This window comes from Pinus tabuliformis, chromosome Q (assembly GCF_031772625.1).
Source record: "Pinus tabuliformis cultivar Carrire ecotype Pingquan chromosome Q, CPIR1, whole genome shotgun sequence".
NCBI lineage: Eukaryota > Viridiplantae > Streptophyta > Pinopsida > Pinales > Pinaceae > Pinus > Pinus tabuliformis.
Window position 1 is genome coordinate 778,755,605 of NC_142296.1, and position 513,565 is coordinate 779,269,169.

Sequence of the window (513,565 nt, forward strand, 5' to 3'; positions counted from 1 at the left end):
GATCTCTCGTTCAAGTGAGGTGAACTCCACCCTCCTCCTTTGGGAAGCTTGGTGATTTTCCCGTATGTTTTGTAACTCCATGATTGCTTGCTGATCTTCAAGCTGCTTATTTCTTGTCTCCAATGTATGTCTCTTCATCACAGTCATATGAAGGATCAGAGGCCATCTCTGCTAGTGGATGAACTATCTTGGAGCTGCCTTGATGAGAAGTAAGTGATGTTTCTTGACTTTTGCCACCAAGGGGAAAGTGAGATAAGGGATTGTGGAGGGAGAAAACAGTGAGGGATTTAGGGATTTTTGGGGTAGGGTTTACTTAAGGGAATAGGGAATTAGAGAATAGTTTGGGAGTTTTTAGTATAGGACTAGGGTTTGGGAATTTTCATGTGGGATTTTGGGAAATGGGAATGGGGATATGGGATTGGGGTATGAGATTAGTGAATTTAGGGATATGTAGGTTTAAGGAATAGGGAAATGAGGAAAAATGGAGTGAGGGAGTAGAAAAGTGAGGGAATAACTTGGCAGCCAAATAATTGATACAAACCCTAGCACTATTTTCTTTGGAGAGAGAGGTAGGGTTCGATTTTCTTAGCTAAACACCGTAAGACAACCACCATCAAACAAGCACCAAAATTGGATGAAAAGCAGTGATAGAGGCTCAACCTACTTGCAAAAATGATGATCCAAGCATATTGGGAAATTTGGAATGAATTGGTGAAGATTTTGGGCTTGGCAGCTCTATGCGCCACACCTTCTCTATGCGCCGCGCCAGTGTAAATTTGCACTGGAAATTGCAGCCCAATGCATCGCGCTAGTTATGTGCGCCGCACCAGTTGCCCAATGTGCCGCACCACCACCCACTGCGTAGCGCTTTTTTCAGGAGACTTTTGGAGGCCTTCCCGATGTCAAAATTGGGCGTGGGATTGCTCGTTGGAAAGGTCTTTGAGTATAATTTCCAACCCAACTAGAATTTTTCAATTTGGAGTTCATCTTCCCTGTCAAAAATCTCCTAAGCCTGGTCAAAATGTGCCAAATGAGGCTGCCTAAAGGCAGAGTGCTGTTGCAGTCAACTTTTGAAGGTCTTCCTCAACTCCAAATTGAGCTCATGATATCTCATTGGAAATCTCTTTGTGTCTAGTTATCCTTTGACTCATGAAGAAATTCATTTGGCCAACCAAGCTAGGAGAAAACTTGATTTTCCCAAGGTCACTTTAGAGGTGCATCAATTCTCCCGAGGCAATGGTATTTTTTATATTTATCTAAAACCATGACACCTGTGTAAAAAGTGAAGGAGGTTTTTTTTCCTTGGCCTATTTTTGACAAAAAACTCTCTCAATTTTCTCAAATTCATCTTTTATTTCTCAAAAACATCATTTGAGTAAAACCTATCCCAATGTGTGGAACAGGGGATTTGTCGAAATGAAGTGAAATGAAGGGGATAAAGGGTTTCTAAATTTTTGAGAAAATTTTGAGAAGTAGGGAGGGATGTTAGGAATTAGGGGAAAGTGGAATTTAAAATATTGAGTGAGGGGAAGAGGTCCAAAAGGGAAAAACACAGGCCTAGCCTAAAAAATTGTCAAGTTTTAGCAAGAAACTAGGGTTTGTGCGAAAATGAGGAATTCGGGGGATCTCAGTAATGGGAAGTGTTTAATAAGGTACATTAAGGATAGGGGAAGGTGTGTGAACATCCGAATACAAGTTTTTCTAATTATTTGACCATCCAAGAGAAATTGCCTTTAAAACCTTAGGAGAGGGAAATGAACCTTACCTAGGCGCAACTGAAGCATGAACAAGGTGTAAAATGACCCATTGGAACCTGACATGATGATGAAAACCCTCTGAATGATGGTACAATCAGCTGAATGGTGACATGGACTGGCATTTGGACAACTTTGAAAGGAGTAAAAGCAAACCCTAGACCTAATACCTAGTGACTAAATTTTACTTGAAGACTCACTAAAATGACAAAATTTGACCTTGACACCTTAAAATCACTTTGTAAGAGCATGTTTAATCACTGGAGGAAGGCTGCAAAGACTGACACTAACACCGTGTGTGCCGAATCTCTTCATGGTTCATGTGTTTTGAGATCTTCCATGTACTTGTATATGTATGAATGAATACCTCCCTAGCTAAGAGAGGGAGTCTTGAAAAATGTGACTAGGTTCAGTCTTCATAAATTGTATCAGAGTCATAATGAAATGTATTTATCAAAAGAAAGAAAGAAAAATTATTATAATTATTATTGTTACGACTTATTAAAGCATGGGTTTCATGCTTGGGTCGTCATGTTATAGGTCAACGTCCCCATTGAGGACTTCTAGGTTTTGTCTTGAGTCATTAAAGTCATTGTCCATTTTGTGAGACCCTTCTTAGGCTTTTGAACGATTTAAAAAGAATTTTTATTGAGTCAAACAAGTCATTTGTCACCTCCACACCAAGTCACCCCTTACCTGATGAAGTCAACCTACATTAGGGCATTTCAACCCATAAAAAAAGGTATATAAAGAAGTGTAGTTCGATTCATTTGGAGCATCACTCACACAAGTTCGATGTCCAAGAGAAGGAAGCAGAAGAATACAAAATTGCAAAAGAAATAGAAAGAGATTTGTTGGAGAAGGAAATAGAAGTTTCTGGTTTGTTTCTCTCTCACACGTGTGAATTCACTGGGCTATTTGTTGGAAGGTCGAAGTGTTGCATCAAGGTCGAGTTTCTACTGTTTCATCTAGGTCGAAATACTAGTGTTGCTTCTGGGTCGAATTGTTGTTATTACTGGGACGAAGTTTCTGCTATTGCTACTAGGTCGAAGTTTCTACTGCTGCTACTAGGTCGAAGTTTCTGTTGTTGCTACTGGGTCAAAGATTTGTTGCTGCATATAGGTCGAAGTTGTTGTTGGAAGGTGATCATCTACATAAGAAGGGACGGGTTGACTTGGTGGTTGGAGGAAGCCTGTGTCTAGGTCAAGGAATCTTAGATCATCTCGTGAAACTATTGAAGGAAGATTTGTTGACTAGGCTTTCCCCTAGATATGGGTTTTTCCCTGGTTGTCCGCCTACATCTGGTGTCTTTGATCTTCATGTTACGATTTTGGTAATTTCTTGATGAACTAAGATAAAAGAAAGACACAAGAAAGTTAATAAGAACATAAGAATATCACAAGTAATTATCAACATATAGAAAATCTTTCTACCTTTCTGATTTTCCAATAATCCAAGACTTTAAATTTTAATGAAGAAGTTCATTGATAAACCAAGGCTCGATACCCCCTCTTCTTCCATATGCTTACCCACATGGACGAACAGAATGAAGGCAGATGGGAATTTTTTATTAACTCAAGGTGATGACATGGAGACACAAAGGCATGAAGTGGCGACAATGATAGGGTGACACATGCCATGAAAATTTGGCATCTTCGGGTACCTAAGTGAGCCGAAAATGAATGACACATGGCATAAAAAATTGGCATCTTCGGGTACCTAAGTGAGCCGAAAATGAGTGACACGTGGCATGAAAATTTGGCATATTCGGGTACCTAAGTGAGCCGAAAATGAGTGACACATGGCACCACTCAATGAGTGACATGTGGCACCCTTTCACAGGTGGGAGACAACTGGGAGACACAACATCTCAGAAGAAACAATTCTCGAAATTTTTTACTTAGAGGCTCTAGCGGAAAGTTCCGTGAAATAAAGTCTAACAAACTACTCTGAGACATGATGGCACTAAGGTGGCATCTTAATAGTTTTTTTATTGATCTACGAGGACACATCATCTCAAAGAAAACTCAGTCCTCGGAAGAAATGATCTCAGAGAATACTTAAGGGTGCACTAGTGAAAAGCTTTAAGAAGACAGAAGCTAAGAAACAACAAAATTGACAATAGTTGATGGTAAAACTTCCATTCTGAGAATGATGTGGCAAAAAGATGATCTCGACAGTTAAGTGATTGGTCCATGCCGACAGATCATCTCGATAGTTATTTGATTGGTTGCAGAAGAAGCATGGTGGACCCGTAGGAACATGTTCTCGTAAGAAACATTATCAATGATAATAAAGTGTGCCACAAAGTTTTTCTTGAGAAAGTATTCGCTAAGAAATAAAGGTTGGAAGCTATAGTTCGGGACCTGGACAAGGTTCTATGCAGACGTAAAACCAATGGCGTGCAAGTTTTATGAATGGTGTATAGCTCCCTGGGGCTTAGAAAAATGGGCCCAACCAGTGATTGTATGTGTGGTTTTTGTGTTAAGCGCTCATGCACCCAAACATTTCTATAGTCTTGATTTTTAGCACCTCAGGCCTATATTATGAAGTTTTAACATGAACGGGTTGGAAACATGTGGAATTTGGCATTATATGCCATATTTGGTGAAAATCCACCTAATCGACAACACTAAAATTGATATAAAACAGGCATGAACGAGTTGGCAACTTAGATGGCGGAATGGACAGTTTGAAGGCAGATTTAGCATAATTTCTCAATTCGGTGGTAAGCCAAATTTAGAAAAGCTCTACTAAACCTATAAAAATTCCATAATTGCATAATTGAGCAGTTTAACTCAAGTTTTCTTGCAAATACAAGGAAGAAGACTTAGAATACTTAAAGAACAGATTTAGAAGACATGTTTGAAGGAGGACAAAGGGAAAAAAAATATGTATGCATGATATTGCGCTGAACTTAACTACAACTTCAATAACTCAAATTTCTTTATAAGAATAATCAAATTGACAAGATGTGTGCATTGTGTTAGTTGTGTTGGTGAATGATGGTGGATTGATCAGTAATCAGAGATTGTTGAAGGTTATTGTGGTGATAGATTGAAGTGAGAATTTTATTTGTTTATGTAAGGAAGTGGCTTCCATGTGTTGAGTTTGAAAATGGGATGAAATATGAATAATTGAGGTCAGGCAAGTGGTAGCTTGCAGATCGGGGATTGTAGCTCCTTCCAGTAGTGGTTGGTAAACAATCATGGGTTGGAGCTCCTTTCAATGGTAGTTGATAAATCAGGGGTTATAGCTCCTTCTAGTAGTGGATGGTAAATAATAAAGGGTTAGAGATCCTTTCAGTGGTAGCTGATAAATCAAAGGTTGTACCTTCCTTCTAGTTGTAGCTGATAAATTAGGGAGTAGTAGCTTCCTTCTAGTTGTAGCTAATAAAATAGGGAGTAGTAGATTCCTTCTAGTTGTAACCAGAGAACTTTTAATAGCAAGTAGAAGCTTGCCTTTGTTAAGTGAATTGAATAAAAGTTTGAAGAATCTATGTGTTATATTCTATGCTTCTTGTGTTTCTTATTATGATGTTGATGTGAATTGTTGCTGAAGTATTTATTAATGTCCTAACAATCTTTACTAGTGATTTTTTTTTTATTCCTACAATACTGATTCACCCCCCCGCCTCAGTATTTTCCTAGTTTCTAACATTACACCGTGTGAGGATCCTTCCTAGGGTCCTCTAACTAAAACTAAATTTATTTAATTTAAACACAATAAGAAGGGAAATAGCTTATTTATAACTCAACATTTTTATTTTTTTTGACAAGATCAGTTAAATTTTATATTTCCAAAAAGAAAGGGAGGAGCTAGCTCCTATTACATTTGAGATTGTCTGGAGTCAAGCCATAGGAAGATATGATGAGAATGCAGTCCCTGAAGCATATAGGCTAGATTACTAAAATTCTATAGGATCCTAATACTATTCTGGCATATTGCCTTACAAACTGGAACAGTAACGAGATACATTTGCATAACATACTACTTAGAGGCCTTTAGAAAACTTAATGACTGATTAGTATTGATTTACAGAGTGATCTTGCTGAGACCTTTGCTTGTTGCCCTGATATGTTGAGTTTTCTCCCTCCTAGCTCAGTGTGGTGTTTTTGAGGAATGTAACAGCCTCCTCCAGGTGAACACATTTGTTTTCGAGAGCGATAATTTCAGCTTTCTGCCTCTCAAACTACCTCTTTTGATAGTTGATCTCCATCTTCATTTCAGATCTAAGATCTTGGATTGTTTCTTTAATTTTTCCAATCATGAATTTATTTGCTTTGCAAGTGGCGCAACTGTCATTTTGGGAAGCTTTCTCCACTGGGTTGAACTCCATTTATGTAGTTTGGTTCTCTGTGATATTGTATTGCTTCCTGAAGTTCCTACTTGTGCAGAACCTTAATAAGCTTCCAATTCCCTTGAACAAGTGACACCGCTTCTGCTTTTTGTAGTCTGGATGATTTATTTTCCCTCTTTGAGCTGTTGATAGGGACTGTGATAAACCACCAGAATGAAGCTTGACTGAACTGCTAGCTTGATGAAGGATTGAGGTGTATGTCCAACAATTTAGGCAAAGCACTGTTAGCAATCTGCATGCACAAGGAAGAGGAATGGTCTTATTGCTAATTTGCAGAAGGCTTATTAAGAGAAATGCCCAGGATTCTTAGTCGGGTTATGCAACCAGAGGGCCAAGAAGGGCAGTGCGAAATAGAGGCTACAAAGTTAACATTGAAAGGTCTTGCGAATGCATGAGGATAAGGAGGGCTCGAGATTTAAAGACAGTAGGAGAGCAGGATAATGATCATGAAAATTGAGGATCGTGCATATATGAAAGGGAATAAGTGGCTTTACATCATTGAACTTCAAGCTATGACTAAGCCTTGATTTTTTGAGGATTTTTTGATAGGAGTCATGAGACCTCCATGTTGTTTGAGCTGTTGGTATATCTTTGCAGTGATTTGCTCTGGTCCTTTGAATCTGCTTCTTTTTGATCTTCATATTTGTTTGGAAAAATGTGTTTTTTATCATGGTCATTGATGGGCAGTCACTATGGGATCGAATTATGATAAACCTCCTTATTTTCTCTTATTTCTCCTTCCATTCTGGAAACTACCATGGTAGCATAATGATCTGTTGTGCTATTGTTCTCACACAAGATGTGCTTGAATGTGATATTACTAAACTTGCTAGGTTGTTCTTGATTCTTTTAAGAATCCTGTTCATGGTTGCATTTGATGGATTTCTCTTGCCAACCATTTCTTTAGTTATGATTATCGAATCCCTCAAATTATTGGGTCTTTGATCTCTTTTTTTTAAGGATCTTGGGTCCCATTAACAAACCGTAAGCCTCTGCCATGTTATGTGAGGTTTCCCTTAGACCCCATTCATAGGAGATCAACATTTTCCCTAAGGATCATTTATGATGCCTCCAGCACCTGCTCTTCCTAGATTATTTTTGGAGGCCCCGTCGAAGAAAAGGGAGAACCTATTTTGAATTCCTTTCCAAGTTGCAAACTCTTCCTCGTTTAATCTGATTTTCCAATTCTATGTTGGAGGTCTATCCCTAAGATTATTATTTCCATTATTTCTTATTGTTGCCCTGCTGATCCAATTCCTTTCTTCTTGCTGAAGAAGACTATTGTCAATTGTTGTTGTTCCCTTCATATTTAAAAATTCAGAGGTAAGTCCCCATGTTTTTGACAATATCTTCCCAATTTTTGGTACCTAACCTTTGAAGATGCATTTATTACTTGCGAGTCGTATCTGCCAACAAAGTACAGCTGGAAGGCATTCCCAAAAGCTTTTAATGGTTTCCTTGTTCTTTGTCGAGTAGGAATATGTTTTTTTCCATTCTATGAAGAATTCATTGAAAGTTCTGGAGAAATTGAGTTCAACTTCCAAGGGACTAGTTAGTTGCTTCTAGCATTCTTTAGTGACAGTGCAATCCAAGAAGAGGTGTTGAATATATTATTATTCCTTTAAACACATCAAACACTTTGATGGGCCGGAGAATCGTTTTCTTTTGATATTTTTCAGCAGTAAGTATTTTCCCTTTTAGCAGGGTCCAAATGAAAATTTTGATTTTAGGAGACTTTCAGTTTTCCATATGGACTTCCAAGGAGCCCAGTCTTGTTGATTTTGTTGTGCTTGTAGAGCTGTATATTCGGTCTTAACTATATATTTTCCTCCACTCGGGTCCCATACTATTGTGTCTTCCTCCTCCATGCTTGTTGGTGCTGATCCTTTGAGGTGGTGCGGTAAGATATCCCAATGAATTTTTAGATTTGGAGGGATACCTGGAATATATCAATCTTGCCAAGTTCAATTTTCCCAATGAGATATGGAGTGAAGACTTGTAATTCCTCTATTCTCCATCCAATTTTGTATGTCTTCATGGCCTGAAAGAAGATTTAACGGTTCCTTCCCCATAATCCTATCTTCCCATACCTTGATTTTTTTTCCATTACCTGGCATTTTTGAGGTGTATTTGCTAATTGTTGGTATCATTTTCTTAACAAGCTTCCAGACTTACGTGCATGGTCTTATTGGAACATTTTCAGATAGCAGGTTTTTTCTTGGATGATTCATATATTTTTAGGCTAAATTTTTTTCCCACCAGCTATCCTTGCCAGTAATCATTCTCCATATGATTTTAATCCCTAGAGCAACATTCATCAAATCGGGCAGCTTTATAGATAAGCCTCCTTTCTCATAAGGCAGAGTTACTTGCTCCCATTTTACCAAACTGAATTTTTTATTCTCTTATTTTCCTCCCTACCAGAGGAAGCCTCTTATGATTAATTCCATTTGCTTGTGTGCACTAGTCGGAACCAAAATTGTAGCATATTGATATATTGGCAGCATCGTGAGCATAAATTTGATTAGAATTACCTTGCCTGCCATGTTCAGCCACTCCATTCCCCATTTTTTAGTTTTCTCTTTCATTTTTTCAATTTGTTTACTCCACAACTCTTCCTTCAAATTTTCTTTGGATATGGGTAGTCCAAGATAGAAGAAATGGTTCCAGCTTTCTTGTATAGGGATCTCAAGAATCTGTGATATTCTTTGCATGGTTCGGGAAGAGGTGTTGATGAGCCCCAAATTTGGTAACATTTTGGGCTCATTTGGCCTAACTACCCTTGCTCAACCCTTCATTTTTCATAACTTATGCATCATTTTTTTAGTATATTCATGTCATTTGTACGAATGAGGGCAGTCACTATTCCTAGGTGGCTAACACATGTTTATTTCAGGTTTTTTGACATTTAATGGAGCAAAACCACGCAGATGAGGGCTAGGAGACAGCCAAGATGGGATTGAGGTTTTGTAGGAAGGTTGTCCACAGCATTGAATGGCCTTCCTCGTGATCTCCACCCCCAACTCTGAGCTCCAACAGCCACCACCACCGAGCTAGAAGGCAGCCAAACGGATTTTGAGGAAGCAGCAAATTACTCTTAGTTTGGTCAGCCAAACCCCACTAATTTAGGAGGCCAGCTTGGCCCTCGTAATGTATAAATGATGAGGCTGTAGCCTTCGATGGGGACTTTTGAAACTTTGTTGCATATTCTGAACTACGAGCTGATAGCTCTGTTTTGCTCTTTGTAAGCCATTTTTGGCATGTTATTTGACTTATGACTATTATCTTTTAATGAAAAGCAGGCAGATTTGAGTTCAGTTCTGAGTTCTTAGAGGAGCCATAGCTCTCGGGGTTGGGCCCAACCTGAGAGCAATAGGCCTCCTTCCTTTGTATTGTTACCTTTCTTTCAGCATTGCATTTCTTTTCCTTTACATGCATTTGGAAACACAGTTTGCTGAGTTGAATTTCTTGGTGTGGTTAAGTAGGTTAGTTTTATGAACAAAGTTGCTTTCAGTAGTTTAGATTAGAGTAAGGAGATTGGAGTTAATCAGAGTTCCAAAAAGGGTTGACTACACACTCACTTCCACCTCTATTTAGGGACTGGAATTGCAGACCGTGCCACCCACCAAAAACATTGTTTTACATGTTCATGCAAGCTTTGATGCAATGTTCTCGGTTGTAGCAGCGTCCATGCGTTCAGATCTTGTGGAATGAATCTTTGCTTCAGTACCATGCAAGATTTTCCTTACAAAATCACGTTGTTGTTCTGTGGTTTTATAAAAACAGTTAGAATATGTTGATGAAATTTTAGTTATGTGCAAGACATGGATGATTTGTTTCATTTACATTGTGCAGTACTACTCCCTCACTCCCTTATCCTTCTAAGCAGTGCCTAGGCCATCCACTCATCTCTCAGTTAGACCACTTGCCTCCTAACTCTTCTATCACCCACGTGACTCTACCTTTTCAGCCTTCCATTTCCTCTAACCTCCTCTAGACCAACCAGCTTTGCACACCCCCTCTTCATCTCATCTCTCTGTCCATAAGCCATCACAAGCTCCCTTCCTACCTCCCTATCCATCCATATAGCCTCTTCCACTCATCCATCACCCAAAAATCCTATTGCAGAACATCCTGTAGGAATTACTGCACTTCATGTAGAAATCTTGAACATCCTGTAGAACCCCTGCAGACTTCCTGTAGAAGCGTGTAAACACGGTTGCCAGGCATATAAACTATTGTGAACTTCTCTGAAAGGATGTTAGGGATTCCTTAGACCCTCTCTGAGCCTTCCTGACCTTTTCCAAGCATTTCCCTCCTTGATCTATCCCTGCACAGTCAAGACCCAGTTAGAAGCACACACATAATAATTCCAACAACTTGAACAAAAATACAAAAATATGTTTTCTTTAGATCAAAGTAGTCTAGACACATGCATCTCACCTTCCTAGAAGTAATGGAACCTCTTTCAGTAGTTTGCATTCCCACCTTTGCATCAGTAGGACTAGCTGGTAGAATTAGGGTTTGCTAGGGTTTTCATTTCTTGTTGGCTTTCAGTTCCTTCCTACAGTAGGTTAATTTCCTTTGAGATAGCTTTTGTTCATCGGTTAAAAAAGCTTCTTCTGAGAACTCATAGAAGTTGGCTTGAGCCCTAGCGGACTTGTGCCAGCTGACCAAGTGACAGCTACGACAAGAGCTAGTACTTGTGCATACAGCATCGTCGCTTCCAAGTTTGTTACGAACTACCGGGTTGATAAAATTAGAGAAGGAAGCTCCAGGAGTTGTAGCATTATTGCTACAATACTGGAGCCCACCATCTTTTTGGCGCCGTTGCCGGGGAAGTGTCAGAGTATTAGTAATTGTTGCTTTTCTTCTATTTTCCTACTCTCGCCTTCTGCCAAGTAGTTTATTTTATTTCCATTCTGCAAAAGTAGCATAGACATTTCCTGCTTTCATAGATTAACATTTCAATTCCGCAATTTCATTTTTGCAAGCGTAGATTAGCATTTCAATTCTGCAAGCGTAGACTAGCATTTCCATTCCTGCAATTTCATTTGAGCAAAGTAGATTAGTTCTTTCCTGCTTTCATTTCAATTCTGCAAGATAGTTAGTTGTAGATCAATCTGTTTCAGTTTTTGCAGGTACCAGAGAAAAAAAAACAAAAGCAATCAAAAGTATTTCCATTTCATGCCTCGTAGGAATCGAGATAAAACAGGGAAATTCTTACCCAACACCCCCACTACATCACTGAGTCACCCTTCTCTCTTCTTTGGTGACAGTGATCCAGAAGAACCTATAGGTGAACCTCCTGAGATATACGAAGATCCTATAGCAGAAGAAGAGTTAGAGACCATTCCATCTGAAGCTATGGCTGACAATAGGGAAGAAGATGAGAGAATAGAAGGTGCCTTCCCCATCCGAGAGACCAATGGAGACATGAAAATGAAGAACATTAGCCCCTCCGCTTTACCTCACTTCCATGGATTGACTACTGAAGATCCTGACACCTTCCTGTTTGAGTTTGTTGTCCTTTGTCGAACCTATGACTATACTGAAGATGAGCAGAAGCTGAAACTCTTCCCCTCAACCCTTAAGGATGCAGCATTACACTGGTTCATGGGCTTACCTGGGAACAGTATCACCACTTGGGCTCAGATGCAGCAAGCTTTCAATACCAAGTACCGGGACTACTGTAGGTCCAAGGAAACCAAGGGAGAAATCTTTCGGATGACCATGGGAAATGATGAGTCCTTAGAGGATTACGAGGAAAGGTTCCAACTTAGCTATAAAAGGGCCAGGTGCACACTTGACCCTGAATCCCTCAAGTTGGTCCTGCTCCGAGGAGTCCCTGAAGATCTCTTAGATACCCTTCACATGTTAGCTGGAGGAGATATTTACCAACTGTCTTATGAGGACATAAAGACTATGTTTAGAAACCACTCTAGGGCAGCCCAGAAACGAGGTAGAGGAAACCCCCTCTCAGTTGGTATTCCTTTCTCCAAACATGAGTTTGCAAATCAATTAGAGGATCTCAAGAGTGAGGTGAGATAGACCATTGCCATGCAACTTGATACATTCAGGATCCAGCAGAAGAAGGAAGAAGCTGAGAGGGCCTTGGCTATCTTCTGCCCTAGGTGTACAAGGAAACACCCTAAGAACTAATGCCCATTACATTCGGTTGAAGTATGTTTTGTTTGTGAGGAGGACCACCCCACAAACCAATGTCCAACCTTACCTGGGCTTAAAGCCATGTATCAAGGGACAGAAGCCCCCACCGAACCTCTCTATTTCTTCAACCAAAGGAGGCCACAAGGACCTAGACCTTACCAGCAGGGGATGCAAGGGGCACCCCAAGCTTATTACAGCCCCAACCAATCTACTCCTATGCCTTCCTGGGGTCCCCCTGCTCATCCTTCCTGGTCTATGCCTCCTCCATGGTCTTACCCACCTCAGTACCATACTCAACCCACTACTCATTCATATCACTCACATGCCCAGCCACAGCCTCAGTGGAATGCACCTCAATCGGGGTGGAGGCCCCAGTACAATACTCCTCCCGCCATTTTGCCTCCACCACCAGCTCAACCACAACCATTACCTCCTGCTCCTCTAAGGCAACCTCAAATGCCTGCTCAACTGAACCCGAACCCCAACAACAGACAGGCCCAGCAGGTATATACTGGGGAAACATCATGCCCTACCTATGATGTGGAGATCCAGGAGATCAATCTGCGATCTGGAAAGACTCTTCCGGATCGCCAACCTCCCCCCCCAGAGGACGAGGAAGATAAACTGGAAAGTGAACCAAAGGCTATTCCACCCTTTCCTGAGAGACTAACAGCCACCACACAACCCAACCCAGAGGAGGATGAGCTTCTGGGAGAGCTCAAACAGTTGTGTGTGAAAATACCACTTCTCCAAGCCATCAAAGATGTACCAATATACAACAAACTGGTTAAGGAAAAGTGTTTCAGACACCCAGGCAGGCGAAAGAGGGATGCTTCAACCATCAATGTCATAGGACAACTGTCTGACCTTATGTTGGGACAAGTCATCTGCCCAAAGTATCTAGATCCTAGGAGTCCTGTATTAGATGTCCACATCAATGGCACCATCATACCTCACACCTTGATTGATCTGGGGGCTGCCATTAATGTGATGACGAGAGATACCATGCTCAAACTCAACCTTCAGGGTTCCTTGAGGAAGACCTCGACAGTCCTACAACTAGCAGATCGCTCCACCGTGACTCCCGAAGGGATTGTGGAGGATGTATTGGTCTCTGTTGACTCTAGGGAATACCCTGCAGATTTCTTGGTTCTGCAACCAAAGGCAAAGCTCACTGGATATCCTCTTATTTTGGGAAGGCCTTGGTTAGCCACTGCAGATGCTTACATAAGCTGCCGTGCAAGAAACATGACCATCAAAAATGGTCCTATGTCCAAGCAGCTAGTCCTATACCCTCCTGCCCAACCCTCATTAGAGCATGACTTACCACTTTGGTTGGAGGAAGGAGAAGAGGATGAGGTGTACTCAGCAACTTTGTGCACCCTAGACACCACTAGGGGAGACCCCCCAACCGAGGATGATTTGATTGAGACCTTGATCCAGAATCCACCTCCCAGTGCACTGTCCTTAGAGGAAATGGTGGAGGATGCCAAAGCCAGCACCTTAGTGGACCTTTGTGCGACCAACCCTGTCACTCCCAGAGTCAAAAATGTGGAGTTCGGCCCTGAGAGAATGTTAAAGATCAGCTCCTCCCTATCTCCTTCCCAGGAAAAGGAGCTGTGTAATCTGTTGGCCAGTCATCTAGATGCTTTTGCTTGGAGCTATAAGGAGATGAAAGGAGTCCATCCTTCGGTTTGTACCCATCACATCTACATCAAAGAGGATTGTAAACCGGTTAGGCAACCCCAGAGGAGAATGAATCCAGCCCTTAAGGACATCGTCAAGGAAGAATTGCAAAAACTGTTGGATGTCGGATTCATTTACCCCATCTCAGATAGCAAATGGGTGTCCCCTCTGGTGTTGGTTCCCAAGAAAAATGGGAAGTGGGGAATCTGTGTGGACTACTGAGAACTGAACAAAGCTACCAAGAAAGACCATTTTCCTCTACCTTTCATAGATCAAGTGTTGGATGGACTGGCAGGAAAGAAGTTTTTCTCTTTCCTAGATGGGTTTAGCGGGTACAACCAAAGCCAAATCAGCCCGGAAGACCAAGATAAGACCACCTTCACTTGTCCTTGGGGTACCTTTGCCTACCGAGTTCTTCCCTTTGGGCTATGCAATGCTCCTGCTACCTTCCAGAGAGCCGTCTTGAGCATCTTTTCTGAGCTGGTCCACGATGCGGTGGAAATCTATATGGATGACTTCACTCCTTATGGGTCCAACTTCCAAGAAGCATTGTCCAATCTGGGAAAAGTCCTAACCAAATGCATTGAGATGAACCTGTCCCTTAGTCCTGAAAAATGTGAATTCTTGATGACTGAAGGGACCGTGCTAGGCCATACCATTTCTTGCCAAGGGTTACAGGTGGATCCTAACAAAATTGCTCTCATCAAGAAGGTTCCACCTCCTCAAAAGGTAAGGTATGTTCGGAGTTTCTTAGGATTAGCAGGGTATTAAAGGATATTCATTAAAGACTTCAGCAAGCTAGCCTCACCATTGTTTGGCCTGTTGGCAAAAGATGTGGAGTTTAAATGGACTGACGATTGTCAGAGGGCTTTGAATGAATTAAAGGACAAGTTGGTGTCTGCCCCAATCTTGAGAGGTCCAAACTGGGCCCTACCTTTCCACATCCACACTGATGCCTCGAACAAAGCCATAGGGGCAGCCTTAGGACAAGTTGAACAAAAACTTCCGTATGCCATTTACTTTGTTAGCAAAAACTTATCCAAAGCAGAACTGAATTACACTGTAACTGAGAAAGAATTCTTGGCTGTGGTCCATGCACTGAACAAGTTCTGACATTATATCACTGGCTATCAAACATTTGTACATACTGATCATGCTGCAATTATATATTTAATGAATAAACCAGATGTGAATGCTCGTATTATTAGATGGTCACTTTTGTTACAGCAGTTTGATTTGACTATCGTTGACAAACCAGGTAAAGAAAATGTTGTTGCTGACTTTTTATCTAGATTGGATTTATCTGCAGATGAGGATGGAACAGTGGATGACCAGATGCCCGATGAACATCTGTTTGCTATTTCAGTACTCTCTCCATGGTTTGCTGATATAGCAAACTACCTTGTTTCAGCACAGTTCCCTCCGCACCTATCCTCAAGAGAGAAGAGCAGAATCATCAGAAAAAGTGCCTCATTCACTTGGATCGGGGGCAACCTATTCAAGCTTGGCCCTGATCAGATCTTAAGGCGTTGTGTAAGGGAGGAGGAAGTCTTTGATATCCTCCTCACCTGTCATGATGGGCCTTGCGGAGGACATTTTGCAGCAAAGAGGACTGCCTTCAAAATCCTGCAGGCAGGCGACTATTGGCCCACACTTCATCAAGATGTCAGAAGGTATATCAGCCAATGTGACCGATGCCAAAGAATGGGGAAACCGAATCAAATGGATGAGATGCCTCTCCAACCTCAAGTGACTCTTGAGCCATTTGAGAAGTGGGGTATGGATTTTGTGGGTCCAATCAACCCTCCTTCGAGGCAAAGGTCTTACATCATTGTGTGCACCGACTACCTGACAAAGTGGGCAGAAACTAAGGCAATCAAAGCAGCGACAGAAGAAAAGGTGGCTGAGTTCTTAAGAGAAAACATCTTCTACAAATTTGGCTACCCAAGAGAGCTAGTCACCGATCAAGGAAGCCAGTTCACATCCAACTTAATTGAAGACCTACTAGCTCATCACAAAATCAAGCATAGGACTTCCACCCCCTATCATCCTCAGGAAAATGGGCAAGTGGAAGTCACCAATAGAGCATTGGAAGGGATTTTGACTAAGGTGGTGAGCAGCAGTAGGAAAGATTGGGCAGATCGCCTGGTTGAGGCCACATGGGCTTACAACACCACTTGGAAGACCACAACCGGCTTCACACCTTATGAGCTGGTCTATGGAAAGAGAGCTTTGCTGTCAATGGAATTTGAATACAACACTTTGAGGATGGCAGCTCAGCTGGACCTAGATCTCAGCCATGCCCAACAAGAAAGGTTATTGCAGCTGAATGGATTGGACGAGCACCGAATGCAGGCCCTCCTTCACTTAGAAGTGGTTCAACTTCAGAGAAAGGTGTGGCATGACCAACACTTCAATGACAAGCAATTTCAACCAGGAGATTGGGCGTTGTTGTATGATTCCAGGCATAAATATTTCAAGGGGAAGTTGAGAACAAGATGGTTGGGACCATATGCAGTGGAAAAATGTCATGACAATGGATCTGTTCTTATTCGGACCATTGATGAGGAGGCCATCCCCATGCTTGTCAATGGGCATCGACTGAAGATCTACAGGAAACCTCTCTCAAGACAAGAGTTCATCAAAACTGTGGAGAAATTAGTGTTGGTCATAGAGAAGGGTTCTGCCTCTGTTTTGGGCATACCCTGAAAGATCTTAAAAAATAAAAAATAAAAAAAAATATAAAAAATATAAAAAATAAATAAATAAAGATCCTTGGGTGAAAACCTTTCTGAGGCTCCCAAGGCAGATGGTAGGAGTGAAAACCTCATTGAGGCGCCCCTGCTGTCTTTCAAAAAAAAAAAAGGAAGAAAGAGATTTGAAAAAGATCCTTGAGTGAAAACCTCTCTGAGGCGCTTAAGGCAGATGGCAAGGGTGAAAACGTAATTGAGGCACCCCTGCTGTCTTTCAAAAAAAAATAATAATAATAATAAGAAAAAAGAAAAAAAACAATAAGCAAAAAAAATAGGGACAGCAAGTTCACAATGTGGCAATGCATGCAGGTTGCAGGTATTCTATGAAGGAGAGGAGGTCTCTCAACTCAAATTCAAGGGTCCTTATCATGCTACCAGGTGACCTCACCAGCACCTCCTCCGAAAACACTCATCTTCTCCAAGGTATGGGCACGATTTCATCACAGCTTAGTCTTCTACAGGAAGCTGCAGACTTTCTACAGGAAGTTCTGTATTTCTACAGGAAACTTCCTGTAGAAGTTTTGGACGGCCCAGAACTAATTGTGTGGGGAGATCTAACGACCAAGGTTCGACATGGAGGCATGCAAGCTACTATTTTCTCCATCACACACCGCTGTCACCTCCTTCTACCACCCCAGTTGACATGCAATAAAAGTACCTGCACAATCAAAACAGATCATTGAATTATCAAGAGGAAGCGATTCTTAAATGAAAAAAGATGCTGAGATGCCATGCAATACCCATCACAGCTATCCAAGGGCCCTGCGAGCGTGATCGTGATGCCACTGTCTTCACCGTTCAGCATGCACCCGAGGAGGAAAAACTGCTACAGGACATCCTGCAGGAATCCCGTAGCAGTTAAGCCAACTAGAGTGTACACCATTCAATCACCTGCAACATGCAATAATAAAGCGGGCACATGCAGCCGAGTCACAAGCTTCATCATCAGCAGCCTGCGAAGAGGAACCTCCGGGCCTGTGCAATTAAGCAGCAGCAAGCAAATCTAGTCATCGTCGTCCTGAAGCCTGGAAAATCATGTCGCGGCCGCACAGGTAAGTGCCTCGCCCTTTCTTTCGTCGAATTACATGAATACTACTTTGAAATGTTTGCAAGTATGAAATGAATGGGTTGATCGGTCGTATGGCCATTCGACTGGCCATGTCGACCAGTCAGATGGTCTAGTCGGATGTGTAAAAGGTGGTTGTGGCAAGAAGAACGGGTAGTGGACACGTGAGAGCCATCCAGTCGGGGAGAAGCGCGTTTTAACAGAAATGACGACGGCGGATCTGCGGAGAATGATGCAGCAGTCAGGGAACTTGCAGTAGAATGATTAAGTGACGTCGTCCAACGGTCCGGCAGGGACAGCTCACCCCCGCGCCACGGATTCCACCGGATTCAAATCTATCGGCTAGATTGCCACCCCACGCATTTATCATCAGCCGTTTAGAAGTCGAGTGAGCATCCGGATTCCTCTGAAGCTCGACACTCCAAGTCTTCGGCCGTTCGAACGTCTGATAGCAGCACAGAGGGCGCAGAACCACTGCAGTGTTCTCCAGAACCCGTGCGCTGCTTCTACAAGAAAGTTGCTTCTACAGGAAGCTCACTGCCACGAGGAAAATTGGGCTCTTCACGTCAAAGGTGGCGAATTAAAAAGGTAAGCCTGAACCTTGCCTCCCATGCAATTGGTTTCGAGGGTGGTGGAGTCGACGTTCTACAGTCTGCTCATAAAAGAATTGCAAGTGTTGTCTGCCGTTTGCATGAATTGTCGTCGAGGTGTATGTAAGGTTTCCTACAGGATATGATTTGTAATTAAGCCCTGTTAAGGCTCATCTGGAGATAGTCTTCGTGAATTGTATGCGTGGCAGAGGTGTAATTCTACGCTCTGTCCCAAAAGGCTAGTTTTTTTTTTTACATCTGCCACCTCCAGCCAACGTAGCAGTTTTTCACCATGCCGGGTGGGTTCATCAGAAAGGAACCAACCGACTCCAAGAAACTAAGAGAGAACCTTGAGGTGGTAGAGTTGTTCACTCGCGCGCAATGGATGTCATTCTGTGACAAATTTCAAGGGTATGATGATGAGGTGGGAGAGGAGTTCTTGCGGGCTCTGAAGCCAAAATCAAAGACATTAGCCATCGTCAATTTCAGGGGTTTGAGTCTCAGACTCACCCCACAGTTCATTAGCCGAGGTACCGAGCTCCCAATGGGGGTACCATGGGACAAAGAAGAGAGTAAATTAGGCCAAAAGGCTAAGAAGGAATTCTTTCCACCGGAGGAGCAGTTCTCAAAAGATAAGAACGGGGTTCGCAGGACTAGCTTACTGCCACTTTGGAGCGAAGTCAGCCTCCAAATTATGAAATACATCACCTGCGAAGGTCGGTTTAGCATTGTGTATGGGTACCATTTTCGGCTACTCACAGAATTAAGGCATCAGATGGACCTACCTGCAGAGAACAAATTAAGTATTCCCTACTTTCTACTGCAGTTTATGACTGAATGTGCCACCAAGTTGAGAGAAGGCACACCAAACTAGGTAGCTCATCGCAGGCTCATTAAGCTCCTCGTGGAGGATGCACTCCACACATACAAAGTCCCTCTCTCATGGGAAGCCTTCCGAAATTTGACTAAGGATGGCGATATAAAAATGTTGACTGAAGAGCTTGGTTTTTCCAGCAGCGAGGAGAAGGAGTCAGTACCCGCAGGGAAGAAAGAAAAAGGCCAGAGACCCACGGCCAAAGCACCGAAGACAGAGCCAAAGGAGAAACAAGAGAAAAAGGGTGCCAAAGAGAAGGATGACACACCCATATTAACGCCCAGAGAGAAAAGATTACAAAGTAGGGTGGACAGGACTGAGCCAGTCCACGTCAGTAAGGGCACCTCGACAGCAGCCTCGACCAAGTCAAAAAGCAAAACACACTCAGCAAAACAAACTAAAACGATGCCACCTGTTCCTACAGGAAAACCAAAACCGGCTTCTACAGGAAGCCAGAAATCAGCTGAAAAAGGGCCTTCTACAGGAAGCCCTGAGAAAAGAAAACCCAAGGAAAAGAAAGCCGACGTTCTTGCAAGGGAGGCAGCAGCCGTGCTGGCCGCCCTCAGTACACCTCCTAAGCCAAAGGAAAAGAGAAAGAGGGAGGCCCCTCTATATTTTAAAGCTAGGAGAAGTGTGAGAATAAAAACGGGCAAGCCACAGCCTCCATCCAGCAGCCTAATCACTATAGAGGATGCCCCTACTTCGCCCAGGGAGAGGTCCCCCTCAAACATATCAGTCACCTATGAGAGGGGGAGCCCGAAAACAACTACTTGGAAAGAGAGGTTAGACCAGTTGGCCTCAAAAGCTCGGCTACAGGATGCTAAGGCTGCTCTACAGGAAACCTTAGCTCGGCTTAAGGAGACAGAGAGAATGGAAGGAGAAGCACCCTCATCACCACCGACGGAGGACGAAGTAGAGCCACCAAGAGAGGAAGAGAAAGAGCATATTCCGGAGCCTAGCCCTCAGCCAAGTCTGAGCTCATATTATAACTTCTTAGAAGCTGGCAAAATTATACCACAAAAATTCACTGTGCCACTGTTCTTTGCATTGGAGGAAGAGAGAGTACGAACACACACGTGGATGAAAATAGCCAAATCAAAAGGTGTGGCAGACATAGGCCCCTTGGAGGAGCAACTCAAGGAGGCAAGAAGGGAATTAGCTATGGCTAAACACGTGGCAAATTGCCAGCGGGTGTTCCTACAGGAAGAAAACGAAAAACTTAGACTGCAGCTACAGGAGCTGAGGAGAGGAACAGGCACATCCTCAGGGGACATCACAGCAGAACAGCAAGGCAGAAAGGAACTGCAAATCGGTCTTGGGGAGCCAACCACGCATCTACAGGAAACAGAACTGCAAGCACAAATTGAGGTGCAAGCTCTCAAACAACAGCTGCAGCAGAAAGAGGCACAATTGGCCTGCATGGCCAGTTGGGCCATGGATGCTATACAATGCAGACAGCCGGCCAAATCCTATGGCCTGTACCTGAGAGACCAATGGCTACAATTTCAAATCAATACCTTGGCGCAAAGGGGTATCTCTCAGCTCCAAGACCCGTAGCAGTTCACTGAATTATGCAATACCAGTTCATCAGAGGATAAGGCCAAACTATCGGAGTTCTACCTCCATAATTTGGCCCTTCCTAATGTGACTTCATGGGATCCCAACACGGTCTTAGGGGATATGCAGTTAATGACATTTGCCTCATGGTTGAACCATGAAGACAAAAGAGCAGCAGAAGCCAAAGTGGTCATGAACCGAGAGCTGAATGAGCCATTACTAATTAGAGCAGAACCAGGGGATCCAACTGCATTAATATCAGCACACCAACACTTATCCACCGACCCTCAAGCTTCACTGAAATATATGGATCAGCAGGCCCAGGCCATAGCGCATTTCGAGGATATGGAGAGACTGTTAGGGGACAACTGTGTTCAAGCTTGCACCCGCCGATGGAACACATTGGCCCACAGTCTAAAAATCAGAGAATATCATACTCCAACTCGAATGAGGGAAGCTCTAGTACGGGTGCCCCTCTATAAGAAATCTATGCAGAACCTCCAGGCCAGCTAGATTCGCCTCAAGCTAAGCCCACCTCTGCTGTTAGGATTGATGGAAGGCAGCACAGAGAAAGATGAGCATGAACAGTGGGAAGAGGTGGAAAGAAAGGCTGGGTTCCATGTCAGTAAGGAGGACACTACTGCAGAAGCTTGGGATGTGAGGGTGGCAGTAAAGGCAATGAAGGACGAGGAGCTGGATTAGTTGCTCAAGGATGAGCAATCATTTTAGCTGGGGGTGATGATGAGCCCCAAATTTGGTAACATTTTGGGCTCATTTGGCCTAACTACCCTTGCTCAACCCTTCATTTTTCATAACTTATGCATCATTTTTTTAGTATATTCATGTCATTTGTACGAATGAGGGCAGTCACTATTCCTAGGTGGCTAACACATGTTTATTTCAGGTTTTTTGACATTTAATGGAGCAAAACCACGCAGATGAGGGCTAGGAGACAGCCAAAATGGGATTGAGGTTTTGTAGGAAGGTTGTCCACATCATTGAATGGCCTTCCTCGTGATCTCCACCCCCAACTCCGAGCTCCAACAGCCACCACCACCGAGCTAGAAGGCAGCCAAACGGATTTTGAGGAAGCAGCAGATTACTCTTAGTTTGGTCAGCCAAACCCCACTAATTTAGGAGGCCAGCTTGGCCCTCGTAATGTATAAATGATGAGGTTGTAGCCTTCGATGGGGACTTTTGAAACTTTGTTGCATATTCTGAACTACGAGCTGATAGCTCTGTTTTGCTCTTTGTAAGCCATTTTTGGCATGTTATTTGACTTATGACTATTATCTTTTAATGAAAAGCAGGCAGATTTGAGTTCAGTTCTGAGTTCTTAGAGGAGCCATAGCTCTCAGGGTTGGGCCCAACCTGAGAGCAATAGGCCTCCTTCCTTTGTATTGTTACCTTTCTTTCAGCATTGCATTTCTTTTCCTTTACATGCATTTGGAAACACAGTTTGCTGAGTTGAATTTCTTGGTGTGGTTAAGTAGGTTAGTTTTATGAACAAAGTTGCTTTCAGTAGTTTAGATTAGAGTAAGGAGATTGGAGTTAATCAGAGTTCCAAAAAGGGTTGACTGCACACTCACTTCCACCTCTGTTTAGGGACTGGAATTGCAGACCGTGCCACCCACCAAAAACACTGTTTTACATGTTCATGCAAGCTTTGATGCAATGTTCTCGGTTGTAGCAGCGTCCATGCGTTCAGATCTTGTGGAATGAATCTTTGCTTCAGTACCATGCAAGAGTTTCCTTACAAAATCACGTTGTTGTTCTGTGGTTTTATAAAAACAGTTAGAATAGGTTGATGAAATTTCGGTTATGTGCAAGACATGGATGATTTGTTTCATTTACACTGTGCAGTACTACTTCCTCACTCCCTTATCCTTCTAAGCCGTGCCTAGGCTATCCACTCATTTCTCAGTTAGACCACTTGCCTCCTAACTCTTCTATCACCCACGTGACTCTACCTTTTCAGCCTTCCATTTCCTCTAACCTCCTCTAGACCAACCAACTTTGCACACCCCCTCTTCATCTCATCTCTATGTCCATAAGCCATCACAAGCTCCCCTCCTACCTCCCTATCCATCCATATAGCCTCTTCCACTCATCCATCACCCAAAAATCCTATTGCAGAACATCCTGTAGGAATTACTGAACTTCCTGTAGAAATCCTGAACATCCTGTAGAACCCCTGCAGACTTCCTGTAGAAGCGTGTAAACACGGTTTCCAGGCATCTAAACTATTGTGAACTTCTCTGAAAGGATGTTAGGGATTCCTTATACCATCTCTGAGCCTTCCTGACCTTTTCCAAGCATTTCCCTCCTTGATCTATCCTTGCACAGTCAAGACCCAGTTAGAAGCACACACATAATAATTCGAACAACTTGAACAAAAATACAAAAATATGCTTTCTTTAGATCAAAGTAGTCTAGACACATGCATCTCACCTTCCTAGAAGTAATGGCACCTCTTTCAGTAGTTTGCATTCCCACCTTTGCATCAGTAGGACTAGCTGGTAGAATTAGGGTTTGCTAGGGTTTTCATTTCTTGTTGGCTTTCAGTTCCTTCCTAAAGTAGGTTAATTTCCTTTGAGATAGCTTTCATTCATCGGTTAAAAAAGCTTCTTCTGAGAACTCATAGAAGTTGGCTTGAGCCCTAGCGGACTTGTGCCAGTTGACCAAGTGACAGTTGCGACAAGAGCTAGTACTTGTGCATACAGCACCGTCGCTTCCAAGTTTGTTACGAACTACCGGGTTGATAAAATTAGAGAAGGAAGCTCCAGGAGTTGTAGCATTATTGCTACAATACTGGAGCCCACCAGGTGTTCCAGCCATATATTCTACACTTAACATTGTTTAAGAGACCTCCAAAAATTATCAATGATTTTTTTAATCTTTGAGCAATTATGCATGAGGCACCTCCCAATAAAAGAGTATCATCAGCAAACAGGGAATGATTGGTACTTTTAATTCCCTTTGAGATTTGCAAGCCAATTAAGATTCTTTCTCGCCTTTTTTTTATCCAGTGTTCTACTTAGAGTATCAACCATTATTATATATAAAAACAAAGAGAGAGGGCATCCCTGCCTCAAGCCTCTGGAGCTTTGGAAGAAGTCACTGGGTCTTCCATTTATAAGTGATGCTATCCATGGATCAGTTATACAAGCCTTGATAACCTCAATGATTTCTTTTGAGATCTCGAATTTCTTTAGAACAGCCATGAGGTATGGGAGGCTTACCCTGTCAAAGGCATTGGCCATGTCTAATTTTATAATAATTCATTTTTTTTCTTAGCATGCTTGAATGAATAGCTTCCTGGACCACCAACACATTATCAATGATCTTCCTGTTTGGGACAAAACCTCTTCGATTTTCTGAAATTATCTCCGAGAGAACTTTCTTTATTCTATTGGCTATAATATTTGTTAATATCTTGTAGGAAGAATTGCACAATGAGATTGGCCAAAATCTACTGAAAGTGGACGGATTAGCTTCCTTTGGTATTAAGGCTAGATAGGAAGATTTGGTGTTGCCTCCCAATTTTTTGTTTTTTAACACATTTCTTACCATTCTTAATAAGTCCTTTTTTATTGTCTACCAATGCTGCCTATAGAAGGTGATTGGGAAGCCATCCGGGCCTGGTGCCTTATCCAGGTGAAGGCTTCATACTACTGCCTCTACTTCTTCTTAAATTTCTTTCATTATTTCTTCATTTTGTACTTCACTTATCTTGTTTGGAATATGCTGCAAAAAATTGTCATAATCTACTGCTTCTCCATTTGTTGTTAAAATATTTTTAAAATGTTTGTGTGCCTCTTTTTTTAGTTCCTTTGTTCCTTTAGTTATTGTTTGTCTACTTGGATTTTATCAATTTGATTTCTTGCTCTTCTAATTTTCATGGAGTTGTGAAATAATGTTGTGTTTTTATCCCCTGTTTTCAACCGTAGGCTTCTTGACTTTAATCTCACCTCTTCTTCTTCTTTCTGATTTTCTCTATATATTTCCCAAAAAAGTTCCTTTTCCTGTAGATGATCCTCTTTGTCCTCCTCCTTGTTTTCCTTTACCTCTTGTAAATTCTCCATCTTTTTTATTAGCTTTGCCCTTTTTTCTTTTTTTTTTCATTTTCTCTAGCCCATATTTTCACTTCCTTTCTCAAATTTTTAAGCTTAGTTTCCCACACAAAGTAAGGCAACCCCGTGACCTTTTGAGCCCATACTTCTAAAAGTAATTTTCTGAATTCTTCACTGTTGTTCCATATTGGACAGTATTTGAACGGTAATGGTCCTTGGTTGTCCATCAGCCCCAAAGTGATTGCAACCGGCTTGTGGTCAGATGTCGTGGTATGTATAATTTTTTATCTTACTAAATTAAAATTAGAGGTGATGTTTTCTTGTACCAATATTCGGTCCAATCTTTCTTTTATATTAATTTTTCTGACCCTTTTATTATTCCACATGTACTTACCATTATTTGGAAGAATATCTATTAGCTTATTTTGTTCCATAATTGTTTCAAAAGCATCCCTAGATGGGTCTACATGGTAGGTCCCTCCAAATTTCTCCTCTATATTTAGAACCAGATTGAGGTCCCCCCCCAAAATTACTTTTCTGTTGTGTGTTTCATTTAAATTTTCTTGTATCGTGTTCCAACATTGCTCTTTTTCCCTGTAATGATTGGGAGCATATATTTTGATAAAACAAAATTGCTCCTTGGTGTTTGTTTCGTTTAAATATCTTCGGATCCAGTATTGTTCCTTTTTTTGTTGTAGCATTTCCCATTTTCCTTTCCTCCATAGTGTACAAATTCCCCTTGAGGCCCCTATGGCTTGTTGAGTTGTCCCCTCGTATTTTTTTTTTTTTATTCCTGGCAGTTTGTTTTGGTCTCCTAAAGCATAAATATATTTGGGTTTTCCTTTACTAGAATATCTCTTTCTACATTTACTTTAAAGGGTGTTCCCAGACCACGGAAATTCCAAGAGACCACAATCATTACTTGTTTCTTTGGTGGGATGAGAGACCTTTCCTTCTTTGCTGATTTTGATTTTTCTCATTATTCCAGGAACTTTTCCCAAAGAATGAATCCATGGGCTGCTACGTTCCTGTTATAGCCAGCAACAACCCCCCTTCTTATTTAGTATTATCACTAATACTAAATAAGTGGGAACCCTTATACATAAAAATTCAAAAATAAATAAATTAGGACTTGTATTTCCTTTTTAAATAAATCTTACTATCATAAAACTTAGGAGAATACCCAAAAATCCAAAAAGACTTAAGTTTTATGATAAGTTTGAACAAAACTGTTTTCTCAATAAAAAGCGTCGCATCGCATCACAAAAAGGTAATAGATGCTTTCCTACAAACCGAATCCTAAGATTGTGAAATTGCGATGCGAAATCACATTGAAGACATTCATCGCATCGTAGTTTTAATATGCTTCAAGTATCACTTAAAGCGAAATACCTCAAACCACCGATATGCGATGGCGCGTCTCGCAAATCACATTGCGCAGAAAACACATGGTAAACGATCACCACACATAACGGATCAGCGATATTGCGAACTACGATATTGCGAAGCAATTCACAAAATCGCCTTATTGCGGATCTACGGGGTTCATTGCTCGAAAAATCCTTTCCACAAACCAATGCCCAATTATGCACATTAATGCTAATTTAATGAGTTAGTTGGCAATCATTAATGAAATATGGTTTTGATCTGATCGAAGAGCCATTTCACGTAAGGTGATATATTTTATATGATTTCGGCATTTAAAGCTTTCCCATCACCTTTTTCTTATCATTTGCAAATTGCAGGAGCGAAAAGCAGAGAGTTATACATAGCAGTGTTCAGAATATTATGGGAAAGAAAGGAAAGGCTCTAAGTCCTGAAGAGAAAGAAATGAAACCTTATACACAAACACCACCTGTAATAGAGATGTCAGCATTACTACTTGGGAAGGCATGCACAGTCTACTCGAGGAAGAAAATCCTAGAGTAATGGAGGTTATAGCTACAGCAGACTCACGCGGGTCATCTGAGGCGTCAATTACAGAACTAACATGTTCATTCTTGCACCGGATAGCGGCAAGACCTAATATTCTTCCATACACGGACATGTTCAAATGGGTATTGGATAGCGCTAAGATAACAGACCAATAGTTTAAGACTCAAAGCTAAGAACTCGTGGAGTCATTTCTCCCATAAAATTTAAGGTTTAGATCCTCTAACAAAAAACGCGCAAGAGGCAAAAAATAACATCAGGGAAGCCCGGATCAAGAAACCGAGGAAGTTTCTGATGCGCGATTAGCGTCGCCAGGCAAAACCTCTTGAAATGGAAAGCCTCCAATCACTCAATTACCTGTAAGCCCGAAAAATTGTAGAAAAAGAAACTAAAGACGAAAGACAAAACCCGAACTTTAAAAACCAGTTGTATTTATCAAAAATATCTTCAAATGGTATGTGGATTCCTACCAAATGTGTTGCATCTACAGACAAGTTGGAAACAAAAGGCTCAAGAAAGAGCAGAGTCCATCAAAAGGTTAACCAAGTTAAACTGGGATTCTTACTGGTAGTACTTGGTTAAACCACACAGTCAGTGCATGACTCTCAAATGTCTCACTAATTCTGCCGAGAAGATGGTGCCAACACTTGTCGATTCCGTTTTTGCAGGAAGCAATAGCGGCAGAGAAACCTATCATAGCCTTAGAAAAGAAAAACGCTGTTGATGAACGTAAATCTAAGAAGGTTACTTTTAAAGAAGATCCAAAGAAAAAACAGTCCAAAGACCCATTTGATTTAGAGGGATTGCAGAAAGTTTTGAAAACCATGTCTAACGAAATGGTTGACACAAAGAAACAAGTAGCAGAGACTTCTTCTAAAAATCCTTACAAACCTTATAGAATAAATCCTTCAACTGATTCAAAGCATCCCAATGCTATTACAAATGCTGAATCAGAAAAAGAAGAAGAGGAAATTTCCAATGAAGAACCGACTAATGAAGAAGAAGTTGTAGAAGTACAGGGAAGGTGGGATTTTATCTTCCCAGATGAAGAGGATCAAGAGGCATCACCAGTCACTACTAGAAGTAGAAATCGGCTTGATCCTCCTCAACCTACTCCTAAGCCAAAGAGCGCAAGCTCAATGACTAAAGATAAAGTCACAGGAAAAAAAACGTCACCCAAAGCGACTCAAACGAGCCCAGTCCAAACAGATTCACCAACGCCATCTAAAACATTGATTGTTCCCAATGAGATGGAATATAATATCGTAGAAGACATGAAGAAGACTAGGGCTAACATTACTTTTTATGAATTGAGCAAGTTAAAACATCAACAAAAGCTTCTTTTGAAAGAGTTACATGTAATACCAGTTGCACCTCTGCCTGCCGTTGTAATCTCACAAGCTTCTCACGAGATGGGAAGACCTCCAAATACTGTGACTAGTAAAGTTGATCCTAATGACATCGCTCTAATTGGAGGAAGGTCAAGATCTCATACTCCGCCATTTCTTCTTACTTATGAAGTTTTCAACAAAAATTTTCATAATTGTTTAGTTGATTCAGGAGCTTCATCCAATATCTTACCTAAATCAATATGTGCAAAGCTGAACGTTCAACCTCAAAAATCTGCAGTACGTATAGTTCAGCTGGACCGGTCGCAGGTTGAAGTAATCGGAGAACTAAATCAGGTTACCATAAGGCTGTCATCTAATCCAAAGGTATGTCAAGTTATTGATATTTTAGTTGCAGACATTCCAAAATTTTATGGCTTAATTCTTAGCAGGGATTGGTCTGAAAAGCTTCATGGATATTTTGCAACTGATTGGTCGCATATGTGGCTCCCTTACAATGGCAAACCAAATCAAATAAAGGTTGAGCGAGAAAGACATCAAAAATACATAGTAACAAAATTGGAAGGAGAAAATGAACCTATAGCATACAACAACAATATAATTGGCAACTATTCTGTTGACTCTTTCTTAGGAAATTTCAATGCTCATACTTCACCTTATTTAGAACATTCTGTTTTATCTCAAGTAGAAAACTTTTCTCAAACAGATAGTTCTAAATGTTTTTTTTTTTGTTTTTTGTTTTTTTGTTTTTTTGTTTTTTTTGTTTTTTTTTTTTGTTTTTTTGTTTTTGAATTTGTCTAGCCCATAGATGCAGCATGCTTACATTGCAAAGCCAAACACTATCCAAAAAAATCATGTTGAAACCGACCAGAAGGGCTTCTAGGAACATGACCAAGACTAGTACATAGAAACAACAAAACACCATTATCGCAACTGAAACTGAAGACTGACCCGTGGATATTCAGCAACCAAAACAAGATGACTGGGCTTAGGCAAGAAAACAGAAAGGCGCTGCCCAAATCAAAAATGAAATCAGACCTGAAAAACAGCTGTGACTGAATGCGAGACTAAAACATATTGCCCGAACAATGCCACCCACGCAAGGGAGACCGGCTTTTGGACTTTGGAACCAAGGACTGAACATGGGAACTGTTTAGCATATCATGGCAATAAAACAGGAGGAAATTGAGCACCTTCAAGCCACGGAGAGACAAAAACCATTGAACACAGACCTAGTTAGGCTTCATGAGAGGTGGAGGGAAGCTCTTCAATGATGCGACACCCATAATTGTAGAGGTCTTCATCCTCGGAGGGATGGCCCTCTTTACTTGAAGAACCACCGCCAGAAGGGACGCTCGGACCAGCCTGATTATCCTTGACCTGGGTTGCAATGCATTTAGTTGGACCCAGAGCCTTGCTTTTCTTGTTATCAAACTGAGTAGTGCCATGCCTAGCTTCCGCCCTCATCTCCAAAGTCGCCCCAGAGGTCACGGCATCCTGACTAGAGGTAACCTCACTAAGCTCAATGGTGACTGTGGCTAAAAAGGAGGCATTACTATGAGTACAGGGGAACTAAAGATGAGTTGTATTAGGAGGAGAATTGAAAGAGCATGCTACCAAATTGAAATTCCCACGACCTTGTCCACGACCACTCCTAGTAACAGGATAATGGTCAGAGTAGAAGTCCGAGGAGAATGACGAGGGTTCCGTCGTGGAGTAGGAGGCTTGGCGGTTAACTTGCCCCCGGGAACTTTGCCTCCTGCAACTCATTCTCTGGCGCAGTCTGGGCATAGTGGGAAGAGCAGGAGGTTCAAAATTGAGTGCAATACTATGGAGGCAGAAGGGGACTAAGAGTGGCTGAGCTTCAGCACCCAGAGGGGCAGTGGGAGGGACAAAGGACGAGCTGCTATTACAAATGCAGAAATGGTAGTGAGGAACCTAAAGGGCTAGAAATAATTCGACCCAGCGAACCAGAGCCCAACGATTCCTAGGGCTGGTCCGGGAGTGCAACTCTGCAACAGTGAAGGAATGACGCGAGCGCAGAGGAGGAGTGCAAATGAAACTAGGAAGGGGCAACATGAATGAAGAATGAACAGGCTGATAGGGAGGGATAGGCTGCGTTAATGCAACATTAAAAACTGTAAATGCGCGAGGCCGGGTGGCAGTGGTAATGAGCCACGCGCCAACCCCTATAGCCGCCCACGTACCATTCAAGCCATTAAACACCCGGATCCGGGAAGTTCTAAATGTGTTAATTTCATAGATAGTCATGTAAATAAATCTTTATTTTGGAAGTTATTTTTTGACGGTTCTAAGTCTAGCGATGGAGCAGGAGCAGGATGCATATTAGTTAGTCCAGAGGGAAACAAAACTATGCTAACCTGTAGACTCGAGTTCGACTGCACCAATAGCACTGCTAAATACGAAGCTTTAATCGAAGGATTATACAAAGTAATCGGACTAGATATCAAGTATCTACAAGTTTTTGGAGATTCCGAGATTGTAATTAGACAGGTACGAAATACTATACATCGTCTATCAGGTCATTTAAAGCATTATCAATCTTTAGTACAAGATCTGACTGAACATTTTATAGCATTCAATATTTCATCAATTCCCAGGCTCCAAAATGCTAGTGTTGACCTCTTGGCAAACGTAGCTTTGAACAGAAGACTATAGCCTGGATAGATTCTCAATTGAATTAATTTTTAGACCCTCGATTCCTGATAACATTACCAATTGCAGAATTTTCAATGATGATCCTGATATTGTAAGCTTCCTCACATCAGAGGGATCTTACAATAATCAGATTATAGATGAAGACCAACATGACAAACAGTTGCAACAAGATAGCACTAATAACGTTATGCCAAAGTCAATAGTCAAATTGGAAGAATTATATGATTTGAAAGACCGATTCAAAAGATCTACCAATTCAAAACTTCAAAGTTCAACTCTAAACTATGAATTAGTAAATCTAGGATTTGATACCAAGCCACACAATATCAATCTAGGCCTTGGCCTAGCCCCTGAAGAAAGATTTGCATACATTCGTCTCTTGAAACAATAAAAAAAGTGTCTTTGCCTATAACTATGATGAACTTAAGACTTACGACACTTCTATCATTCAACATACTATCCTAATGATAGACGATGAAAAACCTATCCATCCGGATCTATCACTAGTTGGGATATTTTCCAAGAACAATTCTTGAATAATTTCGGTGATGACAAGTCTACTGCAACACTGCTCAATGACCTGTCTAACTTCAGGGCTGAATCAAGGGAACCTGTCAAAGATTTTAACACGCGTTTTAATAAACTTTTGAACAAAATTCCTACCGCCTCCAAGCCTAGCGAAGAAGTTCAAAGTGAATGGTACATATCTGCTCTACCATCAAACATAGCAATCTTCGTTGATAGAGCTAACAAAACAACTTTAGCTGACAATATGAAGGAAGCAATAGCGGTAGAGAAACATATCATAGCCTTAGAAAAGAAAAACGTCGTTGATGAACGTAAATCTAAGAAGGTTACTTTTAAAGAAGATCCAAAGAAAAAACAGTCCAAAGACCCATTTGATTTAGAGGGATTGCAGAAAGTTTTGAAAACCATGTCTAACGAAATGGTTGACATAAAGAAACAAGTAGCAGAGACTTCTTCTAAAAATCCTTACAAACCTTATAGAAGAAATCTTATAACTGATTCAAAGCCTCCCAATGCTATTACAAATGCTAAATCAGAAACAGAAGAAGAGGAAATTTCCAACGAAGAACCGACTAATGAAGAAGAAGTTGTAGAAGTACAGGGAATGTGGGATTTTATCCTCCCAGATGAAGAGGATCAAGAGGCATCACCAGTCACTACTAGAAGTAGAAATCAACTCGATCCTCCTCAACCTACTCCTAAGCCAAAGAGTGCAAGCTCAATGACTAAGGATAAAGTCACAGGAAAGAAAACGTCACCCAAAGCGACTCAAACGAGCCCAGTCCAAACAGATTCACCAACTCCATCTAAAACATTGATTTTTCCCAATGAGATGGAATATAATGTCGTAGAAGACATGAAGAAGACTAGGGCTCACATTACCTTTTATGAATTGAGCAAGTTAAAACATCAACAAAAGCTGCTTTTGAAAGAGTTACACGCAATACCAGTTGCACCTCTGCCTGCCACTGTAATCTCACAAGCTTCTCATGAGATGGGAAGACCTCCAAATACTGTGACTAGTAAAGTTGATCCTAACGACATTGCTCTAATTGGAGGAAGGTCAAGATCTCATACTCCGCCATTTCTTCTTACTTATGAAGTTTTCAATAAAAATTTGCATAATTGTTTAGTTGATTCAGGAGCTTCATCCAATATCTTACCTAAATCAATATGTGCAAAGTTGAATGTTCAACCTCAAAAATCTGCAGTACGTATAGTTCATCTGGACCGGTCACAGGTTGAAGTAATTGGATAACTAGATCAGGTTACCATAAGGCTGTCATCTAATCCAAAGGTATGTCAAGTTATTGATATTTTAGTTGCAGACATTCCAGAATTTTATGGCTTAATTCTTAGCAGGGATTGGTCTGAAAAGCTTCATGGATATTTTGCAACCGATTGGTCGCATATGTGGCTCCCTTACAATGGCAAACCAAATCAAATAAAGGTTGAGCGAGAAAGGAATCAAAAATACGTAGTAACAGAATTGGAAGGAGAAAATGAACCTGTAGCATAAGCATACAACAACAATATAATTGGCAACTATTCTATTGACTCTTTCTTAGGAATTTCAATGCTCATACTTCGCCTTATTTAGAACATTCTGTTTTATCTCAAGTAGAAAACTTTTCTCAAACAAATAGTTCTAAATGTGTTAATTTCATAGATAGTCTTGTAAGTAAATCTTTATTTTGGAAGTTATTTTTTGATGGTTCTAAGTCTAACGATGGAGCAGGAGCAGGATGCGTATTAGTTAGTCTAGAGGGAAACAAAACTATGCTAACCTGCAGACTTGAGTTCGACTGCACCAATAATACTACTAAATACGAAGCTTTAATCCAAGGATTATACAAAGCAATCAGACTAGATATCAAGTATCTACAAGTTTTTGGAGATTCCGAGATTGTAATTAGACAGGTACGAAATACTATACATTGTCTATCAAGTCATTTAAAGCATTATCAATCTTTAGTACAAGATCTGACTGAACATTTTATAGCATTCAATATTTCATCAATTCCCAGGCTCCAAAATGCTAGTGCTGACCTCTTGGAAAACGTAGCTTCCAAGCTCATTCCCTCAGAAGACTATAGCCCGGATAGATTCTTAATTGAATTAATTTTTAGGCCTTCGATTCTTGATAACATTACCAATTGGAGAATTTTCAATGAGGATCCTAATATTGTAAGCTTCCACACATCAGAGAGATCTTACAATAATCAGATTATAGATGAAGACCAACATGAAAAACAGTTGCAACAAGATAGCACTAATAACGCTATGCCAAAATCAGTAGTCAAATTGGAAGACTTATGTGATTTGAAAGACCGATTCAAAAGATATACCAATTCAAAACTTCAAAGTTCAACTTTGAACTATGAATTAGTAAATCTAGGATCTGATACCAAGCCACAGAATATCAATCTAGGTCTTGGCCTAGCCCTTGAAGAAATATCTGCCTATATTCGTCTCTTGAAACAATACAAAAGTGTCTTTGCCTGGAACTATGATGAACTTAAGACTTACGACACTTCTATCATTCAGCATACTATCCCAATGATAGACGATGAAAAACCTGTCCAGCAAAAGCTGAGAAAAATCCACCCTAATTTAGAAAATCAGATTAAATTCGAGCTCAATAAATTATTGAAGGCCAAAATCATTTTTCCTGTTCGACATTCTAAATGGGTTTCTAATATGGTCCCCGTTAGAAAGAAAAATGGAGACATTAGAATTTGCATTGACTTTCAAAATCTTAACAAGGCCTGCCAAAAGGATAATTTTCCTCTGCCTCCCATGGAGCAAATATTACAAGCAGTTGCAGGATCATAATTAATGTCCTTTTTGGATGGTTTCTCCGGCTACAACCAAGTTTTGGTCCACCCTGATGATCAATTAAAGACCACGTTCAGAACCAAATGGGGCACTTATGCATATCAAAAGATGCCCTTTGGTCTGATTAATGTTGGCGCCACATTTCAAAGGGCCATGGACATCGCATTTAAGGGATTAGTAAACAAATCAGTAGTAATCTACTTGGATGATATAATTGTATATTCCAAGAAACGAGGTAATCATCTCAGAGATTTGAAACTGATCTTCCAACATTGCCAAAGGTATGGAATTTCACTTAACCCAAAAAAGTCCTTTTTTGCATTAAGTGAAGGAAAACTTCTTGGATTTATAGTGTCAAAATCTGGAATCCATATTGATCCCGACAGAATCAGGGAGATTTCCAAAATACCCTTGCCTCACAACAAGAAAGCTATGCAATCCTTCCTTGGCCAAATTAATTTTGTAAAGAGATTTGTTCCAGACTTTTCAAGGATCATATCTCCCTTACAAGCAATGATTAAAAACAATTCAATATTTAAATGGGGCCAAGAAGAATATGAAGCATTCAACCTGATTAAACAAGCGATTGTAAACGCCCCATCTTTAGCCACTCCAAATTTCTCTGATCCTTTCATTTTATATACATTTGCCTCTGATAGATCATATGCTGCGATACTCACTCAAGCAAATCAAGATAAGGTGGAAGCCCCAATTGCCTTTTTTAGTTCAAATCTACAAGGGGCCGAATTAAATTATTTTGACATCAAGAAGCAAGCTTACGCTGTTTTCAAAGCGATCAAACATTTCAGACCCTTCTTACTTAAAACCCATACAAAAATCATTGTGTCATTTCCAGCGGTAAGAAATCTTTTAGTACAGAAAGATGTGGGTGAAAAGAGAGAAAATTGGGTTACTGCTTTACAAGAATACGACGTTGAAATTAAACCAGCAAATATTATAAAAGGTCAAGGCTTTTGTAAAATGCTGGCTAGAGCATCGCTTATTTCCGAAATACCGTCTTCAGAAGTACAAATGTATGAGGTAAGCCTAAATGATATTGAATCATTATACGTTGATATCATATTTTATCTAAAGAGCGAGTATGCTCCTTCAAACCTAGATTATACAAAGAAAAGAGCCCTAAGGTTGAAGGCTAAGCAATATCAACTCGTAAACGATGTAATTTTTAGGATGAATTATGATTCTGTTCTCCTTCGATGTCTTGAGAAAGCTAAAGCTGAAAAAGTGTTGCAGGAACTCCATGATGGACCAGCAGGTGGACATTATGCTAGAGATACTACAACACATAAAATCTTGCGCACAAGATACTATTGGCCTACACTATTCAAAGATGCACATAGCTACGTAAGGAAATGTCAAGTTTGTCAAACTACTACTGGAAGATAAAAGAAACCATCGTTGCCTTTGCAACCAGTCAATATCGATCAACCTTTTGATCAATGGGGATTGGATATAATAGGTGAGATCATTCCTCACTCTTCTAAACAGCATAGATATATTCTTACAGCTACAAATTATTTTACTAAATGGGTAGAAGCAGTTCCTCTCAAGACAGCTAATGCCGATCACATCATTGATTTCATAGATCAGTTCATAATCACCAGGTTTGGTTTACCCTCTGCTTTAATGTTTGATAACACATCATATTTTTCTGGCAATGTTATGATTGAATTTGCTCTCAAAAGAGGTTTTAAGCTTAAATACTCTGCCAATTATTATCCGCAAGGAAATGGGTTAGCTGAATCAACAAATAAAAACTTAATCAGAATTATTAAGCAAACCATTGCTCAAACTCATTAGAATTGGCACAAATCCTTAACATATGCTTTATACGCAGACCGAATAACGCAGAAAGCCTCCATTGGCACTTCTCCCTTTAATTTGGTTTATGGGAAAGAAGTGGTCCTTCCAACTCATCTAGTGATCCTCTCGTTGGCCTTAGTTCAATTTATTGACGAAACACCAACTTCTTCCTTACAACTAAGGCAACTACAAATCCTTAAGCTAGAAGAGCAACGAGAACAAGCTAAAATAACTCATGTGCATCATCAAGCACTAGTAAAAGCTTCTTTTGATTCAAACATGATATCCAGAAAGGACTTTCATATTGGAGATCTAGTTTTAAAATGGGATAAGGCGCATGAGGAAAAGGGAAAACATACGAAGTTTCAACGAATGTGGCTTGGCCCTTTCCAAATCGCAGAAATAGTAGGTCCATCTACCTTTATGTTACAAGATTTAACAGGAAAAAGAGAATCTTTACCTGTTAACGGACAAATCCTCAAAAAATACTTTCCATAGGAGATCATTCTCTATTTTTTTAAATTAGCTTTTCCTTTGTCTTGATAATAAACCCAGTTGTAAATGGTTACATTTGGAATTCATGAAAAAGACTAGAATTTCTTTTAAATTTTGTTTTTTCACTTGTATAAATAGGACTGATTTAGAAAATTGAACATTATTATTGAAAGATACAGTCAAAGGCTATAAGCTTAAAAATGATGTTAGTTTCAACTTTGTAAATTTTGATTAAAAAACGACCTTTAGTTGGAATTTGTTTTATACCAGTCAAATGAAAAGTATCAATAACAAAACGAAGATTCTCTGTAGAAAAGATCTTTCCAAAAACTCTACCATTGTCGTCCAGAGCTATTCTTAAGGAAACAATGACTTCCTCCCCACCTAGGGAATTACAAGCTTCAATGAATAATTCAGCGATACACTTTAACTTAAAGAATAAGAGGTCTCATCACGAGCCGACTTATCATGATCATAGATATTATAGCTTGCTGACTTTGCCAAAACTGCATATCACAACAGGGCAATGACTCGAGATTATTACAATCAGCAATGTTATAAATCAAGTGAATGGCACTGTCATAATTTGGCTACCAAACCAAGGCATTGTTCTTTAAGGATTGAAAGAACATAAAAGCAATAAGTGTGAACATGGATTTCCCTTTGAAAATCGTATATTTCTCTAAGTAGGATATAGGATCATTGTTGGGTAACAGGTAACGTTGTCGAGGCTATAAACGCCTGCTGGCAGTAGAGGCTCTACCTATGACAAACGAGCATATTCAAAACTGATTTACAAAGAAGACTTTGTTTTTATTTATAAGCCAAGTAGTGGTTGATGTAAATACAATGACTAGCTCTAGGAAGTAAATAAACAAAGTTAACATAGAAGAAACATATTATCCTTAATAGCTAAAAGCATGGTGTACTTTATCTTTCTATAATAAAGTTTGATTCTCTAAAAAACCTTCTATTTTGGAAGTTTAGAAAATTCAAAAGAAAAGCAGAGATAACTGGTTCTTCTAAGTGAATCGCCAGTTTTTATGGCCAGCAACAACCCCCCTTCTTATTTAGTATTATCACTAATACTAAATAAGTGGGAACCCTTATCCATAAAAATTCCAAAAAGAAAATAGGGCTTGTATTTCCTTTTTAAATAAATCTTACTATCATAAAACTTAGGAGAATACCCGAAAATCCAAAAAGACTTAAGTTTTATGATAAGTTCGAACAAAACCGTTTTCTCAATAAAAAGCGTCGCATCACATCGCAAAAAGGTAATAGATTCTTTCCTACAAATCGAATCCTAAGATTGCGAAATTGCGATGCAAAATCACGTTGAATAAATTCATCGCATCGCAGTTTTAATATGCTTCAACTATCACTTAAAGCGAAATACCTCAAACCGCCGATATGCGATGGCGCGTCTCGCAAATCGCATTGCGCAGAAAACATATGGTAAAAGATCGCCACACGTAACGGATCAGCGATATTGCGAAGCAAATCGCAAAATTTCCTTATCGCAGATTTGCAGGCTCGTTGTTCGAAAAAGCCTTTCCACAAACCAATGCCCAGTTATGCGCGTTAATGTTAATTTAATGAGTTAGTTGGAAATCATTAATGAAATATGGTTTTGATCTGATCGAAGAGCCATTTCACGTAAGGTGATATATTTTATATGATTTCGGCATTTAAAACTTTCCCGTCACTTTTTTCTTATCATTACTCTTGCCTCATTTGCAAATTGCAGGAGTGAAAAGCAGAGAGGTATACATAGCAGTGTTCAGAATATTATGGGAAAGAAAGGAAAGGCTCTGAGTTCTGAAGAGAAAGAAATGACGCCCTTATACATAGACACCACCTGTAACAGAGATGCCGGCATTACTACTTGGGAAGGCATGCAAAGTCTACTCAAGGAAGAAATCCTAGAGTAATGGAGGTTACAGCTACAACAGACTCACGCAGGTCATCTGAGGCGTTAATTACAGAACTAGAGTGTTCGTTCTTGCACCGGATAGCGGCAAGACCCAAGATTCTTCCATACACAGACATGGTCAAATGAGTGTTGGATAGCGCTGAGATAACAGACCAATAGTTTAAGACTCAGAGCTAAGAACTCGTGGAGTCATTTCTCCCATAAAATTTAAGGTTTAGATCCTCTAACAAAAAACGTGCAAGAGGCAAAAAATAGCATCAGGAAAGCCCGGATCAAGAAACCGAGGCAGTTTCCGATGCGTGATTAGCGCCTAGGTAAAAATTCTTGAAATGGAAAGCCTCCAATCACTCAGTTACCTGTAAGCCTGGAAAATTGTAGAAAAAAAAACTAAAGACGAAAGAAAAAACCCGAACTCTAAAAACCAGTTGTATTTATCATAAATATCTTCAAATGGTATGTGGATTCCTACCAAATGTGCAGCACCTACAGACAAGCTGGAGACAAAAGGCTCAAGAAAGAGCAAAGTCCATCAAAAGGTTAACCAAGTTAAACTGGGATTCTTACTGGCAGTACTTGGTTAAACCACACAGTCAGTGCATGACTCTCAAATGTCTCACTAATTCTGCCGAGAAGATGGTGCCAGCACTTGTCGATTCCATTTTCGTAGGACAGTTAAAGTCGGAGGTCGGCCAGCCAACTCTCCTCAAGCTGATGCTGGATGCTTGCGACTACAAAGATCAGATACATAGATAGTTAATTGCCAGTTTTACTTTTAGATTTAGTTTTAGTTTTAGTTTTGATTTATTTTTCCCTGAAGTGAGGACGGTCATATAAACCGCCTCCTATATTTTTGTAATAAACTATTTTTAGATTTAGCTAGTAGTATTTAAACCCTTCTCATGCATTTAGAGAATGGTCCTGAAATTTATCAAAAACTTGTCCTGGGAACATGCACTTCTGCACCCTCCAAGGAGGTTTTGATGAATAAATGGAACAAGATTTACTGATATCTATGTTTAATATCTGCTACTGAAATTGCACTTTTGTACTCTTAGTAGATGTTGAATTAAGAAGAGATAAATCATTATTGTTGGAGCTCATGAGTAGAACTCGTTATAAATGGTACTTTTATCTCTTAACAAATTTTGCTTATGTGTTATGGTGATATTCATGTTTAGTTATTTATGTATGAATGCTTAAATGCTTGAGTTATCATTTGGAAATTCTGTACGGTGATAGCCATTTATTTATGCTTAATATATGAGTGAATTATTATGCGATATGTTTTTCACAACTGTTCGGCTAATTTTTTATACGAAACAATTCATCTTTATTGAATTCTTTTCTTATAGCAATTGAATGATCTTTATTACCAATTGCTGTAGAAACTATTTTAGATTGCATAATTGAAAGATTAAATCCCGGGGTAGTTTTAGAATTAGATATTTCTGTTTATTAGAATACAATTGCATGTTGTTAAATTAGACTTAGAATAAAATCATTTTACTTAGAAGTTATTAGAAAGGAAATATCAATTCTCAACACACACACACATAAATTGGGAAACTGGTCCCATATCCCTAGTCGGACCCACTACACCAAACGGAAAAGGAGTTGCCAACCAAGGTCTAGACCGGGTGGGTATCCCCCTTGTTGTAGACCCGATTTTCGAGGCTTCAACAGTTCCGAAGGCCATCTCTTTTGCTATCGCTTCATCTTTAAGCTCCTTGTTGGATTTTCTTCCTGCTTTTATTTGGTGTTCAAGGGTTTGGAGGGATTCCTTAGATTGATTTCTAGTTAGTATTTTGTCCACTGATGGAGGAGGAGGACTGCGATGGATTATATGGAATGAAGGCGTGAGTAAATGGGAGGAGGAGGGGAGATGAGGGGAGGATGGGGGTGAGAGGGGAGTTGAGGGCTCTTCCAGGGGGCCGAAAGGGTTGGTATTGGCAAGAGATGAAGGGAAAGTGGAAGGGTTGTCTACGATGGGAGAGGATGTTGAGGGATCAGTGGGAGCTTGAGGTTGGCTTGAAGGGGGGATGGTCTATTTGTTTGACGATTTTTTCCTTTTGACTTGTTCCAATTTGGGTTCAGATTCCTATAGATTTTCATTTTCTTGTTTTTTTGGACATCTATTTGCAAAATGACTGTATTCATGACATGCCTCACACTTGAAGTGAATTTGTTCGTAGTCCAGTTGTTGTATGTACGTCCATTGATCTACTTTGATCTTTACTGCCTTCGGAAGACCTTTCCCTAGATCCACTTCAACACAGATCCTCACACACGCATGCATGTTCTCTTTTGGTTCACTTCTGCTAATGTATTTTCCCACAACATTCCCGTTAGCTTTCACCGATTCATCTCCCTAGTAGTGAAGAGGGAGATGAGGTAGTCTTACCCATACCGGCATTGCGCTAGGTACATCCATTTCAAGATCAAAATCAGGGGTCCATCTATTTAAATATAACCCTCGCATATCCATGAAGTATGGATTGTTTCTGAAGATTAAATCTAGGTCTTCCTTTGTTTCAAAATGGAAGGTGTAATACCCTCTTCCGCAGAATCTTATGGATATTTTCCCAGTTATTGAAGAAGTCCAATTTCTTTCGACCCATTTTTGAACAGATCTAGGGGATGGCCATAAGCCCATAAACGGTCCAATCAGTCATCTTTATGCTAGAGACAGATTTGCACGAAAGGGAAGAGAAGGTGGGAGAGATATCTCAAGAATATCATCAAGTTTCTTCACAAACTTGGATATTGACGGCCTAGTTTTAGGAGGTCCAATGGCATATATTAAAGATGCAAAGGCATTTGTAGTTTATTCATGCTCATGTTGACTACCTGTGTGCGGATCTCCATCCTCTGGAGGATTTGTCTGCTCCATGAATGCGGCCGGAGGCCGCAGGAGGGCCGGGTGGGAACCTCATGCTCACCAGGGCTAGGTCGTGCGCGGTTCAGCAGCTGCAGTGGAGACTTCAATGTTCAACTTTAATTTTTAAAATATAACTCAACATTTATTTGATGACAATATACAATTAAATTTACTTACAACATATTAAACCAGGAAGAATTTCATCGCAATGATTTACATAAGTAATCAATAAATGGAAGAATACCTGTTCCAATAGCTTGGTTGAGATGATCTTTTGGGATGCTCATCTCGGCTACCCAACTGAATTTACCTCCCAGCCAACTAGGAATGATTTCCTAGCCCAGGGAACCTCCACAGGTTCCCTAGCCCTCTGAGCCCAAGTCCAACCAACTGTAGTGTGTCCAAGTTAAACCAACTCTCTCTAATAGATCCAAGTTTGACTCTCATTTATCTCTCCATTCTCTCCCTTCTCTTTCTCCACATTCCTCCCCAAAACCAAATCATCCAAAACCAAGACTAAGGATCCCCCCCTAACCTCTCATCCTCCTCCCCTTTTACGTCTCTTCCTCCCATCCACCTCAACCACCTATTATTAATGGCATGACTACCCCCTCATCATTTCATTTTAGTATCCTTTACTTTTCTTACCATATATTATTCAAGCAGATATGAGAAGACATTTTGGAAATAAAATATGGATATTTAATATAGAATTAAATTGGAGAATACCATATCTTCTCAAAAGTAAATTTGAGAAGACATTTTGGAAATAAAATATGGATATTTAATATAGAATTAAATTGGAGAATACCATATCTTCTCAAAAGTAGATTTGAGAAGACACCTTGGTATATGGATATTTAATTTGGAAATAAATTGTAGAAGACCATATCTTCTCAAAAGTAGACTTGAGAAGACACCTTGGGATATGGATATTTAATTTGGAATTAATTGGAGAAGACCATATCTTCTCAAAAGTAGATTTGAGAAGACACCTTGGGATATGGATATTTAATTTGGAATTAAATTGGAGAAGACCATATCTTCTCAAAAGTAGATTTGAGAAGACACCTTGGGATATGGATATTTATTTTGGAAATAAGGAGGAGATCATTTCTTATCCAAAATTAAATTTGAGAAGACAACTTGGGAATTGAATAATAACAATAATAAAAGTCATATCAGTAAATAAAATTAGAGTTTCACAAATGCAGGTATAACCAATATTTCTTAATAAGTCAAAATTTTCAGGTTAATTAAACACCAATAAAAATTTGCATGATAAGATCAATTAGGGCATTATATACACTCCTTCAGAAAACTTCGTCTCGAAGTTAGAGTGAAAACGATACAATGAGTTTGAAAGAAGTTTGACAATAAAGCATAACAAAATAGAGAGAGATTTATAGTAGTCAAATTAAGTAAGTCAAGGAATGATACCACTTCCCATCAAGAGTCTCAAACTAGTCTATATCCTCCTATCCTTCCTAACCTACTTCCGCTCCCACCCTATCCATCCTTTATTGCTATATACTATTGCATCGGCTATACCGATCTAACCACTAATAAAAACAATATGGCGGAAGCATCAACTATATCAACCTAACTTCCCCAGCAAGCAACTAGCAATTGTCATCACACGTCTAGGGGAGCGTGTCCATCACTACCCTCCCACGATTCCAGGGTTGGAGGTTACACGGTGGGAAATAACTCCACCCTTCCTCACAACTAGGTTCAACACCCTAATATGGACCACACTACAGCGTTGGTTGGATACTTCTCATCGAATATTCCAGTCAGGTAGTCTTGTCACTTGTCATTTACATTTTACCCATGTCATAAGAGTGCATATCATGTAGATAAAAAATGTAATAGAAGAATGTACATCATATCATTCCTCATTGGATGTCTTGACAGTCCCCATCGAAAGAGTAGATCTTGGTTATCATATAGCTCTTTCCAATCTGTAGGTTAGTTCTCATTCATGCATATACATAGCAACAAAATATATATGGATAAGTGATCTTAAACATCATGTTACTAAGTCTAGTATGCATGTGTTAATTTTGTACTTCATACTGGAAATAAATCTTACATTAGATAAATCATAATTTTTCAAAGTCATTCATTAGATAAATTATAACCACTTAAGCCATACATGAAACAAAAATAACTTTGATGTCATACACTAATTAAATCGTAACCAAGTAAGTCATACATTAGGTCCTACATCAAATATTTCAATCAACAATACCTAATCCATCTAATGATTTATATAAGTAGTTTCAACTATTCGACTAAATGCATCAATATTACATAGCGTTTATAAATAAATAACATGGAACTACAAATAGAGCCTTAGCATAGGTAGACGTCTGAGTCAAAATGGGCATCACAAATGCTCAAAAAGTGAGGGGTAGTCATGACGTATAGTCTCTCCATCCTCCCAGGTAGCAGATCTTGGGCTATACTTGTCTCACTGGACCTTAAACTGGTCCACCATGTGACATCTAAGATGTCGAACCCTATGGTCCAATATGCGTAATGGTTCAACCATTATGGTTCCCACGTCTGAGACCTGCAATTCCCCCCAATCTAGTTTGCGAGATTCATCAGAAACATAATGTCGTAAAACAGATACATGAAAAACATCATGAGTTTTATGCAAATGGGGTGCAAGTACAAGACAATAGGCAACGGGTCCATTCTTCTCCTTGATCCTAAAAGGTCCTATAAACCAAGGTGACAACTTCATCCCTTTCCTAACTGAATGGTGCCTTTGTTGGGTCGGATACAAATAAAAACTTTGTCTCCTACTTCATAACTTCGATTAATCCTATGTGAATCGGCATGACTCTTTTGTCTATCTTGTGCTTCCATTAACCTTTGTCGAATCTGACTTACATGTTCCTCCATTTCTTGAACTAATTCTGACCCAACTATTACTCGGTCCTCCAACTTTTCCCAACTCAATGGCGTCCTACATAGCCTCCCATATAGAGCTTGATAAGGAGGCATCCCGATTGAGCTATGGTAACTGTTATTATAAGAAAACTCTACCAATAGTAAGTACCTTTGCCACTGAGTCTGATTATCCATGACATACATTCTAAGCATGTTTTCCATAACTTGATTTAATATTTCAGTCTGCCTGTCTATTTCTGGATGATATGCAGTGCTCAGGTTCAATTGAGTCCCTAGTGTTGACTGCAAACTTGTCCAAAACCTAGATGTAAATCGAGAGTCTCTATCAGAAATGATCTTTGTGGGTAACCCATGTAGTCGAATAACTTCACTTATAAAAACTCATGCCACATTAGTAACATCGTAAGTGTCTCAGCCCCAAGAGTTAGCTCAATCGGTCAAATCAAGTGCCTTGCCAATGGGAGGTCACAGAGTCGAATCCCGAAAGCTCTTGGGGTTAGGTCAGTAAATAGGCCGATGGGTGTTGATGCCTTTGGGTGCGTCCACTCAGTGTTTAACAACCCTGGATGTAGCGGCTACCCATTGACCACGGTATCCATGAACCAGAAGTGGAAAAAAAAAAACATCGTAAGTGTCTCTCACTGGGATGAAATGGGCACTTTTGGTCAATTTATCAACTACAACCAATATAGCATTGTGCCTCTCTGAAGTGAGTAGAAAACCCACAACAAAATCAATAGAAATGACCTCCCATTTAGAAATAGGAATGCCATGTGGTTGTAGGAGTTCTACTGGATGGATATGATCATCCTTCACTCGTTGAAATTCAAGACATTTGGCGACAAACTGGGCTATGTCGTGCTTCATTCCTATCCAAAAGAAGAGTTTCTTCATGTCTTCATACATCTTCTTCACTCCATGATATGCACAATAGATTGCTCTATGTGACTCTTGTTGGGGCAAAGTGATTTCCTGTCATTTAATTTGTCAACTAGGGGGTTTCATAAACTTGTGAAGCATGCATGCACTGTATGTGCTAGAAATTGTCTTTCAGTTTAGATCAATCTAACTACAAAATAATGAAAACCAATTCATCTAATCTATAAAATCAAATAATGAAAATGAAATTCAACTACCTTGTGAAATCAAGTAACGAAAAGAAAGAAAACAAATTCAAAAGAAAATATAGCGCGTGCAATCACACTTGGAGGAATTGAAATTTTAATCTAAGAAAGCATTTCAAAGCATGTAAGGAAAAAGCAACTAATGTATACTTAGTTACTCCAGCATTCAATTATGAAGTGTTACCTTTTTGAGATGATGTGTAAGCAACTATCTATACTTTAACTTCTAATGTCCTAGAAAAGCAAGTAAAGTGTGCAGAAAATAACTCAGTAATTGCATGTATTAAATATTCAACCATTCAATCTTGAAATATGATTAAATCAATTTCTTAGAATGATCTTTAGGAATATCAATTAATGCAATTAAATGAGGATCTTAAAAGCAAATGGAAAAGCACGAAAAAGTAAAGCTCGATGATTACATAGGTTGAACATTCAATCACCCAATTTGAACTCACCTTCTTGGCCTGATCTTTTATTCAATTATATAATGAATTGATAATTTGATATAAGAAAGTAAATAACAAAACATGAAAGGAAACTAAATAACTATGAGCTCTTGCCTCAAACTTAATCTAATTGGAAAATAAATAAATCTTTCCTATTGAAATGTTTTTAGAAAAGCAAAGATTGCACAGTCATTCTAAAACTATTACGAAGAAAGCAAATGAACTTTAATCTATAAAAGCAATTAAATCTCACACATTTTAGGTAGCTGATCTAAAAGTGTGAGAGATGGTAAATCAAGACGCTCCATATGTAAGCACAACCAAGTCAAAATGAAGGAACATTCATGAGTAAGGTTCCACAATCTAATTATGTATTCAAAGCTTGAGTATAACTCCAATTTTACACATATAAGATGATAGGAGAAAACTTCCACTATTTATACAAAAAGATGAGAAGTTATCTCATTAATGAGAGTCCATGAATCTCTCCCTATATCTATAGAGTTACAATCAAAATAGGAAATGATAAGACACATGTCTTCTTAGAGTTTCAATACAAATAGGAAATGAGACACATATCCTCGTGATCCCATGATCTTCTCTACTCAAATTCGAATTTGGTTTTCGGGGGCCACATAAGGGTCTTTTAGAAGCTTCCTTTTGACCTACACATGTCAACAATCTCATCCCACTTGTTAGGTATAAGCATATGCACATTATTTTCTAATTTTTAACCATAAATTCATTTAAAAATGCTAAGAATTAATAAAGTTTGGAAAAACATAAATGTGACCCAATAATGATAATGGTAAGGTAAATGTAATGAAATAGAGGTGGAGTGAAAGTGACAATATAGAAATATAAATGAAAATGTAATGGAAGTGAATGACAATTTCAAGGCCCAACAACTCTTTGAGCATGGTTCTTCTTATACCCCTTCCTTAGGTATGTACATTCTCCCTTGAAATCTCAATAGTCCATCTGGTTCAAGGACATATCCCTCAAACTTTGGTTATATCTGCTTCCCACTCTGGAGTGTTGATATAACCTTTAGAGACCAACTATCTTCAAAGAGTTTCTCCAACACACGTTCCCTCAAATTGACCCTCAAGGGTATTAGGGAGAAAGTTTGTGGCCTCCTTCTTAGTGCATCGACCACCACATTCTCCTTTCCCTTAATGTATGAGATCCCAAAATCATACTCACTCATGAATTCGCTCCATCGCCTCTGTCTGGCATTCAAATCCCTTTGAATGAAGAGGTTCTTCAAGCTTTAATGATCTGTTCTTAACTCAAAGCTTCTCCCAACGAGGTACTGTCTCCATAGTTTCAAAGCTAACATCATTGTTGCTAACTCTATGTCATGGGTAGCATACAACTCTTCATGTTTCTTCAATTTTCTAGATGTGTAATCTATTACTCTGCCTTCTTGCATCAATACTACTCCCAATCCTTACTTCGAAGCATTGGTGCAGACAGTGAAGTCTTTTTCCATGTTTGGTACTCGAAGGATTGGTGCACTAGTTAGTAACCTCTTTAGTTCAGTGAATGTTGTGTCACATTCATATGTCCATTCATACATGACCCCTTTTTGTTGTAATGTGGTGATGCGTTTTGCAATCCTCGAAAACCTTCCACAAACCTACGATAATAACCTGCTAGCCCAATAAAACTACGCAGCTCATGAGCATTTTTCTACCTATTCTGGGTCAACTGAAATCCCTTCTCCTGAAATGATGTGCCCAAGATTATGAATTTTCTTTTGAAAGAAGGAACATTTTGACAATTTTCCATATAATTGATTTTCCCTTAAGCAAGTCACTACAACCCTTAGGTGCTCTTCATGCTCCTTTTTATTCTTGGAATACACAAAAATATCGTCGAGAAAGACTTGCACAAATTGGTCCAAATACTTCCTGAACACACCATTCATGAGGCTCATGTATACTGCTAGTGCATTTGTCAAACCAAATGGAACAACTACAAACTCGTAGTGCCCAAACTGAGTTCGAAATGCGGTTTTTGAGATGTCACCTTCCTTAATTCTCAATTGGTGGTATCCAGATCGTAGATCAATCTTTGAGAAAACCATTGCTCCCTTCATTTGATCAAATAGGTCATCTATTCTAGGTATTGGGTACCTATTCTTTATTGTGGATCTATTCAAGTCCCTATAATCTATGCATAGCCTTAAGGAACTATCCTTCTGCTTGACGAAAATAACTGGTGCACCGCAAGTTGAAATACTAGGTCTGATAAATCCCAAGTCTAAAAGCTCTTTTAACTGCATCTACAACTCACAAAGTTCTAGAGTTGTCATCCTATAGGGTGTCTTAGATATTGGTTATGCACCAGGTTTTAGGTCCACTGTGGAAACGATCTCCCTTATAGGAGGTAATCTAGGCAATTCCTTAGGAAAAACATCCTTGAACTCTGACAAAATTAGGCGTTGATCTAGGGAGGGTCCTTTCTGGTCACTTACAGCCTTGACCACATATAGTTTGCAACCTTGTCGAAGACAACATTTTACCTTCATCATGGAGATGAATCATAGGGACATTCCTCTCTTGATAACACAAATATCAATTGACCTACCTTCATCATCTAAACAAATCACCTTCTTTTTTAAACAATTTACCAAAGCTCGATGAGCTTCTAGCTAGTCCATTCCAATAATTACATTGTACGTCCCCAATGTTGTGACGCATGCCTTCCACTTAATTATACACACCCCGAGGTTCACCTTACATTGGTCAACACTAGGTCCTACCGCTTGTTTTATCCCAAAAGCCATCTCAACTTGCTTAAAGTCATTGTGCTCATAGGCTGCCAACCCACATTTTCCTAATGCAACTGGTGAAATGAAACTATTTGTATCACCAAAATCAAACAAAAGTTTAACTTTTACTTTGTTTAGCATACCTAAGGTTTCTACCACGGCAGATTGGTATTCAACTTGTTGGTTATCAACTGCTGAATAGATTCAATGGTGGCTACTTTCTCCCTCCATTGGTGCTTTTCCTTCTCTTGGATTGTTACCAGTTTGTAGCTCGGGACAGTCGCATTGGTGATGGGGCCATCGCATCCCCAATAAGTGATGTGTGGTAGACTTTGAACATAATGTTGTGGAGTTCTTTGAAAAGAGTTCATTCCCTTGGGACCCCTTCCCCTACTTGTTTCTCCTCATGTATGACTTTGATTTGCACGAGTCCTTGAAGTTGCGAGTGAAGCTACATTGGTAACCATTGAAACCCCCACTATCGATGCTCTTGGTACAACCCTGTTCCCATATGGAGGTGGCCTCAAACTTCCTCCCTTGGAGACGGTACGAGGGGCCTTCCCCATAAACCTTAGTTGTTGTGGAAAAATGGCTTTGTTTCCACCTTTTAATTCTAAGTGCTTTTCAACATAGAGAGCATGTTCAATAGCTTCTGTAACTGAGGATGGTTTACACATCCTCACCATCGCCCTAATCTTAGGGTTCAATCCATAAATGAAACGATCCGCTTGGTGCTTCTCAGTATCCATGTAAGAGACACACTTGACCAATTCCATGAATCTAATCTCATATTCCTCTATCGTATGGTTTCCCTGTACCAAAGCATGGAAGGCTCCTACCTGTTGTTCTTCATAATATGTTGGTAGGTACTTTTTCCTAAATCTCTCCTCAAATAACTCCCAGGTAACTGTGTTCGGAGTGAGGTGTAGTTTACGCTCTAAGTTACCCCACCAATTCAAAGCACTATCTCTGAGTTGGAATATTGCTATTTTAGCTTTTGAATTGGAAGTATAATCTCTTAGTGCAAAGAACCTTCTCATTCCTTCTAACCACGCTTCTACTCGTTCGTTGGCACGACCTCCAGCAAACTATGGGAGCTTAATCTTTTGGAGCTCCCTATTAATGTCCTTGATTGGAGGTCCTCTATCAGAGTCTCTTGATCCCTCGAGATTTCCCAATCCTGATGGAGGGTGCTCCACTTCCACTTCAATTGTTTGGTGCCCTCTTAAAGTCTCATTAATTGCTTCTAGAGAACGCAAGATGAGAGCCAACTCCGGCGATGGCAGTGGGTTATTTGTAGGAGGTCCTCGGGATGATCCTCCTCAACCTCTATTTCCCCGCATCCTCACCATTTTGAAATGTTCAGTTATATGTTCCAAACGAGACTTATCAATGCTACTTAGGACTTGTCAATTCTTACTCGACTCACACATGTTTAGCAAAATGATAGGTGTAAGTTTTCCTTTTGTTATGCTTGTAAACGAGTATTACTAATACTGAGAAGATAATCGTGGATCTACTAAATGCTCTCCCATCATTGGCTAAGCAACGTTCCGACACACTACTAGTCATCCTCAAATATCTTTAGATATGTGTAACCAATCATCCTAAATCCATCTTATATATTTTGAGCATTCACATATATACTAAATTACCAATTTTTATTTTTTTTATTTATTTTTTACATTATTATAACTAGGTGTCCTCTTCAAATCCCATCAATAATGCTAGATTGTCATTTTTATTATTATTATTATTATATATATATATATATATATATATATATATATATATCTCCTTTTGTTTTCAAAGTAGGTGTCTAATGGCCTCAATCAAAGTAGGCATTTACTATCCCATTGATATATATAGAATGACTAGTGCTACATGTTTTAATATTTCAATATTATATATTGTTTTAAAGGAGGTTCTAATGTGCTAATAAATTGGTGCTCACCTTTGTCACTTTAATGTGAATATGTTGGATTTCCATCTTGTAAACATATGGAGATTAATACTATGACAATATCTAATATAACTCTATTGTGTCTCTAAAAAATTCAAGAAGTTGCATAAAAAAAATGTAAGAAATATGCATTGCATCAAGCAACTTTTCTTAGCATAATGTAAGCAACTTGTAAAAATTTCACTTAATTTCATTTATATTATTGAATATTATTAATAAATAAACAACTTGTTTTAATGCAACTTAAAAGGTCAACATTCTCACTAAATCTTGTCATTATATGAATTAATATGGTTGTAAGAAAATATATTTTCTGCAAAATAATATTTCTTTGTATTAATGTTAATCTCAAATTTTAAGAAATAATCTCAATTTTATTAAAGGGATTTAACTCTATAGGAAATTGCAACCTTCTTATATACATAGATAAGTTATATTTGTTTACAAAGTCAATAATTCTTCTATCTAAAGGTCCACAGCTTGCATAAATTTTGGTGGGCACTAACCTTAGTAAACTCCTATGTAAATTTATGTAGTGAATTGTGTAATTTATGGTGGGCAATAACTCTTGGTAAACATATTTAGCTATCTAAGTGTAATTTTGGTGGGCACTAACCTCAGTAAACTTCTATATAAATTTATGTAGTGAATTGCACAATTTATGGTGGGCACTAACCTCATTAAACTTCTATATAAATTTATGTAGTGAATTAAACATATTTAGTTATCTAAGTATAAAGAATGTCCCAAAGAAAAGTATTTCAAGTATTTAACTCTCATTGGTTTCAACTATTTCATTCTCATTGGTGGAGAAGTTTATCATTTTGAACATGATTAATTTGAAAGTCAAGGAAAGTAAGTGAAAATGAAATGTTAACATAAACCCTAAATTTGTGTCATCAGAAAGTGGTGTTGTATGTCAATTTTTGTTTTTCGATCAAGAAATCTAATTGCCATATAGCAAATATCCTTTTATAAAAAAATATGAGTAAAGTGGTGTTGTGTGTCAATTTTTTTTTTGTCGATAGGAAATCTAATTGCCATATAACAAATATCCTTTTATAAAAAAATATGAGTAATCTTTATACTAAAAATACAATTAATGAAAAAAAAGAGACGTCTTTAGAAGCATAGGATGGGAAAAGAGTGTTGAAAAGTAAGTCCTCACGAAATCTAATTGCCATATAGAAAATATCCTTTTACAAAAAACTATGATTAATCTTTATACTAAAAATACAACTAATGAAAAAAAAGAAGAAGATGTCTTTAGAAGTAAATGATGGGAAAAGAGTGTTGAAAAGTAAGTCTGGTAAAAGGCCAAATTAGCAAATAGGACAAGAAAACTTATGCACAAGAAAATGTAGAATCTGGAAGTAAATAAAAAAAAACTTACTACAATGCTGCCATCAAGAAGACAATAGCATTAAGAATCTTATAAAAACATTTGGGGTACCATCACCTATGGTTATGTTGCAAGCATATTTATCTTTGAATTGGTATATCAGTGAAAGTAGGGACACAAGAGGATAATATAATCCTCCTTGAGGATTATGCAAACAAATGGGATTAACATTTTTTTCCAGTATGGAGAAAAAAAAAATCATAGACCAAGACAAATATTTTGCAGGTTCAATTCACTAGCTCCGCAGAGACGCATAACTTCATTTGAATTCTTAATGAATTCATGGCTTCCAAATACTTTGATTCGGTCGCAAGTGGTAGCAGAAAACCACTTGATGGAGAGGTGATTTGTTTCTATGATTGTAGTTGGAAGGGGTAAAAAAAACATGGAAAACATAAGAGCTAAATGGCCGCAGGAGCCAGTAAGAACACCGGTATTGATAAAATTCACAACAAGTATGAGGAAAGCAAATGAGGCATTGTTACCTGTGGGTATATGGTGAAGTTGAATTGGCATTACATGCTTCACCCACATGGCTAGGATCTTTAACTTTGTTGAGATCATTAACTCGGACGGCTTGTTTTCCTGTAGCAGCCTATCTGTCGGTTCATCACAATCAATTTTTTTTTAGCGATAGGGAATGATGCAGGGAGGTTAGGTTATATATTCCCCTGGAAGGCAATCAATTTTTGGCCCTCTATTCGGCTGGGCAAGCTGGAACGAAGCCTTCGAGTTATTATTTATGGTCCTTGAGTAAAGTCTAACCCTAAATACTTCCACAAGCGCTTTGATAGGGTTTTTTCTAGGAGGACAATGCCACTTACTCCTATATTTCTAGATCAACATGATTATTTAACTGTATTATGCAATGATTTAAGAAAATATACTCTTATCTTATTATCTCATTATGAATTAATAACTCCACAAGAAGGAATAAGATGATATGTTAAGGTAAACAAAGTTATACTCATTAATGTATAACTCTCTAATAAATAAGAGGAAGACAAAATTAATATTATAGAAGGAACCAACTAATTTTTTTTATTATTGGAATATGATACTTTTTAAATATCACGAGGAATCTCTTGCTCTTATAATAACAAATAGTTTGAAGAAGGAATAAGATAATATGTTAAGGTAAACAAAACTATACTCACGAATGTATAACTCTCTAATAAATAAGAGGAAGACAAAATTAATATTATAGAAGGAATCAACTATTTTTTTATTGGAATATGATACTTTTTAAATATCATGAGGAATCTCTTACTCTTGTAATAACAAATAGTTCGAGCGTTTTTTTTTGGAGTTGTTCTTAGTTTCCTTAGGATTATGATTTAGGGCTCTATTGGGTTGGTGGCATTTAGGCCTCAGATTTTGAACTCATTCTGATACCATATGTGAGGATCCTTCCTAGGGTCCTCTAACTAAAACTAAATTTATTTAATTTAAACACAATAAGAAGGGAAATAGCTTATTTATAACTCAACATTTATGTGATGACAATATACAATTAAAATTTACTTACAACATATTAAACCAGGAAGAATTTCATCGCAACGATTTACATAAGTAATTAATAAATGGAAGAATACCTGTTCCAATAACTTGGTTGAGATGTTCTATTGGGATGCTCCTCTCAGCTACCCGACTAAATTTACCTCCCAGCTAACTAGGAATGATTTCCTAGCCCAGGGAACCTCCACTGGTTCCCTAGCCCTCTGAGCCCAAGTCTAACCAGCTATAATGTGTCCAAGTTAAACCAACACCCTCTATAGATCCAAGTTTGAATTCTCTCAATTATATCTCCATTCTCTCTCTCTCTTTATCCACATTCCTCCCCAAAACCAAATCCTCCAAAACCAAGACTAAGGATCCCCCCTCTCCTCTCATCCTCCTTCCCTTTTATGTCTCTTCCTCCCATCCACCTCAACCACCTATCATTAATGTCATGACTACCCCCTCATCCTTTCATTTTAGTATCCTTGACTTTTCTTACCATATCTTATTCAAGTAGATTTGAGAAAACATTTTGGAAATAAAATCTAGATATTTAATATAGAATTAAATTGGAGAATACCATATCTTCTCAAAAGTAGATTTGAGAAGACACCTTGGTATATGGATATTTAAGTTGGGAATAAATTAGAGAAGACCATATCTTCTCAAAAGTAGATTTGAGAAGACACCTTGTGATATGGATATCTAATTTGGAATTAAACTGGAGAAATCATATCTTCTCAAAAGTAGATTTGAGAAGACACCTCGTGATATGGATATTTAATTTGGAATTAAATTGGAGAAGACCATAACTTCTCAAAAGTAGATTTGAGAAGACACCTTGGGATATGAATATTTAATTTGGACATAAATTGGAGGAGACCATTTTCAATCCAAAATTAAATTTGAGAAAACAACTTGGAAATTGAATAATAACAATAATAAAAGTCATATCAGTAAATAAAATTAGGGTTTCACAAATGCAAGTATATACCAATATTTCTTAATAATTATAAGTCAATATTTTCAGGTTAATTAAACACCAATAAAAATTTGCATGATAGGATCAATTAGGGCATTACACCTAGGTTAAACAATAGATAGGCGAGAGAGGTATCTCATACTAGTCCACAATCTTTTTGGACATTAAAGGGGCCCCAAAGAAACTTCGTAGTCCTTGTAATTTGAATTTGGCTTGGTTAAAAGATGAGGAGTTTTTATCTCCGGTAAAGTCGAATTGGATCCCCTTTTTCTCCCTTGTTGGATGTATCAACAACTACCCATTTTGAAGCTAATCTTAGAAGGATTAAACAAAAGACAAAGGCATGGAAAAAAGGAAGAAATTGCTGACACTTTGGGAGCTAGAATTGATTGAAAGGAAACTCCTATCTATCTCATCCTCTGAAGGGGAAGGTTTCTCTTCTGAGGAGTCCAACAGTTTTTGCAACCAAAAAAAAAAAAAAAACAACAACATCACCCTTCTAACTGCCAGGGAGGAGGAATGACGTCAAAAAAGCAAAGTCATATGGCTCAAAAGTAGTGATGTGAATACAATTTTTTTTCAGGCTTATGTTAAAGGCCAAAAAACGATGAATACTATATGGAGTTTGCATGATGAAAATGGTATTGAGGTTTCTTCTTTCAATGGATTGGAAAACTTGGGTAAGAGGTACTTCACCATATCTTTTTAGAGCTCCTTCAGAAACATCAATTGCTGAAGTTATCCAAACTTCACATTACTTCCCAAGAATGGTTGATGAAGAGGAGTTTAGGGCTATAATGAGGGAGTTTTGGTGGAGAAGTCCAAAGCAGTGTTGCATAGCTTTCAAAGAGATAAAAGTCCTTGACCACATGGTTAGGGTGTTGAATTTTTTCTGGAGATATTTGATATCCGAGGTCCTGATCTGTTAGGTGTAATTGAAGAATCCAGAAAGGATGGACATATTTATCTAGCCTTCAATTCCACTTTCATTTCCCTTATCACCAAAGCTAGCCATCCTCTCTCTCTCTTTGATTTTCTACCTATTTCCCTATGTAATGCCATTTATAAAGTTATTGTCAAGCTAACTACTTCTAGAACCAATCCCATCCTTTCTAGATTCATCTCTTCAGAGCAATCTGCATTCTTGGAAGGAAGGAAAATTCATGAACCCGTTGGTGTGGCCCATGAAGGATTACATGACATCAAAACTCAAAATTTGAAAAAAGAAGTTATCAAAATTGATTTATCCAAGGCCTATGATAGAGTAAACAATATCTACACAAGGCTCCTATTTACTCATTTAGGTTTTAGCCTTGATTTCATTAATTGGGTCATGAGCCATATTCAACTTATATCATTCACAATATTGATAAATGGTTAAGCTTCTCCTTATTTTATGTGCAAGGAGGGTTGCGTTAAGGTTTCCCTCTTTCTCCTCTTCTTTTTTTTGTTGGTGGTGGAGGGTTTGAACTGTCTTCTATTGGATGCTAAGAGTCTATGGGTTTTCCACGACTCTCTCATTGTTTAGAATCTGGCAATCGCCCATTTGTTATTTGTTGATGATATTCTCATTTTTTGCAATGGTGATGTCAGGGATTTACTGGTGTTGGTGGAGATTCTTTCTCTTTTTTGGCGTGCCACTAGAATGTCTATTAATTCCCATAAATCTACTATTTCTTGCCACAATCATTCTAATGCTGAGATCTGCCATTTGACCCAACTTCTTCCATATGATTCTAAGCCATTGGAGCATGATTTGAAATATTTGGGTTCTCAACTGAAGCCCAATTGTTACAATAAATCGAATTGGTCTTGGCTCATTGCTAAGGTGGATAAATAGTTGAACTGTTGGTGCCATAGATGGCGTTTTAGAGCTAGTCACCCAATTCTTATAAAATTGGTTTTAGAGGCCATACCATTTTATTGTGCCTCCTTGGCATGGACTCTCAAATGTGTCTTGGACAAGATTAGAAGATTGTTTTCTTTCTATATTTAAGCAAGGAATCAAGAGAAGGGGGTGTTGCCATGGGTAATATGGGATTCCATTGCTAAACCAAAAGCCTTGGGAGGTTGGGGCTTAAAGAATTTATTCCATTTCTCAAAAGCTTTGGTTGCTAAATGTGCTTGGAGTTTGATTTCAATGGAAAGTCTCAGGATGTCGGTGGTTTTTCAAAAATACATTGCTCCAAGTTTGTTAGAAGACTGGTTAAGAAGGCTGGATAGACCGAGATCAAATATTTCTATCATATGGTGGGCTTTTCTCAGCTCTTTTGACATGATTTAAAATGGTCTTGCATGGCAGGTCAATAGAGGTGACAAGGTGCGTCTTGGTCTTGATCCATGACCAGAAAATGGCATGAGTCACCTGTTGCCCCTTCCATTAATAGATTTGCTTAGAGATAGAGGCTATAGTAAACTTGTTCACATTGCTAACCCAAATCTTTTATCTATTTGTAGTCAGGGTTAGTTATATGCAAAAGAACTTGGTTTAGAGGGGGAGTATTGGGTCTTATGGCAGGAGTATATTTAAGCTCTTTCTGATGGACACGTTAGATTAATTGACCGACCTAATGAACTTATTTAGATTATCTCCCCTTCTGGATCCTACTCTCCAAATTTGGGTTTCATCTTTCTCATGGTAGATGGAGTGAATGTGGAGAAAAAATAGTGGTCGAAGGCAGTATGGAAATCTAAATGACCCCCCAAATCAAAATGATTCATGTGGTGTATTATGATAAAGAAGGTTCCCATCAGGGAAGTTCTCTAGAGAAGATTCATGAATGGGCTTGATTGGCGCTCGTTATGTCAAAACAATGAGGAAATGTGTTTCATTTATTTATGGCTCATGTATGGAAGGTCTATAGTCCAGCATTGTGTCACTCTATTCCATGGGAAGAGGTGGATTTGGAGGCTTCCTAGCATTTTTGGTATTCCAACCCCATTAGTCACCCTTTCAAAGCTCTTCCCCTTATCATTTTATGGGCAGTCTGGTTGGCTAGGAATAGAGTGATCTTTCAAGACAATATTATAGTTCCTATGCACACTACTAATGAGGTGTTGGCCATCTTATGCCATTATCCGTAGGACAAAGGCTTTGCTTCCCCTAGAGTGATTACTCTTGAAAGTATCGATTCTTTTAAGCTATGGGATTTCTTTGATGGCGCCTCAATCAACAATGGTCATATGTGTGGAGGAGGGTTCATGTTGTTCCTTTCTCCAAATAATAGTTTCAAAGTCAAGATGGGTCTAAGACTCAAGACCAATAATCAAGCTGGACTTCTAGCTTGCAAAAACTTGCTCTTGTCTGCAAAAGAGAAGGATTTCTCTCAGTTACACATTTTTGGGGATTCCATGCTATCTATAAATTGGCTTACGGACATTATTACATGTAGTAACATCTACATTATTCCTATTCTATAGGAGATAAAACATATTACTGATACTTTCACATCTTTGTCATGCTCACACATGTAAAGGGAAAGGAATCATGTCGCTAACAACTTGTCAAAAGATGGTCTCCTTCTGGAAAAGAATATTTGGACTATAATGGAACAAGTCAATGATCAATCACATGAATACTTCCATCATCCATACATGGATGATACCATGGCTCTAGTTTCTAACAATGATTGACACACATGGACCCATACATATGCTCATGCATTCCTTTTTTTATTTTGTTAGACAACTCCTGTTTTTTTCCCTAACATTTTTTATGTAGATTCACAGGGACAACCCATATTTTCTTATATAAAGGGATTGTTCAGGTCCTGTATGATGTTTTCTGTATATTCCAATGCACAACAATATAACATATCTCCATGTTTCAGAAGGCCTTGATTTTTTGGTTCTCAGATACCTTTTTATACTTGTTTTCTCTCACGGACAATATAGTTTTAGTGACATTTTTCTGATATATGCCTGTTGTATAAGGCGATGTAGTTTTTTCTCCTTTTATCTAAGGTATTATGGTTGACATGTGCTTTGTCATTTTGACCTTTTACCCCAAGGCAAGCTAAAAATGTAAAGCTGCTATGTTAGATATTTCAAGAATACACTTTTGTAGTGTATATGCATAATGTAAATTCAACATTTTATTATGATTGAAATTACGGTATTTTTCTTCGAAAAAAAATATTTAAAATTTAAACACTTCCATGCAAGAGGTTAATTAGGGTTATTTGATATGAATTATTTCCTTTTTGCTCATGGTAGATTTTTTGTTTTTTAGAAAATTTTATATAAACAATTTTCACGTATAAAATAATAGTTTGGAAAAAGTGTTTTTGTATAAATATTTCAAAGTTGATATTTATAGCAAAATCAATTTGAATTGTAGTATTGAAAAAATGATAAATAAAGGGTGAAAAGTTTATTAGGAAGTTGAAAATAAGTGTAAATTCACATACTTTTGATTATGTGACAAGAAAAACTCCTTTTTGATGCCCTAGTCTCCTTTTTGATGCCCTAGTCATTCTTAACAAATATTAAATTTTTCATTATGTAATAAGTAAAAATCCCTCTTTGATGCTCTTGTCATTCTTAATGGACATGAAACTTGGAGATGCAATATAGTCTCTCTAAAATTAATTGAAACCATAACTAAAACCATAGTGTTGATTAACATGCCAAGTCTTGGCTAAATTTTTGGGGAATAAAGGAAGATTTTTTTTTACAAAACATTGATAATAATAAAAATATTTTTGTGCCAAGAGACACTCTCTAACCTACCTAGTTTGGGAGAGATGTAATGTAATGTTTAACATTTTGACTAAGTCAAATTACATAAAAGTAAGAATGAAAATAACATCAAATAAAAGATTAATATAATGTAATGTAAACATTTTTAACGGGTCAAAATAAAATTAAAAATAACCCTATAAAAATAAAATAATAACAAAAATAAAAATTACCCATGGTATTGAGAACCCATGGTAGTCATGTAGAATATAGCCTATTTAAAGGAGGGAATTAAACCAACCTAGATCCATCTTAACTCTGAATCTACCAAGCACCGAGAGGGATCAAATCTCTTGTTAAGCAAACCTTTTTTAGAGTGAAAAGGGATCTGGTCCCTCTTGATACTTGGTAGATTCAGAGTTAAGATGGATCTAGGCTGGTTATATTTGAGTTTAAGGAGAATATGTGGCACGAAAAATGATAAAATAAAATTAAGATAACCAACCCTAATCTAGAAAATAAAAAACATCTCCTAGCTTAAAAAGAAAATTAACATCAATAAAGTAAGAACAAACTTTCATAGGATGCATAGTGACATTAGGTATAGATAACGTCAAAAGTGTTTTAAGACAACAAAATTTGTAATCTTTCTGCCACTAAGAGAGTTGAAAATGAAAAACATTTTCTCTTAAAATGGCTTAGGTATGCTCACATTAAATCACCATTTCAAAATATTTGTCACAATATAATCTTTTTAATCATCATTGAAATTGACCACAATTTCAAAAAGATATTGAATTACAATACCAAAATATTTATCACAATACCAATCTTCTCAATATTTTAAATCACCAAAACTATTTAAATTAAGATTTCAAAATATTTATTATAATAAGGACTTTCTTAATATTTTAAGTCATTAAAATTATAGTGATCTTAAAATATTTTTCAAGAGCGGTGACATCAATAATCCCTCCAATTATAGGACCATCATGATAAACCCTTTGTTTGCACAACTATTTGGAAGCATGCTAGAAAACAAAATTAGCAAGTGGGCAGAAGAAAGAGAGAAGCGTGCTAAAGGGCAAGCATGTTTTAGACCTAAAAATTCCATAGTTGATCATTGTATAACTTTAAGGCACATCATTGAAAATGTTTGGGAGAAAAAGGAAGAAGTCTTTTGTTGCTTTGTTGATTTCAGAAAAGCGTTTGACTCGGTTCCTAGGGATAAACTTTGGCACAAAATGGAGGAACCTGGGGTTCCTAAACATTTGAGAGCAAATGTGCATAGGATGTATGAAGAGGTGAAAGCCAAAATTAGAACTTCAATAGGCATTTCTGAAAGTTTTAGAAGCGATATCGGGGTCAAGCAAGGTTGCCGAATGTCTCCTACCCTTTTTGGTTTATATATTGACAAGCTTGAGGAGTGGTTAAATTTGCAAGGGGGTGATGGTATCTATTTGGGCAAGTTTGTTATAAGGCTTCTTTTGTTTCTGATTGCTAAATTGGCTCTTAGTTTGCAAGAGCACTTACTATCCCTTGAGCATTTTTGTAGAAGTGTGGGGATGCAAGTCAATATCAACAAAACGAAAGTAGTGGTCTTCTCTAAGAAAAGAAAACATAACCAACATAAGTTCTACTTTGAAGGCAACATTCTAGAAGAAGTTGTGGATTACAAATACCTCGAAATTGACTTCAACAAAAATCTAAGCTGGAATGGTTGTAGAAAGAAAAGAACTTTAGGGGGTTGGAAAGCATTTTATGCTTTTCAAAATTGGTGTAGAGATACAGAGTTATGGGACTGGAAAACCACTCAAACTCTTTTTGGGCTTCTAGTGATTCTTTATGGTTGTGAATTATAGGCCAGCAGTACATTCGACATGCAGTGGAGACAAATTGAGAAAATTCAGAAGCGTTTGAGTACAAGCAAATTTAAGATTAAAAGCGCAGTTCCTTATGATATCTTGTTAAGTGAAACAGAGACTGCTCCTATTGAAGCAATTGCTATGGTGTGAGTCATAAGATATTTAAAAAAATTTGAGCAAATGGAAGAGGGTAGATGGCCTAAGGTTATCTTTAATGATAGATTGTGCAAGAGCAAAAAAACTTGGATGCAACAAAATAACAAATGGTTTAGTAAATGGGGTATTTGCTTGAACGCGTGTCCCATAAAAAACAAAGAAATAAAAGCTTTTGTTATGGAAAAGTTCCACAGGCGTACTTGGGATAAGGAGTTAGGAAGAAAGAAAAATTACTATATTGAAGTGTTTAATCCCACTCATAGTCATCAACCAAAAGCATACATAGAGGCCAATATCTCTTGGAGACCCAAAATTTTTATTGCTCAGTTAAGGACTAATTCTCATCGACTTCGTTGTGAAATAGGGTGCTAGAAAAGGCCAAAGGAAGTGTGGGAGGAAAGAGTATGCATTTTTTGTTCTTCCGGAAAAGTGGAAACAAAAAACATTTCATTTTAGAATGTGAGGCCTTCAAAGACAACAGAGAAAGTTATGCAGATATGCTGGCAGCTAGCTCTTGGGGTAATCTATTTAGCGAGGGATTTGTCGAAAAGCTAGGAGCATTTATTTTGAAGCTTCACAGAAAAAGGGCTGAATACATCAAGCAGATGAAGAAGCAATCTGTTCCATAGGCTATCTTTAGCCTCGTGGACGTTAAAATAATTTCTTCTTCTTCTTCTATAAATAAAATTATGTGACATGAGTGCCATGCACACTATTCAAAATCATGGAAAATTTGGTTAGTAAAACTATTCCTCATAAATATCGTGGTAGTTTAATGATTTATTCTATGTAAATAATTTTGAAAAAAATATTTAATATATCACACTATTAAAGTTATATATTTAAATAAAATAAAAAAAATTACACTTTAATTAAAAAAAATCAATATTCTCAAATAAGCTTAAATATATATTAAATAAATATTTGTCAAGTTCCACTAGTACAATAGGATGTGCCTCTTTAACCTCATGGGGTTGGTTGTGCCCTGTGCTAGGGGAGGAGACATATTAAAAAATCCAGTTAGTTAAGGGTTGGTGTAGCCCAAGTTGGATGCAATCCCCAGGGGACTTTGATGTCTTAGATGCCCCTAGGTGACAACTCCTCAAGCCTAGAAGATCACAAACAACTTGACAAAAAAAAATATATATTAAATAAATATTTAATTAAAATTTAAAGACTTCTATACTACTTAAAAACAAAAGAGATTTAAAAAAGTTATTTGACATAAAATATTACCTTAATTTTTTTTATTTATTATTATTATTTTTTTTTTCAGAAAGAAAAAGCTTCATGATTTATATTAAGAGTATATAAAAATCCAGATACAAACGAAGGCATGAGGCCTTGAAGCAAAATGAACAGAAAACTGTCGCTGTCCAGGATCAGCAATGCGTGGATCTTAGAGAAAACCAAAAGTTATGAGTGCATGGCACTACAAAGACATCAGAAAGAAAAAGCCATACGGGTCTGAATTCAAAATACATAAATCATCCATAATACCAAGATCGAAGTTAATTCTCAGAAGGCAAGTATCCCAAGATTTTTGCCAAAAGAGAGTCAAGAGGCAGAGAAGAATTCTGGTGTAACATAAAAATGTTACACTTCAATTTAAAAAATCAACAATATCAAATAAATCTAAATATATGTTTAATTAAAGTTTAAAGACTTCTATGCTACTAAACAACAAAGGGGTTTACTAAGGATATTTGATATTTCGTCGCGCACCGCTATAAATAGACCACTCCTTATAAATTATTTTTTTTGGTTTAAAGAAAATAATAGGAAAATTTATTAATATTTTGATTTAAAATATTTAATAAAATAATTTGGAATTTAATAAAACTATAAATACATGGGTTTCCATAAGAGTACGTGGGCAAACCGGAGAAAGGGAAAAATATAAATAATAATTTTTTTATAAGTAAATGTTATTGAACCCTCCTCCATCTTTTTCCATATATTATTTCAATATTTAAACATACGCAAAAATATGAGAGCCACATGTAGTTCTTTGTTTCCGCACTGGGCCAATGGGCCGGGCACTCCATGTGTCGCCACTAACTGAGAGAAGTTAGGAAAATGCTATTTCCACCACTATAGGATCATTAATGCGTTCTTACATGCGCGGGAGATAGACGTTTATAACTAGATAATAAAAATAAAAACGGCACATTACCCATGCGCGTGTTATACAAGTCTATCTCCCGCACATATAAGAGCGCATTAATGATCCTATAGTGGTGGAAATAGGATTTTCCGAGAAGTTACAAGTCCTAGTAAGACAAACGTCGTTTGTTTGGCTACCTATTTGTTGGCCTGCGTACGCTGACGTGGCAACATGGGCTTTAATTAATTAACATAGCTTGTGATGGGCTTGGGCAAGGATCGTGGTGGAAAGAATTGTATGCAGCCGGCCACGTGTCAGGCTATGGAGGGTGAGAGGAGATCGCGGGGAAGGAGTTTGTGGTAACGACTCTTATCACAAACAGAGTGGTAATAAAAGGCACAAGCACCACGATGGCTCGACAATTCCACTTCCCATCCTTATTTTTCATCTGTAGAAGAAAAAGCCAAATTCTGACATTATCATCTTTTACTGAAATTCGGTACCTCTTATTTATTTTTCTTCTCGGAAGGAGGACGGAATGTGGAATTAAGGAGGCAAAGAGATTCGATCCATGGTGACTGCGGCACTCTCTTCGCGTGCTTCTCCTCCTCTTCCACCTCACCATATCAACAGAGCTAGCAAGAGAGTAACCTCTTGCAGGCCATGTTTACTAGTCTCGTCGGCCTTCTCTTTGGGGTCTCGTTACTCTGGATGCTTACTGGACCTTCGTGTTAAGGCAAAGAAGGTGAGTCCCTCTAACATTTCTTCAATAATTCAAAACTCTTGAACTCTTGCAACTGGTTTGGTTAAGTTGATTGAACTTCAATTGAAATTCCCTCCTTTTTGCACTCTCTGGGCAGCTTACCGAATCTAAATGGGCATCTTATTGAATCTAATTTTCAGTGCCCGTTGTTACAACCATAAATAAAATCACGAGAAGCAAATGCTTCAATTAAAAGATGGTAGTGGACTGAATCTAAATGGGCATCTTATTGAATCTAATTTTCAGTGCCTGTTGTTACAACCATAAATAAAATCACTAGAAGCAAATGCTTCAATTAAAAGATGGTAGGATGATCCACTGGCTTCTGCCAAGTTCCCAAACACTACTCTAGTAACAGTGACATTAGCTATCCAGGTTTTCATAAAGCCATGAGCTATATTTATGTGGATGTGTGCTTGTTCATGAAATTCACATTCATAGATAAACACTAGTATAGATCCATCATAACCTTAGTATAGATCCATCTTGATCCATCTTAACCCTAGTGTAGATCCATCTTAACCCCTAGCATAGATACATTTTAACCCCTATTAGGCAGCAAAAGGGATTAAAAAAACTCTTAAGTGTAGCTTCTTGCTTTATATATATATTAATTATTAAGCGGGTTTGTTGTTTAGCTCACTCTGTCTGTGGTGCAACAAAGGACTATTGGACACCTTTGAACTTGAAAACGACAAAATACTGCAATTAGAACTCATCTACCCACTAGAGTTTTGGTAAATCTGCATGGGTTTCATGGCGAATATATGTTACATAATATCTCAATTAGTTGGCCATTAACTGACCTTACTATCTATGCCCAGAATAATGATCACCATTGTTCCCTTTCGTAGATTACACGTTCTTGCATTCCATCTCGAGTATGTCATCTTCTTTGTTGTCCTAGTTTATGGGTTATCTGGGTTTTATCTATCCTGCTATGCAAGTGGCCTTTTGCTCGATAGAAAGTCTGCATCAAAGTTACTAGATTATGGATTGGGCAAACTCAGGAAAAAGTCCGTAAATACAAAAATATTAAGAAATACACATATTTTGGCAAAAAAATATTATTTTTTCATTTATATTGAATAAATCAATGCTCACAATATTGATACATGTCCAAAATTTTATCTATCCCGCATCTTATATAAATATGTAAAGGATCATATCAGGGAACTGGAAACATTTGTTTATAACAAGGCTGTTCGGAGCAAGGAGTGGGAGCAAAAAGTGCAGTTCTCAAAATGATTCGAGGAGTGAAGTGTTTTGGGAGTGTTTTTCTTTTATATAATCCATATATATATTCAAAAAAGACATGTAGAATGTCAAATCAACTGTAATATATATGATCTGCAAATATATGAGAATATAAATATGCTCAGAAATAACAAGAGAGAAATTTATAAACTTCAGACCTTTATTAATTTCAAACCCTTGAGGTAGGGTAACACCATGCAATCACTCCTTAAGGAAGGAGAACACTCCACAAGCCATATGCAAATATGCCCAGAAATAACAAGAGAGAAATATATAAACTTCAGATCTTTATTAATATCAAACCCTTGAGGTAGGGTAACACTATAAAATCACTCCTTAAGGAAGGAGAACACTCCACAAGCCATATGCTTGCCAATACAATAATCTTTGACATATCTTCATGGGGAGTCTCTAGCCTCTATATAGGCTTCATACATACAATACCATGGGTTATTACTATTCGTCTCTCAATACCATATATCTAATACAATGGGCTTATCACATTATTGCTAACTACTTGTGGTCCCTTACATGATGCAGATTAACCACTTTATTTGTTAACTATTACCCATCCCATTATTACATTATTCCATTGGGTACCTCTCTCTGTACCCCATAATATCCCCCCTAGGTATACTACATTCCACTCCTTTTAAACATGTTTCGTCCCCAAAACATAAGAAGAACACAAATAATAAGATCTACTTAAAAGAGTAGTCCACTGGTACCATGCACGTTCATCGAGCCATCCTATAGACAGGTGATTACTCGATCTAGCCGGTGCCTCGCTCGCTTGAGTTGGGAGTTGATCTTGGCGGTTCCGCTGTGTTGATGTGCTGTGGTTGGATCTTCACACCTCTTTATTTGTGGTGCGGGAGTTGTTGCCTTTGTGGCTAATTTGTTGCCATCTTGTTGGTTGTTTTCTTGCTGGGTGATGTGGGTGGTGATATGCTGAAGTTTTAACCAATGGTGTATCTTTCTTTAATTCATCACCTAATGGAGTTTGATTGGTATCTGGTACATGTTGTGGCGCTTGCGGTTGTTTCTTATCCTCCAATATTATTTCAACCACGGACTCTTCATCTGATGTATCAGTACTTGTAACATTTTCTGCTTTAGCCTCCTTGGACTCTACCCGTTTATTGATGGAAATATCCTGTAATGTAATTTTCTTCTTTTTATATTAGAGCTTCAGGGATTTCTTCCGCACATTAATATTGATACTACCAGTAGATTCCATCCAAGGGTATCCCAAAACAACATCCACATTAGCCATATCTGAAGCATAAAAATCCGAATTCAATACATACTTGTCCATAACAATTTCCAAATCTTTATAAACTTGAACATTCTCATTATCAACCTATGCGTTTTCAATCTGTTTTGTTGGAACTTGCAATTTTTTTGCAAAATTAACATTTATAAGATTTTGCTTGCCTAGGATTTATAGACACAATGATCTTCTCATTCTGAATACATCCATGAATCTGTAATAAGGAGATACCAATATAAAATAACCCCACAGGTTTCTCATTATCTTGTTTTCTAGCATGAGACCATTTGTCTAAAATAAAATTTTCAAATTCGTCATCAGGAAGGCTTAACAACTTCTTACTGTCAAGTGAGCTCCACCATATGGCAGCTTCATCTTCAAAACAAGGCCATATGAAAGTTTTCCAATATTTTGGTCATAATGACTTTTGTCTTTTTATGAAGTTTTCAATAGTAGGACTATTATCTTTCCCTGTAAAATATTTCTTGCTAGAAGCCATGAAGAGGGTTTTGAAAAAAGTCACTTACTTTTGCGAAAATTTAAAATGGACACAACTCGATTAATATTGCTTAGAATCCTTATTGTAACCTGTTTTTGGAAATGGAACGACCATTTTGCATCTTTTCATGTAATAAAAATCCCAATCTAGGCACTAGGGAATTTCAGATTTGCATTGCAACTGTCTTGTCATCACAACAAATTCTGAAAAAAAAGCTGATTTTAAATTAGCGATATCTCCCTCATCCGGATTCCGATTCGACTGATTTTTTTTTGAAATTAGGTAATTTTTCAAGAGGATCTCAGATCTGCAATTAGTTTCTCAAAATTCCCCCACAAAAACTGCAAAAATTGACTGGAGATCCGCCATCCATGAATTGTCGTTAGAAAAATTTCTGCAACACAGTTGATTTTTAAATCAACGATATCTCCCTCATCCGGACTCCGATTCAACGGATTTTTTTTTTTTATTTGGGTATTTTTTCGCATAGAATCCAGATCTGCAATTTATTTTTTGCAAATTTTGCTCCATAAGTTTCAGATTTGATCTCCAAACTCGCCGCCCCAAAAAAATTCCTGCAAAAATAAAATAAAATATCTCTCTGCTTTGCCCAAGAAAGTGCTCTGATACCACTTGTAATATATATGACTTGCAAATATATGAGAATAGAAATATGCCCAGAAATAACAAGAGAGAAATATATAAACCTTAGATCTTTATTAATATCAAACCCTTGAGGTAGGGTAACACCATATAGTCACTCCTTAAAGAAGGAGAACACTCCACAAGCCATATGCTTGCCAATACAATAATCCTTGACATATATCCATGGGGAGTCTCTAGCCTCTATATAAGCTTCATACATACAATACCATGGGTCATTACCATGCGTCTCTCAGTACCATATATCTAATACAATGGACTTATCACATTATTGCTAACTACTTGTGCTCCCTTACATGATGCGGGTTAACCACTTTATTTATTAACTATCACCCATCCCATTACTACATTATTCCCTTGAGTACCTCCCTCTGTACCCTATAATACTCCCCTTAGGTATACTACATCAACTGCATAAAACATCAAAACATAGATTTAACTATTGGATTACTGATGGTGATTGCTATTGGATTACACATAAATTTCAATCATCTAGTAGTTATAAACGTATAGCTTATAACACTGTTATCAACAAATTGTAATAGATAACATCAACCATGAAATGAAATAAAACATCATATTCATTACCAAAGAGTTGAAAGATTTAGTCAACAGTTCAAAGGTAGGTTTAGACTTTAAACTTCAAATTTCGAACTGAAATTGCCAATAATGTTTACAAAATAATCCATAATCAGACAGTACTAAGTATAAAGAAAAAGAGACCTCGCATCTACTAAGATTTTCTCTTGCCACAAGAAACCTCTAATTTTTTCTTCTCATGGGCTATGATCAAGAGTAGGAGTAGGTGTAAGTGTTCGTGGAACACGAGCAATAGTTGCATAATGCTGGATGTTGTGAAGATAAAGGAAAACCTGCTAGTGGATGGGGTAAGCTACAAGCATCTCTGCTCCATGAATATGATATCCATCATAATCACCTAAAAGTTCATTTTCCAAGTGCTCTAAAGTTGTGGCTCCGTCCTCCACATTATCATCCTCTAGATTGTTGTCCCAAGTCACATATGTTCCATCATTCTCTGTTCCATCATAATAATGGGACAACAACCTCAAGTTGTAGTGCACATAAACTAAGGTTTCTGCTTAGTCTATATTCAAGTTGTTTCTCTTAATGTTGTGAATGAAGCTACATCTGCTCCAACATCTCTCTCTAGAAGAAATGTTAACAACTTGTGAAAGCACTCTCACTACAATTTATGTAGATGTGTGGTAGAAAAGCCATACATGTTCCACAATTTAATAAAACCCAATCTGTCTCAAACTTCAGATGCATGCAAATTATCAAAGACTCCAAGTTCATTGATATACTTGCTTAATTGGCTTGTTACTTGAGCATACTCCTCTTCATTAGGAAGCAATTTGTCTAATGCAAACATGTACCTATTTCAGAGCTCTAGATCTATGTGTGGTTTTCTTCTAACCCTATCTCCATATGTTGTTTAGGCTAACCAAGATGGAGAATAATATTTTAGTGTAAGGATATATGTTAGGGCGTGGAGTGGAATACTAAGACTATCCCACCTTTTGACCACAAGTTTATAGATATGATCATCCAAGATAACATCTCTCTGCTCAACAATATTTTTGATTTGGCCTAGCATGTTGTTCATCTGCTCATGCACCTCCCCAATCACTGGCTTATCTGCATCCGCAAACTGAATCATACTATAAATGGGTTTGGTGAATCACAAAATATACCTAATCTATTGCCAAAATTGACCATCAAGCACTGTATCCTCCACCTCTTAAAATTCGTGTTTGTTAGATGAGGATGCAACCATGTTTTTAAAATTTTGCCATGAATCACTTGAGACCATACTAGCCAATGCCTCTCTTACCTTCAAAACTTGCTTGAAGGTGAGGTGTTAGCTAGCAAATTTGGTTTTGAAATTTTTAGTAACTCCAACTTGGACTGATTGCGAAAAATGAAGTGCGCCATGGCATGCTTGGTTATCAATTGTATTATATTGTATTATATTCTTCCCTTTCTTGTATAAAGCACTAATCCATCTATAATCATGGTCCTTCATTTTAATTTATCATGCATCAAAAGGTTCATTGTGTGAACAAACACCCCAACCAAAATATGTTACAATACCTATCCTCAATGGTTACTCCTATTGCCTTACAATTAGCAACATTACCAATGACGATTTGAATGACATTGTATGGCCCAATCTCTTGAATGGCTTTAAATTTTAATTAAGGATTCTACAATATTAATACCACTCTTGTAGCGATCTGAGTAGTCATGGACTGGAAGGAAGGCCACACCACTAGCAAATACACCATAAATATTTATCAGTGGTTGGCCTTTAACATTTTTCCAACCATCAGATACAATTGATACCTGATAATGGTTCCAAGCATTTTTTAATTTTCCTAGAACACTATGGATTTTGGCTTTTTCCCTATCAAGTCCCATGGTTCTAGCATTGTCATACGCATGGTTCTTGTATCCTTTAGGGTGACCATTGATGTCGTTTACCATTTCATGCCAATAGCGTGAGTGAAGAACATTAAATGGTACACCACATGCATGGAGAAACTTGTAGATTTTTGCATCCACATCATTCATACAACCTTGGGCAAGGAAATTGGATATTGTTCTACACACTAAATGTCGAGGCAAGAGTCCACTAGCACAGGGGGATGGGGATCAACCACTGAAATAAGTCAACTTGTTCTCATGCCTAGGCCGACATCTCTTTCTAGAACGATCTATATCTTCTTTGGAAGGCCGACTTGATTGAGTACTTGTGACAAGGTCTTGGAGAGTTTTTGACTCTTATAATGACTCAAATAAATTCTCTTTTACAATATGTAACATGCCCAAATGGGTCTTCAATACATGACAATGACTCAATTGACTTTATGACTTAATGACTAATCCTAATAGCTCACAATGGGAGCTTTATCTATAAAATTCCTTGAGCATGAAACCCATGTCTCAAGCATAACATAAAAATAATTTTATTTTTCTTTTTTTCATTAATTACATAAAATCATGATTACACATGTCATTATGAAGACCGAACCTAGTTACATATTTCAACACTCCCTCTTAACTAGGGAGGTATTCATAATCCATACAAGGTACTTGGACATTCTCAATCTGAAGAATTCTCATAAGAAGAGTCGAATTGGTAACCCATCTGTTTAGCATCATATCATCCAACATTGTCACATAGCAAGGCCTTGACAAACCGCTCTATCTCTCCACAAGGTCAGAGCACAATGCTCCGAGACCAATGATTTATAGACACCCTCGTCATTGTCTCTCTTAGAAAATACCTGACCCAGGTTCTCTCAGATTATGTTCCACAGCGACTATTCTTATCTTGGATTCCCAGTCCTCAAAGAATATTGATCCTCTACGACTACTCTTATCTTAGATGCCCTATTACATCCTCAAAGAGTATTGGATGCCAAATGCTTACCCAATTGTCCATTCTATCTTCCCAAGTTAAGACAAGAATGATGTGTCTATCTCTCCCTCTTAACTTGGGAGGATTTAACCATTCTAATGAAGGAATGTACCCAAGCTCCCTCTTAATCAGGGACTTGACCAAGCTCCCTCTTGACCAAGGACTTGCTTCTAGCAACTCTTTAGGTGGAGATTTTTCTACTTGTAGGACTCCTTCCTTCGATGTCAAGAGTTTCTTCTTTGATATGGAGCCTACATCTTTTTGGGACTTCTTGTAGGGCACAAAACCTCCATCACTTTCATTCATGAATCATGTCAGTCATGTCTTCCTTTCTTTCATTGGAAAGTTATTCGTTAGTCCATATCTGGCCTTTCTTTCATACCTTGCTACCTTCTTCGCATCATGTTTCCTTCAGGATTTTTCATCCTATCATATGAGTATCAGTTGTACATGACATCTATAGCTCTTCCCTTGGTAGCCCTGCATTAGCCCATCCAGATATCGTTCAAAAATAGAAAGTGCACATTAAATCAAAATGGTCTTTCATCACGACATATCCTTGTTTGCATCAACATCCTTGACACATCTCCAAAATATATACAATGTCAAGAGTCTCTTTCTTTTTCAGAGTTTATCAGGGTCTTCATATCTTTACCATGGAGATATCATAGTCAAATCTTTTAGTCCTTGGATGTTGATTGCCTTCTCCATAGTTGCATTTTTCACAATCTCTTCCTTTATTTATTCACACATTCCTCTTAGGAACTTCCAATCATAGTTCCTTCAACTTTGTCAACCACCTCATATTTCATATGAGGACATATTATGTTGATTTTATCTAGTCAATGTGTGAATCATGCCTTCATCCATCCTTCCAAAAGAGGAGATCCTTTCTTTTGATCATGCTCTTGAGGTAGAGCATTCATGATATTTGCAACCATATGGCATGACTTAATTAAGCATATATGCATACATACCTCATCTCTTCCTTTTGGTCATCTAGAATTCCTTGATTGAAAGAACTTCAATCACCTTGACCCGCTTCGCTTCTTATGACACCATACCTTTATTCCATGAATCCCATACAAAGTGGAATTCTCGACGGGACACGTGCTTCTTCCAATAGGTGAACCTTCCAGTGAAGATTCCAATGGAGGATCTTGATCTTCCTCATTCAGCAAATGCTTCTCTTGAATGATGTATGATGAGGTTTTGTACTAGATGACTTTCTTCTTCTCATAAGTACTACTTATGCTTTTTAATGAGGTTACCAAGAGCTACATCCTTCTATATATCAACCATCTTCCACGCTTCTCTAATATGATGTCATGAGCTCTTCCTTTCAATCATATGCTTCTATGATGCCATGATGCATCCTATCATGCTCCTTAGTGATTCCTACCATGGTAGCTATACAACAGAAAAACTTGAAAAGAACTAGGTGAGGGAGACTATCTCAATCACAGTAGAGATCTTTTACTTCCTCCTTGGATTTCTTCTTTTTAGCTTCCTCCACTTCTTCTATGATATGGGCTTCTTCTGTTCCTCTTTTGTTGTTGTCCTTCTTGAGTTTAGGACAATCTCTCTTGTAGTGCCCATATTCTTGACATTCATAACATTGAATCTTTGCCATATTCTTCTTTCTTTTCCAACGACCAAATTTCCCAGACTTCCCTTTTCTCTTTGCCATAGCAGCATATGCTTGAGTTTGCTAATTTGATCCTACATTACATTTTGCCTTCAACTTGGTTTCTTCAATTTTGCATGGTGACCATAGATCTTTGAATGGAATAGCTTCCTTCTTCCCATAAATGCTTGATGCAAAGTTACCCCATTCCTTTGGTAGTGGATTTAGTACTATGGTAGTCATCTCCTTATCAGACATTATTTCTCCCAAATCTTGTAGTTGGTCCCTTATTTCAGAGACCCTCATAAAGTATGAGGCTATTCCTTCTTCTTTTGATATCTTCATCTTGTAGAGTTCTTGTCTAAACTAGATTACTTCTCCTACAGTGCTCACGGAGAACAATTCTACAAGTTTGTCATATATTTATTTTGATGTTTCTAGTTTAGATACATAGGGAATGAGGGGATCCTTGATGGATTATATGAGAATCCTTTGAGCCCTTACTTCCCCTTTCATATCCCTTGCAAGTGATTAAGCATCTTCCTTTGGAGGTTTGGTGATTGAGCCCTTAACATGTTCCATGACCTCAATTTCTATGAGGTTCACACCTTTACTTTTCTTTCATGCAAGAAAGTTTGAAGCCCCAACCAGTTTGTTGCTTTCCTTGCAAAAAGACATTTTGACAAATTTAGATGTAAACATAAATATACTTACTTGTGAAGATGCTTCTTCAACCTATTGCCTTCTCGAATTTGATGATGATATAGGTAATAGAAAACTACTTCTTGATGAAGATGGTTTTCTTCAAAAGTGATCCTTGATTCCAAAGAGAGGGAGATCACCTTGAATCCTTTGATGATGCCAATAACTCCTATCTTGCTTCCTTTGGATGAGTAGACTTCGAGATGTTTCAATCTTCTATTTGAGTAGAGATAAGGGTCTTTTGAGGTCTCCTTCTTTGTGATGATGATTTGAGCGAGGATCCCAAGAATGCTTCTAGTGTAGGCTTCTTCTTTGATCAATCTAGGGTTTTGACACTTTTCTTCAAGATGATGATGTAGCCCTTGTCTTCAAAATGCCTTGGAGATGAGAGGATCTTCTTGATTCTTTGATGCCCTTGATATCCTTCTAGAACTTTGGTCCTTGAGTGCTTGAGTGTCCCTTATTGAGTTTCCCTTCCTTGATTTGTCACCTTAGCTCTGATACCATGTTGAGAAATCTAGGGCAGAGAGATGAGGTGATTTCTCTAGCAATGATAACTACTTGTGAATACTTTTTACTTCTCTTGATTAGGTTCTTCTTTAGCTTGATTATTATTGTGTTCTTTTCATCAAACAACTATCAAAATATAAACAACAATGAGACAAGGGACACAAGATATAGGCAATCATCCAGGGCCAAAACCTCTCCAATCTTGAGAGGAAAACCCACCAAATTCTTCTTCTTATAGAATCTTCAATTGATGAATTCCAAGACCAAGACCCTTGACCTACTAACCTCTCCAAGACCAAGTCACAAGACCTTTTGAACAACTTCTTCTTTTCTTCCAAGTCAACGCTTGTCAAACTAACTTCTTGTACCTCTATTCTCGGCTTCTCTGAAATTCAGCTTCTTTACATAGACTTGCCTGAAATCACTGCAATTTCAGGCACATGTGAGCTGATTGGAGGAGTTTGATGAGGTTTTTCTCCTTTGCTTAACTTGGAGACTTGTTGTGATCTTAGCTAGCAAATGTACCCTTCACTTGGACTAGATCTCGTATTCCTTGAGGTCTGCAATACCTAGCTGTAGAAACCCTAGCTACAGTCACACGTGTGAGGAACATGACCCAAAAATAGTGCTAAAATAGTTCAATCTTCTTCTTTTTCCCTTCGTTGGATGAGAGGCTTCTTCCCTTTGCTCACACTTCTTTCTTCTTTTTGGATGTTTTATGGATGATCTTCCAAGTGAGGTCGAGTCCTCCTTTGTATAGTGATATGCCCATGTAAATAAGCCAACTTGTTCTCATGCCTAGGCCGACATCTCCTCTAGAAAATCTATATCTTCTTTTGAAGGTCGACTTGATTAAGTACTTGTGTCAAGGTCTTGGAGGGTCTTTGACTCTTATAATGACTCAAATAAATTCTCTTTTACAATATGTAACATCCCCAAATGGGTCTTCAATACATGACAATGACTCAATTGACTTTATGAATTAATGACCAATCCTAATAGCTCACAATGGGAGCTTCATCTATAAAATTCCTTGAGCATGATACCCATGTCTCAAGTATAACATAAAAATAATTTCATTTTATTTTTATTTTTATTAATTACATAAAATCATGATTACACATGTCATTATGAAGACCGAACCTAGTTACATATTTCAACATGAACCTAGTTATACATTTCAACATAAGGAAACCCCAAAGAAGTATCCTCCTAAAAAGAATAACACCAAAAAGGATCATCCAAAAGGAGAGCTCAAGCATAAAAACAAAGATAAAGAGATTGAATTGGACATTGATGCGGGCGTTGCTGTGAGTAAAATGAGTATGCAGGTCCCATAAAGGAGATTGTGATGATCTCATCCTAGAGATGGCAAGCGAAAAAAACTTTAGGGCTTGATGAAGAGGACCCTCTTATCATGTTACAAAACATCCACTTCACTAAGACTAATCCTGGCCATGAACCATTCTTATTAACCTTGAACATAAATGACCTTCTCCTCCACATTTGTATGTTGGATTCAAGGGCTTTGCTAATATCATGCCACTAAAGGTTAGGAAGAAACTCAAGTTGAAATATCCCCTGAAATTATAAGAATGTGTGTGATTTTGACTCTAGATCAATTCCCATTGAGGGCCTCATTAAAGACCTCAAAGTAGCATTAGCTATGAATGAAGACATATCCTTGCTTATGGACGTTGTGGTTATTGATAGACCGGATGTGTGGGGAATGTTGTTGTCTAGAAAATGGGACGCCACTGTGGGTGTTCAACTTCAAATGGATTTATATTACGCCACTATCCCACAACTTGATGGGACCCCATTCATTCTTTATAGGGAGCTCTCTTTTCCAACTCATGTTGACGAAGTCGACTTGTTCTCATGCCTAGGCCGACATCTCCTTCTAGAACGATCTATATCTTCTTTTGAAGGCCGACTTGATTGAGTACTTGTGACAAGGTCTTGGAGAGTTTTTGACTCTTATAATGACTCAAATAAATTCTCTTTTACAATATATAACATGCCCAAATGGGTACATGACAATGACTCAATTGACTTTATGACTTAATGACCAATCCTAATAGCCCACAATGGGAGCTTGATCTATAAAATTTCGTGAGCATGAAGCCCATCTCTCAAGCATAATATAAAAATAATTTTATTTTTCCTTTTCTTCATTAATTACATAAAATCATGATTACACGTCATTATGAAGACCGAACCTAGTTACATATTTCAACACTCCCTCTTAACTAGGGAGGTATTCATAATCCATACAAGGTACTTGGACATTCTCAATCTGAAGAGTTGGATTGGTTACCCATCTGTTTAGCATCATATCATCCAACATTGTCACATAGCAAGGCCTTGACTAACTGCTCTATCTCTCCACAAGATCAGAGCACAATGTTGGTGAGACCAATGATTTATAGACACCCTCATCATTGTCTCTATTAGAACATACTTGACCCGGGTTATCTCAGAGTATGTTCAGCCAAGACTATTCTTATCTTGGATTCTCAGTCCTCAAAGAATATCGGTTCTCTACGGCTACTCTTACCTATCAACCTTTGTGTAAAGTCTATATAAGAAGTGATGTTTGCATGTTCCAATGTCACCAGTCGATGATACCACCAATCATGTGCTTCTCCTTCTAGGTGTAGCGTGGCAAATTGAATAACTTTTGTTTCTTGCATGGGGTTAAGTCGGAAATAGTTGTCCAACTTTTGCACCCAAGCCCTTACTGAGCATTTTGATGACCCATCAAAAGAGGGGATGGGAAGCTTCCCTACCTTGCACACCAAATCCGGATTTTGTAGTTCCCCGGGCCTCTTTTGATATTTGATGTTTCTGTATTCCTGGAAAGTTAAGGTTGCTCGAGTGTTCTCTTGTAGTGTTGTATACTCTCAGAAGTATTCATTAAAGAGTCTATTCTGCTCTGCCACTTCTTGGGTCATTGTCTGTTGTTGGTTTAAAAATTGACGGAGTAAGGCTCTGAGACTCCTTCCACTATTTGTCCTATTGTGTGTATGAGGAACAACATTGGAGAAACCAGGGTTATGGCTACTGCTTCCTTCAGTACCAACCTTGTTACCTGTGTTCAACGCATTGCTACCAAGATTATTTATGGCTTGGACAATAGCCTGAGCCATATGTTGTTGTCCTTCGAGTAGCACATTGGTCATTTGCTACTGCTGTTGGAGTATAACATTGATTAGGTCACTAGGATCCTATTCCTCTTGCCCAGTTCTATCCCCCATAGTTGGTTGATGGGTTTTTCTCTTCCTTCTTATAGTGATGTTGCTTGTATCTCCTGGAAGCATTCAAGGCTCATGCACTCACAAGCTGGAAGGATGCTTGTGCTTTGATACCACTGTAAAATACTAGGGTAATTTTTTGCCTAGGGTATCTTAAGATTCCTTTCTATTTAGAGAAAGAACACAAATTTTCCCAGTGCAAATATATCCTTCATAAAACTGATACTATTCTTTTATCAACACAGGGATCCATATAGTTCAACAATTCACAGTATTAAGGTAGTCCAACTCCAACAATTCAGTATAAATCAACCAATCCCAGAACGGTCTTTAAACAATGTTAAACTAACTCAGACTTCAACATAAACTAACCAATTCTATAATAGTTCCAACAGTGCTAATTTGATTCAAATTCCAGCATAAATCAACTAGTACAAACAATGCTAATCTAATTCAAAATTTGATTTCTGACTAACTCATTGAAGCAACTGTGAAGAATTCTCTCTGGCAAACTCTTCGTCAATCACTATTGCTGAAACCCTCACTAATGTCTCCCATGCTATCACTGCACCCTTGCGGTCACTGTAAATCTATTCCCCTGAACTGTTTGAATGATCTCCAAAGTCCCCATCGATCTTCTCTTATAATCTCTCATTGACAAATCGATGGCCATGATCTAATTCCAATCAATGTGTTGGGTCCTTATAATACTAGTGATTACCCCATTACTATTGTAGTTGTATCCCTTATTAATATTGTTGTGCCCCTATTGTCCCCATATTGTTATTACTGTGCCCCATTAAATTCCTCCATTGTTATTTCTGTGGCTTTATATTATTATTGTTAGGACGGCTGGGTTATATTATGACTCCTTAGACTCCTATATATAGAAAGGAGGTTTTGTCATTTGAATCATCCAAGAATTGTTCATTTATGTAATGTAAAGGAGGTTGCCCCCTCGAAGAGGCTGAATTCTAAGGCGTAATCTATCTTTTCTATCTTTTTCTTGAACTGGTTTCATAACATTTGGTATTAGAGCTTTGGATTCTAGGGTTTCGCTGCTCCAAACAGGTCATCGTGGCATTTTCGCTATAACTTTTTTTCTGCGACGTTTCAGAAGCTAAAAAAAACCCATTTGAGAAGAAATTGCGTTGAATCTCGGGTCCAAATTTCAGATCTTTTCGCACTATATTTGCGGAGATATGATCCAAGGAAGTTGGTTTTTTTGCAGACTCCTGAATTACATTCCAAACAGGTGACCTGGGGAAAATCGTCATAACTTTCTCTCTAAGCATCGGATTGAAATTTCGTAAGAAGGTACAAAAAGAGGATGGAATGTAGTTTCTTGTATATCTTTTTCAGAGCTAAAGGTCGAAACAGGGACACCTGGCACGTCGTACAAGTTCGCTCTACTGAACTAGTCTATAATCAGGTCATTGTGGGAGATTTGACATAACTTTTCCTTGGAGAATCCAATTGGGATCAGACTGGTGGCATTGGAAAGAGGACACAGAGGGCTACTACAGATCGCAATTTCAGAACTGGATGATCTGAAATTACAGAGATACATCAGAGGCAATATCGAGCTCCTACAAAGTGAAAAAAGGTGTGTAGATGTTTTTAAATTTTTGCTTAAGCTTGGTTTGAAAAATTATTTTGAAGGAATTCAAAGGGCATAGTAGAGCATTGTTATCGGTAACTAATGCCCCGAGGAAAGATAATGCAAACACCTAGTAAGCAACCTGAAAGCCCTAGCATGACTCATGAAGAAGAGGAAGAAATGCTACATGATATATCAAAATTACAAGACCAAGTGCAACAAATTTCACTATCACAAAAGCTAACAGAAGCTAAGATAAATGGCATGGAATCTAAGATAAAGGATGTGGAAGCTAAGATTGACGATTTGAAGACAGGTTTGAAGAGTGACATGGGAGATTTGAAGACAGATTTGACAAATTTCTACAAGAAATACTTACTAATAGTGAAAAGGTAGTAAAGGAAACTCATGATGCGAACAAAAGAAATGTTAATCATGATTTCATAGACTCTAATGTGGTATCGAAGACCCACCATATTCCAAAAATCGATATGAGGAAGTTTGATGGCAAGGATCCCGCAACATGGATATTACAGATGGAGCAATTTTTCGATCTCAATAATGTGCAAAACACACAAAAGGTACGTATTGCAACTTTATATTTGGAACCAAATCAGTTTGTATGGTATCAATGGCTTTGCTTTCGTAAACAAATTATCACTTGGGCAATTTTTACGGAAGAATTGACAGCACATTATGAGGATACAAAAAGCAACACTTTTTTTAGCCAATTGATAAGTCTCAAACAAAAGGGTTCAATAATGGAGCACATTGAGGAGTTCCAAAAATTGAACATAATGGTAAAAAATATTCCAGAGGAGCATAGGATTGATGTGTTCATAGGGACTTTAAAGGATAATATCCAACATGATGTTCGCCTTTGGGAACCTGATTCATTAGAGAAGGCATTCAGGTTAGTAAGAAAAATGGAAAGCAAAATTATGGCAACTAGGAAACATACCACTCACAACTATAAAGATGGAAGTGTTGTTGCCCCTAGTCTTCCACATCCTATAAGGTTGACACCACAACAATTGGAAGAAAAAAGAGCAAAAGGGCTTTGTTATAGTTGTGATAGCAAATACACTAAAGGTCATAAGTGTGCTGAGAAGAAGTTATTCTACATAGATTGTGAAGAGGAAGAAGAAAAGGAGCAAGAAAGGTTAAAAGAAGATGATATACTCCAAGAACAAAGCCTAGATAAAGAAGAAATGAATCCGACCATATCTTGTAATGCATTGGCGGGAATTACCACTCCTCAAACCATCGAGATAGAAGGACAAATCAAGAAGAAAAAGGTAATAGTGTTGATTGATTCAGGAAGTACCCACAATTTTATTAATTGTAAGGTAGCAAAAGAATTGAATTGCTTCTTATATCCAGCACCAGAGTGTCAAGTGATGATTGCAAATGGAGGAATAATAAATTGCTCAGGAAAGTGCCATAATATCAAGCTATCGATGGGAGAATATGTATTGACTAGCCCAATGCTTTCCATTCCAATGGGAGGTGTTGATGTTGTACTAGGAGTCCAATGGCTACAATCTTTGGGTACAATAGCTTTTAATTTTCAAAAACTTTTCATGAAATTTTCTGTGGAAGGAAGTTGAATTAAGGGGTATTGCAGGGAAACCGAGAAAGATAATCAGCGCTAACGGTATGACGAAGCTTCTAAAAAAGGAAAAAAGAGGTGTAATTGCACAATTATGTTTGCTAGATGTTTCCACGTTGGAATCATCTATTTCTCCAGATCTCCAAAAAGTCTTGGACAATCATTCCAAGGTATTTGAGACTCCCAAAGGTCTTCCACCTATTCGTGATCATGATCATGCTATTCATTTGATTCCAGGAAGTGTTCCTCCAAACATCAGGCCGTACAGATATCCCTATGCCCAAAAGAGTGAAATTGAACGTATGGTTGCAGAAATGCTAGAGGCTGGTATAATTCAACCGAGTCAAAGTTATTTCTCTGCTCCAGTAGTATTGGTGCACAAGAAGGATGGATCATGGCATATGTGTCCGGATTATAGGGAGCTCAACAAGCTCACTATTAAAGATAAGTTTCCCATTCCTGTCATTGATGAATTACTGGATGAATTGCATGGATCAATTTACTTCACCAAGTTGGATCTTCGTTCAGGATATCATCAAATTAGAATGAAGACTGAAGACATTCCGAAAACAACATTTAGAACTCATGAGGGTCATTATGAATTTTTGGTCATGCCTTTTGGCCTTACCAATGCACCTTCAACATTTCAAGGTTTGATGAATTCCATTTTCAAACCATTCCTTAGAAAATTTGTGTTAGTATTTTTTGATGATATACTAATCTACAGCAAGTCTTGGAAGGATCATGTTGAACATGTTGACAGGGTGCTACAACTATTGGAGGAGAAACAATTATATGCAAAAAGATCCAAATGTTTCTTTGGAGTACAAGAGGTGGAATATCTGGGTCATATTGTATTTCATGAAGGAGTTAAGGTAGACCCTAGCAAAATTAAAGCCATTAAGGAATGGAAAATCCCCACATCCATAAAGCATCTGCGAGAATTTCTCGGGTTGACAGGGTATTATCGCAAGTTTGTTAAGAATTATGGGAGAATAGCAGCACCTCTAACAACATTATTGAAGAAAGATGCATTTTCATGGACTCCAGAAGCAACAAAGGCCTTCGAACATCTTAAAGAGGCAATGTGCCAAGCACCGGTCTTAGCTACACCAGACTTCACAAAAACCTTTATTATGGAATGTGATGCTTCAGGAAATGGAATTGGTGCTGTTTTAATGCAAGATGAAAGACCCATTGCTTTTGAAAGTCGTCCAATCAAGGGAAAGTTTTTACACAAAGCTATTTATGAAAAGGAAATGTTGGCAATACTCCATGCACTTAAGAAATGGTGACCCTACCTAATGGGAGGACACTTCAAGGTAAAAACGGATCATGATAGCCTTAAATACTTTTTAGAACAAAGATTATCCTCTGAAGAGCAACAAAAGTGGGTCACAAAGATGTTGGGTTATGACTTTGAAATCATCTACAAAAAAGGGAAGCAAAATGTGGTGGCAGATGCATTCTCAAGAAAGGATGAGGATGTGGAAGCATTGTTGTGCGCCATTTCTATTATCCAACCAGATTGGATAAACGAAGCAAAGGAGGAATGGAAGAATGGCGAAGAAGTGTGGGCACTTATTTGAAAGTTACAACAAGATTCCAGTACGTCTGATACATTTAGTTGGCAAAATGAAGTTATGGTACAAAGATCGCTTATACCTCTGTAAGAATTCCCAGCTAAAACAAAAGATTCTTATGGAATTGCACACTTCTCCCTTAGGAGGGCACTCAGGATTTTTAAAAACTTACCACAGGGTTAAGAAGGAATTTTTTTGGGATGGCCTTAAATCAGATATTCAAAAGTTTGTGGCAGAATGTTTGGTTTGCCAACAAAATAAAGTTGAAACAATTAAGACACCGGGTCTATTACAACCTTTATCCATTCCAAGCCAACGTTGGGAGGAGGTTTCAATGGATTTTATCACAGGTTTACCCAAATCTAAGGGAAAGAGTGTCATCATGGTGGTAGTTGACAGACTTACCAAATATGCACACTTTTGTGCATTATCACATCCATTTAAAGCCAGTACAGTTTCTTCTGCATTTATGGAAACAATTCAAAAGCTACATGGAAACCCAAAGATTATTGTAAGTGACAGAGATCCCATTTTCACTGGAAATTTTTGGACAGAATTATTTTCTTGTCTTGGTACTCAGTTAGCTCATAGCTCATCTCATCATCCTCAATCTGATGGGCAAACTGAGATAGTAAACCAATGTTTGGAAGGATATCTTCGTTGCTTTGTATCTGATAAACAGACACAATGGGTCAAATGGTTGCCTCTGGCTGAATGCTGGTATAACACTTCCTTCCATACAACAACAAAAATGACCCCATTTATGGCACTTTATGGATATCAGCCACCATCCATCACATTATATTTAAGAGAAAATTCTAAGGTTCAAGCAGTGGAACATCACATCGAACATCAACAACAAGTCCTCCAACTCTTAAAGGATAGCCTCGTGTTGGCACATAATAGAATGAAACAACAGGCAGATTAACATCAGAGCGAAAGAAGTTTTGATGTAGGTGATTGGGTATTCCTATGGCTACAACCATATAAGCAAATGTCCCTCAAGCAAGCTAAGAAGGATAATAAATTATCACCAAAGTATTATGGTTTGTACAAGGTGTTGCAAAAGATTGGTACTATGGCATACAAATTGGAGCTTTCTGCAGCTTCTCGATTGCATCCAGTTTTCCATGTTTCATGTTTAAAGAAGGTTATAGGCGACAAGGTCCCAGTTCAAACAATATTGCTAGAACTTGACGATGAAGGAAAGATTATATTGGAACCAGAAGTAGTCATAGAAACAAGAACTCGACAGCTACGAAATCGATCAATTTCAGAATTTCTTATCAAGTGGAAGAACTTATCTGCTGAAGATTCCACATGAGAGGATGATAATTTTATACAGAAGCATCTAGAACTACTCAAGCGTTGAGGACAACACTTTTTTGAAGGAGAGGGGTATGTTGGGTCCCTATAATACTAGTGATTACCCCATTACTATTGTAGTTGTATCCCTTATTAATATTGTTGTGCCCCTATTGTCCCCATATTGTTATTACTGTGCCCCATTGAATTCCTCCATTGTTATTTTTGTGGCTCCTTAGACTCCTATATATAGAAAGGAGGTTTTGTCATTTGAATCATCCAAGATTGTTCATTTATGTAATGTAAAGGAGATTGCCCCCTCGAAGAGGCTGAATTCGAAGGCGTAATCTATCTTTTCTATCTTTTTCTTGAGCTGGTTTCATAACACAATGGCTAAGATCATCTTGACTTCTTCAAATCACTTTTCTAGAAGTCAGTAGAACAAAATTGATTTGTTTCAATTAATCTTGATTAATTAACCCATTTCCCTACGTCAGACTTAGGAAAATAATTAAAATTGGTTAATAAATCTAATTAAGACATTTTCTCTTAGAAAATTTTTCTAGGTATTGGAGATAATTAATGCACTTGTGTTCCTAGCTTGATAGACAACATTTGAGACTAGAACATCTGTTTGAGCTACAAAAAATAACACTCTCTTAGCGAGGAAGGTGTTCTCAATGACTCCCAACTTATCCCTGAAGAAGACAAACTTTGCTTTATTCAAGGCCTTCATTAGAATTTCTGCAACCTGCTAATCTGTGGGAACATACTGTAGCTGAATTGATCCACACTATACATAGTACCTAATGAAATGATGTCGATGTTGATCAGTGGTTGTCATTGATGTCAACCCAAGCAGCGCCAGGGGCTACCCCGATCTTGCATGGACATTTTGACTTAACAACTTACTCTATTCTAAGTCAAGGATCTTCTAGATGGATTCTACTCGTCGAGATGTTTTCGTTGATATATGGCACGCCATGTAATTCTTCACGGTTTGAGAGATATTTGTGTTTGAAGTTAGTAACCCCAGTTAGTGGGCTAAAACCCTATGGGGTTGTGGCATGGCACTCATAATTGGTTGTGGTCATTGAATAGTCAATAATTAATAATGTTTTTTGCTCCTAAAATCCCTCCAACGTTCACTTGTTGAGGACCCTCTCAACTCAAGACATTCATATAAATAGTGACCCTCATATCCTCCTCTAGTAGGGATTTTGTGGCTTCAAACAGGTCATCGTGGCATTTTTGCTATAACTTTTTTTTTTTTGAAGTTTCAGAAGCTGAAATTAAAACCCATTTGAGCTTAAATCTTGATGAACCTTGTGACCAAATTTCAGATCTTGGTTCGCTATATTTTCGGAGATATGATCTGAGGAAGTTAGGGTTTTTGCAGGCTCCCGAATTCCATGTCAAACAAGTGACGTTGGGAAAATCGTCATAACTTTCTCTCTGAGCATTGGATTCAAATTTAGTAAATAGTGATAGAAAGAGGACGGACTGTAGTTTGTTGGGTATCGTTTTCAGGGCTGAAGGTTGCAATAGTGACATGTGGCACTTCGTACAAGTTCACTCTACTGAACCAGTCTATAATTAGGTCATCGTGGGAAAATGGGCATAACTCTTTCTTGAAGAATCCAATCTTGATTAGACTTGTGGGATTGGAAAGAGGACTCGGAGGGTTACCACAAGACGAAATTTCAGACCTTGGAGATCCGAAATTACATAGATACAACAATTTCAATATCGAACTCCTAGAAGGCAAGAAAAAGTATGCATTCAAGGATCATTGCAGTAAGGACCACACATCAACAGTCAAGGGTAAGTCTCCTACAGCAAGGTATGTATGATTAGTGTTTACATTTGAATTTTGAGTATCATCTCTGACATATGTTTTTGCAGGACAAAGTAAGTATATATCGGGTCTCGATTATATCTCTATGTCTCTATATGTCACAATTAGTTTTGAATCTTGATACCACATTCCGGATGTCCTATTCTTGATACTACACATTTGATGCTACACCAAGTCTGCTAAATCTATATGATGTTGTTAGTTTTGGACATAGTCTTGCATAGAGTCTAGGCCTATATCAAGAGTGGGAGTCTTTGTCTACTGTTTCAACAAGTCAACAACAAAAGTGACAAGCACACTTCAGGTACGCATTGTAATTTTAATTTGTATTTATTCATTATTATGCACTTACATGTGTTTTGCAGGCAGATGTAAGTTGAAAGGTATTTTGTTTTGTTTTGGGATTGGTTTCGCTGGGCAAATTTTGCATGCTGGTAGAAGAAGATTCAAGTACAACGTCAAGCAAGAATTCAAGAGTAGAAGTATCAAATCAAAGGAAACATTGCAGCGGGACATCCTTGAAGACATGACAACCATCCAGATATCGTGAAGTATTGTTAAGGCCAAGAGTCATCATTGTAAAGTTGTAAAAGAGTCATTTGTAAAAGAGTCATCATTGTAAAGTTGTAAAAGAGTCATCATTGTAAAAGAGTCATTTGTGAAAGAGTCATTCTGCCTAGAGTCGAAGAGGCAATTTTGGGAGGTATAGGAGTCATTGTTGGGTTGCAGGTCATAGAGTGATTGGGTATTTGGTCAAGTACACGAAAGTCATTGTACATCCTTATTATATCGTGGATTGTTGTCCCTGGTTTAGGAATCCACAGTCTTGCCTTATTTCAGTCATTATAGGGTGGCAGGGAGGTGCTAGGCAGGTGTATGAAGTCGCCTACAGGTTGGGGTCTGTGAACGCTTCAAGGTGGTAGGGTGGTGCTAGGGCGAGTTGTGGCTCGCTAGGGTGTTGAGACATCCATTCGGTTGATTATTGAAAAAATGAGGGCGTTGGGGCATCCTTCCAGTGGGAGTTGGAGAAGAATGTTTTTCTAGAATTCTAGGAAGTTGTTGCTTTCATTTCAGTTGGGGCTGAAGATTAAAGAATTTATTAGAAATGCGTTCGGTGGTTTTTTGACTCGGAGGGGGTTTTCCACCTAAAATTCTTGTGCCTACTGTGTTCTTTTATTTACTGTTATTACTGCATAAACATTAATAATAATTGAAGATTAACTAATGCTCTGAAAAGATTTAAAAGTGTTATTTATTTTATTAGCACTTAGGCTAAAAGTGCCTAATTGGTTAAAAGTGCTAATTATATTTGGCTAAAAGTGACATTATCCACCCTCAAATTATTTTTATTTTCTTTTTCCAGCAAAAAATGGCAAAAAATTAGACGGACATTAGCCAAAAAATTAAAATGAGAGAATAAAAATTATCTTCAAGTGGAAAAACAAATTTTTGGAGAAAGCAAACTTTCATGAGGAAGAATAAATTTGAAGGATTCATTTCCAAGGCAGGGAAATCCTACAAAAAATTTGTTGGGCCAGAAAAAATAATTTCTCAAGGAAAATCAATTTTTTTGGTCCAAGTGGTTAAATTGAATGAGAGAATTTCGAGAAGAAAAAATTGAAAGAAATATTTTGTGGCCCTCCAGTAAGGAAAAATCGATTTTTTAAGAGAAAATCGAACTTTTGGACCATGGTGGTTGATTAAAGGGGATTTTTTCAAGAAGAAAAATTCGAAAAAATTATTTTTTGAAATGGGATCAAAGCCTTCATCAAGGAATTCAATTTTTTTTTTCCAGATCAAGAGTTAGGATTAAATTTTGGCATGGATCAAGCTTCAACTAGTTGTTATTCTTTGGGATCAAGTCAAATTTGTGCACTTTGTTGGACCTAGCCGTTTTCCACTTGGAGAGGGATCTAGATATTTCATTTTTATATATAAGGAAGCGTAAGGCTCCTCATTGTAACATACTGGGATGGTGTAATTTGCTCTGGAGGCTCTGTCTATAATATTTTTTTGGAATAATAAAGAAGTCTTTGGGGTTTATTCATGATGGTGTTCCTCTTCCGCTTCTTGTGGTAATGTTTTCTGAATAATATTCTTAATTCTATACTAATTAAAATTTAAACAATTGTTATTTCCCAAGTCGGTTGTGGATTAACTATTTGCATAGGTATCTTGCATTAGTTATTGGGTTTTAGAGAAGCATTTTTAATTCGATTGATCTAGCAGGTATCTCAAGATTTTGAAAATTATTGTGTTATTTAACCTCTATTGATCTAACAACTTAATCTTAAGTGTGTAGAGATCTCTTTTATATTCAAATCTTGGGCGTGAGGGGAAGTCTTTGGTTGAACCAGCCAACTCCCAAGACACGAAAGCTTAATACTCTGTCTTGTTAAATTTTAAAGATTTATTTGACGATTTGTGTTGCAGAGATTCTTGGCTATTGCTCATCTATAAATCTTATTTCCCTTATCTATTTCTATCTATTTGTGCATTAATGAATAGATCTGCTATTGAAGAGCTTATTCTTGTAAATTTGTAAATAGATCTTGTATTTTATTTTTTGTAAATATTCTCTCTAACCCTGTATATATTTTCCATTTTGTATATTTCCCTTGGGGCTTTAGCTTAATTTTCTTGCAGATTTGAAGGAAGGGACGAGGATTTTTCTTTGAATTCGTTTTGCAGGTGGATTTGTCTAAAAGTCAATTTGTGAAGGCTCTAATCCTCACCCAGGCTAAACGGATAGGGTTTTAGTGCCACGATTCATCTTTTGGGAGAGCCGTCTAGCAATTTTTGCCCTCTCTCTTTAGGGCCACAAGCATTTAGGCATCTCAAGGGGATAATCTCAAATTTTTTTGGCTTGATCTCATAAAAAAATACATTTTTAAGGGAGCCGCAAAGGTTTGAGGCCCTTTTCTCACACAAAATTTAAATTTTTGCAAGGGTTTTTATTTAAGAATTTTGTAAATAATTTTTTGAATTTTTTCTCAAAATGTTTCTCTTGCAAATCTGACTTGGGTTTGATTTTTTTTTCAGATTAGATACTCATTTTTGGACTCAAGGTTCTGATCATAATATTTTGGGCTAGCCGCTGGCCTTTTAGCTCATTTTGGGCTTAGCTGCAGGATTTTGGAGCTTGTTTCTTCTAGCCACAAGCCCTCTATAGGCTTCTTATCTGTGGTTTTGATTTTTAAGTACTTACCATGGGATTTCATGCAGATGTATCCTCACATTTTTAAGTTGTTTTATCAAACATTTTGGGCTAATAACTAGTCTCTTGAAGCTGATCCTTGATGACCTTTTATTGGAGACTAGCTGCAAGGCCTAAGACGCCTCTTTTCTCCTAGCCGTTAGCTCAAGAGGGCAGTAGACCCTTCCCTGATATGAATTTGCTTGAAGGGTTATCATATTTTTCTTTTATAAAGTTTTTTAAGGCTTGAAAATTTTGCAAATTTGTCACATAAATTTTATTAAAATTTCTCTAGCCTTTCTCCTTGTAAGGCAGTTGTGTGCTCTTGAGGGTGTAATTCATCAAGGCCCTGGGGTTATTGGAAGCTTGGAGCAAGTCATTTTTCATTTAAGTTTATCATCTATTGGCTTGTAGTCTCTTCATTGATCCATTGAAGCTTGAGGAGGGTTTGGTTGTTGTAAAGTTTTATTTCTTTTTGTAAATCTCCCCAAGGCTTTGAAGAGCCCTTCTCATTGTCCTAAAGGGTTTCTTCCCCATTGTAAAGTTAATAATATTGATCTTTTTGCTTGAAGGGAGCTTGGGATTCAGTCCCATGGTATCCCCCTCCTTATTTAAAAGGGAGGAGCCTTTATCTTCTTAGTTAGTTTCTCTTTGTTCTAGTCTTTGATTTGATATACTAACCTTTTCTATTGCTCTCATTAGACTAGATTAGAATTTCATTAGATATCTTCTATTGATCTTCTTATTTTATTCCGTTAGCAATCTCATTTGCCATTAATTGTTAGTGCTTGCATCATTTAAATCTCACTTGTTTCAATTGTCATATCATATAAGTGGAGAACATCTTAATAAGCACTATAACTAAAGGCATTTGAATTGTTGTCATTGTTTCATTGAGTAGATCTTAAAGTGCTTCATTGGTTTACTATTGGAATCTTATAATCTTGTGTTTTAAGTGATATTCAATAAGCTTGGTTGTAAGTTATTTAACTTCTTGCATTGAAGCATTTTGCCATAATTGTAATATCATTGAAACAATCTAATCTTATTATCATTGTCATTTGCATTATCATTTTAGATTTAGTCTTGCATTTTAAAATTTACCTCCAAGCATAAGCTTGGTTGTATAGAAAGTTTAGGACCACCTTCTTCATATCCAATTTGAGAAGCTTGACCCTTACTCAACGGTTAAAATGAAGGACCTTGTAGTTCTCTTGTGGGCAATCCCTTGTAGGAACGGAGGCACTTGGGTCGTTAGAACTCCTTGGTAGGTATCGTTAATTAGGCTTTAGCCTCCTTCCCCAACAATTTTTTCTACAACCTTGTTGAAGACTTGCTTCGATAATTGAAGAGAAGGCCTTCACCTTTTAGCATAGGCATATAATTAAATTAACCAAGATCCTACATTTCACATTAGATAGATCTTGCATTCATCCATCATCATTGATCATTGTAATTGGAATTATGAATTCAATTTGTAATTGCGAGTTTTACATTATTGTACTTGTCACTTCAAGCTTATTTCCTTTTGAATATCATCTTTACTTGAAGATGCACATCTCTTTTCCTTGCAATTGTTCTTAAGGGTTTATTACTCATATATCTGTTTATCTTGATTTATTGATTTCACGTACTAACATTCTCTTGCAACATTGCTTATCTTGTAGCTTGAATATCTCTGGCAATTGGTAACTTGATCTGTGACTTCGACAACTCGCACTGGAAAAATGGCTACTCACTCTGGCAATTTCGGTCTCCCTCTGCATAAATAATTCGACCTCCTTTTGTCTCTCAGAAACTGGAAGCAACTGTGAAGAATCCTCTTCGACAAATTCTTCCTCAATCACTACTACCGAAACCCTCACTGGTGTCTCCAATGCTATCACTGCGCCCTTGCTATCACTGTAAATTTGTTCTCCTGAACTATTCGAATGATCTCCAAAGTCCCCATCGATCTTCTCTTATAATCTCTTGTTGACGAATCAATGATCATGATCTAATTCCAATTAATGACTAAGATCATCTTGACTTCTTCAAAGCACTTTTTTAAAAGTCACTAGAGCAAAATCGATTTGTCTCAATTAATCCCGATTAATTAACTCATGTCCCTAAGTTAGACTTAGGAAAGTAATTAAAATTGGTTGATAAATCTAATTAAGACATTTTCACTTAGAAACTTTTTCTGGGTATTGGAGATAATTAATCCACTTGTGTTCGCAACCTCGTAGACACCATTTGAGACTAGAACACCTGTCTAGGCTACAAAAACTAACAACACCATGGTGCCCTAGTTTAAGTATAAGTTTAAAAGGCTCACTTGTTACCCAATGCCCATCTTCTGCACCAATAGTTTGTACCAATGGCTATTCAAAAAGGTTAAAACTTTTGTGCCATTGCCTTTGCCTGACAAAGAGTATGGGGCCTCTAGGATTAGATGGAGGTGGCCATTTTAGATGCCGAGAATCGGGTAAAAGGAGGTGGCCATTTTAGATGACGAGAATAAGGTAAAAGTCAATACTTACTATCTCCAATGAGAAGATGAGGCTTGTATATTATTATTAACACCATTATGAGTAATCAACATTCTAGGGTAGGAAAAGGATTATGGATAAATATCACTTCCCACAAAATCAGACATAGAAGCTGCTTTGTTTGTCCCCATCTCTTGAATTGTTTCCATCAAAATGTTGTTAGACGCAGGTACCTTGACAATAGTCATATCTCCAGATGGCAAGTTAGTAACTTCCAATCCATCACATTGTATATCATTCTTGGCAATTGCTTCTTCTATATATGAATCATTGTTTTCCTTTGGGCTCACTTCATTCTTAGCTTTCTAATCTTTAGCTACCTTTTTATCTTCAGATCTGTAACTCATTTTTCTCCTTTCTACCTCTGATGATACCCACGCTCCCATCAACTTTGTCATATTTATGAAGAGTTTGTTTAACTCTTCAAATTTTTGGACTAACGGAGATAATTCTTGTAATGTTCCTAAGTAGGACTGATATTAAGCATACAATCTGTTCAACAAATATAAAAACGAAATATATATTAAGCACCCATGGAAATGCTGGAAATAATGAACTACTGAGCCATTTTATTACTTCTTTGAGGGCAAAATACAATAGATAATAGAGTGGTGCACCTGGGCTTGTCTCAATGGACAAGCATGACCAAACCCAGGTGAGAAATGGCTAAATCGATGGCTGCCTCAACTGCTGCACCAATTTGCACTGCGCTGCCTAGAAAACTGCCCTTTCTACTGACTTCGAATGGCTGTAAACACCACTTCCCGTGCTTAGAAAATTACGGAAAATTAACCCCGTCCTGTCCACCAAATACCCAGAAAAACCCACGAGGAATTGGCCAAATGTTGACCTCGGAATTTTGGCCCAAATTCCCCTTGGCTCCTCTAGCTGCTGGCTCAGTTGGGACCTTTGTTTGACCCCTTGATCTGCCTAGAAAGTTCTATAAAATTAGGAGTGTGATACTTGCCCAAAACCCAGAAAAACCCATAAAGGAATTTGGTTGGTTTAGATTGCGGAAAATTGACCCCCTTGGAGCCCATCTTCAGTTGTAACTGCAAAATGCGGCCTGCTGGAATCTGCCTGTAAATCCTCCCAGAAATGGACCCAAAGTGCTGGGCTGACCTCTGCTATCAATCCCCTGACTTCCCGGATGGGCTTCCATCCTATGGCACCTACTCCTTAGCTCCATGAAATTGTTGGACTAGCCCTTTGCGCGGTCCCCAAGCCCAGTAATTCGAACTGCTGGAATGCTGGCTCCAAAACTCACAAGAAAGGTTGGCCCTTTGTTGCTCTCCCAATCCTCTAACTCTCTTGGAAAATGCCTGATCACTAATAGCTCCAAACTCCCTGTTGTGGCTGAATGGTAGTGTTGTAACACACTCTCGGAACTCCTGAAATACTTATGGAATTGCCTCTCTAGGGAGGGAATGGATGGTCCCCTGAAGTAGAGGTTGAATCTCCCGCTTGAGAGATTCTTGGCTAAACAACTAGTTGACTCAGCTAAACAACAGAGCGAACAGTGAAGTAATTTTGATTGCAAGGTGTAAGAATGAATCCAAAATGTGAGCTGCTTCCTCCTTATAACTCCTTGGGCCTCCCTAGCCTCATGTGGGCCCCTCCATCCACCTATTGAACTTTCCCTCCAAGCTATTCGAATGGGCCAATTCGAACTCCCATGTGGGTGGCCCCCACATTCCACTAGCAACCAAATAAAATCGAATTGCCTCCTAAGTCTCTAAGTTGAAAATGATGGGTTCTCTTCCTTAGCCAAAATTGTGCAAAATTGTGTAGCAACACCTTGTTACAAATGTATTTGAGAAGGCATATGACAGTCCTCCCCTCCCAAATGTTGCTTGCCCTCAAGCAACCTCAAAGCTGGGTGCTCCAAAATGTGCTCACCTTCCCATGTGGCATCCTCATTCGGAAAACTCCTCCATGCACCAAAAATCGCTTGTCCTCAAGCAATGTTTGGGCAAGCATCCTCTCTAACTGTTGCTCCCCATTGTCATTGCAAAATGTGCCAGGGTCCCAAATGTGCCATTGGATCGTGCCTGACCTCTTCACTGTCCTGATATGAAAGAATCCTTCAATACCAGGATCCCAGGCAATCCAGTCCAACATGAAGCTCCCCTCACTCCACTCACTATCTTGCTCGGTGAAAGTACCAGAAGTTCCCTGCTCCATCAATGACTCGCTAAAACCCAATGGAAGATCTATATGATCTCCCCCTGTAGTAGCCAACACATCCCTAAAGGTTATTGGGCTGTGAAGAGCTGTGATGCCCCAGTTCCCTGCTAGTCCCAGAGTGGTGGCACCATGCTGATGCTGCACTACTCTGACTATGTCATACTCCCCATCGTGCACAGTCAGTATCCTCCTCTCCTAGAACTCGATGGTGGAATACTGAAAGAGGCGAGACACATCCTTCCTGGGCATCTCCATGGCACTAAGGCCTACCCATTCAAATCTAAGTTGCACGAAACGCCGAAACGTTTCGGAGTTTCCGAAACATGTACGTTTAGAAACATCACCTCCCAAAAATGGAAACGTCAGCCGAAACACCATGTATATATATATATATATATATATATATATATATATATATATATATCTATATAAGTGAATAACATATTATCTTGCAAGAAAAAAGGGAATAAGACCCATAGATGACAATTTAAAAAAAAAAAACAAGTCTATATTAACTTTAATAGATGATTACATGATAGTCAAGTTTCGGTTGAGTTTCGACCAAGTTTCGGAGTTTCAGTACGGGTACGGCCCGAAACGGCGGGTTCTTTGAAGTTTCGTGCAACATAGATTCAAATCTAACTCTGAACCTATGCAGCAACAGAGAATGTCTGCCTCCCCATATGATGAAACCCTCTGTGAACCCCCATGTGTCATCCCAAGAGCGAAATATATCACTCTCTGCCACGACTTCGCTCATCATGAGTGATCTGTTGATCAATTGAATCCCTATATACCAAGCCAAACCTGTTGCAACATAGCCCTGTCAACCAATGGAATCCCTCTGGCCCTCGTTTCTAGTCCCTGCATGTGATCACTATATAGGCTCCATATATCGTGGGCTAATATGATGCATGCTAATCTGCCCTGTGCCTGCCATTGTGTAGTACTGAAGATTGTTGGAAGCCATGTGTGCCAAAGAGCTATCCCCTGAATGCAACCAAAAGATGGGTATTCGATACTCATAATTGACTCAGGGTATGTGGATCCCTCCTGTCCTTGCCAACCATCTCCCCTGGGTCTGCCATCTGCCCTCTCGATAATGTGCCAATATAAGCTTTGGAGCCTGGACACATATTGGGAAAGTACCTCAGTCGTACCCGGTATCCTTTGCTCATGCATGGTCCCGACATGCCTTGAGAGAAGAGTGACACATGTCTCCCTCATGACTAGTTCCCTAGATGTAGGCTCGGTGATGAACGATATGCCACCCTTGTAGATGATCACCTCATCCCCTAATCTGTGGCTGTCAACTAACGCAACAACCCAATGCCACTGCTGAAAAGTCTCCCCCCTAGTGCGTTGAGTGTCACCCAAATATCTCGGGTGAGCTCCTCGTCCTCTGTTGCTCATGCCCAAAGTGCAGAAAGTCAACAACAAAATCAACTGCGCCTGTGAGGGATGTAGAAGAGGGTCAGGCGTGTGAGTCCTCGCGGATACCATCAAGTATCGCTCATCTGTGTCCCCATCGATCCTGGGTGAACTATGCCCAAAGGTATGCTCGGTGTTTCCGTCCAAGGGTCTCCTTGGAGGCAACACTCCAAGACCTCATTGTGCAGCACTATACACCCATGCATACCACTGATCATCCTAATACACCTGGACATGCCACTGTACACTGTGGCCTACCCCTGTACACCGTTGGATTCCCTCGGCTACGGATATGCCATCTTGTATTGGCCCATGTCCCGCCCGTGTCACTGTACTTGTCACTCCCCGCATGTACTCAATGTGATGTGAGGCACTCCCACTCCACAACGCAACCCAACATACTAAGACACACCACCCTACATCTCCATGCTCCTCTGCAAGCCCTTGCTCCTTGCTCCATATCCCTGCACGCCACTGGATGCTATGGCCTAACATTGGGTTTGTATGCATCAGAATGCATCCCTCTACATAACACTGGACCTTATGACATAACTCGGTGTAGTCCTGTGTACCACTGCCCATTGTCGTACCACCCTGTAACATACAATATCCTGCATGGGCTAAAATATCCACCTGTCTGCTAGTAGACCCTCCATGATGTGGGCTACATCCCCCCATTTGCTCTGAAAGACCTGAGTGGCCTGACACCTTGCATGCTAACGGAAATGACACTAATGTGCCTATCCTCAATAGTCCGTGTCCCATATGTTAGTAAGAGAGCACTCTCTCCATACCATGCCCTATCTGATACCCTGTCGATGCTGCCTCCTCCTACTAGCTCCTGCCAGAGTAAGCTAGTCACCCTGTGACTCCACGCACCGTCAATATGCCAAGACAACTCATGAAATCTGTCTGCTCGCTTGCCAAACCATCATGTCACTAGTGCTGACTGGGGCTCTGATGGAGATCTGAAAATGTGGGTGTGTTCAAGTGTAAAGTCCATCACGTAGCTACTACCATCACCTACCAGCTCTATGATGTGATGGAAAATCCCACCTGGATCCCAAAAACTAGTCCGACCCTTGAGTCCCTTTGGTAATCCATGGCCTCTGCTGACATGTGGCCATGGATGTATCCAACCGCCTAACCTGCTCCATCGAGTACCAGCTCAGTACCTCTCACCAGCCAATCCCAAGGGAGAGATCAAATGTGTAATCCTTTGTGAAAGGAACAAGCCCTCCAAGCTGATGTGGTTTCATGCTCAGCTCAGTCCTGCTAACCTGTCCACCCCCTTGGGTACGTCTAGACAACTCGGCCTCCCCCAATCCAACCCATTAGGGTGGGTTGATAACATAGTTTTAAAAACCGTTCCGGTCTGACCGGTTACCGGCCTAACCGGCCGGTTGGGAGGCTCACCGGTCAGAACGGTGAAAAAACCGGTTAGAAGCCTCATTTGCCCAGAAAATAGACCTAACCGGTAAAAACCGGCCGGTTTAGGTCAAAACCGGCCGGTTTATTGCTAACCGGCCGGTTCTGTCCTAAACCGGCCGGTTTATGGACAAGTCAATCAAGATAGTCAATGCTGGTCAGAAATGTGGGGCCAACTTGTCTTCTACGAGGCTGACTTGGCCAAAGTCATAAATATTAAGTTTCTCCATTAATTTGCTAACGAAATTCTGACCGAAGCTGCCAATCTTCAACAAGATTGACAGTTCTATGATCTGACTGATCATATTCTTGTGAAATCAACCTCTTGATACATGTCTTTTATTCCAAGCCTTGAAATTTTTTAAGAATGATGCCAAAGCAAAATCTTTAATATTGATTAAGGTCACTGTGGGTAAATCAAGCCATGATGCATACTTTTCATTTGCAGACTTATAATTTTGTTAGACTCATTTATGGCTGTGAGTTATGAGATGCTGAGCTACCCATCATTGTAATGTCTTTTGCATGGAGATCTTAGAGTCCTTCAAACTATGAAATGATTTGTATTTCAAAAAAGCACAAAATAAATCTCAAAGAGAAATGAGGTACTTGACAGTGCAATTCAAAATCTGTTTGTAAACTTCACGACGGGCCTTCTTTAATATGTTTTGGACTTTGATTTCTGGCTTTGTTTCAATGATCTTTTTGTAGGTCTGCATTCTCATGACTAATTCATTACTTCTTTCCTGTATAATAAATTCTTGTCATGCATCTTCGCTTTGTGATTGAACCTTTTATTCCACAGGTTGCTGGCGTCAGTCCATCAACAAGGTGTCATCAATATGTTTTAAATATCTTGATCAAGTTCTGCTAGAAAATATCTGCAACAAGGCCTAGATTAGGCCCTTTTAGGAGAGTTCAGATTACACAACAATATTACAGAGATCTGGCTTTGAACTTCTTTCACGACTCAGTCTCAAACACATAGGTAACTCAGACCTTACTCTGACTTGTGCTGAGGCATCCTCAGACTCTGAACCAGATGATGTCTATGTAGCTCCTGATGATGATCCTGTGTCTAGTAGTGGTGATGGACTTGATGATTGATCATGTGTACACTGTAGACTTGTAGTAGGCCAATGGCCTCATAGCTTGCAGCATTGTTTTTGGACTTTATAGGCCATTTAGAGCCTCATTTCTTATGTATTTTGCTATTTTGTCGATGATATGTATTGCACTCGGTGCCATTTTGATATATTCACCTTTGCATGGTATATAAATGAGCAAACTTTGCATATTTTGTCTCTATTGGCTTGGAATCATGGTTTTACATCTTAAAAATAGTTTTGTTTCATTAAAAATTAATTATTTAATGTATTTTTTAAAAACTGGTTCGTTTAGACCAAACCAGTCCCGGTTAGACCGGTTCCGGTCGGTAAACCGGTTAGCTAGGTGGACCGGTTCGGTCACCGGTTCCGGTTTTAAAAACACTGGTTGATAATGCTATAAACCCCGCCAGTGGGTCTCTAAAGTGAATTGTGCTGAAAACCCAATGCGTGGCCTCTATGTTGCCCCTCATCCATGGCTAGCCCAAGGGATAGCTGCACATTCTCCTCCATCCCGACCTCAACATGAACCTTTGACTGCTCCTCCATAGACAACCCAATGTGCACGATATGCTCACTAGTTAGCTGTAGGCGACTGCCATCTAGCAACTTCGTCATAGATCTAGAGGCCTCTGTACCTATCGGCTCCTCAACAACGGTGGAGCTGTCTTCCAACACCTCATCAACCTGTGGTGCATTGTTATCACTTGAGAACTCCATCACAACCCCGAATACCTCATCAATGGATGACGCCTCATCAATGGGTGCATGCTCAACTGTCTCCTTGCCAACCATGGCCCCTTCAATTACTCTTTCATCTTTTTCCTTCTGAATCTCCATTGGTTTGTGCATACCCCTTAGTTCATAGAATTCCCAAAAAGAGAGGAACGTCTGAATGCCATAACCCAATGATTGGTATGCCCTCCAGTTCTCCCCCAATAACTCCACATTAGTTGCAATCATGTTCGGATTCCCAACTTAGGAATGAATCAACTTCTTCTCCACATCAATCATCATTTGTTGTATACTCACCACCTCATTCCAGGTGACCGCCATGTTGTTTGATTCTAATCTTTCCCACAGGCCGAGCCAAGACGAGCCAAGCTTATGGCTCTGATACCACTGTAATGTTCCTAAGTAGGAATACAAGTGATATTAAGCATACAACCTGTTTAGCAAATATAAAAACGAAATATATATGAAGCACCCATGTAAATGCTGGAATAATGAACTACTGAGCCATTTTATTACTTCTTTGAGGGAAAAATACAATAGATAATAGAGTGGTGCACCTGGGCTTGTCTCAATGGACAAGCATGACCAAACCCAGGTGAGAAATGGCTGAATCGATCACTGTCTCAACTGTTGCACCAATTTGCACTGCATTGCGCTGCCTAGAAAATTGCCCTTTCTGCCGACTTCGAATGGCTTGAAACACCATTTCCCATGCTCAAAAAATTACAGAAAATTAACCTTGGCCACTCCACCAAATACCCAGAAGAACCCGCGAGGAATTGGCCAAATGTTGACCTCGGAATTTTGGCCCAAATTTCCCTTGGCTCCTCTAACTGCCGGCTCAATTGGGACCCCTGTTTGACCCCTTAGATCTACCCAATTTTTTTTATTAAATTAGGAGTGTGATCCTTGCCCAAAACCTAGAAAAACCTAGAAAGGAATTTGGTTGGTTTAGACTCCAGAAAATTGACCCCCTTGGAGCCCAGTGTCAGCTGCAACTGCAAAATTCGGCCTGCTGGAATATGCCTATAAATCCTCCCTGAAATGGACCCAAAGCACTGAGTTGACCTCTGCTATCAATCCCCTGACTTCCCAGATGGGCTTCCGTCCTATGGCACCTACTCCTTAGCTTCACAAAATTGTTGGATTGGCCCTCTGTGCTGTCCCCAAGCCCAGTAATTCGAACGGCTGGATGTTGGCTCCGAAACTCACAAGAAAGGTTGGCCCTTTGCTGCTCTCCCAATCCTCTAACTCTCCTTGCAAGTGCTTGATCACTGATAGCTCCAAACTCCCCCTGCGTATTCTCCAGCTAGCCAGAAATACGCACTCCCTGTTGTCGTTGAATGGTAGTGCTGTAACACACTCCCGAAACTCCTGAAATACTTATGGAACTGCTTCTCTAGGGCGGGCACGGATGGTCCCCCAAAATAGAGGTTGAATCTCTTGCTGGAGAGATTCGTGGCTAAACAACCGGTTGACTCGGCTAAACAACAGAGCAAATAGTCAAGTAATTTTGATTGCAAGGTGTAAGAATGAATCCAAAATGAGAGCTTCTCCCTCCTTATAACTCCTTGGGCCTCCCTAGCCTCATGTGGGCCCCTCCATCCACCTATTCGACTTTCCCTCCAAGCTATTTGAATGGGCCAATTCGAACTCCCATGTGGGTGGTCCCCACATTCCGCTAGCAACCAAATAAAGTCGAATTGCCTCCTAAGTCCCTAAGTAAAAAATGATGGGTTCTCTTCCTTAGCCAAAATCGTGCAAAATTGAGTAGCAACACCTTGTTACAAATGTATTTGAGAAGGGACATGACAATTCTTTTGGCAATAACTTTCTAAGAGGCATTCTTCCTTGATACCTTCAAATTTCTCGGAGATAATTCTTTTGGCATTAACTTTCTCAGAGGCTTTCTTCCTTGATACCTTCAAAATTCTCTTTTTCAATTCTGGTCTTGGAAGCTTCTCTCGGTATCACCTTGATTTAGACCCACAACTAGCCAAAATCATGCTTTGATACCATTGTAATGTACCAAAGCTAATTTTGAGCTAATACAACCTAATATTTATCAAAATTTTCTTTGAGGGGTTTCTTCAAACAATTAGTGAATAGAACCTTTGACAAACACTTTGTAGGCCAAATAAATTCACAATTGCGACAATAATACTATAGGGAAAATGAGAAAGGCTTTTATTAACTTGAAAGGGAGACTTACATATAGAGTGACCAATGAAGAACTTGAGTGTATCTCCAACAATAGATAAACTCAGCCAGCTGAAAAATTCAACCCACCATTGCTCAATCCACAAGATAATATGCCAGATATCAGTGATATAAATGATGATAACAGGGAAAATGACTCGACCTCTCTAGTTGATGAATTCGACTCCTTCTAGTGCACTCGGCTACCTCAGAAGATCAGGAAATGATTCAATCTCAAGAGAGATACCAGGGCCATAAAGAAATTGATCCCCCACAGAATACCAACTCGGCCACAAGAATAATATTGACCCCTGGAATTATTGGCAAACAGGTACTCAAATCGTCCTCTAAAATTAGAGAGGACTCGGTCTCTCCCAAAAAACAGTACTTAGACTCTCCACAAGAAATATACTATGCCTCTTCAGGATAGATTTCGGCCTCCAATGTGCTCTCGACTTGAAGGAAAGATAAGCTCATGACATGCTAAGGAAGTCCCCAAATGTGCATGTGATCTCGGACTTGTGACTGGTGAAATTAGGCCACTAAAGCTTAGCTCCTTCAGTTAAATAATTCAGCCTCAAAGCAAGGAAATCACCTTCAAAAATCGACCTCCTAATTGATGATCTGGACCTCTGGAATTAGCAATAAATTTTTTCGTCTAGAGAAGAGAAACTCTACATATGTAGTAAGGTGAAACTCAGCCTTCAAAAATGATCTCAATCTGCTGATACAGTGGTGGATTCGCCCTGCTCGCTGGCCATATCTCATATCTCGATAATTTAAACTTGGTCCCTAAATGAGTATGAATTCATCCTCCAGAATGAAAAGGAACTCGACCTTCCAAGGAGAATAAATTGGCCCTCCAAAATAATCATTATTGTGACAAGAACTTGCTTAAAATTCAACCTCCAGAAATAATAGGGGATTTGTCCTCCAAATGAGCTAATTCGACCTAACAAGGAAAGAATATTGACCTCTAAAATGATAACTATGAAACCTTGAAATGGTACCAAGAATTCGATCGTCAATGATGAAGATGAAGTTAGTCTTTCACAAAGCTAAATTTGATTACAATAATTCTCTGGCAAATGCAGTATGAACTTCGATCTCCTGATAAAATTGTAAGTATGCTGTAGTAACTTGGCCCTCTAGAAAAATTGAGTAATCTACTATAACGACTTAGCGTTTTAGAAAAATAGTCTCCAACAAAAAGATATGAAGCTCCAAATTACCTGCAATGAAGATCAATCAAGAAATATGAATGACTTCTTGCAATGCCAACTAGGGTGGCAATGGATGTCCACCGAAATCAACTGAATACCAGCTAGGGTGGCACTTGAAGTCCATCGAAACTAGTGTGAGAGTCTCACTTGAAACCCTCGAGAGAAGATCGCCTAAGCTCCCAACCAATCACAAGAATAAAATTTTCAGGAATGGCCTTTTTTTCCCTTTTTATAAGACTTGTCGGATCTTCCCCAATCTTCTAGAACTCCCCTTTTCTTATTTTATTGATTAAGCCACTTATTTCCTCCAAGTGACTTTTTCCCCTTCTTTTATTAATTATCATTTGTACCTTTTTTGTCAGTTTGTGTAGCTCGGACAAGTGTTCTAGTCTCAGATTGTGTCTATGAGGCTAAGGAACACGTTTTCTCTAATACCCAGAATTGGTTTCACAAGAAAAGGCCCTAATTAGTTTTAATTAAGCAGTTAATTAGATTTCCCTAAGTCTAACTTAGGGAAATAGCTTAATTAATCAATATTAATTGGGGTAAATCGATTTTCCTCTAGAGACATCCGAAAAATTCACTTGATGGGGTCAAGATGATCTTAGCCATTGATTGTGATTAGATCACGGCCGTTGATTAATCAAACGAGAGATTATAAGAGGAAATTGATAGGCATTTGGAGAACACAGATACACAAATTTGCAGTGAGAGCAAGGGCGCAAAGGCAGCGCAAAGACATGAGTAGTAGGGGTTTCAGTAGAGTTTTCCAGAGAGATTCCTCATAGATATTTCCAGGGAAATTAGGACATCAATTTTTTTGCATTGAGAGGCTAATTTTCCAGCAGTGCGAGTTGCTCCAGCAGTGGGTGCGAATTATCCAGACCAATAGTGTGAATTTCTTAGAGAGGAAAATTTCCGGAGCAAGGATATTTGCACAGGAGAGACTAATTTGCATAGAAGGATCGATTTTCCAGAGGAGATAAATTTTCTAGTGGAGGCCAAAATTATTTACCCAGCTAGTGCGAGTTGCCAGAAGGGCTGATTTTCTCAGCCAGGCCGCAGGTGTGAGCTGAAATTAACTTTAGATGGAGGTTGAATTGATTTTGGTGGGTCAAATAGCTTCCAGGAGGTCAAAGGAGTCTTGCAGAAGTGAAGAAATAATTTTGCCGGAGCTTTGCCAGTGTTAGGAAAGTAGTTGTAATATTTTTGCTAAAGAATTAATAATAAAACCCTCATCTGCTGAACTGGTTTTCCCTTCAAGGTTTTTCCTAGGACATTTGTCCGAAAACACTGGTGTTCATTATTTGTGTGTGTGCATATATTTCTTAGTTCCTGTAGCATTTATTTTTCGTGAAGTTGCAGTTTTGTTTTCTTCAGTATTTGCTGCAAGTTAATTGCAGTTGACAAATAGTTTGAAAAGATAGGAGAATAATAACCAGTAATTGCAACAATTAATCAAAATTTCACATTTTTATTAATAATAATTTGCCCCTTTATTATAATAGTAATAATATCAAAGAGGATTGGGCAAAACTCTTTAAAAATTTTCCCCTCATGCTAGCTTATGGGAGATAGTTAGGCAAGTGGGAATGATATTTCCGTGCTCACAAAATCGGGGGCATTACACATCTAAATGTGATGCAAATCATATAAATGTATGATCTTCATGCCCAGTAATATCAATATGGCACGGAAATCATCTACTCTTTAACAATTCGATCCTCAACATATAAGCTATGTCCTCTTGCCAACATAAAATCATAACAATAATGCCATCATAATGACTCTAGTGCTCAAAATCAATAAAACAATATGATCCTCATAGTATCCGGGGTTGCAAGCATATAATTTGCACTAACCATTTTCCTCTAAGCATCACACACCCACCATTGAGAAAGTGTTTAGTAATACCACAAGGGCAATGCCAGGGAAAATGTGCGCATCCATAAAATAACCCTCAACTACATCTGAAAATTGAGTTTGCTATGTCAGCAATATGTGTTTGCTAAGTGCAATTGAGACATGTTAAAAGCCTCTCATGTACCATGAGGGGTAACACATAGCTCTTGTTTAAGGTTTTGGATCTCAAAATAACTTCATAAGGAATCAAGCCCAAGCTTTATGACTAGGTCTTCTCTCACACTTTTGTGAACCTTTAATTTTAACTTCTAAAATAAAAATTCCAAGAGAAAATACAAAATCTTGGAGTCAGTTATTAAGTGGACAAACCCATTTTTTCCATTGAAATTCTTCACCAAATCTAGTGGTAATTTTGCTGGAAGTATAGTTCCACTTGATTGATGGGAACTTCAATCATGAAACTTTGTGCTTGGGGGTTTTAGCCCATTTTAAGAAGACTTTGGATTGTTAGAATATAAAAAAAATGAGTAGATCAGGGCTGAACTTTGCCTTGCCGAAAAGATAGACTCATTGTAAAGGTTGAGTTTGTCCACTTTTAACTCATTTCCAAAAGTCCTATGCATCATAGATGGATAACTTAAACTTGTACTATCTAAGGTAATAGAACAAAGCTTAAATATTTTTGTCACTCCCAACATAGTATCCAACATCCCACCGTACTTAAGCATGCCTTTTGGGCTTGTAGAGTGGCTTGGACATCATGGAGATAAATTTCATTGGAATACACAAATCTCTTGGTTGGGCCTCTTGGCTGTAGGCTAAGTTATTGGGGTATGCCTACCCACCCCTTGGGTGCTCAAATAGGGTACTGGTAAGCATACCCTAGACTTGGGTCCTCTGAATGGTGATTTCTGTAGAGAAAAACAAATTAAAGCAAAAGAAAGTCCAAAAATAAAAATCAATGGTGGGCCCTTTCTCCAAAACCCTAACCCATCACTTCGTGACCACTCTCACGAGCTCAAAAGCACAAGAAGGCACTTCATGTTTGCTATTTCATTTTCAGATTGAAGGGAGGAACAATGCAGCAATGAAGAAAGAGAGGGATTTTGGTGCCATTTTTCTTTTAAACAAAACTTCACAAATATATGCAACAGCCCGAAAGCCACATATATCTGAAACTCATAGTTCAGTCTAGGACTGAGACGTATGGAGACCACCAGAAACTGGAGGTGAGATCCCAGACTCCAACAGGACGCCTATCCTTTCAGCCTTACTATGATGGGCCACAGTGCCCCCTCATGGGATTTGAAACCGGGTGGAGGGGATAACATCCTAGTGAGAGAACCATCTCGTCGTCCATTTTTCTTGTAGTGGACAGTAAGAGACAGTGAAGGGGTTTCAATTTTGGAAATGCAATTAGGCAATCTTTGGATGTACTTGGTTTAAGACTGAGTGATGTTAATGAGAATTATCAAATTTACTGTTTTTCTAATCATTGTATGTCATACAATGTTCATTATTGAATGAGAATTCTGATTCCTTAATCATGAATTTCAAATTGTCAAACGATGAATGGAAAATGTTTGATATTGAAGTTGAAAATTGAATGATTTGAATGATGATCATGGATCTCTTCTGAAAATGAATATGCTTTATGAATTATTGCTGATTTACATAAATATCAGTTATGGTTTTACTTCTATTTTTTAAGTAATCTCACATATATAAAATTTTATATGTATGCCCGACATAGCCTCGTATTTGCACCTGCACCGTACCTACGTACTCTGGCAACATAGGTTGGAAGGGGGTAATTTAGGGGATGTATTGATGATCAGGCAGCATTGCAAAAATATATGTAGCCCTATTAGGATGGCAATGGTTTCTTCTCTCTGGAGAAGATGCAGGGCCACCTTTAATAAGGAAGTTGTCAACTTCTAATTTATAGAAATATCCTTTTTTAAAATCTGAATTAGCTGCACAATTTAAGTTAAGATGAAACTATATAGGAAAAGTATAGATTCTACAGAACTTTTCCGACCTCTACATTTCATTAATAATTTCATTTAAACAAAATATAAGTGCCTTTTGCAACACATTATCACTCATTTTCCCCGATGATGGGTGATGTGTCTTACCCAAAACATCGAATAATCTTTTTCCAAAACCAATGAGTAATTTGAGAGGTTACAAAAGCTTAAATAATTCAATACTCTACAGATTTTGCTGCTAAGGCACACATTTTGGCTGTAATTTCTTATGAAGGTGCATTTTTTTTACAAATGCTGGAAATATAAACATGTTCTTTCTTATTTTTTCTCCATTTATGTTTTCATCTTTTTCTTGAGAGGATTTAACATTTTAAGTTCGTTAGTACATTGGATACTATTTGGGAGTTGGAGTTGGATTTGAGATATTTAATATTTATTTAAAAAGAGCCTTTTATTTTCCTATGAGCTTTACGTGTTTGGTGACTGTATGCAAGATAAAGAATCCCTTTACTACAGTATAATGTACTCTATCCCCTTGCATGCTCACAGAAACATTTCCTATCTTACTAATTGAGAGTTTTTCTTATTGAGATTTCTGTATGTAAAGATATTTAACAAAGTTGAGCTGAAAGTCCGTAGGATTACTCGCTAACTGAAGAACACCTGCACATTAATAAACTATCATTAAGGGCAATATAAATGTTTGTTTTGTTCAGCAGGGAAGTTATGATATACTGTTTTTGATGCTGTTGGTTCAGACGTCTGGTTATGTTTTTACCTACATTTGAGTTCCCCAGATTTTGTTTATTCCTTGGTAAACTGCTGCTAAGTCATCATTTTGTGGTGATTTTTTTTCATCTGGAAAAGGTTTTTTCAATCATTCATATTTAAATTTCTCCTAATTGGTTTTGTTCCATTGTTGGTCAGAACGTAACAGGATTCTTTCAAGTTGTAGCTATTATTGGAAATGAATCATCTGAAAAGAGGAGTGCCTGGGACAACTTGTTTGATGTTGAAGATCCGCGAGGCAGGACCCCCCCTTGGCGGGGGAGGTGTTTTGATGTGTATAAGGCATGGGAAGTAGCTCAACATGATATCCAGTACTGCGATTGGAGGGCCCGTCAAGATGTACTTACCATCAAGTTGCTTCATGATAAGGTCTTTCTATGTTCAGTGGCACAGATATTCCTTTGTTTGACTTTATGGTTGATTCAGTGCTTGGGGGATTCATAGTGAGGTTTATCATTATAGAAGTTAGTTTGATTATATTTTGTGATTCGCTTGGTTGCGGATGAGAATTCTTAATTTTTTTTTCTGCATTTTCACTTTCTACTTGATGCCTAGTTTTAATCTATGTTATTAGAACCAGAATGGTCACACTTTCTACTTGATGCCTAGTTTTAATCTATGTTATTAGAACCAGAATGGTCATCAAGCTGGTTGACCCCAAAATTGAAATCGGATTGGACTTGGACAAAAACTGGAAACAAAACAAGACCATAAAACCAACCAACCAAAGAATACATAAGATATTCAATTTTTTTCAAAAATTGATGTGCATCCATGTGAATCGAAACCATTCTATACAAATATGCAAAGTTTCTCATGTATATAGCAAAGGTGCATATAACCAAAATAGCACCAAGTGCAATTCATATATGAACCAAACTACATCAATGAAGAGTCTCTAAATGGCCTTTAGAGTCCAAAAATAAGCACAGTAATAATTAGTAACCATATTGTACATCAATGAAGAGTCTCTAAATGGCCTTTAGAGTTCAAAGATAAGCACAGTAATAATTAATAATTATAGTGTAGACTCTAGACTCTACAATCTAATCATATGAGAGACTTCTCTGAACTGCTCTTCAAATCATCCCAATGTAATGTCCTCTTCAAATTGAAGGTGACTGAGGGATGAAATAACCTATCAGACCCCGTAGGCTATAGTCTTGATAAAGGGGTAAAAACCCAATTTTTCCCAATTTGGGGCAAAAGAACCCAAAACTAGGTGTTGCACCCACAACCCCTCACATCTTGAAGCCCGTGGAGAAATCTATAAATAGAGAGGAGTTGAGATCAAATCATCATCATCTTGTGGATCAATTCATCTGTTTTCTTAAGTTTAGTGCTGAGGGTTTTAAGACCCCTTCTTCCCAATCAATTTTGGTGGTGCAAGATTCCACCCTAGTTGGTAAATCTCTTTGCATTTTTTATTTGTCTACTTGTTCTGCCACATGGTCTCACTTCCTAAAGGAGCAATGAAATCTTTCTTAGATCTGGAAATAGGCTGAGCTCTTCTTTGAATTTAGAATCTGGGCCGAACATTAACACTCTATGGAACAAGCAGCAAACCCTAGGTCAGACGGATTTCTGGGGACAGACAAATTCTAGAAGCTTGAAGTTATGCGAATTGCAGTGGTTTGATGATGCAAATTACAGTGGCTTGAGGACATGCGAATTAAGGCAGATAAGGGTCCTGAAACAAAAGTGAGGGTTTGACTTCCAAGTGAGGGTCTAACTCAGGAAGCAAAGGTCCCTGTGACATTACCTGCACTCTATGACAGTCGTAGTCATGAATCTGCCTATAACAGAAGCTCCTGTAAATGTTCGAATGATTCCAACATCCTAAAGCAGCCAATCTGGGCATCCTGTAGTTGTTGATTCATATTCCTTGTACTAGACTTGGGCATTGTAACACTTACAGATCCTGTAACAGAGAAGACAGGCGCAAGTGCGTGGTTGTTGGAATAATCTGAGGCTGAGATCTAGTGTGGACCTGAGGCAAACTCAGGTATTTCATTTGAGCAGACAGGGATACGCATAGGGTTAGCAGTTAAGTGAAATTTTTGGTTAAAGTATTGAAGGTGGAGTATATTGCAACCTTGTATCTTTTTGTTGTTGGATCTGTACGTTGCAATGTTGGGGTTTAATGTTGGTTAAGTGAAGGATGAAATCAATTAATGCTATCTTGTTCTGTTCAGTTTTTTGCATCATTAATTAAGTGATACCATTCATTGAAAAAGATGTCATTTGTAATGAATTAATTGTGTGTTGGGTAAAGAATTTTTGTTGACATCCTACGAAAACCTAGTGCTAAAATTGACCTAGATCACTAGTATCAGAGCACAAGAATCCTCTCAGCTTGTAAGTTCATAAGCCTTGTATGCTTCTAGTCGACACCAACAACGTCATAGTAAGAAAAAGAGCACACTTCGTTCAACCATGGGGGAAAGAGTAGGGCAAGCAGAACAGGATCCTGGCATCTTGTTAAATGCAATACTCCAGGTGTAGCAACAAATGACATGCATATTACTGCAAGGACAACAAGGACAACAATTGATCCAAGGGCAGTAGGATATAGCTCGAGTATTAGCTTCTGTTGCTTCTGTTGGACTTCTCTCATGTCATTATATTCTTGATTTCTTCCAATTGAGTTCTCAGACTGCTAATCTTCTTCTCAAACTCTTCATTTTCTTTGATGAGTTCTTTTGCTGTCTTCAATTCTGCTTCCAAAAGTCTTGTCTTTTCCTTTTGACTTTTGAGTTCCTTTATCACCTTGATCACTTGATTTTGAAACTCTGTTTTACTCATTTCTCCCATTTCTTCATCATAATTAGAAGGATCCAAATTTTCAATAACATCTTGACCTGATTTCTTTGTTGAATAGAGATTATGAAGCTTTTCCCAAAGAGCTTTAGTTGTTGAACATTGACCAACTTTTGTTTTCATAGAATTTGGCAAAACATTCAAAATTACATTCATGGCCTTTGAATTGTACCTTTTAGCTTCGTCAGTAGATGTGTCTCCAGAAACAATTGATTCCCATACTCCATGTGCTTGCAAATGTACTTCCATCATGGATTCCCATATCTAGTAATTATCTGCATCAAAATCAGGGGTTGGTACACAATACTCACTTTCTTCAGATTTTGTTGTACCTGTACCTTCCTTTGAAATCCTTGTAACCTACTTCTTTGAATTTCCCATCTCTATGCTTTGAAAACTGACTTCCAGTGGTTAAGCTGTTACTGAAGGAACCAAGCTCTGATACCAATTGTTGGAAACACTGAGAGGGTGGGTGAATCAATATTCCTTAGAATTAGCACTTTTAAATCTTTTCAGAGCATTAGTTAATCTTCAATTATTATTAATGTTTATGCAATAATAACAGTAAATAAAAGAACATAGTAGGCACAAGAATTTTAGGTGCAAAACCCCCTCCGGGTAAAAAATGACCGAACGCTTTTCTAATAATATTTTTAATCTTCAGCCCAACTGAAATGAAAGCAACAACTTCCTAGAATTCTATAAAAGCATTCTTCTCCAGCTCCCACTAGAAGGACGCCCCAACACCCTGGTTTCTTCAGTGATCAACTGAATGGATGCCCCAACACCATAGCGAGCCACAACTCGCCCTAGCACCACCCTACCACCCTGAATTGTTCACAGGCCCCAACTTGTTGGCCACTTCATTCACCTGCCTAGCACCTCCCTACCACCCTATAAAGACAAAAATTAAATGCAAAAGTGTGGACTCTTGTACCAGGGACAATGATCCACAATACAATATGATTTATAATGATTTTGACCGAACACCCAATCACACTATGACCTGCAACCCAACCATGACATCATCCCAATAGAGACTCCTATACCTCCCAATAATGCCTTTTCGACTCTAGGCAGATCGATTCTTTTACAATAATGACTCTTCCAATGATGACACTTTTACAAATGACTCTTTTACAACTTTACAATGATGGCTCTTGGCCTTGACACTTCTTCACAATATACAGATGACTATCATGTTTTCAAAGGATGTCCCGCTACAATGCTTCATTTGATTTGATACTCTGCTCTTGAATTCTTGCTTGAAGTTGTACTTGAATCTTCTTCTACCTGCATGCAAAATTTGCCTGGCATAACCAATCCCAAAACAAAACAAAATACCCTTCAACTTACCTCTGCCCGCAAAACACATGTAAGTGCATAATAGAGAATAAATAAAAATTAAAATGACAATGCGTACCTGAAGTGTGCTTGTCACTTTTGTTGTTGACCTGTTGCAGCAGTAGAGAAAGACTCCCACTCTTGATATAGGCCTAGACTCTATGCAAGACTATATCCAAAACTGACCTAAAGATATATACAATAAAAACTGATGACAGACCCTAGACTTGTGATGGACCAAGTTCTAAGTACAACAATAGAGACCATTCTATCAACTATGAAAAGACAAGTAACATGAACTTACAACATCATATAGATTTAGCAGACTTGGTGTAGCATCAAGAATATGTAGCATCAAATGTGTAGTATCAAGAATAGGACATCCGAAATGTGGTATCAAAACTAACTGTGACATATAGAGACATAAAGATATAACCGAGACCCTATATATACTTACGTTGTCCTGCAAAAACATATGTCAGAGATGATACTCATATTTCAAATGTAAACACTAATCATACATACCTTGCTGTAGGAGACTTACCCTTGACTGTTGATGTGTGGTCCTTACTGCAGTGATCCTTGAATGCATGATTTTTCTTGCCTTCTAGGAGCTCGATATTGAATCTGTTGTATCTATGTAATTTAGAATCTCTAGGGTTTGAAATTTCGTCCTGTGGTAGTCCTCTGAGTCCTCTTTCCAACCCCACAGGTCTGATCAATATTGGATTCTTCAAGAAAGAGTTATGCCCAATCTCCCACGATGACCGGATTATAGACTGGTTCAATAGAGTGAACTTGTACGAAGTGCCACATGTCACTGTTACGACCTTCGGCCTTGAAAACGCTTCTCAACAAAGTACAGTCTGTCCTCTTTCTATGACTATTTATGAGAGAAGGTTATGACAATTTTCCCAACGTCACCTGTTTGACATGGAATTTAGGAGCCTACAAAAACCCTAACTTCCTCAGATCATATGTCCGAAAATATAGCGAACCAAAATCTGAAATTTGGTCACGAGGTTCATCAAGATTTCGGCTCAAATGGGTTTTAATTTCAGCTTCTGAAGCTTCGCAGAAAAAAAGTTATAGCGAAAATTCCACGATGACCTATTTGAAGCCACAAAATCCCTACTAGAGGAGGATATGAGGGTCACTATTTATATGAATGTCTTGAGTTGAGAGGGTCCTCAACAAGTGAACGTTGGAGGGATTTTAGGAGCAAAAAAAACATTATTAATTATTGACTATTCAATGACCACAACCAATTATGAGTGCCATGCCACAACCCCATAGGGTTTTAGCCCACTAACTGGGGTTACTAACTTCAAACATGAATATCTCTCAAACTATGAAGAATTACTTGGCGTGCCATATATCAACGTAAACATCTCAACGAGTTAAATCCATATAGAATATCCTTGACTCAGAATAGAGTAAGTTGTCAAGTCAAAATGCCCATGCAAGATCGGGGTAACCCCTGGTGCTGCTTGGGTTGACATCAATGACAACCACTAATCAACACTCTGCTAGTCCCAGAGTGGTGCTACCATGATGACGCTGCGCTACTCTGACTATGACATACTCCCCATCGTGCGCAGACAATATCCTCACCTCTTGAGGCTTAGTGGCAAAAATTCTGTGAGAGTTAAGCTCATCCTGCTTGGGCTTCTCCATGATGCCAATATCTACCCCTTTAGTGCCAATCTCAACTCTGAGCCATAACAGGACAAGTCTGCCTTGCCTGAGCAAGCATCCTCTCTAACTACTGCTCCTCACTGTCACTGCAAAATGTGCCAGGGTCCCAAATGTGCCATTGGACCGTGCCTGACCTCCGTGTTGTCCTGATGTGAAAGAATCTTTTAATACCAAGATCCCAGGCCATCCTGTCCAACATGAAGCTCCCATCTCTTCAATCATTATCCTTCCCAGTGTAAGTACCAGAAGTCCCTTGCTCCATTAGTGACTCACTCAAGCCCAGTGGAAGATCTGTATGATCTCCCCCTGTAGTAGCCAGAACATCCCTAAAGGTTATTGAGCTATGAAGAGCTGTGATGCCCCAGTTCCCTGCTAGTCCCAGAGTGGTGCCACCATGCTGATGCTATGATACTCTGACTATGACATACTCCCTATCGTGCGCAGACAATATCCTCCCCTCCTGAGGCCTAGTGGTGAAAAATCTGTGAGAGTCAAGCTCATCCTGCCTGGGCATCTCCATGATGCCAATATCTACCCCTCCACTGCCAATCTCAACTCTGAGCCATAACAGGATAAGTCTGCCTCACCATGCAGTGGAGGTTTCAGTGATCCCCCATGTGTCAAACCCAAAGTGAACTGGATCATCCTCTGCCATGACCCTGCTTGTCACAAAGTGGAGTGATCTTCCCGCTAACTAGATCCCCGGATTCCCCAAACATACGGGGAGCTCATAACTCCCACTCCTCACAGGATGTTGCTGTGTAACGTCGTTACCAGCTAGAACCCATCTAACCTCATCTTTGATCCCTGTATGTATTCCCTGGGTGGACCCCAAGTATAAGGAGTAGGTCTCATGCCTGTGAACCTGCCCTGCCCCTGCAAGACCACGCAGTGAAATCCGCTATCCCAACTCCTAATGATACACCTCGACACTGCTCGGAGTCTGGGTACCCTCTTGTAGACGAAGTCTACCATCCATCGTGTCTCAAGTGTGAGCACAAGGGTGGAACATATGCTACCTCGGCTATCAACCACGTCTTCTCTAAGCCTGTATCCGACAACTCGTGCACCTACCAAGGGTCTCAATTGAAGAGTCTCCTCCCGCTCATGGCACGCGGTGTCTCATCCAATTGTCTAGGGTGAGCCTCCCATACCTTGCTACCTAAATGGAGAGTGTCAAGGGGAAACAACCAAACACTCTGTGACTGTAAGCAACACCGGAGGATGATGGGCGAGTATGTCCCAAACGGTATGATCAAAATTCTGCTGGAATGCCCAAGAGTGATTCTATAGATGACACTCTCTCCGCCTCAGATCTGTTAATAACTCCCTCGAAGCCTTGTCTCCGCTAGGCATGGTGTCCCCAAATACTCAACAATGTCCTCATCGATCCTAGGTGAGCTGCGTCCAACGGTACACTTAATGCCCTTGTCCATATGCCTCCTTCGAGGCAATGCTCCAAGAGCCCGCTGTGTAGCACCATGCGTCACTGCACACCACTAAGCAACACCGCATTCTTGGACATGCCACTGTATGCCGCAACCTATCCCTGTACACCACTGGATACCCCCTGCTACGGCTATGCTATCCTGTACCGTCCTGTGTCCCTCTTGTGTCACTGTACCAATCGCTCCCCGCATGTATTTAATGCGATGTGAGGCACTCCCCCATGCGTCTCGATGCCCATCTGTAGACTAGTGCTCCATGCTAAATGCTCCTACCCATCCCCAAATGAGATGGCCTAAAGCTGTGTCCCTATGCGTCAACCCACACTTGACTGTTATCATCACCTCCATCATCGCATCATCATACCCTTCGGTGAATGGATCTTCACTCCGAATCCTCCCTGAGGGATTCGAGAAGTGAATCTCCCTATGTGTCAACAATGATGCTACCCCTGCGCTGCTCCTCTACATCCTCTGTGCCCCACACAAAAGTGAAGAATCCCCAACTCCATACAAGGTGCCATCTGGTGGCCTACCAATGCCACCTCCTCCGACAAACTCTTGCCAGAGTGTGCTGATCACCCCGTGATCCTATGTACAAACATCGTACCAAGTCAACCCAAGAAGCTTGTCCATAAACTGGTTGGCCACTAGTGCTAACCGAAACTCTCCTAGTAGAGGTGCACGCTCGACTGCTAGGTCAACTATACCCTCTAGGTCGTAGTCAACTGGTATACCTGGGAAATGATAGGTGGTCCCTCCCGGATCCCAATGCCAGTCGGGGCTTCTAGCATCCCCAGTGCCTGGAAACTCCTACTGATCTCCACTCGGGTCCACTACCATCTCCATGGCCCACTCCACCAAGTACCAACACAGAATCTCTCGCTACTCAACCCCAAGAGACAAATCGAATGCACGAACTCCCGCACATAGAACAACCCCATAAAATCTGACTAGGTAGCTTTGTCTCTCTCTGTCCAATGGGCCAAGGTAACCTAACAGTGTTGCCAGCCCCGTCTATGTATGCCCGAAGAGGGCTGCTTTGACGCTCCAACGTGCACTCTAGCTGCACCAATAGGGAATCCAGCGGCTCCCCAACAAGTCAATTTGGTCGTGGACTCGACACAAATTGCTCCCATGCCCTTCAACTCCTCGTTCTGTTGCAGAATAGCCTCACGCACTAATGCGACCTTCCATTTTAATGCTAGAAGGTCGGCCTGAAATTGGTGGAACTGTCATGGGCATCTATCACCTATAAACTCAATCACAGCTCTAGATACCTCAGCAACTATTGACATCTCGTCCATTGGTGGCTCCTCCTCAACAAATGGCTCTATGTGTGTAGGCTTTATCTTCTTCACCAAGGTGTCAACTGGGGCTATCAAAGAGGTCTCTAATAAAGGTGACTCCTGCGCCACATTGGGTATATCGATGTGCTCCTCACCATCTTGTGGGCTCTCAGCATCATGCTCAACCTCCTCCTTAGACTCTTGATATCTAAAGCCAGATCTCCACCAACAAAAGTGCTGCTTGGTCTCACCCTCTAACCGTCTCTATCCTGTCTGCTCCTTTTCAGGAGATCTGGTGCCTTGATCTAGTCGACTTTCCCCACATGATGTAGATGGTTGCACCCCCACGGCCTGCTCACCTCTAACGTCTCTGTTGTAAGGGTGAGGATGGGTTTGGTCTGTCACCCTCCTCAACTGGGCCAACCTCTCATCATCCCAATGAATTCTACCCCATAATTTCTACATACTGGATTTCCCTTGAGCCATGGGTTTGTCTCTGGTTTCACCTGTCACTGTGCACTCATACCCAAAGCTTCCATGATCTTCTGGCTAATTTCCCACAGCTGGGCCAAGATCATGCTCTGATACCACTGTAATGTTCCAAACTAGGGAAAATAGTGCTATGCAAAGCGGACAATAAAAATAACACCATAAAATTAAATCAGACCATCAAACCACAAAATTGGCAACCAAATTGTGTTTTCTACTCATTTTATTAAATGGGAAGAGGTGTACAACAAGGTGCTGGAATATGTGCACCTAGGCTTGCTCTGGGCAAGCTAGCAAAAGCCCAAAAATGAAAAATGGAACAACCTCCTCAAATCTGTTGGTAATCCAGCCCAAAGGTGCTGCTGCCTGAAATGATCTACTGTTAGAGCCTTCCTTGTTGCTCAGAAAATTATGGGAAATTAATCCTAGCCTCTACGCAAGAAACCCAGAATAACCCATGAAGGAATTGGCCAAATGTTGACCTCAGAATTTTGGCCCAAATTCCCTTACTCCACTAGCTGTTGGCTGAGTTGGGACCCCTATTTGACCCCTTAGATCTGCCCAGTAAATTCTATAAAATTAGGAGTGTGATCCTTGCCCAAAACCTAGAAAAACCCAGAAAGGGTTTCCCTTGGTTCCAACCTTCCAAAATTGGCCCTTCACAACTTGGCCCTCCCCAATTTCGAATTCTATTGTTGTGATTGATCCTATCAATCTCTACTCTCCCAAATCCAACAATCCTCCTCAAATGGCCCTCGTAATGATCTCCCAACACCCCAGCTCCAAACTCCTCCGAATGGTGCTGCCTGAAAGAGTCTCACTCCAATGACTGCACAGTCATGGAGGAGATGACACAGTCCTGCGTGTGATGATATGAGAGTTGCGTGTAGGATGACCCTCTTGTCTATAGCTACCTTCTATACTCTTGAAAATGATGAAAGGATGCTCCTTTCTTCCCAACATCCTGGAGTGACTCACGCTGTGACTTGTGCAATCCCTGCGATGTTGTAACTCCCCCTGCTGCTGGTACTCGACTTACAGATGTTATAACTCGTCTCCTTGTTGCTGCTATGAACTGAGATGACAAAGAACTCCCTCCTAGGGCTGGCACTCGAAGTCCACCAAAGTAAGGGTTGAGATCTCCGCTCGGAGACACTCGTGTGCTAAACAACACAGTAACCCAACTAAGCAGCTCGAGTAACTAATATTGAGTTCAATATGTCAAAAGATAAGATGCTGAAATGAGGAGAGTTGCCTTCCTTATATAGATTTCGTGGAGCACTTTTCCCTCCATTTTCCCTCCATCGTGGGTCCCTCACTTAACCATCGATTTCCCCTCCATGCAAATTGAACTAGGGAATGCATATTCTCCTAGTGTGGGTGGCCCCCACGTACAAATTAACCACATCGAAATAACTTCTACTAAGTCTAGCCTCCTAATAAAATCGAATGGGCCCCATCACCTCCAAAATCGGCCCCAAAATGTAGAAATTAATCCCGTTCCAAAATAATTTAGGAAATGACGTTACAACTAGATTCCTAATCGGGGAAATCTATCCAAACAGTCACTCAACAGTTTAGGCGCCGCAATGCCATGGACTAGATTCCTGACCAAGGAAATCTATCTAGGTGGGACTAAGATGGATTCAAGCTTTCAGCCCCTTTAGGTACCCTTAGACTTGTTAACCATCAACCCAAAAATCCAGGTGTGTATCCAAAACATAGCTCAATAACCAACACCACCTTTCCAACTTCAGACATCAACACAGAGTGTCAACCAAATGTCTTCCCAGAAATCCTTCACTCACAAAGCCTCAACAACCCTTGATCCGACAGATCAAGAATGACCAATATCTCCCAATCAACCTGATTGGTTACCAACATGCTTTCAAATCCTTCGAGAGATTCACCTGTACAAACACAACCCCAATCAATAATATACTTTCACATGTACATAATCAAATATAAACTTCCGGGGTCTTTCAGACAACTTGACGTTGCTCCTCAACTTTTCATAGTAGGACTATCAACCGAATCTTTGACAGAAGATTCCTCAATCATATGTTTTTCCTTCCTACTTCCCATGCAACAACATATCCTCCAAAAATTCTTTCTTCAATTAATACCAAGCTATGCCCTCCCTCTCAACTAGGAAGCACCTCTTTATCCAGACTCCCTCTTAATCATAGGGAGATTTCTTCTATTCATGCTTCCTCTAGGAGATCAAATTCTTCCTTTTCGACATCGGAGAATCTTTCGTGCCTTCCAGCCATTTCATTAGAGTTATTATTATCCCCATTATGCTTATCACATCAATGAGCATCTTCACTAAGTTGAAGATTGTGTATCTGCACAACTTAAGTAGAAAGTACAACCAAATCTACAGAAGCATGATGTTAGCCATATCAGAATCACGGGAGCATTTCAACTTTATACATATTAGATATCCAAACTCAATTACAAACAAGAGACATATACTCTTCAACATCTTGCTAGGGACTTTTGTCACACACCTTAGACTACTTGAGAACACTTTCTCATTCCGTCTATGGTTTCAATGTTTCTTTCAAAGGTATGACATACCTTCCTTCGACATATATCAAACCCTAGAGACAATTCAAAACACATATAGAGCTACAAAGCATCTAACAACCTTTCAAAATACATATGTTAGACTTCTCACTAGGGATTCATACAAATCCTAGATTTCATATAAAAGAATCAATCAAAGTTAATTATAGCTTAGTCATTAACCTGACCAGCTTTCACTAGGGTTAGTTCCAAACCCCTAGATTTTCTATCAACCATCAATCAATCATTAACATGACCAGCTATCACTAGAGTTAGTTTGCAAATCCTAGATTTCCGAGCAATCATCAAAATTTCAAATTTCAACAATCTTTCAGAAATCTCAAATTATCATATAGTCAACATTCATTTGGGATTTCTATTTTAACTAAGGTTCAACTCCAAAACCCTAGAATTCTATTTTCACAAATTCAACAATCTTACATGGATCTCAAATCATCATATTTCAAAGATTTTACTTTGACTAAGGTTTAACTCCAAAACCCTAGAATTCCATTTTTCACAATTTCAACAATCGATAACTACATAGATTTCTGATTGTTACATTTCACACTAGACAAAGTTACTACTAGGATTTAATTGCAAAACCCTAGATTTTCATTTTCCAACAATCATTTAAATAGATTTCAGATTGTTATATCACACATACTAGACAATTTAACTTCACTAGGGTTTAGCTACAAAACCCTAGATTTCCAAATATCACCATCCTAGAATCTTAGACAAGGACTTCCATTAAATCCTAAAACTCATGACCATCAATGACTAGGTCAACGCACATCTAAGATTTCATAATCATTCATAAGCATACCATATGTCTAACAACATTAATACATTTGACCTAGGCCAAGCTAGGGTTTTCAACCAAAAGGACATATCTATACATGCCTAAATTTCATCATCATGCAAATACATTTTATATCATGTGTTAGTCAAACCCAATTTCACAAATATCAATAAGAGTTAGCCACCCAACCATCTTGATTACACTAGGGTTTGATTAGACAAACACACACATATCTAGGAAATCATTTCCAAGACAATATAAGGGTTTTGCTCATACATTTCACCAAACCCTAATGAGCTAGGGTTCCAATATAGAAACATAGCAAACCCAACATTACCAAAACTTCAAAGGTTCTAGGATTTTAGACCTTATCATTCAACCCTAACAAGTTAGGATTTCCCGATCATACCAAAATCCCAAACAAGAAATCATCAATAAAACTTCAACTAGCATTTCACAATATCCCTAAGCAGTTTAGGGTTTTAGACATTCACAATAGCATACCCTTCGGTTAGGGTTTTCCAGAACCTGTCTAGGGTTCTACAAAATCAGCTAAGAGTGGGGTGGGTAGATTTATCAAGAGATGAATCATCCAAACAAGAATCACTAAGATTTAATACAGCTAGTCATAAAAAAGTTAGTAATAGATCATCAAGTGAATAATCCTTCCAATCAATTTATTTAAGGCATACCTTTGTTTCTTGACTAACCTTGTCTCGAGAGATCCTCCTTCTTGTAGGTTTTTTCCCTAATCAAGACAATAGAGGGAGAAAGGTGATTAGTATTTAATATAATCAAAACTAAATGCATACATGAACACAAAACTGAAAAGACATGAGACACTTATCTTTGGGAGTGGTTGGGGGCTTCCTCCAAAGCTTGAGGGATACGTACAAACTTATAAAAATAATACCAAAATGTCTTTTCTAAAATATGTTAAAAACCTATAAATTCTAAAACATATAAAACAACATATAAAGCTACAGGCAAAGGACTTAGTAGTGTAAGTCCCTCATGTCGGGTTCTTCGGGCTTGACTTTCTTTGAGTCTCCTTCTGTAGCAAGGTTGGCTTGATCCCTTCCTCTCTTCTTATTCTTTGGATTGTCGGAACAATCACTTTTGAAGTGACCTTTCTTATGACATTGATAGCACTCTATCTTGGACATGTCAACTTTCTTCTTTGGTCCCTTAGATCTATTTCCTTTATGATGAGCAATGTATGCATTTGATACTCCTTCAAGATTGGTAACCATAGAGATCCTTAGTTCTTCTTGACTATAGGGGGTCCATAATTCTTCAAAGGTGGGAGCTGTGAAAATTCTATCACTGCAACAACTGATTTATTTTTCCTACTTATTCCACAATAAGTTATTTATGAAATTACTTCAATAAACATTAAAATAAATATTGCTGCAGATATCACACCGTAATACAGAAACAAACATATGCACAAGCATTAACACATTGACACAGATATTTTGGACAACAGTCCCCAGAAAAACCCAATGTGGGAAAACCGGTGCAGCAAGGGAGGATTTTATTATTCAACAATTCTTCAGTACAACAGGGTGCCAAACTGGCTTACCCATAGAGAGAAATAATTCTCCAGCACTTCTCCCAATCCCAGTGTCAGCCCGACTGACCTCTGCGTGGCTCTCAAACCCTCTGCGTCAGCCCTGGGCCTCTCTGTGTCACCCACGCAGGCCCAACTAGTGACTGCGCAATCTTCTGCTGCCTCTGCGTTTGCCTGAAAAGCCCTGTGTCTGCCTCTCCTGCCTCAGCGCTGATCTCCAGTGGCTGATCCCGCCTCTGCTCCGTACTCGCTGCCTCCTAATTGCTCACTAGACCACTGGTTCAATTTCTCAGCTAACCCCACTCCAGAAATTGAACTGACTAGTCTCCCTCAGCGTGTTCTTTAAGTGACCCTCAAGCCTCCTCTTATACTTTTCTCTTTGACAAATCAACGACCGAGATTAAGTTCCACGGCTAAGATTAGATCTGGCTTGATCCATGACTTTTGGACCATTCTAACACAGTTTTATATTAATTCACATTAATATTTTATTTTCCCTAAGTTTAGACTTAGGAACTCCATTTAAAATATTAATTATTTAATATCTCCCAAACTGTTTAGAATATGCCCAAACCATTTCTGGGTATTGGAGATCTCATGTGCTTTAGCCTCTCCACCAATTTTCGTGGCTAGAGCACATCCGATGCTACCCCAAATCAACACTCCATCCTAGCGAGGACTGTGCTCTAGTAATACTCCTCACTGAGTATCACCCTGATCATCTGGCATCGGTCCCTGTGCTGATACTAAGCCTCCCTGTCCAACATCCTCTGCATTGCTGCATCTTGTACTGTTGCCCATGGCTCTGCTACTGCCACTATTGCATCTGTACGACAACTCCCTCTGCGTCTGTGCTGTTGCTGGTCCTTTCTCCCAACACTGCATCTGCACTGCAACTCCCTCTGCATCCTTGCTGTTATCACTCCCATTTCTGCTACTGAAATGGATTCTTTACCATCCCCATCTTTTCCCTGAAGTAGTCAAACTTTGTTCTTCCAAGGGCCTTGGTGAGGATGTCTGTGACCTGTTCTCCTGTAGGAGTGTAGCTCAATTGTACAGCTCCTCATTGGACACAGTCCTTGACAAAGTGACACCGGATATCAATATGCTTCGACCTATCATGAAACACTAGATTCTCAGAGAGCTTGGTGCAACTCTGATTATCGCACATGATCCTGGTCGCCTCCATATTCCTTTTGAATAAGTTCACAAGCAGTTTTCTAAGCCATATGGCCTCACACGAAGTTGTGCTTGCCGCCATATATTTTGCCTCAGATGAGCTTAGAGCCACGAACTTCTGTTTCCTACTGCATCAGGAAGTCATTCCTGATCCAATGTTGAAACAGTACCCAGAGGTACTTTGCCGATCCACTGAACTTCCTGCCCAATCTGCATCAGTAAATCCACTCAATCTGATATCCTTACTCCTGGTGTATAAGAGTCCATAATCGACTGTTCCCTATAAATACCTGAGAACATGTTTGGTTGCTACCCAGTGCGCCCTTTTCGGTTCCACCATGAATTGACTGAGGGTGTTGACAGCATAGCAAATGTCTGGACTGGTATTGACCAAATACATTAGGGACCCTATGAGCTGCTTGTATAGGGTGGGATCGACATCCTTGTCTTCTGATGCATCAATCTTCTTCCAATTGGTGATCATTGGCGTAGCCATAGGTCTACAGTCCTCCATCCCGAATCTTTTCAGGATTTCTGTAGCATACCTCCCTTGCCCAAGGAAGATTTCTCCCTTCTGCTACCAAACTTCCAACCCTAGGAAGTAGTGCATTCGTCCCAAATCCTTCATATTGAATTCTGTGGCTAGAGTCTTCTTGCAGTCCCCAATGAGTTTGGATGATCCTATCAAAAAGAGATCATCCACATACAATACTAAGATTAGCGGTTCGTTTTCTACAACCAGATAGTAGAGATTCGGATCCGCGTCACTCTTGACAAAACCCATCTTCTGCAAGTAGCCATCTATTCGACCATACCATGCTCTCGGTGCCCGTTTCAGCCCATACAAGGCTTTCTTCAATCTGCATACATGAGACTTCTTCTCATGAGTTTCAAAGCCCTGTGGTTGTTCAATGTATACTTCCTCTTCTATTTCCCCGTTTAGAAATGTTGTTTTGACATCCATCTGATGGATCTCCCATCCCATCTGGGCTGCAAGAGATATCACGGTCCTAATAGATGTATACTTGGTTACCGGGGCGAAGGTCTCTTGATAGTCAATCCCTTCTTTTTGAGCATACCTCTTAGCCACAAACCTGGCGTTGTATTTTTCAACACTGCTGTTTGGAGCGTATTTGATCTTGTAGATCCATCTTGAACCTACCACTGATCTGTCTTGAGGTCTTGGCACCACTTCCCAGACATCGCTTACCATTATGGAGTTGTATTCCTCTACCATCGCATCTAGCCGAACCTAATGTTGAGTTGCCTCCTTGAAACTGGCAGGCTCTCCATCCTGAGCTACTAATGCCTGATATCTATCTGGCTGTTTTCGGTCCCTCTTATTGATTCTTGGCGCACCAATGAAGTCCTCTGCATCTCGCAGAATTTGATGAAGTTCCCTGCGAGTTCTTCCTCTGCCAGCAGGTGCTTTTGTTTGCTCCTCCTCATCCTGAGAATCTTCCTGTCTTGAGGAAGAATTCTTTACTTCTGTTGGTTGAAGAGGCTTAACCAGTGACTCCTCTTTTGAATGAAGGCATCTCGCGAGATCTTCTGAAAGCCCTGTCCTCCATGAACTTTACATCTCGTCGTACTACTATCTTCCTGCTCCCTGGAAGATAGATTCTATATGCCTTAGCGTTCTCGCTATATCCTACCAGATATCCCTTTTCCGCAGTCTGATCCAGTTTCTTCCTCTTTTCTTTGGGTATGCGACAATATGCTAGACTCCCAAATATCCTGAAATGACTGACTTCAGTTGTCTTCCCTGTGAAGACTTTCTCTGGAGTAATCTTGCCCACTGCCCAATGAGGAGTCATGTTCTGAACATAGACTGTTGTGTTGCATGCTTCTACCCACAGGAATTTTGGCATATCCTGATCATACATCATGGCCGTAGCTGCTTTTACAATAGTCTTGTTCTTTCTTTCTGCTACCCCATTCTGCTCCGGATTATATGGAGCTGTCCACTCTCTTCTGATACCCTTAGCGCAAAAATCAGTGAAGTCCTTATTGACATATTCTTCACCATTATCTGAGCGCAAAACTTTTATTTTCTTCCTAGTCAGGTTCTCCACCAGAGCCTTGAACTCCTTGAATCGACAGAAAACCTCATCCTTGGTTTTTAGAAAATAAATCCAAGTTTTCCTTGAGTGGTCATCAATGAAGGTAAGGAAATACTCGCCATCATTGAGAGCTTTGACGGACATAGGTCCACAGATATCAGAGTGTATCAATCCTAGTACACTTTTGGCCTTGTGTTTGCTCCTAGGAAATGCTGCCTTGGCATACTTTCCTAGAGCACATCCCCTGCAGACATCATCTCGTTCCGTACTCAGATTCGGAACCCCTGTTATGGTGCTCCTGAGAATTTTCAGAGCTCCATGGTGCCGTAGTTCGTTCAAGTCCTTGTCTCCATGACTGCCTATTAGTACCATTGGTGATTCTAGTTGCAATCTATACAACGATTTACTTTTGATCCTGATCTGCACTTTCTTTTTCCAGCTCGGGCGTTTGATGTATACCTTCTCCTTGATGAAGTAGACGTCATAGCCCTTGCCTTGTAGTTGTGACATGGAAAGTAAGTTCATCCCCAATCGTGGTGCATGCAGCACATTTCTAGCATGGAACCGTTCTCCCGATTCTGTTTGAAAAACTATGGCACCCTTCCCTACTGGAGTACACTTTGCCTTGTTCCCCATGGTGATCTGAAAGTTCATATTCTATTCTCGATATTCTGAGAAACACTCCCTGATTCCCGTCATATTCCACAAAGCTCCACTGTCTATATACCATACTTCTGATGATGCAACACTAGTCATATACACCACTTCTTCTTCTAGCTTGGAAGCCAACATAAATAAATCGAAATCTTTTTCACTTGTGCAATCTTCTGAAAATCTGTGTGAGTCCCTTCATGTGGATGCCTCTACATCGTGGTCTCGACCCATAACTGATTTTCCCTTTCTATCTTTGATTACTTCCTCTGATACCATGTGAAAATTCTATCACTGCAACAACTGATTTATTTTTCCTACTTATTCCACAATAAGTTATTTATGAAATTACTTCAATAAACATTAAAATAAATACTGCTGCGGATATCACACCGTAATACAGAAACAAGCATATGCACAAGCATTAACACATTGACACAGATATTGTGGACAATAGTCCCCGGAAAAACCCAATTTGGGAAAACCGATGCAGCAAGGGAGGATTTTATTATTCAAGAATTCTTCAGTACAATAGGGTGCCAAATTGGCTTACCCATAGAGAAATAATTCTCTAGCACTTCACCCAGTCCCAGCGTCAACCTGGGTGGGCTCTGCGTGGCTCTCAAACCCTCTGCGTCAGCCCTGGGCCTCTCTGCGTCAACCCTGGGCCTCTTTGCGTCACCCATGCCAGCCCAGCTAGTGACTGCGCAGTCTTCTGCTGCCTCTGCGTCTGCCTCTCGTGCCTCAGCGCTGATCACTAGTGGCTGATCTCGCCTCTCTGCTCCGTACTTGCTTCTTCTTGACTGCTCACCAGACCACTGGTTCAATTTCTCAGCTAACCTCGCTCCAGAAATTTAATTGAATGGTCTCCCTCTGTGTGTTCTCCAAGTGACCCTCAAGCCTCCTCTTATACTTTTCTAGTTGACAAATCAACGGTCGAGATTAAGTCCCTAATCAATGGCTAAGATTAGATCTGGTTTGATCCATGACTTTTGGACCATTCTAACACAATTTTATATTAATTCACATTAATATTTTATTTTCCCTAAGTTTAGACTTAGGGACTCCATTAAAAATATTAATTATTTAATATCTCCCAAACTGTTTAGAATCTGCCCAAACCATTTCTGAGTATTGGAGATCTCATGTGCCTTAGCCTCTCCACCAATTTTCGTCGCTAGAGCGCATTCGATGCTACCCCAAATCAACACTACCTTCCAACTATTGAGACCTGCAACAAATGCACCCCAAGAGGGTGGCAATCCTAATAAAGCAGTGATCACAAGTTCTTTGTCTGGAAAAATCTCATCAATGGCCAAGAGATCATCCTTGAGTCTAGCTATCTTCACAAAAAAAGTTGCCACAGTATCTTCTTTATTCATCTTCGTAATCCTCAGCTCATTCTTCAAACTTGCTACTTGTCCAATGTTCTTAATAGTAAATAGCTTCGACAAGGCTTCATACATTTCCTGAGCATGATCAATGTTAGCTATGAAAGGGACAAGATTGTCTTTTATCCCTTCTACCATCAGAGTCATGGCCACCAATTCTAATTCCCTGTATTTTGCTTTGTCGGCATCACTGGCTTCTTCTGTAGGTTTCTTTACATTTCCTCTTACCAAGTCCAACACCTTGTTCTTTTCGAGGATTAGGTCAATCCTCTTCTTCTAGGACCTGAAGTTAGAGGCTCCTTCAAGATTGTTCTCACTCTTGATTGAGTTAGACATCTTCCTTGAATATAATAGACTCCTTCCCTAAGATAGTCTCTTTAAATGATTCCTTGATCAAGTGCTTGAGACTGCCTTTTTCTTCCTTCTTCATCAAAGCTCTGATACCATGTTAGAAAATCAGAAAGGCATTAAAGATTTTCTTGATCTTGATAATTAATTGTGATGTTTCTTATTATTACGATTCTTTATATCTTCTTTCTTTAGTTCGTCAAGCAATTACCAAAGGCAGCAACACATAAAACAATAGACACCAGATGTAGGCACATGCCAGGGAAAAACCGCCCTCGAGGGGAAAACCCAATCAAGATAATTCTTCCTTTCAGTAGTATACTTTGAGACTCTTCACCCTAGACCAAGACCAGACCTTCCCTCCACACCAAGTCAACCTCCCAGAATTTTGACCTCTTCCTAGCAACTTCGACTATGCAACAACTTACGGCAATTGGCAGCTTCCGGCAATAGTGAAACTTGGAAGACTTCGATCTCCCAAACCAGGACACAAACAGAGAGAGAGAGACACCAAAATTTCGTTTTTCCTTGTCTTAGACTTCTCCAAACTCGCATTTCTTCTCCAAACTTGCATTCACTTCGACTTCCTGGCAACAGACTTCACACCTTTTCCTAGCTACAAGAGAACTTCGCACTTCTGCCCAACAACAAGAGATTTTCGCACTTCTTCCCAGCTACAAGAGAATTCGAACTTGTGAGAGAATGATGCTCCAAATGAATTCGATGACCTTCCTTTTATAGGCTTCTTGTGGGGTCGAATAGGGTCCTTAGGCCGACTTGATCTTCTCTTAGGCCGACATGGTGTGGAGGTTACATAATTCATATTTGACTCAATACTTAACCTTTTTACATGATTCAAAAGCCCAAGAAGGGTCTCTTTAAATGTACAATAACTCTATAGACTTAGAATAAATCCTAGAAGTATTTAATGGGGACTTTGACTTAAAACATGGTGACCCAAGCATGAAACCCATGCTTTAATAAGTCACAATAATAATAATAATAAATCTTTTCTTTATTCTTTTGACAAGCACATTAGATTATAACTCAAGTACATTATTGAAGATTGAACATTTATATTTTCTAACACTCCTTCACTTCACACTTTTTCCCAGCTTTTAGAGAGATATCGAACTTGCTTGAGATGATCTCCTCAAAATGAATTCGAACTGCTTCTTTTATAGCCTTTAGGTGAGGTCGAATAGTCCTCCCTGAGGCTGACTTGATCATCTTAAGACTGACTTGGTGTGGAGGTAACATAATTCATTTTTGACTCGATACTAAACCTTTTTACATGATTCAGAAGCCCAAGAAGGGTCTCTTTAAAAGTACAATGACTCTATTATCTCAGAATAAATCATAGAAGTCCTCAATGGGTACTTTGACCTAAAACATGATGACCCAAGCATGAAACCCATGCTTTAATAAGTCATAATAATAATAATAATTTTTATTTTTTATTTTTTTGACAAGTACATTACATGATGACTCAAATACATTAATGAAGATCGAACCTAGTTACATTTTCCAACACTCCCTCTTAACTAGGGAGGTATTCATCATATGCAAGTACAAGGAAGATCTTAGCTATATGAACCATGAAGAATTTTAGGCATCGCAATGCCATGGACTAGATTCTTGACCAAGGCAATCTATCCATTGGTATCTCAACAATTTAGGCACCATAATGCCATGGACTAGATTCTTGACCAGGGCAATCTATCCAAGTGGTACTAAGATGGACTCAAGCATTCAACCTCTCTAGGTACCCTCAAGCTTACTTACTAACCATCAACCCAGGGATCCAGGTGCGTGTCAGAGATCAATTACCAACGCCACCTTTCCTATTTCAAGAACTAGACATCAACACAAAGTGCTAACTAGGTGTCCTCCCAGGAAATGTTTCACTCACAAAGCCTCAACAACAAATGTTTCTCGATCAAACTGATCGGTAACCAACATGCTATCAAAACTTCGAGAGATTTACTTGAACAGACACAACCCCAATCAATAATATACTTTTACATGTTCATAAACAAACACAAACCTTCGGGGTTTGTCAAATGTTGCTTCTCAACATAGTAGGACTATCAACCGAATCTTTGACAGAAGTTTCATCAATTATACATTTTCCTTTCCTGCTTATACATTCGTTGATTTATCTTTTCTATCTTTTTGTGAGCTGGTTTCATAACATTTGGAATTAGAGCTTTGGATTCTAGGGTTTTGCTGCTCCAAACAGGTCATCGTGGCATTTTCGCTATAACTTTTTTCTCTATGAAGTTTCAGAAGCTAAAAAAAACCCATTTGAGCCGAAATCGTTCTGAATATTGGGTCCAAATTTCAGATTTTGTCTCGCTATATTTTCGGAGATATGATTTGAGGAAGTTAGGGTTTTTGCAAGCTCTAGAATTCCATCGCAAACAGGTCATCGTGGCATTTTCGCTATAAGATTTTTTCTACGAAGTTTCAGACTCTGAAATTAAAACCCATTTGAGCCGAAATCTTGATGAAGCTCGGGCCCAAATTTCAGATCTTGTTTCGCTATATTTTCGGAGATATGGTCCAAGACATTTAGGGTTTTTGCAGGCTCCCGAATTACATCCCAAACAGGTGACCTCGGGGAAATAGTCATAACTTTCTCTCTGAGCATCAGATTGAAATTTAGTAAAAAGTTATAGAAAGAGGATGACCTGTAGTTTTCTGTGTATCAGTTTCAGGTCCTAAGGTCAAAACAGTGACACGTGGCACTTCGTACAAGTTCTCTCTACTAAACCAGTCTATAATCAGGTCATCAGGGGAGATTCAACATAACTCTTCCTTGGAGAATCTAATCTTGATTAGACTTGCGGGGTTGGAAAGAAGACTCAGAGGGTTACTGCAGGACGCAATTTCAAACATTGGAGATTCAAAATTACAGAGGTGCAACAGATTCAATATCGAGCTCCTACAAAGTGAAAAAAGGTGTGTAGTTTTTTTAAAATTTTGCATAAGTTTGGTTGAAAAATTAGTTTGAAGGATTTCAAAGGGAGTAGTGAAGCATTATTATCATTAATTGATGCCTCGAAGAAAGAAAATGGAAACACCTAGTAAGCAACCTGAAAGCTCTAGCATGACTCATGAAGAAGAGGAAGAAATGCAACATGATATATCAAAATTACGAGACCAAGTGCAACAAAATTCACTCTCACAAAAAGTAACAAAAGCTACGATGGATGGTTTAAAGAAATGAGTGGAAGCTATGATGGAGGGCATGAAAGCTAAGATGGATGGTTTAAAGAAAGACATGGGAACTAAGATGGATGGTTTAAAGAAAGGCATGGAAGCTAAGATGAACGATGTGGAAGCTAAGATGGATGTTATAAAAGAAAAACTTAAAGGCAACATGGAAGATTTGAAGACAGATTTGACAAAGTTGCTACAATAAATTCTTACTAATGGCAAAAGGGTAGTAAAGGAAACTCATGATGAGAACAAAAGAAATGTTAATTATGATTTCATAGACTCTAACGTTGGATTGAAGACCCACAATGTTCCAAAGATCGATATGAGGAAGTTTGATGGCAAGGATCCCGTAACATGGATACTACAGATGGAGCAATATTTTGATCTCCATAATGTGCAAAACACATAAAAGGTATTCATTGCAACTTTATATTTGGAACCAAATCAGGATGTATGGTATCAATGGCTTTGCTTTTGTAAACAAATTGTCACTTGGGTAATTTTTACGGAAGAAATGATAGCACATTATGAGGATACAAAAAACAACACTCTTTTTAGCCAATTGATAAATCTCAAACAAAAGGGTTCAATGATGGAGCACATTGAGGACTTCCAAAAATTGAATATAAGGGTAAAAGATATTCCAGAGGAGCATAGGATTGATGTGTTTATAAGGACTTTAAAGGATAACATCCAACATGAGGTTCACCTTTGGGAACCTAATTCATTGGAGAAGGCATTCAGGTTGGCAAGAAAAATGGAAAGCAAAATTATGCCAACAAGGAAGCCTACCACTCACAACTATAAAGATGGAAGTGTTGTTGCTCCTAGTCTTTCACCACCTACAAGGTTGACACCACAACAATTGAAAGAAAAAAGAGAAAAAGGGCTTTGTTACAATTGTGATAGAAAATACACTAAAGGTCATAAGTGTGTTGAGAAGAAATTAATTTACATAGATGGGGAATTGGAGCAAGAAAAAGAACAAGAAATGTCAAAAGAAGAGGATATACACCAGGAACCAATCCCAAAGAAAGAAGAAATGAATTTGACCATATCTTGTAATGCATTGACAGGAATTACCACTCCTCAAACTCTCAAGATAGAAGGGCATATCAAGAAGAAAAAGGTAATAGTGTTGATTGATTCGGGTAGTACCCATAATTTTATTCATTGTAACATAGCCAAGGAATTGAATTGCTTCCTATATCCAACACCAGAGTGTCAAGTAATGGTTGCAAATGGAGGAACCATAAATTTCTCTGGAAAGTGCCATAATATCAAGCTATCCATGGGAGAATATGTCTTGAATAGTCCAATGCTTTCCATTCCAATGGGTGGTGCAGATGTTGTACTAGGAGTCCAATGGCTACAATCTTTGGGTACGATAGATTTTAATTTTCAAGAACTTTTCTTGAAATATTTTTGGGAAGGAAAAGAAGTTCAATTAAGGAGTATCGCAGGTCAACTAAGAAAGATAATCAGTTCTAACAGCATGACAAAGCTTCTAAAGAAAGAACAACGGGGCGTAATTGCACAATTATGTTCACTAGAGGTTCCCACATCGAAATCATCTATTTCTCCATATCTCCAAAACGTTTTGGATAATCATTCCAAGGTATTTGAGACTCCCAAAGGCCTCCCACCTATTTGTGATCATGATTATGCTATTCATTTGATTCTAGGAAGTGTTCCTCCAAACATCAGGCCTTACAAAGATCCATATGCCCAAAAGAATGAAATTGAACATATGGTTGCAGAAATGCTAGAGGTTGGTATAATTCAACCTAGTCAAAGTTCTTTCCAATGTTGCATGAAGCAGGGACAAAATGGGGACGTTTTTTGGAAGGAGGGATGCAGAAGCGTCATTTTCCAAAAATCTAGGAAGCGAAGAGTCTCGGAAGTGTCTACTGTATATATATATATATATATATATATATATATACTTATATTAAAAAGAACATCCAAAATACCAAATTAGTTGTAGAAGACATGAAAACATGCATATTTTTACATAAATCAAGATAGATATGGAATCCATTGTGCATCAATGATTAATTATTCTAGCATAAACCATCTACAATTTAGATTCCTCTTCTCCTGTCTAGCCTTTGCCTCTACTTCAATTCTATAGGGATTTTAGTCAACATTGCCTAATTTTGATCAAATAGCTTAATCCAAGCCTTATAATATGGTAGAGAAAGCTTAACATGCTTGATCAATGATTTTGACTTGAGTGAAGGGTACATAATTGCTAAGGCCATGACAAAGGTGTTCAACAATCAATAACACCAACACTTGGGTACATATAGGGCTTGTTGCTTTTTATTAAATGCCAATCACATGTCCTCATACATGATATAATCCAATGAAACGCCACAATCCCATGATCATGAAAACTGTTAAGTTTGCTGAATTTTGAATGGGATATGAAATTCTATTTTCTCCATATGAAGTCTGATGAGGTTGGAACCACTCTCAAACATCTTGAGTCATTTCATGGTAATGTTAAAAATTTAAGTAAAAGGATGGAAATGAAATATAAAGGAGAATGTCACTTTTACTTTAAGAATTTAACATTACCATTAGGGAGCATCTAGGAAGCGTTTAGGGAGTATCAAGGGCCACCTTGGGAGTATTCAGAAAGTGTAGTTCCTCAGAAAACTGTTCGAAATTTCCAAAAACAAAAAAATCCCTGCTGAACCATCCACCTTCTCTTGGATCCGCTCGCGATACCCGATCCTTTTCGGATCCGTGGATAGGGAAATAGGAACAACGGATCAGGCAGTAGGAGCCGCAGATTGGCCCCCCACGAATCCAATTTTGCAGGAATCGCCAAAAAAAGGAGGAACCGCGGATCCGATTTTTCGATCTGCGGTTCCGCCAAAGGATCGGTGGCGGATCCGTACAGGAGGCGGGTCTGCTTTTGGATCCTTGGGGGGGGGATGGTTCCTACAACACTGGTTCTTTCTCTGCTCCAGTGGTATTGGTACAAAAGAAGGATGGATCATGGCGCACGTGTTCGGATTATAGGGAGCTCAACAAGCTTACTATTAATGTTAAATTGGAAACTAGGGCCAAACTCCATGTGGGTCAGCTTATTTATGGCAGCGGATATTTTTATTGGATCCTTCTCGTCGAGAGGTGTAGGATTGATCCAAAGATCATCCGATTCCAATAAGTATTTATGGAGATATGAATTTATTTTGATTATGTAATTATTATCAAGCCGACCAGCTCTTACGTAGGCTCAAGAAACCCAATAGACATGTCTATTCTTCATCCTTGTTTTAGTATAAATTGGTGAGGAATTGAAGTCATTTGAGAGAGGTATTCTTGAGGTGATCTCCTATCCACGTCTTGGGTTTTTGGAGGAGAGAACCAAAAGAATACGTTGGTGCCATGACCACTATGATGCCCTAACTGCTGTAATACCCTAGCCGCAATATGCCGCAGGCTTATGAGGATGCACGCCGAGATCTTATACGCTGGACCTTAGTTAATGGAGACCATGTATATGCAGAACATGATGGAGAGTTATACGCTGTCATCAAAAGGAAATGCAGTCAAGGCATGGAGCCACAGTTAGAGGAGATCTGGCCGTAGTAATGTAGCATCCCTAAGCGCAGTCAAGGGTGACAGTGATATGCTGTCCAAGAAGCCTTCATACGTTGCCTGTAGAAGCCTAAACGCAGTCTACACACAACATATATATATACGCACAACTTGGAGCACTCATACACTGTCCAACATAAATGTAGCTGCTGTAAAATAAAAAAGAAGAAGCCGCAGTCAGAACGCTGATCATGAACGCATAGCCATATATTCGCAGGACAGTGAGATATATATATACGCAAGACAGTCAGATATATATATATATATATACGCAGGACAATATATATATACATATACGCAGGCAATAATCCAACGTTGTCGTGGAGATGTATGAAGCCACTGGGATAGAAGAACCGCAATATATGGAAAGGAAACCTATACGCAGTTCATGGTACGCTGATACGCTGTAAACCCTATACATTATACGCTGTTCATTAAAGACATTTATACGCAGTTCATAAAAGACTCATACGCAGGGTATGGTACAGTCATGGCACACTTGTAAGGATCTCGGTTGAATGAAGAGCTGTCTATATAATTCTAGAAGACCATACATAGTCATGGAGACTTCTCAACGCTGTTCATGGAAACCTTATATGCCGTAACACCTTACCATTGATGAAGTAGATCCAAGTGGTATTCCTGTAGCAGTCTCAGCATAATGGTCAGCAATGGTTAGGGTTTGAATAAGAAGGGCTACGTTGTCTATAGAACTATTATAGTATAGAAGATCACTATGATTTCATAATATACCTCGACATTCTCTCAGTCAAATCTGTAAGGGTATGACTTATAATTGGTGATCAATAAATATATATGTATATGAGTATGATTAGTAATGGGACTATGAAGAATAGCATGATCATGATAATGTAAAGGGCAACATGATCGGTAATGAGATTGCATGCTGATGTATGAGGCAGCATGATGATGGATGAGACTGCATGATGATGAAAACTGATGAGATGGTGCTCCACGGTAAGATGTAGCAAATGGACGAAATGGATAGGTGAAGCCATCACCTTGGAGAATCAGTTGAAGCAGAATGTCTTCAATTGATCTCATGCATCATCGTTATAGGAGATGATCTATGCTCTGATCTAGATGAGTCAAAGGGTTGACTTCTGTTGTAAATGTACTATCTCTGACTTTCTCTGCTGAACTTTGAAGAACATAAAAGAAGAATTGATCAAGGGTTTCCCCACACATTGTGGGGTTTGTCTCTGGCTAGTGCCACATCCTGTGTCCTCTTGTCTTGGCTTGTCTTCTGCGATTTATATTTGTGTTCTATTTGTAGTTTATCTTAATGCTGATGTGATTGCTAACTATAAAAATTTAAATAAATTGCTCTGGCATAGAACATACCAAAATTAACATGGAATCAGAGTTGAGGTGAAGACAATGCCCAAGCAAGAGTGAAAGAGCAATCACCGAAGACAGTTGGGACAGGACAAAAGGATCTATGGGATCATTATCCCTCTTCTAATTCACTAAGGGTGAAATTGAAGCCGAGAATATTATCAGAATGGCACAACGGAAACTCTAATGGCATACCTGAAGATCACTTCATTGGGAAGTTCGGATCTAAGGGTGAAAAGAGGAAAGGTAGTTATGAGTTCGGCCCTTATGCGAAGGAGTGTCTGAATGACAGAGATGCAGGTCATCAAAGACACGGTCGACTCTTCAAAGAAGCAAGGAACCCCAATGCTTCAAGGCACTTCATCGAATAGAAGGGTGCACTCTCTAATTTGGTAGAGTTGGAAACAATCGTGAGATTACACTTGGAGCCGATGCCACCTATCCCGAAAAGGGAATAGAAGTCAAAGGTTTTGTGGTAGGCATTCGCTAATGGAAAGGTCCACAGGTTTGGAACAACCCGAGGAGTTTTGAGATTCATGATCGGGAATCTCATGTATGTAGGTGGTAGAAAGCCCTCTATGGCTTGAAGCAAAGCACCCCGGGCGTAATATGAGAGGATTGATAGCTGTTAGATGAAGCTGAGATTCACCTAGAGTGAAACCGATCCAAACCATTACTTGAAGGTCAAGGATGATAGACCTCTCATACCGGCACCTATGTCTGACAGGTGCAGACCCTCTCATTTGTAGAAGACAGAGGGAGTTGGATTCCGATTGTGGAAAGGTAAACTGCAAGCCTGTGACTACCTCGAGGATCTTAACTTTCTGAAGTTATACGGTAGTGATGTCGGACCAGACTTAGGAAAGTTCTTGGTGAACTTCCGTCCGGACATATGTTTTGCAGTTAGCATAGGGAGCTCATATTTGGTTGAGCTTCACTAGATTGGTGCCAAGAATCCTTTGAGATGTCTTCAGGGCACAATCTCTCAAGGATTGAGATACACTGCCGGAAATATGAAAACTGCATGGTTATTTGAATGCTGACTGGGCAGGCAGTGTGGAGGACCTCTAGAACACTTTTTAGTTGTTGGTTCTCTTTGGATTCTGCTTCGATGTAGGAAGCAGAAGTTGGTCGCTATAAGCACTGCCAAGACTGAATACATGGCTACGAGTATGATCTCGTATGAAGTTGCATGGTTGCGGAAGCTCTTAAGTGAGCTGTTTTTCTCTGTGACAACCAGAGGTAGGATTTGATTATTGAGGAATCCCATATTCGACAAATTGCTCTAGCAGACCGACATCAGATACTGCCTTATCTGGGATATGGAAATTCGATGAGTAAGGAGGCTCCATCGCACTGAGATGATGTACAGGTCGCTAAAGCCCCGGGGGAAGATCAACTCTGTGATTTTCCCGAACGAATTAGAGTCATCAAGAAACCCTTGTACAAGGGTCTTGCATGTTGCATACATTGAGCTCTAGGAGCTCTGAGGGCTTGCGGTTTTTACTGGAGCAACGTACGACCACAGGGTGACTCACCCTCCCCTGGTGGTGCGCACTGAAACAAGATGATTCGCTCTCTTGTGGGACAAGATGATTTGCTCTCTTGTGGAACAGGATGATTTGCTCTCCTGTGTAGTAGGATTGATGTGTTCTCCATGGCGATTGTAGCAGGATTGATGTGTTCTCCTGTGTGGCCTGGATTGATGTGTTCTCCATGGCGATTGTAGCAGGATTGACGTGTTCTCCTGTGAGGCTTGGATTGATGTGTTCTCCATGGAAATTGTAGCAGGATTGATGTGTTCTCCATGGAAATTGTAGCAGGATTGATGTGTTCTCCTGTGAGGATAGGATTGATTAGTTCTCCTGTCGAGGCATCCTACCCATGCAGTCTGGGACTCATGGGAAGTACCTCTCATCTGATCAATGAGCAGGGAAATGAAGTTAGGGACCATAGTAGTACCGATGGACGCATCGTTGTATCTACCGTACTCTCTACGCTAGGATGACCTCCATTGATCTAGGACCAGTGGTAGGAGTGGTACCTACTATGACGCTGACTTTGGGTCGGTTGAGACTGGTCTGGGACCAGTGGTACATACTCTGAGACTGACTTTGTGTCAGTGCAGTACTGGTCTGGGACCAGTGAGAGTGGTACATACTATGACGCTGACTTCGGGTCAGTTGACACTGGTCTGGGGCTAGTGGCACACTCTCTGAGACTGCGATACTGGTTTGGGACCAGTGGTAGGAGTGGTACCTACTATGATGCTGACTTCGAGTCGGTTGAGACTGGTCTGGGACCAGTGGTACATACTCTGAGACTGACTTTGTGTCAATGCAGTATTGGTCTGGGACTAGTGAGAGTGGTACATACTATGACGCTGACTTCGGGTCGGTTGAGACTGGTCTGGGGCCAGTGGTACACTCTCTGAGACTGCGATACTGGTCTGGGACCAGTGGTAGGAGTGGTACCTACTATGAAGTTGACTTCGGGTCGGTTGAGACTGGTCTGGGATAGTGGTACGCACTCTGAGACTGACTTCAGGTTAGTGGAGAATGGTATGAGACATTCTCGATCAATTCTTTTTCTTCATAGTTCAGCAGAGCAAAGTTGAGCTAGCAGATCCAACAGAGCTAAGTAGAGCTAAGCAGAGCAGAGATGAGCAGAGCTAGGCGGAGCAGTGCAGGGCACTGATGACAAAGATAGTACAGTCGGACTTATGGATTAGCGGATGGAGTTCTCCCTAGTTGAGAGGGAGTGTTAGATTGGCAACTAGGGCCAAACTCCATGTGGGTCAGCTTATTTATTGCAGCTGATATTTTTATTGGATCCCTCTCGTCGAGAGGTGTAGGATTGATCCAAAGATCATTTGATTTCGATAAGTATTTATGGAGATATGAATTTATTTTGATTATGTAATTATTATCAAGCCGACTAGCTCTTACGTAGGCTCAAGAAACCCAATAGACGTGTCAATTCTTCATTCTCGTTTTAGTATAAATTGGTGAGGACTTGAAGTCTTGAGAGAGGTATCCTTAAGGTGATCTCCTCTCCACGTCTTGGGTTTTTTGAGAAGGAGAGAACCAAAAGAATACGCTAATGCCCTAACCACTATGATGCCCTAACTGCTGTAATACCCTAGTCGCAATAAGCCGCAGGCTTATGAGGATGCACGCCGAGATCTTATACGCTGGACCTTAGTTAATGGAGACCATGTATATGCAGAACATGATGGAGAGTTGTACACTGTCATCAAAAGGAAACGCAGTCAAGGCATGGAGCCATAGTTAGAGGAGATCTAGCCGTAGTAATGGAGCATCCCTAAACGCGGTCAAGGGCGACAGTGATATGCTGTCCAAGAAGCCTTCATATGTTGCCTGTAGAAGCCTAAACGCAGTCTACACACAGCATATATATATACGCACAGCTTGGAGCACTTATACACTGTCCAACATAAATGTAGCCGCTGGAAAATAAAAAAAAGAAGCCGCAGTCAGAATGCTGATCATGAACTCATAGCCATATATTCGTAGACAGTTAGATATATATATATATATATATACGCAGGACAGTCAAATATACACAGGACAATGAGATATATATATACGCAAGACAGTCAGATATATGCAGGACAGTCAGATATATATATACGCAGGACAGTGAGATATACATAGGACAGTATATATACATATATGCAGGCAATAATCCAATGCTGTCATGGAGATGTATGAAGCCACTGGGATAGAAGAACCGCAATATATGGAAAGGAAACCTATACGCAGTTCATGGTACGCTGATACGTTGGAAACCCTATACACTATATGTTGTTCATTAAAGACATTTATACGCAGTTCATAAAAGACTCATACGCAGGGTATGGTACAGTTATGGCACACTTGTAAGGATCTCGATTGAATGAAGAGCTGTCTATATAATTCTAGAAGACCATACACAGTCATGGAGACTTCTCAACGCTGTTCATGGAAACCTTATATGCTGTAACACCTTACCATTGATGAAGTAGATCCAGGTGGTATTCCTGTGGCAACCTCAGCGTAATGGTCAGCAATGGTTAGGGCTTGAATCATAAGGGCTATGTTGTCTACAGAACTGTTATAGTATAGAAGATCACTATGATTTCATAATATACCTCGGCATTCTCTCAGTCAGATTTGTAAGGGTATGACTTATAATTGGTGATCAATAAATATATATGTATATGAGTATGATTAGTAATGGGACTATGAAGAACAGCTTGATCATGATAATGTAAAGGGCAGCATGATCGGTAATGAGATTGCATGCCGATGTATGAGGCAACATGTTGATGTATGAGGCAGCATGATGATGGATGAGACTGCATGATGATGAAAACAGATGAGATGGTGCTCCACGGTAAGATGTAGTAAATGGACGAAATGGATAGGTGAAGCCATCACCTTGGAGAATCAGTTGAAGCAGAATGTCTTCAACTGATCTCATGCATCATCGTTATAGGAGATGATCTATGCTTTGATCTAGATGAGTCAAAGGGTTGACTTCTGTTGTAAATGTACTATCTCTCACTTTCTTTGCTGAACTTTGAAGAACATAAAAGAAGAATTGATCAAGGGTTTCCCCACACATTGTGGGGTTTGCCCCTGGCTAGTGCCACATCCTGTGTCCTCTTGTCTTGGCTTGTCTTTTGCGATTTATATTTGTGTTCTATCTGCAGTTTATCTTAATGCTGATGTGATTGCTAACTGTAAAAATTTAAATAAATTGCTCTAGCATAGAAGATACCAAAATTAACAATTAAAGATAAATTTTCCCATTCCTGTCATTGATGAATTATTGGATGAATTACATGGAGCAATTTAATTCACCAAGTTGGATCTTCGTTCAGGATATCATCAAATCAGAATGAAGACTGAAGACATTCCAAAAACAACATTTAGAACTCATGAGGGTCATTATGAATTTTTGGTCATGCCTTTTGGCCTTACCAATGCACCTTCTACATTTCAAGGTTTGATGAATTCCATTTTCAAACCCTTCCTTAGAAAATTTATGTTGGTATTTTTTGATGATATACTAATCTACAAGAAGTCTTGGAAGGATCATGTTTAACATGTTGATAGGGTGCTCAAACTATTGGAGGATAAACAATTATGTGCAAAAAGCTCCAAATGTCTCTTTGGAGTACAAGAGGTGGAATATTTAGGTACTCAGTTAAGCTCATAGCTCATCTTATCATCTTCGATCTGATGGGAAAACTGAGATAGTGAACAAATTTTTGGAAGGATATCTTCGTTGCTTTGTATCTAATAAACATACACAATGGGTCAAGTGGTTGCCTCTGGCTGAATGGTGGTATAACACTGCCTTGCATACCGCAACAAAAATGACCCCATTTATGGCACTTTATGGATATCACCCACCATCCATCACATCATCTTTAAAGGAAAATTCTAAGGTTCACGCAGTGGAAGATCACATCGAGCATCAACAACAAGTTCTCAAATTCTTAAAGGATACCCTGACTTTGGCGTAGAATAGAATGAAACAACAGGAAGATCAACATCGCAGCAAAAAAAGTTTTGATGTAGGGGATTGGGTATTTCTACGACTATAACCTTAAAAACAAATGTCCCTCAAGCAAGCTAAGAAGGATAATAAATTATCACCAAAGTATTATGGTCCGTACGATGTGTTACAAAAGATTGGTACTATGGCATACAAATTGGAGCTTCCTGCATCTTTCCGAGTGCACCTAGTTTTCCATGTTTCATGCTTAAAGAACGTTATAGGTGAGAAGATCCCAGTTCAAACAATATTGCCAAAACTTGACGAGGAAGGAAAAATCATATTGGAACTGGAAGAAGTCACAAAAACAAGAAATCGACAACTACGACATCAATCAATTTTAGAGTATCTTATCATGTGGAAGAACTTACCCGCTGAAGATTCCACATGGGAGGTCGAGAATTTTATATAGAAGCATCCAGAACTACTCGAGCGTTGATGACAACACTTTTTGAAGGAGAGGGGCATGTTAGGTCCCTATACTACTAGTGTAACCCCTTATTGTTATTAGTGCAGCTCCCTTATTGTATTATTGTGCCCATATAGTCCCCATGTTGTTATTATTATGCCCAGTAGAAGCCACTATTGTTATTGTTGTGCCCCTACAATATTATTGTTATGTAGGCTCTGATTATATTGGGACCCCTTAGAGTCCTATCATTTGTATCATCCAAGAATTGTTCATTTGTGTAATGTAAAGGAGGCTGCCCCCTTGAAGAGGTTGATTTTTAAGTCGTTGATCTATCTTTTCTATATTTTTGTGAGCTGGTTTCATAATAGCACAACTTAGATAGCAAGTACAATCAAATCTATAGAAGCATGAAGTTAGCCATATCAAAATCATAGAAGCATTTCAACTTTATATATATCAGATACCCAAACAAGAGACACATACTCTTCAACATCTTGCTAGGGACTTTGTCATAAACCCTAGCCTACTTCATCAAGGCTTATTTCATAACGACTTTCATTACATCTAGGGTTTCAATGTTTGTTCCAGAGGTATGACATACCCTACTACAAACCGTAGAAGCAATTTAAACAAATATAGTTCTACAGTGCATCTAACAACTTTAGATTTCATATGTTAGACTTCCTACTAGAATTTAGTATGAAACCCTAAATTTCATACATAAGCTTTAACAATCAAAGCCAATCACAACTCAATTTAAAGTAACAACATGACTAGCTTCCACTAGGGTTTGTTGTAAACCCTAGATTTTTCTAATTCTCAAATTGATCACAATACAATTTCAGGTTTTATCATCTTCCCAGATTGTCACACTAGTCATCACATATTACAGAACTGAACTTCTACTAAGGTTTAGTTACAAAACCCTAGAATTCACAAATACTATCTTCCTCGAGAATCAAACTTTGACTAGGGCTTAGTTCCAAAACCCTAGGACTCAAGACCATCAATAATTGGGTCAACACACATATCTAGGAATTCATTATCATGCATGAGGACATCATCTATTTAGACAACATTAATACATAAGGCATATATAAACCTAGATTAGGGTAGGGATTCAACCAATGGACACATACCTAGGGTTTCATTCCTAGGATCTTATTCTAAAGACATAACAAGGGTTTTGTTGGACATTTGATGGTATGAAGGTGGTTGGATGTGCAAGCGTTGGCATTGATGTCAAACGAAGCTTAGCTTGATGACGGGGCTTCATGCCTTGGTGGTTTTGATGATATGCTATGTAGAGATTTTGGAGCCATCTTTTGAGGCAACAGATGGGATCAATGGCTAATCAGACTCCTTTCATGGGAAAGTGCTTTGGAAGAGCTCTCCAACGGTATGCGGAACAATGTTGCACGAAGCGGGGACGAAATGGGGACGTTTTTTGGAAGCGGGGACGTGGAAGCGTCATTTTCCAAAAATCTAGGAAGCGAAGCGTCTACTATATATATATATATTTTTGCATTTATATTCAAAACTTGCATCTGCTTTATTCATATTTTTTTTCTATATATATATATTTGCATTTTTTTTATAATTTTTTTCGGAAGCTTGAAGCTTCGTACGACCGAAGCGCCGTCTGAAACGCGTTTCAGAAAAACTGAAACGCGGTTTGGAAAAAATCGAAACGCAGTTCGGAAAAACCAAAACGCGTTTCGGACGACGCTTCCCCCACGCATCCGTACGGATCGCGGATTGGGGTTTTGATTTGGGGGGGGGGAGATGTTTCCTGCAACACTGATGCGAAAGTCCATAAATGGTCTTGTGGTTCGGAAGATATGGCATGCTGGAGTTCAGGGTGATTCAGGGCTTATGCAATGAGGAATATCGGAGATCAGAGGTCCCGATAATCGGCGATCGGGGGATTCAAGGCAAAGTGCACAACAGAAGTGAACTGCTTATCGCATATCGGAGGTCTTGGCAGTCGGCACACAGTGGTGCATCAACGATCGACATTCGACATTTCAAAAGTGACGTCGGGATTGAGGCCTCTAGTGTTAAATTGCCAGGAGAGCCAAAAATGTTTTTACAAAGAAAATCACTGTGAAACCAAGAAGGGCAAGGCCCTTTCTCTCTCCTCCAAGAGGACACGTGGAGGTGTCTGGTTGGCTTCGATAAGGACAGGTGGTAGCATCAGAGAAGCTCCGATGAGGACACATGGTAGCGTTTGATTGGTTCTGATAATGCCAGGTAGTTGCTGACATCACGATATAGAGGGACACGTGGCATGCTATTTCAGGGTTTTTGGATGGCCTAATGGGCCATATTCGGGTGACATGTGTCACTGGTCGGAAGACGCCATGTGCCATGTGATGACATCACTTCAGCAATTGGTGATCGACGATCCTTGTTTGCTGGCATAGTGGCAACATAAATAATTCTTCGATAAATGGCCTCCTCGGGTATAAAGTGCCGGTTTTATGAAACAAATGTGTAAGGGCCAACAAAGGAAATATAGCCCTTGTTGAGGGTCTGGAGGCCTTAGCACCTTAAGGATGAGCCCTTGGTCACAACCCTCAGTTCTATGGAGGAAAACACAAAGAGGGGCTTATACATAAGGGGTTGAGGACTATCGAAGTTCGTTGTTTTTGTATGGCTTTTATGCGTAAAAGCGCCGATATGGAAAAGGCTCTGATAGTGTTCTATAGTGCAAGTCCGCCGATATAACAACAATACAAAGGTGTATTAAAGATGTATGAATCGACAGTTGTGGATTTGAATGTAGTTTAGTATGGTTGATGGCTAAAGAACTCTTGTGAACGCATTGTAAAGATAAATGAAGAACATAGGTGTTGTGAGAATGTTCAGCTAAGTCTTTGCAAGCCATAAATGATCATGGCGAGCTTCTATGAAATACGTAAGGAGAGCCGAGATTTAATACACAGCATGGAGTGCCTGCAACGTGATAGAGAAGTGATCATCGCCCATTCCTCTGATCTTGAATGCAATGACAACATAGGGGAAGTGTGTTTCAACAAAAGAATGGGGAGCCATGCCAGTAGTACACATTGGGTAGATTTGATGATGACAGTGAGTACATCGAGGCAAGTGCAGCACAAGAACAAAACTGTGAGCCTCCATTGAGCAAAGTGTAGAGAGTTAGCAGATGTGAGAGTAAGAAAGAGTAGAGTTGTGGTCGAAGATATAGGTGCAGAATGTTGCAAGGGTAGTGTTGTGTTGAAAACAATGGAGAGCCTTGCGCAGAGATAGCAAAACACAAAGAGAGCAGCAAGAGGAGGACTGCCACAAGTGTTCAGAAAGTAGAGTGTATAAATTGTGTTTGAGATTTCCATTAGATTGTATTTTATTTGTAACATTATATGCCTCTGTTTTCAGTTTGAAGATTGTATGAAAAAGTAGAACAATGGCAGTGACGGGTTGGTGCTTGAATACTTAAGGGGTTGGTGCCTCTTGGCAAGTTGGTGCTTGCTGAAACTAAGGGGGTTGGTGCCTCCTGTGAACAAACAGATGTAATTAAGTTGGTGCTTAAATTACATCATAAAACAAACAACAAATTGGTGGTTTTTTCCCTCTGGGTTTCCACGTGAAAACACTGTGTCAAATGTATGCTTTACATGAGATTGTTGTTTGAATCTGCATATCTAGAAGTTTAGTAATTTACTGGTTGATGAATGAAGGCTCTCATATAAGAAAGTACAATAAGAAAAGAAAAGTAACAGTTTCTTAAATTACTGATTCATGCCCCCCCCTCAGCAATTCCTTATTCCAACAATTGGTATCAGAGCCAAGTTCCTTCAGTAACAGTTTAACCACTGGAAGGTAGATCCTTAAGGAATTATGAATAGGCAAGAGAGTCAAGAAGTTTACTTGAGTAAGGTACCGGTCCTTGATGGAGCCAATTATGCCTTTTGGAAAGTAAGAATGGAGGCATATCTCATGTCCCTAGGGGTAGATGTTTGGACCTCTGTACTAGTAAATTACAATGTCCCAAATATACCTCCCACAGATGCAGATGGCAAGAAACTGTATCTAAGCAATGGTAAAGCCAAGCATGCCATTCTGGTTGGTCTTAGTCAGTCTGAACTTGTGAAAGTCATGCACTGTAAGTCCACTTATGAAATGTGGGAGAAGCTTAACCAGTGTCATGAAGGAGATGACAAAGTGAAGCAAGCAAAACTTTAGACCTTCAGAATGAGGTTTGAAATCTTGAAGATGACTGAGAATGAAAGCATTGTTGAATACTTCCTCAGAGTTGATGAAGTAGTTAATATGATTAGAGGACTTGGTGAGGAAGTCAGGGAAGAATTTATTGTTCAAAAGGTATTGAGATCTCTACCCATGAGATTTAATCCCAAAATCTCAGCCATAGAGGAAATGGTCAACTTGAAGGATCTCAAAATGGATCAGCTACATGGTACTCTCACAACCTATGAGATGAGAGTAGGAATGGAGAAATCTGAACCAAAGGAAGCGACATTCAGAGTATCCAATAAGGGCAAGGAACATAAAGTTCATCAAGATTGCTCTAGCAGTGAATCTGATCAGGATCTGGCTCAACTAGCCAGAAAACTGAAGCGTGGCTCTGGTAAATATAAAGGGAAGTTACCCTTTAAGTGTTTCGACTGTGGAAGAGTTGGACATTTCTCTTCCAAATGCCCCTACAAAGAAAAGGGTGAAGGAGAAGAAGATCTGAAATTTAGAAATAAGTCTCAGACATTTCAGAAGAAGAAACCCTACAAAAAGAAGGGGTTCTATTCCAAGAAGATAATTCGGCTCCAGAATCAGACTGTGAAGACTCATCAGAAAATGAGTCAAATAAGTATCTTCTTATGGCCCTCGAAACAGACTCCAAGAAACAGGGTCTTATGGACTCTGAAGAGGAAGTAGTGAGATCTTGAAGGAGAACTCATTAGTGGCCTTGACGAGTTGAAGAAAGCGAGAGAGAAAAATAAGCAGTTGAAGGAATAATTGCAACATGCAAAAGAAGGAATGTACAACTCAGATAATGAGGAGTTTGCATACCAGAAAGAAAAACTTGAAGAAGCTATCAAAAGCAAGGATAGTCTGGCTCTTTTGCTGAAAGGAGAACAAGGAAACCATGAAAGATTAGAAGTGGAGAACAAGCAACTGAAACAAGAGTTGTTCAAGTTAAAGAGGGAAACAACCTCAAAAACTTGCAAAGATGATTCTCTGTCTTTGAAGGTTGAGCTGGAGGAAGCTAGACGAAAGGAGGAAGTACTTCAAGGTATGATTCAAGAATGGGAAGAAAAATGCCAGTATCTTGAAGTAGAGGTGGTCTCTCTAAGAACTGACCTTGAGAAAGCAAAGACCAAGAAGGGTCTAGATGAGAGATTTGTTGAAGGGACTAGAAGACTAAATTAGATTTTGAGTTGTCAAAGGCCCTCAGGAACCAGAATCGGATTGGGGTACTCAAAGGAACAAGAATCTTCTATCGAGAAGAAAAAGAAGATAAAATTCAGGTCCGCAGGAGTTGAAGAACCACAGAGTCATAAGAGGAATCATCATGAAAGAGTTCATGAAGACAAAAGAGCAACCGAACAAAGAGGAGATCGTCAATGGAGGACGAGTCGAACAACCAGTCGACCAAGGTATTTCTTTGCTAAATCTTACAATGTTTTTAACAATAGGCATGCCTACTTGTTTTATGGTCATTGCTATAAGTGTCATATATTTGGACACAAAGCTCTTGATTGTAGAAGTGTCAAAGTTGAAAGAGATGAAAATCTCAGGTTTAATACACATCGGACTATTAAGTCTCAAGACTCCTCTTTAAGGAATCAAAATGCCTTCACTCCCCTACAAAGTGAAGTTGAATGTTTTAAATGTAATAATTTCAGGCACAAAGCTAGCGATTGTAGAAGCAGGTTTGAATACATGTCTAAATCTCAAAATGAAAGACAAAAACACCTACAAAAGGATAAAGGAAGCTGGAAACAAAAGATCAAAAAGAACATGCCATGTGGGCTCGCATTATCAGTGCATGATAAGGAAAACAAATGGTATGTAGACAGTGGTTGCTCCAAACACATGACTGGAGACAAAAGCAAGTTTTTGTCACTAAAAGAAAAAGACAGAGGAGGCAATGTCACCTTTGGTAACAATGCTCCAGCTAGAATCAAGGGAAAAGGAGTGGTCAACCTTGATCAGAAGATAGAAGCACAAAATGTGCTGTATGTGGAAGGCCTCAAACACAATCTGCTCAGTGTTAGTTAGATGTGTGACAACGGGTATAATGTGACCTTCCGATCTAAAGATTGTGAGATCCGCAATATAAAAGATGGAAAACTAGTGGGAAAGGTAGTCAAGACTCACAATAATGTTTGTGTTTGATGACTCAAGGGTCAACTGTTATTTGAGTAAAACAAGCGAAGCACAATTGTGGCATAAAAGGCTCGGGCACATGAATTTTGATAGCCTGATAAAGATAAGAAAGATAGGTGTAGTAAAAGGATTGCCTAGATTGTCAAGGCCTGATAACACCATCTGCAAGTCATGTTAGTTTGGCAAGCAGACCAGGACTCATTTCAAATCAAAAGAGTTCTCATCTAGACCTCTGGAGCTTATCCACACAGATATCTGTGGCCCCACTAGAACAAAAACATCAAAAGGAGAAAGGTACTTCTTGCTGTTCATTGATGATTTTACTAGGGCTACCTGGATTCTCCTCTTAAAAGAAAAGTCAGAAGCATTTGAGCACTTCAAGAAGTTTAAGGCTCAGGTAGAGAATGAGAAAGATTTGAAGATAAAATGCTTGAGATCAGACAAAGGGGGAGAGTTCACCTCAAAAGAGTTTGAGGAATTTTGTGAAGAGCAAGGTATTAGAAGGCAGTTCTTGGTGGCCAGAACTCAACAAAATGGAGTTGTGGAGAGGAAGAACCAAACAATCCAGGAAATGGCCAGAGTGATGTTAGATGAAGCAGGAGTGGCTCACCACTTCTGGGGAGAAGCAACTCAGGCAACAGTATACTTGTCAAACAGAACACATCTCAGGCTTGATAGTGACAAAACTCCATATGAGTTATGGAAGGGTAGACCCGCATCAGTTAAACACCTCAAGATGTTTGGGAGCAAGTGCATTAAAATAAATCAAAAGAACATTGGAAAGCTTGACTCACGCACTGATGAAGGAACACGGCTTGGATATCGTATTTGTAGCAAATGGTACAAATGCTACAACAAGAGGACAAGGAAGATGGAAGACTGCTTTGACATAGTGGTTGATGAAGTAGGCTCACAACCTGAACCCTTTGTAAGTAATTTGAACTCAGATAATGAAGAGAGTTCAGAGTTGAGGGCTACAGATCTAAATGAAACAAATTCAGACAATGAAGGTGAGGAAGCAAGCACATCTTCAAGGCCAAAAATGCCTTCTAAGTATGTACAAAAGGAACATCCTGAGAGTCAGATCCTTGGAGATCAAAGATAGGGGTCCAGACTAGAAGGAAACTTGTGGGAGGTACAAATCTTGCCAATTTGGCTCTACTGTCACAAATAGAACCCAAGAACCTCTATCAAGCAAGTGAAGATAAGTTCTGGGTGAAAGCCATGAATGAAGAGCTAGACCAAATTGAGAAGAATGACACATGGGAGCTTGTCCCAAGACCAAAGGAGAAAAATGTTATTGAAACCAAGTGGGTTTTCAAGAACAAATTGAATGAAGAAGGTTAAGTGATCAGAAACAAAGCTCAGTTGGTCTGCAAAGGGTATGCCCAAATAGAAGGAATAGACTTTGAAGAAACCTTTGCACTAGTAGCTCGTCTAGAATCCATAAGAATCTTCCTTGCTCTTTCTGTTCATAAGAACATCAAAGTTTATCTGATGGATGTAAAGTCTGCCTTTCTCAATGGAGACCTAGAAGAGGAGGTTTACATAGAGCAGCCTGAAGGTTTTCTGCTCTCCTCTGATGAAGGGCTTGTATGCAAACTAAAGAAGGCTCTGTATGGTTTGAAACAGGCCCCTAGAGCTTGGTATGAAAGGCTGGACAAGTATCTCCAGCAACAAGGTTTTAAGAAAGGCTCAGTTGATAACAATCTCTATGTAAAATTTGAAAATGATCATCTTCTGATAGTGGTTGTGTATGTGGATGACATCATATTTGGCAGTGATGTGGAGTAGTTGGGGCATTGGTTTGCAAACTATATGCAAACATAGTTTGAAATGTCCATGATTGGTGAGCTTTCCTTTTTCTTGGGTCTGCAAATTACACAGTCTCCACAAGGAGTTTTTATATCTCAATCCAAATACCTCAAGGAAACTTTGAAGAAGTTTGGAATGGAGGACTACAAACCGGTCAGCACACCCATGACTACAGGTTGTAAATTGTGCAAGGAAGATGCAACGCCATAGGTAAATCAGATTGAATACAGATTGATGATAGGAAGCTTACTGTATTTGACAGCTTCAAGGCCAGATATCATGCAAGCAGTGGGAATTGTGGCAAGATTTCAGGCCTGTCCACGAGAAAGTCATGTGGTGGCTGTTAAGAGGATTTTCAAATATCTTCAAGGTACAACAAAATATGGGTTGTGGTATGCTAGGAGTGAAGACTTCAATTTGAAGGCCTACACAGATGCAGATTGGGTTGGAAGTCTTGATGACAGGAAAAGTACTTCAGGTGCAACCTTCTTTTTGGGTGACTACTTGGTATCATGGGTTAGTAAGAAATAGGGCTCCATCTCTCTATCGAATGCTGAAGCAAAATATATTGTTGCTGCGACCTACTATACACAAATTCTTTGGATGAAGCAAACCTTGAAGGATATACAGGTAGATTTTTCTAATCCCATTCCAATAATGTGTGACAACACTAGTGCAATAAGCATCTCAAAAAATCCAGTCATGCATTCAAAAACCAAGCATATTCCCATCAAGTATCATTTCTTGAGGGAACAAGTTGCAACCAACATTGTTAAACTTGTGTATGTGCCCACTAAAGAACAATTGGCAGATATCTTTACCAAGCCGCTTGCAAGAGAATCATTTGAGCATCTCAGGTAGCAGATAGGAGTTGTGACTCCTCCCTCCAAATGACTTCATATTGATAGGAGGTGGCAGCTACTCAACAAGAGGAACTCATGGGAGAGTAGGTTGCATTGGTTCAGGGGGAGTGCAAGTGAAGTTCACTTTGTCACTGATGTCAAAGGGGGAGAAATTTGGCATCGGAGCAGATCATGCCTAGCCTGAGGGGGAGTCTGCAGTGTTTCCATCAATGCCAAAGGGGGATATTGTTGGACATTTGATGGTATGAAGGTGGTTGGCTGTGCAAGTGTTGGCATTGATGTCAAACAAGGCTCAACCTAATGATGGGGCTTCATGCCTTGGTGGTTGTGATGATCTGCTATGTAGAGACTTTGGAGCCATCTTTTGAGGCAGCAGATGGGCTCAGTGGCTAATCAGACTCCTTTCATTGGAAAGTGCTATGGAAGAGCTCTCCAATAGTATGCAAAATTCCAGAAATGGTCTTGCGGTTTGGAAGATATGGCATGCTGGAGTTCAGGGTGATTAAGGGCTTATGCAGTGAGGAATATCGGAGATCGGAGATCCCGACAATCGGTGATCAGGGGATTCAAAGCAAAGTGCATGACGAAAGTGAATCGTTGATTATCGATTTGCGATATCGCATATCGGAGTTCCAGACAGTCGGCACATAGTGGTGCATCGACGATTGGCGTTTCATAATTGATGCCGAGATTGAGGCCTCTAGTGTTAAATTGCCAGGAGAGCCAAAAATGTTTCTATAAAGAAAATCACTGCGAAACCAAGAAGGGTGAGGCCCTTTCTCTCTCCTCTAGGAGGACACGTGGAGGTATCTGGTTGGCTTCGATAAGGACAGGTGGCAGCATCAGAGAAGCTCTGATGACGACACATGGTTGGTTCTAATAATGCCAGGTAGTTGCTGACATCACGATACAGAGGGACACATGGCAGGCTGTTTCGGGGTTTTGGATGGCCTAATGGGCCATATCTGAGTGACACGTGTCACTGGTTGGAAGACACCACGTGGCATGTGATGACATCACTTCGGCAATTGGTGATCGACGATCCTTGGTGGCTGGCATAGTGGCAACATAAATAATTCTCCGATAAATGGCCTCCTAGGGTATAAAGCGTTGGTTTTATGAAACAAATGTGTAAGGGGCCAACAAAGGAAATATAGCCCCCATCGAGGGTCTGGAGGCCTTAGCACCTTAAGGATGAGCCCTCGGTCACAACCCTCGGTTCTATGGAGGAAAACACAAAGAACGACTTATACAGAAGGGGCTGAGGACTATTAGAGTTCGTTGTTTTTGTATGACTTTAATGCGTAAAAGTGTCGATATGGAAAAGGCTTCGATAGTGTTCTATAGTGCAAGTCCACCGATATAACAACAATATAAAGGTGTATTAAAGATGTATGAATCGATAGTTGTGGCTTTGAATGCAATTCAATGTGGTTGATGGCCGAAGAACTCTTGTGCATGCATTGTAAAGATAAATGAAGAACAAAGGTGCCGTGAGAATGTCCAACTAAGTCTTTGCGAGCCATAAATGTTCATGGCGAGCTTCTGTGAAATACGTAAGGAGAGCCAAGATTTAATACACAACATGGAGTGCCTACAACGTGATAGAGAAGTGATCGTTGCCCATTCCTCTAATCCTAAATGCAACGACAACATAGGGGAAGTGTGTTTCAGCAAAAGAATGGAGAGCCATGCTAGTGGTACACATTTGGGCAGATTTGATGATGACAGTGAGTACATCGAGCCAAGTGCAACACATGAACAAAATTGTGAACTTCCATTGAGCAAAGTGTAGAGAGTCAGCAAATGTCAGAGTAAGCAAGAGCATAGCTGTGGCCGAAGATATAGGTGTAGAATGTTGCAAGGGTAGTGTTGTGTTGAAAATAGTGGAGAGCCCCGAGCAGAGGTAGCAAAACACAAAGAGAGCGGCAAGAGGAGGACTGCCACAAGTGTTCAGAAAGTAGAGTGTAGAAATTGTATTTGCAGAGAACTTCTAAATGGTATTTTACTTGTAACATTATATGCCTATGTTTTTAGTTTGAAATTTGTATGAAAAAGTAGAACAATGGCAGTGAGAGGTTGGTGCTTGAATACTTAAGGGGTTGATGCCTCTTGGCAAGTTGGTGCTTGCTGAAACTAAGGGGGTTGGTGCCTCCAGTGAATGGGCGTTCACAAACAAACATATGTAATTAAGTTGGTGCTTAAATTACATCATAAAGCAAACAACAAATTGGTGGTTTTTACCCTCGGGGTTTCCACGTGAAAACACTGTGTCAAATGTATGCTTTACATAAGATTGTTGTTTGAGTCTGCGTATCTAAAAGCTTAGTAATTTACTGGTTCATGAATGAATGCTCTCATATAAGAAAGTACAATAAGAAAAGAAAAGTAATAGTTTCGTAAATTATTGATTCACCCCTCCTCTCAACAATTCCTTATTCCAACAAGTTTTGCTTATAGGCCTAACCAAACCCTAAAGATCTAGGGTTTCATAACATAGCAAAGCAAACCCTACTATACCAAAACTTCAAAGGTTTGGGATCTTAGACAACATCATTCAACTTTAGCAAGTTAGGTTTTCATGATCATACCGAAACCCCAAACATTACATCATCAACAAAAAGTTTTAAATAACATTTCCCAATAACCCTAGGTGGTTTTAGGATTTCAGACATTAACATTAGCATACCTTTAGGTTAGGGTTTTCCAGAGAACCTGTTTAGGGTTATATAAAATCAATCAAGAATCTGAGGAGGGTAGATTTATCAAATGATGAATCACCCAAAACAAGAATCATTATGATTCAATACAGCTATACATAACGATGTTAGTAATAGATTATCAACGAATAAACGTTTATCATAAAGAGATCAATGTTATTGTAGTTTAAGGCATACCTTTGTTTCTTAACAAATCTTGTCTTGGGAGGCCTTCTTCTATACTCCTTGAGGATTTAGCATATGTTTTCCTAATCAAGACAATAGAGGTAGAATGGTGATTAGTATATGATATAATCAAAACTTAAATAAATACATGAAACCAAAAACTGAAAAGAAATGAGATAGTTATCTTTGGGAGATGTTATGGGCTCCCTCCAAAGCTTGAGGGATACCTATAAACTTATATAAAAAATGTCTTTTCCAAGAACATGTTAAAACCTATAAATACTAAACATAAAAAATACAAAATAGAATATCTAAGACTAAAAGCAAAGGACTTAGTAGTGTAAATCCCTTATGTCAAATTCTTCGGGTTTGGATTTCTTTAGGTCTTCTTCTTCAACAATATTAGCTTGATCTCTTTCTCTCTTCTTATTTCTTGGATTGTCTGGATAGTCACTCCTGTAGTGACCCTTCTTATGACATTGGTAGTGTTCTACTTTGGACATATCTACCTTCCTTTTTGGTCTTTTCGATTTCTTGAAGTTTCCTTTGTGATGAGCAGTGTAGGCATTTGAAACTCCTTTAGGATTGGTAACTGATGAGATCTTAATTCTTCTTGGCCGCAAGCAGTCCATAGCTCTTCAAAAGTGGGAGCTACCTTCCAACTATTAAGTCCTGCAGAAAATGCACCCCAAGTAGGTGGAAATCCTAGTAGAGCAGTGATCACAAGTTCTATGTCTGGAACAATTTCATCAATGGCCAAAAGATCATCTTTGATTCTTGCTATTTTCACAAAGAAGGAGGCTACTGTGTCTTCCTTAGTCATCTTTGTGGTCCTTAGTTCATTTTTCAAGCTTGCTACTTGACCAATGTTCTTAATAGTGAATAAATTTGACAAGGCCTCATACATTTCTTGAGCATGGTCAATGTTAACAATGAGTGGGACAAGGCTGTCCTTTATTCCTTCTACCATTAGAGTCATGGCCACTGATTCTAATTCTCTGAACTTCACTTTATCAACATCACTGGAGTCTTCTTGTGGGCTTCTTTACTTTTCCTTTGGCTAGGTCTAGTACCTTGTTCTTTTCAAGGATGAGGTCAATCCTCTTCTTCCAAGACCTGTAGTTTGAGGCTCCTTCAAGTTTGTTTTCTCCCTTGATTGTGTTAGACATTGTCCTTGAAGATAGTAGACTTCTTCCCTTGAATAATCCTTTTGAATGATTCCTTGATCAAGTGCTTGAGACTGTTTTTTTCTTCTTTGTTCACCAAAGCTTTGATACCATGTTAGAAAATCAGAAAGGCAGAAATTTTTTCTTATACTTGATAATTACTTGTGGTGTTCTTCATTTTTTATTAGATTTCCTTTACATTTTCTTTCTTTTAGTTCATCAAGCAATTACCAAAGCAATAGCACATAAATCAATGCACACCAGATATAGGCACACAACCAGGGCAAAACCCCTCTCTAGGGGAAAACCCAGTCAGTAATTCTTCCTTCAGTAGTTTACCTGAGATAATCCAAGACTCTAGACCTTGAAACAAACTTTCCTCCACACCAAGTCAACCTTCTTCTTCCTTTACAGATGATCCTATTTGACTTGGCAGCAGCAGTGACAACACTTTCTTGGACCCAGTAACTTCGACCTTGCTTTGGAGACTTCGATCTTGGTTGAAAGACTTCGATCTTGACTTAGGAACTTCTATCTTGGCTGAAAGACTTCGATCTTGACTTAGGAATTTTGATCTTGGCTGAAAGACTTGATCTTGACTTAGGAACTTCGATCTTGGTCCAATACAACTTCTTGGGGCAACGACACCCAACAACAACAACTTTGACCTATACTTATTCTAGCAGCAACAACATGTAGCAATTGGCAACGACATCAACAAGAGAACTTCAATCTTTTAAACTAGGGCATGAGGGAGAGAGAGAGAGATGCACCAAAATTTCGATTTTCCTTTTTTCTTCACCTTGACCAAACTCACACTTCTTTTGCCTTCTTCCTTCACTTCGCACTTTTTCCCAGCTTTCAGAGAGATATCGAACTTGCTTGAGATGATCTCTTCCAAATGAATTCGAACTGCTTCTTTTATAGCCTTTAGGTGAGGTCGAATAGCCCCCTTTGAGGCCGACTTGATCATCTTAAGGCCGACTTGGTGTGGAGGTAACATAATTCATTTTTGACTCAATATTAAACCATTTTACATGATTCAAAAGCCCAAGAAGGGTCTCTTTAAAAGTACAATGACTCTATTAAATTAGAATAAATCCTAGAAGTCCTCAATGGGGACTTTGACCTAAAACATGATGACCCAAGCATGAAACCCATGCTTTAATAAGTCATAATAATAATAATAATTATTATTTTCTTTATTGTTTTGACAAGTACATTACATGATGACTCAAATACATTAATGAAGATCGATCCTAGTTACATTTTCCAACAGGTCAAACCATTCATCTTCCTGAAATCTCGCGCCTGAAATTTCGGGTCTTCCTGAAATCTCGCTTATGAATTTTCAGGCCTACAACAACATCTGAAATTCGTCCTTTCTCTCACTGAAATTTCTCCACATGTGCTAGATCTTTTCTCCTTTAATTTGACTCCCTTTTTCCTTTGCTAGTTCAGAAAATTGCTCCTTGAATTTTTGCTTGATTAATGTGCGAATAGGTCAATTTGTCCTTTGTATGTATATCTGTCCAAGAGGTTGAGTAGGTGGCTCGTGGAGGCCCAGGCTGACTTGTTCCCAAGGATGGTTGACTTTCACTGTTTGGTGGACTTTGACTCAATATATACAAAAAAATCTTTCTTTTTCTTTACAAAATTCCAATTGGGACTTGACTCAAATACATTTTCTTTTTGACTCTGACTCTATAAGCATGAAGAATATGCTTTGGCCAAAATAAAATAATAATAATGAATATAATAAATATTTCAATGATAATTTTTTTTATTTTATTACATTATGGAGATGGACACTAGTTACATTTTGCAACACTCCCTCTTAACTAGGGAGGTATTCATAATGACACAATGAGATGCTCTCAAGTTGAAATATTCATATAAGAAAGGATCCAGATCAATAAGCATCAATGATGATTTGCACCATCATAGCTAGCATTGTCGAAATAGCAAGGCCTTGACTAACAAGCTTTATCTCTGCATTAAATAAGAGCACAATCTTGGGATACCACCACCTCTCAAGTACATACACCACACGGGTTTTCCCAACGTATGACCTCACAAGACCATTTCCTAATCTGAGGAAAAGTACATCTTCCGAACGATTCTTTACCAAGTCCATGTATCTAACTTAGGATGTTAATCCTAGTCAATCACAATACATGACTCAAGAATGTACGTCCCTAATGCTTATCCAATGCACCATTCTCCATAGCAGTGCCTTTACTAGGCTTACGATTGTTAGTCCTGGCCATATTACATGACGCATGGAGAACACAGTGTCCACCCTCACTCCCTCTCAACTAAGGAGAAATAACCACGAGCCTAAGCTTGTCTTAAAAGTACTTATCAATGCATCGACTACCTGTTCTTTTGTGGAGATTTGTTGTAGCTTCTCGGCTCCTATCTGCATCATACTCTCGAATCATAAAGCACTTCGACCTTCCTGGTTCTCTAACAATCTTCATGCAACTTTGAATCCAACATGTCATTAAGTAGTTTATCACGATATTTAATAGAGCCAAACTTCTTCTCAACTGATTGTACCTGTAGCACCCTACTTTCTTATTACAGCAACCATAGAAATAACCATAAAATTCAAAAACAGTAATGCATAGAACTGAAATCTGCACCTACCTGTACTGCTGGCTGACCTCCGGTGCTGCTGCTGAACTGGCAATTCTGAACTGCTGGCTGATTTGATCCAATTTCGGGATGGCCAATACCACCCTACCAGACAGAGCAACCTGGTTGCTCAATCCAGAGAAGCTCTCCACAGAGGCTCTCTGTCCCTCCGTGCCCAGAACTCAGATCACTCAAGACTCTGCCACTGCAAGGTTACTTCTCCTGGTTTTTGCTGATCAATCCTCAATCCTCCTCCGGTTTTTCCCTCCTCTTGCTCCCGGGTCAGGCTGCTGCTATAAATATCCCCCCTTGCCTGGCGGTGGCCGCCCTCCCACTTGCAGCCACCGCCTCTCAGCATTGAAGTCTCTCGCGATATTTCCAGTAATAAATTTTCAGTAGGTAGGGGGGGTCTTTATGAGTTCAGATATTTTTATACGTTCTAACAAATGTGATATCAATGTTGGCACGCTGTTTCCATAAGTTCATAACTTTTAATTTATATATATTCATAACATTCCTTTAATACATGGTATATCTTAAATGATATTTCTTATAACCTTTATTTAATATATTTTATGAAGATTAAATGATTTCTACTTATAACATTTTATCAAATATATGTTATAATTATTTAATGTTATATATATACTTATAACATTTCAAAATATGTTTATAATTATTTAATGATATATATATCTTTTAAATTATATTTGTAAAGTCTAACTATATATCATAAAGTTTAATGTATATATATAGATATATTCATATATTATAAGGTTTAACATTTTTATTAATGGGTCAATTAGATGGGTTGTTACAGTACCAACCACCTTATCTTCTACCATAGAATTCTGCCTCACACTGCTTTATGAGCTTCGTAAAAACTTCAGATATCTTGTCACAAAGTTCATAAAGTCTCGGCCTTTAATTTTGGTCTCTTCCTTCCAATGAACCAATCCATAATGTCATAGATCTGTCCTCTACAAGGATATATAACCATAGAACAATATCCATCAGGTCCTCGTAAATAGTGCCATAGAGATGATCATCTCATAGTTCTTTCTACAAAGTTCACAGAGTTCACAAAGATGAGCCTTATCATGCTAGATCTTTAGGCTTGGCATTATATTTGAATAGAGATAATTCAACTCTTTTACCAGAGTCTTGGCTTCTAGTGATGATTTCGGTCACTTCCATTGACTACATACCTTAGTCTTCCGGTCATGTAGCATAGAGTTGATAACAAAATTTTGCATAATGGTATATCACAGATAGTCTCGGTCCTTTAGAGAGATATGTTATTGATAAGACTTGATTCACCATTCGTACAATTATATGCCTCAGAGATTCCATAGAGTTATGAGATAATTCATATGGTTTTGGTTCCTTTCATAGACATGGTTCCTTTTTAACTTCATATCACAATGCATACGATGCGCCTTAGATCTTCATGTCACACTTCAGTCCTTTATATAAATTCTGTCCTTCAGAGATCGCATATAATCACAGTGCCACAAAAAGTTTTGGATGCCATTGTAATATAGGGTGATAGTAAGGTTCAGATTAGTCATAGGTTCAGGCCATTGTTTTTGTAAACATTTCCCTGTTCTTGGTATATACTGAATAGAGGAAATCTTCTTTTGAAATTAGTGCCTCTAGACTTTCGACATAGAGAACGAGATGAACTTCTTCAAACTTCTTAACCTTCAAAACTTTCGAATGCTGTAATATTCCTAATGGAAATTTACAATGATAAACAAGCAAACATAGCAAAAACACACATAATATTACACCACATTAAACACCCAGAAAATGCTAAAATCTGCATTGAGCTGAGCCATTTTATTAAGATAAATGTCGGGTACAAGATAAGATCAGAATGCATGCACCTGGGCTTGCTCAAGGCAAGCTAACAATGCCCAGGTGATGAAAATGTTTGCTTGTTCCCAAGTGTGGCTATCCCCAACCAAGCTCTATGTTGTCACTCTGAAATTTGCACTGTTGGCTGCAAGAAATGGCAACTAGGGCCTCCTTCGGTGCTCAAAAAATTCCAAGATATTAACCCCGGGATCTCCACCAATAACCCACAAAAACCCATGAAGGAATTTGTCAAATGGTGACCTCGGAATTTCGGCCCAATTTCGTCTGCATCCTCCAGCTGTTGGGACCCCTGTTTGACCCCTCAAATATGCCCAGAAAATTCTACCAAATTAATCTTGGCCCCTCCTCAACAAACCTAGAAAGACCCAAAAAGGGTTTTCCCTAGTTTTGAAGCTCCAAAATTGACCCCAAAATGCTTGGTTCTCTTCTTCTGTTGGAAAATGTCGTCTGTGATAGTTGGAGTGTTCGTTGCTCCTCAAAGGCTAGGCACTCTCCTCCAATTCCCCTCCTTTCAAATCCCAAACAATTCCAGCTCCTTAATCCCACTCATCGAGCCTCCCCACAAATAGCTCCACAATCCTTTGCGCAGTCCCGGGGGAAAAGACGCAGGCCCAACCACACCAATTCATCCTGTTGAGAAAAGCACATTTTCTCCTGGAAATCTCCTCCTTCCAGCAAGTATTTGTGTGAGGAGACAACCCAGCAACAACAAACCTCTTCTCTCCGACACAATACCTCTCCATGCCCTGCGTAGCTCCTTTTTCTGCGTATCACTGGTGCTAGGAATTCGTGCTATTGCGTGGTATCCTCCCAACTACCAAAGAACAGTAGAATTTGCCTCCTTAGGGTGGCACTCGTGGTCCACCAAAGAAGAGGGTGAGATTTCCCCTTAATCTCTGGTGCTAAACAACACCTGTGACTCCGTTGAACAACTTGAGCAACAATGTGTAAATGACAAGTTATCAAAAAGTGCTCTGTGCTGCCTTCAACTACCTATTTATAATTGTTGCCTCACCTTTCCTTGTGGGTCCCTTAGCCAACTATTTCGACCCTTTTCCCACATAATTGGCTTTTCCTCCAAGGGGTGTGTATTCCATGAGGAGTGGCCCCCACATTCCACTAAGGTTGGAATTTTCGATTTCTCTTAAGTCCCATGTACCCAAAATGTCTCCAATTCCCAGATTGCAAAATTGTGCTAGGCTTAGAACTTCCCCAATAGACTCGGTTAACTCCTATTAAATGAAAAATCAAAATTGGGGATATTACAGTCCTCCCTGCTAAAAAATGCTTGTCCTCGAGCAATGCCTGAAAAAGCATCCTCTCTAGTTGTTGATCCCCACTGTCACTGCAAAATGTGCCAAGGTCCCAAATGCGCCACTGAATCGTCCTTGATCTCTGCACTGCCTTGACATGAAGGAACCCCTTAATACCAGGATCCCAAGCCATCATGTCCAACATGAAGCTCCCCTTGCTCTACTCACTATCATGCCCGGTATAAGTACCAAAAGCCCTCTATAATATCCCGTTTCAGAGATTTTCCCCAAAACCCCAGTAAACTCCAATCAAATACGCACGAATAATATAATAACCGGGAAACTCAAAATGATAAAAATAACAGTGGTGTAACATATAATTATATAAGCATGAAATATAGGCAGATACTCGAGAAATGCAGAGAGAAATGCTAAGCCATTTTATTATACTGAGTAATGGAATGAGTACAAGAGGTGATAAGAAGGATGGCACCTCGACTTGCACCAGGCAAGTGAAGAAATACACTTAGAATAACAAAGGAATGGCCTCTACGTGGATGCTGCTGGGAACACTGTCGTGCTGCTATTGCTGGAAATCAAATGAGGATTTGGGGCTGTTCCCCTCCTCAGAAAACACTGAAACTCTGGAATCCGCCCCTACTCAGAAAACCCAGAAAGCTTTTCTGAAATGGCTGAAAGCCGAAAATCGCCCCCTTGGGGAATCACGCAATCCCTCAAGGCCCTGCGATACCACTGAGTAGAATCCTCCAAAATAGTTCCTGAAACTCTGCCAAACCCCTCTAATATGTAAGAGCTGAACCCTTGCTCAATATCCCAACTCAACTCCTCCACAAATCCTCAACCCGGAACTGCTCGCAGAAGAACTGCGTCCCTCTCTCTCAAGACTGCGCAGTCTTCCAATGCTCAGCGCCACCTCAATGCCAAAGATCAAAACTACTGCAAAAAGACTGCTGAAAATACCTTGCTCGAGTAGGCACTCGAAATCCCCTCGGGCTAAGGGTGAGATCTCCGAATGGAGACACTCAGTGCACTAAACAGTGCTGCAGACAGGCTAAACAGCCAGCGTGCTCCAAGTCAAAGTGACTAGCTCAAATGCTCATCATCGAATGACAAAATGAGGGGACTCATCTCTCCTTTATAGCATTGGCCTCTCCCAATCCTCTTGCCACGTGTTCCCTTTCCATCTGTGCAGTCCCTCCAAGTGTTTGCGTGGGCCCCATCTCTGCGTGGTCCTTTGGCCCCTTGGCTCCCCTTTAAGTCACAACGTTGTGCTACTAGGAAGTGTCTTTTTATTCTAAAAGTGAGTTATGTCCCCTTTTCCTCACCCTTTTATTTACAAATAACTATATAAGGCAAAATTGAGCAAAATCGAATATTCTAATTAGCCATGGTTAATTAGGAATATTATAGTCTCCCTCGGCAAAATGTTGCTTGTCCTCAAGCAACTGAAGTGATGGATGCTGCAAAATTTTCTCACTCTCCCAAGTGGCATCCTCATCCGGTAAATTCTTCCACCTCACCAAGAATTCCTGGACCGTCCTGCTCCATAGTTGCCTCTCCCTGGTATCAATATTAGCCTCTGGTTGCAACACCAAATGCCCCTCATCATCCATGGGTGGTAGCTCATCTGTCACTGTCACATGCTGTCCCAACGCCTTCTTCAGGCATGATATGTGGAAAACATTATGAATCTTGCTGCCTTGGGGCAGCTCCAACTCATATGCTACCTGTCCAATCCTGCGTACCACCCTGTATGGCCCATAAAAGTGGGGCTTGAGCTTTTCAGCTCCCTTCTGCTTCAGTGACGACTGTCGGTATGGCTGTAATCGTAGGTAGACCAAGTCTCCTACCTCAAATTGCCTTTCCACCCGACCCCTGTCAGCATATAGCTTCTGTTGGTTCTGCGCTGTAGCCATGTTATCCTTGAGAGCTCGGAGAATACCCTGACTCTCTTGGATCCAAATCTTGGCTCTCGGAGCCTTGCTAGCACCAAACATCACGTCAGCAAAAGATAAAGGATGATATCCATACAAAGCATAGAATGGTGACATACTGATGGACATGTGATGTGTAGTGTTGTAGCAGTACTCCCCCAGATGCAACCACTTCAGCCATGCTCGTTGCTGCCCACTGACATAGTTACGCAAGTAGCCCTCTAGCTACTTGTTAACTATCTTTGTCTGCCCGTCTGTCTGTGGGTGATAACTGGTACTCGGTGTCAACTCCGTCCCTACCAACCGGAAAAGCTCCCGCCAAAATCCGCCCATGAAACGATTGTCCCTGTCACTGGTGATGGTCTTGGGAAGACCATGTAACTTGAAAATCTCTCTGAAGAATAGCTCGGCCACCAACGCTGCTGTGTAGTGTGCGGATATGGCGAATAAGTGTGAGTACTTTGTCAGCTGATCAACGACGACAAAGATGCAATCCTTGCCCTGTACCATGGGCAACCCTGTGATGAAGTCCATCGAAACACACTCCCATTTCCCCTTCGGAATGGGAAGAGGCTGCAATAGTCCTGCTGGATGATTTATCTCCCCCTTGTTCCTCTGGCAAACATCGCACTCCTGGACATGCTGGAGTACGTCCTCCTTGAGGCACTTCCATGAGAACCTCTCTCTAATGGCCTTGAAGGTTTTGGTAAACCCATGATGACTTGCCAATGGTGAATCATGTGACGCCTGAAGTATCTTCTTCTTGAGCTGAGACCCCTCAGTCAAGAAGATCCGGTCCCTGTAGTAGATGATCTCATCGACCACCCTGTACCTGTCATCCGCCACCTGCCCATCCAGAACCTCACATGCAAATCTGTCCTTGGAGTACTCTACTAAGAGTTGAGCCCTCCAGTCTGCATCCAAGCTCATAAGAGACAACGTAGTTGGCCTACGTGAAAGGGCATCTGTTACCACGTTGTTCTTACCCTTGACATACTCAATGTCAAAGTCATATGCTTGGATCTTGTTGATCCACTTCTGCTGCCTCTCCTTTAGCTACTTCTGTTCCAAAAAGAACTTGGTGCTATTGTGATCAGTGCTCACCCTGAACCTGTTACCCACCAAACACTGCGGGTACTTAGCCAATGCATGCATGATGGCTAGCATCTCCTTGTCGTATATAGAATACAACCTCTCGTGTGGAAGGAGCTTTCGGCTCTCAAAGGCTATAGGGTGATCTTCCTGCATCAACACTGCGCCGATCCCCTCTCTCGACGCATCACACTCCAAAACAAATGGCTGCGTAAAATCTGGCAACGCAAGCACTAGGCAGCTGCTCATAACCTGCTTGAGCCTGTCAAAGGCTCGCTGTGCTGTATCCGACCAACTGAATGCCCCCTTCCTCATCAAATTTGTCAGGGGTGCAGCAAGCTGTGAGAAACCCTTGACGAACTTCTGGTAGTAAGTACAAATGCCAATGAATCCTCGAAGTTCCGTCACGTTTCTCGGCTCCGGCCAATCTCTGATGGCCCTGATCTTCTCCTCGTGGACCCTCACTCCGTCCACTCCTATGATGTGTCCCAAGTATAACATCTCTGTCAACCCGAACTCACATTTGGAGAGCTTGGCATAGAACTGCTGCTCCTCCAAGATGCGCAATACTGTCTCAATGTGTTGGAGATGCTCCTCCCAAGTCCTGCTGTAAATGAGGATATCATCAAAGAATACCAACACAAACTTCCTTAAGTGAATGCGGAAGATGTGATTCATGCAAGACTGAAATGTAGCTGGGGCGTTGGTTAGCCCGAAGGGCATCACCAAAAACTCAAAGTGCCCATAGTGACACCTGAAGGCGGTATTGGAAATGTCCTGCTCCCTCACGCGAATCTGATGGTTCCCGGATCTCAAATCAATCTTTGAGAAGAACCGTGCTCCTCTCAACTCATCCATCAACTCATCGATCCTGGGTATGGGGTATTTGTTCTTCAGGGTCTTCTTGTTTACGGCCCTGTAGTCAATGCACATCCTCAATGTGCCATCCTTCTTCTTCACCAGCACCACGGAAGAAGCAAAGGACTCGTGCTTGGCCGAATGTGCCCAAGAGCCAACAACTCCTGAATGGCCTGCTCAATCTCATCCCGATAGGCCTTGGGATGCCTATAGGGGGTAGTAATCACTGCTTGTATGCCCTGCTCAAGCTCAATGGTGTGCTCAAAGCCCCGATTTGGTGGCTGTCCTGATGGAATCTCCCCAAACACTGTGGCATATTGGTCAAGGATGGCTTGTATCTCTGAGTGCACCGTCTGGCCTGTAGTCCCGCCTCTGATGCACGCAGCTCCACTGCCCACTCTATGTCTCCCTTTCGGAAGACTGCCTCCATCCGATGAGCTGAAACAGTCTGAGGTGGGTATGTTTGCTGTCTTCGTATCTTCTCATGCCTCCCTGTCTTCTCATCATCCCACTCCATCTCTAGGGCCTTCCAATCTGTAGTGACCTTCCCTAGAGTGATGAGCCACTGAACACTCAGTACCATGTTGGTGTCTGGAATATTGACCATGAAGAAGTGGTCAGTCAGTGTGTAGGTGCCCATCGTCACTGATAACTCTGGAACATAACGAGCACACACCATGGTCTGATCTCTTGGGACCAAAACTGAAAATCCATCGAAGCTCTCTGTCGGTATACCTCTCCGCTCAACCATCTATACATCGATGAAGTTGTGGGTGGCCCCATTGTCAACCAAAACTGATACTCGCTGGCCACATACTGTCCCTCGTAGACGCAACGTCAAATACTTGGGAACTCCTTGCAATGCTGCAAGGGCTCCTCTTGTAGGTGCAAAAGCTGCACCACCTGCTGTTGGTGGTGGAGGCGGCAAGGGACCCTGCATGGCATGACTATTTCCTGCCTCCACATCATCCTCCTCATCTTCTTCCCCACTGCTCTCGGAGAATATCTCAATAAAATGTGCTTTGCCAGCAGCACATCTATGTCCTGGTGCCCACGACTCCTGACAGGTGAAGCACAATCGCTTCTTCTTCAACTCCCTCCTGGCATCATCATCAATCTGTACTTATCCTGGATTCCCCTTCGGAGGCGGAATCCTCACATCCTTCCCCTTTGGCTGAAAAGCCTGTTGCTGGGGGTAAGGTGTCCGGGTCCTGGGTAAGACATCCTATAAGTCCCGGGTCTTGCTAAAAGCATCCTGAAGGGTGGTTGGTCTAGCGGATTTGACTAGACCCCGAAGTGGCTCTGCTAACCCCTCAACATACATGTAGATCTTCCGTGCTGTGGATAGATCTGGCACCGTCACTGAAACCTTAAAAAAGTTCGCAATGTAGGTCTCTGGGCTCCTTGTCTTTTTGAGCCTCGTCAGCTCAACAAAGTGTTGTTCCGGATCCCTCCGGTCAAACCTCTCCATCAATCTCTTGGTGAACTCGGCATACGTCGTCACTGTGGGATGCCTGAGTGTAACCATCTCATGGAACCACCAATCCTGGGCCTCACCATCTAAATGTAATGTCGCCACCTTGATGGCCTCTATCTCTGACATCTGGTTAAGTTGCAAATAGATGTCCAGCTTCTCCACCCAAGACCTTGCCGAACTGTTTGATGAGCCATCAAACGTAGGCAAATGAAATCTACTAGCAGTGCGGTGGGTGTCTCCATCATGATAATGCCGGTATCCTCTGTGATGGTTGCGGGGTCTACTATCCCGTTGGAGCTGAACAAAGTCTCTGAATGAGAGAGCATCCCTGAACTCCTGCCCATAGGCCTGGTACTCTGCAAAATAATCGCCCATATGACCGGGCTCTGCCTCCTGTTGTGCTCCGGCCCCTGTATCTGCTCCTAGGAAAGTGGGCATGGTAGAGCATATAGGGGCATGTGAAGCTACTTGCTGAGTAGTATCACGTTGAGTGGCACCGTGCTCTGGCAAATGGTGAGATGCACCTGATCCCTCTCCAACCTGGAAAACTCGTGGGCTCTCACGCTGTCTAGCCTCCACTGCTGTGAATCTCTGCCCCATCACCTCAATCTGCCTCGAAAGATCCTGCACTGATTTGAGGAGCATGTCCACAAATTTCTTCCTGTTATCATCTACCATTGGATTCTCCTGCTTTGTGTCCACCACAGGCTCCTTCTGTCCTGCGTCCACCACAGGCTCCTCCTATTTTGCGTCCACCACCGGAACACAGTCTCCCTCTCCGTAGGTGTTCTCCAACCTATGCCCAATGTCTCAGTATCTCCTACCTCTGTAACAGATGTAGGGCTTTTCCCTCGGTGTCATAGATTGCTAGCTCCACAGGTTGAGCCAGATCTATGCTCTGATACCACTGTAATATCCCGTTTTAGAGATTTTCCCCAAAACCCTAGTAAACTCCAACCAAATACGCACAAATAATATAATAACCGGGAAACTCAAAATGATAAAAATAATAGTGGTGTAACATATAATTATATAAGCATGAAATATAGGCAGATACTCGAGAAATGTAGAGAGAAATACTAAGCCATTTTATTATACTGAATAATGGAATGAGTACAGGAGGTGATCAAAAGGATGGCACCTCGACTTGCACCAGGCAAGTGAAGAAATACACTCAGAATAACAAAGGAATGGCCTCTGCGTGGATGTTGCTGGGAAAATTGCCGTGCTGCTGCTACTGCTGGAAATCAAATGAGGATTTGGGGTTGTTCCCCTCCTCAGAAAACGCTGAAACTCCAGAATCGCCCCTACTCAGAAAACCCAGAAAAGCCTAGAAAGTTTTTCTGAAATGGCCGACCCCCGAAAATCGCCCCCTTGGGGAATCACGCAATCCCTCAAGGCCCTGCGCTGCCACTGAGTAGAATCCTCCAAAATATTGCCTGAAACTCTGCCAAACGCCTCCAATATGCAAGCGCTGAACCCTTGCCCAATATCCCAGCTCAACTCCTCCACAAATCCTCAACCTGGAACTGCTCCCAGAAGAACTGCGTCCCTCTCTCTCAAGACTGCGTAGTCTTCCAATGCTCAGCTCCACCTCAATGCCAAAGATCGAAACTACTGCAAAAAGACTGCTGAAAATACCTTGCCCGAGTAGGCATTCGAAGTCCCTCGGGGCTAAGGGTGAGATCTCCGAACGGAGACACTCAGTGCACTAAACAATGCTGCAGACAGGCTAAACAGCCAGCGTTCTCCAAGTCGAAGTGACTAGCTCAAATTCTCATCATTGAATGACAAAATGAGGGGGCTCCTCTCTCCTTTATAGCATTGGCCTCTCCCAATCCCAAGGCTCACCTCTTCCAACGTAATCACCTCTTGCCACGTGTTCCCTTTCCATCTGTGCAGTCCCTCCAAGTGTCTGCGTGGGCCCCATCTCTGCATGGTCCTTTGGCCCCCTTGGCTCCCCTTTAAGTCACAACGTTGTGCTACTAGGAAGTGACTTTTTATTCTAAAAGTGAGTTATGTCCCCTTTTCCTCACCTTTTTATTTACGAATAACTATAGAAGGCAAAATTGAGCAAAATCGAATATTCTAATTAGCCATGGCTAATTAGGAATATTACACCCTCTACATACCATCAATGAGTAAGGGCCCATGATAATGTGGCACTATGCCCAAGTCCTCGTGACGCTTCCCTACCACGTAGTCCATCCCATGCACTCCAAGAGTAAACTCTCGAAGATACCACCCTATCCCTGCAGAGATAGCGTCTCGTTCACATGAGCTTCTCCTCATATCATCCTGTTGACCAACCTGCCATGCTACTGATTTCCCCCACTCCATCAATGACTCACTAAAGCCCAATGGAAGATCTGCATGATCTCCCCCTGTAGTAACCAACTCATCCCTAAAGGTTATTGAGTTGTGAAGAGATGAAATGCTCGGGTCCCTCGCTAATCTTAGAGAGTTGCTACCATGCTAACGCTGTGCTACTCTGACTAGGACATACTCCCCATCGTGCGCATACTATATCCTCCTCTCATAGGGCCTGGTGGCAAAAAATCTGTGAAGGCCAGGTTCATCTTGCCCGGGCATCTCCATGCTGCCAATGTCTACCCCTCCACTACCAATCTCGGCCCTAAGAAGCAATAGAATAAGTCTGCCTCGTCATGCAGTGGAGGTCTCAATGATCCCTCATGTGTCAAACCCAAGGTGAACTGGATCACCCTCTGCCATGACCCTGCTCATCACAAAGTGGAGTGATCCACCCGCCAACCAGATCCCTGGATCCCCCAACCATACTGGGAGCTCATAACTCCCACTCCTCACGGGATGTCGTTGCATAGCGTTGCTACTTGCTAGAATCCATTTGGCCCTCATTTCTGACCCCTGTATGTATCCCATGGGTGGACCCCAATTATTAGGAGTCTGTCACACGCATGCCAACCTGCCCTGCTCTTGCCAAACCACGTAGTGGAATTTGCTATCCCAACTCCTGATGATACACCTGGACACTGCTCGGAGTTTGTGTACCCTCCTGTAGACAAAGTCTTCCATCCACCGTCACCCAAGCTCCTGTGACACCTCAGGCTGTCTCGCTAAAAGTGCATCATGCAGTTCCCTCACAATCGACTACCCACGTGGGAGCCCAGGAGTGGAACCTGTGCTACCTCGGCAATAACCCATGCCGTCCCTATGCTTGTATTCGTCAGCTCGTGCCTCCACCAAACGTCTCAAAGGGTTGAGTCTCCTCCCTGCTCATGACATGTGGTGTCTCATCCAACTGCTTAGGGTGGTCCCCCTATGTCCTGTTGCCTGAACGAAGAGCATGAAGGGGCAGCTACCCAACTCTCGACGACCATAAGCAACATTGGAGAGTGTATGATCAAGAGTCTATAGGGGTACTGAAGAATAACCCTATGGATGCCCCTCTCTCTTCCTTAGATTTGTTGATAAACCAATCAAAGACCTATCCCCATTGAACATGGCGTCCTCATGAACTTAATTGTGTCCTCGTCGATCCCAAGTGAGATGCACCTAACGATACACCTAATATCCATGTCCACAAGTATCATTGGAGGCAACGCTCCAAGGGTCTGTTGTGCTACACCATATGCCACTGCATAGCACCAAGTACCACCACACTCCTCGGCATGCCACTGTATGCCGCAATCTGTCCCTGTACACCACAGGATATCCCCGGCTACGACTATACCATCCTGTACCGTCCCATGCCTTATCTGTGTCAAGGCACCAATCACTCCCCGCATGTACTCAATGCGATGTAAGACACTCCTACTCCACAACGCAATCCAACACACTACGACACACCACCATGCATCTCCATGCCCACCTGTAGACCACTACTCAATGCTAGATGCTCCCACACATCCTTGGATGTGATGGCCTAGAGATGTGTCCCTATGTGTCGGCCCACACCCAATCGGTATCATCACCTCCACCGTCACATCACCATACCCTCCAATGAATGGATCTCCACTCCAAATCCTCCCTGAGGGACCCAAGAAGTGAATCTCCCTATGTGTCAGTAGTGATGCCACCACTGCTCTGCTCCTCTGCGTCCTCTGTGCCCCACACAAATGTGAAGAATCCCCAACTCCATACAAGGCACCGTCTGGTGGCCTGCCAATGCCACCTCCTCTGACAAACTCCTGCCAGAGTATGATGATTATCTCGTGTACAATCATCATACCCAAACAACCCAAGGAGTCTGTCCATAAACTGGTTGACCACTGGTGCTGACCGAAACTCTCCTAGCAAATGTGCGCGCTCAACTGCTAGGTCAACTGTACCATCCAGGTCATCGTCAACTAACATACCTGGAAAATGATAGGTAGTCCCACCTGGATCCCAATGCCAGTCTGGGCTTCTGGTATCCCTAGTGCTTGGAAGCTCCTACTGATCTATACCCAGGTCCACCACCATCTGCAAGCAATGTTTCCGGCAAAAAAAATGATTCCATCAGCAATATTGCTGCTTGAAGTGTTATGGGCAGCAGAAAATGATTTTGTTGGCAATAATTCACCCGACATTGTTTCCTATTGCAGGAAATGTTTCCCACAGAAATCGGGCCATTCTTGCCAGTTCCATGGTGGATTGTATCTGTGTTCGGCATCCTGTTCTGAAGAATCTAATAATTCTTTGCATCCATGCTGATGTATAATTCAAAAGAAAACTGTAATGCATTTTTAATTCAGGTTTCACTATTATGCAACATATTTTTTAAACAATTTTTTGTTTATACTAGGGCAGCAGTATAAATTGGTTAACAAAACAAATGTATGTATATTATTGCAGCCATATAAATTAGATGGCTGATAACGCGGATAGGTATTAATCCATGATACATCCCACGTTAACAAGATTAAAAAAATCACCAAAATTAACTAAATCAGAACTTTATTATTCTTATTCTTATTAATTTTCTTATTATTATAATTGATATATGAGTTAAAAATACACATTTAAAAAGACATTTATCACCAGCATAGATCCATCTTATAACTCCGGATCTACCAAGCGCCAAGAGGGATCAAATCTAGATCACATCTTTCAAGATGCAAACCTCTTTTTGAGTGCAAGACTTGAAAAAAAGTTTGCACATCGAGAGATTTGATTTCTCTCGGTGTTAAGATGGATCTATGCTAGTTTTGAACAACACTAGCAAAATGTCGTAACTATAAGGAATTTTTAATTTTCACTTGTTTGTATGCAATATAGAATTGTTTTTGTTTCTTTAAAAATGTTACATGTCATTCCGCCCCATCTCTCTCCCTTTCTCCATTTGCATGAACAGATTTGAGACTGTGACTTCTTATCTCACTAGGATTTAGCAGGTTCATGATGAACTATCAGCTGTGGGGGAAGCTGTGGATGATTCTAGAGCTTGTAAAAGTAGCTTTGAAGGGTTCCACCAAGCAATGGACCACTTCTGTAGAGGGGATCCTTGCTAGGCAACAACTTCCATATTGTATCTAGTTGTGGGATGACTTTACCTAGAAGGAGATCTGGGAAAGTTCGATGACTAGTGGGAAACACAAGGGTGGAGATGAGGAGAATCTTGCTCTTGTTGGGCAAGTGAAGAAGAGAAAGGGCAAAGCCAAGCAGAACCAGGGTGGAATGTTGACAGTGTAGCTTGGGAGGTACTCCCACAAGTCCTGGGTGCTTGACTTGTGAGGAGAAAACTCACATTTTGGACTAAGTACCCAAGCTAGTGGGTTTTGGACCCAAATATGTGGGCTTGAGACCCAAAGAAGTTACTTGTTTATTCTAATTGTTGTGGAGGGAACCTTTGATGGACAAAAGGGGGCTCCTAAGACAATAATTGGAGAGCTGTATATTGAAGAGACCATGAGAGGTCATTCACCACATGGCATTCCACTTTTGTGAAGAACAACCCAACATAGAAGAGTCGTAGATCTCTAAGGAAGAGGATGAGTGAGGTTTTCTGTCTCAATTGGAAAGGTAAAGAGGAGGCCGAGTTTCTGCCTACTAGGTGTGTAGGATAGGTTGCCCAAATAAGGTTTTGTTTGCTTTTTTGAAGAGGTCGAGCTTCAATTTTGTCTGCACCAAGGGGGTGAAGCCCTAGAAGCTGTTACAAACAAGGTGAAAGGCCTCAGGGTGCTGGACAAACCCTTAGAGCAGGTCGTAGCCTGTTTATAGTATGTCTTGGGCAGAGGAGAATAGGTTGAGAGGCCTCAAAACCTCAAGGAGGATAGGCCAAGGTGCCTTAGAACCTTAAGAGAGGCAACGAAGGTGATTTAAGGAGTTGTTTTGCTATAGATGATTGTTGAGGTTTAAACTTGAAGTATGTTCATCAAAGGAGGGTTGGACAATAGCATTGGAGGCTAGTAATATATAGTGAATTTGAAGGACCTAATTTGCTGTGAGTAGTTGTTGGTACAGAGATCTGAAAGGAGCCAAGTTTCTATGTGAAGGAGGCAAAGGACAGCTAGGTAACAAGTGACAAAGGAGGACTGAAAGGACTAATTATGAAGGGCTACATCAACAAGTAAGTAAGATTGCATTTGTCATTGTTTTTGGGCAGATTGAAGGTCAAAGGGCACTGACCTCAAGGCCTAGTTGTATACTAGTCTTGTATTAGGGTGTAAAAGGGTCATGATCCCTGGTATGGGAGCCCTATGTATTTCTTGTTGGTGGACTAAGAAGAAGTGTTTTGGGTCATATATAAATCTGTGTATTCTATTCATTCACTACTGTTATATTTCTACTGTGCAAATTTGTTTTGGTTGAGCACTCCTAGTGTGTTTGTGTGCTAGTCTAGCCATAGACTAGACCTAGGGTGTAAGGAAAATTCAATATGGAGGAGGACCTTCGCAAGGGAAAAAGAGGGTGCGCAAAGTTAAATGCTTTGCATGTCACAAGTTTGGTCATTATGTTGGACAACGTCCCAACAAAAAGAAATGCAAAGGTAAAACTTCTACAGTAGTAACAATGCAGATGGATGAGCCTTTCGAGAAGTTTGAAAAGGAGTTTGCCTTGGTCTCTTTCTTTTTTGGCACCATCACTCATGGTGTGTGGTTTGTGGACAATAGAGCTTCTCGTCATATGATGGGATCTCGAGACCTATTTACTAGCCTCACTGAGAAGGATCGAAATCTCCATGTAGAGCTTGGCAATAATGCAAGATACGCAGTGGATGGTGTTGGCAGCATACAGTTCCAGATGGACTCATGGAGTCCTATGGAAGTTAAGGAGGTGTTATATGTACCTGGGTTGGAGAAGGACCTGCTCTTCATATCAGCCATGGTGTACAAGGAACTTGAGGTCACCTTCATGGGAGACGAAGTTCCTATGAGGCATAGAGGAGCAAATCCCAGAGTGAAGCGTGTGATAGGGATTAGGGAGAGAAACCTATATTTGTTGAGAGGACAGCCTGTGAAGGCCTTGATGTATGACAGTGATAGCCATAATGAGCTTTGGCACAAGAGGATGGGACATCTACAACACATGGCTTTACCATTGTTGCAGGAGATGGTTACTGGTTTTTCGAAGATCAAGGTGGAGCAGGAGGGTATGTGTAAATGATGTGTTCTTGGCAAGCATGCCAAGGTAGCCTTTCCTCACAGTGAGACTAGGTCCAAAGGAGTATTGGACTTGGTGCATTTGAATGTATGTGGTCCCATTTTAGTGGAGTTGATCACAGGGTTCAATTACTTTATGAGCTTCTTAAATGACTATTCCAGGAGGACATGGATCTACTTCCTTAAGACAAAGGATGAGATCTTCAGTCACTTCCAAGAATTTAAAGCTCTTGTGGAGAACCAGAGTGGGAAAAAGATCAAGGTGTTGAGATCAGACAACGAGGGTGAGTATACATCCAATGAGTTGAAGGGTTTCTATAAGGAGGTAGGGATCAAGAGAGAAATCACAACGTCTTACAATCTGTTGTCACTCAAATTGTACAGGCATTGCGACAACGACTTAGGTAGGGGGTTGTCACTCTGATCCCCGATCTCTCCGTTCTAGTTGTCTCCCAACAATAGGCTATGGGGGGTAGTCCCTATAGAAGATGGAAACGAAAGACAAGTTGGCAACCAACGAGTCTGGGAGACACGGTTGAATGGCCTAGCCACTTGGTTGATTTAGCAAGCTTTTAAAGATTAGATTAAATTCTTAATGAGACCAGTGCCTAATGGAGTCAACTTGCTTTATATCAATTAGAGACCAAGTAACTGGATGAACAACTGCTGCTTGAATGCTTAACTATCTTATATGCTATGCAAATCCTAAGACCTAGGTGTGATGCAAGAATCTTGGTTACTTTTAATTATATGCCTATTCTAGGTGTATCCTTCCTCTTAACTATTTTGAAGCTAGTCTCTAGAGTAGGTTGTGAGAAAGAGGCCAAGGGGAAGCAACCAAAGACTTGATTAACGATACCTCCCCTTAGGTACTAACCACCTGGTACCTCCGGCGCTGCAGAGATTGTGGCTTCGACGACTGCAAGGTCACCATGTTAACCACTAAAGAGGTGCTAAACTTCTCAAGCTAGATGAGAAAGGTGGTCTTATTTTCTATCAACCAAGCTTATGCTTGGAGGTAATTTATTAAATGCAAGACTAACTTAGAATGATATGCAAGGTGAATGAGTGATTCTTAAGGTGAGATTACTTAAATGTTTCCTTAAGTACTTAGTTATGATTTACTTCAATTTAAGATATCAAGTACTTAACAATGTTTACAAAGGTAATCTCAACCACAAGACAAGTGTTAAATTCAATAGTGCCAACAAGAGATAAAAAATGCCCACGATACAATCGCTCAAGATAGACAACAAAATTATCAATGCCCAATTAGAAGCTTCCCAAGATATGCCAATATTGCTCAATGCCAATTATTCAAATGATATTCAATTCAAGCAATGAACACTTAGATCTTTAATTATCATTCACAAGCGTAGATCGAAGCAATAATGAAAACACTATTGAATACCAATATTCAATGAGATCTTAGATTATTTCACTCAGGCAACCAAGATGATATCGATGTGCTTTAGAGAGTGATTTTGTTAAGATGTGAACTGATAGTGTTGTAGATCATGAACTCACAAGAAAACACAATGTTAAATTCCAACTATCAATGCTAGCAAACTTATTCACAATAACACATAAAACCATGAAACAAGTAACAATTATTATCAATAGAGTGTGAGCAAAGAAATCTCCTATGTTACTTATGTTCCAATATTACCCAAGCAAGAGAAATTGATGACAACAGTAACTTAAACCACTTTGGAGCCTTTTAGATGCCAAATGCAAGATGCATATGCTTGCCAAATGAGCAATAGGACCTCAAATATCAAACCAACTTTTCCAATCATAAGATCTTGAATTTAATTGACCTTTTATGATGCAATTGCCATTGTTATATCAAACCTATTATGCAAAGATGACAGTCAAAAACTTGTAGATCTATGTCAAATGGTCAATGCCAAAAATGCTTAAGTGACTTATCAATGAGTTAGAGTATTTTTGAACTAAGTTTATAACATTTAGGTGAGCTAAATATCACTGTTAGAACAAGATTAGACTGCTGTAGGTAAACAATGATGTAGTTGAGGGTTTAGATGGTGCAAACCTATAGGCCTTTTGGCCTAGAAGATGACCCACCTACTTGCCAAAATCCTTCTAGTGAGATGGCTACCTGTAAAAACAAGATTTTAAACCGAACTCTCTGCAAAACACACCAACAATTAGCCCGAAATTGAAATGACTAAACAAAAATGGAAATGATGGCAAATGAGGCATTTAGAGGCCTTGACAAGCCTCCTAGAGGTTGTGACCAAGGGGAAGGAGGCTTTCTAGGCCTGTTGAGAGGGAGAAAATCCCACAAGGGGTTGTCGTCAAGGAGAGGAGGCCCAAAACAGGGTTGCGACAAAGCTTAGGAAGGTAGAAGGGGGTGATGGGGAGGCCTAGAGACCGAGGAAGGAAAGGAGCTAGTGGAGGGCAAGAAGCGCTGGATGGAGGCAGGGGATGAGGCCTTTTGGCCTGTGGCCAAGCTCGCATGGTCCAAAATGCCCACGACAGATCAAGGAGGATGCAACGGAGGGTTGGAAGCCCTTAAGGCTTGACAACAAAGATTAGGGAGGAGGAATAAAGGCAACCAAGGGCATGAGAGGAGCCTTAAGACCTGCGACCAAAGTTGGGAAGGCAACTGAGGGCAGAAAGAGAGGGGAGGAAGCAGGCCAAGGGGATGGGAGGGCTGCCAAGGCCTGCGACGAGGCTCGGGGATGCCCACGACAAGGAAAAAGAGGCCCTAGAGGCTGAGGGCTAGGGAAGGAGGGCTTGATGCTGGGGGCTAGAGGCCCTAAACAATTTTAAAACTCTCACAAAAATTAATTATTATTTGCTTCAGATATTCAATAATTACCTGAAAATTCACTAATGTTGACCCTGCAAAAATTCTAGAGACTAGATCTTACCCTCAAGGGCCTAGGTATAGCTCTAACCCAACAAATCTTCTTGAATATCACCTATACAAATGAAAATACAAGTGCCAAAAACCCCAATATATACAAAATTTGAAAAATAAACCCCAAACCTCTAGTTGTTGCAAAACAAGGGTTAGAAATAATTATTCTACAAAATTAATTTACAAAATATACAAATATACAATGCTTGAAAGATTTTTTTAAGAATATTTTTTATGATAATGACAATAACTTGATGTATTTTGAAAGATAGATGTTAACCATAGCCTTAGCGAAGTAAGAAAACCACATAAATTTCCTGAAGTCCAAACAAGGATTGCCTGAGCCCACAATCTGTGAACTTGGATCCCAATGGTCCGGGAACGTGCAAACTCTATATATCTCTTAACAAAAATTGTTAGATCATACAATGAATCAGATCACCTAAGATAAGCCCAAAACTTACCAATAGAATGTTCCTATCATCTACAAATAAAATAACAATTCATATGATATTGAAGCACAATATACGAAAGCACATACCCAGCACGTACCACAGATTAATTAGACAAAGACACCATGAATTGTACCCTAAAGTCTTTTATTATGAATATTAAACGTTCCCAATAGAACAATGGCTTCACACCAACGTTTACAAAATTACATTCAGACTAGAGTTGTTGGGAAATCTAGGGCATTAGCATTAGGTGATTTCTCTTCTATTAGTGACAGCTTGTGAATGATTTTTATTTGTTTACGTTAGGATCTTCTTCATGTTAGATTATTAATGTTGTTCATCAAACAGTAACCAATGGACGAATGTAAATACACAAGAGACACAACATGTAGGCTTTGAGCCATGGCCAAAACCTCTCACTCTTTGAGAGGAAAACCCGCACAAATTCTTCTTATAGAGATTCCAATTGACGAACACCAATATCAAGACCCTTGACCTAGTAGCCTCTCCACGATCAAGACACAAGTCCTCTTCCACCTTATCGATTACTTTCTCTCGGTTTCTTCTACTTTGCATTATATGAGATCACTGTAATGATAAAAACGTCTTCTTCAATAGTAGCACTAAATCCTGAAGTAATACCATGGTCACTAATCTCTGAGACATTCTTCAAACAATGGCATTGAATGCTCCTTTGCTGTGAGATCGAATCACTGTGGTATAATGTCAAACTGTAGGTCCTTTATGATGCGGACCTGTGACTATTTTTGAGCGTCGAACTGTGAACGATATTCTCTTGTTCGAACTATATTCTGAGATTGAGCTTCTATTTCTGTAGTTAGCCATAAAAGGATCTTAGCTGTCTCTTTAACACTTCACCTTGAACTTGCCACTGTACTTCATTGCCCGAAATTCAGAGTGTGATCCGAACTGTAATCTTTGTCCCATCCATTTGAAACTACAGAGAGAGATACATCCAAATTGTTGTTACCCATCCGAGACTACAGAGAGATGTGTGTAATTCTGTCTTCGAAAAATCAGACATCTGAACTTACTGTTGCCACCAAAAATCTCAGATATCCGAGCTTTCGAATTGTATCTTCTGCGATGACCCTAGCCTTGTATATATAGTCATTGGTCCATATAATGAGCCGAAGTTAGCATCCGAAAGGGTGTGTCACTTTGGGTGAGCTAACATGAGTTATTACTTCATTTTGCAGGCCGACATCAAGAGAAGAGGACTGTGCTAGTCTTTGGAGGGCTTTCTAGATACTTAATTGACTCATATACATTTTACACATGCTCAAGAAGAGTTGTCATGTCCCTTCTCAAACACATTAGTGACAGGGTGCTGCTACACAATTTTGCACATTTTTGACTAAGGAAGAGGGCCCCACACTTTTGACTTAGGGACTTAGGGGCCAAATCGACTCTATTTAGCTGCTAGTGGAATGTGGGGGCCACCCATATAGGAGTTCGAATTAGCCATTCGATATGTGTGGTGGGAAAATCAAATGGGTGGATGGAGGGGCCCACATGAGGCTAAGGGGGATTAAGGAGTTATACTGAGAGATCAACTCTCATTTTGTTTTCATCTTTGACATTTGCAAACAAACACACATTTGTTCACTTTGTTGTTTAGCGAGTCTACCGGCTGTTTAGCCACGAGTCTCTCATGCGCGAGATTCAACCTCTACTTTGGGGGACCATCTGTGCCGGCCTTAGGGAGGCTGTTCTACAGGAGTTTTCAGGAGTTCGAGAGCAGTGACACACATCAGCAACAACGCAGAGGAAGGAAGTGCGTATTTTTGGGCAGCCAGGAATCACGCAGAGGGAGTTTGAGACCAACAGGAATTACACAACTTGCCAAGAGGTGAGGAAGTTGATGTAGTAGCATTGGACATGCATTTTCGCTGGAGCTTTCAGCCAGCTGAGCCAGTGTTCCAACAATTCACATTTCTGGGCTGAGAGATAGTGCAAAGGCCACACAACAGAATTTCATGGTGCTTGGAGAGCAGCTAGGTCGGGCCAAGAGTTCATTTGGGGAGTTAGGAGTTGGATAGCAAGGATAAACCCAACATTTTGGTGGAGTTTGTAGGTGGTTTTGCAGACAGTTTCCAGCAGGTTGAATTTAGCAGCCATAGCTAGGGTGAGGCTCTAAGGGGTCAAAAAACCAAAGTCAAAACCAGCTAAATTACCTTCTGGGTTTTTTTGGGTTTTGGCCAAGGAGTCTTGGGTTGAAAGGATATAATTTTCTGGGCGGTTTTAGTACCCATTCCAGATATTCGAACTTCAGCAGAGCAGTAGTTTTCTAGGCAGTGCAGTGCAGAGTGGTGTAGCACCTGGGCAATCTTTAGCTCAACCCTTTTCCCACCTGGGTTTGGTCCTGCTTTTCCATTGAGACAAGCCTATGTGCACCATTCCATCATCTATTGTATTTGGCTTGCAGAAAGTTAGTAAAATGGCTCAGAAGTTCTCCGTTTACAGTTTTTATATGGGTGTCTGCTAAACATTTCGTTTTTGTATTTTGTTGCGTAGAATATTGTTATCACTTGTATTTCCTATTTAGGATCATTACAGGAGCTCTTCATACATGACATTAATTCTTTGACCTTAATGACAAATCCTAAGGCTCTCAATGGGAGCCATCTAAAATAAATCACTTGCCCATGAAGCAAGGCTTACAATAATAATTTTATTTTCTTCATTACATCATTTGCAAACGTTACAATTACATGTCATTATGAAGACCAAACCTAGTTAGACTTTTCAATACTCCCTCTTAACTAGGGAGGTATTCATAATGGTACTTGGTCATTCTCAATCTGAAAAATTTCTCATAAGAAGAATTTTTGATTGCTAACTCATTTGTATAGCATCATATCAACTAGCATTGTTACATAGCAAGGCCTTGACTAACAACTCCATCTCTCCACAAGATCTGAGCTCAATGCTAGCAAGACCAGTGACATATAGACACTCTCATCATTGTCTCTCTCAGAACATCCCCTACCCGGGTACTTAGGGTGTGTTCCATGAGGACTATTCTTATGTTGGACTCCCCAACCCTCAAAGAATATTGGTCCTCCACGACTACTCTTCTATTGGATGCCCTATCTCATCCTCAAAGAGTATCGGATGCCAAATAATTACCCAATCCTCCATTCTGTCTTCCCAGGTGAAGACCAAAATGATGTGTCTATCTCTCCCTCTCAGATAGGGAGGACATATTCCAATAAAGGAATGTACTCATTCCTACAAAAGGAATGTACCTAAGCTCCCTCTTGGTTGTACTCATTCATGGAACAACCAATTGCTTGAAGAGCTCCTTCCTTTGATGTCATGAATTTATTCTTTGTCATGGAGTCTTCATTTTTTTTTTGGGACGTCTTCACAGGGCATAGACCATCCATCACTTTCATTCATGAGTCAGTCATGTCCTCATTCCTTTCATTAGAAAGTGATTCATCAGTTTTTCCATTTGGATTTGCTTCATGTCATGCTGCTTTCTTCATGCCATATTTTCCAGAAGGATCTTACATCCTTCTATATGGTTTTCCTGGAAGTCATCCACATATCTTCCCTTTGGCAGTGCTACATAAGCCCATCTAGATATTAGTTCAAAAATACGAAATGAATACTTAAATCAAAATTACCTTTGTGATGGTCTTTCATCATGACATCTTCCTATAGGTATCAACATCTTGCATACATGTTGACACATCTCTCAAAGATATCCATTGTCAAGGTTCTCCATCTTTTTCAGACTTCCATAAGAGTTTTCATATCTTTCCGGGAGATTTCCTAGTCAAATCTTCTTGGTCTTTTGGATGTTAATTTCCTTTATCATGGTTGCATATTTCATGATCTCTTCCTTCCTTTCTTCACACATTCCATTCCCAGGAGCTTCCAATCAAAGTTCCTTAATTGTAGTCAACCACCTCATACTTTATATAAGGACATATTATGTTGATTTCATCTAGTGCAACCTATGCCTTCCTGCATTCTTTCAGAGGAGGAGATCCTTTTCCCTTGATCATGCTTCTCAAGATAGAAGTAGTGATCCATGTTACCTGCAACCATATGACATGATATTATAATATTAAATACAAGCATACATACCCCATTTACCTTTAGGTTATCTAGGCTTTTCTTAGCAGCTTCCTTGATTGAAAAGATCTTCAACCCCTTTATCTGCTACATCTCTTATGTCATCATATCATCATCCCATGAACTCCACAAGTTGGAGTCCCTGATGAAACGCTTGCATTCTCTCTAGATCGGTGAACCCTTCGATGAGTATTTCATCAAAGAATCTTGAGGATCTTGCATATCCCTATTTTGCAAATGTTTCCTTTTTGACTTGATGTATGATGAGCCTTGTCCTAGATGACTTCTTCCTTTCCTTAAGTTTGCAATGAGGTTCCCAAGAGCTATATCCTTCTTATTTGACTGCCATGGATTTTGTTCCATACATCCTTATTATTTCCTATGGTGATGTCACGAGTTCTTGTTTCTAATTCTTCCATGATGCCACAATGCATCTTATTATTTATTATAGCCATATCCTATAACATAAAATTTAGAAGCTATGTTAAGACCTTTTGTGAGGGATACTATCTCGACATAGTAGAGATCTCTTACTTCCTCTTTTCTTGAACTTCTTCTCTTCGGCTTCCTCCACTTCTTTGGTGATATGGGCTTCTTCTCTTCCTCTTTTGATGTTATCCATTTAAGACAATCTTTCCTGGATGTCCATAATCCATAACATTGAATCTCAACTATGGTCTTCTTTCTTTTCTGAGGACCAAATTTGCCAAACTTCCCTTTCCTTCCTGCGAATGTTTGAGTTCTTTAACCTTCAACACTTTTTCCCTCAACTTGTCTTCTATCTTGCATAGAAACCACAAGTTGTCGAATGAGGTAACTTTCTTGTCCCCATGGACATATGTTACCTTGTTCATCAGTTACTGCATTTAGAACAATGATGATTATCTTCTTATCATCTCTCCCAGATCTCGCAGTTGAGACCTTATGAATATATCCCTTCATTCTTTGATACCTCAAATTTTGTGTAGATCAGATCCAAGTCATGTGACCACCTTTATCGCATTTTCAGAGAATAGTCTTACAAACTTATCATATACATCTCTTTGATGTCTCCAATACTGCTATATGAGGGGACCTTTCATAAGAATCCATTTCCATGTATTCAAAGGAGACCTTTTTATTGATGTGTTCAATGACTTCACTTTCTTCGAGGACTATTTCTATCCTCCTTTTTCCTTGCAAGGAATTTTGATGACCCCACCAACTTATAGATCTCCTTGCAAATACGAAGTCATTTTACCAAATTTGACTAAAGAATGAAAGATACTTACTTGACAATTGAAGATGAAATCTTCAACTTAATCACTTTGATGATGATTGAAGAAGATGTATTAGTGCTCCCTTTTGGATGGTCTTCTTCCAAATGAAAAAGCCTTTATTCAATAAAGAGATTGCTCCTTTTATCATGTCAACGTGTTAATTTATGGTATGTTCTATGCTTAGAGCAGTTTACTTCAATTTCTTCTTATTAGCCACTGTTTAGCAATTACATTAACATATAGTAAAATGCAGATAGAATATTAATAGATCGACAGAAAACAAGCCAAGACAAGAGACACCAGATGTGGCGGCTAGCCAGGGACAAACCCCAATGTGGGGAAACCCTTTGATCAATTCTTCTATAATCTTCAATAGTTCAACAGAGATAGAAATAGTACAAATACATAAATCTGTGATTTTATGACAGCAACAGCAAACCCTAACAGCAAAGTCAAATCTGGTCAAACAAGATGAAATTGACCTTCAATATGCTTAGTCAATTTCCCGGTCATCTAGGCCTCCAACAGCAAGAAGAGGCAACCCATAAACAATTCGTAAAACCCAGTCAAATTGTAGTTAACTGAAGTCAACATGTTGCCACAGACTAGGGCAGTCAACGCTGGTCAAACTAGAGGTCAAAATGCCTTGGTTTGCGTGCCAGAATTTGCGGCATGCCTAGGAGAGACAGCCACACTAAAACCACAGCCCTGAAATGTCCTCGCTGGTCAACGCTGGTCAAAGAGATGACTTGCAACTTTTGCGTCCTCCTTTCTGCGTCTTCCTTCCTTGCCCTTCTGCGTCCTCCTTCTTCCCACGTGTGAGCTGCTCCTTGTGTAAACCCAATGCTAAGGAGAGAGAGAGAAGAATGAGTGAGATGAGATGATGGAATAATGCCTCAACCTCACTTGTATTTATATGAAACGCTGAGCATGTGTGCCACACATTTAGCTACTGGCTGACCTTGACAATTTGTCAAGTAAATACAAATAAATTCTTATCTCCATAAATACTTGTCGGAATCGGATGATCGTTAGATCAATCCTACACCTCTCAATGAGAGGAACCCTAGAAAAATATTAGCTGCCATAAATAAGATGACCCACATGGAGTTTGGCCCTAGTTTCCAATTTTAACACTCCATCTCAACTAGGGAGAACTCCATCTGCTAATGCATCTGATCATCGGTACTATCTTTGCCATCAAATGCACTGCCTTGCACTGCTCGGCTCTGCTCTGCTAAACTATGAAGAAGAAGAAATGATCGAGGATGTATCATACCATCCTCCACTGACCCGAAGTCAGTCCCAGAGAGTGTGTCAAACCACTCTTACTGATCCTAGATCAGTTTCATTGATCCCAGATCAATGTAGGTCATCCTAGCTTAGGGAGCACGGTAGATACAATGATGTGTCCATCGATAGTACTACTATGGTCCCTAACCCCATTTTTCTGCTCATTGATCAGATGAGAGGTACTTCCCATGAGTCCTAGACTGCATGGGTAGGATGCCTCGACAGGAGAACCAATCATCTTGTCCCTAAGTCGCCATGGGGTATCATAGGGGAAGGCTGAACCTTTCACCCTGTACAGAGCGCACCACTAGGGGAGGGTGAGTCGCCCGTGGTCGCATGTCACTCCAAGAAGTACCCCACGCCCCCCGGAGTTCCCAAAGCTCAGTGTACCCATCATGCAGGACCCTCATAAGAGGGTCTCTCAACGACTCCAAGTCGTTCTCGGAAAGTCAAGAATTTGACCTTTCCTAGGGGCTTCGTCAGAATGTCGACGACCTGTTCATCTGTATTGATATGTTGGAGACTTATTGCTCCCGCTGCACCATATCCCGGATATAGTGGTACCTGATATCGATATGCTTGGAGCGATCATGAAATATGGGATTCTTTGATAAACGAATCACGCTCTGGTTGTCGCACAGGATCACGGTAATATCCAATGTAAATCCAAACAGCTTACTGAAGAGTTTCCGCAACCAGACGGCCTGACAGGAGGCCATACTCGCAGCAATGTACTCTGCCATAACAGTGCTCAAAGCCACTGACTTCTGCTTCTTGCTTATCCAGGGTATCAAGGCAGATCCCAAAGAGAAACAACACCCGAAAGTGATCTTTCGGTCCACCACACTGCCTGCCTAATCAGCATCGGTATATCCATGTAGTCTCACATCTCCGATAGTGTATCCTCAACCCATGAGTGATTGTGCCACAAAGGTATCTTAACAGATTCTTGGCACCAATCCAATGTGTGTGGTGAGGCTCAACCATATGTTGACTCAACGTGTTGACTACAAAACATATATCCGGACGGGAGTTCACCAAGAACATTAATGCTCCAATGAGTTGACGATACTCGGTAGCATTTTGCAAAACAGGGCCGGCAACACTACCGCTTAACTTCTTGAAGTCAAGCTCCATCGGAGTAGTCACGGGTTTGCAGTCCACCATACCGAATCTCTCCAATATCTTCATCACATATTTTCCTCGAGATAGGGAAATCTCCCCTGGCTTCTGCGAGACTTCTAGTCCTAGGAAATAGTGCATCAGTCCTAGGTCCTTCATCTCAAACTCGGAAGCCAACTTCCTCGTACATTTGTGAATGAGAGGGTCTACACCTGTCAGAAAGAGGTCGTCAACGTACAGTACTAGTATGAGAGGTTTATCATCTTCAACCTTAAAGTAAAGGTTAGGGTCAGTTTCACTCCTAGTGAATCCCAACTTCATCAAGTAGCTATCAATTCTCTCATACCAAGCTCGGGGTGCTTGCTTCAGCCCTTGGAGGGCTTTCTTCAACCCGCATACGTGAGGTTCTCAATCATGAATTTCAAATCTTTCGGGTTGTTTCACATAGCTTCCTCTTTGATCGAACCATGCAAGAATGCAGTCTTGACATCCATTTGATGTAGGTTCCATCCTTGCGAGGTAGCAAGGGCTATGATCGAGCGGATGGTGGTATATTGGGCAACAGGTGCAAATATCTCATCATAGTCTATACCTTCCTTTTGAGAGAAGCCACGAGTGACAAAACGAGCCTTATACATTTCAACACTTACATCAGCTCCATGCTTTATCTTGTAAAGCCATTTCGAAGTGACAACAATTTTGTCTTGGGGTCTGGGGACCACATCCCAGACATCATTCTTCATGATGGACTCATATTCCTCAGTGATAGCATCCTTCCATACTTGATGCTTCACAGCTTCAACGATGAGGGCTCATTTTGAATGATCGTGCTCATAATGGTAAAGTATCCATGATACCTGGTCGGCTTCTTGCTTTCCTGGAAAGTCCCTCTGGGTGCAATGTGTCCTTCAGCATCATCAAGTGTCCCCCTAAGCCATGAGGGCCTCTTCCTAGAAGAGGAAGGCTCTTTCGGAGGGGGATCAATAGGGTCCATGGGTTCTTCCACTTCGGGCATCGTTTCATCTTGCTTTTCCTCCGGTTTGCTAGTGTCAGCGTCTCTAGATTTCCTTAGTATAGGAAGATTGTCAACTTTGCTAAGAGCCATATCTTCATCAAAGGTGACATCATGGCTAATCTCAACTTCCCTTTGACCAGCCACATAGATTCTATAGCCCTTAGTATTTTCGCTATAGCCCACGACAATTCCCTTCTTTCCAGATGCACCCGATTTATTCCTTTTCTCTTTCGGCACATGAAAATATACAGGACTTCCAAAAATTCTAAAATGAGATACATCAAGTTTCTTACCAGTGAACATTTCTTTGGGAGTCTTGGAATCCAATGCTTGATGAGGGCATCGGTTTTGAACATATACGACGGTATTTGCAGCTTCGGCCCATAGAAACTTCGGAAGCCTTTGATCATGGAGCATGGAACGAACAACTTCCATAATCGTACGATTCTTCCTTTCCGCCACACCATTCTGCTTAGGAGTGTATGGTGTTGTGGTCTCCCTCTTAATGCCACCTTCCTTGCAAAAGTCATGGAACTCATTGGATTCATACTTAGTGCCATTATCAGTCCTTAAGATCTTGATCTTCTTCTCAGTTTGATTCTCGAGCAAGGCTTTGAAGTGACGGAACCGGGAGAACACTTCATCCTTCTTTTTCAAGAAGTATATCCAAGTCTTGCGAGAATAATCATCTGTAAAGGTAAGGTAATATAACTATCCTCCCAAGGAGAGCACAATTATCATACCAGATATGTCGGAGTGAACCAATTGTAATATACCGGAGGTCTTGCTATGGCTTGAGGGGAATGGTCCCCTTTTGAGCTTTCCTTCGGCACAACCCAGACATACACCTTCTTTCTCTACTTTAAATTCAGGCATCCCTGTCACCATTTGTCTCACACCGGGTAGAGCTTCATAATGAAGGTGGGCAAACCTTCGATGCCATAGTTCGCACTGAAGAGATGCGTCACAAGACATGACACCCAACGGACTTCCTTCGACTTGATAGAGAGTCAACTTGAAACCCAAGAGTGAAAGCATCTTTAAAATTCTGTTTCCATACACGTAATTTGCCATTGATGAAGGCTACCTTGTAGCCTTTGTCTTCCATTGCTGAAATGGACACCAGGTTCTTTTTGAGAACAAGTACATATAAGACTTCTTGCAAATGAATTGTATTACCCTGATTCAATTGAAGAGAGACATTCCCTATGCCTTTCACGGGTTATTTGGAGTTTCCCCCAAGCATAATTTCCAGGTTGGTCTCGTTCTCTATTAGATTAGAGAGAGCTTCTTTGTAACTAGTGAAATGCCTTGAGGCACCACTATCAATAAGCCAATTGCCCAACGAGTCTGAAGGAGAAGTAGTAGAGAGGGCTGATATCAGATAATATTCATCTTGCTTATTGTTTTCAACGTTAGATTCATACCTGGAGTTTCTTTCCTTCTTTGAGGGTTGACCACTTCCTTGATTTCCGACATTCCTTTTCCTTTGCCATTGAACCTGCCCTTCCTTTGATTGTTGTTGGAATTGCCCTTGGAGTGATTTTGATCATTGTCATGAGATGTGTCCTTTCTATCAGGACATTCCCTCGCATAGTGGCCAATTTTGTTGCAAATGAAACATCTTCCTTTCCTTCCACCTTTCGGTCTGGCCTTTCCCTTAGATTTTGCCTCGGAATTATTTCTCCTTTTAGCATGAGAGGAGAATGCAGCAGGATTGCATCTAAGTGCAGACATTTCTTGCTCTTCCATCCTTGTTTCTTCTTGAATTCATCTCGCCATCAATTCCTCAATTCCTAGAATTACATTATTGTTGAGAAGAGTGGTTCTGAATATATACCATTCAGATGGGAGCCCTCCGAGAGTTGTGATGGTCAGTTCCCTATCAGGAATGACTTCCCCAATTGATAGGAGATCATTCTTGATCTCGGTGATCCTTAAGAAGTAGGCTTGCATACTCTCATCTTTTCCCTTCTTAATTTCCTTCAACTTATTCTTAAGGAACAAAACTTGATTTGCATCACTAACTTTAAATAATCTTACCAGTCTATTGTAGATTTCCTTGGAAGTGGTCATCTCGGAAACGTAGACCACCAGGCACTTGTTGATAGAGTCCCAAACGGTCTTCTTTGCTTTGACTTCACCCCTGGTCCACTTGTTCCTTGTAGCAATAGATGCATTTGATGGAGGCTCAATGATTCTGCATCTCACATGGTCCAACATTTCCTGCTTTTCCAATGTCAGATTGAGATACATCTTCCATCCGTGATAGTCAGACTTCTCACGGAGCTCGTCTTTAGCGGGGAAGTGTGATGAAGACCTCATGGAGTCTTTAGGATTGCTTCAACAACCTTCGGTGATTGCTCTTGCTCTTGCTCTTGCTTGGGCTTTGTCTTCACCTCAGCGTTGATACCATGCTAATTTATGGTATGTTCTATTCTTAGAGTAGTTTACTTCAATTTCTTCTTATTAACCATTGTTTAGCAATCGCATTAACATATAGTAAAATGCAGATAGAACATTAATAGATCGACAGAAAACAAGCCAAGACAAGAGACCCCAGATGTGGCGGATAGTCAGGGACAAACCCCAATGTGGGGAAACTCTTTGATCAATTCTTCTATAATCTTCAATAGTTCAGCAGGGAGAGAAATAGTACAAATACATAAATCTGTAATTTTATGACAGCGACAGCAAACCCTAACCAACAAAGTCAAATCTGGTCAAACAAGATGAAATTGACCTTCAATATGCTTGGTCAATTTCCCGGTCATCTAGGCCTCCAACAACAAGAAGAGGCGGCCCATAAACAGTCTGAAAAACCTAGTCCAATTGCAGTCAACTGAAGTCAACCTGATACCACAAACTAGGGCAGTCAACGTTGGTCAAACCAGAGGTCAGAATGCCTTGGTTTGTTTGCCAGAATTTGCGGCCTGCCTAGGAGAGACAACCACACTAAAACTGCAGCCCTAAAATGTCCTCGCTAGTCAACACTAGTCAAAGAGATGACTTGCAACTTCTGTGTCTTCCTTCCTTGCCCTTCTGCGTCCTTCCCACGTGTGAGTTGCTCCTTGTGTAAACCCAATGCTAAGGAGAGAGAGAAGAATGAGTGAGATGAGATGATGGAATAATGCCTCAACCTCACTTGTATTTATATGAAATGCTGAGCATGCGTGCCACACATTTAGATGTTGGCCGACCTTGACAATTTGTCAAGTAAATACAAATAAATTCATATCTCCATAAATACTTGTCAGAATTGGATGATCGTTAGATCAATCCTACACCTCTTGACGAGAGGAATCCAAGAAAAATATCAGCTGCCATAAATAAGATGACCCACATGGAGTTTGGTCCTAGTTGCCAATTTTAACACAACGCCTTTGGATCTAGCTTTCTTTGTTGATAGTGATTTTTGCTGCTTCCTTGGATGATCTTCTTCAAGGATAAGAAGAGGATCCTATCTTCAATGAGAGGGAACTTGCTTTGTAGCTTTTGAAGATGATGGCAATGCCTTCTAACCTTCTTTGTCTTCAAAATACTTCACCTTCTTTGGTAGTGAATGAGTGCAGATCAAAAATGCTTATAGGGTTTCGACTTTCTTCAAGATAATGTGATCTTTGTCTTCAAAGTATTTTGAGCTATCTTTCTTTGTAGATAACTTGATGAGGGTTTTTGTGGTCTTTTGATGATGACTAGAGGATACAAAACCTTTGTTGTTGTAGATTGCTTCTTCGATTTAGATTTTGATATTTTGCTTTGATAACCTTCGACTTGCTTTGAGGCCTTTCTTGAAACTCGATCCTTGAGTGTCTCTTTGATTAGATGCCCTTCCTTTGGCTTTAGCACCTTAGCTTTGATACGATGTTGAGAAATCTAGGGCACTAGCATTAGGTGATTTCTCTTCTATTAGTGACTGCTTGTGAATGCTTTTTACTTGTTTAGATTAGGATCTTCTTCATGTTAGATTATTAGTGTTCTTCTTCATCAAACAATGACCAATACATGAACATAAATACACAAGAGACACAACATGTAGGCTATGAGCCAGGTCCAAAACCTCTCACTCTTTGAGAGGAAAACCCGCACAAATTCTTCTTATAGAGATTTCAATTGATGAATACCAAGACCAAGACCCTTGACCTAGTAGCATCTCCACGATCAAGACACAAGTCCTCTTCCACCTTATCGATTACTTTATCTCGGTTTCTTCTACTTTGCATTATATGAGATCACTGTAATGATAAGAACCTCTTCTTCAACAGTAGCACCGAATCTTGAAGTAATACCATGGTCACTAATCTCTGAGACCTTCTTCAAACAATGGCACTAAATGCTCCTTTGCTGTGAGACTGGATCACTGTGGTATAATGTCAAACTGTAGGTCCTTTATGATGCAGACCTGTGACTATTTTAGAGCATTGAACTATGAGCGATATTCTCTTGTTTGAATTGTATTAAGAGATCAAGTTTCTATTTCTGTAGTTAGCCATAAAAGGATCTTAGTTGTGTCTTTAACACTTCATCTTGAACTTGCCACTGTACTTGACTGCCCGAAATTCAGAGTGTGATCCGAACTGTAATCTCTATCCCATCCATCTGAAACTACAGAGAGAGAGATACATCCGAACTGCTGTTACCCATCCGAGACTAAAAAGAGATGTGCGCAATTCTGTTTTTGAAAATTAGACATCCGAACTTACTGTTTCCACCGAAAATCTCAAATATCCAAGCTTCGGAATCGTATCTTTTACGATGACCCTAGCCTTGTATATATAGTCATTGGTCCATATAATGAGCTGACGTTAGCATCCGAATGGGTGTGTCACTTTGGGTGCGCTGACATGAGTTATTACTTCATTTTGCAGGCCGACATCAAGAGAAGAGGACTGTGCTAGTCTTTGGAGGGCTTTTTAGACACTTAATTGACTCATATATATTTTACACATGCTCAAGAAGAGCTCTTCATACATGACATTAATTCTTTGACCTTAATGACAAATCCTAAGGCTCTCAATGAGAGCCATCTAAAATAAAATAACTTGCTCATGAAACCCATGAAGCAAGGCTTACAATAATAATTTTATTTTCTTCATTACATCATTTACAAAAGTCACAATTACATGTCATTATGAAGACCGAACCTTGTTACACTTTTCAACAAGAGTCGCTATCATTCTGTCTTGAGAAGAAAATGGCTTCTAATTTATAGATAAATCCTCCAAGTAGAAATAACGGCTAGTTGGCTTGATCCCTGTTAAAATAATTTCGGCCATCAATAAATGTTTAATCAACTTTTAATCTCTGCCATCGAAAATATTTATTTTTGAGGAATTTTCGATTTTTTCACTGAAACCATTTTTTATTAATCCAAAAATAATTATTTTGGATTAATTTCCCAAAAAATTTGACTTTGACCTAACCACCAAGGTCCAAGGGGGATTTCCAAAATCTATTTTTTCCTTGGTGGGGGATCTCCAAAATTTGACTTCTTCATGACCCACGATTTTTTTTGGTCATTTTCCACTTGGAGAAATTGTTTTTTTTTTTTAATTTTAATTTTTTTGACTCTAAATTAATTAATTTTTTGGCTTTGGATTTAATTTTTATTTTGCCAGAAAAATTAATTAATTGACACTTGTGGGGATTAATTATTTTTCCACCCTCAAATACTTTAGCCATGATATCTGATTGCGAGGAATCATGTACTAAAATAATTTTTACTTCAGATAATTACATTTCAACCCCAAAGGGGGAATACCCGTTTGTTATAGACCTTCCAAATAATTGCCCAATTCTGTGACTCAATATGATCTAGTAGACCAAGAGATCTATAATAAAATAATTTATCCAAATAGCTTAAATTATTCCCAAATCACTTTTACAATAGACTCGACTAAAAACGCTAGGACTCAATCGAGACTTTGTCAAATAAAGGTCACCCTAGCTTTGGGGTTTAAGCTAGATGGAAAAAACTCTTTCGATTGGCCGTGTTTAAAAACATAGATAATTGGTGACGTTAAAAAACCTCCTAGGATGAAATTCGTCACCAAAATCATAGACCTACCTAGGTTGTTACATAATTACATGGTTGTACTAGCATCATTTACATTACAACTTGCAGAATTTGGGTTTACAATGAAATGATAGATAGTTGGCTGATGATTCTAATCTTTGAAAATTTTTCTCTAACTGCTTCTTTGGACTTGTGAGAAAATGGGTGCAACACAACCCTCAGTATTACTGGGTTGTGGAGAGGAAGAACAAGAGAAATCATAGACCTACCTAGGTTGTTACATAATTACATGGTTGTACTAGCATCATTTACATTACAACTTGCAGAATTTGGGTTTACAATGAAATGATAGATAGTTGGCTGATGATTCTAATCTTTGAAAATTTTTCTCTAACTGCTTCTTTGGACTTGTGAGAAAATGGGTGCAACACAACCCTCAGTATTACTGGGTTGTGGAGAGGAAGAACAAGACCATAGTGGGAGCAACGAAGGAAATGATCTATGATCAGGACTTGCTTATGTTCTTGTGGGCGAAGGCTTGCAATACGACAATGTAGACATAAAAGAGAAAATGATAGATTGTATTTGATTTTTATTAAAGGTGGTGCACATATAGAAAGAGAGAGGATGTTCCATACATACCATACAACAACATTATTATATTAAGACACAACCTTATTATAATAAACTTAAATTAAATAACAACATTTTCTTACATCATTTTACTAAAAGGATAATTTAACTTTATTAAACAACAGTAACACATGACCATTGCAATAAACTCCTTAATGGTGATATGGAAACCAAATGCTTATACGAGAATACAAATTTATTTGGATGAAACCCTACCTTGGGTTGTGCAATTGATCAACAAATGGAAATGATAATGCAAGTCTGCATGCTAGAAATCCTCCGAACTGCTATCCATCATCTCATATCCCAATGCCTTCTGTACACACCACAAGCCTCACTCACAAGCACCCCCAAAGCAAAATTCCAGAGCATGTGCAAAAAGAGAAGTAAGGTTAACCATATAACATTTAATTGACATGGATGATGGAGAGCAAGTCACCTCACCAATCACTTGTTCAATCATTTTCTTTTTAGTGGGATGAAAGTGAATGTTGGCTAAAATTTCAGCGTATCTACCACAAAAGTAGAAGCTGATTCCATATTCAAAAACTGCCCCTTTCCACAATTTGGTGCCAAAATGTATTAAATTTTACCAACCAAGCCTGTCATAACCTGTAGAGAGTCTCATCTACACCTACAAGTACACCTACAAATAACACCTTCTATGGTTGAACCATACTTGGAAATTGCACATTTATGCACATGTGACGAACCAAGTTATTACTCTACCTTGAACAAATCTAGTTCTATTGTTGAAGACATGAGTGATTTCCTCCACTCATCCTTCTCTTGGTTTTCATCAACTTGAGATTTAACAACATGTGAAACAACACACATAGCAAAACTGAATAAATTGTTGACTTATTGTAAACATCGTTCACCTTTTCTTTCTAGCTTTTCAGTGTCTCCTTCATCACTGAACTGTGGAAGTCCTCTTTGTTAACAATAACAAGCCTATCCTTTTCTAATTCACCATCTAAACCAACAACTTTTTCCATTTCTCCTGAAGTATTACTGGCATTTCTTGTCTCTTTAGATACTCCTCAAGAATTATTGGTATCTCTTATCTGTTATCGACTTGGTGTGGAGGTGTCAAATACCTAATTTGACTTAATAATAAACCTTTTTACATGATTCAAAAGCCCAAGAAGGGTCTCATAAAATGTATAATGACTCTAATGACTCAATATAAATCCTAGGATTCCACAATGGGGAATTTGACTAATAAAAGATGACCCAAGCATGAAACTCATGCTTTAATAAGTCATTGTAATAATAACAAAAAAAATATTTTTCTTTCTTTTGACTAGTACATTACATAATGACTAAAATACATTTATGAAGACCGAACCTAGTTACATTTTTCAACAAGGTAGGCTCTACTCCTCTCTGAAGCTAAACTGGACAATCATGCAATATGAATTAAGTGACAATCCTATTCAACCAATATTATTTCAAATGTATTTAAATGCACAAAAAACTTCTAGATATCGGATGCCATTTGTGGCATAGAAAAGACGTTCGATGTTCAATGGACACTTGGTGGGGGAAATCAATTCAAAAGATCATGTGATTGATTTCTTCACTCTTCAATCTAGTACCTATTGACTACTGTTCATTTTTGTTTCTACAACTTTATGAACTTTTTTGATCGAGAGACCTGTTGTCGCACAAAGTGTCTAAGCATTGCGACAACGCTCGGAGTAAGGGTTGTCACTCTCATCCTTACTCACTCCGTTTAGAACTCTCCTAGACAAGTCAAGTGTGATGTTCCAAACTAGGAAAAATAGTGCTATGCAAAGCAAACAATAAAAACAAGACCATAAAATTGAAACATTCAGTGCACACCCATAAAAAGTCTAGGAATAACCAACAACTGAGCCATTTTATTATAATTTGGGAGGAAAGTACAATAATGTGGAAGTGGTGCACTTGGGCTTGCCTCAATGGCAAGCGTGATCAAGCCCAGGTGGTAATATGTCAAGTCCAGATGGCACAAATAACTGCGTCAATGATGCCTTGCGCTGCCCTTGTGAAACTGTGTTGTTTGTTGCAAAGGCACTACTGGAAACCCCACCTTTGGTGTTCAGAAAATTTTGAGAAATTAACCCCAACCTCTTCACCAAATACCCAAAATAACCCACGAAGGAATTGGCCAAATGTTGACCTCAGAATTTCCACCCAAATTCCCCTTGGCTCCTTTAGCTGCTCGCTGAGTTGGGACCTCTGTTTGACCCCTCAGATCTGCCCATAAAATTATATAAAATTAGGAGTGTGATCGTTGCTCAAAACCCAAAAAAACCCAGAAAGTGTTTCCCTTGGTTCCAACCTTCAAAAATTGACCCTTCACAGCTTGGCCCTTTGCCAATTTCGAATTATGTTGCTGTGACTGATCCTGTCAATTTCTGCTCTCCCAACTCCAACAATCCTCCTCAAATGGCCCTCCAAATGATCTCCCAGCACCCTAGCTCCAAACTCCCCGGATGCTGCTGCCCCAAAGAGTCTCACCCCAATGACTGCGCAGTCATGGAGGAGATGACGCAGTCCGGTGTGTGATGAAATGAGAGCTGCGTGTAGGACGACCCTCTTGTCTGTAGCTTCCCTCTATACTCCTAAAAATAATGAAATGATGCTCCTGTCTCCCCAATTTCCCGAAGTGCCTCACGATGTGACTGCACAATCCCTGTGATGTTGTTACTCCCCTTACTGCTGGTACTTGACTTACAGCTGCTATAACTCATCCCCCTACTGCTGCTACGAACTGAGATGAAGAACTTCCTCCTAGGGTTGGCACTCAAAGTCCACCGAAGCAAGGGTTGAGATTTCCACTCGGAGACACTCGTGTGCTAAACAACATAGTAACCCGGCTAAGCAGCTCGAGCAACTAAGATTAAGTTCAATATGTCCAAAGATAAGATATCCAAATGAGGAGAGCTGCCTTCCTTATCTAGATTTCATGGAGCACTTTTCCCTCCATTTTCCCTCCATCATGGGTCCCTCACTTAACCATCGATTTCCCATCCATGCAAATCAAACTAGGGAATGTGTATTTGTTAAAATTGGCAACTAGGGCCAAACTCCATGTGGGCCATCTTATTAATGGAAGCTGATATTTTTCTTGGATCCCTCTCATCGAGAGGTGTAGGATTGATTTAAAGATCATCCAATTCCGATAAGTATTCATGGAGATATGAATTTATTTGTGTTATGGGACAATTCATCAAGGTCGGCCAACAACCAAATAAACCCCACTTGTGCTCAACGTTTTAGTATAAATAGAGGTGGCTTTCAAGTCATTTCAAGACACTTGGGATCTCTTCCTCTTTACTTGTCTTTGGGTTTTAGTAGGAGGAGAGATCCTAAGGGATAACGCTGCCTTAATCTAGAGGGCAGAAGCCGAAATTGCCGGAACTGCCGGGAAAAGCCAAAACTGCTGGAACTGTCGGGAATAGCCGTGAACTGCCGGGAATAGCTGGAATTGCCGGAATCACTGGGAACTGCCGAAGCTGCCAGGAACTGCTAGAACTGCTGGAACTGCTGGGAAAGCTAACGCAGAGGGCAGAAGCTGGAACTGCCGGAACTGTCGGGAAAAGCCAGAACTGCCGGGAATAGCCGGAATTGCTGGAACTACCGGAACTGCTGGGAATAGTCGGAATTGTTGGAACTGTCGGAATTGCCGGGAACAGCCGAAATTGCCGAAATTGCCGGAATTGCTGGAACTGTTGGAACTGCCGGGAACAGCAAGGAATTGCCGAAATTGCTGGAACTGCCGGAATAGGCGGGAAAGCTGACGCAAAGGGCAGAAGTCGGAACTGCCGGAAACAACCGGAATTGCTGGAATTTCCAGAACTGTCGGGAACTGCCGAAATTGCTAGGAACAGCCGGAATTGCCGGAATTGCCAGAACTGCCGGAATTGCTGGAACTGCCGGGAACTGTCGGAATTGTTGGAACTTCCGGAACTGCCGGGAACTGCCGGAACAACCAGAGCATCTGTCTCTGAAGGAGAGCAGCATGCAAGGGACAACTAACTAACATCGGGACAGTTGTATGGTACTTAGAAGCAAATACACCAAGCATTCAATGTTATAGCTAGCATGAAGGTACAGGTAGCATGCAACAACAAGCATGCTAAGGACAACAGGTAAGCTAGGGACAACAAGCAAGCGAGATGTAGCCAACTCATAAGTCAGTATGGCAACATGGTGCAACAATGGCACATAATTCAATACAGTGATGGGTACAGTCATGATTAATGAAGCGTGATGAGATGCAACATAGTGATGATGGGTGCAGCATGGTGCAGTGCGGTGAGGTGCAGCATGATGACGAAATGCAACACAATGATAAGTGAATGAGTCACCTTGGAGAATCAGTTGAAGCAGCATGTCTTCAACTGATCTCATATATCATCTTCTTAGAGATGATCTATGCTCTTATCTAGATAAGTCAAAATGTTGACTTCTGTTGTAAACGTACTATCTCTCTCTCTCTCTGTTGAACTATTGTAGAACATATAAGAAGAATTGATCAAGGGTTTTCCCATGTTGGGGTTTGTCCTTGGCTAGCGCCACATCTTGTGTCCTCTTGTCTTGGCTTGTCTTTTGTGATTTATGTTTATGTTCTATCTGCAATTTATTTTAATGCTGATGTGATTGCTAATCTGGAAAAGATATTGAGCTAACTTTGAAAATTGAAATAAATTGCTTTAAGCATAGAACATACCTAAATTCTAACATGGTATCAGAGCTGAGGTGAAGACAATGCCCAAGCAAGAGTGAAAGAGCAATCACCGAAGACAGTTGGGAAAGGACAAAAGGATCAGTGGATTCCTCATCCCTCTTGAAATTCGCCAAGGGTGAAGTTGAAGTAGAGAATATTATCAGAATGGTATAGCAAAAGTTTTTGATGGCCTACCTAAAGATCACTTCATTGGGAAGTTTGGATCTAAGGGTGGAAGGAAAGGCATATGCCTTGGTTGCAATATGTTTGGCCATTATGCGAAGGAGTGTCTGAGGTAGGGACACATCGCTTGATAATGATAACAATCATTCCACGGACATCTTCAATGATCAGAGGAATGAAAGGTAATGCAGGTTATCAAGGAAACGACTGAATCTTCAGAGAAAGCAAGGAACCCTAGATATGAAGAATCAAATGTTGTTTCTGATAAGATAAAGAAGCATTATCTTGTATTGGCCCTCTCCTTCAGATTCTTTGGGAATCTGGCTTATTGATCATAGTGCTTCAAGGCACCTCATCAGATAGAAGGCTGCTCTCTCAAATTTGGTAGAGCCGGAAACAACCGTGGGATTATACTTGGAGTCGATGCCACCTATCCCAGAAAGGGTGTAGGGAATGTTACCCCTCAATTTAATGAGGGTAACTCTATTCATTTACAAGAATCTCTTTTATGTACTTAATCGCAAGAAGAACCTAGTGTCCATCTCAGAAATGGAAGTCAAAGGTTTCAGGGTGGCATTCATTGATGGAAAGCTATGTGTTAAAAAATAGAATTTTCAAAGATGCTTTTTCTCATGGGTTTAGGGTTGGCAATTTGTATCAAGTTGCAGGATGGTCCATTGGGGATCATGTCAATCGACATATCACACCTATAACACCGGAGGTCTACCTATGGGGCCCTACCCGATGTGAGTCAGATGGTGATAGGGATGCTTGAATTCAAGAAGAGCATGAAGGTACATGTTTGAGATGTACCGAAGGAAAATCTTATAAGGGGATCGTTCCCCTCATACAGTGGGTCCACAGGTTTGGAACAACCGAAGGAGTTTGAGATTCATGAGCGGGAATCTCATGTATACAGGTGGAAGAAAACCCTCTATGGCTTGAAGCAAAACACCCCGGGCGTAGTATGAGAGGAATGATAGCTGTCTGATGAAGCTGAGATTCACTAGGAGTGAAACCGATCCAAACCATTACCCTAAGGTTGTGGATGATAAACCTCTCATACTGGCACCTTATGAGGACGACCTATTTTTTACAGGTGCAGACCCTCTCATTTGTAGAAGTAAGAGGGAGTTGGATTTCGGATGTGGAATGATAAACTGCAAGCCTGTGACTACCTCGAGGATCTTAACTTTCAGAATTTATATGGTAGTGATGTCGGACCAGATTTGGGAAATGCCTCTGAGTTTCATAAACTCATTCGCGTTGATGTTCTTGGTGAACTTCTGTCCGGACATATGTTTTGCAGTTAGCATGGTGAGCTCATATTTGGTTGAGCCTCACTGGATTGGTGCCAAGAATCTTCTGAGATATCTTTGGGGCACAATCTCTCATGGATTGAGATACACTGCCGGAAATATGAAACTGCATGATTATTCGAATGCTGACTGGGCAGGCAATGTGGAGGATCATTAGAGCACTTCTCAGTGCTGGTTCTCTTTGGATTCTGCTTCGATATCATGGATGAGAAGGAAGCAGAAGTCGGTTGCTATAAGCACCGCCGAGACCGAATACATAGCTACAAGTATGATCTCGTGTGAAGCTGCATGGTTGCAGAAGCTCTTAAGTGAGCTGTTTGTACACATGATGAATACCACTGTGATTCTCTGTGACAACCAGAGGGGGAATTCGATTATTGAGGAATCCTGTATTCGATGATTGCTCCAATAGATAGACATCAGATACTGCCTTATCTGGGATATGGTAAGTCGATGAGCAAGGAGGCTCCATCGCATTGAGACTGATGTACAGGTTGCAGACATTTTGTCAAAGCCCCGGGGAAAGGTCAAATCTGTGACTTTCCTGAACGACTTGGAGTCGTTGAGAGACCTTCTTATAAGGGTCCTGCATGTTGCATGCATTGAGCTCTAGGAGCTCTGGGGGGCTTGGGGTACTTACTGGAGCAACATACGACCACAGGGCGACTCACCCTCCCCTGGTGGTGCGCTATGTACAGGATGACAGGTTCAACCTTCCCCTGTGATACTCCATGGCGACTGTGAAACAGGATGATTAGTTCTCCTATGGGCCGGGCTGATTAGTTCTCCCGTGGAAACTGTGAAACAGGATGATTAGTTCTCCTGTGGGCCAGGATGATTAGTTCTCCCGTGGCAACTGTGGAACAGGATGATTAGTTCACCCGTGGCAACTGTGAAACATGATGATTAGTTCTCTTGTGGGTGGGGATGATTAGTTCTCCCGTGGCGACTGTGGGGCAGGATGATTCGTTCTCTTTTGGATAGGATTATTAGTTCTCTTGTCGAGGCATTCTACCCATGCAGTCTGGGACTCATGAGAAGTACCTCTCATCTGATCAATGAGCAAGGAAATGGGGTTAGGGACCATAGTAGTACTATCAATGGACACATCGATGTATCTACTGTACTCCCTATGCTAGGATGACCTCCATTGATCTGGGATCAATGAAACTGATCTGGGATTAGTATGAGTGGTTTGAGACACTCTTTTGGGATATTGATCTGGGATCAATAAAACTGACTTCGGGTCAGTAAGAGTGATGTGACACACTCTCTTAAGATGAAATTGACTTTGGGTCAGTAGAGAATGGTATGAGACATTCTCAATCAATTCTTCTTCTTCATGGTTCAGCAGAGCAGAGTAGAGCATAGCATAGCATAGCAGAGCTCAGCAGAGCAGAGCAGTGCAGGGCACTGATGGCAGAGATAGTATAGTAGGACATATGGATCAGCGGATGGAGTTCTCCCTAGTTGAGAGGGAGTGTTAAAATTGGAAACTAGGGCCAAACTCCATGTGGGTCATCTTATTAATGGAAGCTGATATTTTTCTTGGATCTCTCTCATTGAGAGGTGTAGGATTGATCTAAAGATCATCCGATTCCAATAAGTATTCATGGAGATATGGATTTATTTGTGTTATGGGACAATTCATCAAGGTTGGCTAGCAACCAAATAAACCCCACTTGTGCTCAACTTTTTAGTATAAATGGAGGTGGCCTTCAAGTCATTTCAAGACACTTGGGATCTCTTCCTCTTTACTTGTGTTTGGGTTTTAGTAGGAGGAGAGATCCTAAGAGATAACGCTGCCTTAATCCAGAGGGCAGAAGTCGGAACTGCTGGAACTGTCGGGAATCGCCGGGATTTTCGGAACTGCCGGAACTGCCAGAAATAGCCGGAATTGCCAGAATTGCTGGGAATTGCCGAAGCTGCCGGGAACTGCCAGAACTGCCGAGAAAGCTGATGCAGAGGGCAGAAGCCGGAACTGCCGGAACTGCTGGGAAAAGCCGGAACTTCCTGAACTGTCGGGAATAGCCCGAATCGCTGAAACTGCCGGAACTGCTAGGAATAGACGGAATTGCTGGAACTGCCGGAACTGCTAGGAATAAACGGAATTGATGGAACTGTCGGGAACAACCAGAATTGCCGAAACTGCCGGAACTGTTGGAAACTGTCGGAACTGCCGAGCACTGCCGGAACAGGCGGGAAAGCTGACGCAGAGGGCAGAAGCTGGAACAGTCGGAATTGCTGGAACTGTCGGGAAAAGCCGGAATTGCTGGAACTGCCAGGAATAGCCGGAATTGCCGGAATTGCCGGAACTGCCGAACAACTAGAGCATCTGTCTCCGAAGGAAAGCAGCATGCAAGGGACAAATAACTAACATTGGGATAGTTGTATGGTACTTAGCAGCAAATACACCAAGCATGCAATGTTATAGCTAGCATGCAAGGGACAACTAGCATGCAACAGCAAGCATGCTAAGGACAACAAGTAAGCTAGGGACAACAAGCAAGCAAGATGCAGTGAACACATAGGTCAGTATGGCAACATGGTGCAACAATGGCACATAATTCAATACAGTGATGGGTACAATCATGATTAATGAAGCGTGATGAGATGCAGCATAGTGATGATGGGTGCAGCATGGTGCAACGCGGTGAGGTGCAACATGATGACGAAATGCAACACAATGATAGGTGAAGGAGTCACCTTGGAGAATCAGTTGAAGCAGCATGTCTTCAACTGATCTCATGTATCATCTTCTTAGAGATGATCTATGCTCTTATCTAGATAAGTCAAAATGTTGACTTCTGTTGTAAACGAACTATCTCTCTCTCTCTGTTGAACTATTGTAGAACATATAAGAAGAATTGATCAAGGGTTTCCCCACATTGGGGTTTGTCCCTGGCTAGCGCCACATCTTGTGTCCTCTTGTCTTGGCTTGTCTTCTGCGATTTATGTTTATGTTCTATCCGCAGTTTACTTTAATGCTGATGTGATTGCTAATCTGGAAAAGATATTGAGCTAACTTTGAAAATTGAAATAAATTGCTCTAAGCATAGAACATACCTAAAATTTAACAGTATTCCCCTAGTATGGGTGGCCCCCACGTAAACTTAACCACATCGAAATAACTTCTCCTAAATCTAGCCTCCTAATAAAATCAAATGGGCCCCCATCACCTCCAAAATTGGCCCCAAAATTTAGAAATTAATACTGCTCCAAAATAATTTAGGAAGGGACATGACATCAAAGGGGGTAGTCCTTGGGGTGAATGAACGAGGATAGCTTGTGAAATGAAGGCTCTAGGAGACTTAAAGATGAACAACTTGACGAATGTAAATGAGCCTTGGCTAATTGAGATGAATACATCAAACACTAATACGACCAAGACACAACCACATGATAGAAATGATTATAGATCAGTGCCTTCATATTCAATTAACCATAGACTAAATAAGTTATCTAGAGCAATTTAAAAATGTGAAGAATAGTGACGATTATGAACGATTAAATGTGAACGCTCAAAACTTTATCATGCAATATATGCTAGCAATTAAATACCATGAAGAGTTTACTGCCAAGCAATGATCCCAGATCTCGTCTAGTTAATGATTTTAAAACATTAATCACACTTGACAATAGAGAAATCACTAACACAAATAGGACACCAAGGAACTTTAGATTTAGAATTTAACAATCCCTTTGGTAATTTTTTTTGTTACTAAAAATCAAATCAAAAGACCTTAATCAAATTTAAATTTTAATGGGTTGTAGGTCACATAAAATTAAAAATGTAAAAGCTCAAATTCCTCTTTTGATTTAATTCCTTAGCAATTCTAAAGTCACCAAACAAATTTTAAAATTTTTAGATTTTTTAATGTTTTTTAAAATTTTTAATTTTTTTTAGAGTTTTAATTAAGAAAACAAAATCAAAATAATGAAAAATAAAAAATCAAAACATAAAAACCAAAGTCATAAAAAAAAAGGAAATGGAGAACAACCAAAACAAAAAATCAAATTTAAAATAAAAATGAATCTAGAAGTTAACAAAAGAAAAGAAAAATCAAATTAAAACAAAATCGAAAAGAAAATAACTAAACTAACCTAACATAAATAAAAATAAAAAAAGGTGAAACTTAAACCTAATGAGTACACAAGTGAAGCAAATAGAAAAGAGAAGTCGAAAGTTTATGAGTGCAGGTTTGGCGGTGGTAAGGAGGGAGGGAGCAGAGAACACGAGGGAAATGGAGCTGTGGAGCAGCTTACGCGGAGGGTTGGAGATGAAGAATGTAGGCAGCAGAAGGGATAAGGAAGGCTGTAGATGGGAGACGCAACAGGCCGAGGAGATGGGGAGAATGCAGAGAGTTAAAGGCTGCAAAAAATGGGACGCGGAAGAGCATGCAGAGGCTGCAGTGAGCCACGAGAGGAGTTCAATGGCAACGTTTGGCAGTGATGGCGTGGAGGGAGAAGACTCGTTTTGCAGGCAACGGACAGAAGAGGAGAGGAGCAACAATGCAAGGTGACAGAGGAGATTGGAGAATCATTTTTTGCAGCAATGGGGCCGCGGATTGAGGAAGGAGGGAGCGATGGCAGATGGACGGGCGACTGAATCTATAGATTGATGGAGAAAAGAGGGCCGCAGAGAGGGAGAGATGAGGGTTTTAAAGTTGCAGTAATGAAATGAGCAGCTACGCGGGGATGGTAGTGATTGAGCCACAACAATGGAGAAAAAAGGGGTTTCTGAATTTCTTTTTTTTGAAATTTGCAGCGGATCAGAAACCCCAGGCAGTAAAAAAAAATTCAAAATTTTCCAAAGAAGGAAAAACGCAGCCAAACGCGGGTAGCTCAAACCCTTAAAAAGATTCTCAGAACTTTCTAATTAAAGTGATATTCTCATGCTTCAGATTTGTTCTTGAAGAACTTATAAAATCTCCAGATTTAAATTTTAAAACCCTTGGACTGCAAAAAGTTGAATAAAATGTCCATGCAAAATGATACTAGGCCAGATCTTACCCTCCAGGGCCTAGATTTGGTTTCAAACATGAATCCTCCTTCAGATTTGTACCTGTAATGACAAAATGAAAAACCCATAAATGAGATATACAATGATAAAATAAAAAATAAAAAATAAAAAATGTGCTAAATTACAATAATTACAAATTGAAGGCTCTAAGTAGGCAGATCTATCATTATGCCTCACAAAAAATTAAATTTTTTAAATTTTAAAGGAGGTGCTAACTCGAAACCCTTCGTGTATCACCAACAAAATCTTATGATAAGCCCAGAGCTAATCTAGTTGGGCTCTTCCGGGAACACAAATCGGGAGTTGGTTGGTCCAACTGAAAACTTCCCTTAATGCTCGAGGATCTAAAATCAAGATTTCCCTGCAAAACTCGATCCAGCCATTAAAAATAGAGCAAGAAAATAATAATAAAACTTAGACAAATAGAGGTCCTTGCAATTACGTTTGAACTTTAGATTATTATTCAATCTCCAGCGACTGAGCAAGATACCTGTACTCAAATCACTCTTCATAAGCTATCATCAATGGCTTTAGAAAAAAATTATGTATAAAAACAACACATCTTACATTATTCCCATGAAGAGTAACACCAACAGAACTTAACCCCAAAGTCTTTCTTTATTATCTAGAAAAAGATTACACAAGAGTTTCTTGCTAAGCACACGACTGAAAGATCAAATCAATAAACTGACAATTGACTTCTTATTTAAAGATAAATCCTCCAACGGCTAGTTTGAGTGATCCTCGTCAAAACAATCTCGACCGTTGATGAAGATTAAAATTTATTTTAATCTCATCCATCGAAATATTTAAATATTTGGGAAATTCGAAATAATTAATTAAATGCATTTTAATTAACTCAAAAATAGAATTTTCAAGTTAATTTCCCCAAAATTTTGACTTTGACTTAACCCTCAGGGATCAAAGGTTTAAAAATGATCAAAATAATTAATTTACCTTAGCCTCGCGACCTTTTAAAATTTAATTTTTTAGGACCGACGAATTTCACCTTTGGAGAATTTAAATTTACCTAGGACCTAGAATTAATTAAATTTCTAGCTTAGGATTTTAATTATTTTTTGGCCATAAAATTTAATTAACCTATGAGGGGATAAATAATGGCAGAAGTGTCCTCAGACGTAATTTTATTAATCAGAAAAAAAACAATTACGTATTGATTTTGCAAGAGTTTACACCCGAACAACAAAACACTCTTGCAATGAGCTATTTATAAGCTAAATGTCGTAACTACCTCTAATTATGGATCACTTATTAAATAACAAGTGTCCACTTATAATAAATGCTATTCAAACAAGTTGCTAACAAATCTCCTAAAATAGAGCCTAAGATACAACACCTTTGTAGAGTCATATCTTGTTACAACAATATACTAATTCTAAATGTCTCCATTAAATAATTAAATATTCTAGAATAATAATTATTAATTTAATATCTTAAATTAATAATTATTTTATTCCAACTTTATAACCTATGATAATATTTTATTTTTGGATCATCTAACATTCCCCCCTATGATCCAAAGATACATTACAACATATACCAAGTTCATCCTTGAACTTAGTAAATTTTATTCTGCCAAGCGGTTTCGTGAAAATGTCGGAGATCTGATTTTCTGAAGGACAATAAACTGGGTTGAGGACATCTTTGGCAATGAGAGATCTCATATGATGATACTTGGTGTCCACATGCTTTGTCTTTGAATGAAAAACTGGGTTCTTGGCAAGTTTGATGGCTGACTGGCTGTCAATGAATAATGATGTAGCTTCTGCCTGAGATATGCCCAAGTCCTGCAAAATTCTGCGCAACCAAACAATTTCACATGCTGCTTCCCATGCTGAAATGTACTCTACTTCTGCTGAAGAAGTGGCCACTGTAGCTTGTTTCTTACAACTCCAAGATACTGTTGCTGACCCCATATTCATTAAATAACCTGATGTTGATGCTCGATCATCAATACTTCTAGCAAAGTTGGCATCTGAATATCCACCAAGTACAAAGTTTTTAGTCTTTGTGTAGAGAAGACCAAAATCTTTTGTTCCTTGGATATATTGAAGAACTCTTTTGGCTGCATTCTAGTGGCTGTCTCGTGGTTTCTGCATAAAACGTGAAAGAATACTGATTGCATAAGATAGATTAGGGCGAGTATTTGTCAAATAAATCATGCTGCCAATCAACTGTCTGTAAGTAGTATTGTCCACCTTTCCCCCCCTTCAAATTTTGAAAGTTTCAAGTTTTGCTCCATGGGGGTAAGAACGGGCTTGCAATCCTACATTCCAAATCGTTGAAGAACCTCTGCTGCATACTTACTCTGAGAAATGAAAATATGATGTGGACGTTGGAAGACTTCAACTCCAAGATAGTAGTGAAGTAATCCCAAATCTGTCATCTTAAAACCTGCATGTAACTCCTTTTTCACCTGTGCAATATGATCATCATTGTTTCCAGTAATGATCAAATCATCTACATACATAACAAGAATCACCAGATATTTGCCTTGTTGTCGCACATACAAAGTATCATCAGATTCACTTCGTTGAAAACCAACTTTCCTAAGGTATTCATCCATTTTTGCATACCAAGCTCGGGGAGCTTGTTTTAACCCATATAAAGCCTTGATCAATTTGCAGACTTTATGTTCTTGCCCTTCAATTTCAAAACCTGGTGGTTGTGTCATATACACATCTTCCTGTAAATCCCCGTTGAGAAAAGCACTTTTCACATCCATTTGATGAACTTTCCATCCTTTCTGAGTGGCCAATGCAAGTGTTAATTGGATGGTGTTCCATTTAGCTGTAGGAGCAAAAGTTTCCTCATAATCAATGCCTTCCTGCTGCGCAAAACCTTTAGCGACAAGTCTTGCTTTATACTTTTCAAGTTCGCCCTTTTGGTTGTACTTAATTCTATAAACCCATTTTCATCCTATGGGTTTAACATTTTGAGGACAATCAACAAGTTTCCAAGTGTTGTTATCAATTACTGCTTGATATTCTTCAATCATAGCTTGTTGCCATTCTTTATGTTTTACTGCTTCTTTGTATGTGGAAGGTTCAGTAAAATCATGTGTTGTCAAGGCAAAATTTCCTTCACTTCTGTGTGACTTTCTTGTGCTTGTTTTATTCTGCTCATCAGGCTTTACATCTTTCAAAAGTTGAACTGCCCATTTTGGTAGTTGATGCTCAGTTGTTTGAGATTCTGAAAAGTCACCATCATTGTAAAGAGGATTAATATAAACTGATGTTCGTCGATTAGTTGGAGATTTTGGAGGTGGAGAATCACTGTCAGAAGAACTGCTGCTGCTTAGAGACGCAGATGAACTGCTAGAAGATCCAGATGGTGTTGTTGAAGTAGATGGACTGGATGAATCATCTTTAGATGAAGGAAAATCAAGTTCATACCAGTTTGGTGAATTTGGTTGACTTTGTGTATTTCCTTTTCTTCCACTAGCTTTAGTTTCTAACTTTTGAAGAAGACTTTCGATTTCATCAACACTCTTACTCTTTGTTTCATCAAAAATTACATCCTTGCTCATAATAAATTTTCCATTGGTCAAAAGATGGTACCCTTTCTTCTCATCAGAATAGCCAATCATTGTGCATTTTAAACTTCTTGAGTCAAGCATAGTTCATTTTTCTTTCGGAACTAAGGCATAACATACTGATCCAAAAACTCTAAGATGTTTAACTTGAGGTTTGAAACCAAACCAAGCTTCATAACGTGTGATTCCGTCTAAAGAAGCAGTTGGAGATCTGTTTCTTAAGTAGACAGCTGTATGAATTGCTTCTGCCCAATATGTTGGACTTAACCTTTTGAAAGTTAACAGAGATCTCGCCATTCCTAACAAGGTATGATTCATTCTTTCTACTACTCCATTTTGCCGTGGAGTGTAAACATTGGTAAGATGTCGTTTTATGCCATTATCATTGCAATAAGTTTTGAATTCATTTGAAGTGAATTCTCCCCCATTATCTGTCCTGAGAGTACCTATCTTTTCTTTGACTTCATTTTCAACAAGTTGGCAAAAAATTTTAAACTTTTCAAATACTTCTGACTTTTGCTTTAAGAAATAAACCCAAGTCATTCCACTGAAATCATCAATGAATAGTAAGAAATATTTGCAACCACCGAATGAAGTCTGTAGTGGTCCATAAACATCATTGTGAACTAGTTGTAGCCGCCTGTTTGCACGCCATGAACTTGTTGGAAAACTTTCTTGACTTTGTTTTCCATAAATGCAAGCTTCACATTTTGTATTTTCCTTTTTAAAAGTTGGAAGTCCTTTAACCATCCCTTGTTTCTGTAATTGAGAAAGACTATCAAAATTTAAATGTCCATATCTTACATGCCATAATCTTATAGGTGAAATTCCTGCAGTCACTGCCCGTGCAAAATCAAAATGCCTTGGAATAACTGTCCCTTTCATCCTTAACAGTTTTCCATCTTCATAACCTGTCATCACAGTTTTCAAGCTCTGTTTGACTGAATTAATCTTAACTAGGCCATCTTCCATAACTACTTGATGTCCTGCTTGTCGAATTGTGACTAAAGACAACAATTTTTTCTTAAAGGTTGGCACATACCATACATTTGAAATCATTTTTTCTCCAATGCCAGGGAGAAAAATTTTAACTGCTTCTTTTCCATAAGGAGTATGTTTTGTATCATCTGCAAGAAAAATGGAATTAAGTTGGCAATCTTGAAAATTCCAAAAAAAATCATGTTGACAAGTCATGTGCTGAGTTGCCCCTGAATCCAAGATCCAGGCATCTTCATAATCACTTCTAAGATGGGATGAAAGTTGTAATGCCGGCGAGGAAGTAAAAACATATTCTGAGTTATCATCATCTTGATCATTTGCAAATTGTGCTGAGTGCTGATGAAACTTGGGAATTTTATTAAGAGAAGTTCGACAATATTCATCATAATGTCCAACTTTGTTACATTTTCGACACACAATTTGACTTAAGTCTCTTCCTCTTCCTGAAGATTGTCCTCTGCCTCTGCTTTGACTTCTATTTTGAGGTTGTCCTCTACCTTGATTATTATTTCCTTGTCCTTGAAAATAGCCTCTTCCTTGATTGTTTTCTTTGCCTTGAAAATTACTCCTACTTGAACTGTTGCCTCTATTAAAGTTGTTTCCTTTTCTTTGGCTTCGACCTCGACTTTGTACATTCTGTGCTGCTTGATTTTGATTGAAATTCCCTCTGCCTCTGCTTCGAGAACTATCAGTTGATGATTTACTAGTGCTGGCCTCTGTGAAGAAAACATCTTCACCAACTGTCTTTTTCTTCCCAAAGGTTTTATCATGTTGGGTCAACATTTCGCAGAGCTCATCAAACTTTAGCTTCTCTAACTTTCCAGTTAATTGTAGAGTCTCCAAAAAATGTGTGTAGGAAGAAGGAAGTCCAACAATTAAAATTGTGACCATAAAACTATCATCTACTGCTGGAAAACCAACATTAATGATTTCTTGCCTAATATTCTTAAGTCTTGAGATATATTCAAAAACATCACCTCCTTTAGTCAATTTTTGTTGCAATAATTTTAATTGTAGATCAACTTTCTTTGATTCAGGCTAAGTATCGAAGAATTTTTTAAAATTTCTCAAAGCAGTCCATGCATCTGTAGCATTTTCTATATGGACATACATTTCATCATTGACAGAAGATTTAATGAGAGCTAACGCTTTGGCATTCTTAACTTCCCATTTGGCTAGTGTAGTTGCATCTGTGGGTGTATTTGGCTTAATATCACCATCACATATATTCTGCCACAGTTCATTATAAATGAGAGTGCTTTCGATGAGGCGTTGCCATGTTTTGTAAGATTTTGTGCCTTCAAGTTTGTCGGAATTAGAAAACAAATTAATCAACTTTGACATTGTAGTGTTGACACTTCACACCATGATTCAAGCTCCAAAAAAAAATATCAAGATGGGCAAGACAACATGCAACACACGACGCAAAAAAAAAAACGATCTATCGGGGCTTGGCCTTGACCCTCGTATAGTCGTTGAAACAGGAGAAAAATGACTGAGCTTTGCACTTGGCTCTAGTCAATTTCTCAAATATTTACAAGGTAACTTTCAAAATTTGACTTTTACAATGATGCTCTTGCAAAACCTGGTTAAAAAAATGTTACCCCCCCTCAAAGTAAAATTGCTTTGAGTTACAATGTCACACTTATCTCTCCATATATAAAAATAATTACAAATAAAATCACCTTATTACTCCAAAAAATTTACTGAATGTAATATCCCCAATATTTATAAATAAACATTACACCTGCTCACACCTTATTTCTCCAAAGAATATTACATATTATAGACCAAAAACAACTTTATTTCTCCATTAAAACTTTATGAAGGTCTTTAAAACCTGCGTTAAAAATGAATGAGGTGCAAGTGTGAGACTGGGAAGTTCTTCAGATCTATCGGAGAATGCGGTAAGCAAGTGCCCTGAGTCGCACGAAAATCAGGCTGTTCCTCATTTACGGTTCAAAATAAAAATTCTTTAAGAGACTGAATATTTTTTTCAGGCTGTCCTCCACACTGGTAATATAGAGTGCCACACATTTTACCAATTATTTGTCTCAATTGGTAAAAATCCAGCGAGTACAATGGCCACGATCAGCTCGACAGGGTTCTTGGTATTGCTATTGTGATGGTCATTGGCACCATCATTTATCTCAGATTGTGGACTGTGGAAGCTGATCTTGATCCCACTGATACAAGCAAGAATAGACAGGGTTATGTTCGAGTAGTTGCAGAGCGAAGCGTTGGATGAATAGACAGGTTTATGTTCAAGCAGGCCCAAAGCGAAGCGTTGGATGAAGTAGCTGAAGGGAGAAAGAAGTATGACGAAGAGGCGGAGAACTCTAATAAAGGCATGCAAAAGCTTATAGAGGTTACTCAAACCCTGGAAAAGAAAATCAACGGCTGGAGAATCTATCTGAAAACACATTTAAATGAGTTACAAAAGGAAAACCATGGGATGTTCAAAGATACAACAAAAATGAAGCAAGCGGTGGAAGATCAGAAGCTCAAGTGTGAGAAGACAGGAATCAAAGAAGTCTAAAGAAGGAGTTATTAGAAGATCGCTTAAAGGCAACTTTATGTCTAGAGCCATGTACTGGTGCAAAAGTAGGCAATTCATTGACTAACAAAGGACTTCTGCAACATAACTCAGACGGTCTCATGACGAAAACTGGAGGATCCGCCGAGCGCAAGGGTCTTCGTCAAAGTCTGATTGCTGAAGCTGGTACCCTCACTGAATAGATGCAAATCCACGTCTGTTGCATCACAAAAGTCACACAGATTTTGCATTTTTTTTTGTTTTTCTTAATAATAAAAAAATGATTTTAGGATTTACAAATCTAAAATCAATAATAAATTTTTTGTTCCTTTTAAACAAAAATTCCTGTTCCTTTTAAACAAAAAAAACTGGACAAATTCCATACCAATCATTTGTTGATCAATTCAATGGAGTTTTCCAAGAACTTGTAGAACTGGAATCTCCTCTTCACATCCACTGCAACATTACTGGAGCTCTGATACCACAATAATGGCAGAAGTGTTCTCAGACACGTAATTTTATTAATCAGAAAAAAACAATTACGTATTGATTTTGCAAGAGTTTACACCCGAACAACAAAACACTCTTGCAATGAGCTATTTATAAGCTAAAATGTCTTGACTACCTCTAATTATGGATCACTTATTAAATAACAAGTGTTTACTTACAATAAATGCTATTCAAACAACTTGCTAACAAATCTCCTAAAATAGAGCCTAAGATACGACACATTTGTAGATTCATATCTTGTTACAACAATATACTAACTATAAATGTCTCCATTAAATAATTAAATATTCTAGAATAATAATTATTATTTAATATCTTAAATTAATAATTATTTTATTCCAACTTTATAACCTATGATAATATTTTATTTTTGGATCACCTAACAATAAATTATTTATCCAACCCTCAAGACACTTTACATCATGATTTTCATATTTTTTACATCATAAGAGGGAAAACCCATTTGTAATAGACCCTCACAGACTACCCATTTCTCTCATGCTGCCTTCTCCCTCTCTCCTCGCAGCCGCCAGACCTACACTCATAAACTTTCGACTTCTCTTTTCTCTTTGCTTCACTTGTGTATGTATTAGGTTTAAGTTTCACCTTTTTTGATTTTTATTTATGTTAGGTTAGTTTAGTTAGTTTCTTTTCGATGTTGTTTTAATTTGATTTTTCTTTTCTTTGGTTAACTTCTAGGTTCATTTTTATTTTAAATTTGATTTTTTGTTTTGGTTGTTCTCCATTTCCTTTTTATTTTTCTATTTTTTTTATGATGTTGGTTTTTATGTTTTGTTGGACCTTGGATTTGCGATATTCGTCTTAATCATCTTTATCTTCTTAATCTTTCATCATTTCTTATCTCATTAGCACAACATTTTCTGGCGTCATTTGATATTTTCATCGCCTTATCTTTCGTCATCATTAATCGTTTCATATGCACTTTTAAGTTTTAAGTTTTAACACTTGGACATTTCGGTTCATTTCTTGTTTGGGTGGCGACTCCACTTATTCATCCATTATTTCTCAGACAAGAAACCTTCCTTGATATTCATTTGTTTATCTCTGACTAACATTTCAGTTTTTGCCTTTTGGATCTTAGAGCTAGATTCATGTTCAAGTGGCGACTCCAATTCTTTCATTTCTTACAAGAATTTCTACTAGAAGCTCGCTTCTTGTGGATCTCTTGATTTTCTTGAGCAAGGGTCTCTCTCTAGCATCCATTTGGTCCCTCATCCCTTTAAGCAAGTCATCATGGATGACTTGTTTACCCCGTGTCATTTTACTAAATTTCTCCATGATATGCCAGAAGAGGCCATTCATAAATTGCCTTTGTTCTCGGGTGGTGATTCAGCCACTGCTAGAAAGCATCTCTCCAGGGTTACTCATATAATAATCAGATATTGTCCTTCTTCACAATATAAACATGAAGATGTCAAGATGTGTCTATTTGCCTTTTCTTTAGAGGGTGATGCTTTGAATTGGTTTCATAATTGTCTTGAAGATTCTTTCGCTTCTTTACAAGACATCATCAATGCTTTTAAAGATAGATATGGAGATCAAGGTGTCTTGCCTTATGCCCCTAGTACTATGCAATAGGATGAAAGTGATCGTGTAAAGGATCCAACTGTCAATGAAAGATTTCAAGACAATTCTCCATATCAAAATGTGCCATCCACTTGTGCCGTTGCAAGACGACTCCATGATAGTGGAAAAACAGGAACACGTTGTCAAATCAGTGTCGACAATGAAAGGAAAAATGATAAGCATCTTATAGAAGAACTAAAGCAGTTGGTTAAAGATCTGCAGTCCAGTCAAACACAACTGGTAAAAAATATGGAGCTTAATCAAGAAAAATTGATAGCTGATTACGCCAAGGATATGAGAACTTTATACACCCAGCTAGAAAAACATGATGAGGAGATGGAAATCATGAAAATTAAACACTCTGATCACGTAGCCACCATAGTAGAAAAATGTGCTCAGAATATGGAGGCTATGAGGACCTACATGCAAAGTTATCATGAGAAAGAAATGAGTACAATTCAAGTAAATCATAACACAATGATGGAGGCCATGGAAGCAGGTCATGACAAAGAAAGGACTTCCATGCAAAACTATTTACTTGTTATGAGAGAAAAACATGCTAAGGAAATGGAAACCATGAAAGCTAATCATGACAGAGAAATGAGTTCTATGCAAAATTGCTTGATGACCATAAAAGCAGATAATGACAAAGTAATAAAAGATATGGAAGCTAGTCAGATATGTCTTTAGAATAAGTTATTGACCATGGAGGAAAACCATGCCAAGGAAGTCAATGCTATGAAGGTTGAACACTCTAACCAGATGGATGCCATAACAATTGAAAATATCACTCTTTAGAATAAGTTGCAAGTAATGGAAAAGATACAGGTACAAAAATTTCAGCATCGGTCAGAGGATGAAAGAAACAAGGAAACGCCAACAGATCATAAGCCTCCCTATCTACTACAGTAAGCTCCATCTTATTATGAGGAGGTCATTTGTTCCATTGAAAAGTGGCTAATTGAAGGTGACCCAGATAAAATGGAAATTGATAAGAATCAGGTTGATGCTTACATGGTTGATCCACCAATCATAACAGATCAGGTTCTTAAAGAAGTGCAGGTCACAAAAGTCTTGAACATTCCAAATTTTCCATATGATCGTTTTTTCAGATCAGGAAGGAAGTTGCGCGCCGTCCACATCATCATCAACATCACAGCCTGCCACAAAGAAAACGCACAAGACAAAAAGAATGAGAAAGCAGTTTGATACATCTGATGGCCAAGAACAAATTGATTTTCGGATAAGACATGGTCCTACAATATGTAGGATTGGGCATGACACATTTGAAAAGCAGCCTACAGATTTGCCTAAAAGTAGGGAAATGCTCAACATGCACTACATTGAATGCATTTGATTCCATGGGGCATCCTTTGTATTGTATTCCTGACCTTACACCCTTTTATTTCAGTATTTTATTTTATAGGTAGATTTATGTTTTTCATGTTATTAGCATGGTTAATAAATGAGGAGCTTATATCTTTCCCGTGCTTAATGTTATATGATTATTTTTGGATGGACACTACTTATGTTATCTTGTGTGTTGCGTGGATGCAGATTTTGGATTCTCACATTCCTCTGGTGCAACAATGTGTCCCCAAGTAGAGCCAGATGTTGACCACTTCATGTCAACGACCTCATAGCAGTACACCCCCTTTTTTGCAAAAGGGATATCGCCTGGTCAATGTGTTTGTGCCGTCCAACTATCATCATCAACTTCATTTCCAAGATGTTATGTAAACCCATTCTGCATGTATATGATGCACATAATCTCAACAGAACCGTGTCATGTCTGTAACAACCTAGGTAAACTTATCTTTCTAGTTACGATCTCCATTATGGGAGGTTTTTTGTCTCACCGATTCATTCTCGGATGGTCAACAGAGTTTTCCCCTCCAGTGTTACCCCAAAGTTGGAATTGATTTTGTCGCTAGGATCTTAGGCGAATCCTAGTGTTCTAGATCGAGTCTATGTAAAAGTGATTTGGGAATAATCCTAACTATTTGGTTAGGCTATTTTATTACAAATTGCTTGGTCTGATGGATTTATATTTGTGTCGTAGAAGTGGGTGATCTGTGAAGGTCTATTACAAATGGGTTTTCCCCTTTATGATATAAAAAATATGAAAATCATGATGTAAAGTGTCTTGAGGGTTGGAAAAATAATTTATTCCCTCATAGGTTAATTAATTAAATTTTCTGGCCCAAAATTAATTAAAATCCTAAGCCAGAAATTTAATTAATTCTAGGTCCTAGGTAAATTTAAATTCTCCAAAGGAAAAATTCATCGGTCCTAAAAAATTAAATTTTAAAAGGTCCCGGGACTAAGGTAAATTAATTATTTTGCTAAATTTTAAACCTTTGATCTCTGGGGGTTAAGTCAAAGTCAAAATTTTGGGGAAATTAACTCAAAAATTCTATTTTTGAGTTGATTAGAATGCATTTAATTAAAAATTTTTAATCTCTCCAAATATTTAAATATTTCCACTGATGATATTAAAAGAAATTCTAATCTTCATCAACGGTCAAGATTGCTTTGATGAGGATCACTCAAACTAGTTGTTGGAGGATTTATCTTTAAATAGGAAGTCATTTGTCAATTGATCCATCCGATCTCTGAATCGTGTACTAAGCTCTCAAGCTCTCTTGTATACTTTTTTGAATTAATGCAAAAGTCTTTGGGGTTTCAACGTGCTGTGGTGTTACTCTTCATGAACTTATGGTAACATTGTTTTAATTTCTGCTTAATGTTATGTGAAAACTATTAATCAATAGCTCTTTTAGAATAATCTGAATACAGGTATCTTATTCTGTTTGGTAGATCTAGGGTAACATTCTAAATTTTGATCGAAGTAGCAGGTATTTCTATTTCTTCAGAATTTCATTGTTGTTCTATTTCTCTACTTGGTTTGATGGTTGATCTAGTGTTTGTAGGAGATTTTTTGAGTTTCCTTGAATGTTTGGGGATAGTTCTTGGTTGGAACAACCAACTCTTAGTGTGTATTTTTTGAAGAGCCTACTTCACATAAGCTCTGAGACTTATCTTAAGGTTAAATTATTTTTCCTGTAGGGTGTTTCTGGGCTAGTACCTCTCCAAGGTTTTCGAAATTTATTTTTAAACAATTGTGGGAAATTGATAGATCTAGCTGTTGAGAACCTTAAATTATCAGATTTGGGAGCGGAGTTGGACTCATCCTCCTCAGATCTGATAGATCTACTATCTTTGTTCCTAGATCTATATTTTTTTTGGTTTTCTGACTTGGGTTTCCGGGGTTTTATTTATTTTTGTATATGTGGGTTCTGAGTGTTTTATTTTCATTTTTGTAGGTGCAAATCTGAAGGATTTTTTTTTTTGAAGCCAGATCTAGGCCCTGGAGGATGAGATCTGGCCTCAATTCCATTTTGTAGGGGCATTATTCCAAATTATTTTCACTTTGAGGATTTCAGAGTTTAGATCTGAGGTCTTTTACAAGAGTTTCGAGGACAAATCTAAAGCAGAAGCACATCGTTTTAATAAAATAATTTTTGGGAAATTTTTTCAAATTTTTGGGCTACCGTCTGCTGCCCTGAAGCTCTTCAAAAAGTAACAGCCCTTTCTGTCTGCAATTTTCTTCTACTGCTGCATTTTCTCTTTACTTAACCTTCTGCTACCGTTGCTCCGCTTGCTGATTCGTGGCCTTCAGTTTCTCTGCGTTATCCCTTTTGCAACCTTTCTCCTTCTTTCTGTGCGTCCTCATCTCCTCGCTGCCTGATTTCTTCTTTCCTCTCTACGTTGAGCCATCTTTCTCCTTCTCCATCTGCGTGAAACCTCCTCCCCTTACCCTCACATCCCTTCACTTGCTGCTATCTCCTTATCTACCCTCGGCCCTAACTCGATCCTCTCCTTGTGTACCTGCAAGTCGCTATCCCTGCTACCTGCGTCGATTCTGTGGCCCATGTGAGCTCCCTCTCCCCATCGACCTGCAACTCCCTCTCCTGTCGGCTCTCTTCCTCTGCGTCCTCTTTGCTGTTGTCCTGCACTGCACAACCAAACAAAAAAATCGATTTCCCTTTATTTATTCTTTGCTTTGATTTCATTTAGGTTAGGTTTTATGTTTAGATAGTTCGATTTTTTATTTTTATGAGTTTGCCTTTTTTCAATTTTTTTTTTTTCGTTTATCTATTTTGATTTTAATTTTTTATCAAAAGAAATCTAAAAAAACAATTTTATTTTTTATTTTTAACTTTGAGTTTTTTTGTTATTTTCAAATGTCAATTTAACTTGTATTTCTTTTTTGATTTTGATTTTGATTATTTATTTATTTATTTATTTTGAAAATGAAAAATAAAACCAAAACCCTAGAAAAAAAAATTTCGTTTTTATTTTATGTGACTAGGAATTAAATCAAAAGATTCTTTTCACATTAAAAGATTTTTTTTACGTGGCCTTTGGCCCATTAAAAAATTTAAAAGTTATTAAATCCTTTTGATTTGTTTTACTTTGGTCACATTAATTTTTTTTTAATTGATCATTTACCACATTAAATTTGCTTCATAAGCTTAGCACAAAAAATTTACCTAAGAAATAATTAAATTTTTAATCTCAAGTTCCTTCTTGGTGTCTTTTTGTGTAAAGGTTAAAAAATCTAAAAGAATTTTTTTTGTGGTATTAAACATTTCGACTTCTCCATAGTCAAACACACTTAATTTTTTCGTATCTAAAGATTGACTATTGGAAAGCAACAAATTTTTCTAGATTTGGGTCACTAAGCACAAATCATTTTAGTTCTAGGATTGTGAATTGTTTAGCATTTCAATTTCAAGGCTTTTCAAAATATTTAGATCTCCAGAAATTTAATTGCTAGAATAGTTTGCATCTATTGAGATTGATCATCATATTAATGGCTTGAATTATTCGATGTTCACTGCATGTTAAATATTTTGCGAATATTTCGAGTAATTATCAAAGTACTTTGTCGTGGAATTGTAATAAATTGCATATCTTTGTTTCCTAAGTTGAGTATGTTTTGAGCATTTGTTGACATCGATATTAAATTGTAAGGAAGTTTTTGTTCTCTTTGAGCTATAATTGTATCAAAAAGATTTGAAGTAAGCTTGTAGTTTAATTGTGATATCTTCAGGGGTTTACTTTTAAGTCTTCTTCCAATAAAGTGAACATCTCATTTTGGTGATTAAGGGCTTTTGTGTCACAAGCGTTTCTAATCCTTGAGTCTAACTTCATTTTATCATCTCGTGCATTTGCATATAAGTTAACTTTGCATAAATAAAATTTACTTCTTAGCATAAGCTTGGTCGATAGAGAGATAGGTATCCATTCATCTTTTGCTTGAGATGCTTGCTTTTAATAGTACTTAAAACGGTGACCTTGCAGTCATCAGAGCCACAACTCTCTATAGCGCCGGAGGCACCGGGTATGTTAGATTTTTAGGAGAGATTGTTAATCACACCTTAGTGTGCTTCACCTTATCTTCTCTCTGCCAATTACTACGAAATCAAGCTCAACACAGAAAGGATCGAAGGATTAAAACTTAGATAGACATTTAACTAAAATTAACCAAGATTCTTGCATTTCACATTAGTTTTAGGATCTGCATTTCATATAAGACAGTCATTCATCTAAGCAACAATTGCTAATCGATTACTTGGTCTTCATTTCCTTAGCAAGATTGTTAACTCCATAAGGCACTGGTATCAATAATTTAAATTTAATCAAATCCTGTAAGTTTTGCTAAATCTTAATCAAGTACTTGATCGCTTCACTGTGTCTTTTGAACTGGTTGGTTCCCGACTAGTTCTATCCATTTCCATAGGGTCTACCCCCCTTAGCCTGCTATAGGGAGACATCTTAAACGGAGAGATTGGGGATTAGGGTGATAGCCCCCGATCTGAGCCGTTGTCATGGTGCCTAGACATTCTGTGCGACAACAAAGCCATTTCTGGTATTGTGTTAGTTCTCATGAATGGGAAATTGTCCTTGATGTTCGGCTGTTATCAGTAGGTGCTGTTGGTAGTATATTGTACTGATATTTTAAGTGGATTATAATCCTTGTGACAACTCCTTTACATAGGGGTCCTTTTTTCTAAGTTGTGGGTATTATATTTTCTTTGGGAGGGACAGTAACCGTTCAGCTGCAAACCAGGATATAAGGGGATTTGAAATCACTATTGAGTTTCCTTTCAAGGATTTATTGATGTAGAATCATGTATGTTCATAGACAATATTTGTATTTTTTATTATTGCAAATTAAAATTTGACTGGTTTACCTCATTGTTCTAGAATGCTTTGAGATGTTCCTTAGAAATAATGGTCTATGGGATGCGTTTTCATCCTTATATCTTGAATTCTGAATAGGTGGTAGAAGTTTTGAACCCATTAGTTCGTGATCATAAATCTGTTGAGACCCTGAAAAGAGAATTAGCAGACTTGCAAAAAGACCTGGCAAAAGCACATGAGCAGGTATTTTATGACATTCAACTTTGGTTACATTTCACAGCAAGACAATGTAATTTGCCTTCTCATCTCATGTGTCTTATTACGTAAAGGTTGATATATTCCAGGTTCACATATCTGAAGCAAGGGTTGAATGTGCCTTAAATAAATTGGCTGAAATGGAAGTCATTGTCAATGACAAATTGTTACAGGATGATATTCCATCAAGCCAAGAGCAGGATGTAGATTATCTGAACACTTGTGATGTATCTTTGGCAATTCCTGATTGTAGTTCAGAAAAGAGAAAACCTCCCAGAAGGAGTTTACGTGTCTCTGGTCCTCTTGAACCATATTCTGCCAATCTGAAGAACTTCTGGTATCCAGTTGCATTTTCTGCTGATCTGAAGGATGATACAATGGTGACGTTCCTGGACTGTAACAAAAAACTTTCTGTATTAGCTATTGACACAGTAATGAGGTTTTTGATTAAAGCTATAAATGATATGATGCTTTGCAGGTTCCTTTCGATTGTTTTGAAGAGCCATGGGTTATATTTCGTGGGAAAGATGGCAGAGCAGGATGCGTCCAGAATACATGTGCACACAGGGCATGTCCATTACACCTTGGTTCAGTGACTGACGGGCGCATCCAGTGCCCATACCATGGTATGTTTGTTCTAAGTATTCTTGTACAGCCTTTAGGACTGGTGCAATTCCAAACCTATTGGTACAGGAGTCTGGATTGTTCTCACTATTTCTTAGACAATCAATCTATTAAATTTTAAGGAATAATTAGTGGAGAGAGAGAGAGAGTTAAATAGAATGCTTCTAGCCTCTCCTTATTGAGTGGCATACAGGTTGGGAGTATTCAACAGATGGTGCGTGTGAGAAGATGCCATCTACACATTTGTTGAATGTTCACATTAAAGCACTACCATGTGTTGAGCAAGATGGGTTGATCTGGGTATGGCCTGGTAACGCAATTCCTGATGCACCTCTTCCATCTTTGGAACCTCCAATGGGATTTAATATTCATGCGCAGGTGAATGGGCCCTCTTGACGAAATTACTATTTATATTTATTTATCAAGCTCCATGTTTCATATGATGCAAACTGCAGGTGTTTATGATTTCTCCTCACAGGTGTCATGTTTTGATCAATATATATGCCTCAATCCTTTTCTTCACATTTATGATACAGATTGTCATGGAGCTGCCTGTTGAACATGGCCTACTTTTGGACAACCTTTTGGATCTTGCTCATGCTCCATTTACTCACACTACTACTTTTGCTAAAGGCTGGGAAGTTCCCAGGTTTGTACTATAAGTAGATAGTGCAACCCTTTATTGACATCATTTCATTTATTTATAATGTATTTTAGAAAGATGTATATTTGTTAAGAAATGATTTTGGCATTTGAAAGTCAAACAAATAACTTTCATAAATTCATATATTAAGTTGGGTATTCTTGGGTCCCAGTTTCATTTGTGGATTTTCTTAATGGAAGAATGGTAGGATTGTTCTTAATGTCCAAGTGAAATGCTAAAAAATACATGTGCATGCATCATTGTAAGAAACAAAAAGACCTCTTTGACTATGATGCATGCAAGAAATAATTAGTTTAGCATCCCATAAGAATAATGAATTAGGCATAGTATATTGTGTATTGATTTTTGTCCAAAATTTTAGAAATTAAACTTCCTGATTCAAATTGATTCTCTGTATCAAAAAGCTTTTATACAGGGACAAAAATTATGTTGAAATCTAACAAACAGGTTTTGTTTCCATAGGGTCTGCATGTCCTGAATTTGTGTAGGACATGCATCAGACAACGCATGTCCAGTGTGTCAGAGATGTCCTATGCCAAATGCATGTCCCATGTGTGTCAGACTTGTAGGACCCATGTATCCCAATGTGTTTGACACATGAGCTGCGAGGACGCCCTTTAGGGTTGCAAATGCTCAGCAAAGGGGTCCTAACTCCCTATGATCATTCACTTTAATTTGGGGAAGGCAGAGGGCATGTGAAGATAAGGAGAAGCTTAAGATTTTTGGCATTCAAGTGCATATAAAATCTGCATTTTGTTTCCTCATTCCAAGTTTGTGGTTTCTGTTTTACAACAGAAGCATTCTTCCATGAATCCATTGGAAGTCTGCTGAAACCATGGGTCAGTTAGCAAAGGTTGCTACTCAAAGGAAGTGGGGGAATGCTCATGTCGATGTTCCTCCCACTTCTCCATGTCAAGTGTTATAGCGACATCTTTTACTGTTCCAACCATTGGAAGTGGGGCTTCCATTGCTAGAAAATATGCTCCAACAAGAAGAAAACTTAATCAAGACAACGAATACCCACTTCTGAATTATGGAAGCAGAAAAGAAGTGCCTGGGGGGAGGGTTGGTAGTGGTGGAAATTGCTATTGGACATGCAACTTCAACTTCTGCAAGATAGAAATTAAGAGCACCTACTTCCAAGTTGGAGGCAATTTGTTGGCCACCCTGTATAGAGGAATTGGACTCTGTAAAAAGGTTTCTCCCAGCCAAAGAAAAAGTAGGTCAGAAGAGAATCCTTTTGGTCTGGTTAATGTGGCAGCAGCAACTATAAATAGAAATGAGGATTCTATTTCATTTTTGAGGAAACCATCCAGTGGATATGGGAATGAGGCTAAATTTGGCAGCTGGCCAACAATAGAGCGAGGAGGAGGCATGCTACTAGTGGTCCAATGGAAAAGATCTTTCAAACTGAGTTTGAGAGGATATGGATCTCACCATCAGGTTCTATTTCTATCTCAATTTTCTTTCTTTTAATGTTGCACACTTTCCTCTATTTATTGAGATGTGAGAAGCTTTAGTTGAATGGGTGGCTCTGACAGGATATGTATTACCTAGTTCAGAGAAGCTTGGAACCTCATTGTTGGTTACAGTCAAAGTAGGAGGTGGGTAAAATCCTAACACCTGTTGTATTAGCATAGCCCTCATCAGGTGTTAGTATTATTTCTGATGGATGGATTGATCCAACACACCATCTCCTCATAAATGTCATGGTGTCATCAAAGAATGACTATTCTTCTTGAAAGCATTGGATGCTCTTGGAAAATACAAGGATGCAAATTATATGGGTGACTTGTTCACTAAAATCATTGAAGAAATAGGTGTTGTGTCCTGTGTGCAAATATTTTAATTTATTTTGAGGATTGTCTTATAGAAAAAAATATTTACATTGGCAAAAGAGGAGATAGATAGATATAAACAATGGAACTCTTATCCTATACCTTGGTGCTACTAAAGCGGAAATAAACTTAGAGTATACTATTGCATTGAAAGATTTGGCATTTTTAACAAGAAAAATCCCTTTCAACCAACCACTACGTATGTACTTCATCCTCCCCATGGTACCTGTTACCCACCAAAAGTGGGCGATCCCATAGGAGAAATTTTCCTCACACACTTCAAATACAGCTGGACAGCGAGCAGCCCCAAACAGCCACCACTAGCTGATGAAAATGTGTCTTTACATCCCCGCCACCTCCGTCCATCATATACCCTTTCACCAATCCAACAAGAGCACATGGATGAAGGTGGACTTCCAATCAAAAGGTACTGTTGCTGCAAAATCTAGCAGGCCTTGGAGAGGGAAACCCTACAAGGTATAAACTAGACAATGGGACAAAAATGGGGTGGAGGCCCAATGTCATCTCAGCCAAAACCCCTTGCTCTTTATGGATTTTCACTGATGGGAGGAGTCTCGGTAGGAGGAGATCATGTAAAATAGATATGCTAGGGATAATGTACAAAGTGATCTTGCTAGAGCTCATTCAAGAGAGGCACAATAATGGTTCAAGGTTTCAAAGAAGCAAAACGCTCTCAAAGAAAAGCCCTAGAAAACAAGGCTCAAGACCTAGGGTTTTGAGGTTTTTGATGATGACAAGTGTTCTCAAGGTCAGGACCAGAAGGAAAGGGTTTCTTACAATAAAAATCAACTACTCTAAGGCTCATGAAATCCTCAAACAAGTCCTTAAGTTGAGAGAATGAAGGCTAGGGTTTCCCTTTTAGGGCAAACACCTAGGGCAAGATATTTTATGGACAAAATTTGAGTGGACGCCCAACAAATTGAGAGATTTTTCCCTTTAGTACTCCTACCTAGGTAGGAAACACCATTGTGAGTTCAAGACCCTAATTTTGGAAGGGAAGTTTCATTTGAAGTACCAAATAACCTTTTACATTCAAGCTTGGTTCACTTAGATGCAAAAATGATTATTGTACCTGATGACTGGTTGCTTGCACTAGACTTTATGTTGTGATTGTTAGGTGGTTCCATAGCCATGACCTGGGCACCTCACCCACAGGTACCTAGGCCTCCAAAGGAGCATATTGACACCCACAGGTGAAGTGTTGAGAGCCATGGTGTTGAAAAATGTAACTAGGTTCGGTCTTCATAATGACGTGTTATTGTGATTTTATGTAATTGACGCAAATAAAAAAAATAAAATTATTATTGTAATGCTTGTCTCATTGGTTACATGAGCAAGGAATTTTATTTTTAGTATGAATCCCATTGTGAGTCCTTAGGATTGGTCATAAAGTCAAATTGAGTCAATGTCATGTATGAAGGACCCTTCTTGGCTATGTTACATTTTGTATGAGTCATTAAATCAGAATGTAAGCCTCCAAGACCAAGTACAAAACAACTCCTTCAAGTTGTCTACAAAATGGAGTAAATAACCTATTCAAAGAGACATGTCGGCTCAACTCTCTCAAGTCGGCTAATTATGAGGCTCCAAATAGGCAACTCGACCTTAGTTCATAAGACAAAATTTTAGAAATTTCAGTCATGGTCTGAAGTGGAATGAAGTGCGAGAATCACTTGTAAAGAAGCCATTTATCCAGCGGAAGGAAGATGGGAGAGCGTTAACTGTTTGGGTTTTTTTTAGGGATAACCTCAATCACACGTGCGAAGAGAAAGGGATTGTTTTCTATTGCAGAGAAGACCGAAGTATTGCAGATGCATAAGATAGTTAAATCAGCAAGCCGAGTTGGAGAAGATACGTATACATTCCAAGCGAAGAAGGTTAAGGGATTGGATCACAATATATCTCTCTCATGAGTGTTGCAACTAGAGCTTCCAAGGAGGCCGAAATAAGGTGCAGGTCTGAAGCAGAAGGAAGCCAAAGTTGAAGAGTAGCCGAGAAGAAGAAAGGAGCAGAAGGATTGTTTGTGTCTTGATCTTGGAGTAGCAAATAGGTCAAGGGTCTTGGTCTTGGTATTTGTTAATTGGAATGTCTATAAGAAGAAGAATTTGTTTGGGTTTTCCTCTCCAGAGAGAGGTTTGGCCCTGGATGATAGCCTATATTCTGTGTCTCATCTCTTTATGGTTTATGATTGGTAGCTGTTTGATGAAGAATAACATTATAATAACATAAGTAAAAGAAGATCCTAATCAAGAAGTAAAAAGCATTCACAAGCAGTTATCTAATTAAGAGAAATCACCTAATCTCAATGCCCTAGATTTCTCAACATGGTTTCAGAGCTAAGGTGACTAAGTCAAGGAAGGGCATCTTATCAAGGGACACTCAAGGATCAAATCTCAAGGAAGGCATCAAAGCGAAGATCATCTTGAAGTCAAAGGAAGCATCATAACCCTAGATCAAAGAAGTCTACAAAGAAGTATTGGGATCATCATCAAGAGGGAGAAGGCCAAAACCTTACATCTACTCAAGTTAAAGTGTTTTGAAGAATATTCATCCAAAGGAAGCTAGATCAAAAGGTAGTGTCATCTCACTCTCTGTGGGATCAAGGATCATTCTTGAAGAAAACTACCTTCATCAAGGAGAAGTTTTCTATCCTCTATATCATCACAACATCAAGGAAGCGAAAAGAAGAAGGAACATCCTATCAAGTAAGTATATTTATGTCCACATCTGAATCTGTCAAAATGTCTTTTTGCAAGAAAAGCAACAAATTGGTTGGGGCTTCAAACTATCTTGCATGGAAGAAAAAGAAAGATTTGAATCTCATTGAAAATGAGTATATGGAACATGTCAAAGGTTCTATCACCAAACCAAGAAAGGAAGATGCTCAAGCTCTTGCCAAGTATATGAAAGGGGAAGTTAGGGCTCAAAGGATTCTCATAGAATCCATCAAGGATCCCCTCATCCCATATGTATCTAAACTTGAAACTTCAAAAGAAATCTATGACAAACTAGTAGAGTTGTATTTCGTAAGCACTGCTGGAGAAGTCATCTCATTAAGGCAAGAACTCTACAAGTTGAAGATGTCAAGGGAAGATGGAATAGCCTCATACTTTATGAGGATATCTGAGATCCGAAATCAACTACAAGATCTAGGAGAAGTCACGTCTGATAGTGAAATGACTACAGTTGCATTAAATGCACTATCGGAGCAGTGGGGTAACTTTACTTAAAGTATTTATGGGAAGAAAGAAGCTACTCCATTCTAGGATCTATGGTCACTATGCAAGATTGAAGAATCTAGACTAAAGGCCAAATCTAATGTGGGAGCAGGTGAGCAAAATCAAGCTTATGCTGCAATGACAAATAGAAAGGGACAATTTGGAATGTTTGGTCCTCAGAAAAAGAAGAAGAACATGGCTAAAATAGTAAAATACAATGCTATGGGTGTCAAGAATATGGGCACTATAGGGGAGATTGTCCTAAGATCAAGTGTTATGAATATAATTCATAACAAATAATTAAATAAAATAAATATAAAGACTAAATAATTAAATATTAATTAGGTTAAATAGTCATTAAGTTAAGTGCAAAGGCATGTCTAAAAGACATGCCCATTCACGAAAGGACACCTGCTTAGGTATATAAACGCGGGTCCTCATTGTAAACATTCATCATCTTATACATTTTATATATATAATAAATTATTATATTAAATACATGTGTGTATTTTAACATTTAAAGTCTACAAGCTACCAGTTTTTATGCTTCAGCATAATTTTTATGCTACAGTGGTATCAGAGCCATGGCACACGATATAATCATGCGGGCCTTTGAACGTAGTTCGCCGCACAATATGCCATTGCATTCACGTCTTGATTGCGTCGAGCAGTTTTGTATTCAAGAAGCATTTCAACGATTAGAAAAATCAATTGCAGAAGTTAAAGAATGTCAAAAGGAAATCAATAATAAGAAAGATGATAGCAATGGTGAAACAAAACTAGATGAAGCATTAGATGATTATAATGTTGAAGATGAAGATGTCGCAGAAAATGATCTAGATGATGATCCCGATGAGAATGATGTAGATCAAGATGATAATGTTCCCTTGTGTATGAGGTTTCAAGTAAAGCAGTTGACAAAACCTCCCAATGAAGGTTCCCATATGCGTGGTGTTGACTCCGAGGATGAAAAGTCTTTAGTGTTAAGACACAAACCAAAATATCCTAGTGAAAGCTCATCCTATATTTATCGAGCCACGAGAGATCTGTGGCACACTCAATCACACTCCCTTGTAGGGAAGAAAAAAGAGAAAATGTGCTTCCACATAGGAAGTGGAGGAGGAAAATACAGTTCAGTGACGAACACTAAAAGTGGAACCATGGAAAATGAAAACAGGAAAGACTCAGATTATATTGTCGCAGAAATCCAAACCTCTATTCCTTATCACATGCTACACATTCTCTTTGAAACTTTCAACCTTATTTACTTTAATCCGGTTGTAAATGGAGCTGGAAGCGGTGTGAGTGAAAGCCAGGATGTGTGTGGTTACCTGTATTTTTCAGCATTCGATAGAAGGAACTGTAGTCTGCAAGTGAAGGGAATGCTAGTTTCCATAATTCCAGGGGAAAAGGGAGTGCGACCTTTGACGATTTGGACAGTGGTGGAGAGCATTCGGAAAAATAGGAAAGCAGAAAACGATGCCACTAGTCACATGGCGAGACTTCCTTGCCACCATTTGGACACTGTCGTCATCATTTCTGTCTCCATCGAAAAGTCAACTATGAAAAATTATTCCCGACTGAAGAGTAAAATCTATGCAGCTAGGGATCTCCATATGTCACATCTCTTCGGTCAAGGATCAAACTGCGTGTTTTGGGTTAGTTCACTGGGCTTGATATATATGGTGTCGAGTGACTGTTCACATGTTTCAATATGTATATATGTTAATACACGCTTCCGTCGATGTCCACGCTGCCTTCGACCACGCTGTCAGGCACAAAATTCTCAGCTGACACCCTTTCCTGTGCTCCTCCATCCATCTTCCTTGTTGTTCTCCGCACCTCTGTCAGGCGTCAGGCATCTGCGTCCACGCCCTATCCAAGCCCTCATCAAGCATGCCTCCCTGTGTCACTGCCAATTGAGCGTTGCTCTATTCCGGATTTTCGTGGTCAAAATACACACGAGTACACGCCATCAAGCATCGTGGTCAACAATCAAACATCACGTCTTTTGCCGGCAATGGCATATCGACGAAGACGGTGCTGGAAAAAAAAGGGCCGAAAATGCTGCCCTCCCATCGGGTTCCAGGTAAGCCACGGCCTCCCTACCACACCTTTCGTCTACATATATTCTAGACCCGTATCTTGTCGTGTCGCTGTCGAGAACCCCGCTCAACAGTCAACAGGCATGACCGCGGGCATGGAACAATTGTGCCGTCGTCAACATCTGTAGGCGTCGTTCAAGTTCTGGCAACCTGGATTCCCTTTTTACAGTTCGATCTATTGCTGTCAAACGCTTGATACGTCGTGATTGTTCCTTCGTGGCTAGGTCCTAACGCGTTTAAAATATATATATAATAAAAAAAATTATTATTATTTAAAAATAATAATAATTGTTATTATTATTAAAAAAAATTATTATTATTTAAAAATAATAATAATTGTTATTATTATTAAAAAAAATTAGAGTTATATATATATATATATATATATAAAGAGTTTAAAAAAGAAAAAAGAAAAAGTGAAGATAGAGAAAACCTAGCTTTAAGACAGCTATTAAAAAATAAGAATAAAATTTAGAGTTATAAAAAAAAAAAACGAAGGGAATAGTTCTGATAAGCTACATGATGAGGGGATGACTAGATTATATACATCGAGACGACAGACACTAAGTGAAGAAAACCCGCAGCAATATAGCTTTGAGGACAAAGCTTCTGAAGGAAGGGGCTATGTTATGAATATAATTCATAACAAATAATTAGATAAAATAAATATAAAGACTAAATAATTAAATATTAATTAGGTTAAATAGTCATTAAGTTAAGTGAAAAGGCATGTCTAAAAGACATGCCCATTCACGAAAGGACACCTGCTTAGGTATATAAATGCGGGTCCTCATTGTAAACATTCATCATCTTATACATTTTATATATATAATAAATTATTATATTAAATACCTGTGTGTATTTTAACATTTAAAGTCTACAAGCTACTAGTTTTTATGCTACATCAAGAAGGACAATAACAAAAGAGGAAGAGAAGAAGCTCACATCACCAAGGATGTAATATCCCTAATTTTGATTTTCAGCATTAGAGATGAGTTGGGGGGGAGGATGCAATTCGACACTGGGACTTAAGAGGAACAGGGAAAATTGCGGCTCTAGTGGAATGTGGGGACCACAAGAAAGAGAAATTCGACCCAAGGAGGGAACTCACACTCTTGGAGGAGAGAGAAAAGAGAAGGGAGTGCGAATTAGGGGGGAGAGAGAGAGAGTGGGGACCATAAGGAGAGAAGGGGCCAATGAATTATAAATAGAGCTTGGGGGTCTCACTTTTGGGCATGTTTGATCATTTGACAATCTAACAATTGTTCTCTTGCACTGCTTAGCCAAGATAGCTGTGTTGTTTAGCACAAGGAATTTCTGAGCGGGAATTCCATCCTCGTTTCGGAGAACTTCGAGTGTCTCCCTAGTGAGGTAATTTGGGGAGCTCAATTTAAAGTTTCCTTTGGGCATCATTGCAGGAGTTTACTTAGCTGTGCATATTCCTTGCGCGTAGAGGTATTTCCGTGGAGCTGATTGTGGGAGCAAGCATGGATTAGAGGCTCTAGGTTTTTGCAGGAAATTCTCTTATTGTTAGACTAGAGTTTGGACCGGGACTTTCGGGGGGATTGGAGGCTATCACTTCGGTCGATTTTCCTATCTCTTAATAGGGACGCAGAAGCTAATTCGTGGTGCTTGGACGAGGAGATTCCCGGAGAATTTCCCTTTAGGAATTTACAGGAAATTTCCTTGAAGGAGTACGGAATTATGGAGTGATTTTCAGGGCTAGAGGTACTTGCTTCAGTGTGGGACGAATTTGCCTTCTTAGGGTCTGGACAGTCATTTTCCGGGCTCAGCTAGTAGCAATAAAATCACTTAGAGTTGGTGCGATTTGAATGTTGGACTCTCACCTCTCTTCTGGGAGAAATATTGCAAGAATTTCCATCTCAATGGAAGAGCTTGGAGCAGGGATTTAGCAGAGAATTCTAAATTGGGTGTTGGGCCAGCAGTTGGAGAACACACCAAATTTGGGTAATTATGGGAGGTCAGAATTAGCCCAAATCATTTTTGGGTTTTGCTAGACTAGCCTCAAGGAGTCTGCTACTAAATTTGCATAATTTTTGGAGGAGTCTTGGTGCCCCAAACAAGAAGAATTATTTGGCAGCTAGTTGGAAGGAGTGAGCTCAAATTTTGGGTTTCGGGTGGTCGGTAAAACTAGGCGCAACCCTTTCTGGGTTCTGGGTTTATTGAGGAGAGGCCAAGATTAATTTGGTAGAATTTTCTAAGCAGTCTAGAGGGCTCAAACAAGGGTACCTTTTCAGCCAACAATGTAGATTTCCTGGGCAGCGCAGAGCATAGAGGAGTACCTACTTCCCATCATTCGGGCACCTTTTTTTCTGACTTGGCCCCTGGGATTTGATTAGCTTGCATTTGGAAAGCCTAGGTGCACTTATTCATGCCTATTGTACTCCTACCATGATATATAGTAAAATGGCTCAAAGTTTTGGTGCATTTCCTTTTGTGTTGTGATTTCCTATGTATGTGTTGAATTTCCTAGTTGTTGTTATAATGCATGTTTTTGTTATTCACTTAATATTTCCATTAGGAATATTACAAAGGAACTGGAGGAAGTTGAAAAGAGGAAATCCAAGAAGGAGGAAGTAATAGATCTCCACAATTGAGATAGTCTTACTCACGTAAGTTCTTTTCAAATTCCTAAGTCTTCTAAGATATGGCTATTGTGATTCACTAAGTAAAATAATGGGATGCATTAAGGCATCATAGAAGCATTGAAAGCAAGAGCTCAGGACATCATCATAGAGAAGCATGAAAGACAGTTAGAATCTATGGAAGTCAAGGATATAGCACTTGGGAATCTCATTGGAAACAGAAGTGGCAAGGTCATCTAGTACAAGGTTCATCATACATCTGTCAAATGGAAACATATGTTGATGGGGATGCTTTATATCCTCAAGATTCTTTGATGGAATCTTCATTGAAAGGTTCACCGATCATGAGGGGAAGCAAGTGTTTCATCAAGAATTTCAAACTTGTGGAATTCATGGGATGATGGTATGATGACATAAAAGTGAAGTAAATCAAGGGATTGAAGCTCTTTCAATCAAGGAAGCTGTTGCAGGAAGTCTGGATGACCCAAAGGAAAATGAGGTATGTATGCTTACAGTCTATATTGAAGAGTCATGTCATATGGTTGTAGGTAACATGGACAAATGCTCTATCTTAAAAGCATGATCAAAATAAAGGTTCTCCTCCCTCAAAGGAATGCAGGAATGCATGGGTCACACATTGACTAGATGAAATCAACATAATATGTCCTCATATGAAATATGAGGTGGTTGACTACAATTGAGGAATTCTAATGGAATCTCCTGGGAATGAAATGTGCGAAAAAAGGAGGAAAGAGATTTTGGAATATGCAATCATGATAAAGGAAATCAACATCCGAAAGACCAAGAAGATTTGACTAGGATATCTCCATGGAAGATCTAAAGACTCTGATGAAGTTTGAAAAAGAAAGAGACCCTTGACAATATATATATATATCTTTGGGAGATGTGTCGATATCTATGCAGGATGCTGATGCAAACTAGAAGATGTCATGATGAAAGACCATCACAAAGGTAATGTTCATTTTAATGTTTATTCCTTTATTTTTACAAATATTTGGATGAGTTTATGCAGGGCTTCCAAGGGAAGATCTATGGATGTCTTCCACTACCAATGCACATGTAGTAGGATGAAAGATCCTTAAGTAAACATGGCATGAAGAAAGCAGCATGGCATGAAGGAAGGCCAGATATGGACTGATGGATCACTTTCCGATGATGGCATGGCTAACTCATTGATGAAAGTGATGGATGGTCAGTGCCCTATGTAGAAGTCCCAAACATGAAGACTCCTAGATTTTGAAAAGAAGTTCATGACATTGTGAAGAGGAGCTCTTCAAGCAGCTGGTTACCCTATCATCTCCACCTGAGGAGATGCTGTAGGTCCCTAATTAAGAGGGAGTCTAGAAACAAGTTTCTTACTTAGAAGAAACTTGGAAATTCCTAAGCCAAGAGGGAGCTTAGGTACATTCCTTCCGTAGGAATGAGTACATTCCTTTATTGGAATAGATATGTCCTCCCTAATTGAGAGGGAGAGATAGACACATCATTCTTGTCTTCACTTGGGAGACAGAATGGAGGATTGGGTAAAGATCTGACATCTGATCTTCTTTGAGGATGTATTAGGGCATCCAAGATAAGAGTAGTCATTGAGGACTGATATTCTTTGAGGACTAGGAATCCAAGATAAGAATAATCCTAGTGGAACACACCTTGAGAATTCAGGTGGGGTATGTTCCGAGAGAGACAATGATGAGGGCGTCTATACATCATTTGTCTCACCAGCATTGTGCTCTAATCTTGTGGAGAGATAGAATTGTTAGTCAAGGCCTTGCTATGTGACAATGTTGGTTGATATGATGCTATACAAATGGGTTACCAATCCGACTCTTCTTATGAGAATTCTTCAGATTGAGAATGACCAAGTACCATTATGAATACCTCCCTAGTTAAGAGGGAGTGTTGAAAAATGTAACTAGGTTCGGTCTTCATAATGACATGTGTTATTGTGATTTTATGTAATTGATGCAAAGAAGAAAAATAAAATTATTATTGTAATGCTTGTCTCATGGGTTTCATGAGCAAGGAATTTTATTTTTAGTATGACTCCCATTGTGAGTCCTTAGGATTGGTCATAAATTCAAATTGAGTCAATGTCATGTATGAAGGACCCTTCTTGGGTATGTTACATTTTGTATGAGTCATTAAATTAGTATGTAAGCCCTCCAAGACCAAGCACAAAACAACTCCTTCAAGTCGGCTACAAAATGGAGTAAATAACCTACTCAAAGAGACATGTCGGCTCAGCTCTCTCAAGTCGGCTAATTATGAGGCTCCAACCACTATAAATAGGCAGCTCAGCCTAAGTTCAGAACACAAAATTTCAGAGATTTCAGTCATGGTCTGAAGTGGAAGGAAGTGCGAGAATCACTTGGAAAGAAGCCATATAGCCAACGTAAGGAAGGAGGGAGAGCATTAACTGTTTGGGTCTATTTTAGGGATAACCTTCACTGACACGTGCGAAGCGAAAGGGACTGTTTTCTGTTGCAGAGAAGACCGAAGTATTGCAGATCCATAAGATAGTCAAATCAGCACGCTGAGTTGGAGAAGATAGGTATATAGTCCAAGCAAAGAAGGTTAAGGGATTGGATCACAATATATCTCTCTCATGAGTGCTGCAACTAGAGCTTCCAAGGAGGTCGAAATAAGGTGTAGGTCTGAAGTAGAATGAAGCCGAGAAGAAGAAAGGAGCAGAAGGATTGTTTGTGTCTTGATCTTGGAGTGGCAAATAGGTCGAGGGTCTTGGTCTTGGTATTCATTAATTGGAATCTCTATAAGAAGAAGAATTTGTTCGGGTTTTCCTCTCAAGAGTGAGAGGTTTTGGCCTTGGCTGATTGCCTATATTCTGTTTCTTGTCTCTTTATGGTTTATTCTTGGTAGATGTTTGATGAAGAATAACATTATAATAACATAAGTAAAAGAAGATTGTAATCAAGAAGTAAAAAGAATTCACAAGCAGTTATCTAACTAAGAGAAACCACCTAGTCTCAATGCCCTAGATTTCTGAACACATGGGACTCCAAGAAGCAACAAGAGCATCACACACACCCTTGGGCACCTCCAACACCTAGAGCATTCTGACACTTTTCCCCACATTTGATGACTTTTGGGATGATGTCCCTGCACCCAGCATGCCCCCTGGTTGGCCTTAGCACTTTGAGAGGGATGGAAAGTAATCCAGGGCCCAAATGAGGATGGTCTCACCCGTTGAAACATGGGAGGGCTAGCACTACTTTCGAAGCCCTTAACATTTGAGCAGAGACTGAAACTATGACCATTTGGAGACCCATTAAAACCCTCCTGTGGTGCCAAAACTGGATTCTAGGGCCACAATGAACCATTAACAAATATTTGAGGGCCAACCCTCGAAGGATGAATTTTAGATCCTTTTACATCAAGTTTGGCACCTAGAAGCACCAACACATGCAATATCAAGCTCCCTTGATGGACGACGTCAACAATTTTAGCCCTATGGCTCAAACATGTGGGCTTTCTCTTGGTTTATTGTCTTGGCTGGTTGGATTGGCGTGTAACCTAAGGTTCTATTGTGATTTAACTTGAGATTTGGGGGCCTTTAGGCTAATTAGACATTAGGCTCCCTCATATAAATAGAGGAGAGGGTCATTTTGTAAATCATCATTACTTGGACTTGTGAAATTGGCCTCTTTGAATATTTCAACCTCTTGTTCTAATAGGAAAGATGTGATCTATGGAGCGAAATTTCTCTTGAGCATTTGTTCTTGTCTTCAGAGAAGTCACTTTGGATAGATAATTGGATTGTTTCATGCATATTGTCTTGTAGGTGCCATGTTTATTTTAAATTTCTTTTTTCATGTCATTGTATGGAATGAATTAATGATCTAGGTTAAATTTCTGCCCTAATTTTTTTGAATATCAATTGCATGGAAACTAGGCCATAATATGGCATGCATTACTTGTAGTATGATATGTGAATGGCAATCCCCTGGGTGATCTCATGTTAGCTCTCCCAAATGACTTTTGATCCCCCACAAAGGTGATAGTTAGGGTTTTGATGCTAGGGCATCAAGATATCCTTACTCTGCAAGATCAAATCAATTTTAAGAACCTATAGACTCCATTGACCCTAGGACGAGGCATTGGCCTTCCTTGGTGATCAACTTGACTTCCTATCCATAAATTTTTCTCTTTATCTCTTTGCCTAATTTGGCCCTTTAAGGCCAAGTGCCCAAGCTAGGGCTTGATGCGAATTCCTATGGAAGAGGAGTCTAAACATCAAGAGGATTGTGGCTGCCACAAAATCCTTCCTTTTGGTGGGCATTCACTTCAATTTCGTCCGTAATTTCCTTTGCCCTAGGGTAAACCCTAGCTTGTTTATAGCTTTAACTTGGGGGCTTTTTGAGGGTTTCATGTGCCTTGTCCTTACTGAAACACATTGTGGGAAACCCTTTCTTGACACTTTGACCTTTGGCCATCCCAACTCGCAACATATCAATCAAACCCTAGATCCTGTGTTGCCCCAATTTGGCCTCTCTAAGGAAAGTGGATTGCCTCGTCTTTATAGTTGGAGCCTTGAACCTAAATTGTGCCTTTTCCTTGGAAGCCTTTTAGTCACCTTATGCCTTTAAGCTTGGTGTATCTATTAGGTGACCTATGTACTGGGACTCCTCCCATTGGTGAAAGTCCATAAATGGCAGGGGAGTAGTAGCTATGGTGATAGTGGGCTACTACCTCATTGTTGTCACTTGGTTTAGTGATAGCCTTGTAGGGTACCCCCCTCCAAGGCCTCCTATATTTTGTGGCAACAAGACCAAAATTAGACAAAGCATTGACCTAGAATGGATCTTCCATAGGGAGAATTGAGCAAAGATCCTTAGAAAATAGCACATGGCACATACCAATTAAAGAAGGTGACCAAAGAATTGCAAGAACCAAGTAGAGCTACTTGCTAGCGCACCTTCCTTTGGTGAAGAATTGACTACTGAGCCTAAATGTAATTCCAATAACTTTGCACAAATTAACAATTCCAAAATATATGCTTCATTGTTTTTGAGAAACAACAAACTAGATAGAGACCATTAGAGAAACCATTCTTTCCTAACTAGGTCTGAGAGGGGATCCCTTGATTAGTAACTAACCACATGTTAATTATTATAGCTTGGATGGTTGTTCTAGTCTTAAGAGGTTTCATTGAGGCTAGGAACACAGAGAAATTAATTATCTCCAAGCCCCTGTAAATTTTTCTCACGTTTTAACTAAGGAAAATATCTTAATTATGTCAATTAGTGATTTTTTAAAATATTTCCTTAGTCTAAACTTACGAAAAACGGATAATTAATTGACATTAGTTGAGATAAGATTAATTTACCTCTAGAAGCTTATAGAAAATTTCTGAGATGATCTTAGCCATTGATTGGATCAAATTAACTTCTAATCGTGGCAATTCATTTGTGAATGAGAGATTATAAAGAGAATTGATGGGTAACTTTGGAGACACATTGAGTGGGTGATTTTTAGTGAGACACTAGGAGGGTTTCAAAAACAGTAATAGGGAGAAGAATTTCTGGAGGGTTTTGTTATAAGTTTTTTTTTGTAGGAGGCCTTGTTTCTCTAGTGAGGCTGTGAGCTTAAGGAGGAGGCCAATTTGCTCTGTAAATTTGCAAGAGTAGAGGTTGGGATTATTTATGGGAGCTAGTGTGAATCTTTCAGAGGCCAGTGCGAGTTTGCTTAAAGAGGTATGAATTGCCAGGAGGGCAGATTGAAATTTCCAAGAGGCAAATCGAGTTTCTGGAGGGAAAAGTGAATTTTCCAAGAGACAATATGAATTGTAGGAAGACTAGTGCGAGTTGATGGAGGCAGTTTGAATTGTAGAAGCCGTGGGGTTTCTTCAGGTTGATTTGATTAATTTGGGTAAGCAACATTCATTTTCTTAGTTTTTTCTTACTATTTCTTCAATTTTTCGAGGCTTTATGCTGCCAAAAATATGAAAAACGTTGTTTCTTTACAGATTTGTTTTATTTATTTATTTTTGCAGCAATGGCTTCCAACCAAAGTGCAACTACAAGTTCAAGCCCCAGGGCCAAACCAAGGAATGAATATTATCCTCTTTGGAGGCATGTTCAGAAGCTTTCAAAAATGTTGAGGTGCTGGCTCATGGGAATGGCGATGCAATCTTTGCAATAATTCGTACAAGGGCTCCTACCTAAGAGTGAAGGCACATCTTTTGCATGGAGGAGGACAGGGGGTTGTGGGTTGCACAAAAACAACAGACCCATTGGCAAGGAGGGCATATCAAAGAGAGCAAGATGAGGCAGATGTTATTAAGAGAAGGCATGATGAGCTTAGTCAAGCTACTCCTCAAGCTCCATCTAACATTGAGCCAAGGATCATAGTTGAAGCAAGAAAGAGGAGAGTCGGTGCGACTCAACAACATGAACAACCATCACTCAAAAATACTAGAGGGGCATCCCCTTCAGTTCAGGATAGCAAAATTGCTAAATTGGTGAATGTGCAAGCGAGAGAAGAAACTGATTCCAGAGTGGCTAGGTGCATTTATGCATGTGGTATCCCATTCAATGTTGTTTGCTCTCCTTACTGGCAAGATATGATAAGGGCAATTAACAAAGCTCCTCAAGGGTAGAAGGGGCCCAACTATGAGAAAGTCAGAACTCAGCTTCTCAAAAATGAGAAGGAGCTTGTGGAGGATATTTTATCACCAATTCGTTCTTACTGGAGTAGCTCTGGGGTTACCATAGTCTTTGATGGATGGACAGATACAAGGCGCAGACCATTGATAAATATCATTGCCACTTCCCCCAAAGGAGCAATGTTAATCAAGGCAAAAGACTGCTCAGGAGAGGTAAAAGATGCATAGTTCATTACTGATGTTATTATAAAAGCTATTGAACAAATAGGGCCTAACAAGGTGGTGCAAGTTATCACGGATAATGCACCAGTTTGCAAAGCTGCAGGTTTAATTATTAAGGGGAGGTATGACCACATCTTTTGGACACCATGCATTGTCCATAATCTGAATATGATCTTAGAGGAGATCGATAACAAAGTTTCATGGATAAAGGAAATCACAGGGGAAGCAAGGGAGATTGTCAAATTCATCACCAACGACCACCAATCTCAGGCAATATTTCGAGAGTACTCCAAATTGGAGTTGTTAAAAGTTGCTGAGACAAGATATGCCTCAAACTTCCTGATGTTGCGCCACCTTGTTGAGGTTTAGCATGCATTAGTTTCTATGGTGGTGAGTCAACTTTGGATTGAGTGGAGACAAGAAGCTTCAGAGCGGGGATATATGGTGCGTAGATTGTGCCTTGTGCGTAGATTTCTTGCTAAAGTTCACAACCCCTGCATTTGAGCTTCTTCAGAATGCTGATACTAACCAACCTTTTTAAGGAGAGGTATATGATGGCGTGGATTCCATGGTTGAGAAAACTATGGAAATCATTTCGCAAGAGTCTCCACAACTTTTGTTTGTTGATGATCATTTTGCTGATTTAGTCAAGAAAATCATTGTTGATAGGTGGAACAATTTCAACACTCGATTGCACACTTTAGCACATGCCTTGAACCCCAAATTTTATGATGAGGAGCTTATTGCTCAAAGCAATGGGAAGAGGAAGGCACCCCATAAGGATAGAGAGGTGACTAATGGGGTGAAAAAAGCCCTTATGAGAATGTTTCCTGCTCATCTACACGGGGAGGTAAAGGAAGAATTTGCCAGTTTCGCTGTAGGAATAGATGATTATGCAAATATATTAGCTTTGGAGAGAAGCATTAGGTGGTGGATTTGTCATGGAGCAAATGGTGTACATTTGAAAAACCTTGCCATTCGTATTCCTTCACAAGTGGCAAGCTCTTCATCAGTAGAAAGGAATTGGGGCACTTATGGTTTTATTCATTTTGTGAAGCGCAATAGGTTGGGCTCACAGAAGGCAGAGGATCTTGTTTATGTGCACTCCAACCTTCGCCTTGCATCTCGTAGGGGTCCAAAATACAACAATGGTCCTTCTAAAGAATGGGATGTGGATGCAGAAAGTCCTGATTTGGATCTCTCTCTTGCTGCCCTGAATATTGAGGTCCAGCCTGGAAGTGGAATTGGCCCATCATCTTCTTCAGCACCACCATCCACTGTTGAGCATGCTTCTGCTTCTATTTTTGATGAGGATTAGTCTTTTGTCTCTATAGTTCTTGCAGCCTTATAGTCTTTATTGTACTTGCAGCCTCATATATATAATAAAGGCTGATTTTGAGATTTGGATATATAATAAAGGTTGATTTTGGATATTCCAATATTGTTATTTTCATTATGTGATCATTCATGAGTAAATGTGATGTAAATTTAATCATAATGTTTAAACTTTAAATGTAATAAATTATAATGTATCATGTATGCTTTATGATTGCACATAACATTTCTTAAATGTCCTAAATTCTAATATATATATATATATATATTCGCGTTTCCCTGTTTCCAAAATTTGGGGGGGTCGTGTTTCGTACCCGTGCCCGTTTCAGAAACTCGTACCCGTTTTGTGCAACTTAGGCTGGCCATGGGTATTGTTCTGCTGAACTGAGTGTGCATGTGTGTGGCTTCTCTGCTGGTTATGTCTCAATGTCCCCATCATTTGTTGCATCCTCTCTAGGACTTGTTGGTTTTTCCTCCTCAACAATCGGTTCTCCCTCATCAGCTCCTCCATGATCCCTTCTGTACTCCTCTTTCAGTGTCATCAAAGTGCCCATAAATTCACCAGTCACTATGAATGCATGACCAAATCCTCCATGATCTTGCTAGCTCCCCCACAACTGGCCAAGATCATGCTCTGATACCACTGTAATATTCCTAATTGGAATTTAACAACTAATACCAAGCAATGGACTAAGAACAATAAATAAACTGGAACTCATACACAATAATTAAAACACCAAAATGTCTAGCAACACAATTTGAGCCATTTTATTAATTTTATGATAAAAGAGTACATAAAATGAGCTGAAGTTTTGGAACCTGGGCTTGCTATGCAAGTTATGCAAACCCCATGTAGTACAACTATGATCTGGAGGAAATACTAGCCCAAACTGGTACTGTGCACTACCCAGAAAATTACTACTACTGCTGCTGGAATGAAACTGAAGATTCTTCCCTGAAGAATGCTTGGATCACCTTGAAATTGCAGCCATGAACTCCCCTCCAAAACCCCAGAAATACCCATAAATGGTTTGGCCCAACTCCAAGCCAAAACTGAGCCCACCAAGTGATGTAGACTCCCCAGCTAACTAGCAATTCACCCTGCTATAAGAATGAGGATTTCAGGCCTAAATATTGCTCGAAAAATTTTATAAAATTAGCTGCAGACTCCTCTCAATAAACCCACAAAAACCCAGAAAGTGTTTGGGCTGAATCCAACGTGGCCCGGTGACCCCAAGAAATGTTTATGGTTTTAACTAGTTGGAAAAACACCCTGTAGAAATACTTATGCTATACAAGGCCAATCAATTACTATAAAAATCTCCTCCAAGCCCTGCAAATCACTCCAAGCCTCTTTATTTCTCCTTAGCCCAAACTTCCCAAATCTCCTCGTTAAAATGTATGCGCAGTAGTTGTCTAGAAACGCCGGAAATAGATAAATTCAGCCCTCCAAAATGTAGCACTCTCGGCCTTGCAAATCACCAGAGAAAAACCCGCCCTCCCAATGGATAAACCTCTGCAAATTCTTTAGCCAAACTCCACTATTTGCTAGCTTTTCTCAGCCCCTTCAAATTTCCTTCTGCACCTAAGAGAAGCACACTCCAGCTGGAAATGGTTTGCAATGTAGCTCCTAGAGAAGCGCCCTAAGATGGACTCCTTCTTACTCCCCTAGGGTGACACTCGAAGTTCACAGAAGGCAGAGGTGGAATTACCGCTCAGAAATTCCTTGTGTTGAACATGGTTGTCTAGGCTAAGTAGCTCAAGAGAACTAATGTTGAAATTGTAAAATGACTAAAGATCCCCAAATGAGAGCCTCCTTTCTCTATTTATAATTGTTGGCCTCTCTCCCTTGGTGGGCCCCACTTTCCACTAGTTCATCCTCTTTTTTTTGTCTCTCTTGCTCCACAAGTGTGCATTCCCTTTTTGTCTCTCTTGTGGCCCCCACTTGCCAATGAGCTGCAATCTTGCCTTTTCACCCAAGCCCCTCAAGCCGAAATGATATCTGAAACTCGAACTACAAAATTGTGCTATGCCTAGCACCTCCCCAATAAACTTCGTTAATCTCCTTAAATGAAAAATCAAAATTGGAGATATTACAATATAGATGAGGAGCAAAGAGAAGACAATGGAAATGGTGGTTGTTACACCCTAAGTTGCACGAAACGGGGAAACGGGTACGAGTTTCCGAAACGGGAAGCGATACGAAACGCGACCTCCCCAAATTTTGGAAACGGGGAAACGCGAATATATATATATATATATATATATATATATATAGAAAATATTTAAATATATATATATGTGTGTGTGTGTGTGTGTGTGTGCAATCATAAAGCATAAATGATACATTATAATTTATTACACTTAAACATTAAGATTTAATTTACATCACATTTACTCATGAATGATCACATAATGAAAATAAAAATATCGGAATATCCAAAAGCAACCTTTATTAGATATCCAAATCTCAAAATCAGCCTTTATTTATATTAATATATGAGGCTGCAAGTACAATAAAGACTATAAGGCTGCAAGAGAGAGATCCAAATCAGGATTTTCTGCATCCACATCCCATTCTTTAGAAGGACCACTGTTGTATTGGGAGTCTCCTCCTACATAGTCGAACGACCTTAGTGCTCTTGATTAAATACACGTTTCATACCCTAGTACCCTACATGATTTTGATTATTGGGAGTTTCCCCTGCATAGAGGGCTTGGTTATCTTGATTAAATAGAAGTTCCATACCCTAGTACATGATAAAATCCAATGGAAACATTGCAACCCCCTCAATCCTGAAATCCTGAAAAACAAATAAGTCTGCTGGATTTTGAGTGAGATCTAAAATTCTACTTCATATGAAATCCAATGAGGGCGAAACCACTCTCAAACATCCTGAGTCATTTCATGGTAATGTTAAAAATTTAAGTAAAAGGATGAAAATGAAAAATAAAGGAGAATATCACTTTTACTTTAAGAATTTAACATTACCATGAACTGCATGTCAACACTAGGGCAAAAATTCACTTTTATAACTTTAGACACACATCTAGAAAATTAAAAAACAAATTTGAAAAAAAAAAAATTAAAAAAACACACAATTCAATTGGGAAACGCGGGCTGTACGGCCTGGAAACGCGTTTCCGGCCGTACGGCCACGTTTCCGTTTCGGGAAACGTGGCCGTACGGCCGGAAACGCGTTTCCAGGCCGTACGGTACGCGGAAACACGTTTCGTTTCGTTTCCCGGGAGGAAACGACCCCTAGGGCCACGTTTCCTGCAACTTAGGTTACACCTCATATTGTACGAGACTCCACATTGTGATTTTCATCACATTGGTGGAGTTTTCTACTAGTACGTTGGAGCCTAAGTTGCACGAAACGGGGAAACGGGGAAGCGAAACGAAACGCGGAAGCGAAACGAAACGCGACCTCCCCAAATTTTGGAAATGGGGAAACGCGAATATATATAATAATATATAATAATATATATATATATATATATATATATATATATTAAAAACATTTAAAAATTATTAATATATATATGTGCAATCATAAAGCATTAATGATACATTTACTTAAACATTTTAACATTAAGATTAAATTTACATCACAATGATCACATTTACTCATGAGTCATCACATAATGAAAATAAAAATATAGGAACTGGAAAATCCAAAATTAGCCTTTATTTATATTAGTATATGAGGCTGCAAGTACAATAAAGACTATAAGGCTGCAAGAACTATAGAGACAAGTCACAAAAGACTAATCCTCATCATAACAATCCTCATCAAAAATAGAAGCAGCAAAATGCTCAACAGTGGATGGTGGTGCTGAAGAAGATGATGCACCAATTCCACTTCCAGAATCCTCCTCAATATTCAGGGCAGCAAGAGAGAGATCCAAATCAGGATTTTCTGCATCCACATCCCATTCTTTAGAAGGACCACTGTTGTATTCTGGACCCCTACGAGATGCAAGGCGAAGGTTGGAGTGCACATAAACAAGATCCTCTGCTTTCTGTGAGCCCAACCTATTGCGCTTCACAGAATGAATAAAACCATAAGTGCTCCAATTCCTTTCTGCTGATGAAGAGCTTGCCACTTGTGAAAGAATACGAATGGCAAGGCTTTGCAAATGTACACCATTTGCTCCATGACAAATCCACCACCTAACTGGATTCATGGTGCTTCTCTCCTCCAAAGCTGATATATCTGCATAATCATCTATTCCTGCAGCAAAACTGGCAAATTCCTCCTTTACCTCCCTATGTAGATGAGAAGGAAACATTCTCATTAGTGCTTTTTTCACCCCAGTAGCCACCTCTCTATCCTTATGGGGTGCCTTCCTCTTCCCATTGCTTTTAGCAATAAGCTCCTCATCATAAAATTTGGGGTTCAAAGCATGTGCTAAAGTGTGCAATGGTGTATTGAAATTGTTCCACCTGTCAACAATGATTTTCTTGATCAAACCAGCAAAATGATCATCAACAAACAGAAGTTGTGGAGACTCCTGCGAAATGATTTCCATAGTTTTCTCAACCATGGAATCCATGCCATCATATACCTCTCCCAAGAAAGGTTGGTCAGTGTCAGCACTCCGGAGAAGCTCAAATGCAGGGGTTGTGAACTTTAGCAAGAAATCTACCTTGCTCCACCAATCCTCATCAAGGCACAATCTACGCACCATAGATCCCCGCTCTGAATCTGCTTGTCTCCACTCAATCCAAAGTTGACTCACCACCATAGAAACTAATGCATGCTTAACCTCAACAAGGCGGCGCAACATCACGAAGTTTGAGGCATATCTTGTCTCAGCAACTTTTAACAACTCCAATTTGGAGTACTCTCGAAATATGGCCTGAGACTGGTGGTGGTTGGTGATGAATTTGATAATCTCCCTTGCTTCCCCTGTGACTTCCTTTATCCAGGAAACTTTGTTGTCGATCTCCTCTAAGATCAGATTCAGATTATGGACAATGCATGGTGTCCAAAACATGTGGTCATACCTCCCCTCAATAATTAAACCTGCAGCTTTGCAAACTGGTGCATTATCCGTGATAACTTGCACCACCCTGTTAGCCCCTATTTGTTCAATAGCTTTTATAATAACATCAGCAATGAACTGTGCATCTTTCACCTCTCCTGAGCAGTCTTCTGCCTTGATAAACATTGCTCCTTTGGGGGAAGTGGCAATGATATTTATCAATGGTCTGCGCCTCATATCTGTCCAACCATCTGAGACTATGGTAACCCCAGAGCTACTCCAGGAAGAACGAATTGGAGCTAAAACGTCCTCCACAAGTTCCTTCTCATTTTTAAGAAGCCGGGTTCTGACTTTCTCATAGTTGGGCCCCTTGTACCCTTGAGGAGCTTTGTTAACTGCCCTTATCATATCTTGCCAGTAAGGAGAGCAAACAACATTGAATGGGATACCACATGCATAAATGCACCTGGCCACTCTGGAATCAGCTTCTTCTCTTGCTTGCACATTCACCAATCTAGCAATTCTGCTATCCTGAACTGATTGGGATGCCCCTGAGCCTCTGGTATGTTTGGGTGCTGCTTGTTCATGTTCTTGAGTGTGACCAGCTCTCCTCTTTCTTGCTTCAACTACAATCCTTGGCTCAATGTTAGATGTAGCCTGAGTATGCTCATCATGCCTTCTCTTAGTACCATCCGCCTCATCTTGCTCTCTTTGATATGCCCTCCTTACCAACGGATCTGATGTTTTTGTGCAACCCAGAATCCCCTGTCCTCCTCCATGCAACAGATGCGCCTTCACTCTTGGGTAGGAGCCCTTGTACGTATTATTGCAAAGAGTGCATCGCCATTCCCATGAGCCACCACCTCCACATTTTTGAAGCTTCGTCACATGCCTCCAAAGAGGATAATATTCAGCCCTTGGGTTGGCCCTAGGGTTTGAAGTTGCAGCTGCACTTTGGCTGGAAGCCATTGCTGCAAAAATAAATTAAAAAAACAAATCTGTAAATAATAAAAACGTTTTTCATATTTTTGGCTGTATAAACCCTAGAAAAATTAAAGAAATAGTAAGAAAAAAACTAAGAAATGAATGTGGCTTACCCAAATTAATTATCTGTGGCTGAATCTACCCTAAAATGCCAGAAAAGAGGAGAAATATGGCTGTAGCTGAGCCAAATCTGCTGCAAAAATAAATTTAAAAAACAAATTTATAAATAAAAAACGTTTTTCAGCAATTTAGCTGCATAAACCCTAGAAAAATTGAAGAAATAGTAAGAAAAAACTAACAAAATGAATGTGGCTTACCCAAATTAATTTTCTGTGGTTGAAACTACCCGGAAATGCCAGAAAAGAGAAGAGAAATATGGCTGTAGCTGAGCCAAATCTGCTGCTACAGAAATCTCCTGCTGAAATCTCCTTCTCTTGCTGCTGAAATCTCTTTCTCCCGCTGCTGAAATCTACTTTGCTCACTGCTCAAAACACCAGCTACTGAAACAACTGCCAATCTCCAAGAGAAACTCCTTGCTGAATAGTGTGATGAGAGAATGAGAGGCACTGCTCTTTTATAACTTTAGAAATGGTTTCTAGAACAGCTTAGAAACCCTAAAAAAATTTAAAAACTAATTAGAAAAATAAAAAATTTAAAAAACAAGTAATTTTTTTGGGGAAACGGGGCCCGTACGGCCTGGAAACGCGTTTCCGGCCGTACGGGCACGTTTCCATTTCGGGAAACGTGCCCATACGGCCGGAAACGTGTTTCCAGGCCGTACGGTACGCGGAAACGCATTTCCGTTTTGTTTCCGGCCGGAAACGGACCCTGTACCTGCGTTTCCTGCAACTTAGGTTGGAGCTTTTAAAAGAAATGGGGGATAAAATCCTTCATGGAGTTTATTCTCTCCTTGGATTTTGATCATTTGATGGGGATGCCTTGGTGGACGATCTTCACTTCTCTTCTTGATGGATGATCATGTTTGATGTTCATATCATGATCTTGTCTTGCTTGATAGATCAATCTCTTGACATGAGTGTTTGCCACTTCACATGCTATCTTCTTCATGCAACATCCTAGTGACTAGGTGTGTTAATGCTATGATGTTGGAAGTGTTCTACATGGACTTCTTGTCTTGGATGTTTGATGGGGGGCATACTTAGTGATTGGATGGTGCTACAATTTTCTTATGCCCTATTACCGCTCTTGTATGCAAGGTTGCTGAAGATCCTTGCAACCCACTAAAATCGACACACACAAGACAAAGGGCCCATTGTCACCACAACCCATGTCCCCACTCTTTTAGCCCATTTCCTTCCGAAATGGCTATGGGAGGCTTCCCTTGGATGACCTCAACCAACCGAAACAATATCAATGCCTTGTAGGGGATCGAATAGCTGAAGTGGAGGAGTTGTTTGCTACTACCTTGTTGGCTTACTGTGTAAAATTTGTAGGAAAATATACTAGACTAGCAATAAAGACACTCAAATGAAATAAGATATATGATGTAACTAATCAAATGGAGTGTAAAAGAAATATGTTAACCAAATTTTGAGTTATTTCTATCATTAATGCCTTGGTTAGAGGGGTTGCAATGCAATTTTGCTTTTTGTCCTATCACAACTGTCTGAAAAATCTGAATGTTGCAGAAAACAACAAAGGAATCCTTTTATAGGCCACCCAAAAGTGTCCAAACACTTCTAAATCTAGGATCTAGGGATGAGAAGCCTACAAGAAAGAAGATAGATTACTTTGGACCAATTCTAAGCCTTAAACTTACAACAAAATTGAAGCTAGAAATTCACTTGTTGAGTTTATGGGGTCAAAACTCCCCTGGGTGCAAACCCAGAAATTTATTCAGCAAGATAATGAAACTTTTGATGGTTAGAAATAACTAAATTGAGCCTGAAATTAAAAATAAAACTAGTGAATTGAGATTTGAAGCTAAAACAAGATATGCTTATGCTACTTGTGTTGGAAAAACTGATAGGGGGGTGAATCAATATTTCTTAGCAATTAGTGACTTATTAATCTTTTCAGAGCATTAATTAATCTTCAACATTATTTAAAACCATAAATAAACAGTAGATAGTGAACACAAAGATTTTTAAGTGGAAAACTCCCTCCGGGTCAAAAACTACTGAATGCTTTTCTAATAAGTTCTTTTAATTTTCAACTTCAACTGAAAAGAAAGCCCCAACTCCCCAGAACTCTAGAATCCCAGTGGAAGGACACCCCAACGCCTTGGTCTTATCAACAGTCCGCTGAAAGGATGCTCTAACACCCTAGCAAGCTCCAACTTGCCCACCCTGAAGTGTTTTCAGGCTCCAACCTGAAAGTGACTTCAACCACCTCTCTAGCACCACCCTACCACCTTGAAAATGACAAAAAATTAATACAATATTGTGGACTCCCATACCAGGGATAATGGTCCACTTACAATGATATACAATGACTTTACTTCAACTGACCAAAACCCTAAGACCTAAACCCTTGTCCCAACAACAAACCTTAAGACCAAATGACTAGTACAATTCCCTGTATAGTAATGCCCTTACAAAATTTTCACAAGACTCTGAATTTACATAACACAACTGTACAATGAAAATGTCTCTGAAGTGAGGATGTTGCTGATGATGAAACCTTGAGTGCTTTTCTGCCTTTACTGCTGTAGTGAATGATGAAACTGCTCTGCCCTTACTACTATAGATAATGAAACTGCTCAGCCCTTCCAACTCTGTAGGATGAGACCCTAGCTGCAACTTATCTCAAAATGTTGTAACCAAATTGATTATGAACTTTTGGTCATGAGGCCAATGTTCATGATGATATCCCTACTAAAGACCAAAACAAATTCTTGTACAAGTCTTTAACATCAGTCAATAAGAGGAATTCCATTGCATATGGTACCTCTGTCCATTACTTAGAAATATCAAGACTGTTGTATATGCTATTACTGTAGGATGATGAAACAATTTGACAAAGTTCTTACCCAGAACATAGGAATCAGTAAATATGGATATGTAACATACTTATGTTCACCAAGACATGATATTCCTAAACTTCTCATAAATTGACTACATCTGCTGCCTTGGACTGATCATGACAGTCAACAGAGACTTATTTCTTTGGACAGGGGTACACTGCACAGATTTCTTGGCAAGTTCGACTTCACTTTGTGTGACACTGTAACATGTATATGTATATCCCTTGGAGATCTCCGCATATTGTTAATTCAGCTCTCAACTTAGGCTTCACTAATCCTTCAGATGCCAATACTTTCGCTCAGAAATGATGATACAATTTTACCTTGGCTTGTTCATAATTCTGAATCAAGGATGGCCGCAACAGTCTAGTAACAATTGTCGCAAAAGAAAGACTTAAAGTCTTCTTTCAGGTTCCTTTGTTTGCTTTCAAACCTTATCTTTGTCTCAAGCCCTAACTGCAGGTCCGTATCACAGATCCTTCTTTAGATAATGAGACCGAGCTACAAAATGACTTGTAAAGCTTGGTGTTAAAAGGGTGAGAGACTTGAAATCACGAGAAACACCTTTCGCTGTCTTGTAATTATGACTGAATGTGAATGTCCTAGAAGGCCGAGAGATGTGCTACTCCTTCCACTTGTAACTGAACCTGTGTCATGTCCCTTCTCAAACACATTTGTAATAGGGTGATGCTACACAATTTTGCACATTTTGGCTAAGGAAGAGAACCGATCATTTTCGACTTAGGGACTTAGGAGGCAATTCGACTTAATTTGGTTGCTAGTGGAATGTGGGGGCCGCCATATGAGAATTCGAATTGGCCCATTCGAATAGCTTGGAAGACAAGTCGAATAGGTGGATGGAATGGCCCACATGCGGTAAGGGAGACCCAAGGAATTATAAGGAGGGAGCAACTCTCATTTTGGGATTCATTCATACATCTTGCAAACAAAATCACTTGACTGTTTACTCTGCTGTTTAGTTGAGTCAACCGGTTGTTTAGCCACGAATCTCTCAAGTGGGAGATTCAACTTCTACTTCAAGGGACCATCTGTGCCTGCCCTAGAGAGCCAGTTCTACATGGATTTTAGGAGTTCCGGGGCAGTGACATAGCATCACCAACCAGCGCAGAGCAGAGAGTGCATATTTCTGGTCGGCCAGAGAATATGCAGAGGGAGATAGAGGCCAGCAAAGATCAGATTGTTTGCCGGGGAGTTAGAGAGCTAAGATCGCAACAATAGACCAACATTATTGCTGAGTTTTACAACCAACAGAGCCAGCATTCCAGCAGTTCGAATTGTTGGGCTAGGGGACAATGTAGAGGCCACTCAACATTTTTTTGTGGAGCTTAGTAGGTGTCTTAGGCCATGAGCTCACCCGGGAAGTTAGGAATTGGATAGCAAGGGTCAACCCAGCACTCTAGGGGAATTTCTGGGAGGTTTTACAGGCAATTTCTAGCAGGCCCAGTTTTGCAGTTGCAGTTGAGGTTGGGCTCCAAGGGGGTCGAATTTCAAAAGTCTAAACCAACAAAAATCCTTTCTGGGTTATTCTAGGTTTTTGACAAGGATCCCAAATATAAAGATTCATAATTTCTTGAGCACCATAGGTGGGGTTTTAAGCCGTATCTTTGCAGAAAACAGTGTAGAATTGCTCGGGATTGAATAGTGCCTTTGGGGGTTGATTTTGGGAAATCCAAATCTGGGCAAACCATTTGTGGGTTTTTGTGGGTTTTGGCCAAGTAGTTTGTGGCTGAAGTTTCATCATTTTCTGAGCGCCGGAGGAGGAGTTTCTTGCAGTTCCTTTCCAGGTAGTAGTGAAGTTTCTGGGCAGTGCAGAGCATTAGAGTAGCAGTCATTTCCAATATTTGAGATCATTGTATTATCACCTGGGTTCTGTCACGCTTGCCATTGAGGCAAGCCCAGGAGCATTCCTCCATACTATTGTACTTGCTCTATTGATTAATAAAATGGCTCAGCTGGTTCTTAATTCCCAAGTTTTTATGAACATTTGTTGATTGTTTAAAAATCGTGTTGTAGATTTTTTATGCTTTTCATATCACTATTTATTTAAGTTTGGAACATTACAGTGGTATCAGAGCATGATCTTGGCCTAGCTGTGGGAAATTAGCCAGAAGATCATGGAAGCTTTGGGTATGAGTGCACAGTGACGGGTGAAACCAGAGACAAACCCATGGCTCAAGGGAAATCCAGTATGCAGAAATTCTGGGGTAGAACTCATTGGGACGATGAGAGGTTGACCCAATTGAAGAGGGTGACAGATCAAACCCATCCTCACCCTTACAACAAAGACGTTAGAGGTGAGCAGGTCGTGGGGGTGCAACCATCTACATCGTGTGGGGAAAGTTGACCAGATCAGGGCACCAGATCTCCTGAAAAGGAGTAGACAGGACAAAGACGGTTAGAGGGTGAGACCAGGGGGCGCTTTTGTTGGTGGAGACCTGGCTTTAGATATCAGGAGCCTGAGGAGGAGGTTGAGCATGATGCTGAGAGCCCACAAGATGGTGAGGAGGACATTGATATATCCGGTGTGGTGCAGGAGTCACCTTTATTAGAGATCTCTTTGATAGCCCTATTTGACACCCTGGTGGAGAGGATATAGCCTGTTGTCGCACAGAATGTCTAGGCACTGCGACAACGGCTCAGATCGGGGGCTGTCAATTTGATCCCCAATCTCTCCGTTTAAGTTGTCTCCCTGCAGCAGGGTAAGGGGAGTAGACCCTACGAAAATGGAATGACGGAGAACTAGTTGGAAACCAGCCAGTTCGGGAGACACAGTGAAGCGACCAAGTACTTGATTTAGATTTAGCAAGATTTATAGGATTTGATTATATTTTAAGCAATTGATGCTAGTGCCTTATGGAGTCAACTATCTTGCTAGGAAATTTAGGACCGAGTAATTGATTTGCAGCTGCTGCTTGGATGAATGACTATCTTATATGAAGTGCAGACCCTAAAGCTAATATGAGATGCAAGAATCTTGGATAATTTTAGTTAAATGCCTATCTAAGTTTTAACCGTTCGATCCTTTCTATAGAGTCTAATTTCGTAGTAATTGACAGAAAGAAGATAAGGTGAAGCACACTAAGGTGTGATTAACGATATCTCTCTTGAAAATCTAACATACCCAGTGCCTCCAGCACTGCAGAGAGCTGTGGCTCTGTCGACTGCAAGGTCACCGTTTTAAGTACTATTAAAAGCAGGCTTCTCAAGCAAAGATGGATGGATACCTATCTCTCTATCGACCAAGCTTATGCTTGGAAGTAAATTTTAGTTATGCAGAACTAACTTAATATGCAAACGCATGAGATGATTAGAAGATGAGAAGAAGTTAGATTCAATGATAAAAAGTGCTTATGCTACAATTTGATTCAGAGTTATATATCAAAGCCCTTAATTGTCAAAATGAATGTTCACTTCACTAGACAGATTGAAAGATAAACTTTAGACTACAAGCTTACTTCAAATCTTCTAGATTCTTTCAAATGCAATTATAGCTCAAAGAGAACAAAAACGTCTTCACGAATTAATATAAGATGCTCGAAAAATATTCAGTTTATGAAACAAAAGATATGTATTTTATCACAATTCCATGACAGAGTACTTAATTTTCAGAAATTAGTTTTTAAGACAACAGTAAGAAAAACTTTATGACAACAACAATATGACAACGAAAACAATAAGCTATAAATGATATCTGTATGCCAAAAATTTTCCAAAAATTTTCCAAACTTGCCCACATGAATTATCAAATTTTTTTAGCTTGTTATGATGTGATTTCGAGAATTATATCAGATCTGATATACTTATTACAACTAGCAATTAAAACATGAAATAAACCTAATGATGAATGCCCAACTCAAGAAATTAATTCCTTAATGTATTAGACAACTTAGGAACTAATTTTAGGCTAACCCACATGAAATTTTGCCACTGTTATATTTCAGACTTCAGAAACAGAATTATTCAGAGATAACAGTCACCCAAAATATAGATCTAGGCCAATTTTTTGATACACATCAAACATAAATGACTTATTAATGTATTTAACAATTTTTTTAGTTAATTTCAAACCACTTAGATGTGTTTTTCACCACTATTAGAAAAGTATATGACTGTTGTAGCAAACAGTGAGGAAAAATATGGTTTAGAGATCAAACCCTTAGGCCTTAGGCCTTGAAGATCACTTGTCCAAGTTGCCAAAAAAATTTCAATACCTGAAACACAAATTTTTACCAAATTTTCTGCAAAATCCTACCAATGATTAGTTTTAGAAAATCAAATATTCAAATCAGAAATAGAGCAAGGGGAATCTAGGGCCAATGAGAGCTAGCACTAGGCCCAATAGAAATAGTGTTGGGCTAGGAGAAGGCAGATTTGGGCTTAGGAGCCCCAAAACTTGAAACCTTTGTTCTGAATTATTATTATTATTATTTTTTTAATTTTTTAATTTATTTATTTTTATTTTTTCAGATTTATTGCAAAATCTTTAATGGTTGTCCCTGCAAACAAATTTGGGACAAGATATTTCCCTCCAGGGCCTAGATCTGTCTCAAAACCCCCAGATTTGCTTGAAAAAATCTCAATTTTGAATATTTACTGGGTTGATTTCTTAGATCTATTCCTGCACAAGTAAAAAGAGAAACACCCAATGCCCATTATGTACAAAACTAGAGAAAATCCCAAAATCCCAAGTGTTAAAATTCAAAATTATGTTAAAAAATTTTAGATCTATACAAGTAAATAACAAATCTATACAAATAATTTACAGATTTATCAGATCTGAGGAGTATGAGTCCAACTCCACTCCCAGATCTGATAATCTAAGGCTCTTAATAGCTAGATCTATCAAAATTTCCACAAAATATTTAAAAGATTTTGAAATTTTAGAGAGGTACTAGCCCAAAAACACCCTGCAGAAAAAAGATTATCGTTAGATAAATCCTGAGGCTTATATGAAGTAGGCTCTTCAGAAAATATGTGTTGAGAGTTGGCTGGTCCAACCGAAGATTATCCCCAAATGCTCAATGAGAACCTGAGAGATCTTCTGCAAACACTAGATCAACCCTAAAATCAAGTAGAAAATAAAACAAAAATAAAATTATGAAGAAATAGAAATACCTGCTACTTCAATCAAAATTAAAAATATTACCCTAGGTCCAACAAACCGAATAAGATACCTGTATTCAAATTATTCTAAGAGAGTTATTGATTGATATTTTTCACATAATATTAAGAAGAAATGAAAACAATGTTACCATAAAATCATGAAGAGGAACACTACAACACGTTGAAATCCCAAAGACTTTTGCATTAATTCAAAAAAGTATACAAGAGAGCTTGAGAGCTTAGTACACGTTCTAGAGATCAGATGAATTGACTAACAAACGACTTCCTATTTAAAGATAAATCCTCCAACGGCTAGTTCGAGTGATCCTTGTCAAAGAAATCTCGACTGTTGATGAGGATCAAAATTTCTTCTAATCTCATCCGTCGAAATTTCAAATTCTTGAGGAAATTTGAATTTTTCAATTAAATGCATTATAATTAATTCAAAAATTCCTCAAAATTTTGAGTTTGACTTAACCCCAGGGACCAAAGGCTTAAAATTTAACAAAATAATTAATTTACCTTAGTCCCAGGACCTTCAAAAATTTGATTTTTTAAGGACTGACGAATTTTGCCTTTAGAGAATTTAAATTTATCTAGAACCTAGAAATAATTAAATTTCTGGCTTAGGATTTTAATTAAATTTTGGTCAGAAAATTTAATTAATTAACCTATGAGGGGATAAATTATTTTTCCAATCCTCAAGACACTTTACATCATGATTTTCATATTTTTTACATCTTATGGGGGGAAACCATTTGTAAAAGACCCTCATAAACTACCCATTTCTGCGACACAAATATAATCCAAGTATACCAAACAGTTTGTAACAAAATAACCTAACCAAATAGTCAGGATTATTCCCAAATCACTTTTACATAGACTCGATCTAGAACACTAGGACTCGCTTAAGATCCTAGTGACAAAATCCATTCTAGCTTTTGGGGTAAGGCTGAAGGAAAACTCTACCGACCATTTGAGAATGGATCGGTGAGACAAAAAATCTCCCAGAATGTAGATCATCACCAAAAAAGTAGGTTTACTTAAGCAATTAGATACACGACACGGATCTGCTGAGATTATTTACATTATACACATGCAAAATGGGTTTACATTATAACATGATAATCAGGTTGATAATGATAGCTGAACGGCATGGACATGTCGATCAGGCGCTATCCCTTTTGCGAAAAAGGGGGTGTACTGCTATGGGTCATTAACACGTAGTGGTCAACATCTGACTCTACTTGGGGATACGTTGCTACACCGGAAGAATGTGAGAATCTAGAATTTGCATCCATGCAACACACAACATAAGTAGCGTCCATCCAAAAATCATCATATAATGTTAAGCACATAAAAGATATAAACTCTTCATTTATTAACTATCCTAGTAACATGAAAAACACAAATCTAACTACAAAATGAAATACTGAAATAACATGGTATAAGGTTAGAAATACAATACAAAGATGCCCCATGGCATCAGGTGCGTTCAATATAGTGCATACTGAGCATTTGCTTGCTTTCAGGCAAATCTGTCGGCTATTTCTTAGATGTGCCATGTCCAATTCTGCACATAGTAAGACTTCTTCCTATCCGAAAATCAAGCTGCTCGCGGCCATTTGATGCATCAAATCGCTTTCTCATTCTCTTTCTCTTGCGTCTCTTTTTTTTGGCACGCTGTATCACTGATGATGTGGAACATTCTGCTTCAAAACTCTCAGATGAAGTATGTAAGATATGCATGACATGTCTTTCTTTATTTTGCATTTGCTCTATCAAGAATGATGGATCAGTCTCACAGGTGTCATGAGTTATAACTTGATCTTCTATGACTGGTGGATTAACCATGTGAGCATCAAACTGATTCTTATTAATTTTGATTTTATTCGAGTCACCTTCAATTAGCCACTTTTCAATGGAACAAATGACCTCATAATAAGATGGAGCTTGCTGTAGCAGATAGGGAGGCTTATGATCTGTTGATGTTTCCTTGTTTCTTTTTTCCTCTAACTGATGCTGAAGTTTCTGTACCTATATGGTTATGGCATCCATTTGGGTAGAGTGTTCATCCTTTATAGCGTTGACTTCCTTGGCATGATTTTCCTCCATGGTCAATAACTTATTTTGAAGACATATCTGACCAATTTCCATATTTTTTATTACTTTGTCATTATCTGCTTTTATGGTCATCAAGCAATGTTGTATAGAGTTTATCTCTTTCTCATGATTTGCTTGTATGATAGCTAACTGATTATTATAATCGAATCTCATGATGGTCATTTCTTCATCCATAGTTGACAATTTATTCTGAATCGAACTTATTTCTTCTTGATAACTTGTTTCCATGGCAGTGACGTGATTTGTATGATTAATTTCCATGATCATCATATATTCCTCTAGGGCTCATAACTTGCTTTGCATAGAATTAATTTCCGTGTCATGATTAGCTTTCATGGTTTCCATTTCCTTAGCATGTTGACTCTGCATGTCGGTCCTCATATCCTCCATATTCTGGGCACACCTTTCTACTATGGTGGCTATGTGATCGGAGTGTTTAATTTTCATGATTTCCATCTCCTCATCACGTTTTTCCAGTTGAGTGTACACAATTCTCATATCCTTGACGTAATCAGTTATAATTTTTTCTTGATTAAGCTCCATATTTTTTACCAGCTGTGTTTGACTGAACTACATGTCTTTAACTAACTGCTTTAGTTCTTCTATAATATGCTTATCATTCTCTCTTTCACTGTCGACACTGATTTGATAACTTATTCTTGATTTTCCACTATCATGGATTCGTCCTGTAATGGTACAAGTGGATGACACATTCTAATATGGAGAATTGTCTTGAAATCTTTCATTGACAGTTGGATCTTTTACAAGATCACTTTCATCCTGTTGCATAATGTTAGGGGCACAAGGCGAGCTACCTTGATCACCATATCTATCTGTAAAAACATTGATGATGTCCTGTAAAGAAGTGAAAGAATCTTCAGGACAATTATGAAACAATTCAAGGCATCACCCTCTAAAGAAAAGGCAAATAGACGCATTTTGACATCTTCATGTTTATATTGGGGAGAACTACAATATTTGATTATTGTAGGAGTAAACTTGCATAGATGCTTTCTAACAGTGACCGAATCATCACCCGAGAACAAAGGCAATTTATGAATGGCTTCTTCTGGCATATCATGGAGAAAATCAGTAAAATGACACGGGGTAAACGAATTGTCCATGATGACTTGCTTGAAGGGATAAGGAGGGATCAAATGGATGCTAGAGAGAGACCCCTGCTCAAGAAAATTAAGAGATCCACAAGAAACAAGCTTCTAGTAGAAATTCTTGTAAGAAATGAAAGAAGTGGAGTCGCCACTTGAACATGAATCTAGCTCTAGGATCCAAAAGGCAAAAACAACTGGATATAAGGGAGGGCTTCTTGTCTGAGAAATAATGGATGAATAAGTGGAGTCGCCACCCAAACAAGAAATGAACCGAAATGTCCAGGTGCTAAAAGTGCAGATGAAACGATTAATGAGATGACGAAAGATAAGGCGATGAAAAGATCAAATGACGCTAGGAAATGTTGTGCCGCTTGACGGGCTAATTAATGACGGAAAAGATGAGATGATTAAAACGATGTTGAGAAAACCACAGACATAAAAACTCTATCCTTGGCAACGACGTCAAAAAATGTTATCATTGCCGGCTCAAATGAAAAGATGAGAAATGAAAAGAATGATGAGGAAATGTCGTTGAAATGCCGAGAATAAAATATCCCCAGCAACGACGCCAAAAAATGTTGGCGTTGCCGGTAAAAATGATAAAGATGATATGAGGAGAATGAAAATAAAATGTCGTTGAAGCGCCGAAAATAAAATATCCTCGGCAACGACGCCAAAAAATGTTGGCGTTGCCGGTTAAAATGATAAAGATGATATGTGGAGAATGAAGATAAAATGTTGTTGAAGTGCCGAGAATAAAATATTGCTTGCAATGGCGCCAAAAAATGTTGGCGTTGCCGGTAAAAATTATAAAGATGATATGAGGAGAATGAAGATAAAATGTCATTGAAGCGTCGAGAATAAAATATCCCCAACAACGACGCCAAAAAATGTTGTCACACAGAATGTCTAGGCACCACGACAACGGCTTAGATCGGGGGCTGTCACCCTGATCCCCAATCTCTCCATTCAAGCTGTATCCCTACAACAGGCTAAGGGGGTAGACCCTACGAAAATGAAATGAAGGAGAACTAGTTGGAAAACAGCAAGTTCAGGAGACATAGTGAAGCGACCAAGTACTTGATTTAGATTTAGCAAGATTTATGGGATTTGATTATATTATAAGCAATTAATGCTAGTGCCTTATGGAGTCAACTATCTTGCTAGGAGATTTAGGACCAAGTAATTGATTTGCAATTGCTACTTGGATGAATGACTATCTTATATGAAGTGCAGATCCTAAAGCTAATATGAGATGCAAGAATCTTGGTTAATTTTAGTTAAACGCCTATCTAAGTTTTAACCCTTCAATCCTTTCTATATTGAGCTTGCTTTCGTAGTAATTGGCAGAAAGAAGATAAGGTGATGCACACTAAGGTGTGATTAATGATACCTCTCCTGAAAATGTAACATACCTGGTGCCTCCAGCACTGCAGAGAGCTGTGGCTCTGACCACTGCAAGGTCACCGTTTTAAGTACTATTAAAAGCATGCTTCTCAAACAAATATGGATGGATACCTATCTCTCTGTCGACCAAGCTTATGCTTGGAGGTAAAATTTAGTTATGTAGAACTAACTTAATATGCAAACACACGAGATGATTAGAAGATGAGATGAAGTTAGATTCAAGGATGAAAAGTGCTTATGCTACGATATGATTCAGAATTATATATCAAAGCCCTTAATTGTCAAAATGAATGTTCACTTCACTAGACAAAGATTGAAAGATAAACTTCTTAGCAATATCATAATTAAACCACAAGCTTACTTCAAATCTTCTAGATTCTTTCAAATGAAATTATAGCTCAAAGAGAACAAAAATGTCTTCACAAATTAATATTAGATGCTCGAAAATTACTCAGTTTATGAAACAAAAGATATGCATTTTATCACAATTCCATGACAGAGTACTTGATTTTCAGAAATTAGTTTTTAGGACAGCAGTAAGAAAAACTTTATGACAACAACAATACGACAATGAAAACAGTAAGCTATAAATGATATCTTTATGCCAAAAATTTTCTGAAATGTTTTCAAACTTGCCCACATGAATTATCAAAAAGTTTCTGCTTGTTATGATGTGATTTCCAGAATTATATCAGATCTGATATACTTATTACAACCAACAATTAAAACATGAAATAAACTTAATGATAAATGCCCAACTCAAGAAATTAATTCCTTAATGTATTAGACAACTTAGGAATTGATTTTAGGCTAACCTACATGAAATTTTGCCACTGTTATATTTCAGACTTCGGAAACAAAATTATTCAGAGATAACAGTTATCCAAAATATAGATCTAGGCCAAATTTTTGAAACACATCAAACATAAATGACTTATTAATGTATTTAACAATTTTTTTAGTTAATTTCAAACCACTTAGATGTGTTTTTCACCACTATTAGAGAGATATATGATTGTTCTAGCAAAAATTGAGGAAAAAGATAGTTTAGAGATCAAACCCTTAGACCTTAGGCCTTGAAGATCACTTGCCCAAGTTGCCAAAAAAATTTCAATACCTGAAACACAATTTTTTACCAAATTTTCTGCAAAATCCCACCACTGATTAGCTTCAGAAAATCAAATATTCAAATTAGAAATGGAGCAAGGGGAATCTAGGGCCAATGAGAGCTAGCACTAGGCCCAATAGAACTAGTGTTGGGCTAGGAGAAGGTAGATCTGGGCTTAGGAGCCCCAAAATTTGAAACCCTTGTTCTGAAAAAATTATTTTGTTTCAGATCTTCAGATTTATTGCAAAAACTTTAATGGCTGGCCTTGCAAACAAATTTGAGACAAGATATTGCCCTCCGGGGCATAGATCTGTCTCAAAACCCCCAGATCTGCTTGAAAAAATCTCAGATTTGAAGATTTACTTGGTTGATTTTCCAGATCTATTTCTGCAAACAATCTTTGAGCCCAGATCTTGTCCTCCAGGGTCTAGATCTAGTTCAGATCTAAAGATTTTCTTGGCTGATTTCTCAGATCTATTCCTGCACAACTGAAAAGAGAAAAACCCAATACCCAATATGTACAAAACTAGAGAAAATACCAAAAACTCAAGTGTTAAAATTCAAAATTATGTTACAAAATTTCAGATCTATACAAGTAAATAATAGATCTATACAAATAATTTATAGATCTATCAGATCTGAGGAGTATAAGTCCAACTTTGCTCCCAGATCTGATAATGTAAAGCGGCTCTTAATAGCCAAATCTATCAAAATTTCCACAAAAATTTTAAGAAATTTTGAAATTTTAGAGAGGTACTAGCCCAAAAACACCCTGTAGAAAAAAGATTATTGTTAGATAAATCCTGAGGCTTATATGAAGTAGACCCTTAAGAAAATGCGTTGAGAGTTGGCTGGTCCAACCGAAGACTATTTCTAAACACTCAATGAGAACCTGAGAGATCTTCCGCAAACATTAGATCAACCATCAAATCAAGTAGAGAAATATAACAACAATAAAATTATGAAGAAATAGAGATACATGCTACTTCAATCAAAATTAAAAATGTTACCCCTAGATCCAACAAATTGAATAAGATACTTGTATTCAGATTATTTTAAGAGAGTTATTGATTGATAGTTTTCACATAATATTAAGCAGAAATTAAAACAATGTTACCATAAATTCATGAAGAGAAACACTACAGCACGTTGAAACCCCAAAGACTTTTGCATTATTTCAAAAAAGTATACAAGAGAGTTTGAGAGCCTAGTACACAATACAGAGATTAGATAAATTGACTGACAAACAACTTCCCATTTAAAAATAAATCTTCTAACGGCTAGTTCGAGTAATCTTTGTCAAGACAATCTCGACCGTTGATGAGGATCAAAATTTCTTTTAATCTCATCCGTTGAAATTTTAAATTCTTGAGGAAATTCGAATTTTTCAATTAAATGCATTTTAATTAATTAAAAAATTAATTTTTGAATTAATTTCCTCAAATTTTGACTTTGACTTAACCCCAGGGACCAAAGACTTAAAATTTAGCAAAATAATTAATTTATCTTAGTCCTGGGACCTTCAAAAATTTGATTATTAAGGACTGACAAATTTTGCCTTGGAGAATTTAAATTTATCTAGGACTTATAAATAATTAAATTTCTGGCTTAGGATTTTAATTGAATTTTGTCCAGAAAATTTAATTAATTAATCTATGAGGGGATAAATTAATTTTCCAACCCTCAAGACACTTTACATCATGAATTCATATTTTTTACATCTCAAGGGAGAAACCCATTTGTAAAAGACTCTCACAAACTACCCATTTCTGCGACACAAATATAATCCAACAGACCAAGAAGTTTGTAATAAAATAACCTAACCAAATAGCCATGATTATTCCCAAATCACTTTTACATAGACTCGATCTAGAACACTATGACTCGCCTAAGATCCCGGTGACAAAATCCATTTCGGCTTTTGGGGTAAGGCTGAAGGAAAGCTTCGCTGACCATTCGAGAATGGATCGGTGAGACAAAAAGCTTCCCAGAATCTAGATCATCACCAGAAAAGTAGGTTTACCTAGGCAATTCCATACACGACACGGATCTGCTGAGATTATTTACATTATACACATGCATAATGGGTTTACATTATAACATGATAATCAGACTGATGATGATAGTTGAATGGCACGGACACGTCGATCAGGCGCTATCCCTTTTGCGAAAAAAGGGGGTGCACTGCTATGGGTCGTTGACATGTAGTGGTCAACACAACCTACTTGTATAGAGCCATTTGTTGAAGGGGTGCCATCCCTGGACGAGTTGCCAACAGTTGCTGAGGTATCTGGAGCCGTGACCGAGTTTACGGGTGATAGATGCCCATGAAAATTCCATCAATTTCAGGCCGGTCTTCTAGCATTAAAAAGGAAGGCCATGTTAGTGCGAGAGGCGATTCTGCAGCAGAACGAGGAGTTAGAGGGCATGAGAGCGGTTTGTGCCGAGTCCATAGCCAAATTGACTCACGTTGGGGAGCAGTTGGATTCCCTAGTGGTGCAACGAGAGTGCACATTAGAGCGTGAGAGCAGCCCTCTTCGGGCATACATAGACGGGGCTTGAAGCACTGTTAGGTTACCTTGGTCCATTAGACAGAGGGAGACAGGGCTACCTAGTCAGACTGTATGTATTGACCAGGATAGTGAGATGAGACGACCTGAGTTGCAGAGGGTGCAACACCCGCATGCTGGGGTTGTTTTGTGTGCGGGAGTTCGTGCATTTGATCCCTCTCTTGGGGTTGGGTGGTAAGAGATTTTGAGTTGGTACATGTTGGAGTGGACTATGGAGATGGTAGTGGACCTAGGTGGAGCTCAGTAGGAGTTTCCAAGCACTGGGGACGCTGGAAGCCAATTGGCATTGGGATCCGGGAGGGACTACCTATCATTTCCCATGTATGTTAGTTGACTACAACCGGGATGGTGCAGTTGACCTAGCAGTTGAGCATGCACATTCGCTAGGGGAGTCTCGGTCAGCACCAGTGGTCAACCAGTTTATGGACAAACTCTTTTGGTTTTTTTGGTATGGCATTTGTACATGGGATCACTAGGTGATCAACATACTCTGGCAGGAGTTTTCGGAGGTGGCATTGGCAAGCCACCAGACGGTGCCTTGCATGGAGCTGGGGGCTCTTCACTTTTGTGCAGGGCACAGAGGACGCAGAGGACCGGAGCAGTGGTGGCATCATTGCTGACACATAGGGAGAGCCATTTCTTTGATCCCTCATGGGGGATTTGGAGGGAAGATCCATTCATCGACAGGGATAATGATGCGATGGTGGAGGTTATGATACTGATTGGGTGTGGCCTGACATGTAGAGACATAGCTCTAGGCCATCATATCCAGGGATGTGTGGGAGAATATAGCGTTGAGCAGTGGTCTACAGGTTGGTATGCAGATGCATGGTGGTGTGCTGTAGTGTGTTGGACTGTGTTGCGGAGTGGGTGTGCCTCACATTGCAGGGAGTGACAGGTGCAGTGACACAAGTAGGAAGCAAGACAGTACAAGATGGCATAGTTGCAACCAAGGGTATCCAACAGTGTACAAGGGTAGGCCGCGATGTACATTGGCATGTCCAGGAGTACTGGGATGATTGGTGGTATGTAGAGGTGTATGGTGTTGAACAATGAGGTCTTGAAGTGTTGCCTCCAGGGACACCCATGGACAGAGATACCGGGCATACCTTTGGGTGTAGTTCACCCAGGATCGATGGGGACATAGATGAGCGATACTTGATGGAATCCACGGGGACTCACACTCCTAAACCTCTTCTACGTCACTTACAAGAACGAACGATCTGGTTGTTGTCCTTTGACACTCTGGGCATGAGCAGTAGGGGATGGGGAGCTCACCCAAGATATTTGGATGACACTTGGTGTGATAGAGGGGAGACTTCTCAGCGGGGGCATTGAGTCGGTGCGCGAGTTGACAGCCACAGGTCGAGGGATGAGGTGATCACTAACAGGGATGGCATATCATTCATCACTGATCCTATGCCTGGGGAGCTGGTCACAAGGGAGACATGTTTCACTCTTTCCACAGGGCATGTCTAGACCATGCATGAGCAGAGGATACCGTGTACGGCTGAGATAGTTGTCTAGTATGTATCTGGGTTCCCGACATTGTATCGACACATTCTCTAGGGGGCAGGTAGCCGAACCAATGGCGATGGTTGGCAGGAGCAAGATGGATCCACATACACTGAGTCGATTGCATGTATCAGATACCCATCTATTGGTTGCATTCAGGGGGTAGCTATTTGGCACATGTGGTTTCTAGTGGTCATCAGTACTACACAGTGGCAAGCACCAGACAATTTAGCATGCCTCAGATTAGTTCATGATGTATGGAGCCTATATATGGGTGGCATGCAGGGACTAGAGATGAGGGCCAAAGGGATTCCATCGGTTGTCAGGGCTATGCCGCAGCAGGTCTGCCTATGGGATGTAGGGATTCAGTTGATCGATAGATCACTCATGATGAGCGGAGTCGTGGTAGAGAGTGATATAGTTCGCTCTTGGGATGACACATGGGGGTTCACAGAGGGTTTCATCATATGGGGAGGCAGACATTCTCTATTGTTGCACATGTTCGGAGTTAGATTTGGATGGGTAGGCCTTGGTGCCATGGAGATGCCCAAGTAGGATGTCTCGCCTCTTTCAGTATTCCACCATCGAGTCCCAGGAGAGGAGGATAATGTCTGCGCACGATGGGGAGTATGACATAGTCAGAGTAGTGCAATGTCAGCATGGTGGCACACCACTCTGGTACTGGCAGGGAACTGGGGTGTCATAGCTATTCACAACTCAATAACCTTTAGGGATGCGTCGACTACTGCAGGGGGAGATCATACAGATCTTCCATTGGGCTTTAGCGAGTCAGTGATGGAGCAAAGGACTTCTGGTTCTTGCACCAGGCAGGATAGTGAGTGGAGCGACGGGAGCTTCATGTTGGACATGATGGCCTGGGATCCTGGTATTGAAGGATTCTTTCATATCAGGATTCAGGACAGTGTTGAGGTCAAGGACAATTTAGTGGCACATCTGGGACCCTGGCAGATGTTGCAGTCACAGTGGGGAGCAAGAGTTAGAGAGGATGCTCGTTTAGGCATTGCTTGAGGACAAGCGATTTTTGGAGTGTTGGAAGAACTTGCCAGATGAGGATGCCACTTGGGAGGGTGAGCACATATTGGAGCACCTAGCTTTGAGGTTGCTTGAGGGAAAGCAACATTTGGGAGGGGAGGACTGTCATGTCCCTTCTCAAACACATTTGTAGCAAGGTGCTGCTACACAATTTTGCACAATTTTGGCTAAGGAAGAGAACCCATCATTTTCGACTTAGGGACTTAAGAGGTAATTCGACTTAATTTGGTTGCTAGTGGAATGTGGGGGCCATCCGCATGGGAATTCGAATTGGCCCATTCGAATAGCTTGGAGAGAAAGTCGAATAGGTGGACGGAGGGGCCCACATGAGGCAAGGGAGGCCCAAGGAGTTATAAGGAGGGAGCAACTCTCATTTTGGGATTCATTCATACATCTTGCAAACAAAATCACTTGACTGTTCACTCTGCTGTTTAGCTGAGTCAACCGACTGTTTAGCCACGAATCTCTCAAGCGGGAGATTCAAACTCTACTTTGGGGGACCATCTGTGCTTACCCTAGAGAGGCAGTTCTATAAGGATTTCAGGGGTTCCGGGGCAGTGACATAACATCACCAACTAGCGCAGAGTAGGGAGTGCGTATTTCTGGGTAGCCAGAGAATACGCAAAGGGAGATAGAGGCCAGCAGAGATCAGATTGTTTTCCGGGGAGTTAGAGAGCTAAGATAGGAGCAAGAGACCAACATTCTTGCTGAGTTTTACAACCAGCAGAGCCAATATTCCAGCAATTCGAATTGCTGGGCTAGGGACAACATAGAGGCCACTCAACAGTTTTTCGTGGAGCTTAGGAGCAGGGGTCTTAGGCCAAGAGCTCACTCGGGAAGTCAAAGATTGGATAGCAAGGGTCAACCCTGCGCTTTGGGGGCATTTTCGGAAGGATTTATAGGCAATTTCTAGCAGGCCGAGTTTTGTAGTTGTAGCTGAGGTTGGGCTCCAAGGGGGTCGAATTTCAGAAGTCTAAACCAACCAAAATTCTTTATGGGTTTTTGAAAAGGATCCCAAAAATAAAGATTCATATTTTTCTGAGCACCGGAGGTGGCGTTTTGAGCCATATCTTTGTAGCAGACAATGTAGAATCGCTGGGGATTGAATAGTGCCTTTGGGGGTCGATTTTGGGAAGTCCAAATCAGGCCAAACCATTTCTAGGTTTTTGTGGGTTTTGGCCAAGGAGTTTGTGGCTGAAGTTTCATCATTTTCTGAGCACCGGAGGAGGAGTTTCTTGCAATCCCTTTCCAGGCAACAATGAAGTTTTCTGGGCAGCGCAGAGCATTAGAGGAGCAGTCATTTCCAGCATTTGAGATCATTGTATTATCACCTGGGTTCTGTCACGCTTGCCATTGAGGCAAGCCCAGGTGCATTCCTCCATACTATTGTACTTGCTCCATTGATTAATAAAATGGCTCAGCTGGTTCTTAATTCTAGAGTTTTTATGAGCATTTGTTGATTGTTTAAAATTTTTGTGCTATAAATCGTTTTTGCTTTGCATATCACTATTTATTTAAGTTTGGAACATTACAACCTGACCAAGACGCCTAATGGTCATGTAACATAACAAAAGTCGTTCGCTGGCCAACACAGAGGATTGTGTTTGAATGTTCTAGAAGATCTGAGACCCTTCGATGATCTAAGATTCCATAGTATTGCTTCCTTGTTTAGTGAATTCTTGATATGAGACTTGCCCAACGAATCCCCAAAAACAAAAGAAAACATTCAAAATTTAATCCCTTTTTTTATTTATTTCTGCGTTCCTCCACAGGTGCCAAAAAATTCAGAGTTGTACACAAGATTGCGTCATTGAAAATGCATATATTGAAGAGTGATATTAGGTCTCCTTTTATAGACTTGTCTTGGGTTGAGAGGGGCTTCAAGAAGACCTCTGACATCTAATTTTGAGGGGGGTTTTCTAATTAAAAACATTAATTTTACTGCCTTAAGCCCCAAGCAAGAAGGTCGCTTTCCTTTTGGTGAGTGGATTTGGCTTTTTAATTTATGAAAGACACCTCTTGTGGGTGCTAAACAATTTGATGCCCTCCACAAGGTGATTGCACCATAAATCATGATGAAAAACTCTTAAGCTTGATGTTTAATAGCAAACAACCAATGATAAGGTGCCATGTCACCACCCCTTGGGGTTTTTACCCACTAACTGGGGTCTTCAACTTTAAACACACATATCTCTCAAACCGTGAGGCCTCCTGGGGTGTGCCACATACCACCGGACTCATTTTGATGAGGAGAGTCCATATAGGGTGGTATGGATGCAAGAATCAATGATTTGTCATGTCATATTGGTTAATGAAAGCGGGGCATCTCCAGGTGTTGCTTGGGTTGACATCAATGACAACCACCTATCAATAACTTGAAAAATGTACCTTGTGTAGTGAGAAATATGCAGAAAATTGATGTGCTATAGTTGTACCTTACTATAAATCTGCACAAATAACTTAATACAGTTGTGAAAATGTGTAAAATATGTTCAAAAAATGGATGTATTACTTGGCTTAGATCTAGAATTAATTGCTTTTTTTACCCAAGGGTTTACTAGCTATATATAATAAAAATTTGTATAGAAAGCTAGTTAAACAAAAAATTTAGGGGAAATTTTTTAGATTTTATAAATAATATGGTTGATGGAGTGAGGCTTACCTTATCCTTTACTTACCACCTTTCTAGGTTGCGATCACAACCCTTTCTTTGTCATCTTTTCCTTGAAGATAAAGATAGAATGAGGAGTCGGGGGTGGGATTGTCCCGATCAAACTAGTCTAGAACATATGCAGGAACTCGAATCCCATTAGGAGGATCTACTCATTTGAGATGCCTCAACTGCTATATCAACAGTAGCACCTCTTACCCGCAAATTTTGTCTAAGACAAAATGTGGGTAATCAAAAGAGGATAAAGATGGATTGCATTATTTTCGCAATTCTAATGTTAACCTATCATTAATTACAACATATGACTCAACCTAAACCTAGGAACATGGTGGCCTCAAAATGCCAAGAAGTGGTTTATGTATTATCAAGTATAGGAATGTACGTTTGTGCAACATTTGATCCTGAGTTTAGATTAGTATTGATGAAGGAAAGTTATCCTAAAAAGGTGCAAGAGATTTACAGGAAAATGTTCAATAAAGGGATGCTTGTCTCCATTATTGGCAAAAGGTGACCACTCTGTGATCTAAGAAGCTATGCTACAAGTGTTGAAAGTTTGCTCTAGATTTGTAGACAAAAGATGAGAATGTTTGTATATCCCATAGTTGCGGGGGAGTGCCCCCCCCCTCGAATCCGCTCCCGAATCGCGCTCCGGGCGGGAGCGCCGCTCCCAAAATCGCTCCGGAAAAAAAATTTGCGCTCCCTGTCATTTTCGGGAGCGTTTCAGGGAGTGGTCGCTCCGTCGCTCCCGGAGCGATTTTTAACGCCCGAGAGAGATCGCTCCCGATCGCTCCCGAGCATTAAAAAATCGCTCCGGGAGCGTTTCGATGGGCGCCGGGAGCGATCCGGCGGATGCCAAAAAAAATCCAATTTTAAAATTTTTCTTTTGTTTTAAAAGCCCAATGGGCCTAAAAAAATTTCATTTTCACTTCATTGAGCAAGAGCAAGAGCAAGAGCAAGAGCAAAGGAGCAAGGAGAAGCAAGGAGCAAGTGCTGAGGAGCGAGGAGCAAGTGTCGAGGAGCGAGGAGCAAGCCTGCAGAGGTAAGTAACTTAGTAATTTAGTTAGTTTAGTTAATTTAATTTAGTTAAATAGTAATTTAGTTAATTTAATTTAGTTTATTGAGTTTAAAAATCATGAATTTAAATTAAATTAATAAATTAAATTAATTAATCCCAATAAATTAAATTAATTTGCAGATTCAAGAATCAAAACCCTACAAACATCAAACACCATGGACCTGGCTACATTTCTTGGCATTTTCCTCTTCCTGGTCCCTTTTATGGTTATTATGGTGCTGGAGAGTGGGAAACGAAGGGGCCAAACTGAAGAGGGGGATGAAGAAGCTGAAGAAAGTCAAATTGGTGAAAACCCCGGTGAGGAGGAGCTGGAGGAGGGTGAACATGACCCTCAAAAAACTAAATAAGACCAAACCCCATTGTGGAAATATGTTAACAGGGCTGAAACAAGGAGAGGGGGTGGAACCACTAAATTTCATTGCCCCCATTGCAACACTAATTACACAGGTTCATACACCCGTGCTAGAAGACACCTCTGTGGGAAAAGGCCATGGGATGGAGACAAACAAATAGGAATCAAAACTTGTACAACGGTGTCAGCAGCGGATAGAGCCAAATACATAAGGGAAGAGGAGGAAGCCCAATGCAAATAAAAAAAATCAACGGGTTTCTTTGAACCAAGCTCACAATCACAAAGAACTCCTTCAGCATCCTCCCAAGGCAGTGGATATGGAGGCACAGGGTCATCATCTTTAAGGCGTAGAACCATATCAGATTTCCTTGATGAGGGGTGTAGGAATGATGTAGATTCAAAGGTTTACAGGTTTCTCTATGCATGTGGGATACCATTCAATGTTCTTTGCTCACCTTATTGGCACAAAATGGTTTCTGCCATAAATGATGCCCCTAAAGGATACAAGAGCCCTGGGTATGACAAGGCAAGAACCGTTGGCCTTGATCATGAAAAAGCAAAAATATCACATTCTTTGAATAGAATGACAAGTTCTTGGACTGACCATGGGGTGTCCATTGTATCTGATGGATGGACAAATGTAAAAGGCAAGCCATTGATAAGTGTTCTTGCTGTGTCTGTTAGTGGTCCCATCGTTCTAACTGCACATGATTACTCAGACAAGTTCAAGACTGCCATCAACATTGCAGAAGCATTACTTGAAACAATTGAGCATATTGGGCCATACAATGTCATCCAAGTCATCACTGATAATGCTCCTAATTGTAAGGCAGCGGGAGTAATTATTGAGGATAAATACCCCAACATATTCTGGTCTGGATGTTTGGTTCACACATTGAACCTTCTGTTGCATGATATTGTCAAGAACAAAAATGAACAATACCAATGGATTGATGATTTGTACAAGAAAGGCAAACAAATGATAAAATTTATTACAAATCATAGCAATACCCATGGCCTTTTCCGCAGTCACTCGAGATTGGAGTTGTTGAAGATTGCGAAGACCAGATTTGGTAGCTATTACCTCACCTTCAGGCGCCTTTTGAAGGTAAGAGAGGCATTGGCTAGCATGGTATCAAGTCCACATTGGCAGGTATTAAAGGAAAGGGCTACAAATGCAGCTGACATGGGAGGTTTTGAAATGGTGGAGGAGGCCGCTCTTGATGGTCAGTTTTGGACAAGTGTGAGGCAAGTATTGGATTTCACCAAGCCCATTTATCACATGATTCGGTTTGCAGATACAGAAAAACCAGTGATTGGCGAGGTGTATGAGCAGATGGATACCATGTTGGGGGAAATAAAAGATATTGTTCATAACAGAGATCCCAACTTGTACAAATTGATTCATGATTGTGTGTGTGAACGGTGGAATAGACTTAATCTTCCACTACATTGCTTGGCGTATATCCTTACGCCAAAATACTACTCTACATCTTGGTTGGGCCAACCTGCAGCAGGGGGTGGGGTTAGGACCAAACCCCATTTAGATCCAGAGGTAACTAAAGGATATTTGGAAGCATTAGAAAAGTTGGTACCTGACAGGGAGGAATGTGCAGTTGTGCGCTTTGAAATAGGCAGATACTTAAGTGGCACTGGTTTGTATGGTAACTTCCATGCAATGGACGACAGAGATAGATTTGATACTCTCACATGGTGGGAAACATATGGCGGCCACGGACTTTTGCCAAAATTGGCAAAAAAAGTTCTTTCACAGGTTGTAAATACTTCTTCTGCAGAGAGGTGTTGGAGCACCTACAGCTACATACATAATGTGAAAAGAAACAGACTCAATGAAAACCGAGCAGAAAGCTTGGTTTATGTGCACTACAACTTGAGGTTGTTGAGTCATTATTGTGATCGAGCTTATGAGGATCCCACATATAAAATTTGGGACAATCACCCAGAGGATGACAATTTGGAGGATGGCATTGTACATATTGAAGAACTGGAAGAGGAACTTGTAAGGGATGAAGATGAAGCAACTGTAGCAGCCATGCCACCTCCACCTCCACCTCCACCATCCAGTAGCAGTGCTCGAGGTCCGAGTCTTGTTCCTTTGTTGTCGCCACCTCCATCTACACCGTCACGTGGAGGTTCTAGTTCTGGTCGTCGGTCTGTGCGGGAGACTCCTAGAAGACCACCACGACCTACTTATACTCCTGGAGACTCTCGTGGCAAGGGCCACATGTAGATTTACAGTTTACTTGTCTTTTTTAGTTTCTATTAGACTTTAGTTTTCATAACTGTTGAGTTTTGAGTCCTTGACTCTTGAATCTTGACTCTTGACTCTTTCATATCATAATGATATTTTTTGTAAACAATATATCACTGTGACAATGAAAATTTGAAGTTTGAAGTTGGGCCTTGGCAATTATAACTCATTGGTAATGATGTGAATTATGAATATGATGCTTCGTGAAAGACTAAAGTTGTTTCATTTCATTTCATTATTCATGTTTCATTTTATATATTTATAACATTTCATATCATGTTAACAGTTAGAAGTTAGGACTTAGAAATATCTTAGATATTACTTCTTGTAATGGTTAAACTTAGCTTACAAGTACAACTTTGGTGATCAATGATGATAAATGTTATTGAATTTTCAATTTTGAAAGCTTGAAGTTGAAACTTTAAGATTGAATTTGATGAATCATGATTCATGGGACTCAATATGTTGCAGTTGTAATATGTATTTTACTAACTTGTGGACATGGTTGATGACGATTATAATTTCTAGATGATTGATGTGATATGGTTCAATGATCAATCTATGTTTTTTTATGTTTTTTATGTCTAATTCATCATTCTACATGTTTTTGCTGACATATATGTATCAAAAACTAAAAAATATAAAATATATATATATTTTTAAAAAATCGCTCCCGGATTCGCTCCCAAACTGGGAGCTTCTGAAAATGGTCGCTCCCGCTCCCCGCTCCCGCTCCCGCTCCTAAGCAACATGGGTATATCCTCTGGGTTTGTTGTGTCCTAACATTCTTAAGACTTTCACATAGAAGGCAAGCTAGAATTTTAAAATGGAGTGCTCCCATTTAGCTACAGTACAACTTTACTATGAGCCTGTAGCAATTGTCTAAGGGCCAACGTTTTGATCTCGCTTCAAAATTTATTAGAGGTAGTGTTGAAAAAAACTACATCGGCAGAAAATCAGCGAGTATTAAAAAAACATTGTTTCGGAAAAATTGGCGAAAATATCGACAAATATAAAAAACCATGACAAACATTAAAAATTTAAAATATATTCATTTTTTCAAAATTTTAAACCTATAAATCAATGACAACATCAAATAAACACATTGACACATAAATATGAAGACAACACTGATATATATGTGGTGGATGCCAAATAAGAATGATACATCAAAGGCGATACTAAATCCTTTTGAACCCTGCTAATTGTCCAATCAAGGACTCAAATGTGGAGAACCAATACAAAATAGCATCACATATATAAATGTAACTCATCATCATGAGTTATATGTAAAATGGAAAAATAAACAAAACTAGTAGCCAGCTATCTATGATCAATGCCCTCTCCACCTTTTATGAGAAAAGATGATGGGTTGTTTGCTAAGCCTGTCCCTAATAGCAGAAGGCCCTGGCCTTGTACCAATTGTTTGATGATCACTAATGGGTATAGAACTGTGCTCTCCTATATCTGTAAAAGGTGGTGTTGATGCTAGCACATTCTCCTCCTTCTGCTCCTCCTCCTCCTCTTGTTGCTCTTGTTGTTGTACTACTAGTCGTTCCATTAACCATGTAGGTGACTCCACTATGATGGGAACCTCAAACTCCACCCTCCACTTAGACAATACATCAATATTGTCTAAGGAAATGACATCCATATATGGTGTTCTCTCCATTTGCTTCATCCATAATCGGAGATTGTAATGGACATACATCAAGTCATTAAGGCATGAGAACTCTAACTTTTAAGATTGTCATAAAAAAATTAATGAGTCTCGACTCTGGAGGGTCATAAATTTCAATAAATGGAATTGCTCAGTTAAAGCTCAAAGTTATAACTTGTTGCACTTCTTTGAGTGTATTCTCTCAAATACACTTAATTGCACTCACACCCTGAAGCGCTACACGTCTGACTGAGAATTATAATGGTGAATTTCTGTAAATTTGGTGCCCTTGCACTGTAGTTTCACCAAGAAAAGTTAAAAACATAATTAAACTTTCAAATAAAACATAATTGAATTTAAAAATTCTAGAGTTCTAAATTAGTAAATTCTAACGAGTCATGATTTGTCACTTACGTGGCATCAAGGTTGTCCTTTCACGAATAGCATCATCAAAGCCAAATAGTACAGTACCATCCCAATACCTCTCTATCTTGCAATTGATTTAGCTGCGAATCTCAGGATTAGGTACCATCCTATGAAGACGAGTATGGAGCCCTTCCATCACCTCGCCATCAAAATCAATGTTGCATTTGTAGGAAAATGCGGGGTTGAGGAAAATTGTCGCTGCATGAATGGGTTGATGAAGCATCCTTGTCCACCAACTATCAATCACATCCCATAACATTATGTGTTTATTAAACCTGGGGGTACCCTTCTCCACATAATAAGCTCGAATAGTCTCTTTGGCCCTATCCATGGCCTCATACAAATAAGCCATTGCAGGCTTATCATTATCTACCAATCTCAGAACCTTTACTAAAGGTTCACTAATTGAGCACACTTCTTCTACTCCTTGCCAAAAAGAGTCAGTGTACACCAATTTAGCAATGGCTCTTCCATCCTCTCTCTTGTTGTATTTACAATCACTACACTCATCACAAACAAACATTTGCTTCAACTCAAACTTACATTGAAGCAAAGATTAAAGAGGTTTGAAGTTGATGGCAAAATGTGTGATTGCAGGATGCTGGAACTCCCCGTTTTTGGTGTATATCCTCATGAGGCTAAGAAAAAAGCATGGTTATATATGAACTTGGTGATGCTCCTAGCCATATCAATCACCTCTTTGATGGAGAGTTTCCCCATATCCTCAAGCATCAAATCGATACAGTGTGCAACACTTGGAATCAAGAACAATGAACAGTGCATGTCCATAAGCATCCTACCAATAGCGACATAATTAACTGCATTATATGCTATGATTTGCACTAAATTATGCAAACCAATCTCCTGGATGAACCCATCTAACAACTCAGATATCAATGTTACATCTTTTATATGTGTTGATGCATCCACTGATTTAATAAACATGGCACCTCTAGGAAAATGTACCAAGAAATATAGAAGGGTCTTACCTTTCCTATCTGTCCAACCATCAAACATCGTTATGCATCTAGAGACCTCCAATGACTATTTCAACTCTACCAATCTAGAGTTGATGTCATTCTATTCTGCTTGAAGGATTGGCCCCCACAACTCCTCATATGTAGCACTTTTGTACCCTGGGCCCACAATAGAAATAGCATCACACATTGGCTACCAAAATGGATATTTTTTGTGATGTTGAGAGGTAAGTCACTCCAGAAAAGACACCTCCCCATAACCCTATCTGCTTCTTGCTTCTCCCTTTTTTTATCACTGACTTGATTGAAGGTTGTGCTCCAACTTTGATTCATGGAACAAAAAATGATGACCTCTTAGTAGATGAAGTTGTGTAGCCCCTCCCATTACCCTAAGGTTCAAAGGTAGATATCCCTAAAGATCTCCATGCACGTTTGACCTTGTTTGTAGCTGCCTCTTCTTTCTTTTTACTGTTGGCATAAATTGCATCATGTGCAACTCTCATAACCTCTGGGTTAGATGAAGGATAAATCCCAAAATCATGGCTGAGGGTTTTAGCTAAGATGGTCTTTCAACTAGAAAATCTCTCCTATACTATGCTTCCCACACAATTTGCAATTCGGTATTTGTTGGTTTGTCCCACCTTTATGTTGAAGTTTCTAAGTTTACTTAGTTAGAAACCTCCATGCACTTTATCTGATTTATTCCTACCTACTTGTCATTTTACTTAACAAGTTATTTACAATTGTAAATACTGAAAATAAACACTATTGCATGCTCAACATATTACAGATCAACAACTAAAGGAAACTGTAACAATCATACCATATGACACCATTATTTTTGGACCAATGTCCCCGGAAAAATCCAATGTGGGAAAACCGGTGCAGCTATCTGAGGGTTTTCTTATTAAGCAATATTAGAGTATAATCTGGGTGCCGAAACTGGCCTGCCCAACAAAGAATTTTCTTGGCAGTAATACCTCTCAATTTTTGACAAATCTCCTGGCTGAAACCCCAGATAATCCTTCTGGCAGCTACTCAACACCAATCTGCCCTAGAAACCCAGCATCAGCCTCTCTCTGGACTGCGTCAGTCCCTCTTTGCCCAGTGCTGGCCCTGCGTTACCTTGGATGGGTCTGTGTAAACCATAGGAGGTCCTACGTCAACCCTCTAGCCCTCTGCGTCAGCAACGCTGGCCTCTCTGAGGCTCTGCGCAACTCCCAACTGCCTCTGCGTGAGCCTTGGCTGGCTCTGCATCACTCTCCCTGTCCACTGCGCTGCTATCTCTGCCTCTCTGTTTCTCTGTACTCAATGCCCTTCAGCGACAACTCCGATCTCTAATTCTATCTCTCTTAGCAAACCCCGCTCTAGAGAATAGAATGACTGATCACTCTGGTGTATTCTCCAAGAGACCCTCAAGCCTCCTCTTATACTTTTCCTGTTGCCATATCAACAACCGAGATTAAGTCCCTAATCAATAGCTAAGATTAGATCTGGCTTGATCCATGTCTTTTGGACCATTCTAACACAGTTTCATATTAATACACATTAATTTTATTTTCCCCAAGTTTAGACTCCTCGTACTTGTCGTTATCATTGGGGTCGACTGGGATAGCTATAACCTTCAAGGCGAAGTTCTTGACACGATTTCTGTCAAGTACGGATAAGATTCTGGCCTTCCAGACTACAAAGTTCAACACTTCGTCTAGTCTATCCTCGTCTCTTACTTCGTGTAGTGCCATGATGCTCTTCTTCTTCCCTCCTGGAAGTTCTCTATTCGACTCCTCTGAGTCTCTACTTCCCATCTAGAAGTTCTCTTCTGGACTCCCTTCGAGTCTCGATTTCCCTCGTGGAAATCCTTTTGTCGCTATCGAGATGCCCCCTATTCTGATCATCTTGTACAACCGCACCACTGGTCCGGGTTCCTCGGCTAGAAACCCTTGGTAGCAACTCCCTCCTCTTGGCCTTGCTCTGTCAGGTACTGTTTTGACTACAGTACCTCACCAGCTCCACTCTGCAATATTCCCACAGCCTTCTAAACCCCAACAACCTGAAGGTGAGAGCTCCTAGGCTCTGCGCAATCCCGGCACTAGTAACTTGGCCTCCTCAGCCAACTGCGTTAGCCCTCCCAGCTTCTGCGTGGCTTTGCGTGAGGCTCTCTTTGCCTTCCTTAGCCTCTGCATTGCCTCTTCCCGGCTCACACTTGATGACGTAGGCACTGCGTCACCCTTCCTTTGTTGCTGCTCTGCTAGAAACAACTTCTGTCACCTCAGGACAACTGTTTTTTGCTGCTATTGCTCCGCTCGGCTGATGTCCTTAGTCCTCTTGTGATTTGCAATCACGCTCTGATACCATGTTGAAGTTTCTAAGTTTACTTAGTTAGAAACCCTCCATGCACTTTATCTGATTTATTCCTACTTACTTGTTATTTTACTTAACAAGTTATTTACAATGGTAAATACTGAAAATAAACACTAGTGCATGTTCAACATATTACAGATCAACAACTAAAGGAAACAGAAACAATCACACCATATGACACCATTATTTTTGGACCATTGTCCCCGGAAAAACGCAATGTGGGAAAACCGGCGCAGCTATTTGAGGGTTTTCTTATTAAGCAATACCAGAGTACAATTTGGGTGCCGAAACTGGCCTACTCAACAGAGAATTTCCTTGGCAGTAATACCTCTCAGTTTCTGACAAATCTCCTGGCTGAAACCTCGAATAATCCTTCCGGCAGCTACTCAGCACCAATCTGCCCCAGAAACCCCAGCATCAACCTCTCTCTGGACTGTGTCAGCCCCTCTCTGCCCAGCGCTGGCCCTGCGTTACCCCGGATGGATTTGTGTCAGCCTTAGGAGGCCCTGCATCAGCCCTCTGGCCCTCTGTGTCAGCAACGCTGGTCTCTCTGAGGCTCTGTGTAGCTCCCGGCTGCCTCTGCGTGAGCCTTAGCTGGCTCTGCGTCACTCTCCCCGGCTACTCCGCTGCACTATCTTTACTTCTCTGTTTCTCTGTACTCAATGCCCTTCAGCTGCAACTCCGATCACTAATTCTATCTCTCTTAGCAAACCCCGCTCTAGAGAATAGAATGACTGATCACTCTGGTGTATTCTCCAAGTGACCCTCAAGCCTCCTCTTATACTTTTCCTGTTGACATATCAATGACCGAGATTAAGTCCCTAATCAACGACTAAGATTAGATCTCACTTGATCCATGTCTTTTGGACCATTTTAACACAGTTTCATATTAATACACATTAATATTTTATTTTCCCTAAATTTAGACTTAAGGACTCCATTAAAAATATTAATTATTTTAATATCTCCTAAATTGTTTAGAATTTGCCTAAACCCTTTCTGGGTATTGGAGATCTCATGTGCCCCAGCCTCTGCACCAAATTTCGTGGCTAGAGCACATCCAATGCTACCCAAAATCAACACTTTAGGTCCCCCATACTGCCAAAATGGGTCCAAGGCCTTTGGCATATTTGTAGTGGAAATGGACAGCTTCAAAATTCAATCCTAGGGCACCAAAAACACAAAAAAATGGCATTAAACCCCCACTACACAAAAAATAACAGCCTCATTTAAAAATCAAATTTTTAGAAATTTAAATTAGATTATTTGCAATGAAAAATGGAAATAAGAGGGTGCATAAAAAAGTTAAATAATAAAAAATAAAAGCAAGCTTGCAATTCAAATATGGAAAAAGCCCTTGCATTGTTTCGTGGGCATGAAAATCATAGCAAATGACAAAAAGGAAGAAGGAAAACATTGGTAGGCAAAGGGACAAGCAATCATATTACTAAATGTATGGAAAAAATCATTAACATGGGGGTATTTAAAAACATACCTGTGAATGGAAGATGAGAAGTTGTCTGGTTGATTTGGCAAATGATCTTGAACCTTTGATCCACAAAAAAATCTTTGTTGGTGATGATAATGGTTGTTTGGCCCTCAATCCCTCCTTGAAAATCACCACAAGCTCTTCTCCTTACTTCTCCAACAACAAAAAAACCAAGAAACCCAAACCTATCTTTAAAACCTGCGACCACAGCCGCTTGGCGATTTTTTGGGTCATGGTGCATTTTTTCGGGAAAAAATAGTGATTTTTTTTAAAGAATCACAACCTTTTCAGAAGTGAAAAATCACGATTTTTTGTTGCCAAAAAATCGAGATTGAAAAAATCGCTGATTTCTTGAAAAATTGTAATTACTCACTTTTATATACACTAATTAAAAGAGCTCACTTTGTCCACACTTAATCATAGAACTCAAAAATAAAATTGCAAGTCCAAAAGTAGTGAGAGTAGAAACCACAGAGTAGATCAGTTCGCATGGAGAAATGTACTTAGCTTGTGTGGAATGTACATAAATTTATATGATGCTGGAAAAATAGGGTTATTTGAAGTCGACATAAATTTTGGGCTTACTTTGGGGCCAACTTGTTCAATTACGGTGGCAGAACAAAGTGGTCAGTGAGTACAAAAGAAAAGGGCAGTATAGTGGCATACCTCAGGATATCAGACAAATTCATTTGCCTCAAAAGTTGAGCCCATAATCACATAAGTTGTAGTGGTATGGAAGCATCCAAAATTGGTCTACAAAGAACTGAAATCATGTTGTATAAATATATATGCATTAGACCTGGGTGTGAATAAAGTTTGGAACTGGCCTACACTTTGTAAAAATAAATATATGCTGGTTTGACCCTTCTTTGCACTTAGTTTGGATTTTGGACTCATTTGATGATTGTTTACTGTGAAGAAAAGAGTGGTTGGCCCATCGTTGGTTTGTTGATGAGTTGATGGAAGATTTGTCTTATTTGAAATTTTGTGGGCCCACTTGCATAGACCTTAAGGTGGATAAAGTCCCACTTTGGGTTGTGCTGGAATGCATGTCATGACTTCTGCCCTTGATCTCATATGCTAGTTAAGGAGCAGCCCATAGGAAGGGCCCTTTGTGATGGTTTACGGGCTTGTGTATCCATTGGTATGATGATGTGAAGGAGCTATTGAAGCTTGTGCATCCACTTTTGAAGGACCCTAGAGGTTTGTTCATGGGTCAAAAGGACGCATGGTAGTTTTGGATCCCCACAATGTACCCATTGTTGGGGATGGTGTACCATTTGTGGATGGCCTCTTCACCCACTTTGGAGGACCCTTTGGAGCTGGCTGATTTCATGAAGAGTCCTCTTTTTGAGGCCGAGTATGCTCTTGTAGCCACCTTGGAGGCCACTCGGGGGATTGTGTACCCGTATTGGAGGTTGCTTAGGGGCTGATGATGACGAATTTGAACACTCATCGACAAAGTTATGCTATTGAAGGGCCTTTGGAGGTTGAATGCTTGACCAGCCCTTTGTTTGAGGAAAGGGATTAAGCTCTTATTTTTTTGTACATGTGCCATTGGAAGCCTCATTTTGTATTCTTTTAGATTAATTTTTTTGTAGAGGGGGCCCTTTTCCCCTCCTTAGGCTAATTTAGGAGATTTTAGTTTAAAAAAATAATATTTTATTGTGAAGGAAGTTGAGCACCTCTATAAATAAATGTTCACTTCCTCTCATTTTCTCATGGATTTTTGGGGGAGAAATTCCATAGCAATCTGAATTTTTTATGAATTTTCCTTGTAAATTTTTGATTTGGAAATTTCAAATTTCAAATGAAGCAAATTGTCTTGGAGAAGATATGTTTTGGATGGATGAACTTTCTTTGGATTGACGAAGTGATGCTTGGATGAATAGTGCTACTTTATTGTTAAAGCACCCTCTATTTTGCTATTATTGTTGAATTAGCATTTTTGATCCTTCTTAATAAATACTACATCTCTTATGAACTCTATCTTCTTCATATGCAAAATTTATCATCAAGTATCCATCAAGGAAACTAGATTGCATTCCTTGACCTTAAGTCTCCTAGTTTGGAAAGTCACTAGGGTTAGAATGAGAAGTTATCCTTCTCTTTTCCCCGCTTCATCCAAGGTCTTCAACCATTGACTCACTCCTTGTCTAACTCCATATGCCCAAATATTCATCAATATGCCAAGGCACTGATCCTCCATTCTCCATCACTTTATATATTTTTTAAATCATTAAAGTCAAAGTAGCATGTGGTTGGGAATCTTTTTGAGCATCTCCAAGACCTATCTGGGCCATTAGTTCTTTGACCTTGCTACTTCATTTCACCTGGAACCATACATTATTGAAGATTATTTTGGGGTGTTAATTAGCAATCTCCTTAGAGAGCCATTTGGTTTAGGAATCCCTTAGTCATCTAACCTCTAAGTCTTGTTGCAGAAGCCTCCCTCATGGGGATAATAGCTACCCACAAAACAACAGGGGAATTCACTATTGAGGAAACAATGGTGGTCGATCCCATTGTTGTCGAGGATCTAGTGCTGCTTGGCACCAGGTTGCTAGATTTTGCAATAACAACACCAATATCCCACACCCTTGTTGAAGATACCCCTTAGAGGGTTTGTTTAGTGTTTGAGAGTGTCTTTTTGATACTAGCTAAAGGGCGAGGTGAAGGATTTAGGCCTACATCTTCCCTTCCATGTGGCCATATGTCCCTTAAGGGATCGCTATAGCAACATTGTAGTAACTAAATGATACTTGCAAATTTGTTCTATGAAGTAGAAATTAAAGGCTAAAGCTAAGAAGAAAAAGCATAGAACAATTAGTTGAATATGAAAAGTATTTTGCAAAATGGTTTCTTTATTGATGGCATAAATGATCTCAGAATTCAACAAAACCTTCAAATGGGGAGAGGAATTAACAATATATAACTTTCTTTACTAATAGCTAATTTCCTCCATCTGGTAGAACTATAGAATATTATTTCTTGACATTTCATCCACAAGTTGGAGGCTAAGTCAACTTGCATGAAAAAACAAATTTTTACATAGGTTTTTCCCACTTAAGGGTTTGACTTGACTTCACAACTCAAGTAGTCCAACATTTCACTTGCGCATGGCTCAAAAGACTAAGAAATAAAGAATATTGGCCTCTCGAACACCAAGATTCCACTTGAAAGCCCCAATGTTCCACTCAACAACTAGATAGTAGTTTGACTTGGTCCTCTTAGAACTTGACTTGGTTGAAGATGGTCTTTCTTTGACTTGCATCGGCTATAAACTTATCCACAAACTAATCCCCTTGGTCTAGGTTGCTTCCAATGCCCACTTTGACCCAATGTTGCATGAAGCGCCCCTCCCCCCCCGGTTCCAAGCCCAGAAGCACGTCCCGTGCGGAAGCGTCTAGGAAGCTTCGGTGGAAGCGCACTTCCAAAATTTGGAAGAGCGCTTCCGCCTGTTTTGGACGCTTCCTGGAAATTTCGGAAGCTTTCCTCCGAAGCGCGCTTCGTATGGCGCTTCGGCAGTACAAAGCGTGGCGCTTTGGAGGGTGAAGCGTACGCTTCCTGTATCTTCCGGAAAAGCGTTTAGAAAATCGTTTTTTTTTTTCAATTTTTTTTTTAATTTTAGGTGACTTTTCTTGTTGGGGGTGGGTCCACCTTGGGTTAGGGTGAGGAATGAAGGCAAAAAAAAATATAAATATAGCAGATGCTCCCTCATGGTAATGTTAAATTCTCAAAGTAAAAGTGACATTCTCCTTTATTTTTCATTTTCATCCTTTTACTTAAATTTTTAACATTACCATGAAATGACTCAGGATGTTTGAGAGTGGTTTCAGCTTCATTGGACTTCATATGGAGAACATAAAATTTCATATCCTATTCAAAATTCAGCAGACTTAACAGTTTTTAGGAATTCAGGATCAATGGGATTGTCGCATTTCATTAGATTATATCAAGTATGAAGGTATGTGATTAGCATTTAATCAAGAGCACCAAGCCCTATATGTACCCTAGTGTTGGTGGTGTTAATTGTTGAACTCCTTTGTCACGCGGCACGCCCTGAGCAAAAAATTACCTTTTAATCAATTCAAAATCATCGATCAAGCATGTTAAGCTTTTTCTACCATATTTTAAGTCTTGAATTAGGTAGTTTGATCGAAACTGGGCAATATTGACTAATATCCCTAGACAATCGAGGTAGAGGCAAAGGCTAGACAAGAGGAGAAGAATCTAGATTCTAGATGGTTGATGAATCTAAATGGTTGATGCTCGAATAATTAATCATTAATGTACAATGGATGTTATATTTATTTTGATTTATGCAAAAATATGCATGTTTTCATGTCTTCTACAACTAATTTGGTATTTGGTATGTATGTTTTGAGTATAAATGCAAATATATATATATATAGCAGACGCTTCCGCAGACGCTTCTCTTCCTAGATTTTTGGAAAATGACGCTTCCGCGTCCACGCTTTGTCCCATCTTCATGAAACATTTCTTTGACCCTTCAAACGACTACCTTATCCATCCAATGGCTAGTTGACTTGACTTTTCATGAACAATAACTTGTTTTGCCACCTTTTATCATCATCTCCAATGCCTTGATGACTTGGCTAAGTGTTCCACCTATTTTGGGTACTATTTTCCTTGATGTCCCCTGTAATAAGCCCTATTGGCTCCCATAATCCACTGTGTTGCCACATCAACATGCCCAAATGGAGGATCTCTAATGCCCTTGAGGTTCTTGAAAATCTAAGATATGGGTTTTGTTCTTCTCTTCTTGCATGCTCCTCTAAAACCACAAGTCCTCAAGTAATCCCATCCAAGGCCCTCCAGTCATATTGAACATGAAAGGAGACATGGATGAACTCAAAGGGATCGGCCATGGTCTGACCAAACAAGAGGTCTAGGGCACCTAATACAAGGCCTCACATGGTTGTTACTAGGCTTTAACTTGTGACCTTGGGCTTACAATGGTGTGAAAAATGCTATAAAAATATATATGTACTCCTACTAACATAAGGGGTAACATGTTCCTTATGTCCCTTTATTCTATGGTGTTTGTAAGGTGGGGTGATGCATGATATATTATGTAGATTTTCTAAATACCACCTAGGGAGAAATACATTTGATGATGATAGTACCCTTGATTGATGTAATTTATCTAAATTTCAGTTAGAATTTTTTTTTTCTTTTGGGGGGGGGGTGGGGTTACTAGTTTCCTTGATGATCTCGTCTTTTCCTAGGGTCGGATAATGTAATTTGATGTAATGATCCCTTGGCAGAAGTGTGTCCTAGGTTGGGCTTTATGTTTTGTTGGTATAATGGTAGGGGGTTTTACTAGGTAAAACATCTTTTATTTACATGGTACAACACTTTGATGGAGTACACCCTACCTTTCTTTTCTTTTTTAAATCATGTTGAATCGATAACTCATTGGAGTAATTTGGGCGAGGCACAAGATCAAACCTAGTGGCTGCCACTATAACATCAAGAGTATATCCAACAGTCTGTAAGCCAAATATACCAGGAATTTACGACATAGCAAGAGTTGAGACTTGAGGGTGGGGGAGCCTACTCATTGAGCCTTATCTCAATGGGCCAAAGATGACCCCCCATGGGATTTGAAATTAGGTGGAGGGGGTAACATCCCATTGTGCCAACCACTCAGTTATCCCACGAAGAGACACCTTGTTACCCACCATTGTTAAGTTGTTTATGTATTTATTAAATTTAATATGCAATATATTTTTTATTATATTATATATAAAAATGTGCATTATAAAATTTTAATAATTTTATACAAGTTATATAATAAAAAAATTACACACACATACATATATATTCAAATTTAATAGTGAATTGTAAGTTGGGATGTAATATGAGTTGATTCCATGAAAGTCATAGCTATGTAAGATTGGTCTTGTCCCAAGACCCTAAGGAGCTTGCATGGATTCTTAGAACTTATAAGCCACTACAAGAAGTTTGTGAAAAATTATTGCTCCTGTAACTTCACTAACCAAAAAGAATGCCTTTGTCTAGAGCCCAACTATTGAAAATACCTTTTCAACTTTTAAAGAATTCCATGTGCACTACATTAATATTAATAGAGCTAGATTTTATTAAGACTTTTGTCTTCGAATGTGATGCCTCAAGCAGAGGTCTTGGAGCAGTATCAATGCAAGAAGGGTGCTTCTTTGTATTCCCTCATAAACAGTTAAGTGATCGCAATTTGGGAAAATCAACCTGTGAGAGAGATAATGGGCATCCTTCATGTAGTGGAGACTGGTTCCATATCTTATCGAGAGGTGTTTCTAGATCCATACTAATTATCACAATTTGAAGTATTTTGTAGAATAAAGGTTATCCTCACTAGAGTGTAGCATAAGTGGGCTATTAAAATGTTGGGGTATGATTATGAGATTATATATAAGAGGCATATAGAAAATGTGGTAATTGATGTCGTATTGGAGCAATTTGTGGAGGATGGATCCCTCTTTGCGTTATCCTTACCCATCCTAGGTTGGCTCGAGGAAGCCCATAGATAATGGTTGGAAAATGACTTTATAGTTCAACTCATCCAAAGGCTCCAGGAAGATCCTAACCCTACTAAAGGCTATACATGGCAACAATCTACATTGGCGGCGTATAAAGGGTGCATTCTTTTAGTAAAGACTTATGCCTTAAAACAAAAATTCCTAGAGGAGTTGCATTCCTCACCAATAGTGGCTCACTTTGGCTTTCATAAAACCTATGAAAGAGCTAAGCACTTGTTCTTCTAGGAGGGCATGAAAATAGACATCCAAGAATTTGTAGTGACTTGTCAGATATGCCAATGAAACAAGGGTGATACGGTGAAGATGCCAGGGGCATTGCAACCACTACCTATCCCAAAACATATATGGACTGACATATCTATGGATTTTATTGTGGGACTTTCAAAAGTGGGTAACAAATTAGTGATGATGGTGATAGTCAACCATTTGTCCACATATGTTCATTTTATTGCTTTATTGCATCCATTTATGCCCTCCTTAGTTACCCAAGTTTTCATGGATCAAATTTTTGAACTCCATGGCATTCTCACTTTCATTGTCTTAGGTTGAGACCCCACTTTCACTTGCATATTTTTCATGGGAGTTGTTTAAACTAGGGGTTACCTAGTTGAACATGAGTACAACATATCATCCTCAAATAGAAGGCCAAATAGAAGTGGTCAACGAGTGCTTAGAAACCTATTTGTGATGCTTTTCTTATGAAAATTCACACCAATAGGAACAATGGTTTCCCCTTGCAAAATGGTGGTACATTAACACTTGTCATGGAGTTGCCAAAATGACACCATATGAAGTTGTTTATGGCCAGAATATTTCTTTAATGTCCTCTTGTTCACTAGGAACCTCCAAGGTTCATGTAGTGGATAAGACGTTTCACACCAGAGAAGCCGTTCTTTGAAGACATAAGGACAATTTGGTTATAGCTCAAAAGAGAATGAAACAATAAGATGGCTACCATTATTTAGAGGGATCTTTCGCAGAAGGGGATCATCTGTTTCTTCACCATCAACCCTATAAACAAACATCATTCAAATCTAAAATCCACTAGAAGATAGCACCAAAATTATGATCACCCAGTGCTTTGGGAAAGCGACTTACAAGATAGCACTTTTAACTCACTCTAAAATTGATCTAGTCTTTCGTGTGTTTTGTTTGATGACAGTAGTGGGATTAATTTGCAAGGTGCAAACTAACTTACAAGAACATGATGAAGAAGGCTGCATTTGATCCATCCAAAAGTAGTTTGGACACCTGTTAGCATCAATTATGCAAGTGTATTGTCAAAGAAGTGTTGATCTAGTGGAAAGATATGCAACTAGAAGATGCCACATGGGATCTTGTTAAAATTGGCAACTACGGCCAAATTCCACTTTGGACAGCTCCTCTGAGGAATATAATTGAAGAATTGAATTCCTCTCTTTGACAGGACCAAATCGATCTAAAGATTGTCAAATTTGGATAAGTAGAAATGGGATTATGAATTTATTCTCACTCGAAAATTATTCAAGGTCGGCCTTATCTCAATGTCAGCTCAACAAAGCATCCTCCAACCTCTTTTGGCGCATTAAAAAAGGGTTGATTATGTCTAGGACAACTGAGCTTCTGGAGGATGATGAAGGGCATTGTTTTTAGGTCTCTCTTCTACAACAAGGGTCGAGATTCTTTTATTAGGCAGGCCGTAGATCTCAATGAAAATTCTGGGCTGTATTCATCATCCAAGTGCAAGCATCTTCTCTGTTTTGGGGATGCAGGTCAAGGAGCATGTACAGTGAAATAGCAGGAGTCATTTGAGTTTGTTTAGGGTTGTATTACCTCTGTAATGCAAGTCATAGAGGGCCGAGTTAATTGGAGGAGATATGGGCAGTGTGGGTGCCTATTGGAGCTGCATAGTAACACAGATAAGGGTCGTAGACTTTCCTGTAGTGACAGTATGTGTACAACCCTCATTTGAGGAGGCCGAAAGGTGTATCACCTTATTTTGGCTAGGTCGCAGTCAAGGGAATATATATCGAAGTGTTGAGACTAGTCTTGAAGCATAACGTTGGGGTTTGCAACAGTGTGTGAGGTTGTTGTAAAGCCCTAACCACAGGACGAGAGGCCTGATTCTAGATCATCTTCTAAAGTCAGGAAAAGGGCAGTGTATTGTTTTCTCCGTTGAGCCACAACTAAAATAATGTATCAGGTGAAACATGATGAACTGAATAAAGCCTAATGAGATCAAGATACCTCTTCAGTATGTCATCACCTTATGAAGGGTCCAATCGGAAAGTCACTTTGAAGTATTGTACTCTCTCTCTCTGCTGAACATTTCATATTAATAATAAGAAGATTTGATCAAGGGTTTTTCCCATCTTGGGGTTTTTTCCTGGCTTGAGCCATATTTTTGTGTTCTGTCGTCTTGGTTTGTCTTCTGCACTTACATTTAATGCTCTTTCAGTAGTTACTATTAGATGATGATGATGATGGTAAATGTGATGATAAGATAATGGGCTAATGATCTCATGATGTAACTAACCTAAGCAAAGAACATGTTAAGCCAAAATTTAACATGCTATCAGAGCTAGGAGAAGCCAAGCCCAAGCAAGAATTTGACTGATCAGTCATACACTTTCAGATGACAGAATCCCTGAGGCTCGTATGGTACAGTCTTGAGGCAATGAATCCAACGCACATCATGTGAGAGACTCGACTCTGAAATTGTCAGGTTCAACCTCTAGTCTCTGCAATTTATCAGAAGGAATTAGCGAATAATACTTTAGTAGTTTGATTTCCTTTTCTAAGGTCTGGATTGATTCGATCTCTAAAGCAACAAAGGTTTGAATTACAGAAGTTTTTTTGGAAAAGACTGAGCTATTAAGGAAGGTTCATTGTTTTGAAACCTCCCAGGACATGTGAAGAGAGTAATTCTCTGTTTCAGCCCCAGTCTGCTCATATTTCGCTTGATTTGAATTACAGACCTGTGATGCTTCCTTTAGTGAATGACTCTGAGAAAAATCGTGACCCTAAGGAGTTCTTGAAGATTTGATGAGAGGTTATCTTGAAAGGGTTCTTGACTTATTTTTATATGGTCTTAGGGATTTGTTGGGACCTCCTTTACAGGTGTAAGGGTTTCAATCTTTATCTTTGGAGTTCCTCAAAGACCTGCAGAAGCAATGAAAATAATTCAGAGATCTACATCCTCCTTGCAACTTCAGACCATCAATTCTGGAAATTGTCAGTGTTGACCAATGAAGAATTTGATCTGAAGCATTCGGTTCCTCTAAAATCGCATGGAAGATCTAGAACTGATTAAAGCCTGTTTCGAGATATAATTTCTGGGTTAATTTATGTTAAATAGAAAACTTCTCAGTTTCACTTTTTCTATTCATTTCTAAAGGAATTGATTTTTTTATACATCAATATGCTTGTGATTCCTGAGCCTATCCCTGAATTGCATCAAGAAGTTACATACTTTCTTTGCAGCCTGTCGAAGTTTTGTTAAAAGGCCAATGAAGGGTATTTATTAATTCAGCAAATTCAAAATTTCCATGATCCAATATTCCTTTGTACTGTTCATTTGTTGAGTGCAAAAATTAATGGCAGATCTAAAATTAATGGCAGATCTCCTCTTAAGGCATGAATCCAGAGGCAGTTTCTGAATAATCTAAGGATAAATTTGCACTGGTAGCACAAGAATTCGATCTCCATGAAATCGAACTATTACAAACCTTTTCCAGATTTTATTGACTCGGTTCAGAGATGAATTTTTTGGTACACTATTTTGACAAGGTTGCTGTCAAGGACTATCTAGAGTGTGTTGAATAAAAGCAGCAGTGAATAAGTTTCCAAAACTTATATTTTGGCATTTATAGCATTGTCAAGTCTTGTCTGATCCTGTTTGAAAGAGAAGAAATTGAATATTTGGTTCTAACGAATTTGAAAAGTCCATTTAAGAATCTTGTTCTGAAGCATTTCTCTTTGTGAGTTAAAATACTACCAGAGGTAGAGGCACATAGTAGTAGCATATATCCTCAAGGCATCAATTGATCTACATATGTAAACAGGGCATCTGCATATCAAGGAAGTCATCTACAGGTAGAAGCATTATTGTGAGTACTGGAAATGGGGAAGGTGTTCAATAGAGATATTGATGGTTTGGAGCAGCGGAGAAGCCACTGAAAACCGACAATCGACATTGCTTAATAATAGCAGCAACAATCTTCTCTAGTGAGCAAAAGGGCCAAATATGGGTATCTCTCTCTCCTTGACATACCATCACCCAAAGTGTGAATCCTATTGAGGAAGATGATCAATCTGAAATTGGTCTCAAGCTGCCCTATGATCTCATTAGATGATAGCCTGAGGGACTGTCCATTTGCAACAGATCATGCACTACAATGAAAGGTTGAGATCAACAGGCTGCTTCCTCGTAGGAACTTAATAAGATTATAGTTCAAGCTGAAAAATGTGTGAAGGCTTCATCAATTAGCATTTCTTTAACGACCAAGGAAACATAAAATATGTTACATTTCATTCAGACAAAATATATTACTGTTACAGAATATGGTTTAATATACTTCACTATGCCTCTATTACAGTATTAGCCTCAATATGCCACGATTTTCTTGGAAGATGAAGAAATCCTTGGTCAATTTCATCTCTCTCAGCATACTGCTATTATGTTATGTTGTTCCGGATACCAATCTCGCTATTATTTGGGATACTTGTTTACATCTATGTTGCATGAGGACCTAGCCTTGTCAATCATTCTTTTAATATCAATTATAAGGTTCTATTGATATACTGCTGGTGAGATCTGTCAGTTGAACAAGCAGAGGATGTAAGGGATTTCACCTGTGTATTAAGGTTTGGTATGATAATGTATCATCTCAAATATGACAAAAAGTTAGATGTCCATCTGAAGCAGAATTCAGAGGGAACTATATGGATGACTTGGCACTTGGATCCAAGGAACAATGACAGAAATGCTAGCAAGTTGTAGACAACTCGCTATTTAGAAGAAGTCATGAACACGGGTGTAGCCATTAATTTATGATTGCCAATGGTCTGATGTACTGTGCTGGAAATTGAACTCTCAGGCATAAGCCCAGATCTTGAAAGAGAGCTTTGAAGACTCCCTAATTTCTTACCTCAAGAAGATAGGACCATGATAGGATCCTCTAATTTATTACTGATGTTTATATATATAAGGATGAAGCTCTTTTGAAGCTGCCTTCGGACTTTGAGACTAATCATTACATACTGAGTCTCCATAGGAGTTGTTTGTTGGACCTTCCCAGCAGTATAACAAAGAGCACTGCCAAAAATCATGGCATGATTAAGTGTACTAATAAATTATCTACAAAGTGGATGGATCCAATGATGAGCAGGTTGCCAGATAGATGGTTTGCACTTTGGAAAGACATGCTTAGGCTTGTGGTCTCCCTGAGTAAGAGGGAGTAAGATCAGTTCAATATTTTCTTCATCAAGAAATGCAAGAAGCAAAGGATTTCTCTGCTGTAAATCAATATGTTTGTTGTGTGTACTAAAGATCCAATACTGTCACCAAGATCTAGTCTTGATTTTTCAGAAAGCAGTCAGGCACTATTCAAGTTTTTTTTGGTTAAGATTGAACATTGAACTCTGGGAGCTCCTAGGGGGCTTGGGGTACTTATTGAGCTATGAGCGACCATAGGGTGAGTGGTTCACCTTCCCCTAGTGGTGCGTTGTGTACAGGGTGAGTGGTTCACCTTCCCCTAGTGGTGCGTTGTGTACAGGGTGAATGGTTCACCTTCCTCTGTGATACCCCATGGTGGTTGACATGTGTGTAGGGTGAGTGGTTCACCTTCCCCTACCGTTGATGACATATGCATAGGATGAGTGGTTCACTTTCTCCTTTATGAGCAGGGTGAGTGGTTCACCTTCTCTTGTAGATACCCCAGCGACAGATGCATATAGGCATCTGTGGACATGTCAGTGGGACGTGGTTCATCCTTTCCCCACATGTAGGATGCTCATTCCCTACAATTATTGGTTGACATGTCGGTGGGGCGTGGTTCATCCTTTCCCCACATGTAGGATCCTTCCTATGATTGATTGTTGTGCCTTGTGTTTGTAGGATGTGGGTCATCCTTTCCCTATGTGTGATTATGATGTGCGATTGTAGGACAAGGTTCATCCTTTCCCTATGTGTGATTGTAGGATGTGGTTCATCCTCTCCCTATGTGTGAATGTGATGTGTGATTGTAGGATGTGGTTCGTCCTTTCCCTACGTGTGGTTGTGAGCAAGATGTGATACATTCTTTCCCTGCTATTGATTCAGTATCATCCTACCCATGTAGTCTAGGACACATGCGAAGTACCTCTCATCTGGCCAATGAGTTGGGAAAAGTGGTTAGGGACCATAGCAATACCGATAGACGCATCAGGTACTGCTTTACTCCCTATGACTAGGATGCATGGTGTTGAACCACTTGATCTGGGATCAAGTCCGATGGTTATATAGACTGAGTTTTTTCTCAATAGAGAGTAACAAGGTCCTGTGACTCACTCTCGATCGATTCTTCTTTATTATTCATTTCAGTGTTTAGCAGAGCAAAGCAGAGCAGATATTGTTGGAAAAAGTAACTATGTTCGATCTTCAATAATGTACTTGAGTCATTATGTAATGTACTTGTTAGAAGAATAAAGAAAAGAATTTTTATTAATATTGTCGTGACTTATTAAAGCATGGGTTTCATGCTTAGGTCACCATGTTTTAGGTCAAAGTCCCCATTGAGGACTTCTAGGATTTATTCTAAGTCTATAGAATTATTGTACATTTAAAGAGACCCTTCTTGGGCTTTTGAATCATGTAAAAAGGTTAAATATTGAGTCAAGTATGAATTGCGTAATCTCCACACCATGTTAGCCTTAGAGAAGATCAAGTCGACCTAAGGACCCATTCGACCCCACAAGAAGCCTACAAAAGGAAGGATTTCGAATTCATTTGAAGCATCACTTCTCATTCTTTCTCTACTGGGCAGAAGTGCGAAAATCTGTTTGCTGGGCATAAGTGCGAAGTAGGAAGCCAAGAAAAGTCTGTTGCCGGGAAGCCAAAGTGAATGTGTAGAAATTTCTCATTTCCCACCCTGGTTTTCAGTTTCTCCTTATTTTTCCTATATAGTTAAATTCCCTTTCCCATAACCATACATTTAACAAGCTGGAAAAAATAAATTTGCTGAAAACACAAATTCTGGAAATTTTACAGAATGCTGGAAATTGCAGAAATAAAAATCAGCAGTAATAAACAGCCATTAAAACACATTTAAACACTGAGATTTTTGGTCAACTTGACCCTGGAAAAACCCCCTACAACTCTTAGGGAAAACCAGTTTGAGAGCTCTTCTTTATTTCTGAAAATTGCCTTTTTACAGTGAGAAATATTCAGCAAAAAATCAACAAGCAAATTTACAACTTATTTCTTTTCCCATGCCTCACAGCAAACTAGAAATTACAACAAACAGGACAACAATAAATGTTGTATGGCCTCCTCGATTTTCGTGCCCACTTTCAGCATTAAATGTTGTTGTACGGCCAGCATTAAATGCGCTTTACGGACTGCAATAAATGCGCTGTACTGCCCTCGTTTTGCGTGCAGAAAAATCAGCAAACTGCTTCTCGATTTTTGTGCAAACCACTCCTCGAAAATCGTGCCAAAATCTGCCTTTCACTGTGTGCTGAATCAGCTGTACAAATCTGCTCAACTGTTGCCTTGGAATGTGTGCCAAGCTGCTGTCTCTTTCTCCTCCCTGCTAAGAAATCTCTCTTGCTCTCTTGCTCTCTTTCTCCCAACCTGCTCATGAAAGAATGAATGACCTTTTCCTCCTTTAATCTAACCCCAAGTGACTTTTGGGTGATCCCTAAATCCAATGGCTGAAATAGATTGAGATCTAAGGCTGAGATTAAATGCTCATTTAAATCTCACTTTTTATTTTTTAATTCACCTCACTTTAATAAAGAACCACTTAGTCATTTATTTCCAAAGTCACTTTTCCTTTCTAATTTTTCATTGACTTTATAAAAGTCACTTTAAAATTAGACTTAGTAACTTTATCACTTAAAGTCACCTTTAAATTAGATTTAACTTTATAAAATTATAAAGTCACTTTAGGAGAAAAATTAAATTCTTTTGGACACTTTTCCCTAGGCCAAAGATCAAGGCCTAAGGGAACCACCTGTCCTCCGGTACCAAATTTCAACACTCCCTCTTACCGAGGAAGGTGTTCCTCAGCACACCCATCTTGTCTCTGAAGTAGACATGCTTGCCCCGTGGTAAGGCTTTGGTAAGAATATCTGCAACCTGCTCATCGGTGGAAATATACTCAAGCTTCACAGCTCCCTTCTGAACATAGTCTCTGATGAAATGATATATGATCCCGATATGCTTTGACCTGTCATGAAATACTGGATTCTCCGTGAGTTTAATGCAACTCTGATTATCATAGTAAATCACTGAAGGTCTCAACGGCTGACCAAATAAGCCAAACAACATCTTGCGAAGCCAGATAGCCTCACAACTAGCTAGACTGGCTGCCATATACTCTGCTTCCGCTGAACTCAGTGCTACTGACTGCTGCTTCCGGCTGAACCATGACACTACTGCTAAACCCAACCCAAAACAGCACCCTGAAGTGCTCTTCCTATCAGAAGCACAACCTGCCCAATCAGAATCAGTGTATCCTGCCAATCTCACTCCATCTCCCTGCCTGTAGTCCAGACCATAATCCACTGTCCCCTGCAAGTACCGCAAAATGTGTTTTGCAGCCACCCAGTGAACCTTCCTAGGCTCACACATAAACTGACTCATCGTGTTGACTGCAAAACAGATATCTGGTCTAGTGTTGACCAAATACATCAAGGAACCAATCAGCTGCCTGTACAATGTGGGATCCACCAACTCGGAATCCGAAGCATGAAGCTTCTTCCAGTTGGTGATCATCGGTGTCGACATGGGTCTACAATCCTCCATGTGGAATCTGCTAAGGATGTCCACAATATACTTCCCCTGCCCCAGGAAGAAATGCCCCTCCTCCTGCCACACCTCCAAGCCCAAAAAGTAATGCATCAAGTCGATGTCCTTCATCTCAAACTCCGTCGCAAGATCTCTTTTGCAGTGCTCTATGAGTCTCTCTGCACCTGTAATGACCAAGTCATCCACATACAACACCAGAATGAGAGGCTTCTCACCAATCACAATAAAGTAAAGGTTCGGATCTGCCTCACTCTTTGTGAAACCCATCCCCTGCAAGTATGTATCTATCCTGGAGTACCAAGCTCTGGAAGCTTGCTTTAGGCCATAAAGGGCCTTCTTCAGTCTGCACACATGGGACTCCTTCCCATGTACCTCAAAGCCCTGTGGCTGCTCAATGTACACCTCCTCTTGTATGAAGCCATTGAGAAATGCGGTCTTCATATCCATCTGGTAGATCTTCCAACCCATCTCTGCTGCTATCGATATAATGGAGCGGATCGAAGTATATCGAGCCACGGGAGCGAAGGTCTCCTCATAATCAACTCTCTCTACCTAGGAGAACCCTCTAGCCACAAACCTTGCTTTGAATTTCTCAATGCTGCCATCTGCAGCATGCTTTACCTTGTAAAGCCATCTGGAAGTAACCACGGATTTTCCCTCAGGCCTCGGCACCACCTCCCAAACATCATTCTTCATGATAGAAGAATACTCCTCCTGCATGGCCTCTCTCCAGACCTGCTGGCTAGCTGCCTCCTCATAGCTAGAAGGCTTAGAGTCAAGGATGCTGGTAACCATCGCCATATAGCTACAAAACCTCTCAGGTGGTCTACTCTCTCTGACCGGCCTCTTCGGCTCAGCAACAGATGTGGCATCTCTCAAGGTGTCCTGAAGCCACTTGGGCTTTCTCTTCCCTGAGCATGCTTCTCCCATAGGAGAATGAAACTCCTCCTCCTAATCATCATCAGTAGCCTGAACTCCTGACTATCTGTCTGCTGTCCTCCTGCCTGCACCTGAACCTGTAGAAGTTGAGGTACTGTGTGAACTGTCCATCAGTGGACTCCCTAGTGAACTGCTCTGCATGCTGCCCGGAGCACCACCCCTCTGGCTCGGTGAGCCACTGCTCACTGACGGACCTGACATCCTCATAGATGTACCTCCTGATCCTCCTGATCCCTGCCCATTGGATCCTTGCGACTGACTCAACTGCTGTTGAGGGTCTCGCTGATCCAGATACTCTAACTCTCGTGACCTCCTAAAGGCCCTGTCCTCCTCGAACTTCACATCCCATCTAACAACAACTCTCCTCTGTGCAGGAATGTAAATCCAAAAGGCCTTTGAGGTCTCACTGTAGCCCACAAAGATACCCTTCTCTGCGGTGGGCTCTAGTTTGGTCCTCTTCTCCTTGGGTATATAGGAGTATGTAATGCATCCAAAGATATGAAGATGACCAATATCAGGCTTCTTCCCAAAGAAAGCCTCCTCCGGAGTCATGTGCCACAAGGCACGATGCAGACTCCTGTTCTGCAAGTAAACAGCTGTGTTGCAGGCCTCTGCCCACAAGAATAATGGCAACCCCTGATCATGTAACATGGCTTTGGCAGCCCCTATGATGGATATGTTCTTCCTCTTTGCAACCCCGTTCTGCTGGGGGTTGTAAGGAACAGTGAACTCCCTCCTAATACCTGCCTTCGCACAATAGTTAACAAACTCTCCAAGGGTGTACTCTCCTCCATTGTCCGACCTCAGGGACTTGATCTTTCGACCTGTCTGTGTCTCCACAAGAGCTCTAAACTCTTGAAACCGCTTGAAGACCTCACTCTTGGTCTTCAAGAAATAAATCCAGGTCCTCCTGGAGTGATCATCAATGAATAAAACATAGTACTCATATCCACTCAAGGAAACATGAGACATCCGACCGCTCACATCAGAATGAATCAAATCAAGTATCCTAGTCGCTCTGCTGTCACTGCTGGGAAAAGGGGATTTGGAAAACTTGCCCATCGCACAACCTCTGCAAGTATCAAAGTGATCAGTACTGAAATCTGGCACACCTGTAGTGATCTCCTGCAATGTCCTCAAGGCTCCATGATACATATGTCTCATCCTACAGTGCCAAATCTCACACAGCTCAGAACTGCTAGCTCTGCTGTCGGTACTACTGCTCAATGCCAAAAGGGGCTGGAATGCAAACTTGTACACCTTTGCATGGCGTACACCTATCACTCTAGCTGAATCAGCTGGAGTGCCCCTGGGATACATCAACACCTGTCCTCCCCTGAACAGTACCTCATATCCTCTGTCCTCCAAAGCTGAGACGGATATGAGGTTCTTCCTCATCCTTGGCACATAAAGAACATCTGACACTTTCAAGGGAGGTTTGGACTCCCTCTGAAATGTCAGTGTCCCCACCCCGACTGCTCTAACAACTCTGTCATCACCGAGTACTACCTCAATATCAGTGCCACTCTCTGAAAGCTCTGAGAAGTACTTACAGACTCCTGTCATATGACGTGAAGCCCCACTGTCCACATACTAGATACCTGAAGATGCTCTGCTAATCGAGGGAAAAGCATGCTCCCTCTGAACCTGTGTGGCAGGTGATCCTGCACTAGAGGACTCACACATAATGAACGCAAACTCCCAGTCAAAACGACCAGCAAAGTCCTCAATCTCTGCTGAAGCTGCCACGTCCTGGTTCTTCCCCTTCTTCTTCTTCTTCTCCGGACACACAACTGCATAGTGTCTCATCTTTTGACAATTCTAACACTTCACCTTGGAATAGTCCTTCTGTGTGTTCCCCTGTTTACCTTTACCTTTGCCTTTGCCCCCACCACTGCTTGTGGAAGCCTGCTTCTTCCCTTTGCCTTTCTTGCCTCCTGCCACTAGTGCTACATCCTCATCCTGCTCAACTGGCTCGGCTGCCCCATGTTGACCTTTCCTGATCTCTGTCTGAATGCAATCATCCCAAAACCTCTCCCATGTGGGAAGGGTCTCATGTGCACAAACCCCATCAACAAAGTTCAACCATGAACGGGGGAGGCCATTCACTGCAATCCGCACCAACTCAGTGGGTGGAATGGCCTCTCCAATCGCTGCCAACTCATCTCTCACATTAGTAATCTTTGTGAGATATCCAGCCGCACTATCATTACCCATCTTAATGTTCTTCAGCTTCTCCTTCAGACCATCTTTTGGTTCTCATTGGTACTCTGGTAGAGATTGGACAATGTTGTCCACATCTCATGGGCATTGCTCTTTCCTCTCACATGAGGAATGCAATGGTCTTTGATTCCATCTAGAATCAGCCTCTTACCCTTGTTGTTCTTTTTATTATAAACTGTCAACTAAGTAGCATCAGTAGGCATAACAACAGGGTTCTGTGTGGTATGCACCATGATATCCCAGACTTCTGCCTCCTCAAAGATACTCTGCATTCTCTTCTTCCAAACGTTGTAATTTGTATGCCCATCCAGCCTATCCTCCACCCTCAATCCCAATGACATCCTGCTCTCCTAAAACTGAAAAATAGCACTGCTGTAGTAAAGATAAAACTGTTGTTTATGAAAAAATCAGCTTGCTGAAATTTTTTGAGTGAAAAATCAGCAGCTGTAATTTTTCTTTTTAATGTCCCAAACTACCCTTCAGCACTCAAGCTCTGATACCATGTAGAAATTTCTCATTTCCCACCCCGGTTTTCAGTTTCTCCTTATTTCTCCCATATAGTTAAATGCCCTTTCCCATAACCATACATTTAACAAGCTGGAAAAAATAAATTTGCTGAAAACACAAATTCTGGAAACTTTACAGAATGCTGGAAATTGCAGAAATAAAAAATCAGCAGTAATAAACAGCCATTAAAACACATTTAAACACTGAGATTTTTGGTCAACTTGACCCTGGAAAAACCCCCTACAACTCTTGGGGAAAACCAGTTTGAGAGCTCTTCTTTATTTCTGAAAATCGCCTTTTTACAGTGAGAAATATTCAGCAAAAAATCAGCAAGCAAGTTTACAACTTATCTCTTTTCCCATGTCTCACAGCAAACTAGAAATTACAGCAAACAGGACAGCAATAAATGCTGTACGGCCTCCTCGATTTTCGTGCCCACTTTCAGCATTAAATGCTGCTGTACGACCAACATTAAATGCGTTGTACAGACTGCAATAAATGCGTTGTACGACCCTCGTTTTGCGTGCAGAAAAATCAGCAAACTGCTCTATTTTTGTGCAAACCACTCCTCGAAAATTGTGCCAAAATCTGCCTTTCACTGTGTGCTGAATCAGCTGTACAAATCTGCTCAACTACTGCCTTGGAATGTGTGCTAAGCTGCTGTCTCCTCCTCCCTGCTCAAAAATCTCTCTTGCTCCCTTGTTCTCCTTCTCCCAATCTGCTCATGAAAGAATGAATGACCTTTTCCTCCTTTAATCTAACCCCAAGTGACTTTTGGGTGATCCAAGTGACTTTTGGGTGATTCCTAAATCCAATGGCTGAAATAGATTGAGATCTAAGGCTGAGATTAAATGCTCATTTAAATCTCACTTTTTATTTTTTAATTCACCCCACTTTAATAAAGACCCACTTAGTCATTTATTTCCAAAGTCACTTTTCCTTTCTAATTTTTCATTGACTTTATAAAAGTCACTTTAAAATTAGACTTAGTAACTTTATCACTTAAAGTCACCTTTAAATTAGATTTAACTTTATAAAATTATAAAGTCACTTTAGGAGAAAAATTAAATTCTTTTGGACACTTTTCCCTAGGCCAAAGATCAAAGCCTAAGGAAACCACCTGTCCTCCGGTACCAAATTTCAACAAAATGCAATTTTGGGGGAGTCTATATTGGAATTTCTAGGTCTAATAGTTAGAAACCCTTCATGTACTTTCTGATTTATTCCTACCTGCTTGTTTTGTTAATTAACAAGTTATTTACCATGTAAATATCGGAAATAAATACAAGTACATGCTCAACACATTGCAGATCATCAACTAAAGGAAACAAACAAGCACACAAGTAACACCGTTGTTTTTGGACCAATGTCCCCGGAAAAACCCAATGTCGGAAAACCGATGCAACTATTTGAGGGTTTTATTACTATGTAGTTTCTGAATACAATCTGGGTGCCAAAACCGGCTCACCCAATAGAGAATAATCTCGGTAGTAGTACCTCTCAGTCGGAGACAGATATTCCAGCTAAAACCTCAGATAATCACTCTAGCAGCTTCACAACTCCAATCTTCCCCACGAATCCCCAGCATCAGCCTCTAGGGACAGCATCAGCGCTTTCTGGCCTAGTGTTTGCCTAGCGTCACTCTGGCTTGGCCTGCGTCAGCCCTCTAGCCCTCTACGTCACCCATGCTCGCCCTCTGATGCACTGCGCAGCTCTTGGCTGCTTCTGTGTGAGCCCTGGCTGGCTTTGCTTGAACCCCTGGTTGGTTTTGCCTCCCTCACTCTCGGCTACTGCGCTGATCCTCTTGGTGCTATCTCTGCTTTTGTGCTTCTGTATTCATTTCCCCTTAGCTGCAACTTTGATCACTCTCTCAACTTCTTCAGCAAACCCAGCCCCAGAAAGTCGAAATCTTGATCAACTCAGTGTGTCCTCCAAGTGACCCTCAAGACTCCTCTTATACTTTTCTCATTGACAAATCAACGTGCGAGATTAAGTCCCTAATCAATGGTTAAGATTAGATCTAGTTTGATCCATGACTTTTGGACCATTCTAATATAGTTTTATATTAATTCACATTAATATTTTATTTTCCCTAAGTTTAGACTTAGGGACTCCATTAAAATTATTAATTATTTTAATATCTCCCAAACTGTTTAGAATCTGCCCAAACCCTTTCTGGGTATTGGAGATCTCACGTGCCTTAGCCTCTCCACTAATTTTATTGGCTAGAGCACATCCGATGCTACCCCAAATCAACACTCCTCTTAGCGAGGATTGTGCTCTAGCAATACGCCTCACTGAGTATCACCCTGATCATCTGGCATCGGTCCCTGTGCTAATGCTAGGTCTGCTGCCCATTTTTTGCACTGTTACCCATGGCCTTGCCACTACTGCATCCGTACGACAACTCCCTCTCATCCTGTTGTATCCTGCTACCCATAGCACTGTCATTGCGAACTGTTGCACTGCAACCCAGTTACTGAGAAGTAAGTAACTGATCTCCCAACTCTGACATCTCTGTCAGGCTAGAGACACCCTTGATGCTGAAACTCCCTTTGTCGCTGACAAGCGCTCCCTCTCTGACCTCTATGCTGCTGCAACAACTCCATGCATTTCGCACCGTTGCACACCTCTCTATGCCATCTTCCACTGGTGCAACACTCCTGTGCTTCTCGCACTGTTGCCTCATGCTGTTCTGGGAATCCTGCAATGTAGCTCCCTCTGTCGCTCCATCTACATCCGTTTAACTGCCATCCGCCAGTACTGCTACTCTTCTTTGGGGCTCTCGTAGCATGGTCTAATCCAAGAGGCAGGGTACCTCGAGGATCCTGCCCCTCATCTCTTGTAGTCCGTCTGACTACAGCTCGATGTCTCCCCGCTTTCGCTCAATTGGTGTGTGTGCACTCATGGCACAGTCATCGTCTGTCTCCAGTTCCTTCTTTGCCCTTGCTGGTGTAGCCTTGGTCTTGGAGGCCTCTCCCTTGTTCTTCTTCCTTGGACACTCGGTCACATAATGACCCAACTCCCAACAGTGGAAGCATTTGACCTTGGAGAGGTCCTTCTTCTTCTGTTTCTCCTGCTTTCCCTCAGATGCTAAGGCAGCATCCACCTCCTCCTCCTTCTTGATTCTGATCCCCAAGTTGCTGCTTCCTGCCTTGCTCAGCCTTTTGGTTTCTTCTTGGCGAAGAGCTGCCCACATTTCTTCCTGATTTGGAAGGGTTGCCATGCCGAGTATGCTCTGGAAAAACACTTCCCAGTCTTCTGAGACTGCGTTCAGGGTTGTTCTCACCATCAATTCTTGATCCGGCATGGCTCCTATGGATCAGTTGTTCTCACCATCAAGGGTTAGTTGATCTCGGATCTCCTTCAATCGACCGAGGAAGGGGTCGATCTGTTCTCCCTTCTGCATCTGGTATGATCCCAGCTGATTTTCTAGTAACATCCTTCTCTGCACAGAAGTACGCTGGTACAATTTCTTTAGGGCCTCCCACATCTCATTTGCAGTGTCCGTTTCAGCAATATGTGGTACTACATGGTCCTTGACTCCGTCAAGAATGATGCTCTTGGCCCTCGCCATTGCCTCCTTGTACTTGTCGTTATTAGCTGGGTCAACTGGGATTGCTATCGTCCTCAAGGTAAAGTGCTTGACACGATTCCTGTCTGGAATGGATAAGATTTTGGCCTTCTAGACTACGAAGTCTGAGGCTCCGTCTAGTCTGTCCTGGTCTCTTACCCTGTTCACTTCCATCTTGCTACTCCTCTACTTCCCTCCTGGAAACCCTTTTGCCAATGTTGAGATGCTGATCATTAGTGCAGTTGCACCATTTATCCAGATTTCTTGGCTAGAAATCCTCAGTAGCAACTCCCTCCTCCTTGGACTTGCCCTGTTAGGTATTGTTCTAACTACAGTACCCCACCAACTCCAATCTACAACTTATCCACAACCTCCTAAACCCAAACAAACTGAAGGTTAGAGCTCCTAGGCTCTGCGCAATCAGGCACTGGCTAAAATGCTCCCCTAGCCAACTGCGTCAACCCTCCTGGTCTTTGCGTTGACCTCTTCCTGGCTCAATCTTGATGACGCAGGCACTGCGTCACCCCTTCCTTGCTGCTATTCTGCTAGGAACAACTTCTGTCACTTGGGAAAACTGTTTTCTGTTGCTGCTGTTCTGCTTGGCTGATGTCCTCAGTTCTCCTGTGATCTGCAACCATGCTCCGATACCATGTTGGAATTTCTAATTCTAATAGTTAGAAACCCTTCATGTACTTTCTGATTTATTCCTACCTACTTGTTCTGTTAATTAACAAGTTATTTACCATGTAAATATTGGAAATAAATACAAGTACATGCTCAGCACATTACAGATCATCAACTGAAGGAAACAAAACAAACACACAAGTCACACCGTTGTTTTTGGACCAATGTCCCCGGAGAAACCCAATGTGGGAAAATCGGTGCAGCTCTCTGGGGATTTTATTATTATGCAGTTTCCGAATACAATTTGAGTGCCAAAACCGGCTCACCCAATAGAGAATAATCTCGGCAGTAGTACCTCTCAGTTGGAGACAGATGTTCTGGCTGAAACCCCAGATAATCACTTCAGCAGCTTCACAGCTCCAATCTTCCCCACGAAACCCCATCGTCAGTCTCTAGGGACAGCGTCAGCCTTTTCTGGCCTAGCGTTTGCCTAGCCTCAGCCTCTGGAGGCACTACATCAGCCCTCTGGCTCTCTGCGTCACCCACGCTAACCCTATGAGGCACTGCACAGCTCTTGGCTGGCTCCGTGAGCCCTAGCTGGCTCTGCGTGAGCCCTGGCTGGCTTTGCGTGAACCCTTGGCTGGTTTTGCGTCCCTCACTCTCGGCTACTGCGCTGATCCTCTTGGTTCTATCTCTGCCTCTTTGCTTCTGTATTCACTGCCCCTCAATTGCAACTCCGATCACTCTCTCAACTTCTTCAACAAACCTAACCCCAGAAAGTCGAAATCTTGATCAACTCGGTGTGTCCTCCAAGTGACCCTTAAGCCTCCTCTTATACTTCTCTCGTTGACAAATCAATGGCCGAGATTAAGTCCCTAATCAACGGCTAAGATTAGATCTCGCTTGATCCATGACTTTTGGACCATTCTAACACAATTTTATATTAATTCACATTAATATTTTATTTTCCCTAAGTTTAGACTTAGGGACTCCATTAAAAATATTAATTATTTTAATATCTCCCAAACTGTTTAGAATCTGCCCAAACTCTTTCTGGGTATTGGAGATCACATGTGCCTTAGCCTCTCCACCAATTTTTGTGGCTAGAGCACATCCGATGCTACCCCAAATCAACAGTCTAAGGAGTCGAGGAAAATCAAAATTTTGGTGGTGGTCTCTCTCTATTTCATGTTCTTGATTGGGAGAACGAAGTCTTCCAAGTTGGACTGCTGCTAGAAGCTATTAGCTGCTGCATGTTGCTGCATAGTCAAAGTTGCTAGGAAGAGGTCAATCTTCTAGAGGCTGACTTGGTGTGGATTGAAGGTCTGGTCTTGGTCTAGGGTGAAGAGTCTCAAAGGATAATATTGAAAGGAAGAATTACTTTGACTGGGAATTCCCCTCGAGGGTGGTTATACCCTGGCATGTGTGCCTACATCTTGTGTCCATTGTTTTATGTACTGCTGCTTTTGGTAATTGCTTGATGAACTAAAGAAAGAAGATATAAAGAATCGTAACAATAAGAAACATCACAAGTAATTATCAAGATCACAAAAATCTTTACTGCCTTTCTGATTTTCCAAAAGATACAGAGATGGTTCATAATGACAGGATGGCATGATGATCTACGATTGGCAGGTGGAATTCTACCTGGTTGAGAGAGAGTGTTAAAATTGGCAACTCGGGCCAAATTCTGCTTTGGACAACTCCTCTAAGGAATATAATTGAAGCATTGAATTCCTCTCTTCGAGAGGACCGAAATCGATCTAAAGATCGTCAAATTTGGATAAGTAGAAATGGGATTATGAATTTATTCTCTCACTCGAAAATTATTCAAGGTCGGCCTTTTCTCTATGTCGGCTCAACAATCCAAAAGATATGTCTCTTGACCCCCACCATCTCCTATATATAGAAGCAACCTCCAACCTCATTTGGCACATTAAAAAAGGGTTGATTATGCCTAGGACAACCAAACTTTTGGAGGAAGATGAAGGGCATTGTTTTTAGGTCTCTCTTCTACAACAGGGGCCGAGATAATTTTATTAGGCAAGCCGTAGATCTCAATGGAAATTCTGGGCTATATTCATCATCCAAGTGTAAGCATCTTCTCTGTTTTGGGGCTGCAAGTTAAGGAGCATGTATAGTGAAATAGCAGGAGCCATTTGAGTTTGTTTAGGGTTGTGTTACCTCTGTAATGCAGGTCATAGAGGTCTGAGTTAATTGGAGGAGATATGGGTAGTTTGGGTGCCTATTAGAGCTGCATACTAACACAGATTAAGGTTGTAGTTTTTCCTGTAGTGACAGTATATGTACAACCCTCATTTGAGGAGGCCGAAAGGTATATCACCTTATTTTGGCTAGGCCGCAGTCAAGGGAATATATATCGAAGTGTTGAGACCAGTCTTGAAGCATAACGTTGGGGTTTGCAACAATGTGTGAGGTTGTTGTAAAGCCCTAACCACAGGACGGGAGGCCTGATTCTAGATCATCTCCTAAAGTCAGAAAAGGGGCAGTGTATTGTTTTCTCTGTTGAGCCACAACTAAAATAATGTATCAGGTGAAACATGATGAACTGAAGAAACCCTAATGAGATCAGGATACCTCTGTAGTATGCCATCACCATATGAAGGCTCCAATCAGTAAGTCACTTTGAAGTATTGTATTCTCTTTCTCTGTTGAACATTTGATATTAATAATAAGAAAATTTGATCAAGGGTTTTCCCCGTCTTGGGGTTTTTCCCTAGCTTGAGCCATATCTTTGTGTTCTCTTGTCTTGGCTTGTCTTTTGCACTTACATTTGATGTTCTTTCAGTAGTTACTATTAGATGATGACGATGATGATGATGATGGTAAATGTGATGATAAGATAATGGGCTAATGATCTCATGGTGTAACTAACCTAAGAAAAGAACATGTTAAGCTAAAATTTAACAGATCTAGGAATGATTTTGTAGCAATTTCCTCACCTCCAACCTTGAGGACAATGCTACTTTTGAAGAGGGATGGCATGTGCGGGTCCTACCCGAACCTACCTACTTTAGGCAACCTACGAGTTAGTTATTTAGTATGTGTGGCCATCTTCTTTGAATAAATCCCATTAGATAGTAGTGCATAGTTATTCAATGTAAAAGGGTCTTGTTTATCAAATAAGGCCCACTAAATGTTTGGCACTGTTGATTTTCTAATTGCAATAGAGATGAGCACAATATTTCTGAAATAGTGATAATTACTTTTGAATCTTGATGTTGATCTTTTTTTAAACTATTCCAATATATCATTTAGCAGTTATACTTAATAAATTCAACCATATAAGAACAATAGAACAATAGCGATCGCAATGCACAAAGAGAAGACAAGATTTACCCTCGGAAAACCCATCAAAGGGGAAACACCCAACAACCTTTTCAATAGAGAAATTCTTCTCTTTAAAAGGAGACACACCTAAACCTATGGTCGAACATGGTCAACCCCTCGAGGTCAAGCCTCCCAATCTGATCTAACACTTCACTCTGCTTGATCTAACCTAGAATTTTGGCCCTCCTGCAACTGCCAGTAACCCCATAATTTCTGCCCCTGCAATTGCCCAAAATTTTAACCCCTTGCAATAGAATTTCCCATAAAATTTGCGAACCATAAGAGAGAGAAATAATCTACACGTGTGAGCTTGAGGGAGAGATAAAGAGATGTAATTTTTCTTCTTTTTCGTCCTCCTTGTCCTTCTGGATCTTGGCTGAGATGCCTAAAAACCATCTTCTTAAGGAAGTGCGAATTGGTGGTGGAAGAATGAGATCAAGCTTCCTTTATATAATGATCTGTTGGGTTGAAGGGGTGTGTCTTTTGCCCTGGGCCAACTTGATTTGGAGGGAGGTTGACTTGAGAAACTTGGAGCCAAAAATTTCAAATTTTAAAATTCAAATTTTTCTCTTTTAAAAGTCGCAATGGGACTCTAACTCAATTTTCTTTTGACTTTAGCATTTAAATATGCTTTACAATAATCAATATAATTATATGTAGTGGCCAAATATACATTATGAAGACCGACTATAGTTACAAAATTCAACACTCCCTCTTAACTAGGGAGGTATTCATAATGACTGCCATAGATGTTCTCAAGTTGACAAATTTCTCTAAGGAAAGGGTTATATCAAATCATCATCAGTGTCATCTTGAGAGAGTGTCTACTAGTACTCCCTTGGAGGATTGATTTTCAGCATTTTTGGCCTAGTGAGAGGCCTTGGGATTCGAGGACCGATCACTCTGAAGGAGTGAGCCTTGATATGTTGATGATAAGCCATGGGTTAGGTACCAACCGGGATATTGCTAGTAGACTGCAATTGCCACTCGACCTTTGACTGCATCTACTGTCACTGATCCATCCTGCTACTGAATACTATGGGCCCCCATAGAAAGGTATTGATCCATGAGGTGGACTCCTCAAGGATCTTACCCATCTGTAGCACTCTGGGGCTACAACACCAAATCTCCCCACCTCACTACTGGAGGTATGTTTGCAAACATGGTGAAGTCTTTCTCTAGCCTGGAGGAAAGCCTATTGATCTCTACATGGGTTGCTGCCTGGTCTTGCTTCTCCTCTTTGTCCTTCTTCCTGAGAGGACACTGGGTACTATAGTGGCCAAACTCGCCACACCCAAAGAACTTCCCCTTTGATAGGTCCGTCTTCTTCTTCTTCTGCTCCCCCTGCCCCTGACTGGGACCCTTCGATGCAAGGACCACATTCTTCTCCTCCTTCACCTGCTTCGATCCGCTGCTACCATCGATGTAGCTCCTTAATAGAGCTCGTCTCAACTCCTCTTGCTGCAAATCAGCCCACATCATGTCCACCTTGGCAAGCTAAGTAACCGGATTCGTTCTATAGGCCCCACGAATCCGAATCCGTCGTGTCTGACACGATTCTCTCGAAATTTGTGTCCAAAAAATGACACGTCGTGTCCTTTTTTGACACGTCGAATCCCCCTGCGTGTCATGATTTTGGAAATCATGTCCTGTTTTCCTGTGTCCTGTTTATGTTGTGGAAAACAGAATGTTGTCCCATTAGAAGATAAATGTCAAGGTAGAGGGAATAGCAAACAAACTACCAAAGGAAACTACTAGTTGGTCCAAAATAACGTGTTTGTTCAATGTTCCAAAGGTGTTTCAACACTATGCTGAAGATAGAAGCTTCATTCCCGTTCCTTTTATAGAAGATATATAATCATATTTAACTTGAGGCCTGGGGTTTCTGGAAACTATATAAATTTCTTCATAAGCACAATTGCCCTCAAAATACATATATGTAAAATAGTGATGCCTAGATCTTTTGAAATGTAATATAATTCATTTGACTGCTCAGTGCTTGCAATGCTGTTGGCTGTCTCTTTTGGGAACTACCTCTCATTTATATGTGAACAGCTAAAGAATGAACCGACAATTCTACAATTGTTTGAGTAGACAAAGAATGGATGCATTGACCCAAAAAAACATGATCATATGACCTTAATTGGGTACATTATATGTAGTGATCTAGCTGCACTTTGTCTGCAGAAGATACACAGTAATTGGACATTTTCGTTTTGGGTGATACAAATTTCTATTTGCCATTGGCATTGCACCAGCACTACCTATGTAACACATTTTGATTTGATGACTTAATGAGAAAACCAAAGTTGTTAGTGTGTTTATCTTACTATCTTGTAGTTGTAAGTTGTCTTTCAGTTATGAATTATGAATCATGATTTATGTGACCAGTACCACTGACATGTATTTGAATTTTGTATGTACTATGCATGCTATAGATGATCTATGTTTGAAATCAATAAATTTGTATCATTAATTAAAATTTGTGTAAGAAATATCTAATTTTTATATATATATATATATATATATATATATTTTAATAAAATAATATATAACGAATCCTATGTGTCTTGTTCTGGGGGGTCAACGTGTCCGAATCCGACACCACGAATCCCGAATCCCCGTGTCAGGTGACTTAGTTGGCAAGTTATCTCTGCCCAAAATACTTTGGACGAATACCTGGCACTCCTCGGAGACACTGTTTAGTGCCAATCACACTAGCTCTGTGGGTTGAGGCGTAACCACAATCGCTGAAAACTGGTGACCTCTTGAACCCTGGTGAGGAAGGAGTCTATGCCTTCCCTCTTCTGCATCCGGATGAGCCTCAACTTCTCTTCTAAGTACATCTTTCGCTGCTTGGAAGTTCCCTGGTACAGCATGGAAAGTGTATCCCACATCTCTTTTGGTCGTTCCCTTGGTCGCTATGTGCGATACAACATGATCCCGAACACCATCTAGGATCAATTTCTTTGTCCGCGCCTTCTCCTTTCTGTACTCCTTCAGCTGATCTACGTCCTGGGGTACTGCTACCACTGCATCAATATATGGATTTAGGTCATATTCATCAACAAGGGAGGACATCCTTGCCTTCCAGATGACATAGTTGGAGGCTCCATCCAACTTGTCCTGATCACGAAGTTTAGCAGTGGCCATCTCAACAAATGTTGAAAATATCCCCTTCCCTTCTGCTCGGCTACTGCTAGGCTATTCGCACTCGCTTTTGGAGTGAGAAACTTTGCTCACAATGACTGTTGATCTGCAAGGGAAATCGAACTTCTTGAGACTAGAAATTCCCTGAGGAAAAATTTTCCCTCAGTGTGTGCTCTTCTTCTACCCGACGCTAGCTCTGCTCTAGCAAACTGCTGCAAAACTACTACGTCCAACTAGAGATCTTCTCAGCGAAAAGACTGAGCTGCTCCCTCTACCTCTAGAATCCCTCAATCTGGAGAGATCAAATTTTTTTGCCCCTCACTTAGAAAAATCGAATGTCCTCAAGAAACTTGGCCTCTTGGCAAAGTGATTGTGCTGCCTCTGGGATTTCGATCTGCTGCCCACACTGAACAATGAAACTCCTTTTGTCTTTCATACTGAGCTCTCAAGCTAATTAACTACGCTTTGATACCATGTGAAAATTTTAGTACTGGAATCCTATTGCAGCAACTGGAAATTATTCTCCTAATTGTTAATTTAATTTAACAATTTATTTACTGTTTGCTACAACAAATACTGAATAAATCACACTGCAATCTACACAAATAAAACTGCGGAAGAATAAACGCTAGAAGAAATGCTAGCACACACATAAAATAACACAGTTATTTTTGGACAAATGTCCTCGGAAAAACCCAACTTGGGAAAACTGGTGCAACAACTGAGGGTTTTAATATTAAGCAGCAGTGAAATAATCTGAGTACAACTCGATGCCAAAACTGGCAATCGTATCAAGAAATACTAGCAAGAAAAATCTAGTGAGAAAAATTCCTCACACCACAAGCAAATCCAGGCTTTGACCTCAAGCTCAAATTGAGCCATCCAAACTGGCTCTACGTAGCTATTACGTCACACTAGCATAGTCCCTTCTGCACTCAGTTCAAACCAGCTTCTCCTCAAGCTGTCTGGTCTGCTGCTGTCTGGGAAAATGTCTCTCATGGCCTCCGGAACCTCTGTTCAATTTCTGGCACTGAAACTCTTCTTTCCCCAGCAGATTTGAAATTGCCTCTAGAGGCTACAACGTTGCTCTGTGTTAGCCTCACTGTGGCTCACTTGCCTCTTTGCAAATGCACTCACTGGATCTAGAATCCTTCCTTCAACTTCACTGTCTCTGCTTTGATCTCACTGGCTTTCTCTCCGGCAACTGACTGTTGCTACTCAGGAAATCGACCTGCTCATGAAATCGAACTACTCAAGTGTTTTCTCCACGTGCCCATCGACTTCTTATAATCCTCTGTTGGGACTCCAATGTAATATTCCTAATTAGCCATGGCTAATTGGAATATTTGATTTTGCTCAATTTTGCCTTCTATAGTTATTTATAAATAAAAAGGTGAGGAAAGGGGGACATAAATCACCTTTTGAATAAAGCCACTCCCTAGTAGCACAATGTTGTAACTTAAAAGGGGAGCCAAGGGGGCCAAAGGACCACATAGAGAAGGGGGCCCACGTAGACACTTGGAGGGACTGCGCAGATGGAGAAGGAGCACGTGGCAAGAGAGAGGCTCCGTTGGAGGAGGTGGGCCTTAGGTTTTTGAGAGGGCTAACGCTATAAAGGAGAAAGGAGCCTCCTCATTTGGGCATTCGATTATGTTGCATTTGAGCTAGTCACTTCGACTTAGAGCACGCTCGTTGTTTACCCTGTCTGCAACACTGTTTAGTGCATTGAGTGTCTCTGTTCGGAGATCTCACCCTTAGCCTCGGGGGACTTCGAGTGCCTGCTCGGGCAAGGTAGTTTCATCAGTATTTTGCAGGAGGAGCGATTTTTGGAGTTGAGGAGGAACTGAGCATTTTGATGACTGTAGTCTTGAGAGGGGAGGACGCAGTCTCTTTTGGTAGGAGCTTTGGATTGGTTTATGTGGAGGATTTGAGCTTGGAGATTGAGCAAGGAATCAACCCTTGCATATTGGAGGATTTGGCAGAGTCTCGGGTAGAGTTTTGGAGGATTCTCTTCAGGGGCAGCGCAGAGCCTTGAGGGATAGCGTAGATCCTCAAGGGGGTGATTTTCGAGTGTCAGCTATTTTAGAAAAGCTTTCTGGGCTATTCTGGGTTTATTGAGTAGAGGTTGATTCCAAAGTTTCAACATTTTCTGAGGAGGGGAACAGCCCCAAATCCTCACTTGATTCCAGCAGTAGCAGCAGCATGGCAGTTCTCCGGCAGCTTGGACGCAGTTCAGAGAGAGGCCATTTCCTTACCATTCTGAGTTTATTTCTTCACTTGCTTTGTGCAAGTCGAGGTTCTATCTTTTTTATCACCTCTTGTACACTTTCCATTACTCAGTATAATAAAATGGCTTAGCATTTCTCTTTGCATTTCTCGAGTATCTGCTTATATCCCCATGTATACATTATTGTATGTTGCACTACTGTTATTACTTTTTATCTCTCTGAGCTTCCCGGCTAATATACCACTTGTGTGTTTTTCTCCTATACTCTTAGACAGAGTCTGGAAAGGGCCAGGTAGCCTCCCGATCTCGTCCTCTTTTCAGAGGTGACATATCTGGTAAACGCCCTCCCAGTCCATCTCTGGTTGGAGTTTCCTTGTGTTTGAGGGATACCCCTGATAAAGGATATTACAGTGGTATCAGAGCATAGATCTGGCTCTGCCTGTGGAGCTAGCAGCCTATGACACCGAGGGAGAAGCCCTACATCTGTTACAGAGGTAGGAAATACAGAGATATTGAGTGTAGGTTGGAGAACACCTATGGAGAGGGAGACTGTGTTCGGGTGGTGGACACAAAACAGGAGGAGCCTATGGTGAACACAGAAAAGGAGGAGCCTGTGGTGGATGCAGAGCAGGAGGATCCGATGGCAGATGAGGACGGGAAGAGATTGGCGGACATGCTCCTCAAATTAGTGCAGGATCTGTCGAGGCAGATCGACGTGATGGGGCAGAGATTCACGGTGGTGGAGGCTAGACAGTGTGAGAACCCACGGGTTTTCCAAGTTGGTGAGGGATCGGGTACATCCCACCATTTGCCAAAGCAGGGTGCCGCTCAGCGTGATACTACTCAGCAAATGGCCTCACATGCCCCTACACGCTCTACCATGCCCACTTTCCTAGCAGCAGACACGGGCCCGGAGCCCAGCAGGAGGCGGAGCCTGGTCATATGGGCGATTATTTTGCACAGTACCAGGCCTATGGGCAGGAGTTCAGGGATGCTCTCTCATTCAAAGACTTCATTCAGCTCCAGCGGGATAGTAGACCGCGCGACCATCACAGAGGATACCGGCATTATCATGATGGAGACACCCACTGCACAGCTAGTAGATTCCACTTGCCTATGTTTGATGGCTCATCAAATAGTTCGGCAAAGTCTTGGGTGGAGAAACTGGACATCTATTTCCAGCTTAACCAGATGTTGGAGACAGAGGCCATCAAGGTGGCGACATTGCATTTGGATGGTGAGGCCCAAGACTGGTGGTTCCATGGTATGGTTACACTCGGACACTCCACAGTGATGACATATGCCGAGTTCACTAGGAGATTGATAGAGAGGTTTGATCGGGGGGATCTAGAACAACACTTTGTTGAGTTGACGAGGCTCAAACATACCGGGAACCCAGAGACCTACATTGCAGACTTCTTGAGGGTTTCAGTGATGGTGCCAGATCTATCCGCGGCACGGAGGATCTACATGTTTGTTGAGGGGTTAGCAGAGCCACTTCGAGGTCTAGTCATATCCACTAGACCAACCACACTCCAGGGTGCTATTAGCAGGACTTAGGACTTACAGGTTGCCTTACCCAGGACCCGGACATTTCACCCCAGAGACAGGCTTTCCAGCCTAAGGGGAAGGATGTGAGGATTCAACCTCCAAAGGGGAATCCAGGACGAGCACAGATTGATGATGATGCTAGGAGGGAGCTAAAGAAGAAGTGGTTGTGCTTTACCTGTCAGGAGCCGTGGGCACTGGGACATAGATGTGCTGCTAGCGAAGCACATTTTATTGAGGTCTTCTCCTAGAGCAGCGGGGAAGAGGATGAGGAGGATGATGTGGAGGCAGGAGAGAGTCATGCCGCGCAGGATCCTTTGCCACCTCCACCAAATGCAGCAGGTGGTGCATCTTTTGCACCTATCGAAGGGGCCCTTGCAGCATTGCGAGGAGTTCCCAAATATTTGACACTGCGCGTACGAGGGACAGTACGTGGCCAGCGAGTATCAGTTTTGGTTGACAGTGGGGCAACCCACAACTTCATCGATGCATAGATAGTTGAGCGGAGAGGTATACAGATAGAGAGCTTCGATGGCTTTTCAGTTTTGGTCCCAAGAGATCACAGCATAATGTGTGCTTGTTATGTCCCAGAGTTATCAGTGACGTTGGGAACCTACACACTCACTGACCACTTTTTCGTGGTCAATATTCCGGACACCAACATGATACTGGGTGTTTAGTGGCTTATTACTCTAGGGAAGGTCACGACAGATTGGAAGGCCCTAGAGATGGAGTGGGATGATGAGAAGATAGGGAGGCATGAGAAGATACGGGGACAACACACATATCCACCTCAGACTGTTTCGGTTCATCGGATGGAGGTAGTCTTCCGGAAGGTAGATGTAGAGTGGGCAGTGGAGCTGTGTGCATCAGAGGCAGGGATTACAGGGCAAACGGTGCACCCAGAGATATAGTCCATCCTTGACCAATATGCGACAGTGTTTGGGGAGATTCCGCCGGGACAGCCACCGGATCAGGGGTTTGAGCACACCATTGAGCTTGAGCAGGGCATACAGGCAGTGATTACTACCCCCTATAGGCATCCCAAGGCCTATCGGGATGAGATTGAGCGGGCCAATCAGGAGTTGCTGGCTCTTGGGCACATTCGGCCGAGCACGAGTCCTTTCGCTTCTTCTGTGGTGTTGGTGAAGAAGGACGACACATTGAGGATGTGCATTGACTACAGGGCCCCAAACAAGAAGACCCTGAAGAACAGGTACCCCATACCCAGGATCGATGAGTTGATGGATGAGTTGAGAGGAGCACGGTTCTTCTCAAAGATTGATTTGAGATTTGGGTACCATCAGATTCGCGTGAGGGAGCAGGACATTCCCAAGACCGCCTTCAGGTGTCACTATGGGCACTTTGAGTTTTTGGTGATGCCCTTCAGGCTAACCAACGCCCTAGCTACATTCCAGTCCTGCATGAATCACATCTTCCGTAATCACTCAAGGAAGTTTGTGTTGGTGTTCTTTGATGATATTCTCATTTACAACAGGACTTGGGAGGAGCATCTCCAACACATTGAGACAGTATTGCACGTCTTGGAGGAGCAGCAATTCTATTCCAAGCTCTCCAAGTGTGAGTTTGGGTTGACAGAGATGTTGTACTTGGGACACATCATAGGGGTGGACGGAGTGAAAGTCCACGAGGAGAAGATCAGGGCCATCAGAGATTGGCCAGAGCCAAGGAACATGACAGAACTTCGGGGGTTCATTGGAATTTGTACTTACTACCGGAAGTTCGTCAAGAGTTTCTCACAACTTGCTGCACCCTTGACAGACCTGTCGAGGAAGGGGGCATTCAGTTGGTCGGATACAACGCAGCGAGCCTTTGACAGGTTCAAGGAGGTTATGAGTAGCTGCCCAATGCTTGCATTGCCGGATTTTTCGCAGCCATTTGTTTTGGAGTGTGATGCATCGGGAGAGGGGATCGGCGCAGTGTTGATGCAGGGAGGTCACCCTATAGCCTTTGAGAGCCGGAAGCTCCTTCTGCATGAGAGGTTGTATCCTATACACGACAAGGAGATGCTGGCCATTATGCATGCATTGGCCAAATTCCGACAGTATTTAGTGGATGACAGGTACAGGGTAATCGATGAGATCATCTACTATAGGGATCAGATCTTCTTGATTAAGGGATCTTAGCTCAAGAAGACGATACTTCAGGCATCACATGATTCACCATTGGCCGGCCATTAGGGGTTTACCAAAACCTACAGGGCCATTAGAGAGAGGTTCTCATGGAAGGGCCTCAAAGAGGACATACTCCAGCATATCCGGGAGTGCGATATTTGCCAAAGGAACAAGGGGGAGATGAGCCATCCCGCAGGATTATTGCAGCCTCCTCCCATTCCGGAGGGGAAATGGGAGAGTATTTCGATGGACTTCATTACAGGGTTGCCCGTGGTACAGGGCAAGGATTGTATCTTTGTCATCGTTGATCGACTGACAAAGTACGCACACGTTTTCACCATATCCGCACACTACACAACAGCGTAGGTGGCCGAGCTGTTCCTAAGACCATCATCAGTGACAGGGACAGTCGTTTCATGGGCGGGTTTTGGTAGGAACTTTTCCGGTTGGTAGGGACGGAGTTGACACCGAGTATTAGTTATCACCCACAGACGGACGGGTAGACAGAGATAGTTAACAAGTGGCTGGAGGTCTACTTGCATAACTATGTCAGTGGGCATCAACGAGCATAGCTGAAGTGGCTGCATCTGGGAGAGTACTGCTACAACACTACACATCATATGTCCATTGGTGTGTCACCATTCTATGCTTTGTATGGATATCATCCTTTATCTTTTGCTGACGTGATGTTTGGTCTAGCAAGGCTCTGAGAGCCAAGATTTGGATCCAAGAGAGTCAGGATATCCTCCAAGCTCTCAAGGATAATATGGCTACAACGCAGAATCAACAGAAGCTGTATGTTGACAGGGGTCGGGTGGAGAGATAGTTTGAGGTAGGGGACTTGGTCTACCTACGATTACAACCATACCAACAGTCGTCACTGAAGCAGAAGGGAGCTGAGAAGCTCAAGCCTCGCTTTTATGGGCCATACAGGGTGATACGTAGGATTGGACAGGTTGCATATGAATTGGAGCTGCTCCAAGGCAGCAAGATTCATAACATTTTTCATGTAGCATGCCTGAAGAAGGCATTGGGGCAGTAGGTGACAATGAAAAATGAGCTACCACCCACGGATGATGAGGGGCATTTGGTGTTGCAACTAGAGGCTATTATTGATACAAGGGAGAGGCAGCTGCGGAGCAAGACGGTCCGGGAATTCTTGGTGAGGTGGAAGAATTTACCGGATGAGGATGTCACTTGGGAGAGAGAAAATTTTGCAATATCCATCACTTCAGTTGCTTGAGGACAAGCAACATTTTGCCAGGGGAGACTGTAATATTCCTAATTGGCCATGGCTAATTGGAATATTTGATTTTGCTCAATTTTGCCTTCTATAGTTATTTATAAATAAAAAGGTGAGGAAAGGGGGACATAACTCACTTTTTGAATAAAGCCACTCCCTTGTAGCACAACGTTGTAACTTAAAAGGGGAGCCAAGGGGGCCAAAGGACCACGTAGAGAAGGGGGCCCATGTAGACACTTGGAGGAACTGCACAGATGGAGAAGGAGCACGTGGCAAGAGAGAGGCTACGTTGGAGGAGGTGGGCCTTAGGGTTTTGAGAGGGGCCAATGCTATAAAGGAGAGAGGAGCCTCCTCATTTGGGCATTCAATTATGTTGCATTTGAGCTAGTCACTTCGACTTAGAGCATGCTGGCTGTTTAGCCTGTCTGCAACACTGTTTAGTGCATCGAGTGTCTCCGTTCGGAGATCTCACCCTCAGCCTCAGGGGACTTCGAGTGCCTGCTCGGGCAAGGTAGTTTCATCAGTATTTTGCAGGAGGAGCAATTTCTGGAGTTGAGGAGGAACTGAGCATTTTGATGACTTCGCAGTCTTGAGAGGGGATGACGCAGTGTCTTTTGGTAGGAGCTTTGGATTGGGTTTATATGGAGGATTTGAGCTTGGAGATTGAGCAAGGGATCAGCCCTTGCATATTGGAGGATTTTGGCAGAGTCTTGGGTAGAGTTTTGGAGGATTCTCTTCAGGGGCAGCGTAGAGCCTTGAGGGATAGCGTAGATCCTCAAGGGGGTGATTTTTGGGGGTCAACTATTTTAGAAAAGCTTTCTGGGATTTTCTGGGTTTATTGAGCAGAGGTTGTTTCCAGAGTTTCAACATTTTCTGAGGAGGGGAACAACCCCAAATCCTCACTTGATTCCAGCGGTAGCAGCAGCACAACAGTTCTCCGGCACCTTGAACGTAGTTCAGAGAGAGGCCATTTCGTTACCATTTTGAGTGTATTTCTTCACTTGCCTTGTGCAAGTCGAGGTGCTATCTTTCTGATCACCTCTTGTACTCTTTCCATTGCTCAGTATAATAAAATGGCTTAGCATTTCTCTCTGCATTTCTCGAGTATCTGCTTATATCCCATGTATACATTATTGTATGTTGCACTACTGTTATTACTTTTTATCACTTTGAGCTTCCCAGCTACTATACCACTTGTGTGTTTTTCTCCTATACTCTTAGACATAGTCTGGAAAGGGCTAGGTAGCCTCCAAATCTCGTCCTCTTTTCAAAGGCGACATATCTAGTAAACGCCCTCCCAATCCATCTCTGGTTGGAGTTTGCTTATGTTTGAGGGATACCCCTGATAAGGGATATTACATCCAACGACCAAGATTAAATCTTAATCGATGGCTAGGATTAACTTGAAGTCGATCTGTGTGAGTTTCTAGAACATGCACACCTTGACTTAATTAATTCTGATTAATTGACCATATTCCCTAAGTTTAGACTTAGCAAATATTTAAAAATTGACTAATAATCTAATTAAGTCATTTCTAGGTGAAATTTCTAGAAATGATTTCTAGGTTTTGGAGATCTCCTGTATTCTATCCTCTCCACAAATTTTCAAGGCTAGAACACATCCGATGCTACAAGAACTAACATAATCGGGTCTCCTCACCGAGAGGCATTCACTCAACCCTATTTGGGGAGCACTATGGGCCTCTCAGACCATTCGAGAGAATGTCCATCCATGTTGGTGTCGTATCGTTGAGAGGGGCAATCTCCATAAGCCCACCTTGTCTCAAAACTACACAAACTTCTCTCCGGGCAACGACTTTGTCAAAATATCAGTTGTCTGCTCATCAGTGGGGATGTACTCGAGCCTTATCACTTTCCTCTACACCATGTCATAGATCTAGTGGTACTTGATTTCAATGTGCTTCAATCTGTCATGGAACACTTTTATTATCACAATGTATCACCGTCGGTTCCAACCCCAGGTCAAACAATGCTGCAAAGAGCTTTCGAAGCCATACTGCTCTGGTACATGCTTTATTGGATGTGATATACTCTACTTCTACAGTGCTGAGTGCAACAAATCTTTGCTTCCTGCTCATCCAAGATATCACAGGGGAGCCCAAACTGAAGCACACTCCTGTATTACTCTTCCTATCATCAACACTACTTGCCCAATCAACATCTATATATCCCTGAAGCTGTACATCCCTGTTTGCAACATATCTCAAACCTAAGTTCACAGTACCACGCATATATCTCAGAATGTGCTTTGCTGCAATCCAATGGTCATGTCTCAATTCTACCTGGTGTTGGCTCAATATGTTAACAACTAGCAAGTGTTCAACCTGGTGTTAACCAAATACATCAATGAGCCAATCAACCACCTGTACATAGATGGATACCAAATTGGATTCAGAGCCTCTTAGCTTCTTCAAGTTAGTCACCATGGGAGTAGCCATGGATTTACACAGTCCATCATGCCAAATTTCGAAGGATCTCAATGACATACTTTCCTTGCCCAAGGAAGACCTCGTCAAGTTTCTACCATATTTCCAGTCCCAAGTAATAATGCATCAGACCACGATCCTTCATATCGAACTTAGAAGCCAACTACTTCTTACACTGATAATGAGAGGCTCAACACTTGTCAGAAACAAATCATCAACATATAGCAATAGGATCACATGTGCATTCTTCACAACCTTAAAATAGAGGTTTGGATCAACATCACTCTTGGTAAATCCCAATCCCAATCCCAATGTCAATTCAAGCATACCAAGCTCTTGGAGCTTGCTTGAGTCCATACAAGGCCTTATTTAACCTGCAAACATGAGATTCCTTTCCATGCACCTCAAAACCTTGAGGTTGCTCTATGTACACCTCTTCCTCAATCACACCATTGAGGAAAGCAGTCTTCACATCCATCTGATGTAAATTCCATCCCAATGAAGCAACAAGAGAAATAATAGATCTAATGGAGGTGTACCTGGCAACTGGAGCAAAGGTCTCATCATAATCTTCTCCCTCTTTCTGGGAGAACCCTCTAGCCATGAATCACGCCTTGTATTTATCAATACTTCCATTTGCAACATGCTTGATCTTGTATATCGCACAATCTCCCAGACATCATTTTTCATAATAGATCGATATTCTTCACTCATAGCTTCCTTTCATACTTTTTGGCTAGTTGCTTCTTCATAAGTGGAAGGCTCTACATCAATAAGGTTAGTCATGAGAGCTGCATAGCTAGAAGACCTTTTAGGTTAATATCTCTGGATGTGCCATCAGGAGTTGCATGTCATTTTGCTTCTTCCAGTGTAGATCTAAGCCATGCTGGTCTTTTTCTAATTTCTGGGACAACAACTGGTTCTTGTAATGACCATCTCGAATTACGGACAAAACATGATTATTAGCTTTCATACAAGGCATGCATATGATAACTACATATGCATGCATCACATGTACTGCGCTAGTATATATATTAACTTATTATGAAATTTCTTAATGAAAGATAAACGAATTAATTACTGAAAGTTCTAGGTAAATACCTAACTCACAAAATACTAAATATATTGAGTGAGGTACTTAATGTATGTACCACCACCATAATATATATCTAACTATACAAAATAAAAGGGGAAGACAGTTTATTATACAAATAAAAAAGAATATAATATATATAGTACAATTTTTTTTTGAATATAATACATATTATATAAAATAGAAAAGGAAATACAATACCAAAATATACAAAGGAATTATAATATATGTATATATATAAATATAAACTAAAAGAAGAAATTATTACATACAAATTAAACCAACTAAAAAGAATCCATTATATATATTATGTAATAAAAAGGAGCATAATATAAAGTCACGAAGAGTTTTAACAATGAATACAAATAAGATATAGATGTTTTATTAAAAGAATTCGTTGTCAAGCATTGACCCAAGTGGCGGATGCCTGCTCAATCTAAAACTAAAGCTTATCACCTTATCCCTTCACCGGAGGAACCTCGAATAGGGAATCACCGTTTGGAGGCAGCGTGAGAATTCTATATAAGAAAGGAAAAGGAGGAATACCGGGGGGTGAGGGGGTAGGGGGGAATAACACGGTGAAACTGGAGGAATGCGCTGGAGGTTCGGGAAATTTGTAAAATTGAACCTTTGTTCTTGAGTTTTGGGCACATGTGCTAGAAGACTGTATTTCAAAATATTCTGGGTCTCGGAACCAGATAGGGTGATCCCAAATAGGATGGCAGGGAAAGGGTCGGTTTCGTAGCGGGAGCGGGAGCAACAACAGGCTAGAAACACCTCCAAACTAGAGTTTCAAGTACTTGCAAATGAATTGTTAAATTTAGGTTCTCTAGTTAACTTATTGAAATTAGGGCATTAAAATTTGTTGTGAATTGTCAAATTTGATTTGTGTTGGTTAAAGTAGGTAAGTCCTTGCTTGAGGAGATTGGTCTTCATTTTGAAGAGTTAAGTTCATATTCATCTTGATAATAAGGTGCTATATTGATTGTCCCTCACCCAACTTACTTTTTTTACTAAACACATTGAGCTACATCAACAATACATTAGATGCTTGGTCAAGGAATTCTTTAATTGGTTTGTTGTTCATCAAATCAATCGGTTGGGCATTCTCACCAAATCTCTAATATAAGCAATTTCATCAAGTTTCAATTCACTGGGATGTCCTAAGTCATCATCAAGGTTGGATTGATGTGATGATGCCTTCTCTGTCTTGTCCACCAAGCCCCAAGTTAAGCTTGAGGGATGTTTGTGTAATTAATGTTCCACAATGTAATTAATCTAATATTGAGATAGTTGAAATTAAGTGTCTTTGATGCAAAGACCTTATGCTCTATTATTAATGTGGTGCTTAGATGGTGTCTTAGTGGTCCCACATTATTAATATGGTGGTTAACCTAGAACTAATCACTATGTAAAGGAATCTTGGACCTCATTGAAAGAATAAAGTGAAGGCATAGTCTAATGCATGAGAATAAAGCGAGTTTCTTTTAAAAGAGGGTTTTTTTCTACCCCTTGAGGTTTCTCCACCATAAATCTTGTGTTCTCATTTTTGTAGCTTGGCCTTTGCAATTCTCTTGTGGAATTACTCAAGATCCTTTTTGTGCATGCAGTTCAATTCTGACAATATCCAATGTGAGCCCCAAGTATTGCATATGGGAAGTGACAGAAAATGACTTTTTAGAATAGGAATGACCAATATTTAGTTAGAAGGAAAATTGGGGTAGGCTTAGGAAATAATAATAAACAAGGGAAAATCTAAGAAACAATAAACAAGAAGAAAAATTATAAATAAAATTTGTCATCTTTTAGAATTTTATTCAAAAAAATTTCAGATCTTCAAATTTGTAATTTCATTTTGATGTAAATGGTAAAACATATTTTCCACTTGAATTTTAAAGCAAACATTAAAATATTTTTAATTGTAAAAGGAAACTCTAGTAAATGTTTAGATTAAAATGTGTAGTACTCGACAACAATCATGAATGTGTAGTACTCGACAACAATCATGAGGTGGGATGATGTGTTGCAGAGTATGGAGAATGCCATTGTGAAACCGACTTAACTGGCCATTATAACCCCACTATTTCACAACATGAAACATATCACACTCTTGAGGGAAACTAAACCTTGATAAGGGGAATATGACTACTATGTGAAAATTCTGTTACTGCAGCAACTGATTTATTTTACTTACTTATTTTCGAATAAGTTATTTACGAAATCCCTTCAATAAATATTAAAATAAATTCTACTGCAGATATCACACCATTATACAGAAATAAATACATGCACATGAATCAAACACATCAACACAACTATTTTTGGACAATTGTCCCCGGAAACACCCAATGTGGGAAAACTAGCGCAACAAAGGAGGATATTATTAATCAACTTTTCTTGAGTACAACTAGGGTTCCAAACTGGCGCAACCAACAAAGATAACCACATAATAGTAATACCATAAAATTATTCGGTGCTTCCCCTAAGCTCAGCATCAGTCCAACTGGCCTCTGCACAGCTCACAGACCCTCTGCATCAGCACTCTGCCTCACTGCGTCAGTACGTGGCCTCTTTGTGTCACCCACGTAGGCCCTCTAGTCACTGTGCAATCCAGCTGCCTCTGCGTCTTCTTGATTGGCTCTGCGTCTGCCTCTCTGATCTCTGCGCTGGTCCTCCAGTACTATCCATGCCTGTATGTTATGTATTTGCTTCCTCTCACTGCAATCCAGACCTCTAGTTTGAATTTCTCAGCAAACCCCGCTCCAGAAATTGAACTGACTGGTCTCCCTCTGGTGTATCTCCAACTGACCCTCAAGTCTTCTCTTATACTTTTCCTGTTGATGAATCAACGACCGAGATTAAGTCCCTAATCAACGGCCCAGATTAAAATAGACTTGATCCTTATCTATTAGAAACTTCTCATCCTTATCTTTATTAATTCCCATTAATATTTTTATTTTCCTAAGTTTAGACTTAGGAACTCATTAAAAATATTAATTATTTTAATAACTCTTCCAGAAGGAATTTTTTGGGTCTTGGAGATCTAATGTGTTTTAGCCTGTCCACCAATTTTCATGGCTAGAGCACATCCGATGCTACCCCAAATAAACACTCCCTCTTAGCGAGGAATGTGCTCTAGTAATACTCCACCACTGAGAATCACTTTGATCATCCGACATCGGTACCTGTGATGATGCTTGGCCTTGCTGCCCAACATCCTCTGCACTAATGCCTTCTGTACTGCTGCCCATGGCTCTACCACTACCACTGCTACATCTGTACTGCAGCTCCCTTTGCATCCGTGTTGTTGCCGGTCCTTCTTCCCAACACTACATCTACACTGCAACTCTTTCTCAAATGCTGCATCATGCTGCTCATAGCATTGCAACACCTGATACTTATCCATTTCTGCCAATAAAATGGATTCTTTACCATTCGAATCTTCTCCCTGAAATAAGAGAACTGTTGATTTGGGGTAGCATCGGATGTGCTCTAGCCTCGAAACTTGGTGGAGAGGCTAAGGCACATGAGATCTCCAATACCCAGAAATGGTTTGGGCAGATTCTAAACAGTTTGAGAGATATTAAAATAATTAATATTTTTAATGGAGTCCCTAAGTCTAAACTTAGGGAAAATAAAATATTAATGTGTATTAATATAAAACTGTGTTAGAATGGTCCAAAAGTCATGGATCAAGCCATAATTAATCTTAGTCATTGATTAGGGACTTAATCTCGGTCGTTGAATTGTCAATGAGAAAAGTATAAAAGGAGGCTTGAGGGTCACTTGGAGAACACACCGAGTTGATCAAGATTTCGATTTTCTGGGGCAGGGTTTGTTGAGGAAGTCGAAAGAGTGATCAGAGTTGCAGTTGAGGGGCAGTGAATACAGAAGCAAAGAGGCAGAGATAGTACCAGGAGGATCAAAACAGAAGCCAGGAGAGAGGGACACAGAGCCAGCAAGAGGTTCACGTAGAGCTATCCAGGGTTCATGCAGAGGCCGCCAGGAGTTGCGCAGTGCCTCAGAGAGCCAACGTGGGTGATGTAGAGGCTCTAAGGGCTGACGCGGTGCCTCCAGAGGTTGACGCAGGGCGAGCTAGGGTGACGCTAGGCTAGAAAGGGCTGACGCTGGGGTTTTCATGGGGTAGATTGGAGTTGGGAGCTGTCGGAGTGTTTATTTGGGGTTTAAGCCAGAACATCTATTTCCGACTGAGAGGTACCACTGCCAAGATTATTCTCTGTTGGGTGAGCCGGTTTTGGCACCCAGATTGTATTCTGAAACTGCTTAATAAAACCCTCAGATAACTGCACCACTTTTCCCACATTAGGTTTTTCTGGGGACATTGGTCCAAAAACAATGGTGTCACTTGTGTGCTTGTTTTGTTTCCTTCAGTTGATGATCTATAATGTGTTGAGCATGTATTGGTATTTATTTTCAGTATTTACATGGTAAATAACTTGTTAATTAATCAGAACAAGTAGGCAGAAATAAATCAGAAAAGTACATGAAGGGTTTCTAATAGTTAGACATAGAATTTCCAACACGAACTTGTTTCTTCCAAGGGCCTTGGTAAGGATGTTCGCCACCTGTTCTCTTGTAGGAATGTAGCTCAACTGCACAGCTCCTCGTTGGACACAGTCTCTGACAAAGTGACACCGAATATCAATGTGCTTTGACCGATCATGAAAAACTGGATTCTCAGAGAGCTTGATGCAACTTTGATTATCACACATGATCCTCGTCGCCTCCATCCTTCTTCTGAATAGGTTTACAAGAAATTTTCTAAGCCATATGGCTTCCCACAAAGCTGTGCTAGCAGCCATATATTTTGCTTCAACTGAGCTCAAAGCTACGGATTTTTGTTTCCTACTGCCAGGAGGTCATCCTTGATCCAATGTTGAAACAATACCCAGAGGTACTTTTCCGATCCACTGAACTTCCAACCCAATCTACATTAGTAAACCCACTCAATCTGATATCATTACTTTTGGTGTACAAGAGTCCATAATCGACTGTTCCCTGTATATATCTATGAACATGTTTGGCTGCTGCCCAATGAACCTTCTTCGGTTCCACCATGAACTGACTAAGGGTGTTGACAACGTAACAAATGTTTGGTCTAATATTGACCATATACATTAGGGACCCTATGAGCTGCCTGTATAAGGTGGGATCAATATCTTTGTCTTCTGATGCATCAATTTTCTTCCAGTTGGTGATCATTGGAGTAGCCATCGACCTACAGTCCTACATCCTAAATCTCTTCAGGATCTATGTAGCATATTTCCCTTGTCCAAGGAAGATTTCACCCTTCTGCTACCAAACTTCCAACCCCAAGAAATAATGCATTTGTCCCAAATCCTTCATGTCAAACTCTGTGGCTAGGGAGCCTGGATGATCCTGTCAGGAACAGATCATCCACATATAATACCAGGACTAGAGGCTCATTCTCTACAACCAGATAATAGAGATTGGGATTTGCATCACTCTTGTGAACCCCATTTTCTGCAAGTAGCTATCAATTCGGCCATACCATGCTCTGGTTGTTTGTTTGAGCCCATACAAGGATTTCTTTAATCTGCATACATGAGGCTTCTTCTCATGTGTCTCAAAGCCTTTTGGCTGTTCAATGTATACTTCCTCTTCTATCACCCCATTCAGGAATGTCGTTTTGACATCCATTTGATGAATCTCCCATCCCATCTGTGCTGCAAGAGATTTCATGGTTCTAATAGATGTATACCTAGCTACTGGGGTGAAGGTCTCTTCGTAGTCTATTCCTTCCTTCTGAGCATACCCCTTAGCCACAAACCTGGCTTTGTATTTTTCCACACTGTCGTCTGCAACATATTTAATCTTGTAGATCCATCTCAAACCTACCACTGATTTGTCCTGAGGTCTAGGCACTACTTCCTAGACATCGTTCACCATTATAGAGTTGTACTCCTCTACCATCGCATCCATCCAAACTTGATGTTGAGCGGACTCCTGAAAGTTGGAAGGCTCCACATCTTGAGCTACTAAGGCCTAATATCTATCTGGCTGTCTTCGCTCCCTTTTATTGTTTCTCGATGCACCGATGAAATCTTCTGCATCCCATAGAATCTGTTGGAGTTCTCAGCTCGTTCTTCCTCTGGTGGCAGGTGCATCTGTTAGCTACTCCTCTTCTTGTGATTCTTCTTGTTTGAAGGAGAATTCTTGGCTTGCGCTGGTTGAAGTGGTTTGACCCAGTGTTGATAATATCGCCGAAATATCGGCGATATTCGCAAATATCGGCGATATTCGCAAATATCGCGATATTTTCGGCGAGCCGAAATATCGCCCCGAAAAAATCGCGATATTTGCCTGTTTTGAATTTCGCGCGAGATTTGCGAGATTTCGGCGATATTTTCTAAAATATCGCGCGACGATAGTAAATATCGCCGGCGGGCTGTATAAATTTGGTTTTTGGTTTTTTGTTTCACCGTTCACGTCATTTCGTTTTCGTGAGAGCTGGAGATCTCTCTGTCAAATGCTTGCCCAGCAAGGTTACAACTTCCCTGGCATGCTTGTCTCAGTCATCATATAAACTCTCTGTCAAATGCTTGCCCAGCAAGGTTACAACTTCCCTGGCATGCTTGTCTCAGTCATCATATAAACAAGAGTACTCAATCATGCCATTTCACATAGGTGGCTCCAGATCTGAACTCTGAATCTTTATCAATAACAACACATTCGTATCACTGATCATAAAAACATTCATTAGCACATCCTTGCCATCGGTATTAGCTATGGTAAAGGACCAATAACATTTTTCAGCTAAAAGGACAGATTTGCAGGAAGAACTAATAATCAGCATTTAGGACACACACACGCTTCAATGTTCTGGGCATCATAATGTTTTCAACTCTGTCACATCGCTGTTACATACTGCAATGTGTTCTTAACAATGGTAAGCAGAATATGAATAAAAACCTAACAGCTGATGTAAGCTTCAGATGATTAATAAGCCAAAGTATGTCAAGTCAGGTCTGCTGATGTAGGATGTGCCACTGAAGATGTCCTGAGGTATCTCTGATCTTAATGTCTGAAAATGTGACAAGTGCTTTCAACCAACTACACCGCAACCTTTATCCTTGTGGAAACATCTTGAAAGTTGAAATAGTGTTACATAAAGGGGCCTTGATCAACTACAGGAAGATCCAGAAACAGACCTTTGATGCCAACTCGAACAAGCTTCAAATATGATCTAACAATTTATCTTTCTAAGCAATAGTCTTGGATCTAGCACGGTACAAAATTGGTCATAAAGAGTTTGATCGACTCAGAATAGCTTCACAAATAATGCAGAAGGCCTGTCACTGAAAAAACCATTAAACCAGCATTTGACTCAGCCACAGAACTGATCCACTCAGCCACCACAGATTGCTCCATTACACGGCTGCATGGTGTTTTTTGGGGCAAGCAATAAGCCACATATAGAATACCTTCCCAGAACCTTGCAAATGTGTATGGTCCCATTATCCATATGCCCAGCCTGTCAAATGAAGGTTCTGAGCAGAAAATATGCATAGAGCTTATTGCTTGTGCTTAAGAATTGCCTTATCTTCCCTCAATCTGATACCAGGGAATCGGGATAGCTTCCAGGTGTTTGACTTTTGTCAATCCCCTTGCTTGTGACCTCAAACTAGTACTAAAGTCTAATATCACCTCCAAGTGTCTCTCTCCTTTGTCAATCACCTTCCTTATAAGTTATAACCTCAATCTAAGTACTAATATATGATGCTTCTAGGTGTTTATCTCCTTTGTCAATCAAAAGTTAAAACTAGTACTAATATCAAATTCAGATGTCTATGTCCTTTGTCCAATGTCAATAGCCTGCTGCCTTACTATCATATCATGTTTCCAGGTGTTATCTCCTTAGTTAATCCCTTTGCTTTTGAGGGTCAACAAGTAACCAACATCAAAGTAATAGATGCTGTATAGGTTAGGATATACAGCATTTATTACTCTGCTGCAGGGTGCATGATGTTTATCCTTGCTTGGACAATTATCAATTTATCACTATCAGGGATCAGCAGGATTTGGTATCGCCTTTGAAGTTTGATGTATCATTTCTATTTGACATCATATATATCAATGCCTTCTTCATATTTATGTGCCAATGTGTTTAGTTCATGTTGTTATTGCTTTATATGTTTAGAAATCTGAAAAAAATGAATATATTATGCATTTTTTATGCTTGCCGATATTTGCCGATATTTTCGCCGATATTTCCGATAAGATATTTTCCGGACCCTCGCCGATATTTTCCCGATACCGATATTATCAACACTGGTTTGACCAACGACTCATCTTTTGACTGCTCCTCGAAAGGCATTTCTCGAGATTTTCTGAAGGCCCTATCTTCCATGAACTTCACATCTCGTCGAACTACTACCTTCCTGCTCCCTGGAAGATAGATTCTATATGCCTTAGCGTTCTCGCTATATCCCACTAGATATCCTTTCTCTGCGGTTTGATCCAACTTCTTCCTCTTTTCCTCGGGTATATGGCGATATGCTAAACTCCCAAATATCCTGAAATCACTGACTTCAGGTGTCTTCCTGGTGAAGACTTTCTTTGGAGTGATCTTTCCCAATGCCCTATGAAGAGTTCTATTCTGGACATAGACTGTCGTGTTGCATGCTTCTGCCCATAGGAATTTTGGCATATCTTGATCATACATCATGGCCCTAGCTGCTTCCACGATAGTCATGTTCTTCCTTTTTGCTACTCCATTCTGCTTTGGATTGTAAGGATCTATCCACTCTCTTCTGATGCCCTCCCTAGCGCAAAAATTAGTGAAGTCCTTATTGACATATTCCCCACCATTGTCTGAGTGCAAAACTTTTATTTTCTTTCCTGTTAGATTCCCCACCAGAGCCTTGAACTCTTTGAATCGACAGGAAACCTCATCCTTGGTTTGCAGAAAATAAATCCAAGTTTTCCTGGAGTGGTCATTGATGAAGGTGACGAAGTATTCGGCACCACTAAGAGCTTTAGTGGACGTTGGTCCACAAATATCTGAGTGTATCAATCCTAGTACACTCTTGGCCCTGGTTTTACTTCTAGGAAATGTTGCTTTGGCGTACTTGCCCAGAGCACATCCTCTGCATACATCATCTCGTTTTGTACTAAGATTTGGAACTCCTGTTACAGTTTTTCTGAGAATTCTCAAAGCCCCATGGTGCAAATGTCCCATTCTTTTGTGCCATAGTTCATTCAAATCCTTGTGTCCATGACTGCTTATCAGTGCCATTGGTGATTCTAGTTGTAACCTGTACAACCTGTTACTTCTGATTCTGATCTGCACTTTCTTTTTCCAACTCGAGTGTTTAACGCATACTTTCTCCTTAATGAAGAAAACTTCATAGCCCTTGCTTTGAAGTTGTGATATGGAAAGCAAGTTCATCCCCAGTCCTGGTACATGCAACACATTGGTAGCTCGGAACTGCGCTCCCGTTTCTGTTTGAAAAACTTCGGTACCCTTCCCTACTGGAGTACACTTTTCCTTATTCCCCATGGTGATCTGAAAATTTATCCTTTCCTCCTGATATTCTGAGAAACATCCCGGATTCCTGTCATATGCCAGGACGCTGAAGTGAACAAGGTTCCTTCTTAAGATTAATTACTCCAAAAGACTTGGAATATCAAATTATCCATTAACATTATATTTATATTATTTATATATTTTATTCATTACATTGCCTCCTTCCTCAAAAAGCTTTGTCCTCAAAGCTTGTCGATGAAAAAAGGCTTGATCTCTTTTTTGGCTTTGAAAGTCTTTCTTTCTTGGAACAGTCATCTTCGTCGATACAAGTTGATATGATCTTCTTAGTGACAAATAGAATTGTCGCGCTGAGAAGGGATCAGACCATCCCAGATTAATCTTCTGTATAGTATTCTAATCACTAAAATTTTGTAACGACTTGTCAGCATAAGACAGAATTGATGTTACGTCATTATTCTCTGAAACATTAATTTGTTGTCTTGGTTTTGACTGGTTCAAATATGTAGCATGGTTGATTCGTCTGTTCTCATGCTTTGGATGCCGATATGGGACTTTTTTGGTTTGATTTCTCCTTACTGGGCAAGTGCCATTTTTTATATTTTCTTCTGGCAAAGATGTTGTTGAGACGGTTATGGAACATTCACTTGGGATGTCCATTGTCTGAACTGCAACATCTACATGTGTCATTTCTTCAAATGACTTGTCTTCTTGAGTTGTCATATTCACTCGATCGGTATTTGTTGTTTTGTCATCAACTTGAATTCCTACATTTGATGCTTCTTTCTCGATAAGTTGTTGTACCTTGTTTTCTAATGACTTCTTATCCTTCTTAAGTTTCTTAATTTGCGACAGTAATTTTTCACTATGGTTTTTAAATCGAGAAACTTCTTCATTTTTGTCAACATTGATTTTGTCAATTTCTTTTTGCATATTTTGTAATACCTTTTTACCTTCTTGAGACATTACTTTTGAAATATCTTCTAGTGTTACTGAATTTGGTTTTAGTGTAAAATCTTGGAGCGTTATTTTCTTCTTCTTGTAAGAAAATGTTAAAAACTTCTTCTTTGTATTTAGAATAAAGGAACCTAGAGTTTCCATCCAAGGTAACCCCAAAACAATGTCACTATCGTAAAAACGTAAGGTTTTCACGACGAATTTTGAGGTAAAAGTATAATCTCCAATATTTAGGTGTAAATTGCTTATATCGTATTGTTTGCCACAAATATTTGTTTCAACTATATTTGATTCAGGAATCACCAATTGGTTAGCACATTTAGGACTAACATAATTACTTCTTTCAACAGGACAGATAGAGATTATGATGTCTCTTCCTGCAAGCGATCCTTCTATTTGAAATAATGTATCAACATATTTACCAAAGGTTTCAGGAAACCTTTCATTACTAGTCTCCATTTTACTCTTTAAATATTAAATACCTTTTTAAATCACTCCTCCTTTTATAATAATTTATTTATTTATTTATTATTATTTTTTTTTATATAAAACCCTTTTCTTCTTTTCCTTTTTTTTTTTTTAAATTCTATATATTCTCTTAATTTATAAAATATATTTCCACTTCCCTTATATAAAAATCTAACATATATATATATATTTCAAATATTATCTTCTTCTTCTTCTTCTTTTCACTCTTTTAATAAAAAAATTTATATAATAATAATTTTTTTTTTTTTTATTTTTATATATAATTATAAATTATATATATTATATAATTTTAATTTATATATATTATAAATTATAATTATATAAAATTTATATATACTTTTTTGAGACCCACTTTTCCTTTTATATGTAACTATATAAGACTTATATAGTATCCTTTTTTATAATTATAATAATATTTTTTTTTTCTCAGAAAATTTGAATGAGACGTGACTCTTGGTACGGTCACAATCTTTAGATTTGAACGATTATAATTATTTAGATCACACCCTTTTTCTCCAATGTTATCAAAATATCTTTTACTTTTAAAATACCATGGGATATTACCATGGGTTGTTTTTAAAACCTCCTGTAAAAAGTAATATTTACCTTTCACGTAAGAGCTTTTATATGCTTGTTTTTTCTCTAACTTTTAAAATACCATGGGCTATTACCATGAGTTGTTTTTAAAACCTCCGTTAAAATGTTCTCCATGTAAAAAGTAAAACGTATTCCTTTTGTTTTTTGTTTTTGTTTTTTTTTTTTTCCTTTAACTTTTTAAAATACCATGGGCAATTACCATGGGTTGTTTTTAAAACCGCGGGCTTCTCCACGTAAAAAGTTTTAAATATACTTGGTATGAGATTTTGTATCCATTTTGCTTTTTTCTTTTACTTTTTTTTTCTTCTTATTTTTTTAATTTATTTACTTATATGTTTTTTTTGTTAATTTATTTTAATGGCCAAAGGCTTAGAAAAACGGAGAAAAGGAGAAACTCCCAAATATTGAGCAAAATGCTTCAATTATACAGCAACAAGGTTGACGAATTTCGATAGTCAAAGACTTGGATAGGAGAACGAGCTCTGTGCACCGGTTAAGCAACCTAGTGGACCGAACTGCTCTAATACCAAATGAAGCAAACAAGGTTCCTTCTTAAGATTAATTACTCCAAAAAACTTGGAATATCAAATTATCCATTAACATTATATTTATATTATTTTTATATTTTATTCGTTATAGAGGCTCCACTATCTATATACCATACCTCTGATGATGCAGAGCTTGTTACACAAGCAACTACTTCTTTCAATCTGGAAGCCAACATAGAGAAATCGAAATTTCTATCTCTTGTGCAATTTTCTGAAAATATGCACGAGTCTCCTGATGTAGATGCCTCTGCATCATGATCTCGACCCACAATTGATTTTCCCTTCCTGTCTCTGATTCTTTGCTCTAATACCATGTGAAAATTCTGTTACTGCAACAACTGATTTATTTTACCTACTTATTTTCCAATAAGTTATTTACAAATCCCTTCAGTAAATATTAAAATAAATTCTACTACAAATATCACACCATTATATAAAAACAAATACATGCACAAGAATCAAACACATCAACACAGTTATTTTGGGACAATTGTCCCCGGAAAAACCCAATGCAGGAAAACCAGTGCAACAGAGAAGGATTTTATTAATCAACTTTTCTTGAGTACAACTAGGGTGCCAAACTGGCTCACCCAACAGAGATAACCACACAACAGTAATACGATAAAGTTCTCTGGCGCTTCCCTTAAGCTCAACTTCAGTCCAGCTGGCCTCTACATAGGTCATAGACCCTCTGCGTCAATACTTTGCCTCACTGTGTCAGCACTTGGCCTCTCTGTGTCACCCACGCAGACCCTCTAGTCACTGTGCAATCTAGCTGCCTTTGCGTCTCCTTGATTGGATCTGCGTCTGCTTCTCTAATCTTTGCACTGGTCCTCTGGTACTATCCCTACCTCTTTGTTATGTACTCACTGCCTCTCACTGCAATCTAGACATCTAGTTCGAATTTCTTAGCAAACCCCGCTCCAGAAACCGAACTGAGTGGTCTCCCTCTGGTGTATCTCCGACTGACCCTCAAGTCTTTTCTTATACTTTTCCTATAGATGAATCAACGGTCAATATTAAGTCCCTAATCAATGGCTAAGATTAAAATAGACTTGATCCTTATCCCTTAGAAGCCTCTCATCCTTATCTTTATTAATTCCCATTAATATTTTTATTTTCCTAAGGTTAGACTTAGGAACTCATTAAAAATATTAATTATTTTAACTCCTCATCTGGATGGAATTTTCCAAAACGATTTTTGGGTCTTGGAGATCTAATGTGCTTTAGCCTCTCCACCAATTATCCGATGCTACCCCAAATCAACATACTATTGACCAACCAGTCAAGTCCCCTCTGGTTAAAGATCTTTAGTTGTCAACTTATGATTTGAAGTTTCATATTAATACTCATAATTTATTGTATGATCTGAAGAAAACAAATGTGAAAATACCTAATGATATCATCATAAATCATAAATAGAAATGTTTTAAATACTTCAAAGCAAGGGCCTAGAGGTATGTGGTTAATCATCAAGAGCATCTCTATCAAGTGGTTGATCACATTCGAGACCATAATAATCATCTAGTGGCAACGACTCATGCATTTCCTCCTCTATTGGCAACTGAACAATATCAAACAATTCATCTTGTTAGGCAATTTCCCCATCACGTACAAGCTGATGTGCATCCTCTAATTGACATCCCAGTCAATTACTGAACCCTGCAAAGTTTAGATGTCTTTGCAAGTATTCTATTTCACTTCGTTGAGTGAATAATAGATTATGTGCTTCAATCCCTCTAAGTTCTCATATGTAGAGGAGCTGACAACTTGGGAAAACACTCGGATAATCAAATCTAAAATCTTTGGAGCTTGAGTCATGCATCATCCACGAACCAATTGGGTTTATTTGGGGTTCTATCACTCTATCATCATGAGCCAAAAATAACTCAAATTTAGTCCTCAATAGAGCAAAGGAAAGAAATTGTATTCTATTACTATAGTGTACTAAGGTTAGTCTCTTCTTAGAGTATACATTATTAACAAAACTTCCATCAATCATTTCTTTATCTTTGCATCATTTGTAGGCAGGACCTTATCAAACCTATCTTCAGACCATTTAGGATTCAAAGGAGAGGCTTCCACATGAAATAAAGAGTTTAGCTTACACACAACAACTCTTGTGAAGAATGACATTGAACTTGCCATATAGCTCTGCATTGGGAACTCTAGGTCCTTCGATTGTCATTTCGATTTCCTCTATCATGATATCTGTTATTTCTCAAACCTTAGTAACCAACCAACTGGGTTTATTTGGTGTACTATTACTCTATCCTCATGAGCCAAATTTAACCGAAATTCAGTCCTCAACAAACAAAAGGAACGAAATTGTGTTCTATAGTGTACTAAGATTACTCTCTTTTGGAGGATTCATTATCAACAAAGCTTCCATGAATCGTTTCTTTAACTTTACGTCATCTGTAGGCAAGGCCCTATTAGGCATATCTTTAGAACATTTAAGATTTAAAGCATAGACTTCCACATGCGTTAAAGAGTTTAGTTTACATACGACTCTTGTTAAGAATGACATTGATCTTGCAATAAAGTTTTCCATTGGGATCTCTAGGTCCTTTGATTGTTGTTTTGTTTTTCTTTATCATACTATCCTTTATTTCTCAAACCTTACTTAAAGCAATGGAACTGGTGTCTAGATCAAAGTTTTAAAAATTAGAACTGGTTGAGGGTCAGATCAGGAATGAATTGGAACTAGCCAGTGAATCAGTTTCTGAACCAGTTTAATATATATATATATATATATATACACTAAATCATTAGACTACAGATATGCAAGTAAAGGAAGGGGTGTCATTATATAATACTTGGGGCTTTTTCTTCTTTTTCTTTTCATTTTTCACTGGTTGGTCTGGTTCACAAACAGGTCTAGGTCTCCAAGGGGTGAACTGGTTCAAATTGGTTGGGTCCAGCCAATTTTCAAAACACTGGTCTAAATATCCAATGGCTATCACTACAGGTTCCAGGAAGGCCATCATATATTCTAGATCCTCCCATCATTCCCTATCATGCACATATTCTTGATCTTTCTAGGTCCTCCCACCATTCCCTATCATGCGCTTATTCTTGATCTTTCTATCATCCTCTATGTTGGCTCCACTCTATTCTTCCATATCATTATAAATAACTATATTGCATTTTTCTTCTTTGCATTGAATCATGCATTCAATTAAGAAAGAGAGAAGCATACCTCGTGTATTCTAGTTATAGCAATTCCAATCGTGCACGGGACCTATATAATATATATGGCAAGAGACTTGTGATTTCCACATATCTAGTGTGCACATTTTTTCAACAGCCTAACCAATAGACCTTGTGTGCATAATTCTTTCAGCAACCCAATCAATAGACGTAGTGTGCACAATTCTTTGAGCAACCCAATTTTTAGACATAAAGTGCATAATTCTTCAGCAACTCGATCAATATTTCCCATATCTCTCAATGAATTATTCAATGCATGCACACTTGGGATCAAATACAAATGTTGAAAATGACTATGCTATATGCTTCATTAACCCTGCAGAACGACAAATAGGTGTTGCATTTGTAATCACGTCAACTATTGTTGGAGCTCAGTCCTCCTCAACAACATATCCATGAATCTCATGTTGGAAATTTGTATCTAGATTTGGCAATCTGTTGTTTTCAGGCGTTAAGGACCTCCAAGAGAGCTCACAGTTATGTTTAACAAGGGACGATGATTCCTATTTGTCCAACTGTCCATTATTATTGAACAGCCATGTCTACCCAAGCTCTGTCCCTTACTATTGACCAACCATATCTATCCAAGCTTCTTTATGTGGAGTCAGCTTTTGTTCCACTCTACTCAAAGTTATATTGATCAAGGTCTTCCTCAGTTCTCTATGATGAAGGTGGCTTCAAGCCTTGTGAAACTTCTATGAGCGTTCTCACCATTGTCTCATAACAGGGTGACCACTAAACGTTGGGAATTCCAAGTTGCATAATCAGAGCAGCAATTGCATCTTTTGCATGTTCACACTCAGGGTTGGCACCCAAGCTATCAAAAATGATGGGTTTTACTGTATAAGCAAATGTTTTTGAGAAGTTGCTTTTATTTTTATTTTTTATTGCCAGATACAAATCCGTATTTGACGGGCAAAACACCCTATGACTAGCATTTTTCCTGTCAAATCCCAGCACTGCCCACACGCAAATATTATGCATTTCCATCACAGAAAGAGTCTATTACCATTTAGCTTCTTTTCTTGTCAGTGCTTGTTGATGCGGCTTTTCAGCTCGTCTTTCCTCTATCAACCTGATTGAACCATCCTCATCTTGTATATTTGTGAAATAGGTAAGCTTTCATGATATAGCGTCAATATTTCCATGCGCTTGTCCCTAGTAAATTCCTCACAAGCTCTATCTCCATAACCTTTTTTAAGGTCGCATATGGGCTTTCAACTCTTGTTTCGCTGGCTTGAAACTCTTGTTACAAAAATTACGTTTATAAAGTTGGTTTTTTTTCAAAAGAACGATTAGGAGATTTATATTAACAAGGCTGGAATAGGGTCCAGCGTCCTTACTCAATTCAATTGGATGGATGAATGGGAAAACCACACAATAACATTCATTCAATTACTTAAATTGAAAACTACTTATAATAGATGTGCTAATCTTAACTAACATATGCATGATTAACTAACACATGCATGATTAAGATTGGTTAAATTATAACTTTTGTATGACTAACAGCTCTGACATACATGACTGATACTAGCTAAATTAAAACTCTAGTATGACGGTATAAATGGACTGAAATTACTTCCTAAATTTAGATAATGTGTAAATTGCCCGAAATTGCATACTCACTAAATGTAACTGAAAGTAATAATGTCTAACAAAATCAAAACTTATCTCTAACAAAATCTATTTTTTTCGTGACAAATTTCCTTTCTCTGCCGATGTTGCAACAGCATCGTCATATAAATTGATCTCAAGACAAAGTAAATAAACTTTCAGATTCAAAAGAGGTTTGTCGATGTTGCAACAGCATCGTCATATAAATTGATCTCATGACAAGGTAAAAAATAAACTTTCAGATTCAAAGGAGGTTTGCAGGTGCTTCAAATCATTTTTCTGAAACGAATCCAGATGACGTCTGTAAAAATTCTCGTCAAGCTAATTTTTTAAATTTTACGATGTTGCAACAGCATCGTCATATAAATTGATCTCATGACAAGGTAAAAATTAAACTTTCAGATTCAGAAGAGGTTTGCAGGTGCTTCAAATCGTTTTTCTGAAACAAATCCAGATGACGTCTATAAAAATACTGGTCAAGCTAATTTTTAAATGTCATGGTCATTTTTATCAAGTCTTATTTGTGGACTAACTCAATTCCAATTTATTTTGGTAAAAATTCTTAGTTAAATAAATATGGTAAGAATTTTTCCAGGAATTTATATTTTTACGTTATTAATTATTAAGGTAATTTTGACCATTGAACTTTGTTCATATTACTTTTTAATGTACTTACCTGGACGGGTCAATGGATGATCAGAAAAGTCGATGATCTAGGAAGGCCACCTCCATTGCATTTGGGAGGGGGTCTACCTAGCATGTTCCACTGAGGAGAGTGCACGTCATAATTTGTAGCAGCAGAGGCTTGCGCTCGCCAGGCCTTCGCATCTTCTTTTCAGTATGAAAAAAGCATTATATTCATCAAATATGTGTAATATATATAGAGAGAATAGCAGAAATCTGATGTATACAAATACCATCATAGTCCATCAATGCGGTCCAGAATCAATGTCATACTGACATGACCAAACATAAAGAGCACCATGTCCTGTATCTGTGCAAGCGTAGCAAAAACTAATTGTATCTTCAGTCCTGTGCTTATAATGAGAGGTAAGTATATACAGTAGAACAAAACACAAAAATGAAATAAAAGTCTTGAAAAACATAATATATCTCTGAAGATACTCTGAGATACTCTGCCAACATTATCATATGAATATTTCCAGTGAATGTAATAGTTATCCAGGTAGAGGAATCACCCCAGCATCCATTAATATATTCCTCCATCTTGATCTCAATGTGCATCCCGTCCAGCTCATCTAGCAACCCCCTCTTCGAGAGTCTGTCCGCGGATTGATTGAACTCCCTTCCAATGTGCTCAATCGTTGAGCCCATAAAAGAAGTCCAAAGTTGCTGAACTTGGAATAGCAATCCATGGAGCGTGGGTTGGTAAATTTGCACCGTCCCAGAACATAGTCGATGAGGATCTTGGAATCCCCAAATATATGAATAGTAGGGATGTTCAGATCAGCGTTGCAGGAAACGTCCCCCCCGATCAAAACCCCGATCCGCGATCCGTACGGATGCATGGGGGAAGCGCCATCCGAAATGCGTTTCAGGCTGATAAACACGCTTCCTGGAAATTTCAGGAAGCGTGTGCCCGAAACGCGTTTCGGACGGCGCTTCGGCCTACGAAGCTTCAAGCTTCCAAAAGAAATTATAAAAAAAATGCAAAAAATGCAAATATATATATATATATATATAGCAAACGCAAGTTTTGAATATAAATGCAAATATATATATATATATATATATATATATATATATATATATATATATATATATATATATATATATAGCAAACGCTTCCGCAGACGCTTCGCTTCCTAGATTTTTGGAAAATGACGCTTCTGTGTCCCTACGTCCAAAAAACGTCCCCGTTTTGGCCCCGCTTCATGCAACATTGGTTCAGATATCTAGATAACCAGAGAAGTCCCCAAAGTGCCATAGCTTCTACCTTCGTGTTCGTACTGCTGCCAGCACCCCAGTGAACCCAAAATTCCTATTCCGGAGAGTAAGCAATCAAGAAGCTGCATCCACACCTATTCCTTTGTGAAGCTCCGTCAAAATATACAGCTGGGAAGACCAACGTTGGTTTTTGGATGATTTTCTTCGGTCCTTTACCTTGTAGAGTGCCAATAGAGAAGCACTTTATAATGCGCTCCAACACCAATGTTTTGTTGATTTCGGGTAGCATCGGATGTGCTTTAGCCACGAAATTTGGTGGAGAGGCTAAGGCACATGAGATCTCCAATACCGAGAAATGGTTTGGGCAGATTCTAAATAGTTTGGGAGATACTAAAATAATTAATATTTTTAATGGAGTCCCTAAGTCTAAACTTAGGGAAATTAAAATATTAATGTGAATTAATATAAAACTGTGTTAGAATGGTCCATAAGTCATGGATCAAGCTAGATCTAATCTTAGCCGTTGATTAGGGACTTAATCTCGGCTGTTGATCTGTCAACGAGAAAAGCATAAGAGGAGGCTTGAGGGTCACTTGGAGAACACACCAAGAGATCAAGATTTCGACTTTCTGGGGCTGGGTTTGCTGAGAAAGTTAGAGTGATATGGAGTTACAACTGAGGAGAAGTGAATACAGAAGTAGAGAGGCAGATATAGTGTCGGGAGGATTAGCACAGCAGCTGGGAAAGTTGACACAGAGGGCAGAAGCCGGAACTGCTGGAATTGTCGGGAAAGCTAACGCAGAGGGCAGAAGCCGGAACTGCCAGGAAAGCTGACGCAAAGGGCAGAAGCCAGAACTGTTAGGAACAACTAGAACAGTCGAGAAAGCTGACGCAAAGGGAAGAAGCCGGAACTGTCGGGAACAACTGGAACTGCTGGGAACTGCCAAAACTGTCGGGAAAGCTGACGTAGCAGGCAGAAGAGGTTGACACAATCCCTAGAAGCTAACGCTGGGGTTTTTCGTGGGGCAGATTGGAGCTGAGGAGCTGCCGAAGTGTTTATCCAGGGTTTCAGCCAAAGTATCTGTCTCCAAAGGAGAGGTACTACTGTTGAGATTATTTTCTGTTGGGCTAGCTGGTTTTGGCACCTAGATTGTATTCAGAAACTGCATAATAATAAAACCCTTAGATAGCTGCACCGGTTTTCCCGCATTGGGTTTTTCTGGGGACATTGGTCCAAAAACAACGGTGTCACTTGTGTGCTTGTTTTGTTTCCTTCAGTTGATGATCTGTAATGTGTTGAGCATGTACTTGTATTTATTTCCAGTATTTACATGGTAAATAACTTGTTAATTAACAGAACAAGTAGGTAGGAATAAATCAGAAAGTACATGAAGGGTTTCTAATGGGTTAGACTTAGAAATTCCAACATGGTATCAGAGCGTGGTTGCAGATCACAGGAGAACTGAGGACATCAGCCGAACAGAGTAGCAGCAGCAGAAAAACAGTTGTCCCAAGTGACAGAAGCTATTCCTAGCAGAGTAGCAGCAAGGAAGGGGTGACGCAGTGCCTGCGTCATCAATATTGAGCCAGGAAGAGGCAGCGCAGAGGTTGAGGGAGGCAAAGGCAGGCTCACGCAGAGCCCCGCAAAGGCCAAGAGGGCTGACGTAGTTGGTTGAGGAGGTTGATTTACTAGTGCCGGAATTGCGCAGAGCCTAGGAGCTCTAACCTTCAGTTTTGCTAGGGTTTAGGAGGTTGTGGATAAGTTGCAGAGTGAAGCTGGTGGGGTACTGTGGTCAGGACAGTACCTAACAGGGCAAGACCAAGGTAGAGGGAGTTGTTGCCAAGGCGGACTTCTAGCCAAGGAATCCGGACCAGTGTTGTTGTTACACAGACGATCGGAGAGGGGAAACTTGACGTTGGCAAAAGGATTTCCAAGAAGGAAATCAGGACTCAGAGGGAGTCCAGAAGAGAACTTCTAGACGGGAAGTAGAGAGACTCTGTAGGAGTCGAATAGAGAACTTCTAGACAAGAAGTAGACTCAACAGGAGTCGAACAGAGAACTTCCAGACAGGAAGTAAACTCAGCAGGAGTCAAACAGAGAACTTCCAGGCGGGAAGTAGACTCAGCAGGAGTCGAACAGAGAATTTCCAGACGGGAAGTAGAGAGACTCGGAGGAGTCGACAAGAAGAGCAGAAAGATGGCCATGAATGGGCTGAGGGATCAGGACATGTTGGATGAGGCATCCAACTTTGTCATCTGGAGGGCCAGGATCTTGTCTGTTCTATGTGCCATGAGTGCTCATACGCCACTTGAGAGGAAGTGGGGAGACATCGAGCTGTAGTCAGACGGACTACAGGTGATGAGGGGCAGGATCCTCGAGGTACCTAGCCTCTTGGATTAGACGAGGAGTAGCAGGACTAGCAGATGTCCGTAGAGACGGATGCGGATGGAGTGACAGAGGGAGCTACAATGTAGGATTCCTAGGACAATGCGAGACTAGCAAGCTACAACAGTGCGAGAGGCACGGGAGTGTTGCACCACTGTAGGATGGCACAGAAAGGTGTGTGACGATGCGAGATGCATGGAGTTGTTGCAGCAACGCAGAGGTCAGAGAGGGAGCACTTGTCAGTGACAAAGGGAGCCTCAGCATCAGGAGTGTTTCTTGCCTGACAGAGATGTCAGAGTTGGGAGATAAGTTACTTACTTCTCAATAATTGGGTAGCAGTGCAGCAGTTAGCAGTGGTAGTGCTATGGGCATCATGATGCAGCATGATGAGAGGGGTTGCAGTGCAGATGCAGTAGTGGCAGGCCCATGGGCAGCAGCACAAATGCAGAGGGAGTTGCAGTACGGATGTAGCAGTGGCAGTGGCAGAGCCATGGGTGGCAATACGGGATGCAACGGTACAGATGATGGGCAACAGGCCTAGCATCAGTGGCTGATGCCGAATGATCAGAGTAATACTCAGTGAGGAGTATTGCTAGAGCACAGTCCTCGCTAAGAGGGAGTGTTGATTTAGGGTAGCATCGGATGTGCTCTAGCCACGAAATTTGGTGGAGAGGATAAAGTACTTGAGATCTTCAATACCAGTAAGGGTTTGGGCAGATTCTAAACAATTTAGGAGATATTAAAATAATTAATATTTTTAATGGAGTCCCTAAGTCTAAACTTACGGAAATTAAAATATTAATGTGAATTAATATAAAACTGTGTTAGAATGGTTCAAAAGTTATGGATCAAGCCAGATCTAATCTTAGCCATTGATTAGGGACTTAATCTCAGCCGTTGATCTGTCAATGAGAAAAGTATAAGAGGAGGCTTGAGGGTCACTTAGAGAACACATTAAGAGATAAAGGTTTCGACTTTCTGGGATTGGGTTTGCCGAGAAAGTTGAGAGTGTGATCTGGAGTTGCAGCTGAGGGTAAGTGAATACAGAAGCACAGAGGCAGAGATAGTGTCGGGAGGATCAACGCAACTGTTGGGAAAGCTAACACAAAGGGTAGAAGTTGGAACTACGTGGAACTGTCGGATTTGCCGGGAAAGCTGAAGTAGAGGGTAGAAGCCAGAACTGCTAGGAACAACTGGAATTGCCGGGAACAACCGGAACTGCCGAGAAAGCTGACGCAGAGGGCAGAAGCCGGAACTGCCAGGAAAGCTAATGTACATTTGTGACACAGGCCATAATCCACTCGGCAGGCCCGGCTTGAATTCCAATTTTGTGAAGGACCAGCCTCAGGTAGCCCCAATCAAGACAATCAAAAGCCTTTTGAAGATCAACTTTCATAATAGCAGCATTTAATTTTTTATGATGGATAGAGTGCATACATTCCTGGGCAATCGCCACTGCGTCATGGATCTCTATTTCACAGGAACCCGAACTGTTGTGGAGATATAAATTTAGACAGAGTGTGCTTCATCCTGTTGGCGATAGTTTTAGATATGATCTTGTAGATAAGATTACAAAGAGAAATAGGTTTTTATTCCGAGAAGGTGGTGGATGGAGACCTTTTCGGAATAAGAGCGATGTATGTAGAGTTAATATGGGGGTGAATATAGCCACTAGTCTGGGATTCCTCAACCATGTCCACAAGATCCTGTTTGATGAGGTCGAAAAAGTGAGTGAAGAGTTCCACTGTCCACCGGTCAGGTCCGAGGCTCTTATCCCCCTTGAATGATTTTAGCACTCCCAGAGTTTCCTCCTCCGAAATAGGGTTAAAAAGAGCCGAGTTAGCAGCCTGATCGAACATGATTGGAAATAATTCCACACCCCAGATTTGATCCTCCAAACAGTCCAAATCCTGTTGACAGTAAGCATTCTAAAAATGGTGAACAATAACTTTGTAAATGTCTTGTTGCCACTGAACCTTAGTGTCGGCCGCATCATTAATCTCCCAAATGGAATTTACAGTCCTCCAAAAGTTTGCAAATCTGTGAAAAAATTTAGTAATTTTGTCCCCTTCTCAAAGCCAGATGGCCCTGCTCTTTAGTCGCTAGGTGGTCCCTTTGATAAGCAAAAGATGTTTCTTTTCAAGTTCGAGAGCATGTATGCGATTTCTAATATCAACAGGAAGATTGTGCTTAAGTAGGCGAGGGCGGAGGTCTTGTAATGCTTTAGATATGTCATCTAATTCTTTGTTCATATGCTTACGTTTTCTTTTCTCCCATGCCTTAACCTCCATCCGGAGGGTCTTTAGCTTCTCCTGAGTATGCATCATGGGGGAGAGGGATCGAAACCCATCACGATTCTAGACATCCCGCACAAGGCAATTAAAATCCAGGTCATCAAGCTAAACCCAATTAAACTTAAAGGGAGTCTTGCCTCTGAAATCACCCCTCCTCTAGTGAAGGGCGATGGGCCGATGATCAGAGATATGATTACACACCACCTCAGAATGGACCATAGCATCTTATCATTTTATATTTATTAATATATTGGTTTATTAGTCTATTAAAAAATACTTATTAATGCATTGCTTTATTAGAAAAGAAATGAGTAAATTAACACAAAAATTTTAACTTCTAAGAGAAATAAGCTAAAAACAAATTAATTCATTTATTTATTAACTGTGGAGTCTAACTAAATGGCTTTTTTTCGGGATTATTTTTCTGATTAATTTTAATCAAAACTGGACAGATATTTTTAAAAACTTGAGTCTAAATTGTTTAATTTGCATAACTGGGACTCCCAAGGAATTTTCAAGGGTGCTGAATCTATTTATGCATTAAAAAATGTATTTTAAACAACAAAAAATATTGAAATTGTATTGCTGAATTTTGATGAATTCCCATAAAAAAATATTTCATCTATAAATTAAACTACACCCTTATTAACTTGCTCCTTTCAAAACGTTAACTTCACTACACCCTTATTAACTTACTCCTTTCAAAATAATAACTTCAACACCAGCATTTTCATTCTCCCTAAAAGAATGGCTACCATCTTTTATTCCTCTGTTTCCTACAACTGGATACAGCCGCCCTGGTTTCCATTCTAATTGACCAATGTACATTGAGACAGCATCATCTCAATCTTAGTTGTTATAGGCAACCAAAGTATCTGATTTATGATATTTTCTCACAATTGAATTCTCTCTATGCTGTTGATATAAATTGCTAAAAGAAAAGCAACTGCGGTGGTCGAGACACATCGGTTTTGATGTAGGTGTTCATGTTGTGTGATGTGCCCACTGGTGGGTTGAGACTCTATATGGGGAAAACAAAGAAAGAAATTTAATTATGAGTATATCATATCTTCTGGTTTCGGTCGAAATTCAAGGCCATTTGCAACATTGGCATGTGATTTATAATTACAGTATTAGATTGGGGATGATTATAAATTTTTGATTTTGCATGTCTTATTCCTTGTTTTTTTCTGCAGTTTTGTTAAGTTTATGACTCCAGCTACTGGGTTGCAAGGTTACTGGGATCCTTACCCTATAGATATGGAGTTCCGGCCACCTTGCATGGTGTTATCTACTATTGGAATCTCGAAACCTGGTAAAATAGAAGGCAGAAGCACTCAGAACTGTTCTACACATTTGCACCAATTACATGTCTGTATACCTTCTTCTAGACAGAAAACTCGGTTGCTTTATCGAATGTCACTGGACTTCGCACCTCTGCTGCAGCATATTCCATTTATGCACATTTTGTGGAGGCATTTTGCTGATAAGGTAACTCCAAAAAATCATTTGCATTTTATTTACGACATTTGATTTGGCTGTGTTGGCATTTCCTTGGAGTTTGCTTCTTTCTCTTTATCTGGCATTATCCCTAGAATGTGGTAACGATCCTAGCCAAAATGCCTTTTCTTTGTATGCACAGGTTTTAAATGAAGACCTTAGGCTGGTGATTGGGCAACAAGACAGGATGGTCAGAGGATCAAACGTGTGGAATTTGCCTGTATCCTATGACAAACTAGGTATTAGATACCGGATATGGAGAAATGCAGTTGAGGATGGGCAGCAGCGGCTGCCTTTCAGTGAATCTTAAGGGTATCAACGGGTCGAATGGTTGAGCTGTTTTGCTGTTGGTATTTAGACCTTAACAATACAATACAGCTAATATTTGATTCAAGAATTTGCATTCAGATTTGATTTTCAGGAAGCGAAAGTGTGCTGCATGTCTGAAATACCTTGTTTTCCTTCATGTGAAGCAGGCAAACGAGGGCCTGCACCTTTGTAAAATTTTAAGCTGTATGGTATCGAGCATTAAGATAACATCAATTCTATGTATCCGGTCCTTCTCATTTTCGAATGTACAGTATTGAATGCTTCACTGAAGCCATTGTTAATAAAGGAGACCATTACAAATAATGTGCAAACAGTGTGTACTTTTAGGTTTCATTATGCATCTCATACTATGGAATATTTTCTTCCCGTGTTTTGTTATACGTTAGAAGTTTCTAGGTGCTGGTAGATTCACGAAAGGTATGTCACAATTTTCTCCTCTCACATCTATTGTTTCTTGGATAATAGTAGTTCATGATTGATCTAACCTGCTTAATATCGAAGGGGTCAAAATTTATACAGGTGAACTTGTTTTATAATCTACTCCAGAGAGATTGAAAATGGCAGCCATTACATTTAAAATAGTTTTTGCAAAATCACGACGCTGCTCAAACAATTTTGATAAGCTAATAATATGCAACCTAATGTAATTTTTCTTGGAAGTCTTGCTATCAGAACTACTTTGCAGGCAAAGGGACGAGGCTGATTTTCTTTTAGGTTGAAGATGGAATTGCAGTTAATGGTGGCCTTGTGATAATTTTGTTTTTTGAGTTGTTTTAATTTCATGATCTTGATAGTATGTCATTAAGCTACTCAGAGTGTTTGGTGAGAAGGTGAATGAAAAGTATGGACTTATTTTTGAAGCCCTTTGAGAGGTAAAAGACAGATCTGAACGTTATTTAATGGTTTATAATATATATTTCACAATAATATCTACAGAAGGGAAAAAATGTCTAAATTTACACTCCTTTATTTGAAAATAATTAACAAAATTCATCACTAGCAGTATTGTTTGCTCATAGCCAATGCACCCAGCAATATTTTGACAGGGAGCTCAAGCATCAATTCCAAAAACTAAGGTGTTACAGAGATTATAAAAATGTAATTACCATAATACTTTATAGTCCATAAATTGGATGAATTAATTTTTCTGATCTTGATTAACAAAAACTACATGCCAATGAAAACACCTCGGGTTGTTTTTAACAGTCACTGGCCCTATCAGACAGGAAAGGTGTTCTGCTTTGTAAATCTTTTGTCCAACCAAAAAGGAAACGAGTGGAATATTATGCTTTCTCCTAGAGTGGCATCTTATATAATTTGTTTGCTTGTGTGCCAACGGGAAGTAGGAACAAACAGGGGACATGTGGACAAGTTGGCAATATATCATGGTAGCTATCCTTCGTCTTCAAGGAAATACTTGTGGAAAAATCGACCCCAGCTCTCCTTGGCGTTGGCTAACAATTCGATATTCATAGGAAAAAAGGGTGAGGACAGAAATATAAGATAAATACACATTGATAAAAAATGCATTTTCACTGATATTCAATAAAGCCATGTTTATATCATATACAATATGAATATAAATCCAAACTTTGATGTGTGAAGGTATTTTTCATTAATATAAAAAAAAAAAAAAAAAACAAACATGGCCATACAATGTATATATCAATATAAATCCAAATTTTGATGTGTGAAAAAATATCTCATATATGATCTGAGACTAAAAATGAGTCTAAAAATGATCAAGGAACTAGAAGCATGCATCTGTTTATAACCATGGTATCTATGAAGGTAAAAAAACTAATGTTTCTTCTATATCTTGTTTTGCTTCATCTTCAAGGTTCCCAAGTATTCAAGCTGAAACATAGGGCCCTCTTCTAATACAAGCCAATCCCATGTAAGATCTACATTGCCCAAACCAGTTGCTAAATGATACTCTCTAGTTAGTAATTGAGTGCTACAGGTGTCAATTCAAATCAAACCTCAGTTTCAAAAGTCTAGGTAACCTGAGATTAACCTCAGTTTCAAAAGTTTAGGTAACTTAAGATTAGTCTCATGTTTCTCACTTGTATTTCCCTCTTGCAAATTAAGAGATTATAATAGACAAAACAAGGTCACTAAAGTGCTTTTGGTGTTTACTGGTCGCAATTTTTGGAATGTTTTTTCTTAAACATGTTTCAATTGCATTTGCGCCCCAATGCATTTCAAGGATAACATTAAAATTTGATTAGAAAATCTATTAAGTTGTGCCATATCACTGTCAAAATTTCCCTACTAAAGACTTTGGCAAGTGGCAAGAGTTTAAAAGTAAGACTAATGATGATAAAATGATAATAAAATAAGAAAGAGAATTTAATGAATGGATTAACGGCAACATATTCTTCCTTTCATGATAGCATTGACATGGACAAACAATTTCGTTGACCTATAATGACAAAGACCCAACATTAGCTTTCTTCATTAGGGAACACCTTTCACTACATGTCTTACGATGTATAACATCTCCATGCTCATAAAATATGGTCTTCTCATTAAAATACTCTAGGTTTAAAAATACCGAGTGACATGTATGGGGTAAATGCAATTGCGTTTATTTTTCAAAAGTTTTCTTAGTTGATAATTACTTCTAAGGAGAGGGGTGGTGGGAGGGGCAGGGATATTACTAAATTCCGAAGGAACAATTGTGGACAAATTTTCCCCGGGACTTGGTCGAAAATCCAACAATTAGGCAGAAATGTATGGGCTCTACTTGGGGTTAACAATAGCTCACAACCGAGGTGTCCAAGACATTACCATATTGAGATACTCTTTCCTTATTGTTTGACAATTGAGAAGCAGCACCCCTCCAAAAGATAACATGTTAACTCTATTGTTTCATCGAATCAAGGGTATTCTCCCATCTTTCTCTAGCACCTCCTCCTATCACATACTCAAAAATCTCAGTTTTGAAGCGGAACTCCTAGCTAGTAAGGCATGTCTTTTGGGCAAAGGACAAACTAAAATAAATGATATTGTTGGTTATGCTACCATTCCCTAATGATGCGCAAGGTTGACTCCTGTACATCCCCTAGAACTACTTGTTTCCATTCCCTAATGACGCCCATGGTTGACTCCCTTATACCCCATAGACCTATGCCTCCCTCCCATGATTTGTTGCGCCCCATCCCTACCTGACTCCCCTCCCCTCCCCTCCCCTATATGTTTACTTCATATGATAAGTTAATGCATAATATTAATCTTACATATCTAAGTATGATTACAGTAGATGCCTCACGCTGACCCAACGTGGCATCATATGGACGTTGACCTCATGCAAGCGTGCCACAATTAATGGCTCCTGCGCGGATCAGTTCCACCCTTAATCAAGATCTTATGGTTTTCCAAGGTTTCATCTCTGCAAGCATGCCTCATTCAATTGTATTGGTGAATATTAGACCGACTCTTAATCTCGAGCTCATGGCATACAAGGAAGACGTCTTCTCCAATCATTTTGTGACGATTGCACTGTTGAAGTTTCTAAGTTTACTTAGTTTAGAAACCCTTCATGCACTTTTTCTGATTTATTCCTACCTACTTGTTATTTTTTTTAACAAGTTATTTATAAAGTAAATACTGAAAATAAACACCAGTGCATCCTCAACATATTACATATCAGCAACTAAAAGAAACAAGAACAAACACACCACATGACACCATTATTTTTGGACCAATGTCCCCGAAAAAACCCAATGCGAGAAAACCAGTGCAGCTATCTGGGGGTTTTCTTATTACAATCTGGGTGCCGAAATTGGCCTACCCAACAAAGAATTTCCTTAGTAGCTATACCTCACAGTTTGAGAGAAATCTCCTGGCTGAAACCCCGGAAAATCTTTCCAGTAGCTCCTTAGCACAAAACTGCTCTGCAGCCCCAACGTCTGCTCAAACTGGACTGCGTCAGCCCCTCTCTGTTTCACTTTGGCCCTGCGTCAACCTTTCTAGGCCTACATCAGCCCTAGGAGGCCCTACGCCAGCTCTGGGAGCCTTTGCGTCAGCTGCACTGGCCCCTTTGGTGCTATGTGCAGCACTTGGCTGCCTTTGCATGGCCCTACGTGAGCCCTTGCTGGCTCTACGTCACCCTCCTTGGCTGTTGCACTGCTCTCCCGGCACAATCTCTGCCTTCTCTGTTTCTTTGTACTCAATGCCCCTTAGTTGCTCTTCCGATCACCGATTCTATCTCTCTTAGCAAACCCCGCTCTAGAGAATAGAATGACTGATCTCTCTGGTGTGTTCTCCAAGTGACCCTCAAGCCTCCTCTTATAATTTTCCTGTTGACATCTCAACAGTTGAGATTAAGTCCCTAATCAACGGCTAAGATTAGATCTGGCTTGATCCATGTCTTTTGGACCACTCTAACACAGATTCATATTAATACATATTAATATTTTATTTTCCCTAAGTTTAGACTTAGGGACTCCATTAAAAATATTAATTATTTTAATATCTCGTAATCTGTTTAGAATCTACCCAAACCCTTTTTGGGTATTGGAGATCTCATGTGCCCCAACCTCTCCACCAAATTTCGTGGCTAGAGCACATCCGATGCTACCCCAAATCAACATGCACTGTCTCGGGGCTCTGGAAATCATAATGGGGAATTGATGATCATATGTGGCTCTCAAATTGTAATGTGAATAAATTGGGAAGAGGAAGCATAATAACACTCACTCCTTATAAGCAGAGTAGGTTTTGGTTTTGTTATCCTCTGAGGAATTGGCAGTGCGAACCTCCAGTAGCAAGAGTCGTGTCCAGTTGTTCATGCACTTGGAAGCTCAATGATGTGATTCAGGTTGTGCTTCGAGCCTTCTTTCACTGTGATCTCTGATCTTGGAGCAAGCACCATTGCAGTTGGGTAATTTGGTGCCTTGCCCTCTCTAGGTCTCAGGGAAACATCTCAATTTTCTTTTTCGTGGCTCTATGAGAATTTGGAACAACTCTAATAGCTTCGCGGTCTCAGTTCGTAGCTTTGTCAGCGACAAGGAGTCACAATTAAGTGTGGTTTGCCCCTCTTCTCTAGGCTTTGTCTCTATATTTGGTTTTGCAGCCTCCACAGGTGTTTTCTAGCTGTCCTCCCAAAATCTTCTGAGTACTGGGAGTTTTCTTGGGAACCTCTAATTTGGCTCTTTTCTTTCCATAGTTGGCCTTATATTTCTTTCTCGACTCCGGCTTCGTGCTTCCCCATGGATTCAAGCTCTTCAGCTTCCAACTCATCAACCTCATTTGTATGTGACCACTGCAAAAAAGAATATGCAACTATCAATTCCAAACTATATGACCTGCATGTTATGTTATATCAGCAAAGGGCCTTAGATTGCAACACCATTGACATAATCGTAACTTTGCAATAAAGAATTTTGTGTTTAGAGGATGAGGTTGATGCACTCTGCAATATCATTTCATACCTCAAGTTATAGGGTGCCCAACCAGACAACCCAACAACGAAACCACCTCGGGATATCGACCTCAACTGCCCGATAGATCCTTTTGATTAATCAATTTTGTAATATCTCATTACAAGTATTTATGGTTTTTGTTTCAATTTTGTCGTATATACTCTACTCGGCAAATAAGAGCATTGATAGGCTATGGGGATTTTGTTGTAATCTGGGTAAGGGTAATTAGATATAGTTTGACATCCCATATGTCCTTGAGCAACATGTCAATGTAATTCTCTCATGTATTTTTCGCGACTGAGTGCAGATTTAATACAAAAGGTACTCATTCTTGTTAAAAAAAATTGCGTATAACGATTTAATTTTTTTCATATTTTTATTCATCATTAAGAAAATACACATAAGACATCCACAATAGAAATATTTATGGCAGTAGGATCATAAGAGACAATCAAACACATGAGACACAAAATTTTACCATGGCAAAACCCACTTGGGGAAAACCCAACAAGCTTTTCCTTAGAGAAATTTCTCAATTCAATAAGAGATACAATATGATTTTCTAGTAAAAACAAAGTCAAACTGACCACAACCACACCCAGGTCAAACTTGGTCAACTAGAGACAAATTTGGCCTCCTGAAATCTCAGTGTTCTAAAATTTTGGCCTCTTGAAATTCATCCTATTGCCTTAGAAATTGGTTTGTTGTTGCTTCAGAAATTAGGTCTGCCTAGATTCTTGACTTGCCCTTTAAACTCGATCTTCCCTTGTCTTTCTCCTCCTTCACTTGAACATAAGTGAACTTTTGCTTGAACAAAAGTAATATGAATTTCCTCCCAATTGATGAAGTCTAATGGGTATATATAGTGATTGGATGAACCCGAAGTGGTGTGTCCAAAGGGTTAGGCCAACTTGATCTTTTGGAGGGCCGACTTGACATTCTTGGAGCCAAAAATTCAAATTTAGAAATTCAAAATTCCCTCTTTTTGAAGTCGACATGAAGAACATGTCTTGGATTTATTATTACATATATTTGAAGGGATAAAACATTAATTATGAAAACCGACCATAGCTACAAAATTCAACACTCCCTCTTAGCTAGGGAGGTATTCATAATGACTTTTCTAGATGTTCTCTTGTTGAAAAGTTTCTCTAATAAAAGGTTAAAACATCGCCATTAGCATCAACACCATCTGATTACCATAATCTTAGTCAACAACTTTGACCCATGGTAAAATCTACAACATCAACTAGGTACCATAATTCCGGTTAGCATCTCTAACCTATGGTACATCATTAGCATCAACTAGTCACCATGATTTTGGTCGATGCCTTTGACCCATGGTATACATAATAGTCTTGGTTCACCATCATCTTGGTCAATCTCTTTGACCCATGGTGAAACCCTAGGGACACACTGAATCCATTTGAGTAATCCGTGTCCTAAATCCAAAGGCCTCATTCTAGGCCATGATGTTAAATGTGCTCATTTAACCTATCTAGAGAGTAACCCTAAGCCTAATCTATGGTTGAGTAATTCTGGGCCTCTAGGACCATTCTTCCTAATTCTAGGCAACATACATGATCCACGAAGAATGATTGTCCTAAGGAAAAGGTTGAATGAGCTAGCTATGTTGATGTGTCAATCCATTGCCCATGGAAAGCATCCTGCATCAACATCATGCTCAACAAGTTGTCACTTGGAGCAATTCACCAATTATCCAAGTCGTCACTTGGAACCTAGGCAACACCTATGACCTATGGAGAAACCTTGGACTATTACCATTCATGCATGCTAATTGAATGGTAACTCTCTTACCCGATGCTAAAGGCACTCACTTGCCCACTTGGGGAGCACTTTGGGCCTTGATACTCTCTAGGCCATTTTCCCTAGCCACATTTTGTGGTCCCTTGTCAATACTTTGACTTGTCTATATTCTGACCTAGGGTGAATGTATGCCCCTTGATGTGACAACATCAACACTCCCTTTAACTTAGGGAAGCATTCTCAACTAATCTAACCTTGTCCCTGAAGTATACAAACTTCACCCTGGGACTTATGAGAATGTTAACATTAGAAATGCATTGGGGCACCATTGCTTCCTTTTGTATCATGTCTTGTATATAATGGTACTTGATCTCAATGTGCTTCCAATTGTCATCATAGTCATCTCTTGTACCTGATCAAACAATCCTGCAAGCAGTTACTGAAGCCACGTTGCTGCACAACTCACCTAACTGGCTGCAATATACTTGGTCTTTGTAGTGTTGAGTGCAACATATGTCTGTTTCTTGCTTATCCTGAATATCAAAGCATAATCCAAAATTGAAGTGTCATCTTGACATGCTCTTCCTGTCTTATGCACTCTATGCCCAATATGTATATTCATGCAACTGTCACCCTAACTGGGTGCTCCCTTTGACACTGGGATAGATTTTGTTGGGTGCAACAAATGTTTGCTTCTTTCTCATCTAGAATATCAAAGCAGAATCCAAAACCAAAGTGTCATCCTAACGTGCTCTTCTTGTCTTCTGCACTATGTGCCCAATTTGTATATTCTTGTATCTGTCACTCTAACTAGGTTTTCCCTTTGACACTATGATAGATTTTGCAGTGGAAATCCTGGATACTCCCTCTATCATGTGAGTCCTTTTACTCCTTAAAACTTTGAGGTAGTTATGACAAATGAAGCAATTGTCTCCTCATAGTCCTCTCCATCTTTTTGGGAGAATCCTTCAAACTTTTTGGCTTGCCAACTCCCTCTAAACTAGGAGCTCTTCTAGTCATGATGATAGTACAACTTCTCGCTCTTCAGCACAAATCACTAATCCTGGGAGAATCCTCTTGCCATAACATTTTGCTTCATTCTTCCAAATGCTTTCATTTGCTGCCAAAGGATTGGTAGCACTTACGATGTATTTGCAACCCTCACAAGGAGGTCATGGAAGAAAAAATTATACCCCAACAAAGAGATAAAAATACAAAAGGCTAGCTAATAGTAGAAAAAAAAATAAGGAGAGAGATATAAGATACTCATCTTTTGAGGATTGACGGGAATTGGTCAGCTCCCTCTTGATCCTTGCCATCATGCAAAAATCATCCATCTAGAAACTCATCATTCTCATCTTCATCATTAGGTGCATTCCTTCCTTCCTTACATGAAATAGTGTTTCTTTTGTCAGCAGAAACATTGATCTAAGTCCAACTCTAGGGTTTTATCTTCAAACCCTAGGGATTTCACATTAAAAAAATTCAAGCCTTTTGCAACAAGCTTTGTCATACAGAAATTTTCTTTTCGCATCCAAATGTCCAAAACCGTAGAGTTTTCATGTTTTTTGCAAGCATTGTATTGCAACTATGTATTCTCAGTTGAATATGTGATGAGATTGTCAAAAAAATCCTCAATATTTCAATGACCTTCAAGTGATACTATGAAATGTTATTGCTATTCAATCAATGGTATGGATTTGGATGTTTCATCAGAAGATATGTAGTCAAGATAGGAAGCTTCTAGGTTTGCTTTCGATTGTGAATACTTTTCCTTGAACCATGGATCTCAAATTTCCATGAGATTTCTTCTTGGTTCTGACTTCCTTGAATTAGATAATCTTCCATGTTATTATGGCAGGAGCAATGACACCTAAGTATAACACAAGGTATCAATCAAATTTCTTTGTTCTGAATATATGGTTGCGACCAAACTTCATGAACAATTGTTTATCAAGAGTCTTGTACATATCGCTCCTCCAAGGATGTTCCCATAGTTGGTGTTCCTACTTCTGGGATCTTTGTTGGTTGCATTGAACACTCACCCAACACCCCCAGATTTTATGCATCAAGTGCTATATATGTTGTTATTGACATCTCCAAAAATAAAATTTCTCTGTGTGATGTAAGTTCCTCAAATGTTTCTTCTTTGAAGGTCTCTACTAATGAACATCCTGTTTCAAAGAATGATAGGAATCATCTTCCCGTAGTTGGTATCTCTTCGGGCAATCCTTATGGCTCTAGCAAATTTGAGCATGACCTCTTCAACCATTCAAGTCATACTAATTATCTTCATTCTTCTAAGAATGAACCTTATCTTCCTAGTGCAGATAACCATTCTTGCATCTTAAAAAGCAGTGTAAATGATCAACACACTTCTAGGAAAGCTTTTTAATCGTCCAAATATAATAGCTATGAGGTAGATGCTTGTTATCCTTTGAATCAATCCTCCAACAACAGTTCCCATGTTGTGGATGCCTCTAGCTCCCACACTTGTACTTCCAACAACAATGACCATGAGAAGGATGGATCAATACCTCTTAGTTGACCTTGTAGCACAACTAAGCACGATATACAATCCACTAGAAGCTTTGGTGAAAATAATTCAAGTTCTGGAGCTTTTCTAATCAATTTTTCCAGTCAAAAGCATTCAATTTCAATGGTCTCAAGCTTAAAGACTCTGTTGTTGAGTAAAGATGATTCTTCTAGATCTACATCCCCCAATTCTCAAGATCATCTATTAAATGAATTTAATGATATAATAACAACGTTTTATATTCATGTTTATGGGGTGATGCGGGACTATTTATCACCCCATGGTTCCCAGAATTCGATGCCAACTCAATGTTGGTCTCCAAAATGCCAGTGTGGGTGAGATAGAATAATTTACCCCTTCATTTATGGGATCCAAAAGTCTTAGAAGGAATTGGTAACTTGTTGGGGAGATACATTAATATTGATACTCAATGAACATAAGAAGCAATATATATTTTTGCTCGAATTTGTGTAGAGGTAGACTTCAACAAAGGACTTTTGGATTGTATTCTTCTAACACACAACAACTAATGCTGGATTCAGTTCTTAGATTATGAGAGTACGGTATTCAAGTGTTGCTATTGTCTACAAACTGGACATTTACAAAACACATGTCTTTTGACAAAGAAAGATCCTATGAAGAAAAAAAAACTAGTCAAGAAGCCTAAGGGATGGAAATTCCCAGCCCAACAACCTGATGAAGAAGAGGAAGAGGATCCCATAACTGAGGATAAATCAAATCCACAAGCTCCCCCACCAAGCAAAGGAATCAATCAGGAAGAAATGGTGGCAACAAGGTCACACAATCCAGATGCAGAAGGAAATCTTGATCAAGAAATCCAAAAAGAGAAGGTAGTCAGAGGATCCAAACGTTCTTATTCCTCTTAGAGCTCAGACTCAGATAAAGAACATATGAGAAAAACAACAAACAAACAACTAATCATTGTAACGTCCACTCTTGATCCAAGAGAATGGTGAAATATAGATAAGAAGAAGGGTAGAAGAGGATTACTAAGCATTTTCTCTTAGTCCCAATTTTCTCTCTGGCTGGTTTTGGCTTTTAGTTTCCAGTTATTGAGCCGCCATGTGATTTTTTTATTTTTTTTGGGGGCATCAGTCGAAATGATGATATAAAGGAATGCCTACAAACATCTGTAAAATGTAATTTTGTTCCTTGAATTTCTGGTTGAATAAAATTACGATTTTTTTTCATAAAAAAAAACCACGTCCTATATTGACAACACAAGGGCTTTTGATCCTAATGGTGCAAATGGGAAATTTGTTAGAACTGTCTTTCAACATTTTGTATCATTGTAGAAAAAAAACTTTTACTCATAGCAATAATTTACCTGGAGAGTTTGATGCAGGAGCATCTAACCTAGGGTATCATGTTTACTAAAGGAGTTAGTTCCTTGAGTTAGAATTTAATTATTTAATGTATTTTCCTATAGTTTTAAAAGAAAATGGAAATTATTGTAGTTAGGAGAAACTCCGAGAGTATTTTGGAAGAGTTAAGAGATTTGAGGATTAGTTAGATCTCATCTAGAGATAAGGGATTAGGTGAGAATTTTTATGGATCATGAGAGATATTTTGGGAGTTTGTTTAGGATCTAGAACCTACTTTGGATTCAGATCCACTTGTATAAATCTAGGTGAGCCCATAAGACAAGTAAGTGAAGGAGAGTGAGTAATTATTAGACCAATATTTCTTTTGTAATTATTCTATTTATTAATGAATTATTTCTGAGATTTTATATGCATACTTAGTCTGTGGATTTCAGTTTTGTGTTGTGTGTTAATGTTCTAATTTGTGGGCCCCCGCGCCATCATTTTTGGTATCTTAGCCAAAATCAATTGATTTTGGAATTCAAAACTATAGAGTTTTGTGTAAAATAATCTTACTAGGGAAAGGAATTCCATTCCAACAACGTGAATCAACTCCAAATGTATGGATTCACCAGATTTATAAATTTGCCCAGCTTAGTTTCATCCAGAATATAAAGGTAAATTTGTTCCATATTTAGATCGTTTGATTTTGTGATGGCAGTAAATATTTGTAGATATGTACACAGGGACGCTTTGTTTTGTTTGTAAAACTTGTAGTTTAAATTCAGAGCACTTCCAGACTTCATACTCATCGTTGGAAGGGATGGCACAATTTGATTTGAAAAGTCAAATTCTTTTTTTTCAACAGAAAAAAGCATGATGTAATTATATTAAGATGATATAATTTGTCGAGATACAGTTATCTCCGTGGAGACATAAAACAGAAGGCCATTCCCTCATAACAGAAAAACTGTTGCTGTTACAACATCATACCAATGAGAGATATATTGCCGGATTGTAAACATATTAGGAGTAATACAGAAGAGCCGTAAGAAGGCGATAAGAGACAGCCTGATAGAAAAGTATGAGCTACGAGCTACGCCGAGGTGGGCACAAATCCTGTAATGGAGACCAAAATTGTTGCAGAGGCGTGTTGGATTCCTGGAAAATACGGTGATTCCGCCAGGTCCAGATGTGCCAGCAAGTTAAAATGAAGAGTGCGCGCCAGGAGGGCCGTTGTGTGCTCCACCAGAGGAAGGCGTCCAGGACAGAGGGAAAGGAGCGATGCGTAAAACCATGTGAGAGAGAGAGCTCATTCCAAATTGATGAGGAGACTGTACAGTCAAAAAACATGTGGAAGTTTGATTCAGGATGAGCAGAGCAAAGAGAACACCTGCTCGGACCATGCCAACCTTTTCTCTGGAGAACCTCCCAGGTGAGGTTCTTGTTGGAGAAAAGGAGCCAGGAGAAGAGGATCGCCTTGAGGGGGCAGGGGGCTTTCCATAGCTTGATAGGGAAGATGGGGAGAGGAGGCGGGATGGTAGAAGAAATGAGGGAGTAGATATTTTTGACAGTGAGAGGAAGGGAGGGTTTCGGAAAGGACCAGACCAGCTCGTCAATGGTGCCTGAATGTGTGAATGCTATGCGAGAGAGACTGTTTATAGCAGATTGCCATAGAGACTGTTCAAGCGTTGATTTTTGGTGCATTTATGGTGGCTGTAATTTCATTTTGATATAATGTAAGAGTGTTACAAGTTTTCAAGACAAAATTGTTTGTGAGAATCATCGTTTGCGAGAAACAATGATTTAGATTCGATGTATCATTCTTCAACTCAATGAGTTAACCACATGGAATTTATTTGATGCGTGGATGTTTTACCGAGTACGCCTCCAAATCCTCAAAGCATGGTTTGCTATACTCTCTTTATGAAGGAAAATATTTAAATCGAACTAAAATATGGTGATGAAGATTCGTAGTTTCAAATAGTGGTCCACTTAGCTGAAGACATTTATAATGCATGAAAATAATGAAATGTATTCGTGAGAACTCATGAGTGGGAGGAGAGATAAGGAGTGCTTTTATTTATTTTATTATATGTTTAATTGGATATGATAAATATGGTTAGCATATGGTGAATGAAGTATTGTGATATATGAAATTGAAGGAAAAATTGGGATGTGAATGTAAAATGATTAAATTCGTGGGAAAGTAAAATGGTAGACTATTGGGAGATGGGGTAGGTTTACAGGGAATTTATTATCAAATCGGTATTGGAATTGGCGAGTTTTTTGGAATGAGGTTGTTAATTGAGAATCACAATTGGCATAAGGAACGCAGAATCGTAATAGCATGTAGGTAATTTGGTTGTTGATGAAAGGTAGCAACAACTTATATTATAATTGTGGCAAGAATTCTTATAGCTATTGTATATGTGGTTGAAAAAGTGTGACTGTATAAACCTAGAAGAGCAAGGAGTGTTGAAGACATTCTTGAGGAGGGAACCAGAAATGCCAAATGGCCAAGTCTGAATCTTGGTGAGTTATTGTGTAGAAGAGAGGTAACCTATTACCACAGAGGTTATTCGTAATTCATAGTAGGAAACAACAAGCTCGCAGAGGAAGAGGAGGAGATGAAGATGACTATGGGTAGTCATTTGAAAAATTGAGGGAAAAACCATAGAGATGCCACAATAGTTGGCATAAGAAAAATCAATGATGAAGAGTTCGAGAAAGAGATCGTTAAGTTGAAGGCACAACTCGATGTGTTGATGGAGCTGCTACAAAATCAGAAACATGGATGGATAATGAAGAGGAAAACTAGATGGCCAATCAAGCAGTTGATTGCAAGGAGACAGAAGCACAAGCTGAAAGTTTTGTTAAGGGAGCAAAAAAAACTCCAGATAACCGAGATAAATGTATGCATTTGTGAACTAAAACAAGGACTGATGCTTGGTGAGGAAATTGATGATGCTAAAATGAAATCTATTGATATGAACGTGGGTTCGATTCCCATAGATGGCACCACAAACTATTTATAAGATCCACATATGATCACTGAATCATTGATGGAAGATAAAATTATGTTGGTTTTAAATCTGACAATTGGTGTGTGGATGCACGATGTATTTCAGATGATGGACAAGACACTAATTATGTTTCATGCAAGGATGAAGACCAATTTGTTGAAATGATTTTTGAAAGTGACGAGGAATTACAATTGCGAGAGAAGATGTTAATGGAACCTGAATCTAAGCAAGTTGCGGATAAAGGAGAAATGTTCAAGCAGTAAAAATGTGGAACGCGAGATAAAATGTAATTTGCAATTTAATATTAAAGATGATGAATTGATTTTCCAAACTAGTAATAGTAAAATTCAATCAGAAACTAAATTGGATAATGAGATTGAAGAATTAAGAAAACTGATGGAAAAAGCGCATAAACTAAGATATTGCAAGATAAGGTAGAAAGACAACAACATGATGCATTTGACTGCTTGATTATACATCAACAAAGGAGGAGGAGAATTGCAACACAAAATTTGGAAACCCGACGAATTAAAAGACACAACCATTAAAGCAAAACAACAAAGAATGAATGATCAACAACAGATTAAATTTTGGGATCCAGGAGGAATTTTATCAACTTATGAAGATATATGGTTGGAAAACCATGATTTTCTTTTACCTGGGGAGTCTGATGCAGGAGCATCTAACCTAGAGTATCATGTTTACTAAAGGAATTAGTTCCTTGAGTTAGGATTTAATTATTTAATGTATTTTCCTATAGTTTTAAGAGAAAATGAGAATTACTGTAGTTAGGAGAAAGTTCTGTAGTATTTTGGAAGAGTTGAGAGATTTGAGGATTAGTTAGATCTCATCTAGAGATAAGGGATTAAGTGAGAATTTTTATGGATCATGAGAAATATTTTGGGAGTTTGTTTAGGATCTAGAACCTACTTTGGGTTCTGATCCACTTGTATAAATCTAGGTGACCCCATGAGGCAAGTAAGTGAAGGAGAGTGAGTAATTATTAGACCAATATTTCTCTTGTAATTATTCTATTTATTAATGAATTATTTCTAAAATTTTATATGCATGCGTATTGTGTGGATTTCAGTGTTGTGTTGTATTTTAATGTTTTAATTTGCAGCCCCCTAGCTTGCACCATCAATTATGATGCAATATCCTTGAATACATTCCCCTATTTCAATTGTATGACCTTGCTAGCCTTTGCATATGAGGCTCTATGGATGGTACACTGAGGCCTTTCGATCTTCTATAACTAGACTAAGGATTTTTCAGCCTCATGTTGCAAAATTTCACCCTATTTCATTCTTGACCAATAGACAACAAATTTTTTTTCGGATGGTCTCTTGAGGAGGGCTAATGCAAGCCTTATCTTCAAGTTTTCTTAACTTCAAGGCTACCCTTTCACCATAGCTCTGATACCATGTTAATTTTTCAAAAGTATTTTTAACTGATAATTACTTCTAATGATTCAATATTTTTTCATATTCTTATTCATCATTAAGAATTACATAAAAGACACCGACAATAAAAATATTCATGACAGTAAGATCATAAAGAGACATTCAAACACATGAGACACAAAATTTTACCCTGGGAAACTCCACTTGGGGGTTAACCTAATAACCTTTTCCTTAGAGAAATTATTCAATTCATCAAAAGATACAATCTGATTTTCTAGTCAAAAATAAAATCAAACTGAGCACAACCACACCCATGTCAAACTTAGTAAACCAAAGGCAAATTTAGCCTCTTGAAATTTCAGCCTATTGTCTTAGAAATCGTTTTGTTGTTGCTTCAAAATTTAGTTTTGCCTAGATTTCCAACTTGCCCTTTAAACTTGATCTGCCCTTGTCTTTCTCCTCTTTCTCTAGAACAAAAGTGAATTTTTTCTTGAACAAAAGTAATCTGAATTACCTCGCAATTGAAGAAGTCTAATTGGTATATATATTTTTTGGATGAACCCAAAGTAGTGCATTTGAAGGGTCAAGTCAAATTGATATTTTGGAGGGTTGACTTGACATTCTTGGAGCTAAAAGTTGAAATTCAAAAATTCAAAATTCCCTGTTTTAGAAGCCGACATGAAGAACATGTCTTGGATTCATTATTACATATATTTGAAGGGCTAAAACATTAGTTATGAAGACCAACCATAGCTACAAAATTCAACAAATTGCTCATTCCAATACTCATCCATAATACTTCAAAGACACATCTTTTTAGCTTCCTTGTTTTTATTCCTCTTTTGATGTCTTCCTTGGCAAGATTTATTGCCTTTTAAATGTAATCTATAACAAGGTTGTTCTCATTAACCATTCGAAATTTCAAAGTTAAATGTAAAGCATTTGAATTTTTAAATAAACTAAATTTTAAAATAAGAACAATCAAAAAGTTTGCCTTGAGCATTTTGATAAGTGATTTCATCTCATTAATAATATCTTTGGAATCTTTCTAGAAAACATCATTAAACATAAGCATAGATTTCCAAGCCTTCAACAATTTTGTTGTCTAAATGCCATCCACTTGGGTCCCAAATACATCATCTGAAGATCAATATCTTGGTCAAAGCATGGATTACAAGGGTTGAAGTTTGTTGTAAGTATAATCATTGGGGGTGGAAAAGCCCCTTGCCTTCAATGTATATTCTCATGGTGCTAAGGACATTTATGTGATTGTATATTTATTTGGATATGGATTTCATATTATTGGGAACATATCTTGTTAATCAATTTTACTAATGTCCTTAAGCACTAAATATATGAAATGTGCAACATAAGAGTTATAGAATATGAAGTGGTACTGAAGTCCAAAACCCCGCCAACAACCATATAATTAGCTACGTTATCCATGACAATATTTATAGCACGTCCTTCCACCTCCTACATAACTCTTTCCACTAGTTCACCTATCAACTAAGAAATCTTAATTTTGTTTGAGGTATCTATTTATTTGAGAAAAGTTGTATCCTTTGGATAAGACATAAGAAAATTTATCAAGGCTTTATTCCATCACTCATGTGGTGTGACCTTATTTTGTGCATGTTGAAATATACTCAATGAGTATAAGGTTGACAACATCAATGGTGCCAGTGACGACTTCTTGCATGGCGGAATGGAAAGTTAGAATAGTACCAAAAATTAGCAATGGCCTTCCTTTCTTAAATATGAACATTCCTTTTTTATCTTGTGTTGTTCAAGATAAGTTGATAATCAAGTCGCATGCTAAGATTTGTAGGATTGAGAGGAGGAGGTAGCATTTGGGTTTGAATATGAGTTCAATGGGTGGTTGGAAAACTTTGGCTCAACATTTTGGATTCAAATGTGGGATGAAACAAGGCAGTAGCAGAGGAAAAATTGTGAAGTCTGAGTGATGCCATTGTTGCAAATATTGAGAGGGGGGTGAATCAATATTCCTTAGCAATTAGCACTTTAAATCTTTTCAGAGCATTAGTTAATCTTCAATTATTATTAATGTTTATGTAGTGATAGCATTAAATAAAAGAACACTGTAGACACACGAATTTTAGGTGGAAAATCCCCTCTGGGTCAAAAACCACCGAACGCTTTTCTAATAGATTCTTTAATATTCAGCCCCAATTGAAATGAAAGAAAAAACTCCCTAGAATCCTATAAAATCATTCTTCTCCATCTCCCACTGGAAGGACGCCCCAATGCGTTGGTTCCTTCAGTAATTTGTTGAATGGATGCCACAACACCCTAGCGAGCCACAACTCGCCCTAGCACCACCCTACCACCCTACCACCCTGAAGTGTTTACAGGCCCCAACCTATAGGTGACTTCATTCACTTGCCTAGCACCACCCTATAATGACTAAAATGAGACAAGAGTGTGGATTCTCGTACTAGGGACAACGATCCACGATACAATATGATTTACAATTATTTTGACCGAACACCCAATCACACTATGACCTGTAACCCAACTATGACATCATCCCAACATAGACTCTTATACCTCCCAATAATGCCTTTTCGACTCTAGGAAGATTGACTCTTTTACAATAATGACTCTTCCAATGATGACACTTTTACAAATGACTCTTTTACAACTTTACAATGATGACTCTTGGCCTTGACACTTCTTCACAATCTACAAATGACTGTCATGTCTTCAAAGGATGTCCTACTACAATGCTTCCTTTGATTTGATACTTATGCTCTTGAATTATTGCTTGAAGTTGTACTTGAATCTTCTTCTACCCGTGTGAAAAATTTTCCTGGCGAAACCAATCCCAAAACAAAACAAAATACCCTTCAACTTACCTCTGCCTGCAAAACACATGTAAGTGCATAATAATGAATAAATACATATTAAAATTACAATGCATACCTAAAGTGTGCTTGTCACTTTTGTTTTTGACTTGTTGCAGCAGTAGACAAAGACTCCCACTCTTGATATAGGCATGGACTCTATGCAAGACTATATCCAAAACTAAGCTAAAGATATATACAATAAAAACTGATGACAGACCCTAGATTGTGATGGACCAAGTTCTTAAATACAACAATAGAGGCCATTCTATCAAATATGACAAGACAAGTAACATGAACTTACAACATCATACATATTTAGTAGATTTGGTGTTCAAGCATATGTAGCGTCAAATGTGTAGTATCAAGAATAGGACATCCGAAAAACTAATTGTGACATATAGAGACATAGAGATATAACTGTGACCCTGTATATACTTATGTTTTCCTAAAAAAACATATGTCAGAGATGATACTCAAAATTCAAATGTAAACACTAAACATACATACCTTGTTGTAGGAGACTTACCCTTGACTATTGATGTGTGGTCCTTACTACAATGATCCTTGAATGCATGCTTTTTCTTGCCTTCTAGGAGCTCGATATTGAATCTGTTGTATCTAGGTAATGTCGAATTTCCAGGGTCTGAAATTTCGTCCTATGGTATCCCTATGAGTTCTCTTTCCAACCCCACAAGTATAATCAAGATTTCATTCTTCAAGAAAGAGTTATGCCCAATCTCCCACGATGACTTTCTTATAGACTGGTTCAGTAGAGAAAACGTGTACGAAGTACCACGTGTCGCTACTGTGACCTTCGGCCCTAAAAACACTACTAAACAAACTGCCGTCTGTCCTCTTTCTTTATCTATTTATGAAATTTTAATTAAATGCTCAGAGAGAAAGTTATGAATATTTTCCCAACATCACCTGTTTGACATGGAATTCGGGAGCCTTCAAAAACCCTAACTTCCTCAGATCATATCTCCTAAAATATAGCGAACCAAGATCGAAAATTTGATCACGAGGTTCATAAAGATTTTGGTTCAAATGGATTTTAATTTAAGCCTCTGATGCTTCGTAGAAAAAAATATTATAGAGAAAATGCCACAATGACCTGTTTGAAGCCACAAAATCCCTACTAGAGGAGGATATGAGGGTCATTATTTATATGAATGTCTTGAGTTGAGAGGGTCCTCAAAAAGTGAATGTTGGAGGGATTTTAGGATATTTTTTTAATTAATTATTGAATATTCAATGACCACAACCAATTATGAGTGCCATGCCACAACCCCATAGGGTTTTAGCCCACTAACTAAGGTTACTAACTTCAAACATGAATATCTCTCAAACCGTGAAGAATTACTTAGCATTCCATATATCAACGGAAACATCTCGACGAATAGAATCCATCTAGAAGATACTTAACTTATAATAGATTAATTTTTCAAGTCAAAATTCCCATGCAAGATCGGGGTAGCCCCTGGTGTTGCTTGGGTTTACATCAATGACAACCACTGATCAAAAATCTCCCCCTTTGGCATTGATGGAAATAGAAGTACTCCCCCTACGATCATGACACCTATTCCTACTGCATTCTCCCCCCCTTTGTCATCAATGGCAAAGGGTAACTCCCCCTGACAAACAGCCATCCTACAGACCTATACACACCTCCACTCCCCATTTCTACTCGAGTAGATAAGAGAAAGAGTCTAATGAAAACTTGGGAGAATCCCAATATTTTGGCGAAGATACTCAAATGCTTCACAATGTAATGGTTTGGTCAAGATGTCAACAATTTGTTCCTTTGTGCCAACATATTCAAGCTTGATATTCTTTTCGGCGACCTGCTCTCTAATGAAATGATGTTTGATCGGAATGTGCTTTGTTTTGGAATGCATCACAAGGATTTTTTGAGATACTGATGTCACTGGTGCTATTGCAGAAGATGGGAATAGACTCATCAAATTTAACTTGAAGAACTTGCAAGGTTTTCTTCATCCAGAGAACTTGAGTACAACAAGCTGTTGTTGCGATGTATTATGCTTCCACTGTGGATAACAAGATTGAAGACTTCTTTTACTTAACCATGAGACAAGAAAACCACCTAGGTAGAACACTGCTCCACTAGTACTCTTATGATCATCAACACTTCCATACCAGAGACCATATTATGATGTACCCTTAAGATATCGAATAATTCTTTTGACAACAATGATATGAGATTATTTTGTTGCTCCTTGGAATCGTGCTACTTGTCCAACAGCCTACATCACATCTAGCCAAGTGGTTGTCACATATAGGAGACTACCAATAATGGATCTATACAACCTTTGGTCCACATCCTTTGATGAGTCTTCTAAGTTTAACTTGCAACATGTTACCATGGAGGTAAGGTCTGGCTTGCAATCTTCCATCTGGAATTTCTTGAGCATTTCTTTGATGTACTTGGTTTGATATATGAATATTCCTTTATCCTGCTGAGAAATCTAAAGCCCTAAAAAGTATTTCAGTTCACCAATCATAGACATTTCAAACTCACTTTGCATTTTTGTGGAAAATTCTTTACTTAATCTGTCATCATTGCTTCCAAAGATTATATCATCCACATATACTTTGATAATTGTTAGGTTATCTCGATCCACTTTCACATAAATATTGTTGTCAGCGCTTCCTTTCTTGAATCCTTGTTGATGTAGATATCCATCAAGACGAGCATACCAAGCCCTAGGTGCTTGCTTGAGACCATATAGGGCCTTCTTTAATCTACAGACATAGTCTTCTTTGTCAAAGAGCAGAAATTTTTTTGAGTTGTTCAATGTAAACTTCTTCCTCCAATTCACCATTTAGAAAAGATAACTTAACATCCATTTGGTAGACCTTGATTTTTCTTGAGCAAGCATAAGCGAGAAACATCCTGATAGCTTCCATTCTTGCAACGAGAACAAATGTTTCTTCAAAATCGATTCCTTCGACATGTGCATATCCTTTGCAGACTAATCTTTCCTTGTTCCTGGTAACCTATAATCCTTCAACTGTTTTGCTCCCCTTGAACATGTAATGAAACTGCCATCTTGTTCAAACTACCTTCCTGTCAATCGTAGACTTGTGCCATATATTGCTGCATAGACTCCTCCTCTACAAACATTAAGGAGTCAACAAGCCAGATTATTCAAAATAGTGAGTCACCTGGTAGGCCATCTTGACTTGAGTCATTATCTTAAGCAACTGTTGATTCCTCACAATTTGTTACGAATCATGAAAGCATAATTGTTGGGGCCTTATTACCTTCTTGCTTTTCTTGCTCATCTTGTACTTGTTCATTGTGTACTTGTTTTCCTTTCCAAACCTTCTTATTCTCATCATCAAGCCTTTCATTCATGGTTGATTCCATCTTGTACCCACAGTTACGAGATATGTGTCCATAGTTATGTCATTTGTAACATTCGATTTTATTCATAGAAGTTTTCGTTTGGTGTCTATATCATGGTCCTGCAAATTTGCTTCTAGGGTTTTGCCGATAATAGTTGTACCTGTATCGAACTTCGTAATCCCTAGCCTTATGTCCAAAATTTTTGCATTTGAAACATTTGACATCATCTCTCAAATGATCAAATTTGTTGATATTATGCTGAGTTCTGGAATATCCATTTTTGAAGGATCTCTCGGAATTATATTCATTCCAAACATAGATGCGACATTCTGAAGCTCTATGTCCAAACCTTCCACATGAATAACAATGACCATAAAAGATAGGTTGGTACCTCGGAGGAAATCTTCTTCGAGGAATTGTCTTCTATGGTTCTTCCTGTGAGTCTTGATCTCTTGATTTAGCTGAGAGATCTATCTGCTTGGTAGATTTTGCATATCCATCTTCTTTAATTGTCATAGAAGGACTCGACTTATTTTCGATTTTTTATTTGTAACCAAGACCAGTCTTGTCATTGTATGATCGTTGGTTGTTGATGAGTTCGTCCAAATTCTTTGAATTGTTGGCATAGTTTTGAAAAGTTTTTCCATTTTTTACTTCGTTTTGTAGAGCAACTATTTCAGCTTCTAATGCTTCTCTTTCCTTGTTGTTTTCCTTTAATTCTTTCATGAGAGATTCTTCAATTCGATTGTATTATTCAACCTTGATTTTAACATTGAGGACATGTTATCTTTTTGTCTTCAATTCATCTTCAAGAGTGTTGACATGATTCTTCTCGACTTTGAGCTCTTTGATAACCCTAATCACTTCGGTTTGAAATTCAACCTCAGTCATTTCTTCTTCTTCATCTCCTTCTTCATCAGGTGCATCTTGCTTATTGTGCTTGGCCATAAAAAATACTCTTTTGTTGAATTCTTCTTCTTTATCATTGTCTTCTTCGGATGAGGAACTATCTTCTTTGGTGAAAAAACTTAGGCCATTTATTCTTGCCTTGCTTGTTGAACTTCCTAGGACCTTTCTTTCCATTCGTAACAACCTCATTTTTGTGAGGACATTTAGCTGCAAAATACCCAACCTCACCACAGTCAAAAAATATTAATGGAAGTTTACCTTTTAATTTTCCTGTACCTGTTCTCATTTTCCGTGTGAAGTAGGCAAATTATTCATCTAAGAATTCTTCTTCAACTTCTTCCTTTTCCTCATCCTTACAATTGCAAGTTTTTTGCTTTCAGAGTCTGCTTGTCCTTACTATTCTTCTTGGATGTGGAAAATGATGTCTCTAAGTGAGATGTGCCATCATCGTCTTCAATCCTCATTTCATATGCCATAATAATTCCATGCAATTCATCTATGTTGATATTGGTCAGATTCGATCTATCTTCCAAGACAAATACCTTAGGCTTAAATCTTGTTTGTAAGGTTTTGAGGATCTTTCGGAAAACAATTTTCGTTTCAACAGGTTCTCCCAAACCTTCCAATGTATTTTTTGTTTCATCAACACACTGAAATTATGCATCAATATCTTCATCTTCCCTCATTTTCAGTTGCTCAAATTTTGCCCTGAAAATTTGAAGCTTTTCTTCTTTCACCTTTGAGTCATCTGCATACATATTTTCAAGCTTGCCCCATACCTCTTTAGCAGTTTTGCAACTCAATACCTTAAGATAAAAATATTTGATAAGCCCACTGATAATAAGATCTTTAGTCTTTGCATCATATACCATATTTTTCTTACCTTGTTCATCCTGGGTCAATGTGAAGCCTTTGTCAATGATTTCCCATACTTCGTATCCTTGCGCCAACAAATGAACTTGCATTCTTCCATTCCAAAGTGCATAGTTATTTCCATTGAAAAAGGGAACTACATTCTTAATATACTCCATGATCTCCTTCCAGTTGTTAGATTGCTATTGAAGAAACCAAGCTCTGATACCAATTGTTGGAAATAATGAGAGCGGGGTGAACCAGTATTCCTTAGCAATTAACACTTTTAAATCTTTTTAGAGCATTAGTTAATCTTCAATTATTATTAATGTTTATGTAGTGATAATAGTAAATAAAAGAACACAATAGGCACAAGAATTTTAGGTGGAAAACCCCCTCTCGGTCAAAAACCATTGAACACTTTTTTAATAAATTATTTAATCTTCAGCCGCAAATGAAATGAAAGCAACAACTCTCTAGAATTCTAGAAAAAAATTCTTCTCCATCTCCCACAAAAGGACACCCCAATGCCCTGGTTTCTTCAGTAATCAACTAAATCGATGCCCCAACACCCTAGCGAGCCACAACTCACCTTAGCACCACCCTACCACCTTGAAGTGTTTACAGGCCCCAACCTATAGGTGACTTCATTCACTTGCCTAGCACCACCCTATAATGACTTAAATGAGACAAGAGTGTGGATTCTCGTACCAGGGACAACGATCCACGATACAATATGATTTACAATGATTTTGACCGAACACCAATCACACTATGACCTGCCACCCAACCATGAAATCATCCCAACATAGTCTCTTATACCTCCCAATAATGCCTTTTCGACTCTAGGCAAATTAATTCTTTTACAATAACGACAATTCCAATGATGACACTTTTACAAATGACTCTTTTACAACTTTACAATGATGACTCTTGGCCTTGACACTTCTTCACAATATACGGATGGTTGTCATGTCTTCAAAGGATGTCCCAATGCAATACTTCCTTTGATTTGATGCTTTTGCTATTTAATTATTTCTTGAAGTTATAATTGAATCTTCTTCTACCTGCATGCAAAATTTTCCTGGCGAAACCAATCCCAAAACAAAACAAAATACCCTTCAACTTACCTCTGCCTGCAAAACACATGTAAGTGCATAATAATGAATAAATACAAATTAAAATTACAATACGTACCTGAAGTGTGCTTGTCACTTTTTTTGTTGACTTGTTGCAGCAGTAGACAAAGACTCCCACTCTTGATATAGGCCTCAACTCTATGCAAGACTATATCCAAAACTGACCTAAAGATATATACAATAAAAACTGATGACAAACCCTAGACTATGATGGACCAAGTTCTAAGTATAGCAACAAAGACTATTCTATCAAATATGAAAATACAAGTAACATGAACTTACAACATCATATACATTTAGCTGACTTGGTGTAGCATCAAGAATATGTAGCATCAAATGTGTAGTATCAAGAATAGGACATCCAAAAAACTAACTATGACATATAGAGACATATAGATATAACCGAGACCTTGTATATACCTACATTGTCCTGCAAAAACATATGTCAGAGATGATACTAAAAATTCAAATGTAATGACTAATCATACATACCTTACTGTAGGAGACTTACCTTGATTGTTGATGTGTGGTCCTTACTGCAGTAATCCTTGAATGCATGTGTTTTCTTGCCTTCTAGGAGTTCTATATTGAATCTGTTGTATCTATGTAATTTTGGATCTCCAGGGTTTGAAATTTCATCCTTTGGTAGCCATCTGAGTCCTCTTTCCAACCCGCAGGTCTGATCAAGATTGGATTCTTCAAGAAAGAGTTATGCCCAATCTCCCACGATGACCTGATTATAGAATGGTTCAGTAGAGTGAACTTGTATGAAGTACCACGTGTTAATGTTGCAACCTTCGCCCCTTAAAACGAAACTCAACAAACTATCGTTTGTCCCCCTTCTGTGACTATTGACGAAATTTGAATCCAATGCTCAAAGATAAAGTTATGATGATTTTCCCAACATTGCCTATTTGACATGGAATTCGGGAGCCTGCAAAAACCCTAATGTCCTCAGATCATATCGCCGAAAATATAGCGAACCAAGATCTGAAATTCGGTCACGAGGTTCATCAATATTTCAGCTCAAATGGGTTTTAATTTAAGCTTCTTAAGCTTCGCAGAGAAAAAGTTACAGCGAAAATTCCATGATGACCTATTTGAAGCTACAAAATCCCTACTAGAGGAGGATATGAGGGTCATTTTTTATATGAATGTCTTGAGTTGAGAGGGTCCTCAAAAAGTGAATGTTGGAGGGATTTTAGAAGAATTTGTATTATTATTAATTATTGACTATTCAATTACCACAACCAATTATGAGTGCCATGCCACAACCCCATAGGGTTTTAGCCCACTAACTAGGGTTACTAACTTCAAACATGAATATCAACAGAAACATCTTGACAAGTAGAATCCATATAGAAGATCCTTGACTTAGACTAGAGTAAGTTTTTCAAGTCAAAATTCCCACGCAAGATTGGGGTAGCCCCTGGTGCTTCTTGGGTTGACATCAGTGACAACCATTGATCAACAACCATTTCTACATTTATTCTACCTTTCTCACTTTTAACTTCAATGAGGGATTAAATGACCTAGTTGGTTTGGTGTTTTGCATCTTTGCAACATCCTTGAAAAACACACTTTATATTTTGTGCGCGAAGAGCAAAAACATGTTTATATTTCCACCCCTATAGATAAGATTTTGTAAGAATGGGAGGAGGAGGTGCCATTTGGTTTTGACTATGAGTTTCATGGGTGGTTGGAAATATTGGTCTCAACATTTTGGATTCAATTGTGGGAGGAAACAATATGGTATCATAATATTAAATCCCATGTCTAAGTGATTCCATTTCTATATTTATTCTACCCTTTTGAATTTTTAACCTCATTGAGGGCTTTAATGAGTGAGTTGGTTTGGTGTTTGACATCCTTGAAAAACATAGTTTCATGTTCAATAATTTGAGCAAAATGGTATTTTAATCTATGTATACCATTGCTAAAGAAGATGGAAAAAATTAAATTTAACCACAATTGGCCACATAATATTTTCATAGTTAATCCAAACTAAGTCTTTCTCTAGATATGAAATTTGTGGGAAGCAAGGATTGTTGCTATTTGGGAGGAACAACAGATTACAAAAGGATAATAACGTTGAAAGTTGAGATCCTTGAAAATATTTTTTCAAGAAAACCATAGATGATAGTGTTAAACATATCTACCCCACCACCTCTAAAAAGAAATGTTTAAAAACCCTAAAAATATAGTAGCTCTGTAACCCTAAATAACTATTTAATACCCCTATTGATTGTGTTTGTTGACATAGTTTCTTGAACTTTATTGTAGTTTCTTGAACTTTATTGTGATTTGTAATTATTTAATTATTGAGACAAAGGCAAGGAGGGCCAAGAGCATAATTGGATATTTGAATGATGTATATTTAAATATGTAGAAATAAATAAAAATGTTTTCTTTTCTAAGATTGGTAATGTTATATAAACAACACATGAGTATATAAACAACACATGAGTGATCAGGTGGTTATGTTGTCAGTAATTTAAGTGCGTATAATCTTGGAATAGGACAAGTGTATGAAACAAGTGTCACAAATTGAAGGCGACAGTTGATTCCAATAGTGTATATCATGAATAAACATAACACATGACGATAACCACATTGGTATCTAAGTTCCCTTCCATATTCTAGAGAAGAGACCAACAAAAAACTAAAAAAATAATATGTTGGAGAGAATGGCATGGTCAATTAATGAGAAAGGCGTGAGCATTAATGATAACAAACAACAGGGACAAGACACTACCACGTGTGTAGGGCACCAAGAGAAAAATGGTGCCAAGGAATGAGATGGTGCCGGGGGAGGAATAAAAACAAAAAAGATGAAACTTTATTGACACCCTATCCACTAAAGGCAGAGAGAGAGTTGGATGGTAGAAGTTGCAGAAACTCATTTGGAAAGGAGTGTGCTAGTTACATAACATTTTCCAAGTCTCACTAATACGCGTATATGTTTTTCTATAATTTTCATATTACATGTGAGAAATATGTTTTATATGTTTTCTATAAATTGTGTGTACTATGTGGAAAGAATACTTTGTTAGGGGCATTAAGTCTAGTGGGTTCCTTGTACTACTTTTGTTGTAGAAAGAAACAATTGGGTGAAAAGGAACATAAAATCATGGTGTATATGCACACGCACTAAGGATCCAAAAAGGATTCCAATAATGTTGTTGAATGTCTATGAATAGCCTAGGAAAATTCCTTATGCATTTTTCAAATGATGTTGATGCTTGAAGAAAAGCAAGGTAAACAATTGTGTACTAGTTCTTTTCTATTTGAAAGAGAATACTTGCATATTAGAATTTATTTTGGAAACATGCAGGGTAGTAAGCATAATCTTTATGCATTTTATACCTATTAAAATGATACATCCAATTAATTTCTTAACGTGATGTAATAATATAACATTTAGAATAGAATGTATATAATGCATGTCAGAAGAAAGCTATGATAAATCCTATGTATTGCATAAAAAAGTATTTATGAGAAGGAAAATGTCGATTTTTGAATTGATCCATAGAGGGACAATTACTTTAATAATTTACAAAAGTATACCTAGACATTGTAATATTTCTTGAAGACATATTATTTAGTAACAACGTATTACTTTGGGCTTAAAACCTTAGTCAAGAGTAGTTTTGAGAGTTGAAAAGTTACAAGGAACCCTATAGTCATATATGGGTATAATCTTTATATGCAAAATTTGCTTAGATAGATTCAATTTTGGACTTCTCAAAGGGCACAAAGGGTCTCAGGGAAAAATACCCATGGACTATTTGTATAGTGGTAAAAGAGCATGCAATAGTCTTAGAAATGGAAATAAGAAAAAAGTAGTTATAATGTTGGGGACTTCGTTTTGATTTTGCAAAGGTTTTGATTATTTTGATTGGCCAGAGAACGAGGAGGAAATGAGCGGCAACAACAATTAGCTTGTGGGGAGGAAAAATGGACAACAAAGTAGGAATGGGCAGTTGCGGAAGGGTTGCGGCAAGGTGGTAGCGGAAGACAAAGGAAGCCAAGCAGACATGAAGGAGGGGCAACCGAGAGGAAGAACAACCAAGAGGGAACTAGCAGTCCTAGCGGCAGGGAGAAATATAAAAGGAGAAGGCCCGTAAGGAAGAGAGGTTGGTTGGTTAGGATGTTGAGGTTGGCAATGCAGAGAAGATAATTGGTTGCAGTAGACTGGTACCATAATGCAGAGGCTTAGTTGAGCAGGACCTTTGAGCTAGAGAACGAGCCCGTGAGTCTGTAAATGGGTACTCCTTGTAATTACCTACGGCAAATGCCGAGATGTATTGTAATGTTTTACTGTTGAATCAATATAAAGGAAAGTTTAGAATGGTTGTGTAGCATAATGTTTATGAGTGTATAAGATGTTGTGACCCACTTAAAATTTTGAAAGGTCTTCTAATATTCATGCATGTAGTAGTTTCTGTGTATTAGATGGTATGCTGTTATCTTGACTAGGTATGTAATGTTGCATATTTCCTATCAGTTGGTGCTTCCTTGACTCCGTGATGAACCCTTCTTATTTCTGGTTGTGGCACGCCTCGGGTGAGACTCCTTACCCCTTGGGTAAGGTGAAAATGCTGACGTTGTCCTAGACTACAATGAACCATTGTTGGCTCTCCACGCTTGAACCTAGGGTCTTTTTCACTGATGACTCTTTCGTGCCAACAAATGGTTCCATTGCTGGGACCTGAAGTTACAAGAACTGGTTCAGAACATGGTGTCAAGGATATTCAAGAAAGATATTAGGGGTTGGTGGAATAAAAAAATAAATCTGTTTATAGAAGAGAAATCTAGCCACAAGAATCAACCGATTGACAAGGTGAGTGAAGGGATTTTATATGCTGATGGTATCAATGACCAATATGAGATATTCTGGTGCAAGTTCCCAGAAGACTTGTACAATTGGTTAAGAAGGCTGAAAGGGCATAATCGGTCAAGGGTGTTGACGACAGTTTGCCGCAGTTGCACTTCCTTAGATATCATAGTGCTTAAGTAGTTAGATATTGATCTTACCAAAGCAGTCGATTTTTGGGTAAAGACTACGGTGGAAGGATATATAGTCGAGTTTGCCGCCGAAAGTTAGCAATCCTTCTCAAAGGAAGAAGTAGTGTTTGGGTCCAGATTAAGAGGAAGGTTGATGAGGAAAGTGCCATTGTGGATTAAGATGTTTATGGTAGAAGAAGGACTATTGCCCTAACACCTCGTACTGATGGCGGACTTCCCGCAACCAATATTAATATAGTTACATGAGGAGGAAAGAAAACGGGGGAGGATCATAGTACGATGGATCCACCCTTGATTGTTAGAGCAACATCTCCAAAGAAAGCATATCATCCCGAGCCCCAAAAGTGGTATTATCATGAAGCAGCTAAGTTGTTGAAGGGGATGACTGAGATGAAGGAAGACCAGAGACATAGTGGCCATGTGCTTGATTGTACCAAGCCGATTGAAGAATGGTTTAAATTATTCCTACAGATTGTAGAAGATGAATACATGTTAAAGGAGTTGCAGAAAATTTTAAAGGCTGCATTATCCGTGGAGGAAGCGGAAGCAGAACGATCACCTATCAACCTACCAGAAAAGAATTCCAGAAGAGTGAGACTAAACAAGAAGAGAAGCGGAAAGGAATTCTGAATTAATGCTTAGGTGGCGGGATTCCAGATTAGGGACACGACGCTAGACCCGTGATCAGATGTAAACATCCCGCCTAGGAAAACATGGGAGGCAATGGGGAAGCTGCAACTGAAATACTCACTGATTCAAATAAGAATAGTGAACCAGTATTGTATACTACCCATCGGAAGGCTAAAAAACATAGAAGTATATGTAGCAGGGGTGAAGACACACACTGAATTTGAGATGATCAATATAATGGGAGATAAGGACCCATACCCAACGCTCCTTGGGATCAATTGGGCTTATGAAAACTATGCTGTCATCAACCTAAAGAAAGAGTTGATGATTTTCGAAGAAGAAGGAATGAGGGTGATCCAACTCTTGGACCCTTATCAAGGGCCTAGGTTCACAAAACTTGTAGATGATAGGGATGAACCAGGAATGTTATACCAGCTATACACATTAACAGTGGGAAAAATGGATGATTACATAAATCCTACTATAGGAGGATCCATTAGCTGGAGAAGTATTCAAAGCTCAGATAACGGTTCAAAAGCTGCATGGGATGCATGACAGCAAGAAGGATATGAACTAAACACTAGACATTGTGCAATGATAAATTGAGTAAATTAGATAGTGTTAGGTCCCTATAATACTAGTGTTTACCCCATTACTATTGTAGTTGTATCCCTTATTAATATTGTTGTGCCCCTATTTGTCCCCATTTGTTATTATTGTGCCCCATAGAATCCCTCTATTGTTATTTTTGTGGATTTATATTATTATTGTTAGGTCGGTTGGGTTATATTGTGACTCCTTAGACTCCTATATATAGAAAGGAGGTTTTGTCATTTGAATCATCAAAGAATCATTCATTTGTGTAATTTAAAGGAGGTTGCCCCCTCAAAGAGGCTGAATTCTAAGGCGTTGATCTATCTTTTCTATCTTTTTGTGAGCTGGTTTCATAACATTTGGTATCAGAGCTTTGGATTCTAGGGTTTTGCTGCTCCAAATAGGTCATTGTGGGATTTTCACTATAACGTTTTTTCTGCGACATTTCAGAAGCGAAAAAAAAAAAAAAACCCATTTGAGACAAAATCGTACTGAACCTAAGATCCAAATTTCAGAGCTTTTCGTGCTATATTTATCGAGATATGATCTGAGGAAGTTGATATTTTTGCAGACTCCTGAATTACATTCCAAACAGGTGACCTGGGAAAAATCGTCATAACATTATCTCTGAGCATCAGATTTAAATTTTGTAAGAAGGTACAAAAAGAGGACGGACTGTAGTTTCTAGTATATATTTTTCAGAGCCAGAGGTTGAAACAGGACATGCGGCACGTCGTACAAGTTTGCTCTACTAAACTAGTCTATAATCAGGTCACTATGGGAGATTTGGCATAACTCTTTCTTGGAGAATCCAATTTGGATCAGACTGGTGGAATTGGAAAGAGGACACAGAGGTCTACTACAGATTGCAATTTTAGAACTAGATGATCCGAATTTACAGAGATACATCAGAGGCAATATCGAGCTCCTACAAAGTGAAGAAAGGTGTGTAGATTTTTTTAATTTTTGCTTAAGCCTGGTTTGAAAAATTATTTTGAAGGAATTCAAAGGGCATAATAGAGCACTATTATCGGTAACTGATGCCCCAAGGAAAGAAAATGCAAATACCTAGTAAGCAACTTGAAAGCTCTAGCATGACTCATGAAGAAGAGGAAGAAATGCTACATGATATATCAAAATTACAAGACCAAGTGCAACAAATGTCACTCTCACAAAAGCTAACAGAAGCTAAGATAAATGGCATGGAATCTAAGATAAAGGGCATGAAAGCTAAGATGAATGGCATGGAAGCTAATATGAATGATTTGAAGATAGATTTGAAGACAAATTTGATGACAGGCATGGCAGATTTGAAGACAGATTTGACAAATTTTCTACAAGAAATACTCACTAATGGTGAAAGGGTAGTAAAGGAAACTCATGATGTGAACAAAAGAAATGTTAATCATGATTTCATAGACTCTAATGTTGGATCGAAGACCCACCATATTCCAAAAATCGATATGAGGAAGTTCGATGGCAAGGATCCCGCAACATGGATATTACAGATGGAGCAATTTTTCGATCTCAATAATGTGCAAAACACACAAATGGTACGTATCACAACTTTATATTTGGAACCAAATCAGTTTGTATGGTATCAATGGTTTTGCTCTCGTAAAAAAATTATCACTTGGGTAATTTTTACGGAAGAATTGACAGCACATTATGAGGATACAAAAAGCAACACTTTTTTCAGCCAATTGATAAGTCTCAAACAAAAGGGTTCAATAATGGAGCACATTGAGGAGTTCCAAAAATTGAACATAAGGGTAAAAAATATTCCAGAGGAGCATAGGATTGATGTGTTCATAGGGGCTTTAAAGGATAATATCCAACATGATGTTTGCCTTTGGGAACCTGATTCATTAGAGAAGGCATTCAGGTTAGCAAGAAAAATGGAAAGCAAAATTATGGCAACCAGGAAGCATACCACTCACAACTATAAAGATGGAAGTGTTGTTTCCCCTAGTACCACAACAGTTGGAAGAAAAAAGAGCAAAAGGGCTTTGTTACAGTTGTGATAGCAAATACACTAAAGGTCATAAGTGTGATGAGAAGAAATTATTCTACATATATTGTGAAGAGGAAGAAGAAAAGGAGCAAGAAAGGTCAAAAGAAGAGGATATACTCCAGGAACAAAGCCTAGATAAAGAAGAAATGAATCCAACCATATCTTGTAATGCATTGGCTGGAATTACCACTCCTCAAACCATCAAGATAGAAGGACAAATCAAGAAGAAAAAGGTAATAGTGTTGATTGATTCAGGAAGTACAAACAATTTTATTCATTGTAAGGTAGCAAAAGAATTGAATTGCTTCCTATATCTAGCACCAGAGTCTCAAGTGATGGTTGCAAATGGAAGAACAATAAATCGCTCTAGAAAGTGCCATAATATCAAGCTATCCATCGGAGAGTATGTATTGACTAGCCCAATGCTTTCCATTCCAATGGGAGGTGTTGATGTTGTACTAGGAGTCCAATGGCTACGATCCTTGGGTACAATAGCTTTTAATTTTCAAGAACTTTTCATGAAATTTTCTACGGTAGGAAAGGAAGTTGAATTAAGGGGTATTGCAGGGAAATCGGGAAAGATAATAAGCTCTAACAGTATGACCAAGCTTCTAAAAAAGGAACAAAGAGGTGTAATTGCAGAATTATGTTCACTATATGTTTCCACATCAGAATCATCTATTTCTCCAGATCTCCAAAAAGTATTGGAAAATCATTCCAAGGTATTCGAGACTCCCAAAAGCCTCCCACCTATTCGTGATCATGATCATGCTATTCATATGATTCCAAGAAGTGTTCCTCCAAACATTAGGCCATATAGATATCCCTATGCCCAAAAGAGTGAAACTGAACGTATGGTTGCAGAAATTCTAGAGGTTGGTATAGTTCAACCTAGTCAAAGTTCTTTCTCTGCTCCAGTAGTATTGGTGCACAAGAAGGATGGATCATGGTGCATGTGTCCTGATTATTGGGAGCTCAACAAGCTCACTATTAAAGATAAGTTTCCCATTCCTATCATTGATGAATTACTGGATGAATTGCATGGATCAATTTACTTCACCAAGTTGGATCTTTGTTCAGGATATCATCAAATAAGAATGAAGACTGAAGACATTCCGAAAACAACATTTAGAACTCATGAGGGTCATTATGAATTTTTGGTCATGCCTTTTGGGCTTATCAATGCACCTTCTACATTTCAAGGTTTGATTAATTCCATTTTCAAACCCTTCCTTGGAAAATTTGTGTTAGTATTTTTTGATGATATACTAATCTACAACAAGTCTTGGAAGGATCATGTTGAACATGTTGACAGGGTGCTACAACTATTGGAGGAGAAACAATTATATGCAAAAAGATCCAAATGTTTCTTTGGAGTACAAGTGGTGGAATATCTGGGTCATATTGTATCTCATGAAGGAGTTAAGGTAGACCCTAGCAAAATTAAAGCCATTAAGGAATGGAAAATCCCCGCATCCATAAAGCATTTGCGAGGATTTCTTGGGTTGATAGGGTATTATCGCAAGTTTGTTAAGAATTATGGGAGAATAGCAGCACCTCTAACAACATTATTGAAGAAAGATGCATTTTCATGGACTCCAGAAGCAACAAAGGCCTTCGAACATCTTAAAGTGGCAATGTGCCAAGCACTAGTCTTAGATACACCGAACTTCACAAAAACCTTTATTGTGGAATGTGATGCTTCAAGAAATGGAATTGGTGTTGTTTTAATGCAAGATGAAAGACCCATTGCTTTTGAAAGTCGTCCAATCAGGGGAAAGTTTTTACACAAAGCTATTTACGAGAAGGAAATGTTGGCAATACTACATGCGCTTAAGAAATGACAACCCTACCTAATGGGAAGACACTTCAAGGTAAAAACGGATCATGATAGCCTTAAATACTTTTTAGAACAAAGATTATCCTCTGAAGAGCAACAAAAGTGGGTCAAAAAGATGTTGGGTTATGACTTTGAAATCATCTACAAAAAGGGAAGCAAAATGTGGTGGCAGATGCACTCTCAAGAAAGGATGAGGATGTGGAAGCATTGTTGTGTGCCATTTCTATTATCCAACCAGATTGGATAAATGAAGCAAGGGAGGAATGGAAGAATGATGAAGAAGTGTGGGAACATATTCGAAAGTTACAACAAGATTCCAGGACATCTGATACATTTAGCTGGCAAAATGATTCGTTATGGTACAAAGATCGCTTATAACTCTGTAAGAATTCCCAACTCAAACAAAAGATTCTTATGGAATTGCACACTTCTCCCTTAGGAGGGCACTCAGTATTTTTAAAAACTTACCACAGGGTTAAGAAGGAATTTTTTTGGGATGTGTTATAGACATTTTTGTGCCTTACAGCATAGAGCATGAAATGTCAATAATCTAAGGGATCCAAAGTCCCTAAACATGTTGTTCTTACCCTTAGAGGAACAAGGTCAGCAAACCACAGCACTGCAAATCAGTTCTCCACTGAAAAACACTCAAAAACAGGTCAGTTTTGGATCATTGCAGCTGCTCCACTAGGCATCTGCACTGCATAGCAGGTACAACAAAGGCTACCTGCGTTGCATAGCAAGTAGAACAAAGGCTACCTGCGTTGGGCGTACTTGGACATGTGGAGGAATCTTTTTCTCAAAGTGCCAGTGCCCAGGAAGCTTCTAAAAAGACACTTGATGATAAGATTCGCCTAATAATGAGTTAAGAGCTTCTAAAACTCCAAGTGGAAGACAGAAACTCCGAGTGAAGAACTGAAGAACAACTGGAGTTGAAGAGGACAACAAGTCACACATCAAGCTGACTTATCTTCACTCCAAAACTCTATATAAGGATCTCATCCCATGGGATCTAGAGGAGGCCGGAATTTTGTGCAAAGAATTGCTGTTGGTTTACAGTTGTGAGCATTGGGTGATTGCTTGAGGGAGGTGAAGAAGAGATTTCTCTCCGTCGGGAAGGTGATGCTGGATTGGACCTCTCATGGTTGTATCACCGCCTGAACCTTACTTCCATATATTAATAAAGCATTTGAGGTTCTTCTATTCGCATGTGTTTCAATGGTGTATTGTCTTACTTGCGTCTTTGATTTATGCTAATCCTTGAATCGATTATGAATGCATGCCTCTTGTAGTTTCCTTTTCCTGTCTTATTTGCAGGATCTCGTGTAGCTGGGCCCGTGAAAAGACTTGGATCTGGGAGCAAGCGGAAAACGAAGGAGATTGGATCGACCATTTGCGCAAGACATCGGTAAGTGGATCTCTTCCTTCTATCTCTTGCATGTCATAAAGAAGAAACTTTAGATAGCTTTGCTTTCAGCTGTTGCTAAGGAACTGTCACCCTTAGAGTGGGTTAGGGTCATTCCGAGTTGGATACTTTCCCCCACAACAGACTGGCGACTCCGCTGGGGAGCGTGTCTTGTTGGTAGCTTGTGTTTCTTGCTATTCATTTCTTGAACAAAGAGAGTACCGAATCGAACTGCATTCGAGTCTTTCGAATGCAAAGTAGAGGGCAGCTACTCTAGCCCAGTGCTGGGCCTGTTTATGATTTGAAGAGCAGATCCACAAGGACTCTTTTTAGCTCTTTGTGATAGTGTTCATCTTCCTTTAATCATCCCCTAGTGTATACTTGACTGACAGCCTCTGATTTGGCCAAAAACCGCTCATTTTTTAGCAAACTGTGACCCAGAATCTGAGAGAGACGTGACTTGTCTCATCAGTGCAGCTGCCACAAAGGCTACCTGTACTGCAACGCAGGTCCTGAAGGGGCTACCTGCGCTGCATCTCAGATTGACAGTGCAGCACCTGCGCTGATCCAGTTTTGCCTTGTGCAACTGGGATTCCCCACTGTCTGTTGCCCAGTTTTCAGTATTGTTTTTGCAGCCTGTTGTCAACCTGTATACCCAGCTGAAACCACTTCTCTTTGCCTTCATTCTGCCTAAGTTGTATGAAGAAACCGTGATTATTCTTATTGTATTTCTTTCTGTCATTCACAGTTTCCCATAGCGAAAGTGAACTAGTCTTGCTATGACCTCTTGAATCTAGACCTGTGAGAAAGTGTCGTTGTGATTCTAAGAGTTAGTTTATTGCTGTTCATAGCTGCTTGAGCATTTGCTTTCGTTATATGGTTCGAATTTCAGTATTTCTTGTGTTGAAACGAGTGAATCTTAAGGTGTTCTTTTGATTGTTGGACAAACACTTGTTGCTTTCGCTTGAAATTGAATTCGAAATTATACAACAACTTTCTTTTTGTAATACATCAACATTAAGGAAGAAGAAAAGAAATACTTGCATTGTGCATGTGCATTTTGACAGTTTGCATGTCGATTTAGGAAAAGTGCATCAGTGTGTGCTCTATGATCTGTTTGAAAAGATGATGTCTTTCTTTTGCTTCAGTAGTTAAGGTTTTCATAAGTTGAAAGAATTGAAAAAGCTTGCTTATCATTCTTAGACTGCATTTAGGAGTTGTATCATACATCACGTGGTGATCCGTAAAGGAAAACTGCTAAGCAAGATCAACCTAAAAAGAACTGAATTTATCTAACAACGCTTTGAAACATAACGAAACACAGTAGAGGTCTAGGTAGAGACGTGAACCAGCGTCGTTAAACATAGTGACTGTTGATCTCTACGAAGGTGGGTGATTCCTCCTGAGGGACGATAGCACTAATACGGACTTGTGCCCCCGCGTACCGTCGCGTATATTGGGGGACCCCTATAGGAACAAAGCCTTTATCCATAGGAAGCCGTGTCGGCCGCCCTACTGATCGCGATGCAGTGAACATAGCATTCACGAAGATCGACCACTCGTACCGTAAAACGTATTCTGTGGTTTCGCGAAAGGTTTGGCACACCCTTGCCTAGAACTCCAGAGTAGTTTCTTTTGGCCTTTTTCAAACTCTATAACTGAAAAAGTCCATCCGAGCATTTGTCACTTCGGGCTCGTTAATACATCGAAGGAGACTAGAGTCATCTTTAGCTTTTTCTCGACTCTTAAAAAGTGAAAAAGCAAGTTGTGTCTAAAAGCGTCGTCATATAAAATTCATCTTAAACGGAACATAATCACCCCTAATTCCTACGTTGATCTTAAGGTTGAGAACATGGAACACACCAATCAAGGGATTCCACAGCATGGGACCCCTAGCCCTTTCTCCTCTTGGGGAGAAGTTGGTGCGCCCCACATGGCCACATTGTCGCTTCCAGGACTGACAATTGGCCTGCCAATTTGGCTATTCTCAACCGCTGTAGTTCAGACCACCACGGTTCCTGAGCAGTCGAGTCAACAGTTAGACCAGTCTAGAGCTACTCTCCAGCCTTCCACTTCTTATGAGCCTTCCTCCGATCCTTCTTCTTCGAAAGGTCAAGCCGCCAAAAGCGGAGCTCCCATAGAAAAGAAGAAGGAAAAGAAGAAGAAAGAAAAGAAGCAAAAGGAGCCAAAGGCGCCTGGGGGCAAGCAAAAGGCATCTAACGAAAACCCACACACAGCACGGACCGGGCCCAAATCGCCATGTGTCATATGTAGAGGAGACCACCTCCACCGTGATTGTCCCAGTATTCCCCGGATACTAAGGGACTGGTCCCCTCGTTTGCACGATTCGGAAGCGTCAACCTCTGACAACCAGGTTGAATGCCTACCAACGAAAGTGAAGGTCGCAGACGACGAAGAGGGATGAGATTCCCCTGTGAACTGTGTGAAGGCGATCACACCCTTCGCCGTTGTCCCTTTTTAGACGAGGCAAAGAGAGTTTTGGAAGATCAACCGGTGGCACCGGTGCTACTTCCTCCTGGATATCAAAAACTCGCGCCAGGTCCTTCGTTGGTCGAAAATACAGCTGTCTTGCTCAGAGGGCCAGCTGAAGTGTCAGTCACTGAAAGTGAACCTACTGAATCCAGACCGGACGAAAGTCCAAAGGTCGAAACGGCAGTTGACCCGGTTCTCCCTTCAGAAGTTTCATCTTCAAACACCACAGTCACTGAGGATTCATCTTCAGTTGACACCCCCGCCGAAGAGAATAAGGATGACACCGTCCATATTCTTTTCGTCAACTCCGATTCTGATGAGCATCTGGGCAAAGCGCCCACTCCTTTATCGCAGGAAGGAGCATCGTCAGGATCATATCTGGCCGTATATTCGGTCCCACCACCAAGCAACCTAGTTGCGTCCTTTGATTGGAACCAACTAGGCAGACCCCGGTTACCAGCCAGTATACCATTTAGAATTATAGTCCAAATATACAAAATGGTGATGGCTGGAACTATCATTGATGAAGGGGCGTCTGTGAGTATCCTGTCCTCTATTGCTTGGAAAGCACTGGGTGGCCTGGCGCTTTTGCCCGAGACAAGGCGTCTCTCGGGTTTTGACAGGGGAACCAGTCGACCATTAGGGATTCTACCTAATGTGCCTATTAACTTGAAAGGGAAGGCCGTCAAGATGAATTTGATGGTCGTCCAAGGACCCTTGGATTATAACCTACTCCTTGGACGGGACTACATATATTGCATGGAAGCAATAGTCTCCTCACTCTTTCAAATAATGTGTTTTCCATACGAAGGAAGAATGGTCAAGCTCGTAGACCAACTTTCATTTCCAGGATCACGCATCGCAAATAGTCACATACCTATCCTGAATGGTCTATTTGATCAAGAAAGGTCTCTACCTCCGGTGCTTCTTCCTGATGAGCGCGAGTGATTCGGGAAAGGAAGGCCGGAACCTAGGGGGCATGTGTCCTGGTCTGCTCTAGAGGCAGAAAAAACCTTGGGTGTAAAGTAGAATTTCCGCGGGAGAATATGACTAGTCCGTACCCCATCCCCCCCTTCATCTTTGAGAATCTTCCTCTGAGCCATCTTCATGGAGAAGAAGGACAAGAAGACAAAGAGAGAGATGGGCTCTCAGAAGGGGTAATTGGGATTGGGGTTGTTCTAGAATAAGATTCTTTTGTTAAAGTTATGTGGGAGGACGGGGGCCCGTTACTCACCTTTGTCTAAATAAGTAGGCTCTGCCAAAGAAGGGGATCCGTTTGCGGCAGCAAGTAGTAACCATCTTTGGATAAAAGGCAAGCCTCACCCATTAAAACAAATGTTTTAGAGGATAAGTAGGGGCAGCCTCCAAAGAAAGAGATTCTATTGCTGCAACAAATTGTAACCATCTTTGTGTATCCTAATGATAGACATCGCCGAAGAAAGAGTTTCCTTTGCGCTAGCAAATAAAACCAATCTTTGGGTAACCTGAAAGAGGGAAGCCTCCCTCAAACCCACCAATGTTTTGTCTATTGAGAAGTGTTCTTCTCTTGTCGCAAAGATCAGTTAAAAACTGGGCTGACGAGAAGACAAGTACCGTGTAAGACCCGCTAAAAATAACGAGAAGACAAGTATCGTTAACATTAGGACTGACAAGACGACAAGTAGATGAGAACACCCAAAGAAAAACAGAAGTGGAGGAGAGGAGGGGCAACCTTGAAATTATACTTTATACCTGGGGGCATGCAAACCTCTTGGAATGCAAGCACGGGCGGCTATTTAGTTTTTAGTTTTTTAGGTCCTCCCTTTAAACCTGTAGGTCTAACCCGTTAAACTCGTAGGATTAGCCGATACCCAGCTTGCATAAAAAGAGGGTATGGGGCAAAGCGCAGGAAGATGAAGCTCTTTAAAAAATAGGAATCTTCCATGAGACCTTACTACTTTATGACTGGTAAAAACGAGCAGTTTTGGCAAAGTTCATGCTCGTTAAAAAATAAACGCAAAACCGAGCAGTTTTCGCAAGGGTTCATGCTCGTTAAAAAATAAACACACATGTGAGCAAGCTTCCCCCCGGAGTTCAAGCTCATTAAGAAAAATGAATCGGTAAATAACCATTTGAGACCGTAAATTCATCAGCCATAAAAGCCTTGGTCGTGTTTGTGCACCGTCACCTCCACTTTTCATTTGGCCGATCATTCACATCCACTTGATTGTTTACCTATTTTGAGGAACAGCTGCGAAGAGTGATTTCACCTAGGCATCCTTGTAATACTGCCGTGATTGGAAAATTCCAACCTATACCTAGAATCTGCTGCTATCCCTGTTTATCACTCGTTCCTCAAAATACGAGTCTTCTTTGAGCTCTTTTCACTGACTCGTAAAAAAAAATGAAAAGTTTGCCGAGTTTTGGCCTCCCAGCTCGTTAAAAAGGACCGGAAGAGCTATCCCTCCTCTAGATTTTAATCTTTTTGGACCTGAGGGATTATTGCACAAAAAGATCGAGCGCTTGTCTGGTTCGGCTCGATAAAGATATCGAACATTCATCCCTTCTGTATTGTTTTATACTTTTTCGGACTTAAGGGATTAGATGACGAAAAAGGACCCCTGGAGTCTACTTTATGTACCCTTTTCAGACTCTCTAAAAATGAAAAGGACCGAGTTTTCTTTGTCGCTGGGCTCGTTAAAAATGTTAGATAGCGACAAACTTGTCTTTAGACAAGAACGAGTTTCCCTATCGCTAGGCTTGTTAAAACATAGCGATGGGCTTGCCCGAAGGGCAGGTTATAGATCAAGCATATGTTATCCTCCTCAAGCTTGACAAAAATAAAGAGGTACTGGTCAGAAATGACTGGGGAAAAATTGGGAAGAACCTCAAAGCTTAATGGTAGCAAGTCGCTCTTGAACATGACACTTTTGGCCTCCGTAAATATCGGGTTGGGTTATTATCATTCACCGGTCCCTTCACCATGGTCTCGCCATACCATCCATACATGGGGTAATGCTACCGATCCATCACATCAGTGTCGTTATATGTTCAAGAGATGTCATTCAGAAAGTGTCAACCGGGTCCCATCCACTACCATACATCATCTTTCATCCTTCCATGACCGCCACCCTGAATCATATTTCACAGATCGTTTTCACCATCATCACTAGCTCCGTTCCGTGTCACTGATGTGGGATTCATTAAGGCCCTCCTTTGACGGATCACTTCTTGTCGACATCAGCTCATTATCCAAGAAGTTGATCTAGGAACACCCCCTCAGTACTTTGAAGCTTGCATGCCTCAATGGCAAGTTTCTCACTTCCGGCGATAGGTATACATTAATGACCTTCGACCGGGAGACTTTGCGTGGTGTTCGACGTCAGATCCTATATTCACGCCACGTGAATTGTGCTGCAGTACCTTGAGGGTCATCATCATTATCGGTGATTCCTCTCGCGCTTGTTAACAGTTTACATTATTGACTGGTAATCAAGCGATGTCTTTCCATGTTCGACTTCAAGAAATTCTCACATGGATCGACTTGTAGTAGAGTGAAGATCGGACAAGTTTGAAGACCCCGGATCTAGTTTCATCCATCCGGGCTGCGATATATATTCAGGAGATAAAAACATAGACATGTGCAGCAGATGAGCATCCTACTAAAAGGATGATAATTAAAAGCAGAGAATTATCCGTCTCTTATCAGACGATCGTCTGTTTATGTACGACAAATGTATTTATAAAGCTGATCATGGGAAATGCCCGCATCAGCTAGATCATGAAAAGAAAATATGAAAAGATAATGTATTGTATTGTATTTTGTTACAGGTCACCTCCCGGCGATTGAATGAACTTCGGATCCTCCTAATAAAGCATTTCACCCGATAAACGACCTCATACTTTAGGGGGCAATTGTTATAGACATTTTTGTGCCTTACAGCATAGAGCATGAAATGTCAATAATCTAAGGGATCCAAAGTCCCTAAACATGTTGTTCTTACCCTTAGAGGAACAAGGTCAGCAAACCACAGCACTGCAAATCAGTTCTCCACTGAAAAACACTCAAAAACAGGTCAGTTTTGGATCATTGCAGCTGCTCCACTAGGCATCTGCGCTGCATAGCAGGTACAACAAAGGCTACCTGCGTTGCATAGCAAGTAGAACAAAGGCTACCTGCGTTGGGCGTACTTGGACATGTGGAGGAATCTTTTTCTCAAAGTGCCAGTGCCCAGGAAGCTTCTAAAAAGACACTTGATGATAAGATTCGCCTAATAATGAGTTAAGAGCTTCTAAAACTCCAAGTGGAAGACAGAAACTCCGAGTGAAGAACTGAAGAACAACTGGAGTTGAAGAGGACAACAAGTCACACATCAAGCTGACTTATCTTCACTCCAAAACTCTATATAAGGATCTCATCCCATGGGATCTAGAGGAGGCCGGAATTTTGTGCAAAGAATTGCTGTTGGTTTACAGTTGTGAGCATTGGGTGATTGCTTGAGGGAGGTGAAGAAGAGATTTCTCTCCGTCGGGAAGGTGATGCTGGATTGGACCTCTCATGGTTGTATCACCGCCTGAACCTTACTTCCATATATTAATAAAGCATTTGAGGTTCTTCTATTCGCATGTGTTTCAATGGTGTATTGTCTTACTTGCGTCTTTGATTTATGCTAATCCTTGAATCGATTATGAATGCATGCCTCTTGTAGTTTCCTTTTCCTGTCTTATTTGCAGGATCTCGTGTAGTTGGGCCCGTGAAAAGACTTGGATCTGGGAGCAAGCGGCAAACGAAGGAGATTGGATCGACCATTTGCGCAAGACATCGGTAAGTGGATCTCTTCCTTCTATCTCTTGCATGTCATAAAGAAGAAACTTTAGATAGCTTTGCTTTCAGCTGTTGCTAAGGAACTGTCACCCTTAGAGTGGGTTAGGGTCATTCCGAGTTGGATACTTTCCCCCATAACAGGATGGCCTTAAATCGGATATTCAAAAGTTTGTGGCAGAATGTTTGGTTTGCCAACAAAATAAAGTTGAAACAATTAAGACCCCGGGTCTATTACAACCTTTATCCATTCCAAGCCAACGTTGGGAGGAGGTTTCAATGGATTTTATCACAGGTTTACCCAAGTCTGAGGGAAAGAGTGTCATCATGGTGGTAGTTGACAAACTTACCAAGTATGCACACTTTTGTGCATTATCACATCCATTTAAAGCCAATGCAGTTTCTACTGAATTTATGGAAACAATTCAAAAGCTACATGGAAACCCAAAGATTATTGTAAGTGACAGAGATCCCATTTTCACTGGAAATTTTTGGATAGAATTATTTTCTTTTCTGGGTACTCAGTTAGCTCATAGCTTATCTTATCATCCTCAATCTGATGGGAAAACTAAGATAGTAAACAAATGTTTGGAAGGATATCTTCGTTGCTTTGTATCTAATAAACAGACACAATGGGTCAAATGGTTGCCTCTGGCTGAATGGTGGTATAACACTTCTTTCCATACAACAACAAAAATGACCCCATTTATGGCACTTTATGGATATCAACCACCATCCATCACATCATATTTACGAGAAAATTCTAAGGTTCAAGCAGTGGAAGATCACATCGAACATCAACAACAAGTCCTCCAACTCTTAAAGGATAACCTTGTGTTGGCACAGAATAGAATGAAACAACAGGCAGATCAACATCGCAACGAAAGAAGTTTTGATGTCGCTGATTGGGTATTCCTACGACTACAACCATATAAAGAAATGTCCCTCAAGCAAGCTAAGAAGGATAATAAATTATCACCAAAGTATTATCGTCCGTACAAGGTGTTGCAAAAGATTGGTACTATGGCATACAAATTGGAGCTTCCTGTAGCTTCTCGGGTGCACCCAATTTTCCATGTTTCATGTTTAAAGAAGGTTATAGGCGACAAGCTCCCAGTTCAAACAATATTGCCAGAACTTGACGAGGAAGGAAAAATTATATTGGAACCAAAAGCAGTCACAGAAACAAGAACTCGACAGCTACGAAATCGATCAATTTCAGAGTATCTCATCAAGTGGAAGAACTTATCCACTGAAGATTCTACATGGGAGGATGAGAATTTTATACAAAAGCATCCACGAATACTCAAGCGTTGAGGACAACACTTTTTTGAAGGATAGGGGCATGTTAGGTCCCTCTAATACTAGTGATTACCCCATTACTATTGTAGTTGTAACCCTTATTAATATTGTTGTGCCCCTATTTGTCCCCATATTGTTATTATTGTGCCCCATAGAATCCCTCTATTGTTATTTTTGTGGCTTTATATTATTATTGTTAGGTCGGCTAGGTTATATTGTGACTCCTTAGACTCCTATATATAGAAAGGAGGTTTTTTCATTTGAATCATCAAAGAATCATTCATTTGTGTAATGTAAAGGAGGTTGCCCCCTCAAAGACGTTGAATTCTAAGGTGTTGATCTATATTTTCTATCTTTTTGTGAGCTAGTTTCATAAGAGATAGGAATAGAGATAAGCGACTATCCCAAGTACTACGACATTGAACCAGTGGACATCTTCTTGAACAAGGTAGACAAAGAAATGAGGGAAGATCAAAAGATCCCTTTTCTGGATATCGCTCTCATGCCAACACTAGCAAGATGGTGACAAACACACCGCAACACACTGCGAAACTGGGAAGCCATCAAGAAAGTCATGAGGGAAAGGTTTGCCTAGGATAAAGGCCAACCTTAGGATAATATGAAATACAGAGGGAATTCAAGTCTTGAGAGGCACATCGAGGCTTGCATAAAAGGTTGGAAAAACTAGGGAATAACGAAGGAACTATGGGTACATATATTCATACATACCCTAGGAATTGTTCCCCGAGCTTGGTATGTACAGGAGGAACTCTGTAGACAAATGACGGATTGGGATGTTTTGGAGGCACAGTTCATCAACAGCTTTTCATTCAGAGGTGATGATGAATGCATGAATGAGACACTTCAGGCGATAAAAAGGGTTATGTTTGCCCTAGGAGAGTTAGTTGAAGGTTGTCCTGACGAAAGTTTTCTACAATGTCTGTATGACATGGATTCTCCAGAATATGCGACCTGTGATAAGGTGGATGCAGAGCCAGATGAGGATGGGTTAGACGGATTGAGACACCTGACCTTCGAGGAAACAAAAGGAGAGAGAGACATCCGGGAGAGTCCCTCAAGAGAAGGTGCTCACCTTCTACTAATGAAGCTGAGAAAAAAAAATGTTGGGACAGAGGATAAACCCAAAATGGTGTCTGTGGGAGATTACTGGGATGAACAGACCACAAAAGAAATTTTTGACCTATTACAAGAGTACGAGGACTTGTTTCCAGCTTCAGTAGTAGAGCTGAAGGGGATTAAAGGAGACATAAGGGAGATGAAGATTGTTCTAAGGTCGGATGCCCATCCGGTAAATCATAGACCATATAGACTGAACCCAAGGGTGAAGGAGAAGGTTAAGAAGGAAATCAACAAAATGTTGGAAGCATGGATTATATTATGGGTAGATGAAGCAGAGTGGATAAGTTTGATAACCATACAAAACAAGAAGGATGCGACTGAAATCAGAGTATGCGTTGATTACAGAAGTCTCAACAATGCATGTGTTCATGATCCATTACTGACACCTTTCAGTGACGAAGTCTTCGACAATGTGGTAGGTAATGAAGCATATTCGTTTGTCTACAGATTCTTGGGCTACCATCAAGTTTGAATAGTTGAGGAGGATAAAAGGAAAACAACATTCACTACCAAATGGGGGTCATATGCATACAACATAATGGCCTTCGGATTGAAGAATGCACCAGTGGTCTTCTCAAGGATTGTTATTGTTGCATTCCGAGATAGGTTTCTGGAGGTGTACATGGATGACTAGACAGTATATAACCTGATGAAGAAACACACTAGCCTACTAAGGGTTATGTTTGAAAGGTGCCGACAACTGCAAATTTCATTAAACCTTAAGAAGTGTATTTTCATGCTCCCGTTTGGAACACTAGTAGGCCATATCGTCTACAAGGATGGAGTATGCATAGACCCAGTGAAGGTTACGACAATCATCAACATGGAGCCATTATGCAACGTGAAGCAACTAAGGTCAACCCTAGGCCATATAGGTTATTACTGGTGCATCATCAGGAACTATGTGTCAATCACAGCCCCAATGGAAAAATTACTGAAGAGGATGGAAGAGTTCATTTGGACTGAGGACTATCAAACAACACTGAATATATTGAAAGAAAAAATGGTAAGCACCCAGATCCTTGTCTATCCAAATTGGAACAAAATGTTTCATGTACACATTGATGCATCAGGGATAGCACTAGGAGTAGTCTTAGCGCAACTAGGGGAGAGAAATATGGACCACTTGGTGTATTACGCCAGCAGAAAGCTATCAAATATGGAAAGGAATTATATGAAAACCGAGAGGAAGGCCTTGGCCATGGTTTATTCTCTCCAAAAGTTCAGGCCTTACATATTGGGGGCGCCATTCAAATTCTTCACAGACCATTCTACACTAAAATACTTTGTAAACAAACTAGTACTAGAAGGTAAAATATGCCAATGGTTATTGTTGTTCCAGGAATTTACTTTCGAGGTGGTCATAAAACCTGATATACTGAATGTGGAGCCATACCACTTATCAAAATTGGAGATAGGAGAGAATGAGGGAGCATTAGATGATCGGTTGCCCAATGCCTACTTATTCAGAATAGATGCAGTGCCGGATCACCTAGAAGAGATCCCCACATTACTAAAAACCGGACATTGCCCAGAAGGATATACAACAGCAGGGAAGCAACACCTAATAGTAAGGGTAACAAAATACCAACCGATCCCAAGACGCCTCTACAAAATGGGTTTAGATCAAGTATTGAGGTGGTGCATCCTTCAACATGAAAGAGAAGATGTATTATTATAATGTCATGCGGGATTAGTAGGAGGCCATGTGGGAGGTAAAACCACTGCAAGGAAGATACTGTAAGAAGGACTATGGTATCCAACCATTCATAAAGATTCTAAAGAATATGCTAAGAGCTGTGATGTCTGTCAAAGGGTTGGGAAGCGCAGACACAGTGCAAATATTTGAGAAATGGGCAATATATTTCATTGGACCTATTACACCACCGACAAGGCATTCACGCACAAGATACATAATAACCACAACGGAATACCTCACCAGGTGGGCAGAAGCAGCACCTGTTAGGGACTGTACAATGAACACAACCACAAGGTTTATTTTTGAGAACATAATCTCGAGGTTTGGATGCCCGAAGAGTCTCACAAGCGACCAAGGAACGCATTTTATAAATGAAACTATTGAGGCTCTTTTGAAGAATTTCATGATTCAGCATAACAAAAGTAGTCCATATCATCCACAGGCCAATGACACTGTTGAAGCATTCAACAAAATCTTGGAGAAAGGTCTAACAAAGATTATATCATCGAACAAGGATGATTGGGATGAAAGAATATTAGTAACTCTATGGGCATAAAAAACAACAGTGAAGAGACTTCATAAACAAACTCCATTTTAGCTAGTATATGGAAGGGAAGTAGTGGTGCCAACAGAGTTCATAATACCAAGCATGTTCATATCTGAAGCAACGAGAATGATAGACAATATGGCATTGAGAGAAAGATTGAGTCAGCTAATGGAACTTGATGAATCCTGATTCTTGGCCAAGTTTCATCAGTCAGTGGAGTAGAGAAGGCAAAAATCTTGGCACAATAGGCATATCGGGAAGAAGACATTTGGAGTTGGGGATCAGGTACTACTATATGACAGCAAGTTCTAGAAATTCCCAGGGAAACTACAGATGCACTGGCTAGGCCCATTTATAGTTACAAAAATCAGAGATTCTGGAGCAGTAAGATTGGCGCAACTGGATGGAATCATGCTGCACGGATGGGTAAATGGCGCACGCCTAAAGCCCTTCCACAATTCATCAACCACAAATTCAAGATAAAGAGGGTCTCGGAAATGAGCCCGCAAGTAGGTAGGAGGTAATAAGAGTTAGCCAACCATTTTAAGCAGCTAGATAAAGTCATGATTTTATCATAGAAATAAGAGAAATGTCAACAAGGTTGCGACAACAATATCACCACGCCACAACCCATTTGTGGTTGGGGGGGAGAGTATAATTGTCAGTCACACATGCATTCACTCTCCACAAGTTACACATAGGTAGGCACTTTTTTCAGTCTTTATGATCACAGGCTGTACCCATCCTTTCCGTCATACCAATAGACATTTCCATAATAAGTAACCAATAATGCAACTGTCAAAGTAGGAACCGCAAAATATTTTCCTGTTAAGCATAATTTTAGTTAATAAATAACCCCATGATGACAAAATTAATATGCCATGTAGCCCACTTTGTCCTTTCCCAGTCCGCGTCACGATTGTCAGGTCCATGTCAACTGAGGGTGGCAAAGTATGGCTAGAACACATGGTGAAAGTTGCCAAATAATTAGTTGCTAAGGTCTAGTAAGGAAACTTCATGTGAAGCCAAGCTACTTAACTCGCAGGATAATGAAGGAAATTACAGAGTTTCAATTGCAAATAGCAGAAGAATTCTAGGCCCGCTTTGAAGAACAATTACAAAAATGCAGAAGCGAGAAATCTCAGGTGACAATTGTGTACCAGAGACGAAGGGAGATGGTGAAGGGAATTGTCTCAGTTCCACAAGATCCATTAGATGAACAAATTGAGTTGGTCGACAATTTGTATGGGAAATACGATAAGGCGATTCTAGTTGACAACGACCTTACAGATTGCTTCCAGTTCCAAACTCTGAAGAGGGAGGTTTATAGAGAAGACATCTAGAGGGACGATGACACCAAGACTTCCAGAGTCAAGGAGGATTTCAAAGGATTACAGAGGTCGACCTTAATCAATTTGAGAAGCCTACCTATTTTCAGCACTCAATTCGCCACAATGCAATGTACTAAACTCCTAGAAAGCAGAATGCATGGGGGATCTCTGTGGCTTGACAAAGAGTACCCGTTCATGTAGACAATATTCATCATCTAACATGGTTGTCAGCGGAAGGGAACAAAATTAGCACAACATTCCAGGAAAGTGCTAAAAGAGCCAAGAAGCAGAGTGAAGATAACTACTATGCATGATATGGGACTGAATGGGGTGGAAGAGGAGCAAAGCTTGATATGATAAACAAAGTCGACATTATATTTTCCTACTACATCATAGCAGGCAAAACCATGAGACACTTCTCAAGAAATGAATGCACACTAGATGCAATTTTGGTTACGGAACATTGCTGCCAAGGGAAGATACTTAACTGGTCTACTTTTGTTCTTAACGAACGTTTTGAAGCATGTGAAGATGTGTATAGGTAGAGTACCAATTTTCTGTATGGGTACATTCTAATGTTTTTGGAAATGTGGAAGTGGATGTTGCCAAGAGAGAGGGAAATTATGCCCATTGTTGAAGGACAATCGATAGGACTGTTGAAAATGCAACAAGATGATGGAGCTTAGTGGAAAGGAGTCGCCTTCACTAAGTGGGCCCGCAAGGTATTTTTGGTGCAATGTCTATTTTTAGACATATGGATCATGGTCTATGAGTTGCAGGATGCTGTTTATAGATGATTGGTCATGTTGGGAAAAATAGATGGAATTCTATTTTTGGTTCACAGTGGAGTGATCAGAGTCTATTTTTAGTCTGCCAGGCTAAAAATAGAACAGTCGAATATTATTAGCTCTTAGTAATATTTGGACTCTAAACATTATCTTATTCTCTTGGAGCACTTTAGTTCAAGCTACGGATGTGGCACATGCAGCTGAAAAAATGAATCACGTGGTTTCTTATGTGTTAGTTGAGCTATTTCATGGAGGACTTCAGTTAGAACTCATGCATGTGAGTTCTATGGAGTTGGATGTGGAGTTGATGGAGTTGTGTTCAGTTTGACTTAGTTGAACTAGTTGTATTTAGTCTAACTAAAGAATACACTAGTGATGAGTTGTGTGAATTAAATATTAATTAATTCACTAATTATTAACTCATAAAGAAATTAAAGAATACATCAGCTAACTCAGTGCATGGACAGTTCAACAGAGACATGTGTTAGAAGTAAGTGAAAGGGTAAGTTGTGACTATCAGTTGTGCATGAGATTTGCACATGCATGGATTGAGTTATGCCAATGAGGACTGCGTAGTTTGGGCCAATATGAAGGCAATTGTAGCTTGTTCTCACGTGATTCTCTTGCAGGATTGTGCAGTGGAGGCAGGCAAAGCAGCAGAGGAGATTTGAACCTGTGACTTGTTCGGATCTGAGCTAGTTTTGTGTGTAACAGGTGGAGATAGTACTGAGTACTTTTGAGGAGTATTGTACTATGTAGTTACATGTTCTCAATCATTATAATATACAAATAGTGTGGGGTTTTCAGCTATAATCTTTCCCCGCGTTACATACTGTGTTAATGTGTGCATGCGATTGATGTTTCATTGATTTTAATGCTGCTAAATTGATGATCAACGTAGAGGAGGTTATGTATTATGCATGTATTCCGCAATAGTGTATAATCTGGATAATCTCTGTGAATAAGTGTCATATTATTCAAAATTTCTATATCTCTAATATAGAAATTCACACAACTCATCACTAGTGTATTCTTTAGTTAGACTAAATACAACTAGTTCAACTAAGTCAAATTGAACACAAATCCATCAACTCCACATCCAACTCCACAGAACTCACATGCATGAGTTCTAACTGAAGTCCTCCATGCAATAGCTCAACTAACACATAAGAAACCACGTGATTCCTTTTGTCAGCTGCATGTGCCACATCCGTAGCTCGAACTAAAGTGCTCCAAGAGAATAAGATAATGTTTAGAGTCCAAATATTACTAAGAGCTAATAATATTCGACTGTTCTATTTTTAGCATGGCAGACTAAAAATAGACTCTGATCACTCTGCTATGAACCAAAAATAGAAGTCCATCTATTTTTCCCAACATGACCAATCATCCATAAACAGCATCCTGCAACTCATAAACCATGATCCATATGTCTAAAAATAGACATAGTCTAAAAATAGACTTTGCACCAAAAATACCCTGCGTGCCCACTTAGTGAAGGCGACTCCTTTCCACTAAGCTCCATCATCTTGTTGCATTTTCAACAAGGACTTCGTTATGAACCATGGAGAGTGTTGGGGGATCCCAGCACGAAAGAGATAAATGAAACGACATTCAGGGATTGGTATGAACTGATGCTAATGAAAGTAAAGTTGACGCAGAGGATACCTAAGACTCTGCTGGATGAATTTTCAGAAGAAGTCTGGTTCGGAGCCTCACACGTGCACACCTATCTTAGACCAAAGTGCATCCACCCGGAGACATTTAAGATGAGGCCATAGAGATACGTTCTGACTGCAGCGGAACTACACACTGAGGTGGGATCATGGCCGGGGGTGGCTTATGCAATTATTGTCGGGAAATAAAACTATTTGTTCGGGGCCTTAAAGCAACAGGCACAAGGGGGAGATGCAGTAGAAAGAGACTAGACAAAGATTTCCTCCACCTGATGGTGCTTCAGATGGAGGAGAAAATGTTCACGTTAAGGAAAACAATTGCAAGTTCGAGGAAAAATCAGGTGAGAATAACCAACCCTTGCAATTTCAAGGTTCCACTATTTTTTCACCCATCATCACAACTCTGCTGGCCATGAAACTCCCCACTGGAATAGCCTATACTCCATTTCAGCCAACTATCCCCAAGCCAAAGAAGAAAGGAGTTGTTCACAGTCCGGACGTTAAAAAGCCGAAAATGGCTCCACCACCTCCAATTGTCGATATTACTAATGAGGTCAAGCACTTAGTTTCTGCACCCCCCATAGTCGAAGAAATTCCTCCCACCACCTCCACCACCTTACATCAGTCGCAGGAATCCTCCCCGCACACAGCCTCCACCTCTGTGACCCTGTCAGAAACCCTCCTGTCTAGCCGACGACAAACAACTGTGGAAATGGAAGTTGAGTCAGCAGGGAAGGATAAGGGCAGCACTTCTGCTAGCGGTAAATAACCAACATCACTAGCATCACTACTTCTTAGGTTAGACCCACCACAAGGGGGAAGCCCAGACACTATTCTACGGGGAAAAAGGGTTGAACCGTACCGGCCACTTTTCCTTATAAATATCACAGTGGTCTTGAACCCTAGCATTGTACCACCCACTCCACAATTCACTCCACAGTCACAACAAGTTCATTCGCCCACCTCCCACTCCAAAAAATCCATAGCCAGCAGCCTACCCATACAACAACATTTCCTAGAGCCCAGCACAATGCAAGCCGACACACTACAACACTGGTCGTCGGCACAACTATTTACATTCATACAACAAGTAGCACACAGGGCCAAAAAGATCCATGAGGATCTAGCCAAGGAGCATGAGCAGTAGACAAAGCAACTATAGGAGGTGACAGAAGAGCGAGATCACCTAAGATAGGAAAATACAAATTTACAAGCCCAGGTTGACCAGGTCACGCAGAGATTCCGATCGTTATGGCCAACGATCATGGATGCAAACACAGAGGCGTCAATGGACATCACAACCTGCATGCTGGTAAGCCGTTGTGACCATATCCAAGAGGCATGCTCGAATCTAGTAGCCACCAATGCCGACATAAAAAAGAAACTCGAGACGTAAGATCAGCATTGCCGGACCTAGTTGAGATATACACGAGGACTGTTGAGGGGAAAATCACCGAAGTAGAAGCAAAGAGGAAAGCACTAGCTGATGCCCTCGTGGACGGCTACGCCCTGATGAATAGAGTCCACGATTGGCCAGGAAGCCTGGCACTGAAAAATCACCTAGTATACCCCATGAGAGAGCGGATACATGCATTATTCGCCAACACAAAGAAATGCACAGACTCCACCCACCTACAGTAGATCAATGACCAGATTGACGCAATCTAGGCCCAAGTCGATCAAATTGAGGAAGAGTAAAAAAATGAAGAAGGTGATTAGAAACCTATGCCCACTGGTCCATACACAAGTTATAACTTTAAAAGAGGTTTGTGACACAAGCAGAAAACAATGGGACAATCTGCAAAGCCAACGACCAATGGAGTTAACGTCTAATACGGCCGAGGACTTCACTCAATGCGCTGACGCAATCCTCACCAGATGGGAAGCTGCCATTCAGAGGTACAGAGAATTCAGGCAGCAAACCATGACAGTTGTTCCGAAGTTGGAGCCTTCGTTTGAAACGAGGGAGCCTCAGAAGGAGGAAAGTGCAATAGGAGCAGATGCCACCCTGCAAGTGTTGGTCAAAGCAAAAGAAGCACCAACCCAGCAGTCAGCAGAACCAACACAATTGACAGTGCAACCACCAACCAAAGAACCCATGGAGATACTAGTAGGGCCGACCGAGATCAAAATGAATTGACTCAGGGACGAGTCAAAGAATTGTGGTCGGGGCCTGTTGGGGCCTTTGTTTTGATTTTGCAAAGGTTTTGATTATTTTTGCTTGCCAGAGAACGAGGAGGAAATGGGCGGCAACAACGGTTAGCTTGCAGGGAGGACAACTGGACAAGAAAGCAGGAACATGCAATTATGGAAGGGTTGCAGTAAGGTGGAAGCGGAAGACAAAGGCAGTGGAGCAGACAAGAAGGAGGAGGGGAAACCGAGGGGAAGAACAACTTAGCGCAAACTAGCAGTCCAGGCGGCAGGGAGAAATATAAAATGAGAAGGCCTGTAAGGAAGAGAGGTTGGTTGGTTAGGATGTTGAGGTTGGTGTTGCCGAGAAGATAGTTGGTTGCGACAAACTGGTACCAGAATGCAGAGGCTTAGCTGAGCAGGACCTTTGAGCTAGAGAATGAGCCAATGAGTCTATAAATAGGTACTCCTTGTAATTATCTATGGCCAATGCCGAGATGTGTTGTAATGTTTTACTGTTGAATCAATATAAAGGAAATTTCATACTGGTTGTGTAGCATAATGTGTATGAGTGTATATGATGTGGTGACCCACTTAAAATTTTGAAATGTCTTGTAAGATTCATGCATGTAGTAGTTTCTATGTATTGGATGGTATGTTGTTATCTTGACTAGGTATGTAATGTTATATATTTCCTATCGGTTGGTGCTTCCTTCACTCTGTGATGAACCCTTCTTATTTCTGATAGCGGCACGCCTCGGGTGAGACTCCTTACCCCTTGGGGAAGGTGAAAATGCCGACATTGTCCTAGACTACAATGAACCATTGTTGGTTCTCCGCGCTTGAACTCAGGGTCTTTTCCCTTGATGATCCTGGTATTGCAACAAGGATGTTGTAACTCCCAAGACTCCCAACTTCAATTATCAACCCAGAGTTCGTACAAACTTAGATTAGAGAACTTTTGAGGTACAAAATGGGCCTCCTAAGAAAAATGTACAACCAAAATAAACTTTATAAGAACCAATAGGATTAAAGAATGATGATTTCAACCATGGGGAATGATTCACCATTTTTGGGTAAAAAAGGAAAAATATAAAAAAATAAAAAAATAATAAAACTACTTTTTCAACTTATCTCCTAAGGTTTTACTCAAATTTTGAGTGGGAGTATTTGTTGTATGTAAAATTTAATTCCTCATCCGAGGAGTACCCATGTTGCATACTTTCGATGGAACCTGCTACATGAAAAATGAGAATACATGAAAAACATGATTGCAATCACATTTTTTCATGTATTTCCCTTTTTTTGTGTAGTAGGGTCCATTGAAAGTATACAACATGGGTACTCCTTGGATGAATAACCAATTCTACATCCAACGAGTGCTCCTGCTCCAAATTTAAGCAAACCAATAGGAGGATAATTTTAAAATACGAGTTTAAAAAATAGTTTTTTCTTTTTTTCCCTCTAAAATTTGATGATGTAATCTAATATTATTTATTATTTCCACTATTATTTTATAATTTCCTTAGGAGGCCAATTTTAGACCTCAAAATTCCTCTAATGGAGGTGACAATGTTATATGCACAGTAGGTCAAGCTCTACTCATGTCACCCTTAGTGATTGAATCCAATCAAGGTATGAAGAGACCACTCCTTTAGTTAACTACAAAGATAATTTGTTTGAAAATACAAAAGCCTACTCTAATTGCAAGGAAGTGAACATTATCCTAATTGCAGAAATGAAATTGAATTTCATTAAATGTAAAGGCTAACTTTAATTGCAGGAAAGAAAAAGACTATCCTAGTTTTAGAAATTAACCATGCTACTCTAATTGCAAACCAATCAAGTCAACATTCCACTTGCAGAATGTAAATCATTAATCTATTTGCAAATTTCTTTGAAAGAGGAAATTTAATCTACAACACATAACTAGGAAATCCAAGAGTGTAACTTTTAAAAACTAGGTCTATTCTATTTGCATTGAAGAGTTTCCCTTCATATTACTAAATGTGAGGTAGTTTTGGCTTTAGTAGTATGATCATTACTTATTGCATGAAATAATACTCATTATGATTCGACTGTGAAAATCTCCTTCCTAGTTCTAATTACTGTCTTATACTTGCAGTGAAGGAAGGATGGGTCTAGAGTGGTCCTTGTGTTTCCCCAATCATGGGTTCAAAGCTTGGAGGTCATTGTTCAATCCCAAAATGAAAAAATCAAGATCTTAGAGTAAATTTGGCCGTGTTTAGGCAATGCTCAGGACTTCTATAGGATGCTACAGGAATACCCTGTTTTGTTACAGGATTGCCCTGTTTTTCTATAGGATTGGGTTCAAGAGATTTCTGAGGGTAAGGAAGGTGTTTTTACGGTGGAGGAATATGTGTGAGGGTGTATGAAGGATGTATGAGGACTTTTTTCCAAGATTAGCGCCCCTCAGAGGCCCATCTTGCACAAAACATGCCCACAATGTCACTCATTGTTCCTAAAAAGATGATCTTGGTGGTACAATTTGAGAGCAATATGAGGTGTTCAGGAGGAGGATGGTAATGAAAAAGTGGATGTAGGATGAATGTTCCAACCCCTGTAAGTCACAGGAAGTCCCTACAGACTAATCAATTAATCTCTTTTCCTCTCAGGAAGAACATACTCTAATGATCAAATTGTAATAAAATAAATCAAAGTGGAAAGGATGAGTTAAATTTTATTTCATCAATAACTATTCTACCCTACAACATGCATCTAATTCATTTTCCAAGACATGATGTTAACTTCTAAGATGCAGAAACAAAGCATGCAAGAGAATATCAATCCAAATCCTAGCAAATTCCAAAGAAACACAAACTCATATTTTTGGCTTGTTGTTGTAGACTCTTCAACCACACTTCCCACAAGAGAGGTGGGGATAGGGCTTGCAACCCTTAGTGATTGAATCCAATCAAGGTATGAAGAGACCACTCCTTTAGTTAACTACAAATATAATTTGTTTGAAAATACAAAAGCCTACTCTAATTGCAAGGAAGTGAACATTATCCTAATTGCATAAATGAAATTGAATTTCATTAAATGTAAAGGCTAACTTTAATTGCAGGAAAGAAAAAGACTATCCTAGTTGCAGAAATGAACCATGCTACTCTACTTGCAAACCAATCAAGTCAACATTCCACTTGCAGAATGTAAAGCATTAATATATTTGCAAATTTCTTTGAAAGAGGAAATTTAATCTACAACACATAAATAGGAAATCCTAGAGTGTAACTTTTAAAAACTAGGTCTATTCTATTTCCATTGAAGAGTTTCCCTTGATATTACTAAATGTGAGGTAGTTTTGGCTTTAGTAGTATGATCATTACTTATTGCATGAAATAATACTCATTATGATTCGACTGTGAAAATCTCCTTCCTAGTTCTAATTACTGTCTTATACTTGTAGTGAAGGAAGGATGGGTCTAGAGTGGTCCTTGTGTTTCCCCAATCATGGGTTCAAAGCTTGGAGGTCATTGTTCAATCCCAAAATGAAAAAATCAAGATCTTAGAGCAAATTTGGCCGTGTTGAGGCAATGCTCGGGACTCCTATAGGATTCTACAGGAATACCCTATTTTGTTACAGGATTGCCCTGTTTTTCTATAGGATTGGGTTCAAGAGATTTCTGAGGGTAAGGAAGGTGTTTTTACGGTGGAGGAATATGTGTGAGGGTGTATGAATTATGTATGAGGACTTTTTTCCAAGATTAGCGCCCCTCAGAGGCCCACCTTGCACAAAAAATGCCCACAATGTCACTCATTGTTCCTAAAAAGATGATCTTGGTGGTACAATTTGAGAGCAATATGAGGTGTTCAGGAGGAGGATGGTAATGAAAAAGTAGATGTAGGATGAATGTTCCAACCCCTGTAAGTCACAGGAAGTCCCTACAGACTAATCAATTAATCTCTTTTCCTCTCAGGAAGAACATACTCTAATGATCAAATTGTAATAAAATAAATCAAAGTGGAAAGGATGAGTTAAATTTTATTTCATCAATAACTATTCTACCCTACAACATGCATCTAATTCATTTTCCAAGACATGATGTTAACTTCTAAGATGTAGAAACAAAGCATGCAAGAGAATATCAATCCAAATCCTAGCAAATTCCAAAGAAACACAGACTCATATTTTTGGCTTGTTGTTGTAGACTCTTCAACCACACTTCCCACAAGAGAGGTGGGGATAGGGCTTTCAACCACAATTTTTCCAATATAATTTCTTCCTAAACAAGGAAATAAATACACCAACTTAAATAGGAACAAAAAGAAAATACATGAGAGGGACTAAAGTCTATGGGTTGCGCCCAAAACCAAGGGTTTCAACCCTCCTAAGACAACTCAGATGTAGAACAACAATGCACCTTTCATTAACATAAAACGGAGTTCAAATACATCATCTAAAAATGGAAATAACAGTCTCAAGAACTTGGCCTTCAATGGCTATTCCTAGCTCCAAAAGTTAGAATCCTAATGAGCCCTTAGGCCTGCTTCTTTATACCAAAAATGACTGAGGGGAAACTCTCTTGAGAGGAGGAGTGATTCCCTCCAAAATCTCAAAATTAGTGGTTCTAGTTCCCTTAAATCCTCTCATGCACTTTAATTCATCGATGCTAATGTATCTTGAGCTATAGATGAGTGCATATGAGTGATTCCAAGAATCACTTCGAGTCAAAAGAGAGTAAATGCAACGGACAAGCCTCCTATATTCCCTCTAGTTGCCTACAACATCCTTCTACATCATAAATGTACCCAAAATATTATCTCTTGTCTTCACATAAACCAAATTAGGCCACAAAGTATGACAAGCACCCTTTAGTCTTCCTACTAAGCATATTATAGCCAAAAATGTAAATTAATGTGGAGAAAAGAAAGAATTTATGGGTTGGAGGATAGCAATATGGGCCTCAAAATATACCTATTGATGGGACTCATCATCAGCCCCTACTAAAGGTGTTTCTCACCCTTTGAGATACTTAATCATTGATATGAAGTCCATGCATGGCCCTGGCGGCCTCTCTGACATCCCAAGATATCTTAGATGGTGTGCCTTTCTGTGGATAAAATCCTACATTTTCTTCGATGGCTGTCCACTCCCTTTGTTCTTCTACCTGATCTCTTCTCTCCAGTAGGCCCAACAACAAAGGAGGATTAATTTTGATCCCTATCCAATTGATCTTCAACCCTTGAATGATTATTTTGTAGAGCGAGGTTCTCCTTAGGGCATTCATTAGTCTTTTAGGGGAGTGATATTCTTTGATTTGAAAACTGTGAGGTAGAGCATGCCATCTCCTTTGGCAGGCATGTAAGCTCTCAGTCCCCAACAACCTAAAGATGTCCTCTAAATGGAGGATAGTTTGTTCTTTTGCTGCCATGTAACAAGGGGCCAATTGGGGATTAGTGGAGATAAGGTTGTGGTTGTTGATGACAACCTTGGGTTTCACTAACTCTACTATGATGTATAAGGACTCACTTTCCTCTTTGGTCATCACCCCCTTTACTTCCTCAACCCTTGTTTCTTCATGGATCAACCAAGAGGCTAGTGCCATTAGTTGCATATCCCCCAATATTGAGTTGGGGTCCCAAAAGTTCATGTCGGTGAGGATCATGTTGTGCATATAGAACTCAACCAATTTGGCTCTATCCTCAGTGCTTACCTTTTGGAAAAATTCAATGAACCTCCTATAATCTTGGAATGGTAGAGAGCCATATTATGCCAATTTTTTTCTTTGGAATTGTAGGCACTACTCCTTGAGGAAGGTGGCATAGGACATGGATGGTTTTCTACATTGGATGGATTTGATGGACAAACTTGCCATGGTGGCAAGTTGTACCTCCTTTTCCTGCAGCTGCTTCCTTAGCCTTAATTCATTCAATTCTTTGATCATTTGTTCCACTTTTTCCTTCCATGAGGCCCAAATCCTCCACCTTCTTGGATTTTTCAATTTTCATCCTTCAGTGAGTCCTGCCTCTTTCTTTTTCTAACTCAAAGAAGACGGGGATTGCAAATTTGGTAGGTATAATTCTCCCCCCCTCAATAAATTTGTAATAGGACCCAAGGTTAGGCTATGGTTCAGTCTCCTAGAGTCCTTGGGGACCTACTCCTTCCTCTTGTGTTGTGGGTGTTACACTAAAAAATGTCACCATGACCACTTACAGTTAGTATGGCTCAAATCAACAGTCATTCTACCCTCTTAGGCAAGTTTTATGCCTCTGCTATCCATCTCAAACTCAAAGAAGAGAGAAAGTCTTGTCAAAAATATGTTTATCTCTGGGGTCGCAGGTTCTCTCTAGCCTTACCTGCGGGGACGCTCACAATGTTCACAAAAGGTGCGTCCTTGGATGCTCTGTATGTTAAGGGACAGGTGCGTCCTTCTGTAAAAGGCAAAATGCGCGAGTTTCATCTCAAAAAAGTTACTTGTGGTTACTTCTAGAACTTTCTAGAGGTCGGTTTGATGAATTGGATGCGCCTCCAGTTGGTTCATGTATCTCTATTAAGGGGGAACTTATCCCATCAATAAGGGAGCTATCCCACCCAAAGAGGGGGATTATCCCATTGATAGTGGACCTGAATAACCTCTTTACAGCACTATAAATAAAGACATTGAGCCAGAGGGAGGGGAGGTTGGAGCTATACATTTTCTTTGGGTAAATGCTGCAGGAATTAGGACTCCCATTTAGAACCTTGTGAGGAGAGATTGTCTTTGCTTGATTCTACTTGGAAGTGGGTGAGCTTTGTCAAAGTAGAGGAAAACCCTTGATGGACCCTGGGAGGAACTTGCACAACACCAAGGCCAGGTTGTAAGAGTTTCTTTGTTTCGTTATTAATACAAACTGGTTTATTTTTCTCAATAGCTTGTGTTAATGAGTTATTTCATGTGTTCCTTGGTCTGCATGTTGAATATATGTTTTATTATATGAAATGCAAGTGCTTGGTAATTGTTTGATTGTTTGTGGTTGCAGGAATTGACTTGAAGGAGGAGCTCATCCGGATCGGCAAGGACGGACTACAACAACCGCGTTTTGGAATAAGGTAAGCCTAAACACTTGTAGTTTTCATGTTTTAAAAGGTATATTTAGAGAAAGATCACTCCATTTTGTCTTGTTTGTCGCTAGAGAGTTTAGACTCCTAGGGAGGTCAGTTGTGTCCGCACAAACGACTTTTTCCGCCACGACAAATTGGCGACTCCACTGGGGAATCCATTAATGAGAGAGTTTTTTCCTTTGTGTGAACTTTGCTCTGTGAAAATCACTTTTATTTTCTGGTTTTTGACTGTGAGAATTAGTATTTGGGTGGCTTAGCTTTAGATTTAGTTAGATTTGGTTTTTCTCAACTTTTCCAGAAGGACGCACCCTCTGAGTACTGCACAGTGCGTCTTTGGACGCGCTGTTGCCGTTTGCACAGAGCGGGCCCGCACCTGTTATAACGGGTTGCCTGCGTCTTCCTGTAAAATTTAGGAAAATTCCATTTTTTGCTTTAATTGCTTTTAAATTTTGATTTTTCTTAGTGTTTTCTACCCAGATCCTTTAGTACCCTGTCAAGAATTTTCACCTGAACTTGTTTTGTGAGCTTTGAGTGTTTTAGTGGATTTCAACGAAGTTTAGGCCTAGGGTTTGATTTTTCAATAGGTCCTGTAGTGACTTTGACGGTAGAAAGTTGTCCAGCCTTAGATCTCTCTGGTTAGTCAGCCTTCTTAGAAGTCGGGCCTGTCGTAAAGTCTCCTTGTGTGAGCAGCTTGCCATTTAAGTTGTTTTGGGTCAAATTTCGAATTACTTGTTTATAAAGTGTTGATTTCCATTTTACAAAAGAACAAAAAGATTAGAGTTTTGTTTTGACTAGTTTTTGGTTCTGCAATAAGCTAGTCCTTGATTTGATTGTGATCAAGTAAAACACCTTAGAATAATCATTGTTGGTTTTGACCTCGTTAAGATTGCTTAGAGTAAATTTACCTTTTAGTTTGCTTATGAGTGCATTTTCTTAGATTTTAATAGTTGTTAAGATTGATTTTTGGTTATATTAGATTTATTTGCTTTATTCAAAGAAAAATACAAAAACATCTTCTTTAAAAGTCTTGTTTCAAGTAGCTTTTTGTTTTTGAAAGAGAAAAAGAGTTTTTTCGTGCATGTAAAGAGCGGTCATGTTTTTTATGCTTGGAAAAGACAAACGAATTGTTTCTTTGATTGTCTTCAATTAAGAAGTTGCTTTTATAAAGATTGCATTCTCTCAACTTTTTAGTTAAGCAATTCATCGAAAAAGTAAAGTAGTGGGTAAATCATCCTAGGTGCATTTTGTAGTGGTTTCGAGTCGAGTCAACACACCACTGGTTTCACTTCCATCACCTTTTGACTTAAGAAACAACCTTAAAAGTAACGCTTAAATTAAAATCAATCTAGTAATTTTTATTTTTCTAGGGCTCTGAAACACCAACATAGCTTAGGCTAAGGTCTTGGAGTAGGTGAGTACTTAACTCTCCAAGACTACAAAACCAAACAGATAGTTTATCTTAAGTAGATTAAATCCAATTGTTTCAGTTATACTCTGGGAAAGCTCCTCTTAAAGGAGAAGCATGAGCTCGTGTCCGAACCAGTGAGGGGATCATTCCTCCCTCGTTGGGAACGACGCCAGACAATACGTATTACAAACGGTAAACCTCGGATTAACCATTGTCGAGGAGCCAGGGGTCACTTATCGGTAAACCTTGGATTATTGTCAAGGAGCCGGTAAGGGGATTGAGCTTGTTACTCTGCCCTTGCGTGCTGTCGGAGTTTAGACTGTTCCCCCAGGTGTAATTGTTGTGATTGGTAACTTTAGTGACCATAATCTTTAGGGTTCTACCGAGGTGACGGTGGAGGGAAGGTCCCACTGTACCTGGAGCAGACGTCGGTTATACTCACTTGGATTTTCCGGGGGGTTCACTTCACTTCGAGACGGTTAAAGTGGAGGAACTTGTGCCGGTCTATTCATTAAGCAGGTTGCCGGGGTAACTGTTCCACCCGCCATTTCTGTACTGAATCCTGCGAGGTTGGGCCTAATCACCAACTAGCGCTTTTGGTCCGGAAGACTACTGTTTGTGTGTGGTTTGACGCTCTAGATTATTTAGGCGTGTGCTTCAAATTTGTTTGCTTCTTTAGAAGACTTTAGGTGGTTTGATTTGAAATTTTTACTTTGTTTTCGTGTGTTGTAGTTAAAAATCTTTAATTGTGGCGGAATTACCAAGACAGTCCCGTAGACTTCGGGGCCAGTCTCCTGAAGTTGTTTCTGTGGCCGAATTGTTGAGAAGATCCCGTAGACTTAGGGGATCCCCTCCTCGAGACGACCCGGGTAATTTAGAAGGGTTAAAGGTCCTTGTAACTCCTCCTAGTGACAGTAGAATAGGTTCACCTGAAGAAGGAGAATCTTCCTTGGTAGTCCATCCAGATTACCAAAGTTTAGAAACAGGTTACAATCCCGAAACTGTTACAGTTTCCGAGCTTGCTGGTAGTTTTTCATCTGCCAGTGAAACAGGCGAAGAACCTGAAATTTCCGAACCTGTTACTCCAACTTCTAGTGTCCCTGATTCACCGAGAATAGAAAGAATTATCACCGAAAATCTACCTTCTGGTTTGATTGCTATAGAAGAACTTGCTCCAGAAGAAGATATAGGTGTCTCTCACCTTGAAGGTCAACTAACTATTGATCTAAGGGAGCGTGAATCCATCTTTTACAGTCCTCCTAGAAGTACTTCTTGGTACCTTGCGTTAACCAATTTTTTAGACAACTCAGTCGGTTTTTCCACACCTCGTACTCCTTTTCCACCTGGAGGTATTCATACTCCTGTAAATATGTCTGGTCAGTCGTCCGTGTTTACACAAAGTCCTGAATCTTTTTTACACGGCGGTCCTTCTGTTCCCACTGGGTATCAGTCACTTTCTGGTACCTTTGCGGGGGCATCTCCTCAACCCATTGATCATGGGTTATTTGCTGGAAACAGTGGTAATATACCATTGGGTGTAGGAGACATTTACATGATGTCAGGTTCAGTTCCCGTTTCCCAACCTCAAGGTGGCCAATTACCGCCTGGGGGGCAACCGCAGTTAATGCCTGGGGGGCAACCTCAAGGTACACAAATCGTGTCTGGGGGGCAACCTCAAAGTCAGTATGTACCTATGGTGCAATACTTACCTCAAGGTCAACCTCAGCCTCAATATGTACCCCAAGGTCAACCTCAGTATCAATATCAACCTCAAGGATGGCAACCTCAAGGATGGCAACCTCAAGGGTATCAACCCCAAAGTTATCAACCTCAAGGGTACCAACCTCAAGGTCAAGGTCAACCCCAGTATCAGTATTTACCTCAAGGTTATCAACCTCAAGGTCAATACTCAAGTCAAGGTTATCAACCGCCTCAAGGTCAGTCATATGTTCCAAGTATGGGAACTGCACCTTACAATTATCAATCCTACCCTCAATCTGGTTATGGATCTCAGTACCCTCAACCTGTTACGGGTCAGTACCCTGGAATGTTAGTGTGGGATCCCTCACAGGGTCAACAGGTGTTGTAGCCAAGTGTACAGATGCTTCCTCAAGCTGGACAACCCGTAGTTTCTGGTCCAACCCCGCAACCGCAACCTGTCCAGCCAAATGTTCAAACTTCTGTAGCTTCGGTAGTTACTCAGCCGTCAATTGCACCTAGTACTCTATCTCAAACGGCTGCTGCAACTATCGCTACATCTACCATACTTACTTCTGGAGTATCGACGGCTCCAGTTTCTACTATCCCTGTTACCACACCTCAGATATCTTTACCGTTGTCTGGATCTACGATTCAAACCACGGTCCAGATGCCTGTAGGTCAGCCTGGTATAAGTACGGTTGTGACTACTCAACCTCAATTTGTTCAACCTCCGTACCAGGGACAGTACCAACCTGGGCAAGCTGTCCAACAACCGGTTTACCAGTATCAACCGTATCCTGGGTACACTTATCAACAACCTCAATAACCCCAGTACGGTCCGGTTAATCCTGGTTTTCCAGGAGGATATAATATCCCAAATGCGACTCCTGTTCCTAGTTATCCTGGATATCCTCCTCCTGGGGCTGGTATTGTGACCCAGAGTTTTAGAGATCCTAACCGGCAGTTACCGTTTATTGCAACTTTGGATTTACCCGACTTGACGCGCCTAACGAACGATCCAATTCAATATCTTCAGTTCTGGCCGCCAATGCCAAATAAGTTGCCCAGTGATATACCCAAGTTCGAAGGTAAGTCTGGAGAGGATCCGTCCAATCATGTGATGACTTACCACCTCTGGTGTGCTTCGAATTCTATCTCAGATGATTCCATCCGCTTACGTCTTTTCCAGCGTACACTCATTGGTCTCGCGGCCAAGTGGTACATTGAGTTACCACGGGCCTCTTTTTACAACTTTAGCCAGTTAGCTACCTCGTTCTTAACTCACTTTCAGTTGCCGGTCAGATACGATAACGGCACGGAGTTATTAACTTCACTAAAACAATCGACGTCCACGTATATTTCTGATCACATTCATGAGTGGAGACGTCGAAGACGATTAGTGAAAGTTTTTATCCCGGACCAAATCTTAGCTGAATGGTTTGTCAAATCATTATTACCGAAGATTACTGAAGATGTCGCTAAGGCCGGAGTAGTTACTGAGGAGCAAGTCATTGCTCAGGCACAATACCTTGACTTAGTTTACACTCAGTCGGGTACGTTACACGAGAAGATTCCGGATCTTCCAAAGTCGAATCAAATCGCTGCTGCTCCTTCGGGATCTCATGCCGCTGATGGTATGATTGGTATCGTGACTACGAAGAGTAAGAAGAAGTCTTCCAAGGCCTCCAATACTCCAATAATCACTTTGCCAGATTCTCCGACAGGAGAGTCTTCTCCTCCTGAACTTACCGCCGACATTCACGCTATAGAGTCATCTACGGCCAAATCAAAAAACGGTGGAAAGAAGAAAGGAAAGAAGAAGGATAAAGCAGACAAGGCTCCAAAGGAAAAAACTGAAAAGTCGGAAACCAATGACGAAAAACGCAAACCTCGATATCCTTGTCTTATTTGTGAAGAGGATCATTTTACGAGAGATTGCCCTCATCGGGCCGAGGTTGTAAAAATAGTCAAAGGTTCTCCCACTCCTGCTGTGTTAAAGAATCCATTTCCAGAGCAGGAGAATAAGATGATAGGTTCTTCTTCGAATGCCAGTGAAGAACCCATTTTGATGATGTCTCATGTGAGGATTGCGACTCGATCGCAAGATTATGGTAGTAAGGCTCCTGTTGATGGCAAGGAAGCAGAATCTTCTCACTCTAACCCATCAACCTCAGCTCCTGGTTCCGATCCACTACAGATCGAAAAACCTAACCCAGACTTAGTGATTAAGCCGCCCGCCAAGGGTGTACTTCGAAGGTCTGCTTTCAATCCACATGCGAGAGCAGCCCAGAATTACAACATTGTTGAGGACTTAGCTGTTTCACCTTCAGCAATGTCGGCACTCGAAGTGCTGCAATCATGCCCAGCACAACGGAAATTGCTTTTGTCGGCTATCGGAGCTGTCGATGTTCAGGACCCGAACCTAATGATCTTTGATCTAGAAAATAGTACACCACGTCTCCCCCATCAAATGGCTTTCCAAATTCCAGTGATAGTCAAAAACAGGCCTATTCATCGGACTGTGATTGATGAGGGAGCTTCTACGTGTATTATGTCGATTCAATGTTGGAGATCGCTTGGTTCTCCTTCGTTGAACCAATCCCCCACCATCCTTAAGGCCTTTGATGGCCGTGGGTTCCGTCCGTTTGGTATTCTACAAGAATTGCCTATAGGGGTTGAAGGTAAAACCGTTAGTCTGGATGTGGAAGTGGTTGATGCCCCTCTAGACTACAACCTTCTTTTGGGTCGAAGTTGGTCATATGCTATGACAGCGGTCGTTTCATCGGTCTTCAGAGTAATTAAGTTTCCACATAACGGTAAGATCGTGACTATTGATCAGCTGACATACTTTTCATCCGACCCAGCCTCTTCAGAGAGTATCCAGCATGTTGGTAAAACGACAATCCCTTATAGGGATGTTGGTGTAGGTTTAGTTAAGGATTCCGGTTTACTGGGAACTTTTCCTCTCCCTCCACTCAGCGCAGATCCTTCGTTTGCAACCATTCATATGATTACATCAGAAAACATTATTTATGATGATCCTTGGTTCGTCCCATCTGACTCTGAGATAGACTCACTCGGTGATGTTATGCCTTTGAGTCCATATGAAATTGCTTATGAAGCTCTCATGTCTTTTACTGATTTTCATTCAACCGAGCTCGACCAAATGAATGTGGTCAGTGAAGAGTCACTTTTCACCTCACCCTTAGAACGGATAACGTTTCCCGAAGTCGTGTCATCTGACGAACAACTTCGCGAAATCCTAAGTGTAGATGATCTACCATGGGAAGATCTCCATCACAGATCTTCGTTTTTACCTAAGGATGATGCATTTGAAAATGATTTTTCATCTATCTATACCGCTGAATATGTCAAAGACGCTCAGGATCCAACGAAACATTCTGATTCAGAGTTGAATTTAGGGAATATTTCTCGTACTATTCCCATTGATATTTCAGTGAAGCCCGGAATCGAAGAAAACATTCATATAGGTGCCGCATGTACTGAAGAAGAAATCCAAACTTACAAGGCCCTATTCCAAGAATTCCGCGACGTGTTTGCCTGGTCTTACGAGGAAATGCCGGGAATTGATCCTGCCATTGTTATTCATGAAATAAAGACCTACCCGGATGCTAAACCCGTCCGGCAACGGTTGCGTCAAATTCACCCTCGAAAAGCGGCTGCGATTAAAGCAGAAGTCGAAAAGCTGTTGAAAGCAGGTTTCATTTATCCGATCCCGTTAACGGATTGGGTATCGAATATTGTTCCGGTCAACAAGAAACAAGGAACAATAAGAATCTGTATCGACTATAGGGATATAAATCGAGCTTGTCCAAAAGACAACTATCCTACGCCTTATATCGATCAAATTATTGATGATTGTGCCGGAAGTGAAATGTTTTCCTTCATGGATGGTTTTTCGGGCTATAATCAAATCAATATTCTACCTGCCGATCAACCAAAAACGACATTCATTTGTCCATGGGGGACATTTGCTTATTGCAAGTTACCTTTTGGGCTTAAGAATGCCGGGGCCACTTTTCAACGGGCGATGTCTTATGCATTTCATGATATCAAGCACATTGTGCAACCCTATCTCGATGATTTGCCTGCTCATTCTTTACATCGAGCTGATCACCTTGTCCACCTACGAGCAATCTTTATGAGGTGTAGGCATTATCGAATTCGGTTGAATCCCCACAAGTGTGTTTTCTGTATAGAAACAGGTCGATTGCTGGGATTTGTTGTTTCAAAAGCCGGCATTCGCGTCGATCCCTCGAAAGTCGAGGCTATCATCAAATTGCCTCCTCCTTCGAGTTTGCGCCAACTCCAAAGTTTGCAAGGGAAAGCGAACTTTTTACGCCGATTCATCCCAAACTACGCCGAGGTCACTAAAGGTTTTACACGGTTGTTGAAACAGAATGCACAATTCTTTTGGGACGAGATTGCCCAACAATCTTTTGATGCACTTAAACACGCGTTGACCCATGCACCGTTATTGCATCCTCCCAACTACAACCAAGACTACTTCTTATACCTCGCAGCTTCGCATTCCACCATTGGAATGGTGTTAGTTCAAGAAGATGAATTCGGAGCGGAGCATGTGATATATTATCTTAGTAGGACCTTGAATCCAACTGAGCTAAAATATTCGCATGTGGAGAAATTGGCCCTGGCAGCCGTTCAAGCTGTCCAGCGTTTTCGTCACTACATTCTTCTCCGCAAAACTAAAGTTATTTCGGATTGCAACCCTATGATTTATATTTTGACAAAACAACTGCTAGGGGGCAAGTACTCTAAATGGATTGTTATCCTGCAAGAGTTCGACTTGGAGTTCGAGAAGTCCAAGTCTAAGAAATCCTTAGTTTTTGCGGAATTGATGTGTGATTTCCCGAGTGCTGACACAGAGACTGTGGCAGAGGAGTCCATTGCGGACGAATCTTTGTTTCTTATCAGTACTGTAGATCCGTGGTACGGGGATATAATCATTTATCTCCAAACCCAAACCTTTCGGCCTGAAGCTTCCAAAGCGGAACGTCGAAAAATTCGGTTTCAATCCCAGCCATACAAAATTATTGGAGATACACTTTATCGCCGGGGGGCAGACTTAGTTTTTCGACATTGTTTAACTCACGAAGAGGCTGAGAGGGTTTTGAATGATTGTCACTCTAGAGCATGTGGCGGTCATATGTCTGGGTATGCCACAGCTCAGAAGGTGTTGCGCGCTGGTTATTTCTGGCCGTCTATGTTTAAAGATTGTATCATTGCAGTCAGGAAGTGCCACAACTGTCAAGTGTTTGATCGCAAGATGCGCGCTCCACCTGCTCCTCTCCACCCTATAATTGCCGTTGGTCCATTCGCCAAATGGGGTATCGACTTTATTACTTGTAACCCTCACTCGGCCGGGGGGCATGCGTATATCATCCTTGCGGTTGATTATTTTACTAAGTGGGCCGAGGCGATGCCTACATTCGACGCAAGCGGCAAAACAGCTGCAGTTTTCGTATTCAATCATATCATAACTAGGTTTGGTGTCCCACAAGCAATCATTACTGACCATGGGAGCCATTTTCGAAATGTCATGATGACTGAGCTTACAAGCCAGCTTGGTTTGCGCCACGATAGCTCTACTCCTTATTATCCGCAAGCCAACGGTTTGGTTGAGTCTATCAACAAAGTTCTAGTTACCATGATCCGACGAACCATTGGTGTTCATCGGTCGAATTGGCACAACATGTTATTTTCAGCGCTATGGGCATACCGAACCTCAGTGAAAAATTCAACAGGGTTCACTCCTTTCCAGCTAGTTTATGGCTTAGAAGCTGTGTTACCCATTGAATGCGAAATCCCATCACTTCAAATGGCTGTCGAATTACTTCCAGCTACTTCCGAAGAGGAGACACGTTTATTGTACTTGGCTAAATTAGATGAGACTCGACGTGACGCTACATTGGCAATCGAGACTCACGCGAAACGAATGAAAGCTCAGTATGATAGAAATGTAACCCCTCGAAGTTTTTCGGAAGGAGACCTAGTACTATTATATGATCAAGCTAACGATAAGCTAGGTGCCGGAAAATTCGTTCCCATGTGGCATGGGCCCTACATTGTAAAGCGAAAGCTAACAAAAGGGGCTTATGAGCTAGTTGACTTTGATGGGGACTCTTTGGGTGAACCCAGAAATGGACTTTACCTAAAGAGGTATTATGCTTAAATGATGGGAATGGAGAAATTTTTAGATAGGTTAGATTTTCTTTCTAGCTAGCAAGTGTGTTAGTTTAGTCAGTGTGCTTAGCTTAGAGAGTGTGCTTTTTTGTCGTTATTCTGGCTTATCTTGGTTTTACTCTTGATATTGCAGATGTCGACGCCCTCTGACGAGTTAGTTTCTATGCATGGGGTAAGCCTCGGTCAAACAACGAACAACATTGCAGAATACAGTGCAGTGATTGAATTATTATCCGAATCTATTTCATTTGGAATTCGACGTTTGACAGTGAGGTTAGATTCTGAACTTGTTGTATTACAGCTTAATAGAGTTTATGCCATTAGGAATCCTGTGTTATTAAGGTTGTTTTTGAGAGTGCGTCTCTTGGAACGTGAATTTGATTACATTGAATATCAACATATTCCAAGGTCTTTGAATACATTAGCAGATGCAATTGCTTCTCGAATGTTGGACAGACATTTACGATAATCATGCAAGTAAATTTAAAAACATTTCATCACATATGTTAAACAAGATAAGCCGGTAATAGTGATATATATAGATAGAAGTGTGTCAAAAAATATATACATCGTCTTCGATCATAGGTTGAAAACACCTTATGATCGGCAAAATGATAGTACAAAAAATCAAAATGTCACATGTAACTACAAAAGTGACTAGTCAATCACTGGTGGTGCTCTCTGTATGACACCACTGCGCGGGCTACCTTACGCAAAAATCTCCTAAACGGTCCAGGGACCGCGACTACGAAGCGCTGAAGCCGGGTAGGAATGTCATCCATAGTAGTCTCAGGTATATCTGCCGTGAGACGCTCTAGATCATGCTCTAACTCAGCTAGTACTTCCGCAGCCGCGTCCTGTGGGGCCGGTACCGGTGCAGCTGGATGTAGTCTATCAAAAGGCCGGAGGTTGGCTGGACGCTATGGACCAACATCTGCATTTTGAAAATTTTACTGTTAGTTTTGAGACGATATATATGAAAAATAAAAAATACATAATTAGAGAACTTGTGAAAATAAAAGTACCTCTGTCATCCCATTGTTCTCCCGGTGGAAGAACCATGTCCGGATCACCTCTAAAATCCACTCCGGCATACGAAAAGTCCTGTATCAAAAAAACCTGGTCCTCTAACCAGTGAAAATAACTATCTGAGAATCGAACCACTGTCGCACCCTCGTCAGGATGCCGGGCCATCACCGCAACCCATCGTATCAGCTTTGGCTCCCGAGGACCCAAGATATCAACAGTGAGTTGCTGAGGGATCAGCATTGGAACTCTCTCCAAGGCAAAGCTCACGACTAGAGGCCCATATCCAAAAGTCTTTAGTCGTCCGTTCTTTGCCTTGGTCAGTTGGCTCTTCATATGAGCCGACACAGCTTCACACCAGTTGAAAATGGTGCCTTGGTAACAGTCAATTGCCATCCGCATTTGGGATCCGGAAGCAATGTGTAAAGCGGCCGCGCCGCAAATTCTGGTAACCGTGAACGCTATGACTTTGAGTTCCGGTAAAGTGATGTGTTTTATCTCTATGCCTTTTGAATGGTGAGCCCCAGGTGTGCACCACTCGTCGCGGAGACTATCAAGGGATTGGCCACCCGGCCTAGTCCCCGCCAGACTGAGTTGCTCACCTCTGTTCGGCAAGCCAGTAAGAAAGTATACATCCGAGGGCTCTATCTCGAGCTGGTGCCCTCCTATGTAAAAGCATTGTTCTTGAACGTTCCATCGCTCAACCAGCCATTCCAAGAATCTTACCTGGCCCCTCATGCCCGGTATGGTCCAATATTTGTATAATCCGCATGCTCTTAGGGCATCCAGGGAAGGTTGATGATTTATTGCAACTTCATCATCCTCTACATGCTCTCTTTCTCTCCAATCTAACATGGTTAATACCCTGCACATCAAAAATAGCAATTAGAAATTGATTTGGGAATTTTTGGTGGTTTTTGAGGGAGTTGGGGTTTTGAAATGCGCACTTCTCGGAAGACGCACCCCGGCTTTGTAGCACAGGGCGCCCGGACGCGGCTGGCCTAAAGGCGGGCCGCGTCTTCCGACCTTTTTCCCGTATGAGAAAAAGTCGGGGGACGCGGGTCACCCGAAGGGCACCCGCGTCCGCCGAGAGGCGCATTCCAAAACCAAAACCCCCCCAAAAAATGAAACTAAGACCTAAAAATTGATTCTAAACGGATAGAAATGCAGAGTAGGATGTGTAAAATACCTGGATTAGACGGCGTTCGATTCCGACGGTCGGATTTTCCGCAGCGACCACGGGAAGTTTCTTGTCAAAAGCTCCTTTTTCAACCTCAACAGTGAAACGGTAAAAATGACATGGTAAAAGGCCTTTTTATAGGTTTTTTGGATGAATTAGTTCATTTTTCACCATGAAAAGATGTTTTTCGATGTATTTTTGCCTATTTTGAACAGGTATGAGTAATGTGTTGCTTTTGTGCAGGATAAAGGGGTTTCGAGGGAAATTGTAATTTTTCACAAACAAAAATATCAGAGTCATCTTTTAAGCCCTTTTCTGACTCCTAAAACATGAAAAGATCGCCGAGCGTTTCTTTTACACTCGTTAAAACGGAATTAAAAGACGGTCCCCTTTTAGCTCTTTTCTGACCGCAAAATCAGGAAAAGATTGCCGGGTTTTTGTCGTTTCGAACTCGATAAGGAAATAAAACGACGTGTCCTTGATCGCTTTTTACTTTTCAGGTCAACGACACTATTATGAAAGTACTCCTTGGTCGCAAGATCAAGCGGTTCCCCCAGGTATTATTTTATACTTTTTCGGGCTTGAGGGACACAAATATACGAAAAAGTTCAACGTGGAGTCTCCTTTAGTTTTTTCAGACTCTCTGAAATTGAAAAACGCCGAGTTTCTCCTATACTGGGCTCGTTAAACTTTTACAGTAGAGGACCTGTTCAATTACAAACAGGAACGAACCACTCCTTCCTAGGGTTCGAATTTAAACTAGGTTGGACTCGTCCGAAGGATGAGCTTACAATCAAGCATATGTTATCCTCCTCAAGCTTGTTAAAAATAAAGAGGTACTTGCCAGAAATGGTGGGGGAAAAGAGAGAAGAATGAACCTGTTTGTTACCTTTTGTCTCAAAAGAAACTTTATTACCACTCTTGAACACGACACTTTTTCATTCACCTGGGTTGGGAAATCTTTTACCTCACAGTTGATCAAACCACTTTGAAAGTCTTTAACCGGGTTCCGGGGATTAACTTTGAGTTGTTCGTCACCAAGCCATCTGTCGTGTCGTTATGTGTTCAAGAGGTCTGCAAGCAAAACTTTCATCTGCAAAATACTTGTCATCCATTTGACCATCCCTGAGTCAGTCCTTACAGCAACATTTCTTCAACTTGAACAATGATTTCGTGTTACGGGCTTGCCTGCAACGGGTCGCTTTCTATCGACATCGACACATTATCTAGAAAGATGACTTAGGAATCGACAGCACCTTGAAGTCTGCATGCATCAATGGCAGGTTTCTCGCCTTTGACGTCAATTTACATCATTGACTTTCGATCAAAGGATTCCGTGAAGTGTTCGACATCAAAACATCTATTCACATTTCACGGGTTGTGCTTGGTACTTTGAGAACCATTGACATTACTGGTGGTCTCTCTCACGCTTGTTAACAGTTTACATCATTGACTGGTAATCAAGTGGTTTCTAACATGTTCGACATCAAATCATTTAATCACATGGCTAGAATCGTACCAATTCGGGAAGTAGAAGTGAAGACCCTGGATCTAGTTTCTACCATCCAGGCTGCGAGGAGTTTTGTATTCATTATTTATGTAGACTAATCATAAACAGATGGCTGGGTCCATACTGTGTCTACAAAAGTCTATAAAAATGATGTACTGCAAGATCATTCCTGTATCAGAATAGTTAGTCCATTAGTTAAAGTTTTGAATCTGAGTATGGGAATGCCTACCTCAGTGATGATATAATCTTATACATGTATTTTGTGTTGAAAATTGCAGGTTCCAACCAGGTCATCCACAAGACAATCCTTGAAATGATAAAGCACTTCACCCTTCCTAGAATTACAAAACCCTAAATCTATTCCAGGCTTCGCACTTTAGGGGGCAATCTGTTACACTAAAAAATGTCACCATGACCACTTACAGTTAGTATGGCTCAAATCAACAGTCATGCTACCCTCTTAGGCAAGTTTTATGCCTCTGCTATCCATCTCAAACTCAAAGAAGAGAGAAAGTCTTGTCAAAAATATGTTTATCTCTGGGGTCGCAGGTTCTCTCTAGCCTTACCTGCGGGGACGCTCACAATGTTCACAAAAGGTGCGTCCTTGGACGCTCTGTATGTTAAGGGACAGGTGCGTCCTTCTGTAAAAGGAAAAATGCGCGAGTTTCATCTCAAAAAAGTTACTTGTGGTTACTTCTAGAACTTTCTAGAGGTCGGTTTGATGAATTGGATGCGCCTCCAGTTGGTTCATGTATCTCTATTAAGGGGGAACTTATCCCATCAATAAGGGAGCTATCCCACCCAAAGAGGGGGATTATCCCATTGATAGTGGACCTGAATAACCTCTTTACAACACTATAAATAAAGACATTGAGCCAGAGGGAGGGGAGGTTGGAGCTATACATTTTCTTTGGGTAAATGCTGCAGGAATTAGGACTCCCATTTAGAACCTTGTGAGGAGAGATTGTCTTTGCTTGATTCTACTTGGAAGTGGGTGAGCTTTGTCAAAGTAGAGGAAAACCCTTGATGGACCCTGGGAGGAACTTGCACAACACCAAGGCCAGGTTGTAAGAGTTTCTTTGTTTCGTTATTAATACAAACTGGTTTATTTTTCTCAATAGCTTGTGTTAATGAGTTATTTCATGTGTTCCTTGGTCTGCATGTTGAATATATGTTTTATTATATGAAATGCAAGTGCTTGGTAATTGTTTGATTGTTTGTGGTTGCAGGAATTGACTTGAAGGAGGAGCTCATCCGGATCGGCAAGGACGGACTACAACAACCGCGTTTTGGAATAAGGTAAGCCTAAACACTTGTAGTTTTCATGTTTTAAAAGGTATATTTAGAGAAAGATCACTCCATTTTGTCTTGTTTGTCGCTAGAGAGTTTAGACTCCTAGGGAGGTCAGTTGTGTCCGCACAAACGACTTTTTCCGCCACGACAGTGGGTGCCCTCTCCTGTAGCACTTTCTCTTGATCCTGTAGTAAATCTATTCCTTCCTGTAGCATCTTGTTTTCTCTTGTAGAAGCCCTATCTCTTCTTGTAGCACCTTTGTCATCTCTTGTAGCACCTCTATTTTTCCCTGTAGTAGGGTATCTTGTGCTTTGAGTTGCTTGGATGTGATTGATCTAGTAGTGGGCCTTCTCATGGGTGTCAAAGGTTGTTTACCCTTGGCTTTAGGGAGGTGACCTCCTTAGTTTTCCCTTCACTAGGTCCCAATTATTTTTCTTGGCTGGATGACTCATCAATTTTTATTGGGACTGTTGAAAGAGGTTGGGGCTTCCCTTGTTTTATCCTAGTGCTCTTTCTCCTCTTAAGTTACAAAGGGCCCTTCTTGGGCTACCTTATTTTGGGCTTGATAGGTGTGCTAAGTGTGGCCAAGGTAGAAACCACCTCTTATTTTGTGTTCCCTGGTCAGAGGCTTCTTTGCTTCCCCTGTTTTCCTGCCTTTTGAGATCTAGATGGATCCTCATGGATCACTTCTTCTGCCTTTTGTTTTCCTCTCTCTTCCTTCCTTTCTTCTTCCTATTGTTATCCTCCTTTTTTCTCTTCTTCTCCCTCTTTCTCCTCTTGCCTACCTACAGTACTAGATTTTGGTGTCTCCTCTTGTTGTGTTGAGGTAAGGGTTTGTGTATCAATGAAGGCCTCCCTATCCATGTCCACAAAGTCATCCCACAACATAGGGCTTCTGATATGGCTTAAGGCATCCATCACAATGAGTCTAATGAGGCCATGATGAGCAATGTATTGGTGCTTTCCTTCCTTGACTCTATGGCTCATTTCAATTATAGAATAAAGAAGGAAATGTGATACACTAAGATTGTTTGGAATTGGAAATTCTCTATGGAACCTTAGCTCATAGAGTAGCCTAAATTGATAGAAATACACAAAACTCAACCTCCCTTCACAAGATATGTACTTAAGTATGATATAGGCTACTTCATCCCAAGGGTAGGGGATGCTTTCTCTTCTTACTCCATTTTTTTCTTCAACAAGCTTCTCTTTAGGGAGGAAGAAGTTTTTCTTGGTTATGATGGCTATTGTCTTATTTTCCTTGCCCCGTTGAACTCTTAAGGTTATGGTGGTCACTCTGCTGATGAGCTCTATGTACATATGGAGGACAAGTCCCCTAAAAATGGTGGTAGCATTGTCCTCTCCCTTAGAATTGAGGGCCATGGCAAACTCATGTGTTACTTTATCTTCATACCCCTTCAATTGCTCAAAGAACCCCATCCACTAGCGTCTCAAAAAAATGTCTCTCACAGGAGGACAATGATGGATTTTGTTGGTGTTTGTGGGCTCTCTTCTATTGAAACCTCCCCCCATGGCTTCTAATGTTTCTTCTTTAAATCATTTGAAGGGCATTTTCGCAAGATTTTGCTCTGAGTAGTCTGGGGTCTAGAGGTAGGAATAGGGAGGTTGATGGATTTTTTTTTTTAATTGGAGAAAGAGAAGAATGATATCCTCTAATTCAATTAAAAACTTCCTCTACTCTTGCCTTGCCTTTCTTATGTGAGAAAATAAAATTTCAAAGGAATTTACTTCTACATGGGTTTGCTACAAAATGCCTGTAGCATGCATAATTATCTTCCCAATTGTATAGAAAACGAGGAGGGAGGATGCCACTTACCCTTCCTAGGATGAATTATTTATGTTTATGGGGGTTTGGAGGAAAATTATTGATGGCTGGACCCTTTTCCACCTCTTGGCCCAATACTGTAGCACCTCCTCTGCGATCTTGTAGCAATTATAGTAGTCCTGTAGCAGTGGTGTCTGATCCTGTAGAACCTACAAACCAACTCTATAGCTTCTTTTGTAGCACCCTAGGCAGCCTCTGGTAGCATCTAGCTCAACCTTCGATGTCTTAATGAGCCTCTCTAACTATTTTGGGAATAAGCATCGATACAACCGAAATCAAGCCTTGTCCTTTTATTCCTTTTTGTGATAATGGGCTCGACGTGCTTGGTGACTTGGCCTCTACATGTATTTCCTATTTTATTTGTTGTCCCCACTCCTTGTAATTATCACTTCCCTTATTTTGGATTTTCCACATTGCATAGGTAGCTAAGTAGACTGCAATTTTCTAATCGAAGGTGTCCAAGTTTACTGGCCACCTCAAGCCCATAAAACCCTATCCTCACTCATTAAAAACATTTTTAACCATTATGTGCATAAGGAAGAGGTGATGGGTGTCATACCTGAGCCTACCTGTGATGTCGAGTTGTTGTAGGTGCATGCATGCTCCTGCTGAACTAGTGGTTGATCAACTACTCTTTTGAATGTGAATCTTCCATACTCTTGCTTGTGCAAAAGTTCTCATTTAAACAAAACAACATGATGATGAATTTGACTAATGAAATCTCTCTTACATAGAGGTCCTTTCCAGTGTTCAATCTATTGTTGTTGGGGTGGATTGTTAATCTTAGAGCTTCCTTTCAGGGATGGTGTGACTTCCTCAAATCTCAAGGATGGCCTCTTGATGCTTCATGGTGGACATATATTCATTTTGGAGCTGCAATTATCCTCTTCCTATGGATTTGTTGGTTCTGTGCCCGCTGCTACAAGATTGGTCTCCTTCCTGTAGCAGTCACACAGTCCCTTCCAAGGCCTCATATTAATTCATGTATTGAATTTAGTGACTTGTATACATCATTGTGAGCCTATGGATAGGAACAAAAGCTTTGATGGTGGTGATAGTTTTTGTGTTTTATTTTTCATGAACCAAGGTTGAATCTTGATAAGGGAGTTGGTTAAATGGGGTGGATGAGAGGTGAAGGAGGGTTGATGAAACTTTCCTAACATTTCCAAAGGAGAAACATGATTGTTGATCCCTTTCCTTGAGCGAACCTCAATCCTGTAGCACTTATGGTCGATCTTGTAGCAGTTCAGGACAATCCTGTAGCATTACAAGATTGAGGAAGAATTGGGTGCAGTTTCTTGCTAGGTGATGGAGGGATGTATGAAGATGGGTAAATGATGAAGGAAATGCATTGGTTAGTTTGGGTAAATGGAGAAATGAATTGTGGAAAATTTTCCTTCAACTTTTGTCCTCTTGACTATTTGGAGTCCTGCAAAAGAAAAGTGTTAGCATAATTGATGTAAGGGCTCCCTTACCTCTGTGTACTTCGTCCTTGTGTCTCAGTTTTCTTTTTTCTTTTTTTTAGCCATGCATATTACCTCTGAAGAGGTTTTCAACCTAGAGGTTTGCCCCAGGCACCTCAAAGGAGGTTTTTACCTGGGGATCGTTTCATCTTATTTTTCTTTTCTCGTCTCTTTTTTTTTGTTGCTCTTGGGTTTCCTCATAGAGGTTTTCAACCCTCAAATTTTCCTTAGATGCCTCATAGAGGTTTTTATCTAGGCCCTTTATTTTTCTCTTCTTTTTGTTGAGAAGCTTGGTGGATTGAGGGCTGTGAGCCTCCTAATGACATTCGATAGAGGTCTCTTGTACAAATTCAACTAGTAACCATTAACAAGTAAGGGTATACCTTCCTCATCAATTGTTCTGATTTGGACAAACACATTCTCATGACATTTTTCCACTAAATAGGGGCCCAACCAACTTGTCATTAAATTTCCTTTGAAATCCTTGAATCTTGAATCGTATAGAAGAGCCTAATCACCCTCCTGAAAATCTCTCCCCCTAATTTGTTTTTCATGCAAGACCTTCCTCTGTAGCTGGACTACCTCAATGTGTAAGAGAGCCTACAGTCTAATTCATCTAAAACATTGAGCTAGAGCAACCTCTCCTGATATGTTGCAGTGAGGTCTAAGTCTAACTAAGAGGCCATCCTTAGGGCATTGAATTCATATTCAATGGAAAGTAGGGCCTTTTGTTCATAGACTAATTCAAATGGGGTAAATCCAGTGGTGGTCTTCCGAGTGGTATTGTAGGCCCAAGTGGCTTCTATAATTCTATCTTCCCAGTCCTTTCTGTTGTTGCTACCAACCTTGGTCAGAATGTTCTCCAAGGATCTGTTTGTGACATCCACTTTCCCATTTTCTTGGGGGTGATAGGAAATGGATTTTATGTGCTTGATGTGGTGCTACTTCATGATGTCTTCAATAAGATTTGAGGTGAATTGTGTCCCTTGATCAATGACCAACTCCCTTGTGAAACAAAACTTGTATAAGATGTCCCCCCTCGGAAATTAAACCACCTTCTATTCAATTGTTTCCTTTACTTCTTTTGTTTTAGCCCACTTAGTCAGGTAATGAGTGCACACAATTATGTACTTCTTATGTCTTGATGGGGGATCAATGGGCCCAATGAAGTTCATGCCCCATTTTGCAAATGGCTCCAGAGTTACTTGAGCTTGTAGGGGAATTTCATCCTTAGGTGTGGGCTTTCCCATTCTTTGGCACTTATCACATTTGGCAGTGTACCTTCTTGCATCTTGATGTAGAGTGGGATAGTAGTATCCAACTTGTAGAACCTTGAAGGTTGTCCTCTTAGCAGCAAAGTGGCCCCCACAAGGTCCATCATGACATTCTGAGAGGATTTTAAATACCTCTTCTTCCTTCAGACATCAAAACTTGATCTAGCCCCAACTTGAAAAGATTTCCCCCAATTCAAGTGAAAGGGGCGCTCTTCCTAACAACCTTGCTCTTCTCCCAGGGGGATAGATTAGGAGGGAACCTCCCAAAAACCAAGTAGTGCAATATTAGCAAACTTAGGAGATAACACCAAGACGGAAAAGAGGTGTTCATCTGGAAACTAATCATCTACCATCTCCCCATTCCCTATAGGAAAGGTCAGTCTTAACAAAAAATCTACAACCACATTCTCTTTCCCTGGTTTTTCAACAATAGTTAAATCAAATTGTTGCAATAATAACAACCATCTAATTATCCTAACATTGACATCAGGTTTATTCACTAAGTACTTAATGGTTGTATGATCAATGTGAATTTTTTTTTGATATCCAGTGATGTAGTTCCTAAACTTGTTCAGAGAGTGTATCACAACTATGAGTTCCTTTTCAATGTCTATATAATTTAGCTTAGCCTTAGAAATGTTCTTGTTGATGAAATAGATAACATAGGGTAATTTGCCTTACACTTGTCCTAACGTTGCTCCTACAACTTTATCTGATGCACCTGTGTGGATATGGAAGGGAAATGTCCAATTGGGACCCCTAAGGATGGGTGGAGTGGTCAACTTCTCCTTTAGGACTTCAAAGGCTTCTTGAAATTTATCTGTTCAACAGAAGTCTAAATCTTTATCTAGTAGTCCAAACAAGGGTGAAGCCAATTTAATGAAGTCCTTTATGAACCTTTCATAATACGAAGCCAATTAAAGGAAGCTTCTGATATCCCTTCGTTTTTGAGGTATAGGAACCCTTCTAATCATGGAACTTTGTTGGGGTCAACCTGTTTACCTTAGATATGGAATGGCCTAGGACAGTCCCTACATTCATAAAAAATCACATTTGTCAGGACATACTGAAAGACTCATCTCAATGCATTTATTTAAAATTTTACACATATTAGAAAGTGTTTCCTAGAAATCACATCCATAAGGAGTGAAGTCAACCATGTATATCTCAATAGTTTCATGAACAAGGTCAACAAAGATACTTATAATTTCCCTTTGGAAGGTGGCAGGGGCATTTAAAAAACCGAATGGAAAAACTATATAGACAAAGGTACCCCAAGGACACGTGAATGTGGTCTTTTCTTGGTCCTTAGGGCTAATCTATATTTCCTTGTACCCACTAAGTCCATTTAGGAAGGAAAATAATCTCTTCCCTGCAAGGCCATCTACGACTTGGTCAATGAAAGGAAAATGGAAGTGGTCCTTCTTTGTAGCCTTGTTAAGCTCTCAGTATTCAACACAAATCCTCCACTTACCATTTTTGTTGGGGAATATGATGAGGGGGGACACCCACTCACTATCTAAAATGGGGTATATGGACCCCGCATCTAGTAAGTTTTGAAATTCCTCTTTCATAATGTCCTTTAGATCTAGATTCATCCTTCTATGGGGTTTGTGCATAGGCTTGCATCCCTATTTGATGTATATATGATGAGTAAAAACTGAGGGATACACACATTTCATTTCCTTATAGTCCCAAGAAAAAGCATCAAGGTGTTGCCTCAACACATTGCATAATTGTTCTTCTTGCTCGACTGAGAGAGGGGTTGATCTTTAGAGTTCTGGATGGGCTAATCTCTACAACCTTGGCATGCTCTAGATTAGTGTCAAAAGAGCACAAATTAGTCCATGGGTTTCTCTTGAATTGTTTTATCAGTTCATCAACTGGAATAACAATGGGAGGTTGATTCTATATATGGTCAATTAGGTCATCTTCATCAAGCTGCCTCCCTTCTACAACAATTCCTAGTGTACAGAATGGGTAGAGGGATGTATGATAAAACTCTTCTTCTTTCTCATCATCTAACCACAACAGAAAGTCATGCTCAATAAAAGGTAGAACAAAAGTTGTTTTGATAGATGTCCATTCTTGATGGTCATGTTCCCAACCCTGCAACTAACGTAGGCATCAACAATGGCCAACTAAGGTCTTCCTAGGAGGAGAGGGTAACCATTAAACTTGGTTTTGGGTTGGAGGACAAGGTAATCCGTGGGGTACTCCCAGGAGTCAATCGAGACCATCACATCCTCAATAAATCCTTTAGGAGTTATTGTGGATCTATCTGCATGCTGTAGCACTGTAGTGGTCTTCCTTAAGGCCCCTTGGAGGTTGATCTTGAGCATGGTTTCCTTGGTAATCACATTGATTGCAGCCCTAAGGTTAATCAACATATTAGGGACCATAATGTTATCAATGTGCACATCCACTACTGGGATACCAGAATCCAAGTACTTTGGGGAGATCACCCTCCCAAGCATTACATTAGACAACTACCAAACAACATTGATAATGGGGGTATCTCTTCTTCTTCTCCCAGGTATTTTAAAACACTCTTCCTTGATAATATTGTTGTAAATGGGGACATATTTGATGGCCTGGAGAAGGGCTATTTTGACACACAAATTATTCAATTCTCCCAAAAGTTCTACCTCTTTCGAGTGTGTTGTTTAGTTTTCATCAACCTTTTAGGATAAGGAGACGCATTGGATTGAGTGGTACTATCTTCCTTCTATTCTTCAAGTTCCTCAGGTGGAGAAGGTGGGTGACAATCTAGAAGCACCTTCCCAAACCAAAGGTTGATCTCTTGGATTTCCACAACATAAGTAGGATAGGATGTCTCCCCACTACAAACATGTTGTGCTTGCTTATTTTTAAGGTTTAGATTGGGTTGGGTAGGCATTTGAGGTTGCTTCGGTGGTTAATGGTGAGGGATTTTTGGTTGAGGTTGAGGAGGAGGCATTAAAGCAATATGTTGGGTTTTTTGAGGCCTCCATCCTTGTGAGGGGCTGCCCCATTGAGGAGGTTCAGGTGGACATGGATGGAAAGGAGGGTTAATAGGCTGAGGAGGATATTGAGGAGTATAAGGCCAAGGAGAAGGTATGGACCATGATTAATGAGTGGAAGGGTACCAAGGCTGGAAAATGTACATTTTTATTTAGGTTGTAAGGAGTATAATGTGCACCTTGCATGCCTTGTTGATATGGTCGAGAGCCGTGGGGGCCCCTTTGGTTATGGGCATCAGCTAGGGCTAGAGGCTTTGTAGGCCCATGACAGGGGGGTGGGGAGGCCTTTAGGCCTATGGGAAGGCCTCTAAAGAAGGTCAATAGGGAGAGGAGGCTTGACAAGGGGCTTCCGCCAAGGAAAATACCTCTAAGGGTTGTGGTAAAGGGAAGATAGGGAGTTGAGGAGGGAGGAAGGGCCCTTAGGGCTTGCGACAGACTTGAGGAAGGAGAAAAGAGGCGGGCCGAGGGGAGAAAAGCTAAGGGAAACCCTGCGGCTAGGGTTTGAAGATAAGGGAAGAAGGGGGAAAAACGACCCATGACAAGGCACTAGAGGCCTATTCAGGCCTACAACTAGCCAAGGAAGGAGAATAAGAACCACAACTAGGTTTATAGGAGGCAACGCTAGGCTTAGGAGACCTAAAAAAAGTCTGGACCCCTGCAAAATTGATAAATTATGCTTCAACTCTTCAAAATCGCCAAAAAACACCACGAAATTATTGACTTCCTTCTTTTCCTTGATGTTGAGCTTGGAGGAGAAATAGAGGGCGGATCATGCCTTCTTAGGCCTAGATCTACCTCTAAAAACCCCAACAAACTTTTCCAAAGGCTAGAAACCCTTCCAAAATTTCAGATTTGGCTTGAGAAGTCTCCTGCACAAATGAAATAAAATTTCCCCAAAACCCCAATATATCCAAAATTCAAAATAAAACCCCTAACCCCAATTGTTGCAAAACAAGGGTTAGAAAAGTATTTTACAGAACAAAATATAAATACTATATATATATATATATATATGGGGCTTGTAAGTAAAATAATTTTGAGAAAATAATTTTTTGAATAATGACAATGGTTCAACCTATTTTTTGAAAGTTAGAATATTGGCCATAGTATTTAGTGAAGTAAGAAAACCATACAAAAATTCCGAGAGCCCAAACAAAGTCATTGAACTTGGAGCCAAAGGGTTGGCATACCTGCAAATCTCTATATATTTTCTCAAGCAAAATTGTTAGATCACATCGTGAATCAAATCACCTAAGATAAGCCCAAAACTTACCAATAGAATTCTCTTATCACCGACAAATGAAATAACAAGCCTATAAATTTTTTATACAATATAGAAAAACACATAAACAACATGTACCACTGATCAATGGACAAAGAACACCATGAACTGAACCCCAAAGTATTTTTATTATGATATAAAACATTCCGAGCAGAGCAATGACTCAATACAACATTACAAAATTACATTGTCTAGAATCATTCTGACTTGAGAAGAAAAATGGATTCTATTTATAGATAAATCCCTCAAAGTGGAAAATAATGACTAGTTTGCTTGATCCTTTTCAAAATAATATGGATCGTCAATAAATACTTGATCATGTTTTAATCTCCAGCATCAAATATGTTTTTTTGAGAAAAAATGAAATTTTCTTAAAATCCACTTTTAATTAATCCAAAAATTAATATTTTGGATTAGTTTCCTCAAAAATCTGACTTTGACTTAACCACTAAGGTCCAAGGGCTTAATTTTTCTTATAATATCTATTTTTTCCTTAGTGGGGCACCTCCAAAAATTAATTTTTCTTTGACCCACGAATTTTTCACTTGGAGAAGAATTAATTGCTCTAAAATAAAGTTTGACTCTAAATAAAATAATTTTCTGGCTTAAGATTTAATTTTTTTTGCGAGAAAAATTGATTAATTGACACAAGAGAGGATTAATTATTTTTTCCACCCTCAAATATTTTAATCATGGTGTTTGATTGAGAGGGACCATGCACTAAAATATTTTTTACATTAGATATTACAAATTCAACCCTCAAAGAGGGAATACCTGTTCGCTATAGACCCTCATAAAAATTAGCCAATTCCGTGACGCAATAGGATCTAGTATATACCAAATGATATGTAGTAAAATAATTTAGCCAAATAGTTTAAATTATTCCCAAACCACCTTTACAAAGACTAAATATAATCCTAGGACTCATATAAGTTATTGTCAATAAATTCCACCCTTTCTTTGGGGTTTAAGATGGAGGAAAAACTCTGTCGATTATCTGTGTTTAGAAACACACATAATGTGGTGAGGTTAAAAACCCCCTAGGATGAAATTCGTCGCCAAAATTAGAGGCTTACCTAGGTGTTGTTAAAAATTAAACTGTCATACTAGTCATTTACATTACTACTTGTAGAATTTTGGTTTACAATGATATAAAAATGTGTTGGCTCGTGATTTTGAATTTTGAAAATTTTTGTACATTGCTTTCTTAGACTTGTGACAAAATGCGTGCAACAAGTCTCATCACCTCATTTTGTACATGTTGAAATATGCTCAGTGAGTATAAGGTTGAAATCATCAATGGTGCCAATGACGACTTCTTGCTTGGTGGAATTAAATGTTAGAATAGTACCAAAAATTAGCAATGATCTTCCCTTCTTAAATATGGGCATTCCTCTTTTATCTCATATCATTCAGACTAAGTTAGTAATCAAGTCATGTGCCAATATTTGTAGGAATGGGAGAGGTGGTAGCATTTGGTATTGAATGAGTTTAATGGGTGGTTGGAAACTTCGGCTCAACATTTTGGATTCAATTGTGGGAGGAAACAAGGTGGTATTAGAGGAATAATTGCCATGTCTAAGTGGTGTCATTTCTACATTACTTCTACTTTTCTCACTTTTAACCTCATTGAGGGCTTAAAAGACCTATTTGGTTTGGTGTTTGAAATATTTGGAAACATCCTTGAAAAACACAGTTTATATTTCGTGTTCGAAGAGAAAACAAATGTTTATATTTCCACGCATACCTATAAGATTTGTAAGAATGGGAAGAGGAGGTGGCATTTGGTTTTGACTATAAGTTTCATAGGTGGTTGGAAATAATGGGCTCAACATTTTGGATTCAATTGTGGGGAGGAAACAATATGGTATTAGAGGAATAGTTCCCTAGTCTAAGTGATGCAATTTCTACATTTATTCATACCTTTCTCACTTTTAACCTCATTGATGGCTTTAATGACATAGTTGGTTTGGTGTTTGACATCCTTGAAAACATCCTTGAAATACGTAGTTTCATGTTCAATAATTTGGGAAAATATGTTATTTGAATATATGTATACCCTTGCTACAAAGAAGATGGAGAAAGCTACATTTAACCTTGATTGTCCCCATAATATTTTCATAGTAAATCCAAACTAAATTTTTCACTATATAAGAAGATTGTGGGATGCAAGGATTATTTCTATCTGGGAAGAACAATTGATAACAAAGGATAATATCATTGCTAGTTGAGATCCTTGAAAATATAGGTTTAATAAATGCCCTAGATGACAGTGTTAAACACCTTCATCCCCACCACCTCCAAAACGAAATGTTTAAAAATCCTAAAAATAGTAGCTATGTAACCCTAAATAAATAACAACAACAAATAGAGGAGGAAAAAAAACATGTAAAGGTACATATATGGTCAAAATGATCTTGTAATTGTGAATTTTTTTGGCATGGCACTTGCCATGTGAAAGAAACTCAATGTTTCGGTGCCTTATTTGCTCTATATGCGTCAAAAAATTGTTTGGTCAATTCAATGTTCTTGAATTGTCAATCATAATTTGTCAACCATGGTGCGTAGACTGATGAGGTACAAGTGCACAATATGTGCTTAGAAGTTATTCATCAGGTCGTTATGTATTTGGTAAGATCTAAACTTAATATGGGGCTGGTGTTTGTCAATTATATTAGTGTCGTAATTCTTAGGGATGTTGATTAAGTTTCCTAGGAACTAATCTCTATCCAATTAGTTTGTAGATGATGTGAGAGTGGTTTTACCTATGTTAGATTGTTTGGGATTTTTGATTTTGAATATTTATGCTGCAACTCCTAATTATCTAAGTGCAAAAAGAAACTTATTCTATCAACTAGGAAGGATTATTGTTGAACTCAATTGTTTAGGAGAGGACTTCTCACTTATTCAATTTTTGCTCAAACAAAGTAACCCAAGCAACATCTATATTGTGAATTGAACGCACTTCAATTATGTTGGATAATAAGCAAAGGAAAGGACCATGTTGTATTAGGTAAAAGCAAATTAGATAACAGTATAAACTAGGTACAAAGCAAATTAAAGTTCTTATGCACATACCAATTCGCTGGCAAGACCATTATGCTGCATTGTCACACAAAACAAAGCAATTGAAGAATTAAAGGAAATCGTATTGTAATTGATTAAAACCTGCCACTATTTGTAGGGGCCCTCCACATAGCAGTTTAGAGCTTCCAATCAACACAATGCTTGCACACAAAAACCAATTCTATTCACATGGGATTCACAAAATGTTCGTAATTATATCATTCGGCGCACACCCAAATAACAATGCGGCCATAAGTTTTATAGAAGATCTCTTGGCATATTTGTATGAATAATTTAAGCCTTATATCTCTAATATATATAAAATTATATTTCTAAACCATCGTTTTGCTATTCTAGAAGCAAAACGATAAGGTTTCAACTAATCTTGGGTTCTGTTCTGCATTAATCCGATGGTTGACTTGGAGTTTGACCGCGATCTCCTGTGCTTCTTTTAGTAAACAGTTTCAAGGGGATAGGAAGTTATCCATGAGGGAGCCATCCTCTATCCATCAACACCTTTCGCTACTGATCTAGAACTCTGGAACCTTCCGAACAATGGAGACAACTACAAAAACTTGGATTAGTTGCAGAAATAGACTGATTCGGTAGCCAATTGCAACTTTAACAAAACAATAGGGTATAAAGTTAAATATGAACAAGAAGACATATTATTTCATACCTTCATCAAAACCTAGTAGATATGGCTTTATTTAAGTGGTAAATATATAGGAAAAAGAGAGGATCATAAGGTAGAAAGGATGTCATGATAGGACAATCTTCGGAGTCTACATTCCCCCGAACTGGAGATGTTGTATGTCCTCATACACTTCTTCCTTGTCTCTTTTTTGTGCCTCTTGTTTGTCATTTCGATGTTTCACTGTTTTCTTCTTTTTGGTAGAGATTGGCATTCTAGGCTTCCTCATTAGAATTTTGTACTTTAAACTGATTATCTCTCTCTGCATAATTCTGTTTTCTTTCTTCAACTTCTTGTTTTTCTTATACCACAAGCTTAGATGTAGGATCAGATTGTCACTCTTGGCAATCTGTATCTCACTCTGTGTCTTCAAGGCTTGATTTTCATTTTTGAGATACCGATTCAGTGTTTCTAGTTCAAAGATCTCCTACTTCAAGATGTTTGAGGTTGATTACTCATTTACCTGGTTGCTTCCTTCTCCAGGGCTCTGAATGGTTTCCTTTGTTGTTGTCTCCTTCCTTTCTAGTGACTCTATATAGTCATATATTTCCTGCTGAGAGGGGTCAATACTCGGACTATGTATCGGGCTTCATAGAGGTGCGCTGTAAGGATGTGGTGATGATCTTGGTGACCCTTTTGGAGAATTCCCAGGGCTTTCAGTTGGCTCATCCTCTATTGGCTCAATATTTGTTGGAGTATTCTCTGTTAGCCCCTCTTCAATTGGCTCTTTTTCATTTGGCTCATTCTCCTCAAGATTAATGCATTGCTATCATTTTTGAGGTTGTTTGTGGAATCGTGCTCAACCTCGTGCTCCTTCTCAAACCTAGGGTTTGTGTTTTCTGCACTTTCCTCTTTTTATTCTCTGATTTTTCTTCTAGAAAAGAGGTTTTAGTTTGTGAGAATTCTTCTTTACTCGGGTTGGCTTTCTTTCTTCTAGGGTTTCCCCTCTTCATTCTCTACAAAATTTTTACTATAGGCAACTCTTCTTTTATTACCTCTATCCGAGTTTTAGGTGCTTGTTCCTTTATCATTTCTATGGTTCTCTTTCTTCCTCTGAGGGCCCTATTGCTACTTGGTTTTTCTAGGGATTTTTCCTCAAAATGGTTCCTTATTAGGAAACTCCCCCAGTCATCCCCTATACTTTGGAGATGAAATTCAACCAATATTTTTACCAGACCATGATGATACATGGTGTTTTCTATGCATTGAATTTTCTTTTGAACATTTGTAGCCATTTTCCTAAGGCTATTCAAGAGGAAATAGGGGAGGTTCATATGATGATCCTCAAGGAAGTGAATCATCATTCTAACATGATAAAAATACATTTACCTAAACCTAACCTCACAAGTGATAAACTTTTGAAGAACAAGTAATAAGTTTCTCCATTCAGATTATTGAGGAAGACCTTCTAGTCCTCACTGTCAATCCCTCTATTCTTAAACCATTTTTCTCCATTTCTTGGTAGCTTGGTGGCCTCATCGATCATAGAATCCATTACTGTGAGCATTATGTCCCCAATTTCACCCTCCATTGCATCAAATGAGCATGCAAATGTATTGGTTACCTCCTTTTGGAAGTCGTTAAATTTCTCAATGAACTGCAACCATTGTCTTCTTTGCAACAACTCCCTAGTTTGTGGGTACCCCTCTAGGAATTGCTTCCTTGCTGGCTCAGTTTGAATAATTATCCCCATGTTGAAAGATTCTTTGCCTCAAAGATTGGCTACCTTGATAGGAAAACAGGACTGGTAGGGTTTGCTAGCTGGTGGGAAGATGGAGTGGCTGTGAAAGATCATAGGAGTGTAAGAATAGGTAATAACATATGGTTTATCATAAGGATTATGTGAATGAATCCGATCGTTAGGCGCATTCAAAACTTATGATTTGGTAATTAATTTGGCAGATTTGGCATAAGGTCGTGACATGACTTTTAAAGTGGTAGCATATTATATTTTGTTAGGCGGCCATTACCCTTAGGTTATAATGATTACACTTAAGTACTATATCTTCTTAATCATACATGCTATATAACCTTCCCTATTGTTAAATTAAAGCAGCACGTACCTTTAATTTTCTGTTGCTAACCTTATTTGTTGTCCTTTGATCTCCTGCTGGTGCCTTGTTGTCAACTATCCTTTAATCTAGATCACCAAGCATCCTTGTAGACTTCAAAATTATTAGGCTGCAGAAATTTGTTTACCTACGGAAACTTGTCCAAGCTACGGAAAGTTTTCCAAGCCGCGGAAAGTTGTCCAAGCTGTGGAAAGTTGCTAATTTTGTAGCTTAAGAGAAAGAAGGCTTTAGTAGATGAACTTTATTGTTTTTTTTTTTTTTTTGAAAATAAAATTTGAAGTGCCAACAAATTAGTTTTCACTTTAAATTCTCTATATAAACATGCCAACAACATGTTGGTTTTCATGTTTATACATTTTTTTTTTCTTCCATATTATTATATGTATATCTATATCTATATATATATATAATTTATTTATTATATTTTTATTATTTTTTTTCCTTTTTTTTTTAGTTATTGAAGAACAAACTGAATGAAATTTCTAAGGTGCAAAAGAAGAAGAATTCTTCTTGACCATCTTCAGTTTTGAATTATCTTGAAACATTTTAACAAATTCCTCTCTTGTTAATGGTTTCTGGTAAAGCTTGAGTTGATGTCCATTTACTAATAGAGGAGTTCTTTCTTTGTCAATAGTTCTGATTCTAACTGCACCATTGTCAAAGACATTCTCAACCTCATAAGGTCCAAGCCAATGGGTTTGGAATTTCCCGAAAATTTTTGAATTTTGAATCAAAGAGCAATGACCAATCTCTCGAATGAAATTTCCTTTATTTAATGTACTTTTCATGCCATCTTGACCTCTGTTGTTGCACTAAGCTGGTCCTCTGGAAGGCCTTTTGTCTAATTTCATCAAGCTCATTTAATTGTGTCATCCTTTGTTTTTGGGCTTCTGACAAGTCAAGATCTAACTGGACTGCTATCATATAGGTCTGGATCTGGAACTCTATTGGAAGTAAGACTTGCTTCCCATAAACAAGTTCATAGGGAGTATGTCCTGTAGTATTCCTCCATGTAGTCCTATAGGCCCATAAGGCTTCTGGAAGCTTTTCCACCCAATCTTTCCTGTGTAGATGTACAATCTTTGTAAGGATAGCCTCGATCACCTTATTTGTGGACTCAACTTGCCCATTGTCTTGTGTATGGTATGGAGTTGACTTCTGATGTTTTATCTTGTGTTGGTCCACAAGATTCTGCACTAGTATGGATGTGAACTGTGTCCCTTGATCTGTTACAATTTCTCTTGGAACACCAAAACGAGTAAAAATATCCTCAAAAAGAAATGAAACTACAATATTTTCAGTAGCAAAAGGAATTTCTTTATCTTCTACCCATTTAGTGACATAATCAGTACATACCAGGATATACTTCTTTTGCTTTGAAGGTGGGTTGATTGGTCCAACAAAATCTAGTTCCCATTTTTCAAATGGATCAATAAGTACCTGTGGTTGCAGTGGAATTTCATTTGAAAGAGTAGGTTTTCCCATTCTCTGACAACTGTCACATATTTTAACATATTCCTTGGTGTCCTTGAAAATGGAAGGCCAATAATATCCTAAAAGCAAGATTTTGTAAGCAGTTCTCTTGTTAGAAAAATGTCCTCCACATGGCTCATCATGACAAGATTTTAGTATCTCTGGTATTTCGTCCTCCCGAACACATCTTCTGATGATGAGGTCTGGTCCTGTCTTGTATAATTCCTCATTTATCCATGAATAAGATGTGCTATTGTGGACTATTCTTCTTTTTTCTCTAGGAGATAAATGAAATGGCATTTTTCCTATGGCCAAATAGTTAGCAATATCTGCATACCAAGGTGATTTAGTAGATACTAAAAAAATATATTCATCAAGAAATTTATCTTCTACAGGTTTATCATTGTTTTCATTGTGTATTCTAGATATAAAATCAAAAATTCTGTTCTGTTTTCCTAGCCTATCTAGAATGGTTATGCTGAATTCTTGTAAAAGTAGGAGCCATCTAGTTATTCTTCCATTAGTGACGAGTTTATTCATTAGGTATCTAATGGCAGAATGGTCTGTGTTGACAAGCGTTTCATAACCAGTTATATAATGTCTTAATTTATTAATGGCATGAATTACAGCTAAGAACTCCTTTTCGATTACAGTATAAATTAACTCTACATGAGTTAATTTTTTACTAGTACAATAAATTGCGTAAGGAGTGAGATCTTTTGTCCTAAAATAGCTCCTAAGGCTAAATCTGAAGCATCTGTTGAGATATGGAAAGGCAATTTCCAGTTAGGTCCTTTTAAGATGGGTGCTTAAGAAATTCTCTTTTTCAAAGTTTCAAAAGCAACTTGACATTCAGATCCCAACTAAATTCACAGTATTTGGTGAGTAATTTAAAGAGTGTGGATGCAATTTTTGTGAAGTTTTCTATAAATCTTCTATAGTATCCAGTAAAACCGAGAAAACTTCTAACATCCTTTTGACAACTTGGCACTGACGACTTGGAAATGACTTCCACCTTAAATGAGTCTACCTTAATTCCATCTTCAGAAATATGGTGACCTAAAACAATTCCCTCGTTAAACATCATGAAACATTTTTCATGACTTAATGAGAGGTTTTTTTCTTGACATCTTATTAAGACTTTTTCGAAGTTTTCTAGTGCTTCATTGAAAGAATCCCCATAGACTGTGAAATCATCCATGTACACTTCCACACAATCATGGATAAGGTTAGAGAAAATGCTGAGGACTGCCCTTTGGAATGTTGCTGGAGCATTATATAACCCAAAGGGAAGTACCCAATAAGCATAAGTTCCCCATGGACAAGTGAATGTGGTTTTATCTTGATCTTCAGGAGCTACCTAAATCTGGCTATATTCACTGAACCCATCCAAAAAGGAAAAATATTTTTTTCCTGCTAAAGTATCTAAGACCTGGTCTATGAAAGGTAATGGAAAGTGGTCCTTTAATGTTGCTTTGTTTAATTCCTTGTAATCAATGCATACTCTCCATTTTCCATTAATTTTAGGGACGATTACTAGGGGTGAAACCCACTGACTGTTAGATATTGGATAGATGAAATTTACATTTAATAATTTCTACAATTCTTCCTTAACAATTTCTTTTAGATTTGGGTTCATTCTTCGCTGAGGTTGTCTAACTAGTCTTGCATTTTGTTCAATATAGATATGATGTATGCAAGTTTTAGGATCAATCCCTCTCATGTCAGTGTATTCCCATGCAAAAGCAGAAGAATGTTTATGTAAAATTTCTATCAATTGTTTCTTTTGCATGTCTTCCAAGTTTTCATTGACATTGAAGGTTTTCCCTGGAAAGATTTCTATCGAGGAATTCCCAATTTTTTCCATGGAAAACAATGATACTTGTTTAGAGGAGAGACATTCATTTCGACTACGCTCATAATGTGAGGAAGATTCATTATTTTCTAGTAAATTTAAAATTTTGTCTTCCTCTTTTACTTGCTTAGTGACAAAAATAGGTTGTATATCTTCTCCATCTTCTATCCATTCTTCAGTTTCTGTATATATTGTTGTTCTTACAGGGGGGTATAATGTAAATTTCTTTGTAGAATTTCCATTTGAGATAAACATATCACATGAACTACAACTGATAAAAGCATCAGCTGTAGTCAACCAAGGTCTTCCTAGAATTAATGGATGCCCTCCTAGATTATTCTTGGGTGTTAAGACCATGAAATCAACAAGATATTCCCAAGAATCTAAAGATACACAAACATCCTCTAACACATCATCTCGTTTAATAACATATCTATCTGCTAATTGCAATAAGGTTGGTGTGTATTGAAGGTTAGGACGCCTAAGTGTGTCCATAACTTGTTTTCTCATTATGTTTATGGTTGCTCCTAGGTCAATGAATGTGTTTGGTATTTCAGTTCCATTGATTTGAATTTTTACAATGGGGCTTCCTGGGTCTAAATATTTTTGAATTGTAGTCTTTCCCATCATAATGTCTGCAATTTTTCCAACTAACTGAATTATTTTTATATCCTTTCTTCTTCTCCCTGATCATTGAGTACTTAATTCCTTAATTGTTTTTGCAAAAAGTGGTATTTCCTTTATGACTTGTAATAAAGGAATCTTAATACAAACGTTTCTCAATTCATCCATCATAGTGTAATTAGGAAAGATAATTTGTTTCTCTACTCCTTCATCGACTTTCAACCTTTATGGGAAAGGTGGTTTAACTAATATTGAAGGTTGTTATATGATAGGAGAATCTATTGGAATTTCTTTTGTTTGTTTATTTTCTTTTTGAGGGAGAGAAATCTCCCCTTCTTCTGATTGACTTTTATGTTTTTGAAGATCAGATTTTGTTTTTTGAATGATAACAAGAGGGTTTTTGGTAATACTCTTCCAGACCTTAATTTGACATTGTTTAGGTCTAGTGGGGTTATTACATAAGTTTGAGGATTCTAACCCTCCATGTTGTACACTAGTTGTTGTGGCATTTTATTATTAGGATTTGGAAGTGGTTGAGCGGGTAGTTGATTTGATTTTTGTGGAAATTGTAGGGAAAGTTGTGGGTTTTGATTCTGAACTAGGACTTGTGGTAATGGATTAGCTTGAGGAATTTGATTATACGGGGGTAATAATTGTGGTGGAAGGTAGGATGGGGAGTATTGTTGATATTTAGCATAGGCTCCATAAGGATTTTTCCATCCTTGATTCCAAGGTTGTGATTGTGGCAGAGCCCAAGGCTGCCAGGATGAATTCCAATTACTTTGTGAACACTGAGCAAATTGTTTGGTCTAAATCCTTGTGATTGATTTGGATGGGGGTTTTGCCATGGCCTTTTGGCTATAAAGTAGAGAGGGTCTATTGGTTATGAGATTCCTTCATCATTGAATACAGCCTTAAGACCTGGTAAGGATGGACATTCCTTTGTATCACAATTATCTGCACATATGACACAGGTTTCTGTGGCTTTTGAGTTTAAGGGAAACTCTCTTAGAGCATGTTTCTTTCGAAATTTGGGACAGAAGATAGATAATGCAGCATTTTTAGAATTTTGCTTGTTTTGTGTTTTAAGGGTGTCTTTCTGTTCACATAGGCTCCCTAAAACATTTGTTTTAAAGGTGTCAAGTAAATTTCCTATTTCTGCCCTGCTAACTGTCCTAGATGCAGACTTGTTTATTCTCGATAAGAGAGGGTCTCTAAGATTCTTTCCAACTCTTGCTTTGCCCCTTGAGATATGTACACATAAATCACAAATATCTGCAAATGGTAGTTGGGAAATATCTCCTTTTCTAGTTAGGTTAAGGAGATCGATCCATTCATCTTTAACGACTCTGAGTAAAAGAGCTTTTAAGGTTTCTTCATCCAAATTATCCATTTTTTCTCTTTTAACATTATAAACAAACCTTTCTACCAAGTCTTCAAGATTCTCATCTTCTTTTTGTGTCATTTTGAAGACTTCATCTTTAAGGTTACTAGGCATACAATAATCTCTATATTTGCCTAAGAAAGCCTCTTTCATTTTTCCCCATGTTGTTATAGAATGCACTCCTAGATTCATGAACCATTTTAATGCTGAGTATTTTAATGTGGCAAGGAACAATTTTAACTTTTGAGCATCATGCAGATAGTCATATGATCTGAATAATACTTCAAATTCGAAGAGAAATGTCTGTGGATCTTCATTTATTTTCCCATGGAATTAGGAAGAACCAAGGGTGATATATTCTTCATTGTGAGGGTTGTGTCTTCAACAAGAATAGGGAATCCTGAAGGATCTTGATTTCCTCTGCCTCTACCCCCTCCTCTACCTCTACCTCTTCCTCTTCCCCTTCCTCCAATCCTATCTTCTTCGCCATGGACATAGTGTACTTCTCCTTCCCATTCTTCAGCCATGATAGACTCTTCGGAGCTAATATAGTGTTCTTCTAATCTTTATGGTTCCTCTATCAATGGTTGCTCATAATAAGTTTCCAATCCCTCTTCTTCACTAGGAATTTCTAATTCTTCTCCCAAAATTTGTTCACTAGTGGGGGATAGAAAGATTACTTCTATGGTTGGGATGTAGGATTTTCTTCAATTATAGCTTTAGTAGAATAAGTAGGTGAAGTTCTGGATTGAATTTATGATCTTGAGACTTCAAGAAGTCTTTGTCGACCTCTAAATGGAATTCTGGTTTGAGTAGGTGGTGTGGAATCTGGAAATCATGGTGAGGTGAGTGGATTTGTGGGAATTAAACTTCTTCCTCATCCTACAAATCTACCCCTAGAGTCTCTATCCCTATGCATGTCATGTTTGAAATTAATGATTTTTTTTTTTTTTTTTTAACTTCTAATTGTACTTCCTCGACAATGGCACCAAAATGTTTGGTCAATTCAATGTCCTTGAATTGTCAATCATAAATTGTCAACCAGGGTGTGTAGACTGATGAAGTATAGGTGCACAATATGTGCTTAGAAGTTATTCATTAGGTCGTTATGTATTTGTTAAGATCTAAACTTAAGATGGGGGTGGTGTTTGTCAATTATATTAGTGTCGTAATTCTTAGGGATGTTGATTAAGTTTCCTAGGAATTAATCTCTATCCAATTAGTTTGTAGATGATGTGAGAGTGGTTTTAATTATGTTAGATTGTTTGGGATTTTTGATCTTGAATCTTTATGCTACAACTCCTAATCCTCTAAGTGCAAAAGAAACTTATTCTATCAGCTATGAAGGAATATTGTTGAACTCAATTGTTTAGGAGAAGACTTCTCACTTATTCAAATTTTGCTCAAACAAAGTAACCCGAGCAACATCTATATTGTGAATTGAACACACTTCAATTATTATAGATAATAAGAAAAGGAAAGGACCATGTTGTACCAAGTATAAAGCAAATTAGATAACAATCTAAACTAGGTATAAAGCAAATTAAAGTTCTTATGCAGATAACAATTCACTGGAGAGATCATTATGTTGCATTGTCACACAAAATAAAGCAATTGAAGAATTAAAGGAAATCATATTGTAATTGATTAAAACCTGTCACTGTTTATAGGGGCGCTCCACATAGTAGTTCAAAGCTTCCAATCAACACAATTCTTTCACACAAAAACCAATTCTATTCACATAGAATTCACAAACTGTTCATAATCATATCATTTGGCGCGCACCCAAATAACAGTGCGACCATAAGTTTTATAGCATATCTCTTGGCATAAATATATGAATAATTCAATCCTAATATCTCTAACCTATCTAAAATTATATCGCTAAACCGTCATTTTGCTATTCCGAAAGCAAAACGATAAGGTTTCAACTGATCTCGGGTTCTATTCTGCATTAATCCAACGGTTGACTTGGAGTTTGACCATGATCTCTTGCGCTTCTTTTAGCAAACAATTTCAAGGGGATAGGAAGGTATCCATGAGGGAGCCATCCTCTATCCATTCGCACCTTTTGCTACTGACCTGCAACTCCGGAACCTTGCGAACAAAAACTTGGCTTAGCTGCGAAATAAATTGATTCTGTGGCCAATTGCAACTTTAACAACACAATAGGGTATAAAGTTAAATATGAACAAGAAGACATATTATTGCATACCTTCATCAAAACCTGGTATATATGGCTTTATTTAAGTGGTAAATATATAGGAAAAAGAGAGGATCATTAGGCAAAAAGGATGTCATGGTAGGACAATCTTCAGACTCTACATGGACGTCGAACAATCATTGGTGGGTACCCTAGATACTTCAATTAGACATTTTGGTTTGTTTCACACAAAAAAATCACCCAGTGTAGGACAATTACACCTAATGAAAGTGAAAATGAAAAAAATAACCAAAACATTTTCATGTTAGAGTTACAATTAAGCATAGTTTAAGTTGTGACTAATGACAATCATATTTAACTCATGATTATTCCTAAGTCAAACACACATTGATTTATTCAAATTCAATCAAACTTTAGTTTGAGTTGGGATGATTTGAGAATCCTATTTGGTACTTGCTCCATGTCAAACTTGGAGAATCACAAGTTTGCTTGTAAAGCAAAAAGACAAGATTAAGAAATAAAATTAATGAAAGATAAGTGTGCACCATTATATTGGTGCATCCAAAGAAAGGATTATTTATTTCATTTTAATATATAATTATTCCTATTTTGTTATTACTTCAATCCTAACTATTTTAAATAAATGACTAAAAGTCAAACATCTAGTTAAATATGTTTCCATTTTATTTTTTAGTTAAATTTCTACCTATTATATTTAATCTGATTAATTTTATTATCATTTATAATCCTACTCATATAAAATCCTTAATTACTATACAAACTTGCACATATTAAAAGTAATATTGGTTTAGCCTTACCCATATTAAATTAGCAAAGAACTATATCTATTTACTTTAATTAAATATAAAAAGTAATTCCTAACCAAAATTTGTAAATTCTAAGGAAAACAATTTAAACCATTATGAAGTGTGTTTTCCAACCATATACCACTTCATCTTCATTCAGATAATTAGGCTTCTCCTCAATTTCTATTGCCTCCTTAATATGCCTTCTATAAAAGTGGCTAGTCTTGGTAATGGCCAATTACCCACCAAGAAAATGTGAATCTTGGTTTTGTGAGGATGTTCACCAAATGCTAAGGCTTGAACACAATTGTAGAAAATATTGTCACGATGCTCTTTCATTCTTTACTTTAATTGAGTGTCTAGTCTCTTTAATATAGAACGTATTGCAATAACCAATAGTTTATAGAGCCCCTTGACTAATTTTGGATCCATTAGAACTTTTACCAATTTAAGAATCCTATTTATCATGGTAGGAGGAGAACTTTTTTTGTCTTAATGCACTTTGTTTTCAAAGATCTTTTCAATGGTACCTTGAATATAAGGAATGGAACTGTATGTTCCTCTTTAATATGAGGTCCCTCTTTTTCAGTAATTTCTTAGAAAAGCTTTATCAATTTGTAAATTTGTGCATCATTTGTATTTGAAGAAATTTCTAAGACACTATTATTCTAAATGTTCATCATTGGATATTCTCAAAGCATGAGTTACAAGTGTATTTAGAACTTCAAAATTTTGTGATGAGCGATGATGGAAGTCAACATGAAAATACTACTCAATATGGTTTTAATTTTATTTTTTATGAACAACTAATGGGCTAGGATTCATCATGTTTCTACAATTAGGGAAGTAAGATCCTTATTTTTCCTCAATCTACATGTTCAATTTTATATGCTCTAGTTGGTCATTAAACACTCAATGAACTTGTTGAGGTTGTCCTTTCCATGCGACCAATCGCTATTGCTATCATCCACAAGCATTGCCCACCATTTAGGATTGAGTGTGGAAAAGATAATATCATGCTCCTCAAAATTCTTCAGAAGTGGTTGGAAACCATAGGGGACAGTGGTGAACCCATAGCAAGACCACAAATTTGTTCTTAAATGTCAACCTAGAAACTAAAGAATGTGGACCTAAGGTAGATCTAAACTAAGATATAACTTTACCATAGTTTCAATAATCTGGGAATTGTTGTGGATATTCAACTTGATAGTTCGTCGCAATAGATATTATAATATGTTAAAATATTATACTATGCAAATTAATTTTTCTTAGATCCCATATCAATTAACTATTATCTTTGCTTTAATTTATGAAGTTACTAAAATGAGAAATGGAAAAAATTGGCACATAAACACACCATCCACAAGAATGAACACTGGATTTATCTCGGGAAAACAAATATGAGAGAAAACCCAACTAGAAGGTAAGACCTATCCTCTTTCTCCTTTGCTTTAGTTATAAAAATTCACATACAAAGGAGTGGGAACTCACTATGGATTTAACTTTTAATACTATAGCATGAATCACTACTTCAAAATCCTCCCCTTCTTATTTTATTCTTACAAAATATCATTCTTATATGCTTTACTTAGCTATGGAACAAGATACAATGCTAAAGAATGGAACCTCTGTCCTCTTAGTGGCGCAGTATTTAACATATCCCAATAGAAATCAAGGGGTAGGATTTTTACTTAATCCTCAATTGTGATAAGGTTTTGAACCTTTTAGAGTCTTCTTTGAGGTCTAGATGTGGCTAGACCCATGTGTTAGTAATGGGGGTTGACATCACATCCATCGATACCATGGTGATCAATAAGTTAGGTCAAATTGTTGAAGGTATAACTTTCACATACTAGCTCAAATTGAGATGCTTTTCACAACATTGGAAAGTAACAATGTGTAGATCAATGTTAAGGGTGTGTGAATAAGTTTCAGAGATGGAAACTACAAAAAATAATAATTTTATTCCTTGAAATGACTCTTGAGGGTTATAGATCCCAATTTTCCATCTTGGGACTTGCTGCTAAAATGGATCCTACATGCCAAATCCTCCAAATTTTCCACCTAGAAAATACTAAGGCAGATGACAAATTACATGATGATCCAATGCGGATCATTCATCTTTCAATGAACTCAATAACATTGATCATTCTAAATGTTGAAAATAGCAACAAGAAATGTTAAAAATAGAATCCAGAATATTCCAATTTTAATTTGTCCTTGAATTAAAATTATGAATTAAAATTCGAATTTAGTCTCACTAGCTGCTTGGAAATAATTAATTAATTCATTATGGATTAATTAGTTGGAGAAATTCAAGTTAGAAGTCTTTCTGAAGTCATGCAAGAGTTATCACTTAATTAAGGAGATAATATTGAGTTACATTTGAGTTGTAATTAGTTAACCCAGTTTACTGAGTTAAGTCTAGTTAAATTAGTTCCAAACTGTATGAGGAACTAATTGTGAGTTATCAGCCAGTTGATGCATGCATGCACTCAACCAGTGTACTCTAGATAACTAAATATTCCCTCATCAGTAACTCATGCATGTCTATTTTGAGAAAGACCTAGTTGAGCTAAATGTCAAGGACAATGTACTATTAGTTTCATGTGTTTTCCTATAAAGGAAACTCATGCATGCAGTCAAGGTAAGGTTCCTTGAGTATTGTGTAGTTTTACAGGGTGTGAAATCAGTGTGAGTGATCAGTGTTACACTTGGTAATAGTAGGATCACTCAGGAGAAACAACACAAGGAAATAGGAGGCTTGGAGGACAGATGAGAAGGCTTGTGAAAAGCTTTGATTGCCTGTGAGCATCCAGGAGGATTATACTGAGAGCTGGCTAGCTATGAGAGTTAAGGATTTGTATAATTCTGATGTATTTCCACCTTGTATGATAATACAAATAGTGGGGTTTTTAGCTGAGGCTTTCCCCTGAGTATTCTTCTGTGTTTCATGTGCATTGATTCTTCTTTTAGTTATATGTGTTCAACTTGATCTTGCTCAAATCTTTTAAGCTTCCGCAAAATTGATTGTAGAAGTAGATTAAAGTATTTTTCCTTAGTTATATTACATTATCAGGTTAATCTACAGTTAGAATTTCTAAATGGTATTAGAGCCTAGTTTATTAGAGTTGTGAATAGTATACGGAGAAGAGAAATCGAAGTTTGAAGTTCGTAGTTGTAGATGAAAATCAAATTCATCTCATACTTCAAGGTTGGTCAATTGCATTCTATGGCTTGAGACTCGAGTATGCCTTGGAAGGCAGCTTGAATTACATAGCATGGAAAGATAGCATGGAGGTTGTATTAGAAGACAACAGCTTGAAGGATTTCATTGATCAAGAAATCCAAAAGACAACTTCAACTAATGCATAAGAGTTGGCTGAGTGGAAGAAATGTGTGTGGAAAGGGCGAGACAGATCATCCTTGAGGGAGTTCGAGACCATATTGTCTCAAGTCTCCATGGGAAGGATACTCCATATTCAATGTGGAAGACATTGAAGGACCTCTACCAGAATAGTAGCGACCTGAGGAAATTGGTGCTCAAGGATAAGCTTCGAAGAATCAAGATGGAGAACTGCGATACTATTTCCACATATCTCAACAAGCTCTCCACTTGCAGAGATGAGCTTAGTAGTGTGGGAATAACTACTGATGATGTTGATATCGTGAGCCTCGCTCTCCTTTGCCTTCCAAAGAGTTGGAATAGCTACCGGGATTCTATGAATGGAAGGGTGAAACTGTCGGATTGGGAATGACTGTGGTCAGATCTCATGCAGGAGGAGATCAGGAGGAGCACACGAGATGGTTCTTCATCCAAGGATGATGATGAAGAAAATCTGGCCTTAGCAAGTAAGGCAAGGAAAGGGAAGGGGAAGGTGTCCCATTCCGAATCAAATTCTTCTCATGGAGGGAAGAAGGTTGACAAGTCTAAAGTGAGATGCTTTAATTGTCACGAGATGGGTCATTATGCGACTAATTTCCCATCGAAGAAGTCCAAGAAGGGATCCTTAGAAGGATTGGAAGGTGAGGCATTAGCCTCTCAGTTTGAAATGGACTTCACCCTCATTGCATACATGGTGTAATTGATGATGGGTTGTGGTTGGTTTCTTGATAGTGGAACCTCATTCCACATGACCGACGATAAAAGTTTATTCTGTACCTTAGAGGAGAAAGACCTCAAGATGTACATAGAGATGGGTGAAGATGAAAGGTATAGTGTTTCAGGAGTGGGCATGATTGCTTTTCAAAGGGAGCATGGAGCTCTTATCACCTTGACAGATATGAAGTATGTGCCTAGACTGAAGAAGAATTTGGTATCGATCGCGATGTTGGAGGACAAAGGTTACGATGTTGTCTTCAGTAAGGGAAAGGTTTTCCTTAGACACATCACCACTATATAGGTGAAACAGATCGGTTCACGAGTCAAGAAACTGTATGCTCTTGAGGTTCAAGATGCATGTAAAGCCTTGAGGAGCAAGGAAAATGTTAGAGACTTGGTGGTTGAGAGGGAGAGTAAATTACTTCTCAACATGCAGCCCCAAAAGAAGCCTTGGAAAATTGTGGAGGAGCCATAATTGGAGACGCTGAGAGGAGACCGAGTGGAGGCATCCACTCATGCAGAGACCTCCAGTAGGGGGAAATTTCAAGCCAAGTGGGAAGAGGGATCACATGTATCCATACCTCCAGGTGTGAGGTGGGGTGATGTGAAGTGATAGTCTCAGGAAGGCTGAAATTGGGTAGGGTCCATTGAGAGTTTTTATCTCGTGGATCATACCTTACTACGAGAGCCCAAAGTACATAGTAGTGGGAGGAATTAGTGGGATTGATGCAATCAGAGATCAAAGTGACAGAGGCTAGAGCAGTTAGATACTGAAGAGCACAGAGAAGGATTGAAAACATTGTAGAAAGGTTGAGTCAGCAGAAGCACAAATTTTTCAGTTGACAGAGGCAATAGCAGTCAGAGACTTTGATGAAAGATGCATCATACTGATTCAGGTTGGATGTTTTTTTTGTTTCTTGAGTTTCTAGAGCAATAACACTAAAGAGAAGTGTTGCATGCAGAACATTCCAAAGGTTCAAGATCGGGATCGAGTTGAATTCTTTTCTTGTTGAGAGGGAGTGTTGAAAATAGCAACAAGAAATGTTAAAAATAGAATCCAGAATATTCCAATTTTAATTTGTCCTTGAATTAAAATTCGAATTTATTCTCACCAACTGCTTGGAAATAATTGATTAATTCATTATGGATTAATTAGTTAGAGAAATTCAAGTTGGAAGTCTTTCTGAAGTCATGCAAGAGTTATCCCTTAAATTTTGGAGATTATCCCTTAATTAAGGAGATAAGATTGAGTTATATTTGAGTTGTAATTAGTTAACTCAGTTTACTGAGTTAAGTCCAGTTAAATTAGTTCCAAACTGTTTGAGGAACTAATTGTGAGTTATCAATCAGTTGATGCATTCATGCACTCAACTAGTGTGCTCCAGATAACTGAAGATTCCCTCATCAGTAACTCATGCATATCTATTCTAAGAAAGACCTAGTTGAGCCAAATGTCAAGGACAGTGTACTATCAGTTGCATGTGTTTCCCTATAAAGGAAACTCATGCATGTAGTCAAGGCAAGGTTCCTTGAAGATTGCACATTTTTACAGTGTATGAGATCAGTGTGAGTGATCAGTGTTACGCTTGGTAAGAGTTGGATCACCCTGGAGAAATAACGCAAGGAAATGGGAGGCTTGGAGGGCAGAGGAGAAGGGTTGTGAGAAGCTTTGATTGCTTGTGAGCATCCAGGAGGATTGTACTGAGAGCTGGCTAACTGTGAGAGCTAAGGTTTTGTATAGTTTTGATGTATTTCCACCTTATATGATAATATAGATAGTGAGGTTTTTAGTTGAGGCTTTCCCCTGAGTATTCTTCTGTGTTTCATGTGCATTGATTCTTCTTCTGGTTATATGTGTTCAGCTTGATCTTGCTCAAATCTTTTAAGCTTCCGCAAAATTGATTATAGAAGTAGATTAAAGTATTTTGCTTTAGTTATATTGCATTATCAGGTTAATCTATAGTCAAAATTTATACACGAAATAATGACACAAAATAAAATATTAAAGGAGTTTCACCATCATTGGCATTAAGGTTTTTAATCATGAAAACAAAGAACATTAATGAACAAATTTGTATCTTTCATGGTTTAATATTACTCACGAAATATTTAGCGATAGTACAAGGGGGACCAACTGGAGTTAATAATTGATCTTGGTGGTACATTATCTTTATGAATATTAAATAACCCATAAATACTAGGAACAATAAGGAAATTGAGAATAATTTTTTCTTAAGATCCTCATGTAGCAAGAAGCCTTTAACAATATTTGATAGGTCTTACATAATCCTACTCAGCATTTTTAATAAAAACCCACCCAAATATAAATGCTTATGCATCCCAATAACATAATCAAATTTGTTTAGAACTATTCTTGCACCACCTTTAACATCTTTAAGAAGAACAATATTGGGGTTCTCATTAAGCTTCTTAAGGGGCTCATGTCATCCTTCCTTGATGTCCCTTCTAGGTGGTTTTGAATACCTCAAAGAAACATAATAATCTTCTCAAACCTCTTTAGAAATATCGTTGGATATATTATTTATGTATAGGTTTTAAGTCTGTACAATTGATGTTTCAAATGGATTCTTAATGAAATAGAAAATATACAATGGCATAGACACACATTTAACATATAAATTTTACTTTGGAAAGACAAACTACAAAAACCATAAATATTTTTCAAGATACTTTCATTACAGTGTTACAATACAATACATATATCATGTGGCATCCATAAATTTCCAATCCAATAACCTTGGATTATAATGTTGGGTCTGTGTTAAATTATTTGCATGATTAGCCATGTTGGATCCATGATCTTAATGGTGGGTATTGAGCCCCCTTGGTATAACTGTCACCATGGTGGTTCTAGCGGAAGGGGTGCGACAACACTTTTATGGATCCCTCCTATGGAAAATGATTTCAGGGGAAGTTCCCCTGAAGCAATTTTTTTGGGAAATTTGCCTTATTGATCCTTTTTCTTGGGAACAATTCTTCAAAATTTTCCAATGTGATGTGTAATCTAATATACCATCAGATTCTTTCCACCACTTGGAAGATTCACCCTCTAAATAATGCGTTGAAAAATAAGGACTTTCAAAAAATTCCTTTATCAACATCAACATGTTAGTGTTAGTCTTGTTAGCTTGTCACCAAAAATTTCTTTTACCATGATCTTTTCAAGCTTTCATCATCAAATTTTTCTGTTACTAGGTTTACACAACAAATTTGGTCATTGTATGGTCAGTCCAAGATGGAGTCATTGTCTAAAATTTCACTCATGCTGGTTGCTTATCATACACTATGAAAATGGGTCAAGTCATCATCACCATTCCATTAGGTCTTAGGTCATCCATTAGGTCACAAGGGTCCCCAAGGTCCGCCATTTCCATAGTAAAATCAGAAATAAGTCAAAAATGACAAAGCAAAGAGTTGAATAATTGAAACATTATTTATTCACCATTTTCATGACATCAAAGGTTTTAGAAGAAGGAAGCACCAGCACTCAGGAGATGAAAAAAGCACATTTGCAATGGTAAAGGTAAAATCTTCCTTCAAAAAAAGTGAAATCGGTTCACAAAGGAGGATTAGTTTCTTTTCTCTTTTTGAAAAAGTGAAGAAATTACCCCTATATAAACTCAAAAAGACTCAAAACCTTTTCATTCATGTCTTATTCACTCCTCATCACCGAGCTCACTCACCCAAAAAAGCAAAAAATCTCGTTCCCTAGGAGAAATTGGCCAAAAATTAAAGGCGCTGCATGTAGATACACTGCATTGCGCTTTGGAGGCAGGCGCTGCATGTAGGTAAACTGCGTTGCACTTTGGCTCTGCGTGCAGGACAAAGTACTCGAAACTCACCCAAATTTTCCCAAAATTCAAGATTTTTGCTTTCAAACTTGTTCAAATTTCTTTCTAAGGCTGCCGAACAAGTAAGTACATCATTTCCTTCTATATTTGTTTTCCCATTTGCATTCCATGTCAATAAATTCTCAAAGCTATGGTTTGTATCAAAATTTCCATGGGAAATGCTAGGGTAGAAATGGTCATCATAACTTTTCATCTCAAAAACATGTAAATTTACATTCTACACTTGCACACATGTATTACGAGTCATTTTGACCAATCCATACACCTCCAAACCAAGTTTAAACACTAAAAAAACAAAACTCTAGCTATTCCTAGTGTTATTTTGGGCAAATCACATCATAGACTTTCTTGGTCTCACTTACAAGAAACCACATTTTTTCACTATTTTCCTCACTCATTTCCATGATTTTTTCAAAGCCATCTCATCCTTCACAAAACCCCTCACATCATTTTGTCAAAATATTTCACATATCACTTCATTTTCATACTCACTTCACATCTATTTTCACTTCTTGCTACTATGACTTTGTGTCATCATGGAGATTGATTCTTCACCAGAAAGAAAGAGACAACACAAAGGAGGGAGGATTCTCATATATGAACCATCGATTGCAACCAAATCAACTCCTATCCTTTCATCAAAAATGCTTTGAAGATGTTCTTTGTTTGGAATTTTGTAAAAGAGTAAGTGAAGCAGGGTTTAATGAGCAGTTGACAGATTGGGTAGCTACACACTTGAAAGGGGAGACTATTATCATTGCTGGTATTGAGTTTAGCTTCTCAATGGCCTCCATCTCACTAGCAACTGGTTTACCAGACAATGGCGAATATTGGTTCAAGGGAATGACTCTAGATCTTGAAAACTATAAGCCCTTCTTAAAGACTCCATATAGAGATACACATACTCACCTTATGCCTTTTAGATATTTTCTTGAGAAGTATGCCCCTTTAATGAAGACCATCATGAGTTTCTTTACCTATGAAGGTAGATTCTCAAGGTTGTATGCCTATCATATTCACCTCTTGATGCACTTCACATCTCAAAAACCACTCAACATGTGCAATTACCTATTCAGGAGTATTTCAAAAATGTTTGAGAAGATACAGTTGAAGGACAAAGAGCACTCTCCAAGCTTGTTTCATCACAATCTCATCAAAACCATTGTCCTTCATCAGTTGGCAGAGAGGGGTATGGCTTGGGAAGCCTTTTTAGAAACAACTTTAAAATGGCATGAGGAAAATGCAGCATCTCAGTCCCCAAGCGCACCAAAACAACAAACAAAGATGGGGTCATCTAGCAAACCAGCAGAGAAGATTCATCTACCTAGGCTAGAGGTCACCAAAGTGTATAAGAAAGGGTAGAGGCTTGTGTTTTCTTCTCACAAAGAGAAAGGGGCCAAGCCTTCTTCATCAACAAAGTAGGTATCGGCAGCAAAGGATAAGAAGACAGTTGAGCATGAATTAGAGATTATTGATCTAGAAGAGGAAGATGAGACTTCAATTATGAAGTAGACTATCAGGGACAAGGACTACCAAATCAAGGAGCTGGAAATAAATATGGAAAGAGAAAAGTTCATTATATCATTCCTTGAACAAGAAAACAGTCAACTCAAAGAAAAAGAGTTGATCTTAGAAAAGGAAAAAACTAAGTTAATGCAGAAAATTGGCAAAGGTAAGGAGGTCATGACATCAAGTGAGCCTGAAGCATCACAGGTGAAAGGGAAAAGGAAAATACCAAGAACCAGAGGTCTCAAGGAAGCTTTGCAAGAGGAACAAAAACAAATATTGCTCAATGAAGACCTTGACCTAGAAGAGAGGATTGCCCTAGAGGTACATAAAGATAAAGAATATTGGCTTAACAGGGTAAATGAACACTTAGAGAATCTCCTTGAGAAGGCAAATAGAGACAATCAATTGCTCAGACACATGGCACGTCACTATCAAGCTCAAAACATGATCGCCAATGTCAAGGTAAAACAACTTGGAAACAAGCTCAAGGAGGCCAAAAAAGACCAAAAGGATGACAGAAACTTGGATATGCTTTCTGAAGCATCCATGAAGCTATAAAAAACCTATTTTTATACCTTCCCTCCAATTTTGAGCAAATTCTGAGCATTTTGAGTTTTTGGGGAAATTTTGGTCTAAATTCAGAAATTTGGCCTTTCCAGAAGCGCGCTGCGCTTTTTCCTTAGGAATCCATTTGAGGAGACATTTACATTTTTAGAAATGTCTTGGCATCCTATAAAAACCCATTTGCCTATATTTTGCAGAGGTGGCCTAGTTTGGGAAAAAAAAGGCAAAAAAGTGGCAAAAAACTAGCATTCTGGACCATTTTTTGACAGGCGCCACGCTTCTGGAGTGACCTTGGGAGAATGGATATTTGAAGGTCTTCCCATGCTCCAAATTCTGAAATTAAAACTGTTATGGAAACTAGACTTGAAGGGCTAGTTGACCGTTCTCTCAGATTTGCATTTTGACCCCTGGAAGGCACCTGAAAATCAGCTCAAAGTTGGCGCTGCGCTTCTGCACTTTCTGTGTTTTTAATTGTAAAATTTCACTGTGTAAAATTTCTAGTTTCTAGTCTAACTTGGTCAAAGTCAAGATTCTCTATGTAATGGCACAATTTACGAGGCTAGGTGATGTAGGCATGAATAAATTCATATCATAGGTTGTTTTTGATGTTTATTAGGCCTCATAAAAGAAGAAAACTCCTAATCAAACTCTTCATGAGGTGTTTGAGTTGCACCTTCTCACTCTCACCTGTTGGTTGAGAGAATCTTGGAGTCAGTTCCTCCACCAAGGAATTCGACTCCTGAAGGTGGGAAAGTGGTCTAGGAGAGTCTATAAGTACTATTTCACCTCAGGAGAAGAGGGTTGAACTTTTTGTAAAGGAGACTTGCATTGTAATCATCTTCAGCTAATATAGATATAGGTTGCAGCTATTTTTAAGGAACTCTAGCCCAGTGAGTTCATGGTGTTTGTACTTCATTCTTTTTGTTTTCTCATGGTCTAAACATCTTCATCTACATTATATCTCTTCTTTCTATGAAAACCTTGCGATAAAATACTCAGAATTCTTATTTTTCAAGCTTTGTTATCTGGTTTTCATGGTTATTTGTTTTGTCTTCCTAAGCTAATGAAATCATGTTTACTTATGCTCATTAGTTTATTCCACACTATATCCTCTATAATACACTGACAAATACTCAAATTACACCATGGCTTCTGACATCTAGCTCCTTCTTATGTTTTCTCCTGCATTCCCACAGCCTAGACCTACTTGTGGCTCCAAACCCTAAGTTCAGCAAATCCTTAAAAAGCCAATTTTTCATAAACAAATACACATATCTAGCCTAAAATTCATTTGCTTTAAAGTCATATCACTGATAAGAGATTTAGAGAGATCCCTCTCATGCTCAGTAGGGCTAGCTAGTGAGCTAAAGTGGTTTAAGGTTACCATTGTTCATTTCCTTTTCAGCTTAGGAGATTGTAAGGACTAACACAACCTATCCTCAAGATTAATTTCATCTTTAACTTTACCTCCACTGGATTTAGGTATTTCTATTTCTTGTTAATTGAGATCTAACCAAAAATCTCAACTTATAACTTCAATACATTAACAATAATGGTTTCAAATAGCTATGTTCTTTTTATAAGTATATTCTTTTATATTTTCCTCTTTCTAATGGTTTCTAATCACCTCAATTGGACATCCAAATCAAACATAATTATAGTTTTAAGTTACCATACCTTTGAAACCTTGTCCTAGAGTTTGTCCTTATGGATGACCTTTATTTTGGTGTATCTCTACAATTTTAGCACTTAGGAGTCTAAAACTTTGATTTGTAGAGATCAAATATTTATTCTTTGAAATTTCACAAGTCTTAACCAAAATTTGATGTTCCAAGTGAAATTTATAGTTACATTCCCAAAACTTATTTATTATTGGACCCTTCCTGAGAGAGAACATGTATAATATGCCACATGTCCAATTTTTAAAATATGATTTTGAGGCACTTTCATATGTCTCCTTAGACCCCTAAAAATTTCAAAGTCTAAAACTTCTCTATAAAAAGTCACTATGAACATATGAAGATGACTTGTTTTTCTAGATTAGTCTAAAAGCCTAATTTCCACAAGCTACATATCATAGGGAATAATGAATAAGAACCAATTTTTCTTGCTACATATACTAGCTATCTACTTTCAGTCTCATCACAATGTCATTGTTTGAAATGCCCCATAGAAATAGTTATAGAAAAAATAAAGTCATGGCTTTTTTTAGAATAATTTATGGATCAATAATATATCCTAACTTCTATAGGCTTTATCTCTGAAACTGTAATGAATTTGCATTTGAAGTTTTTACTCTTTGTACTTAATTATTTCTCATAAATCTCCTAAAGAAATTTGAAACTTCCCATAGGTAAAGTTGCAACAAAAATTCCAAGATGGATCATCTGAAGAAGCAAAACCCTAGTATGATATGTTATGATATCAAATGTTTGATCCAAATACATAAAAAGCAAAAGTGCACACCATGTACATAAATGTGAGTGTGGAGCACAACTCCAAGATATATAAGAGAGATAAGACACACAATAACTCCCCAAATAATAGAAGAAATTCCTCCAAATAATCAAGTATATTCATATATCCAAATCACATGTCCTTGATAATGACTACATGATCTCTATATATACCTATTCATTACATCTGCATAATGACTACATCTACAATATGACCCCTTCATTATTAAAAATACCATATTACATATGCATTTACACATTACATGCACATTTAACCCATATATTCACCACTTTGGGTTCATATCATATATATTTAATCCCACATATGCCCATCTTAGGATCATATCACAATCCTCACCCTCTAAAACATGATATGACCCAATAATTCATCCATAATAAAACAAATGATGATAAATCTTCCACATTTTTGATTCTAATTCATATGTTTCATCCTCCTTTGAGTAGTGCTACGAATAGACCTTGAGCCACTCTGTATTTTTTTTTATATGGTTAAGGTAAAATAGTGATCCAAGTGAATATGGATGGCCATCCACCTCTTCATTGAACGAATATGGTTCTCCATCTTGGTAGTTTTGTTATGATTTTTTGGGTCCTAAACTTCAAGGGCTATTTTGAGGCCATAAATGATGTTTTTGAGAAATTCATGGGCCTATGGTTAACTTTGACACCCCAAGGCCATTCATCAAATTCAATTTCTTCACTAGAGCTTTCCAATGGGCTAATATGCACCCCAAACAAAGATTGTATGCAAAAATTACACCCTTAGGATGTTGATGTATCAACCAATCATTTTGGGGTTGTAAACCAAATGTTTTGACACTTCACCTCATATGGTTATGGTTTTGGACCTTCAAGGTTCTTATTTATGTTAAAATTCCATTATTTCATCCTCTTGTCATTGTTTTTTGTGAATGAGCATAACGGACATCTCTCTCTTCAGAGATAAGCCGCCACCATTATAGCCAATTTGTTTTTAAATGTTTTTGCTACTATTCATTAATAGAAGTTGGTTTTTCACTGCATTATTGTGCCATCTATTATATTTATCTATGTATGTGTGTGTGTTCCATTTCCTCTCCTACCTTTCATTTCATTCCTTATACAACTTAGACAAGGCACATGTTTCTTAAGAAAGGATATATGGAAAACATTATGAATCATAGCATGAAATACATAAGCCAATTTTCTATGTTAAAATATCAAAAGGTCCATGATATTTGGGTGCTAACTTCTTTCATTTTCCTGTGCATAGAGGGATTCATGTGGGCTTGGCTCTAAGGAACACTTTCTCTCAAATTTCAAGAATATTTGTTTCAATCTCTTTTATATACATGGCTCTTAAACCTATTATTGGTAGCCTTTAGATTCTATTGTACATGCCTTATTATAGTTTTAATCTCTTATATGGTTCCATTTCTTCTTGCTAGTCATGCATCCATGTTGTTCCATTTGACTATGGATTTACACTTGCCTCTATACATGACTTTAGATGGACCCTTATTAAGATAATGGAAATACTCATTATTGTAGGAAAATTTCACTAAGGGAAGATAATCCTCCCAACTCAGTTTATTTATCAGATACATTATACCCATATATACCAAAATCCAAACAATCATTTTCATTTTGCTAATAAGGTATCTCCAAACAATAGTTTTCATTTTGTTTATGATATTCGATTTGGTTGTTTTGGAATTTCTTTGTAATTTCCTCTTTATTTGGAATTATCCACATAATATGTCAATGATCAATCTTTAAAGGTATCAATTGGTAGAATGGTTGAGCTATTTTGCTAGTGATATTTATACCTTAACAATACAACTAATATTTGATTCAAGAATTTGCATTCAGATTTGATTTTTAGTAAGCGAAAATGTGTTGCATGCTTGAAATGCCTTGTTTTATTTCATGTGAGGCATGCAAATGAGGGGTTTCACCTTTGTAAAATTATAAGTTGTATGGTATTGAGCATTAAGATAACATCAATTCTAAGTATTTGGTCTTTCTCATTTTTGAGTGTACAATATTTTTATGCTTCAATGAAGCCATTGTTAATAAAGGAGACCATTAAAAATAATGTGCAAACAGTGTGTACTTTTAGGTTTTTATTCCACATCTCATACTATGGAATTGTCTCTACTTGTGTTTTGTTATATGCTAGAAGTTTCTAGGTGCTAGTAGATTCACGAAAGGTATGGGTCAATTTTCTCTTGTCACATATATTGTTTCTTGGATCATAGTAGTTCATGATTGATCTAACCTGCTCATGATCAAAGGGATCAAAATTTATACAGGTGAACTTGTTTTATAATCTGCTCTAGAGAGATTGAAAATGGAAGCCACTAAATTTAAAGTTAAGGTCATGATATTGCAAAATCATAACGTTGCTCAAACAATTTTGACAAGCTAATAATAAGCAACCTAATGTAAATTTTCTTGAAAGTCTCACTTTCAGAATTACTTTTTAGGTCAAGGGACGAGGGTTATTTTATTTTAGGTTGAAGTTGGACTTACAGTTAATGGTGGCCTTGTGATAATTTTTTGTTGTTGTTTTAAGTTCATGATATTGATAGTATGTCATAAAGCTACTCCTAGTGTTTGATAAGAAAGTGACTAAAAAGTATGGAGTTATTTTTAAAGCCCTTTGAGAGGTAAAAGACAAAGATTTTGTTATGAAACCAGCTCAAGAAAAGATAGAAAAGATAGATCAACGCCTTAGAATTCAGCCTCTTCGAGGGGCAACCTCCTTTATATTACATAAATGACCAATTCTTGGATGATACAATTGAAAAAACCTCCTTTCTATATATAGGAGTCTAAGGAGTCACAATATAATCCAACCGACCTAACAATAATAATATAAAGCCACAAAAATAACAATAGAGGGATTCTATGGGGCACAGAAATAACAACATGGGCGTAATAAGGGCACAACAATATAAATAAGGGGTATAACTACAATAGTAATGGGGTAATCACTAGTATTATAGGGACCCAACATGCCCCTCTCCTTCAAAAAAGTGTTGTCCTCAACACTTGAGTAGTTCTAGATACTTCTGCATAAAATTCTCATCCTCCCATGTGGAATCTTCAGCGGATAAGTTCTTCCACTTGATAAGATACTCTGAAATTGATCGATTTCGTAGTTGTTGAGTTCTTGTTTCTGTGACTGCTTCCGGTTCCAATATAATTTTTCCTTCCTCGTCAAGTTTTGGAAATATTGTTTGAACTGGGAGCTTGTCGCCTATAACCTTCTTTAAACATGAAACATGGAAAACTGGGTGCAATTGAGAAGCTGCAGGAAGCTCCAATTTTTATGCCATAGTACCAATCTTTTGCAACACCTTGTATGAACCATAATACTTTGGTGATAATTTATTATCCTTCTTAGCTTGCTTTAGGAACATTTGCTTATATGGTTGTAGCCGTAGGAATACCCAATCACCTACATCAAAACTTCTTTCACTGCGATGTTGATCTGCCTGTTGTTTCATTCTATTTTGTGCCAACACGAGGTTATCCTTTAAGAGTTGGAGGACTTGTTGTTGATGTTCGATGTGATGTTCCACTGCGTGAACCTTAGAATTTTCTCTTAAATATGATGTGATGGATGGTGGTTGATACCCATAAAGTGCCATAAATGGGGTCATTTTTGTTGCTGTATAGAAGGAAGTGTTATACCACCATTCAGCCAGAGGCAACCATTTGACCCATTGTGTCTGTTTATCAGATACAAAGCAACGAAGATATCCTTCCAAACATTTGTTTACTATCTCAGTTTTCCCATCAGATTGAGGATGATAAGATGAGCTATGAGCTAACTGAGTACCAAGAAAAGAAAATAATTCTGTCCAAAAATTTCCAGTGAAAATGGGATCTCTGTCACTTACAATAATCTTTGGGTTTCCATGTAGCTTTTGAATTGTTTCCATAAATGCAGTAGAAAATGTACTGGCTTTAAATGGATGTGATAATGCACAAAAGTGTGCATACTTGGTAAGTCTGTCAACTACCACCATGATGACACTCTTTCCCTCAGACTTGGGTAAACCTGTGATAAAATCCATTGAAACCTCCTCCCAACGTTGGCTTGGAATGGATAAAGGTTGTAATAGACCCGGTGTCTTAATTGTTTCAACTTTATTTTGTTGGCAAACCAAACATTCTGCCACAAACTTTTGAATATCTGATTTAAGGCCATCCCAAAAAAATTCCTTCTTAACCCTGTGGTAAGTTTTTAAAAATCCTGAGTGCCCTCCTAAGGGAGAAGTGTGCAATTCCATAAGAATCTTTTGTTTTAGCTGGGAATTCTTACAGAGGTATAAGCGATCTTTGTACCATAATGAATCATTTTGCCAGCTAAATGTATCAGACGTACTGGAATCTTGTTGTAGCTTTCGAATAAGTGCCCACACTTCTTCATCATTCTTCCATTCCTCCCTTGCTTCGTTTATCCAATCTGGTTGGATAATAGAAATGGCACACAACAATGCTTCCACATCCTCATCCTTTCTTGAGAGTGCATCTGCCACCACATTTTGCTTCCCTTTTTTGTAGATGATTTCAAAGTCATAACCCAACATCTTTGTGACCCACTTTTGTTGCTCTTCAGAGGATAATCTTTGTTCTAAAAAGTATTTAAGGCTATCATGATCTGTTTTTACCTTGAAGTGTCTTCCCATTAGGTAGGGTCGCCATTTCTTAAGTGCATGGAGTATTGCCAACATTTCCTTCTCATAAATAGCTTTTCTTAAAAACTTTCCCTTGATTGGACGACTTTCAAAAGCAATGGGTCTTTCATCTTGCATTAGAACAACACCAATTCCATTTCCTGAAGCATCACATTCCACAATAAAGGTTTTTGTGAAGTCCGGTGTAGCTAAGACCGGTGCTTGGCACATTGCCTCTTTAAGATGTTCAAAGGCCTTTGTTGCTTCCGGAGTCCATGAAAATGCATCTTTCTTCAATAATGTTGTTAGAGGTGCTACTATTCTCCCATAATTCTTAACAAACTTGCGATAATACCCTGTCAACCCAAGAAATCCTCGCAGATGCTTTATGGATGTGGGGATTTTCCATTCCTTAATGGCTTTAATTTTGCTAGTGTCTACCTTAACTCCTTCATGAGATACAATATGACCCAAATATTCCACCTCCTGGACTCCAAAGAAACATTTGGATCTTTTTGCATATAATTGTTTCTCCTCCAATAGTTGTAGCACCCTGTCAACATGTTCAACATGATCCTTCCAAGACTTGTTGTAGATTAGTATATCATCAAAAAATACTAACACAAATTTTCTAAGGAATGGTTTGAAAATTGAATTCATCAAACCTTGAAATGTTGAAGGTGCATTAGTAAGGCCAAAAGGCATGACCAAAAATTCATAATGAACCTCATGAGTTCTAAATGCCGTTTTCAGAATGTCTTCAATCTTCATTCTGATTTGATGATATCCCGAACGAAGATCCAACTTGGTGAAGTAAATTGATCCATGCAATTCATCCAGTAATTCATCAATGATAGGAATGGGGAACTTATCTTTAATAGTGAGCTTGTTGAGCTCCCTATAATCCGGACACATGTGCCATGATCCATCCTTCTTGTGCACCAATACTACTAGAGCAGAGAAAGAACTTTGACTTGGTTGAATTATACCAGCCTCTAACATTTCTGCAACCATACGTTCAATTTCACTTTTTTGGACATAGGGATATCTGTACAGCCTGATGTTTGGAGGAACACTTCCTGGAATCAGATGAATAGCATGATCATGATCATGCATAGGTGGGAGACCTTTGGGAGTCTCAAATACCTTGGAATGATTGTCCAGGACTTTTTGGAGATCTGGAGAAATAGATGATTCCGATGTGGAAACATCTAGCGAACATAATTTTGCAATTACACCTCTTTGCTCCTTTTTTAGAAGCTTTGTCATACCATTAGAGTTGATTATCTTTCCTGGTTTCCCTGCAATACCCCTTAATTCAACTTCCTTTCCTTCCGTAGAAAATTTGATGAAAAGTTCTTGAAAATTAAAAGCTATTGTACCCAAGGATTGTAGCCATTGGACTCCTAGTACAACATCAACACCTCCCATTGGAATGGAAAGCATTGGGCTAGTCAATACATATTCTCCCATGGATAGCTTGATATTATGGCACCTTCCAGAGCAATTTATTGTTCCTCCATTTGCAATCATCACTTGACACTCTGGTGCTGGATATAGGAATAAATTCAATTCTTTTGCTACCTTACAATGAATAAAATTGTGGGTGCTTCCTGAATCAATCAACACTATTACCTTTTTCTTCTTGATTTGTCCTTCTATCTTGATGGTTTGAGGAGTGGTAATTCCCGCCAATGCATTACAAGATATGGTCGGATTTATTTGTTCTTCATCTAGGCTTTGTTCCTGGAGTATATCTTCTTCTTTTGACCTTTCTTGCTCCTTTTCTTCTTCCTCTTCACAATCTATGTAGAATAATTTATTCTCAGCACACTTATGACCTTTAGTGTATTTGCTATCACAACTGTAACAAAGCCCTTTTGCTCTTTTTTCTTCCAATTGTTGTGGTGTCAACCTTATAGGTTGTGGAAGATTAGGGGCAACAACACTTCCGTCTTTATAGTTGTGAGTGGTATGCTTCCTGGTTGCCATAATTTTGCTTTCCATTTTTCTTGCTAACCTGAATGCCTTCTCTAATGAATCAGGTTCCCAAAGGCGAACATCATGTTGGATATTATCCTTTAAAGACCCTATGAACACATCAATCCTATGCTCCTTTGGAATATCTTTTACCCTTATGTTCAATTTTTGGAACTCCTCAATGTGCTCCATTACTGAACCCTTTTGTTTGAGACTTATCAATTGGCTAAAAAAAGTGTTGCTTTTTGTATCTTCATAATGTGCTATCAATTCTTCCGTAAAAATTGCCCAAGTGATAAATTGTTTACGAGAGCAAAGCCATTGATACCATACAAAATGATTTGGTTCCAAATATACAGTTGCCATACGTACCTTTTGTGTGTTTTGCACATTATTGAGATCGAAGAACTGCTCCATCTGTAATATCCATGTGGCGGGATCCTTGCCATCAAACTTCCTCATATCGATTTTTGGAATATGGTGGGTCTTCGATCCAACATTAGAGTCTATGGAATCATGATTAACATTACTTTTGTTCACATCATGAGTTTCCTTTACAACCTTTTCACCATTAGTAAGTATTTCTTGTAGTAAATTTGTCAAATCTGTCTTCAAATCTGCCATGTCTGTTTTCAAATCTGTCTTCAAATCCGTCTTCAAATCTGCCATGTCTGTCTTCAAATCTATCTTCAAATCTGCCATGTCTCTCTTCAAATCTGTCTTTGAATCATCCATCTTAGCTTCCATGCCCTTTATCTTAGATTCCACGCCATTTATCTTAGCTTCTGTTAGCTTTTGTGAGCGTGACATTTGTTGCACTTGTTCTTGTAATTTTGATATATCATGTAGCATTTCTTCCTCTTCTTCATGAGTCATGCTAGATCTTTCAGGTTCCTTACTAGGTGTTTGCATTTTCTTTCCTCGGGGCATCAGTTACCGATAATAATGCTTTACTATTTCCTTTGAATTCCGTTAAACCAAGCTTACACAAAAATTTAAAAAAAAACTACACACCTTTTTTCACTTTATAGAAGCCCGATATTGAATCTGATGTATCTCTGTAATTTTGGATCATCCAATTCTGAAGTTACGACCTGTAGTAGCCTTCTGCATCCTCTTTCCAATGCCACAAGTCTGACCCAAATTGGATTCTCCAAGGAAGAGTTATGTGAAATCTCCCACAGTGACTTGCTTTTAGACTAGTTCAGTAGAGCGAACTTGTACGACGTGCCACGAGTCACTGTTTCAACCTTTGAATCTGAAACACACATACAAGAAACTAAAGTCCGTCCTCTTTCTGCACCTTCTTACGAAATTTCAATCCAATCCCCAGAGAGAAAGTTATGACGATTTTCCCCAGGTCACTTGTTTTGAATGTAATTCAGGAGTCTGCTAAAAGACCAACTTCCTCAAATCATATCTCTGCAAATATCGCACGAAAAGTTTTGAAATTCGGACCCAAGGTTCAGCGCGATTTCTTCTCAAATGGGTTTTTTTTGCGACTTCTGAAACGTCACAGAAAAAAGTTATACCGAAAATTCCACTATGACCTGTTTGGAGCAGCGAAACCCTAGAATCCAAAGCTCTGATACCAAATGTTATGAAACCAGCTCAAGAAAAGATAGAAAAGATAGATCAACGCCTTATAATTCAGCCTCTTCGAGGGGGAAACCTCCTTTACATTACATAAATGAACAATTCTTGGATGATACAATTGACAAAACCTCCTTTCTATATATAGGAGTCTAAGGAATCACAATATAATCCAGCCGACCTAACAATAATAATATAAAGCCACAAAATAACAATAGAGGGATTCTATGGGGCACAGAAATAACAACATGGGGGTAATAAGGGCAGAACAATATAAATAAGGGGTATAACTACAATAGTAATGGGGTAATCACTAGTATTATAGGGACCCAACAGATTTGAACGTTATTTAAAGGTTTACCTTGCTATGACTCCTCTTATATATCACAATAATATCTACAGAAGGAAAAAAATGTCTAAATTTACACTCTTTATTTATTTGAAAATAATTAACAAAATTCATGACAAGTAGTATCGTTTGGTCATAGCGAATGCACCAAGCAATATGTTGACAGGGAACTTAAGCATCAATTCCAAAACATATAGTGTTGAAAATATTATAACAATTTAATTACCATAATGCTTTATAGTCCATAAATTGGATGAATTAATTCTTTTGATCTTGATTAACAAGATCTACATGCCAATGCAAACACCTTGGGTTGTTTTTAACATTCACTAGCCTTATTAGACAAGCAAGGTGTTATGCTTTGTAAATTTTTTTCCCAACCAAAAATGCAACGAGTGGAATATCACACTTTCTCCTAGAGTGGCATCTTATATAATTTGTTTCCCTCGATACCAAAGGGAAGTAGGAACAAATAGGGGACTTGTGGACAATTTGGCAACATATCATGGTATCTCTCTTTTGTATTTAGGTAAATCCTAATTGAAAATTTGACACCAACTCACCTTGGCTTTCAAGAAAATAAATAGAGAATACCTGGATAACAATTCGATAATCATTTATACTTTCTTTGAGTCCTCGAAACAGGTGTTTATGGTACATTTCATTTTTTACAACCATGAAGGATGCATTGAGATTAAAAAGTGTGCCTTAGATGGCATATTTCATGTTATTACTTGACGATTAGGAGCTTTAAATTTTTCCATATTGACATTTCAATCTTCAAACAATGGCCATACAATGTGCATATCATTATAAATCCAAACATTGATTTGTGAAAAAGTATCTCATATATGACATGAGTCTAAAAATGATCAAATGGGAACTAGAAGAATCTATTTATAGCTTCATAGATATTTATAAAGCTAACTAAATGGTAAAAAAACTAATGTTTCTCTTAAATCTTGCTTTGTTTAATCCTCAAGGTTCCCTGAGTTTTCAAGTTGAAACATATGACCCTCTTCTAATACAAGCCAATCCCATGTAGGATTTACATTATCTATGAGCCTAGGGATTGCTAAAGTTATCATGAACTTCCCATTCGAGCTATTGGATCATGCATTCTACGGTGAGCTCATGTCCTCAATTTGGAGCTATATGTTACCCACCAAAATGGTTAACCCCATATGAGAAAACTTTTCTCTTATTCATGAAAACTAGTTAGTCAACCAGACAACTAGTATCCCTTGACAACCACCACTAGTTGATGATATGCCATGTATCTGAACCACTTGCATCAGATCATTGCTTCTCACCCATTTGGCATGAGCACATGAATGAAGGTGGGATTCCACTTAAAAGATACTTTGGTCCTTTTGCAATCGAGTGCTTATACTTGTATGTCCTTGGGAATTTGATATGGATTATGGGATAATCTGGAAGAATGATGAGCTTTGACCGTGATCGTGTTCTCTCACTTTACCTAGGGGGTTAATCTTTGACCCTAGTCTAGTGGGATATCCCTTAAGGCCTTATGGGTATAAGAGGGGCACTACTTGGTAAGTCGTGATTGAGATAACATAGTTACATCTTCCCTTATATGATACTTAACACTTTCTTCCTAACAATATAAACCCATATCTCACCTCCATTGTTTAGGTTCAACTTGTCGTTAGATCTTTGGGATTTGGCACTCAAATATCCACATACTTGGGTAGGGACAAAATTTTTTCCCTAGGAGAATGATGTAGTTAAAGGAAACAGAAAGAGCATATAATGGCCACAACAAAATTAAAGAAAGACATATCAAAATGCAAAGAATGGCCAGCGACATAAAGATTAGCACATGGGAAAAAGCCTAACATGAGCTCTACCTCACTCATGATGGCCACCACTTAGTTCTTGAGAATTCATTGCATGTCCCAACCCCGATGAGGGATAAACTGACTCATTGTTAAGGGGTAATACAACTGCTACATCATTCAAAACAAGCTATAACCCTTGAGCTATAACCAATAATACAAAGAAACATCAAGAAGAAGTAAAAGGAACACAATAAAGGTGGGAAAATAAAAGTCGAGATGGTAAATCATGCACCCACAAATTCTCCCTCCTCACATCTATTCACTCAGGATGTGGACACACCCATCAAGATTCTTTAGACCATGGAACTTGGCCATGAAGTCTTATCCCCTCCATTACCATAATTTTTTTTCATTAACACCCATCAAATGAAGGGTGGACTAGAGAAATGTTACTTCCCTTCAGAGGTTGGAAACACCTAATATGGTTGACCTTTAGCCAACCCTACCTAAGGAGAAACCACCATTGTGAGATTAGGACCCTTACTTTGGAAGGGGGTCCTTATTCAAAGTATTAAATAGCCCATGGAATCCAATTTTGGTTATGTTGACAGTGCTGGAAATATTTCGATCACAGGGGTCTCCCTGATGTCAAGTCCCAATTAGACCTAACACCATTTGGAATAGGAGCCCCATCTAGAGTATTGACCCCACTTCCATATATTATTATAGATTTTCCTTGGCTTAAGCTATCAACAAGAGAGAGAAGCATGTATGTGCCTTTGCAAAAAGCAAGTAAGTGTCCCTAGTGAATGTTTGGTTGCATGTGTATCAAGGTTCTTCTATTGTAGATGGAGGAAACGTGAGCCTCTAAGAGAGAGGTAATAGTACCACCCTAGTAGGGGCACACACAAGCGAAAAGAGAATCTCCTAACATCAAACAGAATAGTCCATATAGATGCGATGAGTTTTACAACCATTACAACACATTTTCAATAGGATAAACACTAAATTAACCGAAATAGTTCAACTAATTTAGTATAGGTGAAAGCAAACATGAATCATAAACATTCACAAAACAATATTACAAATATTCACAATCCATGCATGATAACATGTTGCCCATTGGGCTTCAAGTGTTAAGTAAAATTCCCAAGATACATGAGTGCAATGAATATCACTAGCTCCAATAGTGGAGCGTTGGAGCCAAGACTTTCTCCCCAAAAGCATTGAATCTATCTCTCTAATGCCTTATGGGAGAAGCAGATGTGAAAATTCTTTTGCATGATCAATGAGGGTGTATATATAACAAATGGGGTGATCCTTCACCTCCCTTATGACTATTGGACTACCCTCATGACGGTTTGACTTCTCATGACTTTTCGACTTCCTACATGACTCTATATATGACTCTTGGACTTCCACTTTACATTACATTTTCCAATATATAATTACAGAACCCACGAATGATGTGAAAAATGATTTATTATGACATGACATGACATTGATGACATGGAAATGCCAAATTATTCTTCTTCCTCATCCTTATGACTTGAAGATAAGGAGTCTTCAATGTGGTCTTGATCTTCCATCTTCTGTTTTGATCTAGTGTTCCTTCATCTTCTTTCCTGATGATCATCTTATCTCCTCAACTCCTTAGGTGTATTCTATCATGATCTTCTTCTCCATCTCCTTCATCATCATCCTTTCATGACATAATAGAATACCCGTGACTGCAATCCACCCATGACAAGACGACATCAGTCTAATAAACTCCCAGCCTAAGATGCTTCATGAAATCACTTGTTAGGGCTGGAACTGGTGATTGGTTGAGTGACTGACTCAGGGATTGTGCAGTTCCAAATGCCAAGGTCCAGGACTGAGGCTTGACACTATTATCACCAAAAAAAATTGATCATCTAGCCTAGTTTACTAGATGGATCGAAGTACACCATGTAAGGTCAATTTTACCATAGTAAAATTGCTTTCACTGTGATAAATTACTTAATAAACCACATTTTCTAAGTAATTTATAATAAAACCCATGAAGAATAATTAAATAAATCACTATTTATTTAATTTTCTTCTAGGAATAATTAATTAAACCCTTGATTAATTAATATTCCTTATCATATTTGACTGAGTTATGAAAAATAAACAAATAAATTATTAATTATCTTATTTTTCTCTAGGAATAATTAATTAGTCACTAATTAATTATTATTCCTTGTCAAGTTTGACTAAATCCCTCAGCAATAATTAAATAAATCATTATTCGTTTATTATTCCTTAAGCATATTTCTTGAGATGATAAATAAATCATTTATTTATTTATTATTTCTAAATAAAAGTTTAAATACTTTTTCCCTCCTAACCAAATATAATAAAATATTCCAAGTGGTTATTCCTAGAATGGGGTTAATAATATTTATTATTGCTCATTATTCAAGGATAACTCAATATTTTGTTATAAATAGAAGGGATTTCCATTCATTATCCACTTTTGATTATTTTCATTGGTGCACTCACTGTTGTAACTCTGATTACTATCATTGTCGCACACCATTTTTATTCCATTTGAGTTTCCATTGAGCTGAAACATTTTATTTGTTGGGTTTACACATTATAAAAGAGAGATTCTATCAAAAAGTTGAAGATATTTGAGGATAGCCAAGAACCCATCCCATAGATTTGTGGTTTTTTGCAAGATGTGCTTCCCCCATGAAGGGAAGATTGTTACCATCGATCAGTTGACATGCTACGACCGACATCCATGACCTCCCCTGAGTCCATTATCTCGTTAATGTCAGAAAATAAATCTTCAACTCCTCCCATCGGTGTTTCACTCGAAGTCTACAAAGATTCCTCATTGTTGGGTGCTTTCCCTGGTCCTCCCCCTCTCATCTATGAGCCTAGCTCTTTGAGTGTTTGCATGTTACAAGCGTCATAGGTTTCTCTTAAGCAGTTTGGTACATCTCATCAACAACCAGCTCCTCAGCACCTTGTTGTTACCCTCTCAGCCGAGCCATCCGGATCCAACCCCCATGACCTCTTCCATTTGTGGGTGCCTCTCTTATGTTCCCACTAGGAACTGTTCCTCTAGGTCTCAACCATCCATGAGCTGTTCCGTCGGGACATTACCGTGCAAGCCATATACCTTTCTTATTTCCTCCTCCAAGAATCTTTTATGTCCCTATCATGGCTTCGCTGGTTCTCCCTAATATGAATTTGGGGATCCCAGTATGGTACATCGATCACCCTGCAAGCACTTTTCCTGGTTAGCTAAGACCTTATCATGCTTTAACCTAGGTTCAACCAGTCCTCATGGCCCCTGCTACTGCTCCAGTTCCACCGCAACCTCAACGGGGACCCACTCTTATTGCAAAAGCATTCGGACAGGGGGGCAAAGCCAAGAGGAAATAACCTAAGGACAAGGCTCCCCAAGCACCTACATATCCCAAAGCCCCGAAGCTATTACCTATGTGCACTTTGTGTAAAGTTGTTGGGCATGCCACCAATAATTGTATTGAGCTCCCTCATCTCAAACCTTTGGTTCATGAAACGTTCCCTGAGTTAGATATCCTTGAGATCCAAATTACCTTATTGGGTCCAGCCAAGAGTCTCAGAACGTTACGTACAAATCACCCTTATGCCTTGTGCGATCATCATGGTCACTATTCCCATTGTTGCCCTCGTCTCGAAGAATTTCGCAATTTCCTTGAGGTGCTTCATGAATACGAGACCACATGTAGTGGAACACCTACTCCTCTACCAGTGGATTTTGGTACCACTAGTAAACCAGAACAGGGGTACTCTAGTCCCACCATTGTGATCCCTCCCCCTGATGTCGAGATGATGGACTCCATAGGCCATATCCTTGACCTGTCATCATTCTTGAGTTCCTTGCAGGAAACCCTTTTTGAGGTTTATGCGCGCGCTTCTATCGAACCTCTTTTGACAAAATACCAGGTCTCAACATACATAGATCTTCCATCTACTAGCTCGTTGTCTACCATTCCAAATGATGTGTATGTGAACCTTCTTTCTCAGGTGGATGCACCAGGTACATCCGCTGCACCATGTAGTCAGTCTTCCTCCTATCCTCCCATATTCCATTCTGATGAGGACATCATGGAAGTTATGTCTACCCTTGATTATCCTTGGAACAATATGGCATCGTCTGTACTTCCTCCCATATTTGGTGTCCACCACTCTAATACATCTAGTACACCCATAACATACTAGGGGGTCACATAGGCCCCTACATCTCCTTATCATCCTTTGGAGTATCTTGTGCCAAGTTGGGCCAAGATGCTTGAATTCCTTTTTCGAGCACTTGGAACATAATGGCGCTCCACAAACTCCTCCTGATGGGGGCATCATTCCCACCTTTGCATACCAAATCAGTCCCTCCATAACATATTCTTGCAGGTGGGCATGATGGTTTTCCCCTGGCCATATTCTCAATTAATTAACATAAGTCTCGACCTAGATCCCACTAGATCTAGGTATGGTCGATTATCCTCCCATTCCTTGGATAGTTTGTCCTACCGACCTCTCCGGCGAGCCATATTCACATCACATATCATAGAAGTTTGATACTGTATCTTCAAATATTCTACTCTATGTCCACATAGTCCCCATGTTTGACCTAGTGGGTGAGAATGATTCTAGACCTCCTCCAGTAGTTCATTCTCGTTTTCCTCTTCCCTTAATTCTTCACTAGGAACCATCATTCTAAGAAGCATTAAGGCCATATTTAGACAAGTAAGGTCACTTTCCTGAAAGTCGCAGATCGAGATTCTGATGGTCGATTTGTTCGCTATGATCTCTACAAGATTTAGTGCCTCCTCCTCCTCTCAAATTGGAGGGAAAACACCCTTTTATAGGAAAACCCATAGTTTTTTTATCGCCCATTGTGACCCAACCGTAGCTCAGTTTGATGAACCATAAACACCATTGGAAAGATTTCCTTGAGTACTATAATGGGTCTTTCTCAGTTTTTGATGATTTGACACTCCACCTGGAAGCCATTTTTCCAAGAAGGGTCACTTTGTCGCCTCTCAAAATCAAATTTCTTCACATGCGATGCCTGTACTTTTTGGAACACCTTACCTTAGAGCTTGTCGTCTCACGTGTCGATTTTCATCATGAGTAACCGTCATTTACTCATGCTTTCATGGTCCCCACCAGGCCTATTTTGTGTGGCAGCGTCATCGAGTCACCCTTGTTTAAAGCATCCACAATGAGTCACCTTTGCATCCATGGAGTCTATTTCATGTCCCATTATATCATGTCACAGTATTCCATCCATTTTTGCATATCGTTCATCCTGTGTTTCCCATTTTCGCCTTCAGTCACACTGTCCCCCATCCCCCTCAGAGTCGAGTTAGTCGTTGCTAGGTCAACCATGCACTTTATGCTCTGACAAGGGAAGTCATTTGTTTATCCCTCAGTCCTATTTTCTCCATTGTCCCTAGTGTCAATCCATTAGTCACATTACTATTTTCCCTCATGCCTTAGTTGAGGATCCTCATTGCCTCACCTATCACAGGCCCTATTATGTTGACATCAACTCATTTATTCCAGAAGAACAACCTAGAGGGCAGTGTATCTTGGTTCCAGCTTCCATTCTTGTTTAGTACCTCAGATTGAATAGAGGGATGCATTATTTCCATTTGACTTGGTTATTTCATCCTCCTGATTTATACACTTGATGGTCTAGTGATGCAGCAGATTGTACTAGTGATTCCCAGGTGTGTGTGAGATTTTTCAGAGCTCATGAGGGGATGGCCCTTCAAGTAGCCCCCCACATGCCCAGATTCCTTCATATTATGCTACAACGTCAAATGTATTTCTGTAGATTTGATGGGTTTGGTTCCTGTTGATTGCAATGTTCATAGCATGCACGTCTCCTCTAGATGATCCATTCAGTTTTGCAGAGCCCTTCCCCATTCAGCAAGGCTTCTTTGGTTGTTCTACCCCCCCTCCCACCCATTTTTTTAGGGAAGGGCCATTATATGTCATGTAATCTGATATTATTGTATTTAGTCCTGGTTCATGTTTTTTCTAGGTGCCTTATGTATATGGGACACATTGTATTATTTTCTAGCTCAGTTATGCAGTGTGTCATGTACCATTGAACATGTACTTCATTTCTCAATTTTATGTTTCTGGGTGCATCATTATTTTTGCACCAAGTTATCTCGGTGGGTATATGTATGCCTCCCCCACCTCATTGAGATCTGGTAACACAACATAAAATGAGACTTGCATTGGTCTCGCCCCCTCTGTCCCTATCCTCTTTCACTTTAGCTCTATTGGTCTCTCTCTCTCTCGCTCTCCCTCTCTCTCCACTTTGTTGTCTATTGATTGTGTCTTTACAACATACTTCGTTCATACATTTTGCTCCTAACACTCATATGTTAGGGGTTAATCTGTTATCAACAAAATATTTATCATATAGCCTAATTTACTAGATGGATCGAAGTACACCATGTAAGGCCAATTTTACCATACTAAAATTTCTTTCATTGTGAGAAATTACTTAATAAACCACATTTGCTAAGTAATTTATAATTAGACCCATAAAGAATAATTATATAAATCACTATTTATTTAATTTTCTTCTAGGAATAATTACTAATTGATTGATATTCCTTGTGATATTTGACCCATTTATGAAAAATAAACAAATAAATTATTGATTATCTTATTTTTCTCTAGGAATAATTAATTAATCACTAATTAATTATTATTCCTTGTCAAGTTTGACTAAATCCCCCAGGAATATTAATTAAATAAATCATTATTTGTTTATTATTCCTTAACCATATTTCTTGAGATGGTAAATAAATCATTTATTTATTTATTATTTCTAAATAGAAGTTTAAATACTTTTTCCCTCCTAACCAAATATAATAAAATATGCCAAGTGGTTATTCCTAGAATGGGGTTAATAATAATTATTATTGCTCATTATTCGAGGATAACTCAATATTTTGTTATAAATAAAAGGGTTTTCCATTCATTATCCAATTTTGATTATTTTCATTGGTGCACTCACTGCTGTAACTCCGATTATTATCATTGTCACACACCATTTTTCTTCCACTTGAGTCCCCATTGAGCTCAAACATTTTATTTGCTGGGTATACACATTATAGAAGAGAGGGACTCTATCAAAAAGCTAAAGATGTTTGAGGATAGCCAAGAACCCATACCATAGAGGGGGGTTCGTAACATTTATTTGTTCCATCCATAGGTGTTATTTAATAAAATTTATTCTTTGTGTATCTAGTTTCCATTGAATTATTGGAGTTACCTGCATTTGTTACTATTTCATTTTGTTGTTTGACTATGATTGTGGCATAGATCAAGACTTTGGTAGGTTTTGTTTCTATCATTTTCTGCAGATCTACAATGTTTAGCACCCATTTATATTGTTGAGATTGTTTGTCATCCACAATATTAGGTGATTTCTTTCCGTACACCTTTGAGAAGAAAACACTATAATAGATACCACATAATGTGTAGTTCAAGATGGCCAAGGTCAAAGGACTGCATAGTTGAGGGACTCAAGGACTCATGCTAGAGGCTTGAGCCTTAAGATTGTGCAATGCGCAGTTCTGGAGGCCTAAGATGAGTGACTGTATAGTTGATGGAGTCAAGGAGTTAGGCAAAGGGCTTGAGCACTAAGTTTTTCCACTACACATTGCAAGAAGGATATGAAGGCTAGGTGATTGCACAATTGTGCAGTTGAGGAGCTCAAGGATGAGGCTTGAGGACTGAGACTTCACAGTGTGTAGTTTATGCCTAGCTGGAGGGAAATATTGCGTAGCTATGGAGCTCAGGGGTTGGGCTTGAGCACTAGGATTGCATAGTGCGTATTTATGGGATGCAAAAACTGCGCATTGTGCAGTGCCAATAGACAAGGATGCTACTTGAGGGTTGAGATTTCACAATGAGTAGTTCAGGCTGGCTAAAGGAGGCTGAGTGGTCTAGTTAGAGTTTTTTCCCAACTTGACTAAGTGTTGGATTAGCGAGAGGAAGATAGGAAAAAGCATGAATCTGAACATGACAACACACTTAGATCACTTGATGACGCAACATGTAACTCTTAGAACACATGAACAACATCCTTTCCTTAATGCAACAACTTTGTGATGACCTACAACAAGTGCAACACCAAAGATACACATTGCAACGACCATGACGACACTTGTGTGACGGTTCTTGAAATTTGGAAATTAGTGTGATACATGTTTACATGGTAAGACCAACTTATCTAAACAAAGGTTACCCCTTGAAACCACCAAAACTAGATTTCATGCATTGTGCAGCACACCACATGCTAAAAGACGACATTTACTATAAGAAGAGAAAAGTGCGAACGAGACTTGCGATGCGCGAATGATAGTGAAAGAAACACATGGCAGAGCAAAGATAACATGAAAATAACAATAATTAAAGTGAAATAAAGTGAAAGTGACAGTCAAAAGCATGAAAAAAACACTCACAAAAGCAAAGGTGTGCAAAAGCGATAGTTTGAAAAACTCACCAAAATAGAAGTATAAATGCAACCAAAAGTGAGGGGCTGTCAATGACAGTGCACATTGACTGTCAATATGGGTTGAACATTTCACAAACACTGTCTTGATGGACTGTGCTATGCTTGTTCAAGTTTTCATAAAATAATGTTCTCATGAACTTGTTGTGAACTTAGCATGTGTGAGTAAGTGATTTCAACCGATCAAGAAGTGACCACGGAATGAACGATTGCAAGATCCATAGTAGGCTCCAAAATTCAATTGTAGGTAAAATTTTGGAGGGTGTTTTTTGCAGTGACAACACTTGACGACACAATGGTAGAAATCCAGCTTCTCTGCCTTGGTCAATTCTTTCGTGCAGGGTCTATTTCTTCAGGAAGTATTAATTCATTGTACAAATTACCATGGCTTCCCCACTTACCCCGTGCATAAACATAGTCCCCTTCATTCCTTTACTCAATTAAACAAAAAAAAAAAGATCAATGATCACATAATGTTTTGAATTAGGAAAGGGTAATGAAGTTCACAAGTTTTATATTTTCAGAGTATATTTTTTCATCTCTGGTGTTTCTCTACTTCCAGAAGGCCTAGACAATACCCCTACAAAGTCACTTAAGGGACACAAACATTTCTCCGCTTCCAAAAAGCCTATACAATACCTTGACATAGTTGCTTGCTTCACCTCTCTGCACAAGAATCATTTCTCTTATTTCACCTTTATTTATTTATTTTATATAGGATTTTGCATCAACACTTATATATTTCATGGGCAAAAGATGCATCCCGACTTGTTGAGAGAAGAAGAGGTTGTCCCTTTAGAGAAGCATATATAAGACCTATGATATTGGTTTGCTCGTTTAGATTTTCCCCTTGTCCTTCTCTACTTGATTGGATCATCTTGTAAACACCAAAACACAAAGACTTGTATGTAGGCATGAGGTTTCTAGAATATACATGGTGATCATGGTTCCCCACAAGGCTTTCCTTACACAAGATTCGTATTTTCCATCAAAACATCATCGACAAAAATGTGTAACCAAGACAAGGAAGAAGGACAAAGACTTATCCAAATGTTGCAATGTCACAAGGTCCTTTTCTATTTTTCCACATTGTCTTTCAAGCCGAAATAGGACACCCTTCATGCAAGGTCTCATTAAACAAAACACAAAAGACAAAACACAACAAGGAAAAAGAACTAGGAGGACACAATAAAAGGAGGCTAACCAAAAAGATGATACAAAACCAAAATGAGAAAAAAACAAGACAAACTATAGAAAATGAATGCAGGATGAATGTGAAGGTAAACTAATATGCAACTAGAACTACTCCCAGCCTAACTAGCTAAAACGTTGGGGTCACGTATAATGAAATTTCCAATGTAGCCACCGTAGTTGTTCCTGCCCTGTAATCACAAAGATATGGTCAATTAAAACTGAGATAAAGCAATGTGCAATAGAAAATATAAGAGCTTGAATATTCCGCACAAAAAATTGAAGGTCTTTCCTATCAACATAAAGATATGTCATAACCACTACTTTTAACCATTTCACATTCTTACCTTTTTTCTTAAAACCGTAAGAAGACAAACCTTGGGGGTTTCTTGAAAATGTATCTTCATCTCAACTATACTCCTTAGCAAGCATGAGAAAAGGCTAAAATGTGTTATTTAAAACAGAGCTTTCCAGTTAAGATTGCTCCAACCATTCAATGATTGGATCATGAAACTCAAAACAATCCACTTGAGAATCCTGAAATATTTTAACAAATGAATTTGCAGTTAAAAGCACGGGATCAGGATGAGAATCTTGTAAGGGAAAATGAATCTGATCATATTCAGAAGGCTTTTCAAGGTAGTGAGGGCTTGACATAACCATCAACGAACGTTGAAGTGCCTCAACTACTTGACAAGTATCTGAATGGTGAGATAAAGCATAAATATTAATCAAAGTGAACATTGTCATCAAATATACTAGTGGGAAAATGATACAACGAATGACAGTTCATATTATGATCAAATGGACCATTTGTGGTAAGAGATCCTTAGTTAGAAGATAACAAAGAGAGATCAGTTTGAACATATTTACGAATGCCTTGAACAAAAGAATCATCTTGCTCGCATGATAAATGTAACAAAAAACTTCCTTGTGATTGGTTGCATGTTGTACCAACATGGTAATCATCAAAAGAAGTGAAAAGGAATTCCAGTACAACAAACACATGAGACCAATCAAGATACAATGAACAAAGAAGATTTTGATTCGCATAATAACTCATGCATTCATTAGCACTCAGGAGGATTTCAAGTGCGATGAAGAACAAGATTTACGATATAACATTCACAAGAAAAACCAGGAGCTGACTATTCTGAAATGAATTTGATAGGCATGATTGCTTCAGCCAAAGATGATTTTCGAAATGATTAACTTCACAGTTCCATGATTCTATGAGAGATACACATTCCAAACCCAAGTTTGATATAAGAGATTTGCATGAAGATGAATCAACTGAGGAATATTCATGAATCTAATCAAAATAAAATCTTGAAAGCTCGAAAGACTACATCCAAAATACCAAACATCTTTCAAGAAGAAATTTTCATCAAGTGAAACCATCCAAAGAGAAGGACTTCGTGAGAGAAATGAGATTTGACTTAGTTCGGGAACCTTCCAAAGTTGTGATTTCATGTCATAACCATCAACTGAAGTTGAAGTGCCTCAAGTCCCTGACAAGTCCTGAAACTTTCAAGGATTGTAAAATCACATTTTGAAGATTGAGCCAGATCGTGCATGGTGTGAGGTAGATAATAGCATTGATTTCAATAAGACCACTACTAACCAGATTGAAGCCATATCTATAATTGATTTGATCATATTTTACAACAATAACTAGATTACTCAAGTCAAAATATTCTCTTGATTGCAAATCTGAAGATGAATTAGTCGGGGAAATTTCATGAGAAAGTTGATTTGTAGAATTGTCTTCATGAAAAACAAGATATGATGAGGGATGCAAATAATACTCAATGATTTCATTTTTTTTCAGTTTCATCATGGACAATATCACCACCTTATGTCAATTGAAAAGTTAACTCTTTAGTTTGAGAACTTGGAGAGCATGGAGTATCTTCATCGCAAGTTGGTGCATTAAAACCGAGAGAGCACAAGGGATAGTGACACGAAAAGGAAGTTTTGATAAGAAAATTTTCTTTGGCTAGATTAGATTCCAGATCTAATTCTATCAATCAACATCTTCTGGAGGAACCAGAAGATCAATTGGTGCGCTTGGGCATACATCATCCCATACAATAATAGAGTCATAATCATCAAGATGATAGTTGTCCATGACTTTATATTGATCAGGGAAGTCACTTCTATTTGATTCATCACCGACATTTTTAGATTCATTATCAGCCAAGAGTGAAGCAACACCATATTCACACAGAGGAATATGGAAATGAGAATAAATATTGAAATAATCCTCACCTTCTTGCTCCTCTACCTGTGAAACGTGACTACTTTGCACCTGTTCATTTCTTAGATTTGGAAGAGATTGATTGTGTAGATTGAGGGGTAAGGGGACATGAGAAAGAGATGGTAGAGGATGACAAGTATCCAAATCAAATTCAAGATTTAAATTGTGAGAAGTAATATCATCTTGTAAAATGGAGAAATTAGTCTTCATCGTAGGCTTCATGAACCATTCTGAGGTTTCCTCCATGGGATTTGAATCATGAAAAGTGGAAGGGGAATGAGAAGTTGGATTAGGAATTTGATTAGAATATTTCCAAAATTTATTGTCATCGCAAGGAGGCACCCTCATTGGAATTGGAAAAGGAGGAGGACAAGGAACAAAAGGAGTATTAGGTTCCTCCTTTGTAATTCAAGGTGTCTCATGATTTATAAGAGTTTGGGGAGTAAAAAAATCAGGGCGTTCAAATTCACCATGCAAAGATATATGAACCAAACACTTAAACTTTTGTTTAAATAAATCCTTATCCATGTCTTCTCCCAGAAGTTCATAACAAAGGTGAAGGAATCGATCAGAAAAATCCTCAATTGATTCATTAGGTTTCATTCTTAGTTGATTAATTATTTTAAGAACATTTCGGTAATCATACATGTCAAATGATTTATGAAGCTTATTCACAACTAGTTGAATGAATGGATATAATCAGTAGGTAATGTGTGATACCATCTCTTAACACGACCTTCAAATGTGAGCGTGAGAAATCTAGCCATGACATCTTTACAATGTATTCCATTAGAAAGGAAAAAACAAATAACTTGAAACAAATTTTCATGAAGAGTTAATTCACCCTCACCATCAAACTTAAATTGGGACAGGTTATGAAAAACTTCCACAGGGATGGTAAGATTAAGATCTTTAGAAAAACATCATAGGATTATGATTTGGGGAAGAGCCATTTTGGATAAGAGATTCAAAGAAGACTCAACAGGAACAACCCGTCATTTGGCCCTCTTTCTAGCGCCATTTGTTGATGGTGCTAGAAGTCCATCAAGGGGGTCTCCCCAATGTGAAGTATCAATTAGACCTCACACTATTCGGAATAGGATCCCCATCTGGAGTATCGGCCTGATTGCATATATATTATAGATTTTCCTTGGATCAAGTTGTTACCAAGAAAGAGAATCATGTATGTGCCTTTGCAAAAATCAAGTAAGTGTGACTGGTGAATGTTCGGTTGTAGGTGTATCAAGGTTCTTCTACTGCAGAGGGAGGAAAAATGAGCCTCTAAGAGAGAGGTAATAGTATTACCCTAGTAGAGGCACACACAAGTGAAAAGATAACCACCTAACATCAAGCAGAATAGTCCACATAGGTGCAAGGATTGTTACAACCATTACAACATATTTTTAATAATATAAGTACTAAAATAACCAAAATAATTCAACTACTTTAGAACAGGTGAAAGAAAACATGAATCATAAACAATCACACAATAGTATTACAAATATTCATAGTCCATGCGTGAAAACGTGTTGGTCATAAGGCTTCATGTATTAAGTAAAAGTCCCAAGATACATGAATACAATGAACATCACTAGCTCCAATAGTGGAGCATTGGAGCCACGACTTGCTCCCTAAAAGTATTGACTCTATCTCTCTGATGCCTTACGGGAGAAGCTAAGGTGAAAAGTATTTTTCACAAACAAAGAGGGTGTATATATAACAAATGGGGTGATCCTTCACCTCCCTTATGAATCTTGGACTATCCTCATGACTGTTTGACTTCTCATAGCTTTTCAACTTCCTACATGTCACTCTATAGATGACTCTTGGACTTCAACTTTACATTACATTTTCCAACATAACCCACGAATGATGTGGGACATGATGGCTCATGATAGGACATGACGTGACACTAATGACACGGATTGCATGATGACATGGCAATGTCAAGTCACTTTTTTTGTTGCTTTCTTTGTGTATTCTTGAAAATATGGTGTGCGTTCTTCTTCTTCCTCCTCCTTATGACTTGAAGATAAAGAGTCTTCAATGTGGTCTTGATCTTACATCTTTTGTTATAATCCAGTGTTCCTTTGTCTTCTTGCATTATGATCATGTTATCTCGTAAGCTCCTTAGGTGTCTTCTAGCCTTGTCTCCTTCTCCATCTCCATCATCATCCTATCATGACATAGTTGAATACTTGAGACTGTAATCCACCTATGATAAGACGACATAAATCTGATAAACCCCTAGCCTAATATGCTTCATGAAATGGCTAGAAATGGTGACTAGTTAAGTGAATGAATTAGGTATTTCATAGTTCTAGAGGCCAAGGTCCAAGACTAAGTCTTGAGACTGTGCAAGGGCATAGTTCAGGATGGCCAGGGTCAAAGGATTGCAAAGTTGAAGGACTCAAGGACTTAGGCTGGAGGCTTGAGCCTTGAGACTATGCAATGCATAGTTCTGGAGGCCTTGGCTAAGTGAATATGCAATTGAGGAAGTCAAGGAGCTAGGTTGAGGGCTTGAGCACTGAGTTTTTCCACTGCGCAGTGCTAGAAATATAGGGAGGTTAGGTGATTGTGCAATTGCACATTTTAGGAGCTCAAGGAAAAGGCTTGAGGATTGAGACTATGTAATGCACAGTTCAGGCCTGGCTGGAGGGAAATATTGCGTAGTTCTGGATATCAAGGCCGAGGCTTGAGCACTAATATTGCGTAGTGCATAGTTCTGGGAGGCCGAAACTGTGCATTTCATAGTGCTAAGAGACACAGTTGTTTCTTAAGGGATGATGCTGCGCAATGTGCAGTTCAAGCTGGCTAAAGGAAGCTGATTGTTCTAATTGGAGGGTTTTCCCAATTTGACTAAGTGTCATATCAATGAGAGGAAGATAGGCTACATAATGACTCTGAACATGACCACACACTTAGATCAATTTACAACACAACATGGAACACTCAAAACACATGAACAACATCCTTTCTTTAATGTAACAACTTTGCGACAACCTACAAATGCGACACCAAAGATACACTTTTCAATGATCATGACGACACTTGTGTGACAATGCTTGAAACTTTGGAAATGAGGGCGATACATGTTTACATGGTAATACTAACTCATTTACACAAAGGTTACCCTTTGAAACCACCAAAACTAGCTTTCGTGCATTGTGCAACACTCCACATGCTAAAAGACGATATTCACTATATGAAGAGAAAAGTGTGAACGACACTTGCGATACGCAAACGGAAGTAAGAGTGACACATCCCAGAGCAAAGATAACATGAAAATGACACTAATTAAAGTGAATGCGATAGTCAAAAACATGAAAATGACACTCGCGAAAGCAAAGGTTTGCAAAAGAGGCAGTTTGAAAAACTGACCAAAATAGAAGTAAAAATGCAGCCAAAAGTGAGGCATTGTCAATGACAATGCACATTGAATATCGACATGGGTTGAACATTGTGTAGAAATTGTCTTAATGGATTGTGTTATGCTTATTCAAGCTTGTAAAAAATAATGCACTCATGAACTTGTTGCAAACTGGGCATGTGTGAGCAAGTGACTTATATCGATCAAGAAGTAACCATGGAATGACCAATTGCAAGATCCACAGTAGGCTCCAAAATTCAAGTGTAGGTAAAATTTTTGAGGGTGTTTGTCGCAGCGAAAACGGTTTCACTTGGATGCACAAATGATTTTTTTCCTTGATGACTGGTTGCTTTCACTACATTTCATGTTGTTTTTTTCAAGTGGTTCAGCAACCTAGGTCTTGGGCGTCTTCTCCACAGGTACCCAAGTCCTTATGAAGAGAATATTGGCACTAACTGGTGAAGCGTTGAGACTCTTAGGCCTCCTATTAGCAACATCAAATGACATATGTACCATCCCACCTCCTACAACTAGGGTATTAGATCACTTTGTACTAGATTTGATGATTCCTCAAGATGACACAACGGGACCCAATATGCCCCCCAAGCCAACCTTGACACCAATTGATGTATGGTAATTAATTTAGAGCTCGGATGATGATAATAAATTACAGTAAATTTTAGCCTAAAAGTGCCCAAAATTTTTTCTTGTAATTTCCATCTCATAATATGTAAACCAATCAAAATCCTTTCCAATTTAAAAAGAGGTACATGTAAATATTTTGGAGGTACATGTAAATAAGTGTGTTGAACATGTTTTTTAATGTATCTTCATTTTTTATTAAATTGGGTCTTCTCAAAAGTATGCATAATTGGTACTCATTGGATGTGGAATTTATTTCTTTATCCAGTGAGGGTATACACTTGAAATTTGAGTAAAGATATAAGGAGATAAGCCAAAAACAATTAAAAAAAAAAGTAGTTTTTTTTCGTTTCCCTAAAAAATTCAGAACTCTTATTTTATTATTTTTCCTTGGGAGGACACCTTTAGGTTGAAATTTCCTCTAATTTCACCATGAGAGACTATGGAAGCCTTGTTGCATTTGGAAAGCCCTCAATGTTGGAGAATAGGAGGCCACTTTAAGTAGTTGGAGATGCATGGAGACCACTTTGCAGTGCCCCAACTGGATCTTGCGCCCCACATGAGGAAAGGAGGTGGATTTGAGGGCCAACCCTCAAATCATGGACTGGATATGATTCTACACCACCTTAAACACCTCATCAACATTGGACATGCCATTTGGAGCTCATTTATTGCATGTTGCCAACCTTAGAGAGCATATGACTCACACATGTGGGCTAATTAGGGAATATTTGTGAAAATCTAGTGGGTTGGCTTGTAAACCAAGGTTATTTTTTTCATCAAACTTGTTTTTATAGGCTTTATAAGCTAATTAGATGTCACCCTCCTCATATAAATAGAGGATAAGATCATTGTGGGAAACCATCATCACTTGTGAATTGAATTCAGACTCTTAGATATCTTGACCTTCTTGATTCTTGAGGAAATGTGATTCTATGAAGCTATCTTGTATGTTGGAGCTACTTCTTGACTTTGGAGATGTTATCTTAAATCAATAAAGGATGCATTTTGACTTGTATGTGAGCCTTATTTTTTATAAATATTTGATCTCTTGTCTAATGTATGGAATGAATTAATTATCTAGGGTTTTTCTATTGTGCATTTATTTATTGAATATCAATTTTATAGAATCTAGATAGCACCATTGTATGCATTACTCATGTATGAAATGAAAATGTAAATTCCCTTGGCAAATCTTTGGAATAGTTCTCCCTAGTGACCTTGATCCCTCACAAACATAATAGCTAGGGTATTTATCTAGGCTTCAAAATTCCCTTACTCATTAACGATATTTATCCAATATTTCACATCCATAGACACCACCATCCCAAGGACTAGGAACTAGCCTTGTTAATTTCGTGATCACCCATAAATTCGTCCCTAAACTCAAATTTCACTTTCTTTTTCTGATTTCAACCCTCTCAAAGACAAGCCACTAGCTATGGCTTGGTGTGAATTGGATTAGTGTTGGAAATAATACTGAGAGGGGGGGGGGGGGGGGGGTGAATCAGTATTATCTAATTCTTTTAATGAACCTTCCTTATTTGATCTTTGAATTATATTTGCATGTCAGTACCATAAAATAATGTGCATGAACAAAGAAAACAGATAGTCACACCAAAGAACACAAGATGTAAGGTGGAAACCCAATGTGGGTGAAAACCACCTGCTGCAATATGTCTCTATCTTCTTTCAAATTAGAAACTTCTTTTACAATGGTTTTGTACTGGTGCAGTCCTTTACCAGTACGCAGGCTGCAACCTACAGAGAGCTACAACTCTCTCTCGTTTTCCAGTCTCTCCTGGAAGGGAGCTACAACCCCCTACTTCTTTTCTTACAAGGACCACTTTTCATAAATTTTCAAACTGGATCCATAAGCATCAATTGATCATCAAGTATGAGAGAATCACCCAATCAACTGTAGTAACTAGATCAACAGTAATAGGACCAAACCCAGAACACAACAATGATAAACAAAGATTTTAAGAGAAGGAAGCACCCTGCTCCACTGCTAGCCTGCTTCCCGGACTCACCCTGCTCAACTGCTAGCCTGCTTCCCGGATTCACCCTGCTCAACTGCTAGCCTGCGTCCCGGACGCACCTTGCTCAACTGATAGCCTGTGTCCCTCGCTCTGAGTCTATTGAACTGCCTGCGTCCCGACGCACTTGAACCCTTCTGCACCTGCGTCCCAACGCACCTGAACCCTTTTGCGCCTGCGTCCCGACGCACCTGAACCCTTCTGCGCCTGCGTCCCGGCGCACCTGAACCCTTACTGCACCTGCGTCCCTCCGGGCATAGATGATTTCAAGACTTCAGAAGTAACCCAGACAATCAGATCTATAGATCTGAACATGCGCCGAAGAGATCTCGGTCCATCAGTAGATTCGCCTTGTTTAGATCTAGACCAGATCTAGCCCTCATAAGATATTCAACCAAAACCATACTTAAACCAAATGATCTCCTTTCCTTTATATAGGCAAGCTCCTCCTCAAATCATGGAACAATACCACGAGCCGACACCATAATAACACAATACCGTCGGCTAGATACCAAGAGTAAAACACAAGAAACCCCCACGTGAGCTTTTCTCTGCCTTGAAATGTGTGCACTGGGTGGACGCACCTCCTGAATGTCTGGCCTGCATCTCTGGACGCGGTCCCCGCAAGGTGTACCTGCGGGTACGCACCTTCTGAACTGATATCCTGCGTCCTTCTTATTTTTCAATAAAATGAGAGCCTTGTCATGGGAGTTGCCATCAAGTACAACATCTGTAACATATAGCCATACCAGAGAACATAATTCCAACAATCTCCCCCTTTGGACTTGATGGCAACCTTACAATCTTCAGCTTCATTCTCCCCCTTTGACATCAAGGGCAAAGGGGTATGCTCCCCCTAAGATCATGCTCCTCCTGAAAATGAACCAGATCTGCAACAAAGAACCATAATCCACCATGAAAGAGATAGAGACATATTGCAGCAAGATCTCCTTCTGACCATCCTCCATAATGCCAACAATGCATTATATGCTCCCCCTGAACCTCTGAGCTAACCATGACTGAACCATTTCCTGAGTCTGTTCTGCTCCCCTGAGCCTGAGCCAACCATGACTGAACCTGAGTCTGTTCTGCTGCCCTTTCTTCATATACGCAACTTTGCAGCCTGTAACTCGCGTATATACGCGACTTGTCTTCATTATATCAGCGTATGCAAGATGGAATACTGAATTTCATCACTTTCAGATTCCCCTGTGTCTGTTATGTCCGCTGTCTGAATTATGCCACACCTTTCTGTCTCTGTCTTCTTCAATTCCTGCAACTGTGATGATGTATGGTCCTTTTGTTTTGAATTTTGAAATCTACTCCTGCATTCCCTTGCTTTATGCCCATAGTTGTTGCATGTATAACATCTTACATTTTTCATGTTCCTTCTATCACAATCAATTGCTTTGTGTCCATATGCATTGCAGGCAAAACAATATCCTCTGAAATACCTGGGATGCGATGATCTGTCTTGAACCATTCTACTTCTACATCTGGCTGCAACATGTCCAAGATTATGACATACATAACATTCAACATTTTTTAGTGGAGGAAATAATCGTCTATCATAGTTAGGAGTAAAGGATCTTCCTTGAGGAATTTCTTTCCTTGGTTGTTCCTCGTTGAGCATTTCAGATTTCTCATTAGAGTTTCTTGCCTCACCTTGTGAACTAGATTCACCTTCAACATATTCATGAAAACCAAGACCAGTCTTGATAGCAGGAGACCTTTGACTATTAAGAATATCATCCAAGACTTTAGTACTATCTTGAAATCGTAAAAGCTTATCCTTTTCTTCTATTTTACCTTTCAAGATATTTACCTCAACTTGATGTTGTTCTTCCTTTTTCAGATATTGATTCCTTAGGTCTTCTTCAGCTTTTCTTCCTTCTTCCACTTGTCGCTTTAGTTTGATCACTTCATGTTCTTGATCTTCAAGATCTTCTCTGTTCTGTTCTCTTGATTTTTTAAGATCTTCTTTTAGAGAGAGGATCCTTGATTCAAGTTTCTGAATAGTTGTACTCTGATCCTTTACTATATCCTGTAATTGCTCCCTTACCCTGATTTCTGTCTCCAATTGTTCTTTTAATTTGGCAACTTCTTCAGTTTCTGCATTCTTCTCTTCATGTGCCATGAGACTTTTAATATCTTCGCTATTATTGGATGAAGCATTCTTCTTCTTATGTGCCATGAGACTTCTAATATCTTCACTATCAATGAATGAACTTTTAATATGGGTATAATAGCTTCTACCATCTTCTTCAGATATCTTTCCTTTGTTATGAGGACATCTAGCAGCATAGTGACCAACTCTACCACATAGAAAACATTTGAAAGGTAGCTTACCTTTGAACCGTCCAGTTCCCCGTTCAAGATTCTTGACAAAATTTACTTCATCTTCTTCCTCTGATACTTCGAATGCGGCCTCTAGTGGTACCTCTTGTCGCATTTCAAAAGCAGTTAAGATCCCATGAAGTTGTGACATGGTGATTTTCTGCACATTCTCCTTTTCTTCTATGGCAGATACTTTAGAGTCAAATTTAGCAGACAGAGATCTCAAAACTTTTTCAACTAAGACAACTTCCTCAAATTCTTCACCCAGATCCCTCATACAATTCACAATCTCATCCATACGCAGGAAATAATTAGCTATGCTTTCATTATTACGCATCTTAAGAGTTTCATACCGGATTCTGAGAGTTTGAAGCTTTTCTCTTTTTACCTGATCATCTCCTTCGTAGCTTGTGACGATTTTGTCCCATATTTCCTTAGCTGATTTGAAATGCATGATCTTCATAAATTCTGATTGAGTCAAACTACTCAATAGGACAGTAACAGCTTTGGCATTGAGCTCATATTGCTTTTTCTCTACTGGATCTGTAGGAGTTGCTGATGGGAATTTGTATCCTCCTTCTACGATTCCCCAAACTTCTGCTCCAAGTGATTGTAGATATGCAGTGGTTCTTATCTTCCAGTGAGTAAAATTGTTCCCATCAAAGACTGGTGGCCTGATGTGTGCCTCTCTTTCTGGATTAGCCATTCTGATGGATCTTTTCCTTCAAGCGATCAAGCTTCCTCAGAAGGACCTGCTTTGATACCAATTGTTGGAAATAATACTGAGAGGGGGGGGGGGTGAATCAGTATTATCTAATTCTTTTAATGAACCTTCCTTATTTGATCTTTGAATTATATTTGCATGTCAGTACCATAAAATAATGTGCATGAACAAAGAAAACAGATAGTCACACCAAAGAACACAAGATGTAAGGTGGAAACCCAATGTGGGTGAAAACCACCTGCTGCAATATGTCTCTATCTTCTTTCAAATTAGAAACTTCTTTTACAATGGTTTTGTACTGGTGCAGTCCTTTACCAGTACGCAGGCTGCAACCTGCAGAGAACTACAACTCTCTCTCGTTTTCCAGTCTCTCCTGGAAGGGAGCTACAACCCCCTACTTCTTTTCTTACAAGGACCACTTTTCATAAATTTTCAAACTGGATCCATAAGCATCAATTGATCATCAAGTATGAGAGAATCACCCAATCAACTGTAGTAACTAGATCAACAGTAATAGGACCAAACCCAGAACACAACAATGATAAACAAAAATTTTAAGAGAAGGAAGCACCCTGCTCCACTGCTAGCCTGCTTCCGGATTCACCCTGCTCAACTGCTAGCCTGCTTCCCGGACTCACCCTGCTCAACTGCTAGCCTGCTTCCCGGACTCACCCTGCTCAACTGCTAGCCTGCGTCCCGGACGCACCTTGCTCAACTGATAGCCTGCGTCCCTCGCTCTGAGTCTATTGAATTGCCTACGTCCCGACGCACCTGAACCCTTTTGCGCCTGCGTCCCGACGCACCTGAACCCTTCTGCGCCTGCGTCTCGATGCACCTGAACCCTTCTGCGCCTGCGTCCCGGCGCACCTGAACCCTTACTGCACCTGCGTCCCTCCGGGCATAGATGATTTCAAGACTTCAGAAGTAACCCAGACAGTCAGATCTATAGATCTGAACATGTGCCGAAGAGATCTCGGTCCATCAGTAGATTCGCCTTGTTTAGATCTAGACCAAATCTAGCCCTCATAAGATATTCAACCAAAACCATACTTAAACCAAATGATCTCCTTTGCTTTATATAGGCAAGCTCCTCCTCAAATCATGGAACAATACCACGAGCCGACACCATAATAACACAATACCGTCGGCTAGATACCAAGAGTAAAACACAAGAAACCCCCACGTGAGCTTTTCTCTGCCTTGAAATGTGTGCACTGGGTGGACGCACCTCCTGAATGTCTGGCCTGCGTCTCTGGACGCGGTCCCTGCAAGGTGTACCTGTGGGTACGCACCTTCTGAACTGATATCCTGCGTCCTTCTTATTTTTCAATAAAATGAGAGCCTTGTCATGGGAGTTGCCATCAAGTACAACATCTATAACATATAGCCATACCAGAGAACATAATGCCAACAATTAGAAGAAGAGTTTTGTCTCATGGAGGGATTCAAAATTGATGAAGAGTAAATTGCCTCAAAATCATATTCCTTTAATGGCCAATCTTTCAATTTCAAGGCCTAATTTTCTTGTAGGAAAACATAGTTTATGCAAAACTTCAACTTGGGGGCTTGTTGAAGGTTTCTTGGACCATTTTCTTTCTAATACTCATTGTTGGGAAATATTTTCTTGGCTTGTTGGTTCTAGGGTAATCCATTTGGCTTGCTATTTATCAATCCCTCGGTCAATTGTGCCCTATTAAAGGATGTGAGTTGCCTTTCTTCACTTGATTGAGCCTTGTACTTAAGAAGAGCCATCCTCCCTTAGCCTTTATTATCACCTTGGTCGTGAAACCTAACATACCTCTCATAGGTGACTTATCTAAAGGGAAGCTTCCCATTGGTGAAAGTACATAAAAGCAGGAGGTAGTGGCTATGGTGATAGTGGGCCATACCTCATTATTATCCCTTAGCCTAGTTTTTGACTTGTAGGTTACCCTTTTACAAGTCCTACTAGATTTTGAGGCAATAATACCTCTTGGAACGAAGACTATATTTAGAAGAGAAAAAAATGGGTTACAAAATATGTTGGCTTATGACTTTGAAAATATTTACAAAAAGGGAAAACAAAATATTATGGCAGATGCACTCTCAGGGAAGGACGAAGACACAAATGGTTTACTATGCACTATTTTGTTTCCACAATTTGACTAGGCATAAGAAGAAATGATAGAATGGAAGCAAGATGAGAAGGTATGCAGGATAATTCAACAACTATAGGATTACCCCCATGTAGTAGAAATATTTATGTGAGAGAATGCTTTTTTGTGGTATCAAGATCACTTATACTTATATAATAATTCTCAATTCAAATAGAAGGTCACTTTGGAATTACACACTTCTCATGTAGGTGGACATTTAGGGTTCTTGAAGATATACCATAGGATCAAGAAATATTTTTTTTGGAAGGTATCAAACCATATGTGAAAATGTTTATGGTTGAATGTGTGGTATTCCTACAAAATAAATGAAAGACAATCAAGACAACAAGGCTTCTACAACCATTAGCCATACCGAGCTAGTGTTGGGAACAAATTTCAATGGATTTCATTATATGTTTACCCAAATCTAAAGGAAAGAGTGGCATTGTGGTAGTGGTAGATCAAATGAAAAAGTATTCCCATTTTTTCCTTCTTTCTCATATTTTTAAAGAAAGTACATTGGCATAAGAATTCATGGAAATAATCCAAAAGATACATGAAATATCATATTATTCTAAGTGTTAGAGATCCAATTTCACTGGAATTTTTTGGATTGAATTATTTTCTTGTTTGTGTACTCAATTTGCTCACATCTCATCTTACCATCCTTAATATGATGGTCAAACTGAGACTTTGAATAATTTTTTAGAAGACTATCTATGTTGTTTTTCATTTGATAAATAGACACAATGGGTTAACTGGTTTCCCTTGGTAGAATGGTGGTGCAACACATCCTTCTGCACTTCATAAAAAATGTCACCATTTATGGTACTTTATGGATATCATGCTCCATCCATCACATCACCCTTGAAAATGATTATAAAGTCTCAAGCAGTGGACAACCACATACATCACTTATAAGAGGCTCTTAAACTATTGAATGACAACTTGGTTATAGCACAAAATAGGGTGAAACAAAAAAAAAATGCAACATTGTAGTTAAAAGGAAATTGGAAGTGGGGGGTTGGGTATTTCTGAGATTACAACCATATAAATAGATGGCCATGAAGTAACAAAATAAGGAAAATAAATTATGTGGCCTGACAAGCACCCAAATTAGCATCTTTCAACACCTACCCAACACCTCTTTGAGTACCTTTTTCCATTTTCATACCACCACATCACATATTTTTCCCATAAAGATGCATTTTTATCAAGGTAAAATCATCTTCCAATTATGTCATTTTAATGTCCATTCTTATGTACTTTAGGAAGGGGTTTTCCTTTTTTATGCTAACCAGTGAAAATTGTTACAAATCACTTCAAGAAAATTCATACAAATACCTTTGAAGCAACAGTAATGGACAATTTCTATAATTCTTTATGTTATTGCAACACCTTTAGATTATAACAACACCCTTATATAACTACAACATCCCTATATAACTACAAAAACTCTAGTACCTTTCTACTACAACATGACTGAAGTATAAGTGCTGTAACTACAGTTGGTGAAAGACAATAGAGTTCATTGTTGAAACATGTTAAAGTTCAACGTTGAAACACATTAATTCACCATGATAGAGTCCAAGTGTTGCAACTACATCACTACAAAATGACATAGTTAAATTTTGCACTAGTGTTGCTATAATACATTTAGATTTCGATTCTATAACACCCTAGAAACTGACCGTTGAGGATAATTGTTGTAACTCTGGGGAAAATGGTACATTGCAACACTAATCAACCTCCATCCATACAATTTTCATCAATGGATTTCTTAACTACAGATTGACCATTGGATCACATAATCTAATAAGTGACAAGAGGTAACTAGCTAGTCAACAAGGAAAGGCTAACTGCAATAAAAGATTGACTCAACTGCCACTTGTCACAATACCTGAATGAGTCAACATTTGTTTTCTTTTCCCACTTTTTGGTGAAATTGTTCTAATGAAGGAATTCTTGATAATTTCAAGATTATCATGGTTGTATGTCAATCCTTTGATTTAATTTAGACTAAACCTCTATATAAAACCACCCTACTCTACTAGAGCTAGGGGAGAATAGGAAAATTGATTGTAATTTGTATTTAAATTTTTTGCTAATATAAAGCTCATGGATCTATTACATTTCAATTCTGATTTGTGTATGGAGTGATAATAATTTAGGTTCTCTACCGATTTCATAACCAATGCCTTTCCTAAGGAGCTAGGAAATTGTCCTTAGTCAAGCATTGCCTGTAACTATATAGAGTAACTTTTAGTTCCATTTATATTTTTGTTGGTTTTGTAATTACTCTATTTCTTTATACCACTACAACTCATTAATTTGATAAGTAACTTACTTTGTTTATGAAGATTGTGTAATGTACCCAATCACTTGAGCATGGAATTATCTTCCTTCTGGCCTAATTTGTCTCCTTTAGGATTAAAAAGGGGGAAATTACTAAGGGAACAAAGAATTTTTTCCTAACTTATAATATAAATAAATAAAAAGGGAAAAAGTCACTTGGAGAAAATAAGAAAAAAACCCACTTAGTGACTTTATCAAATAAAATAATAATAAAGGTGCTTCTAGAAGATTGGAGAAATGTCCCAATAAATATTTAAAAAGAGGAGAGGAGGTCACTTCACAATCATCCTATTCTATAATTTTATCATTTTGTAAAATTTGACTTTTCTCAAGGGAATCTAGTGATTTCGGTGGACTTCGAGTGCAAATCTAGTTGGACATTGGGGGAGATCACTTTAGGTCTCCCATTATGATTATTATAGGTGTTTGGAGCATATTTTCCAGAGGAGAAACCCTTGATCCAGGGGTTAATTTTTTGAGCAGATTTATTGTTATTGCATGGTATTTTGTTGAGGCCAAGCTTCCAATTACCGAATATTTTAGGAGGTTGAGTTCCATTTGCTGAGGCTAAATTGATCATTGAAGTCCAAGTTCATATTTTTTGGAGGTCACTACTTGGACGGATGAATAATTCTTATGACCGAATTATCATTCTCGTGGAGGCCAATTTGTGCTATAGCCAAGTTCATCATTAGGAGACCGAATTTAAATTTGCAGGAGGTTTGTTGAGGCCAAATTGCTTATCCCTGAAGGTGGTTGAATTCATTATTTCAGGAGGGACTAATTTCTACTTCTAGAGGGGCCAAATTATTGTTCTTAGGGAGGCCGAGTTTATCATCTGCTGTTGAGTTCATCCATGGAGGAGGAAGAGTACTTCAAAGAAAAATATATTAGTAGTAGGCCAATTTTGTCATCTAGAGGCAATGTTCTTCATCTGTAGGTCAAGTTCATTTGTTGGAGGCCAGATTCACCATTTGCAGAGGTCGAGTACTGGAGTTTGAGTTATTATCTTAAAGGTTGAAATTATGTCTATAGGAGTCTTGAGTTGATTGTTATTATTGGAGGTTGAATTGCTTGAATTTATTAGAGGTTGAATTCATCATTTGTTGGGGCCAAGTTATCCTTCTGTTGCCAGGCCAAGTTGCTTGTGGGTTGAGTTCATTTTCAGAGGGATGAGGTGATGTTGATGGAAAGAAATGACCATATCCAACATTAAGGAGATCATTCGTCTAGGGTCCAAATTAGACCCTTATCCTTTTGGTATGATGATTTTGACTAGTTCAATGAGTATCCAATTTCCGTTACCCTAAGACTAGCCTAATTTATCCTATCTGTACAACTAGATATGTACAATGGCTTGAATTTGATAGTGTAATATGGTTGATTATTATTATTATTAACAAAATAAAGGGAAAGGAATTATGTGTATGTTATAATGATAGTTCCTTTTAGGTGACTAAAATCAGGGCTTGATATAGCCATAATGCGATTTTCTCCTATGAAAGGAGACTTGAAAGAGTAATACAATTTGATGAAAGTGAATTTGCAAACTAATTCTAAGATGCAAATAACAAAAGAAAACATAACTTGAAAAAGAGAAGGATAACCTTACTCTTGGCCAAGGGAAAAAGGTAATTCAAGAAGAATGGGAAGAACTATATGTGGTTTAAGAATAAAGATGCACATGAAAATTTCGAAGTAGTTTTAATAACTACAAATGGTTTAAATGCAAATGCAAATGAAACAATATTGATATATAGCTATCAAGATGACTTCATACAAATACCTAAAATAAACTTTGTAAAATGAGTTCATTATGAAGTTTACATAGAACTAAGGAAATAGTTATCTTAATTTAATGTAATATAACACAAGAAGAATTTGCAAGGACAAATAAATAGCTATCAATGTTTTCAAATAAATCTCCATGAACTCATTTCCATCTCTAATCTAACCCTATTAGTATAGCTTTAAACATAACAATAATCAACATAAACCAACCAAAAAATTGATAATAGTGCTTCAGTTGAGTGTTAGTATACTAATTGGTACAAAAATTAAATTAAATTTGATTTAAACAAAAGAAAATAACATAAGTCTCATAAAACTATACAACAATGCATGTAAATAATATTTATATTAGCTCCATTTTCTTTTACATATGAACAGTTCTTGAATCTCGAGCCTTGATAGGAAATGAATCCACAATAGTGCAACAAAAACTCCCTAACAAAGCTCTCGATCTCCCTAATACGTAGATAATTTTATGAATTACAGTAGTGCAAACTCCTGCAAATCCCCTGCAGAAAGTCCCCTTTCTCTGTGAATTCAAATTTGGGATCCCCTCCCATACTTCTTCATAGAATACTTTTCATTTCATATTTTTACAATCCCCTAGCCCTATGAGATATTTTATTTTTTTCCTCCAAAATTTCTTCTAAAAGAACCACCAAATACATCTAAATTTGGCATGATTATCATGCGTTTAGGCTTATTTTGAAAGTTTCTGCAACCAATAGTTAACAGTCTCATATTATATCCAAAAAGAGTATCTTTTGATGAAGTAAATTGTTATATCTTCCAGATATCTCGAAAAAATACGAGTTTTTGAATGTAGGTGAGCTTGTTCCGTTCAAGTGAATTTGATCACAAATTTATATATCATGTTCACAGAAGAAGATAATGTTGTCTTCGGGGGGGGGGGGGGGCGATAACTAAGGAGGAACTTACAAAAAATTTAAAGGCTTGTGCAAAGGACAAAACTCTGAGTCCAAATGGTTGGGGATTTGAACTATTCATTCATTTTCTCGAATTGATGTTGCCCGATCTCCTGGTAGTGGTGGAAGAATCTAAGACCAAGGGTTACATTTCGGGGGCCATGAACACCAATTTCATTTCACTAATAGCCATAAAGGTTACTACTTCTTTCTTTTCTGATTACAAACCCATTTCACTCTATAACACGATATATAAGATGATCTCAAAATTGATAGCTACCAAGATAAAAAGGTCCATTTTTAAACACATCACTCCATATTAGTTTGGATTCTTGGATGGAAGGAAGATACATGATGCCGTAACAATTACTCAAGAATTTATGCACACTATTAAAAATTGTAGGAGAAAAGAATGCATTCTAAAGGTTGATCTCGTAAAATCATATGATTGTGTAGACTAGGAATATATGAGGTTTGTGTTACACAAGGTTGGCACTGATCGTTGGGATAGGGTCCCCTGGGGTTAAATTTTGTAAAAGTTTTGTAATACTGTAAATTCTCTACATTTTGAGGAGAGGAGCGCACAGGTCGATAGAAGTTGAAGGGGATTTAGGAAGGTCAAAGCTCCTTTGTTTGTTAAGAATAAGTTGTTTTGTGACTCGCCCATGGTTCGTGGACCATGGTATTGTTATAGAGAATGATATAAAAAGGAGTCATAGAGAGTCATAAGAGATATCTATCCATCTATCAGTGAATGATCTAAGTAAGAGATAGAAGTCTTTACTTAGACGAAGGGCGAGGCTCCTATAGCTGTGTGCATTGAGACCTTGGTAAGTCCGCAATTAAGTGTGTGGGCCGTTGCAGCTATGTGCATAGGGTTGGAAGAGTCTATAATTGATGATCTAAGCATAATAAATGTTGTTTTGGAGCATTATCTGTGTTTTATTGTTTACTTCTGAAATTATTGTATGTTCGCTCTGTTTGCTGCAATTTATCATGAAAAGTACTTAATAAATGTCTGAAAGAGGTAGATATGTTATTTTACATGATGTTATGAATGTTCAGCACAATCGACATAGGGTTTGAATATGTTAACTGTTAGTTACTATTAAGGGTTAGGGTTCATGAAGGTTGGAATAAAGCCCTAAATCTAATAGAAACATACCACATAGTCCTTTGGATGCATAAACCTAGTTCTAGCATCCCCAACACTGCCTCGGGTGTGACTGCAGCCTGCACTATGTGGGTTGTTTTCGAAAGGGCCAGTAGTGTACGACTTTTTGGTTAGCGCAACTAAATCTTAACTTGGGTCCAAGCCCCCTTAAGCCAAAAACTGGTTTCATTTCCAAGACCAGGATCTATTTGACGAATGTGTGATGTGGAATAAGTGAATATCGACGAAAAAGGAGATTGAAAAGTGGATAGATTGAAAGCTGCACGAATTTGCAGCCCAAGAAAATTGGAATCCACGTTTGTCGAAAGAAGAGTGGTTGAACATATACCTATATATAGAAGAACACAAAATTTTCTTTTGCTCTTTTCCGTGTGAGTTATACGAATGGTTGGCTAAATTGGTGGATGGTCAAGGTACGTGGAAGTTGGATAACCCTATTGTGTGGACTCCAGAGTTAGTGAGGCACCTGGAAGGTTCATAAAACAAGATCGTGAGGGTTGTCGATTATTGGATCGATAATATCTTGGGTGGATTCATTATTGAGTTTGTGATTGATACGTTTGTCAGTTATAGCGAAGTTGAACATCGATTTTTCAAAGGACCAAGAGGTAAGTATCTGAAGTCCCTAAAAACTTGGATTAAAATGATATTGTGTGAGAAATAGGTTATGCCATTGAATTGATGTTTAGACGAGACTTGACAGGAGCTATGCAAAGTGGGAAACCATTCAGAAAAGATCTAGATTCAAGTGTTGAATACAGTCCTTTATTGGGAGCATCTGATAGTGACAAAGAAAGTAGTAGTCTGAAGACGCCTCAAGGTGCACCGCAGATGGTAAATCAGGGTATTGCAGGAATACCACATCCATCCACTCCACCTCCATCACCCCCACCTCACACACCTATGCCTACACCTCTACCTCCACTATTATGTATGGAAAATTCTATGAAGATGCCTATATTCAAGGGTCTGGGGACAAAAGACCCTGAACAATTTTGTTTTGTAGTAGATGCTGTGTGGAAGTCACATCAAATAATGAATGATGACGTGAAGAAAGTGTAGTTGGCCACAGCATTGCATGATAGAGCATTGAGCTGGAATATTAAGTACAATACGGGTCATCTAGCTGCGACATTGAAAGATACGAAAGAAGCAATGAATAATGAATTCAAGGAACCTAAGTCGCAAGCCCAGTCTGTAATGGAAGTCAAAGAAATCAAGAAAAGGGTAAATGAATCTGCATGGGATTTTGATCAAAGATTGAAATGTCTGCTGCAACAGGCTAATATGCAGATCATGGATGAAAAACACAAGGATTGGTATATTGCTTCACTACTACCTCATTTGAGATTTCCATTTTCACAATGGAAGATTGGAACACAGGTTGAGGCACTGGAGATTTCTATGAAATTAGAGGCCTCACCTATTCAAGATAAAAATATAGGAGTGCAATAGATTTAGTCGTAGTTGGCTAGTCTGCATCTGGAGTTGCAGAGTCTCAAAAAGGGAAAAGAAGTCCAAAATGAGACTCGTGCAGAAGTATGGTGTTTAAAATGCAAAGGCCATGGTCACAACAAGGATCATTTCCTGGTGTATCAAAATTATCTAGTTGGGGGAGGTCTTGTCCTTCTAAAGTCAGAAAATATCGCTGGGACAAGCACCAGTGTAGTGCCATGGTTTGCTATCTTCCAGATCACAGGAAATCATACGACAGACAATTTCGACTTGTTACAAAAGTTTGTGCAGACTCCCCAACAATTGTTTTGTAATTTTTGTAAATCTATAGGTCATGATGAGCACAATTGCCAAAGTTATGAATTAATGATGGACATAACACCAACATATAGAGTACAGATGGAGGCACATCCTCAACAGGATCGAGGTGCAACTGCAACGCATGGAGGGTTCCAAGGACGAGGAAGAGGGTGAGGCGGAGGAGCTGGAATAGGTTGCAGCGAGATCATTTGTTGCAATTGTGGAGAACCAAGTCACTTTGCGCGAGATTGTCAGAATCCAACGCACCCCTCATGTCAGTATTGTTGACAGTTTGATCATGTCATAGAATATTGTCCCGTGCTCATCGCAAAAATGCAAGAAAAGAAGATCTAGACCCAACAACCTACTCAGAACATCCATATGATGAGATTAGAACCACATTAAGATGGGCCCAATGTAAATATCAGTACATGGAGTGGTATAGCTACCAGGGAGGATATAGGGAAACAACCAGAGGAAAATGTATGGGTATGTAAGGCTGCTGACAAAGATGTTGGATTCAATTTGAATAAGGCAAAGGAAATGTTTATGGAGGCAAAGAGGAGCTTTATGGACGTTGGAGATTCTACATCCAAGGCTCAAAGTACATGCACGGAGAAGCATGAGGAAGTCAGTGCTGCGCAAGAAAAAAGGCCTTCATTATTGACATCTTTCCTATAGACTTGCATGAAGCTCTTAAGGGACCAAAAAGTAGTAGAGGGATTCCAAGAATTGATAGACAACTGCATTGGAAAGGGTAAGCCACTGCCTAAGCAATGCGCAGTGCACAAAGTGGATAAGGGTAAGAAAAGAACTGGTCGAGATATGAGATTGACTGCACAGGTCGGAGAATTCAAAATGGACCAGGTGATTTTAAATTTTGGATCTAATGCGAATGTCTTGCCTAAGAAAACGCGGGAAATAATAGGAAATTTGGCACTACAGTGGTCCCCAATTCAGTTGCGAATGGCAAACCAACAAAAGGTTATTCCTATGGGGTGCCTACATGGAGTAACTGTGGATATTGAAGGGCACACACCATAGACGATCTTGAAGTAATCAAAATAGTGGATGACAGTAATCCATACCCAGCGCTGCTTGGAATTGATTGGGCATTTGACATGAATGTGGTCATAAACCTTAAGAAGCACAACATGACATTTGAGAAGAAGGAACTAAGGGTTATTGTTCCATTGGATCCAACCCAGGGTGCATAATATATTGAACCAGTTCGAGATTATTATGAGGAGGACAATATTGAGAAAATTTGTAACCTTACTGCATGGGATGAGGATTGGATCAACCCTATGGTGGATGGGTGAATTACTTGGGAGAAAGACAACTCTTGCAACTTGGGTTCAAATGAGGAGCTCGAACATTGGCAGAACAGATTGCATGAGGTATCGACGTTGCGATGCAACAAGCTTACTAAGTTACTCCAATGTATATCCACTGAGGTATGCAAATTACTGTATTATAATGGTTTAGAAGATGTAAATTTATTTATGGATAAATTTGAAAGGGATTTACTAGAGGAACATCGGTTCCAGGCACTAGACATCGCACTGAGAGCTACACCTGCCAGATGGTGGGGTACACATAAGAACAACTTTTTCGACTGGAAGGAATATCGTAGGATGATGAAGTTGCGGTTTGGGTATCCCAATACCCGCATGAAGGAAAAATATACAGGGAAGGATGATCCGCGCGAGAATCTGGCTCGTTGGAAAAGAGAATGGGGAGAGAAACCATACCATGAATGGGTTCACATATTCTGCCAAACTTTGGATAATATCCCGGTGAACTGGTATCTAAAAACAGAGCTGCGATATGGAACCACAAAGTGAGTTGTTTTGAAGGAAAGTTTTCTATTAAATTTCAGTTTTGAGGATGGGTTTGAATGTATTGACAAAGAATTATAGGAAATTAAGGCTGCCATATTCAGGACGTCGAAAGAACTCGTCACATGGGTACAACCAAACTGGAGTACACAATTGCACCATGCTCTGGAATGCTACAATGTGACCACTGAAGAAGGCAAGGAAGACCCTAGAAATAACAGTATCCCTAAGTCAGAGGAATAACACAAAGTCATGCGACCTAAAGCAGAAGTTCCTGACATCTCAAAACCATTGAAAATGGAGGAAATGAACATTGGGTTGGATGCGTAGCCAAAGTTTTCAAATATAGGTGACCACTGGGACGAGGACACAGTTGACAAAGTCACAGATCTATTATGGGAATACCAGGACTTGTTTCCAACTAAGTTCTCTGATCTAAAGGGGATAGTAGGTGATCCAGGTGTTATGAAGATCACTCTGAAGCCAGATGCAAAGTCGATAAAGCAACGCCCATACCGGTTGAATCCTAAGTACAAGGAAAAACTGTGGGAAGAAATGGATAAGATGCTTGCAGTATGGATTATTGAACCTGTAGAAGAATCAAACTAGGTTAGTCCTATGGTGGTCTAGGAGAAGAAGACGAAGGGCAAAATCTGAATCTGCGTAGATCTAATAAAGTTAAACGATGCTAGTGTACATGATCCGTTACCTACACTGTTCATAGATGAGGTTTTGGAGAACGTTGGCGGTCAAGAAGCATACTCATTTACATATGATTTCTCAGGGTATCATCAGGTCAAGATCACGCTAGAAGATCAAAGTAAGACTACCTTCGCCACAGAATGGGGTTGTTTTCAATATACAATTATGCCTTTTGGGCTTAAGAATTCCCCTGCAATCTTTTATAGGGTGGTAATCGCAGCTTTTAAAGAATTTATTCATAAGTTTTTGGAGGTTTACTTCGATGATTGTACAGTGTTTGGGTTATTGAAAAGGCATGTTGTAAGTCTTCGCTTAATATTGGATACTTGTTGGAAGTATTAGATATCCCTTAATATGAAGAAGTGTGTATTTTGTGTCCCTTATGGGATACTCTTGGGTAATGTTGTTTGTAAGCAAGGGTTGATGGTGGACCCTGCAAATATTGAAATGATTATCAATTTGGAGCCTGCAAGGAATATCAAATAGCCACGCGCAACATTTGGCCATACCAGATACTATAAGAAATTCATCAAGGCATATGCGCAAATCATTGGGGCAATGGAAAAATTATTGAAGAAGGATGCGACATTTTGTTGGGATGATGATTGCTAGAAAATCTTGGATGTATTGAAGGAAAAGATGGTCACAACACCTATTCTGGTGTTCCCTGATTGGAAGAAAGAGTTCCATGTACATGTAGATGTGTCCTGCATAGTGTTAGGAGCAGTGTTAACCCAACTAAGCGTTGGTGATATTGACCATCTGATTGCATTCATGGGCAGGAAGTTGTCTAAGGCAGAGAAGAATTATTCGACCACGGAGTGCGAAGGATTGACGATGGTGTATCCACTCTAGAAGTTCAAACATTACTTGTTGGGTGCACACTTCAAAATGTACACAAATCACTCTGCTCTAAAATACCTGGTCAACAAGTCTGTGTTGGGGGGGGGGCATTTGTAGGTGGTTTTTGTTATTCTAGGAGTATGACTTTGAAGTAGTTGTGAAGCCAGGGAGATTAAATGTTGGACCAGAACGCCTTTCCCGAATTGAGAATAGCAAAGAACCTACAAGTATTGCTGAAGGATTTCCTAATGCGCAGATCTTTGCTATACGTGTTGCAGATGAACACTTTGCATATATAATCCAATTTTTGTCTACAGGTACAGATCTTGAAGGGTATACGATGCAGCAGAATAAATAATTGATGGTCAAAGCTACATATTTTTATGTCATTGCAGGGAATTTATATAAAATGGGATCGAATGAAGTTCTACGCAGATATGTACCAGATTATGAAAGGTGAAGTATCCTTGTTGAAGCACATGGAGGATTTGTTGGAGGGCATTATGTTGGCAAGGCAACTACGCCAAAGATCTTACAAGCAGGGCTATGGTGGCCAAATATGCACAAGGATTCCAAGGAATATTGTAGGGCATGTGATGTTGTTCGAAGGATGGGGAGGCCATCGCGAAGGGATAAATTGCCTCTAAACCCGCAAGTATCATTACATGCATTTGACAAGTAGGAAATAGACTTCGTGGGAACGATTCAACCACTAGGAAGGAAGACATGAGCACAATACATCATCACAACAACTGAACACTTGACCAGATGGACCAAGGCGCAACCCGTGAAGGATTGCAACGCGACTGTAGTTGTGAAGTTCATATTTGAATATATTTTGTCTTGATTTGGCTGCCCTAAGTTTTTGATGAGCAATAGGGGTTCACGCTTCCTAAATGAAATAATTGTTTCTCTACTGGAAGAATTCTAGATGTATCATCAGAAAAGTATGATGTATCATCCTCAAGAAAACGGTACAGTAGAAGGTTTTAATAAAATCATAGAATGTGCTTTGTTGAGATTTGTAATGCAATAGAAATGATTGGGATGTGCGCATACCAGTTGTTCTTTGGGCTTATAGAACTACCTGTAAGAAATTGACTGGACATACACCGTTTAGGTTGGTTTATGGATAAGAGGAAGTAATGTTGATGGAGTATATTCTGCCCAGTTTGCAGATTGTTGCAGTCATAGAGATGGAAGATCGGAATACTATGGAAGAACGCCTTGTGCAAATAGTTGAGCTAGAAGAAGATCGCTTTCTGGTAGGTTTTCATCAGCAAGTGCAGAAAGTTTGCGAAAAGTTGTGGCATGATCGCCACATTAAGAAACATACCTTTAAGAGTGGAGATTTAGTATTATTGTATGATAGTAAGTTTACAAAGTTTCCTGGAAAATTTCAAATGCATTAGCTGGGGTCGTACATCATCAAGGAGATTATGGATGGAGGTGTAGTTCTGCTCGTGAAGCTGAACGATGAGCTATTTCCAGGGAAAATCAATGGCAGCCAGTTAAAGTTGTACATGGGTGATCCCACCCCTGCACAATGACTATATGAATGGAGGAAAGTCTCAGTACTCTAGGAAGTTGCAAGGAAATGCGGGACTATAAACTACGTTGCGAGAAGGACAGTTTGGCAAAACATAGGGGCAGTGCGATGATTGGAAGAAAGGCATAGAGGAGAGTTGCGACAAAGGAGTTGCACTAGCATGGTGGGTTCCATGCAGCCTGGCCAAAAAGTGACCATTGGATGCATTGTAGATGATTGGATGGTGATTTTTCCGTTAAAGGGAGCGAGGGGAAAACATTTAAGGTGCATATCTTTGGAAATATGACGCCAAAAGCACATTAATGATGAAGATCTAGAGGGAACGAATGGATTTGAATTCAGAATGCGCTATAAATACAACATCCAATCCACATTCAAACACTTTTCTTCCTGAGAAATTGTTGTGAGCCTTTGCGCTTTAGTTTGTGCCATGATAATTTTTGCATGTTTGGAGGAGATTGAAAAGAAATTCGAGAAAAGTTTTCATAGCAAGGATTTGGGTAGGAGGCAACTTTACCTAAGTGGCAGTGCGAAATATTCTAGGAGAGAATGACTGCAACCCGACCTGACCCGACCCAATCCGCACCTACCACAATGCCTAGGTTGTTGAGTCCTAAACCCTTCACCTCTAAGGAAGGAGAAAAGAAGCAAAAGAAGCCCCTGTAAGCACCGGTGCAACAGTCACTGTTGGAAATAATACTGAGAGGGGGGGGGGGGTGAATCAGTATTATCTAATTCTTTTAATGAACCTTCCTTATTTGATCTTTGAATTATATTTGCATGTCAGTACCATAAAATAATGTGCATGAACAAAGAAAACAGATAGTCACACCAAAGAACACAAGATGTAAGGTGGAAACCCAATGTGGGTGAAAACCACCTGCTGCAATATGTCTCTATCTTCTTTCAAATTAGAAACTTCTTTTACAATGGTTTTGTACTGGTGCAGTCCTTTACCAGTACGCAGGCTGCAACCTGCAGAGAGCTACAACTCTCTCTCGTTTTCCAGTCTCTCCTGGAAGGGAGCTACAACCCCCTACTTCTTTTCTTACAAGGACCACTTTTCATAAATTTTCAAACTGGATCCATAAGCATCAATTGATCATCAAGTATGAGAGAATCACCCAATCAACTGTAGTAACTAGATCAACAGTAATAGGACCAAACCCAAAACACAACAATGATAAACAAAGATTTTAAGAGAAGGAAGCACCCTGCTCCACTGCTAGCCTGCTTCTGGACTCACCCTGCTCAACTGCTAGCCTGCTTCCCGGACTCACCCTGCTCAACTGCTAGCCTGCTTCCCGGACTCACCCTGCTCAACTGCTAGCCTGCGTCCCGGACGCACCTTGCTCAACTGATAGCCTGCGTCCCTCGCTCTGAGTCTATTGAACTGCCTGCGTCTCGACGCACCTGAACCCTTCTGCGCCTGCGTCCCGACGCACCTGAACCCTTCTGCGCCTACGTCCCGACGCACCTAAACCCTTTTGTGCCTGCGTCCCGACGCACCTGAACCCTTCTGCGCCTGCGTCCCGGCGCACCTGAACCCTTACTGCACCTGCGTCCCTCCGGGCATAGATGATTTCAAGACTTCAGAAGTAACCCAGACAGTCAGATCTATAGATCTGAACATACGCCGAAGAGATCTCGGTCCATCAGTAGATTCGCCTTGTTTAGATCTAGACCAGATCTAGCCCTCATAAGATATTCAACCAAAACCATGCTTAAACCAAATGATCTCCTTTGCTTTATATAGGCAAGCTCCTCCTCAAATCATGGAACAATACCACGAGCCGACACCATAATAACACAATACCGTCGGCTAGATACCAAGAGTAAAACACAAGTAACCCCCACGTGAGCTTTTCTCTGCCTTGAAATGTGTGCACTGGGTGGACGCACCTCCTGAATGGCTGGCCTGCGTCTCTGGACGCGGTCCCTGCAAGGTGTACCTGCGGGTACGCACCTTCTGAACTGATATCCTGCGTCCTTCTTATTTTTCAATAAAATGAGAGCCTTGTCATGGGAGTTGCCATCAAGTACAACATCTGTAACATATAGCCATACCAGAGAACATAATGCCAACAATCTCCCCCTTTGGACTTGATGGCAACCTTACAATCTTCAGCTTCATTCTCCCCCTTTGACATCAAGGGCAAAGGGGTATGCTCCCCCTAAGATCATGCTCCTCCTGAAAATGAACCAGATCTGCAACAAAGAACCATAATCCACCATGAAAGAGATAGAGACATATTGCAGCAAGATCTCCTTCTGACCATCCTCCATAATGCCAACAATGCATTATATGCTCCCCCTGAACCTGTGAGCTAACCATTACTGAACCATTTCCTGAGTCTGTTCTGCTCCCCCTGAGCCTGAGCCAACCATGACTGAACCTGAGTCTGTTCTGCTGCCCTTTCTTCATATACGCGACTTTGCAGCCTGTAACTCGCGTATATACGCGACTTGTCTTCATTATATCAGCGTATGCAAGATGGAATACTGAATTTCATCACTTTCAGATTCCCCTGTGTCTGTTATGTCCGCTGTCTGAATTATGCCACACCTTTCTGTCTTTGTCTTCTTCAATTCCTGCAACTGTGATGATGTATGGTCCTTTTGTTTTAAATTTTGAAATCTGCTCCTGCATTCCCTTGCTTTATGCCCATAGTTGTTGCATGTATAACATCTTACATTTTTCATGTTCCTTCTATCACAATCAATTGCTTTGTGTCCATATGCATTGTAGGCAAAACAATATCCTCTGAAATACCTGGGATGCGATGATCTGTCTTGAACCATTCTACTTCTACATCTGGCTGCAACATGTCCAAGATTATGACATACATAACATTCAACATTTTTTAGTGGAGGAAATAATCGTCTATCATAGTTAGGAGTAAAGGATCTTCCTTGAGGAATTTCTTTCCTTGGTTGTTCCTCGTTGAGCATTTCAGATTTCTCATTAGAGTTTCTTACCTCACCTTGTGAACTAGATTCACCTTCAACATATTCATGAAAACCAAGACCAGTCTTGATAGCAGGAGACCTTTGACTATTAAGAATATCATCCAAGACTTTAGTACTATCTTGAAATCGTAAAAGCTTATCCTTTTCTTCTATTTTACCTTTCAAGATATTTACCTCAACTTGATGTTGTTCTTCCTTTTTCAGATATTGATTCCTTAGGTCTTCTTCAGCTTTTCTTCCTTCTTCCACTTGTCGCTTTAGTTTGATCACTTCATGTTCTTGATCTTCAAGATCTTCTCTGTTCTGTTCTCTTGATTTTTTAAGATCTTCTTTCAGAGAGAGGATCCTTGATTCAAGTTTCTGAATAGTTGTACTCTGATCCTTTACTATATCCTGCAATTGCTCCCTTACTCTGATTTCTGTCTCCAATTGTTCTTTTAATTTGGCAACTTCTTCAGTTTCTGCATTCTTCTCTTCATGTGCCATGAGACTTTTAATATCTTCGCTATTATTGGATGAAGCATTCTTCTTCTTATGTGCCATGAGACTTCTAATATCTTCACTATCATTGAATGAACTTTTAATATGGGTATAATAGCTTCTACCATCTTCTTCAGATATCTTTCCTTTGTTATGAGGACATCTAGCAGCATAGTGACCAACTCTACCACATAGAAAACATTTGAAAGGTAGCTTACCTTTGAACCGTCCAGTTCCCCGTTCAAGATTCTTGACAAAATTTACCTCATCTTCTTCCTCTGATACTTCGAATGCAGCCTCTGGTGGTACCTCTTGTCGCATTTCAAAAGCAGTTAAGATCCCATGAAGTTGTGACATGGTGATTTTCTGCACATTCTCCTTTTCTTCTATGGCAGATACTTTAGAGTCAAATTTAGCAGACAGAGATCTCAAAACTTTTTCAACTAAGACAACTTCCTCAAATTCTTCACCCAGATCCCTCATACAATTCACAATCTCATCCATACGCAAGAAATAATTAGCTATGCTTTCATTATTACGCATCTTAAGAGTTTCATACCGGATTCTGAGAGTTTGAAGCTTTGCTCTTCTTACCTGATCATCTCCTTCGTAGCTTGTGACGATTTTGTCCCATATTTCCTTAGCTGATTTGAAATGCATGATCTTCATAAATTCTGATTGAGTCAAACTACTCAATAGGACAGTAACAGCTTTGGCATTGAGCTCATATTGCTTTTTCTCTGCTGGATCTGTAGGAGTTGCTGATGGGAATTTGTATCCTCCTTCTACGATTCCCCAAACTTCTGCTCCAAGTGATTGTAGATATGCAGTGGTTCTTATCTTCCAGTGAGTAAAATTGTTCCCGTCAAAGACTGGTGGCCTGATGTGTGCCTCTCTTTCTGGATTAGCCATTCTGATGGATCTTTTCCTTCAAGCGATCAAGCTTCCTCAGAAGGACCTGCTCCGATACCAATTGTTGGAAATAATACTGAGAGGGGGGGGGAGTGAATCAGTATTATCTAATTCTTTTAATGAACCTTCCTTATTTGATCTTTGAATTATATTTGCATGTCAGTACCATAAAATAATGTGCATGAACAAAGAAAACAGATAGTCACAACAAAGAACACAAGATGTAAGGTGGAAACCCAATGTGGGTGAAAACCACCTGCTGCAATATGTCTCTATCTTCTTTCAAATTAGAAACTTCTTTTACAATGGTTTTGTACTGGTGCAGTCCTTTACCAGTACGCAGGCTGCAACCTGCAGAGAGCTACAACTCTCTCTCGTTTTCCAGTCTCTCCTGGAAGAGAGCTACAACCCCCTACTTCTTTTCTTACAAGGACCACTTTTCATAAATTTTCAAACTGGATCCATAAGCATCAATTGATCATCAAGTATGAGAGAATCACCCAATCAACTGTAGTAACTAGATCAACAGTAATAGGACCAAACCCTGAACACAACAATGATAAACAAAGATTTTAAGAGAAGGAAGCACCCTGCTCCACTGCTAGCCTGCTTCCGGACTCACCCTGCTCAACTGCTAGCCTGCTTCCCGGACTCACCCTGCTCAACTGCTAGCCTGCTTCCCGGACTCACCCTGCTCAACTGCTAGCCTGCATCCCGGACGCACCTTGCTCAACTGATAGCCTGCGTCCCTCGCTCTGAGTCTATTGAACTGCCTGCATCCCGACGCACCTGAACCCTTCTGCGCCTGCGTCCCGACGCACCTGAACCCTTCTGTGCCTGCGTCCCGACGCACCTGAACCCTTCTGCGCCTGCGTCCCGGCGCACCTGAACCCTTACTGCACCTGCGTCCCTCCGGGCATAGATGATTTCAAGACTTTAGAAGTAACCCAGACAGTCAGATCTATAGATCTGAACATACGCCGAAGAGATCTCGGTCCATCAGTAGATTCGCCTTGTTTAGATCTAGACCAGATCTAGCCCTCATAAGATATTCAACCAAAACCATGCTTAAACCAAATGATCTCCTTTGCTTTATATAGGCAAGCTCCTCCTCAAATCATGGAACAATACCACGAGCCGACACCATAATAACACAATACCGTCGGCTAGATACCAAGAGTAAAACACAAGAAACCCCCACGTGAGCTTTTCTCTGCCTTGAAATGTGTGCACTGGGTGGACGCACCTCCTGAATGGCTGGCCTGCGTCTCTGGACGCGGTCCCTGCAAGGTGTACCTGCGGGTACGCACCTTCTGAACTGATATCCTGCGTCCTTCTTATTTTTCAATAAAATGAGAGCCTTGTCATGGGAGTTGCCATCAAGTACAACATCTGTAACATATAGCCATACCAGAGAACATAATGCCAACAGTCACCACACAAGAATCCCACATAGATTAGACAAAAGGGTAATATGGACAAGACCAAGTAGCCGATGAAACCCTTGGACTTAGGTGAGGACGAGTTAACTATGGGGATCGATCAAATTGATGCAGATGAAGCAGTGTTATTTACTCGACTACCACCTTATGTGCCACCTAGGAAATCCATGGCCAAAGTTACTAAAGACCCAGATTTAGTGAAGTTCCAGGTCTCCACACCTTTGCTACTGGAGAACGTACCTTTTGAGGGAAATCTGCTAGCCTGAATACCATTTTTGAAAATGGAGGATTGGGACCTGGGGGATCATGTGAAGTTCCCACAATTGGAACCAAGCAAATACTTGAAGAAAGTATACTATGAAGATTCAGATGTTACACGACTTGAGCCAATGAAGTGGGCGGTTAGAGTTGAGTGCATAGGGTTGCTCAACATGTTATGGGTGCCACATTTTAGTCGCAACACCATTAACACTGTTTGTGTGCATCAATTATTGACGTTGGTTCATGATGGGTGCCTTTGGTTGGGAGGGTCCATTCCAATCACTGATATGTTGATTCACTAGATAACATTGTTGTCGTATCAAGGAGTAGACCCTGCGGATGCTTTCGTGGGGAAATCGCAGGAGAAGAAGTTGGCAGACCAGATGAAGAGTGACTTTGGGCTAGTGAAGAAGTCGCATGGATATGCGATTAGCTCCATATCAAATGGAGTTGTGCAGTTTGCTACACAAATATTGGCCACGAAGATCATGAGGAAGTGTCACGCTGATGAAGTGTTGGTGCCAATAGTATATCTGGCTGCGTAGTGCGCCAAAGGAGTCCAATATAATTAGGCTAAGTATTTATGTCATGATTTTTTGGAAGACTTCAGCAAAGCCTAGGGCCACGGTAAGGCGTTCGACTATGCGTGGATGCTTCTGTTGATCACGCTAGTGGCATGGAGGATGCCCAAGGAAAGCTAGTTCCCACAGCATGATCCAGACTTATGCAAGGCCGTGAAATTCGCCTCGCTATGGGCAATGAAGGACCCTGAGCGCGTCATGGAGACAAAGATATTTTGGGTCTTGTTCGAGTCTGAATTGAGGATGGTGATTAACCAACGACCATGGTTATCACCAAGCTTGCATGCACAGTATGCTAACATTGTTGATTTCAAGGCATATTTTCATAATCTGTCTATCCGTGCGAAGAAATATGCCATAGGCACATGGCATAAGTTTCCATACTTGGTCGTCGAAGATGATATTATGGGGGTCGTTAGTAAATGGCCGAGCGAATGGCTCACCCCATCTGACGCAGGCACAGGAGCCAATGAGGCTGTCGAAGATGCAACTACAAAAGTTGTAGCAAAAGATAAGAGGAAAGAAGCACAAAAGGTTTCAGCGAAAGAAAAGGCCACGCAATAGCAAGAGGATTATACAAAGGAGAGAGAAGCACCGAAAGAAAATGTCTCTACCAAAGAGACAGAAGCGCAAAATGAGAAATTTGCCACCATGTTGCAGACCACTATTGATCTCGATGAATTTGAAATGGACTGCACCAATATACCGGTAGAGACAGAGGGTGAAGAGGAAGGGGGCACAGATTTGGAGTCCCCCTTCATTGTCAGAAAGAGGTAGAAGCGGAGTTCCACGGGACTGCGCAAGAAGCAAAAGTATGACAAATATGTAAGCACGACACCATTGGTCCTCATGGAGGGGGACCTAGACGAGATCACTGATGTGGTCCACAACACAACAGAAACTATTTGGAACCACATAGAGGACTAGTACCATTAGACACTAGACAAGGTGTAGCAGGGCCTGAGGGAATTGCAGGTCCAAACAGGGGTTATTCAAGCGAGCGTAGGACAAGCAAGCTTAAAGAAAGTGAACATCACAACAAAGATCACCACAAACCTCCATGCAATATAGTTACCAGAGGGATCTTTGCACATTGAGACTTCAGAGGACAGGGTGCGCCTATTACATTTGAAGAATTTGAGCCTTAACCTCGTGGTGCTCCCTATTCAGACATTGCATGAGTTGCATCAAGGTGTCTCAGATGAGCTCAGAGTCTGGGAACAATGGGCATTGTTGGTTATTAGTGAAGTCAAAACCAACAACCAGCAAATGTTCAAGGAAAAGGCGCAAGCAATCAAAGAATGGGAAGAAGTCATTGTGCTTAATCAATAGCTTGAAGTAGCAATAACACAGGCCTGCAGTGAGCTTCCTGGCCTACAGATTCCACCAGAAGCGGCCTCCTCAAAGAATATATAGAAGCTAGCCACCGCAGTGAAGGAGTCAAAGGAGGAAATTGGTAAGGTTTGTTTTGAGCTGCAGCTATAGATATCTGAGCTTCAACTTAAGTTGTAGCCAACTACTCCTCTAGAAGTCAGAGAGTAGCGCGAGGCTACCATTAAAGAAGACATGACTACTTTGGAAGTTATAGTCAAGGATTGCAGCCAGTTATTTGAACATATCATGGAGATGTGGACCTCACTGTAGGAGGATCCACACTTGCAGAAAATCGAAGTAGATATACGAGAAAAACAGGTGCAGTTCGATGAGATCAAGGCTACAACATGGACCTTAGCCCCAGTGCAAAGGTTCACCAGACTGCAAGAGGGAAAATTCATCCAGACTCAGATTGGTGAACTGTGTTAGAAGGCATCCATCATATCCTCAAGGACACAACCCTGGGATGATGAGGCAAGCCAGTTGACATAGATAGTGTAGAGCAAGTTGAAGGCTATGCAATAGACACAGAGAACCATGGGCCTTGCAGTTGAAGGTCCAACTATTGAGAAATTGGTTGAAGAGGTTAATTAGGCTGTTGCGCAGGGAGCAACCAATATTCAAGCATTGAAGACAGAATTTAGCGTTCTGGAGGTGAAGATCGAGGCAACACCAGCAGATTGACTCGAGACAAGTCGCGACTTTGTGTTGGAGGCCTATTGGGACAAGGTCCCCTGGGGTTAAATTTTGTAAAAGTTTTGTAACATTGTAAAGTCCCCGTGTTTTGAGGAGTGGAGTGCGTAGGTCGATGGGAGTCAAAGGGGCTTTAGGAAGGTCAAAGCCCCTTAGTTTGTTAAGAATAAGTTGTTTTATGACCCGCCCATGGTTTGTGGACCATGGTATTGTAATAAAAAATGATATAAAAAGGAGTCATAGAGAGTCCTAAGAGATATTTATCCATCTATCAGTGAATGATCTAAGTAAGAGATGGAAGTATGTACTTAGGGGAAGGGGAAGGCTCCTGCAATTGTGTGTGCGGAGACCTTGGTAAGTCTACAACTGAGTGTTCGGACCCTTGCAGCTATGTGTGCATGGTTGGAAGAGTCCTTAATTGAAGATCTAAGCATAATAAAGGTTGTTTTGGAGCATTATCTGCGTATATGTGTGTTTACTCAATTTATCATGAAAAGTACTTAATAAATGCGCGAAAGAGGTAGATCTGTTATTTTACATGATGTTATGAATGTTTAGCACAATCGGCACAGGGTTTGAATTTGTTAACTGTTAGTTATTATAATTTATAGATTTTAAGGGTTAGGGTTCGCGAAGGTTAGAATAACGGCCTAAATCTAACAAAAAGACATCACATAGTCCTTTGGATGTAGAAACCTAGTTCTGGCATCCCCAATAATGCCTTGGGTGAGACTGCAACTTGTGCTACATAGGTTGTTGCCGAAAGGGCCGGTAGTGTAGGGTTTTGTTGGTTAGCGCAACTAACTCTAAACTTGGGCCCAAGCCCCCTCAAGATACATGATGCCATATAAATTTCTCAAGAATGTTTGCACACTATTAAAACTTGTAGGAGAAAAGAATGCATTCTAAAAGTTGATCTGGTAAAAGCATATGATTGTGTAGACTGGGAATATATGAGGCTGGCATTACACAAGATTGGCATTGACCCTTTCAACATTAAATGGATAATGGCATGTATCACCACCACAAACTATGTAGTCCTCATAAATGGCTCCCCCACAATTTTCTTCAGGGATTTCAGGGGTTTGAGACAGGGTTGTTCATTATCCCCACTCCTATTTCTTCTTGTCATGGACTAGTTGAGTTGTCGGATACGGCGTGTGAGGGGTCATGGTTTACTATTGGTTGTATAGGGCTCTAGACACATCAACATCACTCATCTGATATTTGTAGACAATTTGTTATTCGAGGGAAGTGAAAATAGATAAGAATGGGAGCACATTTATTAGATTATGTTGGAATTTGGGGAGGCCATGGGACTGATTATGAGCCAGACAAAATCAATTTTGGTTTTTGTAGACTAGGAGGGTAGTTCATGCAAGGAATTATGCGACCTATTTGGAATATCTGCTACTCATCTTGATGGAGGTCTCACATACTTGAGATTTCAACTAAAACCAAATAAATATGGAATAAAGGAATGGGACTGGCTAATCGAAAGATTTGAAAAGAAATTTCCAAGATGGACTCTAAAATGCAAGGATAATTTTAGGGGCGAATGTTCGCCCTTTGGCGAAATTAAGGGGTTATAAATTTTTAGTGGGCGAATATTTCGTATCATAGTACATTTTTACAAATCACCTCAAATAGCCCACCTTATATTAAGGGAGAGGGTAAAAAAGGTAAATTTAGCCCTTGAAATTAGGACTTACAACCTTCCATTCGCCCATTTTCAAGAATAGGTTTTATTTAAGTGAATCCATTCGCCCATTTTCAAGAATAGGTTTTATTTAAGTGAATCCTATGGGCCAAATACCATATTTATAAAAGAGGTACGGTAAATTAATAAAAATATAAATAAATGAGAGGTATGGCAAATAAATAAAACATTTTTTATATTTACTCCATAAGTCACCTTATATACATGTAAGGGTGTAAAAAAATAAAAATATAAGTAAAGTGGAGGTATGGTAAATAAATAAAACGTATTTTTATACTTACTCAAAAGGTATGGTAAATAAATAAAAATATAAATAAACTAGACGTATCGTAAATAAATAAAACCTCTTTTTATATTTAGTCCATAACCCTCGTTCTATTTATGAAGGCTCAAGAAAGAGGTTTTATTTAAGTGAATCCTATGGACCAAATACCATATTTGTAAAAGAGGTATGGTAAATTAATAAAAATATAAATAAAGGAGAGGTATGGTAAACAAATAAAACATTTTTTTATATTTACTCCATAAGTCACCTTATATTTACGAACACTAAAAAAATGGGTTATATTTAGGTGAAACCTATGGCCAAAATACTATGGGACAAATACCATGGACTAGATTGTTATTAATACCATGCAAAAAACCATTATTAACCCTAATATTAGAATTAATAAAAATAAAAATGGCACATGGTATTGATGATCCGGATTTAAACAGGAACGCAACAAATTACAGAGATAACCATATACACAAAGATGCAGCGGAAATAATACTTCATTTCATTAATGGAAAATATTGAACTATGCTTACAAACAGAAATGGCAATAAACTAGCTAGGGCGATGGTAGCTTATCTCTGAGAAGAGATGTGATGGCTACATGCCTCTGAACTGTGTTACAATGAGGCTCGAAGGCCTATTTATTGTTGAGAAACAATGGACAACCCTTAACATTCCAAAACCTAACCCTAGGAGATGAAACGCCAAACTGTGGGCCCCGTTTGGGTAAATTGGTACATCAACTTCCCGGGGTCGTAACTTTGGCATACGATCTCCGTTTGACGCGTACAATAGCTCGTTAGAAAGATCTATCCGAGCACTACCACTTTGGGAAGGGCAACGTCGGTCCATGGACCCATGTTGCCCCCAGATTTCCCAAAAAACGTCGTTTAGGGCCTCAAAACGGCTCTGGAAGTTCAGGACCCAAAAAACTGCTAAAAATAGTAAGTTGTGCTACAATTAAGGAAACTGAAAATGCTGAGAAAGACAATGGTGGGGGTCCAGGTGGACTTGGCAGGTGGCCACCAATATCCACCTGGATCATTCCTCCCCCCTTAGGAAGCAATGGTCCCCATTGCGTTGAGCTCCTCCATGAGATGAGGAAACTTCTGCTGAACTTGTTCCCTGGTGAGCCACTTGCCCTGCTGAAGGAGTTGGCCCGCTTTGACAACTCGATACAGTTGGATATTCTGTTGGCGAATGTTCTTGATCTGTGTGTCCATGATCCGATCAGTTGCAGCTTGTTCCATGCAATCTGGATTTAATTATGTGGGTTTGAGCTGTTCTGCAATGTCGGATGTGTCTAGCAATGGTGGAAAGTATGGCCGAAGGCGGTCCACATTAAATACTGGGTGCAGGCCAAGGAATGGGGGAATGCTGAGCTCAAATGCATTGTCTCCCATAGCCTTAGTAATGGTGTAAGGACCATATCGAAGTGGTCTCAATTTCCGATAGGCTCCAGTAAGGCGTTCCTTTTGCAAATGCAACCAGACTTTGTCGCCCACCTGAAACTTGTGTGGCACCCGATGTTGATCATGTCGCTGCTTGTACTTGGCATTTGATTTCTTAAGAATGTCATGGACCTGCTGGCGAATATGTTGGATTCGCTCAATGAAGTTGGTGGCCTTATCTGTTTCGGACTGGACATGAGCTGAATTCATGTGAGTAGCTGCAAGTGGCATGGCCACATCAATGGGGCATAGTGGCTGGAATCCCAAACCCACCTGAAAAGGGCTATGGCCAGTGGAGCTGTGAAGAGCTCGGTTGTAGCTGTGCTGAACGTAGGGGAGGCTCTCGTCCCATGTGCGTGGATGCTTTGAGTTATACATGCGCAGAATGTGCACAATCATCCTATTGACAACCTCCGTCTGGCCATCAGTTTGAGGATGGAAGGCTGTGGACTTCGTGAGTTTGGTGTCCAGCATTGACCAGAGACTGGACCAAAAGATGCTTAGAAACCGACTGTCCCGATCTGAGATGATAGACTGTGGGATCCCAAAGTGCACCCACACTCGTTCAAAGAAGAGTTTAGCAGTGGCTTCTGCTGTGATATTCTTCTTGCAGGCCATCATAATGGCCATCTTTGAGAACCTGTCGACGACCACAAAAACACAGTCATTTCCATGCTTAGTGGAAGGAAGGCCTGACATGTAATCCATGGAGATGGATTCCCAAGGTCGACTAGGGGTAGGCAACGGGGTATAGAGGCCTTGCTTCTTAATGGTCGGTTTGGCAATGGCACAGGCAGTACATGATCGGATGTACTTCCCAACATCCTGTCGAAGATTCGGCCAATAGAAATAGTTTTGCAGTACTGCCACTGTTTTCTCGACCCCGAAATGCCCAACAGCCCGACTGTAGTGTGCTTCCCAAATCATCTTGGCACGCTCGCTTGAAGGAACACAGAGGTGACCGAGGTGGCATAATAGGGCATCCTGGAGGTGAAAATCTGCAACCTGCCGACCCTCCAAGAGTGTCTGGTATGTGTGGCCGAATTCTGGGTCGCTTTTGTAGAGAAGTGGCCAATCAGAAGTCTCGTGCCCGCAAGAGTTGAGCACGGTGGTTAGCGCCATGATCGGTGGTCGACTGAGGCAATCTGCAACATTATTGGTGCTGCCCTTTTTATACTTGATATTCAAGTGAAACTGTTGCAGGTATGTAGACCACTTCTGATGGCGATCATTCTGCAATTTCCCTTGGGTCTGTATGAACTGCAGAGGTCGGTGGTCTGTGTGGATGACCGTTTCCTTCCCCAAAATGTAATGCTTCCATTGTCGGCAGGCCTGTACAATGGAATACATCTCTTTATCATAAGTGGGGTACTTCCGGACTGTGTCTGAAAGTGTTTCACTGTGATATGCCACTGGATGTCCATGTTGAGTAAGGACCGCCCCAATAGCATAGTCAGAGGCATCTGTCTCGACCTCAAATGGTTGTTGTAAATCTGGTAACGCGAGCACTGGTGCCGTGCAGAGGCGATCCTTCAACTCCCTGAATGACTTCTGTTGAGATTCAGACCAAAATAATTTTTCTTTCACCCCGCCCTTGGTGACTTGACTCAAGGGCCAAGAAATATGAGAAAATCCCAACACAAACCTGCGGTAGAAGTTGGCAAGACCTAGAAAGCTGCGGAGCTCTGTTAGAGTGGTTGGAGAGGGCCAATCCCGAATGACTTGGACCTTGGCTGGATCGACATGCACCCCCTGTTCATCAATGATGTATCCCAGATACTGAACCTCGGTCATGCCAAAAGTGCATTTCTCCAAATTGGCACATAGCTTGTGTTGCCGCAGTGTTTGGAGAACCTGTCGGATGTGGTGGAGGTGCTCTTCCCAACTCTGGCTGAAGATCAGAATGTCATCCAAGTATACTACTACAAAGGAGTTGGTGAATGGCCGCAAGATGTCATCCATTAGCCTCATAAAGGTTGCAGGAGCATTCGTCAATCCGAAAGGCATGACCAACCATTCGAAGAGGCCCTCCTTGGATTTGAAGGCAGTCTTCCACACATCTGAGGGTTCAATTGGTACCTGGTGATATCCTGACTTCAGATCGATCTTGCTGAAATATTTTGCCCCCTTTAGTTGGTCTAGGAGGTCATCAATCCGCGGGATCGGGTACCTATTACGAACAGTGATCTTGTTCAGCGCCCGATAGTCAATACAGAGTCTCCACGTCCCATCCTTCTTCTGTACCAACACTATCGGGCTCCCACAGGGCGAAGAACTCGGACGAATGTGACCTTTCTGCAGGAGCTCCTGAATCTGTCTCTTGATTTCATTGTTCTCCAGAACGGAGCGCCGATAAATTGGTCCATTGGGTAGCGGCGCACCTGGGGTCAGATCGATGGAGTGCTTGACTTGACAGTGCAGAGGAACCCCTGCCGGGGAGGTGAAGATGTCTTCGTACTCCTCCACAATCTTGTCCATCTGTAGCTGCCGTGCAGAGGAACCCCGTTTGGAGGCCGCGGCCACTGTCTTCTTCTTCCCTTGAGGGCGTATCATCAGGAAAACAAATTTCCTGGTTTTGGAAATGATCTTACTGCATTGTTTTGCAGTAATCAAAGAGATGGCGGCAGGTGGTGCTACCTCTGGTATCCTGAACAACTTATTTCCCAATGTAATAATAACAGCACGGGGCCTTGATTCATACACAACATGTCGCTTCCACAAGTATGGTTGTCCTAGTAATACATCACAAACTTCAAGGGGAGCAATGTCACACAATACCTCATCCGTGAAGGGCTTGATGTTGTATGGAAGGCGACACTGCTGGCTCACGCGAAGATCTCGCCCTTGGTGAAGCCACCCAATGGTGTATGGTTGTGGATGTGCTGTGGTCGGTAAGCCCAACCGCTTCACGACCTCTGCCGAAATGAGGTTCTTTTGACTCCCGCTATCAACAATGAACTGTATCGGGGAGCCCTTTACCCACATCTGGGAGTGGAAGAGACGCTCCTCCTCCTCTGGATCTTCGGGTTCATTTTTCTGGATCTTTGCGGTAGCAA

General features: G+C 39.4%; 1 protein-coding gene, 1 long non-coding RNA gene, 1 other non-coding gene and 1 pseudogene across 4 annotated transcripts; 3 read left to right on the top strand and 1 right to left on the bottom strand.

Moving 5' to 3' along the window:
- Nucleotides 1-46,163: 46,163 nt before the first annotated feature.
- LOC149221795 (uncharacterized) lies at nucleotides 46,164-52,752 on the bottom strand. The gene is made up of 2 exons (XR_016248879.1): nucleotides 52,468-52,752; nucleotides 46,164-46,503 (listed from the first exon to the last, which is right to left on the bottom strand). It is a non-coding gene; the product is annotated as an uncharacterized LOC149221795 (long non-coding RNA).
- A 10,932-nt stretch (nucleotides 52,753-63,684) lies between these two features.
- Nucleotides 63,685-341,075, top strand: CH1 (Pheophorbide a oxygenase family protein with Rieske 2Fe-2S domain-containing protein). 2 transcript variants are annotated; one of them, XM_089385246.1, is made up of 9 exons: nucleotides 63,685-64,017; nucleotides 106,044-106,274; nucleotides 217,141-217,245; nucleotides 217,347-217,637; nucleotides 217,736-217,883; nucleotides 218,075-218,259; nucleotides 218,418-218,530; nucleotides 340,139-340,433; nucleotides 340,585-341,075. In XM_089385246.1, exons 1-9 carry the CDS (start codon nucleotides 63,844-63,846, stop codon nucleotides 340,750-340,752), a joined length of 1,710 nt encoding a protein of 569 aa, XP_089241372.1. In that variant the 5' UTR covers nucleotides 63,685-63,843; the 3' UTR covers nucleotides 340,753-341,075. The 2 variants fall into 2 exon arrangements, with proteins under 2 accessions (XP_089241372.1, XP_089241373.1); XM_089385247.1 differs by having other exon boundaries at nucleotides 217,431-217,637.
- LOC149221797 (uncharacterized) lies at nucleotides 208,238-208,695 on the top strand (annotated as a pseudogene).
- Nucleotides 333,023-333,179, top strand: LOC149221798 (U1 spliceosomal RNA). The gene has a single exon (XR_016249924.1). It is a non-coding gene; the product is annotated as a U1 spliceosomal RNA (small nuclear RNA).
- Nucleotides 341,076-513,565: the final 172,490 nt, after the last annotated feature.

Excerpts from the sequence above, each read along its gene's own strand:
- CH1 (XM_089385246.1), top strand. The coding sequence starts at position 63,844 with ATGGTGACTGCGGCACTCTCTTCGCGTGCTTCTCCTCCTCTTCCACCT. Across the intron at positions 217,246-217,346 it reads TGGCAAAAGCACATGAGCAG|GTTCACATATCTGAAGCAAG; the intron begins GTATTTTATGAC and ends GATATATTCCAG. Across the intron at positions 217,638-217,735 it reads ATCTGAAGGATGATACAATG|GTTCCTTTCGATTGTTTTGA; the intron begins GTGACGTTCCTG and ends GATGCTTTGCAG.